The sequence below is a fragment of the Chiloscyllium punctatum genome, chromosome 25 (assembly GCF_047496795.1).
Source record: "Chiloscyllium punctatum isolate Juve2018m chromosome 25, sChiPun1.3, whole genome shotgun sequence".
In the NCBI taxonomy this organism is placed as follows: domain Eukaryota; kingdom Metazoa; phylum Chordata; class Chondrichthyes; order Orectolobiformes; family Hemiscylliidae; genus Chiloscyllium; species Chiloscyllium punctatum.
Window position 1 is genome coordinate 61,045,427 of NC_092763.1, and position 492,662 is coordinate 61,538,088.

The 492,662-nt window shown below is 41.0% G+C and overlaps 2 protein-coding genes across 12 annotated transcripts; one reads left to right on the forward strand and one right to left on the reverse strand.

Annotated features, from left to right (window-relative positions):
- Positions 1-34,207: 34,207 nt before the first annotated feature.
- LOC140495988 (calpain-5-like) lies at positions 34,208-193,680 on the forward strand. 4 transcript variants are annotated; one of them, XM_072595371.1, is made up of 13 exons: positions 34,208-34,279; positions 34,488-34,660; positions 135,739-135,870; positions 137,855-138,063; positions 141,057-141,240; positions 147,490-147,668; positions 149,827-149,904; positions 152,521-152,716; positions 154,239-154,361; positions 158,137-158,333; positions 170,295-170,416; positions 174,114-174,250; positions 186,062-193,680. In XM_072595371.1, exons 2-13 carry the CDS (start codon positions 34,496-34,498, stop codon positions 186,239-186,241), a joined length of 1,902 nt encoding a protein of 633 aa, XP_072451472.1. In that variant the 5' UTR covers positions 34,208-34,279; positions 34,488-34,495; the 3' UTR covers positions 186,242-193,680. The 4 variants fall into 4 exon arrangements, with proteins under 4 accessions (XP_072451472.1, XP_072451473.1, XP_072451475.1 ...); XM_072595372.1 differs by having other exon boundaries at positions 147,493-147,668; XM_072595374.1 differs by lacking the exon at positions 135,739-135,870.
- A 4,070-nt stretch (positions 193,681-197,750) lies between these two features.
- LOC140495989 (serine/threonine-protein kinase PAK 3) lies at positions 197,751-449,059 on the reverse strand. Of its 8 annotated transcripts, none has more exons than XM_072595377.1 (18): positions 448,946-449,059; positions 383,550-383,661; positions 295,384-295,580; positions 288,241-288,341; positions 279,436-279,589; positions 277,055-277,111; positions 275,308-275,364; positions 272,237-272,274; positions 265,056-265,181; positions 257,420-257,603; positions 257,064-257,127; positions 233,166-233,214; positions 229,538-229,650; positions 225,224-225,341; positions 211,659-211,758; positions 207,649-207,845; positions 204,739-204,876; positions 197,751-202,212 (listed from the first exon to the last, which is right to left on the reverse strand). In XM_072595377.1, exons 3-18 carry the CDS (start codon positions 295,556-295,558, stop codon positions 202,126-202,128), a joined length of 1,758 nt encoding a protein of 585 aa, XP_072451478.1. In that variant the 5' UTR covers positions 295,559-295,580; positions 383,550-383,661; positions 448,946-449,059; the 3' UTR covers positions 197,751-202,125. The 8 variants fall into 8 exon arrangements, with proteins under 8 accessions (XP_072451478.1, XP_072451479.1, XP_072451481.1 ...); XM_072595378.1 differs by lacking the exon at positions 448,946-449,059 and adding an exon at positions 448,894-448,911; XM_072595380.1 differs by lacking the exon at positions 383,550-383,661 and having other exon boundaries at positions 448,946-449,042.
- Between the last annotated feature and the right edge of the window lie 43,603 nt (positions 449,060-492,662).

The following is a 492,662-nucleotide window of genomic DNA, read 5'->3' on the forward strand; positions in this document are numbered from 1 at the left end:
ATCTTTTATTTTTCTTCACCACTGTTTCCCTCCAAATGATTAGCAGGAGGTCTTTACGTTATGTGAGAAATCAACATTCGATATTGAATTCTACTTCAGCATAGGACTGTACATCAGTACTCCAAATCACTGTACTAACTGACTTGACTGAGCATTTATGGTATTCCAATAAATCATAGAACATAGAACATAGAACATTACAGCGCAGTACAGGTCCTTCAGCCCTCAATGTTGCACCGACCTGTGGAACCAATCTGAAGCCCATCTAACCTACACTATTCCATTCTCGTCCATGCGCCTATCCAATGACCATTTAATGCCCTTTAAGTTGGTGAGCCTACTAAACCAAACTAATGCTTTTATTTATATCGTGTCATTGGAGACATCAGACACCTGAGGTGCGACACAGAGGTGCAGCTCTTGTTACAAGCTCCCAGAAATAGCGATGAGATATTGTTCAGATAAACTACTTTTGTGCTGTTAGAGGAACAAATATTTCCAGAACACCATTGTACTGTGATGCCAACAACACATGATTTTATTTATTACTGAAATAGGATCAGGGGAAATTTGGAAATTATTAACTTCTACATATGTGATCTATCAACAGATTTACTCTGAGAAAACTGTTTTCTGCCTGCCTCTTCTTTTCTGCTAACTTGGTCCTTTTTCCAGAAACCATTTTTTCATGCATACCAGTCATTTCACACAAGTGACCATTGTGGGAATCTTGACATTGAAGATTGATGAGTTATTCAAACAATCCTATTGGAATTTGATGTCTTGTATACTTCCAGCAAGGCTTATCCCTTGGGAATAGGGACCTCAATGAGAACTACTACAGATGAAAAAGGCTCAAGAATGTGAAGAACACAAAGGGATCATTGAACAAATGATTAATGGCAGTTTGCTTACAATTTGCGTCAACATGGAACCTTTCCAGCTATTACAACACCTGAGGTACTAACAGATTAGGAAAAATGAAACGTCTCCTAGGTTTCTAAGTAAAATCTCTACAATATGGGCAGCATGGTGGCTCAATGATTAGCACTGCTACTTCATAGCACCAGGGACCCCGGTTCAATTCCAGCCTTGGGTGGCTGTCTGTGTGGAGTTTGCACATTCTCCCCTGGTCTGCATGGGTTTCCTCCCATAGTTGAAAGATGTGCAGGTTTAAGCAACTTAGCAATGCTAAATTGCCCTTTAATGTTGAGGGATGTGCAGCATAGGTGGTTTAGCCATGGTAAATGTGGGGTTATGGGGGCTGGATGCTGGTCTGGATGGGGTGCTCTTGGGAGGGCCAGCACAGACTCAATGGGCTGAATGGCCTGTTTCTGCACTGTCGAGATTCTATGAATATCAACACAATGAATTTCATCAGAAATTGGCTAAGTTTCAGTTTTGGAGAGTTTCTTTCTATGAGCCCTGAGGAGTTCTCTGAGGCTATTCTCTGCAACACATCTCTTTAGCTACACACCACACGTCTTGCATTGCATCTGCTCACACCACCTTCTGATCACCAGAAGCAAAACTACTTGCTATTACTTGGAACTGCTGGTTCAGGAGCCATATTTAAACACAGCTCTGTACCAGGTCAAGCATTGCCAAGTGTGGAGCTGCACTTTGCAGTTCCTGAGGGTGAAGAGTTCTCCTGGAGAAGGCTGACGGAGACATGGAAGCTCACCAGTCTGAAGGTCCTGGTCAATGGGATGATGCAGAGAAGGACCACCCACTTTCCTCAGGACTGCCAGAGAAAACCACAACCCTGGACTCAGCCAGTCTGGGCTGATGTTGTGTCATTAATCATCGCCACTTTCACAGTGGAGAAGAGCACCCACTAATGCTGAAAGGTTAACAATTTTCTGCACTCCAAAACTGGCTATGCCAACATCTTCATTCTGCTATCTCATACTCACTCTATCTTTGCTCACTTATCTCTCACCAAGGCTCTGTTGTCTTCCACTATCATTAATGCTTCCAGCATATTCCTTCAGTCCCTCTCACCTCCTTAATTCCCCATTCCATGAACCATGCATGACTTCTTTGCTGCCTACTCACTCACTTGGAACACCTCACCACCTTTCCCCAGCCTACACCCCAGCATGAGGGAAATCAAGGGTTATGGGGAAAGGACAGGAAATTGGTTATGAGGAGTATCAGTCAGCCATGATCCCATTGAATGGCAGAACAGGCTCGAGGGGCAGAATAGCCTACTCCCATTCCTATTCCTTATGGTCTTATCTATGGTCTTTCACAGCTGTACCAGGCACTTACATCTCACTTGATCCTTCTCTTTATCTCATTCCTAGAGAAAACAGTTGGCAATAAGGCGGGGAGGGGGGGGGGGGGGAGCGGGGTGGGGGGTGGGAGGTGGGGAACTGACATCCATCTCTTCAATCCTAATGAGAATAGGATCCTTACCTTTTAGTGGGGGAGGATAGGGAATGCCCCGTGGGGTGAGGCTGAAACCTACAGTTCCTGAAACCAAGTAAGATTAATTGTCAAGTGTTGGGCTGCTCACCCAGTTTCATCACAGTGGATGTATTCTCAACATGACTGTATGTCTATCCCTATTTCACAACTCACTCGTTCTCTGGTCTCCTGCGCATACCAGTGGAATCTGGTTTCCAGCCTCAGGTTGGTGGCCCGACAAGATACCTCATCCTTCAGCACCTGTGAGGAAGAAGCAACCGATCCCTGCAAGGCTGGACAGGCAAAGCCTGCCTCCTGCACCCATCACCTGCTCAGAGACCGAGTACAGATGGTAAGTATTTTAACCAGATTAATGTTGGGAGCACATTCTGGTGAGTGCATCACTCACACATTTCTGCAGCCGGCTGAAGAAGAAAGGCCTCATGCCCTTTCCACTCAGAGGATTGCCAGAGACCAGGCACTTGCTCTGTCCCAGGCAGGAGAGGACCCTGTGATGCCAACATTTAACAACTTTGTCTAAACGCACAGGCAGACACAGGCATGGCAGGGAGAGGAACTGGGCAAATGGACTTGGAGATTGCAGAATTCCATCGACACTGCTTGCTGCAAGTTGCGTGTTGCATGTGAGTGTCTGGTCATCTCCATTGAGAGCTGCCATTGAGAGCTAGGTCCAGCACCCTCAGGTTCTGCTGGCTATGTGCATTGATCTTTACCATTGCTCATCACCAATGGTAAGGAAATAGTGGGACAAGTCGGTTTGAGCTCTCTCCAGGTGCATCTTCCTTTCAAAAGACAGGATGATGCCCTTTGATACCCAGCTGGAGGAGGAGCCACATACACCCGAAGAGGTCTCTCAGAGCACTCCAGAAGTGCCCCAGGCCATCTTCTTCTACCCAGTATGAGTTCCTGTATGAGTTCCAGCTGCGGAGGGTGGAATCCATTTAACATGTTTGGGCCCTTTAGACTCAAGCTCTACTGTGTTCACCACTCTAAAACTCCATAGGCTAAAAGGCTCCACTATCTGCCTGTCCAGCTGCAGACCCCAACATTACATTGTACTCTACTCTTGTCCAAAGCAACTATACTAACATCAGATGTTGTCATGATTGAATGAGGGAGATTGGATGTTGAGAAGACTGTTGTCTATTTGTAACCTTAACTTTTATTAAACGACATGAGTCTTCCTCTGGGTTATTCCAGCAGTTCCATGTTATTCCAGTCATTTGGTTTGTCTCCAGCGCCACCTTATTTTAAATTATTTGTAATTATCTCTCAGCCTCATTTAATCAGATGATAGCTTATCCCTTCAGCTGTGATTCAGCTATTGACACTTTATTCACACTGTCTAACACACTTGGGTCACCTGCAGAGACTCATTATTCAACCCTCCACTTACTTCTTTGGTATGATCTTTTGATCTCTCTGCCCATAAATTCTGTGTTCTGGGTGTTCCTTTCACTCCACCTGATGAAGGGCCAACGCTTCGTAAGCTTGTGATTTCAAATAAACCTGTTGAACTATAACCTGCTGTGGTGTGATTTCTGACTCTGTCCACCCCACTCCAACACCACCACCTCCACATCCTTGATATAAGGGCTAACATTCCATTAGCCTTCCCGATGACCTGCTACATCTGTGTGCTAGCTTTCGGTGTTTCTGATTTACATCTTTCTTTGCACAATTATGTTTTCTTCTTTAAGTTCGATACAATCTTTAGCATTTCCAATTAATGATAGGTGCGTCTCTTGGAAATGTTTTTACTCATGGAATATATCTCTTCTGTGCATTCTGAAATATCCATGTAAATGTGGATATTGTGTCTCTATTGACCTATTCTTTAATCAAATTTGTCAATTCATTTTAGTCAGCTCTGCTCTCATGGTATCATACTTGCCCTCATTTAACACTATTATTGGATTTAGTAGATCTCAGTGGATCAGACAACTGCTATGGGGACTGTTTCATCAGCAGCATCTCAAAGGCTCTACAAGCTAACATAAGCTTCATGATTTCTGTCATAATGAAAACAGAGTGATGGGCATGGAGAGATTATGGATAGATCATGGGAAAATGGGTTTATAGAGTGGGCATGGGGATATGAGGTATTGTGGTGCATGGACAGGGTACAGAGGGGGCATTTGGGCAGAGACTATTGAAGCAGCTGAGGAAACACTTGAATACATGTGATGAGAATTGGACATGGATGTGGCTGAGGGATAAGGCTAAGGTACCTACAGCTCATGACAGAGCTAATCCAGTATTAAAGGATTTTAGAAGATTGTAGCCTGGCTCCAGCCCATTCCCCTCTATGAAAGTAGCATGGGTGAACACCGTCAGGCAGAAAGCAGGATCGCAATTTTTAAAACTTCCTATAGTGTTTTAGAAACTTCAATATGACGTAACCTGTCTTTAATACTCCAGCCGTAGAAACCTCTGAGATTGCTGTGACTTTCGGTTTCTGGTTCCTGATTTTAAATAGTCCAACACTGTAGGCCAAGCCTTCCGATGCTTAAGCCCTAGAATCTGGAATTCTCTCCTGAAATCACTCCACGTCATTTTGTTTCAGAACCTGACCAAGCTCTGAGTCATCTGTGCTAAAGTCGAGAGTGTAGTGCTGGAAAAGCACAGCAGGTCAGGCAGCATCCGAGGAGAAGGAGAATCGACGTTTCGGGCATAATGTCGATTCTCCTGCTCCTCGGATGCTGCCTGACCTGCTGTGCTTTACCAGCACCACACTCTCGAATCTGAGCTCCAGTATCTGCAGTCCTCTTTTTCTCCTCATATGTCCTAAAGTCTGATTATATTGATCGGTATCAAAGTTTGCTAAGGCTCCTAATGTTTTGGATTATTTAATTGCATTAAAGGTTCTATAGAAATGCAAGTTGTTACTGTATGTGGGTGTACAAGGGTTGCTTTATGAGTGCAATGAATAGCAACTTTGTAGTAATGCCCTTGGGCTGATAGTTTGAGTGGGTCTTGGAGAACAGTGGTAACCTCCCTATCTCTGAGCCACAAGGCCTGGGTTCAAGTGTGAAGTCTGAGTAGTATCACTGTGCTTGGAATGAGCACTCCCAGTGTCGGATAGGTTAGGGGTCAATGGGGAAAAGCAAATGCTGTGCCTTCTTGTTCTGTTACTAAAGAGGTAGCTCCACCCTCCTCCCTGACCTATCACCTTCATCCCCTCCCCCACTCACCTATTGTACTCTATGCTACTTTCTCCCCACCCCCACCCTCCTCAAGCTTATCTCTCCACCCTTCAGGCTCTCTGCCTTTATTCCTGATGAAGGGCTTTTGCCCGAAAAGTCGATTTTGCTGCTCATCGGATGCTGCCTGAACTGCTGTGCTCTTCCAGCACCACTAATCCAGAAGCAAAGAAATTGTGTCAGGTGTATTGACTGGAGCTTTGATATATCCCAGTTGTGACAGTGGTTGGCTGGTTAAACTAGATTCAGCCCCGTTTTAGAAACTGTCAGCTTTGATAGAAATGATTTCCTCTATAATGAAGCACAAGCTGAGAAAGCAGCTTTTCTGTTCCTGAGCAGGAGTGGAGGGGAGCATGGATTTGAAGTCAAGGCTGAGCGATTAAAGGTGGATAATGCAGCCTGCCTCTGATAGATTTGCATCTTTTTTTTTCACTTTCATTGTCCTACAAATACAAGAAAAGGAATTCCAAGAAGGCTGTTTGTATACATGCAAATAACATTGCAAAAAACAAAATCTAGAAAATCTGTTCTCTGAATGCAATCTTAAACCGATTGTTGGAATCGACCTATTGATAAGTATTGGAGCACTGAACACCACCCCACCCCCCCAACCAATATTTCCTGCCTCTCTGACAATCAATGCTTATCGTATATTCATGAACTGAGGAAAAAGTGTGTTACCCAGAGGAAATTTAGGAACTGTGTTTGCCTTCTCTATATTGATGATGCCACGTATTTGAATATTTAAATTTACATCTTGCACTCATGAAGAAAGAGAGCGAGCACCTAAAGCCATTCTGAAAAGATAGCAGGAAGATTTGATGTTACTGGATTGGAATCTAGCAATATAGAATTACATTCAATTATTTGACTTGTTCCCTATTAAATACCACTGTGGAATAAAAGGTTTACTCTGGGATGGTTAAGGATTTTATTTTAAGTCTTAAAAAAAAGCTGTGATCCTAAAGCTTACAATTTAATCAATCATTTGTTTCTGGGACAATTTTCATTTCATAAAGCAGCCAAAATGTTGAAACTCTTATTTTTAGCCAGATAAATGTGCTGTCCTTAGGTTTGGGACAATGAACATAAACGAGGTTTTTTGGTGTTATTGGAAAAAAAGGTATGACAATAAAACTTTACTGTGGTCTTTTTGTGTTTATTTACATAAAATTAATGAAACTATCTGTGGCTTTTAACAACAAGCAGGGTTAAACAAAACAAAATTTTCATTTGAAATGGCCAGGAATTTATTTCTTGCTTCAAATATCTTGCGGATGAAGCAGATTTTTCTTGGTTAATGAAAAGGACAAAGGAAATGAGTAATCCCAAAACTGTGGAACGTTTCTTCCATCTAGTGGGCAGTATTGGTATTTCTGGTGGGGTGGGGATGGCACAAAGTGAACATGGCTACCTCAAAATGTTCACAAAAATGAGTTGTGTTTCCTGTTATACTTCCAGAAATAATTACAGTGACTGAGTAGGAGTAACTTTCAGGAGATTTTTAGGTCTTGGTTTTCAGTTTTTTACTGTATCAGTTGTATATGGTAGAAATGACAAATAAAGCTACTCTTGATGACTCTTGAATTCATCATCAAGTTTGAATTTTACATTAAGAGAAAATTAGAAAAATCTAAAGTATAAATTTACTAGCCTATAAATTATGTGAAGTAAATCAAAATAAGTAAAAATGTAGTTCAATATATTTACATGGGAATAAATAAAGCACAGTTCTGAACCTTTAATGAAATTCTGAGTGGTTTCTATCTTTCATAAACAAAATTAGTGATATCTGAGGAGGGGGATCTATGAAACTACTGTTGTGAAAATGAATTGTATAAAATAGTAAAAATCCCAGCTGAATCCTTACCCTTTATTAAATTATAGTGAATCTCAAAAATGATCATCTTAGTGGATTAAGAGGATGTTTCCTTTCCTGATCCATAGATAGTAACACCTGAAGAACAGTTTGTTTTTGACATTGAATGAAATTTAGCTGGAGTTGAATGTGATGATTTCCATGTACCATAGCTTGCCAAAATTTAAGACTAGATTTTCTACTCTGTCTTATTTTAAACATGGCAGCAGCCCATTATATTGTTTGAAAAAGACTGCTACGATTGTTAACAACACGCTGTTCAGGATATCTAGCTCTCAATGTCGCGGCTTAAACCTGAAGAATAATAATTTGAGTAAGGTACCTTGTAAATTCATGGCATCAACAGAACCATTTCCTTCACTGAATAACCTCACATAACTGAAATTAGCTTCTGAGAAGCAAGGTTATAATGCCAAAAATGCCAGACCATTTGCTATGTTATCATCACTAGGTTTCTCTCAGCAGATTTCCCAGGAGGTTATATTGATGCAGGTTTTTTCTTCGAGCTTGAATATTTGTTACATGTCACAGATGGTTTGATGAGAAACTGCCATTAAACAATTTACTTATCAAAAATAAATTCAACTGAGAGCTTATTTGATAACATGTGCTGACATGTGAGATTCCTTTCTGCACCACAGTCTATCCATGGCAACCTTTATGAGCAAGACTAATGACAATATCTTCCTGCAACCATTCAAATTTGTCAAGGCGGCATTTTTTTTAAATTGCTAATGCTGTTTCCATGGTAATTTGGGCTCCAAATAGGTGTCATTTTGGTCCTTAGGTGATGAACTAATAATCTGACTTTCTCCGAAATGTTACTGTTCTTTCAGGTTTAATTTTCTGTTGAGCCTCGTTTATTCTGATAAACTTGACAGTTAATCTCCTTGGTAACTGCACAAAATTACAGCAGGTCCTCTGACACAATGCTACAAACTGAGCCAGAATCCTGATGGATTTACTGGTCAGTTGCAGTACAGTAGAGGTTGTTTAATGTCATCACTGGTTTGTGGGAATAGTTTAGACAGTACACTGGTTTAGAAAACTTCATTTTTTCTTATATAAATTCCAAGTTTACCTCATTGTAAGGAAGCTGCTTTGTTTGAATAGTGAAATCTATTAACTCCATATAGATCAGCCTTTTATAAGTAAATAGTACAAATACAATTAAAAATGAATGGTTTAATTGAGCAAACTCCACTGCGACACCATACATGCACTCAATGAATATTATAATGAGAAGTCAGTGTGCAATTTTTTTTTGCTAATTACAATAGCCTTAAAATCACACCATAGGATACTAGTGTAAAATGCACATTCTTCTATTAAAGGTTCTTACTAGATACCTTAGCAGAAGCATTCAACTATCAAAAAGAGCAGTAGGTATTTTAATTGCATTTAATGTATGCCAATTAGGACCTGAAAGTGTGATTCTAATTTTTTGTTTTTAAAAAAGAACAATTTTCTTCTGTAGTATAGTTAAACAATCGATTGTACGTTAGACAGGGAAAGGGTTCAGATATCAAGTAGAATTTGAGGGAAGACTAAGGAAAGGGAATTGAATACATGGGGAGGAACGTGGATGCTGAAATGAAGTTTCAAACTGACCAAATAGCTGAGGTTTAAGGAAGACAATCCCAAAGTTCCAAGAAGGAATAGCTGAAGGCGTCACTGGTAAATCTAAAAAAGTCCACTTTGATTGTTTCAAACACATCATGTATTACAGGTCTCCAACAGTGAGCGTGAGGCAGAAGAACAAATAGGTAAACGGATTATGGAAATATGTAGAGGCAACAGGGTGGTGGTGATGGGAGATTTTAATTTTCCTTAGTGTCAGAGGTCTGGATGGGGCAGAATTTGTAAGGACCATCTAGGAAAGTTTTCTAGAGCAGTATGTCATTTGTCCAACTAGGGAAGGGGCCATATTGGACCTGGTATTGGGGAATACACCAGGACAGGTGGTAGAAGTTGAAGTGGGGGATTTCTTTGCGAATAGTGACCACAATTCTGTAAGTTTTAGAATACTTGTAGACAAAGATGAGAGTGGTCCTAAGGGATGAGTACTAAACTGTGCTAAGGCCAATTATATCAAAATTAGGTAGGATCTGGGAAATCTGGATTTGACACAGCTATTTGAAGGAAAGTCCACATTTGATATGCTGGAGGCTTTCAAAGATAGGTTAAAGATAGTGCAGGATAGGCATGTCCCTTTGAAAATAAGACATAGGAAAGGCAAGATTCGTGAACTGTGGATGACAGGAGAAATTGTGGGACTAGCCAAGAGGAAAAAGGAAGCATACCTGAGGTCCAGGCAGCTAAGAACAGAATGGGCCCTGGAGGAATATCGGGAGAGTAGGGTCAATCTTAAATGAGGAATCAAGTGGGCTAAAAGGGGTCATGAAATAACTTTTGCAAACAGATTTAAGGAGAATCCCAAGGCCTTTTATTTTTATATAAGAAACAAGAGGGTAACCAGATAAAGGGTTGATGCACTAAAGGATAAGGAAGGAAGGTTGTGTGTTGAACCTGAGAAAATTGGTGAGATTCTCAATGATTATTTTACATCAGTGTTCACTGAGTAATGCTGAGATTAGAGATAGAAGTTGGTTTACTCTGGATCACGTTGATATAAGGAGAGAAGATGTGTTGTGTATGCTAAAGGATATTAAGGAGGACAAATCCTCAGGACTGGATGGGATTTATCAAGTTGCTGAGGGAGGCGAGAGAGGAAATAACTGAGGCCCTGACAGATATCTTTGTAGAATCCTTAAACACAGGTGAGTTGCCAGAGGATTGGAGGGTTGGTCATGTTGTCCCCCTGTACAAGAAGTGTAGTAGGGGCATTCTAGGTAACTACAGATCAGTGAGCCTGATGTCAATGGTGGGAAAGTTGCTGGAGAAGGTACTAATGGATAAAATCTATTTATATTTGGAAAAGAATGGGCTTATCAGTGATAGACACCATGGTTTTATGTGGGATAGATCGTGCCTTACCAACTTAATAGTGTTCTTTGAGGAAGTGATAACATTGATTGATGAAGGAAGGGCTGTAGATGTCATATACATGGACTTTAGTAAGGCATTTGATAAGGTTCCCCACGGTAAACTAATGGAGAAAGTGAAGTCACATGGTGTGCAGAGTGTTCTAGCTAGGTGGATAAAAAACTGGTTGAGCACCAGGAGAGAGAGAGTAGTAGTTGAAGGGAGTTTCTTGAAATGAAGGAAGGTAACCAGTGGTGTATCACACGGATCAGTGCTGGGGCCACTGTTGCTTGTAATATATATAAATTATCTGGAAGAGGGCATTGTTAGTCTGATCAGTAAGTTTGCTGATGTCACAAAGATTGGTGGAGTAGCAGAAAGCATAGGGGATTGTCAAAGAATATAGGAGAATATAGATAGACTGGAATGTTGGGTGGAGAAGTGGCAGATGGAGTTCAATCTGGGCAAATGTGAGGTGATGCATTTTTAGAAGTCTAATTCTAGAGCGAACTATGCTGTAAATGGAAGAACTTTGGACAAAGTTGATGAGCAGAGAGAGCTAGGAGTTCAGGTCCATTGTACCCTGAAGATGGCTGCACAGGTGGATAGAGTGGTTAAGAAGCATATGGTATGCTTGCCTTCATCAGATGGGATATTGAGTATGAGAGATGCCAGGTTATGTTAAAATTGTAAAAGATTTTGGTTTGGCCACATTTAGAATACTGTGTACAGTTCTGGTCGCCACATTACCAAAAGGATGTAGACGCTCTGGAGAGGTGCAGAGAAGGTTTACGAGGATGTTGCCTGGTATGGAAAGTGATAGCTATGAAGAGAGGTTGAGTAGGTTAGGATTGCTTTCAGTAGAAAAAAAAGAGATTGAGGGGGGACCTGATCGAGATCTACAAAATCATGAAGGGTATAGACAGGGTAAATACAGATAAGCTTTTTCCCAGAGTGAGGGATTCAATAACGAGAGGTCACACGGTCAAGGTGAGAGGTGAAAAGTTTAAGGGGGATATATGCGGAAAGTACTTTACACAGAGGGTGGTAGGTGCCAGGAATGCGTTGCCAGCAGAGGTAGTAGAGGCAGACATGGTAGATTCAATTAAAGTGCTTCTGGACAGATGTGTGAGTAGATGGGGAGCAGAGGGATACCAATCCTTAAGAATTGGGTGATAGATTTAGACAGTTGATTTGGATTGGCTTAGCTTTCGAGGGCTGAAGGGCCTGTTCTTGGGCTGTAAATTTTCTTTGTTCTTTGTTCTTGTACATCAGCAGGCCCTGATGATAAATCATATGAGACTTTGTAAAGAAGCAGTGGTCATTTATTGTATGAATCATAAGAAAAGATACAATAAACAAAATTGAATCCATCACACTTATTCTCTTTACATTTAATTTCCCAACATGAGCTTAGTCCTAGCCTCTCAGTATTAGGAGAGAGGTGGACAGAGATTACAATTGCTCACTCATTAATCAAGGTACACCAGCATATGTGAGTTCCTCTTTAAGGCATAGAAACTATAATGTTATACCTTCACCGTTGCTAGGTCAAAAACCTGTAAGTCCCTCCCTAATAGCACTGTAGGCATACTTGTATGGACAGTAGCAGTTCAAGAATATTACTCACTACTACCTTCTCAAGGCATTAGGAATGGTTGTAATGGCACACATGTCTCAGGAAAGAACAATAAAAAAGAACCCTGTATGCATTCCTGAAAAGGAATTTCCATCTTGGGTTAGTGGCAATTCTCTTGCTTTTCACATGTTCAACCACACTCATCCTTAGCTTAATTAGTTTAATCCTTAGCCAGGAGCATAGGTTCGTCACTGTTTAAACAAAGCAGCTTCTCTACATTGAGTTCAACATGAAATTTATACAAGAAAGATGAAACTGAAAGGTTTCTTCACTATTCAGTACATTAATGAAATTATTTCACAAACAAATAATCACATAAAGCAGCCAGTACAGAAATGCAACTGACCAATATCTTGATTGAATAATAGTGCCAGAGAGCCTGTGACATTTTGTTCAGTAACCAAGATGCTTAACATTCAGGTTTATCTGAATTACAAAGACAGTCAACAGAAAACTCAGACTACTTGCTTCAGGCTTCCTTTGAATTATTAGAGGGGCTGTCTTTTGATATCATTACAAACCAAGAACCTCCCAATCTGTTTAAGCAGATGTGAGAATGCAACTAGGGAATTTTTGAGATAGGTTGAAGAAGAGATTTGCAAGTTTGTTTACAATTATGATTGCATAAGCGGGTCCTCAGATAAAATCATAGGGAATTTCCATAATCAACAATATCAAAACACACTACTTGATTATTTATTTCAATGCAGTTTGTGGGATCTTGTTTCAAATTGGCTGATACGTTTGCCTATGTAATCAAATAGCTACATTTCAGACATGCATTTGTATGTCCAGACTCAATTAATTCAATGTTCCATTAGTTGGACTTCAATTTTCCACTGTACCTAAAATTGACTTTTCCAAAATTCTGCTGTCTCCTGTATTGCAAAAATTCTCATAGTCACTGATCCACACTGGTTTTGATAAGACCTACATGTAAAGTTAGCACGCTTGTGTAAACTCTTGTGGTTCAGTGGCAGTATTCCTGCCTCTGTGCTAGAAAACCTGGTTCCAGTCCCATTTGCTCCAGAGCTGTGTGGTGGGGAAAGACCACCATGTAAAGTCTTTCTGCCAAAGTATAACAGGGGTCCATTCAGTTATCAGCCCTTTCAGATGTTAGGGGTAGATTCTTTACTCAGCGGGTTGTGAGTTCATGGAATGCCCTACCAGCATCAGTGGTGGACTCTCCCTCTTTATGGTCATTCAAGCGGGCATTGGATAAGCATATGGAGGTAATTGGGCTAGTGTAGGTTAGGTAGGCTTCGGTCGGCGCAACATCGAGGGCCGAAGGGCCTGTACTGCACTGTATTTTTCTATGTTCTATGTTCTGTGTTCTGATGCCTCAGATAAATGTCTATAGGTTAAACGTAAGTATAGACAAACCCAAAACCCAATGTTAGTTTTCTTCTCTGTAAGTAAAGACAGTATAGATTTGAACAGCTTCATTAATTGTGTATGCACGTAAAGATTTTCTTTTATGGATAAAGTATTTTTGGAATGGAGAAGAATCGGCTCCAGAGGTATGATAATGTGTCCAAACAGATTGACTAAAATTATCCATCATGCTTGTGTTAAAATCCTCTGTGCCCTTGCATATCTCTATCTATACAATCACTTCCAACTCTATCACCCTCTTACCTTCCTCTAGTGCACTCAATTTTCAGCTTCACAACATCGGTAATCATGACTTCAGCTATTTTTGCCCTGATCATTGAAATTCCCTCCTTAAATCTCTCCAGAATTCTACCCTTCTCTCCCCCTTTCGGACATTTCTTCAAGCCTACGTTTTCATTATCTGGTTATATTATGTTTCTGTCTTTTGCTTTGTGTTAGGTTTTGTATGATATCGTTCCTATGAAGGCACATGGGACATTTTTCTACCTTAAAAGTGCTTTATATTTTCAAGTTGTAATTGTACTTCGGGGAAAGGAGTTATAAGAAGAGATTATTTGATACCACCACCATTCCCTTCACCATATAACAAAAAAGCAAGGAACAGAAGCAGAGTAATTCAGTATCTTCTTAGCTAAAGAGAAACTGGATGAAAACTCCAAGGAGCAGTGAATCATAACATGTTACAATATACAATTGGACTATTTATACCAGTAAGTCCTTGCCAGTGATTTCCTTCAAGTGAACAACCAGATTTATTCATTTTCTCAGCTTTCATTGTTCTACTATTCAAACATTTCTTTGATAGGAATTTGTTGAATTCTGCTTCACTTTTACTTTATAACCAATGATTTCTCACTATAACTTCCTGTTGAACACATTTTTATTCTCTCTTTCAACTCATTTTGTGATTACCTTAAATTTATGCCCAGCCATTACTATCTAAATGACAAATTAAGAACTGTCTATTATTATTTACATCTTCAGAACTACTCATAACATTGATCACAGTAGTAATGATCAGAAAGAGAGACATTATAGTAGAGTGAGAAGGAGATTAGAGTCGAGCAGTTAAAATTGATCGTCTGTCAGATGATAAACTGATTTGATGCTGTGGATTGGAGAGAAAAAGACATAGAGAAATGAAAGCATGGCAGTAGTATTCAAGGATGGAATTTCTCCCTCTCAATTGGTGGCACAGTGGCTCAGTAGTTAGCGCTGCTATCCCGCAGCATTAAGGATCTCGGTTTGATTCCATCTTTGTGTGACTGTCTGTGGGGACATTGCATGTGTGTCTGCGTGGGTTTCCGCTGGGTGCCCTTGGTTTCCTCCCACAGTTCAGAGATGTACAGATTAGATGGATTGGCCATGCTAAATTGCCCATAGAGTCCAGGGATGTGTAGGTTAAGTGGATTAGCCATGGACATGCAGGGTTATGGGGATAGGGTAAGGGGTGGATACGGGTGGGAGGCTCTTCGAAGGGTTGATGTGGACTCACTGGTCTGAAAGGTCTGCTTCCACACTGTAGAAAAACATCTGAAATGTGGGCAATGGCAAGAAAGGTAGGAAAATATGGTGAGATTTATAAAATAAGTACAGTATCTCAATGTCAAGAATCCATTTTTCCCTTTGATCTTTGAATGGTGACAATCTTATTTCTGTGTAGTTGTTTCTCATTATTAGCACGGCTCAGCTAATTTCTATGCCATTTCCAACTCTCCTCTCCTTCTACAAAAAACCAATTGGTACAAATTCCCAACACGGAAGTCAGAGTGTTGCTTGGTGGTTGCAGCTCCCTCATCTCTTGACACAGCCAACTGTGTGTCTAGCATAATGTCCCTCATGCTCCATAGTAGCAGTACACGCAAACTTACGTCCACACAAGCCAGCAAAATACCAACCTCACCACATCATCACATGTGCTCTTGAGTCAACTCTGACACCACCTCTGGACTTCAACACTTTGCTTTGGATCTTAGTGACAGATTATAACTTGTTTCATTGCTTTGCTCAGAGGGACACATACACACACACATCTCATGCATCTAAACAGAATGCATCTTAAAGCTCTTAGTTTGCTTTCTTCATGCTTTTCACTTATTTGGTGCTTACTTGGAGGCTGTCAGGCTCGTGGTTTGCATTGATCTTTGCCACTGAGGTTCTTCAGTGCAAAGTTACAGGCTGCCAGCCTCTGAAGTTGCATTGCTTTCTAGCTTAGAGAGGGATGCAGGCAGCTTTTCACAATCTAAAAGACTGAACAGTGGAGGTGTAGATATAACACTGAAATCAACTGGACTATGTCTATGTCTCACCTGCAGCATGTGTCAACAGCTCACACCAAATGGCCATGTGTGAAGTTCAAAGGCGATCAGTCTTTAGTGGGGTCAAGAAGGATTATAGTCTGTTGGGGGGTATCATTACAGTCAGTCAGGTCTTCTATGATTCTGGTTCAGGGGTTGGTCATAGTCAGTCAGGCACTTAATCCACCATAGCCCATGGATCTATGACCCTGTAGTCAATGGATTGGTCCACAGTTAGTCTTACAGGTCAAGTTCAACCAGCTGGGAGATTATCACTAGGTCAGTGCTGTGGACACATGAGTCTGGGAGCTGGGACACAACCAGTCAGGGCTGCTAGATTATTCTGGGAAGGGCCAATGATCAACCCCAGTGGATTGCTCAATAATAATCGAGGGCTCTTTACAAGTGACAGTTCATGGAGTGCTAGGAAAGCAGAAAACTCAAGTCTGGCCATGAGTTTGATAGTACTAAGTCATTGAAGGAATGATTACAGCAAGAGGGTGCAATTCAAGACAGAAGGATGGGATCTCAGAGGAAGACTGACAGCTCCAGGATGAGAGTTCTCACTGGTCATGGTCACTATGGCCTCTATATAGGGAGAATGTAGATCCAGAAATTAGCAGAGCCATGAATTTTGATGGTAAATGAGACATTGATGGATGTTAAAATGGGCTCATTGGAAACAGGAGGAAGTCACAGGGGGCAGAGTCTGCGCTGTGGAGTGGGGAGTACTTCAGGGTTCAATATGGGGCCTAGGGCTCGAGGGACACACTGTGCTTGACTCAAGGGGGTGCAGGATTGCTCACCTCCAGTGTGGGCTTTGTTGGGGCTACCATCCTCAAGTTCAGGGAAAGCTGCTTTGCCAAGATCAAGGGGCAGTGTGGATCAATGCGGAGGCCTCTGTGCTCTGATTAGGGTTTGCTCAAGTTGGGGTAGGGTCATATTCCTGGGTCGGGGCAGGATAAAGGGGCTGGGAGCCAAACAGCCTGAAGCCCATTCTAGAAGCAGTACTGTACCCCTGGCTTTGATAAGGGCCACATGGAGAGCCACAGAAGTGAAGCAACATGAAGGGAGAGCGAGACTATGGGTGAAATTATCTTCTTTCTCAGCTGGAGTCTTCAACCCACTCACAAAGGTACCTTGCCATCTTGGATTGAATCTTAACTGCAGGAAATGGCTGATATGGAGGATAAAGTGGGCAGTGTGAGTTCCTGTCTCATTCTTCAGGGACAGTGTAAAATATTCAGAACTTGAAGCTTTGCTCAGGGCCAATACCATAACCTTGACAGCACTGATTCAGTAATGCTATATGTCTGGATTTTTATGCCAGCTCATTACAAGGAGCAACTGGGGACCTGTGTGGCATCTCCCATTTTTGATGAAACCTAAACGTATCCCTCAGATTGACACAGAATGGAGACATAATACTACTCACATTACTGCTAGGACCATAATGAAACAGACTATCAGTCTGTCGAACAATAGAATCCCTACATAGTGGAGGTAGGCCATTCAGCCCATACTGAAAAGTATTCCACTAAGACCCACCTCTCTATCCCTGCATTTCCCAAGGCCAATCCACCTAGCTTACACTTCCCTGGCCAATATGGGCAATTTAAGCATGGTCAATGCACCTAACCTACAAACCTTTGGACTCTGGAGGGAAACCAGAGCTCCTATAAGGAAGCCCATGTGGATACAGAGAGAATGTGCAAATTCTACACAGACAGCTGTCCCAGGGTGGAATCGAACCCAGGTGCCTGGTGTTGTGAGGCAGTAAATGCTAACCATAGAACATAGAACATAGAACATAGAACAATACAGCACAGAACAGGCCCTTCGCCCATGATGTTGTGCCGAACATTTGTCCTAGCTTAAGCACCCATCCATGTACCTATCCAATTGCCGCTTAAAGGTTGCCAATGATTCTGACTCTGCCACTCCCACAGGCAGCGCATTCCATGCCCCCAACCAATGAGTAACTATGCTGCCCATGTATGAAACAGCTGACTGCTAGGGCAGAGCTTTACAGCAGGGCCCAGAAATGGTGTGCCACATTGTCGTGGCATACTGTGCCCTTTACAAGTGGAGCCAAAATATATGCTGAATGCAGATGATATGTGGGATCAACAACAATCTACTGAGGATGAAAATGAAGATCAAGACATTGACCTGGAGGACCATCCAGATGGAATGAACCTTTCCTCTCAGTAATGTGTGGAGTCATTGCTGATTTAATACTTTCATATCGAGGTGCCTGCTGTCCCACTTCTGCCCCTCCACCCCAATCCCCCACCACTCTCCCAGATGGTCTTAGTCCTCTTGGGTAGTTAATTATTGCAGCAACAATTCAAAGAGAGGGATTCAGTCTGATGAAAGTGATGCAAGACCAGTCAATGCAATGCTTTCAGAAGAGGTGGTGAGCAAATGGGAGGAAATGCTAATCGTTTTGGAGGATGATGTGGACGTGAGCCATTGAGTGAATGCAGTTGTGGGAGCTATAGTCCATGAGCCATGGTGAGATGTGGCAGTGGCAGAGTTAGAGTGAATAGAGGACCCGCAAGTGCAAGGTAGCAGAGGGAAGGTAGTTGTACATACCCTTGTGGTGGGCAGAAGATCATTGAGCCTTTTCCTGCATTGTTGGCTGCCCTTCCTGCCTTGAGCACAGCACTGACCCGAGCTGCTAACTGTCCAATCTGGGTAGTCTGTTCACATGGTCTCCTGTGTTGGTCTGCAGGACAAAGGTTGGCCCTCCTTTCCACCACCCCACCACCAGCAGCTCCAGATGAACTGAAGAAAGAAAATTGCTTGAGAAAAGTTTCTGTGAGCCAAGGCAGATGAGGTGATTATAAATCTCATTCGACAACTGAAAATTCTGCCTGAACCCTTGCAGTGAGTTGAACTTTATGGAGAGTTAAGAACTAATCAACAAAAAGTATCTTCTTTAAAGCAGCTTGAGCATTGAACTAAGAGTTCCCATGTCAAAGGCGAGAGCAAGGCCAATGATAGTTGAAGAGAGACAAATGGCAGATCAGCAGTATAAGATGTGCGAAATCTGAAATGGATGATAAACTTGCATGCAACAATAAGTATATAGGAAACAAGATTGTCACCAGCACATTCTTCTTCCTCTGGAGGATAAGGAAATATGGCATGTACATAAGGACTCTCACCAACATTTGCAGATGCACCATTGAAAACTTACTATCTTGATGCGTCATGGCTTGGTATGGCAACTGCTCTGCCCAGGACTAGAAGAAATGACAGAAAGTTGTAAGCCCACAGCCCAGACCATCATGTAAGCCAACCTCCCATCTCTTGACATCATCTACACTGCTTGTTGCTGTGGAAAGGCAGCCAACTTTGTTCAGGGATAGTCGGCATGGTTTTGTGCAAGGAAAGTCATGTCTCACAAACTTGATTGAGTTTTTTGAGTAAGTTACCAAAAAGATTTATGAGGGCAGTGTAGTAGATGTTGTTTATTTGGATTTTGGTAAAGTCTTTGACAAGGTTCCACATGATAGACTAGTTAATAAAGTTAGGTCACATGGGATTCAAGGTGAGCTTGCCAGTTGGATACATAATTGGCTTAATGGCAGGAGACAGAGAGTAATGGTGGAGGATTACTTTTTAGACTGGAGGCCTGTGAGCAATGGTGTTCCACAGGGATTGGATCTGGGTCCTCTTTTGTTGGTCATTTATATAAATGGTTCAGATGAGAATATAGAAGGCATGATTAGCAATTTTGTGGACAACACCAAAATTGGTGGCACAGTATACACTGAAGAAGATTTTCTGGAGATTACAAAGAGATCTTGATCAAATGGGTCAAAGGGCTGAAAATTAGCAGATGAAGTTCAATCTGGATAAGTATGAGGTATTGCATTTTGATACAACAAACAAAGGTAGGGCTCATACAATTAATGGTAGCGTATTGGGTAAGGTTGTAGAACAGAGTGATACAATTCTTCGAAGTTTCTGTTACATATAAACAGGGTGGTTAAAAAGGCATTTGGCATGCTTGCCTTTATTGTTCCGTTCTCTGAGTGGAGGACTTGAGACGTCACATTGAGGTTGTTCAAGACATTGGTGAGATCTCTTCTGGAATACTGTACTCAGTTCTGGTCGCCCAGTTATAGGAAGGATATTATCAAGCTGGAGAGGGTTCAGAAGAGACTTACCAAGATGTTGCTAGCTATGGAAGGTGTGAGTTATAAAGAAAGGCTGGATAGGCTGGAATTTCTTTCACTGGAGTATAGGAGGTTGAGAGGTGACCTGATAGAAATTTATAAAATAATGAGAGGTATAGATAGAGTTAATGGTAGTTACCTTTTCTCTAGGGTAGGGGAATTTCAAGACTAGAGGGCACATTTTGAAGGTGAGAGGAGAGAGTATTTAAAAAAAAACATGAGAGGCAAATTTTTTACACAGGGAGAGGTTAATGTGTGGAATGAACTTCCTGAGGAAGTGATGGATATGGATACAATTACAAAGTTTAAAAGACATTTGGATAGATCCATGAATAGGAAAGTTTTGGAGAGACATGGGCCAGAAGCAGGCAGGTGGGACTAGATTAGTTTGGGATTATGTTCGGCATGGGCTGGTTGAACCGAAGAGTCTGTTTGCATACTAATGTCTCTAAAACATCATCAAAGACCCCTCCCACCCCATCATAATCTCTTGCAACCTCTTCCATCAAGCAGAAGATTCAAAAGCCTATACACACATACCAACAGATACAAGAGCAGCTTCTTCCCCACTATTATTAGACTTCGAAATGGACCTCTCAAATTTCAAACCTAATGTTGATCTGGCTTTCGTAGACTTTCTTTGCAATCATAACTTTGTATTCCTCACTCTGTTCAATCACCCTATGATCTTTGTGTCCTTGCTTGCTATGATCTGGTGTACTGCATGCAAAATAAAAATTTTCACTGTACTTAGGTAATTTGACAATAATAAATCAAATCAAATCAAATTAAATTGTAGCTTAAAGCGTCAATACTGCTACCGTAAAGGACGTACAAAATTATTATATAAATCCCTCTGAAACACCATCTTTAGTGAGAATAATTTTCACTTTCCTCAGTTGATGAAATTCTTTAGAAAATGGACCAACTCATATCTGTCACTTAGGTTTGAATACTAAACTACACAATAATTTTGTTGAATGCATTTATTATGAAATATGATAATTGGAATGGAATTGTTACTACCCTTCTCATTTAGGGGTGGCATGGTGGCTCAGTGGTTAGCACTGCTCTCTCACAGCACCAGGTACCTAGGGTTCAATTCTACATTTGGGTGCTTGTCTGTGTGGAGTTTATGCATTCTCCCTGTGTCTGCGTGGGTTCCTCAAGTGGGATTCTTTCCATAGTGCAGGTTAGGTGGATTAACCATGGGAAATACAGGGATGGGTGGGGCTGGATGGGATGGTCTTCAGAGATTAAGTGTGGACTGAATAGCCTGCTTCTGCACTGTAGGAGGTCTATGATCCCTTTCCTTCCTATTTGAATATGCTATAAAGTTTTTATTGCAGGCTTTTGGTTTCTTTCTACTTTGAGTTGTGCAGCAAAGTTCACACATTGCTATTCACCTCTAAGCCACTAGATGTAGCTTCTCCTCTGCCCGTGCAAACTTTGTTAGATATTGCATTCTTTATTGACAATTGCCGTATCAAAACGATAGGTTGAAATTGTATCTTCAACAGTATTGAAGTCTGAGCAGGACGATGGTGTCTCAGTCGGCTTAAATAATCATAACCATTTTCTGTATTAACCTTCTTGACAAATAATTTATCACATTTTTAAAAAAAAATCATGCATAGAATCTGGGCATCAGTGACCAGACCAGCATTTATTACTCATCCCTCATTACCCAGAGAGCAGTTAAGAGTCAATCACGTTGCTGTGAGTCTTGAGTCATATGTAGGCCAGACCAGGCAAGGACAGCAGTTTCTTTCCCTAAAGTGAACCAGATTTTTTCTGACAATTGACAATGGATTCCTGGTTCTCATTAGACTCTTAATTCGAAGCATTTATTGAATTCAAATTCTACCATTTGCAACAGCAGATTTGAACTTAAGTCCTCATAACATTATCACGGTATCTGGGTTAACACTCTAGTAAAAGAGCCAATGGGACATCATCTCCCCTTAAACTGCCCATTGCACAATATCAAATAATAATAAGAACTTACTAATAGGAGAGAGAGATATCATATTGTTTACAAATGCTTTAGCTGCTTCAAGATAGATTGATTGACACTTTATAGAATCAAAGATACCTGAATTAAACCCTTGAATAGAAGCAAAATATTTGGGTGCTGGATATTTAAAACACTTCTGAAGAGGGTTAATGCTGGACTCAAGGCATTTGATCCTGTTTCTCTCTCCACAGCACCTGTCCCATATCCCTTCAAACCCTTCCTATTCATATACTCATACAGATGCCTTTTAAATGTTGCAATTGAACCAGCCTCCACCACTTCCTCTGGCAGCTCATTCCACACATGCACCATCCTCTGTGTGAAAATGGAGGCCCTTAGATCTCTTTTATATCTTTCCGCAGTCACTCTAAACTATGCCCTCTAGTTCTGGACTCCCCCACCCCAGAGAAAAGACTTTGTCTGTTTATCCTATCCATGCCCCTCATAATTTTATAAACCTCTATAAGGTCAACCGTCAGCCTCCAAAGCTCCTAGTCAACCTCCTCCTACAGCTCAAATCCTCCAACCCTGGCAGCATCCTTGTAAATCTTTTCTGAGCCCTTTCAAATTTCGCAACATCCTTCTGATAGGAAGGAGACCAGAATTGCAAGCAATATTCCAAAAGTGGCCTCACCAATTTCCTGTACAGCCTCAACATAACCTCCTAACTCCTGTACTCAATATTCTGAGCAATAAAGGAAAGCATACCAAACACCATCTTCACTATTCTATTTTCCTGTGACTTTACTTTCAAGGAGCTATAAACCTACAAGGTCGTTTTGTTCAGCAATACTCCCTAGGACCTTACCATTAAGTGCATCAGCCCTGCTAAGATTTGCTTTCCCAATATGCAGCACCTCACATTTATTTAAATTAAACTCCATTTGCCGCTCCTCAGCCCATTGCCCCATCTGATCAAGATCCTGTTGTATTCTGAGGTGACTCTATGAGATGCTGCCAGATTTGCTGAGTTTATCCAACATAATGTATTTCTTCCTGAATTGAAATCTGAAGCTGAAGGTATAGGAGGAGATCCTTGAACTTGCGCAGTAGAGTCAAAGGTGAATGTGAGTCCAGAGCCTATTATTTCCAGTGAATAGTCAGCACCTTGCATGAGGAATGGACATTGTTGATGAGCAATGAAACTCTCTGAAAGTGTCAATATTAATAAGATTATTTTGAACAAGCTGCTTTATTTGGCAGCAACTACAAGCACTGGGAACTATTATTTCTGTGGTAAATCTTCCAAATTGCAGTGTCAAAATATTATTTAGCAGCATTCAGACACTATCAGTAGATTACTGCAGATTAATGACAAAGAAATGAATGCTTCTGTGTTACAAAGAATATAGATCAAGATGATAGAAATGTTGTTGCTTTCATGATTTACTGGATTCAATTTTGAATATAATTTATTCCATGTATTATTTGTCAGATAGGTTTTATACTTTTGTGTTCTGACAACAAGTATGGACTACCCAATATATACCCTCTAAAATTGCTCAACAGGGATATGGGCTCAAGTTCAGTCATCTGTTTCAAGATTACTGAATTTAACAGATATCGATGTCTCTGAAATGAAATTATTTAATGTATATGAACTATGCAAGATTAATTGGCTCATGCTTTAGTGTATTGCAGCGTATTTGTTTCCTCTCTGATGCAGTCAGGTACAGGAAATGATGCAAATTATACAAAACCTTTTGATAAAAAATGCCTTGTGTAGACAACTATAGGAATTTCATCCATGAAGGAATTCTGGGAAACTTTAAGATGATAAGTCTGCAAAATAGAGGTACAAGACAATACTGGATGGTACAGTAATGAAAACACTCTTTGTCTATCCTTGGCGTCTTTGGTTGAATATTGCCTAGGCAGATAGTGCCATGGGAGTAAATTATCATGCAACCGTTAGCCTGTTTATTGTTTTTCTGTTTGATACCAAGGATTTAGTACTTTCCACTAGCTTTAGTGAATACTAAAGCTGAAAACATAAATCATGTTGCAAATTCAATGTTGATGCATATACAGAATCTGTTACGATGCAAATCTTTCTCAGTGGCCAACATAAGACATATTATAGCAGTTATAATATAGGATTAGGTTCTCCCTGGAACTGAGTTCACCCATAAATCCTAGCCATTTAGGCAATAATCCCTTTACAATTATAAGATATTTAGAAACCTGAGGGATCAGTGGATCAGAACACTCAGTTGGTGGTGGGGGGCGGGGAGGGGGGGGTGCGGGAGGGGGGAAGAGCGGGGGTGGGCGGCTGCTGTTCCTCGATTCCTGAATACAGTTTAGACTCATGCTGTGCTAGTTGGCCAGCTAGTGCAGAGGGGTCTGGCAATTCATCAATAACATCTTATAGTTATATAACACATTCAACATTTTAAAATGTCTCAATGTGCTGTGCAATAGAGAAAGCAATAAACATATTTTTGACACTGAGCCAAAGAAAGGAACGTTACAGCAGATAACCAAAAGATTTATCTGGGAGATATGTTTTAAGAAACACCTTAAAGGAATAGAGAGGGCAAGAGAGAAAGGTTTGGATGGACAGTTTTAGGGAAGGAATTCCAGGACTTAAGGCCAAAGCAGCTGGAAGCACCGTCAATGGTGGGTTGATTAAAATATGCAAGAGGCCAGAATCGAAGGAACATAGATATATTAAAGGTTTACAGGGATGAGGAGATTACTGAGATGGGAAAGGGTTGAGGCCATGGGAAAATTTGAAAATAAGAATGAGGCATTACAGATGATGTGTCAATGACTTCAGAATGAAGAGGGATGATTCGTGACTGAGTTCTGGACTAATTTAAGTTATGTGCTTCAGAGTTTTGATGAGTGTAAGTGAATTGAGGAGGAAGATGAGTGGCTGGCTAGGACAGCATAGGGATAGTGATATTGGGATGTGTAGGGATTTCAGGAGTAGTTGAACTCAGGCAGGGTTGGAATCAGCAATGTTATGGAAGGGGAAATAAGCAGTCTTAGTAATGTTGCAGATACGTGGTTCAAAAGATTTCTCAAGGTTAACATGGGAACGTAAGAATGAGGAGCAGTCATGAACCATTCAAACCTCAAGCATACTCCAGCATTTTATAAATCCATGGTTGATTTGATTGTGCTCTCAATTTTATTTCTCTGTCTGTCCTCCCATAACCCTTGACTCCCTTTTCCAGCAAAAATTGATCCATGGTCTGTACAGTTGAATACTTGACAAAAGGCAATTGATCTTGAGTGCTGAAGAAGGGTCTCTCGACCCAAAGTGTTAACTCAGACTTACTGAGCTTTTCTAGCAATTTCTGCTTTTGTCTCTGGTTTCCAGCATCCACAGTCCTTTCGGTTTTTAGTAGGCATTTGATCTTTCTGTACTCAGATTGCATTATTTCAGCATGGTAAAATTCTGATCGATTTCATCTCAACTTTGCAATTCCCCTTTGAAGTGTTGCCCCAACTTACCCTGCCTGGATTCAATTTAAGTAAGGAACATGCTTATCACACATATAAGACTGAATTTTCCCATTTTCATTGAAAGTGATTTCTCAAATGAGCTTCATGACACTCAGGCTGCCATGGCTTGGAGCGACTTTTTTCACTCAATCTTTACATCATTAGTTATATATTTGGGCTTTTTCTTGTGCAATCGCCTATTAGGAGTAGTGGAAGTGCTCATGACTGCCTGGACCTTCTTGCGTTGACGTCACTGACACCATATTTAAAGCTCGACTGCACACCACTTCAAATACTGCAAGCTAGGAAGTGCCATTGATAGAGTAGTCCTCCATCATTATATTTAAGGGACTGGCACATAACCTGAAGTTAGCTCCGAGCTTTGCAGGCAGAGGGGGTGGAACTGCTAATGAATGGACTGGTATAGAGAAGGACAGCACTTAATCCTGCTAACTACCTCAACAGACCATACCACCAGATCTAACCAGCCTACACTGAAACAGAGGCCTAGGACTTGGGTAAAAAGGAATGCAGAGCACAGCAGGAAGAAAGGTCAATATCGTCTGTGCTGCACAATGGTAAATTACTATATTTTCTGCTATATTTCACTCACAGCCTCACAACTCACTGAAAACTGCCTCTGCATATGCATCTCATCAAGGCTTATACATTACAGCTCTGACTATCGCGTGCACCATGCCCAATCAACACCAACAACTCAACTTAAGCCCTTGTTACTGTCTGAGCTTCCTAACTTGGAGGTGCCAGTGTTGTACTGGGGTGTACAAAGTTAAAAATCATAGAACACCAGGTTATAGTCCACCAGGTTTATTTGGAAGCACTAGCTTTTGGAGCACTGCACTTTCATCACAACCACCTGATGAAGGAGCAGTGCTCTGAAAACTAGTGCTCCCAAGTAAACCTGGTGGACTATAACCTGGTGTTGTATGATTTTTAACTCTGTGCTTCCTACTCGCTGATTGGGGACACTTCACCCTATGTCCACCTCCAGCAGCACCACCAACTGCTCTTCCATTCACTTCCATCATACTCGATCCCTCCCTTTGTCACATTGACCCACAACCTGACAGACTGATGGTGGTAGGGGTGGAGGGAGGTGACAGACATTAGACTCCTCACTTCTCTGAAGAGAAAATACTCAAGTTAGCTAGGGAAGAGCAGGACTGCACATGTGAGGATGGGGAGACCACAATGTCCAAACAACACAGGAAGCTTAATTGTGAGGTGCTGCAATGGTCTCCCATTCCCTCCAGCACTAACTCAATCTTATTCTGCACAACTCTGTCCCTTTTATTAATTCCCTCTCTTCTCTTATGCAGGCACAAGTGGCAACTCGCAAACCTCTGTCAAAATAAGGTCAGCAGAGGAGACACTCAGCTCCAACTCCACCTTTGATGAGGAAGCTGCTGAACTCTCAGAGAAGCTATCACCTGCTCTCTCCACCAACTCAGAGACTTTCACCTCTATGGGTTTCATTCTAGTCTAATCTCAGGTGCACAACTTGGTGAGCACATCACAGAATTATCTCCACAGCTGCTCAAGGAAGAAATAATCTAAGTTTCTGGCACTTGGAGGACTGCTGAAGACCAGACACATGCACAGCCTCAGGAAGAAGATGACCCTGTGGACTCGACCATTAATAAGTTGGTGAAAATTCACAGATAGGCACAAGAGCATCAGTTTGTCAGAGGTGGTCGATAAACTCTTGCTCTCATTAGGACATTTCTCAAGAATGGCAATTCAAAGAGAAAAGCAATATTGGTATCACATAAGAGGAGAGGGCTAGCAAGTGGATTCTGATTGGTAGAGGTATTATCACAGAAGTAAGTAAGGATTGTCAGTGAGCTCACAGTGTGGCACACTTGTGTGCGCAGGAAGCCAGATAATTTAATACATAGGATCCAATTCTTTGCAGACAGAAAGAAAACAGACACACTATGCCTGTTTCAACTCAACAAAATAGTCGACAACTATTCATTGGTTGTTTTGTCAGGTCAATGTTCTGATTAATCTGAGTCAACCAGCCTGTTTTAAAACTTTAACAAGCCTGGATGTTAACCACAAATGAGCATTAATGGATGCATTCCCTATTCCAAAACCTCTATCAATCACATTCTACTTGTCAATCAATTGGCAATGTCCTCCCATGCAATATAAATGTAGGAAATGTAGGGTTTTTTTAAATTAGTATTCTTGGAATTTGTCCTGATAAGTGCACGATAGAAAAACTCTGAAAAAATGTATATTTATAAAGTAATACTCAAGTTTATATGAACAACCAACTGATTATATATTTATCCTAAATTAGGGCAGTGGTTTCTATGTAACTCAAAAATATGTATCAGATTCCTTTAGTAAATATGTTTGGGGGGGGGGGTGCGGGGTGGTGGTGAGATGAAAAGGGTCTGACCATTTCTTGCTATAAATAAATGGAGCAAGAAATAGAATTCATCCACCTGAATTTTTAATGCTTAAAATAAGTGCAGGACATTACCAGATCTGTGCAAGTAAGAAATCCCAAATGCACTCTTTTCAAAAACATTATGTAATTAGTATATTGCAGTTTCACTTCCTACAAAATGTAAATAAAAGAAAAAAATGCAAGTAGAATAAAAAAATGTAAATCCCCTATGTAATAATTTGACATTTTGGAACTGATTTCCAATTTGCAGTCAAATTGCCAGGAAAAATCTTTAACAGAGTCGTAGTTACACCACAGAGAAAGGCCCTTTAGCTTATCATGTCTGTGCTGGTCATCAAACATCTACCTATTCTAGTCCCATGTTCCAGCACTTGGCACATAACCTTGTATACTATAATGTTTCAATTTCTAAAAACATTTTAAATATCTTGAGATTTCCTGCCTCTATTTCCCTTTTTAAACAGTAAGTTCCAAATAACTTCCGCCCTGTGGGTGAAATTTACTTTTCTTCAAATCCTCTCAAAAACTTCTGCTCCTTTCCTTAAAACTGTGTTCCTTGCTTATAGACCTCCTCTATTAAGATGAAACATTTTTCCCTACCCTGTTTCAGCTCCTCATAACTTTGTACACCACAATCAGGTCCCCCAACCTCCTCCAAATCAGCTTCTCTGCTCTACCCAGCCTCTATTAAAAAAAGCTGCATTGCTCCCATTCAGGTAATATCCTGGTGAATCTTCTCTGTCCCATCTCTAATGTAGTCACATCCTTCTTATAGTTTGGAGACCAGAGCTGACACTACTCCAGCTGAGGTTTAACTAATGTTATACACAGTTCCACCACAATCTCCTTGGTCTTCTCTCAGTGTCTTGGCTAATAATCCCATATGCCTTCTTACAAGCCTTATTGACCTGTGCTGCTACCTTCAAGGATCTATGGATACTAAGGTCCCTCTGCTCCTTCAGTATGTATTCTCTTGCTTTGCTAATCCTCCAAAATACATGAACTCATATTTTTCAGGATTTAATTCCATTTGCCATTGTTTTTTTTTCACTACTTAATGCCTAACCAATTCTTGATAGATCTGTGAACTTACTGATCATACTGCCTACATTCATATCTATATTCTTATAGACTCTACACTGAAGACTGAGTTGAGGAGGAACTTCTTCACCCAAAGGGTTGTGAATCTGTGGAATTCCCTGTCCAGTGAAGAAGTTGAAGCTATCTCATGGAATGTTTTGAAGGCAAAGATAGATTTTTGAACAGTAAAGGAATGAAGGGTTATGGTGAGTGGGTGCGTAAGCAGCACTGAGTCCATGAAAAGATCAGCCATGATCTTATTGAATGGTGAAGCAGGCTCAACCAGCCAAATGGCCGACTGCTGCTCCTATTTCCTATGTTCTTACGTTTTTATTAACATCAAGGGATCCAACACGTGTTTCCAGTTGCAAAAACCGCCTCTGACCATCACACTTTAAGCTAAATTTGGACCAATTTGCCTTGATTCCAAGGGTTCTTAACATTTTAAGCAGTTTGCCATGTGAGATATAGTCAAAATCTTTACTAAAGTCCATGTGTACAATATCTACTGCATTATCCTCATCTGCACACCTAGTCACCTCCTTGAAAGTTCAATCGTTAGGCAATGTCAATATTGGTCTGAGGGGCCTCCAAGAGGCAGGGAAGACTGAAGTAGTGATGTAATTTCACAGCTTTCAGATAGCTGGAACAATGATTTTAACTTACTGATAAGAGAGCATTTTAACAATGACGTTTTGACATAAGAATTAGTGAGTAAGGAAAATTCAGAAGAATATTAAGCATTGATAAAATGACCCATGGAGCAGATGTTCGGTGTGTGTGTGTGTGTGTGTGTGTGTGTTTGGTTGTGGGTGGAGGATGGGGGGATTGGTATGACAGCTTCCCATCTCATCGATGCCAATCTGGATCTAATACTGAAAGCCATGAAGGAGAGGAGAGTTGTTCTTTTACCATGTTATGGCAGGAGCAGTCTGGTTTGCCATGCAGTAGAGGTCCTGATTTTCTGTGTTCCATCTCCTCCCCATCTCAAACTTTCTGCTCCTCCTGTCCTATGATGTGTTGTGTCCTTCCAGGGCATCAAGATCCAAATGCCTCTAGCATCTTTGTATCTATGCTTATGAAGAGCGTGGCATTGACCATAATGACTGAGACTCTGGCAGGTGGGTTTTGTCAATTCAGCCAAACATTGGAATTCCAGTTTTAAAAGTCATATGGCCCGTGTAATAGTTGTCCTACTGATCAGGTGGCATTGGTTGTATTGCCTCTGACTGCAGATACTGTGGAGGATGGCAGCACAATTTTACTTGGTTGCTTAGCTCTACAATGTCTACTTTTTCCATTCAGAGCCCAGGCACTGAATAATTCAAAGTGCTCAATCTCACCTCATAAAACAAGCCTTCTATCTTTGGAATTAATCTAGTGAAGCTTCTCTGAATGGCCTCCAATGCAATTACATCCGTCATCTCGTAAAGGGACCAAAACTATACGCAGTGCTCCAGATGCAGTCTCATGAATGGCTTTTACCTAGGAATGCAGGGACAGGAGTAGGCCATTCAGCCCCAGAGGCCTGATCTACCATTCAATGAGATCATGGCTGATCCATGGCCTAACTCCATATACTTGCTTTGGCCCATGTGTCTTAACACCTCTGCTTAACAAAAGAAAATCCATTTCAGATTTAAAATCAACAAGTGATCTTGCACCAACTGCTATTTGTGGAAGTGAATTCCGAACCTTAATGACCCTTTTTGGATAGAATTGATTCCTAACATCTGTCCTGAATGGTCTGCCCCTAGTTCTAGAATCCCCAACCATTGGAAATAGTTTATCTTTATATACTCTGTATTGTCCTGTTATTATCTTGAAGACTTCAGTCAGATCACCCTTTGACCTTCTAAATTCGAGACAAAACAGCCATAGTTTATATAATTACTCTTAACTCCTGAAGTCCAGGTATCAGTCTTGTAAAATTGCTTTGTACTCCCTCCAAGGCCAATATATCCTTCCTAAGGTGTGGTGCCCAGATCTGCTCACTGTTTCACCAGGGTTTTGTATAGCTGCAGCATAACTTCTGTATCCTTATACTCCAATCCTCTAGACAGTAATGTCAACATTCCATTAGCATTCCTGATTATTTCTGTTCCTATTAATGCATTTCAATGATCAATGTACCTGAACATCCAAGTCTCTTTGGATATCCATTGTATTTAAACATACTCTCTAGAAAGCATTGATATATTCTTTTTGCCAAAAGAAGATAACCTCACTTGCTTCTGTTGAACTCCATCTACTACCGTTTTGCATATTCACTTAGTCTATCAATATCTCTTTGTATTTTTATGCTATCATCTACACTATTTCCAATGCCAACTAACTTTATGCTATCAGAAAATTTGGATTTCTGACTTTCTATGCCACTAAGCTGTTAATAAATAATGCGCATAACTGAGGCCCTAACACAGATGTTCATTTCATTGCCTCCCACTTCAAGTAAAACTCATCTGCATAAAGTTGCATGCAAAATACAAAAATATACTAGCGCATTCCGACAAAGTTCTAAAATAATTAAAATATTTTTTAATATATTTGCAAGTTTCAACCTGGTAAAGTTTGATAAATACAGCTGAAACATAGATATCACAAATAATCATTTTGAATCAACCTGAATCCAACCACTGAGTAACTAATTTTAAATGATTTTCTGCAACTAGCGGCATAGAAGTCAGTTCCTCTCAGTAAATTTAAAACAAATAAAAACATTCAAAACCTTTTAAAATATACTATTTCAGGTCTTTGCATCCAAAAGGTCAAAGTGAATATTTGAAGACTCCTTGAAGGCCTGTAAACAAACACAGTTAGTGGACTATTTAAACTGTGTTGAACTGCAGCCAGGTTTGCAGTTGGGGTCTGCTCCCAGCTTGATATTTTTAAAATTACTGCACAAGATTGTGGAAATTGCAGTTATACTGAATAAATATGTGATTAAAATTTCATCATTTCTTGCCTCAGTAATGGGATGTCGGGTAAATTATGATGAAAAAGCTAACACAATCAAGGTGAAACTCAAAATTATATAATTATTGTTCCACATTGAATGTTTAATACTTGAGCTCTTATTTAAGGCACACAATGATAAGCTTGTTAGCGCAGTATAATTTTAAGTATTTACTGTAATCATTTACTCAGCCAGTTTTAGAGAGAGATCTGTTTTCAAAAATGTTCAGAAAATTGTTTTTATGTTCAGGGACAATGTCACAATTATACATTTCCAACACAGAATTTTGTTTTATCACTTGTACCCTCAATTTTACTTGCATGTTAATTTTTCAAGTATATTGTTTCAGGAATGTGGGTTCCTTCCATGAGAGCATGATGATTGCTCTCTCTTTCTTTGATGATCACATTTAAGCAGTAATATAATTTATTCTTTTGTGTGTTTTGCTATGCATTCAGGTGGTACAGAATATTTCTGCATTGTGGAGGGTTAATGCACTGATAATATCCCTATCTCAGCCTGCCATCATACAGAAGAAGAATCATTTCTCATTGAAAGGAGCTGAGAAGTAAAGAGTACTCACACTACTGATACAAGTCAATAAATTTCTCTTCTACTGAATCCCAAGCTGGAAGCAACTCTCTCCCTCATCGCCCAGGGGCAAGACACAGAACTAATTTGGGGGTTATTTGAAACTTTTAGACAATCCTTGGTGGTCAGAATTTAGTTTAAAAATCATTCTATTTTATAGAATTTCCAAAACTGCATTTTGTTTTCTGCATTAACTATATGTTTTGATTCTGTATCAAACAATAGTCATGAAACAGATGACTGAAGAGGCGATGTTCCTTGACTGAATGATAATTAGTGAATCGATGTAATTATAATTATATGGCAAACACTGGGTTTTTATTTGATGTATTAACTGTTTGTCTCAAATGTTTCTGGAGGCAAATTATAGCCAGTGTCATTTAAACAATAGTTTCTCTTCCAGCTTTGATAAGGGGTGGCATGGTGTCTCAGTGGTTAGCACTGCTGCCTCATAGCACCAGGGTCCCCCGTTTGATTCCAGCCTTGGGTGACTGTCTGAGTGGAGTTTGCACATTTTCCCTGTGTCTGTGTGGGTTTCCTCCCAGAGTCCAGGTTAGGTGAATTGGCTATGCTAAATTGCCCATAGTGCTAGATGCATTAGTCAGAGGGAGATGGGTCTGGGTGGGTTGCTCTTTGCAGGGTCAGTGTAGACTAGTTGGGCCGAAGGGCCTGTTTCTGCACTGTAGGGAATCTAATCTTAAAAGATAATGTTATGGAATGTCCTAACTTTGGCAGGATCCCATCAGATTGAAATGATAGCGTAAAGAAACCACCTTTTGGTATGCATGCCGTACTGCTGTCCATTTGAAGTAGATATTATCAATTGGAAGATGTAATTATGAAGAAGAGGCAGACTGCACTTGAAATGTTAACTTTGTGTTTCTCTCGGTGGGTTTCTCCAGTACTTTCTGTTTTTATTTCTAAAAGCTAGTGACTGGTGTAGTGGGTTGCTGCTCGTTTTCTTTATATAGTTACCTGTGCTAGTAAGTGCATGTGTATAGAATTAAGTCAGATTGGAACATTGGTTTTGCACACGATTATCCCATGACATTCATTGCCAAGTCTTGAATATGTAGAATGATAGTTTGAGTAGATTACCAAACCTAAGATTGATCAAACCTACAAATTGTAGCTGGTGCTATGTCAGATGAGAACAATTGAAAAAATATTGACCAGAGGCTTTGACAATATTGTCCTTTAGGACCAGGTTTCTTTCTCCACCAGTACGACTACTAGTTCACCTTGATATGCAAAAAATAGAAGGTTTTATGAATAGGTTTGTACCACAGAATTAAATTACATTGGACAGTGAAACCACAGGCTTTAGTAAGACAAATAAGATGCTGTCAATGTTTTTTTTATTGTATTCTATTTAGTTTCACTTCAAATTGAGTGATTATTTTAGAACTACGATCTTTGATTGTTAAAGAAGATATTTTATCATAAATTCTATTTCATAGAGATTTTGAAGAACTGAGGAGGAAAATAAAAATTCTACATTTTGACATTTGTTTTTATTTGGCTTCTTTACAAAATAAAGGGCTCCACCAAACCATTCTAACTAATAGGAGGTTGCTGGCGAGTTTAAGAACTCCCCATTCAGCTTTCATAGATGGTAGAGTCTGGAAACTTGCAGGTTAAAATGCAGAGAACTTTGCAGGACAGATGGAGAGTTTGTTATGAGCCAGCTGACTGCTCAGTGAGAAAAAGGCCAGTAGGTAAGTATGACTTCTAATTGTTCACAAAACTTCCGCAACTGAATTAATTCTGTAGCAATGAGGGTAATTTCTTACAGTTAAGTTCTAAATACAGAAGGGTGGATTGGAAATATTTATGTATATTTAAATATCTTACATAATTTGGCAAGCTTTACCTTTGAGAATACTAATGAAGTTTACTCATGCATTGCTGCTATTTTGGTTTTAGATTGAAGGATGGTTCTATCTGTAAAGTTATACAAAGACCAGCACTATTCAGCTTTAAAAAAAGACTGCCTTCAGCACCAGCAGCTGTTTGAAGACCTTTATTTTCCTGCAACAACTGAGTCACTGTTCTACTCCAAGTCTCCTCCAGGACCAATTGAGTGGAGACGACCGCAGGTAATAATTTGTTCCCTATTGAACAACTTGCTTGATAGAAAGGATATGGGAAGCAGAGTGGTATGGCATAGTTTAATTCTTCACTGTTACGATGTTGGCAAAAACAACATGCTTAAACTGACGCTGATCTCATTGTGATGTCCAGTTAAAATCTTGCCCTGGTTTCCAAAACAAGAAACCAGAGGGCTTTTTTTTTAAATGAAAGGAAAGAATACAGAGATGGCTGGATCTGAATCCCAACTCTGTGTTTTCAGGTGTCTAATTTAAGTATGACTGGTGAATTCCTGATATAAACAAATGGTTGCCATGCTTTGATTCCTTCCTAATCCATTCAGTCTCATTGTCAGCCATTCTGGTTAATTAATTTCAATGCGCCTATTGACATTCTTTTATGTAACTGTTGTAATGTCATCTTTTAAATATTTTTAGTATTATCACTTGATTTACTATGGTTATTGTTTGGGATATCTTTTCACTTGGGAATGAACTGTACAGTGACCCTGCTGGTATCCTATACCACTTGGACCACAGCAGTTCAAGAAGAGAGTGCACAGCCGCCTTATCAAGAACAGTTATGCATGGGTGATAAATGCTGGATCAACCACAGCCTGTGAAAGAATTTTTTAAAACGAGGCTAATTGTGTTGCAGAGCTTTTAAACATGTGGCATGTTTAATTCGCTGATAGCTTTGCGTATTTCTGATTATAAGGTCTGAAGATACAAGTTCAGAGATTCATGTGAGATTCTCTTGTCCATGGGATCCAGGCATTCCAGTTTAAAAAAAAATCACTTTTCCATTTTAGGAATGCATAATATGGACCTTTTATCATTGTTATGTTTAGTGGCATGTCTAAGTTATGAATTTGTGCACTTTGAATTTTCACATGTCTGCATCTGTTCTTATACATGAATGGATGTCTGAGTTGAAGTTTATGTATTTTATATTTGTGTGCAATATTGAATATTTATTGACAGTATAAAAGCAGTATTATAGGCTGGTTGGGCACACTTGGAATTTTGTATTAGCACATTTTGGGTATATTGCATCTATAATCCAAGAAAAACTACTGAACATGCGCGACCAATATTTCTATGGTAGATACTGGCAATATTGGCAAGAAATTGTTCAAATTCAGGTTAATTTGAGATTATACTTTATATTTAACTTTTCTTGTCTGAACTTTCATTGCTTCTGTTTCCAGAGAATTCCATGTTACATTATGCCATTAGTGTAATATGGAGAATACATAGCCTTTACATTTAGCTAAATTGGGATGTGCAAATATCTCAAGGAAGACAGAGAATTAATAAATTTCTCAGAACTTTGACTTCAGATTTGGAAATCCAAACATTTTCAGAAGCCTGTTGGTTAGGCAAAGCCTGAAATGTGAAATAGAATATGACTCTGAATTAAAATCCAGAATTGAATATTCAGTGTGCATGAGCTTTTAAACAATGGAATGATAGAATGATTCTTGTATTGTTTGATACACAAAGCAGTCTCTGGAGATGTCAGTAAATAATAACTTTATTTTTCTAGAATTAATGTACCTCTCTCTCCAGAGCAAACATCAATTGTAGTGCTCAGGAATTTTTGCTGTTTTCCAGAAGCTGTGTCACTGATGAAGTTAGGAAGCACTTCTGCACGCTAAGGGTGGTAGGAGTTTGGAATCCTCTTCCACAAATAGCTGTTGATGCTAGACAACAAGAAAATGCACCATTTCAAGTTATGGAACAAAGTATCAGCTTGATTCTTAGGTGGAATTTTATTGAGGCTTGAAAGTCCTGGTGAAAATTGGGGCAGAAATACATGGGTATTCAGGTGAGGTCTTCTCTTGACATTGAGAGAAACTCATTGCACTTTTATGCATCTGCCAAATTTCTCAGTACAGAATGGCAAGCTTCTGATTAAGGGGGATTATAGCTTGTTTTGCATCTTATTAATGATGTACCTTGCCTCATTAGTATTCAGCTTCCTATCTTACTGAATGTGTCAAACAAGCTAGACATAGAGAACTCTCATCATGGTAGTCAGAGCAGGCAACAAGCAATCACAGTGGCTGTGTGGAGTCTATATGTTGCTAAGCACCAAACAACATCTAAGATCATAGTCAGAGGACATATCCAACTGGAGGCTGGGCTTGGGCAATGATCAGAGACATAAGATCATCACAAGCAGTCAGAGATCCACATCTGTTGAATGATAGGACATTGAAGGAACAAATACATGGAGCATTTGTTCTCAAACTGTGGCTCCATTTCATTTGCAATAACTTCTTTGCCCATTTGCAACGTAAATTTAAGTGAATGTGGTTAGGTTTCCAATTCTAGTCAAAGGCAGATTGAACCATGCCATTGGTGCTTGCAAGTCTAACATTGCTATCTCAATGATGCAGAAGTTAGTAAAAACATTCCATCACTTTTAGGACTTCTAAGTGTGATATGCGAGGAGGAAACATTGCTTCATCAAATGTCATGTAAGTATGACATGTTTTTATTGTATTCAATAGAATCTTTGAATGATTGATGCGGGTCGAGGGTGAGAAGGGGGTCAGGGTGCAGAAGGCACTCCCTTTCTAATGTAATGTATTGGTCAGTCAGCTGCCATGGGCACCTTCACCAGGTTGGTACAGATGCTGTGACCAAGGCCATGGTGGAGCGGTGATAATGCTGTTGAAGGGATTACTGCTTGCACTGGTTTGGGGTAGAGCTCCATTATAGATGAGACAGAATGTGTCAATCATCCTGGTCCACTGCGCTCTGTACAATTGGAACAGATAATGAGGCGGTATAATAGATGCTGAGGAACGGGAGCAGTCTGTTGAGGAGGACAGGATGTTGAGGAGAAAGCTTCCTTGTGTGATAGAGATCAGCTGAATCCAGATAGGACCTGATTAACACTTGGTTCCATTAAATGGGAGTTGGGTGCATCATGGAATGCTAAATGGTCATTGTTCATAGTGCCAGCATTTGACTTGCATTGTGGGTGTGCACTGCAGCCTCTATTTATTTTGTTGTAAATAAAGCTCATGTTTGTAAATGTCTAATTTTTTGCCTGAATATGGTGTTCCCTCACTGGACAATAACAAGCTGAGGGTCTCCAATGAACATTGGGAACAGAATGCAATGACCTAAAGAGGATGTTTAGATAGGATGTAGCTACAGACAAGTAAAGTGTGTAGCGGTGGTTAAACTGACTTGAGTGAGAGAATGGGGTTGTACCTCTGAGGGAGTGTTAGCTTATGTTCCATGAGCAGTATGACTTTATGGCTGCTGTGAGAGGCAATGCTAAATTGTCAACATTTTGCTGGGTATGCAGTGGTCTTTCAAAGGTGGCATGTGCACAAGCAATGCCAGTCTTTCAGCATGTACCTGCTGAATGGTGAGTTATTCTGCCATTACACCTTAATGATGCCAGCCCTATTCCTTTATGCTCCCCTGAGAGGATGCCTTCCAGTAGGCTTTTCTCTTGTGGTCTATCATACCTTCTGATGCTGACCACTGAATACTCCCCAGAGTATTCTAGGACAGTTCCTTGAACCATGAGTTTCCCAAAGGACAACTGACCCTGGTTTGCATTGACTCTGTTCCTGATTGACAGTGCCAGGACCCACAGACTGACAGCAGCCACTGGACTGAGGACTAACCTGCACCAACTTCTTGCATGGTCATTTTGTTGAATAAAAATGCAGTGTGCTAGCTGCACAGGTAGCTGACACACATTGTAGGTGTCAGATTGATGTCTTGATTTGCTGTACAGCAAGATGGCCTTATCCACCCCTTGTAGACAGATCCCTACTGACAAGTAGCATGTTTGTATGTCTGATCTAAACAGCATGTTGATATGGCAGCACTGATAGACATTAGCTCTGACGAGCCAACACACCAACAGGCACAACATGTTAATACATGTGTGGTGTGAACATGCAGGTAGTTGCTAGGTGAGCATGCACAGACAGTCACTCAGCTGGTGGATCGGACCAGCTATGCTCGCTCACTTAGGACCTACTTGCATGCTAATACCATACATGGTGAAGCTTCTCAGTGCTAATTGTCAGTGCATACTGCAATGCATGTTTGAGCCATGTGAGCTGTCTGCAAGTATATCGAAGACATGCATGATGTTTGTGATGGGTTGGAAAATGCTGGATTTCAATATCCATGTGGATCAGGCCCTGAGATCAGTTTTCCCAGCATGGACATCATTTTACATGAATTTTCCAGTACCCAATTTGATTTCCCTGTTGAGTTTTCTCAATGTGTAGCTGGTTTGGTGGGTTTGTAAGATGGAAAGTTGAATATTAGGAAGGTGAGTTGGATATTGATGAGACATTTAACAAGCAGTAAACCCATTTAATTGGCCACACACTTCTGTTTAATGAGAAATTCACTGCTCTGCTAGTGAAAAGCATAAAGGCTGCATGAACTACACTCAACATCAAAACTGGCCTTGCTAGAGTTCGCTCCTGATTCTGCCACACAGCTTGCCATAGTCCATGCTACCCAGTCGTCTATAAGATTCCACCCACGATCCCAATTATATTAACAATTCCAAAGTCATACAAAGACCATGAATAAAGATGCTGATTTTAATGAAGGATTAAACACCGCTATATCTAATGGATGACTGTTACCATTGAGTATGGTTTTCTTTAACAGAAAATGCATTAATTTTTTTTTAAGAAATTGATTTAACCACAGCATGGGGCCTGAGGTCTACCTATAGTGGATGCTGGGTAATTTGACGTGAAAGTATAAGGGCAAAAGGTGGGTGAGGGTCATAGGTTGGCAAAAAGTTAACCATAAACAGTCATGGGTGTGAAGGAGAAGCATAGCTTGGTATGAAGGGTGTGAGGAGAAATGTGGTGAGGGGGAAAAACACAGGTTGGTATGGAGGATGTATGGGCCTTGATGTGGGGGATGGGCATGAAGTGACACAAATGCTAAGAGGGGACATCGGGGGATGGGATGGGAATATAAATTGGTCTAGATTGGCATGAATTACCATGGGGAGTGTGTGAGGATTTACGAGATAGAGGGAGTGGGGTTCAGGGGGCTTTTTTTTGTTCATTCCTCTTTTCATATAAGACTGTGACAGACTGTCAGTGCACTGAGGCAGGCCAATCATCTAACTGTAACTGGAGGTATCTGAACTCTTTCTGGGATTAATGGCCATTCTCACCCACACTCTCTCCCCAACATCGAACGAAAATCCAAATGTCCAGGTCACATCTTTCTCGATCAGGTTTGCAGAACTGGGAATGCCCCGAACCTAATCTATCAAATCAGCAGAGAAAGTTTAGGCTTGGTCATTGCATTAATTATTACTTATTCCTGATTTGCCATTTAGTATTTGAAACTGTAATCATGTTTTTTTCCAACTGCTACACTATTTTTGTAAATAAGGTCAGGAACCTCTGAAGCCAAGTGGTAAATCTGGCAGCTAATTGCAATTACTTCTCCACCTCCTGATGCTGCCTACCTTGCTGTGTTCTTCCAGTCTCTTGCTTGTCTAAATTGCAATTACTCGACAGGCCTTCCATTCCCCAAGGTAAACTACAGAAAGATAGCTACTCAAATAAAAGCAAAATACTGTGGATACTGGAAATTTGAAACAAACATTAGAAAATGCTGGAGAAACTCTGCAGGTCTGACAGCATCGGTGGAGAGAGAGAAACAGTGTTAATGTTTCAAGTTTAGTAGACTTCTTTTCAAAACTTGTTCTCTCTTGTTTGGAAGATGCATCATACTACCCTTAACCCTAATCCTAAACCTAACCATAACCCCAAGCCTAACTCCGTTTCTGTCTGCACGGATGCTGCCAGACCAGCTGAGTTTCTCAAGTCTTCTCTATGTTGCTGTTGAAGGAGCGATGCTCCAGCAGGAAGTGATGATTTATGAAAGAGCTCAGATTTATTAAAGTCAGCTGTAATAATTTGGAGTAAGAAGGGTAAAAATCTCAAAAAAACACCTGTAATCTGAAATTGTAAAGAAGCTCAACATACATTGGCTAGGCACACAAAGTAACTTGGATACTTGGGATAGCGTCCTTTCCAGTGACCACAAAGTGGCGGTTTGTTCTATTGTATTCTCTACTGTGAGACAAAGCAACATAAATAGACCTGCTAATTACCATATTGCTAGGGGGCATTTATATCCATGCTATTTCAGGCTTCTATTATTGGTCAATGGAAGGACATGCTGAGATGATTTCTCTATGAAATCTTAATTTTGTACATGTCTGCTTTGCTTGAGAAAAAAAGACAAATAGTTCAGTCTTCTGAGGTCTGTAAGAAGATGTCAATAGTCAAAGAAGAACCACATCTGTGCAATTCATTTTAGCCATTCAGCACAGACTCCCAGGTCTTTCTGTGCTTTTGTTAACCACTAGGGTCATCTTTGACCTTTGTTACAATTAATACCAGCTGTATCCTGTTGTTGAATTTTTTACAAAACATGATGATTTACATTATTTCAAATTGCGATGAATTTGGTAACTTTCAGAAATGTAGGTCAAGATTTTACAGACTTCAAAATGCATCCATTTGCATGGTATTAAAATCGACAGTCTTAAAACCTTAATTAATTTGATGCGATCAAATGTTTTTGAAAAACTCTACATTTAATTTAAAATCACGCTGTGTCTGTGTACAACTGACACTGAGTTCAGAAATTTCCACATAGGTCTCCCTCTGGTTGTGGGGCCATTGGGAAATTCACCAGGAGATGATGACAGCAGGTTATCTTGAATTACTACAGTCCATGTAATGGGATGGTCAATTGACTAATAATCCAGAGGTCATGTAATGATCTGGGGATAGGGATTTGAATCCAATTAAAGCAGTGGGTGAAATTTAAAGTTTAAAATAAAACTGGAATTAAAGAGGGCACAACATTAAAGAGGGCTATTGTCATAAATAACCATTTGGTTCATTAATGTCCATGAGGGAAGAAAATCTGACTTGTCTAGTTTGGTCTGAATGTGACCCCAGATGGACGACAATGTGGTCGATTCTTAATTACCCTCTGAAGTGGCCTAGTAAGCTGTTCAGTTGTATCAATCTGCTATAAAATCTCAAAGGAATGAAACTAGATGGGCCACCTGATATTGTCCTCAGTATTGCAAAAGATAATTGCAGAAATAACTCTGTCAACCCTGCAAAATCCTTACTAACATCTGGGGCTAGAGCAAAAATTGGGAGAGCTATCTCCAAGATTAGTCAAGCACCAGTCTGATGTAATCATATTCACAGAAGCATACAGATAAGAAATAGGAGCAGGAGTAGGCCATTAGGCCCATTGAGCCAGCTCTGCCATTCAACAAAATAATGGTTGATCTTTCTTACTTACCCGCCAGGTCACCATAACCTTTTAATTCCTTTACTGTTCAAACGTCTCTCTTTGCCTTAAAAAATATTCAGCGAGGTAGCCTCATCTACTTCACTGGGCAGGGAATTCCACAGATTCACAATCCTCTGGGAGAAGTTCCTCCTCATTTCAGTCCTAAATCTTCTCCCTCTTATTTTGAGGCTATGTCCCTTTAGTTTTGGTTTCACCCACCAGTGGAAACAATCTCTCTGTTTCAATCTTTCTTTTTCTATTCCTTTCATAATTTTGTGTGTTTCTATAAGAACCCCCACTTTCTCTCTCTCTTTCCCCCCCCCCCCCCACCCTGCCATTCTTCTCATTTACAATGAGTAAACACCCAGTCTACTCAATCTCTTTGCATAAACCAACCCTCTCCACTCATGAGTCAAACTAGTGAACCTCCTCTGCACCTTTTCCAGTGCCAGGCCATCCTTTCTCAAGTAAAGAGATCAAACTGTACACAGTACTCCATGTGTGGCTTCATCAGCACCCTATGCAGCTGCAGCATTACCTCCCTATTTTTAAACTCCATTCCTAAAGCAATGAAGGACAATATTCCATTTGCCTTCGTAATTACCTGATGCACCTGCAAACCAACTTTGATTCATTCACAAGGATGACCAGCGGTCTGCTGCAATGTTTCACCATTTATTATAAAATCCTGAGGGGCATGGATAGGGTGAATAACCAATGTCCTTTCCCCAGGGTGAGGTAGTCCAAAGCTCAAGACCATAGGTTTAAGATGAGGGGAAAGATTTAAAAGGGAGCTAAGGGGAAACCTTTCATGCAAAGGATGGTGCGTGAATGGAATGAGTTGCCAGAGGAAGTAGTGGACGCTGGTACAATTACAACTACAAGATTTAAAAGGCATCTGTATGGGTATTTGAATAAAAAAGGTTTAGAGGGATAGGGTCCAAATACTGGCACACAGGATAAAATTAATTTGGATATCTGGCTGGCGTGGATGATTTGGACTGAAGAGTCTGTTTCTGTGATGTACATTTCTATGACTCTGATTTAAATAATAGTCCACTATGCTGTTATTCCTACCAACGTGGATGATGTCACATTTACCAACATTGTATTCCATCTGCCAGACCCTTGCCCACTCCCTTAACATATCTATATCTCTCTGCAGACTTTCAGTGTCACAAAGATGGTCCTTTTTCATAAAAGCTGTTCCTTTTCTCAAAAATACTGTGTCCTTAATTTTTTTTTCCTGAGGGGTTGTAAAACATTCTGGGCTCTGAATTGGCTGGGTTGGTACAGAGATGAAAAGGGTATTGGGAGGCTTTTTTGTTTATACACAAACAGATGAGATTTTTGACCACAGCATTTATGTTTTAGAAGTGACCTATATAATGAAAAGGGAATGGTCAGTCCGAAAAGCTGAAGTTTTGGTTGAGACAGTTCAACAGTGGGCTGTGTGGAAACAGGCTGCTAGACACTCTCTCCTTCTGCCCTTCCTATTTCAACCTGTAAGCCTCTGTTTCAGTTTTGCTCTGTGTTTAAGGGGTTTGTTTATTGGGGCTGTTGTGTATTGTCGGAACAGCATGATTAAATCTAGTTTGGATTGACTGAGTTCTATGGGTATTTTATATTCTGTTCTTCTTGTTTCAATCCATAATTTTGTGAATAAATTTTTTGTCTGTTTTAAAACCTGGTAGTCAACTTCGTTAACTTGCTCAGGTTAATTTTCACTATACAATTACAGAAACAAATTGCAAAGTTACGGTCTGGGCTTCCTGCTTAAGAATGTTTTGAGTGGTCTGGCCTAGTTCATAACATAATATCCTCTGCACACTTTGCTTTATCACTCATCTTTGTGCCTCTATGTCTCTATGACACTGAGTCATGCGGCATGGAAGCAGACCCTTTGGTCCAACCTGTCCATGCTGAACATGGTCCTCATTTTTAAGAAAGGAATTACTCGCCTTTTGTAGGCAGTTGAAAAGAGATTCACTAGGCAAATTCCTGAGATGAATGGGTTAACTTATTGCCATGTATTGCACCCAACCCCCTCATCAGCATTTGGATTAGTGCTCTCCATCTTGAAAACCACTTGCAGAAAACAGAGGGTGGCAAGGAAGCACAATATACTCTGGATGGGGGGATTTTACTGTCCACCCCAAGAATGGCTTGACAGCAATAAGTTAATTCAAGCAATAAGCTCAACTACTGATTGAACTGGTTGAGCTCTAAAGGATGCAACTCTAGACTGGGCCTGCAGTTGGTGATGAGGGAACCAACAAGTAGGAAAAACATGCTTGACTTCATTCTCACCAGTTTGTTGACTTCAAAGACAGCTGTCCATGTCAATACCAGTAAGAGTGACCAGCACACAGTCCTTGTGGAGACAAGGTCACATTGACGATACCTTCCATTATGTTGTTTAGAAATGGGCTAGACTTCAAACAAGAAACTCAGCACTGGGAATCGGGGAGATGCAGTGGCCTATCAGCAGCAGAATTATTCTCAAACATAAACTGCACCTTGAGGTTGCAGATTATCCCCCACTCTATCATTACCATCAAGCCAAGGGATCGATACTGTTTCAATGAAAAAGGCCAAAGGGCAGGCTGGAAGAAGCACCAGACATACTTAAAAATGAAATGTCAACTTTGTAAAGCTTGCAATAACAGGACTACATGTGTGTCAAATAGCGTAAGCAGCAAGTAATAGACTAAACTAAACTATTCCACAAACAATGGAATGGACCTAAGCTCTACAATCCTACCACATCTAGTCATGAATGGTGGCAGACCCTCTTGCTGGACAAAGAAGGACCACAAATATCCCCATCCTCAATGATGGGGGACCCAAGAACATCACGACAAATTGTAAAGCATTTGTCACAAATCTTCAGCCAGTGTGCCAGGTGGATGATGCAACTTGGCCTCCTCCAGACTTTTCTGACTTCACAGATGCCAGTCTGCATCTAATTCAAATTACTTCATGTAACGCCAGGAAACAGCTGAAGGGACTAGATGCTGCAAGGGCGCTTACAATATTCCAGCAATAGTATTGAAGACTTGCGCTCCAGAACTTGCTAAACTATTCCACTACAGCCCTGATGAAGGGCTCCTGCCCGAAGCGTCGATTCTCCTGCTCCTTGGATGCTGCATGACCTGCTGTGCTTTTCCAGCACCCCACACACTCTCGAATCTGCTTTAGTGACACCCAGTTTGGGTTCTGCCAGGGCCACTCAGCTCCTGACCTCATTGCAACCTTGGTTTAAACATGGACCACTGAGCTGAATTTCAGAGGGGAGGTGAGAGTGGCAGCCCTTTTCAACAGGGCTATGTTTGATCAAGTATTAGCATTAAGGCATCCTAGAAAAACTGGAATCAAATGGGAATTGGGGTGAAATCTGTTTGAAGTCATACCTGGTACAAAGGTTAGGGCACAATTTAGGGTTATGGTTTTTGGTGATCAGTGATCTCTGCTCCAAAACATCAGGAATAGCTCAGATAATATATATTTTATATATATATATATATATATATGTCCAACCATTTTCACCTGCTTTATCATGAACTTCTTACTATATAATATCTGGAGGTGGGAAGGGTGGTGTTTGTTGATGATTTCATTTCTTCACAGACACCTGTGAACCTTGTTTTGGATTTCATTTCCCCAGAGGCCCCTCAAAGCTCAATTTAATGCTTCAGTTCAAGACAAAGATTGATAGATTTCTAGAGACCAATGACATTGAGGGATATGAAGATAACTGAGGGATGTAGTCTTGAAGTAGATTATTGGCCATGATCTAGAGTGGCACAACAAGCTCAAAGAATGAATGTCTGACTCCTATACTTATATTCCTAATAGAAGAACTTGGCTAAATGATTGTAGGGGATATATAAATATCTCTCTCAGTTCTGAGTATGCAGTTACTTTTCAAAGCTTCTGTTTAATCTAAAATAATACCCGGTGAAAAACTTAGTGTCAATTGAGTCAAGGATATGAGCTTTCTATGAAAACAGCAATAATCCTGAATTAGGTCTCATCAATCCCTCTGTTTTAAATTTACAGGTGCCCTCACCATATGTGGGTGTATTCTGTTTTAATCTGTATACATAACACATACGCTAATGATTTAAATACTGTTATTCTTGCTTTGTCATTTGGAACATCCAGTATTCCTCCACAGGTTAATACATATATATATTATTAGGGCTGGAGTGACAGTAAAAGATTAACAGAGCTGGTTTAAACTTCCTGAATTAAGGAGGTAGAAATAAGTTAGGTTTCCTGGTGTTAATTATCTTTCAATGATATGTATGAAAAGTATACATAACTGGACATTGGGTTACGACAGAAATGGTTTCAAATATGATGTCCTCAAGTTTGAGTAGTTTTCTCACACTTAAATGCCTGTGCTCACAAAAGAACTAGAATCACAATTAGACACTCAAATGTTCAAGTTCACCAATCTTCCCAAAACACAGAAAACCAGTGAAACTGGCAGATAAGACTTAGATTACTTAGTGTGGAAACAGGCCTTTTTGGCCCAACAAGTCCACACTGCCCCGCTGAAGCGCAACCCACCCATACCCCTACATTTATCCCTTACCTAACACTACGGCAACTTAGCATGGCCAATTCACCTGACCTCACATCTTTGGACTGTGGGAGGAAACTGGAGCACCCGGAGGAAACCCACGCAGACATGGGGAGAACGTGCAAACTCCACACAGTCATTCGCCTGAGGAGGGAATTGAACCCGGGTCTCTGGCGCTGTGAGGCAGCAATGCTAACCACTGTGCCACCGTGCCGCAGGCATACTGCTCTGAGTGAATACGTAAAAAAAAAACATGGGTACAATTCATGGAGCAGCTGAGGTTACCATGAAGGTTCCACTTTCTCAGGCTAGCTGCTTGTCTGAGGCATGGTAACCTTTAGGTTAAACTCCCCACCAATTGTCTCTCTCTGAAAAAAGCAGAACTCCGGGACTATGCTTACTTTTCCTTTACTTCAAAATAGAGTTCTAGTGCCTCCATTTCCAAGTGTTAAAGTCTTTTTCTCTTTGGATGCCCAGAATTAATTTGAAATATGGGACATTAATGGCATCCTGACCCCACACCCTGGTGGCAGATTAAAATCATCCCATACTGTGGCATTCAGCACAGAAACAAATTTAGCCCAACTGGCCCATACTGATGTAGTCTTTTGCCTGTGTTTGTCCCATATCTCTCTAAACCTTTCCTATTCATGTACCTGTACAAATGTCTTTTAAATGTTGTAACTGTACCCACTTCTACCACTTCTCTAGCAGCTCATATCATACACACAACCCTCTGTGTAAAAAGATTGCCCCTCAGTTATCTTTTATGTCTTTCCCACCTCATCTTAAATCTATTGAGGTCCCTTCTTCTCAGGTTGTGCATCAAATCAAACCACTGCTGTCCAACTTTCAGACTATCTTCTGTAATGCACAATGATCCAATCTGCACTCACCAGTCGCCGTCTAACATCAATAATACCTCAGACAGACCGTTGACTTTAACATCCTTACTGCGAGATGAGGATGCTGCCAACAGAGCCATGCTGATGGAATGCCCCCACCACAATGCAGCACTGACTGTGTGCTGCTCTATCTTTCAGATAACATGTTAAACTGAGGCACAATTTGTCTGTTTCATTTTCTGTTTATGGTGCCTTGTGATGTGCGAATTGGTTGCAAGACATCACGAGATAGGAACATGCCCTCAAATCAAAAAGCAACCATTAATTGTGCCCTGAAGCTTTGACAGTTATAAGACCAAGAGCAACTTTATAAGGGCAAGTTCTTCCCTTTTTTGTTTCATGTCAAGCGTTTATTTGGTGAAACAAAATACCCTCCAGTCGTGGACAGATTTGGTTTTTTTTCTCTTTTGGTTATTTCTGTTTTTGTCCAAAATTTTGACGAAAATGCAGCTTTGCTCCCCAACCGATTTTATGAAAGTCTGTGGTTAGTATTCAGAGATCTTGCATCCAGGATAAATAATGACCTACCTCAGGACTCACTGACAGAGCAGGAATTCTATTCTGAGAGAACGGGGACCAATAAAGATCCTGCCCAATTCTGGGTCTTTTCCCAAAGTACATTTTAACTAATGGAGAGAGGAAATAAATTGCATCAATTACACAAAATAATACATGCCCAGGGAATACTTTACAAATGTGGATGGCATCTCATGACTGTTTTGTTTGTGTTGGCACAAACAGCTTCAAAAGGACTTAGGCTTTTAGAGATAAATTGGAATTCTATGGTCCTGGATTATGCATGGAAAATATTACTATTCAGTGACATTATTTTTAAAAATTGGCTGATTTGTATTCTGTGCAAAATGAAGATATAAAGATGTAGCACTTCAAAGATTCAACCAAGGTCAAATACCTATCCTGAGTGCAACTTGGCTTAGGTCAAAATCAGCAAGAAATTAAAGGTCCTTTTTAGATTGGAAAGGGTTTGTTTTACCAATATCATGGAGTGTACACATGTTCATTTGGTCTTCATCTGAATATATGCTTTTTGAGATAGAGAATGGATGTGATGAAGAGTGTTTAAAACCACATGCTGCTGGTTTAAGGATAGGTTTTTCAGTCTTTTTCAATCCCACCCTAATTGGTTACTAAAAATTCTCCTGCATTCTGTGTTATTGCCCTGGCTGTGTAAGATAGAGTGAGCCTGCAAGGAGAAAACCCACACATTTCCCATGATCTTTCAGTTCCATATTGGTCTCATTAGTGCTCAAAATATATTTTGAAGCTCTGAATGACCTTCACATCTTCATCACTGGTAGATTTCAGTGCAATGTCCACAAATGATGTTAAACCTGCAGATGTTTTTTCTTGATTTCTCTCCTTTTTCTATGGAGGCAGGACATTTTTAATTTTTCAACTCATAGTGATACAATTCCCGAATGAAGCTCATACTTCACTGGAAATTCCTTGAAGTTTGACACAAGCTCAAGCAACCACACTTCATCTTTCATCCCAGCAACTTACAGCCTTGTGGGCTTAACATTGAGTTTGCAATTTTTAAATTATCGTTTCTGCTTCCACCTTGTTCCATGTGCATTTTCAGTTTTCTGTTTTGCTGGCCTTTTTTAATCTTTCAGTGTTGAATTCAGATGGCTACTATATAACCATTTGCACCTCACCTGGACACAATCTTTGTCCCTGCACTATAACCATTTCCACTCTCTTTGGCTTTTTGTACCATGAAATCTATTGTTAGTTTTGCTTCCCTGCCATCCACCTTATCACAGACCTTCTTCACTTTTGCTCGTCCTATCCTACCCCCTCATGCACTGGCTTGACAGCTGTAGTATTTATATCTTCTCTTATCATTGACCTGAAATGCTAACTCCAATTCACTTACCTGATGCTAAGTGATATGCTGAGTAATTCCAGCATCTTGTTTAACTTTTAGTCACAATTCCTGAACATCAATTCAATTCTTTTAAATTTATCCTTTGAATGAAATGATAAACTAAGATCTTGCTTAAATATAATATTTCAGGCTGATGTTAAAAATCCCCATTGTATCACTTAAGTGTAAAGTGCTGTTCAACAACTACCTATCCTTAAAAATAGATCACCTGGTTATTTGTGGGGCATAATTATAATGTTGACCTTTCCATGAAGAGCAATCACTGCATTTCAAAAGTAAATCCTTGGTAGCTGTGTATTAATGCACATTTTTAAAAAAAAAAATCATGTTTTGTACTGAGTTAACTGATCACTTGTGCAGCATTTTGCAGGACGGCTAAATTGGTTCCAACTGACTTGGCTTAGGGAAGAATACAACAGCCAAGACTCCTGTTTGTAATTACTATCCAGTGACTCACCATGTGGTTGTCAGGTGGACTGGGCTCTATTGTGATACCCCCTACAAATTACAGTCTGGCAATACTCACTATCCACATTTACACAAGACAAATGACAAATTAGAGGTGCTGGAGAGGTGCCAGTACATGTCAAGTTGGACCACCATCTTTTAAAAAAAAAAGTGGAAAATTAGCACGTAAAATATTCCTCTCTTCATTGGAAACCAGGATGAGGAGGTGCTGGTGTTGGACTGGACAAAGTTTAAAAATCACTTTTAGCACCAGGTTATAGTCCAAAAGGTTTATTTGGAAGTACCTTTCAGAGCGCTGCTTTTTCATCAGGTAGTTGTGGAGCAGAAACGTAAGACACATAATTTATAGCAAAAGATCAGTGTCATGCAACTTAAAAAGATATATTGAACAAACAACAAACTTCATTGTCCAGTACTACCTGGGAGCAGAGAAACTACACCGTGTTCTTCGCAGCCTGCAACACATGATTGAGGATGAGCACCTCACCAAGACTTTCTTTACGACTCCACTTCTCTCCTTTTGAACAACCGCCAAACCTTAAACAGACCATAGTGCGCAGCAAGCTATCTAGCCTTCATGACAACATCGACCACAACAATGTACAATCCTTACACGTGGAGACACCACCCACTATGTACGTGACAGGTACTCGTGTGACCCACCCAACGTTGTCTATCTCATATGCTGCGGGTAAGGATGCCCTGAGGCATGGCATATTGGCGAGACCAAGCAGACGCTACAACAACAGATGAATGGACACTGCACAACAATCACCAGACAGGGATGTTCCTTCCCAGTCTGGGAACACTTCAGCGGTTAGGGACATTTTAGCTTCCAGCCTTCGGGTGACCATCCTCCAAAGTGGACTTTGGGACAGGTAAAACGCAGAAAGTTCGAGCAGAGGTTGATAGCCAAGTTCAGTACGCATGAGGATGGCCTCAACCGGTACCTTGGGTTCATGTCACACTACACTATACACTGTTACAACAGACACACACACAAATATACATCTCACACACTCGCACCCACGTCTCACAAGCTTATACTCCATCACACTCCCACGCAGTCTACCAAGCATGTGTACATACAAACATACACTCTCTCTCGCACACTCACACTCCACACACTCTCATGTATGCACACACACATAGGTCCATGGGTTGAATTTGAAGTTGCAGAATTGTTTGCAGATACATTTTATTTTGCTCAAAAAGCACACAATCTGCAAGCAATCAATCCATGTAATATTTTGTAAATTCCTACTTTAGAAATAGAACAAGTCTGATTCAACACTGGGATGCAGGCAGACTCTAATCTCTCACCTTTAATACATTGTCTTAGCTGAGCTATCACCTTTTTTTTTTAAATAAAACCTTAAATTATCTCGAGAATGTGACTTTAAGGAAGTTCTGGGATTTACATATTTATGAACAGAAACCCATTCTAATAGATGAAAGACTTAATGGCAATCTAGGTTTGTTCAATATATTGTTTCGGCTGTATGAAATTTTGATCTTTTGTTGTAAATTCTGTGTCTAATGATCCTGCTCCACAGCTATCTAGTGAAGGAGCAGTGCTCCAAAAGCTAGTACTTCCAAATAAACCTGTTTGACTACAATCTGGTGTTGTATGATTTTTAACATTTCTTCATTAGAGACAGCCTTGACCAGTGAGAAGTGAATTGAAAGAGATTATGTATCAATATGTGACAGTCTGTACATTAAAAACATTGTACTGGTCAATGTCAGGCAGATAAGAGTGAGGAAGATCATAATGAGTTTCTGTTTTCTATCATGATCCACCACCCTTTGCTGGAATTGTATGAATGCAAAGTTAAGAAAAGCTCCTCTTGGGCCTGTTAGTGGTATACAGTACATTTATCTTCTAACATTCAGAAGAGAATTGAAGGTGAATACTGTTATTCCATGCACAAAATTGAAATCTTTAAATTGTCAAAATGAAATTTTAAATTTGTTTGACAAGATATAGATAACTGTATCATTGAGCATTTTGGGAACAAAATGTTTAGAATATGACCAATAAATGTAATTTAGTTCACACAATGTGTGTTTTCTGTTAAACTTGCTGAAAAGTCAAGACCTCCATCTTGGCAGGAATATTTTATTTTGAGAAGAGATTTATTGGCATTTAGACAAAAGGCAGTGTCCAATATATTGAGTGCTGGAAGTGAATGTTAGAACCCTGCTGAATCTCAAAATAACACTAACCCTCCCTGTTTTGGGAAAAATTATGCTCTAATACTGTTTCATGAAGTCAAGCATTTTAATGAACTGTTGCGGCTTGATGTGATGCACAACGGAAGATCTCATTCATGCCTCACTGATATGGATAACAAGATAGCTTCTACTATTTCCCACCATTTACCTGTCTGCAGAAAACTATTATCTTGGGTTCTCTTCTCTGGCTTCCTACCATACTCGCATGACTTCTGCACTGGCCTTGGTGGATGAGACTGGATCTTGTACATAAAATTAACACCTGAGATTTAAAATCCCTTGCCTCCAGTTAAATTGATTAATTTGTTGCACAGCTTTTATTATCAAGATTGCTATTAAAAAAGGATATTTTTGGTTTTGTCAGATTTTGTAATGCTCCTGTGAAGAAGCTGGCAAATTTGATTACTTCTAAGGTGCCATAAAAATGCAGATCATAATTGTAGCTGTGCTTCATCCCGTGTACACCCTTCTAAATTCAGGAGGGATCTTGTGATGCACTGCTGTATGTAATGGATGGAGAAAATTATGCAAATACAATAATTTGAGTTTGTTCCATTTATGTTACATAAAGTAGCTTTCACAATTAACCTACAGGAGCAGGAAATGAACATTTATTGGAATGATTGCGTAATTTCTATGCAAGGTCTGCTCACGCAGATATTTGGTGGTGAGCTGCAGTGCTAGAGAACAATTAGTGTAGACCAGTAACCCAACATTGCCTTATTAATAAGCAGTTTGCAATTCTCCTAGGCAATGGAGAGAAACTACCAGATGAAAATTGTTGCAGGTACCTGGCAGCAACAAATCACCAGCACTTCATCTGAGTGTCTGTCACGGCCTGCATTCCATAACATTCAGGGCATGTTGCATGGGTACTGAATGCCTGCATTCTCCATCCATGGAGGTTTGTATTAGCAATGCACCAGTCTCATCACATCCTCAGGGCATTTTTGGGACTCACTTTTAATATGGTTATCCACTTCAATATTGTACTTTTTGAGACTGCCACCACCTTCCTTTGCTCATGCACAGAAGGAATGTTTTCTTAGTGTTCACTTTGTGCTTACTTGAATGCTCTCAACATCTTTATCTTGCCTTTCCTTACTTTTAGCTCCGGCCAATGGTCAGGCAGCTGGTCAGGCTTGGTAGCAAAGAACAGTCAGGACTATGGTCATTCTGGGGGCTGGCTCTTCTTCTGTGAGATGCCCCGAGTGAGTGAGTAGGAAGCACAGAGGGCAAGAGGGTTAGTATGAGGGAATTTGGTGGGTGAAAGCAGTTGCGGGAAGGTGCTACATGCTTAATATGGTAAGCAAAGGAGAACTGCGTGTGATAACTTGCTCAAAGGAGTCCCGTGAAGTAACTTATTGAAATTATTACTTAGCTGATTTATGGCAAAATTCATTCCAGTATATTAGCTTGAGTTGATAAGTTGCATATGGTTACCACCTCTTACTGTGTCAACTTAAAAAGTTTCAATAGCATCAGTTTCCATTGGGTAGTTAAATCCTGGAATTGATTAAATTAATTGAAGTATTTATTCTTATGAGTGGCACATGCTAATTATTCTTTACAGCCAACTTTCTGTTGTAGCATTTTATACTTGAGAATGCTGGAAGTAAGTCCTGAAAGATATACTGAATCTCTGACCTATTGCCCATATTAATGCCTTTTTGTTCCAGGAATTGCAGCATAATTTTTAACACATGGACAAAATGCACAATTATTTCAAAATCTCTTTTAAATACATGCATTTTAATGGACTAAGTGTAATGCACCAAATAATTCCATAATTCCAAGATATTTAGAAGATAAATAGTTCAATGACTATCATTTCCTCCTTTTACTATATTTTTATGGTTTAAATCTGCTGATTAAAAGAGAAGGCTTTCGTGTTGAACATCCTAAAGTATTTCTCCACAGTAGTCACTGAGACACAATTTAGCTCTGAACACACTCGTAAGTGTAAAACTGACTGTTATCACCAGTTTTCCTTTGAGATTAGTGATAACCTCAAACTGTGATTACAAATAACGTTCCCTATTTTGGCATTAAATTATAGCTTTTTTTTTCCTCAAGTATTCATTTAGGTGGTGATATGAGGAAATGGTTCAGTTTTAATGACCGGCATCAAGAGTCATTATAGATCATTCACAAAATACAGGTAGATGCAGAGTAAGGTCGCCTTGCACTACCTCAGTTATTTCAGTTTCTACCTCAACGGTACATTGTATTGCATTAGTGTAGTGTAGTGTTGTATTTCTATTTCCCACACCTATCATCCTTAGACTTCTAAGCTTTATGCAAATTTAGTGCTGAACTGGGATAGGTTTGTGCTGTAGACACATACATTTAAGTTTTAAATGAGAATACAGGAAGCAGTTATAATAAGCTACTTGGCAAAAGAGCCAGGAGGGAGATAGGGATAAATGAGAGAAAGCAAGTTGTTATGATCTCGATTTTTTTTGCTGCCTGAATAGACGGTGAAATATTGGAGCAGGATTAGGCCATTCGATCATGAGCAGGGCTGAAATCACCCGGGCTGAAAATGTGTTGCTGGAAAAGCGCAGCAGGTCGAACGTGGCTGAAGAGCTGGTGTGCAGTGAGAGAGGGACTCACTGAAATCCTTGTAGAGGGAGGAAGAGTTTTTTCAAGGAAGGCATCCTTGTAGAGCTTTCGCAGTAGGTTAAAATCTTTGAGGAGAAAGTGAGGACTGCAGATGCTGGAGATCAGAGCTGAAAATGTGTTGCTGGAAAATCACCCGGGTCCCTGCAATCAACCTCAGTAACTGTGGATCGATCTTACAAAACTTGTGCCAATCCCAGTGCTTCACACACCTTTCCCTCCCAGGTGAGACAGCCAGCTCATTTTACTTTTTTAGAGTAGATTTTCTACAGTGTGGAAACAGGCCCTTCAGCCCAACCAGTCCACACTGACCCTCCGAAGAGTAACTCACCCAGACCCATTTCCCTCTGACTAATGCACCTAACACTATGGGCAATTTTAAGATGGCTGATTCACCTGGCCTGCACATCTTTGGACTGTGGGAGGAAACCGAAGCACCCGGAGGAAACCCACGCAGACACGGAGAATGTGCAAACTCCACACAGACAGTCGCGCGAGCCTGGAATTGAACCTGGGACCCTGGCACTGTGAGGCAGCAGTGCTAACCACTGAGCCACGGTGCCACCCATAATACATTGCACGAGTGGTGACCGTCCTCCTCTTTAACCTCCCAGCCTGTAACAGGCCCATTTTAGAAAGTGCTTTCAGAAGCCTTCAAGGAAAGCTCTACAGACTCTCAATGATCTGCCAAACCCAATTTGCGAATCACTGCTTAATGCTGTGAGGGTATGCGATGGTGAGTAAGAGGTGTAAATCATAGATTAGTGTAACTGTCTGTGGTCTCCATTCACTAGATACTTTGCAAAGCCATATCTAGTAAAAGCAGAAAAAACTCAGCAGGTCTGGTGGGCATCAGTGGGGAGGAGTAGAGAGATCTGGCATCTCCGCTTGCCCAACTCCTGTCTCTTTATAGCAATTTTTTTTGGAATTGTCAGAGCTGCTTCCACAATGCCTCCTAATTCTGTCTGTAACTTAGGCTGCTGTGGTACTTAGGATCATGTCCAGGAGCAGATTTGAGTGATGCCTGGCTACAGGGAGCATGAAAATTGTAGAATACATAAAGCAAAGTCTGTTCAACCAAACTATTGTTACTCATAACACAGCTTAAAATGCTTCCCACACCACCTCCCTCAATCTAAATCTTAATACCATCAGAAACTGTTAGAGAAACCGTTCCATGTTCCAATGGGTTTCATTCATGACCTGATCTGCCATGGGATATCACCAGAGCTGGCGTTCAGCACTGATCCTTCGAGATATTTTCTAACCAACCTGTTCAGAGATATTATTAAACACATTTATTGGTCAGTACATAGGAGTTGGGAGGTCATGTCACAGCTGTACAGGATGTTGGTTTGGCTACTATTGGAATATTGTGTGCAATTCTGGTCTCGCTGCTTTAGGAAGGATGTTGTGAAACTTGAAAGGGTTCAGAAAAGATTTAGAAGGATGTTGCCAGTGTTGGAGGATTTGAGCTAGAGGTCGAGGTCAAATAGGCTGTGGCTGTTCTCCCCAGAGGCTGAGGGGTGACCTTATAGAGGTTTGTAAAATCATGAGGGGAGTGGATAGGAAAAATAGACAAGGACTTTTCCCAGGGTTGGGGGAGCCCAGAGCTAGAGGGCACAGGTTTCAGGTGAAAGGGGAAGTATTTAAAAGGGACCTAAGGGGCAACATTTCCATGCAGAGGATGGTGCATGTATGGAATGAACTGCCAGAGGAAGTGGTGGAAGGTGGTACAATTACAACATTTAAAAGGCATCTGGATAGGCATATGAATAGGAAGGGTTTAGAGGGATATGGGCTAAATGCTGGCAAAAGGGACTAGCTTTATTCTGGTTAGCATGGACAGGTTGGACTGAAGGGTCTGTTTCCATACTGTACATCTCTATGACAGTATGACTTCTGGAGCAGGTGGGACTTGAACCTAAGCCTTCTGATTCCAGGGTGGGGCTGCTATCAATATTGCCAACTTTCACCACACATGAACATGATGGGCTTAATAGCCTCCTTTCCCTTCGTATCACTGTCACCGTTAATCTCCAATGACTACATTTTTATTCACTCATGGGCTGTGGCTAACCCAGCATCTATAGCCCAGCTCTAATTGCCCAGTAGGCAGATAAGTGTCGACCATCTGTTGCCTCTAATCCACATAGTTGATTGGTATCAGGAGGTAAGGAATGCTGTTAGTAAGTGGACCTATTCCAATATCTAGTTAGCAGTGAAACTAGCTAGAAACTATCAGATCTTTATGAATTATAAATCTCTATTTTTGTGGCTCTCTAACACTAACCAATTGCTCCTGACCACACTGTCTAAACAGAGAGGTCCTCTTCCTCGCAGCATCTTAGGTTAGTATATATTTTACTGGGAGTGTACTGTGCTTGGAGAATTGTTGCAAATGTCTCATTGATTTGATTGAATATTCACAAGAGTGACATGTGTACATTATATCATTCTGGACTATACTCTTGGACAAGTGAATGACGGAAAAATCTGCTAACTATATATTCAACTGAATTGATACGGAATCTGTCAGGAAGCTGTTTGACAATATAGTTGACAAGGTTCACATATTATGAAAACAGGAAGGTGTTCTCTACTCTTCTCATAATTAATGACCTGCGAACAGTCTGAAGTTGCAATTTCTAAGCCATTGAGTTTGTTTAAAAAGAAAGAAAACACAGGAATAAACACAGGCTGCCTCCCAGTTTAAATCAATGGTACATTTCACCTCAAAGTGTGTGCATTTACTGAATTAGAGTTTGAATTAGAACTGCATTACATTGGCCATATTCTTGAGCTAGCTCAGAAAATAATTATGGTAATAGCATGTTGTTGTTTTAAAAAGTTCACTGCTGGCACAAGGTCAAAAAGTGGGATATAAAACCACAGATGGTTTATAAACTTTAGAAAAGTTTGTATAGCTATAGCATACTGTGTAATACTGAAGCCAAACTGTGACCTCAAAGAATGAAACATTTCTGAAAAGGTACCAAAATAAATCAATTAGTCACTCCTCTGTAACAATACAATGTTCTAATTTGTTTGGTCTCTGACAGTGTGTACAGTAATTTGGGTGACAACAACTAACATCCCCAATCCTGAAGATATGACATAATAACAGATCAGAACCCCAAAATATTTATAAGATGTATTAAACTTGTAAGTTTCAACATGCCTTTTTGTGATGACAAAAGATGACTGCAGAGTAAATTCAGTGATGTCTGGCAGAGTCCTGTGTGCTGCCATGGAACACCAGAACAGAATCAGGGAAACTTCAAACTGAAAGACTAAAAATAAACAGACAATGAGGGGCTGGATACTTTCCATCTTCTGCTGGCATGTATGTGTTTTGCCCTTCCAAGGATTTTTAAAAACAGCATTTAAAAACCTACTAGGCGAAAGTGGGTACTACAGATGCTGGAGATTCGTCAAGATTAGAGTAGTCCTGATGAAGGGCTTTTGCCCGAAACATTGATTTTTTTTTTTTCCCTCCTTTTCCAATGCTGCCTGACCTGCTGTGCTTTTTTCCAGCACTACTCTAATCTTGACTTAACCTACTGCAATTCCTAGTCTGTGTGTTTTGTGACCTGATATATTAGTAAGTGCTGTGGAGCTCACAGTTTGAGAACAGTTACTAAACAACCATGCACCACAGGTAAGAGGTATTTTGCTCTGAGTGTTGCCTGATAGCCACCACCGAAAGGAACCAAACACAAGAATTTCAATTAACCTGCAAAATCAATAATCTCAAAAATGACCGCTAAGCTACGAGGCACATTACTAACATGATACAATAGTATGGCCACATCATTCTATAATCTACTCATAATGAACAACTTGGACTTGCCCGTATATCCTTTTAATTTTAAGCTTTTTTGGGACTCACTTCTTATACCTAACCTATCTGTTATTATTCATTTTCAAGTTTAATTACAAATTTAATTCACTTTTTTGTGAAGAAAGTCATATATTGAATTGGTTCCTTATCAAAACATAAGTTCATTTTCTCTGAGAGAAAGGCATCCACAAAAAGAGACCATGGTGTAATGATGATTTCACTGTCCTAGTAAGCCAGAGAATCAGGTAATATGCTGGGGCCAATGGTTCAACTTGCACCATAGTGGAATTAGAATTCAATAAAATCTTGAATTAAAAGACAACTACAAAGCCATTGTCAATTGTCACTAACTGGAAGAAAATCTGCTAGTCTGGCTTGCACATAGCTTCAGAACCTACAGAAATCTAGTTGACTCTGAAATGGCTTAGCAAGCTATTCAGTTGCATCAAACTGGAAACTAGTTACAATGAAACAGAAAAGGCAATCAGGCATTGACTAAGGCACCAGAAAGGCTAATGGCAAACTCAGCCCTGTTGCCCTTGCAATGCCCTTCTTACCAACATCTGAGGGGTAATAGCAAAATTAGTTTCACAGATTTAGTCAAGCAACTGCCTGACATAGTCATACTTCTAAGATCTTACAGTCTGAAATACACCAGCCAGAGTACTGTGTATACAGTTCTGGGTGTCCTTCTGTAAGAAGGATTAGAATGCATTGGCAAGATGCGGAAGAGTTTCTGAAAATAGTTTCAGGGGCCTGACACTTCAACCATGAAGAAATGTGAAGGTGAAGATTCATCATGAAGGTGGACACTTTTCCTTGGAGAGGAGAAGATTGAGAGGATTTGATAGAAGTTTTCAAAACTTGAGGTTTCGGTACAGCACAGATAGGGAGAAACCTTTTCCACTATAAACAGATAAGGAATCCGAGAGCACGGTTTAAACATATTTTGCAAAGGTGATGTGAGAAACAACTTTTTCATATAGTGAGTGGCTCAAGTCTGGAATGCACTAGCTAGAAATGTAGTGGAAGCAGATTCAATTGAAGCATTCACCGGAGTATTAGATAAATGTTTAAATAGAAACAATGTGCAAGATTACAGGCAAAAGGCAGGAGATTGACACTGATTGCAATGGGCTGAATGGCCTACTCTGCACCATATCAATTCTGTGGTTGTGGTAGAGGAACCCACAAATTGGAAAAGTTTTTACTTGACTTCATACCCACAAATCTGCCAAGTATTGACAGAAGTGGCACTACACACACATTGTGGAGCTAAGTCTCACCTTCACATTGATAACACATTACGTTATGATATATGGCACTAGCACTATGCTAAATGCGAGAGACTTTGAACAGACCAAACAACTCAAGACAGGGTATCCTGGAGGATCATCATCAGTGACAGAGTTGTACTTTGACATAGTTAGGCACCTCATGGCCTTGCATGCTGTCATCTATACTATTAGGTGATCAACCAAAGCCAATTCAATTCACTCAACATGACATCAAGAAATGGCTGAAGATATTGAGTTCTTTAAGACTGAGACCTGACAACATTTTGGATACAGTTCTGAAGACCTGTTCTTCAGAATGTGCTACACCCCTAGCCAAGCTGTTCCAATACAGATAATGCATCAGCATCTACCTGACAATATGGAACATTGCCTAGATGGGACCTGTGCTCAAAAAAGCAGGACAAATCTAACCTGGCCAATTACCACCCTATTAGTCCACTCTTAATCATCAATGAAGTGTTAGAAGGTGTCATCAACAGTGCTATCTTAGATTGGAAGTAGGGACATTTACTGATGATTGTACAATGTTCAGCGCTCCTCACGAATCATCAAATCCTGAAGCAGTCCATTTCCGAATGCAGTAAGACTTGGGCAATCACTCGGTTTAAGCTCAAGAACAGCAAGTAATATTTGCACCACACACGTTCCAGGCAATGACCATCTCCAACAATAAAGAATCAAACCACTGTCTCTTGACATTTAATTTCATTACCATCACTGAGTCCCCTACTCTCAACATCCTGGGATTATCATTGACCAGAAACTGAACTTGACAAGCAATTTGAATACTGTGATTGCACGAATAGTTTAGGCTCTGAACCCATCAATGAGTATCTCCATAACCCTTTTAAAGGTGAGTTAATGTGGATAAAAGGCATTGAAAAATGTTCAACCAGTATTAAATAATGGAGCAGGCTCAATTGACTGGATGGCCTACTCCTTTTCAATGCTGATTTCCAGCATCTGCAGTCCTCACCTTTTCCTGTGTTCCTTCTGATCCCCTAAAGTTTGTCCACCATCTCCAAGCCACAGGTCAGGAGTATAGTGGAATATTTCTCACTTGTGTGGATGAGTGCAGCTCCAACAACACTCAAGAAGCTCAACCTGTTTCAGGACAAGGAAGCACCGTATCCACAAACATTCACTGCTTCCCTACAGCAACTAATATCTGACCGTGTAATCAGAGTTGTTTCATACAGTCACATTGAATCCTGGTTCCGGAAACCAGAAGTGTGCACAAAACTCAGGTCATTGTGCATTTTCCATAATTCCCTGCAAAAGTGCAATAGTCTCTGCCTCGACTACTTGATATGGCCAATAAGTTTGTATGTATTAAATAAATTTGTACATTTATACAACTAAAAATGAATTCTTAAGAAAATTTCTGCAACCTGCACTTTATTTTACTCACTAAATGAGAATTTTAAATTGATGTTAGTCTGCCAGCCTCCTTTATTGCAAATGTATTTCGTCTCATAAAATGCAGATTGTGAGTGGGAGCTTTCTGGGAGGGATCAAGGTTTGTCAGTCTGGGAAGGCAATTGAAAGGGGTCATAGAGTCAGAGGTCTACAGCACAGACAAAGGCCCTTCAGCCCATTTAGTCTGCACGGATCAAGAACAAAAACCTAATTATTCCAATTGCATTTTCTAGTACTTGGCCGATTTTGTCTTGGCATCACAAGCATCTTCAATGTTATGAGGGTTTCTGTCTCTACTACCCTTTTTTATAGGCAATGTGTTCCAGATTCCCACTACCATCAGGGTGAAAAAAATGTTTCCTCACATCCCTTCTAAACCTCTTGTCACTCACCTTAAATCTACATCCCCTGGTCGTTAATCTGTTCACCCCATTTTGCCTTCATAAACCTAATCCTATCCTCCTTTTTAATGTCGTGGGTGGTGGTTAGCAGCATCTTGCAGATTTAACATGGAAACATTTGCTTCTCTTCATGGCCTTGACAAGTAAAAACATTCAAATCAATCGTTCCAATGGCAATCTCTAGCAAACCCTCCAAGGTGTGATTTTGGTTTGACTACTAAGTATATGACCACAATTATGCATTACCAATAGATAGTTCTTCCTAGGCATTTTTCTATCAAATCATTCTCTGAGCTAAGGAGCAATGTCACATTTCATTGATTTGGGCTGTCCAAAAAGGGACCCATAAGCATACACTATTGGGGATCATCTTTAAAGTAAACATTATTTTCTAAATGTTTACCTTTTTACAGCATCTTAACTTTGTAATGGACTACAGATGTCCTTTTATACAAATATTCTTCATATTTTATTGAAAATGTTGTTTCAAAATATCTATTGCATCCAAAATGTGCAGATTATCTGACACATTGATTAAATTACTAAGGATAGCCATATCAGTTTCAGTTGTTTCTTAGGTTCTTACAAACGGATTACTCTCCCTGAAGACTTTTTTTAATTCAACATTGAAAAATATATGTAAATATAGGAATGAGAAAATGTTACTTGACACACCGTACTCACTGTGCTTATGTGTATGTAGACCGCTGTATATATATTTTTTTGTTTCCTGCCACTCTCCCAAATCATTTAGATCCAATGAGTTTGGGGAGTGGAGTGAGTTGGTTAGTGGGGGGAGGGGAGGATAGGACAAATTTATCACTGTGGTGACCATGCCTAGAATTGTAGTTCACAGCTTTCAAATGTATACAGTACCCACTATAATCTGGCAAGATGTCACTTGAGTATATTAATGAGTGGGATGGGGGAGGGGATCTGATGTTTCTTTTCATATCCTGCTGCCAAATTTCTACTATTTACTGGAACAAAATCAATTTAATTTTCCTAAAAGCTACAACTCTACTGTATTTATCATGTCACAGGTTTGAAGACAAGGGTGAACATTTTGGATTGAAGAAGGCACAGCAGCAAGCTGAATTAACCAGTCAGTGATGATGAATGTACGTGTACGAGAGAGACTTAATGTGGAATAGCGTTCAGGCTGCCATGTTTTACATAAACTGGGATTTATAGAAAACAATGTGAGTGATCAAATATGGATGTGTCTGAGGCATAGGGGTGGAGATTCAGCCTAGAGGTAGATCAGGTTAAGACTTGAGAGAAGAAGGGGTTAAATTGGAGGAGAAACTGAGCAATCGTCATTGACTACATACACTGCCCGAATAACTTACCTATAGTACAGTGTTGGGTATATAGGTTAGTTTGATCTCCGTAGGATAAAAGGTTGGCACAACATTTGAGGGCCGAAGGACCTATACTGTGCTGTATTGCTGTATGTTCAAAGGGCTGCAGAGGTTGCTGCAATATGCTGTGAAATGGAAAGGGAATTAGCATGAGGTGTATAATTGCATGCCATCTGTTTTTGCTACTGAAGTTGAATTTCAGCCAGCCTGGAGTTTTTTAAATTAATGCTATGTAGGCATGGCTAGATCTTAAGGCCAGTATTTGCTGCCCATGTATACTTGCCCATGAAGGTGCTGCTGTGCCAGGTCAGAGATCACCATACCAATGCTGGGAGCTCGCCACGCCCTGGTGAGAGGTTGCCATGCTAATGCCAGTCTGCAGCTGCAGGAGGTCGGCAGGTCACCATGACTCGCTGGAAGGCCACTAGCACCAAGCTGGGAAGCCAATACAGGAGGCCATTACTGGAGGCCCCTGCAGCAGGCTGGGAGGCCATTACAGGAGGCAGCTGCACCTGACCAGGAGAACCTTATGGGAGGCAGCTGCACCAGGCCGGGAGGCCATTAAGGGATGCAGTCTGAATTAGAGTTGTGCTGGGAAAGCACAGCAGGTCAGGCAGCATCTGAGGAGCAGGAAAATTGATGTTTCAGGCAAAACCCCTTCATCAGAAATGATGCACCAGCCCATGAGGCCATTAAGAGAAGCAGCTACACCAGGCCAGGAGGGCATTCAGGGAGGTAGCTGCACCAGGCCAGGAATCGTTGCCAGAGGCTGGGAATCCTCACTAGAGGCTGCGAGTTGAGAGAAAGAAAAAAGAGAAAAAGAAGAAGAAAAAAAGTGAGCAGAGCATCGTACTCTGCTGCCATCTTGCAATCTTTGCTCAGATCTATAGTATCTACTCCCTTTACTATTGCTGTCAGTAGCAGCAGTGTGCATCATCTGCAAGAGGCAGAGATTCACCCATGCTTCTTAAGCAGCACCTTCTCAAACCCAAGACCATTTCTATCTAGAAGGACAAGGGCAGCAGACACCTGGGAATAAAGTTCCCCTCTAACTGCTCACCATCTGACTTAGAAATAGATCACCATTCCTTCAGGGTTGCTGAATCAAAATAGTGGAATTCCCTCCCTAATGACATTGTGGGTCTACCTATAGTACACGGACTGCAGCAGTTCAAGAAGGCAGCTCACCATTACCTTGTAACTGGGGTAACTAGGGACTACCAACAAATGCTGTCCAGCCAGCAACATCACGTTCCATGAATGAATTTTAAAAAAAGACTAAATCATGCAAAATCATCTCTAATAATTGTGCTACATTGTGAAGAGAAACAGAAGCCAATTCAGACTAATGGATGGCACACCAATCATACATGAACAGAGTGAGAAAGAATACTCTGACAATAAAGATTGGGCAGTAATGTTTAGTGACAACAACCAGCAACAGGATCACTAAGCTGTAAAATAAGTCTAGCAGAGAAAAATGTGTACTTGATCGTTAGATGGACATGAGTTGTCAAACCTCCAAGGTGAAAAATTGAAGCTTGAAACCATTAGTGTTTTGAACATAGTTTTCTCAGTTTGTATAATTATTGAATTGACAGCACATGCATTTATGAACAACAATGCATATCATGGTCAATGTTTCTTTTAAGGACTTCCTCATGGCATCATCAATGCATTAAAGCATATAATCTAAATGGCTTGACACTGTGGCCTCCCAGGCAAAATGTCCACTCCTCAATTTTCTATTTATGGATAGGATGAAAACTGTTGCTGAGAACAGTAAAACTCTGATCAGTATAAACACGGTCAAAGCATGGAGAATGATGCGGCAGAGTGAGGGCAATCTACATAAGACTTCCCGTTCACCCCCTTAGTAGGAGTGCCTGGATTCCAGCTATAAAGGTATGGGAGGCCAGGGAGTGTCCTGTTTGGGAGATCTATTTGAAGGAGAGGTCCTGATGTCTTTTGACCAGTTGAGTCAAAATCTGGGTTAACCCGTAGGGACCTCTTTTCTATTACTTCCAGATCCGGGACTACATACAGAAGAGGACTATGCTCTTGGCTCAGCCTGATAAGTCTGATATGGAGAGAAGAGTGTTTCAGTGCACGGGCACTCTTTCAGTCAGTACTCTCTATCGTCCACAGGGACCAGGTGCCTGGAAGATATGGAAAGACTTTAGAGTCTGGAATCAGGAATTGGGAACAGAAATCTCGTTGGGAGAAGGTGGAAAAAAAATTGATTTGCAATGAAACGCAGGCTATGCATCTATAGATTCTCCACAGGGCCCATTTGGCCCCAGAACAACTAGCAAAATTTAAGAAAGGAGCATCCCAAGGTGTTCTAAATGCAAAATAGACACTGCTGTGAACGCTCACACTGCTTATGGCTGTGCCTTAAAATCCGTAGGTACTGGGGTGCCATAGCAAATGTGTTGGAGAGGATCTTGGGAACAGAAGTTAAGGCTGACCCGGTATTCCTCTTTTCTGGAACTGCTGAATCTGCCTTCGCCCTCGCTAAATGAGTATGGGAAGAGGCTATTCAACATTCGCTCGCATTGTGCAAGGAAGAACATTATAATGAGTAGGATCTTGGAAACCCCCCCCCCCCCCCCAGCGTTTATTGGATGGCATAAGTTAATGATAGAGCAAATCCCCCTGGACTATCCTATGAATGTGGTGCTCCAGAAAATGGAACTATTTTATAAGACGTGGCAACCCCTCTTGAGCCACATAGACATGGACTTATCAGGCATACTAATTAGGGCTTTTGTATTGTCATGAAGGCTGGAATCATGGCCCTGGGGAAGGAAGTCTGAGTAACTGAATAAATAAATACAAGTATATTAGTTGATGCTCCCGTTGGTGGGAGCATCAAGTGATGCAAATTAATTTAAGTTAAGTTAAATTAAATTAAGTTAGTTTAGTTCAGTTCAGGTTAATTTAATTTGCTATGTTTAATTATTTATTGAATTGTAACAAGGGAAGATTGTTCTGTATCTCTGCGATAATTTTGGTTTGTAGTAGGTAGTTGTTGTTGTAGCATAAGATTGCTGTATCATCTTTTGTACTTCTATAATTTTGTAAACAATTTTTTAAAAAAAACATGATCTGAAGGTATAAAAGTCTAAGATGCTGCCTAAATGGGGGTCATTTGAAACATGACATATTACTGGAAGTATACTCCTCAGTTGTAAATTTTAAGAACTTAATGTTAGTCTGAATGTAATGTTTATACATAATAGTTGGAATAAGTGTCCATTGGATTCAGCAACACAATATCCATGTTTAGATTTTTCTGTAACACAATAGCATTACTGTGTGAGGCAAAATATCCTACTGGAGGCAAAAATCACACGGATAGATGCATACTAACAACAGCCATCACCTCCTTAATCTGGTAATTTAAGGTGAACAGGCAAACTTGGCCTATTTCAACAGTTGTAGTCTTAGGCAAGTGCTTTTCCTATTACATGGCCTCCCCTAGTTGTAAGATTGGATACCAAAATCAGTTACAATTTGTCTGAAGTCAGTATTCATGTTAAAATATTTTAGTTGCCTGCTTAGCTTAATTAAAACTGTTCACTTCCAAAACACACAGAATGGTCATTATCTCTGACCCTCCCATACAGAATTTGTTTAATGCTTCTTTTTATATTATTTTACTTCATTTTCACAGGATAAGCAGTGAACAGACTTCACTGGGTCACTGCCAATGGCACTATGTATCTGGCTGTAAGGAAAGGTGTGAGAAGGGCCCGCTGTTGCTTGGTTTTGACACTTTTTTTCTCTCTGAAAAAGAGCTCACCCTTCTGTGCATTGGCACAGCTCAGTTGTACAACTTGCCCAAGTTGGTAATTTTAAATCTGAGCCCAATGTGCTCTGCCTTGAACACCAATGTTCTATGCCATCATTGCTCCTGTTTTAGTAAAACTTTAAGTAATTCCTTTGAAATCACTAGAATGTGACAAAAAGCATTGATGTTGAAAATTTAGGTCCATTGGAAAGTATTTATCCAGAACTGGTTTTTGTAACTATTGATTCAATGCCAGCTGATTCTGACAGCTATTAAAAGGATCATGAAAACAAAAGAAACAGCACTCGTAACCAATTGAATATAAATGTAAAGTACAAAAATGAATTTATGGATTTAAAAAGTTAATACTATAAATAGCAAAAGCTTTTACAGCTTAGTATTGGCATCTAAGTTTGACTCGCTATAGGATAATTCAGTCCATGCAATGAGCTTTTAATTCCTCCAGAGATCTAAATCTCTGACATTTAGATTGTTTTATACAGAAGTGTTTTATGAAAAATAAAGAATAGCCGATTAATTAAGATGTAAATGTTTTGATTTAGCTACAATCTGAAGAAGGGGTACCAGCCTTTTGGAGGAAACATTTGTGTCCAATTAAAATGCAGAGAAGCTGCCCGAACCTACAAAACCAAGATAAAATATATTTATATTGTTGAACTAGCCTCTACGAAGGTTTGCAGATGTCTACTAATCATCACACACTTACGATATGTGTATCATGCCAAGGTTGTACATTACAGACCAGGGATTGAACTTGTTTCATTTAAATTTATGGGAAACCATCAAAATTATAAAATGCCGCTCCCTAAATCTTAGTCCATTTTTCATGGTGCAAGCTCCTGCACCACTCTATTTCTGTAATGGATAAGCAATGCTAATTCCTAGAGGAGGAATGCAAGGAATAGAACAGAACAGCAAATTCTGACAAATAACTTGGAAATTCCTCTTTAATGCCTAAGGCAACCAAACCAATGCCAAGAGATCACATTTACACAAGTCACTTAATTAGAAAAAACATACACTATATACTCTTTCCTGCTTCATTGTTTCCGATATTTTGAGGAACATGGGATAAAATGAATCCAGCCAGATTTAAATATCGCAGAGTTAAGAATTGTTAAAACACTTAAGGAGATCTTTCAGCCCATCATGACTGCACCAGCTCTTTGAATAGATAGATATAGCATGTTTTTAACTTTGTAATCATTCAACAGATGAAAACGTTAATCCTCTTAATACCAATCTCTGTGTACTGCCTTCTTAACTAGACTATTCCACATGCCTTTGCACAAAGCAGTTATAACACTGATACTTGTCCAAACCTTACACTGCTGGCAGCCATAAGTTGTAAGAGTTAAAATAATGCCTAACAAAGTATTCTCACTCCATGTAGTTTGAAATAATAGACTTACAAGATCGAAGGTGATGTAATTACAAAACATGTACCAATTGTGTATTGTACCGCTTGTATCTCTAGTTTAGGATTGCTCTCTGTTTCTTTTGAATTGATACAAGTAACAATTGTGCTTGTTTTATAACAACAGCCCGAAATAGGAGGGTAACTAATTATTCAAGACTGCAGCCAAGTCCATTAAGGACATACCATTGAAAAGCTTCCTTAGTGAATTGTTGGCAAGTGGGAAAGGGTAGAATCTCTCAAGCAGACCTGTTATCATCGTCTGACTGCCCTAGACTAGTGACTGAATAATCAGCATGTTCCAGTCCACAATATACAACTGAAGTTTCTCGTGTGCAGGCTTGAATCTTCTTATTTAATATATCATTAGAAATTTGAAGACACTTTCAGAATATGGTTGTTGATTATTGATCTGGCAAAGTGATTCCAGCATGAAGTTTGAGACTATGGTTCTTCCTGCCTATTTCAGTTTGTTTGTGGTGAGACAGGAGATTTTGCATGTGACCCTTCCAATCATTGAATTCCTAACTTAATTGTTCTAGGAAATGCTGAGTGGACTTTGGCACTTCCATGTAAAAATAGAAGTAAAACTGGATGTATTATTATTGTAGAGGAGGTATCCTCTTCTTTAACTACGGATGGGCAGTTTTGGATGAAACAAGCAGAGTCTAGGAGTAAAATAAATTAGATAATCCAGGCCTAAACATTCAGGACTTTTAAATATTATATTGGGTAATATCTGACATATTAAAATAGAAGACACTGTAGCTAAAACAATTATGAATGCTTTGAACTCTACTTTAGGCACTGCGCATGATAAAGTGGTTTTATTGAAAAATGTTGTCAATTTTGTATAGTGAAAATAAAAGATTATTAAATTGAAAATAATAGATGCAAGTAGGTGCAATCTAATTGAGCAATCTGTATGGTCTAAAAAGGCAACTGAATACAAGGAAGTGCTGATGAGGTTGTAATGTAATAATGGGAAGATACTATGTGTGCTTTGAAATCTCTCCAGAATGATTCTATTATTTCACATACTGCTGTCTGTACTCAACTTCTGTGCTACCTTTTGGTGACAGTCGTGCTACCATTTTTCCCTCAAAGAATGATGTTATAACGTGATTACTAAAAATGCATTAATGAAGTAATTGGCATTCAATCCTCTGCAATGTCGATCTTCAGCAAGAAGAAGCATATTGGCAATAGCACTAGAATGGGTAGGAGCATTCAAAAGGGAGAGTAAAAATAATGTAGATGTAGTTGTGAACAGAATAGTTAAGTGGATGGATACTGTTCCCTGCAGTTCACATCAGTAGTCCCAAATGCTGCATTGGCTGCCCAGTGTCAGTGTAAATGTTATATCCTTGCAAATGGAAAGGAACTTGGAGTGGGAAAACTTGGACTCAGTTATTGCAAATCCACTTGGATATCAATGACATATATGGGGTTAAGAAATAGGTTCTGATGAGATCCTGAAAGATGATTCTGAAATACAATTAAGAAAGATACTGCAGTAATCATGGGAGATTTTAATCTTTATTTAAGTTGCACAAATCAAATTTTCAAAAGGAGACTGGAGAATTAATTCATAAAGTGACTTTTGAGTAATCCAGTTTGGAATGTACAAGGTTCTTTTATGTATAAGTACTTTGTAATGAGGCAGGATCAATTAATTACCTCATAATAAAGAATCCTGTTGTAAGAGTGGTCATAACATGATTGAACTTCATATTTTAGTTTGAGGTTAAGAAAGCAGGGTCTAAAACTAGTGTTTTAAACTTAAAAACAAATTTTAAACATTTATTCACAGTTATGAATGCTGCTGTCTGGGCTAGCATTTATTGCCTTAAAAACATTGTGGTGAGCTGTCGTCTTTGACTAATGCAGGCCATTTGTTGTTGGTAGACCATGCCATTATTGTAAGTGCCAGGATTTTGACCCAGTGGTAAAGATAAGGGTGTGAAGACATAGACAACTAAAGTGGAGTGAGAAAACAGATTAAAAGATGAGATAATGAAAAAAGTAATGGGAGGGATTTTAAGGAAATTATCAACAAATAAATATTTCTTTTAAAAAAAAGACTTTACAAGAAGGATGCATCACCTCACTAAATAAGTTACTAATAGTCCTCAAATTAAAGAAAATGTGTACAATAAAATTTAGCGCTAGGTCAAAAGACTTAAAGAACTGTTAGAAATCATAGAGTGACTGAAAAAAAGAGAGCAAATTTAGGCTATGAAATAAATAGCAAGAAATATAAAACTGGGAGTAAAATCATCAATTAGAACTTAAAAGGAAAAGAGTAGCTAAAATGAGAATTGTTCTTTTAGAGGATGAGAAAGTGGAATTAATAATGGATCAGAAACTCTGGACAAATATTTTACATATGTGATCAACGTGTTATGTATGTGAGGTGCATATCTTTGCATACACTCAAAATAGATATCCCAGATAATAGATAATCTTAGCAGCAATTTGTTTAATGAATTCTATAATAAAGGAGGTTATTTAATAGCTTACTCTGGCCCTGGAGGTTTAGAAATGTGACATCATTATCATATTCTAAAATGAGTTACTGATGTAGCAAAATACAAGGAAAGGAATTTTCCAGCCTTGCCTGGAACTTTTAGAAGGGCAGCATCAGAAAAGTAAGAGTATTATTATTCTTGTAGCAGGTTAAAGGTGCACTATAAGCTCATAGAAACTTTCAGACAGATCAGTTTCCTGACCTCTTTGTATTCCGTAGCATGCCAGAAATGCTCATTAAAACTCCATCTGCTGTAATTACATTGATTAGGTACCATTTTGTAAAGTTGAAATGAGAAACAGGTCACCACAAACCTGACTCAATGTACTAAATGTGGACCTGATTTCCTCCAAGCCTTGACAAGTCTAATATTTGAAAATAGCAAAAACTTAGTCTCTGAGGTGAAGACTGATCATGTTGAGCAGCTCATCAAAGTTTACAGTCTGATGAGGTCAGGCTTCCACATTCCAATAACAGATTATAATGTTAGAGTGTAGGGTGAATGGATCCAGTTTGCTGATCAATCATAAAACACTGACCCATACTGGCAAACCTGAGCAGGGTAAACAAGCCTGACTCCAAAAGAGGATCAACTTAAACAGGGTAATACATTTAAATGGAGATGCAGTATAAAAGGAGGCTGAGAAGCATAGATTGAGACAGAGGTGGGGTAGCTGTAAAGGAATGCAACTATTTCAACTTAAATGGTTTGATCCTTGAGAATGGAGGGAGATGAAGATGGAAGAATTTGGGGCAAGGAGGGATGGGAGCTGGATATTGAGAGTTGGGTCACAATGAGGTAGCATGGTGAGTTTGGGAGGGAGAAAGAGAAACCGGAGTGGGACTGAATGGGAGGGGTGTAAGGGTAAGGCAGGGGATTGTGAAGTCAATGGGAGTTGGTGGAGGGTAAGAGAAGAAATATCCAGGAACTATACAGAGGTCAAGACTAACAGGGTGTGATTGAGCCAAGACACAAGAGGAGGGAGAGGAAATGACTTATCACTTAATACTCTCTCTGAAGAAGGGCAGCAAAGATTCCTGATCAATGTTGATGATTGGGTGTGAACAGGTGATTGGGAAATGGGCTGTTAATGCATCTGTTAATGAAGTATTGTTAAGATAGAGCCCAGATGTATACAAAAGGAGGGGGGGGGGGGCAGGGCTGGGGGAAGGGTAGGTGAGGTGTTCATTGGTGGATGCAGATAGGGAGTTATTGTTCAGTAACTCTCAGTAACCATCTCCGCTCATGAATGGTACAGTTGCCGTACCAGGTAGTGATACATCCAGACAGTGCTCTCGATGGCATACGTATAAAAGTTTGCAAGGGTAATTGCCGTCATGTCAAATTTCCTCAGCTGCCTGAGGAAGAAGAGACGTTGTCAGGCCTTTGTAACCAGTGCGTCCACATGAAAAATTCAAGAAAGCTTGTTGTGGATGACCACTCCTAGGAGCTTGACACTCTCCAATTGTTCCACCTCTGTGCTGTTAATGTGCAGGGGGGCATGAGTTACATCCTGCCAAAAGTCAATAATAAGTTCCTTGGTTTTGTCGGCATTGAGAGCTAGGCCATCCTCAGTTCACCATTTTTCCAGGTCTTCCACCTCACATCTGTAGTCTGTTTCATCACCATCTGAGATTCGGCCAATTATGGTGGTGTCATCAGTGAACTTGTAAATGGCACTGGTCTGGTATTTGGCGACGCAGGCATGGGTATACAGTGAGTACAGTAGGGGGCTGAGTATGCAGCCCTGGGGGGCTCCAGTGTTGAGTGTTAGTGAGGATGAAATATTGTCCACCATCTTCACTGATTAGTTTCCAGATCCACTGGCCACAGAGGATGCAGTTGCAGACAGTGGGGCTTAGTCCGAGATCACTAAGTTTAGTAATCAGTCTCAGAGGGAATAATGGTGTTGACTATGGTTGAGTCCTCAATGAGTAGGATTCTTACATAGCTGTTCTTGGTTTCAAGATATTCTAGAGAGGAGTGAAGGGCAAGAGCCTGATGGCGGTGGTGGGCAAGTTGTTGGAGGGAATCCTGAGGGACAGGATGTGCATGTATTTCGAAAGGCAAGGATTGATTAGAAATAGTCAACATGGCTTTGTGTGTGGGAAATTATGTCCCACAAATTTGATTGAGTTTTTGAGGAAGGAGCCAAGAGGATTGATGAGTAAAGAGTGGTAGATGTGATCTATATGGACTTCAGTAAGGTGTTCAACAAGGTTCCCCATGGGGAGCTGATTAGCAAGGTTAGATCTCACGGAATACAGGGAGAACTAGCCATTTGGATACAGAAGTGGCTCAAAGGTAGAAGACAGGGTGGTGGTGGAGGGTTGTTTTTCAGATTAGAGGCCTGTGACTAGTGGAGTGTCACAAGGATCGGTGCTGGGTCCTCTTTTTGTCATTTACATAAATGATTGATTTGGATGTGAGCATAAGAAGTACAGTTAGTAAGTTTGCAGATTATACCAATAATGGAGGTGCAGTGGACAGTGAAGAGGGTAACCTCAGATTACAAGAGGATCTTGACCAGATGGGCCAATGGACTGAGAAGTGGCAGATGGAGTTTAATTCAGATAAATGCGAGGTGCTACATTTTTGCGAAAGCAAAGCTTAGCAGGATTTATACACTTAATGGTAAGGTCCTAGGGAGTGTTGCTGAACAAAGAGACCTTGGAGTGCAGGTTCATAGCTCCTTGAAACTGGAGTCGCAGGTAGATAGGATAGTGAAGAAGGCGTTTGGTATGCTTTTCTTTATTGGTCAGAGTATTGAGTACAGGAGTTGGGAGGTCATGTTGCAGCTGTGCAGGACATTGGTTAGGCCACTGTTGGAATATTCTGGTCTCCTTCCTATTGGAAAGCTGTTGTGAAACTTGAAAGGGTTCAGAAAAGATTTACAAGGATGTTGCCAGGGTTGGAGGATTTGAGGTATAGGCTGGGACTGTTTTCTCTTCCGGGTCGGAGGCTGAGGGGTTTACAAAATTATGAGGGGCATGGATGGGGTAAATAGGCAAAGTCTTTTCCCTGGGGTTGGGGAGTCCAGAACTAGAGGGTATAGGTTTATGGTGAGACGGGAAAGATATAAAAGAGACCTAAGGGGCAATTTTTTCAAGCAGAGGGTGGTATGTGTATGGAATGAGCTGCCGGTGGAGGCTGGTACAATTGCAACATTTAAGAGGCATTTGGATGGGTATATGAATAGGAAGGGTTTGGAAGGATATGTGCTGGAAGGTGGGTCTAGATTGGGTTCGGATATCTGGTTGGCATGGATGGGTTGGACCGAAGGGTCTGTTTCCATACTGTACCTCTCTATGACTCTAAGTCATGGCATCTGCCATGGACCGGTTGATCAGTTAGGCAAATTGCAGTGGGTCAAGAATAGTGGGGAGGCTGGAGTTGATTAATGCCATGACCAGCCTTTCAAAGCACTTTGTGACCACTGATGTTAGGGCCACTGGACGGTAGTCATTGAGACATGCTGCATGAGACTTAGGCACAGGAATGATGTTGGCCCTCTTGATCTGCGCATGCTCTGAGTGTATGGCCTGGTACTCTGCCTGGTCCCATTGCTTTCCTTGGATTCACACGAAGGAAAACTGATCTGATCTGGCCTCTGATGCAGTGACTGTTGGGATAGGTTCATCAGGACTTGTCAGAATAGGTGTTACCTCTCTGCCGAAATTCTGCTCAAAGCAATAATTTGAAAACATCATATCAACAGCAGCAAAAAGGAAATTGCAATTAATTTTCCCTCAAGTATCACTCATACCTTTTTATTGTTTAATTTCTTACTCAACTGATAAGGTCACAAGCATTTATTTTCAGTGGCTTTCTGTACATTCACTAAATGTGTTCCTCTTCCTTTATGCCTCTTAGAAACATACAGACACGGGCTACCTCACTAAATGTTGTCACTGAACTCGAAGCAAAAATCTCCAGAGATTTTTCCAGTCACTTTGACTACTTTTAGACAGCTAAACAGCACGTTCGCTGGTATGAATCTTTATTTACAAATTGAAACTGCTTCAGGTTTCTGGAACATAAACAGAAATTCCTGGAAAATCTCAGGACTGAAGTTATCAGATGCTAAAGAAGGGTCACTAGACCCGAAACATTTATACTGATTTCTCTCCACAGATGATGCCAGACCTACTGAAATTTTCCAGCAAGTTCTGTTGTTTATTTCAGTTGGAGATGCAGTGAACAGCAAGGAAGGTAACCTCAGAATACAATAGGATCTTGCTCAGATGGGCAACTGGGCTGAGGAGTGGCAGATAGAGTTTAACTTAGATAAATGTGAGGTGCTGCATTTTGGAAAGGCAAATGAGAGCAGGATTTATACACTGAATGGTAAGGTCCTGGAGAATGTTGCTGAACAAAGACACTTTGGCGTGCAGGTTCATGGTTCCTTGAAAGTGGAGTAGCAATTAAATAGGATAGTGAAGAAGGCATTTGGTATGCTTTCCTTTATTGGTCAGAGCATTGATTATAGGAGCCGGCAGGTCATGTTGTTGTTATTGTTATGACACAGGGTAAACTTTCCTGCTTAATTTAAAGCCAGCCACACAGAACAGATTTATCCCGTGCAGTAATCTATGAAAATTTGATCGGCCAAGAACTAGTTAAAATAAAAATTAACAACTTTATTTCTTAAAGTATAACAGAGAATAATTAACTAACAACAACTCCTCACAATTCCCTCTTCTAACCTTTCTGTTACCTTCCCTTCTATAATACTAGTCTGATAAACTCCCAATTAAGACTTGGAAAACAACACTTCTTATCTCAAAAACAGGCAGCTTTTTGTTCTTCCATTTGGATCTTCCTATGTCGTCGTCTTAAGGATTCTCGATAAAGGTACTTTTAAGAGAACTATTTTTCAGGCAGTTTTTTTACATGCTGGTAGCTGGGCAGTTCTCTTCTCAACTGTTCACTTGTCATTGTCTTTTAAGATAGTCAACAGACTAAATTCAAACTGGATTGGAGTTTGATTTTTTTGGGGGTATAACTTAAATTGATTGGCCTAATTTGAATCTGTTTTGTCCTTTCTAGGCAACCAGCTAATTTAGCTTTCAACCTTATTACGAACGCTTGGTGCTGTCAGGTAGCTCTGCCAGCTTTTAACTCTCTTAAAGGTACAGTGCATGCACATCTTCATAACATTGTACAGGACATTGGTTAGGCCACTTTTGGAATATTGTATGCAATTCTGATCTCCCTCTTATCGGAACGATGTTGTGAAACTTGTAAGGGTTCAGAAAAGATTTACAAGGATTTTGCTTAGGTTGGAGAATTTGAGCTATAGGGAGAGGCTGAATAGGCTGGGGCTGTTTGTCCTGGAGCGTCGGAGGCTGAGGGGTGACCTTATAGAGGTTTATAAAATCATGAGGGGCATTGATAGGGTAAATGAGACTAGATTAGGTTAGGATATCTTGTTGGCACGGACAAGTTGAACCGAAGGGTCTATTTCCATGCTGTATATCTCAATGACTCTACTTCTGGCATCTGCTGTTCTTTCAGTCTTTTGTTAAGGTTGTTGAGTGAATGGATAAATGCATGGCAGTTGAATTATAGTGTGGATATCTGTGAGGTTACCCACTTTGGTCGCAAAAAAGGAAGGCAGATTATTATCTGAATGGTGATAAACTGGGGAAGAGGGATGTGCAACAAGACCTGATTGTCCAATCATTGAAGGTAATCCGACCAGTTCAGCAAGTATGAATGAAGGCTGATGATACACTGGCCTTCATAGTGAAAGGATTCACGTACAGAAACAGAGACGTGTTGCTGTAATTGTGCAAGGTCTTGGTGAGACTAGATCTGGCATATTGTGTGCTGTTTTAGTCTCTTTTTATTTGAGCAAGGATGCTCTGCTATGGAGGGAGTGCAACAAAGATTTACCGGATTGATTTCTGGGATAGCAGGACTCTCATATAAAGATAGTCTGAATTGGTTAGGACTACATTCACTGGAGTTTAAAAGATTGAGGGAAGATCTCATAGAAACCCAAAAGATTCTTACAAAGAATAGACAGAAGAAACATAGGTACAATGTCCCCAGTGATCCGGAAGTACAGAACTAGAGATCACTGCACAAGGATATTGAGTAGGCCGTGAGCTTATGGACTTCTTTGTCACAGGAAGTGGTTGAGGCCAACACATTGTTGAAAACATTCAGGGAGTTAGATACTTCTTTTCAGGCTAAGGGAATTAAAAGGTATGGGGAGAAAGCAGGAACAGGGTACTGAGTTGGATGCTCAGCTATGACCATATTGTGTTGCAGATAGGATCAAAGGGCCAAATGGCATGTTCCTGCTCCTATTTCCTGTATTTTAATAGGTAGCATGCCTAATCATTTGGAATTTTCATCACATGCCTCATGTGCAATCAATATCTGTCACTTCAGTGCACATACCCACATTGTACCATTCCCACCCACTCCCACCATGCCCCATGCTATACCTCTCTCCCATTTACTAGGGATTGTCATCCTTAAAATAGAAATGGAGCCACTCTGAGCATCTCATATTCCCTGCTTACTGACCTTTTCATCAGAACCAGATGAACCCACACCAAAGACTTGAGACAAGGAAACACAAAAACTGACCCAGTTGAGCACATTACGCAAATACCAGGCACGCACACACTATAACAAGGCTTTATTGATTTGCCTGACCTCACTCTGAAAAAGAATGCCATCAACTTCTAAAACTATGTTGCTGAGGAAATGTTAATCCAGAAAAAATAAATTAGGATACTTTATTACATTTTATTATTTATGTATGTAATATAACCATTTTTACAATGCTATTCCTCAACCGGATGTCTTTCACTGATACCTTCTCTGGCCATTTTCTAAGTAGATTGACCTGAACATTCATATATTGATTCCAAAGCCAATGAGGTGGGGAAAAGATTAATGCAAAACTGAGGTCTTGCTCTTTGATGTTCTTAGAATCTTGCTTGTAACACAATATCTCCCTCAGAAGCAGTGTAAACCTGAAAATAAAGTGAGATGTCTGTGCTCAGACATGATCATGGATAGAGTAGTTTCTCATCCCAGATCATAACAGTATATGAAAGGATTTTTGGCTCAGAGGACTTGGCAGCTGTTTGGTTTATTGATATTTCCCAATAATGATACGAGAGAGAACCTTTCCAGTGGAACTGAGATGACTCACTAACAATTTACTGGAAAAACAAAGGTGTATTGTAATCACATGACCTCATGACCTAAGCTTTCTGGGAAGCATTAAAGTATTCCTTGCCTATTAGGTAGCAGCACCATTTTACAGCTATTATAACTCTTCAGCATCACCACCAACTGTCTGATCACTTAGCTTGATTGATATTTGGCTTAATACAATCAGATCCCAAAATAAAACTGCAAAGTCTGATTTCCTCTTCATTCACATGCTTGCTTAATTCCAAAAGAACAGAGGGGTAGAAAGGGTGAGAGAGGGAGAAAGCAATCATTGCATACACTTGATCTTTCTAGACTTCCTTTTGTTTTCCTTGGAAGTCTAAGAGATCCATGTAAGGGTTACATGGATTAAGTGCCCAGACATTTAGTCAGCAAGAACGTTCTCTTGCGTTGTTACTTTACAAATCTGACCCAGACTGCAAGGAAGGTGCTGGCTTCCAGCCACATGTTGATTTATGTATTGTTATTGATATGTTTCAAGAACAGGGTTATGAAAGCAAGTACTTGAGCAAAACAAAATACTATTCTATGTTCATATTTTAATATTCTCCAGTTTACTGAACAATTTCACCATAAATCTAAGAAAAATGAGGGTAAATTATCTGCATCACTTATCAAACCAAGTAGTGGACTTCACTGGTTGAAGGACCACAAATCAGGTTTATAAATAATCTGCTTTGACTTTATGATAAGAAAAGAAAATCACCCAAAAAAAGATTTTGAAAACAACCTTTCAACAAATTCAAACAGGGAAATCTTCAGATTCCCCGTCTCTCTATCAAGATGCTCTTACCCTATAGTTCATTATATGCATTCTAAAAGTGTTCTTACAATGTAATATATTCAGATTTTCAGAATGCATTTGGTAATATAGGCCATTGCCATCTTAGGCTGAGTAATCAGAGCCCATGTGTTGAAGTAAGTATAATTGCATAAATAGCTATAGAATAAATAACTGGGCAAAGACCTAGCAGATGGAATGAAATAAAGAAGTTTGAAGCTATAGACTTTGGAAAGAAGAATAGAGGAACTGAATATTATTTAACTGGAGAAAGACTGCCGAAAGCTACAGGACAGAGGAATTTGGGAACCTTGTGCATAAATCTCAAAAACCTAGTAATTCAGGTTCAGCAGGTAAGAGGAGAGGCCAATTGAGTGTTGGTCTTCATTTGAAAGAGGATGGAGTATAAAAGTGGGGAAAGTCTTGTTAAAGCTATACAAAGCATTATTCAGATCACAGCTAGAATATTGCAAACACTCTAGGGCCTTATCTAAGCAAACATATATTCTGACATTTTGAGGCAGTCCAGAGAAGGTTCATTGGGCTGATCTTATGTCTGGAGGGATTGTCTTATGAGCAGAAGTTGAGTTGGTTGGACCTGTACTTTGAAATTTAGAAGAATGAGAGGTGACACTATTGAAACATTTGAGATTTTTGGGGACTTGCTAAGTTAGAAACAGAAACATTGTTTCTCCTTGTAGGAGAGTCTGGGACCAGAGGGCAACATCTCAGAATAAAGGGGCACCTACTTCATACAGAGATGAGGAAGGATTGCTTCTCTGAGTGGTGAAGCTGTGAAATGTTTTACTGCAGATGGCTGTAGAGGCTGGATTGTTAAAAATATTTAAGATGAGATAAACAAGTTTGTAATCAAAACAGGAATCGAGGGTTATGGAGAAAAACAGGATATTGAAGCAGAGGATTACCAAGGATTAGCATTACCGCATTGCATACCAGAGCAAACTTAATGGGCAGAATGGCCCACTTCTACTCTTCCGTCTCATGGGCTTCGTAGTGGAGATAGGGTTTGGAGCAGAAGGAAGAGACATTGTTAGAGGCACACAGGATAAACCACATCAACACGGAAGAAGGTGCTTTCCATTCTCCAGAGTTTAATCACCATACTCAACGACATTTAAGAGTTCTGCTCAATAATGTAATTATTCAGGCAGTAAGGGAAACAAGAAATAGTTATTTCTTCCTGATCTCCTTTTAATCTCCTCAAATACAATTACTAGCTTCATTGTGAACCTTGTCTCCCTGAGATTTCTTGAACCTATTCTTTTGCAGAAGCTATTGTGAATGGCAATATCAAGGTATCATAAACCTTTTACAGGTCACATAGCATTCAATGCAAGACTTACAAGTTTCTAGCACACTCTTCAATAGATTGTGTTGCTATGCAGGACTGTGAACAACTGGATCCTAATACTTATAACAACCTGTATCTTCAGGGATTGATTGGAAATACCACCTGCAATATCACTGGGTGAGAGGTTGGCAACATGAACATGAAGATTCTAGACATGCATTTTATGCTGAATCTTGAATCCCTATGCCCGATGATAAGTGTGAGAGTAGACCTGTTGGTGTCAAATAGCTAATGTAGTTCCTAAAGAACATCACAACCAAGCTCCCGGACGCTGCTTTTCATTATTTTCTCTGAACAATTCCCCATAGACTTAAGAACAGTGGTCAACCACTTACACCTACTACTTGAGAGTCCATCTTTCAGGAGAATAAATACATATACTCATATTGCAATCATCTGCCACAGGTGGTTCTGTCTTTCCAAACTGAGTGTGTACCAGGTTCTGAGAATGGCATTCCTCTCTACAATGACCCCCCATGGTGTATTTCTTAACATCTGGCCTTAGATACCACTATTGCTGTAAGTTCTGCATAATCAGTTTACTTGTCTTCCCATGTCCCTGACACTATCCACTCTTCTTTCCCCTACCCTTTTTCTCCTTCTTTGTCCAAATGGTGTCTATTATTCCTATCCCATTGCTATTTTCTAATGCAATACTTAGCGCAGCACAGATATTAGGCGAAAGTGAGAACTGCAGATGCTGGAGATCAGAGTCCAGATTAGAGTGGTGCTGGAAAAGCACAGCAGGTCAGGCAGCATCCGAGGAGCAGGAAAATCGACGTTTCAGGTAAAAGCCCTTCAGGAATTCCTGATGAAGGGCTTTTGCCTGAAACGTCGATTTTCCTGCTCCTCGGATGCTGCCTGACCTGCTGTGCTTTTCCAGCACCGATGGTGTGTGGCAGTCCCACATATCAGCAGGCAGGAATTCCCCTCTATGATCATTTTAATGGAGCAAGGCTGTGTTCAAGTTTCAAGTCCACTATTATCAAACAAAAATACAGTGGGATGATTCTCCTCAGTTTGAGGTCTAGGACCTCCCTTTTAGACAGGAATTTCAAGCTAGTTTTAAAACACTGCTTTAACAAGACTGCTTGACTAAATTTTTGTTCCAAACTGATAAACAGACTCTTAGCCAAGGAGACAGATGGGTGCAGAAAGAAAAAAAAAATGTGGATGTTTTCAAAATCCTTGAATTGGAGCCAAATTCAGCTTCATCTTGCTCTCCATCTGACATTGTTCATATGGTGACTGTTTAAACCTATCACACAAAATCCTCCTTCCTTTAAACTTAATATTTAATACATTTCCATTACATCTAGGTCCTTACATATCATTTTAAGGCTGTTCTTTCATCATGCTAAGTGGAAGCAATAGCTTTCATTTTAATCATGTTATTCCAGTGGAAATACTGTGAAATGGATCAGCTAATTTTCCTAACACCATGTAATTTCTGTGAGTTTTCCTTTCCTAAAGATGGAAGACTGCCTTCTTTTTTTAAAGTCATTTCAATTCTGTTTTGTTACACAAATAGCCTGGGACTGTGAAGCCAGACAGATGATTAGCTGTGCCCATGTCTCCAAGATTGAAGTTCTGAAGACGTAGCTGCCATTTGGGTCAGGCCAGCCTGGGGACAAGTCTCGGTCTCCAGTCTTTTCCTCTCCTCTCACCAGCTGAAAGCAAGCAGCTGGCCTCTGCTCAAAGTCTTCCTGAAACAGCACGATTATGTGAATATCTTAATGACATTGTGCTGCCTAAATTGAATTAAGCATCAGCTAGGAGTTCAGTTGATGCAAATGTATAAATTAATTCACTGGTGTTTATAAAGAGCCTGACAATAATTTATGGAATGGTTTCATAACAGTTCTAGCAAGATGCCCAGCAGATGTATGTTTCCAGTAATCTGTTGTTACACAGCTGGATTGCCAGCAGATTAAAATTGACCTGACTTGTTACAATCTATATGATGGATTAGTTGTAATATAGTGTTGTGTTAGAACGCTCTAGGAGGAATATTAAAGTTAAATCAGAAATGAAACGGTAATTCAAGTACGTTTATGTTCAATACATCAAAATAAGCTAATAAGGTAAAAAGTACAATATATTAGTGTTCTTTAATTTGGGAAAATATTATTTTATTTTCAAATGTTTTAAAATTGTGCTTCACTTAATGGACTCTTTCCTAAGAAACTTCAGGTGTAAAGTGAGCTGCTGAGGATTGATCACTGCCAAGTTATTCCAAGTTATTCCATCCTCTGCAGTGCAATATTTTTGCCAGTATATGTGGAAATCATAGAATCACAGAATCCCTACGGTATGGAAAGCAGGACATTTGACCCATCGAGTGACACCAACCCTCCAAACCCCCTACCCCATCCCTGTAACCCAGATTTCCCAGGGCTAATCCACCTAGCCTGAACATCCCTGGACACTGTGGGCAATCTAACATGGCCAATCCACCTAACCTGAACAACTTTGGGCTGCGGGAGGAAATGGGGGAGGGAAACCAGCCCAGACACACGGAGAATGTGCAAATTCCACACCAACAGTTGTTTTGCTGTACAATCAGGAGGTTATCTTGCCAAAAAACAGAAATACACCTGGATGTACCAGTTCAATCCTTGGTTTACATTGAGTAAGCTGATCTCCTCAGAATGTTGTGTTTTGCTTCAGCACTATTGATGAAAGAAGGGGAAAATCAGAAAGTTCCTGTTCCTAGAGACTTCTGACTGATCCTCAATGATTCATCATGAACAATGGACTCCACAGTGAGTCACCAATGATTTGCCAGTACGTGTGGAATAATACTTTAACAAAGGTCAGCAACAGATGTTACCATCTAATAATATAACTTCAGCCAAACTCAAATGCACAATGTAACCCAAGTCACGTCAGGGAATCATTATAATATTGCTATTTTAAAAAAAAATATGAACATCCTTAAATTAACTCTGCTACTTGATAAATCCATTTGTCTAGTTCCAATGTTTTGATTAGATGCCAGTTTAACTATTTTTGTCCAGATGATATTGCAATATCTTGGGAAGTACAGCAAGTTCGTAGGAATGACACTGAGGAAATTCACTAACCATAGTTTCAGGTTGGAAGGTGTTAAATTGGAGTTATTTAATTAGAACAAAGGTTAACAGGAAATCTAATAGAAATATTTAAAATTGAAAGGATTGATTCAGTAAATTGACAAATGATTTTTCTTGGTTGGTGAGTTAAAAACATAGAAAGGTAAACATTTAAAATCCTCATGAAAAGAATGTTAGAAGACTTTAAGATGCTGTTTTATTTGAATAAGGATTTTAAAAATTGAAATGGTATTATAAAGAATCTGTGGCCCTTGAATAACTGAGGGTATCCTCCTCTCCTTTTATTCCAAGCCTCAATAGGAATCTGGATTAGAGTGGTGCTGGAAAAGCACAGCAGTTCAGGCAGCATCTGAGGAGCAGTAAAGTCGACGTTTTGGGCAAAAGCCCTTCATCAGGAATACAGGCAGAGACTCTGAAGGGTGGAGAGATATCTCTTGATTTTACTGCTCCTCGGATGCTGCCTGAATTGCTGTGCTTTTCCAGCATCACTCTAATCTAGACTCCGGTTTCCAGCATCTGCAGTAATTGTTTTTGCCTCAATAGGAATCTGACCTTTTACGCAGTCACCATACACTAGATACATCCATCAAAATCCCCTCCCAATGGGCTGCAGAATTCTTTTCACGGTTGGCAATGGAAACTGTGGGTGGACAGATTTTATAAATTTCCAGTGTGCTCTGGCCTGCCAAAAAGAAAACACTGGTTCAACCATGTTGCAGCAAGTTTTTTACTTATTCTTTACTTTCTTGGTCATCCAATCCTAGGGGATCCCAAGTCTCGTGAACATTAGGTTAGTAGGAGGGGAAGCAATGGCATAGTGGGTGCTTGGAATTAACTGGCCAGTTTGGTGGCTAAAGCAGAAATCCTCAACTTATTCAAAAAATCTGCACCTGAGGTACTATTGGTTGCAAGGCTATGGACCAGGTGCAGTTAAGTGGAATCAGACAGGCCGCTATAGTCTTCAGCAGGTACAGACTCGATGGACTGAATTTTTCTATAGTTCTGTGTTTTGACTCTGAACCAAAGAATATTCCAGGTTCAAGCCCTGATCTGTGTTGAGTCTTTTGAGATCAGTGGAATGATATTTAGTCTCATAGTCACCAAGCAAGCAAACAGAAACATCTGTCTCCTTACTCCTGATCAAGGTTGCAGCTGAAAAGTGATGGTAGTGTGTGTTTGTCTGTCTTTTGTTTGCTATGTGTTCTATGCTGGATCGGATTCACTTGACTGCCTTGACTGACCCATCAAAAATTGCAGGTTGGATGAGATGCTGGAGGGCTGCTGATAACAAAATTGCAACTCAGCACAAAAAGCTATTTTCAGGAGAAAAAAAGATTGCTGGAGAACTGGAGAAGAAATGAAATTCTACTGGTACAGCTTGCTGTTCCTTAGCCATCTGTGCTACTTTAGTTGCGTTAAAATACATTGTAAGCACTATTTCTAAGCCAATGAAGTTAGCACTATTAAATTCCCCATCAACAATGCCAGTGCACTATGTTGATACATTTCATTATCAATTTAAACCAAGGACACGTTTAATGATGATAATTGTATCATTGTTTTCAAAGTCATATGTTTACCTGAGTAAAACTATTCTTTGGACTGCAAATAAACAGCAATTTATTAAAAAGGCCATTACAATAACTGGCTAGGAAGAGAAAGTCCTTTTTATGTCACCTGACTTGCTCTGCAGTGTACTTCCAGACAAGTATTAATGTTGCCAGAACTGGCCAGACCAACTTTAATATATTCTGCATGTCAAATAAATCAGATATGGCTTTATTAGTCATGTTTAACATGTAATCACAAATCTACTGTTGGCTAGAGATGAAAACTCTAGGATAAAGGTCTTATGCCCAAAACATCGATTCTCCTGCTCCTAGGATGCTGCCTGACGTGCTGTGCTTTTCCAGTGCCACACATTTCGACTCTGATCTCCTGCATATGCAGTCCTCACATTCTCCATCGATATTCTCTCAGGCATCTTCATAAAAAGATTTGAGAATAAAAATTTGTTTGGAGAATGTAGAACAAGTGGACTTCTATTAAGGTGGAAATTTGACATGGAAATTTAATTGGACACAGAAATTGAATCTCATGTTATGGTCAGATCACATTTCAGTGTGTAAGCTTACTTTGGGATTGTCATTTATAGCACCTTTTATGGAACCCAACAGGAATGTTCAAACTTGGATATTTTTAAAATTGTGAAAGTCTATGTGGGGAAAACTTTTATACAGGAATTTTAATATTACAGATGGTATTTTACGAGCTGAATAATATTGTCTCCCATTCAAACAGAACCTGTTGGAAAATCTATTCCTGAAATGTTACTCGCACTCCAAATCAGATGCCTTCAGTCAGAAGAGACATTGTTTTCTCAAATGTGAGCACACAGACTATTATAATATGAATTTGATTTATTGCTGTCATGTACCGAGATCGTGAAAAATATAATTAAAAACAGAAGTTGCTGGAAAAGCTCAGCAGGTCTGGCAGCATTCGTGCACAGAAATCAGAGTTAATATTTTGGGTCCAGTGACCCTTATTCAGAACTCCCAGGCAGATTGTACCAAACAGAGTGCAGAGTATAGTGCAACAACCACAGAGTGCAGAAACAGAGGTCAACATTAACATTTAAGAGGTCTGTTCAAAAGTCTGATAAGTGAGGAAGAAGCACCTTAGTGCACTTAAAAATTCTAAATTCCTCCAAAAGACAGTGAATCAATAATGGATTACACCTTGCTGATGTCCTAGCTGCTCCAGCAGACACTAAACAACAGTCTTTTAAAATTTTGACATGTTATATCTTAAAATAAAGTTGGGAGCAAAAAGTTGTCTATAAGTTGGATAATCTTATGGTTAAAGCTCATTGGTACCCAAATTATTCCAGACTGACAAGTTGGCAAAAACTGATACTTCAATGTAAATGTCAGATTTGTGAAATAAAGCAGATCGTTTTGGCAGACAACAATAACTCGTGATGTTTGCTCATTATCTGCCAAGAAATGTACCCAAAGAAATGGTTTGCTAAGGAAAGGACAATAAATATTATAATTGATTAATGGATCTCCAGATGGCCATGAGTTAATTGAATCTTAAATGATGCATTGATTCATAAATGTATAACTACTCCTTTCTTCCCTTCCACATTTTCGTCTAGTGTGTTGTAATTTGTGAGTGATCCTAGCCCTTTATTCACGTGTACTGTAAAATGCAGGTTTTATAGTAAAATCTTAGTCTTCCCTGATCAGAGCTTTATCTGATTATAAATTGTTTGAGGATGCAACAGGATCAAAAGATTACATTTTTGCACTAGATGTTGCATGTCCTGTTATTTCTAGACTCCAGACAATACTAGACTGTTGGACCCCTTAATTCAGTCAAAAATGAATATTTCAGTTGATCTATTTGGTGGCATTTAATTACACAGAAACAAATAAATGAGGCAGAGAACTTGCAATGCACTTTGACTAACATCTAACTTTTTAGTTACCTGTATTATTGGAAACAAAACAACAGGGAGTCTATGTTCACATAATACCTGGTCTCATTAGAACCAACATAGAGGCTGGTGATATTTTGAAAGGAGCCGAGGAATGGGTGCCTTACTCCATAGTTCCATTGTTATAATATGCTTTAAAAATTATTGTTCGTCAGAACTAATTGGAATATTTGTGCACTCACATGAAGAGCCCCAATCCAGATAAGTTTGCAATTATTTCTGAGGGCTTTGGAAAAGCAGGCTCGTTTCTCAGTGCCATTAAAATTGTCTTCACTGCTGCTGACCCGTGACTCCCACCATTTGCTCTCACACTTTTTCTGTCTTCATTTTAAACTAATAAGCCTGTTGATGTATTATGTTCAGTGCCAAATGACATTGACTAGGATTTTTTTATTTTCTCGTGTAACCCATCTCTTCCTACATTGGATGGCACCACAGATACAAGAATAACTTGCATCCAAACCTTGAATTTGGTAAAGCTCTCCACAGGGCTTCACTGGAAGATTGGCAAACATAATCTCATACCGATTGACATGAAGAGATATTAGGGCATATTGTCAAAAGCTTGCTGATAGAGGCATTTTAAGGAATGTCTTTAGTGATAAAAAGGGAAGTAGAATGGGAAAGAATTTTAGGGTGGGAATCTCAAAGCCCATAAGCTCCACAGTTAAAGGCTGCTACTCAAACAGCCATTAAAATGTAAGTGGGTTGAACACAGAAGGTCATAAAACTGAAGAAAATTCCACAGGCTGGGAAGGATGAGGTTATGGAGACATTTTAAATAAAGGAAAAGAAATTCAAAATTGAAACATTGCTCAATATGGGTTTGCAAGGACAGGGTTGTCCACTGAATGAAACTTAGGCAATGATTTTCTTCACCCTTGAGTTGGCAGGGCGGATGGATAATTGGGGGGAGTGGCCTGAGAGAGACACTCACCCTTGCCAATTCAACAATTCAGTTCTAGCTGATGAAGATCGTGGCCAGCCTTCTCAATTGGCTACTGATCCTTCAGTGGAGAGTTAATGGCCACTCAAGAGCCTCAACTCACCATTGGCCCAATTATCTGCCTTCCCAGCAGGCAAGAAATGTGGTAGCCTTCCAAAGAACAAGAAAGAACAGAACAATATAACACAGGAACAGGCCTTTCGGCCCTCCAAGCCTGCACCGACACATTTGTGTCCTTCTGTACTAAAACTGTCTTCACTTATAGGATCCATACCCCTCTATTCCCGTACGCATGTATTTATCCAGGTGCTTCTTGAATGCTGCGATTGCTTCCACTACCTCCTCTGGCAGCTCACCACCCTTTGTGTGAAAAACTTACCTTACACATCTCTTTTCAATATCTTCCTCTCTGCACCTTGAAACTGTGTCTCCTAGTAATTGACCTTGCCACCCTGGAAAAAAAGTCTCATACATTCCACTCTATCCATGCCAGTCAAAATCTTAGAAATTTCTATCAAGTTGCCTTCAATTTTCTGTGCTCCAGTGAAAACAATCAAAGCTTTGACAAAGGGTCAATTAGACTCGATGTCAGCTCTTTTCTCTCCTTCCAGATGCTGTCAGACCTGCTGAGATTTTCCAGCGTTTTCTCTCTTGGTTTCAGATTCCAGCATCCGCAGTAATTTGCTTACATCCTACTCAGTGTGGTGACCAGAACTATGTACAAACTTCCAAGTGTGGACTAACTAAATCTCTATAATGCTGCAACATAACTTGTCTGTCCTTATACTCAGTGTCCCTTCCAATGAAAGCAAGCATGCCATAGATTTTTTTTTAAACTACCTTATTTACCTGTGCTGCCACCTTCAGTGGTCTGTAGACCTGCACACCCAGATACCTCTGCATGTCATTTTGTGGCTAGTTGGTGTTCATGTATCCTGGTGGCTAGTTTTCTGCCTGTTTGTCCAATGTCGTGTTTGTTACAGTTCTTGCATGTATTTTGTAAATGATATTAGTTTTGTTGTCTGTATAGGGTCTTTCAAGTTCATTAGCTGCTGTTTCAGTGTGTTGGTGGGTTTGTGGACTACCATGATGCCAAGGAGTCTGTGTCACCCAGATACCTCTGCTGTTCACTCTACTGTGACATATAGGAATGGCAGTTTGTTGTTTTCCTCCTCTTTAGTGAATTTTATTCCAATAAGTGCATTATTGATGGCCTTGAAGGTTTCCTCTAACTTTCCTCCCACACCCCCCTCTCTTGAACCTCACCCCGCCAACCGCAACAAGGATCGAACCCCTCGGTCCTCACCTTCCATTCCACCAACCTCCGGCTACAATGCATTATCCTCTGTCATTGCCGCCACCTACAGTCAGATCCCACCACCTGAGATATATTTCCCTCCCCACCCTCTCAGCAATCCACAGAGATTATTCCCTCCATGACTCCTTTGTTAGGTTCACACTCCCTACCAACACACCGTCCACTCCAGGCATCTTGCCTAGCCACCGCAAGAGGTGTAAAACCTGCACCCACTCTCCGTCACCTACATCCAAGGCCCCAAGAATCCTTCCATGTCGGCAGAGATTTTCCTGCACATCCACACACCTCATCTACTACGTCCGTTGCTCTCGATGTGGTCTCTTTTTTACGTTTGAGGAAACAGGGCACCAACTTGTGGAAAGTTTTTCAGAGAACATCTCTGGGACACATGCACCAAATGACCCCATTGCCCTATGGCTGGCCACTTCAACTCCTCCTCCCACTCCACCGAGAACATGCAAGGTCCTGGGCCTCCTCCACCACTATATTCTAGCCACCTGAAGAAAGAAAGCCTCATCTTCAGCCTTGGGGCCCTCCAACTACATGGCATCTACATCAATTTCACTAGTTTCCTCATCTCCACTCCCCCCAACCTCATTCCATATCCAACTATCCAACACCACCCTCTTGAGCTGTCCATCTTCCTTTGCTCCTAGCCACTCCACCCTCCACCCCAACCTAAGTGTTGCCTTCCCAGCCAACTTCCCTCCAGCCCCACATCTCCTTTATTTTTCAGCTCCCTTCACCCCACCCTACATTCCTGATGAAGGGCTTATGCCTGAAAAATCAATTGTCCTGCTTTTCCAACACACACTTTTCGATTCTTACTTTCTCCCTGTGGCCAAACATGTTTGTCAATGCGCCAGAAATTTGTTCTCATGCCTTCTTCAATATTCTAGGGATATATCCCATCAGGACCCAAGTATTTATCTACCTTAATACATTTTAAAACTCTCAATGCCTCTTCATTTTTAATAGCAACTTGGCTGAGAAATTCGACACTGCTTTCCCTGAGATTATCCTCCACCAATTCCTTCTCTTTTTGGTGAATATCAACACAAAGTATTCCCTCAATACAGTGGTGAGGTATTCCTTCACCAGTAATGCAACTCTCCCAACTCTATTAATTCCCTTCTATCACACCTGTAGCATCTAAATCCTGGCATCTTCAGTTGCCAGTCCTAACCCTTTTCCCAACAGAGAAACCAGGGCAGCCTGCATCCGAGTTGTGTGGGACTTCCATTTACCCTCATCTGGTTTCAGGATTATTGTATGGAAGTGCCAACTCATTACACTGCATAAACTGTTTCTCAAGATCCAGGTTCCAGCCACCATCCTGTTGAAGTGTGGGAAGTTACAAGGGTTTGTTTAGTCTCATGTGGGAGATGCAAACCACTACCTGATCTAACCAGAAGTGTCTCCTGTATTTAACAAGATTATAGTTGCTTTGATTTGAGTTGGTTTGATTTGACTTATCATTGTCACATGTAACTAAGTACAATGAAAAGTTTTATTTTGCATGCAATACAGGGCAGATAATAACATACAAGGACATACCGAGCATAGGGTGTTTAGACAGGCGAGGCATAAAAGGTTATGGGTGCCATTGATATGATAAACATTGTTATCCAGACTTTGATGTGATCGCATGGCCAAGCAATCTAAGGTACGGATTTAGGTTCCAGTCTCGATGGGGGTAAAGGTTTGCATCCTGCAGAGTACAACGGGATCTAGGACAGATATGTCAATGGGCTGAGGAGTAGCAGATGGAGTTTAATTTAGATAAATGCGAGGTACTGCATTTTGGAAAAGCAAATCAGAGCAGGAATTAAACATTTTAATGGTAAGGTCCCAGGGACTGTTGCTGAACAAAGCGACCTTGGAGTGCTGGTTCCTTGAAAGTAGAGCCCCAAGTAAATATGATCGCGAAGAAGGCGTTTGGTGTGTTTTCTTTTATCGGTCAGCGTATTGAGCATAGGAGCTGGCAGGTTACATTGCGACTGTACAGGACATTGGTTAGGCCACATTTGGAATAATGTGTGCAATTCTGGTCTCCTTCATCGGAAGGATGTTGTGAAACTTGAGAAAGGGTTCAGAAAAGATTTACAAGGATGTAGCCAGGTTTGGAGGATTTGAGCTATAGGCAGAGGTTGAACAAGCCAGGGCTGTTTTCGCTGGAGCGTCGGAAGGTAAGGGGTGACCTCGTAGAGTTTTATAAAATCATGAGGGGCATGGATAGGATAAATAGACAAGGTCTTTTCCCTGGGGTGGGGGAGTCCAGAACTAGAGGGCATAGGTTTAGGGTGAGAGGGGAAAGATATAAAAGAGACCTAAGGGGAAACTTTCAGGCAGAGGGGGATGTGTGTATGAAATGAGCTGCTAGAGGAAGTAGTGGAGGCTGGTACAACTACAGCATTTAAAAAGGCATGATTGTATTAATAGGAAGAGTTTAGAGAGATCTGGGCTAAATGCTGGCAAATGGGACTAGATTAGATTGGGATATCTGGTCGGCATGGACGAGTTGGACCAAAGGGTCTGTTTCCATGCTGTACATCTCCATGACTCTGTGCTGGGAGACTGTCATGTTATATTTTTGTGTGCATGAGCTCTGTTTAAAAAGGGCTATCTTGTGGTGTAGTAGTAGTGTGTCTACCCCTGGACTGAAAGGCTATGTTCAGGTCCCACCAGCTCCAGAGGTATGTAATAACATCACTGATCAAGTTAATCAGAAAAATAGCTTAAATTGGAAAAAAAAAGCCTCTGAAATTGTTTCTTGTGGCCTAATTGTAATGTCCCTAGCTCTGAGCCAGGTGGCCTGGTCCAAGTTCTAACAACCCTAGAGGTTTATAATGTCATCTCTGAGCAGACTGATTAGAAAATATGTACAGAGACTTTGAGGAGGATTGGGCATTCGGCGTCAGTCCTTTGATATCCTAAGTTGTTCTATCCACATGTCTATATAACATGAGTCGGTGTTGTGTATGGTACTCCCCCGTATTAACCCTTTCATATCCAAATACAGTAAGGATGGGAATAGTGGTCACCTCCCTGCCTATGCCTCCAACTGTCCTCACAGCTGCTGTGACACGCATACCATAATCATCCTCAAAACAAAGCACTTACCTGCTTTCCAGTTCAGGTCTTTGTGGCTGTGTAGCCTGGGCCTCCATAGATCCCTGAATCTATGGACCTTGAATTAACTGGCCAGGCAAGCCAGTCACTAGTGGAAACAGGGAGTTAGTCAATCATGAAGCTGCCTTCCCAAAACCTAGTGCATAGAATCCCAATACCCTCAGAATAAGGTGGGACACAGGCAGCAAGGTCTTGAATAAGGTTATGTTTATTGAAAATGGAAGATAGGAATCTGGCAGACAGCACACTGGAGTAGGCAAGTCTAAATTCTGGGAACTCCCTACCTAAAAATATTACGAAGTATACGGTAATAGTATACGGTAATATTTCAAGGGACAGCTCACCAGGTATATTCTGCAAGGCATATAGGAGACAGGATAACAAATTCTGGCTTTGCCAATGACGTTGACATGCTAGGAATTAATAGATAAGTGTTCCTTAGACAAGTCATTAATCTTTTAATATAGTGATATTTGTTTAATAAGCTAAAGAAATGGAAAGAATCTTTCTGTTCCATGCAGTGGTTTCCATTTCATTAAAATCCAAATTGCTGACAATTAAATAATCTTGTGATATTACTAATTGCCACAGAATAAGGTTATCACTCATCAATCGCTCTTGTGCTGGTTTCATATTAGTCAGAAAGCTAGAGCTGGAATGAAACACCTTGGTGGCTAGTCAAAGTAAATAAATTATTTTAGAGTCATAGGGTCATACGGCACAGAAACATTTTATTCAAATTAAACACAGAAAGTAACTAAACTAATTATATAATTTGAAGAGCCCCCAATGGAAACATAACCTGGGTCATTTCCCTCTTTTTTTCTGCTGACTTTGGCAGACCCAGCCTGAAATGGATTTCATTTGTCACTATTAGAACTTTAAGTCTCTGTTTGTGCAGCAGAACATAATAAACACCAGCACTGGTTCAAAAGGAGTGGAGATGGTGCCTCGGTCTCATTTCAATACCTAGTTAGGCCAGTATGATTCATTGCTCCAGCTATCATCTCGTTTTTTTAATCCTTATTTTTATTTTGCAGTTTTTCTGGACAGTTTATTGCCCATCTCTGTTGGCTCTGTCAAAATACTGTTGTTCCATCTTCTTAAACCTCTATCATCCATGTGGTGGTATGTTGTGCCCTCACAATGCTGTTAGAGAATTCCAGGATTAGGACCAAGAAACAATAAAGGAATGCTGTCCAAATTAGTGTGGGATATAACTTGAAGGCAATGGTATTCCATTGGTAAATGGAATCTTGGTAAATTGTGGCAGTGTATCTTAATCCCAAAAACTTTGCCTGATTCCCATCATTGCCAGATGTGAAAAGACAATATTCTAAACAACTGAGTCTTCCCATGGAATTTAATCCAGGTGACAGAATCTTGCCAGCCAGCTGGAGCAGATAGCGCCTTGTGTTATCTCGTCCGCAGATGACCAACCTTATCGAGTACCGATCAAGCTATTGTGGGTCTTACACAGGATGAAGGAGTTTGAGTCATTGGCAGCTGCCAGCAATGTACATACCAGAGGTCCAAGATCAGTGAGGCACTCAGACCACAAGTGGACGAGGATGAGCTGTTAAGAAAATTAATGCTAACTTCTGATCTTCAATGACATTGAAAGTGGAAGGCCATTCACAAAGCTTTCTCTGGACTTAACCTTTCCTTCTTTGTGTTGATTTTGGGGTCCGCACCACGTACATTCCTGTCCAGTCGCCCATTGATGGGAAGGAATGAGTGCACATCAAATCCTGCTCTTTGTTTACCACAGTTACAAATGTGAATTGGTTCATTTAAATATCAAAATATAGTATTTGAGTATATTGTTGTCCACTCAGTTAACCATTCATAACTTGTATATTCTTAATTTTTGATTTGAAAATTTCTATTTTAGAATCCTACACACAGCTTGTAAGTCACCAAATGCACCAAATTGTGCAACAAAACAGATAACATATCAATGTCCTCCTCCAGTTATCTTGATTGCAATTTGTATAGCAAATAGTTTAACTCTTGAGTATTGGAAAATGTTGGCCCATCTCCCCTGTATCAGAATTTCTCACTTTATCCTGCAGAGTTCTGAATTGTTTGCGTCTGGATTTATTGAGGGTTACATCACTTAGCAAATGTTTCTGTGGATTCATTCAGTCTTTTCATTGATACATTATTTATAGAATCTGTTCTGATTGATTCAAACATGATGCATTTGTAACAGGTTAAAAAAAATGATGCAGAAGATAAAGCTGTGCACCACTGCACCATTTTCATTATATTGGTAATGTATCTCGCACGACATTTGCCAAAATAAGTCAGTTGTTGTGTTATTTTGTAAGGGCAGGTGTATTATATCTCCTAAACATAAAGTGGAGCGGTGTCATTTTACATACACAGCTAATTGTTACTAAGTAATCATATTTTTAGGTTATTGATTGTTTAACTCTTTGGTGAATGAATGGTCCCTTCAAGCTTTTAGTCAACTAGATATTTGTAAAAAGAAATATCTAGCTTTATTTATCACTTTTTTTTTTAGTGGCATTGCTGATGGGTTTTTGAACCTTTCAATGGTTGTTGATAAAGTACTTTGTGATGGAATAATTTTCTCTTAGCATTGCTATTGACTGACTGGCTTTCTTACAACGGGTACCCACTAAAACACACCTGAAGTGTCCTCCAGCTGACCTAACAACTATCCCTCAAAACTCACTGACCGAACTTGGAGTTGAGTTTATTCATGTTGATAGAATATGATTCTGCCCCTTTTTGTGATCGTCTTTCACTTGTAATCAGAGCTGCAAATCTAACTGCTCTTCAATTTAAGTCAGCCTGCAGCAATGGCATTGGCTTCCTGGCCATCCAACTGCTGTGTAAAAACGCCTTGCAGAACAAAGCTAACCTGGACAATTCTTGAACCCAACCATCTATTGCTGATCAACAGCAAAGTGGTGGAAAGGGTAGTCAACAGTGATATCAAGCAGCACTCGCTCAGTGATATTCCGCTCACTGCCACTCAACGTAGGTTCTAATAATGCCACTCAACTCCTGACTTCATTACAGTCTTAGTCCACTAATAGGCAAAATAGCTGAATTCCAGAAGCGAAGTGAGGGTGACTTCCCTTGATATCAAGACCACGTTTGACTGAGTCTAACATCAAGGAGGGTGGTATGTGTATGGAATGAGCTGCCAGAGGAAGTGGTGGAGGCTCATACAATCACATCTGGATGGGTATACGAATAAGGGTTTAGAGGGATATGGGCCAAGTGCTGGCAAATGGGACTAGATTGGGTTGGGATATCTGGTCGGCATGGACCAGTTGGATCGAAGGGTCTGTTTCTGTGCTGTACTCTATGACTCTATGGCCAATGGGAATTGGGAGAAATCTCTGCTGGTTAGAATTAAAGCTAGCACAAATGAAGATAGCTGTAGTCATTGAAGATCAATCATCCCAGTCCCAGAACATTATTAGGCAAGCTCCTAGACACATCATCTTCAACTGTTCCATCAATACCTTTCTCAATGTCTTACAGCCAGATGTGAAGACATTCACTGTCGATTGCATAATGCTCTGTACTGTTCACGTTCCTCAAATACTGAAACAGTCCGTGTCCACATACAGCAAATACCTGACAGCATCCAATCTTGGGTCAATAAATAACATTTGTGCCAAGTTCCAGTTCATGACTATTTCCAATTGGACAGAATACGACCATCACCCTATGACTTTCAATGGCATTACCATTGCTGCATGCCCCCCATCAACATCATTGTGGTTACCATTCACCAGAAGCTGAATTGAACCACACATACAAATATTGTAGCAATAAAAGTTAGGAATTCTCAGAGTAACTCCCCTCCTGACTCCCCAGTAACTTTCTACCAACTACATGACATGAGTGTGATGGAACATTCTCTACTTACCTGCATGGCTGAAGCTCCAATAATGTTCAAGCTTGACGCTATTCAGGACAAAGCAAGTCCCTTGACTGGCAACTCACCACCTCCACCATCAGTCCCTTTACCACTAACTCAGCAGTGTGTACCATCCTAATGGGTATCTGTAGAAGCTTATCAGAGCTTCTTTCATTGAAACTTCCAAACCCTTAACTTCCACCTTCTAGAAGGACAATGAATGCAGATGCATGGGGACACGTACTCTTCAAAGCCAATCATCATTGGACTTGGGAATATTTCCCTATTCCTTCATTGTTGCTGATCAAAGTCTTGGCTCCCTACTAAAAACATTTTGAGTGTGTACCTGTAGCACATCAACTGCGGCAGTCCAAAAAGACAGCTAACACCTTCTCAAAGACAATTAGGAATGGGTAATAAATGCTGATCTAGGCAAGGATGCTCACAACCCCGGAATAAATAGAAGAAACTGAGGAAAATCAGAAGTCTCGTGATGGAGTCTGTCTGAAATTGTAGACTTCTTACGTCTTCTTCATAATTTTGTGTTGTTTCAGCTGGAATGTAAGACCATGGTATTTCTTTTGGCAGTAATATGAGGATGTTACACCCATGGTAAATGTTAAGATACAGCTGTAAAGTTGAATGAATGGTTGGTGACATAAACAAATGAAGAAATGAAAGTTTTCAAATTCGCCTATTGACTTTCTTAGTGATATTTATTGCAGCATTAAAACTTATGGTCTTTAACATGTGATTTGTTAAGGTTGCATTGAATAAAATTGGGTGAACCTAAAAATGCAACAGATCTGTAGAGATGGTTCAAATTTGCAATGGTTTTCTAACTCTTGGGCGAGAATATTTTGGGTGTGTAATGAACAGTCAGCACAAGCTTTCAGGTAGGAAAGAGATTGGTGCTAATTTCAGGACCAGGTTTCCTTCACAGAACAAGCAATGTGCCCATCCCCCAACAGGAAATGTAATTCATTACATTGCAATTCTTTGAATTCAAGCCAGAGTACTAGCCTCACAAAACTGACTAGAACAATTGTTCTGACCAATTCATAAAGTTGTAACTGCAATCTATGTGATGGAATGTTGTCATTGACAAGACAGTAAATCTATACACTTTTTTTTGTAGCCATTGTTATGGTCATTTTTGATAAATTTGAATTGACCCCTCAGACCAAAACCAAAAAATCAGACTAAATGCAATATTGGAGCAAATTATTGCAGACATTGGAATTTATATTGAAAACAAAAACTGGAAATCACAATGGGTCAGGTAGCATCCATGGAGAGAGAGCAAGCTAACATTTCAAGTCTAGATAACTCTTCATTAGAGCTGACATGAAATATGTAATGTAGTATGCTCTAATCTATCCCAATCATATTATACCTTTTATTACTGTAACATTTATAAAAATCATTTATCATTTGTAGACTGATAGGAAATTGCCTTCATAGTGTGAACACAATTAGCAGTCTGCTGTGTAAATTGCTGGGCAGCATGGTAGCATAGTGGTTAGCACTGCTGTTTCAGTGTCAGGGATCCAGGTTTGATTCCAGCCATGAGCAACTGTGTGGAGTTCGCATGTTCTCCCCATATTTGTGTGGGTTTCCCCTCACAGCTCAAAGCTATACATGTTAGGTAAATTGGCCATGCTTAAAAATAATAGCACTGTAGTATCTTTATGGGTTAGCCATGGTTATAGGTGGTCTGGGTGGGATGCTCTTAAGAGAGATGGTGCTGTTATTTTGCACTGTAGGGATTCTATGATTCTTCTGATGTTAATAACATTCCTTTAATAGAGAGGTTATATTTCGTTAAAGGAATAAAATAGTGCCATGGTTGTGTGAATTACAAATTCACAGGTTTTCTAGAAACAATTTTTTTCATCGATGGTCTACTTCATAACCACCAATTTGTACTAGAGATTACACTAATGTTAATAAAATGATTAATTATGACTGTTTTACAAGAGAAATCACTTACTTTAAAGATTTTAGTGTGTGATCATCCCCAAATCTGAAACTGGTGAAATAATTAAATACGTTTTTCCAATCCTTAATACTCTGAAAGTATTGGTAGCTTCTTAGCCAGTTTACTCCACACACTCAAGAAGTTCATCCACTGTCTAATACTGTACTATTGTAAGAATCTTTCACTAATAGTTTTATCACTAACTGAAAATACTTATCTATCTTATGGTCCCAAATTTTGAAAAGAAAGGAACTTGATACCCATGACAAGCATGATAAAAAACTATTTTGAACAAAAAGTAATTGAACTGGTTGTAGACAATACAAAAGCTGAGAGGTTGTGTACAATTGCAGCTGAGACACAACAAGATGCTGATTTGGTCTATGGACCAGTGACCAGTTGGTTATGACAAAAACCTTCTGCCTGTCAACAGCCATGTGATTGGCTAGCAAGTAACTGAACATCTTGGACATGGGAACAAGATAGAGAAAATGTGATTTGATATCCATCAGCTCAGAAGTAGTCTCTCTGTTCTCTGCAGTCAAAATGCATTTCGAATAAAAGAAATTAACCTTTCCGTGAGCAGAAATCTTTCCTTAATCTTTATCGCATGTTGTGACTTTTGCTAGATCAGTCAGAGACATTGTACAAGTGTCCCAGCTACTTGTAAAACCAGTGGAAGCATTCAGAAAAGGGAAGCAACAAAGAAACTTTCCGATTAGCAAGAAACAACATAATAGAACTTTTAAAGTAAAGACTACTGAACTGTCTTTCCAGTTATTTCCCTCCACTCATGTGTTTTTGTCTCTGTATTTCTGTTTGTGTGTGTGTGTGTAAGGGATTAGAGGTTCAGTTAGTAATTGTTATATGTTTATGGTCCATAAATGTTTACCTGTAGCTAGAGCCAAGTTACTTGCTTTCTATTGTAAGCAAACGCATACAATGCTGGGGAAACTAAGCAAGTCTGGCAACATCTGTGGAATGAGAAGCAGAGCTAATGTTTCAAATCTGGTATGGCTTACCTTCAGAACTACTCGAAGGATGAGTCATCCTGATCTCGAAAGATTGACTATACCATGACACACTAACATAGTGCACTGCAAAGAACAACACTCCTGTTATTAAATACAGGTGAAAGTTTTCTTTTAATGAGCCCTAAAACCAAGCTGCCAAGTAGCCGTGCTTACTTATTACAACCTAAACTTTGTTGTACTTATAATAGGGATGGGGTCAATTTGTGGGCCATCTATCACCACTGAGCTGTGGTGATTCAACATTTTTTGACCTTCTTGAATTGGCTTTTTAGCCAAAGGAGATTGGGCCATTCAGCTCTTCCAGCCTGTTCTGCTATTCAACAAGATCATGACTGATCAGATTTTAATACCTACTCTACGCTTTACATGTGCCCGATAATCTTTCACCCCTTTGGCATACAATGGATTATGGAAGAATGAGAGACAACCTTTCTGAAATATTCAAGGTTCTTAGGGGAATTGATGGGGTAGATACAGAAAGGTTGTTTCTCATTTGAGGGAGAGTCTAGGGGCAGAGAATGTAATCTCAGAAAAAGGCTCACACACTTAAAGCACAGATGAAGAGGAATTTCTTCTCCCACAAGGTTGTGAACCTGTGGAATGCTTTACCACAGAAAAATGCTGAGGTTGGGTCATTAAGCATATTCAAGGCTGAAATAGACAGATTTTTAATTAGTAAGGGAATCAAGGATTGTGGGGAAAAGGCAAGAAAGTGGAGTTAGAGCTAATCAGATCAGCAATGACCTTATTGATTGGTAAAGCAAACTCAATGGGCTGAATGCCCTACTTCTGTTCCTATGTCTATGGTTTAGAAGTACAATTCAAGTCGGTATTATTCCACTATGCACAATACATCATAAAAGCCAAATCAATATGGGAAATATTAATCAAATTAATCAGATCTATGAATGGAAAAGTCTCATTAACTTTGTGGATACAATGTTTTAACAAAATCTTCAGATAAAACTATTTGATCCAGCGGATTCCAGTGAACCTGTGAAAAGGTTCTAAGTAAGCTTGTCAAATTCCCATGGTGCCCCTGGCTCAACTGGGGTGGGGAGGAGACAAAATCACTGGAACAAATCCCATCCTTTGTTGTATAATTATGACAGATGCAATATTGCAAGTTACTTTCAAGTAAGATATTGGTTAAGGTGAGGACCTAGACAGAACATTGGCAAAAATGGTCTGAGGTTTTGAGATACTTAATATTTTATTAATTTTAGTCATGCAATGAAACTTAATTTAATTGTTTAATACAAACAGGAAGAAAAATAAAGTTTATTAGTAATTATAATGCAATGTATCGGCTAAATCCTCGAGGAATAAAGGTTTCAAGAAAATATTATACTTTGGCAAAAAGATAATTATATTATAATCACTAAAAATTGAAAACAAAACAATCTCAGGATTGCAATTCAATATAAAGATTAGGTTCCTTTAATACTGTTTAATTTAAATGGGATTATTCCCAAATCAATGACTTTATTTATGGTATCTCCTGTAGTACTGAGCTTGTTGCAGACTGGGGGGGAATAAGTAGTGCATATTATGCTATGTCTACAAGTTGTGCCATCAGATATTAGAACTGAGAATTATTTATGCAAATACCTGTATAATGCACTCTTTTTGTTATAGCTATTTCATTGTGGGCATGTATTGGGCAAAGGAACTGGGGATATTAAAATGAAGGTTGATTTGGTTTCCCTTGGAAGCGAGTTATAGAATGGCATTGTTGCATTCAGATAGAAGAATATCTTGTAGGACAAAGAAACTTAAAAAAAGTTTTAGTTTAAAAGGGAGACATATGAGGACAAGACCGGAAAGTTGAATTAATGCAACAATCAGATCAGCCATAACCATATTGAGTGGCAGAGCATAGTTGATGGGCTGAATAACTTAATCCTGCTTCTAATTCTAATGAATATATTTCTTGTATTGTCTGCTTTGATCAGATTAGATTACCTACAGATTAGATTATCTACAGTGTGGAAACAGGCCCTTTGGCCCAACAAGCCCACACCGACCCACCGAAGTGTAACCCACCCAGACCCATTCTCCTACACTTACCCCTTCACCTAACACTACGGGCAATTTAGCGTGGCCAATTCACCTGACCTGCACATTTTTGGATTGTGGGTGGAAACCGGAGCACCCAGAGGAAATGCACGCAGACACTGGGAGAATGTGCAAACTCCACACACAGTCGCCTGAGGCGGGAATTGAACCCGAGTCTCTGGCGCTGCGAGGCAGCCGTGCTATCCACTGTGCTTGTAACTTTGCTTAGTTCGCATTTCCTGCATCTGCAGTATTGTGATGTTGACATTTTATTAATATAACTTGATGAGGTTTTTGACCATTTATGCAGGTGAGAAAGATTAATGGTTTTACTGAAGTGTAAGACATTCAAAGTGGATATGAGGTAATGTTTGAGCAAAACAGTTGCTGCAGAAATGTCATGGGGAACATGTTGTAACAAAGTAACAAAATTCATTGATTTATATTCCTTTTTAAACAAAAATTTCTATCAATGCAATGTTATAATTTTGTAATGATACTTCAGAACTTTGACTGGTGATCATACTGATGACAGTACAGTGTGGACCAAAATTGAAGTGCACCATGATTAACTTGCGCTTCATGTGTGATTGAAAACCATAACCAAACTCATGGCACAAGGCATGAATAGATGTGATGAAAATGTGAGTAGGTAAGAATGAGATCCATCATCATGATAAAATGATACTTGAACTGAGGATCCTTTCCATTTTTCAAGAATGCTTATGTCCCTGTGAGCTACAGAATTTACAGAAGTTAAAACAATTCAACTGAATTGTTTTTGTGACAGCTTTTTGTTAGAGTAATCTAAAACTAAAACTAATCTCATTACTCCACCTTCATATTTTTATAATTTCATTTCATTCAAATATTTATGCATTGTTGTCCTAAACAATGGCTGACTGTAAGGAATGCTTACATTCTATGGTTTGTACTCTTCTGTCTAAAAGAAATCTCCTAACCTGTCTTCTTGCTGTTTTATTGTTAATTTCAAATTGATGACCACCCATCAAAACCTCCCTAACTAAAGGAAATACTTTATGCTATTCATTCTCTCAAAACTCACCTTAATTTGGAAAATCTCAATTAAAACCAATCTTGTACCTTTATTGTTCCTTACACTTCTTTCCATTATTATAATTTTCTACTGGTTATTATCGTTTTGAATCTACACTAAATGTGCTAGACTGTTTTAATGTCCTGTCTATAGTTTGGAGTCCCTCTATGCACACATTTAATAAGTTTTGTAGTCGAAAACACATTGCGTTGAAATTATTCTGATTTTAGCCTACAATTTCAGACTCTGTGTCATGTCCTGGTAGTGAATCTGGCTGACCTTCTGCAATTTCATAACAAGCAGTAAAGGAGTAGTCTCAATTCCCCAAAGTCATGGTTTCCGTGCCAACCCAAACTCAGAATCTGGCAAATGCTTAACATGCCAAAGTTGTCTGGACCTTTCCAAATGTCAGATTTATTCTGGCATAAATGTCCCAGTGTAAACAGATTCAGATGGGCTGCCCCAGTCAATTAATCAGGCAATATCTGTTGAATGATAATCCAATTTTCAACAAAACTGTGTTTTAAATGTAAACGTGAAATATTATCATCAATTCTCTGTTGCATTATTTGTCAGAAATGTGACTGGGTTGCAGAATTTTCCATAACATAAGTGGGATTGATTTCTTCCAAAATTTTCCAGGGGTAGTTGATGGAGTGTCATTCAATTCCTTTCATCATCTAAGGATTCAAAAATCCCTCAAAGGCCCCTGAGGCATATATTTGCTCAGGAACACATCAATTTCTACATTAAATAAATTCTGATATGTAATCTGGGCAACAACCTTCGACTAGCTTGTATCTGAGTCCATTGAGCTACTGATTAACTATGAGTCTTTGGCAATGCTCATTTATAAGCTAGAACATAAAATCATGCTTGCAAAAGGCAAAATAGATCTCTTGGCATTCATACCGCCCAAATAATTGATATTTAGTATCAGGGTTTTAGTTTTTACTTCTTTGACTACAAGTCCAATATACAGGTTAATCACTTTTTACATGAAGAACCTTTGACATAAAACAATTAAAAAATGCTATTTTACTCTTTTTGAAGCTGTGTCTGCTTGTCCTATGTTTTATTTTGAATAATTTCTTGATTCAATTTCTCCTTTGTGTTTGTTAGTTTATAGCCTTCTATAAGATTACATATCAGTAGTTACTTTGCAAGACTAAATAGTGGAGTTTTCTCCAGTCTTATAACTCATTTGTCTGTCAATAGGAACTAAGGAACTAACCTTATTACTGTTTTCACTACTACGTCTAATACTTTAATGTTTTCTAGTGCTTCGTTGGCCAGAACATTGTGGCCAGAGTGCTATAATATTTGACTTCTGCTGACTTGCAGTCTACTGTTTTAAGTTTTAGTCCAACAGTTATCAACTGTATTAATTGCTGTTTTGCATTAATGTAATGTGTCAATCTCTTTTAACTTTAATTATTTTAATATCATTCCCAAATGGAAAAAGATAGATTAAGCCTTTAAGAGACAACCGTATGATCAGAGATGGATTGGTAAACATGTATGTTTGCATCACCCAAACTAATGCTAACAGCCTTAAATACATTTAAAGATGCAAGTTGTTCTCATGTAGATACATGGGAATGTCACAACCTGCAAGTTTCCTTCCAAGCTGCTCAGCATTTAGACTTCAGTATCCCTAGTCAAAATTGTAGGGATTTCCATTCTCACAGCATTGTGGTCTACCTAACAAATAGAGCACAGCAGTTCAAGAAGGCAGCTCACCACCACCTTCTCTGGTAAATGGAGGCCCAGCCAGCAATGCTCACATCGCATGAGTGATTTAAAAAAAAAATAAATGCAGCATTTCTTTCAGATTTCAAACTTAACATTTTGGAATTCCAGTCCTGGAAGACATTGTATGGTGGAATTCTTTATGGGATATCACACAGAGCCCATGGACTGTTAGCAGTTCACAATCATGTGAAGGATCTTGATAAGTGTTATTCAAACCAAGGTCTGCCATGAGTTCATTGTGTCTGGAAAAGGTTTTGCTTCTCCAGAAGCTAAACATGTCATCCCTAGATTTATTCTTAAATCTCCTAAAATGTTACCCACATTAATGATAACATTTTGTTTGAATGCCCATCACCTAAAACTAGTCAATCCCTGACTCCAGATTTTTAAGTTTGTCCTTACCTCCTTTTACACCATCATTGGAAGATGTGCCTACAATTGCAAAACCCACACACTCCATCCTAAACAACCTTCATCTCCTTATTGCCCTTCTCTATCTTCTGACTGCCTTTTAAAACTCACCTATTGACCATGCTTTTAGCCATTCTTCCCAATATTTTCTACTTGGCCCAGCTCCCATTTTGCTGTTATTCCTCTTGATGTGCAGTGTGCTGTTATGTACTACTTTAGATAAATGCTGATATGATATTGTTATACTTGCATCCTACAGAAACTATGTTTCTTGACTATGCTTTGCATTACTTCAAAGCTGGAGTTTTTGTTCATAGACTGGCCATTGTCAACTACTCTAGTTTGTCTTTAACCCAAATACTCCCAACATAAAACTGGTCATTTGCTGCTGTAATCCTTTAGGATACATACTATGATAAATAGAATTTCTATTTTGAAAAATGGCCTTTTCTCAGCAACCCTCACTATTAAATCATAAGTTGTTTACCTTAAATTATTTTTAGTTCAGTTATTTTCTCCTTCCAGGGTTTATTATTCCAAATGCACAAGCAAATCTCAGACAGAAATATGAGCCACACATTAAATACCTCACACATGTTCTTCCACATAATACAAAAAGAAACATACAAAAATGATTACTTTTTTTTGTCTTCAGTTGATCTTTTTTGCTGTTCTCAATTTTGTAAGTATCATTGTGGTTCATGGTCCACTGAAATTTCCACTCTTATTCCTTCTAAGCTTCAAGTGCGCTAACTGCTCTTTTTTTTTCTTTATTTTAAAAAATCCAACAATTAGGGAACAAAATACAACAATCAAAACAACGAGTTGATTTATAAAGCACCTTTACCATGATAAAGTATCCCAACGTTATTCTTAAGAACATTAAGAATCAAATATGACATCTGACCACATATGGAGATACTAGTGAAAAAGCAGCTGCTAGAAATCTAAAATTAAAGCAACAAAAATACTTGAAATACTCAGCAGTCATATGCTAAAGGCATATGGTAAAGTGTAAATAGTCCTACGGGACAATGGAGCTGCTCTCTTGCTAGAGATAGATAACTAGTGATGGTTTAACCTGTGGGAATCACAATGAGAATAGTACTAACAGCATGGGTTCAATTCCCACACTAGCTGTCCAGTCAACTGAGCTAACTGGCCCCTAACACCATACCCTGATAGAATTAACTGTCAGAACCTTCCCAATTTTGGACTAAGCCTGAAAGAAGGGTTTGGAGGAAGATAACCTGTGACCAATGAAGGTGAAATATCTGCTCATTTTTCCCACATTCAGGAAGCTGATTGGTAGCCAGTGAGATTTCTCAGGAATTAGTTCCCAGGACAGCTTTCCTACACTGGCCACGTAGGCTGACTCTTTCATGTACAGCATGGAGATGAAATAAATGTAACCCAAGGTGAATGATACTCTTAAAATCGATTACTTCATTAGCAGTGCATCTGGAAGGAGCAAAGTGACTCTTCCTGCTCAGAATTTAATTCATGCGAAGGTGATAAGGTGGCAGGTTCTGCTCCACCATTATCCCATCAAATGTAAGTTTACTTCCTGACTGTGTGTACCACAGTCCAGAAAATTCTGCCCAATGTTTCAGACCAAGAAGACACTGGATTGTCTTCACCTAAAACTTTAATATGACTTCCCTCCCAAACTTCAGACGCATAGTATACTTCAAGTGTTTTCTTCTTTTTATTAAAGGGATCAAAAGCTTGGTCAAAGAGTTAGGTTTTAAGAAGTGTCTTAAAAGAGGTAAGTGAGATATTGAGATGGAGAGGTGTAAGGAAAGTATTCCAGGCTTTGGGCTTAGGATATTGAGGGATAGTAGGAATGCTCAAGAGGTTAAAATCAGAAGAGCACAAATATCTTGAAGTGGTGTGGGAAGGGATGGACAAAGATACAAATCCTGGAGTGCTGAAATTATGGAGGGATTTGAAAACAATGATGGGAATTTTAAAGTCAAGGTTATGTTTGACCAGGAGCCATGTAACTGAGAAATAAATAGATCCTTGGTGAATACCTAGAGCCAAAAGAGAAGCCATTGCAAGAAATTCTGATTTAGGATTGGATTGATCAGAATTAGAATTATATTGATTGGATTTAGGGGAGGTGGTGGCCTACTGGTATTATCACTAGCCTGATAAACCAGAAACCCAGGTCATGTTCTGGAAACTCCGATTTGAATCCTGCCACAGCAGAGGGTGGAATTTAAAGTCAATATAAATTCTGGAATTAAGATTCTAGTGATGACCACGTATCCATTATCGATTGTTAGGAAAAGCCCATTTGGTTCATTAATGAGCTTTAGGGAAAGAAACTGCCATCCTTGCATGTGACTCCAGACACACAGCAATGTGGTTGACTCTTCACCACCCTCTAGCCAATTAGAGATAGGCAATAAATGCTGACCTAGCTAGCAATGCAAAATCTAAAACATTGCATGCTTGTGTTCCGGTGAGATACAACCTCATTAAAGCCAAAACACAATGTTTTTTCTAACTAGATTTTAGTTTGAGGTCTGATTTCCCCAGTAATAACATAGGTTAGGATCATAACAACAAGCTTGATTTTTTTTTTTTCCGTATTTACACTTCCTTTACCTTCACAAAATTACTTCAGACTCTCTCCATTCTTCTAATTACTCCATCACGTTCACCATCCTCTGTTATTATCTGTCCTAAACTGCCAAACCTACCTATCTGCTCCAATGTGACACCATGCACTTCAATCTTCATTCTAGCTTCCTCTAATGTTTTTCCACCTTTCAGGAGACATGTAATGACAGCAGATCTAAATGAGAGATGGACTACACCTTGAGAGAGAGGGAGAGAGTGGGAGAGAAATGTTTACAATATTGGCTAATGTGGCGACCAGGAAAGGAGGCCAGGTGGTCAGCTCTTTAGGGGAATAGGGTCAAGGCAGCCGGAGCTGGGTGTATGGAAAACCTGAGCTCAGACAGGGCATGAAGAGGAAAGAAACTAGGAAAATATATCTGTTCATGGTGAGAGCACTGAGGAAACATCAGGGGACATTTAACCATGAGGGCTAAGGGAAAGATGTAAGAAACAGCTGATTGGGTGATCTCAATCTTAGAGATTTAAGAAGGCTATGAACTGCTTGTGCTTATTGAATGTAAGAGTGGAGGGAATACAGGGGAGGGGGGGAAATGTGGGATGTGTGTGTGTGTGGGAGGGGGGGGGGGGGGGCGGTGGGCATGGTATAATCTCAGTAGAGCCAAATAATATTTTTATTTTGAGGGGCTATCTGAAAACTCCAGTATTAACAAAGAATAAAATCAGATTGTTCACTGTTTAAAACAAAAGAAAGAATCAAAGAACATGAAAATCAAAGAAATTGCATACTAGTAACTATGCTCTAAATCAAATAGTTTTAGAAATGAATCGTATAATTAACAGTTACTTGTACTCTAAATCAAACTACTTAACTCAAATTTTCTTCATCTATTTGATTTCACTCCTCAAATAATCAAGGCAGACATTCATCAGAAATTGAAGGGTTTAAGCTTTTAATGTCAGTATTAATTGAAATATTCAAACACGGATTGAACCTTTTTTGACTTGTGCTTACATCCAACAAGGTTTTCGCCACCAGTCTCTTCCAACCCTCCCATAGTTAGAAAGCAGCAGTTCAGCATAGGTTATTGCTAGTATCCTAAAAATCATCACTTTGGGTCTATACTCAACAGTTAGGACTAGAGTGGTGCTAGAAAAGCAGAGCAGGTCAGGCAGCATCCGAGGAGGAGGAAAATCGATGTTTTGGGCAGGAGCCCTTCATCAGGAACCTGATGAAGGGTTTTTGACCTACACATTGATTTTCCTGCTCCTTGGATGCTGCCTGACCTGCTGTGCTTTTCTAGCACCACTCTAATCTTGACTCTGATCTCCAGCATCTGCAGTCCTAACTTTTCCCAATTGATTCTATACTCAGCAGGTCTGGCAGCGTCTGTGGAGAGAGAAATGGAGTTAATATTTTAATTCTTCAGAACACATTGGTCTCATTCTAGCGTTTTTGAACTTGAATATTAAGTCTCTCTCTTCACAGATACTGCCAGACCACCTGTGTTTCTCCAGTATTCTGTTTGTTTCAGATTTCTAGCATCTGCTTCTATTTGCATTTTGCTTTTATTTGTATCAAATCTCTCCAGCTTCTGATGATTTTTAATCCTGCAGTGTTACAAATATGTATACTCTTTTCAACTTGATGAAGTGGAGGTTCAAGTCATTAGGAGTAAAGATCTTCAGTTATCAAGGTTTTTAAACTCTTTTGCCAACATGCAGAATTTCAACTTGATTTCTACTTGAAAAGATTATTTTCAATTGTTGACTTGTTTGAAACTAAACTGTTTAAAAACAGAACACCACACATTCATCTAATCTACTTGCAATCAATTTCTGAATTATCCCTTTGCTTTTCTATTGTTTATTGCCCAAGCAGGTTGGTCGCATGATCAGTTGCAGGAAGTAGGTTATTTTTTACAATAAATTATCTTCTGTAGAAATCCAATTTTTAAAGGTACTGTCACTACCTCATTAAAAATAGGCTACAGCAAAGGTAAAATATAGTAAATGTTGAAAATCTCAAACATAATCAGAAATATAGGAGAAACTCTATTGCTTTGGTCGTACTTGTGGTGAGAGAAACAAAATTAACCTTTCATGTCCAATTTGACTCAGATATTGCATAAAAGAAGGATTTTCTCCAAATGTATATGCACCAATACTGGGGGTTGAGCAATTGCAGAGAGAAAATTGGCACATTCTTGGAAATGTGAGAATTATAGCAGATAAGAGCAGGACCTGATAGTATTTATGCCATCAGCTAGATATGGGGTGAATGATGAGACTGTCTCCTAACTGCTTCAAAACCTGTGTCACATAGACTTAAGGGTTTGACAGTGAGGACTATGCCAGGGTCTTGGCATGGAAAGGGGATGAAAAAGCAATAGTTTTACTGGGAATTATTACCAAAGCAATAATCATTTGAGACTTTAACCTATATATGAACTGAAAAAGTCAGATGGGCAGAGTGGTCGAGATGAGGAGTTTGTTGAATATTTCTTTGGGATACTTTCTTAGAACAGCCTGTTCTAGAGAGCAAGCTACACTAGGCCTGATATTGCGCAATGAGGTGAGATTCATATCGAAGGCACAGTGACCATAACATGATTGAATTTTACATTAAGTTCAAGGAAGAGAGTACTAAGTCTGAGACTATTTTCTTTAAAAATAAATTGGGAGATTTTTGAGTGCATGAAAACAGAGCTGACTGAAGTGACTTGGAAAATAAGGTTAAAGGATAGGTCAATAGAGATGCAGTAGGAGATATTTAAGAGAATAATTCATAATAAATACATTCCAGAGTGTAAGAAAAAGTCTGAGGTCAGACCTACCATTATGTCAAGTTAAAGACCAGATTCAAATGTATAAAAGAAGCATCTAATCATACGTAGATGTGTGTCGTGTCAGGTCAGAGATTGGATAAAATATAACAACCAGCAAATAACTATTTAAAAAAATTAGTATCAAAAAATTGAAGTGAGAGAAAGCTAGCTACAAATATAGAAACAGCTATTGAGAGTTCCTATAGTATTTTAAAAAGAAACAAGTTCAAAAAGTGAGACTGGAGAATTAATAATTGAAAATAAGGAAATTATAAAGTAATTAAACAGCAATTTTGGGGGAATCCAAGATGGCGGCAACCCAGCAAGTCTGAGTCTTCAGTGCTCCTCCCAAGACTTGGGCAAAGTGGGTCACCCGCCCCCACCACACTCTCTAAATCATTTAAAATAATTTTTACTTAATGTAATTAGTTGCTTAGTATTGAATTTAAAAGTTTAATCTCAAGTAAAAATGACTAAAGGGGAGGGAGACCACAGCTCTCAGCAGGCAGGAACCCCTCCCCAACCCTCACTAGCTGCAGCAGAGGCATCCACAGCTGCCCCGGGGGACTTACCTACGGTGGCGAGCCTTGTGGAAGTAATCTCGAAACTCGATGCGAAGATCGATGCCTTCATTGGAGAGTCCCGAAGCCAATGGGACTCACTCTTGGCTGCGCTGCAAAAGCACAACCGCGACATCAAGGAAATTGAGCGCGAGTTGGAGGGGCGGAGCTAAAGGTCACGACCTCCGAGGCTGCTGCAGAATCGGCCGTGGATCGGGTCTGGACTCTCGAATAGCGAGTCCGAACCTTAGAGAATCACATTGACAGCGTTGAGAATCGAGGTCGTCGAAAAAATATTCGTTTGCTGGGCCTTCCCGAACGGGAAGAGGAAGGCCAGCTTAGTCTTCCTTGAACAGTGGCTTCCACAGCTTTTAAATCTGGAGGCTGGATCATGCCAGGTAAGGGTGGAATAGGCCTACCGGGTTGCAATACGCGTGTCCGGCTTGAAGCAGCGCCCCCGCCCGGTCCTGTTCTGACTGCAAAGCTACAAGGAGAGGCAGATACTCTTAGAAGCCTCCAGAAATCTTGGGAAAGATCCCCAAGCCATGATTTATAAAGGATCCAAGATCATGTTATTCCAGGACTTTTCCCCAGCTCTGGTCCGAAAGAGGAAGGCGTTTGATGAAGCGAAGAAGTGTTTAAGGGACTTAAATATTCGGTACTCATTGCACTACCCAGCGATGCTATGCTTTAACCATGAAGGGTCTGTGTATAACTTTGGATTGCCGGAAATATAGGTCTAGTTAATGTTGGTGGGGGGAGGTGGTTACCTTATCGTATTTTATCTCTGTCTTTAGGAGCAGGGGTGTTTTCCCCTGCTATTTTGTATTATTATACTTAATTATTACTTGTTGAGGCTGTAATTTTATAGTTATATATGTTTATACATGATATTATCATTACCAAATATATCCAGGTGTTGGTTTCGGTGGGGGGTGTGGAGGTGGGGAGGTGGGGGTAGGGTGCTCACTGTTAACTCTAGCTCTGTTGTATATTTGAATTTTCTTTATCCTATTGAGGAGCGCCTGGATCAAGGGTGGGGCACTGGTTGGGAGAGGATATGATGGACTTTTGGAAAGGAAGTGATACCCCCTGGGAACAAGGGGAAAAGTCTCCTCCATTTAAATATGTTTTATATTTTTTTATTTAGAAATAGTTTTTTATTATATTGATGTGAGTGTATTAGAGACAATAGACAATAGGTGCAGGAGTAGGCCATTCAGCCCTTCGAGCCTGCACCGCCATTCAATATGATCATGGCTGATCATTCCCAATCAGTATCCTGTTCCAGCCTTCTCTCCATAACCCTTGACTCCACTATCTTTAAGAGCTCTATCCAATTCTTTCTTAAATGAATCCAGAGACTGGGCCTCCACTGCCCTCTGGGGCAGAGCATTCCACACAGCCACCACTCTCTGGGTGAAGTAGTTTCTCCTCATCTCTGTCCTAAATGGTCTACCCCGTATTTTTAAGTTGTGTCCTCTGGTTCGGCACTCCCCCCCCATCAGCGGAAATATGTTTCCTCCTGCCAGAGTGTCCAATCCTTTCATAATCCTATACGTTTCAATCAGATCCCCTCTCAGTCTTGTAAACTCAAGGGTATACAAGCCCAGTCGCTTCAGTCTTTCCATGTAAGGCAATCCCGCCATTCCAGGAATTGACCTCGTGAACCTACGCTGCACTCCCTCAATAGCCAGAATGTCTTTCCTCAAATTTGGAGACCAGAACTGTACACAGTACTCCAGGTGTGGTCTCACCAGGGCCCTGTACAGCTGCAGAAGCACCTCTTTGCTTCTATACTCAATCCCTCTTGTTATGAAGGCCAGCATACTATTAGCCTTCTTCATGACCTGCTGTACCTGCATGCTTGCCTTCATTGACTGGTGGACAAGAACACCCAGATCTCTCTGAACAGCCCCTTTACCTAATTTGATACCATTGAGGTAGTAATCTGCCTTCCTGTTCTTGCCACCAAAGTGGATAACCAGACATTTATCCACATTAAACTGCATCTGCCATGCATCTGCCCACTCACCTAACTTGTCCAGGTCACCCTGTAATCTCCTAATATCCTCACCACATTTCACCCTACCACCCAGCTTTGTATCATCAGCAAATTTGCTAATGTTATTGCTGATACCATCTTCTATATCATTTACATATATTGTAAAAAGCTGCGGTCCCAGCACGGATCCCTGCGGTACCCCATTGGTCACTGCCTGCCATTCTGAAATGGAGCCGTTAATCACTACCCTTTGTTTCCTATTAGCCAACCAATTCTCTATCCAATCTAGTACTTTGCCCCCAATACCGTGCACCCTAATTTTACTCACTAACCTCTTGTGTGGGACTTTATCAAAAGCTTTCTGAAAGTCCAGGTACACTACATCCACTGGATCTCCCTCGTCCATCTTCCGAGTTACATCCTCAAAAAATTCAAGAAGATTAGTCAAGCATGATTTCCCCTTCATAAATCCATGCTGACTCTGTCCTATCCTGTTACTACTATCCAGATGTGCCGTAATTTCATCCTTTATAATAGACTCCAGCATCTTTCCCACCACTGAGGTCAGACTAACTGGTCTATAATTTCCTGCTTTCTCCCGCCCACCCTTCTTAAAAAGTGGCACAACATTAGCCACCCTCCAATCCTCAGGAACCGACCCCGATTCTATTGAACTCTGGAAAATAATCACCAGCGCATCCACGATTTCCCGAGCCACCTCCTTCAGTACCCTGGGATGCAGGCCATCAGGTCCCGGAGACTTATCAACCTTCAGACCTAACGGTCTCTCCAACACCAAATCCTGGCAAATATAAATTCCCTTAAGTTCAGGTCCTTCAGCCACTGTTACCTAAGGGAGATTGCTTGTGTCTTCCCCAGTGAACACAGATCTGAAGTACCCATTTAATTCCTCTGCCATTTCTTTGTTCCCAGTAACCGACCCTTTATTTTTGTGAATTTTATATGCTCTATGCTCGGGAAGTTCTGGATAAGGTTTCCCGCCCCCCGAGGGGTCTCTGATTTGCCTGGACGATTATAGTTGATCTGTCGGTTAAGTGGTGCACCTGGAATGTCAAGGGGAGTAATTCACCAGTCAAAAGGAAGAAAATATTATCAAACCTCAAGAAAGAAAGGGTTGATATAGCTCTCCTACACGAGGCACACTTATTGGATAAAGAACACTTGAAATTATGACAGGGTGGATTTGATCAAACTTTTTTTCTTCTTTTAGCTCAAAAAGTAGGGGAGTTGTTGTTCTTAGTCAGAAGAATTTCCCTTTCAAAATCCTAAATCAGATAAAAGACGAATCTGGACGACATATTCTGATTAAAGCCCTTATAAATGGCGAGGAATATGGGATTTTAAATTTGTATTGCCCCCCCAGCACATCCTTTTAAATTTATAACCGAAGCCTTCTCAAAATCAATGGCTCTTGGTGCTCGTCAAACAATTATAGGGAGAGATTTTAATTGTATTATGGATCCGGAAATAGATACGATCCCCAAGAGTACTGCAGGAGTATCTCCCAGATCTAGACAATTGATGGATTTGAACAAAGAATTAGGATTAGGAGATGTATGGAGATGCCTTCATCCACAGGGCAGAGATTTTTCTTTTTGCTCCAATCCACATAAATGTCATACCAGAATCGATATGTTTCTTGCCCCATCGGTTTTTTAAAATTCCATATCATCCTGTAAAATAGGCAGTATAGCAATTTCTGATCACGCTGCTGTATATATGGAAATCAAGGCGAGGAACAATGAGACATCCACCTCTTTCCCCCCCCCCCACCCCCGGCCACCCCGGCATTGGCGTATGGATCCCTTCCTGATGAAAGATATAGTAAATTTGTAAAGTACTTCTCTCAAGAATTTAAAACTTTTTTAGAAATTAATTCAGGTACGGCTAGCAACCCATCAATGATGTGGGAGACCATCAAAGCTTACGTGCAAGGTTTGATCATCTCATACTCAGCGACCCAGAAAAAGTTAAAGGGAGAACAACAGCGTCTGCTTGAAGCTCGCTTAAAAGCGGCTGAAACAGCATACGCTGACAGACCTTCTATTATCAAATTGCAAAGGATTACGGCCCTTAGGACAGCTCTAAACACCACACTTACCCAAACAGCTAAGAGGGAAATATTATTTGCAAAACAAAGGTTATATAAATTTGGCGATAAACCTGGTAGATACTTAGCATTTCTTGCAAAGAAAAAGAAGGCCCTTGAAACTATCATGTCTATCGAGGAAAGTGCGGGTATTTTTACTCATGATCATAAAAGGATTAACGCAATCTTTAGAAAATTTTATTCTGATTTATATAAATCGCAGGATTGTGAAGACAGGACTAGGAGGATGTAATCATTTTTTAACAATCTGACCTTTCCGGACCTAACTCCGGAACACTTATCGGTCCTGAATGTTCCCCTAACAATTCAAGAAATATTTGACGCAATCAGGCAACTTCAGAGCGGTAAGGTGCCTGGTCTAGATGGCTTTCAAGCTGAATTATATAAAGAATTTACAGGAATATTGGCTGGTCCACTTGTGGACATGTATAACTATGCATATAGTCAGGGCTGTCTCCCGCCTTCACTGAAAGAGGCGAATACCTCTCTTAACCTCAAAAGGAAAGGACCCAAAAGATTGCGCATCATACAGACCAATATCCTTGCTAAATGTAGATTTTAAAATCCTCTCTAAAATGTTAGCATTGAGGCTAGAAAGGGTATTGCCACTTATTATAAAGGAGGATCAGACAGGGTTTATTAAGGGCAGTAGATCATCCAGTAATGTCAGAAGGGTTTTGAATGTGATTCAAGCCTCCCATTAGGGAAAATACCAGGAGTAGTAATCTCATTAGATGCAGAAAAGGCATTCGACAGGGTTGAATGGTCATATTTGTTTTACACATTGGAAAGGTGTTTACCAAATGGCTCTCAACATTATATAGTAATCCCAAGGCAGTTGTGCTTACCAATGGATTAGGCTCAGATAGCTTCAGTGTGGATAGGGGCTGCCGTCAGGGGTGTCCTCTCTTGCCATTGCTATTTACGCTAATAATTGAGCCACTAGCAGAAACCATATGGGCTGATCCTAATATTACGGCCCCGAGGATTGGTATAGGTAAACACAAAATTACCCTTTTATGCAGATGATGTTCTTCTATTCCTCAGTAATCCCCTGATGTCCGTGCATTGCTTAATCCAAGTTATTATAGCATTTAGTGTATTTTCAGGCTATAAAATAATTTCTCAAAATCGGAGGCCATGCCAATTGGTGGCCTATCAGATGGATCCCACTTTCCCTTTCGGTCCCTGGAGGGTTTCTTTATATTTAGGTATTTTTGTTACCCCAGTATTTGGTCAGTTATACAAGGCTAACTTTGTGCATTTACTGGAAAGGATAAGGCAGGACCTCCAGTGATGGGGAGACCTTCCAATTTCCTGTCTGGGTAGAATAGCACTAATTAAAATGAATGTCCTGCCCCATCTGCTATACCCTATGAGAATGCTTCCGGTGATGCTGCCAAGGCTGGCACTACGTAAATTATATGGCTGGTTGGGTTCCTTTATCTGGAATCATAGATGGCCCCTCATTAAGCTGAAGAAGCTACAGCTTCCACAGGCAAGGGGAGGATTAAATTTCCCAGATTTTAGGAAATATCAGCTAAGTTCCCTATTAAGTTACATAGCTGATTGGGTCTTGTCTGACCTGCAATCAATCTGGCTGGACATCGAGGCTTCTCAAGTAAAATGCCCACTTATTAACCTTTTATTTTCAGACAAGAGGAAAATCATTACGGACCACCGTAAAACCCTAGAATACTAAACACAATTAAAGCTTGGAACATAATGCGGCAAAATGAGGGCAACCCACATAAAACATTCCCCTAGGCTCCGATACTGGGAGCATGGGGATTTCAACCGGGGCTTACAGATGCCATTTTCAAACTCTGGAGATCCAGGGGTATCTCACGTTTAGGGGATCTGTTTAAAGAAGGGGTCCTGATGTCTTTTGAACAGCTGCGTCAGAAATTTTGATTACCTAATGCAGACTTCTTTTGATACTTCCAGATTTGAGACTACATACAGAAAAAGACTACATTATTAGATAGTCTTTATAAATCAGATAGAGAATGGAGTGTGTTATGGCCAATGGGGGTATCTTCCGTCAGTACTACTTATCACTTATCTCCCGATAATTCATCATGTAATATGGACAATCTGCTTAAGGCATGGGATCAGGATTTGGGACTAGAAATCTCTATAGAAATGTGGATTGACATTTGGGAAAACGCCAGAAGAATCACCATCTGCAACAGAACTCAGGCCATTCAGTTGAAGATACTTCATAGGGTCCATATGGCACTGGATCAATTGGCAAAATTTAAGGCAGAAGCATTTCCAATGTGTCCCAAATGTATAATAGAGGTGGGCACTCTTGTACATTGCTTATGGACCTGTCATAAGATCTGTAGATATTGGACTAAAGTAGCAAGTGCTCTGACAGAAACCTTAGGAACAGAAATTAGAGTGGACCCTGTATCTCTCCTTTTGGGATTTTCGAACTTACCCTCCCTGGATATGCACGGGAAGAGATTATTTTCTATTCTCTCTTTCTGTGCAAGGAAAAATATTTTGGTAAACTGGGTGGCTGAGGGTCCCCCTGGACTTTCAAATTGACACAAATTAATTATGGAATGAATTCCCCTTGACTTCTTTACAAATATGGTGCACCAAAAGACTGCATTATTCCATAAAATATGGCAGCCCTTGAATTATATAAATAGATATTTCGGCCATCCCAACAAGGGCTTTTATTTAATTGAGATGGCAAACCTGGCTGGTCCAGGGCCCCTTGGGAGAGGAATCCTGCACGAATATGGGTTTTGTTACGATTTGATGTTTATACATTTCGAGCATGTATCTCACTACCCAATTTCTGTGTTATCCATTGTTTTTATTTGAATAATGTAAGAAACTTAATTATACACTCTGGTTAGTTGTAGGTTAGATTGGTAGTTAGTTGAGTTTTTTTTCTCTCGGCATTTTTATTTTGTTTAAATTTTGGTTATTATTTAAGATTTAATTGTATATCAATGTTTATACTTGGGTTTTTTATTTGTAAACTTGTAAAAATATGTTACATTTTCAATAAAACTATATATATATATATATATATATGATATATATATATATTTATATATATTATATATATATTTTATATATATATTATATATAAGCAATTTTGAATTAGCCTTCACCCTAGAGGATATTTTTTAAAATCCCACCACCAGTTATAAGTCATGAAATGGAAAGGAGATAGGAACTTTGTAAAATCACAATCATCATGGAAGTAGTACTCTGTAACTTACTGGAACTGTAAGATGTGAAGTCCCCAGGTCCCGATGGATTTCATTCCAAACTTTTAAAAGAAATAACAACATTTGAGATAGTTTTTTAAAAACTCATCAGATTCAGGAAAGGTTGCTTTGGATTCAAAAATAGCTATAAGTAACTCCTTTATTCAATAAGGTGAGAAACAGAAACCAGGAAACTATATGTCAGAAGCTAAAATTAAAAATGGTAAAACGAGGGTGAAATTGTGGGAGAAGCACAATAGGACTGGCAGCATCTATGAGGACAAAACAGAATTAACATTCTGGCCAGTAGTTCTGAAACATTAACTCTGTTTCCTCCCAGAGATATTGACAGACTTGTTAAGTTTCTCCAGCAATTCCTGGTTTTGCTTCGGATCTCTAGCATCTGTAGTTTTTAATTATAACAGGGCATTAAATAAATTTGAGGTAATCAGATAGCACCATCATGGTTTTGTCAAAGGAAAGTCTAATTTATTAGAAAAAGTCTAATTGATAAGAAATCACACAACACTAGGTTATAGTCCAACAGGTTTAATTGGAAGCACTAGCTTTCGGAGCGCTGCTCCTTCATCAGGTGGTTGTGGGGTATAAGACTGTATGACACTGAATTTATATCAAAAGTTTACAGTGTGATGTAACTGAAATTATATATTGAAAAAAGACCTGGATTGTTTAAGTGTCTCATCTTTTAGAATGAACATTTTGGTTTCAGTTCGTTCATATGTAAATTGCAAAACTTCTTTGGATTCTGGGTAATCCAAGATGGAGGATGGGAAAAATTTCTGGCTGTAACAGCTGCTCCTTTTTTTAGGTGTTTTAGTGTTGGAGGTGATTTCCTCAAATTCCAGGAGCAGCAATTACTGTTTTATATTCTGTTGTAATGTTTTGGAACTTTGGAGAAAAACAGTCAAAACAACAGCACTTTTAAAAGGGAGAAGAACAGACAAAGGAAGCACATGGTGAGGTCAGTGCAGGAGAGAGAGAGAGAGAGAGAGAGAGAGAGAAAAATAAACCCACATTGCTAACTGACCGAGTTAGCAGTTACTGCCTTTGCTGTTAAATTCATGTATCACTGGTGTGTCTGGAGAAATTAACAAACAGTGAATTTCATAACTGATCTTGGAGGAACCTGTTGGGAGATATCACAGCACAGAATCGTATAAGTGGATGTTTTAAGCGTGGTCTTAAAATAAATCTGCAGTAGTGAATAGAGTGGGTTCTTTCTTAATTATGTTTTATTGAGCTTTGTCTCTTGATTAAACTTAAAACATAAGCCATAAGTATTAATTTAACCTGGAGTAGTGTTTTGTAGAGGAATAAGGCAGTACTATTTTCTGGGTCTATAGCTTGAAAGAAGCAAAAATGGCCCTTAGTAGAGTCATATGCTCTTCTTGTCAGATGTGGGAGTTAGGGAGAGTTTATGGGTTTGAAGATTATATATCCAATAAATGCCGTTAGTTGCAAATCCTATCATATCGAATGGATCAGTTAGAGAGGCAGTTAGAGGCAATGAGGAATTTACAAGAGCAAGGGGATGTGATGGATGGCAGTTATAGGAAGGGGGAAAGTCTCAGATACAGTCACTCAGATACACTCAGATTCTGTGGAGAATGACATGGAAGACATAGAATGTGGGTAAATAGATAGTGACATCTTGAAAAAATGTCCGTATTACAGAGTAGGAAGTGCTGGATGTCTTGAAACGCATAAAAGTGGATAAATCCCCAGGACCTGATCAGGTGTCCCCAAGAACTCTGTGGGAAGCCAGGGAAGTGATTGGGCCTCTTGCTGAGATTTTTGTATCATCGATACTCACAGGTGAGGTGCTGGAAGACTGGAGGTTGGCTAATGTGGTGCCACAGCTTAAGGGTGGTAAGGACAAACCAGGAACTATAGACCAGTGAGCCTGATGTCAGTGATAGGCAGGTTGTTGGAGGGAATCCTGAGGGACAGGACGTTCATGTATTTGGAAAGTCAAGGACTGATTAGGGATAGTCAACATGACTTTGTGCATGGGAAATCATGTCTTATAAACTTGATTGACTTTTTTGAAGAAGTAACAAGAGTATTGATGAGAGTAGAACAGTGGACATGATCTCCATGGACTTCAGTAAGGCGTTCGACAAGATTCCCCTTGGGAGATTGGTTAGCAAAGTTAGATCTCATGAAATACAGGGAGAGCTAGCCATTTGAATACAGAACAGGCTCAAAGGTAGAAAACAGAAGGTGGTGGTGGAGGGTTGTTTTTCAGACTGGAGGCCTGTGACCAATGAAGTGCCACAAGGGTCGGTGCTGGGTCCATTACTTTTCATCATTTATATAAATGTTTGGATCTGACCATAAGATGTATAGTTAGTAAGCTTGCAGATGACACCAAAATTGGAGGTGTAGTGGACAGTGAAGAAGGTTATCTCCGATTACAATGAGACCTTGATCAGATGGGGCAATGGGCTGGGAAGTGGCAGATGGAGCTTAATTCAGATAAATGTGAGCTGCTGCATTTTTGGAAAGCAAATCTGAGCAGGACTTATACACTTAATGGTAAGGTCCTTGGGAGTGTTGCTGAACAAAGAGACCTTGGAGTGCAGGTTCATAGCTCCTTGAAAATGGCGTCACAGGTAGATAGGATAGTGAAGAAGGTATTTGGTATGCTTTCCTTTATTGGTCAGAGTATGGAGTACAGGAGTGGGGAGGTCATGTTGCGGCTGTACAGGACATTGGTTAGGCCACTGTTGGAATATTGCATGCAATTCTGCTCTCCTTCCTATCTGAAAGATGCTGCGAAACTTGAAAGGGTTCAGAAAAGATTTACAAGGATGTTGCCAAGGTTGGAGGATATGAGCTGTAGGGAGAGGTTGAATAGGTTTGGGCTGTTTTCCCTGGAGCGTCGGAGGCTGAGGGGTGACCTTTATAGAGGTTTACAAAATTGAGGGGCATGGATAGGATAAATAGGCAAAGTCTTTTCCCTGGGGTGGGGGAGTCCAGAACTAGAGGGCATAGGTTTAGGGTGAGCGGGGAAAAATGTAAAAGAGACCAAAGAGGCAAATTTTTCACGCAGAGGGTGGTACGTGTATGGAATGATCTACCACAGGAAGTGGTGGAGACTAGTACAACTGCAACATTTAAAAGGCATCTGGATGTATATGAATAGGAAGAGTTTGGAGGGATATGGGCGAGGTGCTAGCAGGTGGGACTAAATTGGGTTGGGATATCTGGTCGGCATGGATGAGTTGCACCGAAGGGTCTGTTTCTGTGCTGTACATCTCTAACTCTATTACATTGTCAACTGAACTTTAACAATTGGTGTCACGTTGGCCCAGATAATGCATTGATGTTGTGAGCTGCTCTGTGTGAGACTGTCTGTGCCACAATGGTCAGACTGATTCTCATCTTAAAAAACAGATTTACAAAATCTTATATGGATTCATGTAGTCTTTGAGCAAAGTAAAATATAATTCTGCAAGTACAAATTCACTCCACAAACGTATATATGTGTGTGTGTGTGCGTTGGGGAGTGTCTGTGAGTGAGTGTAAAGGGATATAAGTCTGTGAGTGTATGAGAGAGGGTCTGCGTGCGTGTGTGGTGCAATAGTATTGCCTGTCCCAAAGTCCACCTTGGAGGACAGTCACCTGAAGGTCTGAGGTTGAATGTCCTGGACCGCTGAAGTGTTCTCCAACTAGGAAGGAACACCCCTGTCAGATTATGGCAATGGATGAATGGACAATGCACAGCCTCTGCTGGGTCTCGCCAACGTACCATGCCTCAGGGGATCCTTGCCTGCAGCATATGAGATAGACAGTGTTGACTGAGTCGCATGAGTACCTGTCCCCCTGCGTAATGGTGGTATCCTAGAGCATGAGTCACAGAATGTTAATAATTAGGAACATCAAGTAATCAGGAAAGCTAATAGAACATGATGGCTTACTGTGATGAGAATTTATTACAAGAATAGAGAGATTATTCTTCAGTTATACAGTGAATTAGTGAGACTGTACTTGGAGTATGGTGTAGTACTGGTCAACATACTTACGGAAGGATGTTAATTCAGTTCAGAGAAAGTTTACTGGACCAATACCTGGAATGAGAGCATTGCCTTTTAAGGAAAGGCTAGATGGGCCAAGCCTGTATCCTCTGGAGTTTAGAAACGTCAGTGGTGACACTATTGAATCATGTAACATCCTGGGGGATTTGACTGGGTGGATATTGAAACTATGCTTTCTCTTGTGGGAGAATCTAGAACTAGGACAAATGGTTTAAAAATAACAAGTTGCCTTATGTATAAACATTTATTTCTGAGTGTTTGGAACTCTCTCTTCCTCAAAAGACAGTGGATGCAGTGTCTTTAAATATTTTTAGACCGATGTAGGTAAATTCTTGATTGCTTTGGAAAGAAAGGTTGTCAGGGATAAGCAGGAATATAGTGTTGAGGTTAAAATCAGATCAGTCATGATGTTATTGAATGGCAGAGCCAATTGGAGGTGCAGAATGGCCTACTGTAGTTCCTTACTTGTATGTGCATATAACTGTTCAGTTCTCTCCACCAAAACAAGCTTCCTGCCTCTCCCTATTCATTATAAAAAGATAGAAGCCATGGAGGCTGGCAGTCTGAAACAAAACTAAAGTGTCTGAGAGCTGAAACTATAAAAGTGTCTGCAAGCTATAGAAGCTGGCAGCTTCCAAGTAAAATGAGTGACTATTAGAGGCAAACTGAGTGCCATAAGATGCATCCTGCTCAGATGCATGCCATGCGTGTGTGTGCCTGTGGGCAAAGTGATCTGAAAGAAGAAAATTTTGTTTTTGTAGCTGTCCCTGAGCACCAGCGCAAAGCTGACTCTTGTTGAAGGGTCACCAAGGTGGTGACCATGAAGCATGTGCTGCACACAAGACTTCAGCAATCACCAGCCAATCAGTCATTCAGCTGCAACCACCAGATCCCTGTTTTGACTTTCAAGTTGGGAACTTGGACCATCAAGCATTTTGGAGAAGAAGAGGCAAATAATAGGTGGTACAGAGTTAAGGTGTGTGGGCTTATATCAAGATGCAATTACATGGAAAGAAAGTAGCTCCATAGTAAAATTCTGAAGTTGCTCTTTAAAGCTTAAGGGGAAAACTGAAAAACCTTTTCTTCAATTAGAGATTCTGACTTTTTATATTGTCTGCATTTATTTACCTTTCTCACCATCGTCTAGGCCACATCAGGGATGGGAATATTCTGCCCAAAGCTACCATTAAAACTCAAAAGTATTTATGTCGTTAGTGTTTGAAAATGATAAGTTTAGCACAAGGATGGTAACAAAGGTTAGAAAGCATGATAAACATGAATTCACATGAAGTTTCAAATATCCATTGCAGCACAGTTTTGCTTCGGATCATTGAATTAAAGCGTGCTTGTTCTGTTTGAAGGAGCAAATATATTGGTTTAAGACAGGCCATTACTTTATGTTGTTATCAGCAAGTTTTGATAGTTCAAATTATAAACAATTGGAAATTGCCCAAACAATTTTGAGCATTTACATTTTAAATGCATCGTTAGTTTTAGTGTTTGAATTATCTACAGTTAGAGTAATTGCTTCCTGCAGTTCTAAGCAATATATATCAGCAAGGCTTAACAGTGATCCAGTTGGTCTTTCACACAGCTTTTATTGGTTTGTGTAAACATTTTATCACAAATATTTGAAGGAAAAACAAAATTATAAAGAAAGCAATTAGATTAACTGAAGCACACCGCATCCAGTTTGATCTTGGTTTTAAGAAACATTGTTTTTCCATTTAATATCGTTGGCAGTATGTCAAGAACATAAGGAATAAGAATTACATGAAATCTGCCTTGAGGCAATTCCACATTCAACTACAATTGGGGACTTGCTTTTCCTTTTTCAGTTTTCTTTGGAAATAGTGGATGGGTAGAACCACATTAGGACATTCTGTTCGCCAATGACCTTGGATGGTACAGTTTACATTTGCTAAAAGTATGGCTGTAATCAATCATACTACTTGGAGGGATAAAAAGAAAACAGCTCATTGCAGCTATTGGCCTGCACTACAAACAACAGTTCTTTTTGTTTTGTTTGCCTTTTATGCAAGAAAATTAGACTTTTCTGGTAAAAGTCTAGTTAAACAGATTCAATCCCGTAGTGCCCATCAGTCATGACCTGTTGAGCACATGCTGTTCTCCTTCAACACAACCCATACTGCAAACTCCCTGCGAGTGCCATTTGTGTTGGTTTACACAGTTACATGCAGGCCATGTTTACATGTTTTCATAGCGACAAAACATATCGGAGGTCCTTCAACCCATTGAAACTGCACTGACCAATCTACACTGCTATCACTTTCCAGCGGTTGGCCCACAACCTTGAATGTTATGACATTAAGGTGTTAGTGGAAAGACCCCCAGGGAGAGCATTAACTCAGACTTACAAGTTCAGTCAGATACCAACTCCAGTTACCAGCAAGCTAATGTGGACTCAGAATGTTGGTGCAAACACATCATTTTGGAGAAAATAGAAAGGACTGGCAGCATCTGTGAAGTGAGAAACTGAGCTAACCTTTCAAGTCTGGTACAAAAACAAAGAACACAGCAAGTTAACACAGCCTTAAGTCAAGTTGTGAAAGGGAAAGGGGAGTTTTTCCAGCAATTCCTGCTTTGCTTTGTAAAAGGGAGATGTTTGGTTCAACTTAGAAAGTAAGCAAGACATAAACACGACACCGTTGTGGGCAAGTGCATGGGACTGGAGGAGAGATTGTAAGAAAAATCGCGAACAGACATAATTCGGTCGGTTTCTGAAATTATTGTATTACAAATTACCGAAGAAAATGATGTCTTGTTCCTCAAATTTGTGTTGTGCTTCTTTGGAACATTACAGCAGACCCAGAACAGAAATGTTAAATCCAGAAATCGTTATATTACCTGCAGACAAAGGTCGGCTCACAGTCATCCTGAACAGGAGGGACTACATAGAGAAAGACACCAACAGGTGGCGCTAGACCCGACCCCACAACTAGGAAACAAAATTACATATCTCCGAAGAAAATTACACTATTCCGGACAATTAAACAAGACAGAATTCCAGAAAATGAAACCCGACGGGACAAACACCCCACGATTCTACGGACTACCAAAAATCCATAAACCAGAAGCCCCCCTCAGACCCATAGTCTCACTACCTGGAACACCAACTTACAGACTGGCCAAAGAACTACATGCAAGACTGAAATACCTAGAAGAGTCACAGCACTCCATCCACTCCACCCAGCAATTCCTAAAATCATCAAAAACACCAAAATAGAGGAAGACGAAGCAATGATCTCATTTGACGTAACAGCACTGTTCACCTCCATCAACATCGACCTGGCAAAGGAAACACTTACCACACTTTTAGAAGAGACCATCACACACACCAACCACCATCAATCACATTACCAACGAAAACCTCATGAAACTAGTGGACCTGTGCCTCACCACCCACTTCACTTTCAACAATATAGTCTGCAAACAAACCAATGGCACACCCATGGGAACTCCACTATCAGGATTCATAGCAGAAGTAGTAATGCAAAGACTAAAACAAAAGCCCTACCAACCATCAAACCAAATACCTGGGTCCGCTACGTAGATGACACCTTTGTCATCTCAAAACGAAACAAGATAGAGACATTTAACATCAACAACACCCTCCACAGGCATAAAGTTCACCAAGGAGGAAGAAACTGACAACAAACTCACATTCCTGGACGTCACAATCGAAAGAAAGGACAACGGAGAACTACAAACCTGCGTATACAGAAAATCGACAAACACTGACCAAATACTTAACTACACCAGCAACCATCCCAACACACACAAATGAAGCTGTATCAAACACTATATTCCAACAAGCCACCACACACTGCAGCACAGACAAACTTCGGAAAACAGAGGAGAACCACCTATACAATGTATTCAAGAAGAACGGATACTCAAAAAATGCAATGCGCAGATTCCTCAAGAACGAACCACGACAAGCTGACCAAGCACAGCCAGAAACCCTAACCACCTTGCCATACATCAAAGAAGTTTCAGAAATGATAGCCAGACTACTAAGACCCCTCGGACTCCTAGTAGCACACAAACCCACCAACCCCCTCAAACAAACAAAAACTAACAAACTTAAAAGACCCAGTACAACCCATGGACAAAACCAACGTCATCTACAAAATTCCATGCAAGGACTGCCACAAACACTACGTAGGACAAACAGGAAGAAAGTTAGCCACCAGGATACACGAACACCAGCTAGCCACAAAAAAATGACTCTCTCCCCCTCAGCCCTATACACGGATGAAACAAACCACCATTTCGACAGGGACAACATCTCTATCCTGGGACAGGCTAAGCAAAGACATGCCAGAGAATTCCCAGAGGCCTAGCACTCCAACCACAACGCCATAAACAAACACACAGATCTAGATGCCATCTATCAACGCCTCAGAAAACTAACAGGAAATGACATCACCACAAACCCCAGGAACCCCATCCAGGAGAAAGAGATAAATAGAAAGCAGAAGACAATAGCTTCGCTTCACTTGGAGGTTGCCACTGATATTACCTAGCCAGGTAATGAAACATCTGGATATCAAACCTACAGCTCAGCGAGCAAACCTACACCTTAGAAATCATTGTCTGTCCTCCATTTATCTTACATTCTCTTGTCCACCCACTTCACCGACAGCTATGTCATGTTTGTTTCTTCACTTTGCATACCAATTCTGATAAAGAGTCACCGAACTCAAAATATTAACTCTCCTTTTTTTATTTTTCTTCCACAGCTGCTGCCAGACCTGTTGAGTTTTGCCAGCAATTTCTAGTTTTGTTTCAACTCTCCCATATGCACAGTTCTCTGTTTTATTATAGGATTAATTCTCTCCTTTTATACTCCTCTTTTTTTGTTCTCTTGACCATTTAGACCATCTCTATAGTATCCGCCCCCTTGCACTTCCTCTGGTTCTATCAAAGGTATAAATAAGAATCTATTTTCCAACACCTTTCAGTTCTGAAGGAAGTCATACCAGATTTGAAACATTAGCTCTGTTTCTCTCTTGGCAGATGCTGCCAGACCTGCTGAGTTTCTCTAGCATTCTGTGTTTGTTTCAGATTTCCAGCATCCATCATATTTTGCTTTCAGTAAAATGCTGATGCTTCCATTGGGAAAAAAAGAGGAGAGCGAATTGGCCTTGCATTCTTACCATCCCTTAACCAGTATTCGCGCAAAATAGTTTAGATGGCCTTCCAAATATAAAGGAAAGAGACAGGCTAGATACATCATCTGTCCCTCTGCAGTTCAACATTCTTAAATGATGGTAAATTAAACTTTTCAAAGAGAGAAAGGAAAGGAATGAAAAATGAATGAAGACACCAAATGCATGAGGCAAAGAAAGAAAAATAATGTATATTTGGTGCTTTTGATATATAAAATGCAGAATCAAAAAAAATGTGGTGCTGGAAAAGCACAGCCGGTCAGGCAGCATTCTAGGAGCAGGAGAATCGACATGATGAAGACCTTATGCTTGAAACGTCAACTATCCTGCTCCTTGGATGCTGCCTGACTGGTTGCCCTTTTCCAGCACCACTCATTTTGACTCTGATCTCCAGCATCTGCAGTCCTCACTTTCTCCTATATATAAAATGTAGTCTTGCTATCTACTCGGGTCCTTATTGCCCTTTCTTATGTATTTATCTTCTCCCAAAGATTTGTGACTTAGCACTGATGCATTTGACAATATGGTAAAAACAATGACTGCAGATGCTGAAAACCAAATACTGGATTAGTGGTGCTGGAAGAGCACAGCAGTTCAGGCAGCATCCAACGAGCAGCGAAATCAGCCGTAACAAGGACAGAACGCCCCTGGTGCTCGCCTTCCACCCTACAAACCTTCGCATCAACCAAATCATCCACCGACATTTCCACCAACTCCAAAAAGACCCCACCACCAGGGATATATTTCCCTCCCCACCCCTTTCCGCCTTCCGCAAAGACCGTTCCCTCCGTGACTACCTGGTCAGGTCCACACCCCCCTACGACCCACCCTCCCATTCTGGCACTTTCCCCTGCCACCGCAGGAACTGTAAAACCTGTGCCCACACCTCCTCCCTCACCTCTATCCAAGGCCCTAAAGGAGCCTTCCACATCCATCAAAGTTTCACCTGCACATCCACCAATATCATTTATTGTATCCGTTGCTCCCGATGTGGTCTCCTCTACATTGGGGAGACTGGGCGCCTCCTAGCAGAGCGCTTTAGGGAACATCTCCGAGACACCCGCACCAATCAACCAAACCGCCCCGTGGCCCAACATTTCAACTCCCCCTCCCACTCTGCCGAGGACATGGAGGTCCTGGGCCTCCTTCACCGCTGCTCCCTCACCACCAGACGCCTGGAGGAAGAACGCCTCATCTTCTGCCTCGGAACACTTCAACCCCAGGGCATCAATGTGGACTTCAACAGTTTCCTCATTTCCCCTTCCCCCACCTCATCCTAGTTTCAAACTTCCAGCTCAGTAACTGTCTCCTTGACTTGTCCGGACTTGTCCGACCTGCCTATCTTCTTTTCCACCTATCCACTCCACCCTCTCCTCCTTGACCTATCACCTTCTTCCCCTCCCCCACTCACCCATTGTACTCTATGCTACTCTCTCCCCACCCCCACCCTCCTCTAGCTTATCTCTCCACGCTTCAGGCTCACTGCCTTTTTTCCTGATGAAGGGTTTTTGCCCGAAACGGATTTCGCTGCTCGTTGGATGCTGCCTGAACTGCTGTGCTCTTCCAGCACCACTAATCCAGTATTTGACAATATGGCTCATCTATAATTGATGAAACATTAACATTGACTCAGATGTTTACTTGTTTACGAACGTAGATACACTGATAAGGGCACAGATCTCTTTCATTTGGCTGCCACAGTCTTCAGGTTTGTAGATACTGCTCGTGCCATCAGTTGTTAGGGTCACAATGAAGAAAGCGTGGAACCTGCTTTAAGGGATAATATCCATGATATTTGTCAGCAGCCGAGCTTGTTTATAATGCTTTCCAATAGTGAAACAGCTATCTGAAACACTAGTTATGGATGAATGCCCACTTGGTTAGGATTCTGGATGGCTGCAAACCCTCATGGTGCTGTATTCCAACAGGTATTAGCATTTTCATCTTTCTTAGAGAATAATCAATAAACAGATTCTTCCTTTTGTTGGTTGTTTAATAAGCTGACTTTAGTCCAGATAACAATACAGACACTAGCTATATTGAGTAAAACCAAATCCAGAGGAGTAAAGGGATTCTTCTCTCTCTTCTCCTGATGTTTGTTATAATTGAATTTGATTTTTTTTTAAAAACAATGAATTTCTTTCCAATTTAGTGTAAACTTGACCTTTTGAGACCACCAGCAGTTTGAAGAGAATTTGGATGAAACAAGGTCTCATGCAGAACTGCACTCTGCCAAATCTTTTACTTCATACATATCTTAAGTAAATTAATACCACTTTGCAAGGCTCAAGAAAATAGCTAAGAAATGTTTACATTTTCATAGTTGGGGCAGAAGGTTTAGTAGCTGAAAATGTGTTGCTGGAAAAGCGCAGCAGGTCAGGCAGCATCCAAGGAGCAGGAGAATCGACGTTTCGGGCATCAGCCCTTCTTCAGGAAGGCTGATGCCCGAAACGTCGATTCTCCTGTTCCTTGGATGCTGCCTGACCTGCTGCGCTTTTCCAGCAACACATTTTCAGCTCTGATACTCCAGCATCTGCAGTCCTCACTTACTTTCTTCCCGCAGGAGGTTTAATAAGCATGAACGTAGAGGAAGGTACTCAGTCTGTGGTACTTCAGTGGTTGTGGATGATTTCTTAATGCAAACAGCTCTATGCTCTGTGACTGATGAGCAAATAATTCACTGTAAAATGTGATTTAATTCTTCACAGTTGTTCCTGATCTTCAAAACAAAACAAAAAAAAACCCTGTAATCCAGGGATTTTGTCATGCTGTCGGTGCTGGGACTGTAGGATCGCTGAGAAACCAACACATGCAGTTAGCATCAAAGATGAATTTTAAAGAATCTATGTGGAAGAACTGCAGGAATTACAGATACTTTGCTTTCACTAGAGCTATTAATTAACTGCTGCAATTAATGAATTTAGATTAGATTCTCTACAGTGTGGAAATGGGCCTTTCAGCCCAACAGGTTCACACAGACCCTCCGAAAAGTAGCCCACCCAGACCCATTTCCCTCTGACTAATGCACCTATCACTATGGGCAATTTAGCATGGCCAATTCACCTGACCTGCACATCTTTGGACCATGGGAGGAAACCCATGCAGACATAAGGAGAATGTGCAAACTCCACACAGACAGATGCCCAAGGCAGGAATTGAACCTAGGTCCCTGGCGCTATAAGGCAGCAGTGCTAACCACTGAGCCACCTGCCGCCCATATTTGTTGTTTTGACATGATATATTTTCATGCTTCATTGAACAAAGAACAAAAATAATGGGTTAAAACCTATTTTTTTTCCTTAGATTGGGTTCTATTACTTTTTTTGGAGGACTTCATGTCAGAAGGCCTGGTGATTTGTCTCACCCAAAACTCTGGGATTACCATTAACTAGAAACTTTACTTTAAACCATACAAATACTGTGGCTATATGAGAATGAAAAGTATACCTTCTGACTGTCTCGTGCCTGTTCACCATCTACAAAGTACATACCAGGAGCATGTTGGAATACTCCATAATTATCTAGACAAATGCAGCTCCAGCAATGCACAAGAGGCTTGACACCAACCAGGATAAAACTACCTTGTTGATTGGCATCCAACTCACCAGCTTAACCGTTCAAACAAGGACAGGATTTATACAATTAATGGATGGACTCTGAGTAGTGTTGTAGAACAGATAGATCTAGGGGTTCAGATACATAATTCTTTAAAATTTGCATCACAGACTGGGTGTTTAAGGATGCATTTAGCATGCTTGCTTTCATTTCTCACTCCTTTGAACATAGGGGTTGGGACATCATTTTTGAGGTTGTACAGGATGTTGGTGAAGCCTCTTCTGGAGTACTGTGTGCCGTTCTGGTCACTCTGTTATATGAAGGATATTACTAAACTGCAGAGGGTTCAGAAAATATTTACCAGCATGTTGCCAGGAATGAAGAGTTTGATAGGCTGGAGAGACTGGCACTTTTTTCACTGGAGTGTAGGTGAAATAACTGTACAGAGGCTGGGTTTCATCACCAAGTCACCCTTTACTTACTAGTGCACAGTACACTGGTTGTGACCAACAGTCACATTTTGCTCCTCAGTGACTGCCTTATTCCATGTGGAGTCCAACTGAAGTTTGACCCTTCATGTTTTGAAGCTACCCAAGATTACAGGTATCTCTGAGACATGCTCCCACTGCATACTGAGATCCAAGCTGAGTGCCATGCACTGCCACATGTGCATGCTCAACCTCCCTCTCCATCCGGCACTGCCTCACATAAATTCAAAGCTGTCCTCACTCCCCAGTTCCACTTCATTCATTATCTTCCTATCAGGTGATAAGGAACAACGTGCTTGGTCCATATCCCTCCAATCCTTTCTTGTATGAGCAGTTTATATGTTCTCCCCGTGTCTGCTTTGGTTTCCTCCGGGTGCTCTGGTTTCCTCCCACAATCCAAAGAGTGTGGGTTTAGATAGATTAGCCACAGGAAAGGCAGGGTTACAGGTTAGGTGGGGGGGCTGTTCTTCGGAGGATCCATGTAGGCTTGATGGGTCGAATGGCCAGTTGCCAGACCAAAGGGGTTCTAAATCACTAAGACGTAATGAAGGTGAACAAGCCGAAAGATGATTACAGAATTCCCAGAGAAAAAAAATCAGAACCTCTTCAAGGAGGGCATTCCTGAACGAGGAGTCCCAGTGAACTAAACACTCAAATAAAAGCAAAATACTGCAGATGCTGGAAATCTGAAAAATAAATAGTAAGTGCTGAAGAAACTCTGACAGCATCAGGAACAAAGTGAAACAGGGATAACATTTTGAGTCCAGCATTTTTTAGAACTCGTGCACAGGGGAATACTTCCATCTGCAAGTTCCCCTGAAAGCCACACACCATCTTGTCTTGGAAGTATGTCACTGTGCCCTACTGGGTTAAGTTTCTGGAACTCCATCCCAATAACATGGTTAGATATTTACACCTAGGGAATGCAGCAGATCAAGACAGCTGCTCACCACCACATTCTCAAGGGCAAATCCCAGCCTTGCCAGGGACACTCATGTTCCATGAAAGAATAAGACTGACGCATCCTCAAGTGAGAGTGGTGAGTTCTTCCAAAAGTTTGACACAGCTCCACTGTTGTCCTGACCCCTTCAGGAATTAATGCTAGTTTTGCCAGTGACACTCTTATCCCATGATAACAATTAACTGAAAAATAAGCAACAGTAAAATCTGGGACACAGATGCTGCCAAACCTGCTGGGTTTCTCCAGCACATTCAGTTTTTGTTACAATAAAAGCCGGAATTTGCCTCATTAATTCAAGTCTAATTCCAATTTGGTTAATACATTTGCCTGGAAAGTCGCTTTAGCTATTGTGTCTGCCCTATATATAATAGAATATTCCTGAGGTGTTTCAGTCTGCCAGTGCTTCCTAAAATCTGGCCAATCAGCCACTTATTATCCTGTTGTGTTGCAGAGGAATTTTCAAAGACTAGTCTACAAACATTCTTTAATCTTTTACTAATCCATCTCCTTCGAGTTTCAGTCACTGTGTTTTCTAATAAGTTGATATTCTCCACTGAAGTGCCACCTTTTGTAAATTTGTCCATAGTAGCATGCAATGTTTTCAGTGATCAGTCAAGTGCTACCCTCTTCAAATCCTTTTTAAATCCTATCAATTCATGCTACATATTTTAACATCCTTACACAGCTTTGTGTCATCAGTAAAACTAAAATCGTTTTCTTTAATCTGCACCATGAAGGAAGCTGCTAAAGATGATTAGCAGCAAAAATAGAAACTAGTTTCACTTTTTTTGTGTGTTTTTTTTTCCTAAGTGTTTGAAGTGGGAAATATATCTAATGTCAAAATGTGGCCCCATGTGCTGTAATTACTGTGTGCTATAATTTGCAAAAAAGTAAATCTATTTGATTGGCAGTGGAGAGAACCAATACTCATTCTTACATCATAACACTTGCCTTACAGATCCTTTGCACTAGAGGTAATGCTTTTAGAATGAGCTCTGATATGCCAGCTGCATAGTAAAGATAATTATATCAATTATCTTACTCCTAAGCACAAAAATAATTCCCACATTAAAGTGCACAATCATTCATGAACAGTGGCTTACTAAGTGCTGTGGTGTACTCTCCAATGTGCATACAGTCACAGGGGGAATACTCAGAAGTTTACAACACCGAAGTAGGGCATTCCATCCATCACTTCCATTCTGGTCAACAAAGATTTGACATCATTAAATCCATTATCCAGCTTTTGGCTAATAGCCCTGGAGGTTATGGTAATGCAAGTGAATTTCTAAATACCACTGAAATGTTATGAGAATTTCTGACTCAATCATTGCCTCAGGCAGTGAATTCCAGATTCCAGTAACATTGACTGAAACAATTTCTCTTCTTAGCATTCCACCTCTCTCCTGAAATCTGTTTTCTGATTGTTGACCCCTCTACCAATGGAGAAAGAGAATTCTTAACCACGCTATTTATGATAGATACATGTCAGATTATATTTATCAGGTCCCCTTTCAGCTTTCACTGCTCCAAGGAAACTGAATCCATCCAATCAATCAAAGAACCCTTAGAAAGGAAGGGTACTCCAAGGTCTTCAAGCTTATCTTATTACTCCTAACCCTGGCTGAACTGTCTGAAGACCATAACACCTCTTTCATGTCAACTCAGTAGAGCTGTCAACTTCCTGACTATTTCAAAAAATTATGCATCTCCACCTTAAATAATCTCAGTGATCTAACCTCCATGCCTCTCTGGGGTAGCGAATTCCAGATATTCACTGTGCTCAGTTTTAAATGAGTGTCCCCTTAGTTTGTAACTGTGTCCCCTCATCTGAGATTCTGCCATGAGTGGAAACATGCTCTCAATTTCTGTCAGTCACCTCAATAATTGTCCATGTTTCAATAAGATCACCTCTCATGCTTCTAGATTCTAATTAATAAAGACCTAAGCTATTTAGCCATTCCTGAGAAGTTAACCCCTTCAACACAGAAATTAACCTAGTGAATCACTTTTGAACTGCATCCATTGCTAATATATTCTTAGACCAAAACTGTACAAAAAAAAACAACCAAGAAAATTTACAGACCAGGAACAGGCCCTTCGGCCCTCCAAGCCTAAGCTGATCCAAATCCACGGTCTAAACCTGTTGTCCAATTCCGTAGCAACTGCATCCCTCTGCTCCCCACCAACTCGTGCATCTGTCCAGATGCACCTAAAATGAATATACTGTGCCTACCTCTGCTGGCAGCATTGTTCATAATGTACATAATGTATAACTCAACTCATAGCTATCCAGTTTACAATAATTGTGAATGGCCACCCTTCATGTCTAGGGCTTTTCTAGTGCTTATAAATGGGTGTGCTGTCTATCTGGTCTACCAGAATAATTTACTTTATGCTGCCTATGTTAATGTATGTGTTCAGTGACAAATTTTAACAGCCAGACTGGCTCAGTTGACAGTATGCCTCCTCCGAGCTGGAAGGCCTGTGTTCTTGTCATAGAAGCAGTTCTCACAAACCAGTTCAACTTATTATTTATTCTTTTAATATCTTCAAAATGTCATGCCATGCTTCAAGGGAGAAGAGAGTATGAAGGTCAGTAAAATCAGAGTACCAAACACAGGCACAAATGGATGGAGTTATTCAGCCTTGGTGTGCAAGGTGTTGAGGGGTCTAAAGAAGGATTCCTGAGAGGGACCACTGAAGGCTTCACAAGCAGACTCAATGTTATATTTTCATGGAGCTAGAAGAAGCAAGAGTGCTCCTCTTGTCTTCATAAGGTAACCATGGGCCATTTGCCAGTCTCAATTTATTTTCCGTTCATAACTCCCCATTTTAGGTGTCAGTTAGACTTGTCCCACACAAACTAAAAGATGCAGGTCTAATTTCCATTCCATATTGAGCTAGATTATCTCAGCAGCTTTATCAAGCCGTCCATCTCTAACACCACTTTCCTATTGTCTACCTTTGTAAGACAGCCTTCACATAGTGTACTTCTATGCATCTGCATGTAACTTAAACCAAATGAACTCAGACTTGGATGAAGGGAGTGAATTTGAATGTATCTGTTTAATTCCAATATGGAACACTCACAGTAAACAAGAAGACACAAGCTAGTTTACATTCCTTTCTTGTGAGATGTCACAATAGTGACAAAGCATAGAGCATTGGTTTTCAAATTTCATCATCTAATTTTAATACCTGGGATTAGAATTACTATACCATAGCATGGTTGTGACTAAGTAATGTTAGGGTCAATTAAATTTCTAACAAGTTTATTCACCCTTAATTATTAGTTTAAATATGATGGATAGGATTCTCATACATTGCCTGTAATATTGGCATCAGCTAAGGGGTGGGTGGGGGTATGGTGGTCTGGGCTGTTTTTGATGCTACCTCACCAAAACATACTTAGCAGATGCATGTAAAATCCAGCTCAACTTCAACGGTAGTTTATATAAGCTGTGAGATAGTTTAATGCCATACTTTTTATCCTTAGGTCATAGTTGAGCCCTTTTTCTAAAATAAATTGATCTTGTCCCAAACTCAAAATTCTTGACATTGAATTAATGATATGGATTCTTTCTTCCCATTCCTATTCCCCACACAGTTTCACATTTCTAGCCTTTTCTATAAATTCATGACAAATTGCTCGTCATCATTTCAATTTTTTTCCACAAAAATCTGTAAATTCGAATGAAATCTGGGCATTTTGAAGATTAAATTCCTGTTTTAATAATTTTCCCTAGGAGCTGTGTGAATCTCCTCGGCTGTTTGTCGATGGAATCAGTTCACATGATCTGAATCAAGGACAGTTGGGGAATTGCTGGTTTGTGGCTGCTTGTTCCTGTTTAGCCCTGAGGGACAATCTGTGGCAAAAGGTGAGGGTGTATCATTTTCATCAGTTCTGATGTCTTGATCATTTTTAAAACTTTTGACACCAGCAGGATTGCTTTACCACATGCTTACTTCTCTTATTTCATTGTAGGTGATTCTGAGAGTTTTGCTAAATGCACTGAACCAATTTTGACCAACATTAGATGTGATCCTGTAATTGGACAACATTTGACGATCAATCCTGAATGTGCAAGGAATCACACTGACAACCAATTTAGGATAGTCAGTCTGCCTTCTTGTGAGGTGCACTTGTTGTGTGCACTGGAGGTTACACATAATGAATACACCGGTACAAATTATTTTAAGGCAGAAAGAACATGCATATGCTCTGCCCTTTATTTTAACAAAATTTTCAACAAAACAGTTAATCATTTGCTGGTTCATTTCTCAGTGCGATGTCCCAATCAGGGTCAATTTGCCTGCATTAAAGTTTGAACAATACCTAGCTACTAATGGCGAATCAGCATTAATAGGTACATCTGTATGCTGGCACCTCTATCAATCAGAAATCACTCACCAAAGGTCAGCAGTCTCCTCTCACGCAGTATCAATATTAATTTTTCTTTTGAATTGGGATATAGGGCCAAAGGCAAGTACTTGGAATTAGACCACAGATTAGCCATGATCACATTGAATTGTGGGACAGGCTCAGGGGCTGAATGGCCAATTCCTGTTCCTATGTTTCTAAGAATGGAGGTGAAGAAGCTTCAACACAATGTCGTCTTTCAGTAATCCTCATGTTCTGCATGACCAAATAACTAATTGTTATAACTAATTAGAGGCATCCAAATTCTATACATTTCCCAGTAATGAGGCCATTAAATCTATTCCCCAATAGTAAAATTATCAATGCAAATTTGCAACTGAATTAGATACTTTGACAGTATCTAAGCAGAACTGTTACAACTAAACACAACCTTTTGTGTAAAACATTTTTCTGACTTCTTTTTAAAGTAAGATAAACTTCCAATGCTCTAGTTTTGTCAGATTGTGCTTTAAAAGTTGCAGGATTTTTATCTTTTGTAGTGTTCATATACTATGGAGAAATTTCTATTAGATGGCACAATCACTAGTTTTAAATTATTAATTCCTCACATCCATCAACCTGTTTCATTTTACTCAGTACATTCTCTCCTCTCACATTCGGTATTGAATGTGTATTGTTGCAATTCTGGAGAATGGGGTTATTAAATGCTGTGCTTCTCTCAAATTCTGCCTCGTTCCTTATTCATTTCTTGTGCTTGGAGTCCCGTTTATATGAAGCAAGTGCCAGCCTGCCAGGTTTCCTGTTGCCAACAAAGAGCTGACCAGTCCTTGGCTGTTAAACTCTGTGCTGAAAAGACCACCATCATAGCCTGAAGCCTGCGGAAGTGATTATAGCAGAAGAAGATGCCAAGGAACTCTTCTAGGGACCTACATTCCCCCACACTCCCATCTGACTTACATGTGGAAAGAGATTGGCGTTGGGTTGACAAGGTGCTCGTGATTCATATCCATATTCCCCACTGTCCTGCTTTAAATATTTTCTAAGCAACCTTTTCAGACATATTACTGTACACCTTGGAGCTGATGTGACTGGAACCCAGGTCTCCTGGTCTTAAAGACAGAGACACTACCACTGCACTTCAAGAGCCCTAAAATCTTGATTGTAAAGAGAAATCTAGCCTACTCTGTCATTCTTCCCCCACATACACAGTCTTGCAGATCAGTTTCGAGAGTGTGGTGCTGGAAAAGCACACCAGGTCAGGTAGCATCTGAGGAGCAGGAAAATCGATGTTTTGAGCATAAGCCCTTCATCAGGATGTTGCCTGACCTGCTGTGCTTTTCCAGCAACAGACTCTTGACTCTGATCTCCAGCATCTGCAGTCCTCACTTTCTCCCCTACACATGAGTTTGCTCATTGAAATGATGTTGTGAATATGCACAAGGTAATCCTCTTCCTGATGCTTTTACTGTTGTCATTTGCAGGTAATTCCAGATTGGAAGAAACAGGACTGGAACCCAAAAAAGCCAAATAATTATGCTGGCATCTTCCACTTTCGATTTTGGCGCTTTGGTGAGTGGATTGATGTTGTGGTCGATGATCGCCTTCCAACAATGGATGAGAAGCTCCTGTTTTGTCACTCTAGTTCTAAAGAGGAGTTCTGGAGTGCTCTCCTGGAGAAGGCATATGCAAAGTAAGATTATAGAAATATGTAAAGTATAGAAATAGAACATAGAACAAAGGGCAGCACAGTGGCTCAGTGGTTAGCACTGCTGCCTCAAATTCAGGGTTACAGGAATAGAGTAGGGGGATGGGATTCTAACGATTTCTTCATTAAAAAAATGGGAACAGCATGGTGGCTCAGTGGTTAGCACTGCTGCCTCACAGTACCAGGGACCCAGGTTCGATGCCAATCTTGGGCAACTGTCTGTGTGAAGTTTGTACATTCTCCCCATGTCTTTATGGGTTTGCTTTGGATGCTCCGGTTTCCCCTCATAATCGAAAGATGCGCAGGTTAGGTGAATTGGCCATGTTAAGTTGCCCATAGTGTGGGTTAGGTACATTAGTCAGGCTATGTGTAGAATAGTAGGGTAGGGGAATGAAGCTGGGTGGGTTACTCTTCAGATGGTCAGTATGGATTTGTTGGGCCAAATGGCCTGTTTCCACACTATAGGGATTCTATGATAACATAGAGTACAGCACTGGAATGGGGCTTTCAGCCCACAATGTTGTGCTGAACATGATGCCAAATTAGATTAATCCCTTCTGCCTTCCCATAGCCCATATCCCCCTATTCCTTGCACATTCATGTGCTTATCTAAAGGTCTCTTAAATGCTCTATCATATCTGCTCCATCACTACTCTAGCAGTGCATTCCAGACTCCTACCACTCTCTGTGCAAAATACTTGCCCCTCATATCTCCTTTGAACATTCCCCCTCCCCTTAAATGCATGCCCCCTTATATTAGACATTTCAACTCTGGGAAATAGATTCTGACAGCATTGACATCATTAACATCTTTGCATTTTCATTGAACAGCAGTACAGCACCAATGCATGGAGTCAGGCCTAGTGCTCCATCTGTGTCCACAGCTTGTTCTAGTGTCATCTGGCCAGCCTTCCAAAAAAAGAAATTCCCACCAGTCCCAAAATGAAATTTCAAACTTCCAAGACACTTTTTTTCAGGATGGCTTTATAGTGTCAGGAAAACATCCCATCTCTTTCACTCCTGGGTCAGGAGTGCAATCTCTGGGAAATTTGACAATCATAAAAGTTGATCACTTGCTCCATATTCAAGAGTGATTAACCTTAATTTAGCTTGGTTGTTGTGATACTTTGGAGTGTTCTGCAATAATTCTTGAAAGAATTGACATCAACCTGTTCAATTTGTATCTGAGAAAGTTTGTTATTGATATGCAAACCAATTGGTGTAGGAGGTTTTGTGGCACAGTGATACATCTCTACTTCTGGGACAGAAACTCCATATTCAAAACCATTGCTTACCCACACCAGACTGTTTGGAAGTCTACTGTAATGGGAACAAACTGTTGACCAGCAACATGTAAATCCTTTCAGTATACCTAAAAAGACGCAGTAAATGTGGGAGGTTTCCTGGTCAGCTACTCCACAGAAGGCAATGGCAAACAATTCCAGTACTTTACCCATAATGCAGACCACTCCATTGGGCGTACATGAACTCGGAAACAAAGTTGGGAGAAAAGATAGACAAATCATTTGAGCTCACATATACCAATCATAATTTGTGTTTTACAATGCACTATCTTGTTTATATCATAGAAACTGATTAATTTTACAAGTTTACAGTGAAACCTTCATTACTTGTTATCCTACCATTCTACTTGTTATCATTTCTAGCCTCCTTCCTGATCTTAAATAAGTACTTATGGCACTTTTTCCATCCCATGGCTAAACTGTAGTGCTGAATGATGCTAATAGTGATGCCTGTTTCTTTCTCTGTACTCTCAGCAATATACTAATATTTCCTTCTTTGTAATAGTGACCATACTTCAAGAGCATCTACTCAGCAGGAATAAAAGTTTGGGACATTCTGGGGCTGTAAAATTTCATGGGATCCTTTAAATTCCATTACCAAGTTTTATATCATTCGAAAATATAAACTTGCTTTAACCTATATTGCTTTTGACGCAAGCATATCATATTTCAACGTGCACCAGACAAATTAATATATGTGAGCTTTATCAGAGACTGCCAGTTAACAAACTTATTGTGTTGTCTACATCACTATTTTTAATGTGGAATGCATAATAAATTCAGTGCTGAAGTAGAACCATCATTATCCATGCTCAAACTAACCTCCAGATTTTTCACAGGAATTTGTGTAAGACCTAAAGCTATTTAAAATATATTTTGATATTTTTGTTACACTTGTCTTCATTTTTGCTGTCTCATAAATGTTGAATCAATCAAAATCTGGGAACTTCAGATCATCCAATGATTTTCATTATCCAATGAAGGCGATGCCTCTGTTTATGGGTAGTAATGAAGATTTGTAAACTTGTAAACCGCCCACATTTACTGCGTATATCTTCAACACACTACCATGTTCCGTGGCCAATATTTCTGTCTCAGGCTTGCTGCGGTGCTCCAGCGAAGCTCTGTGTAAGTTGGAAGAACAGCACCTAATTTTCCACTTGGGGACCCTGAAGATCTCAACTTCAATTACTTTAGGGCTTGAACTCTCCCATATCCTTACCCCGAACCCCACACACCAAATCTTGTTATCATATAGTTTACTATTACACATAACCCATTGTTAGCCACTAATAGCTATTCACCCTTCTAGCCAGATTGTCATCCACACCTTTTGTCCAACTGGGCTGTATTCCCATCTATCATTTATTCCTTAACCCCTCCCCAACCATATCTTAGGCACATAAGCCACCATTTTCCTAACTGCCATCAGTTCTGAGGATCACTCAACCCAAAATGTGAACTCTGATTTCTCTCTACAGATGCTGCCAGACCTGCTGAGCTTTGCCAGCAATTTCTGTTTTTGTTTCTGATTTACAGCACCTGTAGTTCTTTCGGTTTTTATGTGGTATATTTGAATGTGCATCCAATTATTTAGTTGTTGGTCCCTAGTCTCTACAAAACAGCATGTGGTAGTTTGATGTGAAATGGATTGTGTTTTATTTTAACCTACAGGCTGGCAGGATGCTATGAAGCCCTGGATGGAGGCAACACAGGTGATGCAATCGTTGATTTCACTGGCTCAGTAGCAGAGAGCATTGAGGTCAAAAACACAAAAGACAGTATCCAAAGGCACAACCTGTTTGAAAAGCTGTTGAAAGTGTACAATCGAGGAGGGCTAATCAGCTGTTCTATCCATGTACGTCTCTCCATTCTGCCTCACTCCATGACTAAAGCAGTCACATCATCTCACTGCAGTATAGCTTGAACCAATGCATGTTATATGTTGTATGCTGAACTACAGTGTAAGATATAATGCAGACTGCTTCCCCATACAGAGTCCTATCTTTTTCACAAAAGTAAAGAGAAGGGACTCTGTGACTAAAATGAGCATTTTATTTCGTGATATAACAATGGACTGATCTGAATATTCTTGAAAAGAGTTTTGGAGTCACAAAATGGGTTGAAATATTATTCTTTCAGCTCCAAACCAAGAGTTCCATTTGGTTCTTGTCCATTGTGATAACTTTTTTATTGGATATATCAATGTTTGTTTTTTGTGCCCATGTGTCAATAGCGTTGACACTAAGATGATCAATGCCACTCAAAAAGATCACTGTGAGATTGTAGAACTGGCAGAAATCTCACACTGGTGCAAAGATTCTTAATTTGAATCAACATGCATTGTCGAGGAAGAGCAGAGGAAACTTTAACTATTAAGCATCCCAAAAAAGGAGAGCAGGTGAAAAAATTTGCTTACCTAATTCCGCATGGTCTTCAATAATATCAATGACTAGAAGTAACACTAGGCAAACTAATTTCTCCCTCATGAAGTATCAACAAAGGGGATTTCATCTGCATGTGGGACAATGCTAATGATGTCAAAATTCAGAAACCGTACATTTAAATAGTAAGCAAGAGTCTGAAATCTGTATCCTCTGCTATAACAGAAACCTCAGTGCAGTAAGGGGTATTCTTCTGAGCTTGAATCTTGCATGAGAGCTCTAAACCATTGGAACAGACAAATAAGGTCTCCCCATCAACCCGCCTCAAACCCTCCGGTACCTTGCCCTGCAATCGGAAAAGGTGCAAAACCTGCCAATACACCACTCCCTCACCTCCATCCAGGGCCACAAACAGTCCTTTCAAGTGAGATAGAGGTTCACCTGCCTCTCCTCCAACCTAGTTTAATGTATCAGGTGCTCCTGATGTGGTCTTCTCTACAATGGAGAGACCAAATATAAAGTTAGGGAACATCCTCTGCCTCCTCCATTGCCACAATGAACCAAACTGTAAATTGAAGGAACAATACCTCATCTTCCGCCTGGGCACCCTCCAGCCTAGAGGACTCTGCTTTCAACTAACCTCCCTTGTCATCCCCCAACTCCTTTCTCAACCCTTCCCCATCCCTTTCACTCCTGTCTACCACCAACTGGATTCATTCCTCCCATTAACCAACCAACTCATACCCTCTACCTGTCTTCACCTATCCCCACTTTGGCAGACTTTGCCCCCACCACCCCTTTATCTGCAGCTCCCCCTACACCCACCCCCCCCACTCCTGAAGAAGGCTTACACCCGAAACGTCGACTTCTCCATCTCCTGATGCTGTCTGTGCTCTTCCAGCCTCCTGCCTGTCTACATACAGGGAGCAGAAGTAGGCCTTTCAGCCTTTCAAGCCTGCTCTGTCATTCGATATGATCGCAGCTGATCATTCAACTCGGGACCTCTTCCCACTTTCTCCTGATACCTTTTGATCTCTTTAACCCCCAAGAATTATATCTAACTCCTTCTTGAAAGCATTCAATATTTTAGCCTCAAAGGAGTTGCTGTGGCACAGTATTCCACAGGCTCAGTATTCTCTTGATCTCAGGCCTATATGGCTGATCCAATACGTTTAGATGAGTCCTGGTTCTGGACTGCCTGGTCATCAGGAGTGCCCTGCCTGCATTTACTCTGCTAGTCCTTTGTAGGTTTCTATGAGAATCCCCCTTCTAAACTGCTGGGAATACAGTGCTAACTGACCTAGTCTCTCTGTACATGTCAGTTCTGCCAAACCAGGACTCAGTCTGGTAAACCTTTGTTGCACTCCCTCCATAACCAGAACATCGTTCCATAGATAAGGAGACCAAAACTACACAATAGTCCAGTTGTGGTCTCACTAATGCCCTGTACAACTGCAGCAAGACAACCCTGCTGCTGTGTTCGCTACGAAGGCCAAAGTACCATTTGCCTTTTTCACTGCCTGCTGCACCTGCACGCTTACTTTCAGTGACACCCAGGTCTCAATGTGCCACCACTTTGCCCAATCATCTGTCATTCAGATAACAATCTGCCTTCCTGTTTTTGCTACTAAAGTGGGAACTCCTATTTATCTTTATTAAACTTCCCACTCCCTCAACTTGTCCAAATTACAATGAAACACAGTTCACCCTCACACTTGGTTTTGTGTCATCTGCAAAGACGGAGATATTACATTGAGTTCCCTCATCTAAATAATTAGTATATTTTGTAAATAGCTTGTGTCTAACATTGTTCATAGTAATACAAGCAGGAGTAGCCATTTGGTCTGTTGAGCCAACTCCACTATTCATTAAGATCATGGCTGAACTATCCATTGTCTCAGCCCCTCTTACCTGCATTATCCCCATAACCCTTAATTCCCTTAACATGCAAAAATCTATCCAATTGTGTCTTGAATATATTTAATGAAGATGCCTCTACTGCTTCCTTGGGGAGAGAATTCCATAGGTTCACTACTCTGTGGGAAAAGCAGTTTCTCCTCATCTCTCTCCTAAATCTTGAGGCCATTTCCCCTAGTCCTAGTCTCACCCACCAGCAGAAACAACTTGCTTGCCAACATCTCTTTCATAATTTTATATGTTTCTATAAGATCCCCTTTCATTCTTTTAATTCTAGCAAGTACAGTCCCAGACGGCTTAACCTCTCCTCATCGTGTCACCCCCTTATCTCTGGAACCAACCTGGTGAACCTCCTCTGCAACCTCTCCAAAGACAGTATATCCTTCCTCAAGTAAGGAGACCAGAACTGAGCACAATACTCCAGGTGCAGCCTCACCAACACTTTTTGTACAATAGCAGCAGAATCTCTCTGCTCTTAAATTCAATCTCTTAAACATTGAAAGCCAATATGCCATTTGCCTTCCTGATTACTCGTTGCACCTGCAAATCAACTTTAGTGATTCATGTACGAGCACCCCTAAGTCCCTCTGCACAACAGCACGCTGCAATCTTTCACCATTTAAATAATATTCTGACCTACTATTTTTACTTCCAAAGTGGATAACCTCACATTCACCAACATTCCATGCAGTATCCTACTAGTCGCTGCCTGCAAATCAGAAAAAGACCCATTCATTCCTAATCTTTATTTCCTGTCTGCCAACCAGTTGTCTAACCACGCTAGCACGCTATGCTTGGCCGCATGCACTTTAATTTTACACGCTAATCCCTTAAATGGGACCTTACTGAATGCCTTCTGAAAGTCCAAGTAAACCACTTCCAGTGTCTCCCTCTTATCAACTTTACTGGTTACAACCTCAAAATATTCCAATAGATTTTTCAAGCATGATTTTCCTTTTGTACATTATACTAACTCTGCCTAATCCTCTCACTGTTTTCCAATGTTCTGCTATTCAATCTTTTATAAGATAATCTTTTATCTTTTAGGGACAGCACGGTGGCTCAGTGGTTAACACTGCTGCCTCACAGCACCAGGGATCCAGGTTCAATTCCAGCCTTGGGTGATTGTCTGTGTGGAGTTTGCACATTCTCCCCATGTCTTTCCTCTGGGTGTTCCAGTTTACTCCCACAATCCAAAGATGTGCAGGTTAGGTGAATTGGCCATGCTAAATTGCCCATAGTGTTAGGTGCATTAGTCAGAGGGAAATGGGTCTGGGTGGGTTACACTTTTGGAGGGTCAGTGTGGACTTGTTAGGCCAAAGGGCCTATTTCCACACTGTAGGGGGATCTAATCTAATGGACTCCTGTATTTTCCCTAATATCTATGTTGTATCAACTAACCACTCTATAATTACCTGCTTTCTCACTTTCCCTTCTTTTTAAAGTATTGGGGTTTCATTGGCTACCCCCAAATCCAGGAACTGCTCTAGAGTTTATAGAATCTTAAACGTTTCCCACCAATGTATCCATTATTTGTAAGGTCACTTTTTTAAACACTCTGGGATGTAGGTCATCAAGCTCTGGGGATTTATGTTGGGTAACCTTGAAATGCTTTCAAATTTTAGGTGGAAGCTTGCACACCCAAAAAAGTAAATGATTTTGAATTGCATTAAAAGTGTTCAAGTATGTCAAGGATAAGGAATACTTGGTTTTACAATTCTAATAGTGTGCTTCCTTAAAATTCAACATTAACCTGCATACCACCACCAAGAACTGTCCCCGTAGAATTCTTAGCTCTCCTGTTTAGACTCCATCATCTGATCAGGAAGCCCTGATTTTCAGGTGAAACATTAATTAAAGTGATTTACTGCTGTATTTCTCAACTTATTGTCTCGTATATATTACCGTAATTTAGAAAAAAAAGTTTCTGTCATAATCAACAAACAAATATTTGGAACCGAAGGGTTGCTGGACCCAAAACATTAACTTTGAGTCGTCTTCACAGATGCTGCCAGGTCTGCTGAGCTTTTCCAACAATTTCTGTTTTTGTTTTTGAAACAAATATTTGGCATAATATTCACAAAGCATCTGGCCTCATATAAACAGATTTGGCCTTGTAGCACCATTAAGAAACCCAATATGTGGTCACAGAGAAATGAGACATAAAGAAATAACTCAACTGAAAAGTATTTCCTTCCAGTCTAAATTGAATTGGACTCCTGGGTTTCTTAGTCTAGAAATATAGTAGACATCCCACTCACAGAAAGGACCACACACTCATCCTGCTGCAAGTTAATACGAAGACAAAATACCTTTTTCAGCAAGCACCGTGCAATAGATATTTGAAGGCACTGCATCAACAATCTTGAAATATATTAAAAAATACATAAATCAATCACATTTTAAAAGAATTCTAGAAGTCGTTAACTAAAATCCGCCATTTTCCAATACAAATTGAATTGAGCAAATTTGAAGCCACCATACTTTGCCTTGACAACAGTCACACATAAGTTTGCCTTCTCCTCCATCACCCATACTTTGAAGATTCCACATTCAGTCACGTTGCTGTGAAGAGCAGTTGTGTAAGTCATTTATGTTGCTGCGAGTGATCTGCTTTAACAGAGATTTGCCATCATGGAACTATATAGTGGTGCTGCGGCAAAAAAAGGATTTGGAACTAATTTAAAAAGTTGGCTTATAGTATATTGATCTCATGGTTGTGGAAGTATGATTGGTAAATCACCAGTTATAGAAGTTACATTAGTGGCATCCCCTTAATCCAATCATAAGGATTTTAATAGTTGCAGTCATTATCAGCTCTTCAGTATAAGGTGATACGTATATTGCAATTTATATAAATTTATCAAACTTTAGATATAGCTTTGAGGGAGGAGCCAAGACATGACAAAAATATGCTGTGATTTTCTTGTGTAAGGATTAATATTTATTTTTAAATTTAGCTGACTTGTTTAAGACAATGAATCTGTACAGCATACACATGTAGTCCCTGAGTTGTGAACATGTTTTGTAGTTGAATCTGTTTGCAAGTCAATTTGTACGCAAGTTAGAGCACAATGCAGGACAATTTAAAATAATCGTTTCAAAGTACAGAAAATGTCTGCATGTTGGATCCTTAAAATGAAGTCACACATTTGCAAATTAGTGCCCCACTGTGTATAAGGTGAAATAGTTCAATCCTTTGGGTTGACTGGGATTTTACTTTAGTCCATGTGCAGGAAGCATTCAGGAACATTTCATAGGATATCAAGCCAATTAGCACCCAAGGTTCGAAAGATCACTAAAAGAAAAGAGTGCAGTGCACAGAGCTGTTGTTTTAGGTAAAGGACGTACATTCAAATGTGAGAAATTAATGGGTAGATCTACACTGAACATGTAAATATTACCATTATAATATATTTCTGTCCAGTGAATTTGCTATTAAAAATCTCTGTGGTGATGGTCTGTCAGATATCTTTGACGAGATTTGTAGGGTCAGGATAGATTCAGTAACTAAAGTAATTTCTGAAAGCTGTTTTGCTTGACTTGCTGAGTATGTTTCCTTTGATCAAGGAACTTGAGATAACTTAAATTCAGTAAACAAAATTATTGCATATAAGTAATGTAGACAAAAATACAATGCTTCTTTATAATGACATTTGTTTATTTTGTATTTAAAATATATTACACTTGGCTACAATTGATTTTAAATTTTGAAGCTGCAAGTACCATTTCAAGATTACTGTTTGAGTGACTAAGACCCAGCTTTTCAGCCAAATTGTAAAGAACACAGTTCTATTGTGTTTCAGCAGATGGAACCTGTCAGCATTCTGGAAATAAGCAAGTTGCAAGGATTGAGGGCTGATCATTCATATTCAGTGACAAAAGTGCAGAAGGTTCGACTGGGCAACACAGCAGACAAACTGTCTATGATCAGATTGAGGAACCCTTGGGGTAAAGGCGAGTGGTTGGGCCCATGGAGTGATAAGTAAGTAATAATCTGATGCAGATCCATGAATGAAATCTAACAGCTGAAGCATTTGTGCATTGGGCTTTATGCAAGTTTGAAAAGGTCATATTGCCTCCTACCTTCTTTTGGATTAATTTTCTCTGACTCGAATCAATGTGCAGAAGATTAACAAACCACGTTTACAGAAAACTCTTCTTGTGTTTAACCCAAAATCAATTCACCACAGTATGAATAGAAAATGATGATATAACTGAGAGACCAGACCTGGAGAAAAAGAAATCCATTGTTTGTCTTTATAAAATTAATAACCAAATACAATGAAAATCATCTGACTATAAATACATGGCTCACGGTCCTTTGCACATGACAGGACCATCAACTGCATTGTTAACCCCGCATCTATCTCATCTTACCCATGTCTGGTGTCATTCCTCCTCATAGTTCTGCTTGAGACAGCCAGCCATTGATTGGCTTTTCCTTCCAGGTCTGTTTAGTCACTGCTTGAGTATATATCACAGTGCTGCACATTTAGCCTTATCATCATCTTCATTTAAATGACAGTCTTTGGTAACCGTACCTAGAATCACTTCCATTCTGATAACAGATCACATTAACATGTTCAGCTTCTCTGTGATCTGCATGGACATTACTATCCTCGATAAGTACCTGCCTGAAAGCTGGAAACATTCACCGGCTGAACTGATGCCAGTACATTCCTGCTTCAGAAAATTAGCCCCAAATCCATCAGCATCCCTACCTGCTGCCTCAGGAAAGGAAGGTTGTGCAGAATCTTGGTGGACCGCTCAGACTTAAACTTTTGTTTCATTTTCCACATCCATTCCATCACCAAGAATCCTACTTTTATCTTTGCGCCATCATTTAATTCCTTCCTTGCATCATCCCTTTGCTAAAAGAAGCCTACAAGCTAATCAAGCTTTTTCCATAGCATTTCATTGTAGATCTAATCTATCACTTCACATCTACTTCCTATAATGGCCTCAATCCAGTAAAATATTTGGTCTTTCACTATCTGGCTGCTTTTACTTGATATCGCCCTCACCTTTACTCCCTCAATTCCCAGCATTGATTTGAACATACCTGGCACACAACTGGTTTAACTGCCCATCAACAAATCCAGCTGGAATGTGTAAGACCTCATTTTCCTCTACCTAATTGTTCCCCATTCTCTTGGATTTTTTTTTCTGAGTTAAGAAAGTCACATAAATTTTGTTACATCAAGCCTGGTTTCCTCAGAAGTTTCTGTATCAATTGCTACAAAGTATAGTTCACTCCATTTCCAGTCCTGATTCTCTGCTCCACCAACTCCCATCATCCTGCTCCATTATCTTTCTATACCAGAGAAAATGGACTTTAATGTTCTTTGGGACTTAGGGTGGCACGGTGGCTCAGTGGTTAGGTCTGCTACTTCACTTGGCCAGGGACCCAAGTTTGATTCCTCCCTCAAGTGACAGTCTGTGCAGAGTTTGTACATTCTCCCTGTGTCTGCGTGGGTTTCCTCTGGGTGCTCCAGTTTCCTCCCACAATCCATAGATATGCAGGCCAGGTGAATTGGCCATGCTAAATTGCACATAGTGTTAGGTGCATTAGTCAGGGGTAAATGTAGGGGAAGGGGTCTGGGTAGGTAACTCTTCGGAGTGTGTCAGTGTGGACTTATTGGGCCAAAGGGTCTGTTTGCATACTGTTGGGAATCTAATCAATATATTCACCTTGCCTTCTATTATCTAATCCACTTCAGCAATCTCCTCCTTCTACATCTCTGCACCAGCCACCCACCCCACCCCCCTTCCATTTGTGTAGCATTGGCCTAATTTTTGTTCCCTCATTCATTTGCTCCACCAACCATGACCACTTTTTTCACTTCCTATGCTTCTTCTCCAAATGCAGAACTCCGATATGCAGCAATTTTTCCTTGTCATCTCCCCATTACTTTCAGAAGCTCCACCAAGAAGTTTTATAACCAGGTCATGTTCCTTTTCCCTTTCTGGATTAACCTTTGTTTCATATTCTGTGAAATATTCAAATCTTTCTGCACATTAGCAGAGCCAGAGAAATTGTTCCGACATCAAATTTTGATGAAATTGTAAAAATATGTAAGCAGTAGTCCTGATAGAAAATGTATTGCAATTGGAATTCATAAACACTTTCTTTTTTCTAGTTCTAAGGAGTGGCAGAAGATTAGCAAGAAGGAACGTAAAAAAATTGGTACCGACCTTAAGAATGATGGCGAATTCTGGTGAGATGACTCACAACTTAGATATTAGCCTTGGGATTAAATAACCAGACAAATCTAGATTACAAACTATCTCTTTAACTAACAAGTTATTATTTGCTGGTTCAAATACTATCCAATGAAAAACAAGTTTGTGCTATGGACTGTGCTATGAAATAATGTAGGATAGATGGGCTTCAGATTGGTTCCATTGAGGGCCGAAGGGCCTGTACTGCACTGTAATGTTCTATGACTCCTGTTCACTAGTTTTAGATTAGCTATACATGTAGTATTTATAACCTTTACCAGCCTTCATAAAGTAGGGTTGTCAATTTGACAATCTGAGTTTTATCTAAAGAACGTCCGCAAAGAGGAAATAGAAGTGTGAACCAGCATGAAAGAAGAAAGTATCATTCCATGATGTTTTCACAAATACTGTAGCATTTGTTCTGGACTCTCCCCAAAAAACTAGATCAAAGAACACAAAATGCCTCATGTGGCAATTAGGAACTTCATGTTGGTATATTTAAGGGTACACTTTGACTGTAGCTAAAAGAAATTACTAGATAAATGTCGATGGGGTTTGACTCTATAATCAGCTGTGATTTTTTTCAATTTCGTGAAAATAAAAATCAACTCATACAAGTTAGGGGCAAGTGTAGGCCTCTTGACTCTGCTCTCCCATTCAACAAGATCACGGTTAATCTGATTGAAGCCTCAAATTTGCATTTCTGCTTTCCTTTGATAACTTTTCATTCCTTTGCTTAGCAAAAATCTATCACAACCTGAAAACTATTCAACAGTTGCCAGATTCCCAGGTTCAATTCCTGCCTCAGGCAACTGTCTGTGTGGAGTTTGCACAGTCTCTCTCTGTTTGCGTGGGTTTCCTCCGGGTGCTCCGGTTTCCTCCCACAGTCCAAAAATGTGCAGGTTAGGTGAATTGTCCATGCTAAATTGCCCATAGTGTTAGGTGGAGGGATAAATGTAGGGGAATGGGTCTGGGTGGGTTGCTGTTTAGAGGGTTGGTGTGGACTTGTTGGGCCGAAGGGCCTGTTTCCACACTGTAAGGAATCTAATCGAATCTAATTCTTCTTCCACCACCTTTTAAGGAAGAGAGTTCCAAAAACTCATGATCTTCAGAGAGAGAAAATAATGTCGAATTTCTGTAGAGGAGTTTAAGCAGTGAAATCTAAATTCAAAGACATCATTTGTAATCTCAAATTCAACTTTCACCTTGCAAACCCTAAATTAAATGGAGTGCTGAAAAGATAGTGGTGCCCATAGAAAAGCATTTCAGTGAGTGTCAGTAGTCTTCAGTTGATTTAGTACGTTTATCTTTTCTTAAACTGTGATGTTTTGTAAGCTACATTTTGGCCCTTGCAGGCCTTTGCTTTTCTTGATTCTTTCATGGGTTGTGGGCATTGCTGGCAAGAATAGTAATTGTTGCCCTTGAGTCCATTTCAGAGTCAACAATATTTCTGCAGTTCTGGAGCACAGATAGGCCAGGTCAGGCAAGAACAGCAGATCTCCTTCCCTGAAGGACATCAGTGAGCCAGTCAACTTTTTAAGGGAACTGACAACAGTTTTAAGGTCACCATGACTGAAACTTGCTTTGAATTTGAGATTTTATTGGTTGACTTTGAATTTCACCAGCTGTTCAGAATTGTAGCTGAAATAACTCCACAGAGGCTGGTATCCCGTCAGCAAGTGACCCTTTAGTTACATGCGGAAAGTCCTTGTTACTGATCCAGCTCTGAGTATCAGGATGTGTATGGAATGAACTGCCAGAGGAAATAGTAAACGCAGGTGCAGTTACAACATTTAAAAGACATTTGGACAGGTACGTGAATAGGAACGGTTTGGAGGGACATGGGCCAAATGCTGGCAAGTGGGACTAGTTTTGTTTAGGAAACTTGGTCAGCATGGAATAGTTGAATGGAAGGGTCTGTTTCTGTGCTGTATGGCTCTATGTCTGACACTCCTGTTTTCATCTGTCAGCTGGGGCTCCCTGGTTGTACCAGATTAACAGCCAACCAGGGAATTCAAATTCTATGCGGTCCACCTGACTAGCCTCATTACAGTAGCTTCTGGCACTAATCCAGGAATATTTTCCTTACCTCACTTGAACCCATGTGTATAAAAAGCTGATTTTCTAGCGTATTTTAGATTAGATTAGATTACTTGCAGTGTGGAAACAGGCCCTTCGGCCCAATAAGTCCACACTGACCCTCCGAAGAGCAGCCCAACCAGACCCATTCCCCTACATCTACCCCTTCACCTAACACTACAGGCAATTTAGCATGGCCAATTCACCTAACCTACACATCTTTAGACTGTGGGAGGAAACCGGAGCACCCGGAGGAAACCCATATTAGGATATTATTTCAAACCTTGCATTCTTTGTATGTGTTCTGATGTTCTGTTCCTAATTGAAACCATAAACGCTGTTGGCTGTTTTTTATGGAAGGATTAATTTAGTCAACTTAAACTCCTTGTTGTGATAAATGTCCTTGAAAAATGCCAGAGTAGGGCACAAGTCAATCACTGAATCACAAAAGCTGGAGGAAAGGTGCTCTTTATGTTCATCATCTTGTTAATGCATCCCTTAAATAGACCTATCTTTCTGGGTTTTTTTCCAAGGATGGCCTTTGAAGACTGGTATAAATACTTCACCAATGCAATAGTTTGTCGAATAATAAATACCTCTTACCTGAGTATTCGCAAGACATGGGATGAAGTGATACTCCGTGGGGCTTGGAGTAGACACGAAGGCCCACTACTGAACCGTGCAGGGGGTTGTACGAATTTCCTGCATACATTCCTGCAAAATCCACAGGTAAAAAACCTTTACAGCCCAGTTTGTGAAAGGTTGGATGACAGGTACAATCTGGGAATGCTTTAAGTCAGTAGAACTAAGTAACACTTCTGTACAGGCGTTCTGTGGAACAGTGTAATAAAAGCTTGTGGATGATGATATAGGAGCAGGAGTAGGCAATTCAGCCCTTCAAGTCCAATTTGCCATTTAACATGATCATGGCTGATCTTATCCTTGTCTCAACTCCACTTTCCTGCCTATTCCCAATAGCCCTTTATCACCTTTTTTATCAGAAACATATCTATTTCTTTCTTGAAGCTGTTGATTGATTCTGCTTCCAGTGCGCACTCGGAATGTGAGTTCCACAGACACTCAACCCTCAGTTTCTCCTCATATCAGTTTTGAACCTACCCCGTCTCACTCTATTTCTATGCCCTGTTGTTCAAGACTGTCCCACAAGGAGGATCATCTGTTCAACGTCAACCTTTATCAATCCCCTTTAAACACTCTTTCTTTTCGCATGAGCTCAAACTGACAAAATAAAAGCAATCTCTTATTGTAAACTTGCAAAATGAAATAATTTGAAAAGTCTAAATGTTCTAATGGATAAAATTTCAGAACATAATCTGACCTTTAACTGAATTAATTGTCATTAAATTGACCATTTCAGTCAGATAAAGACATACTGACTTGAGAAGGAGGTAGGAAATGTGTAAAATAGTGACTGCTCTTCTGTTACAACTGAGAGGAATACCCTGTCTTTCTCTCATTCCATTACTCCACAGGTCAGAACATAAATTTAATTATTTAACCCATTTCCCAATATGGACAACAATATGTTTTCTCTACATTAGACTTTGAATAAAAAGACTGATCAATCAGGTTTGTTTATTAAAGCCCTATGAAGTTGTTGCAAAACAAGATTTACTCAATGAAGATGCAAACCTGGTTAATGCATACAGTCAGCACGTGAAAATGTAAACATTCATTCCCCTAAATAATCCAAAACACACAAACACTCACACTTGTGCATAAACATAGCAGATAATGGGAAGAACATGAATTTCTCTCTACAGAAATTGACTCTAGGGAAAGGAAATCACTTTTTTGGCCAAGATTGGATAGTTCTTGAGCACGACATGGGTAAAATGTAAAATGTTTACAAAGCTGTTGTGTAGTTATCAACTGGGTCTTGTCAGGCACTGCTCATAGATTTTTTTAGAGTACAGAAAGAGCCCATTTGGCCATCATGCTTCTGATTTCAAACTCATCTCATGTCGATTGTGTAAATGTAGTTTCCAGTGCCGTGCAAATCTCCCACTTGCAAGATTTCAGATTGGGTCAGACATGAAGCTGAAAGATCTACAGCACCTTCAGGTGCTTCGAAGCTTATGGCCCAGTTGGAGGCACAGGTCTATATTTTACAGCCTCCTATCTGGGCAAAAGAAAACATCATGTCAACTGATCGAGGGTGGCAGAAACAGTAGCAGCATTGAATAGAATACAAGTGAAAACTGAAAATATTTTTCATTTCTCTTTGAAGTATGTCTTTGATATCACGAAGAAGGAGGATGAAGTGCTTATTTCCATCCAGCAGAGAGATAAACGGATTCACAGGAAAGAAGGCAATGGAAAGAATCTGACCATTGGTTTCAGTATCTTCAAGGCAAGTCTTTAATTCTTTTCATACATTGTGGAAACTGCCTGCAGCAGACACTTACTTGGACTTGTATAAAAGAGACAACCAATAGGTGGTCAGACAATGAAAGATTCTCAGTTTTTTGTTTTGAGATTTATTTGTGCATATTTACTTTTGAATGTCAATTATATTTTCCATCTTCTAGATGACAGGGTAACATTTCATAGATGTCAACCAGTACTTCATGCAGTACTAATTCTCCACATACAAACCTAAACAGCACTTGTTAATAAACAGCTTGCTTTTGACCTCACCAGAAGTTTGTGCAGGATAACCTTCCCTCAGAGAGTCACTAGATAACAATCAGGAGCTAGAATTTTAAAAGGATTCTTTCCTCTTATGGATGGTAATTGTATGTTCCTTTATAATTATGAATGAATGATGTTAAAATAGTAGGGAGTAAGGATCAATCTTGATTTAGATGACAGAATTGTACCATTAAACAAATTGAGAGGGGAAAACAAGCAATTTTAGGAACATAGAAAGCCAGTTGGACCTGAAATTGCCCCTCCCTTTAGGAAAATAAGAAAAGGAGTGGATCATTTAACCTGTTGAACCAGCCCCATGGTTAATCAAAAACTTTTACCTACCCCATCTCCATAACCCTGTATTCCATTGAATCTATGGAATCCTAGAAATCTATCAATGTCTATCTTAAATATACTCATAGACTGAGCTTTCAAGCCCACCATGTTGGAGAATTCCAATGTTGGATTCCTTTAAGTCAAGAAAGTTCTCTACATCTCAATCTAAGTGGCATCATTTTTATTTTGAAATGGTGCCCCCTGGTTTTAGACTCCCCAACTAGGGGAAACATCATAGCGCATCTACCTCGTCACTTCTTTGATATCTTTGACTTTTGAATAAGCTGCACATCTCAGGATATTCCTCCATCTATTCTCTCGCCAGAATAAACTTACTCCAATGTATTCACACATCAAGTCACAGAGCTATTTCCAGCATGGAAGGAGGCCATTTGTTCCATCCATGCAAGCTATCAGTGGAGGAATCCATTCAATCCAATTCCTCACTTTTATAACTATAGATCATCTGTAGTTTTTGTTCTCTCCAACAGCCTGTCTTAGGAATTAGTTTCATGTTTTAATTTCCTTACTCTATATTTGGCTTGCGAATTTGAACAGCTCATTATAGTAAGCTACTTGTCTGGATCCTAACTTCAGTTTGCCCTTTTGCAATTTCTAAAACATATATTACAACAAAGATCTCAAAGCGGGACAATAAATGGGCAGACCACCAGGCATCTGCTAATTCCTAAGACAGAAATGACGACAACAGATTTGTGTGACCTTACAAAGTTCTCCTTACCACCATTTGGAGGCCAGTGCCAAAATTGGGAGAACTGTCTGACAGATTAGTCAAGCAACAATCTGAAACAAAATTCGAAATTGCTGGAGAAACTCAACAGATCTGCCAGTATCTGTGGGGAGAAAGCAGGGTCAACATTTCCGGTCCAGTGACTCTTCCTCAGGCAACAGCCTGATATAGTCAAAGTCACGGCATCATACCTTACAGACATTGTCCCAGACACCACCATAACTGGATATGTCCTTTCCCACAACCAAGAAATGGTAGCACCCTGGTATACAATCGGGAAGAAGTTGCCTTTTGAGTCCTCAACATTAAGTCGGAGGTCGCATTGCAGATCTAACATGAGCAAGGAAACTCCATCTCCCCCCCCACCCCCACCCCACCCCCGATTACCATGTACCATCCTCCCTCAGCTGATGAATCAGTTCTCCTCCATGTTGAACCACACATAGAGGAAGTACTGAGGATAGCAAGGGCTCAGAATCTACTCTGAGTGGGGGAGTTCAATGTTAGTCACCAAGACTGGCTCAGTAACAGGACTACTGACCAAGCTGGTCAGCTCTTAAAGGACATAGCTGCTAGACTGGGTCTGCAGCAAGTGGTGAGGGAAGCAATAAGATGGAAAAACATATTTGACCTCATCCTTACCAATCTGCCTGCTTTTAGATGCATCTGTTTATGACCCTATTGGTAAGAGTGACCACTGCACAGTCTTTGTCCTCACATTGAAAATGCCCTCCATCACATTGTTATGTGGCACTACCACCATGCCAAAATGGGAAAAACTTCAAACCGATATACCAACTCAAGACTGGGTATCCACGAGGAGGTGTCTAATTGTATTCTAAACACAATTTGCAATTCTTGTGCCTAGTGTATCCTCCACTCTACCAATCCCATTAGGCAGGGATGAACCCTGGTTCTGTAGTAAAATATAGCAGAGCATACCAGGAGCAGCACCAGGCATACCCAAAAATGAGATGACAATCTGGTGAAACAATAAAACAGGATAGACAGAGCTAAGTCATTAACGGATCACATCTAAGACCTGCCATCACGTCTTGTCCAGTCATGAATGGTGATGGACAACTAAACAATTCACTGGAAGAGGAGACTCTACAAATATTACTATCCCCAAAGTAGGGGAAGCCTAGCAGATCAGTGCAAACAAAAAGGGTTCAGAAAAGATTTACAAGGCTGTTGCCAGGGTTGGGGAATTTGAGCGATAGGGAGAGGCTGAACAGGTTTTCTTTGGAGTGTTGGAGGCTGAGGGGTGACCTTATACAGATTTACAAAATCATGAGTAGCATGGATAGGGTAAATAGACAAAGTCTTTTCCCTGGGGTGAGGGAAGTCCAGAACTAGAAGGCATAGGTTTAGGGTGAGAGGGGAAAGATATATAAAAGAGATTTAAGGGCCAATTTTTTTCACGCAGAGGGTGGTACATGTATGGAATGAACTACCAGAGGAAGAGGTGGAGGCTAGTACAATTGCAACATTTAAAAGGCATCTGGATGGGTATACGAATAGGAAGGGTTTGGAGGGATATGGGCTGAGGGCTGGCAGGTAGGATTAGATTGGGTTGGGATATCTGGTCGGCATGGACAGGTTGGATGGAAGGGTCTGTTTCTGTGCTATACGTCTCTATGACTCTATGATAAGGCTAAGAATTTAATAACAATCTCCAGTGCCTGACAACTCCTCTTCCCTCTACTCTAGAGACTGACAACCACCGTGCCCCCTCTAAACCTGACACCCACTTCCTGCCACTAGACTTGATGTCCCCACTGCCCCTCATCTGGATTCAATGTCTCCCATCCACCCTGAAATACCCCCTATGCACCTCTTCAGCTACCTGGCTCACTTGTCCCCCTTTTACCTTGGCAACATCTCCCCACCACCCCACCCTGGTACCCTCCATGTCTAGCACCTATCCCCAGCCACTTTGTACAGTACTACTCCAGAACCATAACCTTAACGAGGTACTTATGTTTTTGCAGGAGCTGTCAAAGTGGCTGTCTCTAATGCTGGAATTATAAATTACTAGAATCTAGCAACTGACTGCTCTTAAAACAGGGACATGTTTGCCTTTCCTCAGCTGTCCTGCACTACGTGGTACCTGTCAGAAGGATGCACGGCCTCTTACTGAAGGAGCCCTGATCAGAACCTCTTGTCAGAAATTCCGAGCTCCTTTTATGTTTTAACAAAGGAGAGGAGTGACAATCTTCATGGGATGGCCACTCCTTGGAAAGTCCAGCTTAACGGCTCAGATCCTCCTCCATGGTGAAGCAGAAGCAAACTATCTGAGAACAGAAAAGAAACATAATAGATAAACAGCAGGATATCTGCACCTCTGGGAGAAAGCAGTCTATTTAACCTTTCTTCAGTTGTAAATCTCTGTGTTCATCTTTAGGTGGAACTCAACCGAGAGTATAGATTGCACAGTCCATATCAGAAAGTGTCTGGGTCAATCTACATTGATAAACGAAGTGTTTCTCTGCGAACATGCCTGAAAAAAGGTCGTTACGTCATCATCCCGAGTACCTTCGAGCCATATGTGGAGGGCGAATTCCTTCTGAGGATCTATACAGACGTGGTGTCTAGATGCAGGTATTCATCAGGAGCCTGGAGATAACACATACTTGCCATAATAACTTATGAGAATCCTTCTTTTCCAAATTGCACATTCAGAATTTTTCTCTACTTTAATATTTGAACTAGTGCTGACATTTATGCCACACAAAATAAGCAGGGCTAAGTAAAATTTCTAATTCACCACACTGCACACCAATAGGCAGCACCAGTTAAAATGGAATTCAAATTAAATCGTACATGAATTCCTATCCAGCACAGGAGGAAGCCATTTGTCCCACCTACTCTGATGCTACTCCATCTCTACACTAGGATCCCTTCCAGTCTTATGTTCTAGAGCACTACTTTTACTTTTTGTGTCCCCATCCATTCTCTTGCTCTCAATCTTGGACTCTTCAACATAAACCGCTGGATTTTTTATCTCTTTCTGCCCTACCAAGTGTAGCTCCCTTGAGAACAATCCATATTCCGTTTATCACCAGGAGTCTGGGAGCACCTATGACACTGGCATAGTCTTGAATAATCATGCATACATCACCCAATTTTTCAAATGCAACCATCAATAATTTCTTGATTTTCATGTTGCTTGCATTTTGTGTTGTAGACTGAGGCAGAATTCTTGTTAGAGGTGATTTCTGTCAGGTATCCCACAGCAGGGAGTTAGGCAACTAATTATCTTTTTACCAAATTGGAACGTGAAGTAGAAGGCATTGAATATTTCTAAGGCAGAAATGATCAACTTTTGACAGACAAGGGAATTGGATGTAGATGGGAATGTGGAATTCAAAATGCAAATTGTTTAGCCATGACTTGAATGGCACAGCAGTCTTAAGGGGCCAAATGGCCTACTTCTGCTCCTGAAATCATATATTTTATATGTCCCTGTTCTCGATCATTTCTGATAACTTAACTTACCATTCCTCATGCCTCCACACAGTCACCGTTTTCAACCATCAATTCCACCTTCCCCCCCACCTTAGAATCGAGATTTGAAGATTCTAACTGCGGCTCTTGGAGATACCATGGCAGTAACGGCAACCTGTATTAGAGTGTGGGACTTGCAAGGGATCACATGAAATACAATTAACTTTGGGGTCCATTTTAACTTGTCCCACCAGTCAGGACACTGCTAGGATTAGGAGCAACTCGTTTTTACATCCTGGCAGATTTTACTCTTCATTGAAGTCCAAGGGTAGGATTAGTTATACAGTAACAGCCATAGTCAAACAGCATCAACTCCTTGGTGCAATTAGTTTACACTGACCATGTTCCCAAACTAAACTAGAACCACCTGCCTGCATTTGGCCCATATCCCTCCAAACTATTCCTGTTCATGTTCTTATACAAATGTCTTTTAAATGTTGTAACTGTACCTGCATCCATCACTTCCTCTGGCAGTTCATTCCACACACGAACTACTCTGTGTTTAAAAGAAAACGTTGCCGCTCGTGTCCTTTTTTAAAACTTTCTCCACTCGCCTTAAAAATATGCCCTCTAATTTTGAACTCCCCCAGCCTAAGGAAAAGACCCTTGCTATTCACCTTACCTATGATCCTCATGATTTTATAAACAACTACAATGTCACCCTCAACTTCCAATGGTCCAGTGAAAAATGTCAGTCTATTTTTATAACTCAAACCCTCCATTCCTGGATCCTGGTAAGTTTTTTCTGAAGCCTCTCCAATTTAATAATATCCTTTCTACAGCAGGGTGACCAGAACTGCATACTGTACTCCAGAAGAAGCCTCACCCCAGTCCTGTAATTCAGTTATAAAATTAACATTCTGCCTGATCCTTTGGTTTTCCTACCTAGAAGTTTAGTTTAAAATTGTGCTCAATGAGCTAGAGCAGTTTTTCTGCTGTGAAGAAACCTGCTTCCTTTTGGTCCAAATATCTTCTAGAAGCTTCTTCCTGGATGTTTTTGAGGTCTCGGGTTTTCCATATTAAACATGCGACACACATCAGTCTTTTTAAGCTGCTCTGTGCTTAGCTCATTTGAATTAATTTTGCCTAGCTGTCTGAGCTTGCCTACTCTGTCTCAGTATAAAACTCATCCTATAGGTCATTCTGGTATAGCATGGGTTTCGTCAACCAAATTGGCTATAATGCAATTGCCAAGTTGTGGACGTAGTTTGGATAACACAAAGTTTCTACTGAACGGGTGTAGAGATTTTCTTTAGCAATCTTCTACAGCCCAAATTTCTATTGTGTGAGGTTGCAAAAGAACTCAATTGTCATGTTTTAGCAGAACGACCATTTTACCCTATCAACCTCCAGCTGCTCAAGAAGTCTCTCACCAACTCAATTAATAACTTATCAATTCCTCAGAATTTCACACAGCTATCAATTAAAACTGCAGCATTGGAAAAGCTAATCAAGTGAATTTGGATTGTAAAGTTAATACATTGAGAACAACGTGCTATCAACACTATTCCCACAGATTCCTGTTGTCTGCAAATTCATAAGTCCTCAATTCCAACCCTGATTCTTATCATTTCTCACTAATAGATCATCAAGAATATTTCACTAATATCTCTTTAACCTCTATTATGTACAACAATGGTATATACAATAGCATTTTAAAATATCTGTGAATTTTGAGGGCTGACTTTCTATGCTGTGCACTATAGTTGTTTCAGTCCCACATCTGCTTCACAGATCCAGTGATTTTAGGTACTGTCCCTGAGTCCAATGAACAAATTCACAGCAAACTCCAAGTGGGATCTGTTTTACAAAATGTAGAATTAGCTTATTTCACCAGTCAGTGTTGAATGCAGTATTCATTTGTTTCACTTATTTGCATAAATCTAGGAAACATAGAAATATCCAAGACAGGAGTAGGCCATTCAACCCCATGACTGATCATCGAGCACAGAACCCTAATCCCACTCTTCACCATATCTCTTCATCCCTTTCACCCCAGGAACAATATCTACCTCCTACTTGAAAACACAATGTTTTGGCCTCAACCACTTTCTGTGGTAGTAAATTCCACAGGCCTACCACTCTCTGGGTGAAGAAATCTCTCTTCATCTTAGTCCAGGAAAGTTTAACTCTTATCATTAAACCATAACCCCTTTTTCTGGACTCCCCCCCACCATTGGGAACATCCTTCCTGCATCTAACCTGTCTGATCCTCTTAGGATCTTAGAGGTTTCTATGGGTTCCCCCTCTTTCTTCCTAACTCCAGTTAATACAATCCTAACCAACTCAATCTCTACTCATAGGTCAGTCCTGCCATCCTAGGATTTAATTTGGTGAACCTTCATTTTACTCCCTCTATAACAAAATACATTCTTCCTCAGTAAGGAGATCAAAACTGCACACAATGTTCCATGTGTGGCCTCACTAATGCCCTGTATTAGACACCTTTGTTCCTTCATTTGAATACTCTCCTTATGAAGGCCAACATGCAGTTTACCTTCTTTACTGTCTGTTGCACTTGCATGTCTACATTCAACAAGGACACCCACATCTTATTTTACAGTTCCCTCTCAATTTACGGCCATTCAAATAATAATCTGCCTTCCTATTTTTGCTGCCAAAGTGGATAACCTCATATTTATCCACATTTAATACTGCATTTGCCCATTCTCTCAGCCTGTCCAAATCACACTGCAACATTTCTGCATCCTCCTCACAGCTCACCCTTCCACCCAGCCTTTTGCAAGTTTTGAGATATTGTATTTAGCTCCCTCATCTAAATCTCTAATATACTGTGAATAGCTGGTGTCCTAGTCCCAATCCCTGTGACACACTAGCCTGCCAATCAGAAAAAGACCCATTTATTTCTACTCTTTTTCCTGTCTACTGACCAGTTTTCTATCCACCTCAAATCCAAATCTCATGCACTTTAACCTCTAACATTAATTCCTTACCATAGAATCCCTACAGTGTTAAATCCACACTGACCCTTTGAAAAGCATCCCACCATGATTTCTCCCCCCCCCCACTTTCCATGTAACCCTGGGCTCATCTCTTTAGCCTGCACATCCATGGAAACTATGAACAATTTAGCATGGCCAATCATCTTTGGATTGTCTGAGGAAATCCGAGGACCCACACAGACCGGGAGAATGTGCAAACTTCACACACAGGCACCCGAAGTTGGAATCAAACCTGGGTCCCTGGTGCTGTGAGGCTGCAGTGCTAGACATTGAGCTACTGAGCTACCACGCTACCCCAAGTGGAAAATTTCTTATGTGGAACTTTGTCAAAAGCCTCCTGAAAGCCCAAATAAACCAAATCTACTGGCTCCGCTAATCAATCCTACTAGGCAAAAGTGAGGACTGCAAATGCTGGAAACCAGAGTTTAGATTAGAATGGTGCTGAAAAAGCACAGCAGGGCAGGCAGCATCCGAGAAGCAGGAAAATTGACGTTTCGGGCAAAATCCCTAGGCTCTAATCAATCCTACTAGTTACATCACTCACCATTTTACTTTTGTAAATCCATGCTGACTGTGTCTGATTCTATCACTGTTGCTATAAAATCCTTGATAACGGACTCCAGCATCTCCCATATTAGCAATGCCAGACTCACTGCTCTAATATTCCCTGTTTTCTCTCAACGTCTCTTTTAATTAATGGGGTTGCATAAACTACCCTCCAATCTGTAGGAACTTCCAAGAATCTTGGCAGAGGACCGCCAACCCCTTGACACTGACACCTCATTGCATGATTTCATTGCAAACTTAAAACCTAGCTTTAAACAATGAGAAGCCATGCACAATTAATGTATGCTTATGAGCAGATTAATGGGTCACTACATGTCTGAATAGGTTTATTTAAAAAATCTTCAACATTACATGTTGGCTGTAGAATTAAGGATCAAAGTTCAGATTAATACAATTGTCAAGAGCATGTATAAATTGTGGAAATACTCTCAATTGCGTCAATGGATGATACTGCATTTGCTGTTGCCTCTTTTTTTTTTTCTTTTTAACACTGAATTAATACTATAACATTCTGGAACCAGATGGTTAATTAGATATCTACACAGAAAATAATTGCTGAATCAATTGAAGTCATTACTTCCAAAAGAGATATTAAACAAATTGTACTGTTTTATTTGTTATTTGCTTTCTTTCATTTATTTCATAAATGTTTCTAAGAATAGAGAAATTCTTGACTTGGGTCTTTACATCTACCTTTAACAAAGCAGATGCTCTTTGCATTTAATTGCAACACTGTTGACATGTACTGCGGTAAAAGTTTAGGTATTTGGGAAATGGTTATAAATTATTGCCTAAATGCTTAATTAAATCTCATCCCTAGTTACTGAAATAACTGAATATTATTCATGATTTTTCAGATGTACTTGACCAATGACTAGACTGTATGATGTGGAGGAACTGCTGTTGGACTGGGATGGACAAAGCTAAAAATCTCACAACACCGGGTTATAGTCCAACAGATTTATTTGGAAGTAAAAGCTTTTGGAATGCTTATTTGGCAAATATCCATTGAAGGAGCAAAAGCTAGTCCTTTCAAATAAACCTATTGGACTATAACCTGGTCTTGTGTGATTTTAAATTAGACTGTATGAGGATGCAGTACACACACTTTCATGCTGGTGGTGTTGATGATAATTTTGAATTGAGCACAATGGCTCCACCAGCAGGCGCTGAGCAGTACTGCAGACAGGTGCTCTGGGAATTTAACACGAAGTTCAAGATTCTCACAACAATCAATTTCCTTTAAAGTGACATACTTTTGACATCTGAATAATATGAAAATTGATAGTTGTATTTTAATGTAATGTTACAATGAATGAAACTGTACTCTTAGAATGGTGCCACGCACGAGGCCATTTGATCCATCGAGATTATGCCAGCTCTTTCAAAGAACAATCCAGTGAGTCCCACTCCACAGTAATTTGCCCATATCTCTACATTTCTTTTATTCCTTACAGTATTTATCCAGTTCACTTTTGACAACTATACTACTAATGATTTTTTAAAATGTGGGTGTCACTAGCATTGCTCATATCTGTTGCCTGTCCTTGTTGTCCTTGAACTGAGTGATTTTCTTGGTTATTTCAGAGGGCAATAATGAACCTTTTTTTAAACAATATTGTTTACAATTATAGCTTTTAATTCCAGATTTTATTCCAGTTGAATTTCTTCATCTATCATGGTGAGATTCAAACCCATGATCGCAAGGAAACTCAAACATATAAATAGAAAGCGGGCTACACAATCGGTGCTTCATTCAGAGGCTCACTGAAGATGTTATGGCTCTATGACTCAATGTTACCTGGTATGGCGATGAAACGTCTGAAAATGAACCTTCCAGCTCAATGAGCAAACCTACATCCAGAATATTTGTCTGTTCCTCCTTCAATGGATTGGATGGAATATGTATGTTAAGGTTGTTGCAATCTTGTCAAAAAGTATCTGAATCTTATCACACAAATCAGGAACATTGCAAACTTCAGCATCAAACTTCTTTTTCTTATGATTTATTTCCTCTTATTAATCTCCTATTAATTTTCTAAATCATAGTAAACACAGCAAGGTTTGTCAATAAAGCTTTACTAATACTGACAAGATGCAGGGAATTCTCTAAAGTTTGTTTTGTTTATCTCTTTTGATTTTGTTGTTTTTATAAAATACATAATAATGTTCCTTTTTGGGATCTTCATCTCAACAACCACTTTATTTGTGCTTTCTTCCCCCCTCCTATATCTCCATTCTGAAAGGTCACTGGACGCAAAGCATTAAATCTAATTTCTCTCTACAAATGCTGCCAGACTAGCTGACTTTTTCCAGCAATTTCAGTTTTTGTTTCCTATTTTCTTTTGAACTGTTTAACTAAGCATTTAATATTTCTTTATAAATCATTCATTAACAATGCACAATTTGAGAAATGGGTAATTGGAAAGTTTACACTTCATAGTAAGAATTTGCCATAGGTGGAATTTTCTGAGGCAGTTCTATTGAAGCAATGATCTACACTATAAATATGAATAGTCTAAGTTGACTCAGTTAGTTGGTGCTCATCATAAGACAGTGATAGATTTACGGTAGTCATAAACTAATTTCCCTTGGTGAAGCTTCACATAAACAGAACAATGAGATAAAAGTGACTTTAATAACATTATTGTCCCTTGGAGATCAACCAAGTTATAATGATGGTCTGTTTTCATTGACATTCTTGGAGTAGTATCTACTGCCCTATTAATATCCTGAGCGCTATGTCATTCCACTGCTGCAGTGCATGAATTTAAGATTGCAGAATGCTTAATCCTCAACATGGTGTTGCGTGATGCTGTCATGGTGCCAAATGACAGCTACAAGAAGTTAGGTACACTCATAGAAAAACTCTATTTACTCTTCTATAATCTTTCAATTGTGCCGATAGGAATAAATGCTCACAAACACATACTCATTTGACCTCTGAACTATGAGAGAAGTTACTCCACTAATCTATAGTTGAGATTGTGGCCCTGATTTCAGTTTCTTGTTTGAGTGTCTGAACTCTGTAAACCTGACTTCTAAAAATGGCCACATGCACATCCTATCTTCAGGCTGGTTTGGAGTTGGTTGGGTGACTTGCGAAGACCCAAGAGAGATGCCCATTGCAGAGTCCGGATGAGTGGAAATTCAGCAGCAGGGCACCAGCAATATGTCCTCTGTTGAAAATAAAGATTAACACATATACACTCCCATGTCCAATAACTACCAACCCATGCCCCATACTCACTAAAACTCCTTAAAATCCTATATCCCTGAACCCTCCTCTGGCCCTTTATCACCCCTATGTCAACTTAATACAACTCATGAAGTGCAGTGCTGGAAAAGTACAGCTGGTCAGGCAGCATCTGAGGAGCAGGAGAGTCGTGTTTCAAGCATAAGCTCTTCATCAGGAAAGTAGGGGAGGCCCAAGGGGACTGAGAGATAAATGAGAGGGGGTGAGGCTGGGGGAAAGTTGCTGGAAATGCGATAGGTAGGTAAAGGTGGGGGTGATGGTGGTAGGTCAGACCAGCGGGTGGAGTGGATAGGTGGGAAAGAAGTTGGACAGATAGGAGAGTTCAAGAAGGTGGTGCTGAGTTGGAGGGTTAGATCTGGGATAGGGTGAGAGATGGGAGATGAGGAAACTTGCGAAATCAACATTGATCCCATGTGGTTGGAGGGTCCCAAGACAGAAGATGAGGTGTTCTTCCTTGAGGTGTCAGGTGACTAGAATCTGGTGGTGGAGGAGGCAGAGGGCTTGCATGTCCTTAGAGTGGGAGGGGGAGTTGAAGTGTTCAGCCACAAGGTAATGGGATGTTCTCTGAAATGTTCTGCCAGTTGGCATCCTGTCTCTCCAATGTAGAGAAGACCACATTGGGAGCAAAGGACACAGTAGTAGACATGGGTGGAGGTGCAGGAAAATCTCTGCTGGATATGGAAGGATCCTTTGAGGCCTTGGGTGGAGTTGAGTGGGGAGGTGTGGGCACAGGTCTCCTACTTCCTGTGTTGGCAAGGGAAGGTGCTGGGAGTGGAGGGTGAGTTAGTGGGGTGTATGGACCCATCAAGGGAGTCATGGAGGGAATGCTCACCGCAGCACTCCGAGGTGGGGAGGGAAATATATTTCTGGTTGGTGGGGTCTGTTTGAAAGTGGTGGAAATGACAGAGGATGATGCGTTGTTTCCAGAGGTTGGTGGGGCGGAAGGTGAGGACCCAGGGGGTCTGTCCTTATTGCGATTGGAGGGGTGGGGTTCAAGGGCGGAGGTATGGGTAGTGGAGGAGATGTGCTGGAGGGACATTGTTGACCACATGGGAGAGGATATTGTGGTCCTTGAAGGTGGCCAAATATATCTCATGTCAATCCATGTCCCCCACCAATCATCTTTTGCCCTTTTACCTACCATGCCAACTCCATTAATTTATACCATTGTAGACCTCAGGACCTAGGCACAGATGGGTAAAAATAAAATTTGTCTAGATAAAGTATTTTGCAGACTTTGTTATATTAAGAATAACATACACTCATAAAAAGAGCACATGTACAATATTCAAATTCCATCACTTCAATGAAATTGGATTTCTTATAAATTCACAGGCCCAAGAACTCAAAGCCACTTGCGTCTGTAAATCAAACTGTAAAATGCAAGGCACCCCACTAATGGAACCTTTTGAAATCAGTCATGCTGCATTATAGGGCTCCAGCCCGAAACATCGATTCTCCTGCTCCTTGGATGCTGCCTGACCTCCTGTGCTTTTCCAGTAACACACTCTCAACTCTGATCTCCAGCATCTGTAGTCTTCACTGTCTTCTCTTTATCAACAGACAGAGTGAAGTAGAAAGCTATTTTTTTTTAACATTTCCGAATATTTGTCAAAGATGTAAAGACTGGAGGTTTCAAATGTCTTTAAAACTTTGGCATGACCATATTGACAGTCTTGACTGGAACATGGAACGTAGAACATTACAGAGCAGTACAAGCCCTTTGGGACCTTGATGGTTTCACAGGTCAGTGCAACAATCTAAAGCCCATCCAACCTACACTATTCCATTATGTTTATCCAATGACCATTTAAATGCCCTTAATGTTGGTGAGTCCACTCCTGTTGCAGGCAGGGCATTCCACACTCTTACTACTTGAGTAAAGAACCTTCGTCTGACATCTGGCCTATATCTATCACCCCTCAATTTAAAGCCATGTCCTCACATGCTAGCCAGCACTATCTGATGAAAAGGGTTCTCACTATCCTTTAGACAGTCCTAACTGTTGTTTGACAGCTCCAATGAGTTTATGTACTTTTTACTACTCTAGCCCAATCTGCACATTTTGGATTTGAGTCACTTACCTCACCAAGATCACACAAGGGTTTATGATTTAGAGGGCAGGCTGCCTCTGCAAATCACATGTGTGGATCCAGAACCAGTTCCATTCCCATACCCACAAAAAAAATGGTAAGTGCTGGGACTTGTAATTTCAGGTCACTTCTGCCATTTTCACCCAGTGCTGGCTCTCTATTCTAGTGAAAATCTGGACCTGTCTTTAACTAGACAGGGTAGCAAACTTTTGGCTGGATTTTCCAATCTTGAAATAAGATGGAACAGAGGCAGGATACAGGTTGGCTAATGTCGTGAGGCAGAAGTAGTTCCTGCATTACAAAAAAAAAACATTAACTTTGCTTCTTTTACAGAAAATTTAAAATTTATGTTAGAAAAAGCTTTTGCAGATAATGAGTACTGAATGCACTGCCTGGAAATGTGGTGGATGCAGGTTCATTTGAGAGGGTATTGGATAATTGTTTGGATAGAGTTGACGTGCAGAGATAAGCCAGGAGATTTGGAACTAGGGAATAGAACTAATGAAAGCATAATAGGCTGAGTTCCCTCCTTCTATGCTGTAACAATCCTGTGATTCTGAGCTCAAAGAAGTATAATGTTGTCAGGTTAGACTGCATGTGGTGTCCCACCCCCATTCCTAATGATGCTCAGGATAGGGAGTGGATGAGAAAGTGAATGCCCCAACTACATCAATTGGGTGTGTCCAGGTCTAGAGAGAGCTCATGAACAGCTTGCCTGCTGATGTCCTAAGATTTCCATGGGACTAGACAGCTGTTCGCAGTTCCATGAAGCTGACCAGCTCCAGTAGCAATGTAATTTTAATAACCAACCATTCCTTATCTCATCCAGGGTCCCAGTTCTCCATTTTGATGATGAGAATCTTAACTAGATTGGATTAGATTACTTACAGTGTGGAAACAGGTCCTTCAGCCCAACAAGTCCACACCGACCCTCCGAAGAGAAACCCACCCAGACCCATTCTCCTACACTTACTCCTTCAACTAACACGATGGGCAATTTAGCATGGCCAATTCACCTAACCTGCACATCTTTGGACTGTGGGAGGAAACCAGAGCACCCGGATGAAACCCACTCAGACACTGGGAGAATGTGCAAACTCCACACAGACAGTTGCCTGAGGTGGGAATTGATCCCGGGTCCCTGACGCTGTGAGGCAGCAGTGCTAACCACTGTGCCACAGTGCTGCCCAATCTTCTTGCTTTTTAAAACCATGGGTTGCAATAGGTGCTGATATGAGACTGTGTGTAGCCTTCTTCCATGCTGTGCCATCCCCTTGTCACCAAGCTGGCTACAGGATCATTAAAACCCTGATTGTATGAAAATCCTTTCCCCAGCAGCAGTTACCGCTTGGTTTGTGACCCTTTCTAGCACTCCACCATACTGTAACACACCATTTCTCTCATTTAACACTTGAACATTTCCTACTTTTTTAAAGAAAAGTAACTTTAACTGAATTGGTAACATTCACAGCTCTTTACAACTAAGATGGCTACATTTTATTTCTTCAATGTCTCCATATATTTAAATATTAAAACAGTTATAGTCATAGAGTCATAGAGATGTACAGTATGGGAACAGACCCTTCGGTCCAACCTGTCCATGCCGACCAGATATCCCAACCCAATCTAGCAGTGTTAATTCAGTGAAAGATAATCTGGGCCAAAGTTGTGGAACTTGTTTATACTAATTTAAAAAGTACTTAGCGAGCTTTTGAGAAGATTTGTAGCTCAGGTTGAGGTTCTGGATGTAAGTTTGCTCGCTTGTTTTCAGACGTTTTGTCACCATACTAGGTAACATCATCAGTGAGCCTCTGGTGAAGCATTGGTGTTCATGACCCAATTTCTATTTATGTTCAGGTTTCCTTGGGTTGGTGATGTCATTTCCTGTGGTGATGTAAATATACTTATTTTAGTTGAAGCTCTATGTTCCATGTGAGGACATCTCATTTGCTAAAATCTCAGTGAATTGGGCCCACCCCCTGTTGTGATTTGCATCTTTGCTAACTGAATTAACAAAATAAATTACGCTATACAGTCGGTCTATCATCAGTTACTGAAGAACTTGAAGATGACCTTGGACAAGTAACTCAAGAACACTATTGTGAAAAATGTCAACGTACTCAACTGTGAATGTTACTGACAACACTTTCTGTTCTGTCCTAACTTTTAACCCTAGGGAGCTGATCCTTGACAAACCAGAAGTGACATGTTGGAACATTATTATTCGTTATCCACGGATTGTTACAAAGGTCCACCTTCACAGTGCGACAGATCTGCCAAAACAAAATTCCTCTGGAGGTATGTCCAGTGAGTTTCATCCTTGTGTAAATGTAACTTGGCATAATCTTGAAGATCTTGGATCCATAGATTGACTCTACATTTCTAGCAATACCTAACAATGTCAGGCCAGCAAATTGGTGAACAAGGATGGTCCGCAGCACAAAAATGCTTATAAATTTGGTAATAAAATTACTAGCCTCATTCAAACCGTGGTATATAACAATTGTTGTGGGAAATGAGAAATATCATCATGGTGCTCTTATGAATTTAGAATCTTGTAGTAGGGATTATTTCATTTGGATATAACCATGTCAAAGCTGATCTTGAATGCCTGAAACAGGAATTGATGTTTTACAGTGTAGATTCCAGACCAGACAGGCCGGTCTCTTTAAGACACCTACATGACGATGACTTGTGTGTTTTCTAGCACCTGCTCCACCTTTTGTACAATGGCACCAGTGTAAGCCAGTCATCTGTGTGTATATAATGTATAGTAACATCAGTAAACACAGACCCAGACTTTACTTGTATGTCTGCATTATTATAGCCATGTCCACAGTTAGTGTTTCTAATAAATGTCAACACATCTGTCTCAACATGAACCCACTCTCTTTGGTAATGTTATATGAACTAATAGGATAGTGAAGAAGGTGTTTGGTATGCTTTCCTTTATTGGGCAGAGTATTGAGTACAGGAGTTGGAAGGTCATGTTGCGGTTGTACAGGACATTGGTTAGGCCACTGTTGGAGTATTGCATGCAATTCTGGTCTCCTTCCTATCAGAAAGATATTGTGAAACTTGAAAGGGTTCAGAAAAGATTTACAAGGATGTAGCCAGGGTTGGAGGATATGAGCTATAGGGAGAGGCTGAACAGTCTGGGGCTGTTTTCCCTGGAGCGTCGGAGGCTGAGGGGTGACCTTATAGAGGTTTACAAAATTGAGGGGCATGGATAGGGTAAATCGGCAAAGTCTTTTCCCTGGGTTCGGGGAGTCCAGAACTAGAGGGCATAGGTTTAGGGTGAGAAGGGAAAGATATAAAAGAGACCTAAGGGGCAACTTTTTCATGCAGAGGGTGGTACGTGTATGGAATGAGCTGCCAGAGGAAGTGGTGGAGACTGGTACAATTGCAACACGTAAGAGGCATTTGGATGGGGGTATATGAATAGGAAGTGTTTGGAGGGATATGGGCCGGGTGCTGGCAGGTGGGACTAGATTGGGTTGGGTTATCTGGTTGGCATGGACGAGTTGGACCGAAGGGTCTGTTTCCATGCTGTACATCTCTATGACTCTATAACCTATAGCAAACCACAAAGCATACCAGGAATGACCTGAGTACTAACATTATTTATTTTTAGAAGACACAAAATCCACCAAAACCTTTATTTAAACAGGGCAGTATTATTTTCACATTTTGCATTCAGTGCGAGCTATTTCCTCAGATTTGATGTCTCTAGTCTCTCACTTAAGGAAATCTTGCTTACCCTGACTGCTTAATATTTAGTCCCCCCCCCAGGCCACATCTGGAGCCTGAAAAAATGAAATTCTTGTACTGTGAACTGGGCCCTACAGCCATGTGTATCCCACAACATATGCATACTCAATCTTTGAAAAGAGATCTGATGGATATCTATTAATGAGACAAGGCTAATTCTAAGTCAACCATCTGGTTTAAGAACTAGAACAAAATAAATCTCACTTCACCTTACTTCTGTATCACCCTCCATAACAGTAAGTAACAAATTTCACGGATTATCTTATTAGCGCATTCACTGCATTTCCTTCACCAGAAGAAGGTTGGAAATTGGTCATCCTAAAGGTTTAGGAGAGACTTTGCTCACTCTCTAAATAGTGTTTAAAAGAAAATCAGTGGTTGACAGTAGATGTTCTGCCCATTCTCGGTGTTCAGATATATTCACAATAAACTATCAATCTAACGAGCTGTGTCTCTTAAGTGAAAGCTCATCAAAACTCACCCTCCTGGAAAAAGCATTCTAACATGTTGCATTTTCTGGAATTTTGTTTTTAATTCTAATAGGTTGTGGGCTTGTACTTATTGCTGATCCCTAATTGCTTTTGAATAGGGTGGTTTGCCAGGCCACTTCAAAGAGCGGTTAAGAGTCAACTAAATTGCTGTGGGCCAGGAGTCTCACGTAGGTCAGATGACATAAGGATGACAGATTTATTTCCCTAAAGGACATTTGTGAACCAGCTGGGCTTTTATGACAATTGATGATAGTTTCAAAGTCACCATTTTATGAAGACTAGTCAAATCATTTGTCTTTTATTTATTAAATAATACACAGGCACTAGTGGGATTTCTATGTGGACTGCTGTATTCCCAGAACTTTAGTCTCAGCCTCTTGATACTGTAACAGTGTCATTACTACTACCCCACTATGTCCACAAACACATTTTATTGTTCCAAGTAGTCTAGTCAGACAGGTTGCCTGAATCCACCTTGTCCCAGAAACTGGGTCCTCTGCTGTTTGTAATTTTTATTAATGACTTGGAAGAGGGAGTCAAAGGGTGGGTCAGTAAATTTGCAGATGATACGAAGATTGGTGGAGTTGTGGATAGTGAGGAGGGCTGTTGTTGGCTGCAAAGGGAATTATATATGATGCAGAGCTGGGCTGAGGAGTGGCAGATGGAGTTCAACCCTGTCAAGAGTGAGGTTGTCCACTTTGGAAGGACAAATAAGAATGCGGAATACAGGGTTAACAGTAGGGTTCTTAGTAAGGTGGAGGAGCAGAGGGATCTTGGAGTCTATGTTCATTGCTCTTTGAAAGTTGCCACTCAGGTGGATAGAGCTTGTAAGAAGGCCTATGGTGTATTAGCATTCATTAGCAGAGGGATTGAATTCAAGAGTCATGAGGTGATTTTGCAGCTGTACAGGACCTTGGTAAGGCCACATTTGGAGTACTGTGTGCAGTTCTGGTTGCCTCACTTTAGGAAAGATGTGGAAGCTTTGGAGAGGGTGCAGAGGAGACTTACCAGGATGTTGCCTGGAATGGAGAATAGGTCGTACGAGGATAGGTTGAGAGTGCTAGGCCTTTTCTCATTGGAACAGCGAAGGATGAGGGGTGACTTGATAGAGGTTTATAAGATGATCGGGGAATAGATAGAGTAGACAGTCAGAGACTTTTCCCCGGGTACAACAGAGTGTTACAAGGGGACATAAATTTAAGGTGAAGGGTGGAAGGTATAGGGGGTTATCTTACCCAGAGAGTGATGGGGGCATGGAATGCGCTGCCTGTGGGAGTGGCAGAGTCAGAATCATTGGTGACCTTTAAGCGGCAATTGGATAGGTACATGGATAGGTGCTTAAGCTAGGACAAATGTTCGGCACAACATCGTGGGCCGAAGGGCCTGTTCTATGCTGTATTGTTCTATGTTCTATGTTCTATTGGTGTAATAAATGCAATATCTTATTAACTGGTTTCAACACCTAATAACTTTAACCTAAGTAACTCCAAAGTCCTTTCCTAAGCAAGCAGTCAGAAATCCGGAAGCATGACAATTATATACCTAGTTTAAACCTGTTGAAATCTTGGGATGCAAGTTGAAAAACAATAAGTGACTTTGTTCTTATAATGTTCACACTCCCCCTTTCACAATAATTCAATAATATGTCTTTATTTTACAGTGCAAGTTTTACTTAATCGTTTTCATGTAATAGGATGTAAAACTAATTGGATCTATTTCTTGGCATATTACAGGAGCAGATGCATATGCAGTTTTTAAATGTGAATATCACAAAATCTCTACAGCTATTTTTGAAGACACGCTGAATCCTCAATTTGACACCAACGCCATTTTTTACAGGAGAAACCCCAAGCTCCCAATAATCATTCAGGTAAGCTGTCAGTCACTGATGAAGATCAATAGCTGGATACATGGTGAACAATTAATTCTGAGGTTGACTGAGTTCTAAGACTATTGCTCAGGGTATGATTGAATAATCTGTAGTTTTTAGGCTAAATGATCGCTTGGTTCCATGAAATAGTATGTGATGTACTTTTATTATGATGCCAAATGGCAATTTTGACTAAACCCATGGGCATTGCCATCAATTGTGCTCCCCTACCCTAAAGTCATGTACCTAACCCAGCATGAACTGGGAATTAAATGTGGATTCATTTTGATGTGCATGGCTCAAATACACATTGGACAAGTACCCTGCAACATCTGGCAAACCTTATTCTGACAAAATAGTGAATTGAGAAAGAAAAGAATAATTGTCAATACCTTAACATTAATTGAACAAATAAAAGATTGTTAAAAGGAATAAGAATAAAGTTCCTAAAATGTACACAAGATTCCTATTTAACCCATTATATGAAAAACCTAATGCAGGAAGATTCTCAATTGTATCCAGAAACAGGGAATATACAAGAACAAGGTAAAAACAATGACTGCAGATGCTGAAAACCAAATACTGGATTAGTGGTGCTGGAAGAGCACAGCAGTTCAGGCAGCATCCAACGAGCAGCGAAATCGACGTTTCGGGCAAAAGCCTTAACCTATCACCTTCATCTCCTCCCCCACTCACCCATTGTACTCTATGCTACTCTCTCCCCACCCCCACCCTCCTCTAGCTTATCTCTCCACGCTTCAGGCTCACTGCCTTTATTCCTGATGAAGGGCTTTTGCCCGAAACGTCGATTTCGCTGCTCGTTGGATGCTGCCTGAACTGCTGTGCTCTTCCAGCACCACTAATCCAATATACAAGAACAGTTCAGTAATGGAATAGCTAGGCAATACTGACAATAACAAAATTTCTGTAAGATAATATAAAAGAACATAAATATGATGTAAATCAAATTAGTACAGTGCAAAACATTGATATCGAGTATCTGACAATATAACTTGGAAAAACAAAACAAATTGGTGCGGGCAGAGCACTTTAGGGAACATCTCCGGGACACCCGCACCAATCAACCACACCGCCCTGTGGCCCAATATTTCAACTCTCCCTCCCACTCTGCCGAGGACATGGAGGTCCTGGGCCTCCTTCACTGCTGCTCCCCCACCACCTGACGCCTGGAGGAAGAATGCCTTATCTTCTGCCTCGAAACACTTCAACCCCAGGGTATCAATGTGGACTTCAATAGTTTCCTTATTTCACCTTCCCCTACCTCACCCCAGTTCCAAACTTCCAGCTCAGCACTGTCCCCATGATTTGTCCTACCTGCCTATCTTCTTTTCCACCTATCCACTCCATCCTCTTTCCTCCCCCCCCCCGACCTATCACCTTCATCCCTCCCCCACTCACCTATTGTACTCTATGCTACTTTCTCCCCACCCACACCCTCCTCTCACTATTCTCTCCACCTTTCAGGCTCTCTGCCTGTATTCCTGATGAAGGGCTTTTGCCCGAAACGTCGATTTTACTGCTGTGCTCTTCCAGCACCACTAATCCAGAACCAGGTTTTAAAATAGACAAGAATTTATTCACAAAGTTACAGAATGAAACACAAAGAACAGAATAAAGAATACCTACAGAAGTCAGTCTATGCAAACTAGACTTAATTATGCTGTTTCGAATATGCACAATAGTCCCAATAAGCAAACCTCCCGAAACACAATAAAAATGAAACCAAGATTTATAGATCAAAGTTAGAAGGGCAGAAGGAGAGAGGGTTTAGCACCCTGTTTCCACACAGCTCCACAGCTCAACTCCTAACTAGTTCAGAACTAAACTGCTCAGCTATAGAGCTGCTTATGCCCCCTTGACTTATACAGGTTACTTCAAAACAGTAAAGCTTTGGCCTAAAGTCTTATCTTTTTACGTATAAACAAAAAAGACCTCCAATACCCTTTTATCCCTGTACCGAACCCAACTGTTTTGGAGCCCAGAGTGTTTTATGACCATTCTGAGAAAAACCAAGGACATAGTATCCTTGAGAAAAAGAACAGCTTTTAGAAAGAAGGAACAGCTCTTTAAAACACACCCCCTTTAAAAAAAATGAATATCAAGAGATGGCTTCATTTTTAAAAACGTTCAAAAACAAACTGGTTAGCAGTCTAAAACAAACACCACTATACTAACTACACACATGCAAACATGCACAACCACATGTGAATTCAGGCTTTGGCACACCCGCCACTCTACGCCCCTGTATCTCATTCAAGTCCTGATGGCGCATCAGCAATGCCGTTTTCATGACCTGTCACATGCACAATTGTCAAATTGAACGGCTGCAACAACAAGCTCCATCTAAACAGTCTGGCATTTTTGTCCTTCAATTTTTCCACAAATGTCAGTGGGTTATGATCGGTGTATACGATTGTCTCCGATGCTTTGCTATTAATATAAACACTAAAATGTTATAATGCCAACATCAAGCTCCAAGTGACTTTCTCCACCATTGAATATTTCTGTGGATGAACATTCAACTTCCTGAAAAAAAACGATGGGTCTTTCCATTCCCTCGTCATCATCCTGCAGGAGCACCACACCAACACCCATATCACTGGCATTGATAGCTACCTTGAAATGCTTTGTATAATCAGGTGTGGCTCATACTGGGGCAGTAGTTAACAGTTCTTTGGCTGTCAAATGCCTTTTGATAGTTGCTGTCCACAGAAACCTCTTGCCCTTTTTTTAACAATTGGGTGAGTGGAGCAGCCACACTGCTAAAATCCGACACCAATTTTTGGTAAATCCATTAAATCCCAGGAACCGTAGTCCTGCTCTTTTCATTGACAGTGTGGGAAATTTCCCAATTACTTTTGGTTAGGCACCCTGTGGGGCCATTTGTATCTGATAACATAGTCCAGGAAGGTGATTTGAGCTTTGGCAAATTCATTTTTAGCTAGGTTTAACACTAAGCCTGCCTTCCGAAGTCGATTGAACATGTCCAATAAATGCTGTAAATGTTCCTTCCATGCGTGACTAAAAATCACCAGGTTATCAATGCAAACACTACAGTTGAGTAACCTGGCAATGACCTTTGCTCTCTCTGACAGAGGTATGTGCCAGTCGCCTGTGAGTAAGTCCAACTTAGAAATGTAAGTTGTTCTTCTCACCTCACCTTTTCGACACAGTCCTCCAACCATGGAATTGGAAATGCATCATTTAATTGTAACAGCGTTGACTTTGCGATAGTCCACACATAACCATTGGGTACCATCTGGCTTTGACACCATGACTATGGGTAAGCTCCAGTCACTGTAACTCATTTTGATTATGCCATTTTGGAGCATGCATTCTATCTCCTTCTGTACCTGTGCCAATTTTAGAGGGTTATGCCTGTAAGGATGTCACTTAATCAGAACAGCATAACCTATATCAACATCATGCACAATTCGGTTAGTACTTCCCAGTTTATTTCCGCATATCTCTCCACGTTCGGGTTATGATGGTGTAGAAGTGTACTTTACCTTTGAGAGTTAAGGACTTAGAGAGGCACACAGAATGCTGAAGACGTTGCATTGCAAAATTTGGTCCAGCAGCTAGAGTAGCTGGTTGTCTGGATACAAAAACAAATTCAAATTCAGCCAATTTGTTTAAATTATACTGCAAAAATACCAAACTCCAATCCAGTTTGAATTTAGAATATTGACAATATTAAAAGCCAATAACACAACCTGATGCTTTGGGGTATAAGACCAGGAAAACTTGAACAGTTGAAAGAGAATTGCCAAGACACCAGCATGTACAGACTGCCCGAAACACAGCTCTCTTAAAGGTACATTTATCTATCAATGACCTGGGAAAGAGAAATCCTAAGAAGAAAATCTACAGAGGAAGATACAAAGAGAAGATTTGACAGCTGCCAGGTTTTGAAATTTGAATTTTGGTAAATCTTACTCGGGGTGGGGGCGGGGGGGGGAGACTGGTTTAATGGACGAGTATTATAGAAAGGAAATTAAAAGATATGTTAGAGGAATGAGTTGTAAACAGTTACCAGTGATAGGACATCCCTTCAAAGCAAGGTATAGTGGTCCCTATCAAATTGAGAAAAAGTTGAGTCAGGTGAACTATCTAGTAAAGATGCCTGATAGAAAAAAGGGCATCAGTTATGTCAAGTGAACATGTTGAAACTGTATTAGACAAGAGAGAAAGAACTGGAGAAACAGGTGTTAGTTACTGCCCCGCAGAGTGAGGAATCAAATCCAGATGATGTGGATTTTGATGTGCCTCAAAATAGATTTAAAAAATGAAGAAGTCCTTGAGGAATGGGATAGGTTTGTAAGCTATCCGTCTCAGGAGCATAGAATGCAGTTGAAAGATTTGTTACAGCAGTATAAGGACATATGTAAGCATCAGATGGGGAAGATGAATGCTATAATACATGAACTATATGTAGGGAATATTGCTCTGATAAAACAACACCCCTATCGGCTTAATCCCTTCAAAGCCAGACAGGTCCAGATGGAGGTAGAGGCCATGCTCGACGAGGATGTTGTTGAACCAAGTCAGAGCAAGTGGAGTTTGCCAATCGTTTTAGTTCCCAAACCAGATGGGACTCGACGATTCTGCGTGGATTATCGAAAGATCAATGCTGTTACAATGTCAGACTCATATCTAATTCCTAGATTGGAGGACTGTATCGAGAAAGTCAGACAAGCCAGTTACATCACCAAGTTGGACTTAATGTGTGGTTACTGCCAAATATCATCATCAGAGTCAGTGAAAGAAATTTCTGCATTTGTAACCCCAAATTGGCTATATCAGTTTAAAGTGATGCCCTTTGGAATGAAAACGCACCCGCTACATTCCAAAGACTCATGAACATATTTGTGGCTAGGTTAACAAACTGTGCAGTCTATTTGGATGGTTTAGTGATCTTTAGTAATTCCTGGAAAGGTCACATGGTACAGTTAGCCTAGCTCTTTGAACAACTCCGAGAGGCAAAACCAGTGATAAATAAAATGGAATCGCGAAAGCACAGGTGCTGTTCTAGGGACATAACATTGGTCATGAAAGGCGAAATGCTGGAGATTAGAGTCCAGATTACAGTGGTGCTGTAAATGCTCCTTTGAAACTTCCCACTTCCTCCAGACCAAAGGAGCAGCCATGGGCACCTGTATGGGCCCCGGCTATGCCTGTCTCTTTGTTGGCTATGTAGAACAGTTCATCTTCCATAGTTACACCGGCACTACTCCCCACCTCTTCCTCTGCTACATTGATGACTGCATCGGTGCCACCTCATGGTCCCGCGAGGAGGTTGAGCAATTCATCCACTTCACCAACACATTCCACTCTGACCTTAAATTTACCTGAACCATCTCTGACACCTCCCTCCCCTTCCTGGACCTCTCCATCTCTCTTAATGAAGACCGACTTGTCACTGACATTTTTTACAAACTCACCGACTCTCACAGCTACCTGGATTATACTTCTTCCCACTCTACCTCCTGGAAAAATGCCATCCCGTATTCCCAATTCCTCCGCCTCCACCGTATCTGCTCCCAGGAGGACCAGTTCCACAACAGAACACACCAGGTGGCCTCCTTCTTTAGAGACGGCAATTTCCCTTCCCACATGATTAAAGATGCCCTCCAATGCATCTCGTCCACATCCTGCACCTCTGCCCTCAGACCCCACCCCTCCAACCGTAACAAGGACAGAACCCCCTTGGTGCTCACCTTCCACCCCACCAACCTTCGCATAAACCAAATCATCCGATGACATTTCCGCTAGCTCCAAACAGACTCCACCACCAGGAATATATTTACCTCCTCACCCCTTTCCGCCTTCCGCAAAGACCGTTCCCTCCGTGACTACCTGGTCAGGTCCACGCCCCCCCAACAACCCACCCTCCCTTCCTGGCACCTTCCCCTGCCACCGCAGGAGTTGCAAAACCTGTGCCCACACCACCTCCCTCACCTCCATCCAAGGCCCTAAAGGAGCTTTCCACATCCATCAAAGTTTTTTACCTGCACATCCACCAATATCATTTATTGTATCCGTTGCTCCCGATGCGGTCTCCTCTACACTGGGGAGACTGGATGCTTCCTAGCAGAGCGCTTTAGGGAACACTCTGGGACACCTGCACCAATCAACCACACCGCTCTGTGGCCCAATATTTCAACTCCCCCTCCCACTCAGCCAAGGACATGGAGGTCCTGGGCCTCCTTCACCGCCACTCCCTCACTACCCGACACCTGGAGGAAGAACGCCTCATCTTCCGCCTCGGAACACTTCAACCCCAGGGCATCAATGTGGACTTCACCAGTTTCCTTATTTCCCCTTCCCCCACCTCACCCTAGTTCCAAACTTCCAGCTCAGCACTGTCCCCATGACCTGTCCTACCTGCCTACCTTCCTTTCCATCTATCAAATCCACCCTCCTCTCTGACCTATCACCTTCATCCCACCCTCATTCACCCCTTGTACTCTTTGCTACCTTCTCCCATCCTCCTCCCTGACCTATCACCTCCATTCCTCACCCCCACTCACCTACTATACTCTATGCTACGTTCTCCCCACCCCCACACTCTTCTCATTTATCTCTCCACTCTTCAGGCACTCTGTCTTTATTCCTGATGAAGGGCCTTTGTCCGAAATGTTGATTTTCCTGCTCCTCGGATGCTGCCCGAACTGCTGTACTTTTCCAGTACCACTCTAATCCAGAATCTGAAAATGCACAGCAGGTCGGGCAGCATCTGAGGAGCAGGAAAATCAACATTTCAGGCAGGAGCCCTTCATCAGTAATGAGCTCATCAGGAATGTCCTCGGATGCTGCCTGACCATCAGTCATGGAAGGTTGACCCCACAAAATGCAAAGAAGAAAACCTCCAGAGGATGATACAAAGAGAAGATTTGACAGCTGCCTGGTTTTGAAATTTGAATTTTGGTAATTCTTCATCAGGGGTGTTTTATTGGACTAGTATTATAGAAGGGAAATTAAAAGATAGGTTAGAGGAAGGAGTTGTAAACAGTTGTTAGTTAATTATTCTCTTTAATATGTTAAGAAATAAAGTTGTTACTTTTTACTTGAATTAGTTCTTGGCCTCTTGAATTTTCACAGAGTACTGCTGGGGATAAATCTTTTCTGTGCTGCTGTTTTAAAATTAACAGAGGGGGGTTTACCCCACGACATAACAATAGTATTAACTCTTTCAGGTCATTTTGATTTTCTTGTGGAAGATAACTCAATAATTAATCCCAATTTTTGACGACTTCCTCATTGTCCAATTTGAATTGAGAAATGTTCAATTCAGAAATCTCTGAACTTGGTTCTTCCTTCTGTGCTGTAATCATTAACACCTGTGCTGTAATCATTAGTGGGCGGCATGGTGTACAGTGGTTAGCACTGCTGCCTCACAGCGCCAGAGACCCAGGTTCAATTCCCGCCTCAGGTGACTGACTGTGTGGAGTTTGCACGTTCTCCCCATGTCTGCGTGGGTTTCCTCTGGGTGCTCAGGTTTCCTCCCACAGTCCAAAGATGTGCAGGTCAGGTGAATTGGCCAGGCTAAATTGCCCATGGTGTTAGATAAGGGGTAAATGTAGGGGTATGGGTTGCGCTTCGGCGGGGCAGTGTGGACTTGTTGGGCCAAAGGGCCTGTTTCCACACTGTAAGTAATCTAATCTAATTTCTACCTTCCTTCTCCTCTTGCTTTCCTTCCCTATCAAAGTACCTTTTGAGCATATTCACATGACACACTCTGTGAGATTTCTTCCTGACTGGAGTCCTTATCAAGTAGTTCACCTCACTTAATTTCTTCTTGATTTGATAAGGTCCACTAAACCTTGCTTTTGAAAGTTCATCTATTACTGGAAGTACACCAATACCTTATCCCCAATGGCAAAATTGCAAATTTGTGATTTCTTATCTGCTGCTTATTTGATTGCTGTGATATTTTTAAATGCTGTCTAGCCAACTCCCCAGGTCTATTTTGTCATTCTCTAAAACTTTACACACAGTCCAAGTGGCTGGTCTCTGAATTCTGACTTACTAATTTCTCCTTAATCAACTTTAATGGTCATCTTATTTCATACACAAAGATTAATTCAAATAGACTGAATTTGATCAATTTATTTGGTGCATCTCTGATTGTAAAAAGTACAAACCGAATTTCCTTATCCCAATCATCTGGATAGTCCTGACCATAAGCCCTCAAAATGGTCTTTAGTGTTTGATGCCATCTCTCTAGTGCTCCCTGCGATTCTGGATGGTACGCAGTGGATTTGAATTGCTTTACTCCCAAGTTATCCATAACCACCTCCAGTAGTTTGGATGTGAAGTTTGACCTTGATCTGACTGGATCTGTATTGGTAGTCTGTATCTACCAAAGAAAATTGAGTAATTCTTCAACCCTTTTAGCTACGATGTTGCACAATGGGATTACCTCTGGAAACCTAGTCGATACACCCATTATTGTTAATAGATACTTATTCCCACTTTTTCTTTGAGGTAGGGGACCTATGCAATCAATCAAGACTCTTGCGAAAGATTCCTCAAATGTTGGAATAGGTATTAATGGTGCAGGTTTTATTACTGCCTGTGGTTTTCCGATTAGCTCACATGTATGACACGTCTGGCAAAATTCAACTACATCCTTGTGTAGTGCAGGCCAGTGAAAATGTCTTTGTACTTTAGCCTGTGTTTACCTCACCCCTAAATGACCTCCAGGTGGTAGTTCATGGACCACTTGCAGAACCTCCTTTCTAAACCATACTGGTAAAACAATTTGATGAACTTCTGCCCATTTCTCACCCACTTGAACGTGATGTTCTCCATTTCCTCATTTAAGACATCATTTGTTAAGTAATAACACACAGGGATGAATTCACTCTCCTCTGCAAATGCCTTTTGATACAACTGTTTTAAGTTCTCATCTTTCTGCTGTAACTCAATAAGCTTTAGCTAAGCTAAGGATACTTGCATGTTTACCTATTTGCTCCTGCTCTGTCCCACTTATCGGATCAAAAAAGCCTCTGAAGCCTTTGGCTTCCTTATCTGTGGCTTTTGATCTCTCCTGCTTCAGCTTGTGCCTCTGTGACCTTGTTAAGAAACAATCTGGGAAATCTCCAAATAAGACTCCTGCAGTGCTTCAACTGCATGAGTCTCCACTGGCTGTTCAACTAGGATAAGCAGCATGCCTACCAGTGAATCAGCTACATAGTTTGCAAGGACAAATTGTATTCCAGGAGCTGAGAGTTTGCCAAGTACTCCACTCTTCTCTGGACATTCTAGCCCCACTTTACATAATTGAGCATTTTTGTCTCACCATGGATTCCTGTTACCAGTACCTTTTTCTGGCAGTAATCCTTCAGAAATACATATCTCCTTATCCTTCAGAATCACAGACTGAGAGGATCCTGTGTCCCTTAATATTGTAATGTCTTTACCTGTTACTCCTGACCTATGTGAATAAACTTTACCTTTGCATGTATATTTTTCAGGCAGATCTGGCACTTCCTCCTTAATCAACCTCTGATTCAGCTTTCTAGCTTCCATTGGACTTTCTGTTACCATGCCAACAAAATGTATCCTGTTTTCCTACATCTGACTTTCTTCTAACCCACCAACACTGTGATTTCATGTGGCTCAATTTATTATAATGAAAACACTTTTAACTTTTAACTTCTTTGTTCTCCTCAAGGGTTTCCTTTTTACCCTGTGGTAAGTTCTCCTTATAATTGTCAGTGAGATCTACCTTTCCATTTCTATATGAGGATTTCTCTTTGACCCAATTTCTAGCCTTCGTGAACAGCAATTGATTCTGGAAGCCAAACCAAGTTTTATGGACCAGCTCATAACCATCAGCCCCTTCAGCTGCTAACCTTGCTGTTTTAACTCTCTGCTCTTCCACATGGGTTTGGACTACTTCCTCACTAAGGTTACCTTCAGCTTTTATCTCTGGCTTTTTAAGCAGACTGTTTTTTGCTTCATTGTTAACTGTTAGAATCCATCAAACCTGACAAACTGTTCTTGAAATTGTATGATATAACACATTTCAACACTGACACTGTAACATAAGACTGACTAATTAGGGTTCAATAATTTTCCTCATGGCTTCTAAAATTTAATAGTCATGTAGTATTAACTTTGTGTCTTTCTCCACAGATGTTGCCATAGCTGCTGAGTGTTTCTCCAGCATTTTCAACTTTTATTTACATTTCATTGCCATGTCTAAACATTAAGAAATAAAAAAAGATTACATCAGATATATGGCCCAGTTATAGGTAACTCAGCCCAATCAATCCATACCATTGTTCATTCTGCATTTTAACCCACATCTATCTTTTATTGTTTAAATCTACCATTGAACCCCTTCTCCATTGTATTTTTGTCAAGTTGCCTCTGGTGGGTTCATCCATAGAGTCCACCAGTGTTTGTTAACAGAACATATTTTTCCTTCTACCCTGTTGACCATCACTTTAGACATTTTCTCATTAATTAATATTGTCACAAAGCTGGTTGTACTTTCTAAAACCTGTTCCCTTTCTCAAGGAGACTGTGCCTGTGGTTTTTCTCAGAATCGTCATAAAACACTCCGGGCTCTGAAATGGCTGGGTTTGGTACAGAGATAAGAGAGTATTGGAGGCCTTTTGTTTATAAGTAAACAGATGAGACTTTTGGCCAAAGCTCTTATGTGTTTAGAAGGAACCTGTATAAGTCAAGTGGGTGTTGCCAGCTCTCAAGCTGAGTAGTTTAGTTCAGAACTTGGTTAGGAGTTCACCTGTGGGCTGTGTGGAAATAGGCTGCTAGACTCTCTCTCCTTCTGCCCTTCTAACTTCGACTTGTAAGCCTTTGTTTAATTTTTACTGTGTTTCAGGGGGTTTGTTTATTGGGACTGTTGTGCATATTTGGAGCAGCATAATTAAGTCTTGTTTGGATAGTCTGAGCTCTGTAGGTATTCTTTACTCTGTTCTTTGTATTTCATTCCAAAATTTTTTGGATAAATTTTTATCTGTTTTGAAACTTGGTAGTCAACAGGGCTAATTTACTCTGCCTGCTTAAGTATGTTTTGACTTGTTTGGCCTAGTCCATAACCGATTGGGGCCTCTTTGCGGGACTTTAAACAGCAAGTGGTAAGTGCTAGTGTCTTTATTTTGGGTGTTGGTTTGGTTGGGTAGACAAAGCTTGGGATAGTAATGGCTCTTATAGTCACCAAGATAATTTTGTATGTGGACGAGGTGACGCAGTAGGTTTGCAAAAAGTGAATAAGACCAAGTTGTTGGAATTAGCAGACAAGCTAGGGTTGGAGCTGCCGGTGATGAAAGGAGATAATTACAGCAGTAGCTCAGCATTTAAACTTGTTGGAGAAACCATCAGAATCTATGGAGATGGCAAGAATTCAATTGCAAATGCAACAGCTTGAGTTAGAGACAAGAGATAAGGAAAGGGGTAAAGAGATAAGGAAAGGGCAGCAGAGTTGAAACAGTTTGCGTTATGATTAGAAGCAGAAGAGACAGGAAAAAAAAAGAGAGCATTTGAACTTCAGAAACTGACACTTAAGGTCAAACTTGTAGATGTATCCCTGATAATTCCATGTTCATCAAACTATGCAGATGATAATATTCTCAGCAAGCTTACCTCTTCCATGTATGACAACTCCTTCAATATCTTTTTCAAGAATCATTATGCTATAGCACAGTATTGATTCACTTTCCACATCCTTCATGGTGAATCAGATGCAAAAGATGGAATAAAAATCTTAATTTAACAACTAACTTAAAAAAAAAACAATCACTTTCTTGTTCACAGATCTGGAACAGCAACAAAATATGTGATACATTAATTGGTGAGGTGACCCTTGAAGAATCCCAAGATAACTCTAGCAGACAGCAGATCCTGCAACTTCAGACAAAGGACAGACAGGAAAGTGAAATGTCAAGCTACATCACCATCACTGTCACCAGCAGCAACAACCTTGCGGCATTTTGAAAATGAAGAATGTTAAAATAACATTGCTGCAGAGCAGAATTTCATCCACATTCTTTTGTTTCTTTGTAACAGTTTGAAAATTTGAAGAGCTACATGAAAGAAAAACTTTTCCCAATCTCTCCCTAATGTCAATCCCAAAAAGAAAATAATTCCAAATTTACCATAGTTTAAGAGAATAAATATCAGTATTAATTATCTCATTGATAGCAATAACTAAAGGTTTACACTTTTTTATTATAATCTGTCAGTTTATAATTATTATTAGTTCAAAAGAATTTCACAAAATGAACCTATATAAGCAGGCATGATTGTGAAAGGCATGCATCCCTAATTTCCTATTAAAAAATCATATTTCTGATCCTTTTTCAGTGTCAATTACATGTTATCTTCTGAAGGAGATTAATAAGCTTACTCCCAAACTGATTTAATATGTTATAAATACGTTAAACTTTTGAGTCAACTGTACCTTCTACCTTTTTGGATTTTGTTTCTTGTGACTCCTTTCATCTAATTTGATGGCGAATCTTAATGTTAATAAGAGCTAATATACACGGCTCTTTATCTGTTTATAACCAAGTGCATGAGCATTTCATAGAAGCTGGATAACTGTGTCTTTGATTTGGACACTTTTCAAGCACAGAATGAGTCAGCATCTGCTGGAAAAGACTTAATTCACAGTTAGGAATAATGAATTGATCAGCATTTATGATTGGACTCACATTAATCAAAATAGTATACTTTATCTTCATATAGAGCATATAGTGTAATAGAATTGTAGAGACTACAATCAGATCAGTCATAATCTTATCAAAAGGTGCAGCAGACATGAAGGCCAAATAATCTATTCCTGCTCCTAATTTGTATGCTCAGATAATAATACAAACTAAGGAGCATACAAAATATTTTGAATGCAAAGTAGGAAGATTATGCTTCAGTCATACAGCGGATTACTGAGACAGCATTTGGAGCACTTAACACAGGATTGTTCACTTGATTTAAAGAAGGATGTGGATGTATTGGAATCCGTTCAGAGAAAGTTTATCAGACTAATACCTGGAATGAGTGGGTTGTCTTGTAAGGAAACGTTAGACAGGATAGGCTTGTACAAACTGGAGTTTAGAACAGTTGGAAGTGACTTGACTCAAACATATAAGATTCGGAGGAGTCTTGACAGAGTAGGTGTGGAGAAGATGTTTCCTCTTGTGGAAATATATAGAACTAGGACTCAGCATTAATTTTGTTTCCATCAACACAGACTTTCAAGGCCCATAACTGGTAGCCACTTTCATCTCAGCATTGATGCCCATGGCACACCACTCATTATATCTTGTCAACTTGAAAAAGACCCATTTACACCTACCCTGCTTCCTGTTAGCCAGCAAGCCTGTTATCCCAACTATCATGAGTTTTTATTTTCCATGATAACTTGTAAGCTGGAACTTTTTCAAATGGCTTCTGGGAATGTAAATGCAGTACATGCATCAGTTCCCCCATATCTATAACAAAGTACTTCCTCAAAGCACGCCAATAGATTTGTCAAACATGCCTTCCCTTTCACAAAACCATCTTGACTTGCACAATTACAGTGAAAACCAAGTCTTTAATCATAACTTCTAGCATTGTCCCTATGACAGATGTTTATCTAATGCGTCTGTAATTTTCTGCTTTCCACCTCCTCCTTTTTTGAATAAAAGAGTTATATTTGCTATTGTCCAATGGGACTGTGCCCAAATCAAGAATGTTTTTGAAATTTAAAACCATGCATCAACTATTTCGCTAGCTATGTCTTTTAAGACCTATGGATTAAGTCTTTCAGGACAGGAGCACTTGTCAGTCCAATGCTCCAACAATGTACCAAATGCCATTTCTCTGGTTATTGTGATTTTTCTGACTTCCTCTATCTCTTTCATTTATTGATTTATTGCTGTTTCTGGGAAATAACTTCTATCTTATGTTTTATTTATGTAGTGAAGATAGAAACAAAATAACTATTCAATTCACCTGCCATGTCCTTATTTTCCAACATTAATTCTACAGATTCAGATTCTATTGGAAGAAAATTTGTTTTTATTAACTCTTCTTTTAAACATATCTATAGAAACTCTTACTATCTGTTTATAAATTTATGGATAACTTTTGTACCCTAATTTTCCACTATTAATTAATTTTTTAGTCAGTTGAGGTTCTGGGAACATATTAGATGCTGATGATGGGTTTGAGTGAAGGTAATGCTACTGAATGTCTAGGAGAAGCAGTTAGTTTCTCCCTTGTTGGAGATGGCCATTGCTTGGCATTTGTAAGGCACAATGTTGCTTGTTACTTTCTTTTCTATATCCTTTTACAATGTATTAACATAAAAGTTGCTTTGAAGGTATTTTATTTTCAAATGCAAGCATTGAAGATTGTAACTGGTCACTTCTAGATAGATGGTTTGCATTTTATCTGTTGTGACGTGAAGAAATCTAGTTTATAGCCTTGAAGACTATCTAGTTTATAGACTTGGAAACAAAGCTGTAAAGGATATCTGCTGGATCAATTTACTACAATATATTACCACATAAATATTACTTTCAGTTTTGCAATAGATCTTAGGTACCTTATTTGTTTTAGAAGAAAAACATTTGAACAGATTAATTAATGAAACAGCGCACATTTAAATCGCATAGGAAATATAAGGAAGCATCACAACTTAGTCAACAAAATCACATTGTAATGATTTCAAATATTTAGTAAATTCTTCTACCTTTCACATAATAAAAGTTTAATGTCAAGTGAAAATCAGTATAATATACATATATTAAAAATATTTTTCTTTTCTATCAGAATATAAGGACTTTGGTTAACAACTTGACCCATCCATTTCAACGAATGAGAATGTTCTGTAAAGTCATTCAGTGGTGTCAGGCTGATTAATTTAAATCAGAAGATCCTTGACTCAATTCCTCCTCTGTGTTAGTGGATTTCAGCAAGAGTAATAAAGTGGGGGGGGGGGGGAAATAGATGCTGCCTCAGCATACCTTGTTAAGGTGAAACAAAATTTGCCAGGTTCTTACTCACCACTACTCACGGAGTCCTTTCAGAATGTGTGGTGATTTGCTGCAATGTCCCTCTACGTTAGCGGTATTATTGTTTCAGCTTAGCCATAAAGAATAACCAGTTGTATGAATAACTAAAGAGGTGCACCTGTCTTTGAAACCAGGGTTGTAGCCTTCATGATATTTAAGAGAGAATTAAAGTGAAGAAAATTGAGAAACGAAATAGAAGGTAGCTTCAAAGGAACTACATGAGCCTTTTTATTGATGTGACATTTTAAACTCCCTATGCTGTTTTACAAAGGTACTTGTGGATAGTATCATTTGTGTCAATTTGACAAGGTACAAATGTTTGAAGATGTTGTGATCCTACAGGACTCCCTTCAATGAAAACTTGAAGGCAATCAGTCTGGGAATTTAGCTGCAGGAAGCCTTAGCAAACTGGAGAGGTCAGAGATAAATCAATAATACATGGCTCTTGAGCTCTTGCACTCAGTTACACTCATGTGGAAAACCTATAAATCAATCTGGTTTTGACCTTTTTTCCATGGACGTACTTTCTGCTAAACACCAGAAAATTAAAACTCATATCATTTAGAATGCATCCATCTGTAAACTTAGAAAATTAAAATAGAATCAAAATAAACTATTTTAATGCAAAAATAACAATTGCAACATTGATATTTTAAAATGTAAACATAATATACTTAAGTTTTATGGTCTAGAAATCAGAAGGTCCTGTTTTTGGATGCAGGGGTTACAATTTGCGACCATCCCACACCCATTAGAAAGTGAGTAAAAGTCACCATTGTTCTTTCTCTCTAGGGAAAGCTGACTGGTCATGGTGAGATTATCCTGAGGATCACCATATCATCACATCACAGTACATTTCATGCTCACAACCCGACCAACTTCTTCCACTGTTCAATCTACCACAACTCCATCATTTACCCAGCAACACATCGTACACGGCCCTCACCCTCACACACTTAGCAGTGCTCTCAGCATCACATGTGCATCTAACCACCTCAGCAAAAACCGAAAGAACTGCAGATGCTGTACATCAGAAATAAAAACAGAAGTTACTGGAAAACCTCAGCAGGTCTGGCAGTATCTGTGAAGAGAAATCGGTGTTAACATTTTGGGTCCAGTGATCTTCCTTCTGAGGTTTTTGTTTCTAATTACCTCAGCAAGTCTGCAGGGATTTACACTGGTAGGTACATCACTATAGCATAGTGTCATGCAACTCAAAGACAGTCTTTCCTCTGTCTTGCAGAGGAGGGCCACAACATGAGAAAATTAGAGAACTGGAGGGGCCCAACACAACCTATCCACCCTCTCCTTATAACTCAAATCTTCAAGTCTTCGTAACATCCATGCAAAACTTTGTTTGCACCCTTTCCAGTTTAACAACATTGTACATATAGCAGAGCAACCAGAATTGTACACAGTATCTAAATATGGCTTCCTCTCCCAGGGAAACAGCATTCATGCTCCAATATTGTTACTTTACCAATGAACTGGCTATTGCTGTTCAACTAGCCAGCCCAGACTTCTCCCACTCGTGCCAAGGTGCAGCAGTCTAACCTTGTGCCAGTAGGATCTAAATGTCTGCCTTACTAAAAGGCTGCTTGTTTCCACCAGCCATGTTGCTGCCAGAGGAGTGCGTAAAACATTAGGACAGACAAAAGCATCTACAAGGCAAGCATTAAGGGAATGCACAACAGGGAATTGTTTTTAGAATTGGATGTGTTGCTGTATAAAAGATGTTTTGTGAAAGTTTTTGATAGAAAACCCTAGAGTGTGGAAAAGGCCCTTTGGCCAAACAAGTCTATACTGACTCTCCAAAGAGTATCCCACCCAGACCCATTCCCCTACTCCAATTACTTTACATTACCCCTGACTAATGCACCTAACCTACACATCCCTGAACACTCTGGGCAATTTAGCTTGGCCACTTCACCTAACCTGCACATCTTTGGACTGTGGGAGGAAACCGGACACCCGGAGGAAATCCACGCAGAGACAGGGAGAATGTGCAAACTCCACACAGACAGTCACCCGAGGCTGTAATAGGACCTGGGTCCCTGGGTCCCTGGCTCTGTGAGGCAGCAGTGTTAACCACTGAGCCACCACACTCTCCAAATGATGGTGACTTTATTCTAGAAATTTGAGGAAGGAAACATTGCAATGTGACACTAGAGGTCAGGGAGCGCATGTTGGGATAGGAAGATTGAAGTGCAAGTACACCATCACAATTCGCTGACATCCATCTACTTACATAAGGTACGGGATATCTTTTAGCCACCTCCTCGGTTTCTCCTCACAGAGCTACCCCTCTGAGCTCAATGTCCATTTCATGGGGTGATGTTGCAGACCAGGAAGAACTGCACCAAATGTTCCCATAACCAGATCAGCTGGTCCTTTCTTCTTGGCCATACTCATAAGCTGGTAATTAAAAAAAAATCCAAAGACCTCTGGTAGCACCTCACCAATAGCTCTGGAGTGAAAATCGTTGAACAACAGTGCCCGAGAATTAGCACAGGTTCGGGGTATTTTTGCTGTTTGCAGAGTGGCCACTGAAGAGCTTGCCAGTGTTGTCGGAGTTTAGGATTCTGGCATCAAGTCAAGTGGTTGGGGCAGGATTTTCCAGCAGTTTTTGGGACCCCCATAATGAAGCTAAATAGAGGTCCAGGTTCTGAGCCCTCAGTTGTAGGCAGACAGAGCAGGGACTAGTTTTCCTGGTTCTCTCTGTTCAAATAAATATACTGCACCAAGCCCAGCAGACGAGCTGAGAGGTGAGCACAAAGGCTTCTCAATTTGAAGGCATCTGGGCGGCCCACAAATAATTAATACATTTTTTAGATTTCATAAAGAAATTATATTTTTCAAAACAAAAATTGCTTAGAGGACCAAGCTAACTGGGCTGGCTAAAGCATGTGAGCTGGCCCTTCCCACCGGCTGTCCCAATCTTTGAGGGGTGGGGGAAATGAAGAGAGTGGAGACTGACCACGGAGAGCAGTATCCATTAGACCCCACCCAGATGTAGAGGTGCCGGTGTTGGACTGGGGTCGACCAAGTTAAAAATCACATAACACCTGGTTATATTTGGAAGTGCTAGCTGTCGGAGCACTGTTCCTTCTTTAGGTGATTGGACTATAATTTTACCCCACCCAGAGACATGGATAGGGAGACACACTCTGTTCTGCCCTATTGCTAGGAAAATTGCCAGCAAAGCACAGGATATGACTTGTAGAATCATAGAATCCCTACAGTGCAGATAGAAGCCATTCGATCCATCAAGTCTGAACCAACCCTCTGGACAGCATCCCACCCAGATCCAGACTCCCACCCTATCCCCATGACACTGCATTTCCGAGGGCAAATCCATCTTGCCTACACATCCCTGGACAATACAGGACAATATAGCTTGGCCAATCCACCTAACCTGCACATCTTTGGACTGAGGTGGAAACCCATGCAGACACAGGCAGAACACAAAAACTCCAATGGACAATCTAACCCAGGTCCCTGGAGCTGTGAGGGCAGCAGAGCTAAGTACCCTGATGGACGGGACTGCTAGTCAGAACAGTCAGTCTGCAGATTGGTTGCTTGGCATGAGAAGCGGATGGAGGGTTCAAATTCCTGCCAGAAATTCCAGAGGGAACCAGCAGTCTTGCCACAGGAATCAGAAGGATTCTACCCACATGGTGCACAAAGACAGCAGCCAGCAATGTGCCCAGTCCCACTCAGAACTGTAAGAGACACGTACACATTTCTAACTAGCCATTAAACTATGTTGACAGCTGGACAGGATTAATTTGTTTGAACATTCCTTGCAAATTGCCTACAAATATCTTGTTTATAATGAGCATACTTAAATACAAATAAATAATGCAAAGCATTTTATTAAAATCATGATTCTTTTAATGATAATACTAATTAATAATAGTAACACATGCTTGAAAGGATTCATTATAGACACTGAGCAGGTCAGATTGACTGAAATTGGGAAAGAGACTCACACCTAAGTTTACAATAGTATTTTCTAAATCTGAGTTGAACGGAGCTATTTAATTTTGGACAGGTTGGGTGAAACTTCAAGGCTACCACCTTGTTGTGGTTATTACTTATTTGACCTCAGAGTTTTGAAACGGTATCTAATTGTCAAATCTAGAATGAGCTTGAGCTTGTTTTACAATATAGTTGATCAGGTTAGGCTGACAGATTGTAATGTTACATTGTAATCATACAACTTTTACTTTGGAGATAAGAGAAAATCATTAAATTTCTCTTAGAAATTTTACTTGCAGTATTATATGACATTAAACATACTAGCAAGAGTTGAGATTTGTGTGAATTGTAAATGGTCTCCAAAGGACCAGAATTAATGATTATATTGCTATTACTTGTACTTTTTGATTTTGTTTTCAATGAATAAAATGAACAAAATCCTTAAAATAATGTGTGTAAATTGAAATAATATTTCTAACTCATTTAGTAGATGGAAGAGAAACCATCTCTGATCTGAAGCTGCAACATTCAATGTCGGTTTACCTTTAAAAGGTAACAGGACAAATTGACAAGATTATAAGAAAAGTATATGGAATTGCACACTTGGCAAATAGGTGAAAAACAGAGAAAAATGTTAAATCTTTAAATCACTAATTAAGTTTTGGCTAATGATGTCAAGATCTGGACACATACTCCATCATACAGGAGAAAGTGAGGACTGCAAATGCTGGAGATCAGAGTTGAGAGTGTGGTGCTGGAAAAGCATAGCTGGTCAGGCAGCATCCGAGGAGCAGGAGAATCAACATTTTGAGCATAAGTCCTTCATCCTGATAAAGGGCTTATGCCCGAAACATCGATTTCAAACTCTGTCATACGTCTAGTCTCCTAAGGAGATAATAAGGTGTTGTATAAATTTAAGATCTTTTATGCTCAAGGGCTTATCACAAGTTTCACTGCAACCTTGAATATCTAAGATATGATACTCATTTTTACAGGAAATAGGTACTTATCTCTTCCTAATCGTTCTGAAATGAAGAGTGTTTGGGAGGTCAAGAGTACAATTGATATATTCCCAATAATATGTTTAACTTTTTATTAATAAAGACAGGTTTTATTATTCTTTACAGAGATATCGACATGAAAACCCATTAAGCAATGTTAGTTTTCAAAGTTCACACTTTTCTCACAAAGCCCAGTGGTATCACAGAATTATTACTGTGCAGAAGGAGGTCCTTCGGCCCATTATGTCTGCACCAGCTCGTCAAATAAGCATCATTACCCAGGGCCAATCTCCTGCTTTCCCATGTTCTCTTGGACATTACATTTATCCAAATAATCATACAATGTCCTGTTGAATGCCTCAACAGCCTTCCCCTGCCTCCACAACATTGAGACAATACTTTCCATATTCTAACTAATTGCTTGACTATCAATAAGTTCATAAGATATTGGAGCAGAATTAGGCCATTTGGCCCATTGAGTCTGCCCTACCATTTGACTGTGGCTGATATGCTCCTCACCCCCCCCCCCATTTTCCAGCTTTCTCTCCATACCCCTTCAACCCATTACCAAATAAAAATCTGTCTAACTCCTCCTTAAATTTACTCTCTGTCCCAGCATCCATCGCACTTTGGGGTAACAAATTCCAGATTCATAAAGCTTTGGGTGAAATAGCTTTTCCTCAACTTTGTTTTAAATTTGCTACCCCCTTATACTAAGATATGACCTCTCATCCTAGAACACCCCACAAGAAGAAGCATCCGCTCCACGTCTATTTTATCCACACATTTTATCATCTTGATTACCTCAATTTGATCTCACCTCATTTTTCTAAATTCCAGAAAGTTTAGGCTTAAACTGTTCAATCTCTCTTCATACGACAAACCCGTCATCTCTGGCCTAAATGCCACTACATCTTTCCTCAAATAAGGGGTCCAAAACTGTGCACAATACTCCAGGATGCAAGAAGTTTTCTGTGGTCTTGGTTTCAAGTCCCACTGTGGCAGATGGTGAAAAAGTATTTCCTCACTTCACCTTGCTTCTTTTGCAGATAACTTCAAAGTTATTCCCTCTTGTTCTCATTCCTTTTATGAATGGGAAGTTTCTCCCATTTACTCTATTCAGTTCACTGATTTTTTTTTAAACTCCTCTTAGCCTTCTTCTCTCCAAAGAAAGCAATCCCAATTTCTTCAATCAATCCTGATATGAAGTTCTTTATCTCTGGAACCATTCTTGTAAGACACTTCTGCACTCTCTCCAATATGTTCCCATCCTTCCTATAATAAAGGGCTACAACCAGCACCCAAAACACATCAGGGTCAATATTAACATCATCTGCCCCCTGAGTAAAGGTACAGATGGTAGGGAACATTTTGGGAAGTGATGGCCCAGTGATATTATTACTTGACTATTAATTCGGAGACGTAGGTAATTTTATGGGGACCTGAGTTTGGATCTCACCATAGCAGTTTGTGGAACTTGAATTCAACTAAAGAGTCTGGAATTAAGTATTATATGCTGACTGTGAAGCCATTGTCAATTGTTACAACGACCTGTCTGGTTCAATCATGTTCTTTAAGGGAAAAAAAAAACTGCTGTTCTTCTCTGATCTGGCCTGCAAGTGACTCCAGACCCATAGCAATGTGGTTGATTCTCAACTGGCTTCTGGGATGGACAATAGGGATGGACAATAAATACAGACCACATTTTGTGAATGAAGAAAATGGGGTGAACCATACTGTTTTCCTGCCCTTCGTCATTATAATGCAGCTCATAACTGTCTGCACATGACAAGTATTCCAAGAATCAGATGTAGTTCCAGGGTAAAAATTGAAGGCAAAGACATAAACTTGCTATGCTGATGACAGAGTGTTTCTTGTAGAAGCCTAAGAGCCTGACAGAATGTTGTAGATCAAGTTAAATCTGTAAGTTTAGATTATGAATTAAGTACAAGCACAAAAAATACAAGAACAGTGGTCATTAGAAGGAATACATAAAGAGTGAAAATTTAAGTGGACGATGTCACATTGGCTCTAACCAAGACGTTTGTTTGTTTAGTCAAATAATAACGGATACTGACAGATGTAGTGCAAAATTAGAAGAAGAGATAGCCATAAGTGATTTTGTGAAAGAATTTGTTTACAAGAAAATTCATAAGATGCTCCATTCTCTCTACTTTCCTGTGAGCTTCAAAACCCTGGATAAAAAGTGACCATCTGGGATGGAAACGGAGACCTCAGGGATGTGGATGCTAAGGTATACACTAAAAAAAATCCATATGCTGAACATAAGATAAAAAGTATTTAAATTACAGGAGCTATTAAAAAAGTAGCAGCATCTAAGAAAATAAAATGTCAGTATTTGATCGATCAGATCTTTAGGGTTTGACCAGGAGATGTCTTCTAAAGGAAAAAGTGAAGGGCAGAAGAAAGAATGGTTGACCTCAGTGTAATTGGATGATGGATGTAACAGAGTAGCTACAGACAAGTTACAGTGGATGAGAAAGTATACAGCAAGATAGACAAGTGTGATAGGCTATCTTCTGATAACAGGAAGTACAAATAGCAGCAGCCTAACAGTCCTAGGAAGACTTTGCTACCTCAGACAGGCAGGAGACTACTTTAAATCAGCCTTTTAACTTGTCGCTTCAGGAGGCCCACATAGTTCTGGTGGGAGCCTGCAACCTGTGTAAAGGAGGCCATAGTAAGTTAACAAGTTATCCTTTTATGCAGAATCATGAATCAACAGCAGTCATAATCTGTTGGGCACCACAAGGTGTCTTTGTGGTTGTCCATGCATCCTGGCACTGAAATTTACATTCAAACACCATTACGCCCCCTCCAAAACACACCTTCTGGAACTAATCTTATCCTGGGAATCATTTTCTGCTGTCCTCGGGCCTCTTAGACAATTTCTGCTCTTTCTTCCATTGTCCTGACGTCAATCCAACTGGTTCTTGATGGAAGTCATACTGAAATTTTTAAATAACCCTCAAGAGTTTCAATGGATTGGACGTTTGACTGAACAGAGCATGGGGCACCATTTTGTTCCTAGCCTTAGCTCCAATCAATTTCCAAGTCCCCGAATTAGAGGGAGGGATACTAAAACATAATGTTTCACATAATCCATTGATCTTTCTGAAATTTTTGAATTTTTAAAAATGTCTGCTATTAACCTGTACAAATGTGTTATGTCACACAACAGAAACAGGTGGGAATTTAACCCAGGTTTTCTGATCCAGAGATAGGAACACTACCACCGCACCACAACTTTACCATTAATCAGTTCAATTTGAAATCTGGTTATGGCTTAGTTCCAAGGTTGATAAATTGTAGTCAGAAGAGTTATTTTAACATAGTTCCTCACAGAGATTTTTCATAATTTACAACATGCAAGTGTCTATTTTACAACAACTAAAAAAAGGTTAAAAATTACAAATGAGCATGGCACAGTATTATATCATTTAAATGATTTTTATTTGCAATACTTTAGGTCAAAGCTTCAAACTCCAATTTTTTTTGTGGTTTTTGTTTTTTACACTAAAGACACTATTCATGCACAATCCACAGTTTAAATGAATTACGTCTATTGCTTCGACTCGTCTGAAACATTGAGACCAGACGGAACAAAAAAAGTGAAAACAAAACATAACCATCCAACAACATAGCTGAGCGCTGAGGTCTGGGATTGTGTGCGCAACAAAGTCATTTCCAGCATTTCCCCAAATTAAATTTAAAAAGTGTCAAAAGGAAAAAAAAAAATCCAGAGTACCTTTTACAAAAATCGTTTTCACAGTAGAAGAGATTTCACATCAAATGCACAGATAACACTTCTTCCGAAAGTGGACATATGATCAAAGAAGTAGAAACGAAAAGGTGTCATGACACATTGAACAGCAATATTCCATCCTATTCCAGCTCTTATTTTCCTATGGTTTGAATGTATAACATTCAGCATCTCTTGGAATTATTCTTAAAATACTCTGGTTAACTACCATTAAATTTTCTTATACATTTAAATGAACACATTAGTGATTTTTTTAAAGATGGTTTAAGGGGAAGGTGATGGCAACTTTCATTGCCAAACAATTACAAAAGGAAAAGCAAAAACAGTGGAATGGCTCTCACTTAAGGAAGGCGCATCTAAAAAAATTTGCTTCAGTTTTGGCTTACGCCTCTGAAATCAAGGTATTTGTGGAATGTTTACTATTAGCAGTTTCTTTATCTTTTAAAAATATAGGCATTTGCTATGATGGGACTGGTGAGGCAGGCTAGATGACCAAAACAAAATTCTTAAATGATCAACTAACATGAGGAATTGGTCAGTTGTTCTATTCTTAAAAGAAAGTACTCCTGCAGATTAAAACAAAAGGCATTCTGTTATCCAGCTCCTGTCTTTGCCCGGTGGCACAATGTCATGCTAGAATACCATTAAAAGGCATCAGTGCTTACTCATCTTTCACTGCAAGCCTGGACAATATCAGCAGATAAGACTGTCAGTAGATCACAGCACTGCCTGATTCTTTCTTCACCAGAGGATGAGGCACACATCCTTTCCAGCAAACAACAATCAGCAGCAGGACACTGATTTTACCCCTTACCCACTCCATAGCGCCAAAGATAAGTGCTGTGGTTAATTAAAGCATCTGTACTGTGATCAGCTAATTTTGCACAGACTGGTTACTGAGCCTTATGCTGCATAGATACGTACTACATTGGGACTGCACTTAACTAAATTTCCTTTTGTAAAAAAAGGGCAATTGCTTTTCCAGACAAGAAATGAAATGTTAGAAATTTTAATCGTGTTGCGGCATTCCATTGCTTTTGGGTAAAAAACTTTAGAAATCAAAATAAAATCTTCCCCTTAAGGGAAGAAAAATAAAACTAAAAAGCAAAACATTGCTGCAACCTCCCACTGAAATTTTATATGCTAAAACTGGAAAAGAAAAATCCTTGTTTTTGGTTAGTATTTTAAATGTTGTTTATTTGGAGTGACTGAGTTATAACTCATCTATACTAGAATCTCGAACAAGATCCCAGATTCTCAATATCTTAGCAACAGCTCAAACATTTACTGATTGATAGCTTTCTCAGAAATACTTCAATTTTTATGAATTTAACAAAAACGATTAAATGATTTTTCTGAAACTTGTGCAAAGGGCTCCACAGAATGTTTTGAAAAACAGTTCATGAGAGTTTATTAAAAAGAAGTTTGATTTCCTCAATTTCTAAGAACAACGGAAAAGTAATGTGAAGCACCTTGTCCCTCCTCCCTTGTCTCAATAATGTCTCATGTAGGGTCTCTAACTCAGAAATTAACGAGAAATATTGATGTATAAGCTCAATATATTAGGGTTTGCATATTCTAGGTCGTAAATGTATGTGTATGTTACAGATATCTCTTCAGCACATGTTCATACTATCACCAATACCTTGAATCACATTGGGTATATTCGATTTTCTGCCACATTTCAGATTTCAAGGTAGCAACCCCTCATCATCACTTGTCTTCAAGACACCACAGAGAAAAAAAAAATTCAAGTCACTCCTTTGATGTATTTAAAGTTAATCAAAATAATTCTTCCACTGATGAAGGTATGTGCAGCAATGTTCGGTGATCATTCCTTATGATAAATTTAAACTACGGTTGTTGGCTAGTGGTGTGCCTTGGGATAGAGTGGGGGGTAATGCTTGGAAATGTCACCAGTGACACTACCAGTGATTTCACCAAAGATAAGGGGCGATTACATCGGGAGCAGTGGGGAAGGCCTGCAGTGTTCTCCTCACTGCTTTAAATAAGAAAGTACAGTTCTTAACTTTTATGAGCTGTACTAGAAAAACAGATATTGTGCTGCTTATTCTGCCCAGCTCAATTCTGCATAATATTACATTTTGTTTGCAAAAAGGTCGACGGATATAATCACTGGATGTTTCAAGTGACAAGACTCTTCATTGGAGGCCTCTATTCATCCATTAATAATGGAAATGGGGTTTTATGTGACTTTAAAAAAAGCAAACGATCTCCACAGTGCATGGTTACTTCCCAATGTCAGTATCAATGTCTTTGGTCTGTTTTTCAAACCAATGGAGACACCTTTTACTCCATCTCAGGACAGAATTACACAATTTTCCTTTTAATGACCTATAAGAGGAACCTCACATCAGTCTAGTAATTTAGAGGATCATATGAGGATTCACAATATTGTGAGACCTCACGCTGGGATTGATATCCTCCAAATGGACCATTTGGGGATCAGAAACTGCACATTACAGAGTTACTTTCATTTTCATTGCCCCACAGTACTAACTTTTTCCTTGAACATGTCAGCTCTTTAGAAAATAAGAAATTAAAATAATTCAGTGCAAAATGTAAATTGAAGTGTCTGTAAACAGTTCACGAAGGCTTGAGAAACCATTTCATTATTGAAAAGAACAAGAAAGTGGTGTTTTCTGACTGAAATGAGCCAGATTTTCAAGTTAATATAATGAAATTGGGGATGGGCAATAAATACTGGCCAATCCAGTGATGCTCACATCTGATGAGTGAATTTGAGAAACTAAACCAGATTCTAGTTTTTCCACTACAATTTGGATACTGCAAGTCATGGAGTTTTGTTTGTCAAGTAATCGGTCGAAAGTTCTACATTATTTTGAGACTTGCTTGGGTAGAAGCAGAAAGAGTGACTGACTAACTCACTGTTCATTTCAATTTATATTGTTTCATTATTGTTAGATATCTGGTTTCCTGGAAAAATAACTTAGAAAATTGAGGATAAAACAAATACTGTATATGGACACACGCACACACATACACACACACACAGACATAAAATACTTCTACTCCAACCTTTCTAAGATTCTTTGCAAAATGAAGTCCATCACTGAAACAAAAATCAACATAAGAGGATTTGGCCTTTCTCCATTTGAACAACATTTGGGATCCTAGCCTTCTTACAGCGATTGTGTCAGGACACATGGATTGCCCCTTTGCTAGGAATGGTTTCCATTATTTCAACAATCCACACCTGCGCTTACTGAACAGCTTTCCAAAGTATAAAAAAATGGAACCTTTCCAGAATACTGCAGGTGATTGGGAAACAAAAATATCAAGATATCCAACAGAAAACCCAATAGTTCCAGCTCCCGTACCAATAAATATTAAGAGTATATACTAAAGGAATATTAAGAGATAGACTTGAAACCTGTAAAAAATATATATATACACAAAAGAATGAAAACTTCATTTGTCACAGAACCGTGAATGTGTTATAAAGCAATACCAAAGAACTTAAGGCCTCTTTTTTTTTTAGTCTGACAGAGCATCTCTCTTTTGGAAGCATGGCATGGTTTAGTACCCACTGGAACATTAAAATACCCAGACATTTACTTCACAATCACGGGCAATTCCTGAAGAGCTGTTTTCGTTTGTCAAAACAAATGTTTCCAAAAGGCTTCGCTCGATTGCTAGTTTACAGCCTTGTTATTAAGCCTTGATATTTTACAAATGTGTCAAGTCTCTACTTAGACCCTCAAAATGGCCAAACATTTGTAAAAAAAAATTGAAAAATTTATGCTGGGAGGAGAAAAGTGAAAAGTTAAGAAAAACACCACAATGCCATTTCAATATGGGCAACTCTGTTTTAAAATCAAGACTTCAGATGGGACAAGGTGTTAAGATGAGAAGAGACATCATTGTAATACCCCATCGCTGTGCTAGCTTTCTCTGTCCTGAAGCGGAAAGAGCTCGAGGTTTCTCCAGGTGAGACACTGTCCAGCTCTGGTTATCCCCTCTTTGAAGGCAGGAGGGAGAGAGGGGTGTTGATGGAATCCATCCCTTGCTCTAACGGTTGTTTTTAACTGCCTCCTTAGCTGCAATTATCAGAGGTGTGAGACTTGACAGTGGCTTTGCAAATTTCAAAAATGGATGCTGAAAGAAAAACCATAATTTAATTGGTATCAAGTTAAGAACAGGCAACATGAGCAACTTATCAATTTTGCAAATAAAATGGAGAAGAAACAGTTCAGAGTTTGCAATAATCGGGTGACCATATAAAGCTGAACAATGTGATAAAAATGAACAAACAGAGCAAGAGAACACTTCAGTGGAAAAAGCAAGTTGTGTATGAAAAAAATAGTTTTGATATTGTTCCTTCTTCAAAACATTTTTATCCCAAATAATTTCTTATTTGAAGTGAGAGGCTTTTAAACCAAAAATGTGCAGGTTAGGTGAATTGGCCACAGGAAACGCAGGGTTACATGGATCAGGTGGAGCGATAGGTCTGAGTAGTATGCTCTTCAGAGGTCGGTTTGGACCCGATGGACTGAATGGCCTGCTTCCACACTGTAGGAATTCTGTGATCCAAGGGTGACATTAGATTTGAATCGTCTTGGAGTTGTTCCCACCTTGCGATCTAAGCTGTGTTGGAAGTACAGAGGGAAACCTGCTTGTGCATATAGATGACTTTCTACCAATCCAGTAAGACTACGTGAAGGGACAACTCTGCAAGTTCTGGGTCAGTGACACTGTGTCACCATCTATTACACTGAAATGCATCATAGATCCTCGTATGCAAAAACAACCATCATCAGCCAACATTAAAGCCAGTTGTTGTGGGTTTCACCTGCATTTTATTTTTCTGTAACCACCACAAACATGTGTGTCATGCTTCCTTGTGGCTGAAATGGTGCACACAATGGGAAGCTTCATGTATCAACACTGTGCAGGAGAGTAAGGAATTAATCCCTCATAAGATAGGGCAGGGTTTAGAAAATATGTAAACAATTGTAAAGCTAAAGATCAAAATAAGCTTAAAAATAATCAACTGAATAGGCAAAATGTTCCAGAACCTTGTATCAGCCTGCATATTTCATGACTACTTGGTGCAATGAAAAGCTAGAGGGTTCCAAAAGATGTATTTAAAGAGGTTTGTAATTGTTGAAATTGCGCAGCTTCCAATAACCAGAGTCATGTTGGAGAACAGAGCAGTCTCTGTTACTGGTATACAGGACTGAATATTGTCTGCACTGTGGAGAAGGGGAATGGCTAATGGTCTCAACAGATATACACTGGTCAGCTGCATGTCCCCACCGCCGTCTTCATATGCCTCCCTACCACTCCCTGAATGATTAAAATGTTTAAAATTACCAGGGACATAGTCAGAATAGACTGAAAGGAAGTTTGCCCCTTCGTGGAGGGATCACTGACTGAGAGGAGGGATTTAAGGTGCAGAAGGTTTTGAGGGGATGTGAGGAATCTTTTTTCCCCCCACAGCTTGGTAGTATCTGAAATGCACTAACTGTAAGGACCTTACAGGTAGAAATCCTCAAAACATTTAAGTATTACTTAGATGTCAACTAGCAATGCCAAGCCATACAAGGCTATGGGCCAAGTGCTAGAAAATGGGATTAGAATAGTTAGGTAGTTAGTTAGGTTTTTGATTGGCATGGATTCAATGTGCCAAATGGCCTCTTTCCTTCCTACAGATATCTCTGACTTTGTGACTGACATGTCTTCTAATGGTCTACCTGCTGAAACAGTATGTGCTGCCAACTAGTGAGGATGACACATTAGCACGAGATATTGGCCCCTTGGAGCACCCACAGTTCAAAAGCGGCCTCCTCTCATGCTGAATAGACTTCCTGATGCTGGAACATAGCTACTGTACCTAACTGGGGTTCTTAGAGTCACAGAGACATAGAAGTGTACAGCAAGGAAACAGACCCTTTGGTCCAATTCATCCATGTCGACCAATTAATCTTGTCCCATTTGCCAGCACTTGACCCATATCCTTCTTAGCCTTTCAACTTGAAAGGGTTCAGAAAAGATTTACAAGGATGTTGCCAGGGTTGGAGGGTTTGAGCTAAAGGGAGAGGCTGAATAGGCTGGGACTGTTTTCCCTGGAGCATCTGAGGCTGAGGGGGTGACCTCAAAAAGGTTTATAAAATCAGGGCGGAGGGGCATAGATTGGGTAAATAGACAAGGTATTTTCCATGGGGTGCCCTATTTAGGGCAAGATGTGAAAGATTTACAAGGGACCCAAGGAGCAACTTTTTCATGCAGGGACTGGTGCGGGTATGGAATGAGCTGCCAGAGGAAGTGGTGGAGGCTGGTACAATTACAACATATACAAGGCATCTGAATGTGCAAATGAGGTCGTTTTTTTTAATTGACTGCCCCGGGATGGCGGCATCACTTCCAGGATCCCAAGCTAGAATTGAGAATGATGTCAGGATGACAACCAATTGAATAAAGTCCAGTTCATGAGAACGTTGTTATCCCACATTAGGTTTTATCTGATAGACAGCGTAGAGTTAAACTGCCTCTACTCTATCCAATAACGTGTCTCTACCTCGACACTCAAACGGTACCTGTATAAGGAGTCATTTCTCCCCAAATACTTTGCCACAAGTACTTTATCTGGAAAGTTAATTGATGAAATGTTTGTTACAATACCTGTAGAAGCTCCTTGGCTGAGCCCCGCCGCTCCACATCCATTTCTAAGCAGCGATTGAGGAAGTCCCTGAAGACTCCTGAGAGTTTCTCTGGGTTCTGCAGTTCTGGAGTCCCATTGGTAGCAATCAAATACAAGGCCTAACAATCAAAAGCACCACAAACAGAAGAGGCATTAATACAGAGTTTTCAGGATATTTAAAGGTTTGACATCCATAAAAAGTAAAGGTGAAATTGACCACAGGAATCCAATTCGATACAAAAAAGCTTCTCTTTAAACAGTATGGACTGGTAAAACAATTAGGGAAGATGAATTAGAGAGTTGTGGGGTTGAACTGCATCATCTCTTTAGCACATGCTGTGGGAAGCTGGAAAAAAGACAGACTCCACTCCATGCCACCCTCCCTACAACTTTAAAGGGTGTGTAGTTATTAATGCCCCTTTGATTTGCCAGTACAGATTCAGCAATGTGCTAGGGGTCACAATGCTGAGCCACTGACTCATCTGATTGGGAAGAGGCCAATTTATTGCTACTCTCTAATTTATCAACACTATTGTCTGCATCACTGAGATAACGTTGGTTTAGCCAACACCAATGGCTTGGTGTAATCCACCTTTGACCAACATTTAAAATATAAGAACATGTTTGCAAATTAAAATGTAGCTGGAGCTCGTATAGAATGGCAGAATCATACAGCACTGAAATAGACCCTTCAGCCCAACTCGTCCATGCCGACCAGATTTCCTAGACTGAACTGGTCCCATTTGCCTGCGTTTTACCGGTCCAAATGTCTTTTAAACATTGTAATTGTACTCACCTCTACCACTTCTTCAGCAGCTTGTCCCATTTATGCATGACTCTAAGAAGTTGCCTCTCAGGTCCTTTTTAAATCTTGCTCCTCTCACCTCAAATCTATGCCCTCTAGTTTTGGACTCCCCTACCTTGGAGAAAAGATGTTGGCTATTCACTTTATCAATGTCCCTCATGATTGTATACATCTCTATGTGGTCACCCCTCAGCCTCCTATGTTCTTGGGAAAGAAATCCCATTTATCCAAGATTTGGAGGTGCCAGTGGGTACAAAGTTAAAAATCGCACAAAACCAGATTATAGTCCAACAGGTTTATTTGGAAGCACTAGTTTTTGGAGCACAGCTCCTTCATCAGGTGGTTGTGGTGTATAAGATTGTAAGATACTGAATTTGCAGCCAAAAAAAAGTTTACACTGTGACATAACTGAATTTACATATTGAAAAAGACCTGGATTGTTTGTTAAGACTCTTATCTTTTAGAATGACTATGTTGGTTGCAGTTCTTTCATATGTAAATACCAGAACTTTAAAAAAAGTTACATTCTCAAGTGAACTTTAACAATAGGTGCCATGTTGGCCCAGATAATGCATTGAAGGGGTGAGGTGCCCTGTGTGAGGCTGTCTGTGCCCCAATGTTCAGACTGATTCTACTTCTAAAAAAGTGAATTATCCAAACTCTTCTCATAACTCAAATCTTGGTAACATCCTTCTAAGTCATTTTTGCAATGTTTCCAGTTTTGGGGCAGCAAGGTGGCTCAGTAGTTAGCACTGCTGCCTCACAGCACCAGGGTCCCAGGTTCAATTACAGCCTCAGGTGACTGCCTGTGTGGAGCTTGCGCATTCTCCTCGTGTCTGCATGGATTTCCTCTGGGTGCTCTGGTTTCTTCCCACAGTCCAAAGATGTGCAGGTCAGGTGAATTGGCCACGCTAAATTGCCCATAGTGTTAGGTACATTACACAGAGGGAAATGGGTCTGGGTGGGTTGCTCTTCGGAGGGTCACTGTGGACTTGTTTCCACACTGTAGGAAATCTAATCTAATCTTTAGTGACATTCAACCCATAGCACGGTGACCAGAACTGTGCGCAGTATTCCAAATTGGCCTCAGCAATGTCTTGTACAGCTGTAACATGATGTCCCAACTCTTGTATTCAGTGTTCTGACCAATGAAGGCAAGTGTGCCAAAGGCCTTCTTCATCACCCTATCTACCCTAAACAACAAACACTTCCCCTCAATATTAAACCGGCCCTTGAAACATGATTCCTTTACTTTTTAAGGATTCTGGTTATCATGGATCTGTCGCTGTTGGTTTCTGATTGATTAGAGAATTGTTGAGGTGGCCAGATACAAATCTATATTTGGAAGCTCTCAACTATCCATTAGATATGGTACAACAATTCAGGTCTTCCATCTCTGACTCGACATGCCTTTACCACAAATGTTAATTTCAATAGAGCTATTTATTTATGCACATGATGTCAATCATGTAAGATGTTTACTCAAATGGAATGGAAAGGTTTCACCTATTAGTCTGTGCCAAACACTGTTCATAGAATTATTGAGTCCCTACAGTGTAGAAGCAGGATATTTGGCCCATTGAATTCACACTGGCCCTCTGAAGAGCATCCCACCAAGACCATCCCATTACCCTATCAGTGAAACCCTGCATTTTCCACATGGCTAATCCACCTGGCCTGCCAATCTCTGGGCACTACAGGGCAATTCAGTATGGCCAATCCACCAAACCTGCACATCTTCAGACGGTGGCAGGAAATTGCAACACCCGTAGGAAACTCATGCAGACAAAGGGAGAATGTGCAAAGTCCACACAGACAGTTGCCCAAGAGTAGAATTGAACCTGGAAGCCTGCCTTACCAATTCTCACTATGCTACCCCTGTTTCAAAGGCTTTCTGAATGTTGTCATCTCTGCCTTGATCTGAACTGTAAACATCAGCCAGATTCTAATCTATGTATCTTGTAGCTAGAAAAATCAACTGAGGGATCTATTTTGAAGCATGTGTATATGCGATAATCAGTGAAAGAATACAATCCAACAAAAATGTTCACTTATAAAACAATCCATACAAGCTGAAACAACTTACCCTGAGAGGGTTTTCATTCAGATAAGGCGGTTCTCCTTCAATCATTTCAATTGCCATAATTCCTAATGACCATATGTCCACTTTCGGACCATAGGCCTTTCGAGTCACTACTTCTGGCGCCATCCAATATGGCGTCCCCACCATTGTGCTCCGTTTGTTCTGTTCAGGGGTGATTTGAGCACAGAATCCAAAATCCGCTGCAAATTAATAAAACAATTCCAAATTACCTACAGGAATGTATTGTAGTTTCTGAACCTTTTTAACCCCCTGGTCTAGAGAATGGAACCCAGAAAAGCTATTGTACGGGTCTATTATCAGCAACGAGCAAAGATTACACTCATCCGAGAAAGAGAAAAGAATTAGATTTTCCAGTTAGGTAGTCCCACATACCTTTTTGGTAGATACTTCACAAGTTCATTATGTTTGCAGATAGGCAAAAAGGCTTTTTTAAAAAAAATCTCAAAGAGGTTGGAATTAAACCTGTACAATGTCTTATTTGGACTGTGCTGGGTTTCAGACATTGAATTTGATGGAACACATCAGCCTTGGGGGAGCACAGTGCAGATTAGCCAAAATAATTCTGGTTTTAGATGGTCACCTGCTTGGCTTCCATTTAGCAACTGAGGGGTGGTGATGTGATTAAGGAGTCTCAAACAATAACAGGATTCAACAAAAATAGATGCAATGAAAATGTTTTTCCCCAACGAGGAAAATAGGAATACAGGAACATGAGTAAGCCAATACAGCCCCTTGAACCTGCTCCACTATTCAATGAGATCATGCCTGATCTGTGGCCTAACTCCAAATATTTGCCTTTGGCCCATATCCCTTAATATCTTTGCTTAACAAAAGTTTATCTCAGAATTAACAACAGAACTAGTCATGTGTGAGAGAGTTCCAAACCTCTATTTTCCTTGTGTGTAGAAATGCTTGCTAACATCTGTCCTGAATCATCTGGCACCAATTGTTAGACTATTCCCCTAGTACTAGAATCTACAACTAATGGAAATAGTTTATCTTTACCTCTCTTATCCTTTTCTGATAATATTTTGAAAGCTCTGTTCAGATCACCCCTTCGCCTGCTAAATTCTGGAGAAAACATGCCTAACTTATATTGTCTCTCTTCAGAAATTAATCCTTGAAGTCCAGGTATCATTCTTGCAAACCTTCTATGTACTGCCTCCAAGGCCAGCATATCCTTCCGAAGATGTGGTGCCCAGATCTGCTCACAGAATTCCAAGTAGGGTCTAACCAGGGTTTTGTATGAGTTTAGCGTAACTTCTACATCCTTATAAGTCAGTCCTCTAGATATGAAGGTCAGCATTCTATTAGCCTTCTTGATTATTTTCTGCACCTGTTTGTGGCTTATGAAAGGACAATGCACCTCAATCTCCTAGACTCTTTCAACATGCACAGTACTTTACGTGGAACAAGAGGGTACAATTTTAGATTTAGAGCTATAAATCAAGAGTGAAAGTGGGAGGCATACTTCACAAATGATACCAAACATTTGAAGCTCTTTCTCAAAAAAGTTATGGATGATAAGACAATGGAATTTTATGACTGAGATTGATAGATTTGTCTAAACCACTACTGCTCATGTATTAAAACAGTAAAATAGGAAGATTGGTTGCAGCATTATGTTCTAACCATTACCTATTAGTGATTAGTCCCACTGACCTAACACAATCTGTCTTTCTGCTTGTTGCTGTGGATGGGTGAAGGAAAATAACTCCTGGCTGAGCTGACTTACTGACTAAGGTCACTTCTTGCCATGAAGAGGAGTGAAGGTGGTTGCTTGGTTATTTTGTTTACCGGCTGGGAAACTGTGCAAGAGACCAGTAAATAACTTGCTGATTTCTACAGCAACAGTTACCTCCTTTTGTTGTATCTTAGTTTTGCTTTGAAACGCATAAAAGTGGATAAATCCCCAGGACCTGATCAGGTGTACCCTAGAACTCTGTGGGAAGCTAGGGAAATGATTGCTGGGCCTCTTGCTGAGGTAGTTGCATCATCGATAGTCACAGGTGAGGTGTTGAAAACTGGAGGTTGGCTAACGTGGTGCCACTGTTTAAGAAAGGTGGTAAGGACAAGCCAGGGAACTATAAAACAGTGAGCCTGACGTCGATGGTGGGTAAGTTATTGGAGGGAATCCTGAGGGACAGGATGTACATGTATTTGGAAAGGCAAGGATTGGTTTGGGGTTGCCAACATGGCTTTGTACATGGGAAATCATGTCTCACTAACTTGATTGAGTTTATTGAAGAAGTAACAAAGAGAATTGATGGGGGCAGGGCGATAGATATAATCTATGTGGATGCCTTCAGTAAGGCATTTGGCAAGGTTCCTCATGGGAGACTGGTTAGAAAGATTAGATCTCATGAAATACAGGAAGAACTAGCCATTTGGATACAGAACTGGCTCAACGGCAGAAGACAGAGGGTGGTGGTGGAGGGTTGTTTTTCACATTGGAGGCCTGTGACCAGTGGGGTGCCAAATGGATCGGTGCTGGGTCCACTACTTTTTATCATTTCTTTAAATGATTGGGATGTGAGCAAACCAGGTATAGCTCATAAGTTTACAGATGACACCAAAATTGGAGATGTAGTAGACAGCGAAGAAGGTTACTTTGGATTACAATAGGATCTTGATCAGATGAGCCAATGAATTGAAAAGTGGCAGATGGACTTTAATTTAGATAAATGTGAGGTGCTCCATTTTGGGAAAGCAAATCTTAGTAGGACTAGGACTGCAGGTTCATAGCTTCTTGAAAGTAGAGTCGCAGGTAGTTAGGATAGTGAAGAAGGCGTTTGGTATGCTTTCCATTATTGGTCACAGTATTGAGTACTGGAGTTGGGAGGTCATGTTGCGGCTGTACAGGACAGTGGTTAGGCCACTGTTGGAATATTGTGTGCAATTCTGGTCTCCTTCCTATCAGAAAGATGCTGTGAAACTTGAAAGGGTTCAAAAAAGATTTACAAGGCTGTTGCCAGGGTTGGAGGATTTGAGCTATAGGGTGAGGTTGAATAGGCTAGGGCTGTTGTTCCTGGAGCATTGGAGGCTGAGGGGTTATCTTATAGAGGTTTATAAAATCATGAGGGGCAGGATAGGATAGGATAAATGTCTTTGCCATGGGGTGGGGGAGTCCAGCACTAGAGGGCATAGGTTTAGGGTGAGAGGGGAAAGATATAAAAGAGACCTAAGGGGCAACCTTTTCATGCAGAGGGTGGTACGTGTATAGAATGGGCCGCCAGAGGAAGTGGTGGAGGCTGGTACAATTGCAACATTTAAAAGCCATCAGAATGGGAATATGAATAGGAACGGTATGGAGGGATATGGGGCCGGGTGCTGGCAGGTGGGATATCTGGTCGGCATGGACAAGTTGGACCGAAAGGTTTGTTTCCATGCTGTACATCTCTATGACTCTATCTGGAAAAAGGAAAGGTGTGGCAGTATTGATTAACAGAACATTGTACTGCTGGAGAGAGAGATGGACAGGCAGACATGAATATATTCTGATGAAAAGGATAGGCAGGGCTAACAAATCCTCAGCTCTTTGGAAAGAGACAGTTCGTTAGAAGAAGAAAATGTGAACTTGTAATAAGTCATGTTTGGATAATACAATTGAGAACCAGGCTGAATATAGAAGGTTCAGAGGGGAACTGAAGAGCAAATAAGTGAAGAAAAACAAAAATGAAAAAAAATGAGAAAAGACTGAAAGCCAAGGCAAGAAGCAAAAAAAGAGTAGTAAGAGGAGGTGTGGGGCGAATTAAAGACCAAAACAGAGATCCATGCAAGGAGTTAAGCTGAGATATTCAGGAATATCTTGGATCATTCTTTACCAAGGAAGATACTGCTGCCAAGGTCATCATGTGGTAATATTTAGAGATTGCATTTACAGATGATAACTTGTGACAAAATAATAGTTGTCATTTGGGCAAATGCACGTTAGTTATGGAAAACCACTTTGGATTTGTTCAGGGTAAATCACACTTAACATGTCTACATACTTAATTTAACTGATCCATCCATTCCCAGCAGTATGTTGTCACTCTTGATATCTCTGTGGATAACTTGATTGGAGTGAAGGAATTCCAGGGCTTGTAAACACTATTGGAAGAAAAAAAATAAACCATTAAAAATTCTTTCCCATGACTTTTGTAAACTATAGAGAGTAAGACAGAGTTATCAGTCAGGATTTTGCCAGTTCACAGGAGGTGAGCTACAATCCAAGCTAGAAATCTGTTCGAATTTCAGATTTCTAGCACTTGCAGTAGTTTTGTTGTAGCAAATTTGGATTGTTTTAAGCTGCAAACAATCATCCAAGGTAACACTGCTTTAAGGTGGCATAAATCCTAAAATATTACTTAACAGAACACCACTCTATACACCAAAATTTGTTCTTCAAGGCAACCTTTAGATTTTTGAGCATTATCAGGAAGTTAGTACCAATTTACATTGAAATGTGAGATGCTTTGGTCTACGGGTTCACATTCTAAAACAAACTGCCTTTTCAAATAGTATTTACGGACTGGATTCAAAATTATTCCCAATAAAGGAAAGAAGAAAGTGTTACCATCTGTGCCAAGCATCTCAAGTTAATGAGCAGTTTACTTCTGAAGTAATCCCAAGAGAATCTGGTTCAAGGATGTTTGCAAACATACCATGAAGGCCCTAAACATTTACTTTCACACTCTGGGAGACATTAGCTGATGACAGAAAGCAACAGTGACATGGGTCAGCAAGTACCAAGATGCACAGTTTCCACAATGGCTTGGTAACAGGTGTCAAGACCAAAAACAAAGACATCTGGTATCCATCTCACGTATGACACCTGTGGGAGGATATCCCTCTTGTCAATTTGTCTCTTCAACAATCATCTATGGTATAACAGAAGAAGTTTATCCCATTCCCAATGAATTTACTGTATGCCTATCATCCTTTGTAGGTGACAAGAGGATTGATTGATCAATTGTTGAGAGTCATTGTTGTGTGAGACAATCTCTCTTGTCTACCTGAACTCAGGAGAAGCAAATAGCATATGTGGAAAAGCCTACTAGCCTGGGGAAGAACTATGATTTTCCAGAATCAGAGAGAGTGGAAAAAACAGGAACTCAACCACTTAGAAGTAACACTTGGGTTTTACGATTCCTTCTCTATTCGCCATGTTCCTGCTGCATCAGATATTGCTGTAGTTATTTCTGTAGCTTGCTACTGCTTTGCTGACAAGCTTCACAAGAAGCCAGATTTGTATTTTATTTGTCTTAACGCAGTTTCTGCTCCTCAAAATGCAGATTTTGTCAAGCAAACTGCCAACTTAGTTGAAGCATGAATGAAACAAGAAAGGAGAATGTAGCACAGAAGGTATAATGCTTCTCAATGGGAGCTGATTGTGGTGGCAGTGGATAGTCCTTGCCAGATTCATGAAAGTGCTTTGGACATAAATGAGAATTGGGCATGAAAGTGATATTAGGATTCTAATCGCATGCTAACTAGGGCCCAAAGTGCAGAATCCATCAGCTGAAGCAAATTGGCAACTGCTTTGTAGGATAAAGATGGTCTTCAGAGTGGTCAGATGCTCCTATTTTCTCCACAGGAGAATATTCACCATTACTCCTCTGAGAACCTCCCTAAAACTCATTCCCATCACTTAACATGAGGCCAGTACCTCAATAAGAGCTACCAGATCTTCACTTGCCAAGAGCTACTCTGCATCTAACTTTTGCACATTCCAGTTGGGAAATGAAAACATAAGAGGAGTAAGGAGTGGGCAGTTCCCCTTTGAGCCTGTTCCATCACTCAGTACCAACATGGGTGATCTCATCTCAGCCTAGACTCCACTTTCCTGCCTGCTCTCCATCACCTTTCAACCCATTACTAATTAAACATTTGTCTATTTCCTCTTTAAATTAACTCAATGTCTCAGCATCTACTATACCCTGGTGTAGTAATTCCACTGATTTATAACCTTGTGAGAGAAGCAATTTATCTTCACCTCTACTTTAAATCAGCTACCTTTATCCTAAAACAATGACCTCTTGTTCTAGGTTATCTTATGCAGTTAAAAAAAACTCTTTGCATCTAATTTGTCAATCTCCTTGAGTATGTTAGATCTCCAATCGATCTCTGCTCATTCTTCTAAACTTCAGAGTGTATTGGCCTAAACGGTTCAATCACTCTTCATAAGACAAACTCCTGACTGGAATCAATCAAGTGTGTCTCAGCTGACCTGCCTCCAATGCAACTGTACCTCTCCTAAAGTAATGAAACCAAAACTGGACACAATATACAAGCTGTGGTTTCATGATGGAGTGTTTGAATGCTATCCATGGATGACAACACCTTGGACCTGAACTGTAAGTTAGTAAATGGGTTTTAATAGGTACCATTTCCAATGCTGCTTACCTACCTCAGTGAAACAACTGCCTAAAATACGTGATTAATTCCAACTGAAACTTGAACCATAAGCTTTTACCTCAGTAGTAAGAGTATTACCATTGAACCAAAGTGGATAGTTAGATAAAGGATCAACAAGTATAAATGCTGCTTTTGCTATTCTAATAGATTAAACATAAGCCTTAATTCAGGTGATTAAATATTGGTTCAACATTGGGCAAATCATAGAATGTGTAATTGCTGGAGGTGGTCATGGCATAGTGATATTGTCCCTAGGCTAGTAATCCAGTGACCCAGGCTTTCTGCTCTGGATATAGGGGTTCAAGTCCCAACACAGCAGATGGTGGAATTTTAATTCAATTAATAAATATGGAATTAAAAGTTAGTAACATGGTAACTATAAAAACCTATTTGCTTCACTAATGTCCCTTTTGGAAGGTAAATCTGTCATTTTCACCTGATCTGACTGATATATGACTCTGAATCCATAACAATGTGGATGGCTGCGAAATGGTCTAGCAAGCTGCTCAGTTGTATCTAACCACTGCAAAAGCTGATAAAATTATAAAACCTGATGGAACACCCAGCAACAACAATGGTACTCACACAGCTTTGCTGACCCTGAAAAGTCCTCCTCACCAACATCTGGGCATTTACGCCAAAATTGGGAGCACTGTCTGTCAGGTACATTTCCATGAGAATGACTATGTCCAGCCACACCATCACCATCCCTGGGTATAATGTCGTCAAGTGAGATACTTGGTGGTAGAGATAGTTGGGAGGAAGTTGCCCTGTGAGTACCCAGCATTGACTCTGATCCTGTGAAATCTCATTGTATAAGGTCAAGCATAGAGTCATCCAGTATGGAAATAGACCCTATGTACAAGGAAACCTCTTGCACCTCCTACCTCCTGTGAGCTGATAAATCAGTGCTACTTGTTGATCACTTGGGTGACACTGTGGGTTACAAGGAGATAAATTGGTGAGAGACTTCAGTATCCATCACCCAAGATGGCTCAGTAGCAGTAATACTGACTAAACTGGTTGAATTCTAAAAAGACAAACTGCTAGATGGGGCTTCTGTTAGGTGGTGAGGGAACCAACAAAGGGGGAAATCTTAATTGACCTTATCCTCACCAATCTACCTACAGTAACTGCATCTGTTCATGACAGTACTGGTAGGAGTGATCACCACACAGGTCCTTGTGAAGATGGAGTCCCACAATCGTATTGTCTGTAATGAGGGCAGCCAGGTAGACTTCATAGAACATGAGCTCCCTGAGTGGTGCTGTTAATATGGTCCAATCAGGGAACCCTGGCTGACAGATATAAACAGGAATTCCGTGGACTGTGTATATATTGGGTGTGGACGTTTGCACTCCCTTTTTGATTTTCTCAAAAACCTCCTCCTCTGCTTTTGGTTGCACTTCAGTCCCACACTCCTGATCTTCGGGCACCCGGTACGGAGGAGGGAGGGCAGGTCTGAAGACCTCCTCGTGGGTCTGCTCCTGGGCCTGGCCAAACTGGCCATCAACAGGTCCAGGCAGCGGGCCGTGGAGGGGGTCGCTAAGGTCGACTGCCTGCCCCTCTTCCGGGGTTACGTTAGAGCCCGGGTGTCCTTGGAGAAGGAGCACGCGGTGTCCACCAACACCCTGGAGTTGTTCAGGGAGAGGTGGGCGGCGCAGGGAGTGGAGTGCATTATTTCCCCCTCCAACTCTATTTTGATTTAGTCCCTACCCTCCCCTTCACTGTTTTGATCACACAGCATTGCCCTTTGATGTGAAGGGCAGTGCTTGTCACTGGCCACTGGGGTGTTTTCCTATCTTCCTGGTGGTGGCAATTGAATAAAGATTCGTGCACCTTGTGTCTTTCACTGTGTCTCACGCCTGCACATACACACAATGGGTGCTGGGGAAAATATAAGCACTACCGCGGTTAGGCGGTAGTGTGGGGGTTATAATAAAAACAAAAAAAGAAAAAATAAATAAACAGGAATGCCCCTCCCCTTCACTGTTTGATCACACAGCCTTGCCCTTTGATGTGAAGGGCAGTGCTTGTCACTGGCCACTCGGGTATTTCCTTTCTTCCTCGTGGTGGAAAGTGAATAAAGGTTTGTACACCTTGTGTCTTTCACTGTGTCTCACACCTGCACACACACATGGGTGCTGGGGAAAAAAATAAGCCTAACTGCGGTAGTGTGGGGGTAGAAAAAAAAAGGGAATGCCAGCGATTTTGCTCACTCTGAGGAAACTGAAGGACTCTCCATGTATGAATAAAGGGTGAGCTGGTGATGGGATATTGGTCTCTGTGGAGTGATGACAAGAGGAAAGCACACTCCTGAAGAAGTTCACTTGCAATAGTTGTATTTGAGTTGAGGTAAGCATTTCTGGCATCATGCTGTTATTTAGGAAGCTTGGCTCATTCGATTCTGCCTTCGGAGACTGGGCCCAGTATGTGGAAAGAATGTGTCACTTTTTCCAGGCAAATGATATTGGGGCAGATGAAAAGCAACAAATAATTCTCCTTACAGCTTGTGCCCCCACACCTTTTCCAGTTATTAGGATCCTAACTTTAGGCACCAGATATTAAAAGCTTTCAAGAGTTGATGGATTTAGTTAAGGAATATTACCGCCCCAAGCCTCCTCCAATTCCGAGATGCTATTGATTTTACTTGGCAATTCAAGAACCAGGGGAAACTGTATCTGGATTTTTGACTAGATTAAGATCATTGGCAGAGTTGTATTTCACAAAGCTGGACACGAGCCCTGCCTACTTGCAATTGTGGTTAGATGAGGATTCCCAGACGTATGCTACAATTACTACCCATAGAGTATGTACCAGTATACGATGCTGCCATTTGGGGTATCGCAGCCCATGCAATTTTTCAGCAGACAGTGGAAAATATTTTACAAGGTCTACTCCAGGCTGCCATTTATCTAGATGACGTGCTAGCAATAAGGAGCACTTAGAGAAGTTGGACAGAGTCCTTAGACATTTCTTCCAGGTGGCGTACGCCTTAGAAGGGAAGTGACTTTCTTGAGCTACAGAGTCGACAAGACAGAGTGACACCCATTGGAAGATAAAGTGAGGGCAATCAATAGTGTACCGGAGCATAGGTCTTTCCTGGGGCTGGTGAACTATTATGGAAAGTTCATGTATAACACAGCCTCCATCCTGGCAGCTTTGCATTAACTCTCAATGCAGGGTCAACCTTGGAAATGGTCACATAGCCAAGCAATAGCACTCAGGGAAGTGAAGAAACAGCTATCATCCTCTAAAGGTGTTGGCACACCATGATCCCAAATTGACATATGATGCCTCCCTGTACAGCATCGGGATAGTATTAGCTATGGTGTTAGGGAGAGGAACACGCAATCACAAATGCATCCAGGATTTTGGTAAACGCAAAGCACAAATACAGCTAGATACAGAAGTTAGGGTTGGCAGTCATATTTGGAGTCAGGATGTTCCATCGATACCCTTATGGATGCAAACTTGTAATAATAATGGACCACAAAGCCCTGTTAGGTCTACTTAAGAAAGAAAAGGCAGTGCTGCCCATAGCTTCAGGCTGTACACACCGTTGGGCTGTAATACTAAGTGTGTATAATTATAAGTTGGAACTCTGTCAGGGAGGTCAAAAGGGACATCCAACTGGTCTTTACCAAAATTCTGCAAGTGAAATGACAAAGCTGTCTGGTGGCTGTGACAAAGGAGGCAGCCCTTCCAAACGGAACAATTTCTCAGATGTTGGACGCCTGAAGATAACAGTTGTGGTTTCTGAGAGGGAAAAAAATCAAACTAAACTGGAAATGATTAAAAGATTCATGCTTTCTGCCAAATACTACATTTTGTATTCAGGATATTTTCCCTGTTTCCCCCATTTTCTTGCATCATCATCAGACAGAACCCCCTATAGCCACAAGGTGGTGCCAAATCTCAAATTAATACCATTGCTATTCTAGGAAGTTGTGATTTCTCACTAAGATGAAAAGAATTCTAATTTTGTGACTTGCCATCTTATGTGCCAAACTCTAATTTTATTTGTTGCTATGTGCGCTCTTACAGTCTGTCAAAGCGTGCGTAAATTAACAAAACACACTTCACCTTATGATGCACATGAAAAGCTAATTAACACAATTGAGGGTCATCCAATTGGAAGGTCAGTGTAACCTTGGGTAGGAAATTGGTGGATTGATTGAAAAAAACGAGTTGTGGGAAAGGATTATTTTCTAGACAATGGCACTGCATACAGTCATCGTATCTCAAAACATAATGACCCAAGCAGTGAATAAATAAGTGGATCACAGCGTAGAGTAGAACTTTAAACTTCGATGTCCACACACACAGAAGTGGCAAACAGTAAGCATGATGGAAATTAATCATAATAGGACATAGATAAGGCAGGGACATTGACAGAAAGGTGGAAGATGGAATATTGCATAGATGCAGAAAATGTACACTTATTCAAACGTGTGAGATAATGAATTTTGGTAGAAGCAATTGAGAGAGGAAATAGAGACACAGTTGTAAAGAGTGTATAGGAGTAGAGGGGCCTGTGGATGCATGGTGACAGGACACACTGACAGAGTGTTAGCAAAGCATATGAAATCTTTGACTTCATAAATTAAAAGGGATCACATGCAAAAAGAGAAAAGTTATGATGAACATTTTTAAGGGTCTGTTTAAGCCACAATTAGCCACATGCATTCAGTACTGGTTACAACACATGAAGAATGATAAGACCATTTAGCCTCATGAGCCTGCTCCACCATTCAATAGGATCATGGCTGATCGACCTTCATCATGACCACTTTCCTTCCCTTTCCCTGTAATGCTTGATTTCCCTACTGATCAAGGATCTATCTCAGCCTTAAATATATACAAGGAATCTGCCCACACGACTCTCTATGGCAAGGAGTTCTAAAAACTCAACTCTCCAAGAGAAGAAGTTCCTCCTCATCTCATTCTTAAATTGGTGCCCCTTTATTCAGAGACTTGACTCACTGCTCCTGGAATCTCCCTTGAGGGGAAGCATCGTGTCAGCATTTACCCTGTCAAACCCCTTAAGAAATCTATAAATTTCAACGGGATCACCTCTCATTCTACTAAACTTGAGCAAGTAGACTCCCAATCTGTTGAATGTACGCTCATACGATAATCCATCCGCCCCAGGCATAATCCAAGTGAACTTTCTCTTAACTGTCTCCAATGAAATTATATATTTCCATAATTAAGGGGATCAAAACTGCTCACAGTACTTCAGATGTGGTCTCACCAGCACCCTGTATAGTTTCAGTAAGACTTCCCTAAGAATACATTCCAACTCCCATAAAACACATATTCCATTAGTCTTTCTGATTAGCAGCTGCACCGTATGCTAGTTTTGTGTTTCATGCACATCACCCAGAGTCCCTTTGTGCTGTTATTTTCTACAAGTTTCTCCATTTATGCTATATTATCTGCTTTTACTCTGCCTTCCAAAATGAGCAATTGCACATTTTCCCCACATTATAATCTATTTGCCAGATATTTGTCCATTGATTTAACCTATCAATCTCTCTGTAAACGGTTTCTGTTCTTCTCAAGACTTGCCTTTCCATCTATTTGTGTTATATGCAAATTTGGCTTCCTCCAAGTCATTAATATGTCTTGTGAACAGTTGCAGTCCCTGCACTGTTCCCGGGTGGAACCCAATCTTTAATCTAATCCATTTTCCTCACTCACTGTTTTCTGCCGTTGAGCCAATTCTCTATTCATGCCAACATATTACCCAATGCCATGGGCTCTTCTCTTATGACCCCTTGTCAGGTACCTTGAGATGCTGCAGAGAAAATAGAACAGAATGCTTTGGGGATGAGGGCTTTTACCAACAAGCCAATTAATTTGAAGAAGTGGAGGTTCTTTTCTGTGCAGTGTGACAATGCTGCTCCTTTGACAAGGTTATTTTGTCTTTGCTTTTTTTTCCAGAGGGGTTGCAAAGGCAGAGATTCCAGATATGTCTGGAAATATCTACTTGAGAAGGCTTTTAAGTCTTTCTTTTAATTGTACAATGAAAGGGGAGTGGCAAGTTCTCCCAGTTCAGGGTTTGGTTTGGTTTTAACAAGCAGACTGTTTGAGGCTGCTGGTCAAACAAACAGCTCCATATTGATCCTGACTCTCTCTCTGCAATCTCTCTCCTGTAAGAACCAGTGTGATTTCATCTTTTCTTTTAACGAAGGGAGTGTTTATGGAAATGTCGCAAGTATTTGGAACAGCATCATGAAGCTGAAGAGTCAACTGGGTTTTCAAAGAGGTTAAGTTATTTTAAATTCGGTTCTCTTTTGTTCATGTTTCACTTAGTTAGTCTCTAAATAAATTGTTTTGTTTAAAATGGAGTGGATGGGCCAGCTGCATCACTCTTGGAATATCTACTATACAACTGCTTAAAACATTTAAAGAGGTTAGGGTCTGGGTTACCTTCTTAAATATATTTTGAGGGTTTTTGGCCTGGCCCAAAATAGCAGTAAAGGAGATTTAGGGGAGATTTGATAGAAGTGCATTTGATTTTGGCAGGTTTGGGTAAGGCAAGTAAAGAGATGCTGTCCTAATTAGCCATTGTTCCATGGTCACAGATTGAAAGTTATGGGCAAGAGATTCAAGGGGATGTGGGGAAGAATGTCTTAATGCAAGCAATGACTTGGAACTTGCTATCTACCAAAGTGGTGAAATCAATTATGATCATCCATTTCGAAAAGAAATTGGACGGTCTTGAAGGAAACATCACTTTGAGAGTGATGTCAATGGAACAGGAGAATGAGACTGACCAGATTATTTACAGAAAGTCAACATAAACATTGTCCAAATGGCCAATAATGTGCAATAATGGCTCGGTCTTTAAATTTGAATCAAAAAAGAAGCATCAGTAATGATGATTCAGAAATATTGTGTAAACCCATTAGATTTATTATGCCCTTCAGGAAAGGAAACCTACTGTGCTTATCTGGCCTGGTCAATAAATGGGTTCACACCCATGGCAAGGTGTTGACTCTCAACTGCCCTCAGAAGTGGTATTGCAAGTTTTTGTATTTAAGAATCAATTCACAACTACCTTCTCAAGTACAATCAATGCTGGCCTTTCCAACAATGTTCCCATCCTTTAAACTAGCAAGTGCAATATGCAGTATGAGTAGATAAAGGTTGATTTAAGAATTGTCACTGCTTTTTAAAGTGCGCTGTTCCTGGTTCTTCTTGGATCAAAATTCACGTAAAAAAGCTCTCCTGCTTTGAGCACAGATAGATCACAAATGCATGAACCTTGCTTGAAGACAAAAATATTGCTTGAATCCCTTCCTTTTGAAACAAACAAAAATGAGACATGTTTTGGCGTGAGGTGATGGTTTGACTGACTTGCAACTTAAACTTCATGCATAGCTGGGATTTGTGCAAAGACAATGGTCTGAGTGTAAGTTACTGTAAAACTTAGACAAATTGGATTAAATAGCTGCATTAAGCACAGTCCTAATTAGCCCATGTCACTGTAAGGTCAATGCTGTATTTCAATTTTTTTAAAAATTCTGTGTGATGTGCTGGCCAACTCAAAGATACAGGAGCTGTTCCTGATCAATACAGATCAATGGTAACCTGAGATCTGTTCAGAATGTAGATCAATAATTTTTCAGACTAACCGGTTCTGAATACAGAGGCAGGATCTTTTAAAACACCACGGGATAGTTGTACTTCCCCTTTTGTGAGGCACTCTAGGTCCCTGCAGGCATAGGTGCCATCATCATGGCCACGAGTCATGGCCAATAGCAGAACAGAAATAGATAACACATACGTAACCAAGGAGAAACCAGCATGGTTTTATAAAGAGGAAGTCATGTCAATTAAGAGGCTACCTTCAAGAGCCCTGTCCACTTAGGGAGGTTGTGCAGATGACAAGGTCAAACAAGGTGCCCGAGACTCCAGGCAGCCAGCAGCTCCAGCAGAAGAGGTGGCTACCTACGGGGCTACCTCCGGAAGAGATGGCGAGGTGCCCCATCATGGATGAGTCCTCTGGGGACTTCAAATTAAACTCCTCCACATGATGATCTGCAGTTGCTGCTGTGGTGTCCTGGAACCCAAGGCCCTGGGGGTCAGGGCAGATGCATGAACTAAAAGCCAGTAGCTGGGAGGCCACTCCCAGACACCTGCTGGCTCTGGACCAACCAAGGGCCAATCAGTTATCAGGAAGATCCTGGCAGTATCACTGATTGTCCCCCAAGTGTGCATGTAGTTATGAAAAATTAGCTACTCTTGGAGACTAGGTAGCCACTCAGCTTCCACACCAGCAATATGGAACAAAAGGTGAGAACGTGTCATGGCAACTATGAGATCACTTTCTTTCTAGTCTTCCAACCTCTAGGGCTGGTAAAAATCTGCCTATTTATTAAAATTATCTAACAAATTTTGAAACTGAATTGCTCTGGAGAAAGTGCAGAGAAGATTTACTAGAATGTTGCCAGGGCCCTGGAGAATTGTAGCTACGAGGAGATGGGAGAAGTTGGGGCTGTTTCCTTGGAACAGAAAAGGCAGGGGGTGATATGATTGAGATATACAAAACAATGAGGGGTAGAGATAGAGCAATCAAGAGGAACCAGTTTCCCTTGGCAGACAGTTAAAAAACCAGGGGTCATAGCTTTGAGCTAAGTGGCAGATGGATTACAGGGGATGAGGAACAAAAAGTGTTTTATGTAGAAGGTGATAGGTGTTTGGAATTCACTGCCTGAGTTGGGAGTGGAGGCAGAGACCCAAAGCTCTTTTATGAAGTACCTGAGTCTGCACCTTAAGTATTGTAAGTTGCAGGGCTGTGGGCCATGGGATTAGAAAGGGCATCTGGCTGTTTTTGGGTCAGCATGGACAAAATGGGCTAAATGCCCCCATTCTGTGTTGTACCATTTCTATGGTTTGATTCAATCCTGTGAAATGTCTCAGTGTTTTGCGATGTTAAGGTTGTTATGTAAGTTGTTGTTGTAGTATATAAGCATGAGACCTACCAAAAAAAAAGAAAAACTAACTACTTTCCAGAGTAAGTGCAGTTTGGGGCAAGCTGTCTTGTTTGCATCTCTCCAAGGCTGTCATGCTCACCCGAGAATATTCTTAATTCAAAATATGCTCAGTTAATAACATTGCATAAGACCAAGGACTGTCCTATCTAATTAATTTCAATTTCTTCACAACAAATTGCTTAGCAGTCACTAACTCCTGACTGTAATTAAATATCACTATGGCCTTTATCTAGGGTTTTACTGAAAAGATAGCTGTTGCACAAAGAAGGAAGCCAACAGTAGTTTACTGTTATTTTCATTTCAGAAGTTACGTTCTAAATTATCATTCCAGGTGAACAACTGAAACAAACTAGTGTTCCTTATTCTAAGGTGGCATTTAAAACGGATACTTTAATTAAGGATGAATTGTTCTTCTCTTGTTTCGTGTTGTTTACGTTCCTATATATTAAGGCACACAAAATGGGCTGAATTTAGCAATCATGTGGTGGCCTCATCTATTGGTCAGAGAGTTTGTAACAACTCTACTACAGCTGTGACTGTTTCAGGGAAGCTCAATACGATTAAATTCCAGTCAGGAATTTATCTACCTATCATCAGCAACTCCTCAGTCTTAGCAGCACTACTGCTGTGTCTGCAATAGACTTCGGACCAGTAGGGGGGCTGGACAAAAGGGACCTGTATCTGTGGGGTCAGTCACGTGATCCCTGGTGAGTAGTGGTGTTGACACAACAGGGAATTATATTTTTAATTCATTCGAAGGATCTGATTGATGCTGACTGGGACAACATTAATTGCTGACCCCGTTCTCCCCTTGAGAAGGTGGTGGTGTGCCATCTTCTTGATCTGCTGCAGTCCATTTAGTGTAGATACACCCACAAAGTTATTAGGGAAGGAGTTCCAGAATTTTGACCCAGCAACACTGAAGGAGCAACAAATACAATTCAAAGTCAGGATGGTGAAGAACCTGCAGCAAGAATTTAATTCTTACTTTGAATTACTGTGGTGCATCTTGTAGATGATACACAATGCTGTTATGGAGTGTCAGTAGTGGAAGGGGTGGATGTTTGTGGACGTGATGCCAATCAAGTGGGCTGTTCTGTCCTGGGTGGTGTCAAGCTTCTTGATGTTATTGGTTCTGCACCCATCCAGGAAAGTGGGGAGTACACAGGTCACACTCCTGACCTGTGCCCTGTAGATGATGGACAGGGCTTGGGCAGTGGTGAAATGAGGTACTCACCATAGGATTCCAATTCTCTGACCTATTTATAGCCACTGTATTAGTCTGGCAAGTTCAGTTCTGTTTCTGGTCAATGGTAACCCCCAGGATGTTGACACCTGGGGACAGTGATGGTTATTCCATTGAATGTTAGAAGAGTTAGATTCTCTTCTGATGGAGATTCCACTTGTGTGGCATGAATATTATTTGCCACCTATCAGCACACACCTGGATATTATCCACGTATTTCTGCATTTGGACATGCATCGTTTCACTATCCACGGAGTCGCAAATGGAGCTGAACATTGTGTGATCAATAACAAACATCCCACTTCTGACTTTATGATGGAGGGAGGGTCATTGATGAAGCACCTGGTTGGGCCTAGGATACTACCCTGAGGAACAACAATAACATTTTCCTTTGTGCCATTTATGACTCCAGTCTGGAGAATTTGCCCCCAGTGCACACAGATTCCTGTTTTGCTAGGTTTCCTTGATGCCACACTGAGTCAAAAGCAGCCTTGACATCAAGGGCTGTCATTTTTATCTCACCTCATAGATTCAGCTCCTTTGTCTATGTTGGAACCAAGGCTGTAGTGAGGTCAAGAGCTGAGTGGCCCTGGTGGAATATAAACTGGGTGTCACTGAGCAAGTTAACGCTGAGCAGACTTTGCTTGATATTACTGCTGATGACCCCTTCCATCACTTTACTGATGATCGAGAGCAGGCTGATGGGGCAGTAACTGGCTAGATTGGATTTCTTTACATTGTGTGAGGAGGAGAAACCTGGACAATTTTCCACATTGTTAGATAGGTGCCAGTGTTGTATTTGTACCTGAGCAGTTTGGTGGGGATTTTGGCAAATTCTGGAGCACAACGGCATCTATTGTGATCAACATTTACAGTCAAATGCGATACACTAAATTGCACTTACCTCCCGGCACACTGCTGCTATCTGGCCTTCATCCATACAGGTCTCTGTTACTACATCTGTCAAGGAGCCTCCAGCCAGATATTCCATTACCACCCACAGCTCATCCCCTACAAGGTAACTGACAAAAAAAAAAGTGATCACTCTGAAACTTGTTTAAAGAATAATTATTAGCAAATCGCAGGTGGCCCAACATTACATGCAAAGCAGACGAAAACACCAAGATCTGATGTTTGTGGATGTGAATGAAAGGACAGTTTATGAGCAGACAATGTGCAGTCCAAGACAGTCAGAATCACTCCCTGAATCAGACATGAGCTCCTGTTCTCAATGTGTGAACAATTCAAGCACAATGCCCAGGAGTGTTTTGGCAAATAGCCCCTCTCCCCAGTATTTGTTAAGTTTGATAACAATAAGTATGATGATAACATTAGGAATAATAATGAGCAATATGATCCTGAAAATGGCAATCACAGCCACGCCTCCCAGTGACTGATGCAAGAGCACCTTTCCAGGAATATTTGTGGATCAGTGAGAATCAGGTATGGGGAACTCATGTGGTGAACTTTACATGGACTGGGATTGGGCCGATTCCTTTCCAAACCAATGCCTGGTTGGAAATGTGGTCAGTGCCTCACTGGCTTTAGATTGCTGGGAGTGGCCTTAAAGGGGGAGTGGGACCACACCACTACAGCTGGGATAGTATTGACTTTGAGCATTGCCATCCAATCTAATCGACTGAAGAACAAGGAGGCCCAGGAACATCAGAATGCTTTATTAGCTGTTGATGGGACTACAAGGGCTCCCAAGAAGGAATATGCATAACAGAACTTCAATGTGAGGCTGGAGATTTTGACAGGAAGGATTGGGGCACTAATGGGGAGTTTGTGTTTTAGAGGTCATGGGGAAGTGCAGAATGTCAGTTCTGTCCTGAGGAACAGTGTACATAATGGACATAGGAGATTCCTCAATAGAGGATATGCCCTTCAATCCAGCTTTTACTCTCAACTATGAAAGATGAGAGCTGGCCTCCTTCCTTCCATCCACCCACTGTATTAGGGCAGAGGAGGTTCTAATGTGTTTGGCAACTTAATAGCCATGAATGGGGTGAGAGGGCTGCTTGATGCCTTCACCCACTACCCAAGGTAATACATTGGAAGATTCTGAGGAAGTGCAGAAAGACAGTAGGCTGGTCACCCACTTTGTTTTGACTGCTTCCCTATTCCCAATACAGTTATGGCTGTGGTGGTGAGGGAAGGGTGGTCGTAAGACTCCCTCATCTTTCAAAGCTTTCTAAAAAAATAGTTAAACCACAGGTTGGCTGGGACTTTTCACTGAAAAGTAGGAAGCTGAGAGACAAACATATAGAAGTTTATAAAATAATGTGGGGAATAGATAGAGTTGGTGGTAGTTGTCTTTTCCCTAGAATGGGGGATTTCAAGACCAAGGGGCACTTTTTAAGGGGAGGAGAGGAGAGAGATTAAAAAAAACATGAGGGGCAAATTCTTTATTCGTATGTGGAAATAACTTCCAGGGGAAATGGTGGATGTGGGTACCTTCACAACGCTTAAAAGACATTTGGCTAAGTACATGAAGAGGAAAGATTTGGAAGGATCTGGGCCAGGGGCAGGCAAGTAGGACCAGTTTAGTTTGGAAACATGCCGGCATGGACTGGTTGGACTGAAGCGTCTGTTTCCGTGCTGTATACTCTATGACTCTATTTACCATTAACAATCTTCCATAGCTATTGAATACTTGTTCAAGTGAATGTCATGTGGCATTTATATCTGAAGCTTTCAGTTCCACACCTGTAGGTATCTACATCATATTTTGCCTGGAGCTGACCAATATTTCTAAACACACAGTTTAGCGTTTATTATGAGCTCTTTCCATCTCTGTTTAGCAATGATTTGGAGGTACCAGTGTTGGACTGGGTTGGACAAAGTTTAAAATCACACAACACCAGGTTATAGTCCACAGGGTTATTTGGAAGCACTAGCTTTTGGAGCACTGCTCCTTCATCAGGTATCTCTGTGTAAACGCAGACAACTTAAGGTGCTTGAGCTTGCCCCTGGTTCAATCATACCTTCATGTAGTGATAGGAATAAGTACATTCTGCATTGACTTCTGTTGTTAATTTTAGACACACGTGTCACTTGGTAGTCTCATTGAAGTCTAATTCTCTCCTGCCTTCTTCCAGGTGCCTCTCTGAGCAATTCACCATTCAGATTCAGAACTAAATCACCATTCCTTCCCAATGCTGGACTTAAAATGTGGGGCAGCTCAGTGGTTAGAACTGCTGGCTCATAGCACCAGGGACCTGGTTCAATTCTAGCTTTGGGAGACTGTCTGTGTGGAGTTTGCACATTTTTCCCATGTCTGTGAGAGTTTCCTCCGGGTGCTCTGGTTACCTCTCACAATCCAAACGATGTGCAGGTTAAGGTGAATAGGCCATGCTAAATTGCCCATAATGTTATGTGCATTAGTTGAGAATGTGTTGCTGGAAAAGCACAGCAGATCTGGCAGCATCCGAGGAGAGGAGAATCGGCATTTCAAGCCAGAGCCCTTCATCAGGAATTCCTGAAGGGCTCCGGCCCAAAATGTCGATTTTCTTGCTCCTCGAATGCTGCCTGACCTACTGTACTTTTCCAGCAATACACTCTTAACTCTGATCTTCAGCATCTGCAGACCTCACTGTCTCCCTGTTAGATGCATTAGTCAGGGATAAATGTAGAGAAATAAGTCTGGGTGGGTTACTCTTCGGAGGGTTGGTGTGGACTTGTTGGGCTGCAGGGCCTGTTTCCATGCTGTAGGGAATCTAATCTAATCTAAAATCCTGGGACTCCCTCCCTAACTACACTGTGGCTGTACCTTTGTCATATAGACTGCAATGACTCAAGAAAGAAACTCACAATCACCTGTTCAAGGGAATCTCAGGATAGGCAACAAATACTGGTCTCATCTGTGACGTTCATGTCCCATGAAAGCAAATAATTCTTGAATTAATGAAAGAGTTGCAACAAGACGAGACAGGGTAAACACAGGAAGGATATTCCCAGTGTGTCCAGAACCAGGGGTAACAGTTTAAAGGGATATGGAATTGAACATTTAGGACTGAGATTAGGAGACATTTCTTAACCAGAGTGTTGATTCAGTAGAATTTGCTACCACAGAAAGCTGCTGAGAGTAAAACATTGAATGTTTCAAACAGGAGTTAAATATAGTTCTTAGGGCTAAAGGCATGAGCGGGTATGGGGACAAACTGAGAATATGGTACTGATGATACAGGGATATCTGCCAGGAGCATATTAAATGGTGGAGTAGACTTGAAGGGCCGAATGGCTCACTTTTTCTTGAAACATAGAAAATTAAAGTACTCAGGGCTATTGCAGAGGATTGACAAGGCTCCAGGTATTAAAATTTAATCTGGACACTTCTGCAAGAAAAATCATAGGAGTATTATTTTCTTTAAGGACTGGTGTCTTTTTAATATTGTCTTTACAAACTCTGGACTGCAATGAGAAAGAATTGTTTTTACAGAAAGGGATTTACTGTAATTTAATGCCTATTGTGAACTCTATTTTTGTGGCTGAGTTCCTGCAATGTGCAGAGGGTTAGGAGCCGACAAGCTGTTCTCTCCAGCAGAAGCTGCATGTGCTCTGCAGTAAAAACTCAGTTTAAACCTGAAGAAAACCTGTTACCTCTCCGCAGCAGTTGCTGTGAGCTGTGGCTTTTAAGTGGATAAATCATAGACATTTTACAGATGAACACTGCGCATCTTACAAACTAAGAGGTCTGGCCAGCTGAGGAAGACTCATCTCAACATGAGAATCAGGAAGCAAAGACCACTCAACTGACTTCTGCTTCTTTTTCTCTCTCAATGCGTGTGTGTGTGTGTGTGCGTGCACGTGCACATGTTTAAGGGATTAGAGTTTCAGCTTGCTGTGTTGTATCTCTGTTTGCTTGTAGCTATAGGCTAATTACTTGTAATAAATTTAATAATCCTTTTCAGTGCAGAAACCTGGTCCATGCTTTCTAGCAACTTTGAGCTGATAGTCAGGTGAACTGGGGTGATGTGTGAACTTGTATTTAAAAAAAACTTTAACAGAAAGAGTGGACCTCGATTTATGGCTACCTCAGTAGGTCACAAGTCTTTGAATACCTCCACATTTTACTACACAACTGGAAATGCGCTGGGGAAAGAAGGAGGAGAAGGAGGAGGAGGTGGCAAGGGCGATCCAGGTGTGGGAGCTTATTTGTCGAAACCTCCACAATTACATCCAAGCAGAATGTGGAGCCTCACTTCTTAAGACTCACCTGTCTAAATAGTTCACAATGTTTGCATTCTTATTTTCCCTCATGACAAGGATTTCATTTATAATCAGCTCCTTCTTGGGTTGTTGCTGTAGGTTCATCTGCTTGATTGCCACCTGTAATCAGATTTGGTGGAGGTCAGCAGTTAACAAGATGGTGCTCTGATAGTATGTTTAGTTAAAAACCAAAACAGACCACTTTCAGTTATGGACCCTTTGGTGTGGTAGATTCGGAAGGTCCCAGGGTTAATTTCTGCTTTGATTGGAGTTAGATGTGCAAGTCGGAGTTAGAATTGATTCATTTTGCCTTCCCATGTATGGGATTTCCAATTTTGATTGCAATCCAGCATTTTCTGCTTTGATGTACATGTATGGGGGCTATCTGGTGAGAAGGGGATGGAGTTTGATTTGGCTCAAGGTCAAATAGTCCACCTGTAAAGCTGGCCTACAAGGTATGTATGCTTTTCTTTCAAAAGAAATCCAATGATTCACAAATGATGCTGTTTCAGTGCAAGTACAATTGTAAGAAAAGCAATGTCAAAACCTGATGAAGGGCTTTTGCCCGAAACTTCAATTTTCCTGCTCTTCGGAAGCTGCCTGACCTGCTGTGCTTTTCCAGCACCACTCTAAGCTTGACTCTAATCTCCAGCATCTGCAGTATCCACGTTTGCCTAATGTCAAAGCCTGTGCTGTCTGCTATTGCTTCATATTGTTATCTGCCTGAATTGGCCACGTTTCAAACAATGCATGTGGAACAAGTGATATGGAAGGAATTGGCAGCAAGTCAATAAAGAAAGTAAATTCTATATTTGAATTTTCCATCCCTCTCTCTTCACCAGTTTCTTCCTTTGTCTACAAAATCGCCCATACAATCAGAGGGCAAACAGTAAAACGCACACATACCGCTCTTTCAATAAATCAGGTATACCACAACACTCAAACAGTGATATCAATAATAAAATAAAGCTATCCCTCCTCCAATGTTTAACAATTCTCATCAAGATAAAAGCCCCAGGGATAGAATGTCTCTGCTCTTCTTTGTCAAATGGTGGATGTGCTGAACTGGAAATCAATTTAAATGCAATGCAGTCAGACGGCTGTCAGCTTCAGAGTTCAAAATGTCAAACAAATGCCATGAATTTGGAAAGGACAGAGTTCCTCAGAGAAATGTATGCAGAATGTTTTGGCAATTGATTAGAACCAGCCTACAAATGTGAGTCAGCAAAAAGGAGGTGATAGAACTGCAAAATGCTTCTCATATAACAAAGGTCGAGGGAGATTATCAGTCAGCCTCACTGATGTTCAATATTTATTCTAGATTGCAAGTGCTAGGCCAATTTCTAAAAATTTAGAGACTGTCCAAATGTTAGTCCGATTTGGATTCCATCAGAGAAAATGACAGTGCACAATAACCACACCTCTAATCGACTGTGACTAGACATGTGATAATTTAAGCAAAACATTTGCTTCCATGTTTGATGACTGTAGGGAGCTACAAGGCACACCTTATAAAAGACAATGGCAATTAAAATAAAAACTGAAAGAATTACAGATGTTGTAAATCAGAACTGAGGAAGGGTCACTAGACCCGAAACATAACTCTGATTTCTGTCGACAGACGCTGCCAGACCTGCTGACCTTTGTCAGCAATGAAATTTTTTGTTGCAATTAAAATAAAACTGGCTCTCCTGCTTTGTAATTTACAGAGTATACTTTGAGTGCTTCTTTCTGAAGGTCTAACAAGATTTTAGGAATAAGTTACACACAGGGGTCAGAACTTACTATTCCCCCCATGGCACATTTTGATGCCCCAGAGAGTGGGCACTCTTTTGGTCAGGTCCGTGCCAACTGGGGACCATGCTGAATGCCCATCTCTGCCCAAATCATTCCAGGGGTGGTGAGGTTCGCAGATGGGGACCTTGCCCAAATGCTAATTGAGGTTTTTAAAATAGACTATCAATGTCTATTTAAGGGCCTCATCAGGTTGCTGCTAGTTATCAACCAGCAGCTGGCAGGGGGAGTTGCCTTCTGGGTAGTGCAATAACAAAACCCTTTATGGCAGTAAGTACAACACACTGCAGCTACTCCTCTGTTTGGTTGGTCAGCAAACCCAGCAGCACCAGAGACTGGTAGAGGATGCTGCCGGTACTGCATCCAGTTTCAGGTAAAGGCCTCAATAAATCCTGGACTAAAGGTCTCTGTTTTAAAAAAAAACAGGCTGGACAGTATTGGTAAAGCCCACTCAACACTCGGTACAAGTCTGCTCCAGTTTAAACATACTCTGCTCTAAACTTGGAAGAAAAGAGATTTAGGAGGACAAAGGACAGGATCTTTGATTCAGAGGTGAGGGCTTTGGGCAGGGTTCATGTGGCCGCAATAAAGGAGGCGGAGTGGGGTAGGGGGGGGAAGTGGAAGGACTTGTGGGAGGGGGTCTGTGTGGGGAGGAAGGAAGAAGTGTAGTATCTGGTGGAGGAAAGAGGCCTTGATGCACAATTTCAGCATCTAAAATGATGGGACCCCATTGGAGTTAGCGAGTTTTGAGAAGATTTGTAGCTCTGAATGTAAGTTTGCTCGCTGAGCTGAAATGTTCCTTTTCAGATATTTGTCACCATACTAGGTAAGCTCATCGGTAAGCCTCCAGAGAAGCTCAGGGGAGGCTCACTGATGACGTTATCTACTATGGTGATGAAATGTCTAAAAACGAACCTTCCAGCTCAACAAGCAAATTTACATCCATGATGGGACTCCATTTCCTTCCTGTACTTTTAAAAGCTGGTAAACAAAAACAAGCTGCCCACTCCCACCCACCTGCCCACACACCCCCTTTGACCCCTCCCCCTTCCCCACCTCACCATCCTACCATTTTTGTGCTGTTGTCAAGATAATATGGGGTCAATTGAGCTTTTCATAATTTCAATTGAGCCTTATTGATTCACACCTGGTGGGCAGCTGATTTTGGCACCCACCTACCTTCCATATTAAAGGGTTAACCTGGGAGTGGGTGGGAAGTGGGTCTTTTGGACAACCTCCCTTTTTTAATGAAAGCCCCCACCATTGAAGACTGTAATTTCCAGCAGGGGGGTACTCTCATTTATATCTGTCCTCTGATTGATACATTGCCAGCTACTGACACTACTTAGAGTAGTGCTGTCTATAATGGAGGGCTCCTGGCCTGGTTGATCAGCAGGTTCCGGGGGCAGGATTTTCACCTCCAGGAAGATCAAAATGGAGAACACTAATATGATCGATCTTCTCCAATATGAGGCCCTCAGCTACTGTCCAGCCTGCAGCCAAGACCTGTGTTGCCCAGATTAAATGCTGCCCTGCATGTTTTATAAGGTTTTCAAATGGAGAAAGGAAACTATAAAATACATCGGGATGTGAAAGCTCAGTCAATTTCACCAAGCAGGAGAAGTGCAGGTATACAAGAGGTAGTGGTACAATAAGAGATACATCTTACATATAGGTTATGGTATGTTTGCTAGTATCATATGCTGTGTCACTTCGAGAGGTGCATTACATACAGTGATAGCAGAAACTCTGATTCAATAGACAGCATTCCAGAGAGTGTACTACACTCTTAGAATTGCCAAAAAACAACAATATTGAAACTTGTAAGAACACAGACTTACCTCTTGCCCAGTGGCAATGTCTATTGCAGTGTATACGGTGCCTGATGCTCTAAAGAAATGAAGCAAAATAGGAACTATTAGCATGCTCAATGTCAAACATTTCTGATATTTTCATTGACATTACTCAGTGAAGAATAGAGCTGCATTTCAAGTTCTGCACTAGAAGTCCACAACTAGCTCCAACATAGATAAGAACAAAGTGTAATACAAAGCACAAGTCTTTGCTTGGGCCAGAATGTTGTATTCATTGTGAACCTGTCAGATTCTGTTGCATTGCTAGGGCAGTTCCTGTGAGACAACAGACTACATTTCATCCAGTATTGTTCAGAAGAATCTACAAGATAACATCGAGAAGGGTTTTTATTTAAAATTATGGGAAAAATTGAAAGAACACACCGATCATTTCTACCTTCCTTAAAGGCTAGACTTAAATATGGAATATAATTTCACATAAATTTGCATATAATCATGAGTTGATTTTCTGAAACACAAAGCTGAGCACTATTCCAAACTGCTGGAAAGCTTCCTGTTCAGGATGGGTTGAATTTTCATTGAACTTCATATAAACAAGCCCAGAGTCCATCTTTTTACATGGCTACGAAGAGAATAATCCAATTTTCTAAACACTTAATCAATTGTTATCTCAACCTTTTGCTTGCTTTCATTAGTTTAATTGACTCCATCTTTTATCAATAGCATTTAAAAAGGTATCATCACAACTAATTGCATTTTTTTCCTTCCTTTTTCTTTTCCATTCACCCTCCTGAGTTTAGTCAGGATGTGAAAGCTCAGTCAATTTCACCAAGAAGTGCAGGGCAGAAGAGTGAGATGTCTTGCCTCCTCAGAGACGCAAAGGTGGGGTCAGAGTGAGAGCCAATTGGAACAATTGAAATAAATTTATTGGAGTTAAGGCACTAATTACAGTTTATTAAAAAAAGAAAGAGAGGTGTAGGTATATCTCTAACAAGGCAGCAAAACTAAATAAATTGAGAAAGTTTCGGAGAGGTGTAAATGAATATTTTTCATCTGTTTTCACTCAAGATTAGGAGAATATTGTAGAGGAGAAGACTGAGATATGGGCTATTAGACTAGAAAGGATTGAGGTTGGTAAGGAGGAGGTGTTATCAATTCTAGAAGGTGTGAAAGTAGATAAGTCTCCTGGGCTAGATGGGATTTATCAGAGGATTCTCAGGGAAGCTGGGAGGAAATGGTGGAGCCTTTGGCGTTGATCTTTGGGTCGTCATTGTCTACAGATTTAGTACCAAAGGACTGGAGGATTGCAAATGTTGTGCCCTTGTTCAAGAAGGGCAGTAGAGATGACCCAGCTAATCATAGACCAGTGAGCCTTACGTCTCTTGTAGGAAAAGTTTTGGAAAGGACTATAAGAGATAGGATTTATAATCATCTCATAAGCAACATTTTGATTGGACATGGTTTCGTCAAGGGCAGGTCATGTCTCACAAACCTCATTGAGTTTTTTGAGAAGGTGACCAAGCATGTGGATGAGGGTAGGGTAGTTGACGTGGTGTACATGGACTTCAGTAAAGCCTTTGATAAGGTTTCACATGGTAGGCTTTTGGAGAAAATGCGGAGGCATGGGATAGAGAATGATCTAGCAGTTTGGATTAGAAACTGGCTTTCTGTAAGAAGGCAGTGAGTGGTGGTTGATGGAAAATATTCAGCCTGGAGTCCGGTTACTAGTGGTGTGACATAAGGATCTGTTTTGGGACCACTGCTGTTCGTCATTTTTATAAATGACTTGGATGCAGGCATAGCTGGATGGGTTAGCAAGTTTGCAGATGACACTTAAGTTGGCGGAGTAGTAGACAGTGTGGAAGAATGTTGCAGGTTGCAGGGGGACTTGGATAAACTGCAGAATTGGGCTGAGAGGTGGCAAATGGAGTTCAATGCAGATAAATGTGAGGTGATTCACTTTGGGGAGCAAACAGAAAGGCAGAATGCTGGGTCAATGGAAAGACTCTTGGCAGTACAGATGTGCAAAGTGATCTTGGTGTCCATGTATATAGTTCCCTGAAAGTTGCCACCCAGGTTGATAGTGCTGTTAAGAAGGCATAGAGGGGGGGATCCAAGATGGCAGCGACCCAGCAAGTCTGAGTCCATAGTGCTCCTCCCAAGACTTGGGCAAAGTGGGTCACCCACCCCCACCACACTCACCAAATCATTTAAAATAACTGTTTAATTTAATTAGTTGCTCAGTGTTGAATTTAAACAATTTAATCTTCAGCGAAAATGACTAAAGGGAAGGGAGCCCGTAGCTCTCAGCAGGCAGGAACCCCTCCCCCACCCTCTCCAGCTGCAGCAGAGGCATCCACATCTGCCCTATGGTGGCAAGCCTCGTGGAAATGATCTCTAAACTCGATGCGAAGATCGATGCTTTCATTGAAGAATCCCGAAGTCGATGAGACTCACTCTCGGCCGCTCTGCAAAAGCACGACCGAGACATTAAAGAAATCGAGTGCCGAGTCGGAGGGGCGGAGCTAAAGGCCGCGACCTCCGAAACTACAGCGCAATCGGCCGTGGATCAGGTCCGGACTCTCGAACAGCGAGTCCGGACCTTAGAGAATCATATTGATGACCTCGATAATCGAAAAAATATTCGAACGGGAAGAGAAAGGCCAGCTTACACCGTTTCTCGAGCAGTGGCTGCCACAGCTTTTAAATTTGGAGGCTGGATCAGGCCAGGTAAGGGTGGAATGGGTCTACTGGGTTGCAATACACAGGCCTGGCTCGAACCAGCGCCCTCGCCCGGTCCTGTTCCGGCTGCAGAGCTATAGGGAGAGGCAGATACTCCTAGAAGCCTCTAGAAATCTTGGAAAAGATTCCAAAAAGGATCCAAGATCATGTTATTCCAGGACTTTTCCCCAGCTCTGGTCTAAAAGAGGAAGACATTCGATGAGGCGAAATAGTGTTTAAGGGACTTAAATATTCAATACTCCTTATGCTACCCAGCAACGCTATGCTTTAACCATGAAGGATCCATGTAAAACTTCGGATCGCCAGAAAAGGCTAAGGAATTTTTGGACTCTCTTAAATAAATTGTAAGAGATAATGGATGTTGGTTTGCCTTTCCCCCACTCCGGTTTATATCCCCCCCCCCCCTTTTTTCTTACCTTATTGTTTAATACTATCTTGGGGGGTGGGAAGAGGGATTTATTTATTTGTTCTCTATTTAACCATGTATGATTGTGTGTGAGTGTGGATATGTATATATATAAGCCGGAGGGTTTAGTTAATGGTGGGGGGAGGTGGTTACCTTATTCTATTTTACCTCTGTCTCTAGGAGCGGGGTTGTTTTTCCCTTGCTATTTTGTATTATTGTATTTAATTATTATTTGTTGAGGTTGTAATTTTATAGTTATATATGTTTATCTATGGTATTAACATTACCAAATATATCCAGGTGTGGGTGGGGGGGGGGGGGGTAGGGTGCTCACTGTTAACTCTAGCTTTGTATTATATCTGAATTCTCATCCTATTGAGGAGCGCCTGGGTCAAGGGTGGGGCATTGGTTGGGAGAGGATACGATGGACCTTTGGAAAGGAAGTGAAACCCCCTGGGAACAAGGGGGGAAAACTCCATTTAAATAAGTTTTATTTATTTAGAAATAGTTTTTTGTTATACTGTAGTGAGCGATTTAGAGAGCCTTTATTTTTGTAAATTTTATATGCTCTATGCTCGGGATATTCTGGATAGGGTTTCCCCTCCTGAGGGGTCTCGGATTTGTCCGGATGATTATGGTTGATCAGTTGGTTAAGTGATGCACCTGGAATGTCAAGGGGAGTAATTCGCCAGTCAAAAGGAAGAAAATATTATCAAATCTTAAGAAAGAAAGAGTTGATATAGCTCTCCTACAGGAGACACATCTGTTGGATAAAGAACACTTGAAATTACGACAGGGTGGATTTGATCAGGCCTTTTTTTCTTCTTTTAGCTCAAAAAGTAGGGGAGTTTTATTCTTATTCGGAAGAATTGCCCTTTCAAAATCCTAAATCAGATAAAAGACGAATCTGGACGATATATTCTGATTAAAACCCTTATAAATGGAGGAGAATATGGGATTTTAAATTTGTACTGCCCCCTGGCACACCCCTTTAAATTTATAACGGAAGCCTTCTCAAAATTGATGGCTCTTGGTGCCCGTCATACAATTATAGGGGGAGACTTTAATTGTATTATGGATCCGGAAATAGATAGGATTCCCAAGAGTACTGCAGGAGTATCTCCCAGATCTAGAGAATTGGTGGATCTGAACAAAGAATTAGGATTAGTAGATGTATGGAGATGTCTTCATCCACAGGGCAGAGATTTTTCTTTTTACTCCAATCTACATAAATGCCATACCAGAATTGATATGTTCTTTGCCCCCTCGATTTTTAAAAATTCAATATCATCCTGTAAAATAGGCAGTATAGTAATTTCCGACCATGCTGCTATATATATGGAAACTAAGGTGAGGAATAATGGGACATCCCCTCGGCATTGGCATATGGACCCCTTCCTAATGAAAGACAGTAAATTTGTAAAGTACTTTTCTCAAGAACTTAAAACATTTTTAGAAATTAATTTAGGTACGGCTAGCAACCCATCAATGATGTGGGAGACCATCAAAGCTTACGCGCAAGGTTTGATCATCTCCTACTCAGTGACCCAGAAAAAATTAAAGGGAGAACAACAGCGTCTGCTCGAAGTTCACTTAAAAGCAGCTGAAACTGCATACGCTGATAGACCCTCTATTATTAAATTGCAAAGGATTACGGCCCTTAGGACAGCTCTAAACACTACGCTTACCCAAACGGCTAAGCGGGAAATATTGTTTGCAAAAAAAGGTTATATGAATTTGGTGACAAACCGGGTAGATACTTAGCATTTCTTGCAAAGGAAAAAAAGGCCCCTCAAACTATCACGTCTATCAAGGAAAGTACGGGTATTTTGACTCATGATCATAAAAAGATTAATGCAAACTTTAGAAAATTTTATTCTGATTTATATAAATCGCAGGATTGTGAAGACAGGACTAGGAGGATGCAATCATTTTTTAAAAATTTGACCTTTCCGGGCCTAACTCCGGAACAGGTGTCGGTCTTAAATGCTCCCCTAACAGTCCAAGAAATACTTGACCCAATCAGGCAAATTCAGAGCGGTAAGGCACCTGGCCCAGATGGTTTTCAAGCTGAATTCTATAAAGAATTTACAGAAATATTGGCTGGTCCACTTGTGGACATGTATAACTATGCAAATAGTCAGGGCTGTCTCCCGCCTTCGCTGAAAGAGGCAAATATCTCTCTTATCCTTAAAAAAGGAAAGGATTCAGAAGATTTTACATCATACAGACCAATATCCTTGCTAAATGTAGATTTTAAAATCCTTTCTAAAACGTTAGCATTGAGACTAAAAAGGGTACTGCCATATATCATAAAGGAGGAGCAGATGGGGTTTATTAAGGGCCATAGATCATCCAATAATATTAAAAGGGTTTTGAATAGGATTCAAGCCTGCCATCAGGGAAAGATAACGGGAGTAGTAGTTTCATTAGATGCGGAAAAGGCATTTGATAGGGTTGAATGGTCATATTTGTTTTACACATTGGAAAGGTGTTTACCAAATGGGTCTCAACATTGTATAGTGATCCCAAAGCCGTTGTGGTTACCAATGGATTAGGTTCCGATAGCTTCAGTGTGGGTAGGGGCTGCCGTCAGGGATGTCCTCTCTCGCCATTGTTATTTACGTTAATAATTGAACCACCAGCAGAAGCTATACGGGCTAATCCTAATATAACGGCCCAGAGGATTGGTACAGGTAAACATAAAATTACCCTGTATGCAGATGATGTTCTTCTATTCCTCAGTAATCCCCTGATGTCTGTGAATTGCTTAATCCAAGTTATTAATACATTTAGCGCATTCTCAGGCTATAAAATTAATTTCTCAAAATCGGAGGCTATGCCAATGGGTGGCCTTGCTATGATACCCCACTTAATGGATGGATCCCATTTTCCCTTTCGTTGGTCCCTGGAGGGTTTCTTATATTTAGGCATTTTTATTACCCCAGTACTTGGTCAGTTATACAAGGCTAACTTTGTGCATTTACTAGAGAGGATAAGGCAGGACCTCCAGCGAAGGGGAGACCTTCCAATTTCCTGGTTGTGTAGAATAGCACTAATTAAAATGAATGTCCTGCCCCGTCTCCTATACCGTATGAGAATGCTTCTGGTGAGGCTGCCGAGGCTGGCACTACGTAAATTATATGGCTGGTTGGGTTCCTTTATCTGGAATCATAAACGGCCCCTCATTAAGCTGAAGAAGCTACAGCTTCCACAGGCAAGGGGAGGATTGGACTTCCCAGATTTTAGGAAATATCAGTTAAGTTCCTTATTAAGTTACGTAGCTGATTGATTGCGGGTCAGACAAGACCCAATCTGGCTGGATATCGAGGCTTCTCAAGTAAAACTTATTAACCTTTTATTTTTAGACAAGAGGAAAATCATTATGGATTACTGTAAAAACCCTATAATACTAAATACAATTAAAGCTTGGAATATAATGCGGCAAAATGAGGGCAACTCACATAAAACATCCCCCTATGCGCCGATAGTGGGAGCATGGGGATTCCAACTGGGGGTTTACAGACGCCACTTTTAAACTCTGGAGATCCAGGGGTATCTCATGTCTAGGGGACCTATTTAAAGATGGGGTCCTGATGTCTTTTGAACAGCTGCGTCAGAAATTTGGATTACCTAATGGAGACCTCTATCGATACTTCCAAATTCAAGACTATATACAGAAGAAGACTACATTATTAGATAGTCTTTATAAATCAGATAGAGAATGGAGAGTACTACGACCAATGGGGGTATCCTCCATCAATACCATTTATCATTTACTACATGATGAAGACCGAATTATTTTATAAAATATGGCAGCCCTTCTTGAATTATATGAATACAGATATTTCGGCTATCCTAACAAGGGCTTTTATTTAATTGAGATTACAAACCTGGCTGGTCCGGGGCCCCTTGGGAGAGGAATCCCACACGAATACGGGTTTTGTTACATTTGATGTTAACACATTCCGAGCATGTATCTCACTACCCAATTTCTATGTTATCCGCGTTTTTTTTCTTTCTCTTATTTGAATAATGTAAGAGACTTAAATATACACTCTGGTTAGTTGTAGGTTAGATTAGTAGTTAGTTGAGTTTTGTTTATTTTTCTCGGTATTTTTCTTTTGTTAAATTTTGGTTATTATATATTTAAGATTTAATTGTATATCAATGTTTGTACTTGAGAGTTTTGTTTATTTTTGTAAACTTGTAAAAATGTTAAATTTCTAATAAAAATATCTGTAAAAAAAGGCATAGAGTGTGTTTGGTTTTATTGGGAGAGTGATTGAGTTCTGGAGCCTGTGATATCATGCTGCAACTGTACAAAACGCGAGTGTGGCCTCATTTGGAATATTGTGTACAGTTTGGTCACCCCATTACAGGAAGGATGTGGAAGTATTGGAAAAGGTGCAGAGGAGATTTACCAGGATGTTGCCTGGTCTGGAGGGAAGGTATTATGAGGGAAGGCCGAGGGACTTAGGTCTGTTCTCATTGGAGAAAAGAAGGCTAAGGGGGGGGGGGATTTAATAGAGACATACAAGATGATCAGAGGATTACATAGGGTGGACAGTGAGAGTCTTTCTCCTAGGATGACGACATTGGCTTGTACGAGGGGGCATAGCTGCAAATTAAGGAGAGATAGATTTAAGACATATCAGAGGCAGGTTCTTTACTCAGAGAGTGGTAAGGGTGTGGAATGCCCTGCCTGCCCATGTAGTTAACTCAGCCACATTAGGGGCATTTAAACAGTCCTTGGATAAGCATATGGATGATGATGGGATAGTGGGGGACGGGCTTAAATTAGTTCACAGGATGGTGCAACATCGAGGGCCAAAGGAATACGCAGTTTCTAAATACTGTGTATTTAGAAACAGAACTGTCAGAAATAGCTTACTAAACCAATGCTAGTATTACAAACCTCTGTAACTAAACCTGTGTCCGCTACAAGTTGCACATTAACTTTACTGACCAGCGTCAAGTTAAATGACAACTGAAGCTGGGATCCATGGCAATAAGACCCCTCATTGTATGTACTGGATGAAGTTATTGCATGTGTCACCATTTTTAACCTCCCCTACATATCACAAGATGACATTAACAAATAAAACACTCCAGTAAATCTCAGTTGATTCTGTACTGTTCCTTGCACCATGAAATGTAACAAAATACACAAATACCATGTTTACCAATATCAATAGGCTCACTGTACAAGTTAAGTAAACTGAAACAGGACAAATTGCTTTTAGAAGCTGCATGTACATATAATGAACTGATACACTTACAAATTTCCTCATTGATTGGACAGAGGGAGATATTCCCCCATCTTTCATTCTTCCAGAATTCTTTATGTCAGGAATTAGCCCATGGACCTGCCAATAAAATCCCCCATTTTCAATAAGGAGCAGTTTCCACTGCAATAACATTGTCATTTTAGCTCATCCTTCTGTTCAGTGTTTCTGAACAAAACCCATTCCAACATTTCTGACATGAGTAACTCTAGGAAGCGCTGCATGACCTGTATTGTCTCATATTAATCTTGTATGTCAGAACACATAATCCTTAGCTGAATGGTGTTCCAAATAATTGACATGAAATAACACACCAGCCAGCTTTGCCTGCGAGTTAACAACTTGAGAGCTGAATACAAATGAAAGCAACATTTTTTCTAGGTAAAATAGATAAAGATTCTGAATTGTTACCAGTGAGCTTTGTTAGCCTTTAACTTCTAACAGAACAAGAAACAAATGTCGATATTATGACAGGATGACTCAGTGATGTTACATAATAACAGCCAATTTTAAAGAATTGTCTCAGAAAATGCTGGAAATGCACAGCAGATCTGGCAACACTGGTGCGGAAAGAGTTACAATTTCAGGTGGAGGATCATTCAAGACCAGTTCTATGAAAACCATGAACCTGAAATGTTCATTTTACGTCTTTATATACCATTTTGATTCCAGATATATATATATTCAGGTTATCACTGACTGGAGTGAGGCTATTTGACCTGCAAACCTTCAGTCTCCTTTTTGGTAGACAGACATCATTTCTGATACTTTTCCATCCTCTGGCACAATTAGAGCTCCACTGATGTTTGTAAAAGCACATAGACAGAAACTCTGCCGTTTTGTTTCAAACATCCATTGTGATCCTCAGGTGTATGCCAACATTCCCCACTGATTTTTCTACTTTTAAGTCTGAGTAATATGTTTAGTAACACTTTGTTTTGAGTGATAACCTCTGCTATACAGAGATCTATGATCCCAAATTCTGTCCCTTCTTGGCTGAAGGCAGAAAACAGCAAAGATCACATGGGTACTGCAATCAATTGGTTCCCTAACCTTGTCCTGCCAGTGAGCCATTTTATAGACAGTGGAACTGGAAGCAAACTGGTTGCCTTCAGAAAAGATCCAGCTTTTTTCTGTAAACAAATACCCCCAGTTAGGTGCCTGTGGATCACCGGAACCTCACTGCATGAGAAACATTGTTAAGTGGAGAAGAGCCCTCCCACTCAGAAGGGACTGGTTTTATAAAGCAAGGTGGTGGTTTGGGACTGAGAATGTAGTGCCATTGGGAACCAAGCTATTCCTTCCTTCCTTCCTTCCTTCCTTCCCCCCCTCCCCACCCCCCCCCCCCCACCCCCAACCCCCATCACCACCACCGCCTCCACCACCAAAGAGTGGCTTTTCCTTTAGCATTGCATCCTCTGCTTTCTTAAATATCTTGTCTCTGATACGCTGAACTCTACCTGCATCAGTGACCAGTGCTCAATGGTGCTATTGAGCTAGTGCCTCTCCAATGTGGCCACGCGCTTTCAGTGGTGACTACAGCCCCAGAAGCAGATGCTAAATTGGTGGCCGCTAGCACTGAAGCCTCGTGTAGGCTTGTATTCTAGCATCACCCACTTTCCTCCAATGTCTGGTCATCTATCCAGTCAATAAATTCAGGCCAACGTCTATATCAAACTAGAGATGATAATATCAATATATGGCCCTCTATATTGTTCAATCCAATATTCACCTCACATATATATTAAAAGTTTGATTTACCTTTTCACTTCTATTCCAGACTCTGACAAATCCATACCTGCCACAAATACATTAAAATAAATCAATCCTTACTCATTTACTGCAGTCCTACTTGGCTGACTTCTCATGTCAATGGTTATAGGAAACAGATGGAGAAATTTTGGCATTTGGGAAATTTGAAATATCTGATAAACTAGGCTTTTGAAATGATCTCAGAGGCAATGACTGTACGATATTGTCAGTAAATGGAAAAGGCAAACCCAGGAGGAAATAAATTAACTTTTTATGAATTACAGTCTAAGACTGGTATCAAGAAATACACAGATGAATGGATTAGACTGAGGAGGTAGAGGTAAGACGACTGATCTGTTTTAAGGAACAACTGGATGCAGGAATTCAGGACTAGAATTTATATGGATGGTTGAACTGAATTTCTTCATTTGTAACTAGTTTGCAAACTTGTAAACTGGAGTGAATCAACTTGCAGTGATTAATACTGCAGTGTGTTAAGGACATTAGTCCCTACATTTGTATTGTGGAGAATCAGCAGGGATCTCCACTGAAACACTAAAATAATGATGGACTGGCACACTGGACATGAACTCATGACCTCAATTGCCCTTGACTGGAAGGAAGAGAACATGTCGAGAGATCTCAGAGACACCGTAATTGTCACCATCTTCAAGAATGGAGATTGGTCTGACTTTGAAAATTAGAGCAATTTTCCTTTCGTATGCCACAGGAAAGATCATTGTGAGAAACTTCCTCGACTGTCTCCCCTCAGTGCCTAATGTGTCTCAATGTGGCTTCTCCCATCAAGAGGTACATGATTTTCAGCGTGCAACAAATTGAAGTGCAGAGAACAGCACAAACCTCTGTACATGGCCTTCATTGAGCTTACAAAAGGTCTTTGACTCTGTCAACTGTGAGGGATTGTGGAATGATGACATATAAGCTTGTAATCCTCACGAATGAATCCACCACAGATCTAATACCAGTGAAAACTAGGGTCAAGCAGCGCTATGTCATCACATCAACACTCTTCTCCATCCTCCTCACCACAACACTCCACCCCATCTCCATGAAGCTCCACATTGGAGAGAAGCTAACCTATAGGATGAGCATGAGACTATTTAACCTTTGACACATTCGGGCCAGAACCAAGACCACCCCAATGATCTTCTCTGCACTGCTAGGATAGACACAGTGCTCTTTTGCCCCCAGTATCTTTCCAATGTCTCTGCTCCTGCACCACCTGCCACCAAGGCTCATGCTCTTCCACTCTCACTATTGCATGCAACATCTTTGCTCACTCACTCTTACCCACCTCCAAGCTTAATAGGCCCTCATGGCCTCTGTAGTGCTTATGCACTCACACAAAACACCTCACCTTTGCCTCCACTCACTCTGGTTTCCATCCTCCCCCAAACCTCTCACATTACTTACCTTGCATGCCTTCTGGTGCTGCCTACTCACTCTATCGGAGTACCTCACCATCTTTTGACCACTTGCAACAACACAAACAGCCATACCACCCACTTTCATCCTACTCAGTCCCTCCTTTTCTTCCATTACAGAAGGGAGCAACTCACAGTAGGGCAGAAAGTGGCCAGATGGATGGACAGTTGCCTGACGCAGGAGACCTTATCCCTTCTTCTCCTCCTCAATGTCTGCTCCTACGGGGATGCAAGACATGCATTGCCCACTGGAGTTAATTACCACTTTTCACTCCACTGCAATGCTTCCCAAACAAGACCATCGAAGGAGTGCCCATGAGAGTTGTGAGGGGTTGCTAAATACCAGAAACCAAAGTCCATAGATGAGGGGTGTGTGGCGCTGGTGCCCATGGATCATGCCCTGATTTTTCAGTTCTTCCAAATCCCTGGATTGTCTGCTTTGGAGTTGCATGGCTAACCATGACCCACCCCCTAGCCTGCAGAGGCATGGAGCCCCTGACCAGACGCCTGACTGTGGCCAATCCCCTGGACTGGTAATTGGAGGCCTGACAACATGGAGGTTGTCTGCGATGAGCTAAATTTGCCAGATCCCCATTCCAACTTTCATAACGAGAATTCTTAAACCAATCTTGTTCGGTGCATTTGGTAAGATAGGAAGCAAATTGTGGTTTTAACAAGCCATTTGACAAACCATGATCCCCATAATTGGCAAATCGTTGCTTTCTCAGGAGACACTTGTCTTGCCATTCGGCAGATGCCTAAAAAGTGCAGCAATTTCTCACATTATTCAGATACGAATCACACCATAGCTCATGCGATACAGGCCCCTTTAAAGTAGGCTTCACCCACTATGACATTTCTGGAGATGACAGAACTGGAGAGGCACTTGTAACCTTTAAAACAGCTCTTTTATATGGACATTGCAGGTACTCTCTAAATATTCATAAGTGGAGTATGATCATTGAGATTTAATAACAGCTTGTTGTGTACAAATACAGATGGAATACTGCCTGTTTTGTTTCTCCACTTGAGACCAATTTCTGGTGCTAAGATGTGCACAAACTTGTAAATGCAGATGAAACACATTTATGTTAATCATAACTTTTAAATATATGCTTTGGGTAACTGTTGAACAAAAATGAGCATAGGTACAGATTGTGCAGTTTTGTTCAAGAATTTAAGATAAGAATTTGCTTATTGTAATTTCCATCAGAAGATTAAATTGCTGTAATGGGAGTTAACATGCTAAAAAGTGCATTGTCTATAAATTAATAGGTTTCATGAGCAATCATTATTTAACTTACTTGAATTTGGTATTACATTGATAGTCTTTTTGGGAGAGGACAGATGAAATAAACATTTCACATTGGCATTGTGTTCTGTGTGAGCCAGAGGGTCTACCTACTCACTGTGCGACACTGCACATCAATGCATATTAATATACCAGTTGTCCTCATCAATATGGTGTCATACCAGAGTCATGAAATAATTACAGCAGGGAAGGAAACCATTCATTCAGTCTGTTGAGCCCCTGCTGGCTCTCTGCAAGTATAATTTAGCTAGCCCCATTGCCCAGCCTTTTCTACACAGCCTACAATTTCTCTCTCTGCTGATATTTATCCAATTTCCTTTCAAAAGCCGCAGTTAGATTTGACACCACCAGCTTCAAGCAGCACATTCCAGATTGTAACTGCTCGCTGAAGAAGAAAAGTTTTCTTTCCTTAAGTTGCCTTTGTTTCTTTTGCCAAATACTTTAAAGCTGTGTCCCCTGATTCTTAACTGTTCCTGCCATCAGGAACAGTTCTCCACGTACTCTGTCTCGGCTTATAATTTTGACCATCTCTTCAAACCTCCTCCCAACCTTCACTAAATTGTGCACAAGTAAGCTTAAAAGCAGTTGACATGAGCTCTTGTTATTTAGTTACCTGGTTCACTATAATGGCAGGAGATGTGTAGTTATTTTCATGTTAGTTCTCACTGAATAACCTTGTGGAACATTCATTAATGTAAGAGCAGAAATGGGTATATGACCATGCAAGAGCAAACTTACCAGCTTGTTTGACATCAATTGCAAGACTGAAGTAGGAGTACAATGTCCAAAAAAAAATCTATTGTTATTGTAAAGCAACATATTCAATTGTGACTGATGAGAAAATGATACTATACAAACAAGATTTGGAGGTGCCAGTGTTGGACTGGGCTGTGCAAAGTTAAAAATTACTCAACACCAGGTTATAGTCAAACAGGTTTAATTGGAAGCATTAGCTTTCAGAGTGCTGCTCCTTCATCAGTGGTTCCAAAAGCTAGTGCTTCCAATTAAACCTATGGACTATAACCTGGTGTTGTGTGATTTTTAACTTTATACAAACAAGGATGACATATCAGGCCTTGCTGGAGTATTATGCTGGAAATCAAGCCCTGCTATTTCCCCTGTTATAAAAAATTTAGTAGTACCAAAATATGCAAAGTTCTCAATTTAGTTCACAGACACAGGTTAACATATAACATGGGCCAGGTTTCTGTACTTAACATAAATTCCTATTCATTACAAATAAATAGATTCAAACTTCAGGTAAACTGCAATAAACTGCCAACATATAACTACAAGGTAAGATGCTAACTCTTACAAATCTCTACCTGCACACATATAAGTACGTAGACACAGAGAGATAATAAAATGTTGGTGTTAAAAGGTGGGGGGAAAAACTGGGAAGACTGTTCAATGCACCCTGTTCATTGATACAATTCCTCAGGAGTCCTTCATCAGGAGTGAGCTTATTTCTGATGAAGGGTTCCTCCCCAAAACCTCGATTTTCCTGCTCCTTGGATGCTGCCTGACCAGCTGTGCTTTTCAAGCACCACTCTAATCTTGACTCTGATCCCCAGTATCTGCAGTCCTCACTTTCGCCAAGTCTCAAGAATGGCCTTGTTGCCTAGAAGCCAATTGAGGAGGAGAAAGTGAGGACTGCAGATGCCGGAAATCATAGTCGAAAAGTGTGGCGCTGGAAAAGCACAGCCAGTCAGGCAGCACTGAACAGGAGAGTCAATGTTTCATAAGCTCTTCGTCAGGAATGGAGTTGCAGAGGAAATGGTCTCTCTGAAACACAGATAGTGATGGGGAGGGGAATATATTCCTGGTGGTGGGATCTGATTGTAAGTGGCGGAAATGGCAGAGGTTGATGCACTGTATCCGGAGGTTGGTGGGGAGGGTGGGGGGGGGGGGGGGGGGGGGGGGAGGAGACAGTAAGGTTCCATCCTTGTTGTGGTTGGAGGGGGAGGGTTCAAGGGCGGAGGTACAGGAAGTGGAAGAGATGCACTGGAGGGCACCATCGACCACGTGGGAGGGGAAATTGCAGTCTTTGAAGAAGGAGGCCATCTGGGATTTTCTATGGTGGAATTGGTCCTCCTGGGAGAAGATGCGGTGAAGGCAGAGGAATTGGGTACAAGGGATAGCATTTTTACAAAAGGTAGGGTGGGAGGAGGTGTAGTCTAGGTCGCTATGGGAGTTGGTCCGGTTTGAGGTAGATGTCAGTGTTGAGTTGGTTGACAGAAATGGAGATGGAGAGGTCCAGGAAAGGGAAGGAGGTGTCAGAGATGGTCCAGGTGAACTTGACATCAGGTGGAATGTGTTCATGAACCTTCTCATGGGAGCATAGGGTGGTGCCAATATAGTCATCAATATAGTGGAGGAAAAGGTGCAGAATGGTGCCAGTGTAGCTGAGGAAAATGGACTGTTCCACATACCCGATGAAGAGGCAGACAAGGCTGGGGCCCATGCGGGTGCCCATGGCTACGCTTTTGGTCTGGAGGAAGTGGGAGGATTCAAAGGAGAAATTATTGAGGGTGAGGACCAATTCAGCCAATCAAATGAGTGTCAGTGGAAGGGTACTGGTAGGGATGTCGGGAGAGGAAGAAATGGAGGGCTTGGAGGCCTTCGTCATAGCGGATGGACGTGTACCGAGCCAGGATGTCCATGGTGAAGATGAGGCATTAGGAGCCTCAGGGAGGAGGTGGAGGGCGTGGGTGGTGTCCTGAACATATGTGGGGAGGTCCTGGACCAAGGGGGACAGAATGGTGTCAAGGTATGCGGAGATAGGTTCAGTGAGGCAGGAACAGGCGGAGATGATAGGTTGACTGGAGCTGTCAGGTTTATGAATTTTGGGTAGGAGGTAGAACCAGGCAGTGCAGGGTTCTGGGACGATGAGCATGGAGGCTGTTGGTGGGAGATCCCCTGGGTTGATGAGGTTGTGGATGGTCTGGGAGATGATGGTTTGGTAATGGGAGGGGAGGTTGTGGTCGAGGGGGCAGTAGGAGGAGATGTCCTTGAGTTGGCACCTGGCTTCAGCAATGTAGAGATCAGTGAGCCAAACTACAACTGCTCCCACCTCCCCTTGCTCACTGGTTTGATGGTGAGGTTGGAGTTGGAGCGGAGGGAGTGGAGGGCTGTGCGTTGTGAGGGTAAGAGGCCAGAGTGGGTGAGGTGATCAATGTCATGGTGGCAATTAGAAATAAAGAGATTAAGGGTGGCAACAGACCAGCACGGGGTGTTCAGGTAGACGCGGTGTGAAGGAGGCAGGAGAAGGGGTCCTCGGAGGGTGGGTGAGAGTCCTGATGGAAAAAGTAACCATGGAGGCAGAGGCGGCAGAAGAAAAGTTTGAACATATAACATAGAACAATACAGCACAGAACAAGCCCTTCGGCCCACGATGTTGTGCCGAACTTCTAACCTAGATTAAGCACCCATCCATGTACCTATCCAAATGCCGCTTAAAGGTCGCCAATGATTCTGACTCTACCACTCCCACGGGCAGCGCATTCCATGCCCCCACCACTCTCTGGGTAAAGAACCCACCCCTGACATCTCCCCTATACCTTCCACCCTTCACCTTAACTTTATGTCCCCTTGTAACACTCTGTTGTACCCGGGGAAAAAGTTTCTGACTGTCTACTCTATCTAATCCTCTGATCATCTTATAAACCTCTATCAAGTCACCCCTCATCCTTCGCCGTTCCAACGAGAAAAGGTCACAACACATGTTGAATTAATTGATCTAGGAGCATAGAGGGATGAAGGTGAGGTCTTTACTGAGAACTGATTATTCATCCTCAGTGATGAGAAAGTCTGGGGGAATGGTAAACACATGGCAGTGCTGGGAGCTAGGACCTGGTGTGGGGCTGGAGTTGGGAGTAGGGAGGCGGAGACTGTCTCTGTAGTGTGTGTGGTTATGGGATCGGGGGTGATATCAATGGAAGATGAAGAGCTCATGCTTGAAACATTGAATCTCCCGCTCCTCGGATGCTGCCTGACCGGCTATGCTTTTCCAACAACATACTCTTCGACTCAAAACCAATTGATGTCCTTAAGTGACCATATAAGGATTCATTCTACTTCTATTGGTATTCAACCAGATGAGGACAGGGGTCATTCCATTGCAGGCAACTTGTCAAGTGTACTCTATTGAGTATGCCTGTAGCCTGATGGGGGTGTTCCTTCTATTTGAATAGCCCAAAGTGCACAGAAACACCAGCTGGCAACATGAATTACCAAAAAGTGATTATTATTATTATTATTATTAATAACAACAATAACAACACCAACCCTACTAGAATGTCCCAGATTTTCCTGGACAAACCCACCTGACTCACTTTCACTCCAGACTCCTGCAGTGAGCCTACAGCTTAAGTTTCCATCCTGCTGACAATGCAAGTACTGACAGTTGTCAGTCAGAGGCAGGAAACCCCTCCTCCAATGGCCTGAGCATGAGAAACTGCATAATCTTTATGCTTGTGCACCTATCGATAGGACCTAGAATCCCATCTTGACCATGTTTTAAGCACTTTTCCTCAAGTTTATATTCCAAATACCAAGTCTAGTCCTTTTTAAAATTTTACAATCCAGTGTTTACTTTTTCTTTTTATTCCTATCAAATGTACAAATCACATTTCTCCACATCTGGCTTCTATCACCTAAAGCAATAAACTACATAAAGCTTCTGACGTCAACTACAGCCTCCTTCAAATGTGCCAAACTTCTTAGTTCAGTTCAAATTTTGACATCTGGTCCCTCAAATCTGACAGTGAGGAGATAATTTATATCGACACTGAAAAGTCAAAGAGGTGTACAAATTCCTATCAATGTGGGGAGTGAATCTAATGACCTGCTTCAGTTCAATAATCTTCCATTAGCCATTATCTTTTCTTAGAAAAAACACTTTGGGCAACTATCTTTTTATGATGCCACATGCATTCTCATTTTATCAACAAACTTTCAATCTGACAATGAGTTCCAAATTATATTATACCAGCGCATTACAAACATCCATCCAAGGAAAGCACAGACATAATAATGGTGCAATCCAAATGAAACTTTACAAAGTAATGGTGTGCTCTAAACTTATTTTTGTGGCAGCATCAGACCTTGCATGTATCCCCAAAATATATAACTTGGTTAACATATGCCTTTTCTCTTTTGTTCTGGTATATGGGAGCCACAGGAAGTCAGCAAGCAAGGGTGACAACTAAAATTCCAGCATTTAGATCACAGAACTGTTAGTGCACAAAAAAAAGGGCATTCATACTATTGTATCTACTGCTTCAGAAGACTGGCACAATGCACCTAGTGCTATTGCCTCACCTTCTCCCCATTACCCTGCACAATCTTTTTCAGCTAATGATCTAAATCACCCTCAAAAGCATTGATTGAATGACAGGCAGGCAGTGCTTTCCAGGCGTGAACCTCTCGCGTGGTGAAATATTTTCCCACCGTGTCTCAATTACTTATTTTGCCAATTATCTTAAATTTGTGCCCTCTCATTCTTGATCGCTTTGCAGTGATTATATTGGTGGACCTCACAGAATACAAGTTTCTTAATTGGACTAGATTAACAGCCCAATTCAGAGAGCCCTGTGATATGGACTAGGCAAGACCACTCAAAACATTCTTATTTAGGCAGCACCAGACCATAACTTTGCAATTTGTATTGGTAAGTGTACAGTGAAAATTACCTGGAGATACCTAGGTTGATGACTAGATTTTAAAACAGACAAAAATTTATTCACAAAGTTATACAATGAAACACTAAGAACAGAATAAAGAACCCCTACAGAACTCAATCCGACTAGACTTAATTATGTTGTTCCGAATATACACAATAAGCTAACTCCCTTTAAAAACCAGTATAAATGGAACACATGCTTACAGGTTGAAGTTGATGGGCATAAAAGAGAGAATTTCCACACAATTCCCTGTTGAACTTCCCAGTTCAAGACTGAACTAAAACTGCTCAGCTCAGCTACAGAGCTGACCGCTCCCCTTTCTTTATACAGGTCACTTCTAAAACATGACCACTTTGGCCTGAAGTCTCAGCTGTTTACATATAAACAATAGGCCTCTCAAAATCCTTTTCATTTCTGTACCAAACCAGACTGATCAGAGCCTGGCCCAGTTTATTGCCCCTCCTAAAAATAATCAAGGTCAGAGTCTCCTTGAGCCAAGGAACAGCTTTTAGTAAAAAAAAGGGACTAGCTTTGTGACACCTGGTTGACTGATAAAAAAAAGAGAAGTGTCAGACATTCTTACACTAGCTCTGAGGGTGCTCGTCCAGTGTCAAGGACTTTACATAGAGAAATAAAGGGGAACTTAGTGACAGGATACTGGCCCCTGTAGAGTTATTTCAGTTCCAGAATGGAAGCAGATGTCCAATACCTCCTCTGTTAAAACCCCTCATGAATTCAATTACCTCCTTAAGGAAAACAGAGTCTTAATTTCTCCATTCTCTCTACATAACTGAAGTCCCCTTATGGTGGAACCAGTCCCCTGAACTTTTGTATAGAGAATAAATGATGAGGAAATTGAAGTTTTGAGAGGTCATGCTGAACAGGTAAACAACTATACAAAGCAGTAAGGAAATTAATCTAATACCAATAATCAATACTGAGTGATAAATATAACTATTATTATAGCCTCTAAAACAGACTCAGTGACCAGTGCTCCAATTCCAGGAAGTAAAAGCGAAAGTATGGCAAAGAATTGCTTTTCCAATAAGAGGCCATTCCTGTTGTACATTTGTAGCTGATAGGCTCATAGCAGTGAATGTAGAAGGGAAATGACCTCAGATGGGAAGGTCAGTGAACTATGGGAATGCCAGTAGTGAGTTTAGCCTTATCCTTGCACATTTGGAGTGACAACAGCACTGGAGGTGGGGGTTGGGGGGGTTGGGTGGGTGTGCTGTGTTGAGACTGCAAGCGATGGGTTACCTACTAAGTAGGTGCTGGAGAGGGGGGTCGAGGGGGTGAAGGTGAAGTTCTCTCTTTCATGCTCAGGCACCAAAGTGCCACCCCTACTGCCACCAGCCCTGAAAAGCAGCAGTCAAGATAGTGAAGCAAGGGATGCAAATGCAATGTCTGTATCAAGTAAACCCTGATTAGCTTGGGTCCCGATTCCAATGCCATTCCATGGTGATCAGATGTAGAGCTTATATTTTTTTTAAATCTAGCACTGTTCCTTGGTTAGCACTGCTAGGTGCCATTTTTTAAAGGAGTCATCTCTATCAAATACTCCTTTATTTAAGGAGGTTTATTGTTTTTTGTTTAAAATTTGAAATTCGTGCTTACAATTTTGTCAAAAACTTACCCTTACAAGCAAGAAATAAATTGGAACAAGAAACCCCATATGAAAAAGATTAGAGAACCCTTCTCGTGACTACCGCAAGAAGATTGGTTTTGTAGAGATTGTAACGAGGTCAACCAGGTATACCTCATAGAATGAGTTCCCTGATTGGACCAAACCAACCAGAGAGCCCTGACTGACAAATAACATCAGAAGTGTCCGCTGACTCAGAGCTGGCTCTGAGGGAGCTGGATCAGTGTCAAGGACTCTTAACGTGTAAATAAATGGTAACTTGGTGACATAATACAAGCTTCTGTGGGAGTTATTTAAGGTCTATTTTCCCTTTCTTCCCGATGACCATATTGTTAGGCCACTTTTGAAATATTGTGTGTAATTCTGGTTTCCCTCCTATCAGAAGGATGTTGTGAAACTTGAAAGGGTTCAGAAAAGATTCACAAGGATGTTGCCAGGGTTGAAGGTTTTGAGCTATAGGGAGAGGCTGAACAGGCTAGGGCTGTTTCCCTGTAGCGTCGGAGGCTGAGGGATGACCTTATAGAGATTTATAAAATCATGAGAGGCATTGATAGGATAAATAGAAAAGGTCTTTTCCCTGCGATGGGGGAGTACAGAACTAGAGGGCATAGGTTTAGGGTGAGAGGGAAAAGATAAGAGAGACCTAAGGGGCAACTTTTTCACGCAGAGGGTGGTGCGTGCATGGAATGGGTTGCTAGAGGAAGTGGTGGAGGCTAGTATAAGTGCAACAGTTAAAAGGCATATGGGTATACAAATAGCAAGGGCTTAGAGGGATTTGGGCTGGATGCTGGCAGGTGGGACAAGGTTGGGTTGGGATATCTGGTCGGCATGGATGAGTTGAACTGAAGGGTCTGATTCTGTGCTGTACATCTCGATAACTCTATGACCAATCCTAGAAATGTCCCGGTAAAATTCTAATCTGTTGCTGTGTCGAGCACAAAGTCATGTGGGAAGAATCAATTATCGATGAGCTTTTGACACATGTAAAGCTCAGTATTGACTTCAGGCACAATTCAATTGAACTCAGCAGGCTAGGTTTTTGTACAAAATACTTCATCTTGAAATTTGTCAGTCTACAGATAATTACATACACTCAAGCAGAGCAAACATGCAGATTAGTAGGCTTAAAAAAGGGGGAAAATACCTGCACAGGACCACAGGTAGATAATTAAACACCAAGCAGTAAAATTCAAGCTGTGATTATTAAAATAAAATATTAAGGACAACTGTTTCAATATCCTCTATGGTCAAGGGGAAATGAAATAACAATCAGTTGTTCCTGCTATGCAGGAAATCATGAGGTAACTTAATCTCTTGACTAAATTTTAAACCTATAATTGAAGTTTTTAGAAATCATATCAAAGGGAAATTACAAAATTAGCATATATAGCTATCCTCCAGTTAAATCAGTGAAGCTTGAGCAACATTCAAGGGATGGTGCCGGAGGGCTAGGGGAAATTGCAAATGTTACATTTCTTTTGAAAAGAAAAGATAAAGCCAGCAGCTGCAGGCCAATCAATTTAACCTTAGTAATGGGGAAGCAATGATAATTTTGGGAAAACATCAGCAGTCACTTAGGCAAACATGAACTAATTAAGGGCGTGAGTATGGATTTGTTAATTTGTTCTTGGGTAGGCCAAAAATAAGATACAAAATTTATTAACCAACTGATATTTATTTACATTTACTGATGCTTTTCTATCCTTCTCTATATCTTTGTTCTAGCATTTAAAACTGTAGCTCAAATCTAATCTGTGAACCGATATGTGGCATCACAAATGACTACTTCAGCAATACCATGAATGAATTGTTCCACCATAGAAAATCAAGCCGATTGAAGGATCACCTCTTATATTGTGTTCAGGTTGATATGAAAGTATCTTTCAAAACGCAAGCAGCTATCAGAACGTGGTGACAGGCAAATGATATATTGAACTGTACCTACAAGGAAACCATTATATTATATAATAGAACCAGTGTTCAAAGTAAGTGGAACACTACCATTCAGTGAGATGTAGGATATAGTTCTCTCTACTCCTTAATAGTATGCTTCAATTTAAATCAGTGTGACAATTTAGCTTTTCCCACATGAAGTGTTATGGGCCACTTATTCCAGAATTAGGGATAGCTATAGGCCACAAACCTATGCTGTTAAGAACCAGGCAGATATGCTTCACATTCATTTCCGACGAAAGCTGTACAGTCAGTAGTCAAAATGAAGCTTTAACCCATCAGATCTGAGCTGTGACTACATCTGAGATGAAGGGAAACTATGCAAGAAATTAAATAAATCTTATTAGAGACTGAATGAAACCAAGTCAAGTTTTTTTTTAATATGCAAAAGTATTCACATTTATTAATTACTGAACATTTTATTTGCAACTAAAACATACTCTTTGTTGATATTTCAAATAATTTTTTGAAGTGATAAATTATAAAGGAGTATTATAGTGTATCACCTATTCTTGCTTTCATTGCCAAATAACAAAAATCTAAATCTCTCAAATTTGAGGTTATGCATAAATGAAATCTGTTCCTTTCTCAAAAAAATACTGAATTTTGCTCTGGACTTTCATTCATCCATCACAAACCACTCCTAGTTTTTGGTTATTCATTAGACTCTTTGCAATTTGTAAAGAAACCTGCAGAACCGCCAGGGCTGACATGGAGTACAATCTAATTAAACCAAAAGAGAAAATGCTGGAAAATCTCAGCAGGTCTGGCAGCATCTGTAAGGAGAGAAAAGAGCTGACGTTTCGAGTCTAACTGACCCTTTGCCAAAGGGTCAATTAGATTCAAAATGTCAGCTCTTTTCTCTCCTTACAGATGCTGCCAGACCTGCTGAGATTTTCCAGCATTTTCTCTTTTGGTTTCAGATTCCAGCATCTGCAGTAATTTGCTTTTATCTAATTAAACCAGTCTTTTGGAATATTCACGATGTTTATAGAATATCTGTGGGTGTTAAGTAGATCAAGCTTAGACTTCTGAATGGCTTCACCTTTGTAAGCATGTTCTTCATGTCCATTAGTTACCAACAGCTTCCCTGGGTCTAACCGATGCAAATAAATCAGGTAACCTGAACATATGGCAACATTTTTGCATGACACAGTCTGAGAGCATTGCCCCATTCATTGGCAATACCCTCAGTAACAAAATTCCAGCTCCACACACTGTTCTTACACTTCTTTCTTTGTTTTGTGGTATGGTGTCAAATGCAGCACCAATCAAAGCAGGTCATTGTGGTGAAGGGAATTGGGGATGAGGAGAATAAACAAACAATCAGCATCACAATCTCTGGAGAAGCAAATAGGATATCGATGAAGACAGATATTTAGGAAGGCAGGTCCAACTCATCTCATTCACACCAATTACAGTGTGATACAAAGAATGGCTCAGAGCTGAACTGCTGTTTATTGTTCAAATTCTTGTGTCTCCAGTTAAACTGTTAAACATTTATCAGTAAACAGCCTTTAAAGGATCAAAACATAGACAAAAATCATATCCATGATTTCAGAGAGGAAAGTCGAGTGACTTCTTTGAGAATCATAACTACTGATGCCACATTTCCACATTTCTAAATGTTTTATAAACACAACTCCATATTACAGTGGCCATTTTTTTTCAGTTAACAAAAAGAAGTCTTTTACCTACCCCTGCCCAATCTTTTCAAATCTCGTGTACTTCTTTTTGGGATCACCCACGCTCACTATGCTTCCTAGGACAAAAGTTCATATTAAGTGTCAAGATATTACAACTGTCACACAAAAGACATTGCAAAAACAACATTTTTGTGAAGACAACTCTTTAAAAATAAAATGGTGGCATGTTAGAAAGGCAGATTCACCACATGCACTGCTTCCTTTGATATAAATCTCTCCACTCAGTCTTTCTATACACTGAAAACATGAATATAATACTGTTCTGCTAATTGCGCAAATAAGTTTTTAAAAAGGGATTCATATCATGATCTGGTCTGCAGTGAGAATGAAAGAGGTTTAAATACATACTTAATTTTTCAAGAATCTCTTCATCTGTCATCTTGGATTTCTTCCTTTGCTTGTCCGTATTTCTGCAAAGCTGGCTATTCAGACTGGTGGTGATGTTTTCAGGTGGTGTTGTGACTGGAGAGGTTGTCACATCTTTAACAGGAGCCACTGGCACAATGGGCTCAATCACTGAGCGGGTAAAAATCTGCAAAACAGAATTACAATCACTATCTCATCACAATTAACTCATTGCAGATCTGTAAATTCTTCCCTGAATGCTCAGTCAATTTAGACCTGAACTGCACAAATCAAGGTGTTTCTAATTCCATTGCGTAGGAACACAAGAGCAGGAGTGGACCATTCAGCCTGACAAGCCTTTCCTGTCACTCATTCATGGCTTATCATCCACCTAGAGGTCAGAATCAGATTTTACAGCATGGAGAAAGGTCCTTCAAATTATTGTGTCTGCACCAGTGATCAAACATCCATCTATTCTAATCCCATTTTCCAGCACTTGGCCCATATACCTATAAGCTATGACATTTCATCCAAATATTTTTGAAATGTTTTTAGCATTACTGTCCCTACTACCCTTTTGGTAAGTGTGTTCCATATGCCCACAACCAAGTGAAAAACTTTTCCTCAGATCTTCACTAAACTTCCTGCTCCTTACCTTAAAACCGCTTGTTACTGACTCCTCTACCAAGAGGAAATGTTTCTCCCTTGTCTCTGCCCCTCAGAACTTTGTACACCTCAATCAAATCCCTCACTAGGCTTCTCTGCTCTAAGGAAAATGGGTTGTGTGTGTGTTACTGGAAAAGTATTTGTCTCAGAATAAGAGACTGGTCATTTAAGGCAGTGATGAGACTTTCTTCAGTGAAAGGACTGAGAATCTTTGGATTTCTCTTCTCCAACAGGCTGCTGAAGCTCAATCAAGGCCAAGATTTCCGGAAATGAAAGTCATCAAGGAATATGGGGGTAGCACGTGAAAATAGGTAAAATGAGAGACTAGATAGACTAGGCCCGTTTTCCTTACAGGGAGACAGTGAGGACTGCAGATGCTGGAGATCAGAGTTGAGAGTGTGTTGCTGGAAAAGCACAGCAGGTTAGGCAGCATCCGAGGAGCAGGAAAATCGACATTTCAGGCCAGAGCCCTTCATCAACCCTCCATTCCTGATGAAGGGCTCCGGCCGGAAACATCAATTTTCCTGCTCCTACGATGCTGCCTGACCTGCTGTGCTTTTCCAGCAACACACTCTCAACTCTGATCTCCAGCATCTGCAGTCCTCACTGTCTCCCTGTAAGGAAAACGGGCCTAGTCTATCTAGTCTCTCATTTTACCTATTTTCACGTGCTACCCCCATATTCCTTGATGACTTTCATTTCCGGAAATCTTGGCCTTGATTGATTGAGCTTCAGCAGCCTGTTGGAGAAGAGAAATCCAAAGATTCTCAGCCCTTTCACTGAAGAAATTCTCATCACTGCCTTAAATGACCAGTCCCTTATTCTGAGACAAATACTGAACTCACAGTGAGGGAAAACATTCCAACGATAGCCACTTTGTCACACACTGCAATACTTTCATAAGTTTCAATTAGATTTCCTTTCTTCCTGTGAGTTTCTAGAGTATACAAATCCAGTTCCTCAAATCTCTCCACATAAGAGGATCTGCCAACCTAGGTGTTAGTGTGAACATGTGTTGCACTCCCTCAGTGCCACAAGAGGCCAGCACCAAGCAGGTTTCTCTGTGCATGCTGATTGTTGGGAGAGAATGTGGTTGGCCCATCAGAGAATGCCCAGCTGCAGAGTAACTCTAAGCTAAGATGTCTTCTCCTAATGCCTCACAAATTCCACAACGGACAATCGTCAACCTTATTAAAAAGGAAGTTTTAATCTACTGCTGCTAGCTGTCACTGCTCCCTTGGAATAATTACGACATCAGAAGCTGCCAGCATCTCATTGGCACTTTGGTCCAACTCGTCCACGGTGACCAGACATCCCAATCTGATTTCATCCCAATTGCCAGCAGTTGACCCATATTCCTCCAAACTCTTCCTATTCATAGGTCCATCCAGATCCCCTTTAGTCACAGGTGAGGTGCTGGAAGACTGGAGGTTTGGCAAATGTGGTGCCACTGTTTAAGAAGGGTGGTAAAGACAAGCCAGGGAACTATAGACCGGTGAGCCTGACCTCGGTGGTGGGCAAGTTGTTGGAGGGAATCCTGAGGGGCAGGATGTACATGTATTTCGAAAGGCAAGAACTGATTCGGGATAGTCAACATGGCTTTGTGCTTGGGAAATCATGTCTCACAAACTTGATTGAGTTTTTTGAAGAAGTAACAAAGAAGATTGATGAGGGCAGAGCAGTAGATGTGATCTATATGGACTTCAGTAAGGCATTCGACAAGGTTCCACATGGGACACTGATTAGCAAGGGTAGATCTCATGGAATACAGGGAGAACTAGCCATTTGGATACAGAACTGGCTCAAAGGTAGAAGACAGAGGGGTGGTGGTGAAGGGTTGTTTTTCAGACTGGAGGCCTGTAACCAGTGGAGTGCCACAAGGATCGGTGCTGGGCCCTCTACTTTTTGTCATTTACATAAATGATTTGGATGCGAGCATAAGAGGTACAGTTAGTAAGTTTGCAGATGACACCAAAATTGGAGGTGTAGTGGACAGCGAAGAGGGTTATCTCAGATTACAACAGGATCTGAACCAGATGGGCCAATGGGCTGAGAGGTGGCAGATGAAGTTTAATTCAGATAAATGTGAGATGCTGCATTTTGTGAAAGCAAATCTTAGCAGGACTGATACACTTAATGGTAAGGACCTAGGGAGTGTTGCTGAACAAAGAGACCTCGGAGTGCAGGTTCATAGCTCCTTGAAAAAATCACAGGTAGATAGGATATTGAAGAAGGCGTTTGGTATGCTTTCCTTTATTGGTCAGAGTATTGAGTACAGGAGTGGGGAGGTCATGTTGCGGCTGTACAGGACATTGGTTAGGCCACTGTTGGAATATTGCGTGCAATTCTGGTCTCCTTCCTAATCGAAAAGATGTTGTGAAACTTGAAAGGGTTCAGAAAAGATTTACAAGGATGTTTTCAGGGTTGGAGGCTCTGAGCTACAGAGAGAGGTTGAATAAGCTGGGGCTGTTTTCCCTGGAGCGTCGGAGGCTGAGGGGTGACCTTATAGAGGTTTACAAAACTATGAGGGGCATGGATAGGATAAATAGACAACAGCTTTTCCCTAGGGTTGGGGAGTTCAGAACTAGAGGGTATAGGTTTAGGGTGAGAGGGGAAAGATATAAAAGAGACCTAAGGGGCAACCTTTTCATGCAGAGGGTGGTCAGTGTATGGAATGAGCTGCCAGAGGAAGTGGTAGTGGCTGTTACAATTGCAACATTTAAAAGGCATTTGGATGGGTATATAAATAGGAACGGTTTGGAGGGATATGGGCCGGGTGCTGGCAGGTGGGATTAGATTGGGTTGGGATATCTGGTGAGCATGGATGGGTTGGACCGAAGGGTCTGTTTCCATGCTGTACATCTCTATGACTCTAAATGTTGTAATTGTACCAGCCTCCATCACCTTTTCCAGCAGCACTTTCTATACACGCAACACCCGCAGCACGAAAACGTTACTCCTCAGGACCTTTTTAAAATCTTTCCCCTCTCATCTTAAACCACCCTCCATGCTCTCACACCCTAGGAAAAACACCTTTGCTATTTACCCTATCCATGTCCCTCAAGACAGTATACACCTCTGTAATGTCACCCCTCAGTCTGCGATGCTCCAGTGAAAACAGTCCCAGCCTATTCAGCCTCTGCCTGTAGCTCAAACCCTCTAGTCGCAGCAACATCCTTGTAAATCTTCTCTGCAACATCGCAAGTTTAACAATATCCTTCCTATAGAAGGGAGCCCAGAATTGAATGCAATATTCTAAAAGTAGCCTCTCATCTATGTCCTGTACAGCTGCAACATTATGTCCCAACTCCTATACTCAATGTTCTGACCAATGAAGGCAAGCGTGCCAAATACCTCCTTCACCACCTATCTGCAACTCCACTTTCAAGGAAATATGCTCCTGAATCCCTAGATATCTTTGTTCAGCAAGACTCACCAGGACCCTACTATCAAGTGTATAAGTCCTTCTCTGATTTGTCTTATCAAAATGCAACACCTCACATTTATCTAAATTAAACTCCATCTACCACTCCTCAGCCCATCTGATTAAAGTCCCATAGTACTCGGAGGTAATCTTCTTCACTGTCCACTACACCACGTTTTTGGTGTCATCTGCAAACTTACTAACCACACCTCCTATATTACATCCAGATCATTTACATAAATGACGAAAAGCAGTAGACCCAGCAAGATCTTTGTGACACACCTCTGGTCATAGGCCTTGCAGTCCTAAAAGCAACCCTCCACCACCACCCTCTCTCTCCTACATTCAAGTCCATTTTGTACCCAAATGGCTAGCTCTCCCATGTGATCTAACTTTACTAACCAGTCCACCATGTGGAATGCTTTGCTTAAGTCCAAATAGTCAGGTCGACCACTCTGTCTTCATCAATCTTCTTTGTTACCTCTTCAAAAATCTTGATCAAGTTAGTGAGACATGATTTCTCATGCACAAAGCCATATTAACTAGCCCTAATCAATCCTTGCCTTTCCAAATGTATGTAAATCCTGTCTCTCAGAATCAGTTCCAACAACTTACCCACTATTGACATAAGGCTCACTGGTATATATTTCTCTGGTTTTTCCTGACAGCCTTTATTAATACTTAGTCTAGTCTTCCAGTGCTACACTTATGGCTGTTGATACAAGTATCTCACACAAAGTATTTGTTTAGTAACTCATTCATCTCCTGCGGTTCCACAAATAGACGGCCACATTGATCCTTAAGGGGCCCTATTCTTTCCCTCGTTACTGATGGGCCATTAATATATTTTCAGAATCTCACTAGATTCTCCTGAACTCTATTTGCCAAAGCCATTGTCATGTCCCTTTTTTGCCTTCCTGATCTCCCTCTAATATACTCCTGTAGCTCTTATACTCTTCCAGGGATTCACTCAATCCCAGCTATTTACACCTGATATATAACTCTTTTTTCTTGACCAGAACTTCAATTTCTCTCATCATCCAGCATTCCCATTAGGTAAGTGGTGAGTTTTGGTCAAGGTCAGAGATGGAGGCTGGTGCTTTCTGCTGACTGCTGATTACCAGCTATAACAACTGCCTAGGCTCACATTACAAAACAGACTGTAAAAATCCACAAAATTTTAGCACTCCGTCCATGTCAACACGAACAGTAGAAGAAGGGAGATCTGGGAGAGATGGAGGAGGAGGAAAAATATAAGATTTTTGTTTTTCTATATTCCTCCTCTATCATTATTTGCTTTTATATTTTCTTCTTGGTTGCCTTGCCCTTCAAACTCTTAACTTAATAGCACGTTCAGGACTTAGATACAAAACGTTACAGGAGTTAAAGAAATGGCAGGCACACGATTTACTCCACTATTAATGAGCATGGAATTTCCTGGAAACGAGTGCCATAGTACTGCTGCATCAACAAGGCAAGCCATTAATGTACGGCAGATGCTCCAGGAAATTAGGCTCATGTGAACTTTGTACCACACAAAAAAAAAGTCCTGGGTGGTTTCTGCCACCCCTATGTTACCCTCACCCAATGTTTTACATCTGTCTCTCCATTAAACTCAAAGGTGTTCACAAGTTTCATAAATTGGCACCGTTTACTTGCCACCACTACTTTTAAAGACTAGGAAATAAACATATAAACACAATTGGTAACAATCTTGGAACAACAAACCAAGTTATGATGGAAAACAGTTGTTCATTGAGCACACAAAAAGAAACCCACTAAATTCTACATTTGGAAAAGTGCTGCAGATATTATTTCATTGCCTTCATAGTTATTGTACACAAAACCACTTTAGGACGTCCTGGAATTTGATTACGCAATGAAATAAAAACTGAAGCTTTAACAAATTTCTCAGAAATAGTTATAATACAAATAAATGAGGCACAAACCACACTCGTGCAGTCATAATGGAAGCAAGTCTTGCAAAAACAACTTCTTCTCATGATTCCAACATTTGATTTTATGAAAATAATTAATACGTTGGTTTTAGATGGCAACTGTGACAGAAAGGTAACAGACTCCTATAGACACAGAGTCATAGAGATGTACAGTATGGAAACAGACTCTTTAGTCCAACCTATCCATGCTGACCAGATATCCCAACCCAATCTAGTCCCAGCTGCCAGCACCCGACCCATATCCCTCCAAACCCTTCCTATTCATATACCCATCCAAATGACTTTTAAATGTTGCAATTGTACTAGCCTCCACCGCTTCCTCTGGCAGCTCATTCCATACATGTGCCACCCTCTGCGAGAAAACGTTGCCCCTTAGGTCCCTTTTGTATCTTTCCCCTCTCACCCTAAACCTATGCCCTCTAGTTCTGGAATCCCCAAACCCAGGGAAAAGCTGTTGTCTATTTATCCTATCCATGCCCCTCATAATTTTGTAAACCTCTATAAGGTCACCTCTCAGCCTCCAATGCTCTAGGGAAAACAGCCTTAGCCTATTCAACCTTTCCCTATAGCTCAAAACCTCCAACCCTAGCAATGTCCTTGTAAATCTTTTCTGAACCCTTTCAAGTTTCACAACATCTTTCCGACAGGAAGGAGACCAGAATTGCACGCCATATCCCAACAGTGGCCTAACCAATCCCCCGTACAGCTGCAACATGACCTCCCAACTCCTGTACTCAATACTCTAACTGATAAAGGGAAACATACCAAATGCCTTCTTCACTATCTTATCTACCTGCGACTCCACTTTCAAGGAGCTATGAACCTGCACTCCAAGGCTCCAAAGAACCTTTGATGCAAATTTATACCAATGCTCAAAGTCATTATGCTGGTCAGCAAAATGGGTTTTGCAGGAAGTTCTAGTCATCGCATCATAAAACATGAAAGTATATCTGCAAACTGTTCATCATCTTACAAAACTGATGCACAGCAGGAAATAGTCTTTAAATGGGCACCCAGGTCATAAAGGTCCCACTAAATGAAAGAGAGGGCAACATGATGATCAAACTGGAGTGATTGCATTGCACACCTTTGGGAATGGACACTTCAGGAATGCTATATTGGGTTGGGATGGGGGTGGTGGGATTTCTTTTCCTCCAGCAAAACCCTCTTTCTTACATCGGGCCATCTGTTCCTTATTTTAATAGTTGTTACTTTCTTCAACCTTTCCTGATATGATGACACTATGGCTTTAGCTTTCATTCAGGAATCAGCCTAGATCTCTGAATAGATTCCAATACAATATTTCCTTCTTTAAGCAAAGGAGACCACAACTATATACATAGTATTCCAGGTTCATTTTTATCAATACCTTGTATGCTTTCCCAGCATTTATACTATTTTCTTGCAACTCCTGTATCTACTCGTCATGTAGTTGCTTTAATTTTTTTAACAATTGGATATTTCAAGTTGACAGCATCCTGAATGAGATGGGAATTGCTACAGAGTAATGACCAAATCCAAACGGTGTTTATATCTGAGGCCAAAATCTTTGTGATCTCTGACATATCTGGCAGAAACATGTTCCACTGACCGATTTGGTGTGTTCTGGTCGTGGCGCTATCACTGGCGGTGGCATGTTGTCATCATCGTCATCATCTTCATCATCATCCTCTGACACGGGTGGTACAACTAGTGGTTCTGATGCTATCTTGGTGTTCTGTAACAGGTTTTGTTTTTAGAATTACTTTTTCATTTTTGAGAAAAGATCAATGGTTACAATGAAAACCACAGCAACTTATGCCTGCTGCAATAACTATATTTTTGATATACAGGAGGACAAAATATTAACCTCCACTTTTTGATTCTTTATTTCACACAAGGTGCAGATGAGGAGCAAATCAATTTTATCCTCAGGGATAAAATAATCTTCACCTGTAAACATTTGATGAGAAAGTAGATCTGGAGAAGATGCTTTTTCAAAAAAGTTACTTATTTATTTAGTAATTCTGAACCTTATTCCCATATGAGCTGCAATGTCATGACAATGGAGTAAGGTTCATGGAACCATTCCTTTCTTATATCATTAACAAAATCGGAGAAAATTCCAACATGTAAAATAAGTGACAATCCTGTTAGTAACAATCAAAACAGGTAAATTTTCAGATTGGATGGAGTTGTATGGAGGAAAAGAAAATCATGAAACATATTGCTTGAAAGTGGTAGACCTGATTCATTATTGGATATTAAAAAGGGTAGATTTCAGAAGAAGTAATGATTGTTTCTCACTTCAAGCTCGTTCCCTGTTCTCATCAGCACTCACTTCAGAAGTCTGTCTTACAGGCAACAATTAAAACACAGCAACAAAATAAATGGGCAGAAATCTTCAAAGTGTATTTGAAATAAGAGTTATTCACAAGACTTTGCTTTCACTCAGAAGTTTGGCAAGATAGTTTCTTCTAGCTTAATTATTTCCCGTTTTAAGCAGAACTCTCATTGTATATTATTCTCTCCACTCCTTCTACAAATCAATGTTTCAGCCACAACTAAGGAGGGAGGCCTCACTTCCACTCACAGCTTTATCCAATTGGCAGCCATGTTGGAAAGAAGCAGCATGTTACCAGATGTTTGCAGTGCTTCCTGTGCTGCTAGCCCTCAACCCAAAATCCCCATCCCCTCTCCACACCACTGTCTTGCAAATCAAATGGATGGAGGAGGGGGTTAAACACCATTAATGCCTAGTGAGAGAGAAAGAGGACAATATAATTTAGGGGGTGTGGGGGAGGGTGGGGAATCAAATTGAATGCTTTCCATCCTCACATAACAAAGCTGCTTTTGTTGCCAATATACAATTTACTGTTTCAATAACAGACTGTAAAATAATGGAGTATCTACTGAATCAATAAACTTATATTAAGCTCTTCGATTTTAGTATCAAATGCATCAATACTCTCACTTAGAGACAGAGCTTTGTTACATGTTTTCAGGCAGAAAATTCTCTAAGAAAATAGCTGAAATATAACGTGAATTCACAACTATTCATTACTTCTTTCCTGGAGAGATAAAGGGATATGGATAGCAGAAAGAGAGGGGGAAAAAAAAACCTGAAAATTTTGAAGAACGAAAAGTGGAGAAAGATATGCTACTAGGAGATGGACATTAATATCTCAAGGCAATAATGTCAAACAAAAGCACAGCTAATGGATATTTCAGATGAAGAATTAAGCAGCATAAGAAAATAAGTTGAAATTTAATAAATCTTAAATGCAAAAGGAAAACGTTTAGCCACCTCTCTAAATATCTTTATTGTTTGCTGTCATTGTTGTTTGTTTAATTATGATCATGTAAAGTTGCATGGGATGTTTTCTTAAGTTAAAAGGCAACATCTAAATGCATCCTTTGGGTGATGACAGGGCAGATGAAATAGCCCGTACATTTGAGAAAGGTGATTTCTAGGCATAATGAATTTCCATATCCCTCAATCTGGGTCCATTTCCTGTATTCGAAGATATATAAATACAGTGACACTGGCCTCAGGATGGGCAGTGGAGGAACATTTGTTGAAGAATCTTACCAGCATTAATAGTCCCACATTCCTGAAGAGAACATTAGATTTTTATTTGATTGGTTTCTGTTCTCTTGCATGACAGAATGCATTCAATTCTGTTTTCCTTATGTCTTATCAGGACATTACACTCTTGAAATATGCTTAATGTCTTGTTTGCCTGCAAGTTTAATTGCTTGCCACATTATGTAGCCGTTGGCGTTTAAGAAGATGATGCCAGCATCACATCAGACAGGGAAAGCGAGTGGCTACTTTTCTGTCTTACTTGCCCAGATTATGACAGTACTTGGGATCTACTCTATTTTGCTGAGCCATGTGCAACCATTTTTGTCCATCTTGGACAGGTTTATGCAAACTATAAAACCATTGATCCTAAGACTGTCATGCACATATATCCTAAAGGCCTTAAAGGATAAAAAGAGATGAGAAGTCCTGTCATAATGTTTGTAGCAAACTGTCAGGTCACTTGAGGAGAACACCTCATTACTAGACCATTCATACAATCACCAAGATGCAGCTTGGTTGGTGATGGAAAATGCCCATCTTTCCAGTTTCTTCATGTATACCTTGAATCTCAGTGCCAATGCACACTGTCCTTATAGTGCCTACAGTGGGGGGAAAGAAAATGGTCATCCAACTCCTGGACTGTGCCTTCACAAAATGGATCAGAAGAACAATTAAGTGGTTTTGTTGAGATCCCTTCCAACAGCCCCATTTCACAGGACTCTATACACCATGTACTGTTCCCAGGGATGGATTCATAGAATAATTAACTGCTGCTGGAAGTCCATCAACTCAAGAAAAGACACACAGACAGACACTCTTTCAACTGCCCATACACATTGGTATTTTTCAGCACAACAGATTTATCGATTGTTTATTCCTAGGTCCAGCATTATGGGATGATGGATGTAAAGGAAAAATGCCAGAGTCTAAGGCCTTCCTACTACAATATGCAGAGTGGTTGCTGCTGCGTAAAATTCCTTGAACTGTATGCAGAATGCCTTTGATATGTAAATGTACATTTAATTTGTAGATATATATTGCAGATGTATCCTCTTGTTGAACTTGTACTGAGACATCTCAGTGCACTAAATAGTGCTGAAAGCAATTAAAATGTCGGAAACTTCATATTGTGCCTATTTTGAATCATTATGTAAATGCATTTTTTTTAAAAACGGATTTTGTGACTACCATATATCCTTGGAGAAACAAAAAAAAACAGAAATTTGAGTTCAAAAGATTTTGTAGTCTTTTAAGATTTACTGCAATGAATAATTACCTTTAAAAATTTAAATACTATTAGCTTATTCAAGGAATATGGTATTGAATGAGTAATGTACCTGCACATGGCCTGAACTGTAACCCATTTTCCACTGGAATATATTGTTTAACATGACAATATATTTGATGACTTCTGAATAAAGTTAATTTGACCACAAGGGAGGAAAATGAATAAAGTTGCTTTAGTGGCGAATGGCCTTCGATATGTCAAGTATGGACCACTGACAATCTTCACTATTTTATTTTTCCTACAATCCTCCACCCACCGTTTTTTTTTAAAGTGAAAGTTCCTTGCAGGTCTAAAGTGGAAATGGCTCAACTGTCAGACCTGATTCTCGTCACTAATGTCACAATTAAAAACGAGAAGCATTAGAAAAATTAACACAGAGTGGTCGAGTGATTCCACATGGTCACGTTTCACGAATAAGAGACAATTCAGCAACCACCAAATAAGGCTCCAGAGTTAATTCTCTTCATTGTAAACTCCAGGCCAATCTTGGAAGGCCAGGACTGCAAGATAAATACCCAGCTTTATGGGTATTCTGCATTCTCAGGAATGGTCACCAACCTAGAATGTCAACTACTACTCTCTCCATACATGCTGCTGACCTACTAAGTATTTCAATCAGTTTCTACATTTATTTCAACTTTCTAGCATCCGTAGTATGTGGCTAATGTACTGTGTATGAATTTTGTGAAGTTTCAAATATCAACTAAATTCTTTAGACATTTTGCTATTTCTTGAAGATTAAATGTGGAAGTATTTATCAAAAAGTCTATGACCAGCACTTAGCACACCTGTGCAACACCCAAACTTAAGAAGAATCCATGACAAGAATTATAGGAAAGGTTCACAAAACAGTTCCAACTCAACAGGTCAATCAGCAGGGTCAGCATTGACCACCTGAAAGAGCAATTTAACTAATGCCGAGACACCACCTTCTGACCAAAGCCCACAATTTTTTACTTTTCAGGTAAGGATCAAATTCCCTTTTCAAAGCTTCAGTTGACCACCCTCCTTCCTCCTCCATACTGTCAGGCAATCCATTCCAGATTGTTAACTACTCACTTTAGGATAAAGACTTTTCTCTTGTCACTATTGCTTCTTTTGTCAACTTTCTTAAAATCTGTGCCTTGTGCTTCTCCGTCTTTCCACCAATGGGGCCAGTTTCTCTCTATCTACTGTCTCAAGTGACAGTATGACACCTCATAACATTGAACATTTCTATTAAATCTATCTTCAACCTTCTCTTTTCCAAACTTTTATGAAGAAAACCTGAAGACACAAAAGCCAGGAGAAAATGAAGGGAAGAATAGAACTGAGTAGCACCTGAGTTTAGAGTTAAAAAGAAGGCACACTACAGAAGTTGCTGCACTTTATAAATTAAAACGCTCACTTAAATGATCCCCTGGTGCTTATCACAACACAACTAACAAGGTTTCTACTTGCATTTATAGGTTCTACATTCAATTAGGAAAAAATAAAGTTGCCTTTCCTCAAAACCTGAAAAATGTGTTGCTGTAAAAGCGCAGTAGGTCAGGCAGAATCCAAGGAGTAGGAGAATCGATGTTTCGGGCATAAGCCCTTCTTTAGGAATGAGGAGGGTGTGCCAAGCAGGCTAAGATAAAAGGTAGGGAGGAGGGACTTGAGGGAGGGGCGTTGGGAATGCGATAGGTGGGAGGAGGTTAAGGTGAGGGTGATAGGCCGGAGAGGGGGTGGGGGCGGAGAGGTCGGGAAGAAGATTGCAGGTCAAGAAGGTGGTGCTGAGTCCGAGGGTTGGGACTGAGATAAGGTGGGGGGGGAAGAAGAGGAAATGAGGAAGCTGGAGAAATCTGCATTCATATCTTGTGGTTGGACGGTTCCTAGGTGGAGGATGAGGTGCTCTTCCTTCAGGCGATGGTCATGGTCTGGCGATGGAGGAGGCCAAGGACCTGCATGCCCTTGGCGGAGTGGGAGGGGGAGTTAAAGTGTTCAGCCCAACAAGTGTTCAGTTGGGTTGGTTGGTGCGGGTGTCCCAGAGGTGTTCTCTGAAATGTTCCACAAGTAGGCGGCCTGTCTCACCAATGCAGAGGAGGCCACATCGGGTGCAGCGGATGCAGTAAATGATGTGTGTGGAGGTGCAGGTGAATTTGTGATGGATATGGAAGGATCCCTTGGGGCCTTGGAGGGAAGTGAGGGGGGAGGTGTGGGCGCAAGTTTTGCATTTCTTGCGGTTGCAGGGGAAGGTACCTGGAGTGGAGGTTGGGTTGGTGGGGGGTGTGGACCTGACGAGGGAGTCGCGGAGGTAGTGGTCTTTCCGGAATGCTGATAGGGGAGGGGAGGGAAATAGATCCTTGGTAGTGGGGTCTGTTTGGAGGTGGCGGAAATGACAAAGAATGATACGATGTATCTGGAGGTTGGTGGGGTGGTAGGTGAGGACCAGTGGGGTTCTGTCCTGGTGGTGATTGGAGGGGCGGTGTTCAAGGGCGGAGGAGTGGGAAGTGGAAGAGATGCGGTGGAGAGCATCATCAACCACGTCTGAGGGGAAATTGCGGTCTTTGAAGAAGGAGGCCATCTGGGTTGTTCGGTATTGGAATTGGTCCTCCTGGGAGCAGATGCAGCAGAGGCGAAGGAATTGGGAATATGGGATGGCGTTTTTACAGGGGACAGGGTGGGAGGAGGTGTAATCTAGGTAGCTGTGGGAGTCGGTCGGTTTATAGTAAACGTCCGTGTTGAGTCGGTCGCCTGAGATAGAAATGGAGAGGTCTAGGAAGGGGAAGGAGGAGTCTGAGATGATCCAGGCAAATTTGAGGTCGGGCTGGAAGATGTTAGTAAAGTGGATGAACTGTTCGACCTCCTCATGGGAACACGAGGTAGCGCCGATACAGTCATCGATGTAGTGGAGGAAAAAGGTGGGGGGTGGTGCCAGTGTAGCTGCGGAAACCCCAATGCATCACCTTTTAGAAATAAAGGACTTTTCCAGTCTTTTGAATTTTCCATATAATTTTGAGCACTTGGGCCAGGTAATGGATGGGTTGCATGTGAATATTATGGAGGTGACAGGGATCACATCCACTGATGAAAGAGCGGGTGGAGCCCTGCAATTGACTCCTCTCGGAAATGTCTGCCAGACCTCATTCCAGTCAAGCTCTTGACTAGCTGGTAGAGTGCCTTCTCTTGTCCTCAGCACCCTTAAGACTTGCTAGCAGCTGTCAGCTCTATGGAATGGCAGTATCACCTGGAAGTCAGTGGCCATTATCAGTATGACATCCAGCCTAGGCCTAGGAACATCACTTGTTCCCAGGCCACAGGCAAGTGGTGAGGAGTGGGGACAAAAAGATGGGTTGCAGCAAGCACAAGAGGTGAATTCACTTCATAACTGACCTGTAGACTCCCAGATTGAGATAGTATCTCTGTCCCTGCCCCTTCTGGCCACCATTGCTTCAGTATAAAAATATCCTTTTCCCACGGTCATCATCCTGGGTAATTAATACCGTACTACAGAAGTTTTTCACTAACGCATTTCTCCTTTCACATGCATCAAGAGACCTCAATACTTGTTTCTCCTGGGAATATTAAGGCAGAATGGTGTATTTTAATTGTTCGAGATGTACTGGTATTCTTTCCAGTAGTCCATCTGTCACCAATGTTTCGGACTTTCTGTCAATATTCGTTGTCCAATCTAACACATGAAAGATTACTGGTTCTGTGAGTTACTAGAGAGCTGCAATGGGAAAAAAAGTCATCAATGCCTTAAGGAGACTAAAAAAAGGGAGGAAGAAGGAAGAACAAGATAAAATAAAAATGTAGATTGAAGCCAAGTCTGTAAGTTTCAAAGCACAAGAAGGTCTATAGACAGCGTGACTACTCTGAAGACTTCCTTGTTGTGTTTGAGAGAAAGAATTATTTCTGAGTCTATCAAGCAGCCTGTTGTTTTCATACTCACCAGAGCATTTGCTGCTATGTATCCATCGGCTGGTTTATCTGCAAAGGTTAAAAATACATAGCATATGTATTTTATGCAAGAAGCTTGATAACAACTTTTCCAAACACAACACATTTAATACACACAATATACAATATCTTGATAGTAGATTTGATTTTTACAAACACAAACGAACACGTTTTTTTGGATTCAGAAGTTGTAACTTGGCCCAAAGTCCATCTCTTTTTAGTTGAACTCAATTGTATCTTTGTCCGACATGTCAACCTGTCTGAACCTATGAAAAATCTCCTTTAATGGATTCCCTTAATTAAATCATTCTAGAACTCTTAGCATTAAAAAAGTGAGAATCATTTTCCTGATCACAGTTAATTCATTTTAAAATCTGTATCCCCTGAGATGTGAACTTTTTCTTATCAATATTTATTACTTTCATAAATCTTGAAAATCTTTTGATATTGATGTATTGAAAGACATAACACTATCAATCTCTCAAAAGAATGTGTAGAAACCAATTCCCATGTCAGATCTCTTTTTATGGCGTAACTTAATCTACACAAGTACACTGTCTGATGAGATTGAGGCTTTCTTTAAAGCTGAGAATGAAAATAATGTCTGTATAAATTTTAAGTAAACCAACTTGAAACTACTATTATGGTTTTGGATTGGGACTGGTGGTAGGGAAGTACATGTATAATATTGCCTCAGATTCATTTGACTCCACTGAACAATGTACTTTAGATTTTATTCTAGGATCAAGAACAGAATTTTAAAATGCGCAAAAAAATTAGACGTTAAGCCAAAGGGGAGTCAGATATTTGATTATTCCAATAATGCAGTATTTCAAAAAGAAGTGAACTGCAATACACTACCAACTAAACTATGAAAATCCTGATGTAACGTTCTGTGCACAAATTCTAATGTGATACTTTCCCTTTCATTGTTTCAAATCCTTACATACTAAATCAATGGCTCATATTGGATCACAGTTCCACAAGTTTTGACAGCCCTCCAGTATCATAATCAAACAGCTGTTCTTTACATATAAACCTTAGCAGAAAGTAACAACACACCATTGTGGACGCTGTCCCAGCTCTTTTCCTTCACTTGATAGTCACAAACATACTGTTTCCAGCTCAGATCACTAGTAAATAATTAAAAACAGGAAACCGTGCCATTTTTTCCCACTCCCTAGTTGAGGGACGCTAAGACCAATAATAAAGTTTGCATAGTCTTCTCAATTGAAATCACCTAATTCATCAAATCATGTGCTTTACTTATCTGAGCCACTAGTAACCCATGTCTTCAGCTGCCTAAGGCTTAAGCTATACAATTCCTTTCTCAAATCTCTCGACCTCTCATGCCTGCTTTAAGATGCTAATGAAAGTGTTTATTTGAACATGATTACAGTTCTGTGCTTCATATGAAGCAATGTCAAATTTGATAATGCCCCTGCAATATTTTACAACACTTCCAGCACTATATAAATACAAGTTGTGTCGTTGTTTTGAGTCATAGAGGGTGTATTTAACAATGGAGTAGTCTCATGCAAAAATATGATCTAGCTTCACAGGATACAAACTTGGCATAATAGAAAATGAATCCAAAAATGCAATAGTGAGGATGCGTTAAATCTTTCAATCTCTCCAACAGACACATCTGGATGCTACATATAATTTTCCAATACATACTACTATAACATTAAGTTCCTTGCAATCTGTGGCTCCTTGGAAAATTGGCCTTTAATCACCTTCAGTTGCCTTACAAATATTTATCAGGTTATTACCACCAGGATACACTGTCTGACGAAAAGAGCAACTAATGAGAGATTGGACAGACTGTCCAGGAACACCCAGCACGAAGCATGCTGCCAGGTAACTAGCACATTAACCATTGTCATTCATCTGCCATTAATCAAGTGAAGGATCAATCAAGTGCAGTTGTGCTAAACAGCCAGAAATCTGACACTCATTCCACCACCCATAGAATATTTTTTCATATGATAGGTAATTGTTTAATTGTCACCTAAAATGAAGATGAAAAAGGAACAACTTTGTTGGTTAATTGTCGCACTGAAATGCACATCTCTGATTTTTAAAACAATCTCATGATACCTTTGAAGTTTCCTGCAAGGGAAGCTTATTGCATATTATTAAGTCCACGGTGGGCAGTAAGCAACATACAGGCTTCCATTGCATATTGGAGGTACCATATTTGATCTCTTAGCTGGTTCAGCTCCCCGAAAATTGAGAAATAGTTCAAACTTGTGGTTTAAACATTATTGGGACTCCTCCCAATGATTATTCAAATGCATCTTGACTTTACATTCACATCAAAGAAATCTAAACCCCACATTTAAACTATGGAAACACATGGGCAAGGAGGCATCAATAATATACTAGGTGCTCACAGAAAAAAGTATCATTAAGGTTGTGGCTACCCAGGAACTAACATTCCCTCCAATGACTGCAATGGAGTCCAACAATCTAATCCACACAGCTTGCACCTCAAAGACTGCAAGGGAATCCGATGGATATGGCCCTTCCCCCACACTGCAAGGGAATTCTATGCTCATTGTCCTCCCCTGGAACACATGCACATGCACCCACCCTCTACCTGCAGCCATAATGGATTAGAAGCATCCCTATCCAACGCACCACCAAGTTAGAAACATTTTGTATACACATTGACCTTTATAAATTCGGCATGCCATGAACAAAATGTTAGCAGGATGCAAAACATACATAGACCGTGCAGATCCAATACAGATCATTTACGCATAGAACTTTCTGGCAGGTTGCAAAATCTGATGCCACATATGCACGGAGATTGTTTTTCCTCTATGGATATGACCAGAGATTTTTTTTCAAAAAAAATCTGAATCCAAACTTTAATTCTTCAAATTGGCTTGCATGGGTCATGATTGGATCAGTCTGCATCAGGACTGTCAATTTGGCACTCATCCCTAGGGATTCCCTTCTGCCTTTTTAAAAATTACCATTGTAACCTACTTCCCAACTATCTACTGGATATTTTCAAGTCAATGTCATACATTCAAAAATCAAGCAACCAACCAGTTATCTCTGTGCACTTGTACTGCTTTAGAAGGGGTACCATCAGTGAATAGACTGCTGCAATAAAATTCAAACAACTTTTAAATGAAATGTGATTGGAATAAGAAGTTACAGAAAGTCTCATACAAAGTATATAAACTTTATATCAATCTTGTACGGATTACTTATTTCAATAAAGACATAAAATGACTGAAAGAAATACTTTGAGGGAGTGGGGGAGCTGGGAAAGGTCAGGAATTTGACTTTGGTCTCAGAGTTACCAATAAAATTTTTACTTCATGGTAAATTGTGATTTGAATGCAATTACAATCCACTGCAGTTTTGGCTTAAATTAGTAATAACTTAGAGATATATTTAGTGATGGTCTTGCTTTGTAAGCAAATAACAGAAAGATATAAATCACATCAAAACTGCTGCAATATTCTTTATAACTGGTATCATTACAGTGAAAATGTAAAATGTTTCCTTTGGCTCTAAGGGATTCGCCCTTTCATGACTTTAAATGGTTTCAAATTAAAACTATTACTGATGTCTGGCATTGAAAACACTTCAACTTAAGGAACCCATTTATTTTTTTGATAACCTAGCATTTAAATTAATACATTCCAAATGCTATCTGTGTCATATAATACAACAAATCCAACCTCGAAGCTATTGCAACTCTATGTCGTAGCTCCCCAAACATAGCTTTTCAACAAAAAAAAAGTCAAATATCAATCTTTCTCCATTTAAAAAAAATCAAGAATAAAAGACAAGGAAATTCAGATTGCAATTAAATCTTACTGTGCTATCTGACCAAATTCACGTGTTTGGGTTTGATATTTCTCAAAATGTATCATTTTTAATATATGTACTCATGTAAAATGTTTAATGTGCTTTTTCAAAATATTAACCCATTTAAAAGCTTTAAAGTTGTATACTCAAGTAGTAATGACTATACTTTGACCTATTTTTACTCCTTGTTTATGATGAAATGCAATTACATTGCTATATGCAACTTACTTCCAAGTTATGACTATCACCCTGAATTTGTCTGACAGTTCTAGGTCCATACATTGCTTCTGGACATCATGGCCCCACCATATATTTATATTCATTGCAGAAAACCCAAGTAAAATGCAGTGCATTATTTCTTGACTTAGGTTTTCCTCCCTGTCATGTCACTCTGACATGCAGACAGACCACTTTGCAGTCAACTATGAGAAAATGAAAGCGCATAAGTGTAATAAGGAGGGGGTCTGCAAGCTGATGAAATAACAATGCCTTCACAGCAGGTACAAATGCACAATGATGGCCTCAGGTGCCACTTAGAAAGGGAGGGGAGTCGTTAAGACTTTGGCCAATATAAAAATCAGATGTCTGTTAAGCGTCTCTCCTGATTTTACTGAAGCCAGTGGAAATGAAAAGAAAATCAGGAGAGCTACGTAATGGGTGGCTGATCCAGCAAGTCCCATTACCAGCCAAAGCCAAAATTATTCCAAGGATCTCTGCGTTCAGGAAATGCAGAAGTAAGTTGCAGGCCTTTGATAACACAAATTCTTCATGTCAAGTGGTATAGCAGTGGAGCACCAACATGTGATATGACTAATCTTGTAAGGGGGTGGGGGTGCAAGTGCATTTTTCCTACTTCTCTGAATCCCTCAATTTTCTTCTGCAAAGTGGAACCTCAAAAAGGGAAAAGGGGGGGGGGGATTGTTAGCAGAGAAACAAGCAGTGAAGTGAAGTCATTGTAGCACTCTTAAAATACCTCTTACTGGTTGGTACAAGAGTGGCACAGAGGGAAGCCTGGGAGCAGTATGTATATCTCACCATCGCAGCAAAAAGATAGAGAAAGAAACAACAATAACAATTATGGAATAATACAATGGCTGAATTTATATTCTTCACTAACTTTAGCAAAACTGTAATTGCAAGTATAAAGTAGTGGAATATTGCTTTATGCTCATATCTACCTCACTGACATTTGCAAACATCATTAGAAAATAGTGAGTCTGTACACCTGATACAGATCAGCCAGAAGATGAAAGTCCCCTCATTCTTCCACCTGTAAGGGTGTTTAATAAAATACACTCATAATGGGTCTAGGCTGAGGAGAACAGAACTGCTCTTTTTTGGCCAAGGTTGGTTTGTTTGGAAATTGAGACATTACACTAATCTAGGTCAAGGTTTGGAAACGTTTTTTGAGACTGAATGAAATATAGATTGAATAAGGTCTACTCTATATGCAAACATGATCTGGGAAAGTATGAACTCCATATTGGGCATGGGCTATGAGATCTTTGGTGTGTGTGTGAGGTCAAACAAAATTGTGCATTTGTTCATAGATATTATCATTTTGTTGCAGTCAACGTGCAGAGGAAATCTCTCCCCCCACAGTGTAAAATGAATCTAATCTTCAATTCCATTATTATTTAAATCCTCAGTCAGACAAGGTCAAAACTTCACTAAGAAAACAATACTACTATTCTTTATCACTTAATGTCACTACAATGTACTACCTCTACAGCACTAGACATTCCCCCAATATGATAGAAACTCCATGCTTAAAATGAAACATATTCACTTCAATGAGATCTTAAAAATAGTGCGTGATAGCAACAATTGGGGAGATAGTGAATCTGTGAGCATAATGTTATGTGAAATGGTTCTCAATTATGGCTATGGTTAAACAAAACTGGCAAAGTCTCAGAAAGGCTCGCCCCTGTTAATGTACTGAAACTTTGGGAAATGATCCTTTTGTGAGCAAATTCCCCATCATAACCCACATGTGTATCACTTGGAGGAATCATAAATCTTTAAAGTAAAAGAGTGCTCCAACCAAAAGACTAAGCCAAAATGTATCCATACACTTCACTCAAATAAGAACTAAATTATGAAGAGGCGTTCTTTATGCTCCTATCAATGAAAAACAAGCACCAAACTTTGGTCGGCACAGTGACTCAGTGACCGTGTGGAGTTTGCACATTCCCCCCATGTCTGCATAGGTTTCCTCTGGGTGATCCGGTTTCCTCCCACAATCCAAAGGTGTGCGGGTTAGGTGGACTGACCATGCTAAGTTTCGCGTAGTTTCCAGGGATCTGCAGGCTAGGTGGACTAACCATGGAAAAATGCAGGCTTTCAAGGATAGGGTAGCAGTTAGGGTCTGGGAGGAATGCTCTTCAGAGGATTGGTGTGGACTCAATGGGCTGAATGGCCTGCTTCCACACCATAAGGATTCCATGATTCTATGGAACTTCACTTGACTACCAACACCTGCCCCACTGCATACACTTCTCCCGTCAGACCAACCCATCTGGCTTTCTCTCTATTGCCCTCGCATCATCCACTCAACACTTACCATTCTGTCACCTTCCACTTCTCTCTCTTTGCCCCCCTCAATCTGCTGCTCCCTCCTTTCCTCTCCTATTGACTCAATCCTACCCATTCCCTTCTTCTCTCACTTTAATCTCCTCTTCCAACCTATCTCATCCCTTCTTCACTGTCCCTCACTCAAGTTCCCATTGCCTCCTTTTATCCCTTTATCTTTTATGCTCCTCTCACCTTCTGCATTGCATCATTTTCTAAAGTCTCATTACACTTCTTTCCATTCATTCACAGTCACCCTGGTCCTCTCTGCTTCATCCTCCCATGGGACCCATTACTGTTCCATTTTCTAACCCCGCTCAAGTTAAAAAGCGCCCCTGGCCTTCAATCCCGGGAAACTGACTAATACATACTTATATTCGTAACAATGTAAAATCTTAACATATGCAGATATCAGATTGTTTAACATTAACTTGTACCTTCTTCGAGAAAAGCCCATAATATTCTGGAATAATTCTGCAGCCTATTACATGTATAAAAATATTCAACTAACAGCTTCAAACTACCCTTACACAACAACTATATTTAGCAGACTAGCAACATGACAGAAAAATTGCACTACAATGGAAAATGGAATAATCTTAAATAAACAATTCAGCTCATAATTACAAACATTCCAGGTCAGTGAGTTTTCAATCTTAAAAAGGCCCCATAGTTATTTACAAGTCATGCAAATCAGAATCCCAATGTATAATTCTAGAGGTTATACTGAGGGCTTCTAGTGCATTGCCTCCGATACTGCATACAGAGATTACAAGTCCTTACCTCCAGAAGTGAAGCTCATGTATTTCTGATTATTGACAGTCTCTTTGGAATCGTAGAATTTCAGGACATCCAGGACAGCCTGAGGGTTTTTCTTTTGTTCCAGTTTAGTAATGTTGGACGTTTGTAGAAGTCTTGCCCATTGCTCAGGAATGCCCTAAATGAAAAGTAAAAATGAAAGGCAGTGAAGTGCCACACATTGGAAAAAAACCCAGTAATGAACAGTCATTAGGTACTGGGAAAGATGCTGATGTTTCACACAGTCAGTAAGCTCATTACTCACAAAGCCAGATGAATAAGGTGCCTTGTTGCTTTCCCATTCCCTAACTGCTTAATTTTATTTACTTATTGATTAAAACCTATTTAGCATGAATAGCCCATTAAGATGATATATGCTCTAACCTGGAGACAGCATAGGAAATCACGAAATGAAGTAGAGAGATATATGATTGTGTCGAGCTGCCAGTTATTAAGAACCTGCTCCTTCCCTCAACCCCCTGTGACGTCCCGACCCAATTCTGCAATTTGCTTGGCTACAAACAGAAAGACCTTAAAAGGATTTTACCTTTGTAACGATTTCCTGAAATTTGTGCTATGTGGAGTTTGAAATAAAAATTGAGACTCATTCGGCAGCATTGGGTTACCAAGGCGACAATTTACATTTGCAATAGAATGTAAACCAATCGCACCAGGAGATCTGAACATTTATAATTCTAGTGGGAGTTGCAACTTATGTAACAGAAGCATCACTGAATTTATTAGAAACATTTAGTCATCGGGTATGTTTGTATCACAAATGGTAGCTTTGAAAATCAGGTCAGATTCTTCTCAAAGATTGGTTCGCTAGAAACTATTCCATAGTTTGGAAGTTCTAAAAGTCATGGAAACCCCAAGATTCCAGCTTCACTGAGAAGCAGAAGTCCGACATTGGTTGAGATAATTAATTGTGTACACAACCTTAGGGTAATGGAAGACCATTTAGGATCAAGAAGAAGAAAAGAAGAAACCACAGAGGGCTGGGGAGGTGAAATCACTGAATATATTCACGAAAGAGTTACAGAAATGATTATATTTTAAAGGCATCAAGGATTATGGAAGAAAACAGGAAGATGGCATTGAGACAGATCAGCCATGATCATAATGAATGGTGGAGTAGGCTTGAAAGGCTGAATGGCCTACTCCTGCTCCTAGTTTCTATGAATCTAGCTGATATGCTCATTCCAAATCAGTATACAGCAACTATTACTGGTGGTGTGGGTATGTCTGTGGACATCAGTGTAGGAGTGGACTTGTGCTTTCAGGTCCTGGAGTCAGAAAGCCTGTTCATTCTAATAGGAGTAAAAAGCAATTGTCTCTGGAATCAAATCATTCTTCAGTGAGAGAATCAATGGCTTCTGGAAAAAGGTGGATAGACAGACACTGAGGATTAGATCCCCTACAGTATGGAAACAGGCCCTTTGACCCAACAAGTCTACACCAACCCTCTGAAGAGTAACCCACCCAGACCTATACACTCACCCTATATTTATACCTGACTAACACGACGGGCAATTTTGCATGACTAATTCACCTAACCTGTACACCTTCGGATTGTGGGAGGAAACCGAAGCACCCGGAGGAAACCCACGCAGACATGGGGAGAATGTGCAAACCCCACACAGGCAATTGCCCGAGGTGGGAATCGAACTCCTGGCGCTTTGATGCAGCGGTGCTAACCACTGAGCCACCGTGCTGCCCATGAAAGAGAAACAAGAAGAATTGTGCCTAACATAACTCAAAGAGAGAAAGTAGGATTGAGGTGTTAATCCTTAGCTCTTCTTTGTTGCCCTGGTTTCTGTGAGCCTTACATTTATAACGGCTAAGAAATTGCCGAGATCTTGTTGTCAGATGCTTTGACATATAGGCCAGGATTCCCTGATTTTCTGTCTCTCTATAGTCAGATACTTGGCCTCTGCTTGCCTTCTCTCCAGAATAGTGTGACCAAGATCGGAAATCTTGTATCCCACCGCCATCTGCTCTGAGAACACACTGAAGCTAAATAAACTTCAGCAATGCTGCACTTAATCATGACAGAAGAAAAAAAAACACAATAAAACACTCAGTACTTGCATTAGTTCACAGTTCCAAACCCCATTGAGACAATGCAAATCAAAAAGCTGTCAAACTGTCAATTGGTCACAATCCCAAAGGGTGCCTCATTAGATTAGATTCGATTAGATTAGATTACTTGGTGTGGAAACAGGCCCTTCGGCCCAAGAAGTCCACACCGCCCCGCCGAAGCGCAACCCACCCATACCCCTACATCTACCAATTCACCTGACCTGCACATCTTTGGACTGTGGGAGGAAACCGGAGCACCCGGAGGAAACCCACGCAGACACGGGGAGAATGTGCAAACTCCACACAGTCAGTCACCTGAGGTGGGAATTGAACCCAGGTCTCTGGCGCTGTGAGGCAGCAGTGCTAACCACTGTGCCACCGTGCCACCCCAAATATGGCACGTGCCACCGTGCCACCCTCATCTGTACCAAGTGTGTTCTGGGACCAGATCAAAATGTCTGGAGTTTAAGAATAAACAGACAATGTAAGATACTTCAGAATGCCTGTTCATGTCAAGCATTGTGGAAAGTTTGTGAGAAGATTTGTAGCTCGGGTGCTCGTTGTTGTGGTTCTGTTCGCCGAGCTGGGAATTTGTGTTGCAGATGTTTCGTCCCCTGTCTAGGTGACATCCTCAGTGTTTGGAAACCTCCTGTGAATCGCTTCTGTGACCTTTCCTCCGGCATTTGTAATGGTTTGAACCTGCCGCTTCCGGTTGTCAGTTCCAGCTGTCCGTTGCAGTGGGTCGGTATATTAGGTCCAGGTCGATGTGTTTATTGATTGAATCTGTGGATGAGAGCCATGCCTCTAGGAATTCCCTGGCTGTTCTCTGTTTGGCTTGCCCTACAAAAGTAGTGTTGTCTCAGTCGAATACACCAACTAGCAACGATACGACACGACCAGCTATCCTTAGTAGCCACACATGCAGATGACAAGCAACATGAATTTGACTGGGACAACACTACTATTATAGGACAAGCCAAACAGAGAACAGCCAGGGAATTCCCAGAGGCATGGCACTCACCCACAGATTCAATCAATGAACACATCGACCTGGACCCAATATTCCGACCACTGCAATGGACAGCTGGAACTGACAACCGGAAGCGGCAGATTCAAATCACTACAAATGCCGGAGGAAACATCACAGAAGCGCTTCACAAGAGGCTCCCAAGCACGGAGGATGTCACCTAGACAGGGGACGAAACGTCTGCAACACAAATTCCCAGCTCGGCAAACAGAACCACAACAACAAGCATTGTGGAATTTGTGCTACATAACAAATTTCCCAGACAATCATTTTCAAAATAGAGAGTGAGCATTTTGACGGACACTTGCAAATGCACTTACAAATATGCCAATCAATGTTGGCTTTCATAAAGGATGAATTGTAGGAATTTCAATGTATTGATTTTCTTTGTGCAAGGTGTCTTAGACAATAGACAGTTGATATTTTCTCTCATCATAACTCCTCCTGTTTACCTTGTTCGTTTACAATTGAGGTGGTACAGAGAGGTAAGGGCAGAGGTGGGAAAAGATGGGGAGGGGAGCTTGAGTTGGTATGGAGGCTACTAAGGGCCATGGCTAATGATTGGGGAAGAAAAGAAATAGAGGTACGGATACAGCGGCAGGTGCAGGGCATTAAGTAGCATAGGTTGGGGTACGGAGGGTGATAGGAATGATGGATGAGAGCAGGGTGAACGTTTTATATTTAACTCTCTATTTACAAACTTTGAGCATTGTGCCAGAGTCAGCATGCAGGCTTTTCTCCTAGACAGTGTTAGAGGCAGTAGCCTTTTCTGCTCTTCCTAGTTTACCCAGCCTAACTCCAAAGATACCACATGCCCCAAACATGGAAAATAGAAACTGTGACTGGCCACATTTCTGACTGCACGTGGAACTCGGTACCCCAAAATCTTCTTTACTATTGCAAAAATCTTCAATACCACAACTGCTGCTGCTAAGCATACTCTAGCGAGCAGACTCTGTGGTTGTAATCTGTGTATTTGCAAGACAGCTAACAGATATGGACTGTAAACCCTGGACTGTTACTGCTTTGAAAAAACAAATGACAGCATCTGGTGCACAGAAGCAAGACATGTCAGGAAATTCTGTGGTCATTCAGAAAGCTGCGTGTGGTCAGTTACACAGTACTCATCTTCCTTTAACAGCAACTAAACTGGCTACACCCAACAGCTCAGGACTTATGTCAGCATTTACTATAATACATGACACTTAATTCTCTGCAGTTTTCAAATTACAACACTTCCACTTTAACACACTCACTTTTCCACACTCCAAATAATTAAAAAAAAACCTTCTTTAAAAGAAATGGTTGATCAAAATCTTAAAAGCTGGGGTCATGCACTCAATGAAAGACACACTTAATGATTTGCACAATCGCAGAAATAGAACTTCAAGGTAACACTGATGTGGCTGGGGAGGTGGGGATAGTGCGTGTCGGGTGCTGGTGGAGAAAAGATGTTGACAGTTCAGATCAAGTGATCGGAATGTGAAAATGGCAGAACATCCACCAACACCATCCTCCCCGCCGCCCTCTCCATGGCACCTTTCCATGTAACCTCAGGAGGTGCAACACCTGCCCCTTCACCTCCTCCTTGTTCACCATCCAAGGGCTAAACAGTCTTTCCAGGTGAAGCAGCACCTCTGCCTAGTCCAATCTTATGCATTGTATTTGCTGCACCCACTGGAGACACCAAACGCAAGTTGAGTGACCACTTTGAGGAACACTTCCATAAGCAAGACCCAGACCTTCCCATAGCTGGTCAGTTTAACACAGCGCCCTGCTTGCAGCCCCACGTCAATCCTTGGCATACTATGGTGCTCTAGTGAATCACAGCAGAAACTACAGGAACAACATCTCATTTTCATCTTTAAATTGTGAAACATTTCTTTTTTTAAGCTTGTTATCATGTCCTCCCCCTCCCCCCCATCCCAGTTACTGTCCTTTCAAGTCTGGCAGGTGAGACACCATCGTTTGGCCATTCTCAGATTCCGATCACTTAATCTGAACTACCAGCATCTTTACTCCACCAGCACCCTACACCCACTACTCCCACACACCCCTTCCGCCTCAAAACTGTAGCATAAATGCTGTCCCCTCCACTTCAGCACTGATGAAGAGTCATCTAGACTCAAAAACGTTAGCTTGCTCTCTCTTCATGGGTGCTGCCTGACCCGTTGTGACCTCCAGCATATGTTGTTTTCAATGTGGTTAACTGTAAATGGATTTGGGTTCAGCTTAAAAAAAAAGAAAATCTTTTGCAAAATTGGTCAGCAAAACCCTTACACAACATCAAAATCCACACCCATTGCTGATGCTACTTTAAGGGGCCATTGGTCATCAGGCAAGTTTACAGCTGTGCATCATCCCTTGAGTGAAGGGCACCCTTTCAACAGAGATGTCCTTAAGCTACTCATAGGAAAGATTTTTAGCATCTGGATTTTGGTCTTTGATGCAAGGGGTTGAGAAAATTCCTGGCGTTGCTCACTCCCTTCAGAAAAACTGCCCACAAAAAAGGGAATATCATTGCCGAGAGCTGCAGTCAGGCCAGCTGACCCAGCCAAGAGGTCAGAGCTAGTCACAAAGGGATGCCAGGTATCGAGGTGGGCTGTGCAATTTCATCACAGTTACAACACAGAAATTAAGGCCCCTTAGCTCTCACCCTTCGTACATGCCCCATGCCACTTAATGGGACTCCCCCAACAAAGAATACACAATGAGGCATTACAGAGAGCTCAGGGATCCATTGGAGTCTAGCCACAGCTGAACCAGTTGCACCCTTTAAAGGCCCACCTGAAAAAAAGCTTTGATTCGGGGCCTGTTGATTACTTTAGATGGCTAAAAACAATGACTGCAGATGCTGAAAATCAAATACTGGATTAGTGGTGCTGGAAGAGCACAGCAGTTCAGGCTCCTGATGAAGGGCTTTTGCCCGAAACGTTGATTTCGCTGCTCGTTGGATGCTGCCTGAACTGCTGTGCTCTTCCAGCACCACTAATCCAGTACTTTAGATGGCTCCAAAGTCACCCCAACTCAGCAAAACTCTGGACCTTGGAGTGTTTTATTTCTGAAAAAGGATCATGTGTACTACCTTAAAAATACTCTCTGCATGCTCACTCAGCTTCCAAAAAACTTACATTTAAATTATTTTGAAAAGTCAAATCCCACATTTTAAAGGAGAAAAAGGGAATGCAGGTTGCGTGTTCACTTATTCTGCCCATCAGCACCGCACAAATCAGTGTTGATATAGGACTTTTACGAATATGTTCTTTCACTAAGGTATTTCAGTTAATGCAAGTAAATCAATGAGACTCTCACCATTTACAACACACTTCCAATGCTTCATTCGTTGCACAATAGGTTTATTATGAGGCTTTCATGCAAAGAAGTATAATGATGTTGAGAGGGTGTATTGTAGAAATAGCATGTCCTTACTATTATGTATTTCCAAAATGTCAGTGGATAAAAAGATTTCTTTTGAAAATACAATTACAAGTTTTAGTTTATGGTGCTAGCAAATAATCCTGAAGTTATATTAGTTCCTTTGAAAGCTCTGCGATCTGATTATTCTTTACTCAATTCATCACTTTGCCAGTGCTGTTTTAAAGCTACATAAAAATCCATGTAGACTTAAAGAATTATTATTTGAGAGCAATTCTAACAAAAATACTATACAAAATATGAATCCATCTGTGCTGTGCACACTGGATAAGAGACTAAGGGCAAGAAAGAGACAGAGACAGATCAAATCACAAAGAATGAGTATCAATCTACATAGTGAGCCCTGGGAATAAGATGGAGATGAGAAAAAGATGGCGAGCACAAACAATAGCAGAATGTTTCTATTCTGATTCTTATGTCTATCAGTAGTGAATAATTGGTTCAAGTCATTAATTATATAAACATGCCTTATGAATTTTTAAAAAGGAAATTACACAAATGAGGAAGTCATAATTAATGCAAAAAGGCTTTCAATTAATATTCTTAATTAGTTTAACATAGAATATTCTCAACATTTAGGTTCTAGCCAACATTTTGTTTCCATTGGTACAAAATTAAGTCCTGAACTTACACATCAGTTTAAATGACACAGTCCAATTTTCTTCGAAAAGATGTCAATTCTTTTTGGATTGCAGTCCCATGGCTGCTGTTAGTACTCTGTTAACCCATCCACTTGCTCATTCTTCAATATGGGAGTCTAAGACAGTGATTGTCTGATGTAAGGTGCGTGATTTATATTTATTTTAATATCAATTATCTTTGAGTTTGGATTTTTGAATTTTGAGCAAATGGCACCAGTTTCCTGTGTGTTTGAAGGTTTTTAATGATTAATTTGTAAGTATTTCTGTAGCCATGGTGATGTCTTTAAAGAGAACTCTGAGAAATAGTTTTGGAAGCTAATGGGAACATGTTTATATTGAGAAACTTTATGAGTGAAGATAAACAGTGCAGTGCATTAAGCATTCATATAGAACATCCTGGATTTTTTTGGAGGCCTCAGGAAAACACCAGAGCTTGGGAAAAAAAAAGATCTTTGAAGTTTTGGTTTGGGCAATTCTGCAGGCTTCTTAGCTGAAGCTGGATGTAAAGTAATTGTTTCTGAGAAGGGGAGAGGAGAGTTTAGAACTGTCAAATAGATGGTTATCTCAGGTGTAAGGAGTTTAGTTTAAAAGTTACAGATTAGAAGCATTTGGTTAAACCTCTGATCAAGTTAACCTAAGATGAGAAAGTTTATGCTCATTTATAGGAAGAAGAGTCTCAGATTCCCATGACTGGGATTTGAAACTATAGCTAATTCAAACCCTATCTGGGCTAGAGAAGGGAATTTTCTTTGATGTTTGCATACTTTGTGCTGTTAGGATTAAAGAGATTCTATTTTCACCGTTTCACAATCTTTAAGTGGGTTATATGTAAATACAGTTTGGTTTAGGCTTTTATCCTAATTTCTTTTGCAAAATAAACCCCACTGAGTTAGTTAGTGCCCCACCCCACTGAGTAATACTGAATTTGTAACATTTGTTTTGGAATGTTAACTTTTTATTACAGAGTGTAAATTTACAATCCTAACTATTATCCCAGTAAAACTAACCAGCCTGGCTTGAACCTCAAATCTACTACAGAACAATAAGAAAAAAACGTACAATTCAGGAGTAAGCAGAGGCCACATGGGCTATTAAACCTTCACCACTAGACAACAGGATCATGATTGACCCATCTCAACCTATTCCTACCCTGTTCCCAATAGCCTTTGATACTCTTGGTATCCAAAACACTGTGGCTTCAATCTTAAATACACTCAACAATTGAACAACCACTGCATTCCAGAGATTCACAATCCTAAGAGAAGACACTCTCCACATCTGAGAGATTGCCAACTGCTTATCCTGGGTCCATGACCCTTCATTCTAGGGATGATGACAGTATATATATGGTGTGCTTTATAATAAAGACAATAGGTGTATTTCTACATGAACAAATGACTGCAAGTTACAAAGTCAATTCAGGGAAGGGGACATGAGGGAAACAGACCTAGCTGCCATTGAACAATTAATGGTGTCAATGTGCTGAGAATTATAAGCTGAAAAATAAAGCTCAATTATTTTCAGTGTTTGAAATCATTATTCATCAGCTTGAGAGTCCATCAACCTCCAATATAAATCATTAACTTTCCATAAGAGTAAACTCACTGTAAATTCTCCTGTAACTGCATCGAATCCCACATGAATCGTGTGCTCAAAGTCTGAAGGAAGAGAGATCTCTGGGCGTTCTTTTTCCTTCTTCTTGTTCGCTATAGACAGAAAGAGAGCATATAACAAGTGATATAAGGAAACATCTGTCTTGAATATCCTACTGCCAGGGTTTAGCTTTAGCTGAATGAACACAGATGAAGATAATGACATCCTATTGCTCATTTGCCAAATCAACTGAACTGCACATCTGAAAGTTACTGTTTCTTCAGCTTCATTGATTGACTATCCAAGACAATGTCCGCATATATAATAATAAAGGCAATTTTTTTTCTTTGAAACAAGGTTACCAAATTCCTGGTACACAGGAATCCATAGCAATGTTCATCAGGAATATTGTAGCCATGATGTGGAGATGCCAGTGTTGGACTGGGGTGGACAAGGTCAGAAAGCACACAAGACCAGGGGTCCTACCTGATGAAGGAACAGCGCTCCGAAAGCTTCTCATTTCAAATAAACCTGTTGGACTATAACCTGGTATCGTGTGACTTTTGACCAGGAATTTTTTAAATAATGTATGCATTGAACGATTCACCAGTTTCACAAAATGAGTCATTAAACTGTGTTCTTGATCTCAATTTTATGGTTTTCCTTTTTGCTATGTCCAATTTGCATGGAGCTTATTGGAGGGCTTTGTCACAGGGCTTAGCAAGTTTCTTTGCCCCAACTTACCAAACTCACTTTGTCAATTGTCTATGGCATCTCACACACAATTCTGGTGCACCTTACTATACGCTGTTTCTGGAACGACTCAGTCAGCAGATATCCCCCATGCTACCTTTAAATGCTGCGGTGCACCCGCGTGAGCATCAACATTCCCTGTTCAGTCAGAGGTGTAACAAGTTGTGAAGGCTATGATGGCACTCTAATTCCGCAACAGATTTGGAAGTACTGCGATAGGGTGGTGCAAAGGAAGGATTCCTCTTCCTGGAGAACTGGCAGAGGAGGCTTGGCCTCCAGACCCTGCCAGTCTGGTCTGAGATTGCTGCCTGAGTCTGTGCCATCTCCCAAGTGCAGAGGAACATTCAACATCTCTGCTACTGTACCCACCATCCACCAAGGTCATGCCTCAACACCCTTATTTGTTGACTGTCACATTTTCCCTCACCCTCTTCCTGCCTTAGCCTCTCATCCCATTAGACTGACATGACCTCGGTGGTGCCTTTTCAGTACTTCACTATATCTCACCCCCATTCCCTCATGTGCATCACCACTAAACAGTCCTGCCATATCATTTATTTCCCACCTTTTTCCACTACAGGAGAAGACAGCCCACTACAGGGCAAGGAGAGGTGGGATGTGCCCGACATTAGGCCTTTTACTCCCCAAGGGGATAGAATCCTGGCCTCTCACAAAGAGATTGTCCTACGGGGATAAGAACCATTCCAGTCCTGCTAAAATACTATATACCAATCTGGATATCATTGCCACTCTCCCGTTAGCTCTGCTCTCACTCAATCAATGGAAACCATTTGTAACCACAGGCCACAATGTCATCTTGCGCTTTTATCTTGCAAGCTTCACAAGTTTTCCCACAATGCAGAGAAATGGCAGTCTATGGAAGGACGGCGCTCCTTGAACTCGGAAGATGAGAGTACAGAGGCTGAGGAGGAAGTATCTACAAATCTGCTTCCTGCAACCTTCCCAGCTCAGATGTGGAAACCAACATCATAGGAACAGTGGGATATACAACCTGGTGAGCACCTCACTGTGACAGCTCTGCAACTGGCATGGAAGTAACAGCCCAGGCCCAGGCAGCTGGCACTCAGAGGTCTATCAGAGGCCAACACCTGCTCAGGCCCAGACAGGGAGAGACCCAATGGTGTTGATAATCAGGGACCTCATACAAAACGAACAGAGTGAATCAGCAGCTGCAGAGAGGCATGTGGAATGCTATGGTCATCTATGTCCAGAAGCTACAGCAAGGTAAGTGACTGTCTGTCTATCTCCATTGAGACAGGCGGGTGTTAGTGATTGAGCTATCTCAAGGTCTGGTGAACAGTCTCACATACACACCTAAACTCGAGAACACCACCAAAAGGGGCCCAAGGTCGAAGGTATAGCGACAAGAGCATGGGGAAATCTGCTGAGCACTCCAGCTGGCTCCTCCTTCTAAGGAAGCAGGATACACCCGGCTGGAAGTAAACTACACAGAGTCCCCACAGCATTTGTCATTCAGAGGTAGGCCTCATCTCCACCTCCACCCCGTTTGCCACTTCTCCAAACCTTGGAAATTCAAACCAAACTGGGTCAACTTGACTCCTACAAGACAATCCTTGGCAAGCCTTGCCTGTCAAGACAAATGTCCCCATGTTAGCCCCATCAAACCATCAATGCTCTTCACAGCCGAGCAGCTTCATGGCTCACTGAGAAGAGAGACATAATGGGAGGGAGAGGAAGAGGGGAAAAAAAATCCTTAAGAGCATTTTGTTGGTTCAAGTGAAAAAGGCTGTTTTGAAAATGAAACTTTGTACAGAAATGACTTTAACACAATCCCGCAGCAGTTCATGGCTGCACACATTGTCTCACAGATTGAGATGCACCACTTACAGTCAGAGGAAACAACCCATACACATCAGCTCGGTGCTACTGGCACTTTTGCCTCACCTGGATGAAGATGTTTGGTTTCCTTTGTACACAAATGTGCAGCAGCCAAACAGCCATCCAGCTGCTGCTGTGCCGGTGGGGTTGGGAGGGGAAGGGGGCGGGTACCTACACAGAGAGGGGTAGTGCTGGAGGATGGCTAGGGGAGCCTGGGTGCCTATGTGCTACACCTTTCAGAAGCCTGTGACCTCGACTGTTCCCTTCTAAACAGTCCTGTGCGCAGGTGAGTGCTGCAGCCTCCTCCCTCAAAGGGAGAGCCATTTACTCCGCCCACTGAGTGAACAGCCATTTTCCTCCCATTGTAGGCCTTAGAGCATAATGGAAGGGGATGGTGAGCACTCCTTTTCCAGTGGCAACCAGCCAAAGCCTGATGTTTCAGTCACCCACCCCCGAGATAACTTCGGAGCCCATCCCATCATCGCCATTAGGTTCACACTGCCACAAGTCTTGTAGCGACCTTCCCTCAAAGGCAGAGACACTTGCCCTACCCACCCCGGGTGTGCTCACAGCCATTTTAGTCCCCGCTGCTTGCTTCCAATTTCCGCCATGATGGAAGGTGACAGTGCACCCCTCCTCTTCCAGTTGCTTCTAGTCCCTCCTATGAATGCCATCATCTTCACACCTCCCCACCCAAGCCATCTCTATTCACCTACAGCTGTCTACCCTTCCCACCCAAACCCTGACAGATGAGGTGAACATGCCAGGAGTGCTCATTCATTGTCCCAATCAAAGACAGGATGCTCCTGACCGTAGACCAGCCCACTCCCGCATTACTCCTGCCCCAGCCATACTTCATGGTATCAGTCTTCAAAATCCTGCTCCCCCAACACCCTCACACCATCCCCACCAAGTGTCTTGAAGAGGGCAAGGCTCAATGCTACAGCTCCGGCTGCACTTCCACCCCAATCTCTCTCACTGTTCGTTTCTGGGGACAGACCCGACAGGCAGCCCAACCCCCTCAATGTGTTTTAACAGCCCTAGTGAGGCGAGGTCAGACTCCTGACTGGTGCCTGTACATTTCCCCCAACTGCATTAGCCCTTAGCCCCCCTGACTTACCACTAGAGACTCAATGCACTGACCTGGACTTTAAAGACAGTGGCCACCTACCGGACACCCACCCTAACCAGCATTGAGTGCCCTTGACTGGACGCTGACTGACCAGCTGCACATTTCTAATACTTTTAAATCAGATGGTAATCTAAAAACAAAATTAACTATTCTCGATACTTTTTTAAAAAAAATGCATTCATTTTGTTGGATGTAGGTGCTATTTGCCAGCCAGCAATTATTGCCCATCCCTAGTTACCCTGGACACGGTGATGGTGAGCTGCCTTCTTGAACCATTGCAATCCACCTGCTGTGGGCTGACCCACAATACCATTAGGGAGGGAATTCCAGGATTTGGACCAGCGACAGTGAAGGACTGCCTGTATATTTCCAAGCCAGGATGGTGAGCAGCTTGTAAGGGAATTTGAAGGTGGTGGTGTTCCCATGTATGTGCTGCCCTTGTCCTTCAATATGGAAGTGGACAAGGGCTTGGAAGGTGCTATCTCAGGATCTCTGGTGAATTTCTGCAATGTATCTTGTAGATAGTACACACTGTTGCTGCTGCTGTGTGTCAGTGGTGGAGGGAGTGGAAGCTTGTGGATGCAGTGTCTGTCAAGCTGGCTGCTTTTCCTGTACGATGTCAAGCTTCTTGAGTGATGTTGGGGCTACACCCATCCAGCCAAGTGGGGAATATTCCATCACATTCCTGACTTGTGTCTTGTAGATGGTGGATAGGCTTTCAGGAGTCAGGAAGGGAGTTACCGCAGTATTCCTAGCCACCTACCCAAGTCAACACATCTTTATTCACTCTCACCTTGAGCTTTTTTGCTTTATTCTGTTTCTTGCACTAAATATTCTCCAAACCTTTGCTGCCTCAAGGCAATTTTGTTTTGCAAAACATGATTTTCAATTGACTTTTCATATTGTGGAAGACTGTAAGTGGCAACATTTTTGAATCAATATTGTCCTGAAATTACAAATTAACTGCTCAATACCTTATATGGGGGTAGAGCAAGATTTTATATTCCAATACTCAAAACATAGCTTCATTTTACTCCAGATCCTCTCATTTAAAAAAAAGATATCTTTAAATTTCACAATCTTGGGTTAAGTGCACTAATTGGACTGTTCAACTTTCTCTCTGGATCTCTAACATTATAATAAATTGCTAGCTTATCTATTTTGCTGTTATTTCTCATCACGCAGTCAGAGTTTTTACAGCATTGAACGAGGTCCTTTGGCCCACCATGCCTATGCTTGTCTTCAAGCATCCATCTACCACAACTTCAATTTCCAACACTTGGCCTGCGGACATGAAAACTTTTGCATTGCAAGCACACATCTAAACAATTAAATGTTGTGAGATTTTCCACCTCTATTATACCACCAGGCAGTTTGTTTCACGTACCCTTAACCCTCTGGGTGAAAAATATTTTCCTTAAATCCCCTGGAAATCACCTGCATCTTACTATAAAATTTGCACTTTTATTGACCCCTCTACTATAGGGAAAAGTTTTCTCCTTATCGACCCTACCTATGCTCCTCAGAACTCCGTATACCTCAATCAGATCTCTCCACCTCCCCCCCGCCCCAACTCTTTCCCCCCTCCCCCCAGTTCTGCCTTCTATTCTCAAAGGAAAGTGGCAGCAGGCCCGTCTATTCGCTCTTCCTAGCTAATTGCACAGGCAGTGCCCTGCTCAACCTTCGCTGCACCTTCTCTAATATAATCTCATCCTTCCTATAATGTGGAGACCAAAACTAAACGCAGTATTCCAAACTGGCCTAGCTGACATTATACACAGCCACATCATAACTTCCTTTCTCTTGTGTTCAAGGCTTTAACTAATAAAAGGAAAGCACTCCATTTGCCTTCTTAACAACCTTATACACGTGTCCTGCTAGTTTAGTAGGATCTATGGACATGCACACTTCCCTAGGGTCCTCCCATTCAATGTGTACTTGCTTGTTCGGAGCTAAAACTTTTTTTTGCAAGGGTGAGAGTGATCTCCAAAGTGAATGTAGAATAGGGGTCTGAGAACATTCTCTAATGGGAAACAAATTCATATCAAACTCCAGAGTGTGAACACTTTAAATACAAAAGCAGTAAGCTGTATTATATATGCTACTGGACTTCACGTTCAAAAAGTACCTTTTTTTTGTAAAAATCTAAAAAGTAGATTTACTATTAGACTTAGAACTAGAAATAAAAACACAAATGCAGAGTAAAAACATTGCCTCCAAACAGGCAACATTATAGTACAGCTTTCCTATTTGAAAGAACTTGCACTGAAGGAGTTAGGTGGGAACTCCAGGAATCTGAGCCTGGAAATGCAGAACAGAAGTCACTTCCACCCCTACCAAAGGTTATAAGCTCAGTCTCAAGTTGAGGCCCAAAGTCCACAGTTGTAAAAGAGCATTATACACAGGCAAAATGGAACTTGGGGGAAGATAAAGTAAGAAATCTCCATACTTTTTCAAAGTGCTTCTTTCAAAGTGCTTCCTCCAGGGACCAGTTAGCTATGCCTGTAATACCTACATGGAAGATCCTTAAGAAAGGAACTCCTGTTTCAGCTGACACATATTCTTCAAAGACCTTACAACTTCATAATGGTCTCAACTGTATGCGTTCCCCCTCCCACCTGAGAGCTCACTCCTCCAATACAGTGGGTGGGAAGCCATAGAAAAATCAGCAGCTTGCCTGCATTATTTAAATAAATATTGGAGCTTGGTTACAAGCCAGCTGACCAGTATAAATACATTGCACACATCATTGTGCAACTGAAGTGATCAGTCAGGCCTCTCCCCATGGTGACCAAACCCCCAATGCCCAAAAGGGACTCACGTCACTACAGGATTTGTGTCCTTTTATTCCTTAGACTGGTTGTGGCTCTATCAGCATTCACTACAGAGGTCTTAATACCAGAACTGCTGGAACTGGCAGCCAAACAAATTGGACAGATGCTTCACAAGAATGGGACTTGCTCCCACTGAGGGGCGAAAGTCCCAGTCTCCACTCTTTCCCCAGCCCATCCGTGTTGTGGTGAGTCACCTGCCTGCAGGGTCCTCCTCGACTAAGTACTCACAATAGAGTAGGATTTCACAGGCTTTGACAGCTCTCCCTGTATATAAGCTAAAACAGTGAATGACAACAGAGGACAGATCAAAACTTTCACGAAGCTATGTGCCGGCCTCATCCAACAATCTCACAATCATGTATCCAACTTTCCATCAGCATGCATCGGGTAATATTCAAAAACTTGCATTTCCTTTATTTGCAAATCATGAAAATGGAGGCCCATTATGACCACTGGAGTGATCTACTTAATTGACAAAGACCTCGCATCAAATCCTAGCCTCAGCACAAATAAAGAAATTTTTACATCTTGCATGGCATCTACTTTGGAAATACAGTAGAGAGGCTGAAACTTTACTCTTGTCGCCTGCTCCTGGGAAGATCGAACGCAGTCTTGCTTTCTTGTTCTTTTCCTCAGGAACCAATGGAAGTGGCTTCGAGCCGTGGTTAAGGGAAGATGAATCACGATTATTACTGTTCATTCTCAAGGGAGGAGCTGGTGGTTTCTCTTCAGCATCAATACTATCGGACATCTTCAGCAGTCGTCACATGTATCTAGAAATGGTGAAGAAAGCTACATTAATATTTTCATAACAACATGCTGACGCTCATCTATGAAGCAACTTGGATGTTCAAGGAGAATCTATCATAATCAAACGAGACAAATTTTGACGAAAGAAAAGAAACATTTTCACTTTGTGACATTGATCAGCCAACAACAAACTCATTACCATTCTATGTCCCCTTCTCCCCCATTCAGTAGACTTCTCTCATAATACCAATCCAGATTTACAACGACAGACACACTGATCAGAATGTGTTTGAAAGGTAAAGGAAGGGCCAAAAGTAATAAAGAAAATCATGTTGAGGTATAGCTGCATTGACATTATAATTTAAAAACTGTCCAGTGCCCAAATCCATTCTTTCAGAATGCATCATTCTTTGTGTCGAATAAAAGTGAATGCAGCAATACTGGGCTCCAGTGCATTGCACAGTTCTGCAGTGAAACCATTTGTGTACTGTGAGCAGGGTAATTAATGTCACTAAACATCAGATCACTCACAAATCCACAAGTAATCATCAAGAACTGTAAACTATACTAATCCATTTAAAATATTTTTGATGGTTTTATTTATCACCGTGTAGATAAAACATTGACTAGATTGGTAACAACTGTTTCTGCACCTTTGTGCCTATAGTGATTGTGATGAGATGGACCTCAGAATACTAATTCCCTGATTGGATCAGATTAACAGTCCCAATCAGGGAGCCTTGGCTGACTGATATAAACAGGAATGTCAGAGGTTCTGTTCACAGAGAGTTGGCTCTGAGGAAGCTGGATCAATGTCAAGGATTCTCCACGTGGAAATAAATGGTGACTTAGTGATAGGATACCAGCCTCTGTGGAGTCATTTCACTGCCTTTTCAGCTGCACAAGGTGAGGACCACTGGATTCTCACATAATTTACTTGGGACTGAAGAGACTAAAGAAATAGCACAACGTTTCAAGATAGTCTTTACAAGGGAAAAAGCAAAGGAATACTGTTTTTCCATCATGTACGGATCAGAATTAGATTGTAAGCTATTAACTTATATTCAGGGAAATGTTACAGCTTTGGGATTCACTCATTTTCCTTTGGATTAAGCTATTAGAAATAATGTATTGTCATAGGCTTTATCTAAATAAATTCCAAGGCAATGTGAATAATCAAGGTAAATTTTAAGAATAATTCCAGGGAAAATACTGCTAGCCAAATGTTATTAATCTTCAAATAAAGATATATATATATATATATATATATATATATATATATATATATATATATATATATATATAATGATTCATACTTAATATACAAATACATATTAGACAGGAATTAAGTATGCATGTTTTGGAAATCTTTCAAAAGTGTTCAACAGGGCTATGGAATATTTCATATGCAGTCACCCTTCAGTGTATCTGCTTTCAGAACACTGAATTAATTGCAAGTGTTGTTAGAATTGAAATGTCTTAATCAAGAAAAATTAATGTTCTCATCACTTCCTTTAGATACAACCCCTCCTGTGTATAAGGCTGTACCAGCACTGCTTTCAATGCAAATTGTTGTCCTTATCAAAATGCTTATTCATTGGAATTTCTTCTGAAAAAATATCATCAATCTGCCTTATATAATGTCACCCACCCAAACACTAGAACTAACATTTTTGTTCTTGCTCAATGCATTAGGATAATTATCACAGAAGTTTCATTTTTTGAAAGTTTTACCTCAGGTTATTAACACCCCACATTGGAGTTCTAGTCGGTTTTAGTTTGTAAAACGTAGATGCTGCATCAACAATGTTGTGGAAAAATAATAGAAATGCAAGGGTTATCCTGAACTAAGATGAAGCTCCACCCACTGCTGTAACTGTTCAATTGCACATCTTGCTTTCGTAAAAATTGGGGCTGACAATTTGATCAATTGCAGGTTAGTAAATCTCAAATTCAGCCACAGCAGCTGTAACTGGCTCACTGTTTCCAACTATAGACATACATTTCAATGCATTCTTTACATTTTTCTTTCAAGTTTCATTTTTCAATGTCTGTGAAAACGATGTGGTGCATGGTCAGAAATGTAAAGCATGCTGCATAACTACGTCACTGGCACACAGCAGGACTTATGAATCAAATGCTCCACTCAGCAGAAACTGCTACCAAAAAATAATTAGAAGAGTTCTAAATCCAAAAGGTTTAAAACCATTTGCTACTTATTCATTTTACCCATTTCAAAGAGATAGTGACAATACTAGCGCATGTGCTCAGTCACTGCAGCTTCTCATCACTTACTATTCTCTAGTCAAGATGATGGTCAGTTGATCTCTTCCTAAGATGATGGGTTAATATCATTCGCATAAGATCAGCAGTGAGTGAATGTAGCAATTCCATAGGACTTGCGTCTTTCCTAATTATGGAAATAGAGTGTTTTGCTTTCATGTTTCACCTTAACCAAGACCAAAAGATTAGTCAAATACCAAGACTGCATCACATTCCTGTAGAATCAGAAACAGTGATGCAAATATTTCCCTCCTCTCCAAATAAAAAGGCTTGCTAATATTATACCAAATATAGTGATCACTTAGAAATTGACTCATGCATTTGGGCAGTTATGCGTTAACAAATTCTTGCCAAAACTTTTTTTAAAAGTCAGTTCCAATCAAGTGCACAATCTGCTGCAGTACTGTTTGCTAGTATTAGAATAATGAAAATTAAAGCACAGATATTTTTGCAATCCAAATGCCTCTATCTACAGTTGGAAACAAAGCAGGGGTTTTTAAGATTAAAATGTGACCATTGAAATCTGGAGAATAAATTTTACCCTGTCTCTGACGCTGGGCTAAAGAACATTCTGTATCGAAGTGAATTTTTCTATTGCCCGAGTACATCTGGTAGGAATTTGTTCCATGCAAAAAAAAAGTGAAAAAAAAGTAATCTTCAAAAGATCAGTCTGAAGTTGAAGAATGTATGGAAACAGTTAAAGATTAATTTGCAGACTGACAACTGAAATGATTGTCAGTAATATTTTCCCATTTAAATTTCCTCTCCTTGTCCTTCAGGTAATGGTTTATAGACTGGACCAGCTGAAGAAGCTGCAGGTTAAACATCCTTTTTTTTCTTCCCCCTCACAATGTTGAGCACAAGTGATTCCGGGGTGAATCATCATAACTTTCCTCTCAATTCCTACCAATAAAATGGGAAGAATTTCCAGACACCCACCAAAGGCCAGAACAATAGAAATTCACCAGTTGAGGAATTCTAGAATTACGTGGTGCATTCTAATTCTCAGTAATTTATGAAGCAGTAATAGAACAGCACGCCACATCATCAACTCCATCGAATGCCCACATTAAGCATTAACTGCCTTCTCCAGGCACACAATTCCTATCCTGGGACAGAGTTTGCATCACTTAGGAGAAAAATGTCTTGTAGATAATATTTATTAATAGAGGTGTTTGATTTGAGGCTCATGTAATCTATGCATGATTAGCAGGTGGGGGTCAGAGATTCATTTTTATTATTTTGCTTTGATAACATGATGGTTACATTGCTAATATCTATGATAAAGTGAGCTGAAGTTAGGCAGCAGGTAAAGAATTTCAAATTTGTCAGCAATCTAAGCAGAGCTATTATCAAATCCAATTCCCATGGTGGTTGGTTTTGCAGCGCATTGCTTTACATGGGTTTGAAAAGGGTTAACACGGAGATATGCCATACACACAAGTCACTCCGATGGTGTCATATGACTATGTGGGCTGAACCGCTAAAGATCTTAAAGGAGTGAAACTTCACATCTGGTCCTCCTCAAAGTCTCTAGGTATTTTCCCATTATCCGGTTGACAGACTATTGCACACCTTTAGAGCAGTTGGGACACCACTACAACAGCCCTCTAAGTCTCTGCTTATCATACATCGGCACCTGAAACTAGTGGCCAATATGCAATAAACTATATTTTTGTTAGCTACAAGAAAGTCTTCTAGTTAGACCAGGAAAATAGTTTCCCTATTCCATAATGGACCAAGGGGTGCAGCTTCCTATGCTTAGAGTATGGTGGCAGTAACCTGCATCACTCAGCACAGTGCTGCTCATGCAGCAGAGTGACCTGGCATTTCGGTACAAACACATGACCCCAACCACAACTAATTTCAGAAGGAAAGAAAATAAAAGTGAAAGGTTGGCATTGAAACCCAAACTGTGCTGCAGAGCCAGCTCAAAATGGCAAGCAGCATCAATTGGAGAGCTTAAATTTTATAGGAAAGACATAACAGGTAAATATAAACTAAAACAGATGAGAATGGAGGCAGTAAGCTTAAGGAAAAATATATGGATTTTTTTTGTTACCAGTGGTAACATAAAGATAGTCCAATGCACAATCTTTAAAATAATTAGCTTAGATTACTTACAGTGTGGAAACTGGCCCTTCGGCCCAACAAGTCCACACAGACCTGCCGAAGCTCAACCCACCCAGACCCATTCCCCTAACACTACGGGCAATTTAGCATGGCCAATTCACCTAACCTGCACATTTTTGGACTGTGGGAGGAAACCGGAGCACCCGGAGGAAACCCACGCAGACACAGGGAGAATGTGCAAACTCCACACAGTCAGTCGCCTGTTTCTCCTATCAGGAATGGAGGACCACTTTCATAGAGATTATCAATAAATTTGGAACACACATGCCATGCATTTGCAATTCACAGCACTTTGCAATATGGAGCAGATGGTACTCTGAAAATATAATGAATAAGCAGAAACTAATGCCACATTTATGGTACATTACAGGCAGGTGGATCAGCAATCTGGTCAGGGATAGCACGTTGGTAATACTTAGTAAATCAATGGCAATACTTGGCAGGAGTACAATTCTCCCAGAATTGCTAACAGTACGTTTTGCCAAAATGGTATTTTTTAAGATTAGATTACAGTGTGGAAACAGGCCCTTCAGCCCAACAAGTCCACACCGACCCGCCACCCACCCAGACCCATTCCCCCACATTTACCCCTTCACCTAACACTACGGGCAACTTTACCATGGCCAATTCACCTAAGCTGGGATTGTGGGAGGAAACCGAAGCACCCGGAGGAAACCCACGCAGACTCGGGAATGTGCAACTCCACACAGAGAGTCACCTGAGGCAGGAATTGAACCCGGGTCTCTGGCGCTGTGAGGCTGCAGTCCTAACCACTGTGCCACCGTACCATTGTGGTTGGGCTCTTCTTATAGTGAAGAGATTCATGAGATATGTTCAATGAAAAGTACAAATTCAGTTGCATTTCTAAACCCAATTCACTTTTTTAATTAAAACGGACCATTGGATTCATCACCAAGTACACAACCATGGGTACAGGTGATAAGGTTCTAAGTAACACTAGGTCCTGATAGGATGAAAATGCAAGCAGGACCATGTTGGCTTAGTTGCCCATTCACCCAGATTCTGTTGACTGGGTAAAGTTAAAATATTCCTTCCCCACCCACCACTAAGGTACTCAAGATATTCTGCTGTTGTATTGATATTATCATCCCTTTTACAATCTCCCAGACTCGGTCTGTTATCCATCCGCCTTCCTTAAACAAGAGCAGAACCTTCAGGTCCTGAAGTTTGCACACAATATGGGCATGCAGAGTCAGGAGGTTTTCTGGATCATTACAGGGACAAGTGCCTGAATTGCTCAATCTTCCTTCTGGGATTCAGGGTTTTTGCTTAACATTTTGCAGCAATTCTGTTTCCTACTTTGCTACAGAGTGCATCTGCTGCCAAATGCTGAACAAAAAAAAACAATTTTACCAATTGTATCACCAAATTATTGTGTTTCTAATTCAGCTAAAATTTTATCTTCACCACACAAAATTGCGCAAGGGATACTATACTGTCTTTAATCATTATATTCCCATTAAGGGACAATTTGTTCATTGAGATATACTTGGTCGTTCTCCTACAGGTTGAAAGAATTTTCTGTATTTGCAACACCTCTCATTGTGAGCAATGTTTCAAAAATTGTACATAATTGAGCAAAATGGTCTATAGAATTAATTAGAACTATCCCTGTCTAAGTTCTGTCAGGGCTGGAGCGTGAGGGGTAATCCCCATGCCAATCAAATGAGGTTAACTGGCTAACCAGTAAGCTGCAGTAAATGAATCTCTTTTGAATTGGCTCTTGAACACGGTTTTGTGCAGGGAACATGAATAAATAGCAATATGTTAAGTGTAAAGAGCTGTAATGCAGAAGTAGAAGACACATGTCAATATAATGTTGCTAAAAGGCTTTTTTAAACAAGGCACAAAATTAGTTCACAAGGTTTTTGATCTTTACAAAGGGTGATGGTAAAAGACTGAAAAGCAAATGAAAGGATGAACAAAGTCTATGGGTACATGCTGTACGGCACTGTTCCCAAACTATACAAATCAATATAATAGAGCATACACAGTTATTCAAGGGGTATTGTCCCTTTGTGGAACTGGAGGGCTTACTCCACAAAGGATGGCAGTGTACTATTCCTGACACATGTGAGTTCAATATAGTCGAGTATTGTCAGGACTTTGGGGAGGAGGATGGAAAGCAGGAGAATATAGTATTACTTAAAAGGAATCTGGCTCAGTAGACATCATGTTCCACGGTAGATGACTGGAAATTCCATGCTCCAATGTCTATCGCCTGGGTAACAGTTTCAAATTTGCACCTTAAACCTGATAATTGGATACATATTGAGGAGGCAAGATGTACAGTCAAGGTTCAACATACTGCATCTCCCAACGTTCCACATGATGAAGGATGAGAACAATGTTAATCACTTGCTAACGAGGATCAACTTCAGGGTGAGTAAATGATGGTTACACATGACCTCTTAACACTGGGTAAGGCATCACCATTGATCAAATATATGTCATGTTGCCTTCACTGTCAATGGAGATTGAATTTTGTCCATATCGGCAAAAAGAGCTAGACAAAATGGAACTCCGTATTGTTGCTAAGTGTGCAGGTGACAAAGATAGGTGGAGGGGAAGACAGTGTTGAAGTGGGGAAGCTGCAGAAGGACTTGGACAGAGAAGAGTGGGTAAAGAAGAAATGGCAGATGGAATACAATGAGGGAAGTGTGAGGTTATGCACTTTGGCAGGCAGATTAGATAATATTTATTAAATAAGAAAGGCTTCAGAAATCTGAAGCATAAAAGGGACTTGGAATCCTATTTCAAAATTATCTTAAGGCTAACATGAGGGTTCAGTTGACAGTGGGAAGGCAAATGCAATGTTAGTATTCATTTCGAGATGACTAGAAATCAAGAGCAGGGATGTACTACTGAGACTGTATAAGGCTCTGGGCCGACCACAGTTGGAATGCCATGAGCAGTTTTGAGGTCTGTATCCAAGGAAGAATGCACTGGTCTTGGAGGGGTCCAGAGAAGGATCCTGGGAATGAGTGGCTTATCATACATGGAGTAGTGGTTGAGGTCTCTGGGTCTTTACTCGATGGACATGAGGGCAATCTCATTGAAAAATTTTAAAATACCGAGAGGCCTAAACAGAATGGATGAGAAGAAAATGTTTCTACTAGTGGGAGAGATAAGAACCAGTGGGCAAAGCTTCAGTGAAGGAATTTCCCTTTAGAATGAAGATGGTGGAATTTCTTCAGCCAGAGGATGGGATAGGTTCATGATTAGTAAGGGGATCAAGTGTTATGGGTAGAGGGCATGAGAATGGGATCGAGGAATGTATCAACCCCGATTGCATGGTGGAGCAGGGTCGATGGGCTGAATGACTGAATTCTGCTCCTATTTTATGGTTTTATGGATCAGTCACCTATTTTAGTTCAGCTGTGAACAATGCAAATGTCTCATTGCACTTTTACCAAATACTAGACGTAAATGCTATGTATAATGAGAATGAAGTCACCAACAACCATTAGCCACAACTCCACAAAGCAGGAAACCTTCTTTGCAGGTGACAAAGCTCAGTTCTATTAAACTGCAGCAAACTGATCATGAATTACAATCATCAACAGGAGGTTTCTCTTAATTCATTTGTGAAATGTGGGTATCACTGGCTGGCCAGTATTTGTTGCTGTCCCTAGTTGCCCTTGAGAAGTTAGTGATGTGCTGCCTTCTGGACCTACTGTAGTCCACATGCTGTGGGTTAACCCACAATGCCATTAAGGAGGGAATTCCAGGATTTTGACCCAAAAGTAATGGTGATATATTTTCAAGTCAGCTGTTTTGACCATGTTTGTACCAAGGCTGCAATGAGGTCAGGAACTGAATGGCCCTGATGGAATCGAAATTGAATGCAGGTTATTGCTGAGCAACTGCTGCTTGATAGCACTGTTGACCTCACCTTCCATACTTTATTAATTATCGAAAGCAGGCTGTTGGGGTGACAATTTGCTGGACTGAATTTATCCTGCTATCCGTACACAGGACATGCCTGGGGAGTTTTCCATATTAGATGCCAACGTTGCAACTGTACTGGGGGAGGCGAGGACTGCAGATGCTGGAGATCTGAGTCAAAAAGTGTGGTACTGGAAAAGCACAGCCAGTCAGGCAGCATCTGAAGAGCAGGAGAGTCGAGAGCATAAGCTCTTCATCAGGAATGTGTGGCTGAAGGGCTTCAGGGTAGAGGAGATGACCTGGGGGTGCAGTGACAGAGAGACTCACTGAGATCCTTGTAGAAGGAGGAGGAGAACTTCGTCAAGGTGGGCATCCTTGGAACAGGCTTTGCAGTAAGGTTATGATCAACTAGGAGAAAGTACAGATGCTGGAGATCAGAGTTGAGAGAGTGTGGTGCTGGAAAAGTACAGTGATCAGGCAGCATTCGAGGTGCAGGAGAGTAGACGTTTTGAACATAAGCTCTTCATCAGTAATGAAGAGCTTATGCTCGAAATGTTGACCCTCCTGCTCCTCGGATACTGCCTGATCGCTGTGCTTTTCCAGCACCACACCTTGAGTTTGTAAGTTATTGAAAGAGCTTGGCTAGGGAAGGGGCAAGTTCTAGAGCACAAGCCTTCAGCACTATAGCTGGAATGTTGTCAGGACCTGTAGACTTTGCAGTATCAGTGCCTCCACCATTTCTTGATATTATGTACGGTGAATCAAAGTGGCTGAAGACTGGCAAATGTAAAACTGGGGGCCACTGAAGGAGGCCAAGGTGGATCATCCACTCGGCACTTCTGGCTGAACGTTGTTGTGAATGCTTCAGCTTTTTGCACTAATGTGTTGGGCTCTTCCATCATTAAGGATGGGGATATTTGTAGAGCCTCATCCTCCAGTGAGTTGTTTAATTGTTCACCACCATTCTCAATAAGGTGTGATAGGATTGCAGAGTTTATATCTGAGCCATTGATTGTGGGATCACTTAGTTCTATTATTTGCTGTTTAGGACTACTTGCATGCCAAACAATGTTGAGTGGGGGATATGCCTGGCCATGAGATTATAGATTGTGTTGGATTGCAATTCTGTTGCCACCAGATCCGTTTGAGGTCAGTCCCATTTAGCACAGAGATAGTACCACAAAATATGATAGAGGGTATTCTCAATGTAAACGGTGGGACTATGTCTCCACATGGACTGTGCACTGGTCACTCCTACTGATACCATCATGGATAGATGCATCTACAGCTGTTAGATAAACCCTTCCTATTTATGTACCCATCCAGATGCCTTTTGAATGTTGTAATTGTACCAGCCTCTACCATTTCCTCTGGGACACCTCTGGGACACCAGCACCAACCTACCCAACCGCCCCATGACTGAACACTTTAACTCCCTCTCCCACTCCGCCAAGGACACACTGGCCCTTGGCCTCCTCCATCGCCAGACCCTGGCCACACGACGCCTGGAGGAAGAGCGCCTCATCTTCTGCCTAGGAACCCTCCAACCACACGGGATGAATGTAGATTTCTCCAGCTTCCTCATTTCCCCTCCCCCCACCGTATCTGAGATTAACCCCTGGATTCAGCACCACCCTCTTGACCAGCAATCTTCTTCCCGACCTCTCTGCCCCCACCCCCTCTCCGGCCTATCACGCTCACCTTCACCTCCTTCCACCTATCGTATTCCCAGTGCCCCTCCCCCAAACTCCACCTTTTATCTCAGCCCGCTTGGCACATCAGCCTCATGCCTGAAGAAGGACTTATGCCCAAAATGTCGATTCTCCTGCTCCTTGGATTCTGCCTGGCCTGCTACGCTTTTCCACACCACACTTTTCAACTCTGGTCTCCAGCATCTACAGTCCTCACTTTCTACCATTTCCTCGGGCAGTTTGCCCTGTACACGCACCTTCAGGTCCTTTTCAAATCTTTCTCCTCTCACCTTAAACCTATGCCCACTAGTTTTGGACTCATCTATCCCTAGGGAAAAGACCTGATTATTTACCCTATCCATGCCGCACATGATTTTACAAACCTCTATAAAAGTCACCCCTCAACCTCCAAAACTTCAGGGGAAAAAAGGTTCAGCCGATTCAGCCTCACCCTATAACCCAAATTTTCCAGTCTTGGCAATATCCTTGCAAAGCTTTTCTGCACACAATCTAAAATTTAACAACATCCTTCTGTGTCCAGAATGGGATGCAGAATTCTAAAAGTGGCCTCAACAATGTCTTATTCAGCTGCAACATGTCTCAACTCTTGTACTTAATGTTCTGACCAGTGAAGGCAAGCATGCCAAATGCCTTCTTTACCACCCTGAGCTGCCAAAGGAAGTGGTGGAGGCTGGTACAATTACAACATTTAAAAGGCTTCTGAATGGATATATGCCTCAGAAGGATATGGCCCAAATACTGGCAAATAGGATGAGATCACATTGTGATGTCTGGTTGGCGCAGATAAGTTGGACTGAAGGGTCTGTTTCCTTACTGTCTGACTAATTATGTTTTACCTCTTGTTGGTTCCCTCACCACCTGCCGCATACCCAGTCTAACAGCTATGTGCTTTCGGACCTGACCAGCTTGATCGGTAGTGTTGTTGCCAAGTCACACTTAGTGAATATTGAAATCCCCCACGCAGAGACATTTTCACCCTTGCCACCCTCAGAGCTTCCTCCAGGCATTGTTCAACATTAGAAGAGTACTGTTTCATCAGCTGAGGGAGGATGATAGATAGTAATCCAAAGGTTTCCTTGTCCACATTTACTCTGATGCCATGAGACTTCATAGGCTGTGGGGTCAATGTTGAGGACTCCTAGGGTAACACCCTCCTGACTGCACGCCACTTTGCCACCACCTCTGCTGGGTCTGCCCTATTGTTGGACAGGAAATATCAAGGACAACGGTGGTGGTACCTGGGGTGTAGTCACACTCACAGAATCATACCTTACAGGCAGTGTCAGGCTGATGCTTGACCAGTCTCAAGGACAGCCCTCCCAATTTTGGCACTGGCCCTCAGATGTTAGTGTGAGGAGAACTTTGCAGGGCTGTTTTTCATGTAGCTGTTTCCAGCACCTTAAGACCATAAGACATAGGAGTGGAAGTAAGGCCATTTGGCGCATCGAGGCCACTCTGCCATTTAATCATGGCTGATGGGCATTTCAACTCCACTTACCCGCATTCTGCCTGTAGCCCTTAATTCCTTGTGACATCAAGAATTTATCAATCTCTGCCTTGAAGACATTTAGCGTCCCGACCTCCACTGCACTCCGCAGCAATGAATTCCACAGGCCCACCACTCTCTGGCTGAAGAAATGTCTCCGCATTTCTGTTCTGAATTGAACCCCTCTAATTCTAAGGCTGTGCCCACGGGTCCTAATCTCCTCGCCGAATGGAAACAATTTCTTAGTGTCCACCCTTTCCAAGCCATGTATTATCTTGTAAGTTTCTATTAGATCTCCCCTTAACCTTCTAAACTCCAATGAGTACAATCCCAGGATCCTCAGCTGTTCCTCGTATGTTAGGCCCAACATTCCAGGAATGAATCTCCGCTGGACACACTCCAGTGCCAGTATGTCCCTCCTGAGGTGTGGGGCCCAAAACTGGACACAGTACTCCAAATGGGGCCCAACCAGAGCTTTATAAAGTCTCAAACCTTAGTTGCTGCCAGGTGGACTGTCCAATTTCATATCTTTGAGAGCTTGGAGTGATTGATACAACGGAGTGGTTTGCCTGGCCATTTTGGAGGGCAGTTGAGAGTCAACCACATTGCTGTGGGTCCGGAGTCACAGGCCAGGCAAAGATGGCTGATTTACTTCCCTCCAGGAAGCTCATGAGCCTGATTGGTTTCATTCTTCATTTCATTTTTTTTTAAAAACTGAATTCAAATTCCACCATCTGCCATGGCAAGATTTGAATCTGAACATTAGCTGAGTTTATGGATTAACAGTATCACAATAATGCTACTGGGTCATCACCTCCTCATATATAGTACAGTCATCCATATTACAACCAGTTCAATAAAGATAGTACAAGCAAGACTGTGTTATCCTGAACTCATAATAAAAGAGTACTTGGACTTAAGGTGATTCACAATGAACCAACAGTGGCAGGATGAAAACCCCTTTTCTTAAATTAAAAAAAAAGCAACTGGGACTGGAATGTACAACCTGAGTGTGAGAAGAGAATGCTGAAACAAATAAGAATTTAAAAAGAGAGAGAATTCACCAAATTGGCTAAAAAAAATTACAATGCCAAGGAAGAGAGGCTGGGGCAAGGGAGACTAGTTGAAACAAAAACCAAAAATATTGCTGAAGAAACTCAGCAGACCTGCCAGCATTGAACATTACAGCGCAGTACAGGCCCTTCAGCCCTCGATGTTGCGCCGACCTGTCATACCAATCTGAAGCCCATCTAACCTACACTATTCCATGTACGTCCATATGCTTGTCCAATGACGACTTAAACGTACTTAAAGTTGACGAATCTACTACTGTTGCAGGCAAAGCATTCCATACCCTTACTACTCTCTGAGTAAAGAAACTACCTCTTGAAATCTGTCCCATATCTATCACCCTTCAATTTAAAGCTATGCCCCCTCCTGCTCGCTGTCACCTTGCGTGGAAAAAGGCCCTCCCTGTCCACTCTATCTAACCCTCTGATTATCTTATATGTCTCTATTAAGTCACCTCTCAACCTTCTTCTCTCTAACAAAAACACCCTCAAGTCCCTCAGCCTTTCCTCGTAAGACCTTCCCTCCATACCAGGCAACATCCTAGTAAATCTCCTCTGCACCCTTTCCAAAGCTTCCACATCCTTCTTATAATGCGGTGACCAGAACTGTACACAATATTCCAAGTGCGGCCACACCAGAGTTTTGTACAGCTGCAGCATAACCTCATGGTTCTGGAACTTGATCCCTTTATTAATAAAAGCTAAAACACTGTATGCCTTCTTAACAACCCTGTCAACCTGGGTGGCAACTTTCAAGGATCTGTGTACATGGACACCGAGATCTCTCTGCTCATCCACAGTACCAAGAATCTAACCATTAGCCCAATACTTTGCATTCTGGTTACTCTAATCAAAGTGAATCACCTCACACTTGCCCGCATTAAACTCCATTTGCCACCTCTCAGCCCAGCTCTGCAGCTTATCCAGGTCTCTCTGTAACCTACAACATCCTTTATCACTATCCACAACTCCACCGAACTTAGTGTCGTCTGCAATTTTACTAACCCACCCTTCTACACCCTCATCCATGTCGTTTATAATAATGACGAAAAGCAGTGGACCCAACACCAACCCTTACGGTACACCACTAGTAACTGGACTCCAGAATGACCATTTCCCATCAACTACCACCCCCTGTCTTCTTTCAGCAAGCCAATTACTGATCCAAACTGCTATATCTCCCACAATCCCATTCCTCCGCATTTTGTACAATAGCCTACTGTGGGGAACCTTATCGAATGCCTTGCTGAAATCCGTATACACCACATCAACCGGTTTACCCTCATCTACCTGTTTGGTCACCTTCTCAAAGAACTAAAGCACCTATGGAGAGAAAGCAGAGTTAATGTTTTAAGCTCAGTGACTTGCCTTCAGAACTGATTATAGCTAGGAAAAAGGAGGTAGATATGCTGAAGACAGGGTATGGGGTGGTAAGACAGATGTGAATGTATATAAGCAATGAGGGCAATTCAGAGATTGAGCGCTCCTCTTATCAATGTTTATAAATGTACCATAGAAAGCATTCTATCTGAATGTGTCACGGCTTGTTATGACAACTGCTTTGACCAAGACTGTTAAGAAGCTACAGAGAGTTGTGAACACAGCCCAGTCCATCATGCATGGCAACTATCCATCCACTGACTCCACCTTTACTTCTCGCTGTCTTGGAAAGACAGCTAAAGACCCATCCCACCCTGATTATAATCTCGTCCAACCTCTTCCATCAGGCAGAAGCTACAAAAGCTTAAACTCACTTACCAACTGGTTCAAAAATAGCTTCTTCCCCACTGTTATTATACTGCTAAATGGACCTTTCAAAGTTAATGTCAATCTTCTTGTGCACCTTCTTTGCCACCATATCTTTGCATTCCTTGCTTCGTTCAATCACCCTATGATCTTTGTATGGTATGATCTGCCTGTACTGCATGCAAAGCAAAAACTTTTCACTGTATCAAGTACATGTGACAATTATAAATCAAATTCAAATTGAAGGTACTAGAGTGGGGATGAAATAAATCATCTCTTCCATTCATCTTGAATTATAACCATTCAGAGGACGAGCACTTTCATTATCAGCAGACTGCATTATCCTGCTCTCCCATTAGAGCATGCTTAAAAATCAGCAAAAGAATTGAGCAATGTATTATCAGTCATTGCTTCTCTGTGATCCAAAATGTGCTCTGTAGTACTCATGAATGAACACGGTCACTTTTCCAGCACGGAATGGACTATTTATTGCCTATCTCTCAAACTTTGAAGAAACCTTTAACAATTCACAAAAATTAGATGCAAATTCCACCAGTGTAGTTTTGCTCAATTTGCTCTATAGTTCATACTTTATGGTGAATCATCTATCATTCTTCAGTTAAGACACAGCATTTTTCTTACCTTGTTAGCAATTATTATAGCAGCTATTTCAGCCTTGCTCATGGAGACATTTCTATGCAAAAATGATTCCAGAGGGCAGCCTGCAATTATGAAACAGGTTGCCAGAGAAACTGTTATCTGCAGACTTCAGTGTTTGATGAAGTCTCCTTGAGTAACACACTCAGAACTGATAAAGTATTCAACAGCTGTTGCTCATTAATATTCAAACACCTCAGGCAACTTCACATTCTGACTGAAATTCAGATCAACGATACCTCAACATGACTGTTGTGCTGCAGGCAGATATTGCCAACTTTCCTCATGGATAGTTTTTGAGTTAATGTCAACATAATGTTAATATTTCTCATGATGCCCTACACAAACATTACAAAAGAAATGACCAGTTAACCCCTTCCATCGAGACTGCTGCTCTCTGGTTCCAAGAGTACTAGAAAATCTCCAGTACTTTACACAAGTGAACAAAGAAAATCAGTCATTTCCACCTTTCAGTTTATTATTCAGTGTGCTAATTTATTTTTAATTCCCAGGATTATCCTGAATTCCCATAACCTTGGAGTTTAACAAATAGTTTTGTGTGGCAGCTTGTCAAAAACCCTTTCGAAGTCAAGGTAGATCTTGTCAGAGTTTTCCCATGCTCTCCTTGAGGTAGTCACTTCCTCAAAATCTCAGACACCAACCAGGAAGGAGTTGTGCTTTTATTATCAATGCCGATTGATGTTTACTAGATTAGTGCTACACATATAAATGTTTAATTCATTCCCCAAAATCAATTTTAATGATTTTTTTAACTTTTAGCCTTCATATATCTTCCACATAACTTCTACCAATTTCAGTGACTTTACTAAGACTAAGACTCTCTCAGTTTAAAACAGAACCAAGAATGATATGGTTCATCAATAAACTAAACAGTCCATTGTGTTTGGTTCCGGTTCTTTGAATTCAATTAATCCAGTTCTATTCAATTAATCCAACGCCATTGTAATTTTGTGTTCTTTTAGTGTTAATCCAATTCCCTTTCAAAAGCTGATTGAATTTTCCTCCATCTTTACAGACAGTGCATTCTAGATCATAAAAACTCATTGCAGAAAGTTAGTAAACAGAAACTTACAGGGGCCTCAGCAATATGGGCTATGGTGAGATTTGTGTCAGAATTGGGAAAGAAGTCCAGCAAGGTCTCCTTCTACATTTTAGGAGCAGCTCACTGCACCGGTTAGGCATTTGCTGAGCAGTGAGGCATGTTTGTCGCTAGGCAGCAACACGTAGCCAATTGGATAACTTGTTGAATACCATATTTATGACGCAAACCACTTTATTAAATGTTCAGCTACCAATCTTATCAAGAATTCTCGACAATGAAAGTCAAAGCAGGTACCTGGCCACTTCAGCTCACTGCAGGCTGTAACCAGCCTCCATGTTAGGGTGGCGTCTTACTGGAGTCTGAGCCATGTAGGTATGAAAACCAGGGTGGCAGAATCGGGCCAGGCTGATGAGACCCCTTTCAATGTGGGGGAGCAACCCATTCCATCTTTCATGTTTCTCACAAAGGGCATGGGGAGATTCTCACTGGACAGCAGTAATTTGTTAATTGAGGGGTCATTATTGCTCACTAATACCTTGTTGATGGCACAGCTCACCTCATTAATATTCAGCCTCCCATCTTAACTGAACACACTCAATGTCAGGGGAGAGAAAGAAAAACAAGGAGCAAGGACCTGGTGGATTCAGCACACAGCTTACTCTGAATGGCCTCCACATTGGACACGAGGTGCCAGCATCTCAGGTTAATCTCCACAAGCACCAGTCACACCTATCCTACAGACCACATCTTCGTATCTGTTATGTCCCAGGCTTCAAGAACCCACATACTGCAACTCAGACTTATTTCTGAAGTGCAGAAGCAGCCTAATGTTGGACCTGCAGCTATCATTGTAAAGCTGCAGCATTGACAGGGTGCTTAGGGACACACACCAGCACATGGACTAGACTTGATTGAATCTCTGGACTCTTTGCTTTCTCTCATACGCTCACTCACTCTGAACCTACCTGGGAACTCTTGGTCTCCCTGCCTTGCCTTTCTTGTACTTTGCCCCCTCAGAGATAGCAGGTTCATATTACTGCAGTGCTGTTTTAAGCACTTCGTAGGCTTCATTCCAATCAAGGGGGAGCAGCCTTCAATCAAGGGTTCTCCTCACACTGAGTCAAGAACACCCTCTGACACTAGTTCAGGCCTTTTTCAGGCAAGTCAGTCAGGATCCTTTCCTCACAATGGGTGAAGAGCTGACTAATTAACAGCCAAACATCTGTCTCAACTCTTTCTAGTCTTATTGTGCATTGTTATCCTTCTGTAATGAGAGAGAAACTGGTATGAACAGCAAATGAAAGTTGGCGGCAGAACTGTTATTATTGGTGAGGAGATGTTCTGAGCGAGTAGACAACACAGAAGGCATGCTGGGTTAGTGGTGCCTGGAAAAAGTGAATGGGGAAGAAGCTGCGGGTATTAGTGAGAGTGGAAGCGCATGAGCTTTGCTGTGATGGAGATACATTCGTAGAGATAGGATGGGAAGTACTGCACAGAAAATGGGCGCATTTATCCTGGCAGAGTAAAGAAGCATTCCATCTGATAGCTGAGATAGCTTTAATGCAAGTGGTGACCTCTGGTCACACTAGCACAGTTCAGTGTCAGAGCCTCCCTGCTGGAACTGGGACAGCAGGAAGCTAACTGTTAGCACTGCTCCATCAAGCAAGACCTTCAGAACCTGCCTGTAAAGAGAGGTGCTGATTTCCACCTGTCTACTATGTATAAGGCAGATTTGATTGACCGTGCAGGATGGCTGTGGATGGAGTTCTTGTCTGGGTGCAGAGTGGGTTTTTGAAGAAAGATGTCTTGGGCTCAAGGGCTGCCGGGGCTCTCAGTGGGTACCCAGCAAGTGGAGGGTTGTTCTGACAACGGTGCATAGTAAGATGGGATAGAAAGTGTGACATGGAAGGCACCACAGGGGCACAGTAGGCAATAAAACATGCACAACTTGGACTTCGCCAAAGTAAAATAGTATGATTCAACTCTTCAAGTGGGTGTTTAGACAAAATGCAGCCAAGGAAAGAGATTATGGGATGTGGTGGCTAAACAGTGACTAGGATGAAAGAATGGCAGCGTGTGAGAGGAAGTAGACATGTTAGTTGCGTAACACGAGTAAGGTTGTGTTCAGAGTGCTATGTCATTACGCTGCCAGTGAGGAACAATACAGGATTTCCAACACTTGGCCAGGTGCACAGTGCTTTTTAAATATGGTGTAGGTGCTTGGGATGCCAGTCTTTCAGTGGATATACAGAGTGGTGGGTTATTCTGGGAATGGAGTGTGGCAAGATGGGGATAGAATTGGATAGGAAGGATGCCATGAGGTGGGGTGGGGTAGGTAGTGAAATGAGATGAGTTTGGAGCCTATAGCAAGAAATCCCATTAAGTCCTGTGGTGAGAAACTCTAATGAACTCAGTGCAATTTGCACTTAGCCAAAAAAATGATTTAGTTCTTTACATTGTCTCTGAAGCAGGCATATTGTTTAATATTTACGATTTCACGCTGACTCTCTGGTTTGAGCCAACTTGCATCTATTACAGACATAATTTCTTTTCCGAGGAAGGGTTACTTGACTCAAAACGTTAACTCTGATTTCTCTCCATAGATGCTGCCAGACCTGCTTAGTTTTTCCAGCAATTTCTGTTTATCATTTCTTTCATAACTACTCCCAGATTGCGGTGATTCCTAAAAAACACTTCAGTGTTATGTTAAGCCTCTGGAATAATATTTTTTGCTAGGTTACCCTTCACCCTCGTTCATTGTTCTTTTGCATAGTTTCCACATTTCTTTGTACTCATCAGAGAAACCTCAATCCCTTTCATGTCACGTTAACAGTAATATCCTAAAGACAAAATCACTATCAGGGATTAATTAACTGTGGGTTAGTTTATTTAAAACAGTCAAATGATTTACAAGTTATGAAATAGATGTTATAGTGGATATCTGACAGGTTGGACTGAAGGGTCTGTTTCAATGCTGTACATCTCTGTGACTCTATGTGTAGGTTGAAGACAAAGCAGACCAACTGCTAAGCAGAGTTGTAACATTAAATACACAGTAAAGAGAGGAGTTCTTAAAACAAAAAAAAGAACTTTTAAAGGCAAGATATAAATGCAATATTTCATATTCAGTCCAAAGTGCAATAATTCATTGCTTTTGAATGATTCTTAGTTTGGCAAATCTAGATTTCTTAAAAGATTTCTTAAAAGGCACATTTCTTCCTACTCATATGTACTTATGTCTGGGTTAGTCAAAAATGCAGACAAAAAGCATGAAAACCATGGTGAACAGCAGTGTGTCCTAAAATAGTTTTGAGTCCTGAAGGGACAGAAACAGTTTACACTTGCTCCAAAATGTGTTTTGGCAAGGTTTAAATGATTGAACAAAGTTTCAGCAACATTTACAGTAATGACTGAACAAAGTAAAGTGATTCGAGCCGACATGGTGGTGTAATCTGCTAACCCTGACCTTGCCAGTTTTCAAAGTCTAGCAATGTTGGAGTCAATTTTACACATATTGCAGTTAAATATACTTCATATCTATAACCATCTCCCACCATGGTATCAAGTCAAAAATGGCCAAAGAAACCACCCGTCAATTATCATCCACCATTCTCTCAGTGGATGGATCTGTACTCCATTCAGAAATGTTAAGGAGAGGCTAGCAAGGGCAGAGAGTGCATTCCAGTTCAATTCTGGCTGGTGGGTTGAAAGTCTATCACTAAACTATTGACAGTGAATTGTTACCAATTTGGGCAGCCAAGTCTTGAAGGACACATCTGTCAAACTAAATTTTGCAGTAAGTGGAAGAGGTAAAATTCTTTGTGGCCCCTTTTCTGCTAATCTACCCACTGCAGAAAAGGAGGATTGACCTCAGCACTAAGTCTGTTCTTCAAGTGGAGAATTCGCTCCACCTAGAGCTGTACAGTTTGAGTGCAGCTTCAAACTGACCTTTACCATATGACGTGAAAAAATGCCCAGGTATGTCCTGACCACCAAAAGGTAAAAAACAAAAGGACAAATCCAAATTGAGCCAAGTCACTACACCAGTCTCCCAGTTATTACAAAGTGATGAAGCTTTGTTGTCAGTGTTACCAAGTAGCACTCACTCAGCAATAACCTGTCCATGGATGCTGTGTGGGTTTTCCCCAGGAGCATCTTTCCCAGACCCCATTGCAGTTTGGTCCAAATGTGGACAAAAGAAAATTTCAGTTCCAGAGAGTGACAGACCTTGACAGCAAGGCAATATTTCACAATATGGTATCAAAAATGTCCAAGGAAAATTGGAAGCAAATGGGTCAAGGGGAATAAATCACTGAAAACTCTTCACTGGCTCATATCTAGGCTTAAAAAAAAAGGTTCTTGTTGCTGAAGGCCAAACAGAATAGCCCTGGGATATTATTGCAGCGGATCCTCTGGAAAATGTTCAGGGCCAACTATGTACAAGTGCTTCATGAATAAACTGCCCTTCAGCATGACGTTGGAGATGAGGATATCAATTGTTTCCTCTGAGTGAGGTCAGTAATATTTGTAACATCTCAGATATTGAAGCAATGTACACATGCAGGAAGACCTGAACAACATTTCTTTTTAGAATTGGGTGATAAGCAAATAATATTCACCACACAAAAAAAAGTATCAGGCAATGATTATTTCCAACAAGGAAGAAGCTAACAAAATCTCCAACTGTTAACACCTTGAGAGCAACCATTGACCAGTAACTTAACTGATCCAGTTTTAAACACTGGCCCCAAGACTAGGTCAGAGGCTGAGAATTCTGTGGTGTGTAACTCAGTTCTTTACTCTTTAAAGCCTGTCTACAAAAGGCAGAAGTGAGGGAGTGTGATGGAATGCTCTCCACTTGGCTGGCTGAGTGGAGCTCCAACAATACTCAAGCTCAACCCTATCCAGAGCAAAGCAACTTGCTTGTTTGGCACATTCACTATGTTAAAATAAAATCATCACTTCATCCACAATCAGTGCACAGTGACAACGACAGCACTGCTCATCTACAAGATGCATTCACCATGGGTCTTTCAACAGTGTCTTCTAAGTGCAGGACCTGCTCCACTACCTCAAAAGGACAAGGGCAGCAAATACATAGGAAGACCATCACCTGCGAGCATCCCTCCAAGCCACACCATACCCTTATTTGAATCTATCACCATTAGCAATGGGTAATAGTTCAAAACTCTGAAATCCCCACCCTCAGTACTGTGGGTATCCTTATACCAACAGCTTGCAGCAGTTCAACAAAGTCTGGCAACATCTGTGGAGGGTGAAACAGTCCAATATTAGGGGCTGAAGAGTCATATTAGCACTGAAAAATCCACTGTTTCTCTCTCCATGGATGCTGCAAAACCTCCTGAGTTTCTCCAGCACTTCCTGTCATTTTTCTTATGAAAAATGAAGGACATGCACTCTTCTTTCAAAGTCGGAACTCTGATAAATTTCTCACGTGATGCAGCTTCTGATTGCCACTCAACTGCATGACCGTTTTAACTTCAAAGTGACGACAGAGAAAAATGGGCAAAGAAACCTTCTGCCAATTATCACCCACCTGATGGATCTCTACTCCATATTCAAAAATGCTAAGGAGAGGGGCAGAGGTTAGCAAGGGATTAGCAAAGTAATCACTAAGAATATTGACTCCCATGCCAAGACAAGGACAGATTTGCACTCCCGTCCACTCTAGACTAACAGTACTTGGATCTTTCTTAATCTTAGCTATGACGTACTCCGTGAGGCTGCTCATTTCTGGCTGGATTTGCTATCATCTGGTGGGCCTGCAATGGACTGGTTATGATGCCAGCTCTTTTTGCTTTACAGTTCTGCCCACATTCCTTACATCTGTCATTCACACTTGCATTACAAACTATTTTAGTGCCTAACTAATCAGCAGTAACCAAGGAGGTAAAGCAAACAATAAATAACAAAAAAAAATTAGCCTTTCATTTACTGTTTTATCAAATGTACAGAAGTGCTACACAGTACCCCTGCATACACTGTGGGGAACATGAACATTAGGATCAAATACTCCCAACACTGGTATTTATTACTAATTTCTTACTTCCTACTCAAAATGCAATTAGCCACATCTGGATCTTCAATTAGCTGCATCTGGATCTCCAATTAGCCAAGTGTGGCTCATGGTTGATACATTGCGCAATACTGGTTTACAACATCATGATTTAATCCTGTGGTATTAGCATCAGAAATGAAGATTTAAAATTCACACTGAAGCCTGCTTCAGCAGTCAGACAGAAGGCAGCGAAATGGTCCTCTTAGATCACTCAACAATTGCTGCATAGTGAACATAGTTCCATATGGAATTCTTCTGGTCGGATCTGCACAGGAAGAGATGAGGTACCACTTTTCCCTGCCAACAGGATGATTCATTTACAGCAAAATTACACTCCCTCCAATAATTGATGTACATTCCATCTGATTGCTGCAGAATTCTACTTTCAACCGTACACACTTATCTTGTGCATAGCATTTGCTCAGCGAATTAGCCATTTCAGTAAAGGCCATTGTGCCCAAAATGTGCTCTCTTCTGCTCACACTAATCCAAAAACCCGACTGCTGACCTTATAGCTCAAACCTTCCCATCATTTCAGGAGTATTCAAATTCAGAGGCAATAAATCAGTCTCATTTTAGGCAAGAATCTTACAACAAGCAAATAGCCATGCTCCAAAAGATTTGAATATCTGAATCAGAGTCAGAGCCATTCGTGTGGCAGCAGAGACTGGCATAATTTGAAACAATTTTACAAACACCCAAGTAAAAACAAAATGCTGCAGGTTCTGGAAATCTGAAACAAACAACTAGAATTCTGGAGAAATTAAGCAGTACCCTGGTTTTCTCTCCACAGATGCTGCCAGACTTGGGAGTTTCATCCAGCATTCTGTTTGTTGCTAAAACCCAACTTGGCTGTTGGAAGAAGGGGTGGGCCCACAGCTCTCTGAATAACTTCAATGAGATTTTCACAAAACCTCCTACTATTCTACATCCTGAGTGTCATCCTTCACCAAAATTCAAATGGGACAACTATCTCAACGCTGTAGTAATTGAACAGATCTGTGAGTGGGCTTTGTGTGACTCACTTCCTACCACCTTCAAGGCCCAAGCCTGAACTATGATGGAATGTTCACCCATTTGCCTGGATGAGTACAGTCCCAGATGCACCAATGAAGCTCAATAATCATCCAGGACAAAGCAGCCTGCTTGATCAGTAATTCATCCATTAGCTTAATTGTCCACCCCGTCTAACCCCAGTGCCCCATTGCTGTACAACGTTGCACCTACAAGATGTCGTACAATTTGCCAAAGGTTCTTTGATAGCACCTTCAAAACTCCGCTTCCACAATTTAGAATCTACAAGGACAATAGGTATACAGGAACAGCACTATCTCCATGTTCCCCTCCAAGGCACAGGCTTCTCTGACCTAAAAATATAGATAGCTGTTCCTTCACAGTCATTAGACCAAAAATCCTGGAACTACCTCCCAAACCACAGGATCAGTTTTCAACACCTACTGCAGTAGTTAGAAAAGAAAGCTCATTTTCAAATTCTCAAAGGCACTTACGGGTTGGCAATAGATGGCCTTCATTAGCAATGTGACCATCGCCAGAATTAAAAAAAAAAGTTTTAAAATGAGCCCTGCTGGGAACAGAGGGCATTGTCCTTTTTAGAATAAATGTCTCCCTTCAGAACCAAATAGGGGCAACACAGTGGCTCAGTGGTTAGCACTGCTGCCTCATAGCACCAGGGACCCAGGTTCGATTTCAACCTTTGGAAACTGTCTGGAGTTTGAACATTCTCCCCGTGTCTGTGTGGGTTTCCTCCCACAGTCCAAAGATGTGCAGTTCAGCTGAATTGGCCATGCTAAATTAACCATAGTGTGATAGATGCATCAGTCAGAGGGAAGTGGGTCTGGATGGGTTACTCTTCGGAGGGTCAGTGTGGACTTGTTGGACCAAATGAACTATAGGAAAAGTTCATCTAATCAAATCACCTTATTCTAGTAAAAGGTCCATGGTGCTCTTAAACGTTTTTCATGGGACTCAAGTAAACTAGCCAACGACTTTTCTGCTGAGCTCTATTAAAAAGCAGAATGGGTTGAATTCCAGGAAAGGACATCCAGAAATTTCCTACATCCATCTGCTTGATATATGCAGAAAGGATGGAATACTCACTCAATCAGAAATCCCCCACCCCATGCTGGAATGAAAAGGATCAATGCATAGGAATCTGGTTGGGTTCCTCCACAACCTTCCATGTCTAGGGCTAGGTGGATTAGCCATGGGAAACGCAGGGTTACATGGATAGGGCAAAGTGAGGGTTGAGATGCTGTTCAGAGAAGCAGTATGGACTCGATGGGTTGAATGGTCTGCTTCCACAATGTAGGCTTCTATGAATGGGAACCAGGTCTTTTAAAAGCTAGAACCTTAGAGATTTTCAAATCGCACTTCAACAAATCATCCAAAGAGACGTTGAAATTTACCAGTATTCCAATAAAACTTTATTATACTTTTCAGTAGATAATAAATTGTAAAATTAATATTTACATTTTAAAATCTTTTCAAAAAATAAAATATGGTCACAAATTGGAGGGTGCATACATGGGAATCAATGGTCGGCACAACATCGTGGGCTGAAGGACCTGTTCTGTGCTGTACTGTTCTATGTTCCAATGCACTATTACACGATTTCCATGGCATTCTAGACACATGGAAATGCAGGCAAAATTTATTTTCTAAAAGGGGGTAACAAAAATTAAGAAATTGCTAAAATGTTTATTGTGGTTTATATTAGAGAGGTTAGCTAGTTAGACAAAGAACAATTCTTCCATATAGCTGATAATTCATGAGCAACGAGAAACAGATTTAAGATTCTAGACAATGGATGCAGTAGGGATGCAAGGAGGAATTTTTTTTGAAAATGCAGACAGAGTGATATGGCAGGGAACACTGTGCTGGACACTGGAGCAGAAAATCAAATAGTTTTCAAAATGATCTTGAATGGATACTGAAGGATGGAGGGATTGATTAGGGGAGTGGGACTGACTTTGTGCTGCAGGGAGCTGGCATAAACCCAATGGTCATTTATGACACAAAAGGCACTATGACCTTACATGCTTTTTCCCCTGGCTGATACGAAGAAAAAACAAAGAACTACAGAATCTGTGACCCTCAGGATTAAGAGGCCCTGGCTATAAAGATTAATATTTTTGTTTAGGGCTACAGGATAAAAGTAAACCAGGTTTCTCTGATACAATGCCAAGCTGGCCGTGAACCAAGGAAACTTCAAAATAGAAGAATAATGCAGACTCCTCTCTGGGGTCTTTGTTAACTGTAGGCTTAAGTTACAAGCAAAGACATCCAGCAATTTGCAGCAAATCCAAGAGCCACACAGCCCTTCTACACTAGCCAAGTTTCACAGATGCCAATACTCAATCCTTAAACATCCACCTGCTCTCTTCAAAAGCTTGACTTGAACTTGAACATGGAGAATGATTGCTGACTACCTCAAAAACAAAAGGAAAAAAGCACTCCAACTTCTTGACACTTTTTTCCCTAAGGCAGAACGGTGGCTCAGTGGTTAGCTCTGCTGCCTCACAGCACCACGGTACCAGGTTCGACTCCCGCCTTGGGTGACTGTCTGTGTGGAGTTTGCACATTCTCCCAATGTCTGCGTGGATACCCTCCGGGTGCTCCGGTTTCCTCCCACAGTCCAAAGATGTGCAGGTCAGGTGAATTGGCCATGCTAAATTGCCCATAGTGTTAAGTGCATTAGTCAGAGAGAAATGGGTCTGGGTGGGTTACTCTTCGGAGGGTCCGTGTGGACTGGTTGGGCTGAAGGGCCTGTTTCCACACTGAAGGTAATCTAACCTAACCTAATTATAGTGACTTCCATTGGCAGCCCGCTAGCACTTCGTTCAAATATATGGCTTGGATTTGACATCAAATAAAATCAATTGTAGGACACTGCAGCTGACAATAATCCAGTCATCATTTCATTTCCACTTTTAAAATGTTTTCTACTAAAATATTACCAAGTAAATCAGTGCAGGAAGAAAGCTCAGGTAATGATAACTTAACTACATTCAGTTTCAGTAAGAACTCAAAGGAGCAAACTTGGAATTTTGTTACTAATCTATTACATCAGCTTTACCTTCATTTGAAAATCAAGTCGCTCCCAATTTGACTGGCTATATGCAAATCATGCATATTGGTCTTCCTCAAGAGGGTAAGAAATTCTCGAGTATAACACACTCAGCTGTTTATTGGGACTAGCAAGTAAGTGTTAAAATTGACCTAGACACTGGAATAATTGGCAAACAGAAGTCCATGTTGAATTAATGACACACAATTGTTGAGCTTTGGATACCAAGTAAGTGCAGATAACAGTTTACCTGTACCAATAGCGGCTATTTCACAGAATCAGACTTCGGCAGACACAATGAACCAAAGTCAGATCTCCAGCACAGACAAATGCCCAAAGTACAATAGTGCACAGAATATAGCACCTATTCTGTTTGCATTAACCTTCCAAATAAGGAAAATGACTTGGTGCTGTTCTCCTGACTTATCCCCATATCTTTGCATATTACTTCTATTCAAATAATCACATAATGCGCTTTTGAATGAGGCCTTAACTGAACCTGCCTCCACCACATTTCCAGACCGCACCACTTGCTGTGTGAGGCAGCTCAATTGTCTATGTTGCTGGAAACAGATAGGTCTGAGGTGGTGCGAAGCAATACTGAGAGGAAACAAAGTTCAGAATGTAGAGCCAACGTCTGTTTGTGAGCAGGAACAGAACTGTTGTTCCTATGGAAATTGATAAGAAGAAGAACATGGTCCATATTTCTGAGGTCTTTATTATTAAACCATTCTGGAATCAGTTAACCAATTTGTGGTTGGCACAGCACAAGATCCACTGAAATGTCACATCAGTTAGTATAAGATGCTGATCTGAATATCCAAAATCAGCCTACAGTCTCCAGAAGACAGGTCTCTGAAGTGACTATACATACATATTATCTAAGAAGAGAGAGAGAGAGAGAGAGAGAGAGAAAACTGAATTTATCTTAGATAAAAACAGAACAGTTCTTTTTAATTCACTCAAGATGTAAGTATCACAGGTTGGGCCAGCATTTACTGTTCATCGTCAATTGCTTTGGGAAAGTAATAGGGAGCTGCCCCCTTGAACAAAGTAGAAAGTAGACCGATGGAGCAGTAATTAACCAGGTTTGATTTGGCCTGTGTGCAGAACATACCTTGGCAATTTTCCACATTGTAACTTTATTAGAACAGTTGTCAAGGGTCGAAGCAAGTTCTGGAGCTCATGCCCTCAGTACTATTGCCAGAATGTTGTTAGGGCCCACAGCCTCTGCCATGTCCAGTTTCTTGGCAGCACATGGAGTGAAATGAATTGTTTGAAAATGGGAATCTGAGGCAATGGAGCTCTGGAGGAGGTCATGATAACTGTTGAACACTAGAGGAGTTTCAAGTTGAAATACTTCTTACCTAAAACAGAACAAAATGAAACTACTCCGAAGTGTCCATGGCTGTCAGAACATGGATGGTTCTGAAGCAAATCTATACTGCTCTGAATCAAAAGGTCTCATTGAGAAGAGGGCTTCTGTCAGACTCTTGCTGTTAATTAGAGTGCTGTAGTATTGCGACTTGGTAGGTTAAAGTGTAGTTTATAGACGTCTAGGGATATCAGGATTGAAACCAAATCAGATTGATGTGACAGGAATTTGTTTTACTCCCCACCCCCCACCCACCCCTTGCAAGTTTCAGAATTCCGTTTTTATGCTGGCTTAATTTTCAGATTGTAGATTTAAAATTTAGTACTTTCCTCTATAAAGTAAGATTGGATTGCACTTATTGTTCAATTTCAATGTACAGTAAGTGCAAACACAAGCCATAAAATGCATTCATTAGGAGTGATTTTTAGCTTCACAGATATTTTCCAGAATCTGGTTGGGAAATCTGGGCTCAACCCAAGAGTAAAAACAAAAGTAGGAGAAATCAATAGCCTATTTGAAAACACAGCGCTCCATTTAATCATACAAGTTCAGGATTAATGGTGGTTCAGATGACTCATCTATTCTCTAATCTTTCACTAGTCCCTTTCCTCCTCAAATGTCATCATCTCACAATACTTATCACTTTCCTGTCACTTTAATCAGGGCTTCAAATCCTCCTGAAATGACCCAGGAATCAACTGGAATTGAGGGTCCCTAGTCCTAAGAGATCAGCAATTTAGAATGTCATGTTGTCATGTGCCTAAATTAACAGACATGTGAGAGACTGTAATTAATTACTAACTTCAAGAGAAAGCAAAAGGTTAAACTGCATGAACTTTAAACAAACTCATTTTCAGACATTACCAATGAGCTTATTACCAGCTGCTGCTCAGTGATGTCTGCTGGGAGTCATAATTGCACCAGAATAGGGAAAGAAATGGAGACACAGGAATGTGATCTCGAGGAGATAGAGATGGAAACTACAGATTGGGACTCCGGGGAAATCACAAATTCAGTAGGGAGATAGCAACTGAGGAATGGAGTTGAGGGCAGAGGGAAGCCTAGGGAATTCAAGTCATGGAGATGTACAGCACAGAAACAAATCCGTTGGTCCAACTTGTCCACGCCAATCAGATATCCTAAATTAATCCAGTCCCATTTGCCAGCATTTGGCCCATATCCCTCTAAAACTCTTCCTTTTCATACATCCATCTAGATGCTTTGTAATTGTACCAGCCTCCACCACTTCCTCTGGCAGTTCATTCCATACAAACACCACACTCTGCATGAAACATTTTCCCCTTAGGTCCCTTTTAAATCTTCCCCCTCTCACCTTAAACCTATGCTCTCAAGTTTTGGATGACCCTACCTTGGAGAAAAGACCTTGACTATTCATCCTATCCATGCCCCTCATGATTTTATAAACTTCCACAAGGTGACCCCCTCAGCCTCTGACGCTCCAGGGAAAATAGCTCCAGCCTCAGATAAGATGCAACACATTATCCCCAGAGCCAGGAACAGCAGCATCATGGTGAATGAGTATGGCCTAAAGACAGAAGCAGTCAACAACAATAAAAAAAAAGGACAAAATGGAGCTCTGGGCACTTTACTGTGGGGAAAATAGTGAACAACGGTTTACACAGATTGACAAATTGGGAAGCTAAGAGAACAGGAATGCAGCCCTTTTTCCAATGGGGCCAAGTTGATTGAAAATCCTATTACTCTGATATCATAGGATTGCACATATTACTAAACGTCCAGGAGTCTCATGTAATCTCTCGGACATCACTCCCAAAAACTCTTGAGATTTACCAAATTGAAAATATTCTGTTTGAATTTTATCATTTATTGGTTATAACAGATATCGGGAAATTGAAACTGCCTTCATGCTTAGTAATCAAGTGTCTAAAGGAGAGCCTTATTGCTTTCCAGATGGTGTGAGAAGGTCATGTGCTGTGAGGATGATTGACCAATGAAGGGCAAGTCACATAAATCCAGTGATCAGAGTTGGCAGCCTGGGAGTGCCCAGTTCTCAGAATGTCCCTATTGGTGTAATGGGTATTATTATTGGAGATAAGAGTTTCAGTTGTTTGTCAGGAACTGAGAGCTCATTTGTTAATAGGTCTCATGTAAAGCTGAAGCAAGACAATGTTATGCCCATCTCATGTTGTTGCAATTAATTCATGGCCTTTTTTCAAATCTTTCTCCACTTAAGTTCAGAGGTTATGCTGACCAATTAACCAAGTAGCCAACTCTCCAGCATAGAACACCTGGGCAGTGGGCAGCCAGCTAGTGGACCTATTCCTGGAGTTTAATTCTTTAACCTTCTCGTCTACTCCTGACATTGAAGGGGTGAGGTGAGTAATTGATAAAAAAGCTGATGTTTGCTTCAGCAGAAAAAATCACCACAGCTGGAGAGCCAAACCCACTACAATACCATACATTCCCTCCATATCCTATTCACATGATGATACCTTTTGAGAACAAACTTTTAACCATTAATACTGACTATGCCAAGCAGTATTTTGGCTTCCTGACACTGTGGTATGTTGCATAAATAAAGCATGAACATAGTTTAAATAGTAAAACAAAGAGCACCCTTCAATCATCATTTTCTGAATCGTTCAATCGAGGTTCACTCATGTTGCGATCTACACTCACTCTGTGGAGATAGAATAGACAACATTTCAAATCTTTGAAACTTAAATCAGTAATTTCCTCAAATTCATGCAAAAAAAAACCATTTGCCAGATAATTTACTGAAAGTTTTTGGCTGCAATCAGCTGCATTTTGTTCTTTCGACTCTCTGCTGTGTTTCCAGGTTCCTTCTATATAATTGGGCTGAAATGTGGCATGTCACTAGAAGGCAACAACAGAAATTCTAAAAAGGAATTCTAAACTGTTGTGCTGTGGAAGATTGTTACAGAAAACAATATGTTTCCAGGGGCCACAGCAGAAGGTATTCTGACAAATATACAGTCCCCTTTCCTGACCATATTAGCATCAAGAGGCCATCACAAGAGCACCCTGCATCCCATTGCCTGACAATTGCCTGAAGGATGATCCAGGTAACTTGAATATGGTCATTGCCAACATGGGTCGTGTCAGCATTTGCAGTCCTCACTTTCTCCTAGTTGTGCTTATCCTGTCAACATGAAACTATAAAACAATGGATGAACACATTGTGTGCCCTAGCATCACTGCCACACAGCCTACATACAATCCACTCCAATTAAGACCTCTTATTGACTATTGTAATGAGTGCTGTCTACTATAATATGCATACAGCTCACTTATTAACTTCATAAAATCACATCTGCATATCAATAATAAAAACCAAAGGAAATAGGCTTACAGCCAACAGAATATACTTCACTTTAATAATGTAGATGTAAATTTCCGATATTATTGAATTGAGGCAACTTCTGGCACAAAGTAATGTTTAGTTACTGTGATGTTAGCATTCATACCACTTCGATATCACAGCATTCAAGCTTAAATGCTGGTTTTCACCTACAATTGTCAAGATCAGGCAGACTGAAGTTACTTGGAATCTCATTCATACATCATTTCTAACCGTATGGCAGTTTCCTGATCTGCAACATATCAACAATGCCCTCCGGTACATCTCTTCCACTTCCTGCATGTCTGCCCTTGAACCCAACTGCAACAACCTCCTTGGTCCTCACTTCCTACCCCACAAAACCCACTACTATCCTCCGCGATTTCTGCCACCTACCATCAGACCCCACCACCAGAGACATTTTTCCCTTGTAATGCTAAAAGATTAAATTGTACTATCTCTCTAGACATGAATGTAATGTTAAAGGGTTAAACTGTGCTGTCTTTCTCCAAGAAGCTGAACATTCTGGAAGTCGGTGGGGGCAACATTCTGTTTCACAGATAGCAAGCGAGAATTTGGAATACCATCCCTTGTAATTCACACTTCACTTGGCCAGCCATTTACTACCATTCTACAGCTATTATCAAATTAAATTCTCATTCATAGAGTCATAGAGATGTACAGCATAGAAGCAGACCCTTCGGTCCAACCTGTCCATGCCGACCAGATATCCCAACCCAATCTAGTCCCACCTGCCAGCACCCGGCCCATATCCCTCCAAACCCTTCCTATTCATATACCCATCCAAATGCCTCTTAAATGTTGTAATTGTACCAGCCTCCACCACATCCTCTGGCAGCTCATTCCATACACGTACCACCCTCTGCGTGAAAAAGTTGCCCCTTAGGTTTCTTTTATATCTTTCCCCTCTCACCCTAAACCTATGCCTTCTAGTTCTGGACTCCCCGATCCCAGGGAAAAGACTTTGTCTATTTATCCTATCCATGCCTCTCAAAATTTTGTAAACCTCTATAAGGTCACCCCTGTCTCCGGGGCTCCAGGGAAAAACAGCCCCAGCCTGTTCAGCCTCTCCCTGTAGCTCAAATCCTCCAACCCTGGCAACCTCCTTGTAAATCTTTTCTGAACCCTTTCAAGTTTCACAACATCTTTCCGAAAGGAAGGAGACCAGAATTGCATGCAATATTCCAACAGTGGCCTAACCAATGTCCTGTACAGCCGCAACATGACCTCCCAACTCCTGTACTCAAAACTCTGACCAATAAAGGAAAGCATACCAAACGCCTTCTTCACTATCCTATCTACCTGCGTCTCCACTTTCAAGGAGCTATGAACCTGCACTCCAAGGTCTTTGTTCAGCAACACTCCCTAGGACCTTACCATTAAGTGTATAAGTCCTGCTAAGTTAAAAATCACACAACACGGAGGTAATAGTCCAACAGGTTTAATTGGAAGCACACTAGCTTTCGGAGCGATGCTCCTTCATCAGGTGGTAGTTGGGGGACTCAATCCTAACACAGAATTTATAGCAAAAATTTACAGTGTGATGTTCAATGTATAATTTCAGTTACAGAAGGAGCGTCGCTCCAAAAGCTAGTGTGCTTCCAATTAAAGCTGTTGGACTATAACCTGGTGTTATGTGATTTTTAACTTTGTACACCCCAGTCCAACACCGACATCTCCAAGTCAAGTCCTGCTAAGATTTGTTTTCCCAAAATGCAGCACCTCGCATTTATCTGAATTAAACTCCATCTGCCACTTCTCAGCCCATTGGCCCATCTGGTCCAGATCCTGTTGTAATCTGAGGTAACCCCTCTATGGGAAGCTGGAGAAGTGGTTGCTGGGCCTCTTGCTGAGATATTTGTATCATCGATAATCACAGGTGAGGTGCCAGAAGAATGGAGGTTGGCAAACATGGTGCCACTGGTTAAGAAAGGTGGTAAAGACAAGCCAGGGAACTATAGACCAGTGAGCCTGACCTCAGTGGTGGGCAAGTTGTTGGACGGAATCCTGAAGACAGGATGTACATGTATTTGGAAAGGCAAGGACTGATTAGGGATAGTCAACATGGCCTTGTGCATAGGAAATCATGTCTCACAAACTTGATTCAGTTTTTTGAAGAAGTAACAAAGAAGATTCAAGAGGGCAGAGTAGTAGATGTGATCTATATGGACTTCAGTAAGGCGTTTGACAAAGTTCCCCATGGGAGACTGATTAGCAAGGTTAGATCTCATGGAATACAGGGAGAACTAGCCATTTGGATACAGAACTGGCTCAAAAGGTAGTAGACAGAGGGTGGTGGTGGAGGATTGTTTTACAGACTGGAGGCCTGTGACCAGTGGAGTGCCACAAGGATTGGTGCTGGGCCCTCTACTTTTTGTCATTTACATAAAATGATTTGGATGTGAGCATAAGAGGTACAGTTAGTAAGTTTGCAGATGACACCAAAATTGGAGGTGTAGCGGACAGTGAATAGGGTTACTCCATTCACAAATGCTTTCATAGCCACCTCCCAGCCAATCAAACTCATTTGCATGATCATCCCCCAATACTAAAGTATATCATATCTACATTGTCTTGAGGAATCACGGAGTCAGGAAATAGTTTGCATAATGGTTCCCCAGGATAAAGGGCATTTACATTTACATTATCTCCGAGGATGACCTCATCCTACCATTGTACCTGGAGTAACATGTGGTTATGAGTGGGGAGATGGAGTGGCTGGAGTACCTATGAGCATTACCAACTGGCCTGTATAAAGGGGATGTGTTTCCTTTGTTCGGGCTTCTTTTGACTTGACTTCCCATGACTGTCAAAAGGGGGTCACCTAGCTTGTGCAGGCTTTAATAAATTTTAACTGCTTGCAGAATTTGGTGTGCATGAATTGTATCTCGTGGGTGAAACCTTGGGAAAAGAACATTTGGTGGCAGAGGTGGGATTCCAATATACACAGAACTTCCAGGTGCACTGAATAAGCAATCATTTGAATGTTGGCTGCGTGAGAGAGATGGGCCCACTAGACAAGATTCACCTTGATCTCTCTCTAAACTTAACACTCAGTTAGCACCTCGACTCCTGGGACATGGTGGTGACAGAATCTTGCAGACCAACGAGTCACTTTGCAGGAAGCTTGGAGGATAGAGTCCCCAAGTTTTAAATTAGGGTTCATCCCTGGGTTTTAATTGGGGTTAGTCCACTGAGTTTAATTGGGGTTACAGTCCCCTGGGTTTAGTTGGGGTTCGAGTCCCTAGATATATAGAGTTATAAAAGGGGTTCGAGTCCCTGTGAGAAGTAAAGTGAGAAAGGGGTTAGAGTCCCCTGGAAAAAGGACTTCAAAGTCTTACAGGCATGAGGTTTGAGGATCCAGTGTATAAAAAAGTTTGAAACCAGAAATTTCAAAGAAATACATCTAAACAAAATTTGGTACTTCTTAAAGTTATTGCCTTTGTCCACCAAAGCTCCCCTTAGAAATACTTTTAGGACAACATGGGGTCACTGGGAAAAGGGGGAGAAAATGGAGCTAGACCGCTTGGATCTTGACAGTGAAGTACATTGACTGCCAGGGAAGCTTTGTCCAGGTTTTTGTTGTGGGAGTCTCAGTTTCTGGACTGTGGACTTGACTCAGCGAGTCTTTCTTCTGGAGGAAGGGAGTGGCATGGACTGCAGCACCGTGTGGTCCGCTGTGAGGGTTTTCTCTTTTTAGAAGTATAACTTCATCAAGAGCAGCAGGGAGTGCTGCGTTCATCTTGCCTGCTGCTGCAACTGCTGCACTTCATGCTCAGTTGCACTGGTATCTTCCATCTGAAGCAAAATATTTAAGTAGCACACACTCTCAGCATGACACAATTTACAAGGATCACTGGTGAAAAAGTTGGAAGTGACTGGACAAGGGGAGAGGAAGAGGAAAAAAATGTGAGGTTGGAAGAAATAAGTTTACGGTACAGGAAGAGGCTGAAACAATAGGTCTTCCCTAACAGTCCTGTTTGTGGATTTTTGAGGCTGTGGGACTATGAGGGGAGAGGTTGTTGGAACTGGGGTGGAAGATCCCCAGATGAGATGAGCTTAGTGATGGTCGTGGGAACAACAGTTGAAGTTCAATGATGGGTCATGGCCCAGGGGAGATAAGATGTTCAAGGGCTTGTACTCAACCCCTGCAGGATACAAGTCAATTTGCCAGACAACAATAGCACCACCCTTGTTGGCGGGTTTTATGATAAACTATTTTGTTTACTCTTCCCCCTGTTTCCTGTAAAGACTCCATTTGTTCTCCCAGTTTCTCAGTCTCATTTGTTCTGGTGGCGTGGGCAGGGGGGGGTTAGATACCCATCTTTTACCACATCAGAGGGCTCCTGCCACTGTGGTTGACAGGGCCCTCAGCTGTGTCTGACTCATTTCTTGCAATGCTGCCCACATCCTTTCCATCAACAATAGGATGTCCTAGCCTTCACTTGCCACCACACCAGCAACTGCATCCTGAAGGACCCAACCTGCCAATTCCACCACTTTCAGTAAGATGTCACCACCAGACACATATCGCTCTCCTCTATAGGGACCCTTCCTTCTGGGAGACCCTGGTATACTTATCCTCCACTCACAACATTTCCCTTCACCCTCATGCCACCTACAATCACAAAAGATCCAACGCTTACCATGTTATCTCCTCGCTATCCAAGGCCCCAGACACACCTTCCAGGTAAAGTAACAATTTACCTGCACTTCACTTAATCCAATCTACTGTATTCACTGCTCAGAATGTGGTTGCCTCTACAGAGGGGAGAGCAAATTGCAGAATATGTATGTTCTGCCTGTAAAAATAACAGAGTTTCCAGTTACCTGCTACACTGTATTCCCAGACCAACATTTCTGTCTCAGGCCTGCTGCTGGGTTCCAACAAAGCTCAATACAAGCTGGAGGAACAGCATCTTCCACTTTAATTACCTTACAGCCATTGAGTTGAACAAATTTAGACAAACAATCTTCTCCATGTTCGATACCTACTGTCAAACACCTCTAGACCCTGAAGTCTCGATGTTGCTTATAGCGCAGCCAACCTATTCACTCTTCATTCGTACCCTACACATCATTGTCTCTTTTAGCTCATCAGCAGTCCCTTTGTTTGATTCTCTTGTCATCTCTGATGCTATCATTACCTTCCCTACAAAACATCACAAATACTACCCTTCCTCCATCCTACACCCTGCTGTTTTCAGTTCTGACGAAGGGTCACTGGACTCAAACCATTAACACTGCTTTTCTCTCTACAGATGCGGCCAGACCAGCTGAGTTTCTCCAGCATTCTTTTTGTTTTTGATTTCCAGCATCCATTTTTTTTTTGTATTATTATTGTTCATCAGCAAGTTCGGTCTCTGAACTGTAAAGTCATGTTATTAATCACTGACCTGTACGGACATTGGGCAACCACTGAAGAACATACGATGGCTCACCACCTAGTCAGTAGTTTTACATGCAATTGTTAAAATAGTCAGGCTGATGTGGATCGAGGCACGTGGCTCAGTGGTTAGCTCTGCTGCCTCACAATGCCAGGGACCTAGGTTCGATTCCAGCCTCGGGCGGCTGTGTAGAGTTTGCACATTCTCCCTGTGTCTGTCTGGGTGCTCCAGTTTCCTCTCACAGTCCAACGAATGTGCAGGTTAGGTGAATTAGCTATGCTAAATTGCCCAGAATGTTCAGGAATGTGTGGGTTAGGTGCAGTGGTGAGGTGTAAATGTAGAGTAATAGGTTAAGGGAATGTATCTGGGTGGGTTACTCTTCACTGGGCGGGGGAAGTTGTTGGTGTGGACTTGTTGGGCCTGATGGCTTGTTTTCACACTGTAGGGATTCTATTCCATAAACAGGGTGGGTTCTTTTTTGAAAAAAAAACCCTCATGATCTGTGAGCAGATTTTGCAGAACAACTTCCATGAACAGTTCTGAAATATCAATGCACCATGAAATTGTTAGATACCCAAGAGAGGTGGTACTGTGCTTGCCAGATGCTTTCAGTGTATAATAAGGCAGCACTATATGCATTATGAGAAAGTCGATGTTAAATCCCTTATTTCAATTGCTAACTGACCTCACATTTTGCCATCAGTTAACAATGGCAACAGCCGGACCTCTCAGAAATAAAAGCTGCTGGAACAGAAAGACTGGCATCCTCTTGATGCAGCAGTTTTAAGCAGGAAAGTTACTGTCGATGAAAGTGGAAGCAAATTATAAGCAGCATTTGTGAACAAGTTAGGGCTTTTCAGCTAAAATGATGCTGTTGTTATTTTTGTAAAAAAAACAACAGAAAATAACCAATCATGGAGTACTTTGGAATTTGAGAGCTTGGTAGGGCTCATGCACCACCCAGCTACTTTGAATAGATTCTTTGTTTATTCAGATGTGAAAGGGGAGTCAGCCATATGTCAGTGGTGGTACATAAAGCCCAGCGTATTCCTTTACAAACTAACAGTAGCATCCAATTTCACAGCCTCTCTTCAAACATGGTCAGGATATTGCTTAGACCAGGGGAAGGAGGAATAAACAAAAAGAAATACCAGCGTCAATATAAAACTGGAGCCCGCAAACCATGTAATTTGTGAATGAACTGAACACGCAAGAACAGTTAAATGGAGTCCAAATTTGAATAATGCCTTTCAACCCAGTCATGAACGACTGTTACAACAGATCTAGAAATGAGCAGTCATGGTGTTTAATCCTCAGTGTAAAATTATCTGTTTTCTGCTCCTTGATCCATTACATGGTCAGATAGGATACATTGCTATAGTGGGCTCCACTGCTTCTGTAATTAAAGACTGTACCTAGGTACCTTTGTACCTATGATGGAACTGTAAGTGGCAACTTATACATGTTTCACTGTACTCACATAAGTACATTGGACAATAAAGCTAATTCAATTCAATCCAATCATAGAAACCACAAGATCATAAGAAATAGGAACAGCGCAGGCCATTTGGCCTTTTGAGCCTGCTCCACCATTCAACAGGATCATGGCTGATCTGACATTCCTCATGTCTACTTTCCCTGCAACCCTTGATCAAGAACTTATCTATCTTAGCCTTAAACATACACGAGGACTCTTCCTCCACAGCTCTCTGTTGCAAGAGGTTCACTCACAATGCTATGAGAGAAGAAATTCCTGCTCATCTCAGTCTTAAATTGGCACACTCAATGTTGAGACTATGCCCTCTGGCCATTGACTCTCCCACGAGGGGAAGCATCCTCTCCACATTTACTATGTCAAACCCCTTAGGAATCCTATGCTGTTCCAATGAGATCACCTCGCATTCTTTTGAACTCAGTGAGTAGAGTCCCACCTGTTTAGTCTTTGCTCATAAGGCAATCCCTTAATGATCATCCTTGCAAACCGCCTCCAGTGAAATGATGTCTTTCATTAAATAAGTGAATCAAAACTGCTCACAGTTGTGGTAAGAATTCCCTACTTTTATACTCCAACCCCGTGAACTAAGTGCCAAACCTCAAATGCAATCTGGAATCAAAAAATCTTAATCTTTGAAAAATGCCAACTCAGCACAGTCTTACGAAAATGACTTTTTTAAAAAAAGAAAACACTTAATGAAACAGTATATTTTTCTCTTCTATCAGTTTCTCCCATTTTACTCATTCACTACAGTTAGGGTTGATCACTCTTTCATTTCTTCATGTTGGTCACTCATTTTCTCTTCCAAATGTGCTGCATTCACACATCACACCAATGCATCTTTCCATCCAGGTCTTCCTTTTCTTTCTTTAGCTTTCCCATCTCCAGAACATCTCTAACCATAATGGACAACTGGATCATTTCTACCTCCTTTGGTACGCTTCAATGCTCTCTCAATCTTTATCAACTCTGATATGTTGGCATCTGATTTTTTTTCTTCCTCATCATTTCATAGTGCATCACAGCATCCACAACTCATTAGTTTTGTTTCTCTCTTCTTGACATACGCCAAGCTTCTGCTTTATGTAACAAGATCAGTTTCACAACAATCTTGAGGATTAAACCTTTCATATTTCAATGACACTTTTCAGTCACATAACACTGCACCTCTTCCAATTGTTCCAGCCAATCAGCTAATTCACTGATTCATTTCCATACTTGAATTGTCAGCCAACGTTGACTCTAGAAACATGCGACTACTCCTTTCTCCAAGTCTTTATCTATAATGTTCCTACTTTGACTCTGATCCCTCTCCCATAGACTTAAGCAGACAGACCACATATTGGATCTTTGATCTACATACCTCTGTTGTCCAGTGTTTTACTCCAGCTCAGATACACAGAATTCAAAGGAAGACAAAGAACAGTACCAAAAGAAATATAAAGGATTCAATTGCTGAAAAAAAATTAATAGCCATGGAAGAAAAATATGGAAGTCTTGACACCAAAAGAGAGATAGAGTCATACAGCATGGAAACAGACCCTTTGGTCCAACTAGTCCATGCCCACCACATTCCCAAACTAAACTAGTCCCACTTGCCCGCATTTGGCCTATATCTCTCCAAACCTTTCCTAATAATGAACTTATCAAATGTATTTTAAATGTTGTAACTGTACCTGCATCTACCACATCCTCTGGTAGTTTATTCCACACATGAACCACTCCCTGCATAAACAAAGTTGCCCCTTGTGTCCTTGTTAAAACGTTTTCCTCTCACCTTAAAAATAATAGTTTTGAACATGCCCACCCGAGGGCATAGATCCTTGCTATTCATCTCATCCATACCCTCCATGATTTTATAAACTTCTATATGGTCACTCCTCAACCTCCTATGCTCCAGTGAAAAATGTACCAACCTATCCAGCCTTTTTGTAAGTCAAATGCTCCCTTCCTCAGCGACATCCTCTAGTATTTTTCTGAATCCTCTCCAATTTAATAATATCCTTCCCTATAGCAGGGCAACCAGAAGAGCACACTGCACCCCAGATGAGACCTCACCAACATCTGTACAACCTAAACATGACGTCTCAACTCCTATACTCAAAGATCTGAATTATGAAGGCAAACGTACAAAACGTCTTCTTAACCACCCTGTCTACTTGGGCACAAATTTCAAATAATTATATACCTGAACCCATAGGTCTCTGTTCTACAACACTCTTCAGGTTAGTAGCTAGCAGAGATAGATGGTGAGAAACGTATGCACACAACCACGGTGAAGTAACTTTAGTGAAAGAGGATGAAATCAAAGAGGGGAATGGACCCTACATTTTTTTAAAAATTCATTCACAGGATGTGGATGTCACTGGCCAGGTCAGCATTTATTACCCATCCCAGAGGACAGTTTAGTGTCAACCACAATACTATGGATCTGCAATCACAAGTAGGCCAGAGTAAGAATAGCAGTTCCTTCCCTAAAGGACATTTGTGAACCAGATGGATTATTTCTGGTAATTGACAATGGTTTCATGGTCATCATTAAACTTTCAATTCCAGATATTTAATGAATTCAAATTCAACCTTCTTCCTTGAAAAGATTCAAACCCAGGTCTCCAGAATATTACCAGGGTCTCTGGATTAGTGGTCTAGCTTTAAATAGCACCACTACGCTATCACCTCCCTGCAAAATTCATTTAAGATTGAAAGCCTAAAACTAAAAGACAAAAAACGGTAGCTGCACTCGAGTGACAAATGGCATCAAGCTGCAAGAAAACAGAAAGCAATGAAAACACCAAATTAAGTAAGAGGAAATGAGATATCAGTGAACTATGAAACAGCTTAGGTGAATATGGCTTGCAGGTTTTATACAACATACTCAATTGTATGATGAGAGAAAATCTTTGGAACTCAGAGACAAAGATATTTTGTGCTAACAGTGAAAAGATTCACTGCCATTCAAGATTGCAAATGTTCCCCAGGAATTAAATTCCTCCCTGATATCTTTAAGAAATAGGAAAGAATCATTGACGAGAAACTGAGGACGGAAATCAGCAAAGGGCAGTTTTGATTCATCTCAGTAATAAAGGCAATGCTGATTTTTCTTTTGAGGCAAAGTGAAAATGCAATATCAAAATGGCCAACACGATATGAAGATTACATTCATCAATCCAGAAAAAGACTTATGACAAGATGCCAAAAGGAGGAAGTCTGGAAATGCTCACAACCAAAGCCTCACTCACTGATCAGGATATTTGTAGCTCAGCAATAAGGTTGACAATGAGCACCTTACCATGATTACCAGAGTGTTCGCCCCACTAAGTTGACAGCTTTGCCATAGCAAGTGACTGCATCTGATCCTCAGAACCTCCAGCACTTTGGAGTGCCATTCCAAGAGTAGGTCTCTCTTCATGCAGTAAACACCAGTTGACTAGTAGTTATAGTTGGCTACTATTGTTTTCCATTTAACAAATTCATTCATGGGATATACACATTGCTGGCTGGGCTAGAATTTATTGCCCACTCCTGGTTGTCCTCAAGTTGATGGTAAGCTTCCTTCTTCACCGCTTGAGGGAAATTCACAATGCCATTAGCAAGTGAATTCCAACATTATGACTGAGCTACAGTGAAGAAGCAGACAGATCCTGTAGAGCTGGCAACAATCCTTAGAGATTACCTTTGTTCTCCAAGTACATAGAACATAGAACAAAGAACATAGAAGAATATAGCGCAGTACAGGCCCTTTGGCCCTTGATGTTGCGCCGATCCAAGCCCACCTAACCTACACTAGCCCACCTAACCTACACTAGCCCACTATCCTCCATATGCCTATCCAATGCCCGCTTAAATGCCCATAAAGAGGGAGAATCCACCACTGCTATTGGCAGGGCATTCCATGAACTCACGACATGCTGAGTAAAGAACCTACCCCTAACATCTGTCCTATAACTACTACCCCTTAATTTCAAGCTATGACCCCTTGTAATAGCTGACTCCATACATGGAAAAAGGTTCTCACGGTCAACCCTATCTAAACCCCTCATCATCTTGTACACCTCTATTAGTAGCCAAGATATATATTTCCAAGTAGGGACTGAGCATGGTTTGGAGGGCAACTTGCAGATGGCAATCCCAGGTACTTGCTGCTCTTCTTCAGCAAGGCTTTTTGGGAGGTAGGTGGTGGCAGAAAATGAAGGTAATTAGATTAGATTACTTACAGTGTGGAAACAGACCCTTCGGCCCAACAAGTCCATACCGACCCGCCAAAGCGCAACCCACCCAAGGACTGTTGCCAACTCTACAGGATCTGTCTGCTCCTGTCTATTTAGCTTTTGGGTTTCTCCCAGTTACACAGCGTACTCGGATTTTCACAATGAGCTCAACCCCAGTTTTATAGTGAAACAATCCCTGTCTCTCTATGTCTGTCTCTCTTTGTGCACCCCCATCCCCAGAGAGTGGGATATAGACACATGTGCCACTCACCACTGTAAAAACTATTCAAGCAGTTTGGAGGGATTGTCACATTTTTGTGGTTCTCATGATAGCCAGACTGGATATTTAGTCCTTGGAGGTTCGTTATGAAGCTATTAACTCACTGATGGCATCCCTCTTTCCCCTGCAAAGATTGTTTGTGACCATGCCATAACTGCTGTACATTTTGCAACAGAAACAGGACAAATTCTAAACCTCTAGTTGGCCACTTATTGGAGAGTTCCATTTAATGCAGAGTAAGCATGACATTAATCCTAAATAGCTGAAAATGCGTTGCTGGAAAAGCACAGCAGGTCAGGCAGCATCCAAGGAGCAGGAGAATCGACGTTTTGGGCATGAGCCCTTCTTCAGGAATCAATTAATCCTAAATAACAGTGTTTAAAAAAAATTGCACACCCGAGTCTCCCTATAGCATGGCATGTCACCAGTTCCCAGGGATATCAATCTATCATTCACCTTAAAATTTGGTAGTAACTTTCTTGCAAATACAGGGTTCATACAGTTAGTGTCAATTCCCACAACCATCACAAAACATGCTGTGCAGAACGCTACACTGACAGAAGGGAAATACACATTCCTGACGAAGGGCTTATGCCTGAAATGTTGATTCTCTTGCTCTTCAGATGTTGCCTGACTGGCTGTGCTTTTCCAGCACCACACTCTTCAACTCTGACCTCCAGCAACTGTAGTCCTCACTTTCTCCCAGAAGGGAGAACTAGTTGGGCATGTACAAATAATCTTGCAGAGATCGCTTGGGGTAGTTGTAATCACTGCCCGAAAATCACTTTCTAAACTCGTCCTTGTGGAGGATAATAAGGGTACCTTGTTTGACTCTGTTAGGTCACCAAAGCTCTTCAGGATTGACCATATCACTTTGCATATTCCTCAAATAAAATACGTCAGACCATGAATCTTTGCAAATTTGTAATTAAACAATCAGGTGGTCCCTTCCAGCATTATACTGATTACTGCCTAGTAATTCACATTGTGCAATGCCACTTCTGCTGCCTTGCCAATTTTTTTCTTCTTTACAAAGCATTAAATTCTTCCTTTGTTTATGTCCAATACACAGTGGCAGGCCACCATCCTTGACTTTATAGGGGCATCATTGTCACTCAGAAGTGCTTGGCAAAGCCGTTCCTTGTCTGTCTGCCAGACACATGCTGTTAATGGCTGAATGCCACATCATTGCCTTGCTCTCATGTGACAACATCATGAAGGCAGCGATGCAAGGTTCTTCTCAAATTCTACACCAACAACTCCCTCCAATCACTGCACTGCTGATTAGCCTTTAAATGTAGCTTGACAAGTTAGCTACTGCAGCTTCAGAAGTCTACACTTCTTCATATTCTGCTGGATTGTCATAAACTATAGACAACTCAAGAACAGCTCACAGAGAAGCCTTAAAATAAAAATAAAGGCTGATATTAAAAGCTAAAAGGTAGGAGGGAAGAGTTTAAAAGAGTGACCAGGAAATATAGCAGCCCAAATTTCTGCCTTCTTACAATGGTGGATTTGGTACATAAACCTGTGCACTATCCTACATATACACTGTCTTCAGGAGGCAAAACATTGCATTATAAAATCAAAAATCAGGCTCCATAGCACAACTAGGAGAAACCCAGCAACTATGTAGAGACAAGAACAAAGATCCCACACAATTTGTGTCCCTAGAAGAGAAAGCGACAACATCTGGAATCGCCTTCACTCCCTGCAACCACTTTCCTCTTCAGAAAAATCTCTAGTAAAACCCAGCCTTTCCATGTTGTCAGAACTGACTGACCAAAGGTGGAGTGAATGTGATTACCTCGAGTATTAAGGCAGGATTTGACCATGTTTGGATTCAAGAAGTTTTTGTAAAACTAAATCGGGGAACATTATTTACTGGTTAGAGTCATATCTAACAAAGAAGACAATTTCTAAAATTGGTAGAGGCTAATTATCTCAGCCCTACAATACTATTGCAGAAGTTCCTAAGAATAATGTCCTATGCCTTACACTTCAGTTGTTATAGTGTGAATTTGGAAGCAGAGGTGTTTTCTGAGGATTAGCGTTCAGCACCAAAATTTATTAGATACTGAAGTAGTCCATTATTGCATGCAAAGGAAACAAGTTACCATCATGCTACAGTTTGAGACAGCAGGGTTGTCATGCTGACCTCAAATAGAGAGGGGTTTGAACCCATCCTGGGTTTGTCACTCTGCACCCTAACTAATCATCCAACCAACTGAGCTAAATGACCCATCCTCATTTCTCCATGTAGCCAAATATGAACATTCTGGTTTGGCCTGATGAGTAACTTTCATACTACAGAAATACCAGGCAATGACCATCTCCAACAAGGGAGAATGTAAGCACCTCCCCTCATCATTCTGTGCCATTATCACTGCAGGAGTTCCACTATGATCATTCTGAGCAGTCACCATTGTCAAAATCAAACTGAACTAGACCAACCATATAAACACATAGGCTAAGAGAAATTCAGAGACTGGAAATTCTGCAGAAAAAAAAACCTGACTCCCAATGCCTTTCCACCACCTACAAAGCACATAAAATCAATGTGATGCAATGTTCTCTACTTGCCTGGATAAGTGCAAGTCCAACAATAAAGAAGCTTGATACAATCTAAATCCAAAAGCAGACCACTTGATTGCCATCCAGTTAGTCGATCACCTTTCACAATTGTCGCTGTGCATCTCACCTACAAAGATGCACTGCACCAACCTGTCAATGGCACATTCCAAATCTATGATCTCTACCACCTGAACAAGTAAGGGCAGTAGATGAATAGAATGCCTACAAAACAGAGGCAGGCCACTTGCCCCATTGCATCCAATGCTAGCTGACGGAAAGAACAAGTCACTTAGCACCAGACCCCCTCAATTTCCCATAGGCCTGGATTTTTGTCATTATTAAAGACAATTATCCAATTTCCTTTTGAAGACCATGATCGAATCTGCCTCCATAAAACACTCAGGTACTTTGGCTTTAAGAGGTATATTTTGTTCTTTTTCTCCCTCTAAGAGAGATTTTGAGCCATAGGCGTCGAGCTGTCTCTTCCAAGTCAAAAAAGTGAACAGCTTGTGAGGTCTTGGGGGTTTCTGTCTAAGAAGTTGGAACAATAGGAGAAGCCTGAATGGGTGGAGTTAGGCTCCCACAGAACCTGAGGCTTAATTTAGCTTTCAACAGTTTGCTGGGGTTTTGCAGCTAGTTATGGAAGCTGCTGCAACTTTCTTTCTGTTACAGCTAAAAGCTTGGATTCTCTTGCTGCTGCCAGAGTCTCATGTGCGACAATCCATTTTACAGACTTTGCATTTTCCAAGGGAGTGTATATGAGACGTTCCTATATTGGAATAATTGCTGTTTAGTAGTTTGATAATGTATTATTGTTAAAGTTTCCCAATGGAGTTAAAGTTTGGCCAATTCTTCTTTCTTTTGTTTGTATTTTAACTATAGCATGCAAATAAAGTGTGTTTTGCTTTAAGCTAAGTGGAGTACCTAATGGAATTACATCTGGAACACAGCGTCTTACACTTGCCTTTAAATAAGTTTTTAAAAAAGGTTAGCTTTGAACCTATATCCTTGAAGGGGGTTTGGTCTGGTCCATAAAACTAGCTCCAAGAGTTAGGTAAATTGTACATTTTATAAAACCTTTAACTTTCATGCCCAGTCAGAGGATATTGGGCTTGCTTTCCAGAGTACTACCTCGGTGAGACAATAATAGCCTCCAACATACTTTGATCATTTGCCATTACTAGAGACCATAGAACACAGAACAATACAGCACAGAACAGGCCCTTCGGCCCACGATGTTGTGCCGAACATTTGTCCTAGCTTAAGCACCCATCCATGTACCTATTCAATTGCCGCTAAAAGGTCGCCAATGATTCTGACTCTGCCACTCCCACAGGCAGAGCATTCCATGCCCCCACCACTCTCTGGGAAAAGAACCTACCCCTGACATCTCCCCTATACCTTCCACCCTTCACCTTAAATTTATGTCCCCTTGTAACACTCTGTTGTACCTGGGGAAAAAGTCTCTGACTGTCTACTCTATCTATTCCCCTGATCATCTTATAAACCTCTATCAAATCACCCTCATCCTTCGCCGTTCCAATGAGAAAAGGCCTAGCACACTCAACCTATCCTCGTATGACCTATTCTCCATTCCAGGCAACATCCTGGTGAATCTTCTCTGCACCCTCTCCAAAGCTTACACATCTTTCCTAAAGTGAGGCGACCAGAACTGCACACAGAACTCCAAATGTGGCCTAACCAAAGTCCTGTACAGCTGCAACATCACTTCACGACTCTTGAATTCAATCCCTCTGCTAATGAACGCCAATACACCATAGGCCTTCTTACAAGCTCTATCCACCTCTGTGGCAACTTTTAAACATCTATGAACATAGACCCCAAGATCCCTCTGCTCCTCCACCTTACTAAGAACCCTACCGTTAACCCTGTATTCCACATTCTTATTTGTTCTTCCAAAATGGACAACCTCACTCTTGACAGGGTTGAACTCCATCTGCCACTCCTCAGCCCAGCTCTGCATCATATCTAAGTCCCTTTGCAGCCGACAACAGCCCTCCTCACTATCCACAACTCCACCAATCTTCGTATCATCTGCAAATTTACTGACCCACCCTTCAACTCCCTCTTCCAAGTCACTAATAAAAATTACAAACAGCAGAGGACCCAGAACTGAACCCTGCGGAACTCCACTTGTAACTGGGCTCCAGGCTGAATATTTACCATCTACCACCACTCTCTGACTTCAACCAATTAGCCAGTTTTCTATCCAACTGGCCAAAATTTCCCTCTATCCCATGCCTCCTGACTTTCCGCATAAGCCTACCATGGGGAACCTTATCAAATGCTTTACTAAAATCCATGTAAACTACATCCACTGCTCTACCCTCATCCACATGCTCGGTCACCTTCTCAAAGAATTCAATAAGACTTGTAAGGCAAGACCTACCCTTCACAAATCCGTGCTGACTGTCCCTAATCAAGCAGTGTCTTTCCAGATACTCATAAATCCTATCCCTCAGTACCCTTTCCCTTACTTTGCCTACCACCGAAGTAAGACTAACTGGCCTGTAATTCCCGGGGTTATCCCTATTCCCTTTTTTGAACAGGGGCACAACATTCGCCACTCTCCAGTCCCTTGGTACCACCCCCGTTGACAGTGAAGATGAAAAGATCATTGCCAACGGTTCTGCAATTTCCTCTCTTGCTTCCCAAATAATCCTAGGATATATCCCATCAAGCCCGGGGGACTTGTCTATCCTCAAGTTGTTCAAAATGTCCAACACATCTTCCTTCCTAACAAGTATCTCTTCTAGCTTACCAGTCCGTTTCATACTCTCCTCTTCAACAATACGGTCCCTCTCATTTGTAAATACTGAAGAAAAGTACTCATTCAAGACCTCTCCTATCTCTTCCGACTCAATACACAGTCTCCCACTACTGTCTTTGATTGGACCTACCCTCATTCTCGTGATTCTCATGTTTCTCACATACGCATAAAATGCCTTGGGGTTATCCTTGATCCTATCCGCCAAAGATTTTTCATGCCCTCTCTCAGGTCTCCTAATCTCTTTCTTCAGCTCCCTTCTGGCTATCCTGTATCCCTCCAATGCTCTATCTGAACCTTGTGTCCTCAACCTAATGTAAGCCTTCTTCTTCCTCCTTATAAGACATCCAACCTCCCTCGTCAACCAAGGTTCCCTCACACGACCATCTCTTTCCTGCCTGACAGGTACATACATATCAAGAACACGTCATATCTGTTCCTTGAAAAAGTTCCACATTTCCATGACATCCTTCCCTGACAGCCTATGCTCCCAACTTATGCTCCTCAGATCCTGTCTTACAGCATCGTATTTACCCTTCCCCCAATTGTAAAACCAACCCTGTTGAACGCACCTATCTCTCTCCATAACCAAGGTGAAAGTCACAGAATTGTGGTCACCATCACCAAAATGTTCACCCACTAACAAGCCCTTCATTTGTCCCGGTTCGTTACCAAGTACCAAATCCAATATGGCCTCCCCTCTGGTCGGACAATCTACATACTGAGTTAGAAAAGCTTCCTGGACACACTGCACAAGCACCACCCCGTCCAATCTACTTGATCTATAGAGCTTCCAATCAATATTTGGGAAGTTGAAATCGCCCCTGACTACTACCCTGTGGCTTCTGCACCTTTCCAAAATCTGTTTCCCAATCTGTTTCTCCACATCTCTGCTGCTATTGGGGGGCCTATAGTAAACACCCAACAAGGTGACTGCTCCTTTCCTATTTCTGACTTCAGCCCATACTACCTCCAAAGGCAGATCCCTCTCGAACTGCCTTTCTGCAGCCGTTATACCATTTCTAATTAGCAACACCAGCCCCCCTCCTTTTTTACCACCCTCCCTAATCTTACTGAAACATCTGTAACCAGGAACCTCCAACAACCATTCCTGTTCCTCTTCTATCCACGTTTCCGTGATGGCCACAACATCGTAGTCCCAGGTACCGATCCAGACCATCATGCTGGCTAACTGATGGTCAGGAAACAATTCAAAACAGTGATGACATCCTGCCATTAAAATTTAAGAGCACCCCCACACTTTCAGGTTTCCCAGGTTCCACTCCCGATCACCTCAATAGTGCACCTCTGCACTCTTCCCAGGGCCACAATGTTTTGTGGCTGTTTACCATAGAAGGGAATTGAACAAAACCAATAGAAACGTGTCAATATAATCTTTGTTTAGAATCATACAATCCCTAGAGTGTGGATGCAGCCCACTGAGTTTACACCAACCCTCCGAAAAGCCTCCCACCCAGACCCACCACCATTCCACTCTCCCCATCTCTGCAACCCTGTGTGTCCCACGGTTAATGCACCCAACCTATACATCCCTGGACCCTATAGGCAATCTACCTAACGTACATATATCTTTGGACTGTGGGAGGAAACCGGAGCACCCAAAGGAAACCCACACAGACACAGTAAGAAATTGAAAACTCCATACCGACAGACAGTCACCCGAGACTGGAACTGAATCCATGCCTCTTGTGCTGTAAGGCAGCAGCGGTAACCATTGAGCCATCATGCTGCCTTAGTTTGGAATTGAAGATTCCTGAACACAACTAATAAATCACTTTTAGCTCTTCAAGTCCCATTATAGCTGCAAAGCCCATAGTCAGTCAGTTAGCCAAGACATTGAGATGTCCTACGTGCCCACTTGTACATACAAATTAAGAGCAGGTTGAGCTCATTCGAAACTCATGGCTGGTAGGATTGCAATCAACTTCACATTCACCCCCTACCCCTGATGACCTATGACTCCCTTGTTAGTCGTTAATCTGTCTGTCTATCTCTACCTTTAAATATCCAGTGACCCAAGTTTAGACAGGCATGAAAAGATGTGCTGGTACTATTTCAAGTGCAGGGCTATTCACTGGACATTATAGCTAACTTTCTCTTCTCAACACTAACCAATCGCCCACCCCACTGCCATTTTTTCAGCCATTGTATGTGCACATTTCTTGAAACATTAATATAGAATGAACAATTTCATTTTGTTAGGTGTAAAAGCTGGTTTTGGTATCCTAAAGATGTGGAGGTCTCTATTAAAATGCAGGTATGTACACCATAATTGCAGGACAAACGGACATGGATACAAAGTGGGAAAACTCAAATTCAGGACTAATGGCAAGAAATGCGTCCTTGTCTGTAAGAGAGCTCCTTTAAGTACTCCAAAGTTCACAATTTCAAGTAGTGGGCTGAGAGAAAAGGAATAGGTCATGTTGTCTCCACATTAGCACAATCTCCCAGACAACAAAATGGAGATGGTGGTGTGGTGGTAGTGTCTTCTCTGGCCTGGTGATTTAGAGGCCCACGTTTATGGTTGTCTTTGAGACAAGGGTTCAAATTGCATAACATTAAAATTAGACCATAAGAACTAGGACCAGGAGTAGGCCGTTTGGCCCTTCGAGCCTGCTCCGCCATTCAGTAAGATCATGGCCGATCTTTTTGTGATCGCAGCTCCACTTACCCATACTCTCACCGTAAACCTTAATTCCTTTACTGGTCAAAAAAAATTATCTATTTTAGCTTTAAAAACATTTACTGAGGAAGCCTAAAGCACCTCACTGGGCAGGGAATTCCACAGATTCACAACCGGCTGGGTAAAGAAAAAACCTTCTTAATTCAGTCCGAAATCTGCTCCATCGAGTTTTGAGGCTATACCCTCTTGCCCTAATTTCACCCGCCAGTCGAAACATCCTTTCCTCTATCTTATCGATTGCCTTCATGATTTTATACGTTTGTATAAGATCCCCCCTTATTCTTCTAAATTCCAATGAATCCAATCCCAGTCTACTCAGTCTCTCCTCATAAGCCAACCTTTTCAACTCCAGAATCAATCTAGTGAGCCTCCTCTGCACCCCTTCCTCGTGCAGAGGAGTAAGGAGACCAAAAGTGCACTCCAGGTGTGGCCTTAACAGCACCCTATACACCTGGAACATTACCTCTTTACTTTTAAACTCAATCCCTTTAGCAACAAAGGAGAAAATTCCATTTGCCTTCCTAATTACTTGTTGTACCTGCAAACCAACCTTCTGTGATTGATGCACAAAGACACCCAAGTCCCTCTGCACAGCAACTTGCTGCAATTTCTTACCATTCAAGTAATAAATCCTGAAGTTCAGCTAATAAATCCTGAAATATAAAATGGTGACCAAATGAAAAATGTCATTAATTGTTGTAAAACGTTATCTGGCCACTTAGATACCTACATCCCATGAAAGACAAATTAAGATCATGGTCAATGTTCTACCTCAAGTGGACTTTGCTACTGTTTTTTCATGTTCTCTAATTCCCCTTGTATTCAAAAATCTATCACCTTCAGTGGGTAGACTCTCATTCGATAACTGAGCATCTACAGCCCTTCTGGGGTAGATAATTCTAACAATTCACAACTATCAGAGCTGATTAATTTCTCCCATCTTAGTCTTAAACAGTCATCCTGATAGAAACAAAGTTCCCCAGATTGAGAGTTTGCAGCTAGGAGAAAAGAGCCCATAGCATCTATCTGGAGCTAAAATTTTGGAGAATGCACTGGGTTGGTCACCTAGTGGGAAATGTTTAAAAAAAGGCTGTGCCTTGCATCAACACTTTCCTGTGGGTAGCCTTAACACGTTTAAAGCAGGATTCACTGGCTATCAAAGGTACATAAAAATGTAGCCAAAAATTTAATTTTCTGGAGACAACGTAACACAAGCCATGCAAATGTCCAATGTTAACTTGTTGTCTGTGCCAAATAGAGAAGATGTTTGATAAAGGTAAAGAAGGACAAAGAACCCTTGCGTTAGCTGATGATATCTGCCCATAATGGTGGTGGAAGCTGAAACAATCAATTATTTCAAAAGGAGCTTGGATGGGCACTTGAAGACTCTTAAGTTTAAGAGTCATGAGGATTGAATGGGGAAGTGACTGGATTGCTCCGTGGACTCAATGGGCAGAGTTGCCTCCTTTTGCCATTGTGAACAACTGGGCCTCAGTGGGAAGAAGTCCCACCCTGGAAAGCTGCTGGCAAATGTGATTGGCTGGTGCTTTTGCAATCCCAGCAGAACCCTCTCCAGAGATGTCTTGCAGCAAAGTCTCTTCACAAAGTAGTGTTATGGCAACCAGATCTCTATTGCACACAGAGCACACACCAGAAGGATGTTTTCCCCTTTCTTTCCTGTCTTTTCACCAACTTTGGTTTTAAAAAAAATTGCTTTAATTCTTGTTGTGCTTCTACTGCCCACACGCCAGTGCAGGCAGGTTGAGGTCTTTCAATGGATTAGCCGCTTAACTGCCTCAACAGGTTCAAGGGCAGATAGTCTAGTGGGGCCTTATCCTCTCTTTAACATGCTGCAAGATCAGATCTACACTCAGGTGAACAAATATGAACAAGATTTATTGGACAACTATGTGGCACACTGTTAACCAGAAGTCTGGGTTCATGTCCCATTGCTCTGACGGTGTGTCATACTATGTCTGAACAGGTTGATTAAACATATCTATATAATAGGACGTCAGGAACAATATCTCTTTGGAGTCACAACTGGGCATAAATTCCAGTTCCATGTGTTCTCTTATCTCCAGATCTAGTTCCTTTCACCTAATCATAAAGTAGAACACTTTACTCAATATTGTGTGGATTGGGTTGGGGTTGTACAGCAAAGTGATGGGCTACTTAACTGACCTATTTCTCATGCTCCCCACTTGCAAAGGATTCCCAAGTTGTACCAGTAACTAAGCCATTAAACCAAATGTACAGAAGTCGTTGCTACAGAGTGCTCTAGACTTGATCCTAGTTTCTGGGAATGTATTACAATTTTCCTCAACACCTCCCTCCTAGGCCACTGGAAATGAGCTACAGTCCCCTTTCCTTTAGTGACTCCTCCTCTAGGGAGTGCCTTGCGAAAAGCTGCCTAGAACAGAAACAAGACCTTGCAGGCTACTGATGTTCCCCATTCTCTTGCACACACCACATTTTTCTTCTTTCTCTCTCTCTCTCTCTCTCTCTCTCTCTCTCTCTCACACACACACACACCCTTTTGACTCATATTGAAAGATGGCTCTTGGCCAGGATGGTTGCCACTACCACCATCCAGGGAGGCATACCCCAGAATGAGGAACTCTGTCAGGGTGAAAAAGAGGAATTTGTATTGGCTAAAACAAAAGGGGCACTCCCAGGAAAAGAAGGGTGTCATTTGGGCAGTTATTTAACTGTAGCTGCATTTTTAAAAATCCATATGAGGAATTGGCTTTAATACAATTTTTATATTCATCTTTCCTTTTACAGCAGTGTTTCTGGCTCTGCGCAGCTTCTTTTAATTAAGTTTCAATCTGTCATTAACTCCACAGTCACTGCACTATTCAAATTATTATCGCTCAAAAATGGTGGATTTACTTAATTTTTGTCACAATTTTGAGGGCTTCTGTGCCTTCACACAAATTGCTTCATGATAATTAATTGTTTAAAAAACATACTTATTGATTAACTCTTTCTTCAAATCCACTGCAGTTTCTATATTAATATCAGAAAACAAGAGGCTGTCAAAAATGTGTATCCTCCTTCCACATTCAAATTTATGCATCTGCTGGGATTGTTCTACAGCAAGATACAAATATGGCTTATTTTTCTCTCATTGTCCAATTGTTAATTGCTACTTTTTTTTCTTCTAACAGATTAACAAGGGACTTGGGAGAATTTTCTTAAGAATGCTCCACTAACTACAACGCTCTGCACTACTGCACAGTGCCCATCTGGGCTCACAACTTGATGTCCAGCTCATGTGTTCCCTTGCAGATGGCAAACTCTTGTAAAAAAAAAGAGAACTAACATATAATTCAATATTACAGTTTCTGTGAGCCAAAAGTGATTATTTGCTTTTTCTTTATACAAATAGCACAGCAGGATTATTATTATAAAATTGTTGGATGGGGATGGGAGAGGTGGAGGAGTGAAGAGAGGCAAAAGGAATCACTCACTCCAATAAGGTATTCAAATAGTTAAAGAGGGTGAATGTCTATTGCAAGCATGTCGCGACGGCAAAGGCTTAAAAATCAAAAGGGAAAAAAAACCTATGACGAATTATGTCATTTATTCATGTAATGAATGAATACTTAACAGCATTGATTGTCAGAAACACACTATGATAACCATTCCATAAAGCAATGAAACATTTATACCACAAAGCACACCCAGCACAATAAGCTCCTGGTGTGCACATAGACAGCAGTGTCTGTGCGTATAAAGAGGTGCAGGATTTCAAGAGCATGAATTTTTAAAAGCTTATTTCCATAGTCATAATAGAAAGCTAACTCGCTCACCGACTTGATAGAGAATAAAAGAAAAATAACCAACTGACTGCACCCAGAAACCAAATGTAAAATAAAACTAGTTTTTCTACATGTCACTCATTATTAATACTGTTTGGGGATGGGCAGGCAAACACTGGTCTGTGGATATCCACTTGCAAATAAAAATCATACCCAGCTATACAAAAATAAAGTCACACACACAAGACATACAAGTATTACCTGTAAATGGTGGGCATGCCATTCTTGCCATTTTAAACTTCCTCCACCTCCAATGAATAACAAGCTTCTTTTTCTCGTATGTGTGTTTGTGTGTTTTTCCTGAGAACAGACCTCGGCTCATTCAGCTGCTTTCTTTACATTTTCCTCTCACGCACAGCTTCTGACCTCAGTCTGATACAAGAGAAATCCTCAGCACTCCACTGCTGCCTGATCTTCCCCAGGCAGCCTGATCATTTATTGATACTGACCGATTGGCTGATCCAAAATCAGATACTGTCATTGGCGTTAATTTCAACATGATGTCATTCTTCCTTGTACACCTGTGATTGGCTAAGCAACTGAGCAGCTGCTTAAAGCTGAAGGACAGTTGCTTGCCTGAGGTAGAAAGCTTTCAGTGCAGCTCTGAATCATGGCTGTTGCTGTGGAAACCTCACTACTTGTTTTCCTTCTTACCCAAGCGTTTCACAGTCAGATTTCCAGCAGACTGTGATCTAAAATATGGAGCACAATTAAAATACAATGAATAACCAAAGGACAAAAGGGTGTATAAGGACAAAAGGAGTTGTTCCAGTAAATCTGAAATGTGAAACAGTAGCGTAACTTCCTCAACATGGAAAGCACAGGATAGAAAAGCATAAATATCTCAGAAGCTTGATCTGGTCTTGTCCCAGTGTCCTTGCCTCCTTCCCCCAAGATCCCATCCAATTATTTTAGTGTGCCAGTTAGGTTTAAGCCAAAGATGTCTGCCATCTGTCCTGAAGCGACTGACAGATGATGGGATGCTTTTGAGAATCCAGTAACTCGCTCAAGTGGCTATTATTCATGTCTGAGCTTGGGTAGTGAATATTTACAGGATATTAAACTGCAGGCTTGAACCTGCTGTCAGTTATTGTCTGGCCAATCATTTGTGATTTGTAGAATTGTTGCAGTGCAGAAGGAGGCCGTTCAGCCCACATGCCTGCACCAATTCTATTATCTAGTGTAATCTCCTGCCTTTGTCCCCCATCACTGAACACCATTTCTGCCCAAATAACCATCCAAAGCCCACTTGAATGCCTCAATTGAACATGCCTCCATCACATTTCCAGACAATGCATTCCATACCCTAACAACTCACTGTGTGGAAAAATTTCTTTCTCACATCACACTCGCTTCTTTTGCGCATCACTTTAAATCTATGCCCTCTTGATTTTTTTTTCCTTTTGCTCGCAGCAACAGTTTCACCCTATTTACTCTATCCACCTCACATGTGATTTTTAAAACCTCTAGCAAATCTTCTCTCCGCCTTCTTCTCTCCCAGGAGAACAGTCCCAACTTCTTCAATCTATCCTAATAACTGATGATTCCCACTGCAGGAACCATACCCAGTCATTTGGATAGAATTGAGAACCCAAGCTGATCATTCCCCTCCATTTTATATGGTACTAAAAGCATTAATTGTACACTGATAACCATTTGAACGGAGATCAACTGGGCATCAGAATTCACAAAGGCCCCAAAAAATAGGGTGATGATGAGCAATCAAGCCACAGTCATGATTCGGGTAGTATAAACATTTCTATTGTCTGCTCATTTAAAATGTTTGCAGTTAGGGTTAGAGTTAGGAGTGCTAAACACCCGGTCATATGATCATACCCCTCAGCAGGAGATGCAAAATAGTGAGAGGTTGAAGCTAGGCCAGACAAAGGAATGCCATAATGGCACAGTATGTGCACCCAGTTTCTCCAAAGCAGGTTAATATGAAGAGAGATCTCCTCTTTCCAAAGAGTATCAGTTGACCTTCCTAACAAACTCTGAGAAGTCAGCATGCACTTATAGTTGTAACAGTCCATGTCAGTAATGCAACTCAGAGGACTAGATATAGTGTTCAAAGAGACTCAATGACCTCAAGGTTAATGAATGTATCTTCAAATTTTACATGCTACCAATTTGCACCAGCTGCCTCATAGACACTGATGAATACATTACCATCGCTTCACTCACCTACCGATCTCTACCAATCAGGACTCATACATAACATTCATAGGCTTGCTCCACCCTCATCCACTGCTGCAAGCCTCACTCTCACTTTTCACAGCTTACATAGGCTGCTAGCTATTTAACCATGATGGGGTATATCAGCCTGGTAGACAACATTGCACTGACTGATACACCTCACTTTCACTAGTTTGATAAAATGGTGCCCAACTAAAGGTAACAGGGATAGGCATGGCTGTTTGTCCTCACCCCAGTGGAGATGGTGCTTCAATTATCATAGCAGTCATGACTAAAGTCAGATGTGGCAGCAGAGTGAAAGGGATTGAAGATGTAATCTACATCTACAAAATCCTCTTCCTGTCACACTTTTCCCTCATCTCACAATCTCTTCTGACTTATTAGTTGCACATGGTGTCACCACACCCCTCTTGTTCTTCCCCCATTTCCCTTCCTGTAACTCCACCTTCTTGTCTTTCTCTTTTCCAGAGTTTTTAAATTCACAAGTAGGTCAATAGTTATGAGGCAAAAAGAAAATGCTGTTAACACCACCCCATATCAGCCAGGGTCATATTGAACAGTGGAGCAGGCTCAAGGGGCTTAATTCCCTAGCCCTGCTCCAATTTCTGATGATCTTATTCTCTTTTAGATACCCACCAATTGCAAACAGGCCAGGGAGCAGCGTAGGAGCATAAAATGAATGATTAACGAGACATTACTGGTGACAAGACAATGTCCTCAGTGTCACACAACCCATGGACGAGCAACAACTATAGAATCCAATGCATGGAATCATACATTCCAGACAAAGCCCCAGGCACTATCATCACTACTGAAATCCTGATCTTCTCATATGGGCAGAATGGTGCTCAGCATGGCTGCTCTTAAGTGTGCATGCTAGATCCAATTGCCATTTGGACTCAAAACAATATAATAACAAAACTTCAGCTGCTTTTCAGTGATCTCTAATTATTTTTATTTTGCACTGTAGTATGAAAGAGACACAGATGTATTCAGTTGTTTTCCTACAGCAATAAAGATGGCAGCCAAATTGGCCAGGGCAAGGAGAAGCCAGTGAAGAAATATACACTGGAAATATCTAAACTCTCACGATTCTTTTTGTTATGATAGGATTTGGATCAGTAAACCATGCAAACATATAGATTTGTATAAAAAACCATTTTCAGCAGACACATGTTTTGATGTTCAATGTATTGCAGTTATCAAATTCTTCCTGATCTGCAAAGCGCCGCTGTCCATACTGCACACATTGGGGAAGTTAGTATGTGTGGATGAGAAACTAGGTTTTTCTCCTGCACAGTAGGGGTGACCATATGAACAATACAAAGACAAAGTGTCCCATTAATATCAGATTTTTTATTTAGTGTGACAACCATGATTTAATACTCGCGACAGCCGGTGGCATGCTAGTTTGTGAATATTTAATAGCTTTTTGCTCAGTAGTCTCACTTCAAATGTTTCAGATAATGTGAAACTTTCAAGTAACACTCCAGTAAAGATCTTATTGACATCTTCTCTCGCACGAAGCTAATCATCATTTTGAGGAGGTCGATAAGGAAAGTTGCTACAGTAATGACAGGGGATGCTGCCATCATATAGTTTTAACTTACTAACATGTTTAGTTCTATGCTGCATATCTCAACTGAACAGAGAAACATGGCAAATGCAAGCAAGCAGTCAGTACAACAGTACAAGCTGAAGTTATTTTTCCTATATCTTGCTGACCATGGAAGTCCAAGTGCAGAAGGATAACGAGTCACAGTTGAGGTAGAGTTTCAACTGGGAATAGCATTCAATGATATACTGTATTCTTGTGCTAACATGTCAGGGCAATCCACTGATGGCTACATTTATTTGATCCATAAATCTCTTTCAAGGAAGCTTTGTAACATTTTTACCCTTAATGTGAAAATGATCCACTTGTCATGCATCCAGCTTAAGAAGATTATTTTTTCCCCATGTTGCATATTGATAACAATATCTGAATCAACTGAGGCAATTATCACAAACTAGCTCATCTCAGTTTATGCACCATTTTAACAACAGAGTGCCCTTTCGTAAAACATAGGACACCTTATCCATTATTTCATAGACACGGATGTCACCTGGTCTTTCCATAGTATGAAGGAAATTAATGCAGTGCATTTACCCCTCAGGCTTTAGTGTTCAATTACTATACCTTTATTAAATCATGTGCAAAAAAAATTGCTTAGTTAATACACAGAAGTAGCTTATTTATGTTGTAGTAAAATATAAATGCAAAAATGAGATCAATAACATGCAAATTCTGAAAAGTAAACTGTTTGCCTAGTGTGGAGGAAGATATAAACAAAGCCAGAGTTGTTCAGTAACTGTAAAAATAGTTAATGAAGTTAATGTTGTACATAGTAATGTTGCAATATGGTCTCTTATCCTTAATCTAGCCCCTGTTATTTTGCTGCTTCTCTTTCATTTTCCTGGTCATCATTTCTATGAGAATCACCCCTGCTCTTTTGATGATCTTCTCATTCAGCTCATGATCATCAAACAACTTTCCAAGCTTCATTTCTTAATCAATTAATCAATGGTCCTTCTGTTCTTTGATCCTTCTAAGGCTTTTCTAACTTTCTCTTTCAAAAATTACCCAAATCTCTTCTGCCAAAACTGTCTATCAACTGTCCAATCCCTAATTTCCTTTTGTTTCCCAAAATCTTTGAACATGTGGTCACCTCCTGATCAATATGCTCAGTTTTCTGACAATCTATCTGTCCCAATATAGTCAGCATATCTCGAGATCCATCCTCTCTCATAATGGTCATGCCTACATGAGCAACACCCATTGCTCTAAAGACTATGGAGTATTGTCAAAACAACTGATATTAAGTTGTGGATAAGTCGCCAGTTCCCTAGGAGGACCACAGCTAATGTTTTCTGTTCTTATCTAAATCTCTGTATTAATGTCTCATGTCCCTCCCTGCCTGGCTGCTTGTTCAGACTGAATAGTCTGCTTGCAATATTGGTGTCTTTCTAATCCAACACGAGATTCAAACCACCTAGGCTGTCCTGTACTAAGAGTTGTTATAAAGCAGAGGCTGATCACCCTGCCAAGAACTTAAACTGATACACCCAAAGGGTAGCACCTCACCCTATAATCTGTAAAAGGAGTGTGAAAAGTGGTATAACCTGTTTTTCAGCAACTTCTAGTGGTTAATAAAATAAATCCCTGACAGTTACTTTAATAATCAACAATAACAATTGATTTATCTAACTCTAACAGTGAACAAATTAACTAAACTATTAACAAAATGAATAAATCCCTTCTAACTACAAACTATGCCTGAATAAAATAAGATTCTAATGGTATGCTGATCCAATAAACACAAATCCCACTCATATACAAAAAAAACAGAATTTGGTCTCTTGAAATTACACGTCTTCCAGCATGTTCTACTCCTTCTCCGTCGATTCTTCTGTCAGGAACACCTTCTCCATCGTTGCTACCATTACTATTTACACGGTGCTTTCTCCAAGACATAAATGTCTGTGAGAGCCAGCGATTTTCTCTGGTGAGTTGAAGGCGGTTAGCTCTGGTGGATGGCAGTTAGCTCTGGGGTCTTTGGCCAACCACTCCTTCTTTTATACCCATCATGACACATCAATATTTCCTACACTAGGACTGTCGATGCTGTCAAAACTATCAGATTTAAATTTAATAGGTATTTGATATCTCAGTGTCTGGTTCAAATTGATTGGCTAAATTCAAAAGCCTGTTGTCTTGGTAAAAACTGCTGCTTGGCTTGCTAACTATAAGGCCTTTCGATACTCATGTTTCAGTTCAGGCTCTCTGCATATTTGCAAACTCAAGTGCTGCTCACAAACATCCATTTTAAATCTCCAAGCACAGAAAAAACACCATCTTTTAAAAGGGACAACGCAATGCTTACCCTATTTTACAACATCAAATTCTAACTTCCTGCCTCCCAATCTACAAATATTCTATCCAAGTTCACAACAGAGTGCATGCCTCTACCTCTGCAACACTGTTCACTTTCACTTCCAAACTTTTTCCACCACTAGGCTTGATCTCAACATAAAATTTACAAATACTGGATTAGTGATGCTGGAAGAGCACAGCAGTTCAGGCAGCATCCAACGAGCAGCGAAATCGACGTTTCAGGCAAAAGCCCTTCATCAGGAATAAAGGCAGTGAGGCTGAAGCGTGGAGAGATAAGCTAGAGGAGGGTGGGGGTGGGGAGAGAGTAGCATAGAGTACAATGGGTGAGTGGGGGAGGGGATGAAGTTGATAGGTCAGGAGGAGAGGGTGGAGTGGATAGGTAGAAAAGGAGATAGGCAGATCGGACAAGTCCGGACAAGTCAAGGAGACAGTGCTGAGCTGGAAGTTTGAAACTAGGATGAGGTGGGGGAAGGGGAAATGAGGAAGCTGTTGAAGTCCACGTTGATGCCCTGGGGTTGAAGTGTTCCGAGGCGGAAGATGAGGCGTTCTTCCTCCAGGCATCTGGTGGTGAGGGAGCGGCGGTGAAGGAGGCCGAGGACCTCCATGTCCTCGGCAGAGTGGGAGGGGGAGTTGAAATATTGGGCCACAGAGCGGTGTGGTTGATTGGTGCAGGTGTCCCAGTGTGTTCCCTAAAGTGCTCTGCTAGGAAGCATCCAGTCTCCCCAGTGTAGAGGAGACCGCATCGGGAGCAACGGATACAATAAATGATATTAGTGGATCTGCAGGTAAAACTTTGATGGATGTGGAAGGCTCCTTTAGGGCCTTGGATAGAGGTGAGGGAGGAGGTGTGGGCACAGGTTTTACAGTTCCTGCGGTGGCAGGGGAAAGTGCCAGAATGGGAGGGTGGGTCGTAGGGGGGTGTGGACCTGACCAGGTAGTCACGGAGGGAACGGTCTTTGCGGAATGCGGAAAGGGGTGGGGAGGGAAATATATCCCTTGTGGTGGGGTCTTTTTGGAGGTGGTGGAAATGTCGGCGGATGATTTGGTTTATGCGAAGGTTTGTAGGGTGGAAGGTGAGCACCAGGGGCGTTCTGTCCTTGTTACGGTTGGAGGGGTGAGGTCTGAGGGCGGACGTGCGGGATGTGGACGAGATGCTTTGGAGGGCATCTTTAACCACGTGGGAAGGGAAATTGCGGTCTCTAAAGAAGGAGGCCATCTGGTGTGTTCTATGGTGGAATTGGTCCTCCTGGGAGCAGATACGGCAGAGGCGGAGAAATTGGGAATATGGGATGGCATTTTTGCAAGAGGTAGGGTGGGAAGAGGTGTAATCCAGGTAGCTGTGGGAGTCAGTGGATTTGTAAAAAATGTCAGTGTCAAGTCGGTCATCACTAATGGAGATGGAGAGGTCCAGGAAGGGGAGCGAGGTGTCAGAGATGGTCCAGGTAAATTTAAGGTCAGGGTGGAATGTGTTGGTGAAGTTGATGAATTGCTCAACCTCCTCGTGGGAGCACGAGGTGGCGCCAATGCAGTCATCAATGTAGCGGAGGAAGAGGTGGGGAGTGGTGCCGGTGTAATTACGAAAGATCAACTGTTCGACATAGCCAACAAAGAGACAGGCATAGCTGGGGCCCATATGTGTGCCCATGGCTACACCTTTGGTCTGGAGGAAGTGGGAGGATTCAAAGGAGAAATTGTTAAGGGTGAGGACCAGTTCGGCCAAACGAATGAGAGTGTCAGTGGAAGGGTACTGTTGGGGACGTCTGGAGAGGAAAAAACGGAGGGCTTGGAGGCCCTGGTCATGGCGGATGGAGGTATAGAGGGATTGGATATCCATGGTGAAGATGAGGCATTGGGGGCCGGGGAAACGGAAGTCTTGGAGGAGGTGGAGGGCTTGGGTGGTGTCTCGAACGTATGTGGGGAGTTCCTGGACTAGGGGGGATAGGACAGTGTCGAGGTAGGTAGAGATGAGTTCAGTGGGGCAGGAGCATGCTGAGACAATGGGTCGGCCAGGGTAGTCAGGCTTGTGGATTTTGGGAAGGAGATAGAACCGGGCAGTGCGGGGTTCCCGGACTATGAGGTTGGAAGCAGTGGGTGGGAGATCTCCTGAGGTGATGAGGGTCTGTATGGTCTGGGAGATGATGGTTTGGTGATGAGGGGTGGGGTCATGGTTGAGGGGGCAGTAGGAAGAGGTGTCCTCGAGTTGGCGTTTGGCTTCAGCGGTGTAGAGGTCAGTGTGCCAGACTACCACCGCGTCCCCTTTATCCGCTGGCTTAATGGTGAGGCTGGGATTAGAGCAGAGGGATTGGAGGGCTGCGCATTGTGAGGGTGAGAGGTTGGAGTGGGGGAGGGGGTTCGACAGGGATGCTCATTGGATGCTGCCTGAACTGCTGTGCTCTTCCAGCACCACTAATCCAGTATTTGGTTTTCAGCATCTGCAGTTATTGTTTTTACCTCGTTGATAAAATTTACAAACTCCATCCAAATAATAGAATCCAACTCATTTAACACTCCACCATTTTATCCTATTCCCCAGTATGCCCATTACACCTGTGTTCACCAACCTCCCAGTACCCTGTACCAGATGAATTTAAAATCCTCATGTCCACCCACAAATTCTAATAGTCTTGTACAACTTTCTTCAGAGTTGAATCTCCTCCTGCATTGTCTACTCTTCTGAAGTCCAATGCCTCCCTTCATGCTTTCGTTTTACCCTTTCATTGTCAGAAGCATCAACCACCTTGACCTGACTCTTTGTATCTTCCTTGCTAAACCCAAATATCTCAACTCCCCATGGCAGCTTTAAAAGTATTCTCAAAAAAACTATCCTCCAGGAATTATGTTGCTTCCCTTAACTCTCCCACAGAGGCTTAACTATTGGTCACTGTTCCTCAAATGCTTTGGAAATGCTAAGACACTAAAAAGGTGTCCTCTGCTAATTTACCTACAGCTCCCAGTCTTGTGTTTTCCTGTTGGCTTGCTCATTTGGAGCCTCCCATTTTCAATTTCAATGAGTAATGAGTAAACACAGAAAAAGAATGCAATAGGTAATTTCTCATTGCCTTCCTGATGTCGTTCAAAGATGATACGTAAAAATGTAAAGCGTAGTAATATAGAGTTTTGTATGAAGCAGAAAACAACTACTGCATAAAAGAATATTCAGAAACAAAATCATATATTTCCGAGCACATCATGTAACTGTTCATAATTAGTCTTCAATCAATCTCAAATGTTATGGAAATGCAATTACAAAGTATATTAATCAAGCTTAACAATCACTGGACCATTTTTAAAATGTTAAGGCTGCTGGCTTTTTAAAACATAATTGCAATTACGAGTACTACAAGTTTTAGAGCTGTGCAATTGGAAAATGTCCAAAGTGAAAAATCAATACGGAAATTTACTGTTGCCTAAGTTTACACAGTATGTTCAGAGCAGAAACAGGTCATTCAACTTGACAGATCCATTTGCTGGCATTTATGCTTCTCATATTTTTCCTTGTCTAATTCCATACAACAATGTAATCTTTCTACTCCAATCTCACTCATTGAAATAACTGCACAGAGGCTGGTATCTTGTCATCAAGTCACCATTAGTCACATGTGCACAGTACATGACCCTGATCACCAGCTCAGAGCCGGTCCTTCGAATGAAGAATCCCCTGTTTATTTTTTTTTCTTTTTCTCAAGGTGAACAGAACCTGTGATACTCCTACTTTTAAAAACAAATTATGTAATTTTTTTTTCTTTTTTTCTTTACCCCACACTACCGCCTAACTGAGGTAATGCTTATTTTTTTTCCCCCAGCACTCATGTGTGTGTGTAGGTGTGAATCCCCTGTTTATATCTATAAGCCAGGGTTCCCTGATTGGCCCAGGCTAACAAGTCCAATCAGGCATCTCTTTTTTTAAATAAACAGGGCTGGAGCAGATCATAGAATCCCTACAGTGTACAAGCAGGCCATTCAGCCCAGGAAGTCCACATCAACCCTCCGAAGGGTATCCCATCCAGACCCACTCCTCCTACCCTATCCCTATAAACCTGTATTTCCCAAAGCCAATCTGTCGTCAATGAGATCCAACTGTCCCTCTTTCCAATCACTACACTCACATTCTCAACTAGCTCTTCTGTAAGTCATCTAATATATTCACTTCATCTACTTTCAGCGAGAACAAGTTCTGGAGGGATATAGGCCGGGTGCTGGCAGGTGGGACTAGATTAGGTTGGGATATCTGTCGGCATGGACGGGTTGGACCAAAGGGTCTGCTTCCATGCTGTACATCTCTATGACTCTGTGACTCTACACTCCCACAATTCCCTGAGTAAAGAAGTTTCACGTGAATTTTCTATTTGTTGTCTGGGGACTATCTTCTGTTCATGGCATCCATTCTGCTCTGCCCCACAAATGAAAAGATATTCTCTGTGCAGAATTTAAATCAAGTGACAGTTGTTAAATCAAAAGCCTATTGCAAAGTTAAATTTATTGGATCAACTGCATTGCCCCTTACAACTCTCTGCTATTTTTTCAAAACATTTAATGATGTTGATAAAGCAACAAAAAAGGCTTTATTTTTTAAATATGTCCAATTATTCTTTGCTAATCTTTTGCATCTTAGGCGGTTTCTATTTTGCTGTTTGTTGTTATTTTTCCTAGTTCTGATGTTAACTGACTGTGATAAACCTTCGTCATCTTTTCCTTAGATTCTTGCAGATACAATCTCCTAGGGTTTTGTCCTCTTTGCATGTGATTGGTTTATTTAATATAGCGTCATAGATATCTGGAGGGAGATAGGGATGGCATTGATGCATTCTTTTCAATTTCAATATCAAGGTTCTTCAGTGTTCTGCAAGTTCCTCCCATCATGATTAAAGCAGAATACCACAAGAATCCACTGCAAAATGGCAGAGACCCAGCAGAAAATGTGTCAGGTCCTGACATCCAGCGATGCGGGCCAGAAATACAGCCTGTGCCCCTGAGATAACCCATAAAGCGTTTCTTTAAACATTTCACACCCTTGGACCTTGTCACGTTTCTTGCATGTAATTGCAGCTGCAGCTATCTGATTTAGAATCATAGTCATAGAGGTGTACAGCACAGGAGCAGACCCTTCAGTCCAACTCATCCACGCCATCCAGATATCCTAACCTAATCCAGTCCCATTTGTCAACACTTGGCCCGTATCCCTCTAAACCCTTCCAATTCATATAACCAATCAGATGCCTTTTAAGTGTTGTAATTGTACCAGCCTCCACCATTTCCTCTGGCAGCTCAGTCCATACATGCATCACCTTCTGTGTGAAAATGTTGTTCCTTAGGTCCCTTTTATATCTTTCTCCTCTACTTACCCTTGTCTACTTACCCTGAACATGCCCCTCATGATTTTAGAAACCTCTTTAAGGTCACCCCTGAGCCTCCAACGCTCCAGGAAGACAGCCCCAGCTTATTCAGTCTTTGTTTTCCCTGGAGTGTTGGGGGCTGATGGGTGACCTTATAGAGGTTTATAAAGTCATGGGGGCTTGGATAGGGTAAATCGACAAGATCTTTTCCCTGGGGTGGAGGAGGCTAGAACTAGAGTGCATAGGTTTAGGGTGAGTGGGAAAGATTTAAAAGGGACCTAAGGGGCAACTTTTCACGCACCAAATTGAAATCTTCAAACTCCCACTATTCAATTTTGAGTGCATACTGTAGCTAACATATTACCAAGCCCATAGCTTTAGTTATGAAAATGTCAATGCATGCCTTCAGAACAACTTAATCATGCTATGCACAAGTGTGAGTGAGTGAGTGAGTGAGTGAGTGAGTGAGTGAGTGAGTGAGAGAGAGAGAGAGAGAGAGAGAGAGTGAGTGAGTGAGTGAGTGAGTGAGTGAGTGAGTGAGAGAGAGAGAGAGAGAGAGAGAGAGAAAGATCTAGCCACAGCCCTTTAATATATCCTGTCAATGAAAGGGGCCACAATATGTGCTCAGACTGTGCAGGGACCTCCGTGTTACTGTTATGCCATACAGCTTAGAATGAAATTGAAATCAAGTTTTGCACTTAACATTTCTGCAAAATTTGAGTGACAGCTACTGATTATTTAGATTGCTTGTCATAACTGACAATGATTTGTACATTTTTCCACTGTTTAAACATTGTGAAAATATTCAACCAAAATTGCAATGGGTAAACAATACTGGTTGTGACCATGATACTTCATTGACTAAGTGACCAATCTCAATATCAATGCCATGGGGAAATGCAGGAAGGGTCAAGTCACAGGAAGCTGGAGGATAAAAGAGCAAGATGCATTTTGACTGACAAGGTTGATCTCTAATTAAGATCGTAGGTAAGAAACTCAATGCATTTGCTAATGGAAAAGTGCAGTAACTGTTCACCCTAAAATTAGAATTTGCAATCCAATGTGTGGGAAAATGAGCTATATATTTACCTACTGCAGCTTCCATGTTTAAACAGCTTACCACATAGATCGTCTCAGCCCACATCCATGAAGATTGATCTACCAGTCCTGAAACAGGGGTTGATAATGCCACTACAAATGTACCCAAAACAAATAAGTGCCTTCAGGAGTGGAGCCAGAGTTCCATTTATTTGATAAAGGGCACCATCTGTTACTCACCTGGTCAAGGAGAAGCATCTGAAGCTGGGAAACAAGATAATGAAATGCTTCACTAATAATCAGTATGACATACAAACTAAGCACAACCATTAAACCAGTAGGATTAAAACCAGTCAGTCTACAGCTAGTTCAATCACCACTAATCTTGTTCTTTATGCTCCACCTCGAAATTTCCCTCCTCTTTCTTTGCTTGATCTACAGTTCTCAAAGATACTGTTGTCTTTAGTTCTCTCAAATCATATTGTGCAAACAACTTTGAAACTGGTCTTTCCTCCCCCATAACCTCACTATTGCAGGCATACGATTACCCAATAACTCACTAACTGATTGTTTCCATAACAGAAACATAGAAGGCTGCTGCTTCCAATGCTCCTACACCAAGCTGTATCAATAACAAATAATTCTACATGTATAGCAGCTTGTAAAACAAAATAAAAATGAGATGTTCTGAAGACCGGTCTCTGTATTTGAAGGTTTAATTCTTATTCTCTCTCCAAAGATGCCATCAGACCTCCTAAGTTTGTTTCAGATTTCCAGCATCTGCCTTTATTTAAACTGTAAATAATAATGGCCCAACTTAGCCGTGGTGGAAATTGTGCTGTGTCACTCCCCTCAGCTGGAGAGAAGCAAAAAAGAATGATTTAGAGTTTATATTTCTAAGTGAAAGTTAGTCACTTCTCCTTCAAAATGTCTGTTTTACACATTAGTGATAATCCATGATCAAAATGCGAAGGGGTTGCGTGTGAATCCACCCCCAAAAAAGTGCTCTAAGTGCTTGGGTAAATTCACACATAGGGGTCCTTACGTAAGGTATGATTTGTCTGGTTAGCACACATAAACAATACTTTTCACTGTGGAGAGGCTGAACAGACTGGGGCTGTTTTCCCTAGAGCATCAGAGGCTGAGGGGTGAACCTTATAGAGGTTTACAAAATTATGAGGGGCATGGATAGGGTAAATAAACATAGTCTTTTCCCTTGAGTGGGGGATGCCAGAACTAGAGGGCATAGGTTTAGGATGAGAGAGGAAAGATATAAAAGAAACCTAAGGGGCAACTTTTTCACACAGAGGGTAGAAGTGGTGGAGGCTGGTACAACTGTGACATTTAAGAGGCATTTGGATGGGTGTATGAATAGGAAGGGTTTGGAGGGATATGGGCCAGGTGCTGGCAGGTGGGACTAGGTTTGGTTAGGATATCTGGTCAGCATGGACGGGTTAGACCGAAGGGTCTGTTTCCGTGCTGTACATCTCTATGACTCTATGTGACCAGAGGAAATCAAATCAAATATAAATAGAACCATTGAAATTAGTAAGGAGCTGTTCCTCCAAATATAGACTCCTTCTTGCCCGGGCTTGTGGGTGAACAAATCTGGGAGAGAGTTTAAATCAGAGTGGTGCTGGAAAAGCACAGCAGGTCAGGCAGCATCCGAGGAGCAGGAAACAACCTGTGGTTGGAGCAGCAGGAATGTCAGAGGAGCAGTGAGAAGGTCACCAGGGAAGTGACTGCTGGGTGCCAAGAGTCAGGAGCGGGAACCAGCTGATATTTCACACAAGCCACTGTTTAGCTGCATGGGCCATTTACTCTTCTGGGAGTGGAGTTAGGGGTGTATGGATACTGGGAGCTGGTAGAACAAAGTTGCAATAGTGGATGTCAGGAGTCAATAGGGATGCTGCAAAAGGGATAGAGAGACTGCTTCATAAATAGCAATGGCCCAACATCATGGAGGTCAAAAAGTGTGCTGTGTCACTCCCCTCAGCTGGAGAGAAGCAAAAAGGATGATACATAGTTTTCATTTCTTAGTGAAATTAGTGACTTCTCCTTAAAAATGTCTGCTTTACACATTAGTGATAATCAAAGATCAAAATGCAAACGGGTGGTATGCAATCCATCCCCAAAAAAGGACCAAAATACTTGAGAAAATTCACTCTTAGCGGTATGATTTGTCTGGTTAGCACACAATACAGTACTTTTCACTGTAACTCAGTAGATAGAGAGGGAAGGGAAGGTGGAACAGGGAGGTGATTAAGAAGTTACTACTGTTTTAAAGGCTCATTTTTGATTGGAAGCCAGTAATACTTGAAATCACTGAGATAATGAATTACTTGTATTTGCAAATAAATGGTATTTCTAGTTTAAGGTTGTAAATGTACAGGAGCTACAACATAAGGAAAATATGGTGGATGCTATTGTAATAAACACTGTGTCGGGTTAACTTTACCTAAGATTAAGATGTTGTAAAAATGAAAGTAACTGTTTTGTTATAATATTCCAAATTTGTGAATACACAATGAAAAAACTTAGTTGTGACCTCACTAATCCAAGGTACATTTAGAGTGATAGTGTCAGATATTTTGGCAAAAACAGTTGCTAATTTATGATGTCACTGTTAAGCACATTTAATACCGTGGTGCGCTAGGTAATCAATACTTTTATCGTGTGCTGTGGCTTCAAATTTAAGAGAGGGTTGATAGCGGGGGTACTGATGAATTCTTCTATTCCCACTTGTGCATGAATCCAAATACCCCATAGGTCAATGCAAATACAAAATGCAACCCCTTCACCTAATGAGTTAGTGAGTATGAAAAGTAACTTTGAAAGCCAGTAAGATGTTTCTGAAAAATCAAAATGTAGACCTTGGTGAAAATCTCAAGAGAAGTCCTGAAGAACAATTGTTTTATATATTTTTAAGATTTTGCACAAAAAGAATTTCAGAAACTTCTTGGAATGATAACTTTATTGTACAAAAATAATGAGGTTTGACCTTCTGGGATCTTTATTCCAAACCCCATGTCCATTATAGTAGACAGCTAAGACTTTAGAACTGTCGGACCTGTGCTAGGGCCAGTAGTTTTGAAAGCTTGCCCATTTTTTAAACGGAGGACAGGAAAATAGTGTTGTCCCACACCAGGTCAGGTTTCCGGCAAGAACGGGCATGGGCCTTCATTTATTCCTCACACTCGGGCCTAAAGCCCATGATAAAATCCAGTCCTGTGACATTATCTCAAAAGTGTGATCGTGTCTGCTACTTGCTCTTACATGTGCGCAAGGCTAGCAAGCCTGGCATTTATTGGTAATCCCTAGAACCCTTTAGAAAGTGACAGTCAAGCCATGGCACAGCTATTGGGAAAAATAAAATGACTGGTGAAAAGAAGGGAAATCTGGTAATCTTCAAGGAATCACTTAAGCTGTGCTACAGAACAATGCTAAAATGCAAGGGCAGAAATGTCATTAGTTTTTTTAAACCAGGACTTTATCAAAACACTTAAGGATATTTTTCCTCAACTGAAACACACTAAATAAATGATTGTTGTTGATGTACCACCTACCCAAGAGTTAGAACTCAATATGTAGATAAACCAGAGAGTCTGGCCATTCTCCAGTATTTCACTTGTGTGCCCATTCATCATCTAGACTGATGCCCTCACAGCACTTAGCAGGGTCATTATCACAGCCCAGATTTACACAGTATTTTCCAGCAGGGACATCTGAATAGAAGACAGAAACTCTGGAATTTTCTCCCTCCTCTTTTGGAATGTCTGACACTAATTTGCTACACACATTAAACCCCCCATCCCTCACCCTGCCCACTCCATCATACTGCTGAGTTCACAATGTGTGGGTGAGCAAAGCACCATTTAATATATGTAATTCAGTGTCTAAGTGTTGCATTCATCCACAATCTGTCAATTTAGTTTGCATTTAGAGGAAAGGATGTCTTTAAAAAAAATTTAATAGCAATGCTGTAAAGTCTACATATTACTTATAAAATTGAATTACCTTAACCAAGTCAAGTTGGCACATGTACGTTTTGCCTTTTAAACTCAATTCACAAGTCTGGTTTGCACCGAATTGTACACTGCAGATAACTAACTTTAGAAAGCAGTAAACTGAAAACCTATTGGGGGAGGGGGGGGTGTGGATTTTAACCCCACCCCAAAGTGCACCATTAAGTGCATTTGAAAAGTCCACTCCCACACTTCAATTTCCAATTTTAAAGAGACAATTTGGCAGGTAGCTAAGATAGCTTCTAAAGTCAATGAGGGTCTAATTCACATAAATTAATTGGAATTGGATGCAACCTTCAAGCCCTGACAACAAATTGAACACCAGCTCAAGTGGAAAGCCCACTGTGGTCAACATCATTAAGGAGGTAATTTTGTGGCCCCTTTTCGCTGTGGTTGCTGTTTTATTAGGTAAGGGTATGGGGAAATAAAGCGAAGGTAGTTCAATGGAATTGCATCACAGATTAGCCATGAATAGCTGTAAAGATTCAAAGGGCTGAACAGTTCCTGTGTTCACTTAATAGACCGGATTTACAACGTTCAACGAGAAACAGTTTCTCCACAAACTGCTAACACAAAAACAGACTGACTATTCCAACAAATTCATGTTGTGACAGATGTTTTGTCTGCCAAGTAAACATTTAATTATAATTTTGGACATGTTATTGTAGTCGTGAGGCCTGGTGGTATTTGGTATTTTAAATAGAAGCAGGAGTTCGCTCCACCACATTTTAAGATCATGGCTAATTTGATTGTGGCCTCGGCTCCACCTTCTGACCTATTCTAGACAACCTTTGAATCCCTTATTAGACAAGAACCTACCTACCTCTGCCTTTTAAAATGACTATTTCTGCCACTCTTTTGAGGAAAGAAAATTCCACAGATTCTCAACATGCAGGGAAAATTTCTTCTTATTTTTATCTTTAGTGGTTGACCCCTTATTTTTCAATTTTGTCCCTTAGTTCTAGTCTCTCCCACAAACATCAGATAATGAAAGATTCTTTTCTGTGTACAAGTTGAGGTATATCAGAGCACCATCATTTGTTTCCATAGCTATCATGCATAATTACACTAAGCATCCCTGCACTAAGCCTGAAAAATGGAAGATTGTTTGCTGTCTGCTAAAAACAGGGTAGAAATTTCCATAGGCATTCTCCCAACTTCCTTTGTAAGTTGGGCAGAAGATGCTTTGGTGCAAATAACTATTTCATGGTTTATTGTTTTAGTGTGCAAATTTTAATTTCAAGAATTAAAGTTTAACAGTATAAAATGAGAAAATGTGACTGAAGTTATACCAAAAAGGTTGTCATATTGCTTTAAGGGGTCAATAGCTAGGAAGGTAAAGTAATTAAATTGCTGGGCTCTAGTGACTGCCAGAATACAGAAACCATATAGCAGTTCAGAAGGTTATCCATTTTGGTTTAACAGAATCAGAAGGGAAAAGATGGAGCTTGAGAAACTATCTTTGCTCAAGATGTGGTGCTACAAAGCTTGAAGGTGTGGCATCCCAACAGGGTTAGAGTTAATTTATCTTAAAGCACGGAGTAAACATTTAAGGTCAGGTTAAGGACAGTGCAGAGCAGGTTAGTTTGCCAACGAGGTGGGTGGTGAAGATTAATTCCACATATGAGAGTTAGAAGCCAACATTAGCCAACAAGGAACTGTGAAAAAGGAGGTAGAATGAGGTTCCAGCAATTCTGTTAAGAAGATTTTCTGGTTTCAATTTGCCTGGGTGTGTGTTTAATGGGAGAAAGAAGTTGCAGTCTGAAGTTGGAAGAATGCAGAAACAGGAACAGTTTCTTGTGCTGTAACAGACAGACCTCAAGCAGCTAAGACTTAGGAGAAATCCCAGGCAGTAGCAGCTCCAGGCCATGGAAAACACTTCGGTTTAATTTGTAGTTCTGGGTGCGCAGCTGGGAATACGGTAAAGGAAGCCCATAAACAGTATTCTCTACTTGCACCTAAGAATAATTGGAGCTTAGAGAACTTCAGCAGCAGCCTGACAATGCTAGTTAAAGCTGAAATTAAGCTGGCAATTAAAGGTTTGTTGAAAGATTATTTAAGTTTCTTTATTAATTATGGCTAAAAAAAAAGAGGACATAAGAAAATTGATTTACTATCAACACTAGAAAAGACCAGTGCAATCCTTATCACTATGATAAGGCATATCTAATCTGACTGCATCATAGCTACATTACAAAGAAATTGATAGTTTTGCTCTTATTTGCATAGATTAGATCATTACCAAGAAGACAAATAGAGAAAGAGAGAGACAGGAAACAAGTGCAACTTCTCACCAATGTGTTTTCACAAGCTGATTTGAATTACAGGTTTACAAGTTTAAGACACTTATTAAACACGTACAATCACTTTTTAAAAGAAGTTCTGAAGAAAATACACAAAAAATGATAACTCCACAGTTTCAGCTGAAGAGTTCGCTCCTGTACAAGCAGCATGGGTCAAATAGTCACTTTCTGTGCCGTGATTCCTATTATTTTGTGTTCATATCAGAAACTGCTGACAAAAGGTCATACCAAATCGTTGTCTTCTTTTTCAGTTGTCAATGGCTTGCTTTCCACTTTTGTGTCTCATATTCTTATTACAAACATGTGGCTTGTTTAGATTAGCTGCATAAGTCATTTATTTTCTAAAATGTGAGTAATGTTGCCCCTACCAGTTAGACATCTGAAAAGCTAAGGGTTTCTTCAATATCAGCAACAATCAGCATTTAACACATTTTAACATATTTCAAGACAAGTCACCAAGGTCCAGTCAAAAACATGGGCCTGGTCAAAGAAACAGATTTTAAGAGGAGATTATGTCAAAAACAAAACAAGAGTCCGAGATGGCTGAATGTACAATAATAAATCGAAGGGAAAGGACTTAAGACATGTCTTGAAGACTGCAAAAGGAATTTAAATGTAGAAATGTGTATTTTAAACTCCACGTTTTGAGTGCTGGAAGCTAATGTTGGCCAATGAGGGACTATCGGAAAGAAGGTGGAATGGTATTCGGGCAGATTTCGACAAGTGGAAATTGATGTTGGATGGACTGTCAGCCAGAAATGTATTGATGTAGCAGTTCTAGAGGTAATGTGCCTCAGGATTTCAGCAGCGAGGCTGGAGTAGAAGTAAAAGGAGATAATTTTTTTTAAGAGGCAGAAGTTAGTGGTTGTTGTAGGGGACAAGGTATAAGAGACAATCAGAAAGTCAAGAAGATTGCAGACAGTTTAGTTCAGCCCAAGACAGAAGTCAGAAGAGGAACAGAATTGGTGCCGAGCATAACTATTTTGTAGTAAGGCTGAAGACAGCATCACTCTTCCCACTGTACAGGAGAGAAAATAACAAATGATCCAGGACTGAAGGCCAAAGAAAGAATCACATCCAACATTGGATGTTTTGGTTTAGGTTTCGCCAGTCCCCGTTAACAGTGTGTACTCTGTATAATACAAAAAAAGGAAGGAACACGCTGTTCAATATGATCAGCCAATTATGTTAAAATCTGGAGCTCTGGTCAGCCTGGCTGGATAGAGAGGATGTATGCAGTAATGTGGCTGTGCTGCCAGAGGCTGAGGGCTTCCTGGGGAAACCTGGAGAGCTGGTAAGGGAATTGGAAATCAGGATCAAATCTTTAGCACTTCAGGAGTCGTTAACTCCTGTTCTTCCTTTGTCGCCTCTAACTGACAGCTTTGACCTCCTCTACCCTCACCACCACCTTCATTTCCAGATTAATTGAAGTCATAGCAGCATTTGTGTCACTGAGTTTTGTGTCTTTGAACAAAGATAAGTAAGACACAGGAACAAGCCCTTTTAGCCCACCAAGACTGCATCAACATATGATGCCTTTCCAAACTAAAATGTTTTTGCCTCGACATGGTGTATACCCCTTTATTCCCTGCCTATTCATGTATCCGTCAAGATGTCCCTTAAACATTGCAACTGTGTCCATCAACACCACCTCCTCTGGCAGTACATTTCAGGCACTTACCACCCTCAGTGTAAAAACAAAATTCCTTTCACCTCTCTGTTAAACCTACCCCCTTTTTTTCCTTAAACCTATGTCCCCTAGTAATTGACATTTTTACCCTGGGAATTTGGAGTACAAATCAGGCCACTTCTTAAAGATCTTATTTCCGGATGTTAGAATTTATAACAGGGAGGAACAAGTGCATTCCTGATTTTTGACCAAAACTATCCCGTTACCAGGCAATTAAATTCAAGAAAACTATTGCAGAAAACTGTACTGGACACCAGAAATTCCTTCCCTTTATGACTTGAGTATTTGTGTCTTCTCTGTTTGTGTGAAAATTGACATCTCTCCTTATTGTGCCTTTCCTTTGTTCCATGTTTCTCTGATTAGTGTATAGTGCCTCTTGTAATTACTTCACTGCTGTCTGAAGGTCTGGACTTAGCTCCAACACAGATAGGCATCCTTTGCTGCTTCTTATTTCTAATTGCATGGACCTCTAATCCAGCAAGGAGTCAACATCTTCAAGAAGGAGGAGAGGGAAGAAAATTCCCATGGGTATTGTGGTAGTGTTACCAAAATGGCAATTGTTAGGGACTAGGCCAGACCACTCAAAACATTCTTAAGCAGACAGCCCAGAACATAACTTTGCAATTTGTTTTGGTAAGTGTACAGTGAAAATTACCTGGATTAAGTTAGCGAGGTTGATGATCAGGTGTAAAACAGACAAAAAAATGAAGTCACAAAATCATACAATAAAACATGAAGAACAGAATAAAGAACCCATACAGAACTCAGTCCATCCAAACTAGACTTAAGTACACTGTTCCAAATATACACAACAGCCCCGATAAGCAAACCCCCTTTAAAATACAGTACAAAAAGGGGTCAGATGCTTACAGGTTGAAGTTAGAAGGGGAGGGGGGAGAGAGAGAGAGAGAGAGAGAGAGAGAGATTCCACACAGCTTTGTGTTGAACTCCCAACCAGTTCTGCACTGAATTAAAGTGCTCAGCTACACAGCTGACCATTCCCCTTTCATTCTACAGGTCATTTCTAAAAAAGTGTGATCACTTTGGCCTGAAGTCTCATCTGTTTACATATATATGAAAAGCCTCCATCTCTGTACCAAACCTGACTGTCAGAGCCTGGCCCGGGTTATTACCCCTCTGATAAAAATCAAAGACAGAGTCTCCTTGAGCCAAGGAACAGCTTTTAGAAAAAAAGGATAGCTTTGTGATACCTCCTCCCTTAAAAAAAATGAACCAAAGGATGGCTTCATTTTTTAACCTTCCAGAAACCTGGTTAGTCGTTTAAAGCACACACATACACTATACTAACTATAAAAACGCAAATATGCACAACCACATGCAAGTTTAGGCCACGGTACACCCACCACCAAACGCCTCCATCTCTCATTCGAGTCTCGATAAAGCATTGGCAATCATGCTTTCGTGACCTGCCACATGCACAACTGTCAAATTGAATGGCTGCAACAACAAGCTCCATCTAAACAGTCTGGCCTTTTTTGTCCTTAAAGTTTTCCACAAATGCCAATGGGTTGTGATCAGTGTATACGATTGTCTCAGATACGTTGCTGGTAATATAAACACTGAAATGTTGTTACACCAACACCAAGCTTAAAGTCTCTTTTGCCACCGCTGAATATTTCTGTTGATGAACATTCAACTTCCTGGAAAAATACCCAATGGGTCTTTCTATTCCTTCATCATCCTCCTGCAAGAGCACCACACCGACAGTCACCTCACTGGCATCAATAGCCACCTTGAAAGACTTCGTGCAATCTGGTGTGGCTAATATTCGGGTAGTGGTTAACACAGTTTTTAGGCTGTCTGATGCCTTTGACAGTCCACTGAAACTTGTTGTCCTTTTTTAACAATTCAGTGATTGGAGCAACCATACTGCTAAAGTTTGGCACAACCATTTGGTAAATTCCATTCAATCTCAGGAACCGTAGTGCTGCTTTTTTCATCAATGGTGTGGGAAATTCCCAAATTACTTTGGATTTTGCATCCCATGGGGCCATTGGTCCATGTCCAATAACATGTCTAGGAAGGTGACTTGGGCTTTGGCAAATTCACTTCTAGCTAGGTTTACCACCAAGCCTACCTTCCAAAGTCGATAGAACAAGTCCGAAAAATGCTGTAAGTGTTCCTTCCACAAGTGACTAAAAATCACCAGGTCATCAATATCACCACATAGTTGGATAATCCAGCAATGACCTTATTAGTCAGTCCCTGAATTGTGGCTGCAGCATTTTTCACACCAAATGACATGATTTTGAACTGATATAGTCCATTTGGCATTACAAAAGCCAAAATCGCCTTTGCTCTCTCTGTCAGAGGTACTTGCCACTTAGCCTCTGAGCAAGTCCAACTTAGAAATGTAAGTCGCTTGTCCCACTTTTTCAACACAGTCCTCCAACCGTAGAATTGGATATGCATCAGTCTTTGTAACAGCGCTGACTTCGCGAAAGTCCACACATAATTATTGTGTACCATCTGGCTTTGGCACCATGACTATAGTCACTGTAACTCACTTCGATTATGCCATCTTGGAGCAAGCGTTCTATCTCCTTCTGAACCTGTGCCAACTTTAGAGGGTTATGCTTAATTGGAACAGCATCTCCTATATCTACATCATGCACAATTAGGTTAGTACTTCCCAGTTTATTTCCTCATATCTCCCCATGTGAAAGTAATAACTCTTTCAGGTCATTTCAATTTTCTTGTGGAAGGTAATTCAATAACTTATCCCAATTTTTGACAACTTCCTCATTGTCCAATTTGATTTGAGGAATGTCCAATTCAGAATCCTCTGAAGTGGTTCTTTCTTCAGTGCTATAATCATTAACACCTTCTCCTCTTGCTTTCCTTCTCTCTCAAAATACCTTTTGAGCATATTCACATGACACACTGAGAGATTTCTTCCTGTCTGGAGTCCTTACCAAGTAGTTCACCCCACTCAATTTCCTCTCGATTTGATAAGGTCCACTAAACCTGGCTTTTAAAGGTTCACTTTTACTGGAAGTAACACCAATACCTTATCCCCAGTTGCAAAATTGAAAATTTGTGATTTCTTATCTGCTTCCTGTTTCACTGTAGGCTGTGATACTTTATGCTGACTAGCCAAATTTCCAGCTCTATTTAATCGTTCTCTAAAATTTGACACATAGCCCAAATGGGTGGTCTTTGAATTCTTATTTATTAATTTCTCCTTAATCTATTTTGACGGTCCTCTTAATTCCTTCCAAAAATTAATTCAAATGGACTGCATTTGGTTGATTCATTTGGTGCATCTCTAATCACAAAAAGTACAAACCAAACTCCCTTTTCCCAATCATCTAGATAATCCTGACCATAAGCCCTCAACATTGTCTTTAGTGTTTGATGCCTAGCACTAGCACTCCCTGTGATTCTGGATGGTACGCAATGGATTTGAATTGCTTTACTCCCAAGTTATCTATCACCTCCTTGAATAGCTTGGATGTGAAGTCTGATCCTTGATCTGACTGGATCTCTATTGGGAGTCCGTATCTAGTAAAACTTTAAGTAATTCTTCTTCAACCTTTTTAGCTGTGATGTTGTGTAATGGGATTATCTCTGGAAATCTAGTCGACACATCCATTATTGTTAATAACTACTTATTCCCACTTTTGTTCAAGGTAGGGGACTTACGCAATCAATCCAGACTCTTGTGAAAGGTTCCTCAAATGCTGGAATAGGTATTTAAAGGTGCAGGTTTTATTACTGTCTATGGTTTTCCGATTAGCTGACATGTATGACACATCTAGCAAAATTCAACTACATCTTTGTGTAATCCAGGACAGTAAAAATGCCTTTGTATTTTAGCCTGTATTTTCCTCACTCCAAATGACCTACAAATAGTAGCTCATGTGCCACTCATAGTACCTCCTTTCTATACCCTACTGGCAAAACAATTTGATGAATCTCTGTCCACTTCTCGTCTGCTTAAATGTGTGAAGGTCTCTATTTCCTCATTAAGACATCATTTGTTAAGTGACAACACACAAGGATGCATTCACTTTCATTTTCTGTAAATGCCTTTTGATATAACTGTTTTAAGTTCTCATCTTTCTGCTGTAATGTAATCAGCTTAGCAGAGCCAAAGATGTTTACCTATTTGCTCCTTCACTGCTCCACTTACCTGATTGAAGAGTGTTTCGGATAACACTATGAAAGCTTCCTTATCTGTGCCTCTTGATCTCTCCTGCTTCAACTTGTGCCTCTGTGATCTTGCGATCACACACTCAGGGAAAATTCCTAGATAAGCATTCTTCATGTCTTCAGTTCCCGGTGTCTCCACTGGCTTTTCAACTAGATTAGGCAGCCCACCTACAAGTGAGCCAGCTATATAATTTGCAAGGACAAATTGAATTCCTGGAGCTGAAAGTTTGTCCAGTACTCCTTCCACAAATTCTCCACTCTTTTCTGGACTGTCTAGCCTCACTTTACATAAATTGAACACTTTTTGTCTCACCATGAATTCCTGTTACCAGTACCTTTTCTGGCAATAGTCCCTCATCCTTTAGCATTACAGACTGAGAGGATCCTGTATCCCTTAATATTGTAACCTCCTTACTACCACTCCCTGCCTATGTGAATATACTTTACCCTTTCATGTATATTTTTAAGCAGACATGGCTCGTCCCCTTAATCAACCTCTGAACATCTTGTACACTCTGAGGCAGTTGTCTAACTTCCCTTGTTCTTTTTGTTACTAATCTAAACTTCCAGGCTTGTCTCGTTTTCCTACATCTGGTGTTCTCCTCGTTCACCAACACTGTGATTTTGTGTCCCATTTTATTACAATGAAAATACTGGAGCTTTTTAACTTCTTTGACCCCTTCAAGGGTTCCTTTTTTACCCTGTGGTAAGTTCTCCTTATGATCGTCAGTGAGATCTACCTTTCCCTTTCCACATAAGGATTTCTCTTTTCCTCAATTCTATCCCTCATGGACTGAAATTGATTCTAGAAGCCAAACTGTGTTTCATGGACCAGCACATAACCATCAGCCCCTTCAGCTGCTAACCTTGCTGTTTTAACTCTCTTCTCTTCCACATGAGTTCACACTACCTCCTCGCTAAGGTTACCTTCAGCCTTTATATCCGGCCTTTTAAGCTGACTTTCCTTCTTAAGTGTCAGTTTTTGACATTCAAAAGCTCTTTCTTTTTTTTCTCTACCCACTCTTTTTCTCTCTGTTCTGCTGCTTTTTCCCTCTCTTCTGCTTTCAATTGTAACTCAAACTGTTTTATTTCTGCTGCCCTTTCATTATCCCTTGCCTCTAACTCAAGCTGCTTCATTTGCAGTTGAATTCTTGCCATCTCCATAGATTCTGATGGTTTCTCCAGCAAGTTTAAATGCTGAGCTAATGCTGTAATTATCCCTCCTTTCCTCACAGAAGCAGGCAGTTCCAATTCCAGCTTCTCTGCTAATTCCTGCAGCTTGGTCTTATTCACTTTTTACAAACCTTCCAAAGTCACCACATCCACTTCCAGAAAATTATTGGCGACTGGAAAGGCCATTACCCCAAGCGTTGTCTCCCCAACCAAACCAACACCCAAAATAAAGACACTAACATCTATCACTCGCTGTTTAAAATTCCACAAAGAGCCCCCAGCCTGTTATGGACTAGGCCAGACCAAATCAAAGCATTCTTAAGCAGACAACCCAAATCATAACTTTGCAATTTGTTTCGGTAAGTGTACAGTGAAAATTACTCAAAGTCAGCGAGGTTGACTATCAAGTTTAAAACAGACAAAAAAGTTATTCACAACATGACACAATGAAACATCAATAACAGAATAAAGAACCCCCTACACAACTCAGTTTATTCAAACTAGACTTAAGTATGCTGTTCCGAATATACACAACAGTCCCAATAAGCAAACCCCCTTTAAAACACAGTACAAAAAAGGGTCAGATGCTTATTGGTTGAAGTTAGGAGGGCAGAGAGAGAGAGTTTGTTTCCATACAGTTCACTGTTGAACTCCCAACCAGGTCTGGACTGAACTAAACTGCTCAGCTAGGGAGCTGACCACTCCACTTTCATTCCACAGGTCACTTCTAAAACATGACCACTTTAGCATGAAGTTTCATCTGTTTACATATAAACAAAAGGCCTCTCAAAATCCTTTACATCTCTGTACCAAACCAGACTGATTGGAGCCCAGCTCGGTTTATTACCCCTCTGAAAAAAAACAAGGACAGAGTCTCCTTGAGCCAAGGGACAGCTTTTAGAAAATAAAAGGAACTAGCTTTGTGACACAATGCTGCTGAGCCAATATTCTGCTTTAGTTTTCACGGAAGAAGCCAACAAAGAGGAAATGACAAAAGTGGCAAAGGGATATCATTGCTCATAATACGGAAAGAAAGGGGAAAAAAATGCAAACAAGTCAAACCTAAGTCTAAACTCATGGATACTCATATAAACTAAGGAGGAGGTAGCAGACACATAGTAGCCATACGTAAAGTTCAATTGAAAAAAATGGAAGCTCAAATAAGTTATCCAGACAGCAGGATATGTATTTTAGGTGTCTATGGGAAGTAAACGTGGAAATTTTAAAGATTCTAGTTACAACAATGTTTCGATTCTTCTGGGTCACAAATGTTATATTTTTGTTCTAAAAAGGGAAGAGTGATAAACCTGGTAACTAAAACCAGTCAGCCTGTGGGAAAAGCTCTAGTAGTTATAAACCAGGAGAAATGAATTTTAATTTGAAAAAAATTAGTTCAAAGATTACAGTTCAAAACAAATCATCCTATCCATTGTGATTCAGTTCTTTGAAAAAATAACGGAGCTTGTTACTAAAGGTAATGCAATTGAACTTTGTATAATAATCCGAAGGATGTTGATAGATGACCCATTACAATTGGATCAATGAGCAAAACCTAAACCGGAGGATGTACAGAAGCAGTGAAAGCATGGAAACAAAATTGACGCAGGAACAGAGACAAAAGCAGAAAATAGATGTTTTTCAAACTGGAGATTCTACAGTGCCACTGCTCAGAGACTGACACTGGAGTTTTGGCACTTTATTGATAACACGCATCAAAAAATTGGTGGCTGACACTTCTTTCTATTATCCAGAAGCTGTGCCCTCCCTCTACCTGTTCCAAAATATTCTCATTTGTAGACATATGTTGTGCTTTACGCAAAGTCTTGCCAGCAATTGGCCAGACTGTTTGGGCATGTTGATATAAGAACAATAAGCGTCTGGTTACATTACAGATACAAGATATAGTACAACACTTAGACAATACTAGAAAAAGATGATACTAAAATAGACCTATGAGTCTGAATTATAAAAAGTTAGCTTTACCATTAGTCAACTGAATCAACTTGTATTAAAGTGTTAAAGACTTTAATTATCTCTCTAGAGTCAAATCCTTACATCCAGTTGTAATTGCCTTTAAACAGATAGTGCCTAAACTGTCAAAAAACATCCAGCATTTTCGATTATATGTTTGTTTTCCAAAATCTGCGGTATTATACATCTGCTGTAATTGAAATCCCACATCAAACTATTCATTTTAGGTACATGGGCTGAATTTTCATCTGTTGGGATATGCCCTTTCAAGGTAAGTTAGTTCATCTATGACCAGCTTTGTGTATTTGTTCACATGAATTACGTGATGCTTCCAATAGAGAAGGTACCATTATACAGTGAAAGATGTTACAAAATGTCTTGTCCGTCTTGCTGTCCTCTTATCTACTGAGATTTGAATAGTGCTTGCTGATTTGAAAAAAAAATGGCTTCAACACTTGGGGAAAAAAAAGTCTAAACATCTGTTTCTTACATTAATGGATCTGTACTTGACTTTGAACTTAACACAAGCATGTTCTGTTCTTTCCTCTCCAGAGAATAATCCATTGTTTGGGCAACTGTGAACATTACTGGTGTTTGGCTGGCTTTCAGCACCAGCTGGTTTCAGCACAGGGAATATTCTGAGGATGAATGACAGTGTCAAGGAGATGTAATAAAAGTTTGTCCCTTTGATGTGACCTTTGGTTTGTTCATATAAGTTAATAGGATTGTTATATTAATGTAAAATATTTTCCACTGATGCTTCATGGGATTTGAAGAGTAAGCATAGTGCATACTAGATGATCGGCTATACAGGACACATGGGAGCACAGAGGTGCCCTGGAAGATTTTGGGGGTGGGGTGCATGAAGAAAACATGGAATGGCATTGCTGATCAATCGTGTTTAAATGGGTTCATAGAAGTTGCACAAGCATTCTTAGAAGGCATGAGCAGACATGGGGTGAGGAAATTGATGGGTGAGGTTGCAGGGGCCTTTTAACACACTTGGAAGCTGGGAGACTTAGTTAAAAAACTGAAGAGGGCCTTCTAACCAGCCTATATCTGCACTCACAGTCCTCAAGTAGTCCATCACATCTTGAAACTCTGAAATCATGCACGCATTGGGTGTGCAGATTACAAGGTGCAAGGTCAGCTCTTCCCCAAGGCCCAAAGCTCATGGTTAATATTTGCTAAAAATACAATTACACCTTTTCAGTGCACATCACAGAACTGACACCTCACAATACATCCTTTACTTGAATTGTGGTATAGATTAGATTAGATTACTTACAGTGTGGAAACAGGCCCTTCGGCCCAACAAGTCCACACCGCCCCACCGAAGCATAACCCACCCATACCCCTACATCTACATCTAACCCTTACCTAACACTATGGGCAATTTAGCATGGCCAATTCACCTGACCTACACATCTTTGGACTGTGGGAGGAAACCGGAGCACCCGGAGGAAACCCATGCAGACACGGGGAGAACGTGCAAACTCCACACAGTCAGTCACCTGAGGCGGGAATTGAACCCAGGTCTCTGGCGCTGTGAGGCAGCAGTGCTAACCACTGTGCCACCGTATAGCATGAGTAAATACTGTAAACCTGTTAGCTTAGAAAAATGCAGGATCTTCTGCTGTTTTGACAATCCAAGTTGGTCACCTAGTTTGCATTGAATCTGTGGTGACAATACCAGACAGTACAGTAAATACCAATTTAAATGACTAAATAAATAGCAGTGCATACAAGTCAATGAATGATGGCATACAGTATGTCTAGCCCAAAGCTAGCAGCATTCATGCACAGAAACAGCTCCAGAAAGGTGAGGTTCCATTCTGATTGTCAGTGCAAACTCCGTATGCTTTTAAACTCTAATGACATTTCTAGAGTGCACTTCTTTTTGTGTTGTTTGGTTTAAACTTGTCTTCAGATGTCCTGTTTACTAATAACTCTACCATTTGCAGCAAAAAAAATTATTAATTACAGAGGTAAACAAATTGCATTTCTACAGCACATTTTACAGCAACAGGATATCCCTAATGCACTATGTAGCCAATGAGGTGCAGTTACAGTTGTAAAGTAAAACACAATGCAGCAAGTTTTCACACAGCAAGTTCCCACAAACAGAAATGTGATAATGACCAGATAGGTCTGTTCTTTCAATGCTGATTTTAATAGTATAAACATTGTGCCAGGACACCAGGGACAATTCCTTTTTTATTCAAAATAGTGGGATCTAATACTTCCACCCAAGGGGCTAGATAAAAAAATGTGGTGCTGGAAAAGCACAGCCAGTCAGGCAGAATCCAAGGAGCAGGAGAGTCGCCGTTTCGAGCATAAACTCTTCATCAGGAATGTCAGCATCTGCAGTCCTCACTTTCTCCAAGGGGCTAGAAAGGGCCTTGATTTAACTTCCCACCCAAAAAAAAATCTCTGACAGTTCAACATTAACTCTGTATTGACAGCTGGGATTGAGAACTATATACCTGTAAATAGATGTTATTAACCCTATGTAAAAACACAAGAGAACCAAATTAAAGAACTCTGTCCCTTCAGTCTTCCAGACAGTAGATTACTTGTCAAAGACAGTAGATATCTTTTTTGCTCAAACTATTTCTCAGCACATTTATTATTGAAAATTTATTATTTATGTATAATTAAACCCGTAGAAATGAATTATTTCACTGCATGTAATAAAACCAGGCTGAAGTAGAAAACAGCACAATTGAAAAAAATAAGTCTTTACAGAAAAAGAGCCATGATACAAAACCTGAAAAAAATTATTCCAAAAACTTGCAATTTTACAGCATCCTTCATGACATTCCAAAATGTTTCAAAGTAGTGCAAGGAAACCAAAAATGGAAAAGTCGGCATGTGTAACTAACTGGATAACTCTTTCAAACAGTCAGCACAGACATGGTAGCTAAATGGCCTTATTCTCACGTGCATCACCCAATGATCCCACACTACTGTTCAGTCAAATGGCTGAATTTATTTTCCCCATAGTACAGTTTGACCCCCAACATTGACCAAACAAAAGTGAAATTCAACAAAGGCATGGCACCCATGTTGGAGAGTTAACAACAAAATAGATAAGAATGCACAGAAAAAAGATTCAGAAAGTGATGTACATTTTGGGTTTGGGTCTCAGGCTCCATAGCAATTTGACATTTGACTGGAAGAACATACTATCTGTGTTGGATAATATTGTACCATCTGCCGACCGAAGGTCTGAGAAGAGTAGCAGTGGTTAATTTGCCAGCTAAGTTATTCTTTGTGGTCCCAGGCAGAAACCTCCTCCCCCTCTCTCTCTCTCATCTTAGTGGTTGTGCAGCCACAAACTACCAACTTTCAGGCTGTTTAAACTTGAGTAGTCAGCGAATGGCAGGTACAGGTACTAAACTTTCTGGATCAGCCTGTCAAAAAATGGGCCATATTCTTTCCTGGATCATAATTGAGCACATTGTATTAGATCCATATGCATTTCTTATGAGTTATAAGCTAAAGTGTTGTCCATACACAACTGATTCTAGAGGTAAGATTATTGTACTAAATAAGTTAACCATGCACCTAATGTATTGTACTATACAAGAATTGAATGGATTCATCTAATGGTGGAAAACCCAAGTACAGTGTAGAACGAAGAAATCACTGCTGCTTTCTACACAACTATACAACCCAGTTTCTGTGAAAGTCAAGAACTTTAATCTTCTTTACCTGAATTAAACACACCTATGGGCAATATTTAGTGCAGGCAATAAGGGGCCAGGGTGTCTCTATGACTGGAGAACCATCCTGTGTCACCTCCTTTGGAGAAAGCACACAAGAAAGTGCTTTTCAAATGACATATAGTCAATGGCGGGCCTTCCTCAGAATCAGAGATTCTTGGGCATATTTGACACACCCTTCCTACCCCCATTCAAGAACTAATGCTTAAGAGACTGGCAGCTACCAATTGCTCATAAGTGTCAGGGGGATCTGTGGCAAATGTCAGTAATGCACCCAGAAAAAGGACTAGGTTCAAAGAGGGACCCAACCCACAGGTGAGTTTCAAAGGGATGACATCAATAGCAGGGGTCACCAATAAGGGGAGAGGAGAAATGCCAATCAAAAACAAGGGCAGGAGGTGCCCTACAGCAAATTCAGCAATCAGACACTGGAATGCCTTTGAATAAGGAACACCCAACTGTAAAAGCTCTTCAGGAAATAATTTTCCTACGTGACAACAGACCACACCTGCACAGTGCCTTTTAATTTGGTATCAGTTGCCTGCTGAATCGGCAGCTAGGTAGGTACGACGCTGAGACTTTCCAGCTCAAAGTTAAATCAAGGCACAAGTTCCCCGACCATCACCCATCCCCACATCCCCAAAATCCAGCCTCTGTTGGCCTCCAAATCCGCCTCAAGGGAGTATAGTAAAAGGCATCCTCTTCCTTTAACAGGTGGTGTCTGGAACAACGAAACCAGAATGCTTGCACAACAGTATGGTGAACAAATTGACCATCACGTGCAAACAAATTTCATGTTTTATATGCCGCACAGTTCTGAGCACACTTAGCAGCACTGGAACAGAAAACATAGCCATAAATCTTGGTCCCTTTAATGGTTGCTGTTCTGTTCTTGTTCACCTAAAAAGTTTGAACGATATCAGAAGTAATGAGACACCGCAAATATGAACATCATTCCCAAAGAATGTGTAGACTCTCCTATGAATAATAGTATGGCAGTGAGGAGGAAAAGGCTGATCTGCTGGGACAGGGCTTACCACAGAAATATCACAGAGTTTTTGGTTTTGCCACTTGGAGCAGAGAAAAGTTGTAAATCTGTTTGTGCTGTTTCTCCCTCCAAATATTGCCTGACTTGTGAGTATTTCCTCCATTTTCTCTCTTATTTCTGATTGCTATATCTGCAGTGTTTTGCTTTCAACTGACTGCATACAGTTACAACAGAAATCTAGGTAGTTTTTGTAACCAAGTGAAGTGCTGTTAATCACAAATTTTAAAATTAATAGCAGTCCAGTTCAAGTCATGCTTTAAGTAAGCATTTGAGAACATCATAATGAATATTAAATTTAAAGTTATTGAGCATAACAACAAATGGTAAATTTTTTGTAATATCTAAACCAAACTCAACTTTACCACAACTGATAAACAATTTTGCATGTCACAAGTACAGCACCAGACTCAGGCATGGCCTTTAAAAGTGGAGTTGAATTTTATCAGAAATCAGCAAAGTGTCATACAGTCATACAGATGCACAGCACCGAAACAGACCTTTTGTTCCAACTCATCCTTGCTGATCAGATATCCTAAATTAATCTAGTCCCATTTGCTAGCTTATATCCCTCTAAGCCCTTCTTAATCATATACCTATCCAGATGCCTTTTAAATGTTGTAATTGTACCAGCCTCCACAACCACCTCTGGCAGCTCATTCCATACACACCAACCACTGCTTGAAAAAGTTACCCCTTAGGTCCATTTTAAGTCTTTCCCCACCCACGCTTTCTAGTTTTGGACTCCCCTAGCCTGGGGAAAAGACTTTTGAGTATTCACCCTATCCATGCCCCCTCATGATTTTATAAACTTCTATAAGATCACCGCTCAGCCTCCAACATTCCAAGGAAAATACCCCCAGCCTATCCCAACTCCTACATTCAATGCACTGACCAATAAAGGCAAGTATACCAAATGCCTTCTTCAAATGACTTGCTGGAATTTGCTGTCATGAGAATGGTCAGGCAGGTTGTGGTAATATGTGAAATCACAAGCAGAAAGTTCAGAAGATTCAGAATCTTTCATGAAGATTATTAAGACTTTCAATCTATTGTCCTTGAGGAAGTTAGAATCTATGGCATCTATAGCCAAACATTGTATTTTTTCTAAGATTTGTACTCTAGCTATATAAAAGATAAATGCTAGACTTACTGTAGACTTGTCTCTACAAAGAGAAGTAAGGCTTCAACTGTCCATGGTCACCCATCCTATTCAATATCTTCATTGAAGAGATGTTAACTTTCCTGTTGAGACAGGCGATCAGCTGCAAAAAGCAATTCCAAGTCATTAATCTGGAATCGACATTTAAACTGTATCCTTTATGATGGACTTGAAAGGGTCTGTTGTAAGAATTTTTGACAGTATTGCGGAGTTCAGTTTTACAGACAATATTGTGTACTCAGACTATCCCTTGAATTTATTGTACCCCTAGTCACCATTTTCAACAATGGCTAATCACGGCAGTATGGTGCCTTCACATTGGAAAGAAAAGACACAAAAGCTACTCGAGCATACAGGATCATCTATCTCAATTATTTACTTTAAAAATTGCAGAATATTGAGCATTATGTAATTAGGTTTAAAGTGGTTATAAAAAGGGACAAAGACAAATCAAAGTTAAACATATTCAGTTGTCAGTTTCAATGGTCTGAGAAGAGATAAAGCAAAAGATTGACTTGGAAACTGACAAATAAGCAATAACAGGCTTCAACATTAACTATTTTCAGAAACACATATTAAATAAAATATAAATAAATATACTTGTCGTTTGGATGATTTGTGATATAAAAGGAAATCTTATTAAAGCAGAGGGTATCACTGAATTACTGAATGAGTATTTGGATTTTAGTTTGATTATGGAGATTCCACAGTATATTTTAAAGGCACAGATTCTGAATCCAGACAGTCAAGCCTCATGTCCAACAACTCTCCTTTCATCAGTAGGGGAAAGAGGCCAGGACTTGACACACTCACAGCAGAAATCTGAACTTAACAAATCCCATTTCACCTGATCCCATATTAGAAACATAGATAGAGCTATGCAGCATGGAAACAGACCCTTCAGTCCAACTCTTCATTGCCAACCAGCTATCCTAAATTAATCTAGTCCATTTGCCAGCATTTGGCCCATATCCCTCTAAACCCTTCCTATTCATATAACCATCCAGATGCCTTTTAAATGTTGTAATTGTCCCAGCCTCCCCCACTTCCTCTAGTAGCTCATTTCATACAAGGACCACCCTTTGTGTGAAAAAGTTGTCCCTTAGGTCCCTTCTAAATCCTTTCCCTTTCACCTTAAACCTACGTCCTCTAGTTTTGGACTTCCCACCCTGGGGAAAAGACCTTGGCTGGGACTTACGAAGCTTTGTTATAGATGTAAATGCATGCAAAGGTCACATAAGGTTTTTGGAACTTTGATACTTTTGAATTATCTAAATTTTTGCACTTTTACTTTTGAGAACAAAAATGCCTACCTGCATAGGAGAGCTAAAATAAAATCTATACTTGCAGTTTCAATAGCTTTTATTTGATTCATCATTTACCTGACAGCTCCAAGGTATTAAAGGATTAGTTGTTAATGTGGGGCTATGAACACAAATACCTGTTTTAATAGAGGATGAATTACTTGAGGTGATTTAACATACTGAAGTCTTTAATAGACACTGTAACTTTGTTTTATTTCACCTGACTATGGCTTCTAAGGTCTGCCCATGGTGGATACTGCCCGAGTTGACATGAAACAAAAGCTGGTGAATGGGAAACATAATAAAGTTGGCATTGGGGCTATTTGGTGTCATGCTATAGAGTGACAAGTCAGATGATATGAGGTGCCATGGAAATGAATAGAGTGCATTAGATAATATTGAGGATTTGAGGGCTCAGTAGGGGTGGTGGGGGGGGGGGCATGGGGAGTGAGAGCAAAGGGGTATGAGAGGTAAGGCAAAGAGAGCTTACTATTTAATGTAACCTAGATGAAATCCTAGAGAACTGTTCTACTTTTAACTGGCCTGCTTTGACACCTGACAGCCCATAGCCGCCTCTGATCTCTGGCTAGAGAGCCCACATTCAGGGCATTTCTCATTCTCCTCCTGTCTTTCCTGTTCCCCACTTCACCAGAGACAAGTTCAGGAAGCTGGAAGGCATTACATTGTCTGCTGTGGGAACATAAATCCAGGCTTTCATATCTCTTTTCAAATGAAAAAGTGAGGTTAATTATGAATAGAGTTATTGGATAAGTTGCCAGTAGATAGAAAGCAACTACTGAATGTGCTGGCATCATTCAATGATAATAAACCATCAAGTACAAATGGGATATCTCCTCAGTTGCTGAGAGGAGGCAGGTTGGAGACAGTAGAGGCAGGCTTTGACCTAATCTTTCAAACCTCCTGGTTATATTGGATGGTGAAAGTGAATTAGTGGAGTATTAAATCTGTTCAAAACATGAAAGAGAGATAAAGCTCCATCTAACATGAATGATGGAAAAAGTACCAGAAACCATTGACAACAACAAAGTTAATTCTGATTTGGAGATAGCGGTGATGGACTGGGGTGTACAAAGTTAAAAATCACACAACACCAGGTTATAGTCCAACAGGTTTAATTGGAAGCATTAGCTTTCGGAGCACTGCTCCTTCATCAGGTGACAACAACCATCAAGAGCAAATAATTTCTGACTAACCTGATAAGTTCTCAGAAATCAGAGTGGAATATTGAACGTATTTCAATGAAGATATATACCTCAATTTTCAAAACAACATTTTTAAAGAATCTCACAACAGATCCATCTGGAAAATGGGAGAAAATGGTATTGAATTGGTTCTGGTAACCCATTAAATACTTTGCTGAAATTTCAGGACAAAGAGTATTGCTGATAAAATAGAAGTGCGTAGTGAGTTCCCCAGGGTTCAACACTAGCATCAGTATCTTTTTTGTTCTTTATAAATGACTTGGACACATGGGTTAGAAGTTTGAATGGAGATGGCTCCAACAGCATACTACCTGCAGGTACCTTGACCTGATTCCATGGCAGGAATGAAGAAGGGCTCATGCCCAAAACGTCGATTCTACTGCTCCTTGGATGCTGCCTGACCTGCTGCGCTTTGCCAGCAACACATTTTCAGCTCTGATCTCCAGCATCTGCAGTCCTCACTTTCTCCTCCTGATTCCATGGCAATCAAGCAACTAACTGCCTGACATCAGGACTCTCACTCTTCCAAGGGATGATGTCCTGTCTCTGAGAGCTGACAGCCAATCAAAGAGCTTGCAGCTCCTCGTTCCCAGCAGCACCAGCAGGAATGACATCCACTGCTGGGAAAGCACCCTGCCTGGAACATCATCATTTTAGGTGCTGCACCATGAACAGGTAAGTGGGGTCAGAACCACTCAGGCAAATCCCAGCAAACAGTTGGGGAAGACATTTTTCCCTGAATAGGACTTCTGCATCTGAGCAGGCACATGAGTTGGGAAGTTTCTGGTTTGCCATGTCTGCCATTGACGAGACTCTCCATGGGCCAAACAGCACTAAGTCAGGAATTCTCTACCCTCAACCCTGGGCATACAAGAAGGCACCCGACGGGTTTTACTGATGTTTTCCGATTCCATACTTAGGTCTATATGATATTGGCAATATACTTGAGCTGTCCTCCTCAATATTTGTCTTGTAGTGAGATTTTGCTTGATGCTGCAACCTAGGGTGAATGTAATCCTGCACTTGACAGTTATGTAATGACTAACCACAATAATCACTAACCTGGGTGGTCAGATAGAGATGGGGAAGAGGATGTGGGATGTCTTTGAATTTAAGACAGTGCAACCTGATAAGCCTAGCAATCACTAAAACTATGCAAATTGAAAACAGGCAATTTTAAAAAAAAGCCTTCTCAAGTTTTGTTTGCCCAATATTCAGCTTATTTCATTAAGTTTGCAGTGCAACAAAGTAAATGCAACATCAAAGTGGCCAGTAGTTCTAAATGTTAATGTCTCATCCATAAAAGTAATAAAGGCTCTTTTGAGAGATGCTTCAGGCCAAAATCCATCTTGTAGTGAATACACTGAACCGCCTTGTTCTCAGCATTCGTACAGTAGTTAGGCTGAACAGCTAATACTGTGGAGGGATTAGTGGCAGCCTTTGTCACCAGATCATGATGTCACACTGGCTACTGCTAGCAAAATAAACAAGAACAGGTTTCCGAGGATGTCAAGTAAATGAGGTTACACTGTAGTTCTTTAAACAAATGAAATTTGTTCTTCTTTTTGTGAAACATGGACCTCAAGTAAACAAACTGGAAGCATGAGTAGATCATTCAAATCACGAACCTGCTCCACTATTTAATAATAAGATCACAAAATTGATCTTTGAATTCAATTACACTCTCCTGCCCAATCCTCATGTCCCTTGATTACCCAAAATATCTGTCAACGTCAGACTTAAATATACTTAGCAACTGAACAGCTCTCTGAGGTGATGAGTTTCAAAAATGTGTAACTCTCTGACGGAAGACATTTTGCCCTGAATGGGACTTCTGCATCTGAGCAGGCACGTGAGTTGGGAAGTTTTCTGGCGTGCCATGTCTGCCTCAAAACAAATCCAGTCAAATGATGGGATTTTCAATCGAAAAGGGCAAGAAAGGATGCATTTGGGCCAGCTGCTTCCAACCACAGGTTGTGTGGGACTGTAGGGATTACAGAAATGGCTGTTTAAAAGACTCCACAGCACTCGAATGTCATTCCAGTTGTTTTGTTAAATATTAAACCCTCCCACCTCCCATTTAACACCTACCCCCTCTCTACACATCAACCCATGCTCCCATACACAACCAATGGCACCTTATAACATCCAAGCCAATCCATAGCTCCCAAATCCACACTCCATGACAACCAACCAATCTCCCCACTTATCCTCATGAGCCTTATATTCCCCAAGCCAATTTAAAGCCAGTTCATCCCAACCCACTCACCACCCTTTGCCCCTGACACCATTACTCACTCACCTAGGGCAGGGCATGGGATCTACTTCAAAGATGAAATAAAAATCTAAACATTTATACAAACCTTTAATATATTAAAACACATTTTTAAGAACACTCTCACTCATGAAACCCATTCAAATCTCTCATATGCTTAATCCATAAAAATACCTGTATTCACAACTCTGCAATAATGTCTGCTAATCCTTTGATAACCTTTTCAAGCTGTCAATAAACATGTGAAGTAGGGGTTGCTGAGAATAATTATAGGTTCTGAATAGCAACGTAGTCATTAACAATTTTATATATATATTATTAATGATAATGTTGTTATATTAATAAACAGCTATTGTAATTGCTAGGAAGATTTTTTAATTCTCTCCGACAAACATAGCTTTTCTTAAAAAAAGAGCTAGGGATTTAAATTACTTGACAGCTTGACAGTGCTACACACCTCAAGCACTCTTCAAGCACATGTATGTCAACTCTAAAAATTCATAACACCCACAAAGTGGATTAATGCCCTTGCTCCAGTGGAATTGGAGTCTGTGTGAAATCAGCTTTAAGTTAATTTGTTCCAGTTGAGTTCCGGTGTCCCTCACGAATGAATCGTGTCCTATCCCCATTTTTTTTCATACAGGCAAATTTGAGATCTATCAGAAATGGTTGAAGGTCTTCCACCTTAGGGTCTTGCCTTCCATTTTTAAAGATCTGCAGCATCTCAATGATTACTGAAAACAATTCAAGTCCTTATCTCAGTCTGAAACAGTTACTCGAGCAGAGAAAGCAAAACAAATAATTCATGTATAGACCTCATCATATTATTGGGAGATGCAAAATATTTCATAAACAGGTATTTATCACTGAAGGCAATTTTTGAAGACAATAGACAATAGGTGCAGGAGTAGGCCATTCTGCCCTTCGAGCCTGCACCACCATTCAATATGATCATGGCTGATCATCCTTAATCAGTATCCTGTTCCTGCCTTATCTCCATAACCCTCGATTCCACTATCCTTGAGAGCTCTATCCAACTCTTTCTTAAATGAATCCAGAGACTGGGCCTCCACTGCCCTCTGGGGCACAGCATTCCACACAGTCACCACTCTCTGGGTGAAGAAGTTTCACCTCATCTCTGTCCTAAATAGTCTACCCCATATTTTTAAGCTGTGTCCTCTGGTTCGGCACTCACCCATCAGCGGAAACATGTTTCCTGCCTCCAGAGTGTCCAATACTTTAATAATTTTATATGTCTCCATCAGATCCCCTCTCAGTCTTCTAAACCCAAGGGCACAAAAGCCCAGTCGCTCCAGTCTTTCAGTGTAAGGTAGTCCTGCCATTCCAGGAATTGACCTCGTGAACCTATGCTGCACTCCCACAATAGCCAGAATGTCTTTCCTCAAATTTGGAGACCAGAACTGCACACAGTACTCCAGGTGTGGTCTCACCAGGGCCCTGTACAGCTGCAGAAGAAACTCTTTGCTTCTATACTCAATCCCTCTTGTTATGAAGGCCAGCATACTATTAGCCTTCTTCACTACCTGCTGTACCTGCATCCTTACCTCCATTGACTGGTGTACAAGAACACCCAGATCTCTTTGTACTGCCCCTTTACCTAAATTGATTCCATTTAGGTAGTAATCTGTCTTCCTGTTCTTGCCACCAAAGTGGATAACCATACATTTATCCACATTAAACTGCATCTGCCATGCATCTGACCACTCACCTAACCTGACCAGGTCATCCTGTAATCTCCTAACATCCTCATCACATTTCACCCTGCCACCCAGCTTAGTATCATCAGCAAATTTGCTAATGTTATTACTAATACCATCTTCTATATCATTAACATATATTGTAAAAAGCTGCGGTCCCAGCACTGATCCCTGCGGTACCCCACTGGTCACTGCCTGCCATTCCGAAATGGAGCCAGTTATTACTTCTCTTTGTTTCCTATCAGCCAACCAACTTTCAATCCAAGTTAGTACTTTGCCCCAAATACCATGCGCCCTCTCCACTTCCCGCTCCTCTTCCCTTGAACCCCGCCCCTCCAATCACCACCAGGACAGAACCCCATTGGTCCTCACCTATCACCCCACCAACCTCCAGATACATCGTATCATCCTTCGTCATTTCCGCCACCTCTAAACAGACCCCACCACCAAGAATATATTTCCCTCCCCTCCCTCATCAGCGTTCTGGAAAGACCACTCCCTCCGCAACTCCCTTGTCAGGTCCACACCTCCCACCAATCCAACCTCCACTCCCAGCACCTTCTCCTACAACCGCAAGAAATGCAAAACTTGCGCCCACACCTCCCCGCTCACTTCCCTCTAAGGCCCCAAGGGATCCTTCCATATCCATCACAAATTCACCTGCACCTCCACACACATCATTTACTGCATCCACTGCACTCGTGTGGCCTCCTCTGCATTGGGGAGACAGGCTGTCTACTTGCGGAACGTTTCAGAGAACACCTCTGGGACACCCGCACCAACCAACCCAACCACCCCGTGGCTGAACACTTTAACTCCTCCTCCCACTCCACCAAGGATATTCAGGTCCTTGGGCTCCTCCATCGCCAGACCATGGCAACACGACACCTGGAGGAAGAGCGTCTCATCTTCCACCTTGGAAACCTCCAACCACAAGGGATGAATGCAGATTTCTCCAGCTTCCTCATTTCCCCTCCCTCCACCTTATCTCAGTCCCAACCCTCGGACTCAGCACTGCCTTCTGGACCTGCAACCTTCTTCCTGACCTTTCCGCCCCCACCCCTCTCTAGCCTATCACCCTCACCTTAACCTCCTTCCACCTATCGCATTCCCAACGCCCCTCCCCCAAGTCCCTCCTCCCTACCTTTTATCTTAGCCTGCTTGGCACACTCTCCGCATTCCTGAAGAAGGGCTTATGCCCGAAATGTCGATTCTCCTGCTCCTTGGATGCTGCCTGACCTGCTGCGCTTTTCCAGCAACACATATTTCAGCTCTGATCTCCAGCATCTGCAGTCCTCACTTTCTCCTAGTTGATTTTAATACCACTGACATAAATGTTTTCAATTTACACCACTGTTCTGAAGAGGCATGGTAAAACAGTAAATTTTTTTGAAGAAATAAGAAATCAGAGGAAGCTGGCAAAAGTTATATTCTTGACCTTGCTGCATCAGACCCAAAAATAAGATACAACATTGTTCTTTAAGATTAGATTAGATTCCCTTCAGTATGGAAACAGGCCCTTCAGCCCAACAAGTCCACACCAACCCTCTGAAGATTAACCTACCCAGGTCCATTCCCCTACCCCGTATTTACCCCTGACGAGTGCATCTAACACTAGAGGCAATTTAGCATGGCCAATTCACCTAACCTGCACATCTTTCAATTGTGGGAGGAAACCATAACACCCGGAGGAAACCCACGCAGATACGGGGAGAATGTGCAAACACAGACAATCACCCGAGGCTGGAATTGAACCTGGGTCCCTGGCACTGTGAGGCAGCAATGCTAACCACTAAGCCACCATGCCACCCTGCCACAATTCCCTTGTTAATTATATTTTAAAAGCAACAGTGAAACACACAAAAACAAATAAAGAGAAACAATGAATTAGGAGTGTAACATAGTCCTGTGAAAGTAGGGAAGTTCTCTTTACTATTGGGTCCATGCCCCAGATCTTTTGTGGAGTCATGGAGATCTTTCAAAAAGCCAGCTGGTCAGTCAGGTGTCCTGTCTCCATTTTTGACACATCCCATTTTCACCATTTGGAGAAAAGGAGCAGGGCATGAATCATACCCTGAGCAGAACCTGAACGTAGCTGAGACATCTGAATGTTGAAATCCATCCATAATTCAAACAGATCCCATTTTCCCTGCAGCAAGGACAGTAATTCACTGTCAGAGACTTACAACTTTTTTTTTAGACTAGTTGTAAATGTTTTTGATGGGGAAATAAGGTCTGTGGGACTGTCACAATGTTATTGAAATACTCAGCCCTTTAATTATTTACTAAAAGAATCTGATTTTGTCATTGAGCAAAGTGAAATATTGCTGTAACAGGACTGGTTGCTTCTCATGGAAGCAGTCACTTTGTCCAAAGAGCTTTATAAGGTCATATAAAGAATGATTTATACAGAAAGTCCCAAAAATGTGCCTAAGTCATTTCTATGCAAATTGTTGTATGAAACCTCTTAGCACTAAAACAATATAAACCACTTCTCTAAGGCTATAATTGAAATGATCAGGTGTCATCACCTCCTTCCAATGAAACTTTGTAGAGCTTCCCTAAGTAGGAAGGCAGTTCAATCCATGAAAACTGAACAGACTTGTGACCCGTGCCATACTTCAATGAACAGAAGGCTGTAAAATAACTCACAGTTTAATCATCAAGTTGGCTAATCTGAATTATCTATTCCGAAAGAAAAATATTAAATTTTACCCTTTGAGACAAAGTTGCTGATCCATCCAGAGAATGTAATGACGTTTCCTGCCTCTACCATCCTGCCAGCCATATGTTGGAAAGATTTTTAAACTGTTTCTCAACTTGCTTGACCAAGACTATCAATGCACTTTCTTTTGTCATTGAGTCCTGGAAATGAAACTTGAACACAGTGCTTCTCACTGATGGGCTGAAAAGTTAAAAGAACGTCACAGACATTAAAACTACAAACTATTATATTTATTTTGTAGCTCCTTGAACGTGGCTTTCCCTCCCAGCCAAGTGCCCACCTATATATCAAAATCCTATCACCCTCACCTCTTGCTTGTCAACAACACCAAGGTCACTCACAAACTGCACTCACAATATGACTATCTTGTCTGTTATCATGTCATAGCATTTGCTATCCCCTTTCATCACCCTTACCCCACTGTCCTGCTCTAAAGGTTTGTCCATTTCCACTTCTAAATGACTGAGCACAGCTACTACATCTTTTTTAGGTATGTCCAAGGCAAAAAAATGGTTAGGACAAAAATTGGGCCCTTGAAGACAGAAGCAGGGGAATATATTACTGGGAACGAAGAAATGGCAGAGGAATTAAATGGGTACTTCAGATCTGTGTTCACTGGGGAAGACACAAGCAATCTCCCTGAGGTAACAGTGGCTGAAGGACCTGAACTTAAGGGAATTTCTATTTGCCAGGATTTGGTGTTGGAGAGACTGTTAGGTCTGAAGGTTGATAAGTCTCCGGGACCTGATGGCCTGCATCCCAGGGTACTGAAGGAGGTGGCTCGGGAAATCGTGGATGCGCTGGTGATTATTTTCCAGAGTTCAATAGAATCGGGGTTGGTTCCTGAGGATTGGAGGGCGGCTAATGTTGTGCCACTTTTTAAGAAGGGTGGGCGGGAGAAAGCAGGAAATTATAGACCAGTTAGTCTGACCTCAGTGGTGGGAAAGATGCTGGAGTCTATTATAAAGGATGAAATTACGGCACATCTGGATAATAGTAACAGGATAGGACAGAGTCAGCATGGATTTATGAAGGGGAAATCATGCTTGACTAATCTTCTTGAATTTTTTGAGGATGTAACTCGGAAGATGGACGAGGGAGATCCAGTGGATGTAGTGTACCTGGACTTTCAGAAAGCTTTTGATAAAGTCCCACACAAGAGGTTAGTGAGTAAAATTAGGGCGCACGGGATTGGGGGCAAAGTACTAGATTGGATAGAGAATTGGTTGGCTAATAGGAAACAAAGGGTAGTGATTAACGGCTCCATTTCGAAATGGCAGGCAGTGACCAGTGGGGTACCGCAGGGATCCGTGCTGGGACCGCAGCTTTTTACAATATATGTAAATGATATAGAAGATGGTATCAGCAATAACATTAGCAAATTTGCTGATGACACAAAGCTAGGTGGTAGGGTGAAATGTGATGAGGATGTTAGGGGATTACAGGGTGACCTGGACAAGTTAGGTGAGTGGGCAGATGCATGGCAGATGCAGTTTAATGTGGATAAATGTCTGGTTATCCACTTTGGTGGCAAGAACAGGAAGGCAGATTACTACCTCAATGGTATCAAATTAGGTAAAGGGGCTGTTCAGAGAGATCTGGGTGTTCTTGTCCACCAGTCAATGAAGGCAAGCATGCAGGTACAGCAGGTCGTGAAGAAGGCTAATAGCATGCTGGCCTTCATAACAAGAGGGATTGAGTATAGAAGGAAAGAGGTGCTTCTGCAGCTGTACAGGGCCCTGGTGAGACCACACCTGGAGTACTGTGTACAGTTCTGGTCTCCAAATTTGAGGAAAGACATTCTGGCTATTGAGGGAGTGCAGCGTAGGTTCACGAGGTCAATTCCTGGAATGGCAGGATTGCCTTACACGGAAAGACTGAAGCGACTGGGCTTGTATACCCTTGAGTTTAGAAGACTGAGACGGGATCTGATTGAAACGTATAGGCTTATGAAAGGACTGGACACTCTGGCAGGAGGGAACGTATTTCCGTTGATGGGGGAGTGCCGAACCAGAGGACACAACTTAAAAATACGGGGTAGACCATTTAGGACAGAGATGAGGAGAAACTACTTCACCCAGAGAGTGGTGGCTGTGTGGAATGCTCTGCCCCAGAGGGCAGTGGAGGCCCAGTCTCTGGATTCTTTTAAGAAAGAATTGGATAGAGCTCTTAAAGATAGTGGAGTCAAGGGGTATGGTGATAAGGCTGGAACAGGATACTAATTAGGAATGATCAGCCATGATCATATTGAATGGCGGTGCAGGCTCGAAGGGCAGAATGGCCTACTCCTGCATCTATTGTCTATTGTCTATTGTCTATTGTCTATTATCTCCATCAATGGTGTCCCTTCCAACTCGAATACGGTTACTTTTGATCTGCATAAGAAATGTATTCTTGGCTCCTTCCTTCAAGTGCTACACTGATTTGTCATGTTTACTTTTCATCATCCTTGGCCATGCAGCAAAACATCACAAATCCATGAATGATGAAAAATAGCCGACAGACAGCAAAAAAGGTGTTTAACTATAAATAAAATCACTGAGCCAAAGGAGATAATATTAGGAGATGTGACTGAATGTTTGTTCAAAGAGGTAGGTTTTCAAGAGGACCTTTAATGACGAGGAAGCATTTAAGACAGAGGAGCTGAAGCAGGGAACTCCACAGCTTGGGCCTTACATGCCTAAAAGCATACCTAAATTCCTGAAAGGATGGTGAGGGTGGTCATGTCACAGATCTCTCAGACTCAGAGTTGCTATAGCAACATTTAGTTTTACATTCATACTATAGCCTGGAGCAAAAGACACAGCATTATTTGACATCCAACTTTATTTCCCATCATGTGGCTGACCAGAAGTTGCTCTGGCTCTTACTGCCTGCATCTGGCAAGTATTGGAAGGGTTTACAAGATGCTGCTCAAATAACATGGCCATGCAATTTCCATGGCCAAAGACTCAGGGTGGGATTCAAACCTACACCATTTGACTCAGGCAGAGATATTACTCACTGTACCACAAGACATCCTGGAAAGAAGAGGGGGTGGTGGGGGAGATGTACATAAGATCCAAGTCCCCTGTACATCAGTATATACTTTGGAGAGTTTCATGGAAATAAAAATTGCCCAGGAGTTGATATCAACAGTACAGAAAGGATACATGGAGAGGTGATGACCTAGTGATATGATCACTAGACCATACATCCCGAGATCCAAGTCATATTCTGAAGACATTGGTTTAAAATTTGAATGCAACAAAAAAGAAATCTGGAATTAAGAGTCTAATTGTTGGGGAAAAAGAAAATCTGGCTTACTAATGCCCTTGAGGAAAGGAGGTTACTGTCCTTACCTGATCTGACATAAACGTGACTGCAGACCTACAGTAATGCCATGGTTGATGTTTTACTGCATTCTGGGCTGTTAGGAATGTGTAATAAATTCTAGCCTGGCCAATATTGCCCACATCCCATAAATGAACAGGAAAGTCATCACTCTATTCTCAAAGAAAGCCTGGCTTATAGAAATGGAAAGCTTACTGGTGAAAGTTTTGCCTCTATTACTGTGTAATGATCCTGTAACTGGGGAATTCTGAGCATGAAGTAGCAGATGTCAGCAGCAAATGGCTGTCCAAGCAGCCAATTGTGTTAAAGGATTTTCACAAACTACCAAGCAGGATACAAGAATGACAAAAAGAGAATCATTTATTAAACATTTCATTAAGAAAATTAAAGGTTGTGATAGACACTTGGAAGCTAAATTAACCTTAAAACAACATGGTTAAAACTTTGGCTTAAAATAATCCACAAAATAGTAGGTTAATCACTTGACACCACAGACAAATGTAAAATTGTGTCTTTCAGAACAAGTTCTGTTATTCAACTTCTAATATTCACATTACCAATAAAAACTTAGTTATACCTAATTGAAACATGAAACAAAAAACACATTGCTGGAAAAACTCAGCAGGTTTGACAGCAGCTGTGGAGAGAAATCAGATTCCTGACTGAAATAAAAAGATACACCTATTGTTCAAACATGATTGTCACCTCCAATGGAAAGGTTGGGGAGTACTGGGTGCAGGGAGAGAAAGTGGAAAATTATTGGTGTAGCCTGTGTCAAAACCCAGAGTGATTGTGCACAATTTCAAGATTTCTGAACCAATCTATCAGCACCCAATATCCAGTAAGTGATGTTGATTTCAGAAAGGAAATGACAGTAAATTGTCAGTTTCCAGTGACCTGTCCTCATCTCACAAAGTCCAGACCGTGTTTTGTTCCCACCACACAGTACCTTGGACAATTTCATAAATATCTTAGGAAGTCACATTAAAAGGTGTGGTGGGAAGAACATGAGAGTTTGGTTTCAATGGGAAGGACTAAATCAGTAATCTGTGCTATCATGAAACCAAGCCTCAGGCAGATTATGTTTACAGCATCACAACCTTCAAAACTTGTAAATCAACTTATCAGACTAGGTTTTTTTTTGTTTCTTTTGGACATTGAATCCAAACTAATTTCTGGATTGGATCCAATATTGTGAAATATGGTATAACTGCAGTACTGGTCTAACTGCAAACTGATATCCTAAAAGGGATCCCCGTAACATGCAAAATTTGGAGATTCTCCTATAAGACCTATAAGCTGTGGAATGCAAAACAAAACGGTAGTCAGCCATCAGTCTGAACCCAAAATCCCATCTTATTGTACTTACATGTCGGCCAACATTTTGAAGTCTATTCAAACTTTAGTTGCGATTTTAGTCACATTTCAGAACCCATTTTCACTAGCCTAGAATTTCCTCTGAGTCACCTCATCCCTGTCTTGCAAATGATTGGAGTGTAAACAGCAAACAAGTTGGCATTAAAACAAGATAGAGTCAAAGACAGAGATGTACAGCACGGAAACAGACCCTTCGGCCCAACTCACCCAGGCCGACCAGCTATCCTAACCTAATTGAGTCCTATTTGCCAGCACTTGACACATATCCCTCCAAACCCTTTCTATTCATATACCCATCCAGATGCCTTTTAAATGCTGTAATTGTACCAACTTCCACCACTTCCTCTGAAAGCGCATTCCATACATGTACCATACTCTGTGTGAAAAAGTTGCTCCTTAGGTCCCTTTTATATCTTTCCCCTCTCACCCTGAACTTATGTCCTCTAGCGCTGGACTCCACCACTCCAGGGAAAAGACCTTGTCTGTTCATCCTATTCATGCCCCTCATGATTTTATAAACCTCTGTAAGGTCACCGTTTAGCCTCCAATGCTCCAGGGAAAATAACTGAGTCACTTAAATGCAACACATGCTCAGTGGCTTGAACATGTGAAGCAAAAACATAACACAAATTAGCTAAAACTGGAGGCTTATTAAAGCCAATGAGCTAACATTCAAGACCATTTGATAAAAAGTGAAAAAGGATTATCATACAGAATGTGGCTTACATCAGATCATCCTTTGGCCTGAATCTAGAGAGGTATTGAGTTTTTTATTGAATTATAGAAGACACTACACTCCTTGCCTAGAACCTCCTTCCTCTTCATTCCTCAGTCAGGTAAAAACAATGACTGCAGATGCTGGAAACCAGATTCTGGATTAGAGGTGCTAGAAAAGCACAGCAGTTCAGGCAGCATCCGAGAAGCAGAAAAATCGACATTTCGGGCAAAAGCCTTTCATCAGGAATATAGGCAGACTGCCTGAAGGGTGGAGTGAATAAAACCCTCCTCTCATTTATCTCTCCACCCCTCAGGCAGTCTGCCTTTATTCCTGATGAAAGGCTTTTGCCTGAAATGTCGATTTTCCTGCTCCTCGGATGCTGCCTGAACTGCTGTGCTTTTCCAGCACCACTAATCCAGATTCATTTCTCAATTCCCAAACCAACACTAAAAGCATAAGGGGGATTGTGCCAACAGTTGCCCTGAGACAACTAATGGTCAAATCGCTCTTTACAGATGTGAGGCAGGACATCTGTCAGTACTGCGCTCCCTCACTAAGTTTAGTGAATTGGCATTTTGGACATGCCAAGACAAAATTCAAAGCAGAACTAGTTGGTCCCAAGATTTTATCTGAACAGACTGCAAGCCAGCACGAATAAGGCTGAAACTTTTAACCATTCCAAACAACCACATCATCGCTTTCTCTATCATCAGTGCAGAGGAACAGAGGGATCTGGGTGTGCAAGTAGATAGATCCCGCAAAGTTGCCAAAGTGGATAGGGTCGTTAAGTAAGCATATGGTGTTTTGGCTTTCATCAACAGGGGGATTGAGTTGAAGAGCCGTGAGGTTTTGCTACAGCTCTACAAGTCCCCGGTGAAACCACACTTGGAATATTGTGTCCAGTTCTGGTCGCCCTACTATAGGAAAGATACAGAGGCTTTGGAGAGGGTGCAAAGAAGGTTTACCAGGTTGCTGCCTGGACTGGAGGGCTTGCCTTATGAAGAAAAGTTGAATAAGCTCAGACTTTTCTCTCTGGAGAGAAGGAGGAAGAGAGGAGACCTGATCGAGGTATACAAGATAATGAGTGGAATAGATAGAGTCAATAGCCAGAGACTTTTCCCCAGGACAGGATTGACTGGTACGAGGAGTCATAGTTTGAAGATATTAGGAGGAAGGTATAAAGGAGATGTCAGAGGTAGGTTCTTTATGCAGAGAGTTGTGAATGCATGGAATGCGTTGCTAGCTGTGGTGGTGGAAGCAGAGTCATTGGGGGCATTAAAGTGACTGCTGGACAAGCACACAGATAGCAGTGAGTTGAGGGGTGTGTTGGTCAAGTTATTATATTTTACATTAGGAATAAACCTCGGCACAACATTGCGGCCAAAAGGCCTGTTCTGTGCTGTCCTTTTCTATCCATCTTCTATCATGAAAAGAACACTTCCTTCTTTCAAGTGCAATGTCCAGGAATAAGCTGAGTTAAGAAGTGCTATTTTGTTACTATTCCCTCAATTTTAGCTATTCTATATTTTTCTTAAAAAATACAAAAATAACGCCTAGACACTGCATCAATGAACCTGCGCATTTTTGAAATGAAAACAAAAGGGGCTTTTAGCACTGAAGGGTTAAATGAGATATACTGGGACGTGTAAGTGTCTCTTTGTTTTAAATGATTCTGCTGAATATAACAGCTATCTCTGAAAGTCTGTTAGTGGTTGTGAGGCTGTGAGCCAGAGCTAGGGAGCAGGTGCAGGTTCTAGGCATCAGCAGCTGGGCTGAGAATGTGCAAAGAGCAAATGATCGGTGTGTGTATGTTTTATATATTGGGGTCTGTTCGCCATTGTTTTACCATTTTAAGATTCTGCACTGGAAACGACAGCTTGGTAGATGCCAGGTGGTCCTGATTCGCAAGGGGTGGGGGGAGGAATGAAGGGAGCTTCGTCTCCTATTTTCTCATTTGTGTCTAATTGCTAAGAAAAAAATACATAAACTGCTCTTCAGAAACCCTTTGCTTAGTTAGTAAAGTTCTTTTGTGTGATGGGTTATTGGACTGGATGGCATGTTTATTGCTGCACCATCTGGAAATTTAGTAAATGACAAAGCCTTTAAAAATTACACGTCTTTATTGTTATGACAGGATACTATGAATATTTGATTCAAAAAATGACTGAAAAGAAAATAGTATCTAGTAGCTCTATTTGAACGTTTGTGCTCTGATGGCCTCTGCCATAGAAAGAGATGCTAACGATTTAAAATAAACATCAAAAATGCTCACTCAACGTGTCCCTTTCTCTCAGATAGACAGGGTGGTGCCAACTGACATCTAAAGCGAGGAAGAGCCAGAGGTTTCCACGCAGGACACTCCAGAGATCCCTGGGCCTTCCACCTCCCTCTTCCCTGTGATCTAACACCTACAGAAATCTACATGAAGGAAGGTGAGACTTTGTCTGGGCAGGACACTCTCAGCAGCCCTAGGCCCTCCAGGCCCCAATGCTCCCAGGAACAAGCAACAAAGTCTCCAGGCCAACGACAGAGCAAGCATCCTGCACTCCAGCTGCAGGCATCAGGACTGCAATTAGTAGCAGCGGGAATGGAAAGGAAGAAAGGAAGCTTACTGACAGCACATCAGTGGCACAAGTGACACAACAATGTAAATTATCCTGCATTTTCATAAATGTACCTTTACTTGGATTCTTAAAATTTCAGTTTCAGTGTCTTTGTGTCTGTCAGACCAGGTGAAAGCATTCTTTGAGAGATAAGCAACCTCTTGAAAGAAGTTGTAATGGCCAAGTTCATCTCTCACAAGTAACGTGACTGCAGACAGTATCAGACATCATGGAACCTTCGCCTATAATGTAATTGACTGCAGCCAAAGTGTTGCACTTTAAAATAGACAACACTGAGGCTACAAACAGTTTGTAGGGATTGCAGTAGGGATTGCTCTGCATAGAGGAGAAATTAAGGACTGCAGATGCTGGAGATCAGAGTCGAGAGTATGATGCTGGAAAAGCACAGTCAGTCAGGCAGCATCCGAGGAGCAAGAGAATTGACATTTTGGACACAAGCTTTTCATCAGGAAAGAGGCTTGCGGGCCAAGGGAGCTGAGAGATAAATGTGGGTGGGGGGGGGGGGGGGTTGGATGGGGGGGCACGCAGAGAATGTGACAGGTAGATGGAGGTGGTGGTGAAGGTGATAGGTCGGAAAGGAGGGTGGAGCAGATAGGTGGGAAGGAAGATGGACAGGTAGGACAGGTCATGAGGCCAGTTCCGAGTTGGAAGGATAGATTTGGGACAAGGTGCGGAGAGGGGAAATGAGGAAATTGGTGAAATCCACATTGATCTCATGTGGTTGGAGGGTCCCAATGTGGAAAATGAGGCATTTTTCCTCCAGGCATCAGGTGGTCTTACCTGGGATCTTGGGTTCATGTCACACTCCACTACATTATACATTTTCATACACACACACTCACATAAATCCTCTCTCAGACACACACTCTCTCTCAGACACACACTCATACATAGGCATATACTCTGTCACACTCTCGCACACACTCAATCAAACACACACACATGCATACATATATATAAGTCTATTGGCTGAATTTACATTTGCAGATACATTCTATTTTGTTCAAAAAGCACACAATATGTAGGCAGTCAGTCCATGTGACATTTTATAAATTCCTACTTTGGAAACAGAACCAGTCTGACCCCAGGTTGGAATACAGACTCTAACCTCACCCCTTTAATGCATTGTCTGAGCTGAGATGTCACTTTTTTTTAATAAAACCTTAAGTTATCTTGGGAATGTGACTTGAAAGAAATTCTAGGATTTACATATTAAATGAATCAAAACCTGCAACCCATTTGAAGTGATTAAAGACTTAACATCAATCTAGGTTTGTTCAATACATCGGATCAGTTGTATGACACTATGATCTTTTACTATAAATTCTGTGTCCTATGATCCTGCCCCATGAGCTATCTGACAAAGGAGCAATGCTCCAAAAGTTTGTACTTCTAAATAAACCTGTTGGACTATAAACTGGTGTTGCCTGATTCTTAGTTTAGAATTTGAATGTGGGAATGTTGACCTCCCCAGTATCAGGTATGAAAATTGCTCTGGGCCTGGAATCACATGTGGGCCAGACCAGGTAAAAATAGCAGATTTCTCCCTCTAAAAACAGATACCTACTAATGTGGAGCATAGATAGAGGAGGATGGTGTCCAGGGAGCATACAGGGAAATGGTGATAAAGGTTGAGTTCTCTGAAGGCCCAGAGAAGGGAGCAGTGCCAGCGAAACCTCTGATTTTCAAGTAGGGAATTGGTGCCAATGGGTTTCTCAGGGAAGGAGGGATGGATTAGGAACTGCATAGAAATGAGGCAAGTTTAGCAAACGAAGAGATGCAAAAGCATGGAAATAATATAGTTGCCGCTCATTAATGAGATTCAGAACTTGCCACAAAAACCCTTAAGGCATACATCAGGCAGCTTTTTCTTGACATTGAGTATCTGATTTTCCCATTCTCATCATATTTTCCTAACTTTCTTACCAGTGTCCACAGGAACATGAAGTTCCTCCTGCACCGAGAATGGAACAATTCAGCCTATGACTTCTCAGTTTCATAGGATATCAATAAATTAGTAAAGGTATTCATACAGGGTCACTCCCTTCTCGCATCGTATTAATAAGAATGTCTTAGCAAATGGAGACTAGCAAGAAATTCAAAATGGAAGATGAAAAATTGGGTGACCAACTCAAAGTTCTGGAGCTGCATAAACTGTGGGTGTACCTACATCACGCAGACAGCTTTAGGTGAAGGATGCTATTCACCAATACCTTTCTAAGTGCCTTTCAATACATTTCAATTAGAATGGGTAATAAATCATGTCCAAGCTAACAGTGCCCACATCCTATGAAGAAATTTTAAAAGTTGTAAAGTAGTATAGAACTTGAGTGTTGCTGAAAAAAAGACGTGTATTGGCAAAGCTTTTCAACTTGCACTCCTCAGGATAAGTCACAAGAATGGCAATTGAAGGGGGAAACCAAAGACTATACTGCACGACAATCAAGTGTGTACTAGTTAGCAAGTGAACTCTGATTGGTCGGTGTGTTGCTATGGAGAATGTACTAATTAATGATTGGTAGTTAACTGCCAGGCATTGTGTAAATCTTAGACTTGGTCAGATTGATTGATTGCATAGGATATTGCCCTGAGAAAAGATACAGCGAATGGCTATCAATATCTTGTTTAGTTGAATATTCTAATACTGTATTCTTGTAAACTGTTGTAATGAGTGCAAAACGAAAAGATTCGACGAATGTGTCTTTTCTCAGCAATGCTCAAAACACAAATGAAGCTCTATTGCAACAAAACAAGATCTGAACAGGTTAACCCACAATCAGTGGTGCCATATTCATTTTCACATTAGTTAAATCATACTTTTCAAGTGGGGATTCATACAACAACATAAAAGACATACAAGTAACATAAAATATCTTCATTTCAAAGAAATTTTAAAAATCTCCTCCAGCCCATACAACTGAATTTACATTCAGAATCCACTTATCTGAGTAGTTAAGAGCCACTGCATCATTAAGATTGCCTGTTCCTGAGTTTAAGTTAGTCCAGAGAGACATGTATAGGTGGTTAGACAACAAAAGGAGAAAGCATACACTCTTAGTTATAATAATAAAAACCCTCTCGATACTAAATTGAGAGTTAGTCATCTGAATAAACAAAATAAATGCATAATGCTCAAAGTCACCATACGGACTCAAATTCCAACAACCAGACCTTACTAGCCCACTTCCGCTGATATCAATTCTCAACAGAAAAAGAAATAATGGTCAAGATTGGTCACATCACATTTCATAGTGGTTGCAAACTAGCAAAGGAAAGCATACTAAACACCTTCTTCACTATTCTATCTACCTGAGACTTTACTTTCAAGGAATTATGAACCTGCACTCCAAGGTCCCTTTGTTCAGCAACACTTCACAGGACCTTTAAGTGGACAAGTCCTTCCCTGAATTGCCTTTACAAAATGCAGCACCTCAAATATATCTAAATTAAACTCCATCGTCACCCCTCAGCCCATTGGCCCTTCTGATTAAGATCCCATTGCACTCTGAGGTAGCCTTCCTCGTGCACACTACACCTTCAATTTTGGTGGCATCTGCAAATGTACTACATATATGTCCTACGTTCACATCCAAATCATTTATATAAATGATGAAAAGCAGTAGACCCAGCACTGATCCTTGTGGCACACCACTGGTCATAGGCCTCCAGTCTGAAAAACAACCCTTTACCACCACCCCGTCTTCTACCTTCAAGCCAGTTCTGTACCAAATGGCTAGTTCTCTCTGTATTCCATGTGATCTAACTTTGCTAACCAGTCTTCCATCAGAAACCTTGTTCAAAGCTTTACTGTAGTCCATATAGATCATGACCATTGTTCTGCCCTCAATAATCATCTTCATTAATTCCTCAAAAAACTCAATCAAGTTTGTGAGACATGATTTCCAACGCACAAAGCCACATTGACTATCCCTAATCAGTTCTTGCCTTTCCAAATACATGTAAATATTGTCTTTCAGGATTCCCTTCAACAACTTGCTCACCACCAATGTCAGACTCACTGGGCTGAGTTCCCTGACTTTTCTTTACCACTTCTCTTAAACAGTGGCACCACGTTTGCCAACCTCCAGTCTTCCAGCACCTCAGCTGTGACTATCAATGATCTAAATATCTCAGCAAGAGGCCCAGCGATCACTTCCTCAGCTTCCCACAGAGTTCTAGGGTACACCTAGTGGTCAGCATGGTGGCACAGTGGTTAGCATTGCTGCCTCACAGCGCCAGAAACCCGGGTTCAATTCCCACCTCAGGTGACTGACTGTGTGGAGTTTGCACATTCTCCCCGTGTCTGCGTGGGTTTCCTCCGGGTACTCCAGTTTCCTCCCACAGTTCAGAGATGTGCAGGTCAAGTGAATTGGCCATGCTAAATTTCCCATAGTGTTAGGTGAAGGTGTAAAATGTAGGGGTATGGGTGGGTTGCGCTTTGGTGGGTCAGTGTGGACTTGTTGGGCCAAAGGGCCTGTTTCCACACTGTAAGTAATCTAACTTGATCAGGTCCTGGGGATTTATCCACTGTTATGGATGTTATGACATTCAGCACCTCCTCCTCAATAATATGGACATTTTTTAGGATGTCACAATCTATTTCCCCACACTGTGTCTTCCATGTCATTCTCCACAGTAAATACTGATGCGAAATATTTATTTATTATATCTCTCCCACCTCCTGTGGTTCCATACACAGCCAGCCTCGCTGATCTTTGAGGGGCCCTATTCTCTTCCTAGTTACCCTTTCGTCCTTAATGTTACTATAAAATCCCTTCGGATTCTCCTTAACCATATTTGCCAAAGCTTGCTCACGTGCCCTTTTTGCCTTCTTGATTTCCTTCTTAAGTATACTCCTACTGCCTTTATATTCTAAGGATTCACTCAATCTCTCCTGTCTATGCCTGACATATGCTACCTTCCTTTTCTTGATCAAAACCTCAGTTTCTCTAGTCATCCAGCATTCCCTACACCTACCAATCTTGCCTTTCACCCTAACAGGAACATATTGTCTCTGGATTCTCGTTATCTCATTTTTGAAGGCTTCCCATTTTTGAACTATCCCTTTACCTGCAAACATCCACACCCAATCCACACTATTTTCTTCAAAATCCACCAGCAACTGCACCCTTTCCCAAGTCTGGCCAATATAAAGAATATATTTTGGTGGGCGGCACGGTGGCACACTGGTTAGCACACCTGCTGCACAGCGCCAGAGACCCGGGTTCATTTCCCGCCTCAGGCGACTGACTGTGTGGAGTTTGCACGTTCTCGTGGGTTTCCTCCAGGTGCTCCGGTTTCCTCCCACAGTCCAAAGATGTGCAGGTCAGGTGAATTGGCCATGCTAAATTGTCTGTAGTGTTAGGTAAGGGGTAAATGTAGGGGTATGGGTGGGTTGCGCTTCGGCGGGGCGGTGTGGACTTGTTGGGCCAAAGGGCCTGTTTCCACACTGTAAGTAATCTAATCTAATTTGGGATAGGCTTCATACTAAGGCAACTTGGGAGTTTACTCCTTGCTTTACAGCCTATCTGCTCTTTATGCTGAAAATGTGTTGCTGGAAAAGCGCAGCAGGTCAGGCAGCATCCAAGGAGCAGGAGAATTGACGTTTCGGGCATGAGCCCTTCTTCTTCCTATCTGCTCTTTATGTATCTTAAACTAAGCTAAGAAGTTTCTTGTCATAACTACAAACTCATTTTAGATGCATTGTACAAAGCAATATTTAGAGTTAACCCTAACCTATTGTGTTCTCTTTTGCAGCTACCTAGCCAGTGGACTGTGAAAGGTTTTACAGTGCCTTGAGAAAACAGACTAATATTACAAGCTTCAATCTCAAGTTCTCTTCTCCCTTTTTCTCAAAAAAAAAACACATTTTGTGGAGCAATTGGATATAAGTGGTATCTTTCATACAAGGGTTGCATTAAAAAAGCCCTCCCTCCATGCTTTCATATGATAGAGATAGAATAAAAGAAATGACCCACACAAAAATGGTATAAACTAATTAAAAGGAAATAATTTTTATTTTCCACCTCATTTCGCAAATGGCAGCAAAATTATTAAAGTTGCTAATTATGCAAACACATTCAGGCAATTAAAATTGAGAATAGTGCACAGCAGACTTTGCTCACTTAATGTGTGCCCTAGCCACCTCAATACAATGGACCTATCATGAGCAATTGAGAGCTGAGCCACTGGGACGGCAGATGGTGCCTGGAAGGGTCTGACATTAACATCTGAATAGATATTTGATGGCCGTGTATCACCAATAAACACACTTTCACCTGCTTCCACAACCTAATTCCTGAAACCAAATGGCCATGCTTCATGCAATCCCATGACCCAGCAGAGGAACAAAGGGAGAAGTGACTACTTTTTCCTGACATACGTTGTTGTTTTTTTTTAAATGATAACAGAAGCCATTTGTCGTTGTTATTGTGGAGCAACACCAGTTCCCCTGTGGTTTCAAGTAAGTATTGTTTAAGATTGCATTAAATTAAAATGGATATCAACATTCTTTTGTAATACTCCAGCCTTATGAACCCCATTAGTTGGGAGTTAAATTTGCTGAGAGCATTATACCAGCAGATATTAAGGATCGATGGGTTTTTCTTAAACAGTGTTATATCAACAAGTTAAAATGAAAATCAATGCATCAGATCTGTCAATGGAGATCCTCCAGATTGGTTCACATCATTTCTCTCTAAAGATTTCCATCATTAATTCTTTTCATCTTGATTTTAATGGACTATTGGTATCACTGACTCCCAAATCACCAATCTTCTTGATGAACAACAACAGCAAAAGTTTGCTTGTGGATACCACCTGTTAAAAGATGTACATATCCGAAGCCAAAGGAAATAACAACAACTTGTATTTATAGGACTTGACATCTCGCAGGAGTTCCTTGAGGTACAGTCCTTGACCCAACCATTTTCAATTGCTGCATCAATGACCTTCCTTCTATCATAAGGTCAGAAATGGGGATGTTTGCTGATGATTGTACAATGTTCTGCACCATTTGTTATTCCTCAGATGCTGAAGCAGCCTGTGTCCACATACAGCATGATCTGGATATTATCCAGGCTTCAGCAAATGTTATGGACCACACCAAACCCCTTCAATAAGATATTGAGAAGAAAACCTAGACCCTAATTTCTTTTTTATTTTAAAGACAAGTCCAGTTGTTGCATTCTGGATGCAACTGGATTGGTCAAACCACTAGACTTGAAGAAAAACATACTTCATTCATAATACTATAGTTAAAATACAACATAAGAAAGAAGAAATCGGGATAACAACTCTATTGGAAAACTTAACGTAATAATAGATTATTTAACTGCTAAACTGTAACTGTTCCATTCTTGGGAAAGTCAAATTCAGTAAAATAGATTGTCTCCCAGACAATTCTCCAGTCCAGGAGGAAAAACATTAAGAAAAACCTCTGACAGACAGAGTAGCAGGGAGCGATGTATTGTAGCTTCAAGACCCTAGAAACTGCTAGTGAAAATAAAAATCCTGGTTTTGTAGGAGCTTGACCCCACCCATTCAGGCTGCGTCTATTGTTCCAACTTTTAAATAAGATCCAAGGCCTCAACAGTTGTTTACTTGATGAGATTCAAATAGACAGCTCAGCACCTCAGTCTTAAAACCTCCCTTCAAAATAACACTTGTGCCACACAAATGCCGGGGAAGAACCATCTCTAACAAGGGCGAAGCTGGCCATTGCTCCTGGACATTTAATGATATTTCCATTGCTTAATCCACCACTATCAACATCCTGATAGGTTACCATTGACCAGAAACTGATCTGGACTAGCCATGTTAGTTCAGAAGCTAGGAATTCTGCAGCAAGTAACTCACTTCAGATGTGGTCACACCAACAGGTATACAACTGCAGTAAAGCAAACCTACTTTTATAAATATTCCCCTCTGCAACATCATCAACATTCCAATTGCTGTCCTAATCACTTGCTGTACCTGCATTCTAACCTACTGTGATTCATGTATCAGTCCACCCAGACCACTCAGTACCTCAGAGCACTGCGGGTTTTCTCTGCTTTATATAATATGCTGCTTTCCTTTTCTTTTTGTCAAAGTGGACATCTGCATATTTTCCCAAATTCTACGTCATCCTCTGAAATTTTGCCCATTCACTTAAACTATCAATATCCACTTGCAGGCTCTTTACCACCTCTTGCTAACTTACTTTTTCTACCTAATTTCGTGTTAGCAGCAAATTTAGCTACCAACCACTCATTCCCTTCATCCAAGTCAATAATATAGATTGTAAATAGTTGAGGCTGCAGCTCTGATCGCTGTGGCACTGCATTCTTCACAGCCTGTCATACCTATTCTCTATAGTTAGTGACGAAAAAGGGCATACTGACAATGCACTTTAGTATGCTTGGGAACAAATCTGATGGAGTTAAATTAAAAATCACAAGTTTATTTACATAAAGTTTATTTACATAATAATTTCATTATAAAACTTACATAATAAAAAAAATCAATTTCACTATACAGGAACTGAAGCCAAGTTTGATATGTAAATAAACCATTATGTAACTTCCTGCTTTATGGCTGAGGAAACCCCAAAAAAAATTTCACAATTTCTTAAACCAGCCTGACAGCACCATTAATGTGATGCAATTTTAAAATATTTTCAGTTCTAAATTTACAATTACATGAGGGAATTACAATAACAAATCTGATCAATCTTTTAATCTTTATTCATTTAAGTAAGGACGAGGTCACATAGAATGTCTCAGTTTGCAATTCATTGATACAGTTTTTGGTCAAATGTATATGATTTAAAGGAGGTGTCTTATCACAGATTTTGCATTCTCCTTCATCTAAAGACAGTTACACCACTGGACACACCAGATATTACATAACTCTCTTTGCCTATCAATGTGAGCCAGTTACAATTTTGTGGTCTCTTCTCGAGCAAAAAGGAGGGAAGATGTAATTCAACTGGTTAGTGAAATATTATTCAAACTATACAGCCCAAAATCCTAGCCAGAATCACGAGTGAAGCAGATGATTACAAGCTGGCCACTTGAACTTGAATGATTCAGACAGAATTTTAATCTGTCCCATTTGGTCAGTAATATTCTAGTCAAAAAAGTATGTCTGGTTGAGTTAATGGGGTGAGATAGGAACTGAACCTATTCTATTCATTTTAAGGTATTAACCTTGGCTTAGTGGTAGTACTCTAGCACCCTAGATTATATTCCACTCCAAAGACATGAGCACATAATCTGATTTTTCACTTCAGCACAGTACACACAGAGTACTAAACAGTTGGAAGTGCAAGTTTTTGAACGAGTGTTAAACCAATACCCCATCAGGTGAATATGAAAGCCTTCGCATCACCCTTCTGATATGTTTTAGTAACCAGCATGGTAGGATATATGTAGCATACGAACACTGAATTAAATCAACTGATCAAAAGTATTGCTCCTGCACTGGGAACTCTACATAACTCAGTGTCATGTGCAAGGGATTTCTGATATCCTGGCTGATACTAACCAATAAACCAACATTACTAAAACAATTCAGTGAGTCTGCATTGTCTGCCCAGTGAACTCTTGCTGTGCACAGACTAGTCACCCATTTCAAAGCATTACAACTTTGTTGACTGTGAAAAAACTTGGAATGCTCTGAAAAAAGTGTTGCAGAAACACAAGCTATTCATTTCTCATTAGGCTTTATGAGAGATTGTATATGTCCTATTGAGCCCTTTGAAATGCCCCGAATAATGCCCCCCCAACCTCATACAAACCTTTCCATACACTACTTCACCAAATCTTATCAGCATACAATCTTCAAAAGAGTATCGTAAAGAGTTTTATGCAGACTAATGTAATTAATCAATGCATCAATCCATGAAAAAAATCTCTTTATCTTCATGTAGAAGGTCATAGTTGAGCATCTATTCACAAGTGGATGGGGTTCCACTCCACGGTAATTGAAATAGTGGTGATGGATCCCTGGAATTGTAAACTCCAGACACTGGCACATTGCATGCCAGCAGCTTTATGGACCTCACCCTGCCATATCATTTCTACTGTGGCAAACTACAGACTATTGCCATCAAATTACATTTCAAACCACTGATCACATCTATTGAGTTGAATTTAACTGATTATTACAGGAAAAAAGCCCAAGAATATTAGATAAGTGCCTCAAACATTTCTTTTAAGGCTACTGGATACAAAGCTGAAAGGTTAAGCAAGTTAAATTGCTCTAGTGTCACGATGAATTAAAATGCTGTTCACAGCCACCAGCACCACCCCTCCAGCCTACTTTCTCAATGATCAATTCTACTGGTTTGATGGAGGAGGCTGTGGAATTCCAAATTAATGAATGAGGAAAATCAAAACAGAAAATGCTCGGAATACACACCGAATCAGTTGGCAAAAAGAAATGCATGGCATTTCTCATGTGTCTTCTTTCACCAGAATTAAATTTGAAATTCTGTATGTTCTGTAAAATTGCAAGATGTAATTTCATGGGCAAATCTAAACAGCAAAAGGCTACTCAGCGGATTGGTTCCAACCACAGCAGCATTATTTTTAAAACATGGGAAGAGAAAAATGAACAACAGCAATGATCTGAAGAAAGGTGTATACATTTACGTGAAACCTGCTGCAGTAAAACATCACTGTTCTGCTGCAGCAATTCGTCAATGGGACTGCCCTCTTTTTCACAACGTCATCTGAGGGTTAACTCTTTACTCAAAATGTCAGCTCACAGGCTGCATCTGATCAATAGCTTTAAAGTATTAAACAGGGGAACAGGCAACAAGAGACACAGCAGGTAGGCAGACAGCTCCCTTTAGAATGTTGAGGATTACATGCATCTATGCATCACTCAACCTGGACAGTCACAGCTCTGAAGACTAATATCTCTACTTGGATTTATGAAGGCAGGCAAAGTGTTTAGTGTACCCATGCTAATCTCTCTCTTAATGCTTCTCTCCTTCTACAGGAGAAAAACACATACAATAAGTGTAAATATGTCCAAACTGGGTGAGGGGTAGTAAATGCCTGCTAACATTCCTGCACCCTTTAAGATGCAGGCTGCTGAGACAGAAATGGAGCAAGGGGATATGAGCCTGTGCTGAAGGGGAGATTGAATGTAACTTTGCTGGCTTGCAACACTTATAAATCTTTACATTTTCTGTGCAGCCTCCAGCCAGAGCAAAAAAGATAATTGCTTCAGCCCCTAGGCCCATGTCTATCAGCTGCTTAAACCACGCCTCTCAGGAGACACAGTCACGAGCCTCAGAAGATGCACCATCTAGTCTTTCCTCCACACTCTCTATCAGCCAGAGGCATTCACCTCAGTGGGTGATCTATCAGGAGTACACTCATGGTTACATTCTGGTAAGCACAGCACTGACGTGAGTCCACAGTTACAATAGGAAGAAAGGTCTCTGACACTCCGAGGGCAGCTACAGAACAAGTCACTGTTGGGTCCAATTCAGATGGTGAGCCTCTGGACTCAGCCGTTAATTTGTTGACAAAGTCAAGCTGGAAAACATGCAGCAGGGATTCGAGAGACCACACACAATTTACAGCAAAGGATAGGGGAATCTGACCAGGTTCTGTCTGATGTTGTGGCTTTGGCATGTGAATGCACATATCCAGCAGAACCATACACCAAGTGGGCTAGAATACAAGACCAGAGATGTACTGCTGAGGCTCTATAAGGCTTTAGTTAGATCACATCTGGAATATTGTGAGCAGTTTTGTGCCCCTATCGAAGGAAGGATGTGTTAGTGCTTGAGGGAGCCAAAAGAGGTTTACAACAAAGGGCATGTCACACGAGGAGCATTTGAGGACTCTGGGTGGGTACTCGATGGAGAGGGATCTCATTAAAACTTGCATAATACTGAGAGACCTGGATAGAGTGGACATAGAGCAGATGTTTCCATTAGTTGGAGAGACTAGGAACTGAGGGCACAGCGTCAGAATGAATGGAACTACCCTTCAGCCTAAGGAATATAGTAGGGGCTAAATACACAGCCTTGCGGGGCACTGATGTTGAGGATTATGGTGGAGGAAGGATTGTCAACTATTCTTACTGACTTCAGGTCAGGAAGTTGAGGATCAAGTTACAGAGGAGGGAGAGTTTAGAGATGAGTTTGCTTGGAATTATGATGTTGAAGATGGAGCTGTAGTTAATAAGTAGGACCCTGACATAGATATCCTTTTATCCTGATGTTACCACTGTCTTCCTTCTGCCAGTCAGCCAATCCTCTATCCATGCCAGTACCTTGTCCCTACCACCATGGGCTTTTATCTTACTTACCAGCCTCCCTTATGGCACCTTGTCAAAGACTTTCTGGAAATCCAAATGGATCACTTCCACTAGCTCTCCTTTGTCGAATTTATTTGCTACCTCATCAAAGAAGTCTAATGGATTTGTTAGGCATGACCTCCCCTTGACAAAACCGTGCTGAGTCTGCCCAGTTTTACCATGCACTTCCAAGTACTCCACAATCTCATCCTTAATAATAAACTTGAAAATCTCATCAACGGCCAAAGTCAGGCTATACAGAGTATAATTTCCCATCTTCTGTCTCACACCACCAGAGGACACCTACCAAAGCCATCTCGGTCAAACAGCAAAACAATCAGCAGGTTTCTGCAAACTCAACTGTGGCTGCCAAGGCAACACAAGGACATGACAGTGAGAAAAGACAGATTCAACAACATTGAAGGCAATTTGGGTGCATTGACCTGATAACTGACAAAAATTTACAAACATCCTGTGGTCATTTTCAATCTGTTAAGTTTCATACAGTTTATATTTTCCATGCAGATTACCTTGAAGAGCACTGAGCATTATTTACACTCGTATATGCATCATGTGGAACAGTGCAAAGTGAGCTCAGTCTGTCATTTCCTGTTGGCCCCTGGGAGGAACATTAGATTAGGTTAGATTACATTACATTACAGTGTGGAAACAGGCCCTTCGGCCCAACAAGTCCACACCGACCCGCCGAAGCGCAACCCACCCATATCCCTACATTTACCCCTTACCTAACACTACGGGCAATTTAGCATGGCCAATTCACCTGACCTGCACATTTTTGGACTGTGGGAGGAAACTGGAGCACCCAGAGGAAACCCACACAGACACGGGGAGAACGTGCAAACTCCACACAGTCAGTCACCTGAGGTGGGAATTGAACCCAGGTCTCTGGTGCTGTGAGGCAGCAGTGCTAACCACTGTGCCACCGCTCAGCTACAGAACATAACCTCTAGAAAGTGGGAATTTAAGCTAGCTGGCTGGGCTTGGGGTATTTTAATCAACTTAGTTTACCCCTCTGCATCTTTGTAATAGAAAAATGCTCCATGGAAACTGAGGTTTGAACTAGAGAAGTTCAGTGCCCATGTAATCCAGCATAACTCCACATTGAGATTCTGTCCAGGAAACTGAACAGGAGGTTATTGGCACCAAGGAAAAAAATAACATACGATTAATGGCAAACAAAGTAGCTTAACATTATAAAGGTATAAAGTAAGCATTTCATAGAGGATTCTTCTATGCCATAATTGGCTCTGACTGTCCAAATACATTCATGCAAAGTCATTCTGTCTCAAATCTAACTGCTATCAGGTACTCCTTGACCTATCTGCCTCATCTCAGTACCATCCTAGCTTCTTCAACATGCTTGTTATGAGCATTGAATTCTTCTGCATCTCAGTCAGACTCTCCTTCTTTCCCATCCGGAGAAACAGGCCACAGGTTCACTCCCCCCTTTTGCTAAGTTCTTACCTGCCTTTAAATTAGGCTGCACAGTTACAGCAAATTACTACTCTAGAGGTCTGGATTAGCGAATACTGGAGTGCTCCTCATGAGTGATCCAGGCAATATTGAAGCCTGATTGCCTATTATATGATGACCCATATTTAGCCTTGTAATGCTCTTCGACAATAGTCTGAGAGCTGTGCAGTAGCATCATTTCTGGGGGTATCCTGTGTCACTCACAAACCAGCTCTGGAGCGAATGAAGGGAAGAAAACATCCGAGGAACGTGGAAATTATGCAGAAAGTAAGCATTATGTCAAGTTCCAAAATAGTGGGTACACATCTGCAGGCAACATTGTTTGAGGATCGGAGGACACCATATATATCTGCAATTGTAGTTTGAAAGGAATCAGACAATGTTGCTACTATCTTCAGCAGCACAGGCACAGACCTGCTTCCCAAGCTACACGGCTGCAAATTTGCCCATACGCAGTGGCCAAAGAAGGTGATAGCATCCCTAGTCATGTGAAGACATCTCCAACATTGTCTTTCACTCACTTGCAGGTACCTGCTATGGCTTGACATAAGATGATGAGAAATAGGAGCAGGAATAGGCCATCCAGCCCCTCAAGCCTGACCGGCCATTCAACAAGATCATGGCTGATCTGTCCAGGTTTTAACCTTCTCTTTCATACCAACTCACCACAACCATCACCTCCCAAATTCTTCAAAAACCTATGTACTTGCACTTTAATTATTTTCAGTGAACTGGTTTCCACAACTCTCTGGGTGAGAAAATTCCACCCTCTGAGAATAAACTCCTTCACATCTCTATTTAAAATGAGTTCCCCCTTATTCTGCAACCATGTCCCCGAATTTGAGATTCCCCTATTAATGGAAACATCTTCTCAACATCTGCCCTGTCAAGTCCCTTCAGAATCTTAAACAAAAACAGAAGGTGCTGGAAAAGCACAGCAGGTGTGGCCACATCTGTGAAGAGAAATCAACGTTCAAGTTTGGTGACCCTTCCTCAGAATCCATATTTTTCAATAAGATCACCCTCTCACTGTGCACTGCTTAGCTGCACCTCCTCCTTAGCCCCATCAATGCTAGTACAGCTGGTGCCTTAAAGTTGGTCTGGATATCTGGCATGGAAATGCTAATAGGAGAAAGTGAGGACTGCAGATGCTGGAGATCAGAGCTTAAAAATATGTTGCTGGAAAAGCGCAGCAGGTCAGGTAGCATCAAAGGAACAGGAGAATCGACATTTCGAGCAGAAGCCCTTCTTCAGGAATGAGGAGGGTGTGCCAAGCAGGCTAAGATAAAAGGTAGGGAGGAGGGACTTGGGGGAGGGACATTGGGAATACGATAGGTGGAAGGAGGTTAAGGTGAGGGTGATAGGCCGGAGAGGGGGTGGGGGTGGAGAGATCAGGAAGAAGACTGCAGGTCAAGAAGGCGGCACTGAGTCTGAGGGTTGGAACTGAGAAAAGGTGGGGGGAGGGGAAATGAGAAAGCTGGAGAAATCTGCATTCATCCCTTGTGGTTGGAGGGTTCCTAGGCAGAAGATAAGGCGCTCTTCCTCCAGGCGTCGTGTTGTCATGGTCTGGCAATGGAGGAGGCCAAGGGCCTGCATGTCCTTGGAGTAGTGGGAGGGGGAGTTAAAGTATTCAGCCACGGAGCGGTTGGGTTGGTTGGTGCGGGTGTCCCAGAGGTGTTCTCTGAAACGTTCCGCAAGTAGGCGGCCTGTAGAAACACCTCTGGGGCTACCTTTTATCTTAGCTTGCTTGGCACACCCTCCTCATTCCTGAAGAAGGGCTGATGCCCGAAACGTCGATTCTCCTGTTCCTTTGATGCTGCCTGACCTGCTGCGCTTTTCCAGCAACACATTTTTAAGCATGGAAATGCTAATCTCTGAAGAAATACTAGGAATACCATGCTCGTTTTCATTTGAGAACTTTGTGTTGTCAAACTATCCTTTGAAACTTTTTGGGGCTTTTCATGTGCCCTACAGTCCCCTCTACACAGTGAGGTGCAACTTTCATGATATGTGACTTGTTTTCCTCTTCCCATTCTGCAAGACCTTTGTAACCTTGAGCTATACATTGCTCTCCATGCAGGCAGTAATAAGCACAATCTGAGTCTTGGCAATTTTCATTAGTCCCTGCAATGCAGCCCTACAACTTTAGAACCTGCAATACTCCATTAACTTTGAGAAACACGGGCTCATGAATATTCCAACACAGCTGTATGTGAAATGTATTCACTGGAGCTTGGGGGACGAAGTTTACCCTGCCAGGTACGTTCCTGATGTTGGGGCTTGTGAAAGCATATTTCCTGTTTTTAAATTGCAAAAGGTGACTATCATTTCAGCACACTGTGGGTTTAATGAGTGTTCATAGTGTGATCAAGAATGCAAAAGAGGTGGTTGGGAACGCCAACCGACCTTCAAGGTTCCAAGAACATAATAACAAAACTTTAACCTCACTGTTAGAAAGCTGAACTTTTAACTCCTGCCCAAGTAAGATTCCCTTCCTACTCCTCTGAGAGTTCCAAGTGGGCCCATAAAATCCACCCCATGTCTCTGATCAAAGGACACATGAAACTAATTACATTACATATGGGTATAAGTATAGTAATTTAATAGAACAGTTGATTTTACAAGACACATACATCTTTAAAGCACTGTCCTGGTAACTAAAGTTTGGTCTGACTTGTTTCACTCTGTGTTTGGCTATCATTGGCTCACTAGGTTAATTGCAGGATTGTTCGCACTCATGATAAAGTCTTCAAAAATGGGTTACATTCATTCTCAGTTAAGACTGGTTTTCTTACTCAGTTATATATTGCTAGCCCTATTCAGTCTGTTAATATAGGTTAATACTCTCTTTGTTAATGAGATGAAGGAAAGCTTCATTAGGATCTGAAATAGAAACTCAGTGACGACAGAAGAGAGGCAATGTTAAACATTCTTCTCGAGTTGGTTGTAAACTTTAGGATAAATATAATCCCACTTACACATAGAACTGAACTGAAGGGCTGTAAATGTGAATCCAGATAAAATGATAAACACAAATTTAAATATCGCTCCCACTGAAACATTTTGATCAATTTATTAGACCAGTCACCAAACATTTTATTCAAACAGTGTGATTCCCCAACTTTCCATAGCAATGCAAGAATCCCTTGCAAACCACATGTCCAACTATCCCTTGGTTTTAACTTGCCCCTTATTTTAAAATATCTTAGCACATAAAAGAAAAGACATGAGCATCCAATGTCATAAATTCTGTTGATAAATTCTCCACAGACCTATGATAAAATCAAGTGTGAAAATGGTAACAGGTGTGACTTACACCCCAATAGCTCTATTAGTGTACATTTCCGTTTGCAAAGTACGTTTGAATAATTTATTTGAGAACTGCCTAATGAAATAATTCAGTTTATAACATTAAGTCTTTTCACATTTTCTTCCTCTAATCCTCAACCTTCTGGAGCACTCGGCCATCTCCTGCATCCTGAACAAATGGTAATTCTTGACACTTGGCATGGGGAGAGTAGGAGGTGGGGAGAAACAGAATTTCAAAGACCAGGGAGAAGAGTGGAAACCTCCAACCAGGAAAAGCTACGACTTGAGACAGAAACTAGGTTTCAGTTGGGTTTCCATCCTTTAAAAAAAATGCAGAATTCCTCCCAGACAGGGATGAGAAGGGGAATAGATAAAAGTCTCTTATAATTGGTTCCAACAATTCCACACGTCAATAAAACATGTCTGGGAGAGGTCAAGGGCTCATCTGGAAACTTTATCCATTCTGCTCCTGTGCATACTTATGAAACATATACCAGCTTGTCAGCAGATAAATTACTTTCAGACAGGTGTCCTTTGGTTGCTTTAGCAGCTGATTAAATATTACTATACCTTTACTTTAACCTGGAAAGGGTGTGTATTTGTTCAGAATGGGTTCATTGACCCGGGAGTATATTGATGGGTGAGTTACTCACCCTGAGTGTGAGTCAACGTTTTCTACGGAGCCGAGATCCTTCCCCATCGATGTGTAGAGTCCCACTCTTCTACACTTCCACTGGTAGAGACAGGACCCCAGAATATCAGCCTCACTGTCAGAAATCCATTTGATGATATGGTCATCACAGCCAAATGTCTATCAGTTCACAAGCAATTGGCAATAGGGATAATTTGACTGCAACCAGCAGTGAAAATTCCCTGCATCCTAAAGTACAATAAAACAACTTGCATTTATATAGCACATTTATCATAAACTCATCCCTAGGCACTCCATGGGGTGGGGGGGGAGGGGGGGGAAGGCCCAACATTTGACACTGTGACATGGCTGGAGGTACTACAGCTAATGAGAAAAAGTTGATCAATGACATAGGTTGGAGAAGTGTCTTGAAAAGGAAAAGAAAGGTAGAGATGCAGAATGGGATAGAGGAGAGGTCCTACAGCCTAGAGCTTAGACAGCTGAGGACAGAATCAATGGCAGAATAATTAAAATCAGGGAGGCTCACTGCCAGAATTAAAAGGAGCACAGATGTCTCAGAGATTTAAGGGGCTAAAATAGATTACAAATGGAAAAGGGTGCAGTTATGTAGGGATCTGAAAAGAAGAACGATATTTTAAAATCATGGTTTTGTTTAACCAGGATTCAAAATAAATCATTGGGGTGATGGACAAACAAAATTTGATGTGAATTAAGCCATATGAGTTTCGGATGATTTCAGTTTTACAGAGGGGTTTGAATGTGGGAGGCTGGCCAGAAATGTATGGAAGAGTCAACTGTGGAAGTAACAAAAGCATGAACCGGGGTTTCATGAGCAGCTGAGCTGAGGCAGGGGCAGATGATGTGACGGAGTTGGCTCAAATAGATACTGAATTTTTAGGTCAAATACAAAGGTCACTAACATGTATTGCATTTTTTTCTTGAAGAACTGCTTCTTTATACATTTCCTGCTTGCTATAAATCTGCTTAGTAGTTATAACCTGAACCATATGGTCCACTCCCATTTGTTGGAAATGCTTGGAGTATACAGCAATATTTTTGATGCACCTATAACTAAAATCATATCTACACCTAATCTGCCAGTTCTTTGTATATACCAATAGTGCCAGAGGCTTCCAATTTACAGATTAGCCTCATGTGCAGGACCTTATTGAAGTCTAGATAGACAATGTTTACTTGGCTTTCCTACCATATCAGCATCTGAATTTCTTCAAAAAATACAACAGCTCCTTTTGTGCATTAGTTGAATTGAATGGAGGTAGTTCAAGATGGGTAAATAGTTTCTGTGCAAAAGGGAACCAGCAACAATGCTCTCTGGTAAGCAAAACATTGTCAAGGGAGTTTAAATAAGACTACTTATTGTAAATCCCTTTTTTTGAAGTAGTTTTCAAATTTTATTGATAGCTTTCTAAAATAAAAGTTAATTTTAAGTTTCTGCAGGCTATATCGTAAAGTCATTCCTAACATATATGATAGGAATAAGAAAAACTGATTGGAAAAATAAGTAAGTACATTCCTCCTCCTCAGGCTTATTGCTGAAGACCAATAAGAAATACAATGGTTTTCTCACAGGTTCAAGCACACACCTTGCCTCACTCAAAGAATTAGGGTTCTAAAGCAGCTATTCTTAAAGTACTTGTCCTTTATTGTTCAGTTTCTCTAAACTATTCTTAGGCATCCAGGAAAATCAGAATGGCCCACAAAGTACTGTGCAGCACATCAGTGATTCACTCAAACCCGAGTCTTACAGGAACAAACGCAATCTTTATGAGTTACAAGTTGTTTGCTGTTTGTTGCTAAATATACATAACTGGACTATCGTGCAGCTCCATTTCAAGAGTTCAAAAGAGTAGCAGAAGGGCGTGTAAATGTGCTCCACAGAATACTGCCCTTGTAAACCCTGCTGTCTACACATAACCTTTAGCCCAAGTACACTGTACATCTGTGAAATGTAAAATTGGCTTATTAATACTTTAATCAGATTCTCCTGTATAAAAATATATTGCAATACAATTCTTATTAAAAATAAATCCTCTCATCCACATCTTCTTCAAGGCTCAGCAAGTATGTGGGAAAATAAGCCATAATGTAGCCAAAGCAGCTGAATGGGGCCTCATACTGGGAACTGAAATAACTCCAAAGAGGTTGGTATCCTGTCACCAAGATACTCTTTACTTACACGTGGAGAGTCTTTGACACTGATCCAGCCCCCTCAGAGCCAGATCCCAGACTGAACAGGATATTGGATATACCTGTTCTTATATGTCAGCCAGGGCTCCCTGATTGGACCATAATAACAGCCCAGCATCGGCATTCATGATGCCAAATACTAACATATTCTATGAGGTCCACCTGACAGACCTCATTATAATCATTATATCGCTCCCCCTCTGAGTGTGAGGTCTCAGGCCAGTTTGTAGCTCCATCTGGGGTGTTTTAACATCGGGTCAGGTACCTCCTACTCTGCCTCCAATACAGATAGGGGTATTGCACAGTAGCTCACCTCTTCCACCCTGAGATCTCGGAAGAAATTCATTCTCCACTTCAGGTGACAAAGGCATCAAGGTGACGATATCCGCTGTATCCATTTCAAATTCCAAGGTATCTTCAATGCTTCATGGACAGGGAGAACCCATGAGTTCCGGAACAATCAAAAAGGCAATCAAGGAGCTGAGCATGTTTTGCTCCAGCACTGTTTGCTAGTTTGCAGCTTTCATATGGACCACATGCTCATTTAGGACAGTCACATCAATCTGAATATTATATGTCATTGGACCTGACCTCGCATCAACCATGTCTCTTATCCATGAAAGGCCATTCCCAGGGCTCCTAAACTAAACTTTGTCCCCTGGAGTAAATCACCTTTTTTTACTATCCCTGCAGGTGCATGAAGAATGATGCTATAGGAACCGGGACCATATGGTATCCAGTGGAGCTGTAGGTTGTTTCTTTCAGCTGTTTGGACTGTTCTTTCTACCAAACGAGTAGATGATGGATGGTCTGGAGCTGTCCTTGTATATAAAATACTCAAATTTTCTGATAATAAACAATGGCCCATTATCTGTGACAACACTTCCCAGGAGTCCATACATAGCAAAAGATGAGCACAGTTTTTCTATCATTGTCCCCGTGTTTGGCGCGTGAACTTTATGCACATCCAGCCACTTGGAGTGGGCGTCCACAATGACGAAGAATATTGAGCCCATGGAAGGATCTATACAGTTGGCATGTAACCCAGTCCAGTGTTTGTTCAGCCATTCCCATGAATGTCAGGGAGCTGCTGGTGGTAATGTTTGTCCTAATTGGCATTCTGGGCACTGACTCACCAAGGCAGCTATGTCTGCATCCTATCCTGGCCACCAGACAAAACATCTTTATTCTGGAAACCTCCAGATGACCTGGTAACATTCAGCAGGTATCTGGCAGCTACTTTTGCTTGGGATAATCACTGTTGCTCTCCATAATGATACGCCATCCTCTATTGAGGTTGGATCTCTCCAGGTCCAAGAAAGGTTTCAATTCAGGCTGTGATGGCCCTTTGGTTTCCCCGATTTACCATCGGCTGTTTCAGTTTTGCCAGGACCAGATCTTTCTGCATCCAAAATCTGAAATTGTCAATTGTGACTGTAATTGTGTCCAGAAAATTCAAAAGCATTGCTGTCTCTTCCAGTGGTGGTAGCACCAGTGGTCTATCTGCCAATGGGAGGCAGCTCAGTGCATCGGCATTTGCAACATGGCCTCCCAGATGGTGTTCTAACTTGTAATCATACACACTTAGAATTAGAGCCCAGTACTGAATTCGGCCTTAAGTTATGGATGACACTGCTTTGTCCTCTTTAGTTTGATCTAGGAGGGGTTTGTGATTCGTCATTATTACAAATTTGCATTCATAAATCTATTGGTGGAACTTCCTGACTCCAACTATGACCGCCAAACCTTCCTTCTCTATTTGGGTGTATTTATGCTATGCATTCAACGAAATCCTGGATACATACGCGATTGGGCGTTCCTCTCCATTGGGCCTCCATATGAGCTAATACTATCCCAATGCCAAATGGGAAGGCATCATATGTCAATACCAGATCACGCTTGAAATCATAGTATGCCAACACCTTAAAGGATGAAAGTTGGTCCTTCACTTTTCTGAAAGCTATGGCTTGGCTACATGACCATTTCCAAGGCTGACCTTTTTTTTTTAAAAGAGTGGATGAAAAGGTGCGAGGATAGAGGCTAGGTTATGTGTGAACTTTTCATAATAATTCACCAGCCAAGGAAAGGCTTAAGCTCTGGGACAGTCATGGGAATCAGGGCACCATTGATCACCTTCACTTCATCTTCCAATGTCTTGTCAACACTGTTGCCCAAGTGGGTCACTTGGGGTGCCTGATACACACATTTTATCCTTCTAAGGCATACACCTGCCTGGAAGAAATGTCTAAGGACTATAACCAAATTCTCCAAGTGCTCCTTATTGCTCTTCCCTGTTATTAGTACGTTATCTAGATAAGGAGCACTTGGAGAACTTAGTTATAGTCCTTAGATATTTATTCCAAGCAACCTGGGTAGAACTGTAAAATGTTCTCCATCATCCACTGAAAAATGGCACAGGGTGACAATACCCTAAATGGTTTCATATATTGGTACAAACCCTGATGGGTATTAATTGTACCGTAATTCTGGGAATCCTCATGCAACCACAATTGCAAGTACACATGGCTCATGTCCAGCTTCATGGAGGACAGACCCTGGCAACTTTGAGTATAGATTCTCTATGCGAGGTACTGGATATTTATCCAGCGGCAAAAGGTGGTTTACCGTTTGTTCAAAGTCCCCACAAAGGTAAACTGAGCCACTGGGCTTTACAACTGGTATGACAGGTGCTGCCCAGTTCACAAACCAGACTGGTTTGATGATTCCTTCACTTCCCAACCTCCTAATTTCTGCCTTTAATTTTGCCCACAACACAAATGGCATGGGGCAGGCCTTGCAGAATCATGGAATTGTTTTCTGGTCAACATGCTAGGTGGTCTTGGCTCCTTTGATAGTCTCTTGACCTTCCTGAAAAATGTCAGGGAATTTACTTAGGACTTCACTCAGGCAGCCAGTTTCTAAACTGAAAAAAATTTGAGCCAGTCTAGCTGAATTTTTCTCAAACAATTTTGCCCCATCAAGCTTGGGTCCAAGCCTTTTACCACAATGAGTGGTAAATGAACCAGCTGCTTCTCATAAGAGACCAGAACCAAAATTGTACCTTTAATCTGTAAAGATATCCTGGTATAGGTTCTCTGTCTAAATGAAATCTTATGCAAGCCTAAGTGTTGGAGTCCAGAGTAAACTTCATTAAAGACTGGTTCTGCAATCACTAAAATGGCCAAGCTGGTATTGATCTCCATTAGAACCGGGTGACCATTTAACCAGGCATTCATTTTGATGGTTCTGGTTTGGATGTTGCTGAGCATTTTAATTGTTCTAACCAGATATAGGTGGACTTTCCAGAGAGAGTGCACTCTCTTGGATACCGGCCTATGCGTTCCCTTACTCAATTTAGGTCTCATGGGACTCTTTTGCTGCCTCAGGTCTGCACACCAGCAACAACTACACTGGCTTGCCAGCCTAGATCCTGAAGAAAGCTTTAACTATTTGGCCAATGCTTTGCTTTGTTTTGGGGTTTTGCAGTGGGCTGAACCAGAGTCCGGATTAGTGGTGCTGGAAGAGCAAAGCAGTTCAGGCAGCATCCGAGGAGCAGTAAAATCCAGAGTCCCTCTATTCAGGATACTTCCTGAGTGAGGTTATGCAATAGCCTTCACTCAAGTGGTGTTCCCCAAGCTCAGTCAGACCAGCGAGGGTGTCCACTTTTGTTGGAATAACCTGAACCTCATATGTTCCACATGCCATATTTTCCAATGATAAAACCAGTTGGAGTGCCTGTTTGAAGTCCAGTTGGGCTTCAGCTAGTAGATGCTTTTGTATGGTTACATCGTTCATCCTACATACCAAAAATAGTCTCTCAGCAGCTCATTAAGGCTTAAACCAAAGTCACGTGCCTCAGCCAGTCATCTTAACCTCGGCAAAAATCACGATACAGATTCTCCTGGTTCTCGAATTGCCAAGTAAAACCAATAGCATCTCAGAATTAGAGAAGGCTTGGGATTGTAATATTCCTTAACCAAATCCATCAACTCTTGAAAACCTTCAGTATCTGGTGCCTCAGGGAAACTTAAGTTCCGAATAACCAAAGAAGCTATGGGTCCACAAGCTGTCAGGAGAATTGCTCATTGCCTTTCATCTGCCCTAAAGTCATTTGCCCAAAGAAAATAAAGCATTCTTTCCACATATTGGGCCCGGTCTTGGATGGCTGAATCAAGCTTCCCCAATAATGGCATGATGCAAGAAATACTTACCCCAACTCAAAGCTGACTGCTGTGAGCCAATTTCTTCAGAAGTGTGTTTTTCTCTCGTCATCATGAAAATATCTCCATAGAGGCCGGTATCCTGTCACCTTTTAGTTACAGGGGGAAGAGTCCTTGACCTTTATCCAGTTCCCTCAGAGCCAGCTCTTGGAGTGAAGAGGATGTCTGACACTAATGCTCGGAGGTAAAAACAAGGACTGCAGATGCTGGAACTCTGATCCGTCAGCCAGGGCTCACTAACTGGACCAGTGTAACAGACCCGATCAGGGAATTCATATTCTATGAGATCGACTTGGCTGACTTCAGCAACCAGGTCAGAGCACGCTCCTGCTTTCTTAATTGGAGATTGGAGGCTAACACATTGGGACAAAAACAAATAGGCAAAAGTTCACATAGATTCTTTGATCCACATGATTAATAGTGTTCCAGTTATTAGAAATCCCACTCCAGTTTTGGTTAAGAACAGGAAATTATCACATCCGGTTTGGTAAATTGTCACCAAGAGCAGTGCATTGGGCTGAAATTGACTAATTTCTCATTTCACTGCTTCACGGACACTTTAAAGAGGAATTATCTCAGTGACAGGATAGGAGAGACCCATCTTATGTCACAGACAAGTGACAGAATAACAGAAATCAATTTGATGCCCACTGATAAATCCACTTAAAAAACAGCACCAACTTGGTTTATTCCAACCATGACAAAAATTCCTGTCAAGACCAGAGTGAGACATTAGAAGACGAGTGACTTACAATCATGATGAGTAACAAAATTAATCTCATAAAATGGCCAATTAGAATGTTTTGAGCTGACAGTGTGAGTTTGATCTTAAAAAAATCATAAATTATATATGTGGAAAAAATGACTATTTGACAAAAAAGACTGACACAGCACTTTTCAGGATGACTGGACATCCCGAAGCACTTCATGCAAACTAGGTAATTTTTGAAATGTCACCACTGCTGCAATATAGGAATCTTGGCAGCTAATTTGTGCATAACAAGCCTTCTTAAACAGTAATGTGATAATGACCACAGCCTGAATGCTCATTGGCCCGAGAAGGAAGGCCCAGAAGCAAATTTGCTCGCAATTTCACAGTGCTGTACCATGGCCCAGTTTGCCAATACATTCATTCCTCTTGTGTATTTTCATGCAGCCTAATTTGGTAGTCAATTAATCCAATTAAAGTCTCAACCAAAGACAATCAGCATATGCCAGGGCTCTGGGCAAGGACAGTGGGCAAATTCAGATGCAGTAAGTCACCAAAACACATGAGAAAATTCAATCAACAGGGCCAGCAATTTGAGAAGAGTCACCACCGTAATCAGAATGAACAGAATTTCAGAGGGGCTGCTCCTCCAATCACAGGTTGGTTCTTACTCATGCCTGCTGCTGATAGGCTGATGCTTGATTGGAGGCAGCCACAAAGGTTGTGGAGGGGCAAGGGGAGGCTCTGAAGGCGGTGGGGGAGAAACAGACTATAAGAACAACAGGACAGGATGAGATTGCAAAAGGGGTAGGAGGCAAGAAAAGGAGACTCCAAAAGAAAGGGAAAACAAGAACAGGGACAGGAAGAGTTGGAGGCTGCAAGGGAGATAGGGAAGAAGGTGGCTACAAACAGGATGGGATGGAAAGGAAATCTCCGAAGGAGAGAAATAGAGGTTACAAAGGAGAAAGAACAATTTTAAAATTGGCAACAAAGAAATGCTAAGCGATCTAAGAGCCAAGAATCTTAAAATCACAAAGGTAATGAGTTCCTTTCAACTAATTGGGGAAACTCCCATTTACGGCTACAAATGTTCAGGAGCTACTATTTTGCGAAGAATGTGGTGGGTGCTACTGTAATCAACTGTGAATAGAATTTAGCTAGAAATCAGCAAATTGTCAATTTTGGTGAGATTCATCAAGGGTTTCTCTCTGCCAGGCCCAGCAAGGTTCTCACACTACCTCCAGACTGATTTGGAGATGCCGGTGTTGGACTGGGGTATACAAAGTTAAAAATCACACAACACCAGGAGCATCACTCCGAAAGCTAGTGTGCTTCCAATTAAACCTGTTGGACCATAACCTGGTGTTGTGTGATTTTTAACTTTCTACCTCCAGACTGTCCTTATCACCCATGCGCCACACCCCCACAGCATTCCACTTGCTGTAATTGCCCTCTCATAAAAGTCTTAAGTACTTGCCTTATTGGGAACCCCCCTTTCACAGGTTTCCCCACACCTGTGTCACATTTAGAATGCAATTGCGCACCATGTCAAACATCATCTGTCTGGAACTACACTGCATCACATGTGTCAATTGCCCCAGAGATGGCAGATAGAGGAAAATTGTCACCAAACTTTACCAGCAGGAACTTTGAGGTTCTGGTTAACAGGGTGGTGCAGAGGAGGGCTGTCCTCTTCCCTCAAGTTCAGCACAGGAGATTATATCACTCGATCTGTCAGCCTGGTTCAAGGTTGCCACCTGACTCAGAGCTGTTTCCACAGTCTAAAGGAACACTTAGGAGTGCAGGAAGACTGTCAGTGACTGACCTTCTCTGTTCTCCAAGGATAAGTTCCGCCATCCTCTCTCTGTTGCCTCACACTTACTCTCTCTCTCTCTTCCACTGCACCCACCTGCCACTAAGGATCATACCATTCTCACTATTGCTTACAACATGTTCCCTTTCTCGTTCACACGCACCCAATCCCCCCACACTATTAACTCTGGATAGCTTCTGCACTCACTACTCACTTGGGATCCCTCACCACCTTTCTTCCACCTGCATCAGCACTAACAGCTGTGCTGACCACTTTCATCTAACTCAATACCTCCCTTTGTCTCAGTATGGGAGAAAGCAGACACCAAAATTGGAGGTGTAGTGGACAACGAAGAAGTTTACCTCAGAGTACAATGGAATCTTGATCAAATGGGCCAGTGGGCTGAGGTGTGGCAGATGGATTTTAATATAGATAAATGTGAGGTGCTGCATTTTGAAAAAGCAAATCTTAGGAGGACTTATTGGTAAGGTCCTAGGGAGTGTTGCTGAACAAGAAACCTTGGAGTGCAGGTTCATAGTTCCTTGAAAGTAGAGTCACAGGTCAATAGGATAGGGAAGAAGGCACTTAGTACCATTTCCTTTATTGGTCAGAGTATTGAGCATAGGATTTGGTAGGTCATGTTGCGGCTGTAGAGGACATTAATTAGGCTACTCTTGGAATATTGCTTGCAATTCTGGTATCCCTCCTATTGGAAGGCTGTTGTGAAACTTGAAAGGGTTCAGTAAAGATTTACAAGGATATTGCCAGGATTGGAGGATGTGAGCTACAGGGAGAGACTGAATACACTGGGGCTGTTTTTCCTGGAGTGTCGGAGGGTGAGGGGTGACTTTATAGAAGTTTATAAAATCATGAGGGGCATGTATAGGTTAAAGAGACAATGTCTTTTCCCTACAATGGAGGAGTCTAGAATTAGAGGGCATAGGTTTAGGGTGAGAGGGGAAAAACATAAAAGTGATTTAAGGGGCAACTTTTTTCACACAGAGGGTGATGCATTTTTGGAATGAGCTGCCAGAGGAAATGGTGGAGGCTGGTACAATTGCAACATTTAAAAGACATCTGGATGGGTATATGACTAGGAAGGATTTAGAGAGATATGGGCCATAAGATGGCAAATATGACTAGATTAGTTTAAGACATCTGGTCAGCATGGACGAGTTAGACCAAAGGGTCTACTTCCGTGTTGTATACCTCTATGACAATAGGGCACACATATGAAACCCATGATGGGTGACGGGGTGCACAATATTCGCCTCTTCACTCCTTACAAGGATAGTTTCCTGGCTCTGGCCAGTGGGGTTTGCTCATGTAGTGATGCCAAATGTCCATGTTCTTGCAACCAAGTAACGATCATTGTTCATTGCCGTGTTGCTCTCCCATTATCACCGCTTTGAATATATTCTTTCCATGCCTGAAATTTTACCCCGTTTTTGGGACGCATTCTGTCTTCGGCCTCCTGCAGGTATCAGTGGCACCTATGCTGGAAACCAATTAGCTGTGACCCTGTCACAGGGAAGATGTGCATTTTGAATTTCTATGTTTTAAACATCCGCTGACATCATGGAGAAAGTGTTTTAATACATCAGTACTTGCCTGCAAACAAAATTCATAAACCATGGACCTAACTAGCATGGATTATTCATGCCAAGCATTAATGATCTCTGTTATTCTTCTGAGAAATGAAGATACACTTCATTTACCACTAGTAACCCTCTCACGATAGTTATCATTCTATATCGGACTATATGTACAGGGACTTAATGTGCAATGAATACTAACCCCAGCATAATGCCTTTTGTATTTGAAAAAGGAAGAGTGCAAGGGAATATGTGGAATAAATTAGCTTGTAATCAAAGATGTTCCTTAGGACCGCTACGTGCGAAAGTAAGTCATTTTTCACCCTGTCACTATCTGATCCTAGCATACCATGTACATTTCAGTTTATTTATGAGCATTTTAACATAAAAATCTGCTCCTCAATCTCAAACACACAGTTCTTCAAATCCTAATGTACATAGGTTAAATTCTGCCTTCAACTAATGTTAAAGGATTTCATTTCAGAATGATGTGTCTTTTAGGGACATTTCCATTGCAGGGCTGAAGTACAACAAGCCAATTATTCCTAATCCTACTCCACTTGGCCCCAATGATAGGTTTGTACTGTTAAGACTTTCAAAGCTTAGTATTCTTTAAAAGGACAAGCAGTTGAACAGAGACCACAACTGTTATGTTGCAGATTTTCTTCTCAGTAACTACATAAATATTATCCATCAATTCTATGGATTAAGATCAGCTGATGAAGTCAAGAGTGAGTGGCTGGGTCAAGCAATTTTCCTAATGATACCAAATAAGGAAACCATTGCAAATATTTTGAAAGGCCTTTTTTCCAGATCAAAAGGAACCACAAAGAATGAAAGTAGTCAAAACTGATTAATTGTAAAATGATATCATTGCGATCTTTGTTTTACTGTGTAAGACTGTAAATAAATGTTAATTGTACTTATAACAGGCACTATCAGAAGGTTACATAAAATTGACTTTTGCTGTTTTAGATATTATTCACAATTTGTTGTAAGCAGCACAATCAATGGCTTGAATTATCTCTTTATTCTATCGGACCCTGTTGGAGTGTGGCATAGAATTAACAAATGGTATTAGAAGTATTATTATATATCACGATAGACTGCATGTGGAAAAATATCAAATTCTCTGTAGAGTCCATAAAAGTAAGTTATCATTTCAATAGAGACAGGATAATGTATTGAATATTTTTCAGAAAACCTGTGTGCTTTTAAGTCTTTACCTGTAATTGAATATATAACTAAATACATTGTAAAAGTGTGATATATATGGGATAGCTGTATACATGAAAAAAGATAGGAAGAATTAGGGGTTGGGGAACTGTTCGTCAAATATATCTGCATTATTCAAAGGGCTTATTTGCATTAATTATTAAGTCACAGAAACTGAACTAATTTGCTACGCTACTTAGTTCCCAATACAGCCTTAGTCAATGTTCCAAAAATAGTACATTTTAATAACATGTCTTAGTGTAAGTCTATGTCTACAGCTAGAGACATAATTATATTTTAAAACCTACACTGTGGGAATAAACTGAGGCAAGGAAGATATCCCTATCACCAGCATTTGTATAGAAATATTTCCTACCACTAGGAATGTTGGGAAGAAGACATTAATGTAAAAAGTATATTTTAAAGACTGATATCTTCCTCTCCCCATTAGCTTTAATGCAGCCCTGAATGATTTTACTGATTCATTAAAAGTAATAGACTGAGCAACATACTGACCAGAGCAACAAAATGGCAGGGACTCAGAAACTGTAAATTATCTGTACAAGTTACTAAGATGCACAATTCTTGGATCTGTTCCTGCCCATAATTTTCAATTATAATTAATGATGTTTTCAAAATTAAATAAAATTATCCAGAAAGGGGTAGCAGCATTCAAAGACACAAATCTGTGATTATAATAATCCACATTGAAGCATAATTTAAAACACAGTAGATTAGTATGGCAATCTAAATTTTTATATCTTGCATGGCATTTCACCATCCACAAACCAATTGATAACAAGCAGATGAAACTCAGGTTATGACACTTAGAGCCACAACATACATAAATCTTTAGTTATTCAATCAGATTCTCCCCTGATATTAATTTTTAATTCATGGCTTTCTATTAACAATCCCCTATAAATATTTTTTAAATATAACATGATTCAGCTAAACATAAAAAAAATTGGGAAGAGATTTTGTAGTCAGTTCATTATGCAGTTAAATTCAAATATTTTCAAATAAAACTGTTGTTTCATTTGAAAGTTCTGATATATTTCTTTGAGTTTAGAAATTGAAACAATAAAAAGTGTTTCATTTTAAAGACTTGGGCAAAGGTTTTTTTTTCAAACGTGTAACAACTGTCCTTCAGATTCTTTTCAGGAAAAGATGCAACTACTAATAAATAATATGAAAATACTAATTTCTTGACACTTTTACTTTCAATTCCAGACTTACTAATTGAATTTAAATTTTGGTGTGGTTTATGGGTAAAACACCACTCCAAGTATGATAATGGTCCGAGTGTTCCCTACCTACAAAGTACTTAAAGGCCTAAACTAGGTAGGTGCAGATAAGATGTTTCCTCTGAGTGGTGACTTGAGAAGCAGAAGGTACAATTTAAAAATAAGAAAGATGCCAATGAGATGATGAGAAATTATTTTACTTAGAGGGTTATGAATCTTGTAATTCTCAAACCCAGGACTGGAGAAGCCTAATCTAAGAGTTTATTTATAATAGAGTTTAATAGATTTCTGTTAACCAATGGCATCAAAGGTTATAGGAATAATGTAGGTAAGATGCATTTGATTAATCATGATTGTATTAAAAAGCACAGCAGGCTTGATGAGCTGAATGGTTTACTTCTGTTCCAATTTTATCCCTTGTAGCATGTACCATGAAGATTGGGAAGTATTGAGACAGATGCCTTGAATCTTTCTAACACTACTGACTATTTACACTATTATAATATCTCAGATTTATACATAATCTGTGTTCAGTACTCACTAACTACATAGAGCAATGGTAAAGGAACTGCAAGTAGGATATCACTATGACCCACTTGTGCTTTTGCAGCTACTATTGAAGGTGATGGTAAGGCAGATTCCATTATACTGGAATGTCACATGCCAAGACGTCGTCTATGATTGTCTTAAAGATACGCAGCTTGTTTGGCCTGGAAACTATGCAATATCATAACAAATTCCACTGGCTGCTTTGAACCTGTATCCTTACAGCATTATTCTCAGCCTAAAGATTACTAGTTGAATGACATCATCACTACACCACCATCTCCTCCATGACTCTCTTGCTTTCTCCTCCTTTTCGCTTTGACGGTATCCTGAATCCAGATTGCGTCCCTTCATCAGATATTTATTGCAGTCCAGTACATTAATATACCATGGCCATCTTAGTACTTCTAGGCACAAGAATCGTATCCTTTTTTAGATTTATGTACAGAAGAAAGACATCAGACTCAATTGAATCAAAATGTCATTTGGCTTCGGATAAGAAAACTTTGTAAACCAATGACAGTTTAGTGTCATGTGGATACCATGCTCAATCACTGATATAATTAATTTTAGTAATAAATACATTAAATTCAATGCAAACATTGCTTCATAGTACAGCGCCTCTTTAATGCTTTGCCCTGATATATGATAATTTTAATGGATGTAGGTCTAAAATAGACTGTCACCAAAATAAGTGAACCTAAGCAAGTCGCACTCTAATGTATCATGCAACATTCTGACAGCCTCTTCTAGGCATCTGATAGCTATAGACATGCCAACACATTAAAGTGCTGGCGCTCATTCACACAGCATTTTTGAGTGCAAGCAGCAGCGGAGATAAGATGAACCCGGAAGACTGCAGTTAAGAAGGAGCGGGAGCAGCGCGGGAAGTGACGAGGACCAGAGGGGCAGCCGGGAAGGAAAGCAGTGAGAATACATACTCACCCTTCGACACCAACGGCCATTTTGAGTGTGAGCAGCAGCGGAGATAAGACGAACCCGGAAGACTGCAGCTAAGGTAAGGCAGTTTTTTTTTAAATTACTTACCGGTAGTGGACAGCGGTGTTTTCCCTTTCACAGAAGGAGCGGGAGCAGTGGAGGAAGTGATGAGGACCAGAGGGGCAGCCGGGAAGGAAAGCAGTGACCATATATATCAGCAAGGCGGCTAAACCCGAGACTCTACTACTGTAGTGTCTCCCAACCACCCTCCTCCTCTAACCTAGTTAATAAGGTAAGGTTCATTCTAAACTTCCTCTATTGAATATAAGTTTGTTCTTAATTTTATAGCAACTTGAACTAAGCTTTCTACTTTAGTACTGAGTGGGTGTTCAGATAAGTGGGGTATGGATGCTAGGGCAGTTGCTTGCTCCTCCTCCAGAATGTGGCAGGTGGGAGACATGGCACACGTCTCTGCTGGCTACATCTGTGGGAAGTGCACCCAACTCCAGCTCCTTGAAAACCGTGTTAGGGAATTGGAGCTGGCGCTGCATGAACTACGGATCATTCGGAAGGCTGAGGGGGTAATTGAGAGGAGTTACTGGGAGTTAGTCACTCCTAAGGCTCAGGACAAGGATAAATGGGTTACAGTTAGGGGGAGGAAAGGGGACAGTCAGACAGTGCAGAGATCCCCTGTGGACATTCCCCTCAGCAATAAGTATACCGTTTTGGATACTGCTGGGGGGGGATGACCTACCAGAGGAAAGCCATAGCAGTCAGTTCTCTGGCACTGAGCCTGACACTGTGGCAAAGAAGGGAAGGGGGCAGAATAGAAGAGTACTCATGGTAGGGGACTCGATAGTTAGGGGAATCGACAGGAGATTTTGTGGTCAGGATCGGGATTCCTGGAAGGTATGTTGCCTCCCTGGTACCAGGGTCCGGGACATCTCTGATCGGGTGTATAAGGTTCTAAAAGGGGAGGGCGAACAGCCAGATATCTTGTTACATAGTGGCACTAATGATATAGCCAGGAAAAGGATCGAGGATATAAAAAGTGATTTCAGGGAGTTAGGATGGAAGCTGCAAAGCAGGACGAACAGAGTAGTGTTTACTACCGGTGCCACGAGATAGCGAGGCGAGGAACAGGGAGAGGGCACAGCTTAATATGTGGCTGCACAGCTGGTGTAGGAGGGAAGGCTTCAGATATGTAGATAATTGGGATGCCTTCTGGGGAGGTGGGACCTGTACAAGAAGGACGGGTTGCATCTGAACTGGAAGGGGACCAATGTCCTGGGTGGAAGGTTTGCACGAGTAGTTCGAAAGGGTTTAAACTAGTATGGCAGGGGGGTGGGAACCTGAGCTGTATACCAGAGGTGAGAGTTGATGCAGATGAGGCAGTAGCAAGAGGTATACCAGCTAGTGGGAAGGATTTTCCTGGCAAGGAACCAAGGTATCAGTTAAAGTGTGTTTGCTTTAACGCAAGGAGTATCAGGAATAAAAGTGACGAACTTAGAGCATGGATCAGTACCTGGTGCTATGATGTTGTGGCCATAACAGAACATGGGTTTCTCAGGGGCAGGAATGGTTGCTGGATGTTCCAGGGTTTAGAGCATTTAAAAAGAATAGGGAGGGGGGAAAAAGAGGAGGGGGTGTAGCACTACTAATCAGAGAGGATATCACAGCTACAGAAGCTTCCATTGTCGAGGAAGGTCTGCCTACCGAGTCAGTATGGGTGGAAATTAGGAACAGCAAGGGAGCAGTCACCTCGTTAGGGGTTTACTACAGGCCCCCCAATAGCAGCAGGGAGATGGAAGAAAGCATAGCTCGGCAGAGTTTGGAAAAGTGTGGACGTAGTAGGATTGTTGTAATGGGTGACTTTAACTTTCCTTATATTGATTGCAACCTCCTTCGAGTAGAAGATTTGAATGGAGCTGTTTTTGTAAGGTGTGTTCAGGAGGGTTTCCTAACTCAGTACGTTGACAGGCCGACAAGGGGCGAGGCCATTCTAGACTTGGTGCTCAGCAATGAGCCGGGGCAGGTATCAGATCTTGTGGTGGGAGAGCATTTTGGTGATAGTGACCACAACTGCCTCACATTCTACATAGCTATGGAGAAGGAGAGGATTAGACAAAATGGGAGGATATTTAATTGGGGAAGAAGAAACTATGATACGATTAGACATGAGTTAGGAAGCATGGATTGGGAGAAATTGTTCCACGGTAAAGGCACTATAGACATGTGGAGACTGTTTAAGGAAGAGTTGTTGCAAGTGATGAATAAATATGTCCCTCTGAGATAGGCAAGAAGTGGTAAGATAAAGGAACCTTGGATGACGAGAGCAGTGGAGCTTCTCGTCAAAAGGAAAAAAAGTAGCTTACGTAAGGTGGAGGTAGCTAGGGTCAAGCTCAGCTCTAGAGATTACAGGCAGGCAAGGAAGGAGCTTAAAAATGGTCTGAGGAGAGCCAGGAGGGGGCATGAGAAAGGCTTGGCAGAACGGATTAGGGAAAATACAAAGGCATTTTACACTTATGTGAGGAATAAGAGAATGGTCAAAGAAAGAGTATGCCCGATCAGGGATAGCATTGGGAATGTGTGTGTGGAATCTGAGGAGGTAGGGGAAGCCCTAAATGAGTTTTTTGCTTCCTTCTTTACGAAAGAAACGAACTTTGTAGTGAATGAAACCTTTGAAGAGCAGGTGTGCATGCTGGAATGGATAGAGATAGAGGAAGCTGGTGTGCTGAAAATGTTGTCAAACATTAAGATTGACAAGTCGCCAGGCCTGGACCAGATTTGTCCTCGACTGCTTTGGGAAACGAGAAATGCAATTGCTTCGCCACTTGTGAAGATCTTTTCATCCTCACTCTCCATTGGAGTCGTACCTGAGGACTGGAGAGAGGCAAATGTAATTCCTCTCTTCAAGAAAGGAAATAGGGAAATCCCCGGCAATTACAGACCAGTAAGTCTCACATCTGTCGTCTGCAAGGTGTTAGAAAGGATTCTGAGGGATAGGATTTATGGCCATCTGAAAGAGCATGGCTTGATTAAATGCAGTCAACACGGCTTTGTGAGGGGCAGGTCATGCCTCACAAACCTTATCGAGTTCTTTGAGGATGTGACTAGAAAAGTTGATGAGGGTCGAGCTGTGGATGTGGTGTATATGGACTTTAGCAAGGCATTTGATAAGATTCCCCATGGTAGGCTCATTCAGAAGGTCAGGAGGAATGGGATTCAGGGGAACATAGCTGTCTGGATACAGAATTGGCTGGCCAACAGAAGACAGCGAGTGGTAGTAGAAGGAAAATATTCTGCCTGGAAGTTTGTGGTGAGTGGTGTTCCACAGGGCTCTGTCCTTGGGCCTCTATTGTTTGTAATTTTTATTAATGACTTGGATGAGGGGATTGAAGGATGGGTCAGCAAGTTTGCAGATGACACAAAGATTGGAGGTGTCATTGACAGTATAGAGGGCTGTTGTAGGCTGCAGCGGGACATTGACAGGATGCAGAGATGGGCTGAGAGGTGGCAGATGGAGTTCAACCTGGATAAATGTGAGGTGATGCATTTTGGAAGGTCGAATTTGAAAGCTGAGTACAGGATTAAGGATAGGATTCTTGGTAGTGTGGAGGAACAGAGGGACCTTGGGGTGCAGGTACGTAGATCCCTTAAAATGGCCACCCAAATGGACAGGGTTGTTAAGAAAGCATATGGTGTTTTGGCTTTCATTGACAGGGGTATTGAGTTTTAGAGTCGTGAGATCTTGTTACAGCTCTATAAAACTTTGGTTAGACCGCACTTGGAATACTGTGTCCAGTTCTGGTCGCCCTATTATAAGAAAGATGTGGATGCTTTGGAGAGGGTTCAGAGGAGGTTTACCAGGATACTGCCTGGACTGGAGGACTTATCTTATAAGGAGAGGTTGACTGAGCTCAGACTTTTTTCATTGGAGAAAAGGAGGAGAAGAGGGGACCTAATTGAGTATACAAGGTAATGAGAGGCATAGATAGAGTCGATAGCCAGAGACTATTTCCCAGGGCAGAAATGACTAACACGAGGGGTCATAGTTTTAAGCTGGTTGGAGGAAAGTATAGAAGGGATGTCAGAGGCGGGTTCTTTACACAGAGTTGTGAGAGCATGGAATGCGTTGCCAGCAGCAGTTGTGGAGGCAGGGTCATTGGGGACATTTAAGAGACTCCTCAACGTACATATGGTCACAGAAATTCGAGGGTGCATACATGAGGATCAGTGGTTGGCACAACATTGTGGGCTGTACTGTTCTATGTTCTGTGTTCTATGTTCTATGTTCTAGCATCAATTATCTCCTTGCGGCACCATGGACAGCAAAATAACTTAGTCCTTTTACACCACCTTGAAAAGAATTGGAGAGATGCAAGGTGAGCTTGCTAACTACAAGCAGTAGCACTTAATTTATAAATTATCTGCATCGCTTTCTGAAGCAAAAGGTGAAGCTCCATAACCAACTCAACATAATTTCAAGCCCAAGCCTTCGCTTGATGAATAATTATATCAGCAATTGGTCACATGTGTATTCTTAGGAACCTCTCCTACCCCCTTTCTCTCTCTCTTCCCACTTCCAGACCCTATAATAATCCCAGAGAAGATCAAAACCAGGCAAAGAATGTGCGTAAATCCCTACCCCAAATATTATTGGATACTATTGCACATTTTCCCAATATGTAGCCTGTATCTCTGAAACAATTTCTAGGCTAAATTTTTCACAATAAAATAAAAGGTTTTGAGCGGTAAAACTGAAATAAAGCCCACCAAAACAAAATCAGTGAAATAAAGAGCAGGGCTACAATGATAATCATCAATTTAACTCTGCCTTCAAAGTAGGTTTTACTACAAGACTAATTTTAAAAAAGTGTCGAGATACAAAATCAATACATACTTTATTTGATATTAAACCATCTTTCAATGATTCATTTTAAATATCATGAATGCTCAGAAATAAATTTGCTTTATCAAACCCTTATTGATTTTACCTCGGGGTGGCGTCTGTGTGTCCACATCAACATGAAATGGTGCAAGGACTCTGTGCTAGTCTCCAGTTAATGCTCATCACTGGTAGATTTTGTGATTGTTAGATGTAGACCATTTTATTTGCCATGGGAAATTACTGTTGTCCTTATAGTCGGAGTGTATATTCCTCGCAGTGCTAATGCCAAGGAGGCACTCTGAACTGTATGCTGCTATTAGTGCATTGCAGAACGCACACCCTGTTTATTGCTGCTGTTGATTTTAACCAAGCGAATCTCAAGAGTGTGCTCCCTAAATTCCATCAGCATGTGGACTTTGTGACGAGGGAGGGGAACAAGCTGGATCTTGTTTATACAAACATCCCCAATGCAAACAGGGTAGAGCCCCGGGCCCACCTCAGCTCTTCAGACCACATCGCTGTTATGCTAATGTCAGCGTACAGATCACTCGTCAGACAGGTCAAACCAGTTCAGAAGCAGGTGAAAACCTGGCTGGCAGGAGCCATTTCTGCTCTTCGAGACTGTTTTAAGTGCACTGACTGGTGCATGTCCATGGAGGTGGCAACCGATGGTGATACCATCAAATTAGAGGAGTACACAGTGTCGGTGATTTGCTACATTAACACGTGCATTGACGATGTCACTGTGTCTAAGACATCTCTTCTCGCCCCAACCAAAAGCCGTGGATGACCCAAAGGTGTGTGCACCGCTGAGGATCTGAGATTCCGCCTTCAGAGCAGATGATAAGGTGGCCCTAACAACAGCGAGGGCCAGCGTGACCCGGGCCATCAAAGAGGCAAAGTGTGCATTCACACAGGGAATACACAGCCTTTTTCAGGACAGCGGCGACAGGCAGAGAACGGAGAAGGGTATCCACGCCATCACCAAACACAGAACAGCATCGCCTGCTTGTGCTGGGGATGCCTCTCTCCTGGTTGAGTTGAATAACTTCTATGCACAGTTTGAGGCATGAAACAACGTGGCAGCGAGGACGTCCACCCCTCCCACAATGACCAGGTGCTGTGTCTTTCCACGACTGACGCAGAGTCAACCCACGTAAGGCTGCTGGACCAGATTACATCCCTGGCAGAGTGCTCAGAGGATGCACTGACATGATGGCGATGTTTTAACAGATAGTTTTAACATCTCCCTGAACTGCGCCATAGTTCCAACATGCTTCAAGGCCGCTACCATTGTTCCCATGCCGTAGAGGTCTTCAGTGTCCTATCTCAACAACTACCGCCCTGTTGCACTTACATCATGAAGTGTTTCGAGAGGCTCGTGATGAGGCATATTAAGACTCCACTGCCCCCTTCACCGGACACCCTGCAGTTCGTGTATTGTCTCAACCGTTCAACAGATGATGCTATCTCCACCACCCTCCATCTGGCCTTCATCCACCTGGACAAGCAGGACACCTACATTAGATTATTGCCCATAGGCTTCAGTTCTGCATTTAACACTATCATTCCTCAGCACCTGATTGGAAAGCTGAGTCTGCTGGGCCTAAATACCTCCCTGTGTAACTGGATCCTGGACTTCCTGACTGGGAGACCTCAGTTAGTCCGAATTGGAAACAGCATCTCCAACACCATCACACTGAGCACAGGCGGGCCCCACGGCTGTGTGCTCAGTCCACTGCTATTCACCCTGCTGACACACGACTGTGCAGCGATGCACAGCTCAAATTATATTATTAAGTTCACTGATGCCATGACGGTATTGGGTCTCATTAGCAGGAACAAGTCAGCATACAGAGAGGAAGTGCAGCAGCTAATGGACTGGTGCAGAGCCAACAACCTGTCTATGAACGTGGACAAAATGGAAGAAATGGTTGTTGACTTCAGGAAGGCACAGACCGAACATTCTCCACTGGATATCAACAGCTCCCCCATGGAGATCATGAAGAATTCCAACTTTCTTGGCATCTAGCTGGAGGAGAATCTCACTTGGTCCCTCAACACCAGCTCCATAGCCAAGAAAGCCTATCTCCCAACCCAACCCTCACCACATTCTAACCAGGGTTCATTGAAAGTACCCTAATCTGCTCCATCACTGCCTGGTTCAGAGATTGCACTGGCTTGGATCATAAGGACCTAAATCGGATAGTGAGGACAGCTAAGAAGATCGTCAGGTCTCTCTTCCCTCCATTACAGACATTTACACAACATGCTGCATCCACAAGGCCAATGCCCCCCTCACTCAAACTCTTCTCTCTCCTGTTATCTGGTAGAAAATACCGGAGCATTCGGTCTCTCAGGGCCAAACGGTGCAACAGTTTCTTCCCCCAAGCCATCAGGCTCCTTAACACAGTATGATGACATTTTATTCCATTTGCAATTTTCATATGACTTTTTGAATTGCCACTAAAATAGATTAGATTAGATTCCCTACAGTGTGGAAACAGGCCCTTCGGCCCAACCATCCACACTGACCCTCCGAAGAGTAACCCACCCAGACCCATTTCCTACCTAACACTATGGGCAATTTAGCATGGCCAATTCACCTGACCTGCACATCTTTGGACTATGGGAGGAAACCGAAGCACCCGGAGGAAACCCATGCAGACACGGGGAGAACATGCAAACTCCACACAGACAGTCGCCCAAGGCTGGAATCGAATGTGGGACCCTGGTGCTGTGAGGCAGCAGTACTAACCACTGAGCCACCCAAATGATGTTTTATTAATGAATGTTCATTGATACATTGTAATTTGCCCACTATTGTACCTACTATCTTGTTTTGTCAGGAATTACTGTGCTGTTTTGCTCTTTTCTTTGCATTTTATGCTGCCCTATGTATGACCGTACTCTTGTGTAGTCGGTATGTTCATATAGTACCTTGATCCTGCTGGAACACTGTTTATTTTTATTGTACCAGCTGTATGTGTAGAAATGACAAATGAAGCTACTCTATCTGTTTCAAAGTGATTTAGATTTAAGGTGCCGACCATCCTTATCGTAGATTAAGTGCTGTTTCACGTGCTTAGAAAAATATACATAAATATTCTGATTCTGAAACTGTCTCTACATCATAGTGAAAAACTTTTCTTACTAACACGTATTAAAGAAACTTTGATTTACAAAAATATAGCTTGCAGCTTAAAGCAATCATAATGCCCTGATACAAAAAATAGAAAATGCTGGAAAAGCTCAGCAGATCTGGCAGCATCTGTGGAGAGAAATGAGGAAGAACTGAGGAAGGGTTATTGGATCTGAAACATTAACTGTGATTCCTCTCCACAGATGCTGCCAGATCTGCTGAGCTTTTCCAGCAATTTCTGTTTTTGTATCTGATTTACAGCATCTGCAGTTCTTTCAGTTTTCATAATGCCCTGATGCATGGCTATATTGCTAAATTGTCCAAGACCCCTTTGTTCAGTATAGCATTGGAAAAGAAGCATTCTGAGTTTTGATGTTTTTGGGGTGGGGGTTGGGTGGGTGATGGCTGAAAATTGAGACATCCTACATTTTTCCTATTGTAGGGTAATCATTCTTCAATTTTCTATTAAACAAAGCTATCAGGATTAGGTAACAGGAGGCTAATAGGGAAGGCAGATGAACCCAGGGCATGGTTAAGAACATGGGACTGGGATATCATAGCAATTACAGAAACATGGCTCAGGGATGGACAGGACTGGCAGCTTAATGTTCCAGGATACAAATGCTACAGGAAGAACAGAAAGGGAGGCAAGAGAGGAGGGGGAGTGGCTTTTTTGATAAGGGATAGTATTACTGCTGAATTAAGGAGGATATACATGGGAATACATCCAAAGAAGTTATTTGGGTGGAACTTAGAAATAGGAAACAGACTATCACATTATTATAGCTCCCCTAATAGTCAGCGGGAAGTTAAGAAACAACTTTTTAAGGGGATTTCAGTTATCTGTAAGAATAATAGGGTGGTTATGATAGGGGATTTTAACTTTCCAAACATAGACTGGGACCGCCATGGTGTTAAAGGTCTAGATGGAGAGGAATTTGTTAAGAGTGCACAAGACAATTTCCTGATTCAGTATGTGCATGTACCTACTAGAGAAGGTGCAAAACTTGACCTACTCTTGGGAAATAAGGCAGGGCAGGTGACTGAGTTGTCAGTGGGGGAGCACTTTGGAACCAGTGACCATAACTCTATTAGTTTTAAAGTAGTGATGGAAAAGGATCGACCGGATCTAAAAGTTGAAATTCTAAAGTTGGAGAAAGGCTAATTTTCACAGTATTAGGCAAGAACTTCCAAAAGCTGATTAGGGGCATATGTTCGCAGGTAAAAGGACAGCTGCAAAATGGGAGGCTTTCAAAAATGAGATAATGTGAGTCCAGAGACAGTACATTCCTGCTAGGGCGGCACAGTGGCACAGTGGTTAGCACTGCTGCCTCACAGCACCAGGTACCCGGGTTCAATTCCCGCCTCAGGCGACTGACTGTGTGGAGTTTGCACATTCTTCCTGTGTCTGCGTGGGTTTCCTCCGGGGTGCTCAGGTTTCCTCCCACAGTCCAAAAATGTGCAGGGTAGGTGAATTGGCCATGCTAAATTGCCCGTAGTGTTAGGTGAAGGGGTAAATATAGGGAAGTGAGTATGAGTGGGTTGTGCTTCGGTGGGTCGGTGTGGACTTGTTGGGCCGAAGGGCCTGTTTCCACACTAAGTAATCTAAAAGGCTGGTAGGTGTAGGGAATGCTGGATGACTAAAGAAATTGAGGTTTTGGCTAAGAAAAAGAAAGAAGCATATGTCAGGCGTGGACAGGAGAGATCATGCAAATCCTTAGAGGAGTATAAAGGCAGTAGGCGTATACTTAAGAGGGAAATCAGGAGAGCAAAAAGGGGACATGAGATAGCTTTGGCAAGCAGGGTTTTTTAAAATACATTAAGGACAAAAGGGTAACTAAGGAGAGAATAGGGCCCCTCAAAGATCAGCAATGCAGCCTATGCGTGGAGCTGCAGGATATGGGGGAGATACTAAGTGAGTTATTTGCATCAGTGTTTACTGTGGAGATTGACATGGAAGATATAGAATGTGGGTAAATACATGGTGACATTTTGAAAAAATGATATTATAGAGGAGGTGGTGCTGGATGTCTTAAAATGCACAAAAGTAGATAAATCCCCAAGACCTGATCAGGTGTACCCTAGAACTCTGGGAATTTAGGGAACTGATTGCTTACTGAGATAGAAAGCAGGAGTTTTCAGCATTGAGATACTTGTATCGTCAACAATCACAGGTGAGGTGCCGGACGACTGCAGGTTGGCTAACGTGGTGCCACTATTTAAGAAAGTTGGTTATGAAAAGTCAGGGAACTATAGACCAGTGAGTCTGACATCAGTGGTGGGCAAGTTGTTGGAGGGAATCCTAAGGGACAGGATGTACATGTATTTAGAAAGGCAAGGACTGATTAAGGATAGTCAACATGGCTTTGTGTGTGGGAAATCATGTCTCACGAACTTGATTTAATTTTTTGAGAAAGTAACAAAGAGAACCGATGAGGGCAGAGTGGTGGGCATGATCTGTATGAACTTCAGTAAGGCGTTCGACAAGGTTCCTCATGGGAGACTGATTAGCAAGGTGAGATCTCATGGAATAAAGAGAGAACTTGCCATTTGGATACAGAACTGGCTCAAAGGTAGAAGACAGAGGGTGATGGTGGAAGGTTGCTTTTCAGACTGGAGGCTTGTGACCAGTAATCTACCACAAGGATCAGTGCTGGGTCCACTACTTTTCATCATTTATATAAACGATTTGAATTTTGGATGTAGGTTTGTTCACTGAGCTGAAAGGTTCTTTTCCAGACGTTTCATTACCTAACTATGTAACAACTTCAGTAGACCTCATGTGAAGCAATGCTGAAAACTCCTGCTTTCTATTTATATGTTTGGGTTTCTTTGGGTTGGTGATGTCATTTCCTATGAAGTCACTTCCTGTTCCTTTTCTCAGGGGTTGGTAGGTGGGGTCTAACTCGACATATTTATTGATAGAGTTCCGGTTGGAATGCTATGCTTCTAGGAATTCTCATGCGTGTTTTTGTTTGGCTTGTGCTAGGATGGATGTGTTGTCCCCGTCAAAGTGGTGTCCTTCCTCATCTGTATGTGAGGATACTAGTGAGAGAGGGTCATGTCTTTTTGTGGCTAGTTGGTGTTCATGCATCTTGGTGGCTAGTTTTCTGCATGTTTGTCCAATGTAGTGTTTGTTACAGTTCTTGCACAGTATTTTGTAAATGGCATTAGTTATGCTCATTGTCTGTATAGGGTCTTTCAAGTTCATTAGCTTCTGTTTTAATGTGTTGGTGAGTTTGTGTGCTACCATGATGCCTAGGGGTCTGAGTAGTCTGACAGTCATTTCCGAGGTTTCTTTGATGTAAGGAAGAGTGGCTAGGGTTTCTGGACATGTTTTGTCTGCTTGATTGGGTTTGTTGCTGAGAGATCAGCGGACTATGTTCATTGGGTACCCATTCTTTTTTAATACACAGTATAGGTGATTTTCCTCTGCTCTGCATAGTTCCTCTGTGCTGCAGTGTGTGTTGGCTCGCTGAAATAATGTTCTGATGCAGCTTTGTTTGTGGGTGTTGGGATGATTGCTTCTGTAGTTCAATACTTAGTCTGTATGTGTTGTTTTCCTGTAGACGGTGGTTTGAAGTTTCCCATTGGCTGGTCGCTCTACTGTGACATCTAGGAATGGTAGTTTGTTGTTGTTTTCCTCCTCTTTAGTGAATTTTATGCCAGTAAGGGTATTATTGATGGCCTTGAAGGTTTCCTCTAACTTGTTTCATTTAGTGATGACAAAGGTGATCCCGTAAATACAACTGGAAAATTTTGCATCAAAAATCTTTACTCACTCATGCAACAGACCATGAATGGACAGACACAGTACAACAAGCTATAGATATTAGATAGCGACAAACACAGAAAATGAAAAAACTAGACCTCACCACAGGAAATAACATCACCACTGGTACAATTACAGCATTTTAAAGGCATCTGGATGGGTATATGAATAGGAAGGGTTTAGAGGGATATAGGCCAAGTGCTGGCAAATGGGACTAGATCAGATTAGGATAACTGGTCAGCATGGACAAATTGGACCAAAGGCTCTGTTTCCGTGCTGTATATCTCTGACTCTATTTTCATGACTTGGCAAAATTGTAGTCATCTGTTCTAATGCCTTCCTCTGTGGCTTAATGTCAAGATTTCATTTTTAATGCCTTAATGAAGTACCTTGGAACATTTTTACACCTAAAATAAATATTGCCTTTTATAAATGCAAACACAGTACACAACTGGCAGTGTCGAGGTTGGGATTAATGCACAATACCTATTGATGCACTTAGTATATCAAACTCAGTCCTAACAGAAATGATTATGGAAGAAGGTATGAAATCACATTCTGATATAAATTTGTAATTCATAACTATATAGGATACATAAATGTTATGCACAGAAAACTGATGATATTTAAATTAAAATGTCAAAAAAGTACAAATTATATTTTTAGGCTTTAAATCCATTTTGTAAAATACAATGGAGTATGCTGCAAGTGGTTTAATTTCAAAATATTCCATGTAATATTTGGATTTCAGAAAATTCAGAAACACAGCTGTACAGTTTTCAGGATCCTCTAACATATGCTGTAGTTAAAGGAACTTTTTTTCTTTAGTTATAGTTTTCACATTAGGATCTGCAGTTTCATTGCATCACTGTTCATATGTGATGAGGAACATGATGCATTGCAAGTCATGTCTCCAGAATTCCACATTTCCTGACATACTTAGACATTCATTTCTGTTGCAGAAAATAGTGTTTTTCATATTTTCAATAATTGTTCTTTCACTAGTTGGCTCAGTTCACCACAAGTTAGAATGAATGTGTGTGTGTGTGCACGCGCATGCACACACACATGCACGTTGCTGTATTTGCAGGTGGACCCCCACATGAATCTGCACATAAATCTCACATGAAATAAACTATTGCTTTCAGTCACCAAGGCTTTCCAAAAATAGATGCATGTGATATTAATACATTCCTGAAGTGCGTAATTTCACTGATTCATTGTGAAACAAAACAGATCAATTTGAAAACTATCTCATCCTCCAGATTACCACAACCAACAGAATATTTTTATCCAGCAAGTGGAACAGACACAGCACTCACTGTCTTTGATGGTGATTAAATGGAAGACAATGACTGATTTCAAAAGGAAATTAGATGGGCACTTGAGGAAAATAAACACCCTGGGATAAGACAGGAAAATGGAACTATTGTGATGCTCTACAAAGGAGGGTGTGGATTCAATGAGCCAAACAGCAACTTGTATGTCATAATGATTTTACAACAAAAATTTACACATATAATTATGTTTAACCCTTTTCACATAGACAAATGACCAAAGTTGCTTGAGAGGAAAAAGAGATTTTGAGCCAAGAATGACACTGAGTAGGTGACTTACTCAAACAGATGAGTTTTACAATGGCTTATAAAGGAAGATTTTAGTGGAGAGGTGAATGCCAGATGGAAAGGTGGATGCAGAAGGAACCCAAATCATAGGAACAGAGGGTTGAGCGGAGGATGTGGCAGTTCTGAAGAAGTTTACAGGAATTTGATAGTAGAGTTTTGACTGAGCTAATGTTTAGTGAGGGTGGAGAATTGGAGGCTGGCTAGGTACACATTGAAATAGGCTGAATGTGACAAATGCTTGGATGAGGGCTTTAACAACAAGTGAGCTGAGATGGGATAGGCAGTGCTGTAAAGGAGCAAGTAGATGGTCATTTGTGACAAAGATGATATACAATGGAGGCTTAGCTCATTCCAGAATGGAACACTAAGGCAGAAAATAATACGATTCACCCAAGACAGTGGCTAGTTCAGAGAACAGAATTGATTATAGATGTGTACATTTTATTGTGAAAGAAACAACGGTTTCAGTGTTACAAATGTTAAGGAGAAAATTTCAGCTCATCCAAGACTTGATGTTGGACAAGCAGTTTGACAGTACATATAGAATGGAGGAGTTGAAAGAAGTGGTTGATAGCTACACCCAAGTGTAATCAGCAATGACATAAAACTGAATTCATTTCTATGAATGATGTAGCCAATGAGCAGTATGTAAATGAAATTGTGGATGTGACCAAAGATGAATTTTTGTGGGATTTTCAGAGGTGACGGTGCTTCAGGTAGGAAGAGAAGAAATAAGTAGAGATTCTGATGCCACAGCTAAAAGTGAAGCTAAGCTGTTTCAATCTGTTGAGCTGGATAACAGAAGAGAGGAGCTACAGGAAGATAGAACATTTGAAAGGCCACAGGAGGATAAGGAGATATTATGACTATAGTTGCTTTCACAGGAATATGATTTGCCATTTTGGCCTGTTCTGATTTTCTATATCTCTATGAAATGTAGATTAGATTAGATTACTGGAAACAGGCCCTTCGACCCAACAAGTCCACACCGACCCGCCGAAGCGCACCCACCCATACCCCTTCCCCTACAGTTACCCCTACATCTAACACTACGGGGCAATTTACCATGGCCAATTCACTTGACCTACACATCTTTGGACTGTGGGAGGAAACCGGAGCACCCGGAGGAAACCCACGCAGACACAGGGAGAATGTGCAAACTCCACACAGTCAGTCGCCTGAGGTGGGAATTGAACCCGGGTCACCACTGTGCTAACCACTGTGCCACCGTGCCACCCACAATGTAGTGAGAGCAGAGAAATCTAATTGTTGAGATTCAAACTGACAGTTGCTGGGTAAATGTCCTGGATTTGGGAGACAATCACACAGGACTTTTGAATTGAAAGGGAGATTGCACATGGAGTGATTGCAAGGATATGGGTATGGAGGATTTTTTTTTGATGGGCTGTGTGGGGGGGTTTAGTCATTGAAGCCAGATTTGAAAGGGAGACTGAGAGGAGAGAACCATTAGCAATGTAAGCATGGGGCACTGATATAAGTGGTCAGGTTCTCCAACCCACCCTGGTGAGAGTGTGCTGAAGGGAACAGCTAGTGGGCCTGATAGATAAGATCACCTTAAATAGGGAAGGGTGAAAAACAGGCAACTGGGTCAGGCCTAGGCTTGGGATAGGGTGGAATTAGAATGCAACAAGATTACATAAATCTTTAGAACCTACTAATTTAACCCATAATTCAGAACTAATTGTTGGGTATTGTTAAGATCTGACATTCGCAGGTTAATTAAGTCCTAGACCATCAAACTACCTAAACATCAGAATCAGCGCATTGCAGAAAGTAAATTGCTTAGTGCGGCAAAGTCTCAGATGTGAAACCATCACATTTCTTAAATAGAAACATACAACTCCTTTCTTTTGAAAGTTGATAAAACACCAACTTCCTGGAAACATGAGCAGCGATTAAAACCCTGGCCGTTGAGATCTGGAGAGTAGGTCAGAAGAGCTGGGTTTTGAACATCCTCCCTGTCTATTAAACAGCAGGTGTAATCCAAACTGCTCCATGATCAACTGCAAGAGATTCCCCTCTTTGTGACAAACCGGTACCTCCTCTGAGGCTTCCCCAGCTGTGGGCGCAGTTCGCCTTGTGCACTCACGCTGACAGCTCGCTTTCTTAAAACAAAAGTCTGAGAAGATCTTTACACTAAACGTATCCCGGTGCTCTACAGCGTATTAAACACGACTGTTAAAAAAAGAGAGCAAAATCTGCAAGCGAGGGGTAGCGACAGGAGCCCCAGAGCGCTCAGTCAGAGAGACAGGAGGATTGAGAACCTGGAGCCCGCTACTCTGCCCGAGCGGAGGGTTTTACTCTGTGCTTGGCTCTCTGTGGCTGTGCTGTACTGACCTAGTGCCTCTATCAAAAAGAGGGTGCAGTTTGTTGTATTTAAACGAAATACCTCTGGGTCCCTTCACCGATCTATCGGCTAGCTCTCCCTCTGCATCCCTGCTGTCCTCTCAGGCGGTCCCACAGCCTGGCTTTTTATGTATATATTGTTCCTGCTGGATGGCGGACAGAACGGAAGTAAAACCTCCAAGTATGTGTCAGCCCTATCAAAATTACTCACAGGAGGCTCTTTCCGAGCGACTGCAGCGTTTCCTCCTTTCCACTTGTGAAAAGAAGCCGATTCGGTGTTCGTTTTCATAACTAGGATTTCTTCCCCGTATTCCTACTACATCAATAATTACCCCCGTGTACAGATATTTGTTTGAGTATGAGTGCTAGAGAGAAGGCTTCCAAAGAATGTGCAATGATCGCAACATGCTACCAGTGTTGTTTTTTTTAAACTTCTCCCCTTTCCCCGGCTTGAACCCCTGACTAGTGGGAACTTTACTGACTGGCACGAGTCACCCTCAAGCACCGCTTTCCGGTGACAACTTTTCACTCTGAAGTGAGCGACTATTCAACTGTGGGAGGATATGACTGAGAACCTTGTGAGATATCCACACACGTGAGGGACATTGGACAGTGGTAGATCTATGGGAGGCGGGGTTGTTGGCTGATTTCCCGTGTTTTTCCCCCTCTCTTTCTCAAAGAGACCAGGATAAATTCACACAATCATACAACTGTGTAAAAGGAGGCCATTTAATTCATCAAGCTCGTGCTGGCCCTCTGCAAGAGCACCTCATTGATTCCCCCCCCCCCCCCATTGCCTTGCATTGCCTTGCCATTGCCTTTATCCCCAGACCCCTGCTTACACTTCAGATAATTCTCGTGAAAGCCAGGATTGAATCCGTCCTTACCACACTCTTAAGTGCTGCATTCCAGATCCATATGCACGTGCAATACTAAAGATCTCCTGCATTTGCCTTTGCTTTTTTTAAAAAAAAACTTTCTCCTCATTTCAAGATTCTTTGGTTTTTGCCCCTTCTACCAATGGGGACACACTCTTGTTCTCCACTCTGCCCAGATCCCACATGATAGTAAATGTCTCCATCAAATTTCCTCTCAAGGGTCAGTGTGGACTTGTTGGGCCGAAGGGCCTGTTTCCATACTGTCGGAAATCTAATCTAATCAACCCTCTTTTCTCTGAGGAGAACTGCCCTATTTTTTAAACTCTATCTGTATAACGGAAGTCCCTCATCCCTGGACCTACTCTTATAAATACATCTTGCACCCTCTCTAATACATTCACATCATTCCTGAAGAGTGTCATGTCATCGAAGTACCTACTGACATACTGAATTTATATTTACATTAAAAGCTTACAGTGGCAAGATGTCTGCAGATGTTAACTCACTGGCCACATGGAATACTACATCTTGTATGGTGTCATGAAAACTTTAAAGAGGACTTCAAAAAGAGAAATGTACTGCAAACATCTATGAGTTATGTCAGACTGGAGAGATGATGGGAGAAAAGAAAGTATTCCAAGTGAGAACCGTGTTTCTGTTTTCCCTTTTCAAGTCACACAGGCACAGGCATTTAAGGCTAATTTCAACCTGGGTGTGTGTGTGCTAGTAGGTGAAGGTTTGTGCTATGAGTGCCACAGCTGAGAAAACTATTAGTCATCCCTATATTGCAGATAAAAAGAAAAGATGCTTCTCACTTTGCTGGAAAGAGGAAGTAAAGTTTCCAAGAAACAGGATAAAAGCATTTTAGATAACCTGCAAAACCAGACATCTCAAAGACAGCAACTTGCAACGCTACCGTGATCACCCATTATAAAAGATGTCACATTATACAATCTATTTATCATGAAGAATCTAGAAACTGAAATGCTTATCTTTTAATTATAATCTTTTGAGGGTTCATTTCCTATTTCTAATTCAATAACGTGTTGTGTCATTATTTTTTCTGGTGCTTAGTAACTGATCAATTCACTTTCTCATTAATGCATGAAAACCTGGTTAAATTTAAAACTTGAATTCATTTGGTCTGGGAGAAAGGCATCCAGAAAGGAAGGGATCTTTTCAAAGTTAGGTTTGTTGCAACCAACCAAAGGGGTGAGAGAGAAAAGAAGGGGAGCCAGTTCATCCCTTCTCACCTAGCAGCTTGTCAATTTGGGGTATCCCATCTGGAACCATACTAAATTGATTTGGAGATGCTGGTGTTGGACTGGGGTGTACAAAATTAAAAATCACACAACACCAGGTTATAGTCCAACAGGTTTATTTGGAAGCACCAGCTTTCAGAGCACCGCTCCTTCATCAGGTGCTTGGTGAAGGAGCAGTGCTCCAAAAGCTAGTGCTTCCAATTAAACCGTTGGACTATAACCCGGTGTGATTTTTAACTTTATATTAAATTGAGTAACCTCATCCAAGGACTGGTCTTAATAAGAGTGAGGCCACGAATTGGAGGCAGTACTCCAGTTAAGGTTGTCCTAGTGTTTGATAAAGATTCTCTCTAACTTCCCTGTTGTTATTTAAGGTTGGGAAAGTGTTAATACTGAGGAGTACTTTATAAGCTGTCAAATATGAATATATATAGAAACACAGTTGGGGGACTAGCTCTGGATCTCTAAGAAAATAGAGCTACCTTCCAGGTGTCCCTCGAAAGCTTAGCCATTCGGCTCCTCACCTTATTACAGCCTTTGTTCAAGCACAGATATAAGAACTGAATTCCAGGGGCAAGGTGAGAATGACCACCCTTGATATCAAGGCCACACTTGACTGAGTGTAACATCAAGGAGCCCATGCAAAACTAAAGCCAACGGAAATCAGGGGGAAATCTCTTTACTGATTGGAGATGTACCTGGCAGATAGGAGGATGGTTCTGGTTGTTGAAGATCAGTCATCTCGGCTCCAGAACATTTTTGCAAGACCTCATCAAGATAGTCTTTTTGGCCTAACCATCTTCAGCTCCTTCATGAATGGCCTTCTCTCTATCATTAGGTCATAAGTAGGGATGTTTGCCCATGGTCGCACAATGTTCAGTACCACTTGCAACTCCTCAGACACTGAAACAGTCCATGCTCAAATGCAGCAAGACCTAGCCAATATCTAGGCTTGGGCTGCTGAATAGCAAATAACATTCTGCCACACAAATGCCAGGCACTGACCATCGCCAATATGAAATGATCTAACCATGGCCCCTAGCGTCCATTGGCATTTTATCACTGACTTCCACACTATCAACATTCTGGGGTTTTTATTCACCAGAAACTGAACTGGACTGACCATTGGCTAAAAGAGCAGGTCAGAGGCTATGAACACTGCAATGGATAACTCTCATTCTCACTCCCCAAAGCCTGTTCACCAGCCACATAGCACAAGTCAAGAGTGTGAATATTCCCCACTTGCTTAGATGCGTCCAGATCCAACAACACTCAAGCATCTTGACACCATACATAACAAAGCAGCTCACTTGATTTGTAGCACATTCATACTCCCTCCACCACCAATGTTCAATAGAAGCAATATGTATTTTCTACTCTACAGAAAATCACCAAATATCTTTAAAGAGCACACTCCACTCCTACAATCACTATCATTAAGAAGGACAAGGACAGCAGATGCATGGAAACACCTCCACCTGCAAGTTGTCCTGACTCGGAAATAGGTTGCTGTTTGTTCAGTGTTGTTGAAACAAAATTCTGAGATTCTTTCCCTATTGGCATTGTCGGTGTACCTACAGCAGATGGACTATAGCAGATCAAGAAGGCAGGTCACCACCACTTCTCAAGGACAGGTAGGAAGGACAATAAAAACTGGCCCAGCCAGAAATGCCCACATTCCACGAGTGAAGAACAAATGTCAATATTTGTCGTATCATCCATTATGTGGACCTCATGGCTAACATGTAATAAACCAGACTTTGTTTAAGACAAAAGCCTCTTCTCATTGGATCACTAAGTCACTTTCTTTTACCACACTGGATCAGTCAGCTCCTTCAGATAATAACATAAAAGGAGGATGATCACAGTAAATCTACCTGATGTATCCTTCACCAAGATGACTGTATTGTGGGCCTGTTATAGAACAGGATGAACAGTGGTGCAGATTCCAATGAGCTTTGAAATAATCTTCAGCTTTAAGAAGTCTACTTGTATTGACAGACAGCAACTGAGAAAGCTGAACTTAATAAAATCCTATTTTTTTTAAAGAGCAGTTCATGGCAAGATTCAACAAAGCTGAATCTACAGTCAATGGTAAACAATATTTCAGATGTGTTAAGAGAGGTGCAGAAACAAGTATAAACTAGAAGACCCCATGGAGCTGGAACATTTTGTCACACTTGACAATAACATTGCATTAGGTGCCAATGAACATCTGAGAAGTCCTAAGTTGAGGTTCATCAGAAGAGTGAATGGCCATCAGATGTTCTATAATTAGAGTTGAACTTTCTGGTGAGCAAAATGAAAAATGTTAAAACATACAGCAATACAGTATGGTACAGGCTGAGAAAGCTAGAATTCAGCAAAGTGCTTCCTGCTCAGTGAGCTTTCCCAATATATAGGTGGACATCATGATGGCATTGGAACACTAATCAAGTGCATTAAAATGAATTTTAAAATTATATTACAGCACTGAGAACAATACAAGTCTAGAATTAAAGCAATATTAGAAAATTTAGAAGCTTAAGTAAACAAAATCAATTGAAAGAAGAAAGTTAGGATACTGTTGATGGCACAAAAGGAAAGGTGAGATTTGTAATTTAAACCTCAAACAAGGTGGGAAGAATTTGTTAAGGCTCCAGATACTGGAACTCATTCAGGTCATATATATGTGGCAATGAGATCAATAGCAGTATCGAAAATGTGAAATGCCTTGGGAAATTTGTTGAAGAAATGGGATTCATTTTATAGAATGTCACAGAGCACAATTTATTCAGTAAAGCCATTGAGAGAATGAAATTGTCTTTAAGCCACAGACAGTGACATTCATTCAGTAAAGCTATTAAAATGAAAGGAATAATTTATTTGGTTATGAAAAGATGGGAGTCAACCACTTAACTCGTAGAAGATGGAACTCCTCCATCTTGATAACATAAACACAGCAAAATCCTTCAGTATAACAGTACATGGTATCAACATTGTTATACTGCAGAATTGAAATTCTTTAAAACAAAGAATAGACAGCAACAACAAAATGCAGCATCATTAAAATCCTTTAAAATAAGATAAATAATTAATCACATTAAGAAGACATGGCAACAAAACAATATTGCCAAGAAGATTTAATTTCAGAAATGGGTCAAATAAAGCACAGAATTGGACTTCTTGGAGAAAACAATTCTCAAGACACAAGGTTGCTTCCAAGCCGTATACTAAATCAGAAGCTGGAAAAGGAAGTACACTTTCATATTTAATTGGGTTTGTAGATGATGAATTTCTAGCTCACCAAAGCATAGATAAAGCAACGGGTACTATTGATGAAGATATAGAGACATAGAGGTCAACAGCATGAAAGAGAGGCCCTTCAGTCCAACTTGTCCATGCAGGCCAGTTTTCACAATTGAATTAGTCACACTTGTCTGCACTTGGTTCATACATCTGCATACCCATTCCATCCATGTACCTGTGTAAATGTTTCTTAAGTGACAAAATTGTGCTCACTTTCACCACTATTTGTGGCAATCCTTTCCAGGCACTCATCACCCACTGTATGAAAGAAAATTACCACTCTGGACCCTTTTGTATTTCTCCCCTCTCACCTAAAAAGTTCTGGAAGCTTCTGATAGTTTAACATTAGAACAAAACATGTTCTTTAAAGAACTAGGTTTAACTAAAAAAGTTTAACTTCCAGGGAAATCCATAAATAATTTAATTAATGACCTCTACAGATTATTGAGACTCTCTATGCTACTTTCTCCCCACCCCCACCCTCCTCTCACTTATCTCTCTGCCCTTCAGACACTCTGCCTGTATTCCTGATGAAGGCTTTTGCCCGAAATGTCGATTTTACTGCTCCTCGGATGCTGCCTGAACTACTGTGCTTTTCCAGCACCACTCTAATCTAGACTCTGGTTTCCAGCATCTTCAGTCATTGTTTTTATCTACACATTAGTGAGGAAATTTAACAATGGAACACTGAAGTCAGAATTCCTACAAGATATAATTGTTAAAATTGCTGATGAATCTTTGTCAAATTTGCAAAGCCTTTGTCAAGAAGATATTTATATCAATTAACATCTCACTAATTGTAAGCTTATTACAGGGGTGAATATCATTGTTTTATGAGATAGTTTATGTGTAACTCAAGAAAACACTGTATGCAACCTACAATAGTGAAATTATACAATCCAGGAGTTAGAGTTCTCATGATTGCTAAAAGCAATACTGTATTGGAAGAGCTGGCTGACAGACTGTTGAGAATATATACATTCTTCACAGTCAAGAATTCTGACTCTTTAGCATAAATGCATGTTTTGACCTCAAACATTTTTTTGAAAATGGCAGAAATAGTTAAACAAATTATAATCAATAGACAACCAACCAAGAAACAGTCGGTAATGTTACAAATGTTCAAAGAACAGCTCCAGGAAAACACAGGTCAAGGAAATGTCAGACAGTGAACAACCTGTCAAGGGATAACTAGGAGAAGATTTCTAAAGGCTTTCTGGATTCATGACATTAGCTACGATAACTTAAGAGAATTGTTTCATACTCTTAATGAAACATGATGGCCACAATCGACTCTACCAAATTTGACAGGAGCAGAAGGATGCCCAAGAATGTGTCATCATTCATGACTATGGTGTTAAGGAATGGCCAGACTAAATCTTTAGTGCGTTAGCAAAGAACGCATGCTTTGATCATCAAAATCATTACATTAGAATCCCTACAATGTAGAAACTGGCCATCTGGCCCAACAAGTCCACAATGGCCCTCTGAAGAGTATCCTACCCAGAATCATTCCCCTATCATAATACTCCACATTTCCCCTGACTCATGCCCTAACGTACACATCCCTGAATTCTGTGGACCATTTTCCATGGCCAATTCACCTAACCTGCACATCTTTGGACTGTGGCAGGAAACCCACGCAGACACAGGGAGAACATGCAAACTCCACACAAACACTCACCCGAGGCTGGAATCAAACCCAGGTCACTGGCACCGTGAGACAACAGGACTAACCACTGAGCCACCGTGCCATATCTTGGGCAATTTACTGGTACATAATGGAAGAGTGGTTATTCCAGCTTCACTTCAGGAAGATGACCTGGAAAAGATATAGTGACAGGTGCAGAGCCAGAGCTTGTGGCTGCCTGGGATCTCAAAAGACATTGCAAATATCATAATCAATGTGAAAAGCCCATGAACGTATAGGGTTGGCATAAATATTTTCTACACCTACCATCACTGAAGAAAGTTCAGATTGCAAGTGTCAGTAAAGTTTGGGAAGAGGTGTAATTATGTGAAAGCTAAAGAGCAAGACACCTCACGAGCCCACTTAAAGAGATTGTAACTGAGTTCATTTTGATAGCAACACAATAAATTGTTATGGCGGATTTTAATCTGGTGTCAGATGCTTTAAAGGCATTTCATTTCATCACCTTCCAAAGGGGAACCATCAGTACCAGTGATAGAAATTACATCAAGTAAGGAACAATCCTTCAGTGGTATGACTGGGTAAGTTAACATATTGGCTATAAAGCATTCCGGCAGTGCAATGAGACTACCAGACAATCCAAACTTATGAAGTCACAGTCTTGAGGGAGATGGAGTAGTGGTCGATGTGATTATGTACATGGATGTATAAATGTTCAGAATGAAAATAAAGATGGGGGAGATATGTAATAAGCTGAAAGGGTTAATGCTAAGGAGTGTATTAAGTATCTCCAAATGTAATGATGTCATAGAAAATTGAGTGGAATAATAGCTTTGGATCTAAAGGAAATAGGGATCAGCAGTGTGGTGCTGGAAAAGCACAGCAGGTCAGGCAGCATCCGAGGAATAGGAGAATCAACATTTTGGGCATAAGCCCTTCATCAGGAATCTAAAAAAAATAGACTTGCAATTTAGGATTCTCTCATAGTTTTAGTAACAATATCTATCTCACTAATATAACTCAGATTTGATTGTCATCATACAATAAAATACATCTTATTTAAGACAAGAGTCTTTCCTTGTTCGACTGCTGAGTTGTTTTATCTCCCGCGCGAAGTCAGACCTTTTAGATCCCGACCCAGAAGAAGGATGGTGACAGCAAATCTACCCAGTGTATTTTTCACCAAGGTAACTGTATTAAGGAATCACCTTACAGCATAATACTATATCTCTTTGTTTATAAATCCCAGGATCCCACATTGCTTTTTTTTAACTGATTTTTCAAAGTGTCCTCCAAACTTCAATGTTATGTACACACATAGACATTTTACATCATTCAGAATGCAAATCAACTAGCTTGGCATCCATCAGGTATTAAATTAACATGACATGCACATTTGGGATACAGGGTATGCTACAGTTTGCATTCTGTCAATAGTCTTCTCATTTTTAAAATTAACTTCTCCAAAGGCCTATTGTGCATTTACTGCACCAGCTTTAGTTGTGCAGAATATGAGATTTGGGATAGAGACAACTTAATAGTCAATTTGAGGTGGAAGCATTCCTATGATTTCATCCTTACCTAAGGGATGTTCAGCTTCTCCTGAGCTTTGGAAATATCATACAGTATGGAGTTCGGCCTAAGATATTCATTCAATAGATCTCGTTCTGGTGAGGACTACAATCTAGCGTTATGATACATTTTAATGTATAATATATTTTTAATGTCATGCCAACAGTAAGATAGTTTTGAAGTTGAAAGATACAAGTTCCTGTTTTTTGATGGTTCCAGAGATACTTCATTATGAATGAGTAAAATTGAAGTTTATCTTTGAAGGAAGGAAGCTAGTTAAATTGTAAATCAGCAGCACAGACATGAATGTTATTTTCAACAGGTGCCTGAACAATTTTAGCAGGTGTGCGTAGATTATTGACTGTAACTTAACTATTGAAAGCATGCAGTCTTTTGTTTCATACATACTGAGCAAATGGCATTTAATTTTAAATTGTGAGTTAGGATTGACAACATGAAAATTCAGTAAGATACCATTGTTACATAGATGCTTAACATCATCAAGTCATACGGATGATATACTGAAGGGATTTTCTCCATAAAATGGAAATCTTCCTGATAACCTTCTCATGTTTTTCAATTTTTTGTGTACATATTGAGAGTAAGAAAATCCTATAATCAACCCTTACAACTCTAATGTAAGAGATTAACAGTCATAATTCTGTGATCCAATATTCAATAAGAAACAGAAATCACGAAGCATGTATCTGAAGTATTGCAAGGAAAATTGATGCTTCATGACAATTTCTCAGTGGGTATAATTTTTATTTAGACAAAAATGACCCTCTATAGATGTTCTATGAAAGAAGGCCACTAAATGATTGACACTTTTGAATGGTCAACTCAATTGCATTGTATCATAGCTTGCTTCTGTTTTTGCTGCTGTGAATCATTTGCGTATGAACATAAAGTCAGAACAGTAATTTAACCCTTAGAAAGTAGTCTAATAACATGATAATTTCCATTGTCTGAACTGACAAGAGACACGGTGCTTTTTTTTTGGTGAAAAGCTAAGAAAAAGGAACTAAATAGTTGATATGCTAATAAGAAATGTCTACTTCAAAATTTTGAATTTAGCTGCTTGTAACCTTTAAGCTGGTTGATGATTACACTCATTTAAACACTGAAAATGACATCAGAGACTAACACACAAGCATTTGATTAGATGTAATTTTTTTGGAGTGATTCACTCCTGCATTTACCACTTCCACTGAAGGTCCAGAGTATATTGGTAGGTAGAAGCGTACTAGTTTGACTCACTGAGCAATGAAAGGCATCAGTATGGTTTTCCATTAGGGATCATGAGACAGAAGGTATAGAGGTCAAGGAGTTTCCTTTACACAGAGGAGAATGGAGGGAACTAATGCAGGACATGCAAAGTAAGATTACTGGGAGGTCACCACTAGGGGTCCTGAACTAGGACATAACTACATTGCCAGAAGTACTTTAATGACTTAACTTGAGTGGTCAAGGTAAGATCCTCTGGCGGAAGAAGAAGTTTGTTATAATAAGATTTTGCTCAGCACATTTTGTCAGCAGAAGGCTCCCATTTGCATCAGCTATTCTCATCCTGTTTTTCAAAATGGTTCTACGTCTGACATCTGGGTCATGAAAACCACTGGGTTGAAAGCCCCTGAAGAAGAATTTTCTTCTTTTGGAATGGCAGTGAAGGGTTCATCAAGGTCAGAGTAGAATGGTTTTGTTTTTAAGGTAATGGTTCTGAAGGGAACCACTGTTATGTAACATTAACTCAATCCATTTGACAGATTGCATGCAGTATGTGAATAGAGCCAAAGGCATTTCTTTAGCTTTCAGAGAGAACAGATGTATGCGTGTCCATTGCTTAAGGTTCAAATAATTTTACATGACGGAATGTAGTTATTTATGGTTGTTATGCAATAAACCTTCTTGTTATCTAAAATCAGTGCTTCTTCCATAAATACTCAACAGTAGTGCATCCTCTACCACAAACCACAAGAAAGGCCCAAGGCAAAGCAAAAACAAAGGAGGATCTCAAACATGCCTTACTCACTATCACAAACTGGTAAAGATAACAAATACTACAAATTACTAGGGGTGGCCATTTCTGAATATGTCACAATTTCCTTAACCTCTTCAAGGATCGGGGCCTAACTATTGATGGTAGTGGCTTATTGGGCATATTGAATATGTTTGAGCTTTAGTTGAAGTGTCATGAGTCTTACAATTATACAATTATGGATTTCATGCAACACATTCATAATCCTTTTCTGGATGAAAGGCACTTCATGGACATGAGGGTTACTGTCAACATTTCCATTCCAGTAAAAGGTGTAACTCCTGCTGGTTCCCTCAGTCCTTTCTCCTCAGGAAAACAGTCCTCACTGAGGCCAGGAAAGACAATTTGAAATCTTTAGGCTCATATGATACACTTGCAGTTCTTCTTGCTGGATGATGATCCCACAGGGTGTGGTTCCACAGCCAGAAGAAAGTGGGAGACCCTATTTTTATAGTAACTTTTCTCCCACCCAGCTGATTAGGGGTCAGCAGAGAACTAATAGTCACAAGGACAGCGTTTAAAGACACCTTTGGCCCAACACAGGTGTCAAATGAACTTTACATATCTATCACATGCATACAGATTCTTGGCTAGAAGCCCCTAGTCCACATCCCTGTCTTCATCACCAATTCTCTAACATGACGTGACTAGGCAATTGGAGCCCACTCAAATCCAGATGATGTCTTTGTTTTATGTGGGACCTTAGCATGCTGCTATTGTCAAAACTTTTGTTTCTAATATTCTTCCATGGAACTTAGAGATCACTTGTTCAATCAGCATTTAATACCCATCCTGAGTTGTTCTTCAGCCACTACAGTCCTACTACAGTCCATCTGGCATATATAGACTCACAATGAAGTTAGGTAGGAGTTCAAGGATTTTGACTCAATGACACTAAATTCGACAGCAATATATTAGACTATACTGGATGTTTAATGGCTTGGAGGGGAACTTGCAGGTAATATTGTTCTTACGTATCTGCTGCCCTTGTCTTTCTCGATGGTAGTGGTCTTGGATGGGGAAGGTTTATCTAAGGAACATTGGTGATGTTAGACAACTTGGCAAGAAAGCAGCGAGATACCTATGAACAAGAAAGCTCATTATCACCCTCATTAACATTGAATCTCATCTCATTTGCATTCAGATTCCTATTCTATCACTTTCCAGATAAAATCTAGATGCTGAGAGTTCCTGACCTGAAAGTCTGAATGTGTACCTGGTGATTCCAGCTGATTGCCTGCCACTCTGCCCTGCCATTTTGGAAACCAGCAGAAATGTCTCAAGACACTCTCCAAGGATAGTGTTCGCATACAGCCCACATCCATGAAAGATGGCATCCAACACATGCCAGCCTTTCAACATCATCATGGCACATCTCAGTCCACTTACAATATGCTTCTGTACTTCTATGCTGCATTTTAGGTCACACAGCAACTTGTCATTGAAATGCAGTAGCAGAGACCCTATGGTCACAGGGACAGGCATCTAGATCAGGTTGGACCAGGTTGCGTCTATGGGCTGTTTGCTCACTCTCTAGAACTTACCTAGCATCTCATGTATTGCCTTGCGTCCTTGTGACATGGTGCCTCAGGCAGAATTTAACGGCTGTTCTTCCTGCTTAGCACAGATACATCGACAGGCAGCTTGCCATACATGTCAAGTCATCTGCCAAGGTGGTGGAGTATGTTGCAGTATGGAACTTTGGCATGTCATTCCTACAGAATTTAGCAGAATCCTAAGAATCCTACAGAATTTGGCTGCTATGGGCACCTCTGTGCTTTGAGGAAGACTGATTTGAGGTTGCTGCATCACTGCATTGACGGTGAAGGACAAAGTGGACTGACAGCACTCAACCAGGTACACACAACTGAATGAGTGCATGATTTATTGCCACATATATCTGGGAAGATACAGTGAAAAGTGTTCTGTCTCCACAATACAGCACTATTTTGAGTTTCAAATGATTAAAATGTACTCAGATAGAGCTCAGCTTCATTGCCTAGGATCCCAAATGCAGTCTCCATTCTGGGCCTATTGCAGCCAAGAGTCCTTGCTCCAACATCGCTGCAGCCATTCCAGGAGTTCATGCCTCAGGGCTATGAACCAGCAGTCACTGCTGGCACCACTCCAGCCAACCCGTCTCCAGTGAAACATCTGTCTTCTAAGATGGCACCACTGCCATAGATGTCCGTCTAAACTGGGATGTCTAGACAGTGGCAAGTACATCTGGTTATGGTGAGTGGTAGAATCAGACTAGCACTGAATGAGGGGGCAAGATAGGTATGTTATGATGCGGAGATAGAAAGCTGAACCAGATCAGTTTTCTATATCTAAATTTGCAACCCAGTAAAATTAAAACTTTCAAAGTCCCTCAAAATTGACCCCAATAAACAGGCTTTTGAATAACCAGTCCCACACTCCATGCATAATCAATTCCTGACACCAGTTTGTATCTCAACTGAAGGATACACCAATTTATTAACAGGGCAGTAAATTTAGTAGAGCAAAAATTAAACAATAAAGTAATCTAATTGGTCTGTGCCATAAGCCCAGAAATCTTGTTTTTTTTTCCACTCCAATCACACAAAAGTCTGAAAAACAAACACAGTTAAAGAATAAATAAAAGAAAAATTAAATCTGACGAGATTATTTAAATAGTTTTCATAATGTGTAGTTCCACAGGCATAATGACGGTTTGTTAGTTGCTGTTCTGAAAATGTTGATTGCAATCACCTTTCCAGTTCACTCAGATAAAGGCAGTAATGCTGAGAACTTACATTTCTATTCTCTGACCTTCCAAGAGCTGCCCATGGGAGATTAGACAGGGAGTTTTCAAATATTCATGCTGCAGCATCAACAAATTAATCAGTTATTTATCTTCTTGATACACACTTGTTTGCCTTGTCCCAGCCTGTGCATACAGGGCACTAGTAGTGCAAAAGCCCATAAAAAGTCTGTGGGCAATGTAAGTGTAATGTATGGTTGTGGCTGGTGTCATTCAATTGCTGATGATTATATAATCCCCTGTTTTCTCTTTTTGTGGAATTTGAGACCTGCTATATAATTTGCATTTTTAGTCTTGGTTTTATTCTTAATGTTTGATTTTTTTTATTTCTAGACTGAACCCAAAGATGACACACGCTATGGGAATGGAATAAATAACATAAAATTCAATTCAATCCAGTATCCGAAGGCAAGGGTCATTGACTAAGAAACGATTTGTGAGGGAAATAGGGCCAATTCTGCACAATTGTGACACCAAGTGGAAAAGACTGAAACTGCTCTGAAATATTCAGTGAAATGCTATTTAATCAATTGGATAGAATAGAAATTTCATAAAGAAATATAGCATCAAAACATTTGACAGTTTTTTTGCCTTGTTTTGTGTTCATCAAATGAAGTGTGATGTTACTGAGAATAGAACATTCCTTTACTTTTTTCCCCCTTGCATCAGTGTGTATCACTCCAGTTCAGGCAGAGCAGAATTAGCAAATTTGAATAAAGTTTTGCTTACTTTTGCCATTATAATCTGCTGCTGTCCAGACCCACTTCAGATAGAACCATAACTTTTCAAACAAAAGACACATTTGCGCAATTAGCCTGGGGGTAAAGTTTGGTCCTTGATTTGGAAGAGCTTTCATCAATCTCCCTGGTAATTGCTTGTTGTAAAGCAATGAGGTTCAGGTTAATTTTCCTTCTCAGGATAAAATAAGTGACATATGTAAAGTCATTCAAGAACAATCGCACAACAGCACTCAGTTAGTTTTCAGTTCAATATGCACTTTTTGTTAACAAAAATGGTTGACGACAGTCTTTAAAATGACTGTCATGAGGAAGGGGTGAATGGAAATTTGCCTTCCAATTAATTCCTTACTGGTTCAGATTTGAGAAACATATACAGTACACCAGCAATGGAAAATTGGCAAAAGGTGCAACAATGCATTTCTTTGACATGTGTTTCAGTGTGCCATTCATTACAGGTTGTATAAAGGAGAGGTCACACCAGAAAGCATGTATCTTGATCTACTGTTGAGAACCTTTTGGTGACAAACTCAAGAATGACACTGACAGCAAAGAATCAACCTTGAAATTGTAACCCTGGAATGACTATACCATCAGATGTTACTCAATGCCCTAGGCTTGGAAAACTTAAGTTCAGCTAAAACTACCAAGGGACCAGCTGTAAAGTATGGTGTTGTCAAGTTCACAAATGGAGCCCTGGGTTCCCACACAATGCCCATTGTTGAAATTATTCTACTGATATTTATCATATCAGTTAGCACATCAATACTGTCAATTTCAACAAGGAAGTAGAGGTACTGATATTTTTGGAATCATCCTGAAGCATGAGTAAACAGCTTTTGTTTTTATTATAATGTGCTTTAAAAGTACGGAGATGTCTGGTTAAAGTGTCATGTTTGTTTTTTCTTAATTCATTTGTGGGATGTAGGCATGGCTGGCCGGTCAGCATTAATTGTCCATCCCTAGCTGCCCTTGAGAGTGTAGTGGTGAGCTACCTTCTTGAACGACTGCAATCCATCTGCTGATAGTTTACCCACAATGCCCTCAGGGAGGGAATTCCAGGATTTTGACCCAGCAAACAGTGAAGGAACAATAGTATATTTCCAAGTCAGGATGGTGAGTGGCTTGGAGGGGAACCTGTAGGTGGTGGTGTTCCCATATACAGAGGAACCTCGATTATCCAAACTAGATGGGCGGAATCTATTTCATTCAGATAATTGATTATTTACATAATTGATTCAATGCTTTTCCTCTGGGGCTCGGAGCTTTCTGTTAAGTATGCTCCCTGTTCAGGAGATGAGGCAGCAGCACACTGCGCCCCCCCCCAACCCTGTCCAACACTGCCCCCTCTCTGCCTCCACCCCCACACCCCTGCCCTCCCCCCAACTTTGTCCAACACCGCCCCCTTCCCTCCCGCCCCAGTCCACCCCCAACCCCGTCCAACCCCCCCCCACTCCCACACCCCTCCCCGTGCGACCGCCCTCCTAACCGTGCCCCCCCCATCTCATCCGCCCCCTCCCCCTCTCCAGGGCAGCCGGACTGGACACCAACCATAAGACTGCTGCTGCTGCCTTTTGGGGAGTGAATCTCCAAATAGCACACACACACAGCCACACACAAAACTTATTACTACAACATTTTGACAGGTTCCACCATTGCCCTGTATAGGACAATGTTGGAGAGATTATCTGGGGAAGGGGGGGTTTAGGGTACACTCTGGTGTAGAACCCCAGGGAAAGTGTGGGGATAGAGAGAGAGAAGGGGGGAGGTCAATCATTTAGAGACGGTGCCTGGGCTCCCATCAATGTCCAGGATTGTTCTCAGCAGCATTTCAGTGAGCCGAGTTCACTTCTAATCACTGTAAACAAAAGACACAATCACTGTTGGAAACACGTCTTTGACGTAATGTTTCTGGCAAATTCTGGCAATTCTGGAAATTCTGGCAAGGGTGAAAATAGATAAGTCCCCTGGGCCTGATGGCATTTATCCTAGGATTCTCTGGGAAGCAAGGGAGGAGATTGCAGAGCCATTGGCCTTGATTTTTGTGTCCTCTTTGTCGACAGGAGTAGTGCCAGAGGACTGGAGGCTAGCAAACGTGGTTCCCTTGTTCAAGAAGGGGAGTAGGGATAATCCTAGTAACTATAGGCCAGTGAGTCTCACTTCTGTTGTGGGCAAAGTCTTAGAGAGAATTGTAAGGGATAGGATTTATGCACATCTGGATAAGAATGATGTGATCAAGGATAGTCAGCATGGTTTTGTGAAGGGCAGGTCGTGCCTCACAAACCTTTTTGAATTCTTTGAGAAGGTGACTAAGGAGGTAGATGAGGGGAAAGCGGTAGATGTGGTATATATGGATTTTAGTAAGGCGTTTGATAAGGTCCCCCATGGTAGGCTACTGCAGAAAATACAGAGATTTGGCATTGAGGGTGAGTTGGAGGTTTGGATTAGGAATTGGCTCTCTGGAAGAAGACAGAGGGTAGTAGTTGATGGCAAAGATTCATCTTGGAGTGCCGTCACTAGCGGTGTTCCGCAAGGATCTGTTTTGGGACCATTGCTGTTTGTCATTTTTATAAATGACCTGGAGGAAGGGTTAGAAGGTTGGGTGAGCAAGTTTGCGGATGATACAAAAGTCGGAGGAGTTGTAGACAGTGAGGAAGGATATGGCAGGTTACAGCGGGATATAGAGAAGCTGCAGAGCTGGGCAGAAAGGTGGCAAATGGAGTTCAATGTAGCTAAGTGTGAAGTGATTCACTTTGGTAAGAGTAATAAAAAGATGGATTACTGGGCTAATGGTAGACTACTTGGTAGTGTGGAAGAGCAGAGGGATCTTGGTGTCCATGTACACAGATCTCTGAAAGTTGCCACCCAGGTAAATAGTGCAGTGAAGAAGGCATATGGCGTACTGGCTTTTATTGGTAGAGGAATTGAGTTCCGGAGTCCTGAGGTCATGCTGCAGTTGTATAAGACTCTGGTGCGGCCGCATCTGGAATATTGTGTGCAGTTTTGGTCGCCATACTATAGGAAGGATGTGGAGGCACTGGAACGGGTGCAGAGGAAGTTTACCAGGATGTTGCCTGGTATGGTAGGAAAATCCTATGAGGAAAGGCTGAGGCACTTGGGGTTGTTTTCATTGGAGAAAAGAAGGTTTAGGGGTGATTTGATAGAGGTGTACAAGATGATTAGGGGGTTAGATAGGGTTGACAGTGAGAACCTTTTTCCACGTATGGAGTCAGCTATTACAAGGGGGCATAGCTTTAAATTAAGGGGGGGTAGATATAGGACTGATGTTAGGGGTAGGTTCTTCACTCAGTGAGTCGTAAGTTCATGGAATGCCCTGCCAGTAGCAGTAGTGGACTCTCCCTCTTTATGGGTATTTAAGCGGGCATTGGATAGGTATATGGAGGATAGTGGGCTAGTGTAGGTTAGGTGGGCTTTGATCGGCGCAACATCGAGGGCTGAAGGGCCTGTACTGTGCTGTATTCTTCTATGTTCTATGTTCTATGTTCTATGTTTCTATCAGGACCTTGAGATCTCTATTCGGACAATTGATATTCGGATAATTGAGGTTCCTCCTTCTAGATGAAAGTGGTTGTGCATTTCGAAGGTGCTGTCTGAGGATGTTTGGTGAATTTCTGCAATGCATCTTTGGTGAATTTCAGCATTGCTGCTGCTGAATGTCAGTGGAGGAGGAAATGGATGCTTGTGAATGTAATACCAATCAAGCAAGCTGCTTTGTCCTGGACGGTGTCAAGCTTCTTAAGTGTTGGTGGGACTGCACTTATCCAGGCAAGTGGAGAGTATTTCATTACATCCTAAATTGTGCCTTGTAGATGTTCGATAGGCTTTGGGGAGTCTGGAAGTGAGTTACTCGATGCAATATTCCTAGTCTCTGACTTGCTCTTGTAGCCACTATGTTCATGTGGTGTGTTCACTTGAGCTTTTCGTCAATGATGACCTCCAGGATTTTGATAGTGGGGGATTCTGTGATGGTCACATCATTGAATATCAAAGGGGAGTGCTTAGATTATCTCTTATTGGTGATGGTCATAGCCTGGCATTTGTGTGGCGTGAATGTTACTTGCCACTTGTCAGCTCAAACCTGAATATTATCCAGATCTAGTAGCATTTGAACATGGACTGCTTCAGTGTCTGAGGAGTTGTGAATAGTGCTGAATATTATGCGATCATCAATGAACATCTCTACTTCTGACCTGAGGGAAGGTAATTGATGAAGCAGTTGAAGGTAGTTGGGCCTGGGACACTACAATGAGGAACTCCTGCAGTCGCCTCTGCTGAGATGACTGACCTCCAATAACCATGACTATCTTCCAATGTGTCAGGTATGTCTCCAACGGCCCCGATACCCATTGATTTCAGTTTTGCTCGGGCTCTTTGATTCCACACTCGGTCAATTACAACCTTGATGTCAAGAGACAAAAAAACTGCAGATGCTAGAATCCAAAATAGACAAGCAGAAGGCTGGAAGAACACAGCAAGCCAGGCAGTATTAGGAAATAGAGAAGTCGACATTTTGGATATAGCCCTCCTTCAGGGTTATACCTGAAACATCGATTCTCCAACTCCTATTGCTGCCTGGTTTACTGTGTTCTTCCAACCTCCTGTTTGTCTACCTTGATGTCAAGGGCTATTACTCTCATCTCACCTCTGGAATTCAGCACTTTAGTCCATGTTTGAATCAAGGCTGTAATGAGGTCAGGAGCTAACTGGCCCTGGCAGAACCAAAACTGTGTGTCAGTGAACAGGCTATTACTGAGTAGCTGCTGCTTGATAGCACTGTGATGACACCATCCATCACTTTCCTGATGATCAAGAGTAGACTAAATGGGCAGTGATTGGCTGGGTTCTGTTTGCCCTTTATGCACAGAACATACCTGGGCAATTTTCCACATTGTTGAAACAGTTTAGCTAGGGGACTGGTGAATTCTGGAGCACAAGTCTTCAGTACTATAGCCGGAATGTTGTCAGGGCCCATAGTCTTTGCAGTATCCATTGTTTCCAACCATGCATTATTATCTACTCTTGTTCACCATACTAGGTCTGAAACAGCAAACAAGAGGCTTGGAAAATGATCTACATCCATATAATTTCCAATTCCCCATTTGTCAAGTATAGATTGCTCACCTTGCCATAGCTCTTCCTTCTAATTTCCCTCTGTATTTACCACCTTTCACACTCAGCCCCAGGTCAGAAAGAAAATACATTCTGCCAGCTAACCATTCAAAAATTCTCAGATCTTTGTTTCAGTCATAACATTATTTTCTCTCAAAAGAACGTGCTGCACATCATTCAAAAGAAGACCACAGTAATTGATATTCCTCCAGAGCGAGCTATTTGGCAATCCAATCAGTTAAAATCCATTAGTCGGTCTCTGTTTTTTAATATTAATGAAGTAATCAGAAAGTCACCAAATACCTGTAGAGAGCAAACTGGCAATGGTTTAACCTGACAATTATCACTCCTCAGGCAAGGTTGAGAACGAGAATCCTTTCTGATAACCTGAACCAATGAAGGAATTGAACATACACTGTTAGCATCACAAAGCAGCCTTCCATCCAACTGAGCTAACAATTGATTATGTTATTGATAGATCAATGACATATAACTTGCATTTAATTTTTAAAGCTCTAGCCCAGCAAGACTCAAGTTTTATTTTCCATTGCTTTCTTTGAACATTTAGATGAATGGAAACAAGAATGTTTCTAGTTGGATCTTAGTGCAAAATTCTTACTTGAAATCTAGACAATTTTCAAAGCATTTTTCTTCCTCTGGCATAATCATATCAAATTCCCATGTCTCAAATTCCTATTGTAAAGAAAAGCAGAGAAACATTTTAACCTTACAGTCCCTCAGCTCATCCCCAGCATTTACAGTGAATAATGCTATTACTGCAGACTTTTCATATGGAAGGATTTTTTTTGGATTAAGTAAGAAGAAATATTTCTGGTGACAAGAGAGTCAGTAACTAGAGATATAGATTTTGGAAATTGGCATAAAGATCTTGAAGAGGTAGATGAGGATTTTATTAAAGCTCAGAGTAGTTATGATTGTGAATACACTGTCCAAAAGTTTGATGGAAGCAAATTTGACAGTAACATTTAAGGGGAATTGAATATGTACTTGAAAAGTATCAATTCCAGGATAATGGTGAAATAGTGGTGCAAGTGAGACTGGTTGGATAGATCTTTCAAAGAGAGAAAGTAATCACTGATTGGTCTGAACGATCCATGATTTTATCAAAGTCAGTTGTTGCAGATTAGCTTTTCAGGCTGCCAAACTGGTTGTGAGAGTCTCAAAATGTATTTTATTTTATATCCAATCGTAAAATATTCATTGTGTTTAATTGTACACCAGTGCTGAGCTTTAACTGGAGTTTTACATTAGCATATAGAAAGATACAATAATTTATTTGGTAGTACAGAATCTAAGTATTGCTGCAAAACCATACATTTTGTTAACGTTTTTGTCTTGAATTCATCAGGAGAAGTGGCTTGAATATCAATGCAGTATCAACATTTGTGCTGTGTGACAGGAGAGTGCTAATTGGATGGCCAATAGACTCTGATTAGTAGAGGCATTGGCATGGAGAATGCAGCAGTTAATGATGATTGACAGTAACTGCCAGTCTTTGTTTAGATATTAAATCTAGTTGATTCAGATTGGTCAGGGCACTGCCTTGAAAATGAGCCAACAAATCACTGTAACCTATTCTATTAAGCTAAAAGAGGCACAATATGTTCATATGTTCATTCAAACAGCAAAGAATAGTGCCCCATCTATGTAGCTTCTAGTACATGGAATTGTGTCACACTGCGAGCCTGACTGAAAACCTAAACTGGCTATCAATGTAATGTTTTGTACGCCTAGGAACTTAAATGTTGTCCAATTGCAGAATCATATCAAATATTGGACAGTGTGTTGGATGTTTTGTAAGTCTGATCTGGTTTGGTATAGTCATAGAACATAGAACATTATAGCGCAATACAGGCCCTTTGGCCCTTGTGGAACCAATCTGAAGCCCATCTAGCCTACACTATTCTATTATCATTCATATGTTTATCCAATGCCCATTTAAATGCCATTAAAGTTGGCGAGTCTACTACTATTGCAGGCAGGGCATTCTATGCCCTTACTACTCTCTAAGTAAAGAACCTACCTCTGACATCTGCCCTACATCTATCACCCCTCAGTTTAAAGCTATGTTCCCCCATGCTAGCCATCTCCATCTGAGGAAAAAGACTCTCACTGTCCACCCTATCTAACCCTCGGATCATCTTGTATGTCTCAATTAAGTCACCTGTCAACCTTCATTTTGCTTGTACAGACTTAAAAAGAGATATGTTCTTTGATACTATCCACCAGTCTTTGGGATGTCTGGCCTACAAGTATGGCATCACCCTGGCACTGAAATTCATATACAACATTACTCACTTATGCAAAGTCACATTTATGTAAACACCACACTTAATGATAGTGCGTAGTAGCTATCTAAGCAGGTAGCTTCACCTATTGCTCAAATGTTTGAGATCTGAGATAAACTGGGCACTTTTCAGGAGCAAGAATGACCATGATACAGTCTTTCATGTGTTTACATGACATACAGGGAAAAATGATTGGATCAGGGCAGCCATTATCCCGCAGGAACGACTTTGATGTGCCTTATTTCAACATCAAGTTTGTATCATGAACAAATAACTAGCAGATGAAATGCTTCAATAAAAAGTGTCTTTTCATCAATGCTGAAGATGCAATTATTGAAACTGTAATGTGGTTCAGTTTGGAGACATTTTGCTTATAATTCTCCAATTTGTAAACAAATATACCATCCTTCCCCACCTAGATTCTAGATTAGAACACAGTAAAGAAAAATTCCTTGAGAGTTTTTATAACGCTATCTCCTCACAGGAATATAACAGTGTAATTTTTTTTGTTTGACTCATTTGACATAGCAACAGCCTTTTAAGATTATTGATGCAGCAATTACTAAGTTTAACCACAAGAGGACATTAGTCCACAGTGGTTCAGATACTTGGCTTGCCACATGGTGTATACGTAACATGGACACCTGTTACATTGTTTTCCAGTCTGCTCTCAGATATTTAACTTAGGAGTCCGTTAATTATCTGAAAATGCATCTTCTGGGTCCATCAGCTTCCCAGAAATCGATTCCAAATAACTTGTAGTCACACAAAACTAATTGTGATATCAAGTAACTGCATCGTCAAAAAAAATCTGGAAGTTAAATTCATCACAGTAAATATTTTCTTCTTCAAAGACTGTATCCAAAAGCTACATGAGGCAAAACAGAAACAGACTGGAACAGTGAAGGTAAATATATGAGTACTGTAATGTGTTTGGAAACAATAGAGTCAGAAGATCAATGTAGCTGAGAAAAGGAAGTTTTGGAATAATTTAGTTTGAGTTATTCAAAGCCAGTTCTGATAACCAAACTATATGTGATAATTATATCAGGAGATTGCTTAGAATGAGCTAAATACATTATAAATATCTAATGCTCCAAATGGGTACTTAAAAGAAATGAAAGAAGCATTGCACAATGTGATCTGCAGCATTTAAAACGTTAAGCTATGACAGCTGTAAGCAAATTTATAAGCCAGGAAAATTATTGTTAAAGCAGTTTAAACAATAAAAGTTTAAACAGTTTAAACTTATCCTTAAATGTATATACTAGGCCTGAAATTGCAAGATTGGAATTGTGTCATATATTATTATGGAATTTTTTTTGTCAATGAAGACAAGCTGAGAGCTTGACTTGAATTATCTTTATAACAAATGTTCTTCAGGATCTTGTTCACTGCAGCACTTGAAATTAGGAGATAACATTTAGACCACTCATACCGCAAATGATTTACAGTAATGTGAAATCTGCCACATAAAGCTGAAAGTGATACAGTGTAATTTGAATTCAAGCATGTGGCACACACACTTGCAGTGCGTTTCAGTCTAACTGGAAGCAGTAGTGTGAAACTTTCTCAGCCTTACAAGCTTACAATGCAACTGCAATTTATTTTATGAGGCACTTTGTCAACTTTTAATTTTTTTCAACAAAGATCAAATGGCTTTTGTCTTGTATTAAAATCTAAGTAGCATTTTGATATTGGTGAACAGAGCTTTGAGCACGCTCACAAGCACGTATGCAGAGATCTGCACTTTGATTGACAACAGAGCTAACAGCTTCATTCAGGTCTTCAAGTTTTATATCCTTTGAGTGACAGCCTGAGCTATAAACAGCACTGTATCCATTTTGAGCACATTGTCATTTACACTCACACTGACACAGCAATGGAAAACTTTATAGGTTGTCTTTCTACAGTAAATACTAGGGCCTCCAAGTGCGTCACATAAACAATGATGTGAGTGTAATGCTAACACACTTGGTGGTGGAATGTTTTACAAAAGATCAACTGAATTTTTATACCGATAGGTTACATTTTTCCACATGCTCAACCAGAACCATCTAATTATATACAAGGTTCCTTTCTTACAATAATTCCTTGTTGAGCTTGATCTGAGCTTTTTTTGCAAGGTCAGAAGCATGGCACATTTTTCATGTAATTTTTGTTGTGTAAGGGAATTAATCAGAGATGTCATTCCTACAGTTAAAGGGATGTTGTATGTTATATTGACATTCAAAGATCACATATGTGGAAAAAGCATACATTATAAGTATGCAGTAACTTTTCTCATTGAATAAGGGATCGTGCTTTGCCCTCAACCTCCTGTGTAAGGACAGGAACTCACAAACACAGAGAACAACATCTTTCAGCACCAACTTACTGCTTGGGAAAATATGCAATGCCTGAGAGAAGAACCAAGAAAGCTGACAGTGAAGAAGTATGTCGTTTTAGATCTGGGAAACGCCCTCATCCGCTACAGAAAAAGTCATGAAACAATGGAGCACATGTTCAATATAGGTGTCATCCCCTTCATGACTGAACCTACAGAATGGGGTTCAGATTTGACCACTGCTCTAAAGGTCAGTTACCCTATACAATTTTCTATGGAAAGCACACATCTCAGTAAAGCAGTTACTAGACAAATTCATTCTATGCGTACAGTTGAAAGTTTAGCTAAACTTTCGAACAGTAGGATATTTCCAAAGCTGCATGCCACTAGTGTGTATTAGCTGATCCCTCTCAATGAGATATCCTAACTTCTCAACACCTTTATTGCTCCTTTCAGTCCGTACTTTTTCAATAGACAACAATTCAGCATTCTGCACTGGAGATTTCCCAATGCACCATGTCCAACATTTTACAAAGGCCTTCTCGGCGCAGATGTTGAGATTTTCCACCAGTTTGTTTGTGTCTTTTAACAAGAGCGTTCCCAGGCATAAGGAACTTGAGTATGGTGCATAGATTGGATGGGTGCAGGTTGATTGGCTTAGCCATTTTTTTTTAAGAAAAGAACCCCATGTGGGGTTATGGGAATTGTGTCTGAGTGGGATCTTTTTCAGAGGGATTGGCTCAGACTGGATGGGCTGAATGGCCTCTTTTTGCACTATAGGGTTTCTGCGCTTTGGGAGGTTCATTGCTTGTCAGAATGGAAGCCACACAGGAGCTTTTGAGGAGAGTTATTCAAAAATCACATGGTGGGGGTGGGGTGGGGGGGGCGGAGTGATGGGGGTACAGAAATTCTCCCGTTTTCTAGAATGATTGAGAATAAAAGGGCCATAATTCAATGAGACAAGGAAACCTTTCTCTGGCTGAGAGGGTGGTTCTGGTCTGGAATGTGCAGCTTGGATGTGATGGAGGCTGGGCTAGGGCTGAAATGCTCAAAAGGAAGTTGAGACTGTGGGTGTTTTCAAGAAACAGGAAGGCTGTGACCTGATGGACTGACTGGCCTGCTTCTACACTGTAACTATCCTATGTGCCTACTTTGGAGCAGAACACCTTTTCATTCTGCTAACAACCCTCACTTTGGGCATAGAAATATCGTTAAAATGAGCAGGAGTAGGCTGTTTCACCTCTCGGACCGCTTCCCCATTCAGTAAGATCTGGGCTGGTTATCCATCTAAGTCCCCTGTTCCTGGTTTCCCCCCGATGGGCATAGGTTTAGGGTGAGAGGGGAAAGATATAAAAGAGACCTATGGGGCTACTTTTTCACACAGAGGGTGGTACGTGTATGGAATGAGCTGCCAGAGGATGTGGTGGAGGCTGGTACAATTGCAACATTTAAGAGGCATTTGGATGGGTATATGACTAGGAAGGGTGTGGAGGGATATGGGCCAGGTGCTGGCACGTGGGACTAGATTGGGTTGGGATATCTGGACGGCATGGACGGGTTGGACCGAAGAGTCTGTTTCTGTGCTGTACATCTCTATGACTCTGCAAATGCTAAAACAAATTGGTCTAGCATTTTGTGGGAGTTGCCACATGGAAAGTATGAAAGTACTTTTATAGTATGGTTTGGTTCATGCACCATGAGACTGGGTTCTTTCCAGATTAATTCAGAAGGCAAATGTCGGGACGGAATTTTCCCAGGCCTAGAAAGTTATGCTCACTGGTAAGAAAGTTGGCAGAATATGGCAAGAGTGAAAAAAGAATGAGATCCTCAATGTCAAAAACATCAACTCAAGGTTTTACAGCTATGTGTAAATCACACTTGCAAATGATGAATTCTCAGTTTGAATACATTACCATCTTATCATTAACTGATCTCTCTTTAGTTCTTTGCTGTCCATGATTGCCCTAGGTACTGGTAAGAAACTATACATGCTTCCATACTGGCCAGCATTCCTCGTGAACTCCACAGGTGGCATGAGTGGCGTATGGCTAGGGCAAAATGCAAGGATAACATCAACTTGCGAGAGGGTGGGGTTGCACACAACTTCCATTACAGAAGATTCAGATATAGAATTTGGAAAATAACTAATTGATATGCATAATGGAGCATTGGGAAGTCTGTTGCAAAAGGATACGTCTGGACAGAATTTTCTGGACAGAGTTGCATATGGGCAGATGACCTACCCTATACAACATGGAATTGTTGATTGGTACACTTTGGATGTAACCATGATGCAATGTCTGATAGCTGATGTCATAAGTTTCATTGCATTACAAGCAGCTTCACCAGAGATATGAGGACCACAGTGGAAGCCCAGAACTGAAGCCACATAGCATTAGTTGATGTCCTGGAGTACAGTGTACAAAAGACATTGCAGACTGTGACAGCAATCTGGCCACAGAATCCTCCAATAGATTACTAGGATTGCCGAAATGCTTCTTAAGGTGAAAGCATTAGTTTAATAGAATATGAATGTGCTACCATCACTTGTGTTCCCATCACTACCATTTTGCCAGTGCTTTTACAGTTGTCTGCCAGCTAGAAAATCCAGGCTGCTGCTGCCCATGACAAGATGATACAGTCTAAAGCTGGTTTCTCTAGACCCAGAATGTCACGTTAATGATAATGATCCAACAATCAATCATTCATCAGGGATTAATTAACTCTGTGAGTTAGTTTACTTGTCTCAATAAAACACATCACCAGTTATAAAGTAAATATTACAGCAAGTCAACTGAGTTCTGTGTATGCAGCTTGCAAAGCCAAAACCTACTAACTAGGCAGGCAAAGTTGCATTAACATACAGCACATGGAATCTTTAACAGTGTGCTCTCTTAAAGACACGTAGCACACAGTGTTGTTTGAGGTCATTTTCATAGACTATCTACCTGCTCCTGTAATGAAATTCAGAAGTTTAACTGCCACACTGCAGCTATTGGGGTAGTACTACTGAGGAGACCCAGAAGAATGCAGTACACACAGAAGACAGATTCAAAGGCAATGTACAAATTTATTTAATTTACACTTATAAGCAATACATGGCATGATTTAATTAACAAATTTGCTTTGGAATGTTATTGTTATGTTGTTTGTCTTTTCATGTTTGCAATCTGGCCAGGGTGACAATATGCTGATCAGAAATAGAGGTAAGCTTTCAAATGTGGGACCCATGGTGAAAGCAGAATTGGATTTCCGTTACTAGTATATTAGTTAATGTAATTCTTCATATCCAGCCCAAGACAAAAAAAACTGTCTAGGTTTCCGTCTTTCTCATGTTCCACTTCCTCTTCATCTCTCTCAGTTTCTCCCAGCATCATGTCCTACTTTCAACAGCCTCTGTTCATTCAGCCAGTGATGCTCTATATCAGGGGAATGGCTTTTGAATGGACCATGCCTGGGAGAAGAAATAAAATTGTGGACAAGTTCTGCAGGCAGGATAAAGACTTTTAGTGCTGGCTATGCCAGTCAGTGTAGAGTAATAAAATTTGAAACAACTGTAGGAAAAACAGACATGTGTAAGATTGTACCAAAAACTGGAAGCAATCCTAAGTAGCTAAAGGTCCCTTTCAATATAATTGATAGAGAGTTATTGATGTTGCTCAATAAATGTTCAACTATGTGATGGTAACAGAAGGTACTGGTCAGGACTTTGATTTCAGTATGGCAGTGTTAGCATCAGCAGTGTATGGTTACTAATGTCATAATTTGTCTGCTCTGTATGCTTCTGGCAATGCTAAATGTGAGTGTGTTAACACCTTTACCAATATGGCATTGGAGTGATCTGTAACAGCTGTGTGTGCACACCCATTAGATTCCATCTTGGTCTTCAGCAGCGTTTATAGTAGCCAACTTTGTGCCTATTGATCTAAAAAACTGTCCTACTGAATATATTCAACACATTCATTGCTATTTGAACTGCTCCACGCTCCCCCTGTGTGCTTAACATCCCCTATTATAACCATTTGTTGCAATTGAATTGCTTAGGTTTCATTAACCTTTTTAAAACAAGTTCTGATTTCTGCCATTTTTTTTATGATTAGGTTTGAGCAGTAATTTCAGACTGAAAACAAGTACTGATTTAAATACAATTTCTAAATTCATCAAATTCATTGACTTCTTATATTTGGAACTTTACCAACACCTTTACATCATGGTGTAAGAGACCTTTCCAACATGTTTTCCAATAATATCTTTTCAACCTAAACTTTTACCTTGTTATTGTCTTTATTCAGCAACTTCACCCCTTTGAATACTGTCAATGTGTACTTACATTCTGATTACATTTTGTAATCATTATTTTAAATGAAATGAAATACATTTACATAACTGCAAAATGCTATCTGTTATGGTAATTTTCAAATGCTTCCCTGCGTGGTTCAAATTCTTTGGATTCCTCAAGGACACTTGTTGAAACCACTTCTCTCAACCCCCTCCCTTTCTGAAATTATATCACACAAACTAGAAGGAAATAGGTTACAGATAGCTAAAAGGGATAGGTTATAAATAATAAGAACTAAATTTAAAAGTTATCATGTGTAAGAGATTAATACATGTTGTGTGTTTGGTATTGTAATCAAAGAGACAAAAAAAAATACAATTGATTATAATTCTCAGTTAGCTGCTGCTCTTGTGGCAATTCAGCATTCCTGAATTCTTATCCGGCTCCCACTGCCAAGTCTGACATGGAAATTCATTGCTTGCTAAAATGGAAAAGTGAAAATAATACTAAACAAAACAAGGAAGCAGAACAAAATGCTTAAGTGCTCTTCATGCATTTGACCAAATTGCTGAGGCTTTTTCAGGCTATAGTTGTAGCATTTGACTTACCAGTTAGTATGTGCCAACTAGGATTAAAAGCAAACAAAAAACCGTAGATTACAAAATGCTGTTTAAGACTGGATTAATCAAAAAAGACCTGACAAATATTTTATCTGTATTATAATGAAGAAACTGATAATTCCGTCTCATGGTGTTGTTGTCCCAACACTTTCTAGAATTGATTTGCTGCAGACAACTGGGGAATTATTATGATGGTGGGTCTCGCTCCTCTGGCAGTTTTTTAATGATGCATTGGGCTGCCTTCCATATCATTTAGCTTCAGATATCAGCATAAATTCAATGTGATTTTTAACACCAACTTCAGAAATGATTGCATTGGACCCAGGCCTCAGCTAAACATTAAGCTTAGTTTTATGCTCCCTATTTTGACATATTTTCCTGATTGCTGTGGTAATTTTCCAGGAAAGCTCAATAATATGAGCTCCTACTCCAGCCACTATAATTGTATTTACCTGGAACCGCTTTACATATTTTCTTTGAAATGAAAAGGACATGTCTGGGAAGCAAATTCCACTATCAGTATTATATGTGAATAGATTATGTCTGACAACATTCTCCTTAATTGTTTAGTATTTTTACAAATTGCACTTTTTGAGGATGCTGGGTATTAATATCACTGTTTTCCTATTTTATCTGACACCAAAATTGCTTAACATATAAATAGTTAAACTCTACATGGAAATTTCATGGAACAGATTCCATTCGAACATATTGGCTCAGACGTTGTTGGGAAAGTAACGGTGAGTTTAATACGCATGCCATTATTAATGTGTAAAATGCCCAGCAGTTTGTGATGAGGAAGAGATTATAGTGTATGGTGGATTTCTGCAGCATTTGTGACAGTACCCTTGTAAAAATTAGAGCTTGCTGCAACCTCCTCATAATTTCAAGCATTTGTGCTGTTAAAATTATTTAAACACAATGTAGAACATTAGAACTGATATTTAGCAATGCCTCTTCCTATTTAACAAACCCTTCCCAAAGATGAGACTGTCAAAGAATACAGGAGGACATAGATAGACTAGAAAGTTGGGCGGAAAAGTGGCAGATGGATTTCAGTCCTGACAAATGCGAGGTGACGCATTTCGGCAAGACTAATTCTAGAGCGAATTATACAATGAACGGAAGAGCCTTGGGAAAAGTTGATGGGCAGAGAGATCTGGGAGTGCAGGTCCATTGTACCCTGGAGGTTGCTGCACAGGTAGATAGAGTGGTCAAGAAGGCATATTGTATGCTTGCCTTCATTGGATGGGGTGTTGAGTATAAGAGCTGGCAGGTTATGTTAAAATGGTACAAGACTTTGGTTTGGCCGCATTTGGAATACTGTGTATAGTTCTGGTCGCCACATTACCAAACGGATGTGAACGCTTTGGAGAGGGTGCAGAGAAGGTTTACGAGGATGTTGCCTGGTAGGGAAGGTGCTAGCTATGAAGGGAGGTTGAGTAGGTTAGGTTTATTTTCATTAGAACAAAGGAGATTATGGGGAGATCTGATTGAGATTTACAAAATCATAAAGGGTATAGACAGGGCGGATAGAGACCAGCTTTTTCCCAGGGTGAAGGATTCCATAACAAGAGGTCACACTTTCAAGGTGAGAGGTGGAAAGTTTAAGGGGGATACACGCGGCAAGTACTTCACACAGAGGGTGGTGGGTGTTTGGAACGCGTTGCCAGCAGAAGTGGCAGAGGCAGGCACAGTAGATTCATTTAAGATGCATCTGGACAGATGCATGAGTAGGTGGTGAGCAGAGGGATACAGATGCTTAGGAATTGACCAACAGGTTTAGACAGTACATTTGGATCGGCTCAGGCTTGGAAGGCCGAAGGGCCTGTTCCTAAGCTGTAAATTTTCTTTGTTCTCTTTATGCTTGCATTGCTACTTTATCACTCAACAACTGAGGTTGGAAAAAGGAAAGAATTGAATCTTGGAATTTCACTTCTCTCTTTTAATCCATGATTTATTTTCATTTCTTTATTTCTCTTTCTAATACTAAGTTGATTAATCTGCTGTATTTCCATCTCACTCATTCCTATATTTCTTTTTCTAACCTTACGTTTGTTTGGTTAAGGAAAAAGATTGTTGGTCTCATTATTCATCAAGGCCTCAGGGAAACAAAAATAAATAGTTATCTGCTATCACACAGAGAAGTTGCACAGTGTTATAATTAGAATATATTGTGTGCAAATTGCAAAAGATGTGAATTTTGTGAGACAGGGAATATAAGGCAAAGGGAGAAAGAGGTGCTGCCTTTCACCTTCAATATTTGTTGTGGCTTGTGCAAGCTTGAGATAATCGTCATCTTAATTTTTATTGAATGCTTTAATGTTTAGTGCAATTACATTAGTCTGCTAAAAATACACTTGAATTTTTTTGCAAGTAGAATAGTAGTTAAAACATGGAAGACCAAGTTATATATCTAGTATACAGTACGTAAGAGTTTGCGCTTTTAATTATTGAGTGAGAGTGAGAGTTTGGAATGCTGGCATTTAAAAGAGAAGGAGCAGGATCTGGAAAGTTTTTGCCAGTCTTTATCACATCTTGGAGAGAGGTGAGCCTGATTGATAATTAGCAGAGTAAAGAGAATCCAGGTGAGCTAGAGAAAGAAGATTCACAGAAACCAAGCCCTTTGTGCAGACACAATACATTGGCCTATGTGAGGAGGATGATAAATAGACTGTCCAAACTGGAGAGGAGAAGGAAGGTACGGGCTATGAAGAGGTTCTAGTGGATTCAGACATTAAGCCAATGGATAGCATCCATTGTAAGTAATGTTGCCCTGCATAGTGTGCACCTACTCGGCGCCAGAGTGAGGAATATCAATTCCAAAGAGTACCAACAGCCACGCTCAGACAACAACTCACCAGAACAAAGGACCCGATACCCAACATGAGCAAAACTAATGTAGTGTACAAAATCCCATGCAAGGACTGCACAAAACACTACATCGGACAAACAGGAAGACAGTTAACGATCCGTATACACGAACACCAACTAGCCACGAAATGACACGACCAGCTATCCTTAGTAGCCACACACACAGACGACAAGCAACATGAATTCGACTGGGACAACACTATCATTATAGAGCAAGCCAAACAGAGAACAGCCAGGGAATTCCTAGAGGCATGGCACTCATCCACAGACTCTATCAACAAACACATCGACCTGGACCCAATATACCAGCCACTACAGCAGACAGCTCGAACTGACAACCGGAAGCGGCAGAGACAGGCCACTATAAATGCCGGAGGAAACAGCACAGAAGCGCTTCACAGGAGGCTCCCAAGCACTGAGGATGTCACCTAGACAGGGGACAAAATGTTTGCAAGACAAATTCCCAGCTCGGCGAACAGAACCACAACAACGAGCACCTGAGCTACAAGTCTTCTCCCAAACTTTGTCCAAAGAGTATCGGAGAGGGAGGGACAGAGTTCAGTCGTTGTGGTCCATGTTTCTTCTGACAACAGAGCAAAGGATGTAAATGAAGTACTGGTTTGGGAGTATGGGAAACAGGAGTCAAGTTAAAAATCAGGAATTTTGTAGAAATTCACCACACTAGTATACAAGTCATGCACAAATTGCACAGGAATAAGTGGGTTAGTAAGACTTACAAATGGCTGAAAGAGTGATTTCATGACAGACTGGAACAAATAGTGGCTCAGGAAAGATCTGTCCTTTTGGAAAAAGGTAACTTGGACCAAATGTGACAAGGGAGTAGTGAAGATGGAAAATATGGTAGTATAACAACTTTAAACTCGTAAATGCGAGAGAGAAGTAAGTATGTGTGTGTAGCATTTGAGTAGAAAGTCACTTTAGATTATGAGGTCCAAGTAAATAATTTTCACACAGATGTACGAAGTAAATGGAACAAAATATATGAATTGCAAGTGCAAATTCAACTGTTAGTGTGTGACATAGTCGCCATTATTGATACAAGGCTGCAACTACTTTTGGACTAACAGTTAAATATAACTTTTATAAGGTCTACGTGAAAGTTAGGGAAATGCATGAGAGGGTTGAATAACTTTAGTGATTAACAATAAAAAATTGGGCCAGCAAAGGCAGTGTAGTGATTGGAACCAAGTGGACCTCATTAACAATGAGTGCATTGTTAGGAAAGTCTCAGATAACCAAAATACTCAGGAGAGAGGCGGTAGTGAGGGGATAAGAAAAAAAAACAAAAAAAATCAAAAAATAACCAGGAGGGGGCCTGGCCAAACTGGCCATAAACAGGGTCCATGCAGCAGGCCATTTAGGAGGTCATTAGAGCCGATTGCCTGCCCCTCTTCCACGGTTATGTCAGAGCCTGTGTGTCCCTGGAGAAGGATCATGCGGTATCCACCAACGCCCTTGAGATTTTCAAGGAAAGGTGGGTGCCGCAGGGAGTGGAGTGCATTATTTCCCTCTCCAACTCTATTTTGACTTAATCCCTGCCCTCCCCTTCACTGTTTGCCCTTTGATGTGAAGGGCACTGCTGGTCACTGGCCACTCAGGTGGTTTCCTTTCTTCCTGGTGATGGAAGACATATAAAGATTTACACACATGTTGTTTTTCACTGTGTCCAACACCTGCACACACGTGACATGGGTGCTGGGGAAAAACAAACACTACTGCTGTCAGTTGGTGGTGTGGGAAATGGTGGTGTGGGAAAAGATGATAAACAGGTGTGTCAGACATAAAAAGAAATAAAAAGAACCAGGAGAGGGGAAAAATAAGCACTACCACACTAAGGTGGTTGTGTGGGGTTAAGGAAAAAAAAGAAAAACAAAGATTTTAAAAAAACCAGGAGAAGGCCTGGCCAAACTTGCCATAAACAGGTCCAGGCAGCAAGCTGTGGAGGGGGTCATTAGGGCTGATTGCCTGACCCTACTCCGCGGTTATGTCAGAGCCCGGGTATCCCTGGAGAAGGACCATGCGGTGTTCACTCTCGAGCTGTTCAGGGAGAGGTGGGCACTGCAGGGAGTGGAGTGTTTTATTTCCCTGTCCAACTGCATTTTGATTTAATCCCTGTCTTCCCATTCACTTTTTTATTCTTTTAGGCATTGTCCTTGATTAGAAGGGCACTACTTGTTACTGGCCACTCGGTGTTTTAAATTCCTGGTGGAGGAATACGAATAAGGCTTTCTGCACTTGATGTTTCTTCATGGTGTCCTAGACCTACATGCACACACCAAAGGAAGAAAAATAATATATATAATATATATAACCAGGAGATTAGAATCTCATCAGTTGAGGACTGATTGCAACCAGTGTACTGTGCACTAATAAATAAAGGGTGATTTAATTATGGAATAACAGCCTCCGTGCAGTTATTTCAGTGATGACAGGAGAAAACAGAATGTGCCTGAAGAACATTTGCTTGCAACTGTCATCTTTGAGTTGGGGTAAGCACTCCTGGCATCATTCCTGTATTTGGGAAGCTTGACTTGTTGACCCTGCTGTCAAAGAGTGCGCCCAGTATGTGGAAAGACTGCAATATTTTTTTCAGGCAAATTATATTGGAGCAGATGAAAAGCAATGAGTAATCCTTCTGACTGCTTGTGGACCTGCAGCATTTTCGGTTAAAAGAAGCTTAAGGTTCCCAGAGGCACCAGACACTAAAACCTTCCAAGAGTTGACAAGTTGGTTAAGGAATGTTACAACTCCAAACCTCCTCCATTCCTGAGATGCTATCAGTTTTATTTGGGTGTTAGAGAACTCGGGGAATCCATATCAGGTTTATTTGATGAGGTTACGACTTCTGGCAAGGGCATGTGATTTTGGGTTAATCCTGAATGAAATGCTGAGAGACTGTTTAGTATGTGGGATTAATGACGTAACCATGCAGAAGTGCCTACTAGCTGAAACCCAACTGGTCTTCAAACAGGCACTGCGGCTGGCCTTTTCATTAGAAAATGTGGCAAGTGGAGCATGGGAACTATAGGACATCACAATGGAAGTGGACACCCTCTCCTGTCTGATTGAGCTTGGGGAACACCACTTGAGTCTAGGCAATCACACAGCCTCATGTAGAGAATGTTCTGAGCTGAGGAATCCTATGCCAGCTCACAGCAGAACCCCACAACAAAGCCAAGCCTTGGCCAAGTGGCTAAACAGTTCTTCAGGATCTGGACCAGCAAGCCATTATAATTGCTGCCATTATGAAGACTTGAGACAACAGAGGATCCTGACAAGGCTTGACTTGAATAAGAAAATTCTAAGGCTGCTACCCAGGAGAGTGCACACCTTGGAAAGTCTCCCAACATGTAGGTCAGAACAATTAATTTGCTTAGTGACATCCAAATTGTAGTCAATTAAAATTCATATTTGGTTAGCTGGTCACCCAGTTCTCATGAAGTTTGAAACTGGACAGCTGTATCTGTGGTTGCAGAATCAGTCTTTAAGAAGGTTTGCTTGGGACTTCAACCTTTAAGCTTGTCCAAAACCTCAGCCAGATTGAGAACATACACTGGGGAACTATTGCAAATTAAGGGTATGACTTCAGTTCTGGTCTCCTATAAGAAGCAGTTGGTACAGTTACCACTGATGGCAGTAAAAGGCTTGTGTCCAAGCCTATTGAGTGAGAATTGGTTGAAAAATATTCACCTTGTTGCCTCAACATTTTACAACTGGAAAATGGCTGCCTCAGTGAAGTGCTAGCGAAATATTGTGGAGTTTTTCAGGAAGGACTTGGGATGATCAAAGGGTCCAAGGTCATTTTACATGTTGACCAGGAAGCAATTCCAAGATTTTGCAAGGCCTGCCTGGTGCTATTTGCCTTGCAAGCAAAAATACAGGTGGAAATCAGGAGGCTGGAGAGCGAAGGAATCATCAAAAGAGTGTAGATGGCTGAGTGGGCAGCACCAGTCATATCGATTGTGAAGCCTGAATGCTCAGTTCACCTTTGTGGGGATTTCAAGCAAATGGTAAACTGCTTCTCACACATGGACAAGTCCTCACAGAGAGGACTTGCAAGCAAAGTTGACAGGGACTATCCTTTATGAAGATAGACATGAGCCACACCTACCTGCAACTGCAACTGGATGAGGACTCCCAGAAATATGCCAAAATTAATATCCATAAGGGTTTATATCAGTATCCAAGACTGCCATTTGGGGTACCATCAGCCTGTGCTCTTATGCAATGGCCCATGGAGAACATTTTACAAGGGCTGTCTCAGGTTACCATTTATTTGGATGATGAACTAATAACAGGGAAGACCAATAAAGAGAATTTGGAGAACTTGGACATAGTGCTTAACCACTTCTCCCAGGAAGGTGTATGCCTTAGAAGAGAAAAATATGTGTTCCAGGTGCCCAACTGACCTCCTGAGTTACAGAGTCAACAAAACTGGGTTACGTCTATTGGAAGACAGTATGAGAGCAATCAAAGGAGCCCTGGCTCCCACATCTGTATTAGAGGTTGGGTTCCTTGGGTTAATGAATTATTACAGAAAAGTCATATGTAATCCTGGCCTCCATCATTACACCTGAGAAAGGGTCAGCCTTGGAAATGGTCACATAGCCAAGAAGCAGCCTTTTGGGAAGTGAAAAAGCAGCTAACGTCATCTAAGGTCTTGGCCCACAATAATCTAAACTGAGAAATAGTGCTGACATGCAATGCTTCTCCATTTGGTATTGGGGTAGTGTTAGCTCACTGGTGACCCTAAAGGAGAGGAAGGCCCAATAGCGTATGCTTCTCAGTCTTTGGCTGATGCCAAACACAAGTATGCCCTCTTAGAGAGGAAGGTTTGGCAGTCGTCTTTGGTGTGAGGAAGTTCCACCAGTACCTTTATGGACAGTATTCTGTCATCGTAACACATCATAAACCTCTGCTATGGCTATTGAAAGGAGACAAAGCAGTGCCACCTCTAGCTTTCAGTAGAATTAATCGTTGGGACCTTACTCTCAACGCATACAAGGACAAGTTAGAACACCGCCCAGGAAGTCAAGTGGTTATTGAGGATGCCTTGAGCTGCCTCCCATTGGCAGATACTCCAACGGTAGTGCCTCCCTCTAAGACTCCATTTTAATTTTAAACTTCCTGGACACCCTTCCAGTCACCATGCACAGCATCTAACGGTGGACCCAAAAAGACCCGGTCCTAGTAAACTGAACCGGCTGGTGGCAATGGGGAAACACAGGGCCAATTGCAATCTTTTTGAACCCGGCAAGACCAGATCACTGTAGTGAAAGGGCATATTATCGTGGGAAGCAAGAGTGATTATCCTGAGTAAAGGTCGCTGCCAGATACTGGCCGAACTCCACCAGAGTCATCCAGGGTTTCCAGGATGAAGGTGCCAGCAAGAAGCTATGTCTGGTGGCCAGGGTTGGATGCTGACATAGTTGTATTGGTGGGGCAGTGCTCGGAGTGCCAAAAAGGACAAAAGTTACCACCAGCAGTATCCCCACATTCGAGTGAATGGCTGGAAAAACCTGGGACTTGGTTGTATGTTGACTATGCTAATCCTTTCATGGACTCAAATGTTTCTGGTTATTCCCAATTTTTACTCAGGACAATTACCCTTGCTTCCCACAGTAATATGCCTTCCTCTACAGTGATCTGGTCTCGTCGAGTTCAAAAAGGTTTCAATCCTGGTTGCGATGGCCCGTATGTTTCCTTCATTGCCACCAGCTGGTTCAGTTTTGCTAGGACTGGGTCTTTTTGGATTCACCGTTAGATGTTGTGCACGGTGACTGGAAGAGTGTCCAGGAAGTTTAAAATCAAAATGGACTCTCCCAGCGGAGGCACCAGTGTTGGAGTATCTGCCAATGGAACTCATTTACCAACAGAGTATTTGAATATTTTGTAAAGTCCAATGGCATTTGGCACATAAGGAAACCTGCACACTATATGTCATCCAATGGTCTAGCAGAAAGAGGAGTCCAAACATTGAAGGCAGGCTTAAAGTAGGAACCTACAACGTCAACTGAGACTAAATTTTCCCGGTTCCTGTTCAATTGTAGGGCCACCCCACATGCAACAACAGGAATAGCTCCAGCTGAAGTTGTGAGATGACCCCAACACATTAACCAGGACCTCTGGATTATAACCTCCCACCTTCAATGTGATTATTAGAACTCAAACTCAGTGCCACTGAATTATATCCAGAAATGATGAACAACACCAAAAGTGTACCAAAGGATATTGGCTTGATTTGGAATTGATAGATTTGATGATCCATCACTTGCATGAATACACCAGATGTGGTGCACATTGAGAAAATCTGACAATGCTTCATGCAAATGTGTTCAAAATTATTTAATACAATTGCTGTATGCCTATGCCAAGACCCCATGCAATTACGCAGCTCTGTCATCCAACATAAACTTACCCATATCTCAGAAAGCACTCAATCATAATGAAACATGCAATTCATATAATTGATTTATAACATGGCACGCAGTTTAGTCTTGGACTAGTTCCTGTTTAATCCACATTCCCCTTCAATTTACAACAGTTGATACTGCTTGTTTATCTGTCAGTATTGGAACATTTCGGAGGGGACATAAGGATACAAATCACAAACCATCATTTCCCTTGGACAAGACCGCTCTGATTATCATTGAATAGTGGAAAATAAAGAAAGTAAGGACAGCTGAAACAGCAGCTACTTACAAAGTAGTATCTAGTACCAACTTGCTCTTACCTCCTACTCCCCCTTCTCATTCAATTCCATGCCAATATGCCACTGGCTCACTTTTACTTCTTCCTCTTAATTTCGGTATCATTCATCATTCAAAGAGTTCTGGATTTGTTTCTCTTATCCATAACTTTCATGAGAATATACCTTGACTGTGCCAAGGTACAGCAGCTCACTGTTCTGTTACCAATATGCCTGGAAGCTTTTTATTCTAATTTACCTGGTCCAGATCTGTTCCTAATCCATTGAAGCTGGTTTACTTCAGATAATTATTTCAACTCTGGAATGCATTTCATCCTTAACTGCCTTGCAAATGTGTTCCTTTACATTCTTCCTATGAGTGGCTTTTCTATCAAATATGCTGATCAATAGAATGGCACACTGTTGCTTAGTTCTAGCCAAACAGATACGTTATTGATTCCACTGCAAAAATCTTCTTTTCCCTGTGTCCAGTAATATTTAGTATCCAGTCCTGTCCTTCTTTGAGCCAAGTCTGTTGTTGCGACAAAATTTACAAGAACATTGGCAGGTTTTGAGGATTTGAGCTATAGGGAGAGGCAGAACAGGCTGGGGCTGGTTTCCCTGGAGCGTCGGAGGCTGAGGGGTGATCTTATAGAGGTTTACAAAATTATGAGGGGCGTGGATAGGGTAAATAGGCAACGTCTTTTCCCTGGGGTCGGGGAGTCCAGAACGAGAGGAGATAGGTTTAGGGTGAGAGGGGAAAGATAGAAAAGAGACCTATGGGGCAACTTTTTCACACAGAGGGTGGTACGTGTATGGAATGAGCTGCCAGAGGAAGTGATGGAGGCTGGTACAATTGCAACATTTAAGAGGCATTTGGATGGATATATGATTAGGCAGGGTGTGGAGGGATATGGGCCAGGTGCTGGCAGGTGGGACTAGATTGGGTTGGGATATCTGGTCGGCATTGATGGGTTGGACCGAAGGGTCTGTTTCCATGCTGTACACCTCTGTGACTCTATGTGTCCACATAGATGCCAGCAGGTCAACATGATCATCCACACTGACACAAATGGCAGTAACCCAATTTTATTTTTTATTGTTTTTTCGTTTACTTTAACCTTATGTAATACCTTACTATTTTCTAGTCCAGTGCTATTTGTCTCTCCCACTTCTCTGTGTCCCAAGTTGTTCCTCCCTCATATTATCTCCTGGCCCCCAGACCCCTGCTGTATTAGATTAAACCAAGCCAGAAAATTGTATGACAAGGAAAGTTGTTCTACCTCTGTTTAGGTATAACGTAATCAGATTCCTAAACAGATTCTATCTCAGCAGAATTGGTCTCAATGTCCAGGAAACTGCTAAAACAAAACATTTATCTACTTTCTCATAGAATCCCTACAGTGCAGATATTCAACCCATCCAGTCTGCACTGGCCTTCCGAATAGCATCCCATTCTATTCCCATAACCCATTTACCATAACTCACTTAGTCTGCACATATTTGGACACTACAAGGCCATTTGGTGCAGACAATTCATGTAACCTGCACATTTTTGGTCTGTGGGAGGAAACCCTCGCAGACACAGGGAGAATGTGCAGACTTCATACAGACAGTCCCCCGAGGTTAGAATCGAACTTTGGTTCCTGGCGCTGTGAGACGGCAGTGATAACCATAGTGCCACCGTACTGCCCTTTCCTCCTATTTCTATTCACATGCACATGGTGTTGCAAGTAATCCAGAGGTAATTACTATTGATATCCTGCTGGTTAATTTCTTTCCTAGCTCCCTAAATTATGGCTGTGGACCTTACCTTTCTTTGTATCTATATCATTAGTACTAATATGGACAATAATTACTGTTGTTATCCCTTCCCCTTAAAAGTGCTTTGCAGGTTCTCAGTGACATCCATGATTCTAGCAACAGAAAGATGACAGATCCTGGATGTGTCTGTGTCTGTGCCTGTGCAAAACTTCTCCCACCAAATCTCCTATCACTATTGCTTTTCCAATCTTATTCATGAGCCCCTGTACAGTGCCATTGACTTGGTTCTGACTGCCAAGATTCAAGACCTTGGATGAACTGATGATCTGCAGTCAGGGAACAATTCCATGATTGGTGCTTTTCTCCGCCCTCAACTCTTGTATACCCCTGAGTTTGAGGTGATTGTATTTATAAGCATACAATCTGTAAATCTCTCAACCTTGCTATGTATAGCAGAGACGTTAGCTGCTGTTCAAACTCCAAAACCCAGAGACTGAGCAATTACTGCTGATGACAGTTCCTAGGTCATGAGAGGAGTCCTGGAGTTCCCACATGAAACAGGATGTGCACCCTGGCTCTATGTATTAGACAACAAAACTTGCTAAATGAATAAAGATACAGCCATTACTCATCAATAGGCTGCTCCTCTTCTGCTGCGGATATCATTTTATTTCAGAAGGAAATTAACTGAAATATTTTACTGCTGAGAAAAGAAATAGCTTTCTCTCACTAGAATAAAACAAATGTTCCAATTTTCAAACAATCACTACAATTTATTCCACAACAGAAAACTGATTCCTATTAGTTGGCAAGTCAACTCCAAATGGTCATAATATTATGATACCATAAGATACCAGAAATGTTGGTTCCCCATACCCTGGTTAATTAAAAAAAAGTCTTAAAATACTCTTTTTGTTTGGAGAGAACAGATACTTACATATAAATGAATATCACTTCCTGCATAAAAAAAGGTTCTGAGCTCAATTGATTGCCTTAAATTACTTGTTGTCTATTAGCACGGTCAGGATTATTCAGTAAGCATTGCCCACGTGTAGAATCACATCTAACAGTAGAAATTTTGTTTTTGCGTTTTGCAACCCAGCCTCTTGGTGTGCTTATCAAGTACAGAATGTACTCAAGCCAGCCCACACTTGGATGCAAGATCAAACTATATTGCAGCTGGTAGAGACAGCAAACACCTAAGAAAGCAAATGGAATGTTAGCCTTTATTAAAAGGCAGTTGGTGTATAAAAGTAGGTAACTCTTCTTTTCATTGTCACAGGAGTTCTGCATCTAAGACTCTGTGTATATTTTTGTCTCATAAGAAGGAATATACTTATATTGGCAACAGTTCACAGAAGGTTCACCAGAGAGTGGTGGAAGCTAAATCAGTGCGTTTTTCTGACTTAGGCAGATTTTTCATTGAAAGGTACATTGAGTATAATTAAAGGTTGTGGAAGAACAGGCAGGCAAGTGGGGTTAAGGTCATAATCAGATCAGCCACGATCTTCTTGAATGGTGAAGCAGTTTCAATGGACGAAATGGTCTGCAGCTCCTATTTCTTTCAATCTTATAATTATGATCAGCAACAAATTCTCTACTGCTGTTCTGAAAAACCTTGAAACTTGTTTTCTGGCTTATTACACCACAGTTTCTCTTCTTATAGCTTCTTCATTCACTTCCAGCATTAACTGCAATCATTAACTCAGTTTAACATCTCACAACGTTTCATTTCCCCTCCAGTTATGAAGGCACTCAACAGCATATCTGATGATGCTGTGACACTGCAGTCACGTGAACATGAATTTGGCTTATGATTGAAGCAACAGCTGATGTTAATTGTATATTGTGAACCTCTGAGCCTTTTACAAGGCTTTACAATTTTACAGAATCAAACACTTGGCTGATTGCTCTCTCTTTAATGTGAGATTGCTTGGGCCAATAGTACTATATCTATTGTCATGTCAGCTGTTTCCACCCTAACACCAAATCCCCATTTTCCTCTTGGGATTTGCCATCCCATCTCCCAGGATGTGAGTTAACAACAATGATTGAACAGCAATTGAACCAGGACCCCTTGTTCTGTTTGTAGAACAATATACATAAAGTAATGGGAACTTCTTTTGTGGTGCATTGAAAATTATCATGGTTGCAGGTCCTCAATTGCTTTGATTATACAAACAAGTAGTCAAAATTCATTACATAGATAAACACAACTATTAAAATGAACCTAAGATGTAAAATCATAAACGATTGCAAAATTATGAACATCTACGTTTACAATTTTTGGGGATCTTGTAAAGCATTAGACAGCAGCTCCTGCCTCTGAGGCAGAATCTCTGGATTCAAGACCTATTCCAGGACCGATCTTAAAAGTAGGAATATTTGAAATATAATCATTCAGGTTGAGTTTCAACTTGCAAGTCCCTCTACCATATACCAAGGTCAGCCATGCGATGGTCAGAACCTAGAGCCTCAATCAACACCACCCAAAGCTCCAGGCTACACCATGCATGCTAAAGTGTACATTGGTGCAACAACTTGCATTTGTTGGGAATGCTTGCTCAGTTGGCTGTACAACTAATGGGAATCAAATATATGCAAGGGGCATGGGGTTTGATCCCTGTTCCAACTGAGGTGGATTCATGTCTTGCCTCCTTGAACTATATGGTGGAAATCATAGTGGTGTGGGTTAGACCTGCTTTCAGTTAGCAAACTGAAAAATTATTGTTACAACTGGTCTCTGGGCATGGTTTCTCAATTCATGATGATTCTGTATGGGATGCCCATAAAATGTCATGCACCTGGGTAAGGAGGGATGAACTGGTTCCCGTTCTTAATTCCACCCCTCATTTGGTTGGTCATAACAGAATCAATTAAAAAAAAGATCTCTTTCCTTATGAGTAACTTTTCCCAGCTCAAATGTACTTATGTTATAAATGGAGCCAATTTCACCAACTTCCTTGAGTTAAAGAGTGAGTTTATAGTGAATAAACCACAAGAAAAAATGTTATATCTGACACATATACACATAGTTTAGAAATGAATTGTCTAAAAAGTAAATGTTAAAGAAAATATACAAATCAGCTTTTGACCATGATGAATGGATTGTAAAAGTATAATGTAGCTGACAAGGTGATTTCAGTAGTACTCCCTTTGGCAGTTGAGTAGCTGTTTGGGGATTGTTGATTCTTCAGTTAGCTGAAAGGAGTTTGTCCAGTTTCCTTAAACAGTGACTCTGCTGATAACTTGCTGTAAGCAAACAGAAAGAGACCGGGGTTTTAATTCTTCTCACCTGTCCATGCAGGAGTGTCTAGTGGAAGTGATCAGCTTGACTTCGTGTCACACTTTAGCACAGTGCAACTCAAACCCCAAACAACACACTAGCACAGATTGCCGCGATGGCAACTGTTTATTTAAACGCCTTTCTAAAACATATTCTGCGAAGGATAAAACACAAAGATGCCTTTCAGCCAGAATTTCCTTTCTTCCATCTCATACCATGCCTGCACTCTGCAACACAACAAAAAGGACAGGG

Excerpts from the sequence above, each read along its gene's own strand:
- LOC140495988 (XM_072595371.1), top strand. The coding sequence starts at position 34,496 with ATGGTTCTATCTGTAAAGTTATACAAAGACCAGCACTATTCAGCTTTA. Across the intron at positions 34,661-135,738 it reads TTGAGTGGAGACGACCGCAG|GAGCTGTGTGAATCTCCTCG; the intron begins GTAATAATTTGT and ends AATTTTCCCTAG. Across the intron at positions 141,241-147,489 it reads TAATCAGCTGTTCTATCCAT|CAGATGGAACCTGTCAGCAT; the intron begins GTACGTCTCTCC and ends ATTGTGTTTCAG.
- LOC140495989 (XM_072595377.1), bottom strand. The coding sequence starts at position 295,558 with ATGTCCGATAGTATTGATGCTGAAGAGAAACCACCAGCTCCTCCCTTG. Across the intron at positions 277,112-279,435 it reads CATGAGCTTCACTTCTGGAG|ATATACATACTGCTCCCAGG; the intron begins GTAAGGACTTGT and ends TGCGATGGTGAG. Across the intron at positions 211,759-225,223 it reads TAGCAGCAGTGTGCCGGGAG|TGTTTACAAGCCCTGGAATT; the intron begins GTAAGTGCAATT and ends TTCTTCCAATAG.